The sequence below is a fragment of the Aulonocara stuartgranti genome (assembly GCF_965226115.1).
Source record: "Aulonocara stuartgranti genome assembly, chromosome: 18".
NCBI classification, from domain to species: domain Eukaryota; kingdom Metazoa; phylum Chordata; class Actinopteri; order Cichliformes; family Cichlidae; genus Aulonocara; species Aulonocara stuartgranti.
Genome location: NC_138954.1, coordinates 3,027,144 through 3,533,136, shown reverse-complemented (window position 1 = coordinate 3,533,136; position 505,993 = coordinate 3,027,144). Strand labels below are relative to the sequence as shown.

At 43.4% G+C, this 505,993-nt stretch overlaps 12 protein-coding genes and 3 long non-coding RNA genes across 37 annotated transcripts; 5 read left to right on the top strand and 10 right to left on the bottom strand.

The window, feature by feature from the left end:
• Window positions 1–17,995: 17,995 nt before the first annotated feature.
• On the bottom strand, window positions 17,996–20,683 carry LOC309694622. Its single transcript, XR_014272943.1, has 3 exons — window positions 18,621–20,683; window positions 18,431–18,482; window positions 17,996–18,349 (listed from the first exon to the last, which is right to left on the bottom strand). It is a non-coding gene; the product is annotated as an uncharacterized lncRNA (long non-coding RNA).
• Window positions 20,684–69,548: 48,865 nt separating this feature from the next.
• LOC309694313 lies at window positions 69,549–82,590 on the bottom strand. The gene is made up of 3 exons (XR_014272847.1): window positions 82,425–82,590; window positions 70,439–70,544; window positions 69,549–70,344 (listed from the first exon to the last, which is right to left on the bottom strand). It is a non-coding gene; the product is annotated as an uncharacterized lncRNA (long non-coding RNA).
• A 57,534-nt stretch (window positions 82,591–140,124) lies between these two features.
• Window positions 140,125–233,473, top strand: efr3a (EFR3 homolog A). 3 transcript variants are annotated; one of them, XM_082514300.1, is made up of 23 exons: window positions 140,125–140,409; window positions 164,401–164,477; window positions 166,905–167,032; window positions 168,101–168,251; window positions 174,474–174,595; window positions 181,423–181,572; window positions 196,860–197,000; window positions 206,694–206,772; window positions 207,688–207,823; window positions 212,582–212,749; window positions 212,894–213,008; window positions 214,409–214,460; window positions 215,859–216,031; window positions 216,117–216,192; window positions 220,248–220,409; window positions 222,934–223,065; window positions 223,282–223,349; window positions 223,979–224,106; window positions 228,568–228,653; window positions 228,732–228,780; window positions 229,171–229,274; window positions 229,380–229,429; window positions 230,410–233,473. In XM_082514300.1, exons 1-23 carry the CDS (start codon window positions 140,385–140,387, stop codon window positions 230,513–230,515), a joined length of 2,478 nt encoding a protein of 825 aa, XP_082370426.1. In that variant the 5' UTR covers window positions 140,125–140,384; the 3' UTR covers window positions 230,516–233,473. The 3 variants fall into 3 exon arrangements, with proteins under 3 accessions (XP_082370426.1, XP_082370428.1, XP_082370427.1); XM_082514302.1 differs by lacking the exon at window positions 140,125–140,409 and adding an exon at window positions 140,691–140,770; XM_082514301.1 differs by lacking the exon at window positions 140,125–140,409 and adding an exon at window positions 141,133–141,493.
• Window positions 217,397–220,191, bottom strand: LOC309694703 (uncharacterized protein; the record flags this gene model as incomplete). Its single annotated transcript, XM_082514913.1, has 3 exons — window positions 219,922–220,191; window positions 218,297–219,565; window positions 217,397–217,449 (listed from the first exon to the last, which is right to left on the bottom strand). Exons 1-3 carry the CDS (start codon window positions 219,977–219,979, stop codon window positions 217,397–217,399), a joined length of 1,380 nt encoding a protein of 459 aa, XP_082371039.1. The 5' UTR covers window positions 219,980–220,191.
• A 3,049-nt stretch (window positions 233,474–236,522) lies between the features above and the next one.
• On the bottom strand, window positions 236,523–258,542 carry oc90 (otoconin 90). Of its 11 annotated transcripts, none has more exons than XM_082514284.1 (22): window positions 256,613–258,542; window positions 256,470–256,521; window positions 255,807–255,860; window positions 254,743–254,917; window positions 253,201–253,310; window positions 252,821–252,952; window positions 252,542–252,622; window positions 250,840–250,887; window positions 250,081–250,146; window positions 249,297–249,395; window positions 249,137–249,214; window positions 248,864–248,953; window positions 247,400–247,609; window positions 246,678–246,791; window positions 246,484–246,558; window positions 242,859–243,017; window positions 241,090–241,356; window positions 239,199–239,297; window positions 238,943–239,117; window positions 238,618–238,724; window positions 237,713–237,977; window positions 236,523–237,297 (listed from the first exon to the last, which is right to left on the bottom strand). In XM_082514284.1, the coding sequence occupies exons 2-22, from the start codon at window positions 256,510–256,512 to the stop codon at window positions 236,946–236,948; spliced, it is 2,799 nt and encodes a 932-aa protein (XP_082370410.1). In that variant the 5' UTR covers window positions 256,513–256,521; window positions 256,613–258,542; the 3' UTR covers window positions 236,523–236,945. The 11 variants fall into 11 exon arrangements, with proteins under 11 accessions (XP_082370410.1, XP_082370411.1, XP_082370412.1 ...); XM_082514285.1 differs by having other exon boundaries at window positions 256,631–258,542; XM_082514286.1 differs by having other exon boundaries at window positions 256,671–258,542.
• Window positions 258,113–264,873, top strand: LOC309694314. Its single transcript, XR_014272848.1, has 3 exons — window positions 258,113–258,201; window positions 259,132–259,196; window positions 263,369–264,873. It is a non-coding gene; the product is annotated as an uncharacterized lncRNA (long non-coding RNA).
• On the bottom strand, window positions 261,958–287,263 carry hhla1 (HHLA1 neighbor of OC90). Of its 4 annotated transcripts, none has more exons than XM_082514303.1 (15): window positions 286,777–287,263; window positions 284,007–284,102; window positions 283,871–283,927; window positions 282,320–282,400; window positions 281,915–281,998; window positions 281,052–281,135; window positions 280,888–280,971; window positions 280,750–280,806; window positions 279,525–279,605; window positions 279,359–279,385; window positions 279,159–279,248; window positions 277,442–277,987; window positions 273,306–273,462; window positions 271,977–272,059; window positions 261,958–262,387 (listed from the first exon to the last, which is right to left on the bottom strand). In XM_082514303.1, exons 2-15 carry the CDS (start codon window positions 284,095–284,097, stop codon window positions 262,344–262,346), a joined length of 1,566 nt encoding a protein of 521 aa, XP_082370429.1. In that variant the 5' UTR covers window positions 284,098–284,102; window positions 286,777–287,263; the 3' UTR covers window positions 261,958–262,343. The 4 variants fall into 4 exon arrangements, with proteins under 4 accessions (XP_082370429.1, XP_082370431.1, XP_082370430.1 ...); XM_082514305.1 differs by having other exon boundaries at window positions 280,759–280,806; XM_082514304.1 differs by having other exon boundaries at window positions 284,007–284,099.
• kcnq3 (potassium voltage-gated channel, KQT-like subfamily, member 3) lies at window positions 287,031–405,049 on the bottom strand. Of its 3 annotated transcripts, XR_014272846.1 has the most exons (17): window positions 404,962–405,049; window positions 402,741–403,188; window positions 318,307–318,397; window positions 317,342–317,468; window positions 315,929–316,101; window positions 315,336–315,509; window positions 314,525–314,635; window positions 313,620–313,715; window positions 313,397–313,491; window positions 312,979–313,005; window positions 307,781–307,980; window positions 307,570–307,675; window positions 301,587–301,718; window positions 301,402–301,497; window positions 301,173–301,260; window positions 294,985–300,270; window positions 287,031–287,062 (listed from the first exon to the last, which is right to left on the bottom strand). XR_014272846.1 is itself a non-coding variant. In XM_082514294.1 (16 exons), the coding sequence occupies exons 2-16, from the start codon at window positions 403,052–403,054 to the stop codon at window positions 299,593–299,595; spliced, it is 2,508 nt and encodes an 835-aa protein (XP_082370420.1). In that variant the 5' UTR covers window positions 403,055–403,188; window positions 404,962–405,049; the 3' UTR covers window positions 288,781–299,592. The 3 variants fall into 3 exon arrangements, 2 of the variants coding, with proteins under 2 accessions (XP_082370420.1, XP_082370421.1); XM_082514294.1 differs by lacking the exon at window positions 287,031–287,062 and having other exon boundaries at window positions 288,781–300,270; XM_082514295.1 differs by lacking the exons at window positions 287,031–287,062; window positions 402,741–403,188 and having other exon boundaries at window positions 288,781–300,270; window positions 404,962–405,042.
• Window positions 405,050–417,184: 12,135 nt separating this feature from the next.
• Window positions 417,185–468,528, bottom strand: dnaaf11 (dynein axonemal assembly factor 11). The gene is made up of 12 exons (XM_082514307.1): window positions 468,466–468,528; window positions 450,172–450,339; window positions 446,856–446,933; window positions 446,582–446,754; window positions 446,015–446,235; window positions 445,142–445,318; window positions 435,929–436,006; window positions 434,811–434,876; window positions 434,241–434,310; window positions 429,459–429,554; window positions 428,937–429,031; window positions 417,185–418,375 (listed from the first exon to the last, which is right to left on the bottom strand). The coding sequence occupies exons 1-12, from the start codon at window positions 468,503–468,505 to the stop codon at window positions 418,186–418,188; spliced, it is 1,452 nt and encodes a 483-aa protein (XP_082370433.1). The 5' UTR covers window positions 468,506–468,528; the 3' UTR covers window positions 417,185–418,185.
• LOC309694309 (uncharacterized protein) lies at window positions 451,957–458,439 on the top strand. Of its 3 annotated transcripts, none has more exons than XM_082514309.1 (4): window positions 451,957–452,611; window positions 453,765–453,880; window positions 454,519–454,645; window positions 456,880–458,439. In XM_082514309.1, exons 1-4 carry the CDS (start codon window positions 452,353–452,355, stop codon window positions 457,716–457,718), a joined length of 1,341 nt encoding a protein of 446 aa, XP_082370435.1. In that variant the 5' UTR covers window positions 451,957–452,352; the 3' UTR covers window positions 457,719–458,439. The 3 variants fall into 3 exon arrangements, with proteins under 3 accessions (XP_082370435.1, XP_082370437.1, XP_082370436.1); XM_082514311.1 differs by having other exon boundaries at window positions 452,496–452,611; window positions 454,322–454,645; XM_082514310.1 differs by having other exon boundaries at window positions 452,496–452,611; window positions 454,319–454,645.
• Window positions 459,497–467,626, top strand: LOC309694308 (uncharacterized protein). The gene is made up of 3 exons (XM_082514308.1): window positions 459,497–461,399; window positions 462,353–462,413; window positions 465,073–467,626. Exons 1-3 carry the CDS (start codon window positions 461,049–461,051, stop codon window positions 466,017–466,019), a joined length of 1,359 nt encoding a protein of 452 aa, XP_082370434.1. The 5' UTR covers window positions 459,497–461,048; the 3' UTR covers window positions 466,020–467,626.
• A 149-nt stretch (window positions 468,529–468,677) lies between the features above and the next one.
• On the top strand, window positions 468,678–473,646 carry LOC309694310 (uncharacterized protein; the record flags this gene model as incomplete). Of its 2 annotated transcripts, none has more annotated exons than XM_082514312.1 (4): window positions 468,678–468,969; window positions 470,154–470,251; window positions 470,332–470,413; window positions 470,574–473,646. In XM_082514312.1, the coding sequence occupies 4 exons, from the start codon at window positions 468,678–468,680 to the stop codon at window positions 471,398–471,400; spliced, it is 1,299 nt and encodes a 432-aa protein (XP_082370438.1). In that variant the 3' UTR covers window positions 471,401–473,646. The 2 variants fall into 2 exon arrangements, with proteins under 2 accessions (XP_082370438.1, XP_082370439.1); XM_082514313.1 differs by having other exon boundaries at window positions 470,335–470,413; window positions 470,574–473,645.
• A 1,103-nt stretch (window positions 473,647–474,749) lies between these two features.
• tmem71 (transmembrane protein 71) lies at window positions 474,750–488,915 on the bottom strand. The gene is made up of 11 exons (XM_082513836.1): window positions 488,726–488,915; window positions 485,656–485,724; window positions 484,409–484,467; window positions 483,962–484,004; window positions 483,661–483,870; window positions 481,510–481,772; window positions 481,233–481,427; window positions 480,931–480,997; window positions 480,273–480,334; window positions 479,263–479,312; window positions 474,750–479,173 (listed from the first exon to the last, which is right to left on the bottom strand). Exons 3-11 carry the CDS (start codon window positions 484,437–484,439, stop codon window positions 479,150–479,152), a joined length of 945 nt encoding a protein of 314 aa, XP_082369962.1. The 5' UTR covers window positions 484,440–484,467; window positions 485,656–485,724; window positions 488,726–488,915; the 3' UTR covers window positions 474,750–479,149.
• A 665-nt stretch (window positions 488,916–489,580) lies between these two features.
• On the bottom strand, window positions 489,581–493,833 carry ift57 (intraflagellar transport 57 homolog (Chlamydomonas)). Its single transcript, XM_082513391.1, has 11 exons — window positions 493,236–493,833; window positions 492,526–492,700; window positions 492,247–492,365; window positions 492,064–492,154; window positions 491,637–491,705; window positions 491,422–491,544; window positions 491,135–491,206; window positions 490,694–490,825; window positions 490,494–490,556; window positions 490,217–490,283; window positions 489,581–490,130 (listed from the first exon to the last, which is right to left on the bottom strand). Exons 1-11 carry the CDS (start codon window positions 493,388–493,390, stop codon window positions 489,949–489,951), a joined length of 1,248 nt encoding a protein of 415 aa, XP_082369517.1. The 5' UTR covers window positions 493,391–493,833; the 3' UTR covers window positions 489,581–489,948.
• An 896-nt stretch (window positions 493,834–494,729) lies between these two features.
• LOC309693824 (uncharacterized protein) lies at window positions 494,730–499,845 on the bottom strand. Of its 3 annotated transcripts, none has more exons than XM_082513393.1 (3): window positions 499,345–499,492; window positions 497,142–497,540; window positions 494,730–495,497 (listed from the first exon to the last, which is right to left on the bottom strand). In XM_082513393.1, exons 1-3 carry the CDS (start codon window positions 499,385–499,387, stop codon window positions 494,977–494,979), a joined length of 963 nt encoding a protein of 320 aa, XP_082369519.1. In that variant the 5' UTR covers window positions 499,388–499,492; the 3' UTR covers window positions 494,730–494,976. The 3 variants fall into 3 exon arrangements, with proteins under 3 accessions (XP_082369519.1, XP_082369520.1, XP_082369518.1); XM_082513394.1 differs by having other exon boundaries at window positions 499,357–499,492; XM_082513392.1 differs by lacking the exon at window positions 499,345–499,492 and adding an exon at window positions 499,541–499,845 and having other exon boundaries at window positions 494,734–495,497.
• Between the last annotated feature and the right edge of the window lie 6,148 nt (window positions 499,846–505,993).

Here is a 505,993-nt window from a genome sequence, read left to right as displayed (position 1 = left end):
AGAAGTCCTAGTAATAATACGGGCAGCAGAGTTCTGGACACGTTGGAGCTTGTTGATAGATTTTTGTGTAAGGCCAAATAATAATGAGTTGCAGTAGTCAATTCTAGAGATAACAAGATTATGGATGAGAATGGCAGTGGCGTGAGGTGTGAGGAAGGGGCGGAGGCGATTGATGTTACGGAGTTGGAAATATGCTGCACGTGTAATATTATTGATATGTGGGTTAAAGGATAATGTGCTATCGAGAATGACACCCAAGCTTTTCACAGAGGGAGAGATAGGGACCAGCGAGTTATTGATGGTGAGAGAGAAATTGTTAATTCTGGATAGCAGTCGTTTAGTGCCAACCAGAAGAAGTTCCGATTTATTGCTGTTGAGTTTAAGAAAGTTGGAGGAGAACCAAGAATTAAGTTCAGCTAGACAGAGGATGAGGGAGGGTGGAGGAAGAGTAGAGTCAGGTTTGGTAGAGAGATAGAGCTGGGTGTCATCGGTGTAGCAGTGGAACTGAATATTATATGGATGACAAATATCCTTGGGCAAGATACCTGCCCGAACATAAGACAAGGAAAATGGTGGTGCAGAGGCAAGTGATGTTTTAACTGCCATAAATGTCAATATTCTTAATTTATTGTGTTTATGTATTTTATTTATTTCCTTTATTTATTGTTGTTCCTTTTGGGGTAGGAACTAAGTTACATTCTGTGTTGTGCACAGGCCCCTTAAAGTGATGCAAAGGGCAGTCAAGAAAGCATGTGCAAAGAAGCTAAGTCACAAATCCATCTTTGAATGAATAATAATAATGGATTGGATTTATATAGCGCTTTTCAAGGCACCCAAAGCGCTTTACAATGCCACTATTCATTCACTCACTCTCACATTCACACACTGGTGGAGGCAGCTACAGTTGTAGCCACAGCTGCCCTGGGGCAGACTGACAGAAGCGAGGCTGCCATATCGCGCCATCGGCCCCTCTGGCCAACACCAGTAGGCAAGTAGGGTAAAGTGTCTTGCCCAAGGACACAACGACCAGGACAGAGAGCCGAGGGATCGAACCAGCGACCTTCCGGTTACAGATGCGATTCCCAACCCCCTGAGCCACGGTCGCCCTGCCGTGGCCCCTGAAGAACCGTGGTGTTGTGTATTACCTGGAGGGAATGACAGGCGTAAATAAAAAAATGAATCTTCAGTGCCCGTTTGCAAACACCAGGATACACAAAGTCCAAGGAACTTCACAGGATGAAACAAACTTGAGTACAAGAAACTTAAGGAAGCCTAAACAGGGAACTCGACAAAGGGAAAGACAAAATAAACTACGTAGCAGGGAGTGATTACACAGTTACACACTGGTGTGAACCAGGCACTGACAAAAGAGCAAGGACACACACAGGAAGTAAAGACAAACAAGGAAAGCAGCCACAAAAATACGCTAGAACCAAATAAGAACCTGGAGCCATGACAAACATGGGCTCTTCTAGTCTGGTAATTTACCTCTCCTGCGCTCTGCCTCAGGTCCATAACTCGTCCCATGTTACCTGGCAGACTCACCTGGCCTCCAGCCTCTGCTGAAACCAGACTCCAGTCTGCAATGATCAAACTCCTGTCTGTGCATCATAATAAACCTTTTTAACTAAGTTCCTATCACTGCCACTTGCAGACCTCTCCGTCATACCACATGACCTTCATCAGCAGAGTCTGCATGAGTGAAACTGACAAAGCTTATGAAATAACACAACGAGCCCTAAAATCCCATTAAACTCACCATTCAGCTGTGACTCCTCATCGCTTTCTGATCACTAAAGTACTTTTGATCTTGATGGTGTCTCCTGAACTATGGTCAGAGTTCCTTCAGCTCTACTGAACCTGGCTTCATTTATGAAGCTTGAAATGTTCTTTGAGGATTTACAGTACAATTATCTGACAAATACATGGCTTGCTTGTGTGGTTAATATACCACAACCCTGTGGAAGAAGTCTGTGGATCAGTTTTAGTGAGTGAAATTCCCGCATGTTGTTATTCTGTCACTTACCTGTCACTTGGCAGGTATTTGCAGGTGTTTGTACCTCTACAGTTTGCTAACCAAGCTAGCTATCTTTAGCTAACTACAAATTGGTATCATCAAGGCAAGTTTATTTATATAGCACAATTCAACAGCAAGGTGATTCAAAGTGCTTTACAGAGACATTAAAAACAAAAAGAAATAAAAAGCATGATTTAAAATGGAAAAAAAAGAAAGGAACAGTAGATAAAATCAGTAGTTAAAATGTAATAATCTCTGACAAAATAATAAAATGCATGAAAAGAAACAGATGGTTGTGGATCTTGTAGGCTTTAAAACGAGGAGCTCAGACACCAGTAGATGATATTGTGGTGGCTGCGTCCATCTTTTATTTACAGTCAACACTGTATATGCAAATGTGCGCATAATATGACAGCGAAAAGGTTATACTGTAACCTGTAGAGGTGCAGGTCTGTCATTGTGTGGTGATGTGGCTTAGTTTTAGCTTAAATGAAATTTCCGTCATATTTTGACACTGCTTATTATTCAGTGATTCATTTTCCTTGTAGTTATTAAGTAAACAGAATTTACTCGCTCAGATTGTGAACGAGCAGAGACGCAGTATTTAGTGTTTCCTCTGATGTTCGGCTTCATTTATATGCTGCAGCTCGTCTTCGTGAAGATGTGGGAACTGCAGATTTACATTATTAGTCTTGTTTTAATCCCTATCAGTTCTGACGCCTACTTCTGAGGACAAATAAAGGACACGTTGAACAGTGGCTGGCTCTCACTGGCACTCGATATCATTTGGTGAGATTCTGTTTGAGGAAGGATTTCAGTAATTCTCCTTTCCTGGGAAAAAAGAAGCCAGTGTAGAGACAAGGCGGGCGAGGGGAGGGTAAAAATAGACTGAATAGCAATGAGGCAACTTTTCTCCTGCCCTGAGCCATGTGTGAGTCAAAGTAGGGTTTGCTTCTCCTCATAAGGACCCCATGCAGCTCCTGGAGGTTTAGCGGGGAGTAATTTCACCCAATCTAATCGCGGTGCGGCGAGCTCTGGCGAGCCTGCTTCTCTCGGATAAGGAAAAGTGGGACAAGATATTCACACACAGCAGGAGACCACGGAGTCTCCAGCGTGCTCGTTTCCCTCCCCAATACTCTGACTACTTTTTGGGCATTTTCACGACGCTATGACTTAATCTGAATTAATCTCACTTTAACAAGCGTCCCCTTGGCAAGACAATGAGTAGCGATGTGTGGAGGATGACTGTCAAAACATCTCTGGGGAGTTCTTTCATAATTAATTTGAAGCTTGTGATTAACATGCGAGGGCCTCCCAGGCTCAGATTAGATTCATTCTCAAGTTATTTTATGGACGTTTTACTTCATATCAGAGCAGATTTGAATGAGCCCCAGATTAAAGATGACTAATATTATCAAGCAGGAGTTTGTGGTGCGTTTATTTGTTTGATGGTTTTCTTCCATGTTTTTTAATGGCTGCACCTTCCTTGTTCATCTCCATGCTTTAACCACTCCCTGTTTATTTTGGTAGTGTTTTGTGTGTTTTGGCTGGTTCTACTTCCTGCCTTTAACCAGTTCCCTGTATTCTGGTTGTTTGCTCCGCACTCATCGCCTCCATCTGTGTCTTACTGCTTGCACATGCATCTCTATCCTAAGCTGTTTGCTAGCTGGTGGAGGTCTCTCCTTTGAAATCTTTTGGTCGTTTTCTCCACTTTTGTTTGCCAGTTTTAGTTTTTCGGCCAAGCATGAAGTGAATTTTAGAGGAGACTAGATGCAAACATAATGGGAGGTAGGTGGGGTGCCAGAAATGAGAAGGCTTCCACCCACAAGTCAAGAGTTTGCATTCCATCAAAGCTCCACTTTCTAGTTTTACTTTGGTTTTTCATTTTTGGTTGTAGAATATTCCGAGTTTGTCCCCCAAATTCTCTAACAGCCCCTGACCGAGGGAAACTGTAGGGAAACATAGAAAAGGGGGGAAAGAGCCCAGAGTCACAAATCAGTGTGATGGTTTTTTGTCTTTTGAAAATTGATCTCTGAAATCCTGACAACCAAGGGACAAAAAGAAAACCTCAAACGGGGTTTAGTATAGACCAGTGATGGGACCTCAGAGGGTTAATGAACCATATATTTGCTATTTGTAGAGTCTTTTTATTATATTCTCTGCTTGAATATGGACCATCAGTAAAAGCATAAACATAATAAAAATGCTCCATGTAAACAGCTGACTCATAAAATTTCAGGGATTAAGTCTGATTAAATCCTGGCTGCGCTCTTACCGGCGACGCCGTCCGTGTTTTTGTAGATGTGCTTTGGAATGCAGTTTTGTTTGTTTCTCAAAAAGGTGACTTTCAATTTGCTCTTCAGAAAATGAGTTTATTAATACAAAGTCACAAAAATTAGGAGCAGCTAATCCACCGAAGGAGCGAGCCAAAGCGAGATCGCCATCAGAAGGAGAGAGTGTGTGCACGTAGCTGCAGAGCGTGACCTCTGAACCCTGACACTGCAGCCTGATCGTGCTTCGAGAGCTCCTCGTTCACAGAGCAACATTTTTAAATCGGATGCGAAGTGTTGGTGTGGCTGTAACTGATTATTCAGTGCTCATTTACAAACACTGCAGACATTTCAAATGTCAAACCTGCCTCCATGTGACTTCCTAATTTCACATTTCACGCTGATCTTGTCAAAGAGAGCCCAAATACAAACAGCCCAAATACTTTTGTATTTGTGAAGTTTTGGACGTGATAATTGTCGGTGTTTCTTCTTTTAAAGGTAATGAATTCGCTTCTTTTGAACGAAATCCCTGAAAACCATTAACTAAAGCATGTTTAATTGCTTTATGTTAATGCGCTGTCATGAAAATCAGGTGCTGATGCGAGTCTAGGCCATTTAAAGCAAAACCCTTCATTTACTTTCCCGCTGCCACATTAGAGCGTGCATACATCACCGCGCGTCCGTCAAAGTGTCACCGTTCCCTCGAAATTAAGCTGTTTGCCATTTCGCCCAGACCCGCTCATTTCAGGGTGTCGACGCCCTGACGGCTCCACAGGGTCACGCGTGACAGCTCATCAATTGCACGGGGCCATAATTTGAGGTTTCAATGATGAGATGACAGGAAGTGAGGGACGCCTCAGCCTCTGTTCATATGCGCTCCCATCAAGGGTGGATGTGTCCTTTCCCCGAGACATCAGCTGATGATGTGCCAAGGCTGCACTTCCTGCACCGGCCGAGCCCCGCGGATAGCTCCAGAGCGAAAATAGGTCCTACCTTGAATAATGGAGGGAGACATGGGAAGGTTTTTAGCTCTGCAGGAGTTTTTATTCTCATCATTCGTCTCCGCTGGAGGTTACAACCTGCCCTGAGCAGAACATCTTTCTTTCTTTCTTTCTTGTTGTATTTTGTTTAATTTGAGGTCCAACGTTTTGTCTATGATTGATAAAGGGCTGCAGACATATTTCCAATTAAGGAAGCACTTAGTATAAACACAGCTGGTGGTTAATGTTTGCTTTTAGGCGATGGATGAGCCCGCTGTGAGCACTCCTAACATTTGTACAGTCCAAGTTGAAAAGATAAAAAGATTTGCTCTTTAAGGAAAAATTATGCAAGAGGCAGAGCTAAGTCAAACATCCAATCTAGAGGTCATAAACCGGTGATCGCAGAGCCCAGACAAGATGCAGGGAAAGGAAAAAACAGGCTGCATCCATATTTAAACAAAAAAAGACAAACTGGGAATGCGACAAACCGAGCAGCAGAATCAATGGCTGAAAAATAAGCTAAAAACTGCATGCAGTTCCTCTAACGCCCAAGTTAAAATGTACAACTTATTGCAGACATAAACATATTAACAGCCTACTATAAAAAGACAAAGAAGAAGAAGAAGAAGAGCCCGGGAAAGCAGAGAAAGTGGGTAAACTGCTCGAGTACAGTTTAACACAGTCTGATAACTGAGGAGCTCACAGGTGTCGTTACACAAGGACTGATGAGCTGGTTATGAACAGGTGGAGAAGAAAGAGAAGAAGCAAAACTTAGCATGATGCAAATCCCTTCAGGATAAGCTTATTGTCACGGTCTCGCTGGCAGACCGTGGGGATGTGGGGAAAGGAGGACCCAAAATGCAGGACTCTACAGTGCAACAGTGTTTATTTACAGTGGTGACAATCCGAACAACAATAAATCCCCCCGTGCGATCCCAACTCCCGTTCCGTGTCTTCTCCTTTATCCCGTGCTCCGTGCTCTGTCTCCGTTCCCTGTGTACTCTCCGTGTGCTGCCTCCTGGTCGCCACAATTCCTCCTGAGGAAACACGCATACCAAAGGCAGCCGTGAGTACAAAACCTAACAGTAGACTTGCACTAACCTTGCACAATACACTTAAGACTGACGGGAAGTCACTCAACGATCCAGCGTCGAGGAGCTCTCAGCCACACTGTTTTCAAGCTCCTCTGACGAGGCTTGATCGGCGCCAGGTGTGTGTGGATTCCTGGGTGGGACCGGTCAGCTGGCAGGGCCACACCCACCAGGCCTAAAAGTGCCTGCCACGACCGCACCCTCACATACACAAGCACACACCCCTAAACACCTGACAGTACACCAACACGGAAAAACAGGACAGCAGACACAACCATAATAACAACAACCACAATAATGATAATAATAATAATAATAATAATAATAATAACTACAATAGTAGTCCACACTGCTCACGGACCCCGAATCCCTGGAACTGGGTCCGTGACACTTATGTTTTGTAGATGGAGGTTTTTGATCAATATTTAAAGTTTTCAAAAGTGAAATGAAAATATGAATTTGCAAATTAACCTCCAGCTTTCAGATGTGGTGCAACAGGAAGTCTTTTGAAAAGCAACAACATTCATCCGCTGATCTGTGAAGCACATCAACTCCCACAGCTCATTTATTTATGCACAAAATTACAATATATAAAGAGACGGAGAGATGTTTCAAAGGAGAAGCCGATGCTGGACGGTACAGTGGAGGGTGCAGGACCTTAAACCAAGAGCGTGATGGTAAAGCTCATACCGTGCTTCTACATCACCCGACATGTGAGTCTGCGGCGGCGTCTGGCTGAACAGACTGTGGTGATGATGTCATCTCGAGCTGCTCCACGGACCATGAATAATGAACAACAGCTCTGAGATCAGCCGTGGAGATTTTTTTTTTTTTACTCAGATGAGTCACTAAGCTGAAAGTCCTGAATTTAAATTAAGCTCATTAAGATGACAGACATCCAACGAGAATGACTCAGCCACTAATTAATTAATTAATTATTTATTGGCGATTACAAGAGTAAAACATCTGCTGACGCCTTTGTCAGTTCAGGTCCTGATGCTCATCTTGTTAGCTGGGATTCAGACAACATGATGTTTTACTCCGAGTTTAATGGCCACCATTTACAATCAGTCTGAAAGACACTCGGTGTCCCGGCCAGGGCGCGTCTGTGTGTTTGTGTGCAGCAGGATCCCAGAAATATCTGCTGGAATATAAAAGACCTCCTTAAAAAGAATAAGAAAAAATGTGTTCACTGCAGTGAAGTTTTTTAAATGTAAAATGCAAAAAGATAATGATGCTGGGTACTGCATCAGATAACTCTTATCTGGCCTGCCACAAAAACCCCTCAACAAGCTTCAGTGTGTCCAGAACTCTGCTGCCCGTATTATTACTAGGACTCTACTCACCACATCACCCCTATCCTGAAGCACCTCCACTGGCTCCCAGTTCAACTCTGCATTCATTTTAAAATACTCCTCTACACATTTAAGGCTATTCATTCTCTCTCCCCACCATATCTCTCTGACTTGGTACAGATCTCCATCCCATCCCGGTGCCTCAGATTCTCCTCTTCTCTTCTTCTTTCTGTTCCTTCATTTCGTCTTATTACCATGGGGGCGGGGCTTTTAGTTGCTCTGCCCCTCGACCCCCTGACCTCAGAAACATCACTTCTTTCCCCCTTTTTAAGTCCACCCTCAAAACCCACCTGTTCAATATAGGCTACTCTGTATAACTGCTTCATGCTCTTAAACTTTGTTTTATCATTGTGTTCATTTCCTGTTTTTATGCTTCTCTTATTTGCTCTGTAAAGTGTCCTTGAGTGCTTTGAAAGGCGCTTCTAAATAAAATGTATTCTTATTATTATTATTATTACTGTGATAGCCGTGTTTGGACTTGGATAGAAAGAGGCTAGCAGGGAAAACGGTGAGCAATGAGTTCTCTGTGGGTTCACGTTTCAAGTTATTGTGATGTTTCACATTTTGCAGGACGTCAGGCATTCATCCAGCTCGTTACGTGCACCAATCAAGCCAACACGCAGGAACCACAGGCCGCATGTAAACCGTAATTCCACCCATTTCATGGACTTCACGCTGTCGATCCTCAGTATTAGCATTTTGGTGTATCCATGTATCCATCTGAGGTTATACTTGATGCTGCTTCAATAGCACGACTGAGATGATTTCCAAACTCAGACATTAGTAGAATATATTCAAATCCAGGTGTTTGTAAATGAAGCAAAAATGATGAATCAAGACACAAATACTCACATTTAAAGAAAAAAAAACAATGCAAGAAAGGACAGATGGTGTGTGTGTGTGTGTGTGTGTGTGTGTGTGTGTGTGTGTGTGTGTGTGTGTGTGTGTGTGTGTGTGTTGACTCAGCAGGGACAATATTAAGAAACTTTAATGTGCAGGACACTAAATATTTGATGTTTGCCACGGAGGTTTTCTTTGCTCTGTAGCCTGGATCCTCGCATGAAAAGGTAAGAAGCAGTTACACAAAGGCAGAAAAGAACAGTTTTACCTTTCCTCACCTTGAGGAAAGTTTGAGTCCGCGCATGAATCATACATAAAAAATGAGCTTTTATTATAAGACATCAGAAGAAGCCGGGATTTCAGAGTTCTGGCTGATCGCACGCGTTTATCTCCACCTCATCCTCATTAAAAAAATGATTTGTGCTGAATATTTAACTGCCATTCGTCACAGGCCTTTTCTCTACATAGTACAAAGTTTTATAAGTCATCTGTATGACAGTCAGAGGGATTTGAACCTCTAACCCTGCTGCTGTAATGCCTCTCCCACCTCTATGGGCCTGAACATTTTCCCTTTACCTGCAGAAACATTTCCTCTTTTCTCTTTTCAGACTCCAGCCGCCCGCTGTGAAGGTCATTTACCACCTCATTTGTCAAACCACTGCAGTAACCGCACGCCAGCGTGTCAATTTCCTTCCCGCATTATGATTTATTCCACATTATTTATTTGTGTTTGGTCAAACTGTGTTGCTGTTTGAGTAGCATGACTAATAACCTTATTAATTCCTCTGGCAGGCTGATTTCTGGTCCATTTCACCCACAGAGGACAAGGTCTCAGAGGACCTCTCCACCACAAGTTCTGAACCTGTTTTAACAAGTTTCAGGGTAGAAAAATAAGAGTTACTTACCGACGAGGGGCAGAACATAAAGACGTGTTTCGGTTTTCCCTCTGTCAGTCTGTCGACACCGCTGACGAACGAATCCTTCACCGGGAACATTTTTAAAGTGTCCAGGTGGTGAGTCCTGGTGCCACTTGAATATAAATGAAGGACATAAGCAGACTGCTACATAAAAAACTACTTTTCTACTCTCAGCACTCACAGTGCTTTCCTACTACAAGCCTCATTAACCCTTTAAAGACAAGTGAGATTTTGCGACTTCTTTGTCATCAGTGTGATTTCTTTTCTCCCCAAAAAGAAAAACAAAATTGCAAAAAATGCCTGATGTAACAATGTGATACAAATTTAAGCATCCAGGAATCGAACCACTGAACCTTCGATTCACAGATGACCTGTTCTACCTCACGTTGGTCTCTGTAGCTATTTTAAGTGTTCATAAAAACTGTATATAGAGAAAATTCTAGCATTACTTGTATGTTACTTGGTGTTATTAATAAACAGGCTGTAGGTGATTTGCAGGAATACGCTGAATAGACAGAGGTTATAATATGTCATCTCATTGTTTTGTGTCCTGTTTATTGCTGGGACCGAAGACAGACGCGCCTTCTGGCCTTAACAACTTCAGACCAGTTGGCTTAACCTTGCATATCATGAAGGGACTGGAGAGACTGGTCTCACCAGGCTTAGCTGAGATGCTCTTGCCCCTCTTCAGTTTGTTTAACAGGTTCATGTAGAGGTTGGTGATGTCACTATTTACCTGCTGCAGCGTGCTGGCTCTCACTTCGATCATATCGATGGCTTTGTCATGCTCAGGATTTAATTTTTCCAGTACCTGTCTTATCATCCAACCATTGCTGCAGAGACAGAAGCTGTTCAGGGTGAGTGTCACCACCTAAAGCCCCAAAAATGCCTTCAAAAGTTATTCCACTAATAGTATTTATGTACTTGTGCACAGTTTTCAACATTGCTGGCAGGAAGGATTTTCACCTTGACTCAGTTTCTCTCACTCCTTCATGATGGTGACTACATGATACTATCATTTGCTAAATTCCTGGTTCTTGTAGGTAAAGACCAATCATCCTCCTCCTCTCTGACAGTGCTGTATAATTATAACCCCGGAGACTGAACACGAGTGCAAATATTTACATTTTGATAGGAAAAGTCCAAAGATTAAAAACTTAAAGACGTTGGAAGACGTGCATGTCTTTAATTTATTTCCAGAGTCCCCTGCATCCCTCCAATGACTGTCAGTCAGAGTTGGGTTACTAATCAGGTAGTTTGTGTCGTCTAAAACGACCGACACCTCAAAGAAGGTGGTTTACAGTATTTTCACTGCACTGGCTTTGGAAGGACTGGTGTGCAGCGCTACAGTTCTGTTTGCAGTGTGCGTCAGACTAGAAAATGTGTAGCTTTTGCCTCGTGTCAAGCTGGCACTCTGCCTGCACAGCACAAAATGAAGAACATCAGCACAAGGCTCTGTAGCAGTTTTAATTGTTTACCATCTCTGTGGTAAACAATTCGAAACTTTAGGTGAAATTCATGGCACTGCTTATGGTCTAAAATTTAAGTATATGGGTCCTAAGTGCTGTAGTCGGTATAAGTTGCACAAAAGATCCTAATAATTCACATCCAGACACATTGTTGCTTTATGATTCATTATTAAGACTTATTTTCCTGTCAGTAAATGTCACTTCTTGCTTTTCCAAACCTCTTCAGCTCAATCGCTCTAATTCATGTCTGATTGTGATGGCCATCTGCCAACAGTTAATGCAGCGCTGAAGAAGGGAGCAGGTGGAAACAGAGTGCTAAAGCTCGGTCGCCCTTCTAGTTAAACAAAGGTTAATAATTAGACAGAAATGCTCTTCTCTGCACTCTCCATCACTGCTGTGGACTCAACAGGGTTCAAAACTGGAGCTCTGCAAAAGATAAAAACTGTCCAAAAAACAGACTTTTATTTAGCCAAATAATAATAAGACGGCTGGACACTCAGTCTGGCAGAGACTCCTCATTCCCCACTGGATTACCGCTCATCAGTGGATGGAACTAAAGGAAGCAGAAAAAGAATAGAGGTCTTGTTTTTCGTCTCTGTGCAGCACTGATGGAGTTTGAATCTGGGCCAAACATGATCCAGGGATAAGACTCCTTGTTATCCTCACAGGGAAACTTGGGTTTGTAGGAAAAGTTGAAAGTAGTAAGCAGCTGCGGATGTCACATCCAGGCAGACTTCAGCTGATTGGATCAGACAGACAATCAGCAGAAATGATGCAGTGCAAGGAACCTGAATTTAATTCATCTTTGTAATGATGTTAGCTCTTTCCAGAGCTCTGAAACAAGCATGCTAATCATAGAGTCGGTGGGTTGGACTACAAGCTGCTGACGTTACGGAGCGCTGTCACAGTCACACATGTGGACAGTTTAGATACAGTCAGCTGTTTAGCCAGTGCAAAAATGAGGTTTCCGAACTACTAGATATGAGATATTACAAACCTGTGTCCAAAAAGATTGTGTAAAATGCCCAAATAAAGTTATTTGTCATCTGTATGTTTATATCATCACAGACAGGATGAAAGGTGGAGTAGTTTCCATGATATCATCCACTGGTTTCTGAAGTCTCGCTCTGAAGCCTCAAGATTTACACCATTGGCGTGTCGGGGATTTGAAAGTGGGGCAGATCTGACAGTGAAACGGCACACGCAGTGAGCATGTCCTGGATAATTCTGCTGCCTTTCACATAGAATAAGTAAACTGTATGGACTTAATGCTTATTCAGTATGACCTGAAATGAGTGCCCGAGTCCATAAAGTCAACAAGGAACTACTTAAAGAGGTCAGAGCAAAGGGTTGTTTTCCCATAGACTTCAGTAAAACTGAAACTCTTTCTGTGACCACATGTATCGCCCCCCCGGTGGCCTTTAAAAAGAAGCCACTTGAGGTTGGCTTCACTTTTCTGACCTGGAAGCTCTGCTCAGTTTCGATGCTGTGTTGTTTCAATGTTTCCAACTCTTTGAAGTTGGATTTTAGCTGCTTGGCTGCCCCTTTTTGAACTTTTTAAAAGTTTTGTACCAGAAAGTTGGGATGTGAGTGATTAACTGTAGATTCGGTTTAGTCAGTGGGATGAGCAATGCTCTCAGAGCCAGAGAGAGAGAGTTCGACATGCCTCTGTGATATATGGCTGTTTTTAAAAAAAATCTTTTTAGACATTTTTACTTTTTTCCTTGATAAATAATATTTTGTTTATTTCATTTTGTTCTGATTAAGTTTAAATTTGGACTGCGCCTGCAAAGCCTCCAAGCAATCCATCACAATTCGGACTGGACAAGTGGTTAAGAGGATGGATGGATGGATGGATGGATGGATGGATGGATGAACAGATGGACGGACAGACGGACGGATGATGAATGGATGGACAGACGGGCGGATGATGAATGGATGGACAGACGGGCGGATGATGGATGGATGGATGGATGGATGGATGGATGATGGATGGATGGATGGACGAACAGATGGATGGACAGACGGGCGGATGATGGATGGATGGATGGATGGACAGACGGATGAACTGCCAGGCATGTATTTGAGTACCAGTAAAAGACTATTTTTGCAGTTATTTGAATGATGTATATGTAAAATCCTGAACTGAACCAAATATATAATGAATGGGCCCTTACTGTCAAAAATTTTGTTCATGTCAATTTAAATTTTATTTATATAGTGATAATCACAACAGCAGTTGCTTCAAGGCTCTTTGTATTATTGTATTGTCTTGACTTCATAATATAAAGAAAGTAGAGAATAATAATAATGGATAGGATTTATATAGTGCTTTTCAAGGCAACCAAAGCGCTTTACAATGCCACTAAACCAGACACTAAACCAAGGCACAATGTACATTTCAATTCCTTTAATTTTAAATATGTTTATATTGTCTATCCTGTAAAATAGTCAGATATCTATTCATATTAATGTACAGAATTCACCTGCTTGCTGCTACTAATGCACATTCACCCAGTGTATATACTATATGTGTATATATATATATATATATATATATATATATATATGTATATATATATATATATATATATACATATATATATATATATATATATGTATATATATATATATATATATATATATATATATATATATATATATATATATATATATAATGTTCTTCCTCTACACCCCCCCCAATTTTTGCACATGTCGAGGAGCGTGTCAGGCTACATTTCACTGTGTGTTATACTTGTATAACTATGCATGTGACAAATAATAAAGAACCTATTCATTCACTCTCACATTCACACACTGGTGGAGGCAGCTACAGTTGTAGCCACAGCTGCCCTGGGGCAGACTGACAGAAGCGAGGCTGCCATATCGCGCCATCGGCCCCTTTAGCCAACACCAGTAGGGTAAGGTGTCTTGCCCAAGGACACAACGACCAGGACAGAAAGCCCAGGGATCGAACCGGCGACCTTCCGGTTACAGATGCGCTTCCCAACCCCCTGAGCCACGGTCGCCCCAGAAAGCCTCAAGAATCAAATTGCCCTACTGAGCAAGTGCTTTGTCAACTGTGGGAAAGAAAAACTCTCTTTTAAAAGAAAGAAACCTCCAGCATAATCATGTGAAGACATCTGCTACAACCGATTGGGGTGATGGGAGGAAAACAGGACGGAGACATGCTGTGGAAAGCCTTTAAATCAATACCACTGGAAAAAGTGTTTTCTTAGGTAGGTGCATAATATATTTGAGTATAAAGAAAATTTTCTAACACAAGGCTTAAAATGTGTGGATTCCTGGGCATCGCTCTGATCCCAGCTCTGGACTGTTTTCTTGTGTGCGGGATGCAGAATCCTTGAATGTGGAGCAGATATTCACACAGCTCCAGCTTATCTGGCAGATCAGAGGGAGGCTGGGGACTGAGAGAGACTGCAGAAGTGTTGTCATCTCACGTACATACTCACTCCATGCCTCCTCCTCCTCCTGCAACACTTACCTGCACTTCATATACCACCACCAATGTGCTGCACCGCCATCAGCATGCCGGCGGTGTTGTACAAGAGCTACAGTGCGTGCTTGAGTGTGTGCACGTGCTCACGGGCATGCATACATGCCAGTGGCTGCATATGTATATGACTTCATTGGACGTGTGCTCACAGATATCTGAGGATTTAAACTAGAGATGGACCGATCCGATATTACGTATCGGTATCGGTCCGATACTGACCTAAATTACTGGATCGGATATCGGAGAAATATAAAAAAATGTAATCCGATCCATTAAATATCACGAAAGCACCTCACAAAACTTGCAACACGCCGTAACTCACCTCAGAACGTTAGCACGTCAGAGCAGTATGCATCACGTGATAGAGCGGCTGTGGCATGCGGGACCTGTCGGTGGTCTGGATAGCATGTGGAGCTTCGCTAGCAACCCGGCATTTCATCTCCGACAAAGTTATCCCGAGAGAAGTACAGCAAGTGTGTAAGTCCATCTCTGAATGTAAAGCATTCCTGCGTTAAGCTTAACAAGCGATATATGGAGCGACTGCTTCTTCTTGCTGCTACTTCAATCATGAAACTGCTTAACGATCAGCTGATCGGCTTTTCTGTCGCGAGTCCGTCTCTCTGGTTTGTTTTTGGCCCACTTTGCACCAGAAAGAGGAAACCATCGGCTGAACAACAGCAGCACGTTTAAGCTTGATCAGCTGTTGTTAGAATGTATTTAATATTACTTTCTACTCCAGGATCTTTTGTAGCTGACGCTGGTAACTGTGCAGGGGCGGATCTAGCAAAGTTTAGCCAGGGGGGCCGATAGGGCATGAACAGGGAAAAGGGGGCACAAAGACATACTTTTCTTTCTTATTCTCATTTAAAATGTCTAGCTTTTAATAAATAATTATCTGACACCCAAAGTTTTAATTTGATGTAAAAGGAATAGAAGTCAATTACTGTATATAGTGACTATTAAGTCTAATATATATACCCTAGTAAGCTATAGTACTTTTTCCCTTTGGGAAGGTACCATCTGTGCAGTCTGCAATTTTGTTGAAGAAAGATGTTGAATCTATTTAATATTTCTTGAAAAAGAATTGATTTCTGTGCATTTTTTTTCACACTGCATCAAATTAAGGTTGATTACGTCGATTAAGCATCATGAGGTGGAGCGTGAGGGGTGGTTCCCTATTTTTTATTTTTTTATTTTTGTTGTTGCTGGGAGTTGGAACCCTATTAGTTAGGTTGCTTAATATTTATGCTAAGTACTCTTTAAAATACCAGAATAGGGAGGATGGTGTAGGTTTAAGTTTATTAGATTTATCAGTATTGCTGAACTATGAAATATTTTTTTTTGCATACAGGTATAACAGAATAGCTTTAGTGTAGTTGTTGTTTTAAACTTGAGTATGAACTTATACAAAATGCAGCAAGATATTTAAAAAAACAGTTTTGTTGATTAAAAAACACTATATCGGATTCATATCGGTATCGGCAGATATCCAAATTTATGATATCGGTATCGGTATCGGACATAAAAAAGTGGTATCGTGCCATCTCTAATTTAAACACATACTGAAGTTACACATGAGCCCCCCTGGCAGCAGTGAGGAATATATTTGCTTACAAAGAGCAAAGAACAGCCACAGCATGATGTGAAGGAATGCGCCAATAAGAATTGTGCACGTTGAGAAAATGATTGTACATCTTTTTGTGTTGCGGTTAAAAAAAAGAACCTAATGCATGAACTGCACTTTCTCACATGGCTGCTTTCAGTTCATCCTTATATAAAACCTGTTTGCAATGCTGTTCAGTTCATTACTTCCATAATTTTCTTACCTCAGCTTTTTCTCCTGCTTCCCTTCCTTAAGAACGGCTTCTTGACTGCCATCCTTCCACTGAGACCATATCTGATGAGGCTTCAGTGAACAGTAGGCTCTGTGTCAGCTCTTTTTTTCCTATTTCATAAGAACATGACTTTCAGACACTGTTCACCTGCTGTGTTTTTTAGGCCTGCCAGTTTCCTGTCCAGTTATGTCACTGTGTTGAGGTGAACCATGATTTAAAAAGCAGCCAGTGTCCAACAAAAACCCTGAAAGACCTTCAGAAAGCCTGAAGAACTGTTGCTCAAGCTCACTTTAAAAATTAAAAGTCTGGCTCAGTGGACACAAAATATAAAGAAACTGGAGTTGGCTCAAGATTTGTGTCGTTATCGTTCTTATATTATGACCTAAAAAGGTGAAATTAATTAAATATTTAGAGTGCATCCTGGTCCAGTGACATAAATTGGTGGCATTTAAAAGTTGAGCTGATTATACACAGTTTGAAAATAAGGAGTCTTCACCAATTCCAGGATCATGAGGAGAAAGGAGTGGGAACAGTCTCATGGATGACGACAACCTCCAAAACTTCTCAGCACTTCTCTCCCAATGAATTTGATGCTTTCAGTATAATACAGACAGCAGCTGTGCAACGCGCTGCCTGCAATCTCCTTCCACAAGGGCTTAAAACACCCTTCGTTAATAAAATCCTATTATGGAAAATAACAGATGCTCTGTTGTTAAGCAGTAAACCATCCACTACGACCTTGACCAAGGAAGAAGTGAGACTTACATGTAGCTCAGCATTGTGCTATTACTGAGTGTGTGTGTGTGTGATCTGGAGATTACACTGACTCGGGTTAAAAAGAGTGTGAACTCATGTTAGTGATAGATGATTTATCACAAAATGATAGACTGATACATAAACCTAAAACAGCCAATGAAACACTCTGCCTCCTGGGTAGCACACCTTTATCTTAGCACTTCACCTACAGGTTTATGGATGCAGCTTGCTAAGGCTTCAGTCACACAGGCCTAGAGACCAGTTAGCATCCATCCAGAAACCACTCCTCGCTGAAGAAAAATCTGAACTCACCGAGCAGTTGTAAGTTCTGCTGCTCGTGTTAAACTGGTCACACTAAAAAATCGCCTTGCAGCTGTTTTGGTCGTGAGCAGTTTTCTGCAGATCGCCATCAATTCGCACATTTGGGGCAAACATGTCTGCAAACACTTCGAATTACTTGGCAAGTCGTAGTAAAACTTGAAAAAGTGAGACATAGTTGGAAAACAGAGGGTGGCTGCCTTCAAAGTAAAGGTTCTGTCTGCTGAAACAGTTGGTTACAGCACTAAAGCACAACTTTTATTCTGAAGGTGGATATTCTCCATTTTTGGTTTGCATCGCTCTTTTTTAAGTTTCTCTACAGCTCAGGCAGCTCAGAGCTAAAATCAGTCAACATGCATTGGCGTGAGTTTTTATGCAGGTATGGTCGTGACTAAAACACTCCTATTTGATTTTTCCCTGAGACCATGTGCTGGGCTAATTCTGCCCTGCCGCTGGTGTGTTTAAAGAGTTTTTACCAAATGATTTTGAAGCGCAGGACCTTGTAGAGCTGTGCCGTGATTGGCTGATTACACTGACTCCTGCTGAGTCAAAGTTTTCCACATCAACTGCAGCCAAAGTGCAATTAGATTTAAGTAAAGTGGACAAACCAAATCAAATTTCAGGAAAGCTTTTAATAAACATCTTGGCTCACAGATGAATGAACATACAGGAAAAGTTGACTTTGATGCACTCTCTGGAGACGTGAAGCCACTCTGTTATGAATAATTCATTCAGTGTTGCAGTCGCAGTTTGTGACAATATGAAAAATCAGAAAAAAAAATACTAATTCTCTCTTTCAAAACCTCGCACAGTCACATCAGTCCAAGGCCAAGCTGACAGAGTGGCATTAAGCCTATAAATACATACATGATACATTAATTTCAATCACATTCCACTTAAGCACACTCTGTCTTCCTCCATCAGAACCTCTATTCAGAAAGCCTCAGATCAAACTCATCCTGACAGCCAGCGCACCTCACAGACCTGGTGAGGAGCAGATAAAGCATAAAATCAATGAATCAGGAAATAAAACAGGAACAAGAAAGAGAAGAACACCATGAACACCTGAGCAGACCACTCCTCCAGGAACAGACACCAGTGACCACACAGGAAGTGACTGGGAGCAAAGCAGAAACCAGACACCAGAAAGAGTCAGTGGCATCAGGTTCAATCACTGAAATGAGTACCAATGAAAACGATTGGATACACTGACTGGATATTAGTGAGTGCTTAATAGAGTACATTAAAGAATTACCTTGGCAACCAGAGGCTGGAATATCTGCTTGTGACCGACCCATCAGGTACAAAATGTTTGACAGCAGGTGATTCCTGTAAACACAGTCTGACTCACTGCATTATGTATTGAACCGTGAATCATCTTGAGAAATGAAATCAATATTGAAATATTGATAAAAGTTTTACTCTATTCGCCTCCACTGTGTATATGTGTCGAGTTAAAACATGAATATGAGTACTAGTACTAACTATAAAGGAAACGTTGAAGTCTAGTCTAAACTCTGGAGACCATGTCTGTCCCGTGAACCCTAACTGGTACCCGGTTCCCTAACTGGGACCTGACATTTAAGACTCTGGGAACTCTGTAAGGTCTCTCAGATATGATGGGGCCTCATCATTTAGAACTAAACACAGTCAGCTGTAAGGTATAAAAAGAAAAGACAAACTTGTTTGGACACGTTCTTCGACTAGAGCAGCTCTTTATTGCTGAAATCCCTCTGTGAAGAACTAGAGAAGCTTGCACACCAAACAGATACTTTCTACAGAGATGAAAAGAAAAATCAATTCCCCCACAAACATTCCCTCATTTTACATCATCACCAAACCTCTGCCGTGTCTTTGCTCACCAGGATGCAACTTTGGAAGCCTGAGCTGCATGAAATAATGTCCCCAGTAATCCTTGCACTAGTCTGGAAAAAAAAAATGCATTACCTAATAGTAAAGGAAGTCTCGAAACAAGTTTATAAGCCGTGAAAACACACAGAAATCACCCTCACATGTTCCAGGCGATAAACACGTTTAATCCTGTGAACCGGAGAGGAGAACTCGCTGAGATGTCCGGATGTCACAGAGTCACGGAGGCCTCGGCCGGCTCTGGAAGTGATCATATTTGAGGGCGGCGCAGCGGTTTGAGCCTGCTTCAAATAACCAAGTTTGCTGGCATCACATCTGAAAGGCCGCCTGAGGGGATGAGTCATCCAGAGATGGCTTTTTTTCCTTCATCCTCCTCCCTCGCTTCTCATTCCTTGTAATCTGCTGCGCTGGGCTCGTCGTCGTCATTGCTCGGCTTTGTGTTCAGTCGTGTTGGCCAATCAGAAAGGGCCGATTGATAATCAAACACTGTTTTTACGCTAATTGCCACCTTGAACTGAAGACAGTCGCGGTGCTGATGTTCGAGAAGCTGAGATGGAAATTGGTAATTGTGATTGTGATGTCTGCCACAGCCATTGGGATCGTTTACATCATCTCTTCACACTGAAGCACAGCTGTAGAGCAATTTGTCTTAATTTGTTTCTCTTCTCAGATTGATTCTTCTTTTGTTTCCTTTGATTGGATATCTCAAACATCCTCATTTGATCGTTCAGACGATGGTTACTGTTTGAGCCGAGGAAGAAATCACTTCTTCCTGTTGCAGTTTATTTCTTGAAAAAACGAGACATGAAAGTGTCTTTTTTCTTCTTTTTGGATGGGAACGTCTCAGATCAGACATGCTCGGCCTTGTGAAACAGGTTTCGGTGAGAAAAAAAGAACCCATCTATGCACCTGGCTGAAATGTTTATTTCCTGGTTTGTCATTGAACCGTGAAAAGCAAAAAGCTGTTTTTGATTAACTCCGATTTCGACTGTGCGTGGCAGAGCGGTAAAAAGAGAGCACATCCTGTACTGCGTTTAGATCAGGCGCACGGCAGCAGAATCACTGGAAGAAAACAGTTCAGCGTCTGTCTGCACATCACATTATAGAGCGAGAAACTCTGCATCATAGCAGGAAATGAAGCATACGGAAACATGCATCTATCGTTCATTTTTCTCTCCCCCTTATCAAATATCTAGGAGATATAACTTTAGGGTTATCTCTAAATCTAAGGTTAAACCTTAGATTTGACTGATGCATTTCCAGGATTATTTAAATCTCTTTATACTCCTGTGCTTTTCTTGCGTACACACAGGATGCAATCAAACATAACACTGTTTAAACATCAGAGAGCATCATTCAGTCAGGCGTGCTGCTGTTACCTCATATTTCAAATTCATTTACTTTAAGGCACAGCAGGCTGTTGGCCTTTGAGAGAGTCAGTAAATATCTGAAAATGATATATTGCCTTTGTAATATGTGTCACAGCATCACGCACTGCAGAGTGTAACTGATTCCTGCAGTGAACGGTGCTTTGAATAGGACTCGTCACGTGAGCGCGGCTGCTCCGCTGATGATGCCCGGCACACGACGTCTCACTGCAGGTCTGCAGTTTAGCAAGTTGAAATAAGATGTTTCAGATTTCACCTCTGTAAGACATTCTGATGCAGATGATCAGGATGCAGGCAGGTCTTTAGAACAGCTTTGGACAGCTTTTCATTTTTCTTCGGTTTTACTGGAGATGTTGTTTAAAATGTTTAGTGGAGGGAGACGTTTTATTCCCGCCATGAATGAAAATCTATTTTTAGCACTGGCAAGAACAACCAGAAAGAACTGGAGTGTTTTCATTCCCAGGTACTTCCCCTCATAATTCCTAATCCTGAATTATGTTGTAAATAATGATTAGCAACTAATGAACTAACTGGCAGAGACATTATTAGAGCTTAATTATCGACTGTGCAGGGCTTATTCCTGACTGAATATTGAAGCTTTGCTGACTGTTTGCGCGCTCATTAGTGACTCACTGCACTGCTTATTATTATTCGTTTTAATGATCTACTGATCTACAACATAGACACGCATACTTTGAAGCAGTACGTATAGATGGTTTGGTCACACAGAGGGAAGATGTACAATGATATGATGAATTTAAAAAAAAAAAACATTTTATTTTATTTCCTTTAAACAATAATTAGACATAACTAGACTAATTAGACACAGACAGTGTTGGGAAGGTTACTTTTAAAATGTATTCCATTACAGAATACATGCCCCAAAATGTATTCTGTAACGTATTCCGTTACGTTACTCAATGAGAGTAACGTATTCTGAATACTTTGGATTACTTAATATATTATCATGCTGTTTACAACTACATGGATGTACTATTGCTGTGACTTATTACTGTTACTGAAGGTCCGCGGCGCCGAACCGTAGTAAAGGGACCTCTGACTAATACGTCGGGTTCGTGTCGGCTTGTAGCTGAAAAATAGCTTTACTTTGTTGTCTGGGTCAACTTTGCTAGCAAGAGACAGAGAGAGGCGTTGAAAGGCTGCTCCAACGGAACTTATTGAAAACATGAACAAAGCGTACAGTCTTAATAGCTTACTTACAGCTGGACTCGTCAGACACTCTTCTTGGCTGCAGTGGTTATTATTATATTTACATGCTTCCAGCTCCCGTTTCTGCTCGATGACAGCTCGTACTTTTCCTTTCTCTCCCTCCCTCCCTCGCTCACAGACACATAACGGGTATGGCGGTCCATTCTCCCAGCAGCACGGACTACACTGCCCATGATGCTACATTCTTTAGGGCTATGCCTGTAGCATTCTGCCTGTTAGCTTAGCACAACAACAACAAAAAGACGCTCTCTCACCCAGGAAACACACAGTCGCAGAGAGAGAGAGAGCGTCGCCCTGTAACCATGGCAACCGTAACGCTGCCACCTGGAACAACAGAACATGTCAAACAAAACCCAAACAGTCCTGACCCACCACAATATGAAACAGGAAAATACCGCCGTGTAATCCATTTATTTCAACAAAGTAACTGTATTCTAAATACCACCTTTTTTAAATGGTAACTGTAACAGAATACAGTTACTCATATTTTGTATTTTAAATACGTAACGGCGGTACATGTATTCCATTACTCCCCAACACTGGACACAGATAATTAAAAAAATAGATCCATCACATGTATTACAGACAAGACAAGCAAGTAAGAGTCGTTTGATTCTGGGTAAACTTTCTTTATTTCAATGTTTGAAATCCTCTGAAGATCATCCTGTTTGGCTGACATTCCTATTGATAAACCATTGCTTTCCTTTCAGGTTTGCACCTAAAAAATCCAGTGATGTGCTGAGATTTTACATCTTTTTATGAACATAAAATGAAAATGTTTCCCCAAACTTATCTGATCCAGAACCGAACAGCCAAACAGTCACTCCTGTGTGATTTATTAGCACCAAGCTGCAGCTGCTGTATAAGCTTGTAGATCAGCACCACCTTCCCCTCTGTTTCCCACGGGTCAGAATCAGAATCAGAATCAGAATACTTTATTGATCCCTGGGGGAAATTATTTTTTGTTACAGTGCTCCATTTTAAACCAACATTAAGACAAGACAGACAATACGCTAACTAAGAATAGTACAATATATACATATATATACATACATACATACATAAGTCACTTATAAATAAATAGTTGGAAAAGAAACATGTGTAGCTGTAGCAGCAAACAGTGTGTTAAGTGGATGCGTTGTACACTGCTTTTTACAGCCAACACAAATTAACTGGACACCCGGCTCATCAGCTTTAATACCCATCGAAGCTATCGGCGTCCACGCTGCCTGAGGCACTGACTCCTTTGCTGCTGGACCAGTGTGCAATAATTTAATTCAGCACAACTCAGTTTGACTCACATCAAATTTAATCAGGTAGAAATCTGAAAGAGAATGTGATATTATTTTCAAGGAATTCAACTGGAACCAGAAACACAATGTTAGATGAATGTCTACATTTAATTAAAGCCACAATTGTGGTTTAACCTTGACCAACGAGCTTCTTGCTGCCTCGAAACAGCGACAGATGGAAGTCTGAATGTGAACACCTGTAAAGCCCACCATCCACCCCAACCTCCTCCTGCTCAGTGTGTTTAAATAAAGGATAACCGCTGGTTATCCTTTATTTAAACACAAATGTAGCTGTGAAAGAAAAGCTCTGTAGTGTATATAGTGTATTAGAAAAGCGCTATATAGAACCAGTCCATTTACCATTTATAACTGTCTAGGAAGAAAGTTGTATAATATGACTTTGATAAAAGCAGCAAGTCTTTCACTTTGGCATCACGATTTTTGCCATGTCTCTGGGCAGTTATTTTGAAATTGGGTACAATGAATCACCAGTAAAATCAAATTTATTTATTCATTTTTAAAAAATGCTGGTTTTACTTTTGATTTGGCCCCAAAATATGGTTTAAAAAGCTTTTTCCACCCAGAGCTGTACAACATTATCATTCATGGGTCTACTCAGAGAGGAAATGCATCTCTGCTCTTTTCATCAAAGCAACCGTTAACATAATAATTCATGTTATGGATGCAGTTAGCCAAGACAGCTATAAGCACACTGACCTACATCTCTGTTGCTGTAGTCACAGGGTGGAATATGACTGCCACCAGCTGACACTGTGAATACTATGATGCTGTCACTGTTCCAACATGAAAATCTGTGATTTTCTCAGTCTGTAATGTTGATTCTGACTATAAATGTTTCCGTGATGTCCTCGATGTCTCTCTGATTCAAAGCCAACATCAACGCAGTGTCAAAAATGACAGCTTGGACGTTTGTTTAAAGAGCGGTCGAGCATGAGGATTTGTTTATTCATCTGCTCTACCAGAGTAAACCTCCATTCTCTGAACTTTCACTCAGTTGTTGTGTCTGTTGGTCTGTTTGGTGTTTGAGCTGCAGGCGACGCAGAACAACACAGAGTGAAGCTGAATGAGTCTGATTTATCTATTCTGTTGATCTGCATTCACTAACATTCAAAATAGATGTTTTTTACAGAGACTATGAAAACTGGACGCAGCCTCTGGGTCTGGACGAAATGCCCCTCTGCCCACTAATCTTGTTAAACTTTCACTCCCCTCTCTTGGCTCATTGATATCACACACTCCTCTCTTATTTATCTCTGGTTCCTTTCCATCCTCTCTTAAAACTGCAATGATAACTCCAATACTGAAAAAGAATGGTTCAGACCCTACAAATTTAAATAATTTCAGGGCAATTTCAGCCAAAATTCTCTCGTAGCCAAAATTCTGGAAAAGATAGTGGCTGCACAGGTTCATGGACACCTCACTGGAAACAACTTGTACGAACAGTTTCAGTCTGTCTTTCATTCATTTCATAGAACAGAAACAGCTCTAATAAAAAGCACAAATGATCTTCTGCTTGCAGCTGACTCTGGACTCATCGCCATCCTCATTCTCCTTGACCTTTGGCAGCTTTCGATGCTCCCACCACTCCCTTCTTCATAGATTAAAATCTATTGGCATCAACGATATAGCACTCGCCTGGTTTACCTCATATTTATCTGGCCGTTCACAGTTTGTTCAGTTACTCACTCACAGATCACGATCTATTCCAGTTAACTCTGGTGTACCCCAAGGCTCTGTCCTGGGTCCTTTACTTTTTATGATCTATCTCCTATCCCTAGGTAATATTTTCAAGAAATATAACATCCAATTTCACTGCTATGCAGACGACACCCAGCTCTACTTATCTTCCACACCCACAGCTACTCTCCCACCCACATCCGTTTTTGATTGTTTAAGCAAAATCAAGGTTTGGTTTGCTCGTAACTTTCTGACTTCTTTCTCGTGGTCATTGTGAACAAAACATTTAGTCCATTTTGTAAACTTTGTCATTCTTAGTGTGATTTTCAGGCTAAGCTCACACTGGATAAAGTCAAACTTTACACTGTGTGTTCATGACTAATAAAGTTGGGTTTTTGTTTAGTTTTTCATCTTCTGGAATTACACTACTTTTAAGATTGGGCTTAAAGATTACACACGCTTCAACAGTGTGTTTCTCGTCTCTCACTCCTAACCAGTCATGGCAGGTAGCTGCCCCTTCCTGAGCCTGGCTCTGTGGAGGTTTGTTCCTGTTAAAAGGGAGTTTTTCCTTCCCACTGTTGCCAAAAGCTTCCTCACAGAGGCCATCTGATTGTTGGGGTTTCTCTTTAATACTGTAGAGTCTGTACCTTACAATATTACATACCTTGAAGCGTTGTGATTTGGCACTATATAAATAAAACTGAACTGAATTAAATATGAAATACACCTGTACATGTAGATGAAGCCAAAATGTCACATCACAGTGAGATGAGGCTTAAAAAAAATGACTACAGCAGTTGTTCATATATGTAAATTCAATGAGGAGAGGTTGTTTGGGAGAACTGATCATGATTCAATTAAGTTAATTGAAACCGTTTACAGTCAAAGCAGAACAGGGTCCCAGAAGTGATAAGAGCTAGGACAGGACGTCCCAGAGCTAAGACGCTGGCGATGGTGAAGATGAAGGCTGAGTGAGCAGGATAGGGTGGAGATGAGAAGGAGGTGCTTACATTACATCACACAGAGCGGAGGCTGATTGGGTCGCAGACTGCGGAAAATGATTGCACCAGAGTAATGAAGTCAGTGTTGAGTTTGACAAGGTGAGAAACATGGGAGCGACGTAAAGGATAGACTAGCAGCCGAACGCTGATAGATGGGTGATTACACATCCTCCTTATTGAACTTACACATACTCACACAGTGACCTTCACTTCCAACACAAAGCAACAGTCATCTTTTCATAAGACTTCCACACCTGGGAGTCTATGTTCAGCTATAGTTTGCTGCCACATCCAAAGATACATTCATCTCTACAATGTGAGTTAGATAGTGACCAAATCTAACCCAAAGATGAATCATCGGGCATTTTAAATATAACTGCTGATCATCAGGATCCAGAGCGCTCCTTAATCTCTTTAGGTTTGTTTTGCAGCTCATTTGTAAATCAAATACAACAGACTTCTTTTATCTTCTATTACATTTGAAGCTGTACTTCATGAAGGCATGTTTGCATAAGGACTGCTCTGTTTTATCTCCGGCCCGTCTCTTCTGTCAGCAGCAGCACCGTTTCTCGACCTCCCAGGCTGGATGCTGTCAGGTTGATGTATGGAGTCTCTGAGCGCTCACACGCTGTGTCACATGTCGTGCGTCTGGAGCGTCACCCAACCCTGACGACTCTGAAGCTACTTCCCGTCTGACCGGCACAGCTGACAAAACACGTCGACTTCCAGAATCCCGTCAGTCTCCTCGACTGTTGCTGACTCTCTCTCTGCAGCTTCCTGCCAAATCAGAGAAAACTTTGCTTCAAAATAAAAGAGCTGAGCTGACAAAGCGTCAGTAAAACCAACCTAGCGCATTTTTAGGATCACCGTAAACATTCTGACTTCAAGATGTTGGAAACCTTCCTCTGAGAAATGATTGCATCTGATTATTTCAGCATTGCTGCACGTTCATGCTGCCAGCCTCCTGTTCCACAGAGGTCTACTCTAGATCTGGTGTCTGGGGAGGCCGCTCAACTCGCCATCATGTTTGTGAAGCCATGTCAGATAAAGTGACGTGTGCTTTGTGACATTGACTGAGTTCCGATCGTTTTTTGGTTTTTTTTGTGTCCCGTTTGGATCTTTAGCCATCAGAATTGTTGTCTTAAGGCCAAGAAAGATGCCAAGTGGATTTATTTTACCAAGTGGATCATCATGGCCTTGCCATATTGGTCCATTTGATTGACCTTTATTATAATTATGAATTTATTTTATTTTCAGTTGCTACAAACGGGACAGACATGATTGGGGGATAGGACAGGGGGAAAGAATGAAAGAAAGAGAGGGAGAGAAAGAAAACCAAAGGGGAGAAGAGACGATGAGAAGGGGGGGGGGGGGGGGGGGGAAGAAAGAAAACCAAAGGGGAGAAGAGACGGTGAGAAAGTGGGGAAGAAAGAAAAACAAACAAACAAACAAAGAAAAAAAAAAAACATGGGTCACCTGTATGGAGAAAAAACACAGAAGAGAAAGCAAACAACAAAGAGCAACATAATAAAAAAAACGGCACCATCACAATAAACTAGCTAGCAGTAGATATCAGTAGATACTAAATAATAAACGATATTGTGCAGCACGCAAGATAGACAGCGCACAATGTGCTTTGAGGCAGCAGCCAAGAAAGCTGTAGTCCGCGTCTGTGAATACCCGTGTGTACACCTGTGTGCATACCTGTGTGGATCAGCATGCTTGTATTCCAAAGGTTTCTCCATGTAACGATCTGCTAGGGAGTGTGGGGAGCCACAGCCCTGTCCACCAGGGTATGAAGCAGGTATGGAGGAGATCAAAACTCCAGACATCCAGAGGCCCCCAGAACACAAGAGACCAAGGAAGACCAACAGAGGGGCAGCCGCGCCACTGTCCCAGAAAGAGCTGAGGAGAGTCCCAGATGAGAGCTCACTCAGCAGCCGCGGAGCAGAAGCCAGGGGGAGTTGCAGTGACGCGCCCGTGAGCTCCGCCGGCAGCCAGCCGTGCCTGAGTGACCGAGCCCCAGGCCGAGAGGCCGGGGGCACCCCACCTCCGAAGTGGCCCGAGCGAGCCCCAGGCTCCAGGCCCCGATAAGCGGCCGCCAAGGAGTGAGCCGGTGTGTACCCGGACGCCCACCCCCAGACACAAAGAACCACCAACGCACCGATGTCTGAGGGAGTCCGCCACTGGCAGGGGAAGTGGGGGTGGGGGGAGATAGGCCTCCAAACCTTGGAGGGCCTGAGATGTCCCCAGAGAGGTGACGTCTGATACCCAACCTGACATATAGACACAGACATACAGGCACACACAGACACAAACATCCATTCCCACCCTCATGCTCTCATATGCACTCACTCCACACTCAACCAACGTGGAGACAGACATAAAGAGACGCTGTACACACGATCACACTCCCCAAGCGTACTCTACGAACCGGGTCTAGGTACCCTTGCCCCTGGAGGGGGGAACTGCACCCAGACCCAGGTGGTGTTACCCTTTTCCCTGCGGTGGGGGGAGGCAGACCGATCGGTTTTCTATCGCCCATTTGCTGGGAGTAAGGGCGCCCTCCGTTTGCGAGGTGCGCCTGCTGCTTGCAGCACAGGGAGGAGAGGGCGGGGCGGCGGGGGATTCTCTGGCTGGTTGGAGCAGCATCTAATAACCAACTCACAAAATAAAACAAAATAAAAACAAACCAACAAACACAAAAACACCAGACATCATGATACAGACTTATAATTTGCACCGATGTTTTTTTAAAAAAATTCTGTACAGGGAGTGCAGAATTATTAGGCAAGTTGTATTTTTGAGGAATAATTTTATTATTGAACAACAACCTGTCATGATCCTGGGTCCTTTCGACCCAGCATTTTGTGTTTTCTCTTCGTGAGTTTGGTTCTGTTCTTCCTCTGGTTAGTGTTTACTCTGTTCTGCCCGTGTGTTCCTGTATCTAGTCCGCGTTTCTTAGTTTGTGTCCTTTCATGTGCAAGTTCCTGTTTTATTGTGTAGGTCTGCGTCTTATGTGAGTATTTTCAGTTTGCCTCCCTAGTCTCGTCATGTTAATCACTCCCGGCTGTGTTTCCCACCTGTGTGTAATCTCCCTGTGTTTTCTGAGTGTATTTAAGTTGTGTTTTCTGTCTAGTCGCTGGTTCGTCTGTGTTGTTTCCCCTCGGTCTCCCTGCGTCTCCCCGTATGTATTTCTCCGGACCTCCCTGCATCCTCATTCTGGTTTGTCTTATTAGTTTACCCAGTTTAGGTTTCCGGTTTCATGTTTTGTCGCCACCGCTGTTTGTACTTACCCACCCCTGTAAATAAACACTCGCCTGCACCAGAGCTGCTGCCTTTTGGGTCCTTTTCTACATTCCACACGGCTTGCCCCGGCAATCCGTGACACAACCATGTTCTCAATGAACCCAAAAAACTCATTAATATCAAAGCTGAATGTTTTTGGAAGTAGTTTTTAGTTTGTTTTTAGTTTTAGCTATTTTAGGGGGATATCTGTGTGCGCAGGTGACTATTACTGTGCATAATTATTAGGCAACTTAAAAAACAAATATATACCCATTTCAATTATTTATTTTTACCAGTGAAACCAATATAACATCTCCACATTCACAAATATACATTTCTGACATTCAAAAACAAAACAAAAACAAATCAGCGACCAATATAGCCACCTTTCTTTGCAAGGACACTCAAAAGCCTGCCATCCATGGATTCTGTCAGTGTTCTGATCTGTTCACCATCAACATTGCGTGCAGCAGCAACCACAGCCTCCCAGACACTGTTCAGAGAGGTGTACTGTTTTCCCTCCTTGTAAATCTCACATTTGATGATGGACCACAGGTTCTCAATGGGGTTCAGATCAGGTGAACAAGGAGGCCATGTCATTAGTTTTTCTTCTTTTATACCCTTTCTTGCCAGCCACGCTGTGGAGTACTTGGACGCGTGTGATGGAGCATTGTCCTGCATGAAAATCATGTTTTTCTTGAAGGATGCAGACTTCTTCCTCTACCACTGCTTGAAGAAGGTGTCTTCCAGAAACTGGCAGTAGGACTGGGAGTTGAGCTTGACTCCATCCTCAACCCGAAAAGGCCCCACAAGCTCATCTTTGATGATACCAGCCCAAATCAGTACTCCACCTCCACCTTGCTGGCGTCTGAGTCGGACTGGAGCTCTCTGCCTTTACCAGTCCAGCCACGGGCCCATCCATCTGGCCCATCAAGACTCACTCTCGTTTCATCAGTCCATAAAACCTTAGAAAAACCAGTCTTGAGATATTTCTTGGCCCAGTCTTGACGTTTCAGCTTGTGTGTCTTGTTCAGTGGTGGTCGTCTTTCAGCCTTTCTTACCTTGGCCATGTCTCTGAGTATTGCACACCTTGTGCTTTTGGGCACTCCAGTGATGTTGCAGCTCTGAAATATGGCCAAACTGGTGGCAAGTGGCATCTTGGCAGCTGCACGCTTGACTTTTCTCAGTTCATGGGCAGTTATTTTGCGCCTTGGTTTTTCCACACGCTTCTTGCGACCCTGTTGACTATTTTGAATGAAACGCTTGATTGTTCGATGATCACGCTTCAGAAGCTTTGCAATTTTGAGACTGCTGCATCCCTCTGCAAGATATCTCACTATTTTTGACTTTTCTGAGCCTGTCAAGTCCTTCTTTTGACCCATTTTGCCAAAGGAAAGGACGTTGCCTAATAATTATGCACACCTGATATATGGTGTTGATGTCATTAGACCACACCCCTTCTCATTACAGAGATGCACATCACCTAATATGCTTAACTGGTAGTAGGCTTTCGAGCCTATACAGCTTGGAGTAAGACAACATGCATGAAGAGGATGATGTGGACAAAATACTCATTTGCCTAATAATTCTGCACTCCCTGTACGTTCAAAGTGAGCGCGAGAGCCCTCGGTGCGCCTGCTCGCTGCTGAAGTCAAAGTAAACTTTATTGTCATCTCCGCTACAGTCCAGTAGAGAGACGAGACAACGAGGCTCCAGTTACAGCAGTGCAAGTAAACAAACAATAATTATAAGAAGAGTAAGAAAATAAAAATACACTTGGGGTAAAGGGATCAATTACAATTTAACATTTATAATTTAGAGTTTGATGATTTAAAGTCTCACACACAACCCGTCGAAAGGGGCGGTGGGCCCTGCTGCTTCCAAATAGAGCGCATTTCATTCATAATGTTGTAAATCCAAGCCCATCATGTATTCATGATTTGAATCCTGGGTTAGAAAAAATAGAACAGAAGAGGAGGAGAAACAAGCAAAAGATACAGGTAAGCAGGTCATCCTGAAACAATCAGAATACTTTATTAATCCCTAAGGAAATTATGTGGGTTACAGTTGCTCCAAGAAGAAATGGTAAAAAATAGTAACAGTAACAGACTAAACTCCAAACAATACATTATGTTACAGATTTTAATATTAATTAGTCATTGTCAATTGTTGATTTGTCCTGTTCTCATTGTATGACGAATTATGATGGCTGTTTGGTAGCTGTTTGTATACTATGCATACTCTCTCTCTTCACATGTGTGTGTGTGTTTCTCTGGCGAAATTCAGTATGGTTCTGACAGCAGTTTTATGTTAATGTACAATGTTTTGTGTGTGTGTGTGTGTGGGGGGGGGGGGGGGGGGGGGGATGTGCACTGCTTGGCTGAATTACTATATGGAAGCTCCAGACCTTTGTGCCTGCCTGCTCTGCATCCAACCCTCCAACCTGACTGTCTTCCAAATAGATTAAGTATAGAACATGGACATAGCTAGCGTAGCCTCACCTGATGGTTAGCGAGGTTGCACCTGAAGTTCGGAGCGTTAGCCCTTTTTTCTGTTCTGGCTCTGGCCGACAAACTGATGGGCACAAAGACTCAGCCAATCACAATGCAGACCCACCTGAATCATAGAGTTATCCTCCATTGTGAGCAGATTTGTAAAAATAAGCACTATGTTCTATTCAATAAGACTTGTTATTGCCAGTGGAAGCCAAACTCAAAGATTCATCTTCAAGCAGAGAAGTCGCCCCCTGCTGGTGGTTCCCCAGTAACCTCACTTTTCAAACTCTGAAGCTTGAGCCTGTTGTCCTCCTGCCTGCTGTCATCCTGCAAAACTCTAACCTGCAGATGATTAAAATGAAAACTCGGGTCAGACTTTCTTGACTAAATATGCTAATAATTCTGGAATAATTCTCCCCTCTTCCCATTAAATGTAGTTATGGCAAAAAACAGAAGTGGAGCCAAACAGTCGATTCAGAGTCCTGTGCTGGAGCAGAGCTAGAGTTCATGTGGCTTTCTGCTGCTTTCTCGGCCTCTACTGTAGCTTTCCACATATGGACAGAGGAGGGTAGAGAGTTTGCTCTATTGAGCCATGCACAGACTCCAAATATTGCAAATGGAAAAAAAACAGTTGTGTTCAGTACAAAATATTATCTGAAAAATGCATTTTGGTTTTTCCATGTAGCCTTTTAGAAAAAGTGCTCTAGCTCACAATAACTGCAGAACAGGCAAAGCTAATCACATCGATTTTATTTTATAATATATTTAAAACACGTTTACACATATTTTCAATAATCTTGGTTATTTACAGTTATTTATTATAAAGTTTATACAGTCATGGTAACGTAACCCTTCGTACATGTGTGTGAGCACAAGTCTGTAGCCTCAAGTGTTTGAGATCAAATAAAATGTGTGTCTACGTAGTTTTATCCAGCTGTGTTTGCCTCCGTGTGTGTGTGTGTGTGTGTGTGTGTGTGTGTGTGTGTGTGTGTGTGTGTGTGTGTGTGTGTGTGTGTGAGTGTGAGAGAGAGAGAGAGAGAGAGAGAGAGACTGAGAGCGAGTTAATGAGCAGCTATTTTCGCCCCTTTCCAGGACAGGATGTCGTATTTGCTGCCACTTCACGGTGGCGGGTGACACACATCAAATCAACACACACAGAAATGGACCATTAATGAGCCTTCCAAAATTCAGGCAGCACTTCTGATGTGTCGCTGGGCGTGTGTGTGTGTGTGTGTGTGTGTGTGGAGGGGGGAAAGCTTCAGTGTAAAAGCCTCCGGGAACAGCAAACCTTCTTTGAACACCAACAGCCTTTTACAAAAGCAAACAGGATTTAGTGCAAATGAAAAGCTGCTGTGTGATTTCACTCGATGTTCTGAGCTCGTTTTAGTATCTTTACTCACATCGACCTCGAGTGGCAGCTGCAGGCGAGGAAAATGCTTAACAACATACCGTACAGTCAGCTGTTCAGAAATAAACTCATCCAAACACCTGTACTGTCTGCTCTAATGCTGAAAGCTGAAATCTGCACCATCAAAGATATTCATCTCGACTGGTCAGGTATGTGTTTTTGTTTACTGTGTCATTCTTACTAAGTACAATGGCTGTATCTATAAATGAAACTTCCCTTTAAGCTAAAAACCAATTAAAATAATTAATCCCAAGGTATAACTGATAGGGTCAGTCAGCTGTTATCGCCATGGTTGCTGTTTCTAAGAGCTATCACTTAGAAACAGCAATACAACTACACATAAGGGTGGCTGCAGGAGTGTTACCGCCATAATTCACACAGGAGTGCAGTCTCAGGTTGTTCTCACTCCCTCACTTCGAGTTTTGTCAAATTTTCTGCCGCCAAGAATGAGGTTCAGATTCTAAAGCCTAAACCCAACTGAGTACCTCTCCCATCTCACCCTAAACAGTTTTCAGTGCATGAACTCTACCGGTTTGTTTGGATAGACCAAGTAGATTTGGCCCTGGACAAGCGGGAAAAGATGGATGGATGGACATGTACCAGGTTCATCAGCACTAGAGCTGGTATGGATGTGATCTGATGCTTTGCTTTGGGAGCAAACTACTTCAGAGTGCACTCTGCTTGAACCAAGTCACGCTGACGGCGCTGTACTGTACTGTGTGTTTGTTTTTGGAAACCACGAAACATAAACCACCAGATGAAGCGATGAAGTGGAGGAATCCTGCACACTGCAAGAAGAGTCTCGTTCAGGTCTTAAAACATTCTTTCATTAAAAACAACAAATAAAATGGTCTCATTATCGCATGTGTTAAAATACAAACACTGAGAACTTGAATTACAAACACATAAAACAGACAAAGACTGATTTTAGGACTTGATACAGACACAAATGATTTGGCAAGATGGAGATTTTGCATTGATGTAATGACCGAATGTATGCAGAACCCCACCAACCCTCTGATTTACAGCTGCAGTCCACATCTGGCTGAGTTTCCTTCTCCAATGTTACACATTTATCTTCCTCATGAATCCAAACAATAAAGCAATAAAGAAGTCGTGTACTTTCTTTGGTATTAACCTGATGCTGAACTTTACACCTTGTTGACCTGCAATTCACTTCGACACTCACTCCAGCCCACGCTGTGGGTTCCATGTCTGTGACACATCATGAGTCACAGAGGTTGAGAAACTGGGATTGTGGCATTTTTTGCAGTGTGGGATGAGGCGAGGCAGAGACAGCCCGGCGCGGTCGGCGTCGTCGACCCCGCGCTCTATGATTAAACTGACAGTTGGGATGTCGCAGAGCGCCAAAGCACTGCTATCGAAACTGTGAACCGGCTGCCATAATTAACGGCTTCAGCTGCACAAGGAGCAGCGTGCCAGAGCAGCTGAGACACTCACAGTCAGCGGCCTGATGCCTGTGAAGCAAACTGTGAGGACAACACTGGTTTTGCCTCTCTGCATTCTGAACTCTGATCTCTGCATTAGGAAAATATGATTGGGAGTAAATGCGGAGCGTTACAGAGCTCTGCAACTCACTGGTCTTTGGCCTTAAAAACACACACCTGTTTTTACCATCAGCAGCAGGTCGTCACAGTCACGGCTGGCGACACCTCGTTTAATCTGAAAATAGTGCTCTGTGTTTTTGCTGTGGTTTCCTCTAAAACATGTTTCATGAATGTGGGCAGATTCCAACAAACTAAGAGTACGTTTGTGTGTCATTCATGCTTTCTGGCACACGTTGCACACTCCTCGTGTAACATGATGACAAAAGTTTCACGTGTTGTAAAAAACATCCTAGGAACTAAAAAATAGTCCCAGAAGAAGTTCAAGGAGTCGCAGCCACACTCAGTATCTCCAGTATGGACAGGAGACAAGGGGTAATTTCCTCTAACAGCTGTTAGAATTATAAATAGTTCCACCAGGCCAAAAGCAGCTATTCACAGGATTTACACAGACACGAGTCAGAACAATGTTCAGATTACACACGATGACAAAGTGAAAAAAGATTCTTTGGAATACAAACAAAAATATAACCTGAACAAAAGTATTCACTGCCTTTGGCACACCTGTTCTTTGAAGAACCCTTCAAGCTCCCTCAGGTTGGATGGGGTGCGTCAGTGCGCAGCCATTTTCAGATCCAGAGATGTTCAACCAGGTTCAAGTTTGAGCTCTGTGCACAGACCGGTCCAGAAACCACTCCTTTGGTCCTGTTGGATGAACCTTCACTGCAGTCTGAGGTCCACTGCTGCATTCATCTTTCCCCTGACCCTGACTAGTCTCATGGTTCCTGATGTCAAGAAACATCCCCGCAGCGATCATCAGGGTCTTGGTCACCTCCATGACTGAGGCCCTTCTACCCTGATCACTCAGATTGGCCAGACGGCCACCTTTAGGAAGAGTCCTGGTGGTTCCATTTCTGGATGCTGCCCAATGGGACCTTTAATGCTGGAGACATTCCCAGGAGGTCTAGAGGTGGAGGCCACAGGTCAGGAGAATGCTGCACGTTGTCCTCACCCTGTGAAATAAATGAGCTAACTATGCTGTGCTATGGTTATGAATATGCTACTTTGCTATGACTGCTGATCTCTGGGGGTGAGGTGTGTGTGATGGCAGCTCAGGCAAAACCAGAGTATCTCCTTCAACTGCAAATGAAAGAGGTAGATGTGAAATATGTAACTGGGTCGTAAATTACATATTATTATAATCACACAAAATGTGTTCTAAACCCCAAACTGTTCCTGGTATACGTGACTTTTAGGACCTCCGAGCCTGTAGTTATCTTCATTATCAGTTAGAGCCCCTCTTCATCCTTTTCTTCTTCTTCTTTGGTGCAACCCTATAAATTTGGCGTACCCCTTTGGCCTCTCCTTTTTTTCTACAATTCCCCTGCGGGAGAGGTCGGTGTCATTTCTTTTCCAACACTAATTGTACCTTTATCCACCCTGATGTTTCTGATTGTGTTGTCATCATTACGCCTGTCTTTACTACATGCTGTGAATATGTGTGTGCCACGTATGTGTATAGGTGCTGTTAATGCTTGCTTGAACAGATCAGTCTTGCTTTATATTTGGTTATAGGAGCTTGAGCGGGCCAGTTATTTACTTGGAGGTCTTTCTTTTCATCTTTCATTGTCAGATACAATGCAGGAACACACCAGTTACATTTATGCATTCTTTTTTTGCCAACCTAACACTTCTCGCTTTGTTTGCAGTGTTGCATTTTCTGCTAAGACGTTTGTTAATATTCTTCATGGTGCTCCATAATAACCACTTGTTCCTCTTAACTGGAACAAGCTCCCTGCATGAGTCAAACGAGAGGCGGGTTAACAGAAAGTTTATGACCACCGCCATGTTTCCAGTTACCTCTGATTGCAGTTTCAGGTTTTGTTGACTGTGTTGAACTTTAGTTGTAGTTTATCCCTCTACTCTCATTGTCATCTCTTGTTAATTACACCATCTTGATCTGTCATGTGTTCTTGTTCAAAGCCTCTGGTTGTTCTCCTTCACTTACAGCTCTGATTATTCCAGTGTTCCTGTTTTTTCAGCTACAGTGAAATTTTATTTCATTCTTCTGTCCTTGTGTCTTGCGTTTGGGTCCTCTCTACACCTCATAACCTGACACGTAGGCTCGCTGTACTGACTATTTGCCTTTATGCCACCAACTACAAGCGAACTTCAGATATCAAAGCTTTGGAGAAAAAAAAATCTGTTCCCTTCTTACCGGTTCTGCAAACTTCCCTTTCAAATCTAAGGTTTCACTAACTTCTTCCAGCCAGAATTGTACATAATTGCTTAAAGTATAGTTATATTTTATGAGTAAACAACACAGAAATGCTTTTAACAGATTCAGAGAAAAAATATATTTTCAGCCACACTGCATCGTCCTCATCTATTACCTACTGGTTCTCATCATGCAGCAGTCAGTGTGAGCAGTCATCGCTCTACATGGACTTGCTGTGGACCCGAGTTGTGTTTCGTTATGCAGCACCGAATAAATCTGAACACACAGTTCAAGGTCACACCTGTAAATATTGTCTCTGGAGCCGGGCAGGTTTCTCCACCAGCTGTCACTGTATAATACTAATCACCGCCTCACTTCACAGTAAACCACAGACTGGAAAAATAAAACAAAGCGGACGTCCGATCGGCACCAGGGCGCGTCGCAAACATGCAAAGTGTGCTCTGCTTTGGCCTGCGTGTAATCACGGGCGGCTGACTGAAGTCCCTTCACAGGATTTCTGGGAACTAATATGGAGCAGCCGACTGTGTCCTAACACAGCTTTAATCATCAGTTTAATGAATTAAAATGTGATGTTTCTGCCTCGCTGCTTCAGCCCCGATTTCATTTGTTGTATGGACAACAGCAGATTAGGAAAAATGTTTCGCGGCTCAGACCAGATTTCCTCGCAGCCCAAACTCGTATTTATACACACTCGATGTATATAAATGAATGCAGACTAATAAAAGATTTTCATTGGTATTCACAGGCGGCTTTTGTTGTGTCTTCCAATCAAACTGATATGATTGCAATTCTGTATTTCCCCAAATCTCCCAACCACTCACTGAAGACAGCTGCTCCACCCCCGCCTGGGTCTGCTGGAGGTCTCGTCCTGTTAAAAGCAGGCTTTTTATTCCCAGCATCAGAAGGTGCTGCTCACAGATTGCTGGAAGTTTTCTCTTGAATTTTGTTTGTTTTATTTACTTTACGATTGTTGAGGTTTACTTCTTGAGCGATCGTGGCTCAAGAGTTAGGAGTTCGCCTTGTAATCGGAAGGTTGCCGGTTCGAGCCCCGGCTCGGACAGTCTCGGTCGTTGTGTCCTTGGGCAAGACACTTCACCCGTTGCCTACTGGTGGTGGTCAGAGGGCCCGGTGGCACCAGTGTCCGGCAGCCTCGCCTCTGTCAGTGCGCCCCAGGGTGGCTGTGGCTACAATGTAGCTGCCATCACCAGTGTGCGAATGTGTGTGTGAATGGGTGGATGACTGGATATGTAAAGCGCTTTGGGGTCCTTAGGGACTAGTAAAGCGCTATATAAATACAGGCCATTTACCATTCTTCACCTCACCGATCCTTCTGATATCAGCTGGAGAAGAAGAGTCAGATGAGGCTGGAGGATTTTTCATCAAAGCTTTATTACCAATGTGCATTGGGAGATCCCACTACATGCACTAATTCTATTGTTCAGTCGAGGGGGGGGGCTGTCCTCCCCCAGGCTAGTAGCTGTGGCTTCCTGTTTATGTGGCCAAGGCAGCTCTTACTCCTCATTTTATGATAGGTAGACCCCCACCTGTCAATAAATTCCTCACACTATACAGTGAGAAACCAACTTATTTGGCACGTCACAGGTCAGGGATCAGCAACTTAATCTCATTCTTGAAAGCTTTAACGTCACATGAAATGCTTTGAGAATAAAAACAGGGGTTGACCGCGTCATCCTAACCAAACACACTCACAAATCATTTCCTGTTCTTCTGATCCCCCTATTATCTAAGCACATTCTATTCTAATCTTTGGTTTATTCTACTCACACAATGTAAAGTGCCTTGAGGTGACTCTTGTTGGCAATTGGCACAGTAATATGTGAAATGCGAGAACTTCCTGGTAAGTTGTAAAAAAGCGTCACTGTAACTTGATTTCAGCTTTCGTTGTGTAAGAGCTCCTTAAGCCTGGATTGTACTGTGTTGTCGAGACACAACGGTGGAGTAGTCGTTCTTGTTGTACTTCTTTGAAGTCTGCTTAAAGTCCGCTGCCTGGGGTTTTTAATGTGGATTATAGGGCACGTTGATCCTCACACTCACTGTCCAATGTCGAAATTTATATCACAGGGATCCTGGTGAAACACAAAGTATAAAACTTATTTGCTGGCTGTTAAGAGTATTTCCGGATTCTGGATTCACAGCGGTGCGACGTTGCTTCATGTTTGGACACAGCTTTTTATGCCACAGGACATCAGGCTGAATATGGATCAAGAACTGAAACGACTGTAGTCCACAACAGTCTGACAGCCGTGGAAGTCTGACATAATGAATGAAAACTGACAGTCCAACGGTGAAGCCTCTGACAGGAAATCTGGCACCAGAAAACTTCTGTTCTGACCAACAAAAGTATGAACAAAACTGCCAAAACCTAACCTAACCTCAAAATCTAACAAAGGCACAACAGGAAAACAAAGCAGGCACATGAGGATGGATAACAGACTGTCTGACAAAGAGGAAGACAGAACAGAGGAACTGATTAGAACAGAACAGAGGACAGGTGAGATCGATCAGGGACAGGTGAAGGACAATCATCAGTCACAAAGAGGGAAGTAATGGAGACAGGACTAAACATAAGATACGAGCACGTAGAAGAGGAAGAGAGAGCAAGCACACGAAAGAAAATCAACTTATAATAGAAACTGGGTCACTAAATACATTCAGCATATACAAGAATAAAAGACAGAGTGATGTTTCCAAGGATGAACTGTCTGCCTTACTTTTCTTCATCGTTTTTTTTCTTTAGACAACTAAAGAAAAAATTCTGGGGGAGAGAAAATGTTTAGTCTCTAGTGCACGATCGTAAAAATGATGCACAGATATCTCTTTTATTGCAGGACTGTGCAGAATGTGAATGAATGCTAGAAGTGATATTGCAGGTTTGTGGAGGTAAAGCGAGGAGGGTCAGTAGACCGTCTAAACTCCTGGCTGTGTCCTCTGTCCTGATAACACACAGACTGCAGCTGCAGGGATTTGGCTCATTCTGCTTTATCAAAAACTGTCAGTAGGAAAGTGTATTATGTTGTGACGAGCTGGATGTGATAGAGACCGATGCTTAACCCATTGTCTTAATTCGTTTCAGCTGTGTCCAGTTACGCTTCTGTTTCCATTTTCCCTGATTAACCTCTGAATTTATTTAAAGCTTCAGTCTGTCTTTGTTCCCTCTGACTCATATTGCAAACCTGTTCTCGTCTTCTCTGTTTGTTTTTCCCGCTTCCACAGTTTTGATATTTTCTCAGGAAGTTCATCTGACATAAACACTGTTAAATTAAATGTATGCAACTACCCGCTGTGGTAAGGGAGCAGCTAAATGTAGCTCACCGTACTTGCCACAATTAGTGGTGTTGTCAGTTGATGTTTGTTTGTTTTAGAGTTTACATGAGGGTAACATGGTATTTAAGTTATTCTATAAAAACTGTGGCCTTTCTGTGTGGCCTGGTTATTTTTCATCCATACAACAATGCTGTCATAGTGTGACCAGTTGGTAAATTTCAAACTTATCAAGCTGATACTAAATATAATATATTAAGCATTATGTGTATGATTTTCTTTGTAGAGACTTCTCCAACCTCAGAGTCTGCAACATCCAAAGACTGTGCTCTGTCAGATGTGTGTGATATATATGTGTGGTGTATGCGAGGCCTCTGGATGAGAATCCTTTGCCTTTTCTTGATCTTCTGTAGTTCCACATCGTTTCAATGCTACTCAAATGAAACTACGTGCCAAGTCAACAACCCATGTAATGGACTTCCTGTTGTCAAATTTGTCAGCGCTCTTTAAATTCACCTGAAGTTAAACTCCACACTGCGCTCATTAAATCACTGACCAGTGTGGTTAATGTTAAAGTGACCCCCACGCCTCCTGCAGAAATGAAGCGTTCAGATGGTCACAGCAGGAGGCGAAATGAGAAACCGCGAATAACCCGAACTGTGTGCGAAAGTCATTTATTGTGATTGATGCATTAGCTGCACTGATCCTTTAATTCTGTTTCACAGCCCAGTTATTTTTCAAGACCTGATGGAAACATGCCCCCACCCTACCTCAACCACCTGCCTACCCAGAATAAACTCCTCATCCTCACCACCCCCTCCTCGCCTTCATTGTCATGCTCATGCGTGTCTATTCGCACATACTGTGTTTAAAATCATTACAGTTTTTGAATTACTCCAGGTATTTGACAGGAATTTGGCATCCACGTCAAAATAAAAGCAAACATAATAAATAAAAGATTGAATTATGCCATATGGGCTCAAACGAGGCTGGATAAAGTTGAGCACTCAGTTATGCAATGTTTACTGAATACACTTAAATGCATTTTTATATGCATTTATTATACCTGCACAATAACTATGCACAAAAAAAACAGGGAAAGCAAGCAAAAGTAGTCTGTGGCTCAAAGTGTGACGGGTTAGCGTCACTGAGAAAACAACAAGATGGCAGACAGGAAGTCAACGTCTGTCCTGTCAGTCGAGTGATTTTCACTCTGCTTTCAACTGGGCTGCATCGATCTTTTCAACCTGAGCTTTCCTGTTGTCCCAGTTTACCGACCCTGAATTGTTTCTTGCTGGACTGCAGCTAAAACTACTTATTTGCTTCAGAGTTTTGCATTTGTGTTCTCTTTGCATCACACTTTACACAAGACACACTGAGGAAGAGCAAACACTTCCTGTCCTGATACGAGTGCACCACTGTAAGTTTAGTGTTCAGTATTTAATTAGAGGAAACCACATTAAACTGTAATTTCTTTTAGTCTCTAATGTACATAATGTATAAAATTGTATCTTGTGGATTAATGGTGAACTTTACATGCAAACAGCGGCCTGCAGGGATGAGTCAGCCTCTCGCTGCTCTGCTGGCTCGGGTTTAACATGCATCCATCGACAAGTCAGTGTGCATGAATGCATTCGCTAACCATCCGCCCAGTTCCTGATTCTTACACATAAACATAAATAAAAGGCAGTAACTCGAGTGATGCAACTTCCCACATATATCACCATAAGAAGGTTAAAAGAAAATATGTCGACCCACTTTAGGGACATTTCTGATGCTTTACATCACTGATACTATCATGTTAGGTGGAAAATATTTTAAATCACAGCAAAGAGGTTTTCTTTAAAGAGCTCTTCTTTTGCTGTAAATATCAATTTCCTCTGCAGCTTCATGACTAAAAGTTGTAAAGAGATGAGGAGGAGGAGGAGGAGGAGGAGGAGGAGGAGGAGGAGGGGTGATGGCTGGAAAGACACAAACAATTCCAAGAAGAAAGGAAAAAGGAATAAGTGAAAGGTGGGGAAAAAGATGAGCAATATATCTGATAAAACTGAAACATCTGCTTGTGATCAATTGCAGGAAGAGCAAAGACAGGACACAAAAACCATTCATCTGCTAATTTCCACACAAAGACCGGAGATGTTTTTAGCTGAAGGTCAGTTCTTTCATTCCTCTTCCTAGAAGGCCTTCCTGTCTAAATGTTCCCACTAATTATTGGTTCATAAATGTCTCCGAACTTTAAATTCACGTTCGCTGACTGTCTCTCACAGCTGATTTGCTGCCAGCAGAGTTATTAGCATTACATGTATGACGTCAGAAGAGCCAGCGTTTACCAAGCATCCACCAAACTGGGCTCAGTGGTGCTGCATCATGAGCTGGTGTTCCCTGAGGCCTGGAGCTCGGAGCAGGATTCAGGGATTAGCGAAGTAACTTCAAGGTTTAACTGGTTTTCAGTGATGTGCTGCCCTGGAGCGTGTTGTACACAATACAAGATCACAAGGCATGAAATGACCACCTGCTGACTATTGCACCTGATCCCGTTACCTCAGTATGTTGGTCCAGTCATCATCATCATCATCGTGTTTTTATTGTCACCCTCATGCTCGTCTCTGAGCATAAACACAGAGAAAGCGGAGCATCTTGGTCCGTCTCGCCTTCTTCCTCTCCTCCATCAGTACCAGTTTTACTTTTTTTTGTTTTTAATTATTATTAAATATAGGTGGAGTCGGCCGTTCCCGTTTCTGTTTCCATTTGTCTTCTTTACCTGAACTTGTTTAAGCTGGATCTGAGGGCCATTGTGTCCACAGCCTCCTTCCTCTTTTTTTATAGCCATGGCTCTCATCCCTTTTTGCTTGTTTGTCCTTGGTAAATAATTGTGTTTCCATTGTAAAAAGCTTGAATGTGAGCATCTCATGTTAGGCTCCTTTGAGCCATAAATTTAGAGACCATAACACTGACCATTCAGACCTCAGAGTGGAGAGGAAAAGCGCATCTAAGAGAGACTGAAGTTTCTATATCTATATTAGCTTCTTATTCCTCTGTAAGCATTAGTATATGATGGTAAAAGATGGTGCCTATTTGTACTTGTTGGCCTTATTAAACATGTCGTAGACTGAGCCTATATATTTATTCTTAAACCTGGGCTGCAGCTGAAAGAATGAAAGCTGCTTTACACACGTCTGAACATTAATTTCATGGAATAATGGCTGTAATCCATCACACCCTCCCAGACTTTAATGATAGAGCTGTGATACTTATGAGTCTCTAACACAGTTTGTATCTTTTATCAGCTTTCCGTCTCACCTGCCAGCTAATTTATTTTTAGTATAGCAGAAATCTTTCAGTGTTACTGCAAAGCACCTAAATCTCTGACATTCTTACAGAGCCATAAATGCTTTCCCCGGCTCACTCTCGCTCTGCTGCTTTCATAAAGACTGAAATAAATATCAGTGTGATTAGTGAAATGTTGCAAACTCCACTGTTTATTTAAGTGTCTGCAGCTAAACTGAGAATTATGGTTGGACCAAGCTGATGAACACCTTCATCGTGATCATGTGGCTAACTACATTCATTAAAAAAAGCTGTAACGGAAAACGATATCCCCTCCTAATCGCTACCTTATGGGGGTGGAGGGGCTATGTTGTTGGGGGGGCTTTTGCCCCCTGGTAGGGTTACCCATGTCAAACTGGTCCTGGGTGACCAGTTTGACAAAGATCAGACAAAGACCGATTCAGGAGATGAGTCCAATACTGAGGGAACAGTTCACCTGCCCAGGACCCCGCGCTGGAGCCAGGCCCGGGGAGGATGCCTAAGGGCGAGCGTGTGATGGCCAGGCCTTAGTCCCGGGGCCCAACTGGGCACAGCCCGAAAAAAAGGGACATGGGCCCATCGTCCCGTAGGCCCATCACCCGCAGGAGGTGCCGTAGGGGTTGGGTGCAATGTTTGTGAGTAGGGGCCAGGAATGAAAGCCCTGGCGGACCAGTCCCTGACTATCAAAAGGAGAAGGAGCATGAGTTAGTGCGTGAGGTTAAAAGGTACCGGCTAGATATAGTCGGGCTCAAGTCAACGCACGGCTTGGACTCTGGCACCAGTCTCCTGGAGAGGGGCTGGACTTTGTCTCAGTCCGGAGTTGCCCTTGGTGAGAGGCGGCAGGTTGGGGTGGGTATCCTAGTATCCCCTCGGATTGCTGCCTGTATGTTGGGGTTCCTCCCGGTGGACAAGAGGGTTTTTTCCCTGCACCTTCAGGTCAGAAATATTGGAAAGGTGGAAATTATTTTACTGAGTTTTAGCCTATAGTCTTTTGTTGAATCAGTTCCTTGGAATAGAAATAAGACAACACACGCACACCGCTCAGCCCGTACAACCTCAGGTCCAAGTTTTATGAACCATCACTTTCTTGGCTACAGAGACATTTCTGAGGGAAGGAGCGGATCGGTCCGAGATTTCTGTGGCTTCTAATTCCCAGAGTTAAATGGAATTATCAGGCTAATGCCTGAAGAAAATTACATTATAATGAACAGGCTATTGGAGCAATAGGGCGACCCTATGTGTGCATCAGAATTTCGTCTACTTACTCCATTTAAAATATGCAGTTTAAATATGATCAATGTTCAGGTAATATGTGAATCGTCAGATTGTCTTGGAATCAGAATCAGAATCAGAATACTTTATTGATCCCTGGGGGAAATTATTTTTTGTTACAGTGCTCCATTTTAAACCAACATTAAGACAAGACAGACAATACGCTAACTAAGAATAGTACAATATATACATATATATATACACATACTAGAGATGGCACGATACCACTTTTTTATGTCCGATACCGATACCGATATCATAAATTTGGATATCTGCCGATACCGATATGAATCCGATATAGTGTTTTTTAATCAACAAAACTGTTTTTTAAATATCTTGCTGCATTTTGTATAAGTTCATACTCAAGTTTAAAACAACAACTACACTAAAGCTATTCTGTTATACCTGTATACAAAAAAAATATTTCATAGTTCAGCAATACTGATAAATCTAATAAACTTAAACCTACACCATCCTCCCTATTCTGGTATTTTAAAGAGTACTTAGCATAAATATTAAGCAACCTAACTAATAGGGTTCCAACTCCCAGCAACAAAAATAAATAAATAAAAAATAGGGAACCACCCCTCACGCTCCACCTCATGATGCTTAATCGACGTAATCAACCTTAATTTGATGCAGTGTGAAAAAAAATGCACAGAAATCAATTATTTTTCAAGAAATATTAAATAGATTCAACATCTTTCTTCAACAAAATTGCAGACTGCACAGATGGTACCTTCCCAAAGGAAAAAGTACTATAGCTTACTAGGGTATATATATTAGACTTAATAGTTACTATATACAGTAATTGACTTCTATTCATTTTACATCAAATTAAAACTTTGGGTGTCAGATAATTATTTATTAAAAGCTAGACATTTTAAATGAGAATAAGAAAGAAAAGTATGTCTTTGTGCCCCCTTTTCCCAGTTAATGCCCTATCGGCCCCCCTGGCTAAACTTTGCTAGATCCGCCCCTGCACAGTTACCAGCGTTAGCTATGTAGAAAAAGATCCTCGAGTAGAAACTAATAATAAATAAATTCTAACAACAGCTGATCAAGCTTAAACGTGCTGCTGTTGTTCAGCCGCTGGTTTGCTCTTTCTGGCGCAAAGTGGGCCAAAAACAAACTAGAGAGACTCACGACAGAAAAGCCGATCAGCTGATCATTAGCAGTTTCACGATTGAAGTAGCAGCAAGAAGAGGCAGTCGCTCGTTAAGCTTAACGTGGGAATGCTTTACAAACATTCAGAGATGGACTTACACACTTGCTTTACTTCTCTCGGGGATAACTTTGTCGGAGATGAAATGCCAGGTTGCTAGCGAAGCTCCAAATGCTATCCAGACCACCGACAGGTCCCGCATGCCACAGCTGCTCTATCACGTGATGCATACTGCTCCGACGTTCTGAGGCGAGTTACGGCGTGTTGCAAGTTTTGCGAGGTGCTTTCGTGATATTTAATGGATCGGATTACATTTTTTATTTTTCTCCGATATCCGATCCAGTAATTTAGGTCAGTATCGGACCGATACCGATACGTAATATCGGATCGGTCCATCTCTAATACATACATACATACATACATACATACATACATACATACATACATACATACATACATACATACATAAGTCACTCATAAATAAATAGCTGGAAAAGAAACGTGTAGTTGTAGCAGCAAACAGTGTGTTAAGTGGATGCGTTGTACAGGGAGATGGCCACAGGCAGGAAAGATTTCCTGTGTCGTTCAGTGGTGCTTTTCGGTAATCTCAGTCTCTCACTGAACGAGCTCCTGTGACTGACCAACATGTCATGGAGTGGGTGGGAGGTGTTATCCAACATTGTCTTTATCTTGGACAGCATCCGCCTCTCCGACACCACCTTGAGGGAGTCCAGCTCCATCCCCACAACATTGCTGGCCTTACGGATCAGTTTATTAAGTCTGTTGGCATCTGCGACCCTCAGCCTGCTCCCCCAGCATGCAACAGCATAGAGGATCGCACTGGCCACAACAGACTCATAGAAAATCCTCAGCATTTTCTGGCAGATGTTGAAGGACCTCAGTCGCCTCAAAAAATAGAGACGACTCTGGCCCTTCCTGTAAAGTGCTGTGGTGTTTTTAGCCCAGTCCAGTTTATTGTCAATGTGTACTCCAAGGTATTTATAGTCCTCCACAACGTCCACACTGACCCCCTGGATTGAAACAGGGGTCAAGTGTTTCCTGGTCTTCCTGAAGTCCACGATCAGTTCCTTGGTCTTTGCCACGTTGAGCTGCAGATGATTCTGCTCACACCACGTGACAAAGGAGTCGACCACAGCCCGGTACTCTGTCTCATCATCCCTGCTGATGCATCCAACCACCGCAGAGTCATCAGAAAACTTCTGAAGATGGAGGTCTCTGTGCAGTGGCTGAAGTCTGTGGTGTAGAGGGTGAAGAGGAAGGGGGAGAGGACAGTCCCCTGTGGTGCCCCTGTGTTGCTAATCACCTTGTCAGACACACACTGTGGGAGACGTACATATTGTGGTCTTCCTGTCAGGTAATCAACAATCCAGGACACCAGAGAAGCATCCACCTGCATCGCTGCTAACTTATCACCCAGGAGGGTCGGCCTGATGGTGTTGAAAGCACTGGAAAAGTCAAAAAACATGACCCTCACAGTGCTCGCCGGCTGGTCCAGATGGGTGTAGACACGATTGAGCAGGTAGATGATGGCGTCCTCTGTTCCGAGACGAGGCTCATAAGCGAACTGAAGGGGATCCAGATGTGGTCTTACTATGGGTCGCAGCTGGTCCAGGATGAGCCTTTCCAGGGTCTTCATGATGTGGGAGGTCAGTGCCACGGGCCTGTAATCCTGGGGGCCACTGGGACGAGGCGTCTTTGGTACAGGGACGAGGCATGATGTCTTCCACATCACCGGGACCCTCTGCAGACTCAGACTCAGCATAAACAGTTTATGAAAGACTCCATACAGCTGGGGGGCACAGGTCTTGAGGACAAGGGGACTCACTCCGTCTGGTCCAGCAGACTTGCCTGAGTGAAGTCTCCTCATTTGCATCTCAACCTGGTATTGAGTGAAGGTGATGGGTGGGGGAGGGGTGTCAGGAATCTCACAGGAGGCAACATGTGAAGAGAGAGGCTGGCACAGTGGTGTGGCTCTGGATTCCAGGCTGACTGCAGGTGAGGTTGTGGGGGTGGGAGCAGACACTGTGGTGTCGAATCTATTGAAAAACAGATTCAACTCGTCGGCTCTATTCTCACCTCCCTCAGCTCCCCTGCTGTTGGTTGGCCTGAATCCAGTGATGGTCTTCATGCCCCTCCACACCTCTCTCATGCTGTTCTGCTGGAGTTTCCACTCCAGCTTCCTCCTGTAATTGTCCTTAGCCTCTCTGATCTTGTCCTTTAGTCTGATGTACCGGATGTACCCACGACAGCAGCACAGCAGGAATGCATTTGGAGTAAGTTATTAAATCGAAACACTGGGTTCTGTCTGTGCTTAAATACTAAATTTATTATTTTAGATGACAGTTGACATGGCTTTAAAAAAAAAAAAACATGGCTGTTGACCCCATCTGCTACAACCACGTCCACGTCCACACACACGCTGTAACAGAGCGCACATCTGCGCTGCTGAAGCGTTGCTGGATGTGTCTGGACAGGTCTCGGAGGATACGGCTTTATTGTACAGCCCAGCCTTTTTTTCTTTTCACCATCGTGACACCCGTGGAAACACTTTTGAAAAGCGTGCCTTTTTTGCTTCTTTCTCTGAGACTATTGTTTTCATTTCTTGAGCTGTAAAATTCTCTTGAATGTCTTTTACTCGCCTTGCTATCTAACTTTGTGCTTTCTCCGCTTCACCTGGGGGTTAGCTTGCGTGCGTCCTAAAGCTGATGGTGATTTTTTTTTTTGTACAAGCTCTGCCATTTTTTCCTGCAGAATGCAGATATTAGTGAGTGCCAGTGTTCTTTGTAATGTTACATAACATGATCAGTTTTTGCTGCATTGTCGGTTACTTTGTCTGTGAAGGTTCTCAGTCATCCAGGTCATCGTAGTCAAAGGAGCTTGCAAAGAAAAGCGTCTGGACTTCTTTAAGTTGCTTGAAGACGTTTCACCTCTCATCCGAGAAGCTTCTTCAGTTCTAAGGTCAAATGGTGGGGAGTCCCAGATTTAAACCTAGTGGGAGTTTCCCCCCACAGAGGGACAAAAGGACCCCCTGATTATCCTCTACCTAATCACATGAGCCCAGGTGTGAAACTGGGTGTGGGTCACAGTCAGCCAGGGTTTCAGGTGAGCTCATTGTGAAACCTGGCCCCACCTTATCATGTGATTTCCTGAGGTCAGATGGCCCAGGATGTGAGTGGGCGTTAAGGCGTCTGGGAAGGGATCTCAAAACTGGATTATAGATGGCAGAGAGTTGGTGTCGTAAACCCCCGCCTCTGTTCAAAGATGGTCGCTCACAGTGGACATAGATGCTTCTTTCACTCGTCTTTCAAACCATCTGTCCTCTCTGTCCAAAATGTGAACATTGGTGTCCTCGAAAGAGTGACCTTTGACCTTTAGATGCAGATGGACTGCTGAGTCTTGTCCTGTGGAGGTGGCTCTTCTATGTTGTGCCATGCGCTTGTGAAGTGGCTGTTTGGTCTCTCCAGTGTAGAGGTCTGGGCATTCCTCGCTGCACTGTACAGCAAACACCACATTGTTAAGTTTGTGTTTAGGAGTTTTGTCTTTCGGGTGAAATTTCACCCAACTTAAAGAAGTCCAGACACTTTTCTTTGCAAGCTCCTTTGACTGTCTGTTACTTTATTAATCATTTTCTTTTTTACATCTCAGGCTTGTTCAACTTTCTTTTCTTCACAACAGTCCTCGTGATGGATATATCCAAATTTACTTTGTTGTTGTTTGTTTTTTTTGTTGTTGGAATCAGAAGTAAACAAACCATCTTCACAGTTTTTTACTCCATATTCACCCATCTTAGTGTTATTTTCTGTCAGGCGTTTGTCATTGAACCAGTGGCATGAGAGTCCAGTGAAGCCTACTAATATTCTGGGTGACCTGAGCAAGGTGACAGCACGGCTGTTTGAGGATGATGTGTTTACTGACACGGGCCACGGGTCAGCAGCCACACTAAGGAGGGATGGCACGAGAACACAACCCAAAATCCACTGACTTTTATGGAAGCAAAGGCTGGAAGAAAAACCTGCTCTGGGAAGAAGAGACTGAAAAATCAGACAGTATCGTTTTTTTAGTCGCACTGCAGCTATTTTAAGTCCACTCATGCCATGTTTGGCCCATAAACTGGGTCAAAATTTCTATCCAGAAAAAAAAGTCTCATTTCTGCATCCTGTTAAATATTTTCCCCTCTGCTAAAGTTAATTATTTAGACTTAAAATAATTTAGATAAATGAAAATGTCTGAAACCTTAAGCATGAATATGAAAGTTTGCACTTTAGCCTCATCACCAGACTGTTTTATTTACACCATTTACACCAGACAGAACAGCATCAGCAAATAACACCATCAGTGAAAAAACATACAAGACTATCAAAAGGCGAATGCATGCGGCTATACGAACAAACTTCAACTTTCTTTTATCCTTTCACTGTTTACTTATAGATACATATTACATATGTATGCATATATTACTTTGTGCTAATTTTGGGTGACCAGGTCCTACCAACAGGTTTAGCTTTCAGCATGTAAAAAAACATTATCACTATTACTATATATAGTAAACATTGACAAAAATTAATGTACATGCAGTAAGTTTGATCCTTTTATTTGATCTTCTTAAGGGTGTATGAAATGTAATGTGCCAGATAATCAGTGAAATACTAGCAGCAAACAGCTAGCTTACCCAGCATGCTAACATGCTGTATTAACCCTTTAAGACCTACCATAGAACCAAGTCTGCCAGAGCTTATCTTTATATTTTCACATGCTGTAGTGCCATTTTTGGGAGCATTTCAAGTTGCTATACATCAATACAACCACCATAGCCCAAATTTTAATAATATGTATGCATTAAGTGCAAAGTAGCTACATAAATTGCAAAAAAGTGCAATAAACTACAAAAAAAATGAAAATCGTATTTGATTTTTTTTTTTTTACATATATTTCTAGTTAGAGAAATTTAAGAGGTTTATCCCTCAAAACTGTAAATACATAAAAGTTGCACAAAATAGTTTCCCACCACAGGAAATTTATTTTGAGCGTCTTCATAGTTTTATTTTTGAGATACACCAATTATTATATACTGCAGGAAAAACGAAAATAAATATTATAATGCAAATTTGCAAAAAAAGAGCATATGCGTCAAAATAAACTATTTCCAGCAGTGCCTTTTGGGTTCTAAGCATCCCAGAAACTATTCAGAAAAGCATAAAGTTGAAAATTAAAAACACCAGTACAGGCTTATAAGGCTCTAAAGGTAAAAAACTAAATTTTCCGCCAAAATGACATCACTTCCGGTTTCTGGCAAGTAATGGTGGACATGCGATAGTTCGCGCTGATGTCTATTCCAACATAGGAAGTGTTATGATTTACAATAATTGATTACACAGCGGTGGAGAGTAGACTTTATCACAGTAGATGTCTTTCTGAAAGCGCTGTAACTAAGTTTAAGAATATAATCCACCCACTGTTATCATCTTCAATGCCCTGTACCAACACAGAGCAGAGCAGCTATCTGAACGCTGCTCCAACAGAGGTCGATTATCTTGTTAATAATTTCACCTCCTCACTACGTACGACTCTGGATACTGTAGCTCCAGTGAAAACTAAGGTCTCTAATCAGAAGTACCTGACTCCGTGGTATAATTCTCAAACACGTAGCCTAAAGCAGATGACTCGTAAGCTAGAGAGGAAATGGCGTGTCACAAATTTAGAGGATCATCATTTAGCCTGGAGAAATAGTTTGCTGCTTTATAAGAAAGCCCTCCGCAAAGCCAGAACATCTTACTATTCATCACTGATTGAAGAAAATAAGAACAACCCCAGGTTTCTCGTCAGCTCTGTAGCCAGGCTGACAAAAAGTCAGAGCTCTTTTGAGCCAACCATCCCTTTAACGTTAACTAGTAATGACTTCATGAACTTCTTCACAAATAAAATTTTTATCATTAGAGAAAAAAATACCAATAATCATCCCACAGATGTAATATTATCTACAGCTACTCTTAGTACCACTGATGTTAAGTTAGACTCTTTTTCTCCAATTGATCTTTCTGAGTTAACTTCAATAATTGGTAAATGGTAAATGGCCTGTATTTATATAGCGCTTTACTAGTCCCTAAGGACCCCAAAGCGCTTTACATATCCAGTCATCCACCCATTCACACACACATTCACACACTGAATTACTTCCTCGAAGCCATCAACGTGTCTTTTAGACCCCATTCCTACAAAACTGCTCAAAGAAGTTCTGCCATTAATTAATTCTTCGATCTTAAATATGATCAACCTATCGCTAATAATCAGCTATGTACCACAGGCCTTCAAGCTGGCTGTAGTTAAACCTTTACTCAAAAAGCATCTCTAGACCCAGCAGTCTTAGCTAATTATAGGCCAATCTCCAACCTTCCTTTCATATCAAAAATCCTTGAAAGAGTAGTTGTTCAAGCGTCAGGACTTCTGACCTGTTCATTATTATCAGGAAGTCCTAAAAACTCGCTGAAAATTCTTCAGTTAATCCAAAATGCTGCAGCAAGAGTCCTGACAGGGACTAGAAAGAGAGTGCAGATTTCTCCTGTTTTGGCTTCCCTTCATTGGCTTCCTGTTAAATCCAGAATTCAAAATCCTGCTCCTCACATACAAGGTCTTAAATATTCAGGCCCCATCTTATCTTAATGACCTTGTAGTACCATATCACCCTATTAGAGCACTTCGCTCTCGCTCTGCAGGCCTACTTGTTGTTCCTAGAGTTTTTAAAAGTAGAATGGGAGGCAGAGCCTTCAGCTTTCAGGCCCCTCTTCTGTGGAACCAGCTTCCAGTTTGGATTCGGGAGACAGACACTATCTCTACTTTTAAGATTAGGCTTAAAACTTTCCTTTTTGCTAAAGCATATAGTTAGGGCTGGACCAGGTGACCCTGAAGCCTCCCTTAGTTATGCTGCTATAGACGTAGGCTGCCGGGGGATTCCCATGATGCATTGAGTTTTTCCTTTCCAGTCACCTTTCTCACTCACTATGTATTAACAGACCTCTCTGCATTGAATCATATCTGTTATTAACCTCTGTCTCTCTTCCACAGCATGTCTTTATCCTGTCTTCCTTCTCTCACCCCAACCGGTCGCAGCAGATGGCCCCGCCCCTCCCTGAGCCTGGTTCTGCTGGCAGTTTCTTCCTGTTGAAAGGGAGTTTTTCCTTCCCACTGTCGCCAAAGTGCTTGCTCATAGGGGGTCATATGATTGTTGGGCTTCTCTCTGTACCTATGAAGCGCCTTGAGGCGACTTTTGTTGTGATTTGGCGCTATATAAATAAAATTGAATTGAATTGAATGAACAGCTGATTGGATCGGCAAAGCGTGTTTCTGGAATATTATGTTTCTGTTGCTGCAAGTTCTTTGTATGCAAGGCCATATGTGGAAGGAAACCATGACCTAGGGCAAACTAATGGCATAAGGAATATATCCACTGAGAGACAGACCAGGTATAAATCTGCTTTAAACCTGGTCATTTTAACATGGGAGTCTATGGGGATTGGCTCACTTTTGGAGCCTCAAGTGGACTTTAGAGGAACTGCATCTTGCAGACCATCTTTAAACAGTCCTTTGTCCAATTTACTGGCTATCCTAACTAACTAAAGACATTCTCACTATTTCCCCTCTTTGATTGCTCCCATTTGAGCAACACCTTCCTCTATATGCGCAGAAGACCTGCATGTCCATAAACCAGTGGTCCTTAACCTTGTTGGAGGAACCGAACCCCACCAGTTTCATATGCGCATTCACTGAAAGCCTCTTTAGTGAAAAATAAAATGTGATTTTTTTCAAATTCAAGACATAGGTATGATTTTTACTGGTGCACAAAATGAGCCATGCATGTCACGGCGGAGGCTCTGCCGAACCCCTGAGACTGACTCACCGAACCCCTAGGTTCCACTGCCATAAACTTACACTTTACCTTCAGCCTGGCAGCTTCATCTGCAGCAGCCTTGTCTCTCCGACCTGGAAACCTTTAGAATTTAACAGTGAAACCAGTGCAGATGTGCCACACACACACACACACACACACACACACACACACACACACACACTCTAATGGTTCCTCTAATGGCCACACTGACTCTCAGCTGGCTAAAAAAAGTGTTTGCGAGATGTAATGTCTGCCAAGGTTCATTCTTACTTCATTTAACTTTGAAAAGCACAAAACTTTGTGATTCATGCTGTTTTTTCCCAGGGGGGGTCCTAACTGCGTGCACCCCAGAGGCTGTGAAGGCATTAAGGAGCTTTGACGCTTGACTCAACACCCAACAACGACCCCCTCGGCTCCTCCTATGAGCCATTGATCGTGCAATCAATGATACATTCTTCTTGCAGTGACCCGAGCTCATGAGGGATGCTCATATACATCATCGTGCACAATAACAACTCATTACAGGAGCATTTGACACTCACCACTGGGCTGCGAAGACACCCAGGGGAGGCCTGGAGGCTGGGGCGAATGATTGATACGCCGTCAATAATGGAGAGCAAACATGGGCCGATGACGCCGGTGGCCGGCGTAGGTCGAGCGCTTGTCCTCCTGTGACCTGGAGGCTGTTTCATATGTCAGTTCTTAAAATTAGAGATGCCCAAACGATTCCTTTACACAACGCTCATCTCATATATGCAACTTGGGTTCCAAGAATGGCTCCCGTAACTTACGAGGACTATATCCTCTGTGTCTAATGTATAAATGAAATGTTGATGAGGTGCATCCAGCTACAACACGCCAATGTCGGAGAACAATCCCGGCCCATTCTCTTCATTTAACCGTCACACTCAGAGGGAATCAGCCGCTCTCAGAGGTTGTACAAAGCTCTCCGTCACGGATGTTGCCAGTGACCTTGTTATTAAAGTGGTGAAATTAATGTGTTGAGAGGAACAAGATTCTTGATTGGCATGCATATGATGAATGGTAATTCACTGAAGCAACTCTCCAGAGTCACTGATTGTTCATGAGTTCAGCAGCTGAGAAAAAGTCACTGCAGCTGTTTTTAAGAGACCGAGCACAGAGGAGGCAAAACTACACATTTTATATTTTTTTAATATTTCACTGTTGCTGTGCAGATCTGCTCCAACCAAACTGTCCATAAAAATACATTTACTGTCAGAGGAACATGTGCTGTAAATAAATGATGGTTTCTGGCGTAAACGCCCCAAATTTGAGTCACTGAGCTCCACCTCGCTGTTGGTGCCTTTTTAATAAGAGTATATGGGAAACATCAGGACTTAGGTGGTACAGACCATCCACTACCTTTATGCTGCATATTTTATTAGTCTGTCACTAACTAGCAGATCTTTCCTTTGCACTGCAGCTGTATGGATGCAAGTTTCAAAATGCAGTCCAGCACACTGCTATGTACTGGAACATAACATGACGATGACTATCTGGGTCAAGCACATGACTACAGACGCCCTGTAAAGACTAATAAAATATTAGTTTCACTCACTAAAATGTAGTAAAACGATCGAGCCGGAACACATCTATCGGTCACATAATTCCATTAAAAAACACGCTCTGAACTGCACAAACTCAGTGGAAATGTTCAGTTCAGTGACTCCAGTTAGCTAAACTGAGGCCACGCCCCTAACTCCAGTAAACAAAATCACTAAGTGTACAGTTAGAAGGAGGAATCTATTCATAGAGGCTGTCAAAAATGTCGGCGAAACTGTCAGTCATTTCACTGAATACCTGGAAGGCAAACCAGCCAGCACTGGACACACACACACGTACATGTATATATTAGTACCATCTGGAGAATCCCTCCCTTAAACTGCTGCCAGGGTAAAATGGGTTAATAATGCTGCCACGTGACAGATGGAAGAAAAGAAATCCTTCACTGTTAAGATAATTGGCTAATGTTAGTGAGATAGCTCCTGTTGATCCATCAGTCATCGGTTTCAGGGTCACTTTAGTGACAAGATAATAATAATATGGACACGAAGAAGATCTAAAAACTGCTCCCAGTGTCAGTTTAATGGCCAACTATGGACAGCTTCACTGCAGTGGAGGTATAGACGTCAATACAGATGCCACATTAGACCTCCTACGTGTGTGTGTGTGAGGAGAAACTATAGAAATTGTAACTCAATTTCCAACAGATTTTCAAATGACTTGGTTCATTTTAAATGCTAGAATTATATTTATGATACTTTAAAATGAATCCTCTTCATTTTTTTATATTAAAAGTTTAAACCTGAAGCACTGAAAAACTTGCCAGCTTGCCAAAACTTTTGCTCCTGACTCGTGTTTAATATTGAGTTTGTCTTTTGATTGTATTAGCTATCCTTCAGAGACAATTTTTTCCCTCTGGTTGGTGTCCCCTCCTGTGTCTCATCACCAGTCATTCAGATTGTGTACATGTCTGTTCCCTGCTTAGTTCCCTGGTTAGTTCCCTGTTTAGTTCCTTGTGTTTTCCTGTTTTGCTGCCAGTTTTTGCTCCACGTGTTCAATTTTAGACTTTGTGTTTTCAGCCAATAAAGTCAGCTAAATTAAACTGCTGGCAGTAAAGTCAGTGTGTGAGGCAGCTACAGTCAAGTGTAAGTTTGAGTCAAGCATGGCCTCTGCTGCTGTAACAGCCCAACCGTGACAGGATGTCTGATGGTCTGCTGTGAGGCAGAGTCATCTGTATCTTACAGTGACTGGGAAAATTCACATGAATGCCCACCTGAATGAGACTAGTTAGAAAAGGTATTCATTAACACAAAGGTGAAGTGGGACATTCACAGCATGTACGTCTGCTTTCCTGCTGCGGCGTGGCGTAATGGGCTGCCGTGCACGGGCGCAGCGTGTTGGCGTTCAGCCTGCAGTGACTGTACAAGTCTCCTGAGGTTAAATCTCAGGGAACAGCTGAATGGATCTGCAGGATAAGTATACTTTCTCCTTTGATCAAACCCACCAGCACTCTTAATGAGGCGGCGATGGCGGCACAGTCTGATGTCTCCCATGGATACGAGTGGCTCTGAATCAGCAAAATGAAAAAGTCTGTCACAGTGGGAGTGGGGTGGGCTTAGAAAATCCTCCCTCTGGCCCTCCCACACAGCTGAATTGAATCGCAGCGAACAAAGTGAGACATCTCGAAGAGTTTGGGGAGGAAGCTGAATGTGCCGAAATTAATGGGACAAAATAGATGACCTTCATAAATTTTCCTACGATGACCGAGTCTGAGCTGCAGCTTTCTGTAATCTGCACACATAAAAATAATGAGAAATAAGAGACACATACATCATTCAGGCAGACAGTTATCTGTGAAACGCAGAGATGAGCACAGCTGTGAAACGCAGAGGGAGCTGAGGCTGTTTCGCAGCATTCACAATGCAACCTGTAATCAGCAGCAGAAGGTGTTTGAATCAAAAACACAAAACTGATGCTGCAAAAGGGAAAGTGTCCCGTCGTGTTCTCTTAGACTGGAAGCTCACGTCAGAGCAGGAAGGCACGGTGCGGTGTTTGTCTGGAGCACTCAGGCTTTAAACAGCCGTTATTCACTTTGTGCCTGCAACACATAATTCAGAGCCGCTGTTTGGAGGTTTGAACTGGACTCCCGAGCTGGTGACACCTGTCAGTCATTTTCCCCACCATCCTGACCAGTGCAGCATAACGTCCAGAGCAGAGCGTTTATGCATTTTTATGAAGTGTGTGTGTGTGTGTGTACATGTTTAGGCTTCTTTGTGAGGACAGAAAATTGGCATGCTAATTGTGGGGACCAGCAGTCACTTATGGGGACCAAATGCCCGTCCCCACGCACAAACACAGTTTGTTTTCAAACTCCACTGCGGTTTCTTTCACACCTCAAACATTTAGTAAACAAATAAGCAAATACAAGTAAACTGCAATAAATTACAGGTAGTAATAAAATAATCTCCAAATTCTTTTACGCTGCATCCACACCTACACGAGTATTTTTGAAAACACAGCGGTTTCTGTGCGTTTGGACCTTTCTTCCACACATAAACGGCGTTTCGAATCACCAAAAACTGAGATTTTTAAAACTCCTTTTTTGCGTTTACGTGTGGACGAGGAATACAAAGTTTGTTGCGCAATGTGCCTCTTTTCACGTCACGCTGTGGCCACGTTATTGTTTACATGAGATGAATTGCAGAATGGCAGATAGAGATGAAATACTGTTAATCTGACTGTCTGCAGGTTTTACACGCAGTTACTGTCCCTCCATTTACAAAGGCAGAGGCGTCACAGTGTGATTATTTTACTGTAGTTGTTTCTTTCCTGTGTAATAATATTCAACATTGCTGTCAATACATTTTTCAAAAAATGCCTCTCTGTGCAAAATGGGTTCAAAAACATAAACAGCTGTGGGATCCTGTTTGTCTGTGATTTGAACCGGGGGAACAAATCGAGGCAGGAGATGATGGGCGAACATTTGTCATACTTCAACACTGGAAGGCTGCATCACGAGTTGTGAACAGACTATATAAAAGATGGACGTTGTACAGATTTACTTTTGGATTCTGAAGATCCAACCTGTAGCCTGGTTAGTTGTTTGGAACCACAGTGGAAAGCAAACTTATGATCTAACAACAGCAATTGCATTGGGTATCTTGGAGATGATTTGTGGTGCGAGTAGCTGGACAGTGTAGTGGCACCACTGCCACCTTTGGAACGATAGATCCAGTAAGTGTCCCTGTGTTAGCCCCCTGAAGCATACCAGCTCACTCATGACCCGGATTAGCAATGTGTGTTGAGGAACTGAGACATACTGATGAGAAGTGATTTAGTGGAACAAGGTGTACATGCAGATGGTTTTATGCAATGCATGTGGGAGCTATGGATGCACAGAGAGAGGTGGAACATTGGCAAAGCAGCTCAAAGTAGCGGAGAAATGACCTCTTTCCAATGACGAACACACGTCGCTTTAGTCATCAGTGTGTTTCAGTTGCACGTTTCTAAGTATACTTGGGGGACACGTAACAAGCTGTTACTCCTCACCTCACTTTTCTTAAAGCTAATCAAGTTGTTTTTATTCTGGAAACCTCACGAGTGAAAGTGAAAATAAAGAGTTAAAGGCAGGCAAAAAACACAAAGTCCAAATCTCCTGATAAATGTCCAGCTTGTCCAGCACAATTTATAGATGTCTAAAACGGGGACATCACATAAAGTCACAGGACACCTTTTGCTTGCATCTGACAAAACACCCTTATGTGACACCCCAGGATGGGTGCAAATAGAGTGTAAACTTCAAAGTTTAAGCATTAAAGGGAAACATGTTGGTTTATGAAGATAGCAGTTTTAATGACAAAAGGCTCAGAGTCGGTTCTTCCGTGTGTTTTGGGTTATTTTAGCTTCCAGTTTTGGTTTTGCAGCTCATTTCTGGCAGGTTTCAGTGTCGTTGTTTGCAATAGCAGCAAGCAGCAGCTGTTTTCACCAAACAAGCCCAGTAAATCCACCTCAAACACCAAACTCTGAGACAATACCTCCTGCATGTTAGGACTGATGGAGCTGCTGCCAGCAAGCTTTAGACATTGCTGTTTTTCATGCTAGTAAATCAAAATTAGCACATGCTTAATGTGCTCAAATGAATTAAGAGATTACTGCCTTTTTAGGCTCATGTAAAAATATTAAATATGTCATTGGGTGGGGAAATTAAACAGCCTTCCAGCCTGGTCCCTCCACAATTTCCAAATTAAACCTGAGGAACATTCTTCCCAAAATAGAAGTACAATATGTTATGGAATAAATCTCTTCCATTTGTGGCCACAAAAACAATCAGAGAAGAGCTCAGAGCTTTGCTAATGATGGAAGGATTTGGAGGCTTTTAACAGAATTGCAGCAGCACAAGGTTATGAGGAGCTTCAGTTTGCTCCAGTGGTCTTCACAGGCCTGAAATCAGGTCAGGGCCAAACTGACAGGGAGCCAGCCGTCAGCAACCTGCACAGGAGCAGAAGTTCACAATAAAAAATGAAAATTAAGCGGAGAATAAGTCATGCAGGAGGTCAGGATGTGCAGCAAGGAAGGAGGGGAGTTTGGCAGGGAGCAGGAGACATGCACAAGAAAACCATAAGATATAAAGGTCACTGGGGGGCAACTGGAAATGCACTGAGGTAAGTGATTAACTGGAAACAGGTGTCGCCAATTAAACACAGGCGATACTGATGACGGCGGGGCGATGCAGGGACTCTAACAAAGACAGGAAGTAGGAATTACAGCAATTAAGAGGAAGCAATTAGAAAACAAAGGGATATGGCTTTAACATAAGCATAATCCCAACCATAGTACACGAAATGTGGTACCAGACAGTGAGGTAGCAAGTTTTGGAAGCCCAATGCTGAAACAGCAGTCCCATATTGGAGGGTTGTTTTTTTTTAATGTTTTAGTAGAAAAAAAAACAGTTTTCTATGGTCAGTTTCTCCTTTTATAAAAGTTAGATAGCTTTGATTGGCAGCTATAGCTTCACCTCTGTCTGGAATTTTACTTTTGCAGCATCTTTAATGGAATTACCTTTAAAAATACTGCTATTGATCTCTTGTCTTACTGTTTCCTGCCAAGTAAGCGTAAAGCCGATGTTAAATGTCAAACTTCCTTAATTAGAAAGCAGTGATCCTTGAATAAACTTTTATTCTCTCTGTGGCAATAACCTGTTTAAACAGGTATCGTGACAGGTGTAGCTGTCACCTTGCAAAAGACTCAAACTAGAGTGATCGTTGGCGCTTTCAACTTGACTTTATATTTTCAGTTTTGTGCACTCTGCTCATTTCTAGCTCCATATTAACATTTCCTTTGCTCTCTCCAGTAGTTTGTGGTTTGTTCAGTTCCTTTCTCTGTGCTCGTCTTTTCTCTCTTCTCTTTCCGTCCTCCCTTCGTTCAGTCATGGAAGACGACTACCCCTCCTTAAACTTTGATCTCGTCCTGTTAAAAAGAGCCCCTTCTCCACACCGTCACTAAGGACTGCCTCGTGCTGTGGGGAAGTATTTTTGTCATATACTGTTGCTCTAAAAGAAATGATCTAGTTAAGATTTTCTTATGTGTTCTCACCTCTTTCCAAGTTATATATTGAATCAACATTAAACCACGACAAAAGCTTCAATGTGTGTATAAGAAGCAGCTGGTTATGGTGACTGAAGATTCTGTCGTGCCTCAGATGTCAGGATCTGCAACCCAGCTCGTGTGGTGAGAGTAGGAGAACCCAAATGCAGACACTGAGGCATGAGTGAGGTGGAACAGAAGGTGAGACATTTATTGGAGGCCGATAACCGAAATACAAAACAAAAGTCAGGAAGAGAAATAACTAAGACTAAACTGGGAAACTAAAGACTAAACTAAACGCGCGAACCCTGGAAACTATCATCATGGAAACATGAAGAACTGGAAACACGGCGTGAACGTAACAGACGACCTGACAAAGACTGAATAACAGCTAAACACATACATACACATGAGGGTGACGAGGGAAAAGAAACACGGGGACCACAGCTGGGACGAATTAGGCACAACGAGACAGAAGACACACTCAACACGGAACGCAAGACTATCACAATAAAACAGGAAATCTGTTCTCGCTCGGACGTTAGAATGAGTTAGTGCGTTCCAGTAGTAAATTCGGAAAAGTGTGAATAACGGTGTTAATAGTGGAGCCATTCATGCATCACTAGCGACACAGCACAATTGCAGCACATTCATGGATAGAGCCTGATCAGTGGTCTGCACTTATTTAGCAAGTCACAGATACACAACAATGATGGACAGATTACTGCTGCCATCTTGAATTGTTATCTCAGAGTTGGTGGGGCTCCTCCGAGTTTCCAGCTTGGAAAACCCAGTATTCCAGACTAAAATTCCAACTGGGAACCCGAAACTTCTGGCTTAATCTGAAACTCCCATTGGCTCCCTCGACTCTCTTTAAACCAGCTTTTTTATGATTGGCTGACCCTCATGAAGCAAAGATTCAAATAGCAGGTGGGTGGAGCTTCTGTGTGTCCAAGATAATAATGTGCCCGTGGGAAATTTCTCTCTGCATTTACATCACTTCCGGCGCCGCTCCGAGCTGGCAGCCAGTATCAGCAGCTCCGACCTGACCGAGTCGTTTTTCTCTTTCTTTGTTGTTATTGTGTTTCTTGTTCTTGTTTTTTTTTTTATTGTGGACTGTACTACTCCACAATGGAGCTCAGAATTTTATGGACAATTGTGTTATTTATCACATATTTTTACGGCATCTGTGTCTGGGGAGCGCTCGGAGGTCCGACCGCCCATTGTTTACAGCAAGGATCAGCTGTTAGCCCTCAGGGCCTCCGCTGTTCTGCCTACCGCCGAGCGAGCCAACATCCGCAACGAGGTGAGGAGGAAGAGACATGGCACTCGGGCCGAGATTGGGCGTCGCAGTAAGGTTAGGAGGTACCGGCCAGCGATTCCATCTGTTATTATGGGGAACGTGAGATCGCTCCCCAAAAAAGTGGATGAACTGGCGGCTCTAACCCGACATCAGAGGAGCTACAGGGAGTGCAGCCTGATGTGCTTCACAGAGTCGTGGCTAACCACGCTAACTCCGGACTCACACATAAACATAGACGGTTTCCACCTGATCCGGGCCGACAGAACAGCGGAGAGTGGTCAGAAGAGAGGAGGGGGTCTCGCTGTGTTTGTGAACGATAGATGGTGTAACTCTGGGCATTTATCTATCAAGGAGACGCTATGCTGTAAGGACATTGAGCTGCTAGCGGTTAGCATGAGACCGTACTATCTACCGCGAGAGTTTAACACATGATTATGATAGCTGTGTATGTCCCGCCCTCTGCTAACGCTGCAGCAGCCTGTGAGGTCCTGCACACTGTAACCAGCAGACTCCAAACACAGCACCCTCAGGCCCTTTTCCTGATCTCTGGGGACTTTAATCACATTTCCCTGTCCTCCACTCTCCCCACCTTCACCCAGTATGTTACCTGCCACACCAGAGACAATAAAACATTGGACTTATTGTATGCCAACACCAAGGAGGCATACAGCTCATCACCTCTTCCTCCCCTGGGGGGCTCAGATCACAATCTGGTTTATCTCCAGCCTGTGTATAAACCTCTGGTACACAGAGAACCAGTTGTGAAACGGACAGTAAGGAAATGGTCGGCAGAGACTGAAGAGGCCCTGAGGGACTGTTTCCGTTCTACTGTGTGGGACAACCTCTGCAGCCCCCTGGAGGATGACCTCAACAGCATCACAGACTGCATTACGGATTACATGAACTTCTGTGTGGACAACACCATACCCATCAAAAAGGTATGTTGTTTTTCTAACAACAAGCCATGGATAAATCCTGAAATAAAGGCTCTCCTCAAGGAGAAGAGAGTCTTTAGATCTGGAGACAAACAGGAGCGGAGAGTTGTTCAGAAGAAGCTGAAATGGAAGATAAGGCAGGGGAAGGAAAACTACAGCAGGAAGATGGAAGAGCAGCTGCAACAGGACAACATCAGAGGGGTTTGGAACAGCCTGAAGACAATCTCAGGACAAAAACCAACCCCCCAGGCTGCAGGAGACTTGGGGTGGGTGAATGACCTAAATAAATATTTTAATAGGTTTGATCAAACACCCACCCCTCCCCCAGCATCATCCCCCCAGCTGCAAAAAGAAAGTACCACAGCTGTGGAAGACCTCCTGTGTGATAACGGTACCAAAGACCTCCCATCCCAAGGACCTCAGCAGCTACAGGCCGGTTGCCCTGACATCTCATCTGATGAAGACCCTCGAGAGGTTGGTTCTAAACCATCTGCGTCCCCTGGTGAGGTCTTCATTGGATCCACTGCAGTTTGCTTACCAGCCTGGCATCGGGGTGGAGGACGCCATCATCTACCTCCTGCACCGAGCCCTGACTCACCTGGAGAAGCCTGGAAGCACTGTGAGGATCATGTTCTTTGATTTCTCCAGTGCTTTCAACACCATCCAGCCACGACTTCTGAGAGACAAGCTGGAGCTATCGGGAGTGGACCACCACATGTCCCAGTGGATACTGGACTACCTCACAGAACGCCCACAGTATGTGAGGACGCAGGGCTGTGTCTCTGACACGCTGGTCTGCAGTACGGGGGCCCCACAGGGAACTGTGCTGGCACCGTTCCTCTTCACCCTCTACACTGCAGACTTCTCCATCAACTCCCCACGCTGCCACCTATAAAAGTTCTCTGACGACTCTGCCATAGTCGGCCTCATCACAGGTGAGGACGACTCAGAGTACAGACGGTGGACTCTGGACTCTGGACTCTGTGGACTGGTGTCAGCAGAACCACCTGCTGATCAATGCCGGGAAAACCAAGGAGTTGGTGGTGGACTTCCGGAGACGCAGACCCACCACACTGACACCGGTGAACATCCAGGGAGTGGACATTGAGATAGTGGAATAAACTGGACTGGAGCCACAACACTGATGCTCTGTACAGGAAGGGTCAGAGCAGACTCTACCTGCTGAGGCGGCTGAGGTCATTTGGAGTCCAGGGAGCACTTTTAAAGACCTTCCATGACTCTGTGGTGGCATCTGTCATTTTTTACAGTGTGGTTTGTTGGAGCAGCAGTTTATCGGCAGCTGAGAGGAAGAGGTTGGATAAACTCATCAGGAAGGCCAGCTCTGTTCTGGGAGGCACCCTGGACCCAGTGCAGGTGGTGGGAGACAGAAGGACTCCGGCCAAAATAACATCTCTGATGGACAGAGTCTCCCACCCCATGCATGTAAGTGTTGCTGCAGAGCTGCTTCAGTGCCAGACTGCTGCATCCTCGATGCACGAAGGAGCGTTTCTGCAGGTCCTTCCTCCCTGCAGCTGTCAGACTGTACTACCAGAACTGCTCCCAACAAACATGGATGTTTATAACAACGCTGTAACTTGGCACTATTTTATCAACCGATTCACACTATAACTAGGGTTTGCCTCTTATCTGTATTTAATTTTATTTAATTTAATAACGGTACAGTACTCTGTTTTTCTCCAGCGTGTCCTGGGTCTGCCCCGGGGCCTCCTCCCGGTGGGACATGCCTGGAACACCTCACCCAGGAGGCTGCTGCCCCCGCGACCCGGCCCCGGACAAAGCGGATGAAAATGGATGAATGGATGGATGGATACTCTGTTTTTGGTAACCATTGTCCTTGATGTAAATATGTAAAAATTGTTTCTGTTCTGTGTCCTGTTTGTTTGTATATGTGTCTTTCTTACTACTGTTACACCCAAATTTCCCCATCTGGGACAATTAAAGGATTCTTCTTCTTCTTCTCTTTAACCCATTCACTCAGTGAAGCAGTGAGTGCATGAGATGACCAGCTCTGACATCATGCAGAAAAGCAGAAAAAAAACATCCACTGGCCTTGTTATGTCACATATTTAACATGAGCGTGAACTGTTGCAACAGGGTGTGTTTATGACAGAAAATAAATCATAATGGGTCCCCTTTAACAGACAGTTACACCCTTCTCATGTTCCCTGATAGTCTCTGACTTCGTTGAACCTTTGCAGCTGAAGCCAAACACTTTACAGGCAGCCATATCTTTGCTGACATTTCTTGGAGATCAGATTTATTGGCTCACATAATTAAAACAGCTGGCGTCACGTGCAGCAGTGCTACCTCCTGCCCTGTAACGACTGTCGGGCGAGTGACGGATTGGACACCGCGACATGACACCGAGGCCCAAAACAAACACGCACGCCGTAAATCTCCACAGCATCGGGGTGACGTGGCCGATGCACATCAACGAACAGACCGAGCACAACGCAGATTTACTGCAGGGAGACAGAAATCATTTATCAGGCCCAACATTAATCTCGTTCTGCAGCATGTACACGATTTTAATGTCACTGTGCAGATAGCATGTGTTTCTTTAATCCAGATTTAATACTCGGGCCTGGTGGATACAGGCGTAGAGTAGCCAGGATAAAACTTTGCTAAAGCTTTCCTCTGTAATGAACAGATATGACCTACGTGCTTTACCCTCAGTGTGCTCGAACACATCGTTAGTGACTGCAAAAGTTATTGCAACCAGAACAGCCACCGTGTGCTAAATTAGTTTTCTGTTTTTTGCTTTTTCCTCCAGGAGAACAGGTATGAGTCTACATATGCAGGACTCAGTACACAACACAGTTAAAGGTCTTCTCTAGTGCTGTGCTGCGACGGTGGATTAGGGACACAATAAGTGGAAAAAAGATTGATTAGGTCACGGGTGTCAAACTCCAGTCCTCCAGGGTCGGTGTCCTGAAACTTTTCCATGTGTCTCTGCTGCAACACACCTGGATAAAATTAGTAGGTCATTAGCAACACTCTATAGAACTGACTGCATGCTGAGGTGGCAATTCAGCCATTTGATTCATGTTACTGAAGCTTATGAGTGAATGAACACGGTGCAATAAAAGTACTTTAGGAAGTACATTTTTCCCAAAACTTAAATTTATTTAAATTTACTTGAGCAAGGTTAGGGGTTGCCACTTCACCAAGTAGTCAAGTCTTGCTCATGACCTAATTTTATTCAGGTGTGTTGCAGCAGGGACTCATTTAAAAGTTTCAGGACACCGGCCCTCGAGCACTCGAGTTCGACACGCCCGGATTAAGAAAAAAATTTAAAATGAAGGAAAGAAAAAGAAACATTTAAACTCCTTCACTTGGGACAGGAACTCGTCCCTGACCTGGAGTGGGCGCGCCACCCTTTTCTGGGTGAGGACCATGGCCTCAGATTTGGAGGCTCAAAGTACAGCCGCTGCTCCTCCATATCGAAAGGAGCCAGTTGAGGTGATTCGGGCATCTGACAAGGATGCCTCCTGGATGCAGTGTTCTGGGCATGTCCCACCGGGAGGAGGCCCGGGGCAGACCCAGGACACACTGGAGAGATTATATCTCTAGGGTGGTCCTGGGAACACCTTGGTGCTTCCCCGGCCAATGGGCCGATTTTCAGTCACATGACTGACTCACTACCTGGCGGGTGAAAACAATACTCCATCATGACAGCAAAAAGTAAAAGGATAGTCGGTAGTACTGCAGGATAAAAAGTTGGGTTTTTTCACCTGTCTCAAGCCAAGACTACCTGTATCAGCTATCAATTGAGATGAGGGGAAACTATGAATTTAAGAGACTTGTGATTTAGCTTTATTTAAATCCGTAGGCCAAAAAAGTTCTTCTTTGTTTGTGTTATAACAGTAGCAGTTGACCAGGTACAGTTTAAATGAGCCGTCATGAAAGTCAATGTGGAGAAGGAGGGATTGGTGCGATTTGGTCTCTAAGGCAGGGTTAGAAGAGTTGTGCTCACGTGTTGGTACCATACGGCCTTCTGGCAGCTGTAAATAAACACTGATTAGTGCATCTGATAGCAAAGAAGCTATCCGGCATTTTGACTAAGTTAAAGTCGAAGGATGGCTGCACAGATTTTGCCCAGCAGGTGGGCGTGTCCCAGTAGCTATGGATAATTTCTGAATTGAATAGCTGCAATTTAACCTTTCAAGGATTAAAAAATAAATAAAAAAATTCATATGTGTGTCAGAGAGCCTGTCATTGGGGGGGATTTGCAGAGGACGGAAACCTCAGGATTTCAACACTAATATTTGCTTTTTTATGAACACGCCGAGTCCTTAATTATTTCCTCCAGAAGCCTTTCTTCCCTCTTTATTGCCATGCAGCCTGTCGCCTTCATCTGGCTGACAATCAGCCACCTGCTCGCTGGCTCCAGCACAGTTTGACTCCAACCAGAAGAAAATGTATGCGGACAGACTCACGCAGAGCGCTCGGATCTCTGGAAACGACAGCAGGAAAATGGCGAAGCTGCAGGAACACACATGAACACGGGGTGGGGGGGTATTTCACTCTAAAAATGTACTTGTGCTGTTGCCATGTTACTCACACTGACAGACAGAGACTGAGCTTGCGACCTCCAGGTTAGGAGACAGCGAGGTAAATGAACCTACACAATATTGACTTTCACCCAAAGAGGCTCTTATCATCTTTCTTTGGCTCTTTGGTCGATGAGGAACAAGAAAAGGATCCATCGGGGTTTTTCAGCACCTGACCAGCCATGAACATCAGCTAATCAATTCAGTGATATTCCTCTAATCTGATATCTGGAAGAAAACATCAAACAGCCGTCTTCACTTAGTGTTTCGCCGCTTCTTACCGTCTTTTATTCCATGTGGTCGTCTCCCCTGCTTCTGACAGCAGAAATATAAACCTGCCAACATTCATTTGCTCCTCATTAGTTTGATTATTAAACATTATTGAGGTCATTCTATTTTTCTCATGCCTTGTATTTCCTGTTTATTTTTTTGTTAGGCTTTTATGTACAGCTTCAGGATGTTTTTCACAGGCACTGTTAACGCTGATTGTCCATTGGAGGTTTCTTTTCCTTAAGCCTCATGTTTGGCACTGATCCAGAGGAGTAGGGTTTGATCCAACAGTCGTTATTCCTTCCTCGCCGTACCGTCTTCTGGCAAGTGCAGAGAACAGAACAGAGCAGAGAGGAGAAATGATATTTTTGTGCTCGGGATTTATTCCTGGAGAAGTTGCGGTGTGATTGCAGCTGCTCCAACCTTGGACCAAACAATGACCAGACAACCTCTCGTGTCCCCGTTTTTCATCATGCTTTGGATTGGGAGGAATTTCATTTTGCAGGTGCAGAGTTTTGAGGATTTTGAGGATATTTTTAAATCAGAGGAGCAGAGTGAAGGAAGTTCAGAGACTGCAGCTGAAACTTCAGAATGAACTAAAGTTTGGGGTTCAAGTCCAAATCAAATTATAAAGAAAATGGCCCACTGACTCTGTCAAAGGTTAAAGATGTTATGTCATGGCCCTGTGTCTCTCCGGCTGGCTCACTCCAGGCCACATGTTGTTTTTGTTCTCACTCTCCTGTCTGGCTGGGCGGAGCTCATTATGGGCTCCCGCCTTTGGCCCACACACCTGGCCTGATTACCACCTGCTGCTGCTCACTGACACAGTTCCTGACGCTACTTAAGGTGGCGGCTCTGAGCTTCTCGTCGCTGGATCGTTGAGCTACTGGAGTTCGTGTCCCCGGATACTTCCTAGTGTTTGTTCTCGAGCTTCGCTAGCTGGTGTTCCTGACCTGTGTCTCCTTGTACATAGATTTCCTGGACCTGTCCCCGAACCCTCCTGGAGTGCCTGTTTGTCTGCGTAGAGTGTGAAAAGGCGTGAGTGGCAGAAGAGGAGTGAGAGTGTGAGCACGAAGAGTGAGGCAAGCGTGTGGATGTCCCACATACCCCCCTGGAGCCCTGGACGCTTTGCCCCTCACCTTGTATATATTCAGCACTTTGGTTTTCTAAATAAACTGTCAAACTCTTTTTCCAAGGAGCCTGAGTCTGCGCCTGAGTCCGTTCTGTCCACCTTAACATGTTATCATTATGGCTTTATGCATTAAAACCATTGAAAGAGTAATAGCTTCTCTAAAGATACAATACGCTTAGGGGTCAAACCGAAGGAAAAGCATATAAAATATAAAAATGAGGTCAGAGGTCAAATGTCATGTGATATTTAGAACCCCCATTTGTCGGAGTCATTATCAATACAAATGAAGGCGGTAGAGTTTAAGCACAGCTTTAAAGATGAAAGACATTTTATGACAGTTTGACCTTATTTGACCTTGAAAAAGAGGTCAGAGGTTTAATGTAACGTGATCGTTAGAATCCCCGTGTCCTATATGTTGTCAATACAAACCACAGCAGTAAGTAGTAGTTTTGAAAATAGCTTCATATAGCATTGTCAATTTGACCTTTAGATCAATCTATTGACCTTGAAGGAGAGGTCAGAGGTCAAATGTGATCTTTATATCCTTAGACAATTCACACCTCAGTAAGAAACACATTTTCAAGGTTAAAGGACATTTTTGTCACTTTTTGACCAATAAATTGTAGACCTTTGTGCGGACGACTGCCAAACAGTTTATCCTGTTCACAGACACACACATGCAAACACATCAACTCCTTGGTGGAGGTTAGGGTTAACCTAAAAAAAAAAGCAAGCTTTATGCTAAGCAGTAAAGTCAGTTATTGAGCGTGGCCCTTCGCTTACTGTGCAGGTCAGTGTGTTCCTCTGCAGAAACAATGTTACCCACCGCTGTTGGAGGGTCTTTACCTTTCAGTATAATGCACCTTGAGATGACTGCTGTGGAGCTATCTCGTAGTCATTATCTTGATCTGTGCCACAGGCCTTTCTCTTTTTCTTCTCCCCCTCCTTGCTCCAGCGTTTCTCCTCCTGACCGTCCATGTCCCTGGGCGACTTGTCTAAATGTTATCGGAGTAGATGCGGGTGTACGGTGCGTTGTTGTGGCTGTGCTTGTGTGTCTTTACGGTGCAGCTGGAACAGTGATTGAGAGATCTGATAATATAAGTAACAGCTAGCTGCATCCCAGAGTAAAGATCTTAGTGCGTTCGCAGTGTGGTGAAGAAAAGTGCAGCTGCTTTCAGAAAGGCCTCGCAGGTGAACAGCTGCAGCTCCTTTGACTCACATGCTCACTTTCGCTTCCATCTCACACCGGGCTTTTGTCTGAAACCAGAGTTTGCGAATTGTCAGGCAAGGTTCTTTCGAAGCCACCTCACCGGGGTAAAAGCTTCCCAACTGGATCTAATCATAGACTTACCTGTTCCACTTCTGTGCCTTCTCCCCTTTGGTTTAATTGGCAGAGTGCTGACACCCTGAACAACTGGACTCGTGACCCATCAATCAAACCAGCAGGACACAAGTAACTGGAAGAGAAGCGGAAACTAGGTCAATGCAGGAAAAGAGCTTTTAGATGCTTTGAAAGGCCGATAATGGCTGTTCGGTGTGAAGTGAACAGCAGAGAGTGCGTGCAGAGTGTCGGGTTATAAAAATCGCCTCAACGAAACAGCCTGAGAGTCTGAAAGGTGCGTGCTCTTTGCATTTTTCTTCAACATGTCCCATTGCTTGACTGAAATTGTAAGCTAGGAGGAGACGATAACACATTCTCAGTCAGTTGTAGTGAATAAACCTCGAAAGGAGACATTTACTCACTCTGCATTCAAACTGGACAGTCTGAGGCCTTTGTTATGCTGAGGAGCTCTTTGTTCTCTTATTCGTAAGGAAGGAAATCTCCACACATTAGATCCATAATATAATTACAAGGATTGTTGAATTTTTTTTCTTCTTTCTTGGCTCTTGACGGAGGCGGTCGCACTTTTCTCCCTCCCCCTCTCCCTCTCACTTATCTTTCCTGCTTGGCTTCTCATGTCTTTTGTATAATCTCATCTAACTCTAACCCTCAAAGAGTTTCTCAGTCTTGTTCTCTAAAACCTAAAAAATTATGGATTTGATCAACTGGTCCCGTAACAGAATTGACACCTTCCTGGGCTTGGGAGAGCCCGACTGTCCTGCGGAGACGTTTGCTGTCAGTTTTTCCAGCTGTAAAGGATGAAAGAGCGTTCGTGTTGTGTTGTTACCTTTAAACAAGGAAACTACTCGGTCGGATTTAGAAATAGATGCTTTGGATTCAGATAAAACCACTGACAATTATTCAGCCTCGTGTTTTCAATGAAAAACATCCTCAGAGAGAACAACGTTCAGCCATGAAACATGAAACGTACGACTTGTTCTAATGAAGTTTTTTTGTAAAAAAAAAAAGAAAAAAGAAAAAGATCGATTTGTGTCCATGAACCAAAACAAACAGGTGGAATTCTTATTGTTTCGGTACAATTTGGACTCGGGGCTCATACTCAACGAGGCGACAGCAGCTTTACTGTGTTCAGTGAAGGACAGGAAGCATTGGGACCTGTCAGCGAGGAGAGAGGGGGTTAAGAGGGGCAAAGGTGAGTCCAGCTTGTAATATTTGTGATCAGTTTAACGGCTTCATTTGTTTATTTCTTGAACAGATGCTCTGAAGGTGTACAAGGCTGGCAGAGAGAAATCTGAGAAAATGGGTGAGTGGTGATGGAGGGTGAGCAGGCAGGTAGATTACAGGTAATTCCCTTCCTTTGTAAGTATTGAGACTGGCTGACCGGTTAATGTAAGAGTGGATGGCGATGACTGGGAAACTCCTCAGGATAGCAGGAATCCAGGTGAACAGGTCAGCGGAACAACTAGGAGGCTGATGGAAAACTGGCAGGTAACAAACTGGGATTTCTACTTTATTACCCTAAATGATCTGACAGAGAACATCAGCACCATCCAGCCTTTAAATATCATGAGCTTGATGAGAAACATAATTCATATTATATTAATCATTTATTAGCATTAAAGAGCTGTACTGTATTTTGTAGGTGACCCATTCTTGATTTCCGTAGATAAATCCTGCACATCGACTGTAATTCACACACTAAAACCCCACTGAGGAGGAAAGAAATTGATAATTTGCCATTTTCATCTATCCAGTCTTGACTATCATCTTTCCCTGCTACATCATCGCCTATCTAAGAGGTCAACGATCACACGTCCTCTATATACAACGAGGATAGCAGCAGGCGTGCAGCAGCTCTGCAGATTGCTTCTTTTTTCCCTTTACCGCGAGCCTCTCTTTCATTTCCATCTTAAAAAATGACTGGTCTCCTGTCGGAGGACCGCCAAGCAATTTAAAAGCTAATGAGAGAAAATTAAAATGACACAGTGTTTCATTGGCAAGACATCCCTCTTTGGAGTGGCCCAATTAAAAGTAAGAAAGATAAAGAGACCCGGGGGGAACTCGTTCTTTGTTGTCTTTTGTCAGGTGAATTAAGGTGCGGCTCAGTTTGAACTGGAGACCGGAACATCACGCTGCCATTCAAATTGGATCCTGTGTTCAAATAAAAAGAGGCATGAAAGTGTAAAATGTCTGGATGGTTCACAGACGAGGCTGCCGCTCCTCTGTTTCTGAGACGCAACTTTGATTCAAAACGAAAACTGAATGCTGACGTTGATCTATCACTTTTGCACCCTCGAATGATACGCGATAAAATATAGCTAGTTAAAATTTACATCTTTCACAATTTAAATATTAGAAATAAGTGAATGCTTGCACTGTGATAGATTGGCGACCCCTATGACAGCTGACATAGGCTTCAGACCCCCCAGCTAAGTAATGGATGGATCTCTGGCGTGCAGTAATGTCATCTACCATCCCGCTCAACTATAAATCAATGACTATGAGACGAGTGCAGCGGAACAATCCAGGTGATAATAGCTTTAATTCCTCAGTCAACTATTAATCATTGGGTTTTCCACCTCAGTGTGGTCACCTGTTTGACTGTAAACACACCATCAATCAAACAGAACCTTTTGTTAGTATTTTAATGTTGATACAACACTTATCACTTAACATTGATCGCTCAGATTTCTATGTGAGCCATGCTTTTCAATGTTGCTCTGGAGGAGAACGTCTTTGTTCTACTTGCAAATCTGAATTTTGGCCTAAAAGATGAAACTCTATGGAAACTCTTCAGATTGCCCTTTGAAAAAAAAGTTTTCATTTAAGTTTGCAAACTGGTTCTATTGTAGATTTGTGCTGTTCTTGGGCTCTCTGTCCTATTGCAAGGCTCACTTCAACTACGCCTTGCGCTGACAGTGAGGGACTGTATGAGGTGTTTGTGCTGTTATCGGGGATGTCCAAATTCATAGGCTGCATCCTCCTGAGGCCGCATTTGTAGGCCTATTACGTCACAGCGACGTAATGAAGGCTGTCCAAATTTGTAGACTCCTCCAAATGTGGCCGACAATTGCGTCCTACTTTTCCCCAGATTTGAAGAATGGGTTGGGTGTATCCTTCGTGGCCCACCATATCGCAGAATTCATAGCGCGGCCCAGCCACATCCAGTTTCCAACAATGGCAGTTGTTGGAAGTTTTAAAATTACAGTTTTAAAATTACTCTTATTACTTTTTCTGGGTCACAAAATACATTTATAAGATATTTTCAGAGAATGTAGCTGTGTAAACTTCAAATATCTGCTCAGTTTATCAAGACATGGTAGTCTAAGGAGCTTCTGGAAAAGCGTCTGGACTTCTTTAAGTTGCTTGAAGACGTTTCACCTCTCATCCGAGAAGCTTCTTCAGTTCTAAGGTCAAATGGTGGAGAGTCCCAGATTTAAACCCAGTGGGAGATTCCCCCCAAAGAGGGACAAAAGGACCCCCTGATGATCCTCTACCTAATCACATGAGCCAAGGTGTGAAACTGGGTGTGGGTCACAATCAGCCAGGGTTTCAGGTGAGCTCATTGTGAAACCTGGCCCCACCTTATCATGCGATTTCCTGAGGTCAGATGGCCCAGGATGTGAGTGGGCGTTAAGGCGTCTGGGAAGGGATCTCAAAACTGGATTATAGATGGCAGAGAGTTGGTGTCGTAAACCCCGCCTCTGTTCAAAGATGGTCGCTCACAGTGGACATAGATGGCTTCTTTCACTCCTCTTTCAAACCATCTGTCCTCTCTGTCCAAAATGTGAACATTGGTGTCCTCGAAAGAGTGACCTTTGACCTTTAGATGCAGATGGACTGCTGAGTCTTGTCCTGTGGAGGTGGCTCTTCTGTGTTGTGCCATGCGCTTGTGAAGTGGCTGTTTGGTCTCTCCAATGTGGAGGTCTGAGCATTCCTCGCTGCACTGTACAGCAAACACCACATTGTTAAGTTTGTGTTTTGGAGTTTTGTCTTTCAGGTGAACCAGATTTTGTCTGAGTGTGTTGCTGGGTCTGAAGCACACTGGGATGTCAGTTTTTTCATCTGTCTTAAGGACATTGCTCCAGACGTCTTGTGGTTTGTTCAATTGCAACTTTGCATATCTAACCAATGCCACCATGCTCTTTTAAAAGCAGAGGCTTTCTCGTGGCAACCCTTCCAAACCCTTCCCATTTGTTCAGCCTTCTTCTAATTGTTCCGGCTTGATCTTTAACACATGACATAATAACTGAGTCCTGTAAAATCTTAAAGCTCTTCAAGATCATTGCATGGTTTGAGGGTGAATTTGCTTCTTGTTCATTCCTCAGTAATAATGGATTGCATTTATATAGCGCTTTTCAAGGCCCACAAAGCGCTTTACAATTCCACTATTCATTCACTCTCACATTCACAAGCTACTGGGGCGAGGCTGCCATATCACACCATCAGCCCCTCTGGCCAACACCAGTAGGCGGTAAGTGAAGTGTCTTGTGTCAAGGACACAATGACCAAGACAGAGCAGGGGATCGAACCGGCAACCTTCTGGTTACAAGATGAGCTTCCCAACCCCCTGAACCATGGTCGATCTTGAGGATCAAGTTAGAGTCATCTGACTCCCAGTTACATAAGGCTGTGCCCCGTTTTTCACACGGCTGCAGAGATAACCTGGCGTGTAAATGTATGAATGCATCATTTTTGTGATGCAAATTCTCTGAGTCATTATTTATGCTCATTATCGAGGATGTATTTGTTGTTAAAATGATTACACAGTTGAAAATAACATTTATACTTTCTTCCTCACCAGATGTTCTGCTGCTGTCACCACATTTTCAGTCTCAGCCAAACCAGAAAAACAAAGAAGTGTGAGAATGGCCTCTTTCAGGATTTTAATGTTTAACAGAAAGTGTACGAGCTTCATGTTGACTCATTTTAATTCTCGGTGACATTTACATTCTAGTCTAGTGAAGTGACTTTACTTTTTTAAAATATTCCATTTGTTCTTTCTCTACAGAGGACGGACTGTGACTGCGCTGCAGAGAACAGGACAGAGACTACTTTCTGAATTCAGTCTTATATGTTTTAAAACATTTTTCTGAGAAGACTTCGAATTTCCACATATTTCCACATTTCTAGTGAGGTTACGTCAGTGAATATCACACCGGAACCAGCAAAGAAGAAATCCTGTCGGCCTTTTAAATTCTTCAGGTTATGTTTAACAGAACAAGACACTTTCATCAGAAATGTACTCATCAGGAGTAAATATGAGCACTATAGCACAACACAAACTGTCCTGTCTGTGCTTTATTGAACCATTTCCATTACATTATACATCGCTGACAGCAAGAAGACGAACCCCAGAAGTTATAAAAATGGACCGATTCAGGATCCTCTCACAAACTTGGTTTGGGTGTAACTTTGATACTAGCTATGCTCCTGAACATTTTTGCAGATCAAACACAATCTCCCATGAAAAAATGAATTTTCAGGAAGATCGTGCTGCTGGGAAGAGCTGAAGTACAGCCCACAATGCTGACCCGTTCCTCAAACTTTGCAGATCCATCTGACGACCTGCTGGATGCAGTGGTTCAGGCCAGATCCATGCAGGCCCCATTCTGCAACCTGCAGGAACACCACTCCATTCCACATGGAGCAATTCTAAACATACGAGGATCTTCTACCCAGAGGACCAGATATCGGCCATACAAGCCCAGATGCTCAGAGTGCTGACTGTTTATTAGTGTGCTTGAGATCTTCTGGACCCAGTGAAGGACTAGCTGGTTTTTAAAATGAAAAACATCAGGACATGTATGAGATAACCCTGAAATTTTGTGGTCTGTGTCATGTGTCACTTGAGCTGCTTCTTGGAGGATCCATTATGGAGCTGATCGATATGTATTTGAAGCTAAGTTTTGCGATTTCCCATGCAATCACATTATCAGTATGAATTGTCTTTTAGCTTTTCTTCTAGAAAACGAGCCTGAATTCAGCTTTGTCTGCAGAGACATTAAAATCCCTCACAGACTCCACATCCTGCTGGGAGCATTTCGCAGCCACCATGGTGACTACAGACCATAGAAAGTAGATGATAAACTTCTTCAACCTCCTGTTTCTGTTTAACACTAACACTTTTTTATACGTCTTATCGTGAGTTTGTTTCACTCCGAGCTTTGACCTGCAGCAGATGCATGCCCCTGTCATGCTGCAGAGAGACTTTGTGGTACCGTCCAGCCAGGTAACAGAAAAGCAGATCATCATAGTGACCGAGCTTAAACATCATGATAATCTATCCGAAACATTGTCCCTTCTCACGGTGGCAGCTGTTATCATCTACTCAGTGTCATCAGGCAACATGGAAGTACAGAGAGATGAAAGGAATGCTGACATGTTACAGATAGTTTTATTTTATTTATTTATTTATTCCCAGGCCAGCCGAGCGTGTCCTGGGACATGCCCCGAACACCTCATCCAGGAAGCCTCCTTGTCAGATGCCCGAACCACCTCACTCCTTTCGATGTGGAGGAGCAGCAGCTCTACTCTGAACCCCTCCCAGATGGCTGAACATCTCACTCTATCTCTCACTGGAGAAATTATATCTCTCGTGTGGTCCTGGGAACACCTTGATGTTCCCCCAGACAAGCTGGAGGAGGTGGCCAGGGAGATGGAGGTTTGGGCTTCTCTGCTTAGGCTGCTGCCCCCACGACTTTAAACCTCATTTCACTATGTGGGAGATGAACAGCTATATGCTAGTGTGGCACGGACCCCACGCACACACACAGTTGCCAGTTTGCTCGGATAACTTTGATTGTCTATGGGCAGCAGATACTGTTGTTTCGGTGCTCTGCACGCTGGAAACAGTCACTCCAAGGTTGCTGCCACACACGTCCTCCTGCTTCACCATCACTGGAAAAAACCGAAGAAGATAGCAGTGTCATTTACCCCGCTCCAGCACGCCTGTGTTTCAAACACGCCTCCGTGTCCCCCTTGCGAGCTCACTGTGCCACCTGTCCTCTGCAGCAGGCCAGAGACCACACCTCTGCCACAGCTACGTCTCCCTTTCACCTACATTCTAAGACCAGGCTCGTCTTCTGGCTGTAATTTTGAACCAGCCTTTTCAAGCCTTATAGAATTTCTTCATCAATGTAAAGTTATTGTATAAAAAATATATAGATTTGTTCCTAAATGAATAAAAAAAGAATGAAGATCATTACCCAATAAATACACAACACAACGCGAAGAGGAAGCTGTTAAATGTCGTCCACTCGCCTTGCTGCCATTTTTTAAAACTGAACAAGACAACTTGCTGTAAATCTTACTGTGAACACATTTTCCTTCCAAACTATGAACAGCAGTGACATATTCTCCATTTCTAAGGTCACGCTTGCAAACAGGGATCCCGGGTAAGAAGCTTAACTACAGCCCAAGTATCATTCTCCAGAGTTTTATTAAGCAAACGGATCATCAGCTTATAGAGAGCAGACTTTAGCAAATCTACTGGAAAATAGTGGAGACAGAGAGCGGGAGGGAGGGATGGGTGAAGAGCTATCTGGAATGGAATATATGGGATTAAAATCCCTGTGCCTGAGGAAATGTTGACCCTACAAGGAAAAACTATTAACTGGCTTGTCTGGGCTGAGGACTTTAGGGAAGCTTTGGGCACAATCAGCTGCTAAATGTCAAAATGTGGGAACACACAAGATTTTTTTTAAAAAAGAGGCAGCTTTAAATTTTCCCAGCACACTAAGTTTTTATGGGTCTGTGCAGATGCTCAAACTGACATCTGATTGCCTAACAGCCGATAGTTCCTGATGTTTGTTTGCTTCTTTATTCCCCCACACGAGACATATGTCATGTTCCGGGTGAGCACTGTGCTACTTTTCTTCATTGGGAAGCTGATTATAGAAGCTATTGATCTGCTAACTGGAGACAGAAGAGTTTACTAATGAATAATTGAGTCGGATGCGCTCCCTCGTCTTGCCCTTGATTGATGCCGCAGCTGATCATTGGCTGATATGAAAGCAGGACACAACCTATAACCTCGCCATCTTATCTCTGCAGCCGGACGGCAATCCCTCATTCACAAACACAAACACACACCTATACGTTTATTTTATTGGCAGCGTTCTTTTTTAAAGGGAAAGGTTGTGGTTTCGTGTAATTGTGGAGTCAAGCCAACAAACAGGAACCCGTTTTTATTTTTAGAGTTACCTCTGGTAAATGGACCTGTATCGATGTAGCACTTTTCTAGTCTAACTGACCATTTAAAAGGCTTTTATGCTAAAAGCCACATTAACCATTGGCACATGCATTCTTGCAGCACCTTAACTCGCACTGGCCTCTCTGTTGCTCACACTCGTGTCAATGAATGCAATGCAATTGTGAGCAATTTAGGGTTCAGTAACCTGTCCAATAACACTTAAAAGTAAGGGCTTGAGGAAATCAAATCACTGTCCAACTCCTTAGCCACAAAGGCGCCATTTGCCTCCAAATCAATTGCAAAACCCATTTATTTTTTATACTGTTTAATTTACTCTGTGGCAGTTCATAATGTTAATTACATACTGTTTATTGTAAAATGTAATGTGTTCTTAAGAGCCACTGTTTGAAACATGGTTAGGAGCAGTACAATTATTACAGGACAAAATTGCACAAAAGCAGAACGAACACGAAACACGTTTTTGCTGCTTCGAGTAAAGACGTGTTTTTAGCTGCCTCCTAACAGTTAGTTTACAATCCAAGTGAAAATAGGAGTGGGAAATTAACAGCAGCCAAAGTAAATCAATCATTTAAAAAAAATCTACCACCTTTGCCACAGAAATACTTAAAATTTTCAGGCTTACTCAGGCTATATTTACGTTTCACGTATGGCTCAATATGTATCACAGTCTAGGCCAGTAATAATTGTTGGTGAACTGCCCAAGTAAATAAGTTTTTAGGTCCTTTATAAAAGTGTTTAGAGTCATTAAACCTCATCAGGTGTGGGCAGAGTGTGCCACAGGTCGGGCACTGCAGCTTGAACCCACCTCCAGTTCTAAATACCGTGCACGTAGCATATTTTAATTTATCATATTTTAATTGTCACTGAGGTGTGCAGTGTCACAGCCTGACCTGTACTAGAAAACCAGTATGCTGTGACCAATATGTCCCAAAAATATATGTATTTATCACCACTGTACTGTTGTTACCTGACATTATGTTTACGTCCATGTCAGTGTTGAAAAGTTCACCGTGTATTTATGTTCTTTCTGCAAACTCTCATTTTCTTCTTGTCAGCAGCTTCAGTGCAGTTGTTGATTAAACAGCCGTCAGCATGTCCTTATTCACTGGATTTCTGATTTCCTTCACCTCCTTTCTTTTCACATTTTCTGCTTATTGTGGACATTTAGAGAGTTAATAGCTGAAGGTGCAGATAAGCAACACAATGGGGAAAACAGAAAAAAAATAGTGAATGTCATTCTTATTTATATTGGTAATTAAAATCACAGTAATCTGTGAGGTAAAAACGCCCCCATCAGCCTTTTTGTTTTTTTCCCTCTAGCAATATTTCCCAATTGCCACCAAGTATGATGAGATATATAATCCCTCCTGTAAAATTCTGGGCCTGCAAATTCTGCTCCCAATTGGACATGCCCAAAACTCCTCCAATGGGAGGCATCCTGTCTTCAACAAAAAAGTGCAATGTCCTCATTACTGCTGATGCTGCAAACAATCTGCCGATCTGCCAATCACATCCTGCTTTCAGTCATAAACAAGAACCCAACATACTTAAAACTTCCACGTATTTAGGAACAACTGTTCTCTAACCCGTTAGATGCTCTCCATCGTTTTTCTTCAGAGAACCGTGGCCTTAGATTTGGAGAAGCTTAGTCTCATTCAACCAACGTTAAGTTACAGATGCAGAATCTGTAGGCAGAGGACAGGGAATTGGTTTTGTTGCAAGTATTTAAACATCAGTGGCTGGCTGAAGATATTTTTAGCTTATTCTTTTTTTCCCCTCGTGATCTGCATTTGTAAACAATGACCGGATGGCAAAACTGACCCAGATAACTGCTGGCTTTACCTGAAGCCTCAAGACAGCAAGAGTAACTGCAGCCTCCAGACTTACATCCTTCTTTAAGAAATCTACATCCCAAAACTGTTTATTAAACTGTTTAGTTTAGTCTAACTAATAAAATGCTGAGAAGCTGTTTGCATGTATGCATCATGAACATAACCTGAATAATGGAAAACATGTTGTAGGTGGTACTGATGGACAGCAAATGCTTTCAGGTCTAACCTATACACACACACAGACACACAGTGAGTGCCCTCACACAATCTTGGGTTAAATGAAGCTCCACAGAGCCGCTGATCTTCCTCAGAGAATCTCTGATCACCTGTGGTTTTTATTTAGACCACACAAGGACGAGGCTAAACACAACCTCGAACTCACAAATGTGGAGCGTTGAGAGACGGGGAAAGTGGAAGAAGGAGAGAGCTGAGGGGACAAAATCACAAATAAATGTGGGACAAAAAGAGGCACAGTCAATTATTATTTAAGTCCAGGATCACACACGTGAGTGGATGGAATCAGCAAGTCTGTGCAGAAGTCTCGAGCCAGCCTTCATCGTGTTTTTAAAAGCGGTGGTTCTCCAGGATCTCTTGGGCTGCTTTTTCGCTCCTTTTCAGTCCAGTTCTTGCACCTGAACATTTTCAGAGCAGTGTTTAGGAATTTAAGCATAAATAAGATACCTAACTCAACGGATGAACCACTACTACTGTTTTCATATAACTGACTTATAAAGCATATGCGTCATTTGTTTCCATTTCTTTAGCTGAATGTACAAGAAATGCCAAAGATAAAAGGCATAAAAATGTGTTTTTGCACTAACAAGCAGAGGTGGGACCAAGTCATTGTTTTGCAAGTCTCAAGTAAGTCTCAAGTCTTTATCCTCAAGTCTCAAGTCAAGTCTCAAGTAATGTCAGGCAAGTCAGAGTCGAGTCTCAAGTCACTGGTGTAAAAGTCCAAGTAAAGTCACAAGTCTGAAATTTTGAATTTCAAGTCCTTTCGAGTCTTTAAAAAAAAACCAAAAAAAAGCATGTTGCAGTTATGCTAAATGTAAATATTAGACCATGTAATTTTTAAATCTGTGTTTTTCTCAACACATGACAAAATAGTGAACTTAGAAAATATACACAAATTGTGAAATTGCACCTCTTTAAAATGCAGCTCAATTAAACCTAGCTCCAAGAATAATTTTCACCGACAGTTCTGAGATAAGCTGCATGTTATTCTTGGATGCGGTTGTAGGACCGGCTTTAAAATCGCATGACAAAAATATCATACACATTAAAAAAAACTGTATCACCAACGTAGCCTGGACAACATTTGCTAGTTAGATGAAGTCAGCTATCTCATCTTAGCATATTTATATGCATATTTATAATCATACGGTTCTTGGAGTGAGTGCATACACTCATGAAGTTTAGTAACTTCAGGTCACTGCAACAAGCCCAGGTACAGTTTACCGCCGGATGGGTGCAGGACCTTGAAATGCACCGTGTAGAACGAAAGACCATCGTACGTATCATAAGTTTACCAGTCTCACAAATCGTCTTCATAAATACACATTCGTTAACCGTTTATTAATATAACCTTTGAGCTCAACGGTAATTAATTAGTAGTGGAAATAATTTCTGGTAGCATCACAGAAATGTAGCAGTGACAATAAGACTGTATGCTGTAATCGTACTGGGCAATTAGTGATACAAAAAACCTGTTTTATCCTGTGAATAAAAGTATATGTTTTTGTCAGTGTACCATAATAACAGAAGCGAAACGCAATATTGTGTCAGGACAATTCACTATTTATGCACAATAAATAAAGGAGCATAGCGCGACAATTTCTGTTCAGCGCCAGACTTGCTTGTAACCTATATCACCAATTATGTTAAGAAAAATGACGTATTAACTACAACAGCAGACTGATCTTCGTGTAAATGCTTGGAGCAGACTAACCTGTGAGCTGGAGTGTTCTGGGACGTTATATTTTGTCTTTGAATGGCTGCAATCCAGTCGCCTCTTTGTTACTTCGGAAACACAGCTCGAACAATTTCTCTTCAACGACGTAATCCGATAACAACCGATCTCTTTACTCGTCGGCTTCCCGTGGCTGTCATGCGACCGGCAGTTAATAATACAACAGCTTCTTGACATTTTTGTGTTTCTTTTTATTGCTGCGCTAGTACCGCTTGCCACGAGTTCCCAGAATCCTTTGCGGTTCTACCCGTGAATGACGTCACATTTTCAATCTCTATATAATATGCATGTTAAATTTTATATTTTGGGTAAAATATCAAGTCTTTTCAAGTAAACCGGTTCAAGTCCAATTCAAGTCCCAGGTCATTGGTGTAAAAGTCCAAGTCAAGTCACAAGTCTTAGAACATTTTTTCAAGTCAAGTCTAAAGTCATAAAATTAATGACTCGAGTCACATGACTTGGACTCGAGTCGAGTCCAAGTCATGTGACTCGAGTCCACACCTCTGCTAACAAGGTTTTTCTTTTTACTTTTTTGATTGTTAGCTTTCATATTTATTCATGAAATACATACAAAACAACAGTTTGTTGCAATAAAATCATTGTTTTACATCTTAGAAACCATTCAGAAAAAGAAAAAAACATTTTTAGAAACTTGCAGCTTTCTTTTGGTTGTGTTCAAAATGTCTCTGTTTTGTCTACTTTGTGGAATCAAGGGAAATCTGTATTCGTCAAACGGCTTTTTTTACTTAACCCTTCGAATTTCATGCTCCACATGCACTCTCAGACGTGTGATTTTCTGTGTCTGGAGGAAGCTGTGTGCTGGCATCTGGCTTCTTTTGCTGAGATAAGGCAGACAGTAAACCTTGAACTTTACACAGTCAGAGATGAGGAATCCCTTGGCAACCATTATGGCCATGTCTTCTGGGTCAGCCAACCCTCATCTCCTAAAGAGTTCTTCATCACTTACTGACCCCTCATAGAGTGAAGAAACAAAGTTCACTGAGATTTGTATCTGGAGAACATCTCACTTTGGAGAACAGGGGAGGATGGGGTTTGATACTTTAGCTCAGTGCAATCTGCAATCACCTGAGTATCAGGAAAGTCTTTGAAATAATCAGGGAGGTGAGCTTTAATGTCCTCAGCATCAATCCAAATTCGCACTGAACCCAAGAGAGTGTAAAAGTTGTTGGTCCATGAAGAAATAATGCGACTTACAGTGGCTGTACAGTCTGTCTCCTTAAGACTAGCAGCCAGGTACATTTAGAAGAGCCAGAGCTCATCAGTGGGTTGCAGTGACTGCCTCATGTGTGTTTCAGACTTTGGCTCTTGATGTGCGAACCATTTTGTGGACAGATGGCTCAATTAGTCCTCAAAGCGTCAGGAAGTAACTTGCAAATGTTGGGTAGAATCAGCACATCCAACCAATCTTTGTAATCTGAAAGTGAATTAAATTTTGAGTTCCTCCACCTCTTTTCTGTTTTTGGCTGCTACCAGGTCAAGGCCAGAAGGTTCTGGGACAAAAGTCATGATCCACTGTAGGACTGCATTCCATAGGCTGCTCATCTTCGGCTGCTGGGCTAGCTAGATCCCACATGCTCTGCCTTTGTGGCTGAAGAGAGTAATCATTGCACTGTACCGGGACAGATGCTTTATGTCATGGACTGGTTAGTGTATTTTAGTTTTATTTTGTTGATCAGTCAGCTGTTTCCCCATGTGTTCTCACTTCCCCTGATCACCTCCTGTGTATTTAAGTCCTGTTTTCTGTGTTTTTTCTCAGGTCACCTGTTATTCTCTCCACTGCAGTCATAGTCTTTCATAGTTGTCATAGTTTTTCATGTTTTTTTTTCATAGTTTCATAGTACTGCTGTTTTTCGGCCAAAATTAAAGGCTTATTTTTGGTTAAAACCTGCAACTCCTCTGTCAGCATCTGCTTTTGGGTCCTGTTTCCAAAAACACCGGCACACCCTGCCGTGACACTGTATTTAACTTTCCCTTCAGATGTTTTTGGTTGAACCTGATCTGGAGTGAAGTGCAAACTGAAGCCTTTGCTGTGTGCAGTAATGGTGAAACATCCAGAGCAGCCACCCAGAACCCTGACAGAAATGCTCTCAGTGGAACGGTGTGTCACAAACCAAAGGTCTGTACAAGATGCGAACCCAGAAGCAGACTCAAGAACTGACTTAGACTTTATTTACACACAAGAGACGAGGTTTGATTATATACCTATGAAGATACCAGTAGGGAGCAGAATGGGACCTCTGATTAGCAGCTGTGAAACAGAGGAAACAGCGGTTACTGAGTGACAGAAGAATGAAACTACAGGTGAGTATTTCTTGCTGGATGTTTGCTTATTTGCAGGTGAAGAATGGGAGCTTCAAGTAGGGTAGCTGAAGGAGTGTCTAGGGAAGGAACGAGCAAAGAGGTTAACGGCGCTCTGCTTCGAAATTCCAAAGTCCCCGAGGTGCACGGTGGACAGGAGGGCAGGTGAGGTGAGTAGTTCTGTTTTCCAGATAGTTACTGATGAGCGTTGCAGGTAGGACCAGCACTTGACAGAAACTGTGGCAGTGGATGGATCCTGGAAGTCGCGACCAGGAACAAGATTACACATTAAGAATAAACCGTGGAGGCAAGACACAAGGAAAGTCTAGTTACCACCAAGAGGTAGCTGACGAACTAGCACAGAGCGGAGGACAGCGCTGGTCTAAAGAACCCTACTGCTGTTTAGCCGTGGATGCAACACAGGTGAAACACCAGAAACTCCACACATGAGAGGAGACACAGGGAACGCATCGACTCCGGCTGGAAATTCCTCCAACTGTCTCAAGAAGACAATATTAAGGAAAGGAAACGGGAAAAGGGCTGAAGTATGCCAAATTACACTTCCTCAAAATCTGTGGTAACAGGTCTTATAGAATTATAAATCGAAATTTGAGACTTTGGTTCAGATTGTTGTTATTATGTGCAGAGAGCATCAGGAGTGTGTCTACAGCTTTATGGAAAGCACGGTGGAGGCTCTGTCATTGTTTGTGGCTGCATTTAAATCAGTGGTGTTGGAGATAGATGGAATTACAAATGCAGAAAAGTAACATCAGATTCTAATTTGCACGTCACTAATATTTGGAAAGCATCTGACTGGCAACAGCTTCATTTTTCAGTGTTACCGTGATCCCAAACACACTGTAGTAGAACACAGGGCAACACAATCAGTCGTGGATTGGCCTCCCCAGAGTCCGGATCTCAATGTTATTGAAACGGTGGGATCATTTTGACAGACAACAGAACAAAAGACAGCCAACATCCAAAGAACGGGGGCAAATTAATCAAAGGGCGCAAAGCTGGTTTTTGTAGCAGCTGTAATCGTGTTTATTTCTGCTGTTCAGTTGGACATTTTAACATGGGAGACTACGGGGACTGACTCACTGTTAGAGTCACTCAAGTGCCCATTAGAGGAAATGCCACTGATTTACATTGTCATAGAAGCATTTTTTTCCCACTGTGATCACTATAAAACACGCACTTCATAAGAATTACACAATAAATGTTGGGAAATTACACCCTAACTCATGGGTCTGTGTTGTCAAATGCAATGTTTTCCTTCTTGTTTTCAGTCTACAACAGAGCAGGACAAGCTGCTGCTGCTGGCCGCCTGCCATGGTTCAACTAACATGCTTTCAGCCTTCGTGCCATTACACACACACACACACACACACACACACACACACACACACACACGCATATAAACACACACACGCATATAAACACACACTGTGGCTTATACTCCCTAATCGTCTTTCTCATCCTTTCTCTTGCTAACTTGAAAAAAAATATGGACGGGATTTGCTCAGCATTGGACCAGATGTAATAATACTGATCCAGCGGGGTTGACCTGGGGGGAGGGTGTGAGTCTGTGTGTGTTTGTGTGTGTTTTCATCATTGTAAATAGAGGCATTGAAACAATCTGCTCCTCTTTGTGGGTTATTTTCTCTGTGTTGTGGCTCCAGCAGTGCCACAGACAGATTAGCAGTATTATCAACATCTAACAGTGCACATAGGGCATGAAAAATATAGTCAAAGGAACACATGCGCGATCGAACCGAGCGGTCAGGGTTTAAAGGATTACTGGTTTATTTCACACTAGCATACTGTGGCTCCATGGTCCACGCTAACTTTACATTAGTCAGGGAGAAGACAACAGCATGACCTTCCTGCAGCTTCCTAAAAAACAATGTTTTCTTGTACCTTTTTAAATTTCCCAGTTTGACCAACAGTAAACAGTTATTATCCCCAAAGCCAGTCTACATTTTGAAGGACTGTTTGTTTACAGAGTGACGCTGTAGTGAAGTTTTTCACTTTTCTGGTTTGTGTTAACTCTTACAAGCAGCTACCCCCTGATGGACTTTGAAGGTACTCCAGGTGCCGCGCACGATAGTCAATTGTAATGTTTCCATTTTCAAAAAGTAATCAGAACTAATAAATACATATTTTCCTTTATTTGTTTGATGATTTGGTCTCGGTTCAGGTAACGTTTTTGACCAGAACCAGTAGCTAACACAGGACTGAAGGCTTTAATGACATCAAACTGTCTTTTATTCAAACTGAAGGTTTTTATACTCCAGACGTGTAAAGTATATGCATATTTTCATGTCAATTAAAAATATCTTCTGACTCGTTGAACGTGTAATTTCACTGGGTGAATTTGTGGCTTTTTTTTCATGATGATAATAAACCAGTCAGATGACTGCATTTATCAACAAGTGGACTGTAACTCAAAACCAGTACTGAATATACAAATAATGTAATGATAATGATATTAGTTTACCTCAGACACATAGCTAGCATTTTTTCAGGTAAATCTCTGAAGATTTTTCAAAGCCATCTTAAATGTGTTCCCAACTCTGCCAACAAAAGCTCAAACTGCTCCACCCTGAAACACAGATTCAATCTGTATTAATCTGTGAATCTCGGTTTCTTCTTTTTCTCATTTAGAAACATCAGGAGCAACGGACCAGTACGGTATCTATATGCACCACAGGGAACGAGAAGTCATCCTTCACTACAGTTCTGGGTTGCCAAGCTAATGGCCAGAAACTACCACCCATGGTCATTTTCAAGAGGAAGACTTTGCCAAAAGAAAAGTTTCCGGCCGGCATCATTGTCAAGGCTAACTCAAAGGGCTGGATGGACGAGGAGAAGATGAGCGAGTGGCTGAGGGAATTTATGTCAAGAGACCGGCTTTTTCCACAAATCTCCGTCCCTATTGATACGACTCCATGCGCGCCCATCTCACCGATACTGTCAAAACCCAAATGAAGCAAACTATTTCGGAGCTTGCCATCATTCCGGGTGGATTAACCAAAAACTCCAACCACTAGATATTGGTGTCAACAGGTCGTTCAAAGTCAAATTGCGAGCTGCGACCAAGACAGGGAGACAACGGCAAGCGAGTTACGCCCCTATCTGCCAATGGATCGTGGATGCTTGAGTTAAGGTATCGGTCTCAAGTGTCGTCCGAGCTTTCCAGACCAACAAGACTGATTCGCATAATGATGAGAGGGATCCGGGCATGCTTGAGGCCGAATTCGCCCAACTGTTGAACTCAGACACTGAAGATAAAGGAATTTGATGGATTTGTGGAAGCAGAATGTTTATTGTTCAATTTTTAATGTGTTACAACTTAACAATATTGAGAGTTATTGTGAATGAGTTTAATAAAGTTCGACTAACCTGACTGTTAGGTTTGGCTTAATGCGCCTTATAATCCGGTGCACCTTATGGTCCAAAAAATACAGTAAATAGAGGGGTGCTATTGCGATATGCTAAAAGAAGGCTTTCAGTGGACAATGACCAAGAAAAATCTACAAATAGAAGAAAATCCTGCTTCATCATAATCTACCGAGTTGGTCAGAGCTGTGATTACCAGCAAGGGTTTGTGGATGGTTGGGTTAATTCACGAATAACCATTTATCGCTGTACTGTATATCCACTGATGATGCGTTTATTTAAATGTACAGCGATACAATTGCCACTCTAAAATGAAAACGGGCGCTTGGAGGCAGTCCGTTTCAGAAAGGTTAAACACTTCAGTCTTCGTGCCCGGGACATCTGTTAGTGAGCGACAAGACCGCCCTTCAAAACTAACATGAGTCATATACAGAGCTTGTTGAAATGCTGTAGTGATATCAGGATTTGTAGTCATGATTTGAGTGTAGGGCAACATGATAGGGCCCTTTGTAGAGGACAACAATGCTGATGTGTTCAAGGACCCTCTGAAACGAGAGATTTAGAAGATTTGATTATTGTGAAAACCTGACTCACTCCACTTTGCTCACTGGCTCGTGGCTTCTTGATTTAATTATCAAACGGTGAGACCGATGACATGTCTCCTGAGATGGCGCAGTGTCTTTGAAAACACTACAACATGTATTTGGAAAGGTCTGCCTATGTCCACAACCACAGCACGCCGCATGATGCCAGGGTGGCTGACAAAACGAATAAAAGCTGTGATGGACGGTTAATTACAAACTGTCTGTGAAGGTTCTCAGTGAAAGACAGTTTTAATTACAAACTGTGTTTCAGCAGATGTGTAAGACTGACGGGGGGGAAAGTTCATTTAGCTGATGTACAATCAACTAACCAGACGTTTTTCACAGCAACTCCTGTTGAGAAATCACAGCAGGGAAAGGTGGAACCAATGACGCCTCAGTTTCATCATGTGTCCCAGTAAACCATGACCGTGAAACAGGTATATTTTCACTTATTTAATCTATATGATATATAACCACATCATTTCCTCTAAGATTAATAAATTATTCTGAATATTGGGATTTTGTGACAATGACATAGAAAATAGGATAAACAGGTCACTTGTAGCACATTCATAAATGATTAGACTTCTGATCATCAATCAGTCACGTCCACACTGAGTTCTTGCCACAGGCTAAAGACAGAAAATCTTCAGTATCACTCAGTGGACAAATTTTGCTGGCTGACTGGTCAGCTCGCACCCCCAGGACATGGGGGAAAATACTGCATTATTTGCAGTTTATGCATCAAATATCGTTCAGTAATCTACATCTTTCAGATGTAATTTTGAGAAATTGTGTGTGCACTTATGATAGCAAACAGTTGTGCTTGATTGCTTCATTATTTGACTGTTTTTGTGTCCAGCCAGGAACCTTTGCCGTGCTAGTTCACAGTTTCATGTCTGTGTTTTGTAACAAATAAATATGCTCACTTATGTGCCTCCAAAAACCCAAAATGAAGGCTGCCAAAACACCAACATCAAGGCTTCAAAATTAATTGGGAGATGATGCTATAGTTTAGGCCATCGTCTGTTTTGACCGTGGCCACTGTATTTAAAATCATCTTTTCTTTTCAATAGGGGTTCAACCTACATGGTACATGGTGCAGTGCTTAACACCTTTATAGACCACCAGGTTTATGGTTTATGACACACACACAGAGACATAGTTGGATAGCGTACTGGTAAGACTACACACCTTTGGAACAGGAGTCAGCGTAAAGTGTTGAGGAACCAGGGCACCCTTATGAGGGGCTACTGGAACAAAACGGCATCGGTGGCCCTGTTGGAATGTTTCTACACAAGTAACCCAAGTGGAAAGGGCGTACATGGAACGCTTTAACCAAGTGGCTGGCATTGTATACAGCTAAGCAAGCCTACCGCAGACATGAGCGAGACAGATAAATATGAAGGCATGCCGGCTCGGACGTCGCCCGGATCAACAAGGTCCGCATCAGGTGTTGAGGAACCAGGGCACCCTGATGAAAAGTGGGCTACTGGAACAAGAAGGCATCGGTGGGCAAGAGACGAAAACAGGGCGTTGTTGGAATGCTACTACGCAAGTAACCCCGGCGGAAGGGGCTACATGAATAGGATGAGGGACCTATGGATTCTTCGATACCCAACATCCACAATGACGGCGAAACAACTAGTAGCTCAGTGTTCCAACATTCGAAAGAAGGGACTGCTCTCACAGCTAGAGATTGACGAGGTACAACACAAATGCTACGGCAAGGAGGAGTCAGGACGCCAGGTCAGGGGGGGCGATATCATCACCCCCACCCGAGATTGGGTACATAGCCCCAAGTGCGATAGGAGAAGGATCGTTGAGTGTGAGAGGAACTGACCTGAAAAATAGGATCATGGCCAAGCTTGAAACCTGGATCCCCCGTAGCCGGTTACCAAGATTACGTGAAGTACCCTCAGAAGGTCTGCTAGATGATGTTAATGCAGCACTACGGGCAATACCTACAACCACGATTACCGACACTAACAAGCTGATCTACAATACGGCAGCAGTGATCAGTGAGATGCTTGGCTACAAGTTGAACAGCGACAAGGGGCAGTACCCTCCATGGAGAAGGAGGCTAGAGGGCAAGATCAAAGTAGCACGGAGGGAGGTTAGCCAACTAACGGAGTTGCAGCAAGGTGCGACAAATAAGGTGCCTAAGAAATACAGCAAGCTGTCCATACCTGAGGCCTTGGAAACTGCCAAGCAAAGACTCACAGCCTTGGCCAGCCGCTTGAGGAGGTACACCAGAGAGATAGAAGGCAGGAGAATAAACCAGCTGTTCTCCACAGAACCAGCAAAGGTGTACTCTCAGTGGCAGGGGAACAATAAGAGAACAGCACCACCAAGGCTGGAGACGGAGCAATACTGGAAGAGCATATGGGAGAAGGATGCAACCCATAACGGCAATGCTCAGTGGCTAGAGGATCTGAGGGCAGACCACAGCGACCTCCCTGAACAGGGTCCAGTAACCATCACAGTGGCAGATATCCAAGAAAGGGTCTCCAGTATGAAGAGTTGGACAGCACCAGGGCCCGACATGGTTCACGCCTACTGGCTGAAGAAGCTGACTGCACTCCACGAGCGTCTGGCAGCACAAATGAACCAGCTGCTAGTTAACGAGAGACACCCGGAATGGCTAACTGAAGGCCGGACGGTCCTGATCCCCAAGGACCCCAAGAAGGGACCGGTCCCCTCCAACTACCGACCAATAACCTGCCTCAGTACTACATGGAAGCTCCTGTCAGGCATCATATCGGCTAAGATGAACAGGCACATGGGTCAATACATGAGCGGGACACAGAAAGGAATTGGCAAGAATACCAGAGGCGCAAAACACCAGCTACTGGTAGACAGAACAATCAGCCGAGACTGCAAGACCAGACTGACCAACCTGTGCACTGCCTGGATTGATTACAAGAAGGCCTATGACTCAATGCCCCACAGCTGGATACTGGAATGCCTAGAATTGTACAAGATCAATGGGACCCTAAGAGCCTTCATCAGGAACTCAATGGGGATGTGGCGTACAACACTAGAGGCCAACTCCAAGCCCATAGCACAAGTCACCATCAAGTGCGGGATCTACCAAGGAGATGCTCTGTCCCCACTGCTGTTCTGCATAGGCCTGAACCCCCTCAGTGAGATCATTAACAAGACTGGCTACGGATACCGACTACGGAACGGAGCAGTTGTCAGCCACCTCCTGTACATGGATGACATCAAGCTGTATGCCAAGAGTGAACGAGACATCGATTCACTGATCCACACTACCAGGCTATACAGCAATGACATTGGAATGTCGTTCGGACTGGAGAAGTGTAGTCGGATGGTATCAAAGAGAGGGAAGGTAGTCAGAACTGAGGGAATTGAACTACCAGAAGGCAACATTGCAGACATAGAGGACAGTTACAAGTACCTGGGGATCCCGCAGGCAAATGGGAACCATGAAGAGGCCGCTAGAAAGGCTGCAACCACCAAGTACCTGCAGAGGGTCAGGCAAGTCCTGAGGAGTCAGCTGAATGGTAAGAACAAGATCCGGGCCATCAACACGTACGCCCTGCCCGTGATCAGGTACCCTGCTGGGGTAATAGGCTGGCCAAAGGAGGAGATAGAAGCCACTGACATAAAGACAAGAAAGCTCCTTACCATGCATGGAGGGTTTCACCCCAAGTCCAGCACCCTGAGGCTGTACGCTAAGCGGAAGGAGGGGGGCCGGGGACTGGTGAGTGTCAGCACCACAGTCCAGGATGAGACAAGGAACATCCAAGAATACATTGGGAAGATGGCCCCAACTGACCGAGTGCTCAGTGAATACCTCAGGCAGCAGAAACCCAAGAAAGAGGAGGGAGACGAGGAACCATCATGGAAGGACAGGCCCCTGCACGGTATGTACCACCGGCAGATAGAGGAGGTGGCTGATATCCAGAAATCCTACCAGTGGCTGGACAAAGCTGGACTGAAAGACAGCACAGAGGCACTAATCATGGCAGCACAAGAACAAGCTCTGAGCACAAGATCCATAGAGGCTGGGGTCTATCACACCAGGCAAGACCCCAGGTGCAGGCTGTGTAAAGATGCCCCAGAGACAATCCAGCACATACCAGCAGGGTGCAAGATGCTAGCAGGCAAGGCATACATGGAACGCCATAACCAAGTGGCCAGCATAGTGTACAGGAACATCTGTGCCGAGTATAACCTGGAAGTCCCGAGGTCAAAATGGGAGATGCCCCCAAGGGTGGTGGAGAATGACCGAGCTAAGATCCTGTGGGACTTCCAGATACAGACGGACAAAATGGTGGTGGCTAACCAACCGGACATAGTGGTGGTAGACAAACAGAAGAAGACGGCCGTAGTGATCGATGTAGCGGTTCCGAATGACAGCAATATCAGGAAGAAGGAACACGAGAAGCTGGAGAAATACCAAGGGCTCAGAGAAGAGCTCGAGAGGATGTGGAGGGTGAAGGTAACGGTGGTCCCCGTGGTAATCGGAGCACTAGGTGCGGTGACTCCCAAGCTAGGCGAGTGGCTCCAGCAGATCCCGGGAATAACATTGGAGATCTCTGTCCAGAAGAGCGCAGTCCTGGGAACAGCTAAGATACTGCGCAGGACCCTCAAGCTCCCAGGCCTCTGGTAGAGGACCCGAGCTTGAAGGATAAACCGCCGTGCTGGGTGTTTTTTTATATATATATATATATATATATATATATATATATATATATATATAGATAGATAGATAGATAGATAGATAGATAGATAGATGTATGATCAAATGTCCTGTTTTCAATAAATGTTTTACAGTTATTTACAGTTAAATTAGTTTAAGCAGTTGAATGTTAAGCATGTTAGATGTTAAGCTTGACTACTTTCTGACTTCTCAGGAAAGTCCAGTGTGGCGGCTCAAATCTGGGTATAAAAACATCAATTCAGTTTGTTATTTGAATAATAAAAAGTGTATTTTTTAGTTTTAAACAAGCTTTTGACATTGATTTCTAAAATATTTGTGTTTCCTTGGTTTTATGACAGGTGGTCTAATGAATTTGTTAATCACTGTCAAACACAAAACACAGAAAACGACAATATGATTTCTTTTTCTTGAAGCATAAAATCTGAAACAACCCCAAAATTAAATTTTTAATTTTAAATTAATCTATCATCTATTTGTGGAATAATTTGTAAAGAAAGTTTTCATCCGATTTACTGTTATTGTACAAACTGAACCAAGAACTGCAAAGTGTTAAATAGTCCAACATAATAACTTTAATCACAAAGCCAAAATTCAGATTGTGAATGAACTTTTCTATCATTCTCGGATTTTAGACAAAAAGTAATTTCAAAACTCACCAAGCGATAAAAGACCAATGTACGACAGTCTTTCTGCCGCTGACGACTCGCTGCGCTCTGTTCATTTATTCCAAAGTGATTACCGTTTCGCTTCAGCACATAAGCCCTGCAAATTCAAAGCTAACTTTCTTCACACAGTGGATTTAGTATTCCTCTGCTGCGTTCCTTCGTTTGCGATCATCATTTTACGCTGTGCTGAACAATGTACTCGCAAAGGTTAATTCACTGTCCAGTTATTTCAGCCATGCGTGTTAATGTCACCCCCCCAAGTCCTAAAGCTATCTGCTGTCATACAGTGTCAGTCAGGGCATTGTGGCAGTTTATTTGCTTCACACTTGGTGAATCCTTTAATTAAATCGCCCTCGATGCAAATAAAAAGAGATGCATCAGCAGAGATAAGGCAGAGAATGAGCTGAATCAGAAGTGTGTATTTTATAGGAACACTTTAAAAGATCTAAATCTGCCTCCCAGTTGAGGAAAGGGTCAATATGTCAGGAGCAGGGCAGAGATTAATATTACACATGTTTGTATAAATTTCCCAGAGGCTTATATTAGACTTGCTAGATATTTATTGTACACTGACTTCAGAGACATTTTAATTTGGTTAGCTCGGTTTTATGTACATTTCTGGGTAAAGGAATGGGGGAAATAGCTTTCCTTTCACTACTGCGGACTCTTTAGAAAATTCTGTTTCTGTTGCACCGTCTTGCTTTTTCCACATGTAGCCAGATGGGCTACTCGCCTTCCATTGTTTTTCTTCTCTCATTCTCTCTCTCTCTCGCTCGCTCTACCACCCTCGCTCTCTTTCCACTGCACTCGCTCCTTGTATCAGGTGATCGGGTTAATTGGGAACCCACCTGCACATTGATTGCAGGGTGGCGCTAGCCTGTATAAAGCTAAGCCGATGTCTTGTTGGATTAATTCCTCCCGAGCTTCTGGTACGATACAGCAGTAAATGCTGGCGTACTGCGACGGACTGATCAGCAAGAGCCGATTATACGACAGCTACAGCGCAGCAGTCTGTTTAATTCTGCCATTGCGGAGAGAGGTGTTCGTGGTATCTCCACCAATGAGAGTATAGTGCCTCCGGTCCTGGGGGTTCACTGCTGTACTCACCTCTCCATGGTAAATTGTCCAACCTAAATTGGAAGAGTGGACTGCCTTCTCAGTTGCTGTTGTGAACTCCTCCTTGGTGGAGTCTGCTGTCTTGTCTTGTTTTGTCTTATCTTGTTTTTATTAAGTAGGCTTACCTTTTTTTGGGTTCGCCTGGTGTTCTATTTTCAATTCAATTCAATTCAAATTTTATTTGTCACGTACACAGTCATACACAGTACGATATGCAGTGAAATGCTTGGACAACTGCTCGTGACCTAAAGAAAACAAAAAAGGAAAAGGCTATGAATAAGATAGGAAATAAATATGAAAAATTAAAAAGGGTAAATTTAACTAGGAAGGAATAAAATATAAATTAAGGTTAAAAATGAAATAACTGTACAACACAAATTAGAATGAAGGGTAAATTTAACTGGGAAGAATAAGATAAATATATAAATTAAAGTTGAAAATAAAATAACTGTACAACAAAATACACAATACACAATATAGAACTATATAAGAATGTATGAAGGAATCTAAATATAAATAAATATATACACAATAACAGCAGCTGTACAAGTATTAACCGGAAATGAAGAATATAGTGACCAGTGTTGTGCAAAACCAAAGTCCAGAAAGTCCAGTGTGTGTAAGAACCATATGTGTGGGTCAGTACTGTGTGGTGGTGTGATTGAGAGACCGTATCGCCTGCGGGAAGAAGCTCCTCCTCAGTCTCTCTGTGTTGGTCTTCAGGGAGCGGAATCGCTTTCCTGACCTCAACAGAGAGAACAGTCTGTTGTTGGGATGGCTGAGGTCCTTCACGATCTTCCTGGCCTTGGTCCAGCACCGCCTGCTGTAGATTGAGTGCAGGTCAGGGAGCTCGGAGCAGATGGTGCGCTCAGCTGACCGCACAACCCTCTGTAGAGCTCGTCTGTCCTGCATGGTGCTGTTCCCGAACCAGGTTAAGATGTTTCCCGCCAGGATGCTCTCTATGGTGCACGAGTAAAAGTTCCTGAGCACCTTGGAGGGCAGTTGGAAGTCTCTCAAGCGTCTGAGGTGGTAGAGACGCTGTCGGGCCTTTTTCACCACGGTGTTGATGTGACAGGACCATGACAGGTCCTGCGTGATGTGAACTCCAAGGTATTTGAAGCTGTCCACTCTCTCCACTGGGCACTCGTTGATGACGGGGGTCTGGTAGTTCCTCTCCTGCTTAGTGCTGAAGTCCACTATCAGCTCCTTTGTCTTACTGACGTTTAGAAGGAGGTTGTTCCTCTGGCACCAGTTCTCCAGATTCCTAATCTCCTTCAGGTAGGCCGTCTCGTTGTTATCAGAGATCAGGCCCACCACGACGGTGTCGTCAGCAAACTTGATGATGGTGGTGGAGCTGGTAGTGGCCACACAGTCATATGTGTACAAAGAGTACAGCAGGGGGCTCAGAACACACCCCTGGGGGGCTCCAGTGCTGAGAGTGGTGGAGGCTGAGACATGTCCGCCCATCCTTACTGCCTGTGGTCTGCCAGTTAGGAAGTTGGAGATCCACTGACACATAGATGAGCTGAGTCCCAGATGCTCCAGCTTGGTGGTGAGTGTGGAGGGAATTATGGTGTTAAATGCAGAGCTGTAGTCTATGAAGAGCATTTTAACATAATTCCCCCTTCTAGTGTCCAAGTGAGTGAGTGATGTGTGGAGGAGATGAGAGATGGCATCGTCTGTGGAACGATTTGGACGGTAAGCGAACTGTAGTGGGTCCAGTGTGTCTGGTAGTGAAGAAATGATGAAGTCTCTGACCAGGCGTTCAAAGCACTTCATCACTACTGAGGTGAGGGCTACAGGGCGATAGTCATTGAGAGAAGCAGGGTGGGGTTTCTTCGGGACAGGAACAATGATGGACTCCTTGAAGCATGTGGGGATCACCGACTGAGATAAAGAGATGTTGAATATCTCAGTGAACACAGGAGCTAGCTGGTATGCGCAGTCTCTTAGGATACGACCTGGGATGCCGTCTGGTCCTGCTGCTTTCCTGGTGTTCACTCTCTTGAAGGCTCTCCTTACTTCATGCTCGGAGATGACGAGCACGTTTCCGGTGCTGGCAGTATCTTCCTGTCTGCAGCCGTTAGCGCCGCTAACACTAGCATTGTTGGAGACCTTAGCTGCAGCCTCGAAGCGAGCATAGAAAGTGTTCAGCTCGTCTGCCAGAGTCACGGCCGCGTTCGTCATACCGGTTGTTGGTGCTTTATAGTCCGTTATTGTCCTTAGTCCCCGCCACAGGCTCCTAGAGTCACTCTGTTGGAGTTGTGACTCTAGTTTCCTCCCGTAGCGCTGCTTCGCCTCTTTCACCGCCCTCCGCACGTTATATGACGCGGCTTTGTACGGGTCCATGTCCCCCGTAATGAGTCCCGTGTTGTAGGCAGCGGTGCGGGATCTCAGAGCGTCGCGGATGGTTTTATCCACCCACGGCTTCTGGTTGGGAAACGTTGTGATAGTCTTTGTCTCCACGGTATCATCCGCTAGTTTTACCCTGGACTGTTGCTCGTACCCACACTTCTGTGATCGGGCTGAAGTGATTCTCTGCCCGAGTGTCGTGCTGGGACTCTAAATCGCCTGGGTGGCCGGTCTCAGCCGGTGGGGAGCCAGACCGGCCTACGCCTGAGAATAATTATTACCAGCACGAGTGGTAGTTTGACCCGTGGGGAATAAGCCTTTCCCGTGTGTGTGTGTGTGTGTGTGATTTCTTTTATTAAAGTTATTAACGTGTGTTTTAGTCTTTTTATGATTTGTAGCGAGCCTGACGCTCAGTGTCCTTTTATTCTTTTAACATACTTTTCTGTGTTTTATTTCAGTGAAGGAGGACGAGCCAGTGGCCCTGGGACCTCAGGTGGTGGGTCGTCTTCACACTTTCTTTTGTACAGCACTGGGTGGTCTGCAGTGATTCTTTTGGTGTGATTTTCTTTTGGTTCCACGGCTGCTGGTAAGTCCAAGTTCCACGATTGTTTATTTTTACTGTAGGACACTGTCAATAATGACGCTACATCTTGACTTTTAATATTTTATTTATAAAATATTATTTATAATATTTTATTTATTTCTATAAATAAAACTGTTTTAATATTGGAAGCCAACCTGCCTCAGTGTGCATCCTTGAATCTGTGCGGTCTTCTTTTATTCCTTTTATTTATTTTTCTTAAATATATTTCCTGGGGGTGTAATTCCCCTAGGTGGCGTTGTCAAGTTTATTTATTTTGTTCATAACCCCACCGACCACTTGGTCACACATATCAATGTGTTATTCTCAAAAAGAGTGAGCTTTTTCATTTTTGTTTATTATTTAAAATGAATGTTCAGACATGTCGTGTCTTCTGTTGTTTGCTCATCATTGTTCAGGTAATGACTCTTTTTTTTTTTTCCCTGAGCAAAGTTCTACTAACTAACTCTTATAAATAAAGTTCACTATCAGTAACATCATAGCACCCACCCAGCTGTATAGAAACTCATGCTAACTAGTACGCCGTACGAGTTATTGTAACTGACTGTAAAACGTCAGCACAAGGAAAATAAACTCCACCTGAACTTGTGGAGTGCAGTCTATCTGACCCAGATAGACTGCAGGTCATAACTTCTTACCTGAAGTTCATTTCACCTGACACTCGGACCAGCGGCCCCCTCGGGTCTCTCCTCCTCCTGCCTCCCCTTTCCCTCATAAACCTGCTGACCTCTGTGGCAGCTCCGCCATAGCCACCACCAAGTTATTTTTATACATCGGCCAGCATCTGGCCAATCCACCAGCTTTCATTGTTTATACCGTTACAAAAACAACAACAGCAAAGAAAAACATCGGCCCGTAAAAACAAAAAATGGCCAGTACAGCTATGGTCGGTACGAGGGAAATTTCTTTTGCAGTTTGTCTGAAAAGATGGACTTGTGCTTTGGGACCTTTTAAATATCATTAGGCGCGTTGCTGTGCGCTGTCTGTCCTGTCTGTGAGCGCAGAACAAGCGCTCACAAAGCAGCAGCTTGGGGATGACTGACGTCACACACATGGGTCCTCTGTCGGAATATAGGAAAACCCGGACATTTTTATCAATCTCGAAAAACCCCTTGGGCGCCCCGGACAGAACGTGAAAAAAGGACATGTCCAGGGAAAAGAGGACGGTTGGTCACCCTTTGTAATCTCTAAGTGGATATCATGTTAGCTGGGAAGCTAACTAATCTACACATGTGATAGCAGTGTTTTGTTAGCTATGACGTTAGGTCGCAAATAAGCTAAGATTGGCGAGCTAGCTGTAACTTTGCTTTAATTTTAAAGTTAACTGACTTTATCCATTCAGGACAGTAATTTAAACAGCTAGCAATCCATTACAAGGCAAGCAAGCTTTAACACGAAGTAGAGCAAAGCTAGCTCAGGGTACAAAAGCCCCTCCATGAACCAAATGCCCCTTTTGTTCCCTCTTTATCCTGCTGACAAGATCACACCCTCCCATTTGGCCCCTTGGGTTTTACGGTTATTGAGGAAGGTGATTAGTGGACTTCATTTGTAAGCTATTAGATGTTGTTGCTCAGTGTATACACAGGCAGTCATTTATCATCATTAGTGGATTCCAGTTTCTAAGCTAGCGCTAAAACATCACACCCATTTGTCCCCAGTCCTTCACGGAGAAATCAGTCCACGGGTGTTAGATGCTCTTCACTCTGTGAGTGTTAATGCGATTTCAAACGGTGAGCTCAACCATTTGTGCTGGTTCTGTTTTTTAACTTGTATTTGTCATTAAACAGAGTTTGGTGATTGTAGTTGGCCCCACTTTAGCAAAATATTTCCACAATGAAGTGTTGCACAGATTGAGTATTAAGCCTGCACAATAGCGTTGGAGCAGTTCTGAATGCTTTTATTTTAAATGCTTTGAAATGTGAAATGTGTTAACTTTCTGTATGTGTATTGTGATCGTCTGCCCTCATGAGTGCGATTTGTATCAGAGGCGTTCTGTACCAGCACAGTGTCATTGTGTATTTCCACTGAGCGTGCTTTAACACTGGTTCATGTGGCACAATAAGGTTGTAAAGGGGTGAAGTGGCTGTGCAGCTGTGTGTGAAAAGAGGAGGAGATCCTGTTAGTCTCTGCTCCAGATGATGAGCTGAAATCACGGAGGGGAGAACAAACAATCCTGGCGGCTGCCTCCAAAGCCACGAGCTGGGGCTGAGGCAGGTTGGCCCTCCATCTGCATCTCAATGAGGAATTTGATCACAGCTCAGCATTCAAAGGCGACAAAACAATGTGAGGCTACTGGGACCGCCGCATTCAGATAGGAAAATACATCTAGGAAACAAAGAAGGTTCTACTCATTTCCAAGGTGGAGAAATAAAGTGTGAATGTTTGCTTTCACAATCTGCAGTTTCTTTCCAGTGTTTGTCATGTTTTGTTTTCTTATAATGGAGACAAAAATTAGGCCAAATGTTTGGAAATCCAAACCTCAAAAACAAGCAGAGATTAAAATTTAATACGTATATGTTTATCACATATAACATCTGCCCGGGATTTGTCATGTTATCTATGTCATCCCAGCATAATTGCTGAAGTGCATCTTCTAATTTCTGCAATATTTGTCTTTCTCAGGCTTCTTTCGTGTCCAAATTAATCAAATTTTTCATGTTTTTAATTGAGAGGGACAAAGCACTTGTACATAGTTCCGATACAGACCATAAATCTGACTTACTGCACAGTTTGTAGCTACTACTAATTTCCAACCTAGTTTTTCGTAAACGTCAGGCAGCATGCCGTAGTCTTCATTGGTTTTCAAGTAGGTCTTCAAAACTTGGAGGTGTGTTTGGGCACAGGTGTAGCCCATATAACCCCAATAAGCCAAACACATCATTACATGATGTTTTGATCCTTAGAGGCACCAACAACAGCAATAAATGGGTGACGTTGGCAGCATCCGATGAATCACAGACATGGATAAGTCTACTGGAAGCAAAGAAGCGGATTTTAAAAAGGAAATTAAAACTATGATATTAGAAAAATATGAAGAGGCTGAAAGCAACACAGCTGCTGCAGACAAAGCAGCAGCAGGAAAAGGACTGAACAGTGTTACAGTATCTAAAGTGCTGTAAGTGAGCTTTAAGCACGTTGATAAGTGAGACAGAAAAACAACTCTATCAATAAAGTTGAACCTATTAAGGACAAGAGGGTGAGGAAAAATGCCTGCTGTGTAGGTGATGGTGTTTAACGTTCTGAGAGTAAAAAATAAAAATGAAGCATAGATGCCAGTTTGATATACTCTAAGGTCCAAAGGACAATTATGTGCCCTGTTTAAAATTGGGGAATAAAGTTGAACGTGCATTTCTACTCATCAATGAAAGACAAAGATTTGATACACTGTTGTAAAACTTCAGAAAATCAAAGTCATAGCAAGAAATGAGAATTCTCTCAGTATAATCTACAAATAACCAGACTAACACGTGCTGCTGATGTGCCCACGAGCAGCACTCAGTGGGACTAACACAATTATTAGCGTTGATCGTGTGCATAAAGGTCGGAGCTCTGGGGAAAACTGTAAACTGTGGAAACTTTAATGGCCGTGTGTTCATCTTTATCTACTTCAGAGCAGTCAGACTCAGCCTGCTGTTAGCCATTTACATCCATTTGCTTCTTTGCTACTTCATACACTCATTTGTACTACATTGTAATACAGCCAGAGTCACAATAAATCTATCAGACAAAACGACTTTGAAATATGGTTTTAATGGAGGCTTTACAAACACTGTTTAATAAGGCTGGTGTGTTTTTAACATGTTTTAATGCTTTGTATCTTCTTCTGTTTAATCTGAACAAGCCCCTAAAAATAGTCAGTGATCACTGTCGACCTCTCTTGGTTTTTATTACCACTGTTCGTTTTAAAGCTCGGTTTTTAAAACCTTACGATGTAACTACAGCCCAGCCCATGCAGCAGTATATTAATGACTAACCTCGTATTGTGGATGGATTATCTCAGTTGTTCTCGTGACGTTAACTTTTATCGAGTGGAGAAAAGTTAGGGTTCATCCTCCGGCTTCACTGTGTTTATGTTATGCTAACCATAGCTGTGTAGCTAGCCACGTAGCACATCATTATATACCAGCTAGCCAAACTTCAGTAACCCTACAAAAGTCACTGCTGTTTAGTTTTCTGTCTTCGTTTATATCGGAAGTGATAGCAGAGCTGTACGTTTTAATTTTTCAGAAATCCCTCAGTCAGAACATGCTATATTATGTTTGGATAGAAACTAGCAAGCAAACTTCCTGCTAACTACCCATATGGAAAAGAAATAGTAAAAACATATATGATTTACTCTTGAAAGTGGCCACTTTCATGAGTAAATCATATATAAATCATAAGGCTTACATGATTTACTCATGAAAGTGGCCACTTTCTCATTACTTTCATATTTTTTTAGTAAGTATACAAAACATACAAGTTTCATTATATAATTTTTCAAGGGATCTTATATGTGTTTTCACTCTTGTATGCTTTTCATACAAGACAGATAAAAACTTTATAAGATTTATATATATCTTTTCCATATGGGTATGAACTCCGTCAAGCTTCATAAATCCTGTTTTCATGAATGCCTGGATGTTAAACTTCATTGCACCTGGTAGAGCAGCCATACTGATCATTTTATTACCGAATTTAGACAGTTTGTAACTCTCAGTGATACCGCAGTGATCGTTTGACTTTGGGACCTGAAGCAGAGTTTGGACCCAGAAACAGCTAATGGCATCAGACTTAAAGACCGGAAAACAATAAAGAGAAGACAAGCTGGGAGGAATCGGCTGCAGTTTACTCTTCCAAAAAAACCCTTCTTGCTTTTCTTCCTGTTGGCCGGCTCCTTGTTCCTACCCTAACCCTTTTCACACCACTGACCATGAAACCATGTTATTGGACCAGGTTATACAACAAATACTGCTTATGGTATGTTGGTCAAGCACAAGACAAACACAGTCTATTCTGAAAGACATTTATACTGTTGCTCACATGGAAAGCACCATTTATCAAAACGAAAAAAATCTGAGCTCTACAAGTTCAACACCAGGCACGGGCTCAGCATGTCCACTGTTGCGAACTTTCTGGTGAAATAAAGTCCTTCAAAGACAATATTGGGGAATATGGCAAGCTGTTATCAGCTGATGGGTAAGTAAAGCTCATACTGAAAGATTAATTAGATTTAAATATGTTTCTTTTAACCTGGCTCATCAGGTTTTGAATGAAACCAGCTAACGAGCTAATTAGAAATGTTATATCAGGGCAGTAAAAGTTCACATTTTATTCTCTTGGACTTCCTCGTTGTGGAGCAGCTGGTCGAGTGAGTGCGCTGTAAAACCATCAGTGTCAGTTCACCCTGAGAGTGTAAAACTTCTCCGAATCACTCCACGAGCTGCACAACTGATCAAAAAAGCATCGATTGCTGGTTAATAACTTGAGACAGTGCAAACTTTAAAGCTCTGGCGAGGTGGAGGATAAGTGATGTGAGATATGAAACAGAAGGAGAAACACACACATACCTCCTCACTGCACCAAGTATCGTGGCGGGGAGTCGATGAGTCATCCCCGTAGCTTTTATATGGACGGTGCATCAATCACCCTCTCCTGAAGGGAGCAGATGGTGCGCGGCAGCTCAACTACTGTGGAGAAGTGTGGTGCTGATGCTGTGTGTATATGTGTGTGTCTTGGGGAGGAGACGGGTGATGTTGCCAGCCAGCTAAGGAGAAGTGTTGGATGAAGACTGATGCAAACAGCCGATGGAGAGCGGACGCCCACAGGCTGAGGAGCGCTCGGTGTTTGGCGTTGATCTGGCATCTGAGCGCCAGCTGTGGCGCAGGTGCAACAACTGTAGAAGAAGAAAAATTAAACCTTGACAAGAGGAATGTGCAAAAGAGGATGATGAAAGGTGTGAGGTCATCTGTGAGTGAGAGGGTGGATATGTGGGAAACATCAGTCCACATCAGCAATAACATTGTTATTTAAAGCTTTAACACACAGGCCTAGAGACCGGCTGCAGACCTCTTAGTGCAGCAGTCCTCAACCCCCGGGCCACGGACCGATACTGGTCCTTTGGTAACCGGCCGACAGAGTTGAGGCTCGGGTGTGAAATTTATGGTTTTCAGGGTTTTACTGTTAACTCGCTTTTCCTGGGTCTTTTCCCGTGTTGTAGTTGTGTGTCTTATTTTGAAAGAAATATTTACACGTTACCACAGCGACCAGAGGGCATTAAGGGGCAGAGAGGAGGATGTTACTCTCAATGTTGTTGGTGCATTTAAGGAGGACGCTGCTAATAAAGTTACACAATTACACAGTGAATTCGCGTTTATTATTATATTTACAAAATACCACAGTTTTTGTTTTGGTCATATCGTTTTATTTTGTTGTACAGTGGAACCCCGACTTATTCGTTCCCGAGGGTCTTTCGTAAGTCGAAAATTTTCATAAGTCGAAGCACCCATCGCGCCTTTTGAGTGAACGATAGGCTATAGGCTAATTGCTAACAGCAACAACAATATGTCGTTTAAGTGGAACAGCGAAGCGCAAGTACGAAAGCCAAGGGGTTGTCACATGATTCAGAAGGCATTGTGGGCATTGTAGGCATTCTGGGCTGAGCCAATCAGAGCCAGCAGATTTCGTAACACGGGCATTTTGCGTAACATGGGCAGAAATATTGCCGTTCAGTGCCTTCGTAACTTGAATTTTTCGTGTAACGGGGTACTTGTAAGTCGGGGTTTATTTATTCGTGACACCTTAAAGGCCAGTCCGTGAAAATATTGTCTGACATTAAATCGGTCTGTGGCGCAATAACGGTTGGGGACCGCTGTCTTAGTAGACACCAGAAAAATGTGTTTTCACCAACTAGTTGGCGAGTGGTTGCGGGGTAAAAGTGATTGAGTTACACGGCTTTGATTGGTTTTGTCACGGTCCCCGTGTCTCTCTGGTTGGCCCACGCTGGCTACAGGTTTTGTTGTTGTTAGTTTTAGTTTTTTGTCTCTCCTCCTCCTCTCTGCCTAGGTGGAGCTCATTACGGGCTCTCACTCTTGGCCCACGCACCCCTGTGGATGGTGTCCACCTGCGGCTGATCTGGCTGATTTCCCCAGCTGCTATTTAAGGCAGTGGCACAGAGCAGCTCACCGCTGGAACGTCGAACCACCTGAGTTCGTGCTCGCGGCATATTCAAAGAAGAATCGCTTACACGTGTTTTATGTTGTGGAACTAACCTTGACCTTCTGTCTGTAGATTCTGGACCGAATCACCGGACCTGTCCAAGTGGGGCAGTGTGTGGAGTGTTGGAGCGAGTGCGGCTGAAGAGGAGTGCGTGTGTGCGGAGGAGCGGTGGCGGTGACTGAGTGGAAGAGGAAGCGTGTGTGTGGATCCCCCCCCCTTCTCTCCCTGGAGCCCTGGACCCCCTCCCAACTCACTGTACATATATTTTGCACTAAGGTGATCCCTATTGTAAATAAATCCCCTTTTTGTTTCCTTGAAAGAACTGTCTGCGCGTGGGTCCGTTCAGTAACCATGACAGGTTTGGCTGTTAGCAGGTCGCCTTGGTTGCTTATGTAATATCCCAATTTGTCTGCCAACACTTGCTAATTAACCGCGAGCAGCAGTGAAACTTAAAAAACACATACTGGAAACGAAGCACATTCACCCTCAAAGTTAAAGTTGTTTCTTACTGCTGAATCCAACATGTTTTAAAAAACCCACACTTTTACTTTGTTTTCGAACAGTTTCCATTTTTGCTGCATGTTTCCGATTCACAACTACTTACTGAGTAACTGGTAAGTGTTTAAGGACAAGTCACTGTCTTCCATGCAGACTATGACCGACAACAACAATCTTCTAAGGAATAAAGCAGTAGTGATGTGCGATACCACTGATTTCCTTTCCGATCCGATACCAAGTAAAATTCAGGGTGGTATCGACGATACTGATCCGATACCCATACTTTGTAGAGAAACTTATTTTATTTATTGTATCTCAAATTATAGCATCATAATGATTACAGGACATCAGATTACTTGTTCTTATCGCTTAATAATGCGAAGTTCATCATATAGAAATAAAAAAAAAAAACTGAAGCTGTGCGCTATTTGAACACGTTGCCTGCCTGCAGCACTAAAGGACTCCGTGAGAGACGTCTGTCTCGCCCTAGCAGCATCTGTCCCTGTCCTCTCCTCCTCTTCAGTTCGCCTCAACATACGCTCGTCATATTCTGTGATATGATTTATTCTGAGGTGTTTGGCGAGGTCAGTGGTGTTGCCACAACACCTCACTTTCTTGCCACATGTATTGCAAACCACGTCTCAGCTGTTTGTGGAGGTAAAATACATCCGCACATGACTCCAATTACGCTCAGCCAGGGGCTGCAACACATTTATACAGCCGTATTTCGCACATGACTATGAAAGGCAGAAGAGGAAGTAGTTCCTTCGAATGCAGACAATCCGAATGTTATAGTTTCTTCCCACTGTGTTCCTGTTAATGATAAACTACAAATTTACCCTAAATTACTAAAATATCGATATTTTAATGTGAGAATCGATTCTAGAACATAAATGACTGGTATCGGAGGAATCGATATTTCAGGATCGATCCGCACATCACTATAAAGCAGTCACAAGGACGTTTTTAGTGCAGTATCATTTAACTTTTTTGACCAATTTCACCTAGCAACAGTAAGCCACCAGTCAGGGTTACATCTTTTTCCCTTGGAACTGGTAGTTACCAGTACTGACCGGTCTCTAGGCCTGTGTGACTAGGGTCTAAATAACCAGCAGACTGTAGGCCTGTCCATCAGTATTCACACAGTAAAACTGGCTTGTGTCGAAGGGACACCAGAGTGGCTGTGGGCAGCACTGCTATACCACAGAGACCATAAAAGAAACATGACATATGGTGCCTTCTGGCTCTACAGTGACTGTGGAGAAGGCAAACGAACTCAACAACTTCTTCAACAGGTTTGACCAGCCCACAACCCCCCCACCCTCACCCTCACCTTCACTACAGAGTCCTCCCCCCACTCTCCTGCCTCCCTCGCTTCCCCCCCTTCCTGACACCATGACATCCCCCCTCCTCCAATCCCTCTCTCAGCAGCAAGACATCTCCCCCCCTCCCCTCCTCCCAAACATCTCCCAGTGTCACAGTGGATCAGGTCAGGAGGCAACTGAGGAAGCTTCGCCCCAGAAAGGCAGCAGGCCCAGACAAGGTGTGTCCTAGGATGCTAAAGGCATGTGCTGCTGAACTTGGGGAGCCGCTACAACGAGTCTTCAACCTCAGTCTGCGACTGGGGAGAGTGCCCGCCCTATGGAAGACATCCTGCATCGTCCCGGTCCCCAAAAAGAACCGGCCCAATGAGCTGAATGACTTCCGACCGGTGGCACTGACGTCACATCTTATGAAGACTCTAGAGCGGCTCTTCCTCAACCTCCTCCGACCACAGGTACAACATGCCCAGGACCCACTACAGTTTGCATACAAGGCGGGTGTCGGAGTGGAGGATGCCATCCTGTACCTCCTACACAGAGCCCACTCACACTTGGATGGGGGAAAAGGCACGGTCAGGATCCTGTTTCTTGACTTTTCCAGTGCCTTTAATACCATCCAGCCCTGTATGCTTCAGGAAAAACTGAACAGGATGGAGGTGGACCCCTGCCTGGTGGCTTGGATCTCCGACTACCTCACCGACAGACCACAGTACGTCAGGCTGAAGGACATCACATCGGACACTGTGGTCAGCAGCACAGGAGCACCACAGGGAACTGTGCTGTCCCCTCTTCTCTTCACCCTGTACACCTCTGACTTCTGCTACAACTCTGAATTATGCCATATTCAGAAGTTTGCAGATGACACGGCCATCATGGGGTGTATCTGGGATGATCAGGAAGAGGAGTACAGAAGTCTGGTGAGGAACTTTGTCGCATGGAGTCACACAAACCACCTGCAACTCAACACCTCAAAGACTAAGGAACTGGTTGTGGACTTCGGGAGGTCCAGAGAAGGTCCACTGCCGGTTCAGATAGAGGGGGAGGAGGTGGAGGTGGTCAACAAGTACAAGTACCTCGGGCTGTGGGTGGACAATAAACTGGACTGGTCATGCAACACAGAGCACCTGTATAAAAAAGCCCAAAGCCGACTGTACTTCCTCAGGAGGCTGAGGTCTTTTAACATCTGCAGGAAGCTCCTGAGGATGTTTTACCAGTCGGTGGTTGCTGGAGTACTTTTCTATGCTGTGGTGTGCTGGGGGAGCAGCACAGCAAAGAAGGACTCATCCAGGCTGGAGAAACTGATCAGGGGGGCTAGCTCTGTGGTCGGCATGAAGCTGGACACTCTGGTGACAGTGGCAGAGAAAAGGACATTAAAGAAACTGATGGACATTATGAACAATGCTGGGCATCCTCTGCACACGGCCATAAACAATCAGAAGAGTCTGTTCAGTGACAGGTTGCTTCTCCCCAAGACAAGAACTAACAGACTTAAAAACTCCTTTGTCCCACACGCCATCAAACTGTTTAACTCCTCTCTGGAGGGGAGAGGGAGGGGAAACAGGAGGACAAAGGAGGGGGGAACAACTAAGCTGTAGTGCCTCTTCACCTCACTGTACAATACCTTGTGCAATACTTTTTGTAAATAGTCAACAGTGCAATAGACTCAATACTTGAAATGTGCAATTCACTTGTATTTTTATTTTTTATTCCTATTTATTCTATTTATCCCCTTTGTATATTTTATTTATATTTGTCTCTGTATTTATATATGTGTGTGTGTGTGTGTGTGTGTGTGTATATATATATATAACAATTCTGTAACTGTAACTTCGGTCGTTGCTGTGCTTTTTGGAAGTCGAATTTCCCAGAGGAACCCACCCGAGGGATTAATAAAGTTCTATCTTATCTTATCTTATCTTATCTTATCTTAAAGGATGTGGGTTATAAAAAAGATTTGCTCTTTTGTAGGGTGGGACTAAAGAAATACCAATTAAAAGACAAGACAAAGAGCAACAACTCCGCATATGTTCTCTACTCCGGAGTGTCATAAACAAACATGAATACCCGTACGTTTTTATCCCTCCGGCTCCTCGCCATAATTCAGGATTCCTTTTTTCTCTGGTCAACACCTGCTTTCTCCTCCATCAGAGTATTCAGTGACTTTGTGCAGCCATGCCTCAGAAGAAACATCAGAAACTCAAAGAAGAGAAACACGAAGCTTGTAGTGGTCGGACATTGGTGGCCTGCACTGGTAGTGTGAGGCGCTGACTGGAGGAAGGAAACTGAAGCTCAAGCAGGGGTGAAATGCTGGTTTGTTTTGCCCTGAGGGTTATATTCTCACTGTAATGCGTTTACGATATCAAAGTGATTATGTAATCAAGCTGCTATACCACAGGGGATAATGGGTTTTTCCCTCTCTGTCAAACAGATAATATCAGTGATGCTGAAAATAGAAATATAGGCACTCATCCCAGAGATGACTGCAGAGGAGGAGAGTGTGTTTCCTTTGAAAATGCAGTAAAGGAGAAACTCTGAAAACTCAAGAAACTGTAGCTCATGCCAGGTTCAGACTACGCAGTGTTTGTGTCTGATAATGTGGAAGTAGCACCCACCAAGAGCTCGAATCTCAAAACTGCAGTTCCTCTAACGACCACTTGAGGCTGGGCCCAAAAGTGAGTCAATCCCCATAAACTCGCATGTTAAAAAGTACAACTTTACATCAGCAATAAACATGTATACAGCCTGCTCCAACAAGCAGTTTAGATCTGTATGGGAAGTTTCACCCCTCGTAACATTATGGAGGTCATTTTTGTTTCTTTTAATAACTTTCTTTTAAGCCTGAGCACATGGCTAATGTTATTCTTTGTAATTATGTGGAGTCACTAAACTTGTTCTTTGGCAGTGTTTGTGCTTTTGAGGTGTTATTCAAATGGATGAAGTGTGTCAGCTAATAACTAGCTCTCTGTCCATTTTTCTAAATATAGTCAACTGTGGTTCTGAAGCATTGTGGTAACCAAAACACTAATGATGAGGCTTCAAACTACAGAATGTAAAAAGACAGATTTTTTTTAATACTGTGGCATAAAACCATCAAAATGTTGCTCATTTGTTCTTCTAATGTTGCTTGGACCATTTTTGTGCTAATGTCTATATAAAAACAGAACATTTTGACATTAAATTTTCAGTGTCTGATGTCTGAAAGTGATAACTCAAGAACGAAGCGATGTAAGAGTTTTAAATTTATACCACAGGTGTATTTAATAGGAAGCTGTGGGGTAGCACTGTCCACTGTCCATTTTTATTATGGCAAAGACTCTAGGAAATAAAAAGACTAAAGAAATAAGGAAAGATGAAGCGCAAACCAATGGGGGAAACGCTGCCCCCTGGTGGAGAACATTTTCATTAGTTTGTAAAGTATAATTACAAAAGCTACCTGTAAGTTTGGAACGAGCTCGTAAAGAACATAACACGAAGAAACGATAAAGCCCATGAATGTTGACTCTTGAAGCAGAGTTTCAAACTGGGATGAAGTGAGGAGTGAAATTCTACAAAGAAGCTAGGAAGGAGGTGAAGTCATTACCTTAAAATGACCAGCCCAGGTAGACAACAGGAAAAACACAGACCTCAGCATATTTCCACATTACTGTAAGCTCCTTCTCAGCATGCACTCTTTCTATGCGCGGTGCCTCTGCTAGTCTCTGCTATCAGCTTACAAACATCGGATTTATTTGTGCAAATGCAATTTGAAACTTCCCGAGCTTTCAGGAGCTCAGACCATAAACCGCTCCAAACACCGTAATGGCTTTCCTGCAAGAGCAGCTGCCGTTTTACCTGAAACTTAATTAAGTGCTTCAGGTGAGCCAATAACATGGAGCCAAGGTAGACAAGCTAATATAGGAGACGTATGATCTCGGTCTCTTGTTCCTGTCTCAGATTTCACATCAGAGGCTTTTCAAAGAGCTACTGGGACATCCTGATAATAAGGAATTAGACTAAGAACGCCCTGTCTCAGAGTGATGCCGTAAAACTACATGTAAAAGTATGAAGCAGGCCGCCCAAGAGCAATAATCAAAAGTGTATTTCATACCAGAGGAACTGTAATGTCCAGAGTAATATTCTAAGCTTCTGTTCACGAATTTTTGGTGAATTTATAAGTATTAAAGGTCAAAGTTCTTTCTTGGCTCATACAAGTTTCCATCCTCGAGGAACTTCAGAGTCAGTTTGGAATGAGACACAGTCTGTTAGCTTAGCTAACAGAGGTAAAATCCTGTTTAACAAATGGATATTAGAGTTTCCCACTGAAACCAGTTAAATATGTCCATGATGAGAGATGGCGATTGTTTTTCTGATAAGAACGTGGAGTTGGAGCTCAGAGGTGTCTGAAGGACCTCGGTATGACTCTATAGCACTGGACTGCATGCTGAGGTGGCAGTTCAGCCATTTGATGTTTCATGTTGCAGCAGCTCATGACTGAATGAACATGGTGCAATAAAAGTATTTTTAGAAGCAGATTTTTCCAAACACTTAATTTACTTGAGTAGGGTTAGGCGTTGCCACTTCAGCATGCAGTCAAGTTCTATACTCTTGCTAATGGCTTACTAATTTTATTTAGGTGTGTTGCAACAGGGAGACAGGGAAAAGTTTCAGGACACCGGCCCTCAAGGACTGGAGTTTGAGACCCCCGGTTTAGAACATGTTCATTTGATAAAACATGGAAGAAGCAGTGGATCCAGAAACCGTCCCAGGACATGGACAACTGTCCATTTGTATTTCCCTTTACATCAATAATCTGTACCATTTTAATTAATGAGGAACATTTATCAGCAATTAAGATTCAATAAAAGAACTAGATGTTACGGTCCCTGATAATGTCTTTTTGGGAAATGACAAACATCTGAATGTAGTTTGTTTGAGTGTTGTAGTATTTCAACCGTCAATGTTTTAAAGTATTTTAAAGTGAAACTCAAATAAAGAATAAATAAATCCAGAGACGCTGATGTGTGTGTGTGTGTGTGTGTGTGTGTGTGTGTGTGTGTGTGTGTGTGTGTGTGTGTGTGTGTGTGTGTGTGTGTGTGTGTCAGAGAGAGAGTGTGTATTGATATCTTTGTGGGGACCAAAAATTGGAAATTTACTATACTTGTGGGGACCAACAGCCCTTATGAGGACCCAAATCCAGGTCCCCACAAGTTTGAAGACATTTTTGAGACTCAAAATGTGGTTTTAGTGACAGGGTTACAACTGGGTGATGGTTAGGTTTAGGGTAAGGGTTAGGGTTAGGCATTCATTTTTCATGGTTAGGGTAAGGGGCTTGGGAAAGCCTTATGTCAATTAGATGTCCCCACAAGATATGAATACCCGACGTGTGTGTGTGTGTGTGTGTGTGCGCTCTCTGGTTAAAATTGACTGAAGTCTTCAGACTTCTGTCGATTTCAGTCCAGACTGAGACACTGGTCCATCCAGCTGCTCCGTACAAAGGCTACTAATGGCGCTCGATTGTATGCGTGTGTGTGTGTGCATGTGTGTGTGTGCATGCATGTCCGTGTGTGTGTGTGTTACAAGCGTGCACACACAGCGCTCGCACAGAGACCCCATTTCCAAATGTCAAGTGTTTGTGAAATAAATGTCAACTAGCTGAGGGATGGGAAATCAAAAGGCTCCTTTAGCGCCGGCTACAGCAGATACGACGGGAAACGGAAAAAAAAGTCATCGATTTTTCTTTTTTTATTTCCATCTTTGACGTGTCTTAAAAAAACCCAACAAAAATCCACATGAGGCCTGCAAAGAGAGCAGACGGGGCCGTCCTGGAATCTGCAGAGAGCAGCTGGGGGAGAATCTTTGGTATTGACGGACTGTCAGGCCGCCTGCCTCGCTCTCATAACGTCAGCAGATCTGAGAGAGGCTGGGAGACGCGTTATGACACCGGCGTGCGGTGGCAACCATCCCACGGATTTCTGGTTTTAGTCAGCCTCCAGAATCCGCTCCATCTGTTTGAACAGGTGAGAAGACGCCACCTGATTCCTGCTGCCATCATAGCACACCTCGTCCTCAAACTGTCGCTTCTTTAACTCAGTTTATTTTGCCAGAAAATGAGCCCAACATGTCAACTCGTGTGGTATTTTCTGGACAAACCGACAGCCGATGAATGTCTGATGACAACTGATAAAAAATGTTATCATATCATCCATCCATCCATCCTCTTCTGCTTATCCAGTTCAGGTTGTAGCCGATCCCAGCTGTCACGGGGCGAGAGGTGGGTACACCCTGGACAGGTTTCCAGCCTGTCACAGCACATCTCCTGGAAGCTAAATAGTCTTTCCCTCTTTGTGCCTGCATGACGGATGTAAATAAAACTGGTAACTCATGTGGGACGTTTTGCACACAGCGCAGGTATTGCACATTGGAAAAATAAATTCACGAGGGGAGGAAACCTCTTTTGTCCAGTAAGCTGACCGTCTTCATTACTCACCTCTTGTCTTTGGTCACATGTAATGGAATCACCGAGTCTTTGTGAGCGGGACGGATACGCAGGCGCGCTGTAATGGTTCACCTTTATGGACGTGCAAACTGATACTGGGCGGTAAGGATAGCAAACACTGCACTGTGTTCCTCTGCCTTCATTACACTGCAGGTTTTGCTTTGAATAAGTTCGTTCTGTTGCTTTGCAGTAAAGACAAAACTTTAGAGCACTCTTTGCATCTGATTTCTTCCTGGTTATCATCACTTGCACTGCATCTGAAGTATTTCTAAACGGCAGAAAATCCACTTTGAGAGACGAGCTCGTCACGTTCTGCTGTGCCAGACTTTTGCTGTATATCTGTCGTTTAACGCGATGTTCCACATCCAGACTCCTCCAGGCAACTTCACTGTGCTGGAATTCACAGGTTTACCACAAGGTTCACGTGCTATCAGCCAAAGGCTTCACCCAGGAAGTTTCCCTGAACTGTGACACCAGCTGAACCGTTAACATTTGCGGCCACAGACTGCTGGTTGTTTGGCGAAATGATGGCATATTTGCCCCACAGGAGGTTGATCAAGGCGTGCTGTTTGTACTTTTTAGTTTGGGTCACTCTAATCAAACAGAACTGTAGTTTTCCATGAACAAACATGATGAACTGCTGATTTTGAAAGACTCATTGATCACTAATGAAAGAACTCTGCGGTCTTTGCTTTTAGCAAATCAGGAAATCTTCCTGGAGATGTTCAATCAGTGACTTTTCTGTAAAACTCGAGCAGTTTTTCTGGTTGTTTGCAAATCACATCTTTACTGTAGGAATTAAAAGGACGTTTTTTGTAATTCTCTACAAATACGAACAACCTCAGGGCTGAGTTGTAATATGCAGATTGCAATATTTCATGCTCGCAAAGGAAACAACCTGTCTGATATAAAATGTTCAGAAAGGTCTTTGTGCTCTTTGCTCTGAGTGTCTGTTAGTCTCATTAATGAGCCACCTCAGAGCCTCATTATAGTCTCACTGCAGGTTTGGTCATAGTAAAAAGAATGTGTGCACGCTAAGCTAGTCCACAGAAGCTTAATGCTTGTACTTTTGGCTTACTGACTTATTGAACGTCAAACCGGAGCACGAACAGATTCAGGGTGTTTTTATATGAGATCCTACAGACGTGACTGCTGTAGCCATGAAAGCAGGTTTCTGAAGCCGCCATTGTTTGTGCTTTGTGGTGCACCGACGCTCTCGTGCACACGCGTGCCTCTTTTCTTTTGCAGTGTACCTGTTCCTTCTTTTGTCTCCGGTGAAACCTGCCCGTCACGTCCTACTTTCAGTCCGATCCCATCAGCAGAGACCTCTGTGTGCCGCGTCTGAGTGCACCGAGAGAGGAAGCAGGGAACACAGCAGCAGGACAGCAGCTCAACTCTGCCCTCTAAGGTGGGAAATGTGGTTACTGTATGCTGGTCTGTTAGTGGTTCAGCACATTTTCTGTGTTTTTGTTTATCAATCTAGCTGAAATAACGCGCTGCAGCCAAACGATTTCCTTTCTGAAGTTTCTCTCAGAGCATGTCTGAGTCACCACATCAAATACAAACGTAGGAGTAATCCTCCTAAAAGTCAAGTAGTCATCATTCCAAGAAAGGAAGAGTTCCTTTTTATCTTCATTTAACATCGCAGCTCTTGTGCTATCATTCAGCTTTGTTTCGTGCTCCAGTATGGTGGCTCTGCTGTGTTATTGCAGAGGGAGGATGTACACAGCAGCGGTTCATCCAACGTTCATGCAGAATCTAAACCTCTAAGTGATGTTATCTGCAGACTAGAGGTTGCATTAAAGGGCGGAGCTGTGAAAATTCATTTGAATCATTTTTTAGTGGTAGACACATTTAATAGAGATCAATCGGTCAAATCAATTTCAGTCACTGATACCATAAAGAGAGGGCTTTTCTCAGGGCAAGATAAACACGACCCTGAGTTTCCTGCACTCGCTTTCATGAGAAAACAGGAAATAGTCCCCAAAAATTAAAATGCACATTTGTTTATATTTATTTTGTAACTTATCTAATTCAGTATTATAATATCGTGTTTGGTCGTTACAGCAGAAGCACTGAAGCGTCGCCGTACGTGTGTCTAGACTTCGCTTGTAGGTCTTTTATTGGACAGACAACTTTCATATTAGATTTTATTTCATCCCTCAGCTGCCTTCTCCGACCCTGAAACTGTCAGTGTCATGGACTGCGTGAAGCAGGCAGGGATGAAGGACCCAGAATGCAGACTCAACAGGCAGACTTAACTCAAAGCTCAGCTTCATTGCTGGAAGGAAAAACACAAAACTAAACTGGGAGATACTAGAAACTACACTCTCAAAGCGAACACACAGCCAGGGATGAGGGAGAACGTGACGCCGAGCAGAGGGAGACGCAGACACTAAATACAAAAGGGAAACAGGGCAAAGAGGAAACACCTGGGAAACATGGCTGGCAACTAATCAGACAAACGAGACGTTGGAGAAGCAAAACAGAACGCGACGCACAGGAAGTACAGGAACACACTGAGACACAGACTGACTAGATCAGGCTTGGTCAACCCCAGGCCCCGAGGGCCGGTGTCCTGCAGGTTTTAGATCTCACCCTGGGTCAACACACCTGAATCAAATGATTAGTTCATTACCAGGCCTCTGGATAACTACAAGACATGTTGAGGAGGTCATTTAGCCTTTAAATCAGCTGTGTTGGATCAAGGACACATTTAAAACCTGCGGGACACCAGGGCCTGGAGTAGATACAGGTAACAGCAGGAGCGACAGAGACACGACTGGGAATAAACAGAGACAAGACTTTACGTGGGGCATGGAACAGCAGGGAGGCAAGACAACAGAAGACCTCAAAACTAGATTGGAAAGTGAAGACGACCTTACAACATAAACAGAGGGTCGACAGAGAGCACACAGGAACTGGGGAGACAGACCACTTAGACAAACAGGAAGACAAGATAGACTTCACAGGAAACACACAGCGGCAACATGCAGACAACAAGAACACTGAGACGAGACCAAAACACCAACAGGACCAACAGGACTAACTTAGACACCAAAACCAGAATAATACTGAATAAGCTCCCTTGGTCAACGACTCAACAATCGGCCAGTATTCAGCCGTGGTTCGTTGGTCAGGAGAGATCAGAGTCACTAAAAGTGAGAGTTTCTGATCCTGCACACTCCACTGAGAGGAAATCCTGCAGAGTGGCCTCCTTCTGCCTCTCTGACCCTGCAGATGCTCCAAGACATTGATGCAGGATTCAGCCATGTATGTTTAATGTTATAAAGACAGCTCAGTGTTAACAGTGTTGTGTGTGAATTTTATGGCAGATTCACCATAAACCTTTGAATCATTCAAAATGACAAACAGCCGTTGGAAATGTGAAAAAAATATTTGGTTAATGAAGCTCTGCTGCAGGCTGTTGGTGCACTCGGCTGTGTAGTGTTTGGTTTTCACTTCATGTTCACGCTGCACAGTTTTAAGATCCCAGTAAGATTTAGTCAGCCTGATGTTTAGATGCTTTTTGTTTTTCATTCTTTTCTTTATTTGTGATCTAACCCGTGGAAGCTGCAGGTCACCTGTTACTAAATAAAACGAATGGGATTTCTACACCCAGAGCCTGGTTCTGCAGTCTGTCGTGTCCTCGTCTTTGTTTGCCTGTCTCATTCTCCTCCCAGGGAAACAGTGAGGGGACTCAATACACTTACAATATCAGGCATCTGGAATTTAAACTGGGATTTTATGTGCAAGTTTCAATTTATTTGAAACTTTTCATGGTGAAACAACCAAATCATTTAAACCTAAGAATCCAAAGCAGAAAAAGAAAGAAGACTATGATGTGGAACCAGCTAAGAGTAAAGTTACTCAGAGTGCTCATTTCCTCATAAATTAACATAGATTATATTTAAAACCAAGCAGTCTTAAACCTGCAGTCTTTCTAGTGGCCAGCAGGGGGAAAAGAAGTCCAGATGTACGGAGTTTTTGCAGATGTGACCACAAACGATGTCGTCTGCTATTTTGGACATCGGACAACCGCGGTGATGATGTATGATCAAGTGAATAAGGACTCGGTCACAAAGGCTTAGAGAGCGATCCACACGGAAAAATCAATATTCCCCAACTGGTTGTGAGCGGTTTCTGGAAATCCCTGGGAAAGTCGCACAGGCCTTCAGACCAGTCCATGACCCCCCCAGTAACGATCTATCGCTGGGGAAGAACGTGTATTCTTCAACCTGCTGGCAACCAAAACAATGGCTGCGAGGTTTCTTATGCATGTCATCGAGCAAAAGCTACCTGCCTACAATGCCAACCAACCAGGGAATACACATTTTCCCTGGCTGCATCCTGTCGCCAGCTCGATAGCAGACTGAGAGGTCAAGGATCACTAGAGCCCGGCCGAACAGCAAACACACCCCGCAGTCTTTCGCTACTCAAGTTAAATATGATATACATGCCAGCAAACATCCTCTCAGATGTTTGCTGGCCCCTCTCTAAGCTCATGTTAGCATATTTTTACATATAAAACAAGGCAAGAACAATAAAAGAAAAATTAGTAGCTATGAGTGAAACTAATCTCTGAGAAAATGGCTGAGCTTGGTTGGTTTGAACTGGGATACTGGAGTACACAGAAGCTCAAACAATGAGTGAGAGAATACGAAGTAATTAAAATCCAGTTTGGGCGTATGTGCGCATCCCTGCAGGAAATCAAACACCCATTGTTCCTCCACCTGCCACTGCCTGCTCATCTCCTCATCCCCTCACTCTTCCAGACATGCCGTCTCCCCCTCTGTGGAGGATGACTCATTGTTTTCAGAGTTTCCTCGACTCACAGCCACATTGGAGTGGCTTATTTCTCCCTCTGTGCTGTGGGACTCCTGAACCCCCGGCTCATCAGCTGTAACGCAACTCGTCACATTGACCTGCCAAAGTTTTCAAGGATTCAAAGGCTCAACGAGAGCTCGGAGCCCTTTTAGAGCGAATAAACATGAAGATTTCTTCCAGAAGTGTAACTCATGTATGTGAAAAGAAGCAAAACTAACACAAAGAGGCTCGGAGAAGCAAAGGGACACCAAAGGATGAGTACAAGATGCAGAAAGACATGAAACCAAACACGGAGCTCCACCATCTCCTCCAAATGTGGTCATTCATGTCTCCAAAAATGACCGTCTGAGGCTTCAAAATGTTGAGTCCAAAACTAATCAGTGACATGATGGTGGCGATGATCCAATAAGAGGCCTTTACCCATGACTACCACACAAAGTTACCAGAACAGTGATAAAATATGATATAATGAGGAACATGAACAGGTTCAGATGATTATTTGCCCTCCTGTCAGTCAGACTTTGAGTGTGTTTTCCACCTCGGGCTCAGCAGCTGTTATCGTGTGTCAGAAACTTTCCTTCCTGCTCAAACTGTGATCTCACACTTACAGGTGCACTCGCACTGCCTCGCTGTTTTCATTCCTCCAAACCTCGGTTCCCAGTTTCATCCGAGTGCTGCTATTCTCAGCCTCCTGATGAAGAACAGGGCCCACAGCTGACACACAGGTGCTGCGACACCTTTCGCATCTGACGGAAATGAATCGACAGCCTGAGAGCGCACGAGCGCAGCGGGCTTTGTTCGTTGTCATTACGTTTTTACAGTTTAAACTTCTGATTTCGTTTCAGCACCTCGGCTTTTCAAAATGAAACTCGCCGACGAATGATTCAAAGCTGGCAGAATACAGATCTTCAGTCTGCATTTAAATGCTCCATGCTGAAATCTGCAGACCTTTAAGGCTCCTGTCAGCTCCAGGTTTTGTGGCTTGTGGCTGGTTACATATATATATATATATGTATGTATATTCTTATGGGAAGTGATCCTACAACATGAAACGCTGGTATCGGAAGTATGGATATTTTAGGATGGCTCCACACGTCACTACCCCTCAGTCAGTGAGTGAGATGGTAGACAGCGGTGAGGAGGAGAGTGCGTCGCAAAAACACATAAATATGACTGACACAATAGACAAAGCAGCATCTGGCTGCAGTTTAAAGAAGAAGCAGATACTAAGAGGAGAAACCGCATCAGCCCATCCAAGCTGTTTGGTTTTCAGCCTGCACTGAGGACAGACTGCTCGGCTGCTGAGTTTGGGTCTGTTTCTGTTCTGTGGTTTTGTTTACAGTGTTTTGTTTTTGTGTTGAATTAAAATGAAGTTTGATTAAAACATTAAACAAAAGTAAGAATGCCTGCTTTTGTAACAGAACAAATAAACAAAATTAGGCAATTATAAGGTTTCTCATAATAACACTAAATGCAAAAGAGTTTATCAACACACATGTATGAGGCTTCAGACGTATGAAGGAGAGGAAGGTGAGAAAACTTTCAAAGGTCAACTCTAGGAACTGGAAATTTAAATCTTACATGTAACGACTGAATTCATTTTATTTTTACATTTTCATTTACTAAATCGTGACAACTGAATGTAAAGCTTTTTGTGGCTGAGGCACAATCGGCCCTGTCTCTGTTACACAACAAAGACGAGTCCTGATGGTTTAGCTGCTGACTCAGATGAAATGAGCACAAACCTGTTTCTTTTCCTTTTCCTCGCTTTCCTGGTTTGATCGTCTGAAAGTCCATAAACAGGGTCTGTTTATGCCGTCAGGGTTATGAATCTTACATGTAATATATCCCCTGAGCTGGAAATCTTGCCTTCTGTCTCAGACTGGATGACACTCTAACGGCTTCAGCGTGAGCGCTGCCTCTGAAGAGGAAGATTTAGGCAGCAAGGAGACGATCAAAAAACTCTTTTTAGCTGAGGTACAATCTGTTCATGCTGGCGCATTATTACCATTTAATATATGAAAATTGCTTCATGTTTAACATTTAACTGTTGATTTTTAGAGATAATGAAGATTTGGGGATTCTCGTATGCAGTTAAACATTAAAAACAGCAACAATTTTCATTATTTCCCTGTTTCAGCGATCTATCAGGCAGAAGTAGGACGAAACTGGCAGATTTGGTCTTTGAGCTTCTTAAACGATTGACGAGAACATCTCACATCTTCACTTTGGGATCCAGTTACTATTTACAGACATCTCATGAACCATATTAGTAATGAAAAGACTAATTTGTTGCAGTGGTAGTGTAAATGTTTTGCTTATTAGTCATGCAAAATAAACTCAGCAGGCAGGAAACAATTTGCAGAGTCATTCATACGGAGATAATAGATGAGTGTAATCTGCCTCGCAGTCTGTCATCAAATATCCTGAGAGATGCTGCGCTCTCTTTTAACCTGCCCGGCCCTCCTCTGCTCTTCACACCCACTGTCTGCTTTATGTACGAGCAGCTGCACTGCCTAAAACGATGAAATCACGTCAATCATTCACAGAGTTGATCCACTGGTTTTCCAAGTCAAGTCCGGAGATAGGCAAGCCTTTCAAAGCTACAGGGATGTTTCAGAGCCTGAAGGTGAGACCGTGCCAACGACAGAGGAAGAACAAAGACCATCCATGTGTCCGTGTGCGCTGTGGGGAGTTATCGAAGCCCTAACTCAGGGAAAGCCTGGCAGGAGATAAAAATTCGGGTCTGTTCACTCAAACTGATGACACACGACTCATCATTTGACTTTTAAAATGAAAACAGTTTAAAGGAAAAAAGTTTCTCCAGTGCCCTCAATCTATAATTTCCTGCCTCAAATTGCTGTGATTACTGCCTATTGTGCAGCTCGTTATGGGCTGAATAATGTTTCACGATGAATGCTCAGGTTTGTTTGGCCTTTCTTTCATTTTTTCTTGTAAACAACTAAGAAAACCTCCAAGAATGGTTTCCAGGAACAGTCTGAGATCACGCAGCGTTGTCCAAATGTTTTGACAGAAATGTTATTGTTCTTCTTCATGACGGATCACGTCTTACCCTGTAACAGAAATATGCAGCGTAAACTTCAAAGAACAGAAGCAGCTCCTGGTATTGTTTAGGCACCTGTGAGACGTGGACATTAAATTGCTATTTTTTCTCAGGCTCTAGTCCTGGTCAGCTACCTTTCACCTGGACATCTTTCTTGGACTTTTAAACAAAGTAAAGTTTGGGTACAAGAGTAGTTCAGTTTATCCTTCGTACTAAAAATAAGAAAAGCAGAGATAAAGTCAGTCTTAGAACAATATTTGCTGGGTTGCTAGCAACCAAAGGAACAATACAGACTAGATTTTCCAACTCCTCGCTCAAACATGCATGATGTAAACATTTAAAGTTAGCAGGAATGTGCGTTTGCGTCAGTTTGACTGGACGGCGTTGCAGACTGCCGGATGACGGCGTCTGAAGTTGAGGCTGCTGTAACCGAGTTTCGCCACACAGGATTCACGTCTGTTTTGTTGACTTGTGCTCCAGTTTAATTGCACAGTGTGTGTTTATAGTTTTTCCAGATATTCACTCTGCGAGGTGGAGGCAAACTCCAGATAGTCCTAACATGAGTGAGCTTTTCACATTTCCAGCTGCGTTGGATGCTGGCCTGGTGGAGAGCTTAGAACAGCAGCAGACGGAAGTTCAGCAGTTTAAACAGCACACCGAGAAAAATATGTGTAATCACCAGGAGGGAGGCTGGCCCTGCTCTCTGTGTGAACATGCAAAGGTTACAAGACATTTTGACTCTATATATAAGGTGACTGAACCCCCCCACCCCACCCTACACCAGCCCACCTCCTCCTCCTCCTCTTCCTCCTCCATGCTTGTTGTCGAACAGCCTTCAGAGCTGAGCAGATGTTTGTCGGACAGCAGAGGTCGTTTGAGAGAAGCTTTAACTCCAGAAATGCTCCTTTCATGACTGCAGCGGCTCTCCGCGAGAATCCACCATCCGCCCACACAGCTCTTTGAAGTGCAAACCGAGGCTTTCGCAGCACTTTTCACCTCCACCTCTGGACGCTGCAGAGAGGATTGTGTGGAAGCGTGTGTGTTTGTGCACGTGCATGTGTAGAAAGTTAAAGTCTTATGTATGCGTGCTTTAAAATAACAGTTTAACATTAAAGTTAATGTTTTGTCTCCGAGTTTTGTCTCCAGTTATTGATGTGTTTTAATAAGAGTGAACTGCTGCCCATAGAGTCGAATATCTCCTTTAAAGAAGAAGGAAGGGCGCGTTCAATTTTCTTTCACTCGAGTGAACTTTCATCACATTTTCAGGCTTGTAGGAGGCAGGTTTGTAAAACATTACACATTTCATGCTACTCACCAAAGCATAATATCTCCTGTAATCTCATATAAATGGCCCAAAATGTGTTTAACTTTTACACTGACAGGGATTTCAAACTTTCTTCATCCAAAGTGAAAGCAGAGTTGCAAGTTAGCCCAAGGTTCCTGATAGATTATTTAACAAATGTCGAAAGAGGACCAAGAGCTTTCATCATCGTAGATACAAATCTGCCAGGAGCACACACAAGGACTTCAGTTTCAGTAAATGTATAACTGAAGGCCATCTGCATAGCAGCAATAGCAAATGTCTTCAACGGGGCTCAAAATATGCTGAAGAGGAAGTAGATATATTAGAAACAGTAAGGGGCCCAATAAAGAACCCGGTGACACACCGTGGGAAAGGGAAGTGGCAGATGACCTGTACTTGGAAACCGCCACAGAAACGCATCGTTCAGACAAACATGAGAACCACTCCAAGGCAGATCCAGATACACCGACCCAATATTTGTTGGGTTTTTCTCTGTGTGTAGTATTGTGGGGTCTACCTTACAACACAAAGCACCTTGAGGTGACTGTTGCTATATAAATAAAACTGAATTGAATAGAATAATTAACATCATAACAAATGCAGCAGCATTATGCAAGGAGACGTGTTGCAGACAGGTTGCACTCATCAGCACACACTGGCTCAGGCTGACTGCAGTTATTCTCTCCCTCTGTGAGTGACTCAGTGACCACCAGGTGACCTCTGCGATAACCCTGCTACTGAAAGCTGATCCTAAGTTACCATCTCCAGATTCAGCCACAGTCTTCCTCCAAAACCTCTCTTTAAAAATGACCCATCTTCAGATGCTGCTCCTGTCTGTTTCTGTCCTGTTGGTGCTGACATGAACTTTAATTTTACCCAGAAGTTGTTTCAGAGAGCAGCAGAAAGAGCCAATCAGGAGTCTCATCTGTTCACCGCAGCCGCTCGTCAAAAACTAAACCGGTTCTGACTCGAAGCACAAAAACATCCCAGAGCAGCCCGACAATCAGCAGCCATCTTGGAGGTAATGAGAAAACTGTGACTGTTTTAACGTTTCATTGACCTCACCGGCTCGCTGATTACACTTGTCAATATTGTGCTGCACGCCGCCGCCGCCTCCTGAGCAGGAAGAAGATGAGACAGCGGTGAACAGGCCACTTATGGTCTCAGCGCCTCAGCAGAATCGCAGATGAGTGGACTGACTCCATACGATGCAGGATGTGTTCATTTCTCAGTCACACAGCAGCTAATATATTAAAGTAGGATTTGTTTCTGATAGCACAAAATAATCACCACGTACTTTTCAAAGGGGGGGTGACGATAAGTGTTTTCCCAGCTGCTTCCTGGCTTTTAAAATCGGCTGTTTTCAGCGGCTCAGTGGCAGCAAACTGGCCTGGTGTGTTAGAAATGTTATAATTAACAAGCATTCATGGCTGAAATGTTTAATGGCACAAACAGTTTGCAATCAATATATTTAATCAACACTTACGTTTCCACAGACACATTTTGGTAAGATTGTGCCCGGTGGTGTTATATCGAGTGGAAAATGTGGGCACATTTAAGAGTCCACACATACAAACTCACAGCCTTACATTGATTCCTGCACACACACACACACACACACACACACACACACACACACACACACACACACACACACACACACACACACACACACACACACATCAGCGTCTCTGGATTTAAAATCAAAGCGGGAACATCAGGAGACCCTGATCAGTCGATCTGGGTCAGTTAATAACTTCCTGATTTTTTTTCAAAGGTGCACATAACAGTGGCTTTGGTATCACCACCTCTATTGGTTTTGATGTGTTTCACTACAACTTGTTCATGAACAAACAGATTAATTCACAGGATGTGAGAGACGGGAATGTCGGCAGGTATGCAAAGATTGACCTTCCCGCAGGGACTCACCTGTCAGCAGATCAGGTGTGTGTGGCTTTAACATTTTAAACTCGGGTCTAAAAGGTTTACATTGAAAAAAGCAATAGATGGATGTTTATTTTACTCCCTGTCTGACATCCCATTGGTTTAAAAATTAGACAGAGCTCTCTGTGTGTGAAGCCCCGCCCCCTTCACACACATGTAAACAGGCTGAGTGAAACATCTTCCTGGTTAAATAACCGTCTGTGTTTCTGTGCTGACAGCGAAACGTTGCTGACTAACGGATAAATCTGTTGATGTTTGCTCGGTGATCACAACACGCCCCCCCCCCAGCTTTATTTATAAGCTGACCCACCTCTGTCACTCTGTCCAGATGTGACACGCAGGCATCTCCTGCATTAGAGTAATTACGCACACACAGAAAAAATGTGTTTTCGTGTATTTTGCGTCAGGCGGAGGGAGAGTGCTGCCGGCTGCAGTTGACTTTAACAGACGCTCGGCGTGCCATCTGTGGGGCCAAAGCTCTTAATCACCCTTAAGTCTATTGGACAGTGCAGCAAATGTCCTTAAGAGCTTAAAAAGCACAACCGGCACACTTTCACACACATTTACACATCAGCTCTGAAGGGTTGTGCGTTCTTTTTTTTTTTTTAGCAGAGTTCAGATAATTACCATCTGCAGATCATTATTTATTCTCTTATCTTGCTAACATGTGACAAATTAAAGGAAAAACTGAAACATAGACCCCTCCCACCAAATGCCAGACGTCCAATGGCTTTGTTTTCTGGGATGAATCTGGTCAGCTATAGTCTCTGCTGTTAGAAAGGCGTTCTTTTACACACTTATAGAGGTGAAAGTGAAAGATTTTCAGCTTATGGGACTGGAATTATTAGCGAATCTGCCTCAGCTGTTACAGCCACCACTTTTATTATCATAAACTATATGATGCAGTCTGCTTAGTGTCTTCATCATCATCAATTAGCTGAGCTGCATCATAGAGATTACGTTTTAAAAGAACTTCCAGCAGATGAGCTGATGACACTCACACAGCTGTCACTTCAAATCTATTTTTAATGAAAACATCAGGAAAAAAACGTTCATCATTGAAATATTAGCTGGGAACGTATAGTAGGAACAAGAGTGACACATGCAGACAGCATTCATAAGAGTAGATATGCACTGATAGCAAAACCATCAGAGCTGTAAAATGAAGCCAGCATGGACATGACAAACACTGCACTTCCTCTGATGTCCACTAGGGGCTGCCTCCAACCTAGTCCTCATGGATTCCCAACTTTACAGCAGAAATAAACATGTTTACAACCTGCTACAAAAGTAAACAAACAAAAACCACTTTAGGTCTCTACTGACAGTAATGGTAAGGCTTAAAGTTAGGGGCGTGGCCACTTTGATTGACAGGTTAGAAACAGAAAGCTGTTGCTTCTACCTGTGTGCTGGGCTTCACCTGCACAGGACATTTCAACCATGTCTGTGTGCTGCAGTCTGTGCTTCAAATTTGATGAGAGCCATTCTAGTATAATAGTCTGTTACTTAGCAGTAAGTGGATAACCTAGCAGTGTGAGTGTGTGCAGACCTGTATGGTTTATAATTTAGCTGATAAACACTCGGCCCATTTATCTAAATAGGGTCAAACACTTATATCTCCATAAAGTATGACAGCAGCCAAAATGCTCATAGTGGTTTCCAAATGTGATGAGTAAAATAGTAAAATAACCACAAAATTAGTTTTTGTGACTATTTTACATCTTGACTCGGCTCTTTGTGTTAATTCACCTCTCTGCATTCAGTCATTAGTTATTCATCTCTGGCTCTCTTTCACAGTGTGTATTCTCCCCCACCTCCAACTGATCACAGCAGATGCCTGCCCTCCCTAAGCCTGGTTCTGCTGGAGGTTTCTTTGTGTTGAAAGGGAGTTTTTCTTTCCCACTGTCCCCATGTGCTTTCTCATAGTTTTTTTTTAAAAGGCTGAAATGTAAATAATCATGTAAATATTCAGTCAGTGTGTGTGTACGTTTTGGACCCTCATACTTAAACCCAGCATGCGCTGAGGTGATGTATCTCATAATGAGCTCATGGTAACATGACTGAACTCCATCATGGCTAAAAACGCATCGCTGACCCTCTGCGGTGAGCTCCGGGGTCCCGTAGGCGGCTATAATTAGCACCGTCCCGGTGAGTAGGCAGCATATGTAGAGCGGGGGCGGTTTTTGGCTCCTACACACACACTTCCGTGTTTATCTGTCACCGTAAAGCAGGAAGCACTGTAGTAATGTGTAGGAGTTGACGAGCCCTCCTGCTGCTGGTTCCTCACAGGTATGTCCACCGGTTACCGTCTCAACTCTCTCCCCCTAACGTCCCCCTCCCGCCTGTCTCCGCTCCGTAAACCCTCCGCAGCCGTTTGGACCGCAGACATTAGCCTCTCCCGGGCTAATTCCTCCCGGACGGTCCGTGTTTACACCGCTGTTCCTGTTTAGCCCATTAACGAGCCTCCCGGCCTCTCTGTTGAAGGTGTCTTATGAAGCCACAGTCAGGTGATTTCTGCCGTTACAGGTAAAGAGAAAGCAGCCGGGGAAGGAGCTACATGGAGGCTAACTAACTGAGCCCGGATCCGTCGGTGCTCGGCAGACGATCACACACACACACACACGGGGACTGCGGTACATCGGTACCGAAATGCCAGCCGGTAAGCTGCATGTCGGTGTGTGTCAATGAGTGTGAGTGTGTGTGCTGACATGTTTGACAGCTATCCCTACAGTCCGGTGTGTCAGTGTTGCGTTTAAGTGTTGGGCTAATTGTTACAACGGTAAATGGCTGTCTAAAAAAAGTGCGGTGGTGTGTTCATGGTCACTGTTTCACTGTGGGATTTTTAAGGTGTCACCTGTAGTCCCCGCAAATGACGGATCAATCGATTAATTGATGATCTTCATCCTTAAAATGCTTCTCAAAGTAGAGAATCTTTTTTTTTAGTCCAGATTGTTACACGTTTCACCTATAGAGTGTAACACATATCTTCAAATCAGTTTAGAAGCAAAATAATCTGTTTTGGGGGTTTTTTTAATTTGAGAAGCTGCAGATTGTTACTTTTGACATACAAAGGCCCTAATTCATTTAACTGTTTAAAAAAAAAAAAAACAAAACCCAGTTATGATTTAAGTTTCAGTGAATATGGAGAATATTACGACAGTGCAGCTCTTTTGTCCATCCCTAAAAGGTCAAACTCACTTGCTGTTTAGTTCAGTTCCAGCCGAGATCTGCTCAGCTCAGCAAGATTGGTCTCGAGGAAGAAAAAAGTTTTGACAAGAGAATGTTTGGAAGTTACGACTCCAGAAAAACATTACTGACAACATCTAACAAGGAAGGGCCTGATATGTCATCACATGGTTCAGAGTGAATCATTGTCCTCGTCAGTAGGGAGTGTCCACTGGAAAACTTGGGTGGTAACTTGTACATCCATTGTCTGCTTTTGTCGAATAAACATAAAAATGCCTTTCAATACAGAAAAAACTTTTATGTGGTGCAAGAAAAGCAAGAAAAACACCAAAACAAGGTGCTCGGTGGAGGATAAGCCCCACAAATAAAATATCCAAGTCGTTTTTAAATCTAAAAATGGAGACTGCGTCCTTCTCTTTTCACCATCGCCTGTCGGTTGGGTGTAACTGCTTCTGTGCCGTGAAAGAAATAAGGATGAGATGTGGGCTAAATCTATCAAGCGTTGCCTCGAGCCGTGCAGTAACTGTGATAACGCTGATATAAACTCATAGCTGAGTATCATTTCTGATCTAAAGCTTTTCCTCTGAATGCTGTTGTGAGTCACTCCTGCTGCCAGTGCGTGTAAGGTGCGGTCAGACCTGTGAGGCCAGGTGGAGTTTAACCCTCTGATGTGATGAAAAGCAGCCGATGATGAGAGCAGGGCTGTAAACAGGAATAAATTGTAGGAGATGGCACGAGTTAGCTTCTCTGAGCTGTTCCTCCTGCTCTGCTGCAAACATTATTTGATCATCCAGGTGAATAAGCTGCACTTTATTTCTGAAGATCAGACTTGTTTGTAGCCTGAAGCCAGCCTGACTCTATAAGCTGGCTGAACACTGGTCAAACTTCATTGTCAGTGTCTGTAAGTTCAGACCACCATGACTGAAGACTTTATTACACGAATGTATTTCCTCCTGTATGTAAATCACTGCTCTCTGCAGCAGCTGTGTAACTACTGGTGCAGTTGTAATGTCAGCTTGGTTTCAACATAATCATTTATTAAGGAGGAATTGATCTTAATTTTCAATCGACAGACCTAAACATTCACCTACATGCACACGCAGCTGAATCCCTGATGTCCACTTCATTAGATTCCTGGAATATTATGGGTTTTTGTGGAAGTGTGTTGCAGAGAGGAAGCATCAGTCAGGCAGTCTCAGAGGCAATTTGACGACTGGGTCCCTTTAACAGAAATGAATCCAGATGCTTTTTTCCTGTTGTTTCCCCCCTCACGGTATTTTCTGCATCCAGCCCACAAAGTTTGATTTGTGGAAATGACGCAGCTGCTGTCGGCATCACAAAGGATTTATTGTCATTGAACTTTTGTGGTGTATTCAAGTAAATAATAAAACATGTGTAAACATAAAAACAGCTCTCATATAGCACACTGGATGCGTGAGATGTCTTCCAGTGTAAGATACTGGTGCCAGATGAAACCCGTCCAAGTGCTGTTTGTTTGTTTGTTTGAGCATTTGGAAAGAAGCTGTGGTGCTTCTGGATTTCATGGATTGATGACGTCTACTAGAACGCAGCAGAAGTCACACGTGAACTTCTGATAGTTTCAGGGATTTCTTTTCCTCGTGCAGACGGTGACAGACAGGTCGGGGTGGTCTGTGGTGGTATAGAGAGGGCTGTTGATGAAGTGATTCCTGCCCTCACCTGTGGTCGCGAGCTGTGCATAGTGATAGAAAGAAAGAGCTCATGGATACGAGCTGCAGAAATGAGTTTCTCTGAAGGATGTCTGGGCTCTTCCTTAGAGACAGAGTGAGGAGCTCCATCACTTTAAAGGACTCAGAGTAGAGCTGCTGCTTCTCCACGTTGATAGGAGCTGGGTGAGGTGGTTCAGGATGTCGCCCGGGGCACCCACGACATGCTGGAGTGATTATGTCTCCCAGCTGGACTGGAAAAACCTCTGTGCCCCCCCAGAAGAGCTGGAGGAGTTGGCCAGAGAGAGCAGAGTCTGGGTCTCTCTGCTTGGACTGCTGCCCAGATGCAGAGAAGCAGCAGAAGATGGATTTAAGTTTTCTGCTGTGAAAACTTGTTTCTGAGTTTGAAAACCCGTCTCATTCATCACAGAGGAAGTCCTAAAGTTTGATTCTCAGGGATTTGACAGGATTTTTGTTTTCTGCCGGCTGTAGGTGGAGTGAGTCACACCTCTCGACATTGGAGTTTATCATCTTAAAATTCAGCATTTTTGTTTTGCTTTTTTCTTCTTTCGCTCTCTGTAACTCTCATCTTTTATCTGCTACATTAAAGATGAAGTCAAATAAAATAAATCAGTCTTTTTATTAAAAATACATCGAGGTTTCTGTGATCTGCTGCAGTGGTTTTTTTCTTGTCCTTCTTACTCTCTGTCCTCACTTTAACCCCTTTAATCTTGAATCAGCGATACGTGATTTCAGACTCTGTGTGTGTGTGTGTGTGCGGAGTCTTGACTGTTTCTATTTTGGGAAAGTTGGACTTTGGGCGCCCTCGCCTTTTCTCCTCCTCGAGCAGCAGCTCTGGCAGGTAACCAGCTGCTGTTTACTGCAGATCGTTTCTCTCCTAAAAACCCACTTGGCTGCTGAGACAAGTAGGATGAGAAACGAGTCTGCGGGCCAAGAAACAATCTCCCCCCAGACGGACTCATTATGCTTTGGAGCAGTAGCTGGTGCTGGTGGTGGGTGGAGGAGGAGGAGACGGAGGTGGTATTTCAGGCTGCTGATGTGTGTGGATGCTGGCGGTTTTGCTGCAGACAGCATCTGCAGCTTCAAGGACTCTGCATCCCTGCAGGCCTTGAGTCTGCTCTATAATTAGTCCTGGTGGTAAACTGCTGATTGCATTAGTGTTAATGTGACGCTTTCAATATCGATCCCCGATGGGCTGAAGGAGCCGCGCAGGGGTGCGTGTATACATGTATGCATGCATGCATGTATGTATGTATGCATGTGTTTGCTGGACCCAAACGTCCCTCCTTATGTTTGTTTAACTTAACCTTAAAAGTTTTCCACTTTTAAAGGGTGAAAACATTGTTTGGACACACGCAGCACTTCAGAGCACTGAACTAATTATTATAATATTTTATTATTAATAATAATAATATTGTGATTTACACTTCCTTAATAAATGACTCCAGATTGAAGTAAAGGCCTACGCTGGGAATAAAAGTAGGGATTTACATTTACTTGGAAACTACTCGATAAAGATGAGACAAAACGAGACTAAACCTCTGAGGGTTAATCAGATCAGTTTGTGATAATAAAAATGAAAATGTTCTCAGTTTTTACAGAGCTCAGGTTTCTCGGTTGCTATGGTTACGCATCCCACTGAAGAGTCTCAGTCATGCGTGCTGTTGGTGTCGGCAACAAACAGCGCTTTGTGACTGTTTCACTTTATTTTAAAACGATTTAACGGCCAAGTTTAAAATAACTTTATTCTAAAACGAGCTCCCAGACAGACGGTGGGCGTCAGTGATTGGTCCTTAGTTTTTCACGCTCGCAGCTCATTCTCGCCTCTGTTTGGCTGCTAATTGGGCGAAGGAATGTGCTGCTCCCCTCCCCCGCTCGCTAAACAGTCGGTTCACAGGGAGATGCTAACAGGCTGCAGCTGCGGTGATGTCACTTTTTTCTTATTTTTCACATGAATTCTGGAGCAGACGTTACAAACTCGCTGTCGTCTCAACGACGATCCCTCCATGCTCATGTACATCCAACCAAAGTCTCGTCCAATCAGCATCGGTGTCACGTTTCCTTAATTCCATGTCAAACATGGCTCAAGTTTCAAGTTATGACATCAGTGTAGGTACAAGGCTTCAGATTGCTTTAAACACTCAGTATCGGAGCATTGCGAGGGAATGACGCTAATATGGTCATCTCATTCCCACGGTTTGCAAGGGACAGCCAATCAGAAGACAGCTAGCTTAAAGGAGGGTTGGCTTCAAGCCTACCCAGTCAAAGTTGAATCAGGCGTGTGCGTCTGAGCCACTGGGAGACAGGAAGTGGATAAAACTGTGTTGATTTGGCTCATTTTCAGTTCTGTTGGCATTTATAGTCGACACAGATTTTTCTGAGCGCTGCTCCATTTCCAGAGCTCTCACTCCTGGGTGTGTTGTGGTCTAGAGGCTCTTATTATCCTCAAAGTGTTAACCACCTCAATTAAGTCATTATGTAGGACAAACCCGCCGTCGCTGCTGTCGCCTCTCCCTGTGCTGCTGCTGCTCTTTAAGTCTGAACGAACAGTCAGATAAGCGCACGGGGAGATAAGTGGAGATAAATGGAAATATTCCTGATGGGAAACATTTTTTATTCTCCTGTTATTATGCAGAGACATTTACATTCAGGGTGATCTGAAGAGGACGCTTCAGTCTACCACTCAGATCCTGATGCCCGTCTTCTTGTAGCCACTAAACGATGCTTTAAACAGTTACGTGTGGCCTTTCGGCTCTGTGATGAAGCACCTCTGCTCGCTCCCCAGAAGCCTAATGTTTTTCATAATGCTGTCGTCACTTCTTTGGATGTTGGCAGAGTGCCTGGTTGGTCCCAGTGCTGCAGGAGGTCTGCTGATGCCACATTTACCAACCCTGCCTTAAAACTGTCTTCATCTACTGGCTATAAATCGATTGTACCAGCAGGCTTTGAGCAAACAGCACCAGCTTGTCTTAAGAAGTCAGGAGTTTTGGGTCTGTCTTAGGTCTTAGTTTCCAATTGTTTTGGCCCAGTGTCGATAAGTGAACCATCTTAAACAGTTACACATGGGTTATTAGTGGAGATTGACTAATCACAGAAACCCCTGAAATTCTACCATACGAAGAGCTGAATGAAACAGATTGTTAAAAGTGTCCACTGCAGCCATCGTCTGTGATTTTCAGATGTTTTTTTGTGATATTTACCTTTTTAAATGTGTTTCTTCCATTCCTGGTGAACGCTGTCACTCGCTTCCCTGTTACGGTCGATTTATCAAACAGCCAGAATTCAACGGCCGCGCAGCATCGTCCACGTTCAGCGCCGAGTTTGGGTTATTCATAGGTAAACGCTTTTGCAAATGGACACAACCGCAGTATTACTCGGCATAAGAGGCACAGGATGAATGGAAATCATGTACAAAACATCACGTGCAGTAAGCTGGAGGAGCTTTATTTTGAGAACTGCTTCAATGAGAGTGATAGAAGTTCTTGAGATCTGGTGCAGCTGACAGCAAAAAGAAATAAAGGTTACTAAAAGCTCGGTGCTTTGTTCTGAACATGAATGAAAAGAATCACCAAATCTGCTGTAAATCAGAGCTGCTATAAAGGGAATCTGAACTGGAACACCTTTAAAAACATCAGAAATAAGAAGAAATGTTGGAGCACCTGTGTTATTTACAGGTGGGATCAACGTTTCTTTCTTTAATTTGAAGAAAAAACAAGGTCAGGTTCTCCCTTCCTGTTGAGCTGCTTGTACCTGTAGCGGGCCCAGTCTTGATTCCTTGATCGATCCGATGGTTCAGACTTCTCGATGTGCGGCCTGGCTTAATGAAACATACTTACGATCAGCCTGAGATGATCGACGACTTCGGCCTTTAGGAGACTGTTGGGATTTGTTGCCATTTTCTGATCTTTTGCAGATCATCATCATCAGTTAATCGAGAAAAATATCTGGCAGATTAATTGATCATGAAAACAATCATAAACAACAGCAATAATGTAACCTTCAGAAGATGAGACACCAGCGTACGGTGATGATTACACAATCTAAAATTAGCAGGCTGCTAATTGATTTTCATCCCCTAAAGAAAAAAAATGAATCGAGAAACATTTGACCAAGAAAGAAACGGAGAAGAGTGCAGGACGCATTCAGAGATCATCAGTAGAAATCAGGCAGTGTTCAGAAGACTTTACAAGCTGTGTCAGAATAAAGGTTAACATGATAGATGTGCTATAACTTAATCCTCTTTTCTGCCACAGCTAGCGTGTGCAGGGTTGCCATTAAAAAAAACATTTAAAGGTTTATTTCCATTTGCGTTGCACTTTTATTTGCGTTGTCGGTGCTTACGCCGTTGTAAAAGCGTCTAAATAGATCAGGACCACCTGCGGCGAGGGCCCTCCGTCCGCTCACATCTTCAAAGTTGTGTCGGATGAGAAGCTGGTCGCCCGTTTGCGTCCTCGGTGGAACACGGGAGTATTTAGGATGCAGGAGGAGTCGCAGTGAAAGAAACCCAGCGGGCCCGTGCTGTTTTGATGCTCCGCTGGCTAATTGTACGTGAGCTGTCGGTTCCTGTGCTCTTAGGACGGTTCCTCCCTCAGTTGTTGGCTGTGATTTGTATTCACAGTGGAAGACGGTTTGTTCTGCAAAGGAGGATTTTGGCCTAAATATAACTTCAAAGGAGATGCGCCTCGCTCTGTTTCCCCCACCGGTTGCGTCTTTGCAGACGGGGAAGCTTTTATCTTTCTGTGCTTGTTGTTTGACGCCCAGCTCTCTGCTTTTCAGCACTTTCGGATGGATTTTGCACCTTTCTTCTGGTCTGTTTTGTAGTCGGGTGTTTGCACGCGTCGCTGTCAGTATCACAGGTGTCGGTACAGAGATGTTGAGCCGCAGTCCTCTGTCAGGACAACAGCAGCATGTAAAACAGCCAAACGGGGGGCAAAGCTTCCAGTTTTCACTGCAGATGCTATAAAATGACTGTGCAGCTTCCACATAATGTTAACCCTCTGAGGTCGCCATCGATCACGACTTTAATCTCAATTCTAATCATAAGTAGATTTAGTTTTTATTAAATTGTTCTTCCAAGTCTTGGAGATCAGGGGACAAAGACGACGGTCATTCTAGCTGACAAATCAAAAACTCGTCACGCCTTCCTCGCAAACGCAGGGTTGGGTCGGGTTATGCTGCGTAGCTGATTGATTCATCTAGCGTTCATTTCTCCAGCCAGGTGTGTGGAAGCAGCCTGTGGATCATCAGCAGATCACATCTGTACAGTCGCTTGATGGAAATATTCTAACATTTATTAGTGGAATAAAAATGTATTTGGTTTTGTAGCTGAGGGGGAACCTCATCATATCAGGAGGCTGCTGACATTTAAACTCCGCATGTTTGATATGGACCAGCTGAATTTCAGGCTGCTGTCAGTCCAACCTTTAACCTTTGCTGTGAAAACAGGAAGAGTGTTTTCTTCACGGCACAGCTTAATCTTGTAGTTCCCACATCGCTCCCTTATGGCTGTTTGCTGCCAGACCTTGCCTTTCAGTTCAGCGTCATGTTTTTAAAAGAGATTTTTTTTTTTTGCAGTTAGATTGTTGTTTAGAAAGGTACACAGTGTCGTATCTAAAGACCACAACCCGTCCATCGTGGCGCTCTCGTGTTCCTCTCTCGGTGTTTTGTTTTCAGAGCACACGCGACTCGCGCGGTAGCGGTCCAGACGCTCGCTGTGAGGTCCCTCTGGCTCTGCAGTCTGTCCTTTTTTGGATGCGAGAGGCTGTTTGTGAAGTCTGTGGAAAGAATGTCAGAACACAATGAGCAGGAGGAAAAAAACACAGCTAAACTTTGCTTATTTTAGAATAAGCAAAGTGACTAAAGCTTGGCATAAATGAGCACTGTCTACAAACACCACGCAGTGACCTGCTTGGATGTTTGATGTTTGGCTTCACTTGGTCAGGTGTAGGAAAAGGTCATGGGTGGGGCTAAAAAACCCTCTGGCTGCTCAAACTAGTGATGAACCCAGCATCTAATTTACTGTTACGCCGATTTAAACAGGAAGAAATCACGTTTAGTTGATTGTTTTGAAACATTTCAATACAAGTGAGTCGTAGATGAGGTTAAATATTACAAACATTAGTTGTGAATTTTGACTTTAAGGAGTTCATAAATCAATCGATTTGTATTCATAGGTATACTGCTGCCGTTCCACCCCCTTATTGTAATATTCACATCTTCATGACATACGTGCGAGTCAGTAAGGACAAATGACTCAAATTCATGACAGCACTTAACACTCAAATGAAATAATATGTAGGAAATATTTCCACCTTAAAAGCTTCCAGTAGCTGCGGGTTCATATGTAAACTAACAACGAGTTATCTTACTGGAGAACAACAGAGTGACTGACAGACACGGGCAACATCATACATCATCATGTGATCTGCTGACTAATGTATGTAAACATGAGCCTTGATCGTGTGCTCTGCTATCTGAACTCATACCTCTGTACACCTCTATTCTTAATCTTATACCAAACAGACGTCAGAAAAAGGTTAATCTACTAAATAAATCATGTATGTGTTGAATGTTAGTAACAGTTCAGAGAGTTGTTCACTTTGTGTGATGTGATTTGTCATTGGGGTCTGGTCAGTCGTCAGCATTTTGTTATCATTTCTGGTTAGCGCTGTAGGTCAAGCAGAAACGGACCTCACAACAACTGGGAGACTTTGATCCATGCACATCTGTACGAATGAGCTTTGTGGGCTCACGGTGTTTGAACGTGTCAGCCAAGAATGGCTCTCGAGCCGGCTCAGCTCACGTTCACGACTTTTTCGTTATCCAAAACTATCAGCGATGTGTTGATAACGAAGCTCGTGCTGTGGATGGCTCGTCGCAGACGTTTGGTCCATTTTCAGCGTGGCCTTCCTGCCACCTGATGGTGTTTACCTCTGCTCGAGACCCAGAGCTTGAACTTTTACTGAAAACTGTTTAACCGTCATGCTCCATCCTCCCTGTGCTGGCATGTTTATATTAGCCTAACCTTAGCTCTGTAGTCACAAGGGAGCACGTTGTGTCAACTGGCGTAAATTCACCAACTGTCCAACTTCTGGTCTTTGTTCATCGCAGATAGCTGACAGATGTTGACCTCAGACCAAGTCTGTTTCTCTCGGCTAGGTGTCATATTAACATGAATTTAATGTAATTGTTGAGTTAACAGTAGCTTTAATAAGAGTGCACGACTCACATGGAATATACTGGATGCACCTTGTGGTTCAAAATGGTTTTGTGCAGCTGAGCTTCGTTATCAACTCCATCTTCTCTGAGATACATTACATACACGTCCCAGCTGGTGTGTATTCAGATTCTGTTCATATTTTTATTATTTTAGGTTTGAAGCTGTTTGATAAAAAGCTAATTTAAGAAACAACTAGAAGCTAATAAAACACCATCAGAACTAGGGCTGCCACGATTACGTCGACTATCAAAATCATCGACGACTAATTTAATAGTCGACGCGTCGTTTTAAGCTTTGTAAGATCCCAAAGGACGCAGGAATAAGTAGCAGGATTTAAGAGTGTAATAACGGACTGAAACGGAAGATGGCAGCACTGCATGTACAAGGATGCCAGCTGCCGTTAATCCTCGAAGAAGAAGCTGTGTCCGGTATCTTAGCTGTGTCCAAATTCTGGAACCGCATCCTCCTGTGCCCGCGTTTGTAGGCCGATTATGTTACACCGACACGACGAATACTGTCCAAATTCGTAGAGTCCGACAAATAGGCCCTTCGTTTCCCCAGATTTGAAGGATGGGTCGATTGTATACTTCGTGGCCCAACCTATCCCAGAATTCATAGCGCGGCCCAGCTCAGTTTCCAACAATGGCGGCAGCTAGTTAGTTTTAATATTACTCTTATTATTCTTTCTGGGTCACAAAATAAACGTTTAACATTTTCAGGTGAGAATGTAGCTGTGTAAACCTCAAATATCGGCTCAGTTTATCAGGACACCACATATTTTCAAAAGCGCTCCGACGTTTTCGGAGACGTCTGTTACCCACTAGCTCGATAGCTAGCCGGGGGCAAGGCTCACTAGAGCCGTGAGAACACCGGACTCCCGGCAAATCGTTTTCAAACCCACCGCCGTCTTTCGCTACTCAGGTTAAACATGATATATAAGTCACTTAGATAACTTAAAAATGTTATTGCTTTTTTTTCAGTATTTTATTTGTTCCTGAGTAAATCGGTTTGGCTGAGATTAAAGTTATAGTTTTTACACAGCTGAATAAACGTCAAGCAGACAGCTGATTATCAGAAGTGTGAGATGCTCCAGAATATACTCCAGTGTCCTGTTATATTTTAGCTAGCAAGGAGTTTATTAAACTTCACCGAAACAATCTGCAAATTTCATTAAAATTTAACAAACTATCATCTTGTCTTTATTGTTATTTAGCACATACCTTAAACACTTAAAGCTGTAAGCTAATGATAGTTATATAAGAGCAGATGCTGCTGGTGCAATAAGCTGTAGTTTTACGTCCAGTGGATGATGATCTGATTAGTCGACTATCAAAATAATCGTTTGTGGCAGCCCTAATTAGAATCATCTCAGTAAATTCAGGAACAATAAAGTTTTGTTTGTCTCTCACAAGTAGTAAATACAAAAACGAAAAACAAAATCTACACAAGATTAATAAAATGTAGCAAATATAATATGTAAATATTTCAAAAAGTAGCAGCAGCAGGAAACAGTAACTGAAGCTTTGAGTGTTTTCTGGCAAATGTCTGAGCAAAATAAAGGCGACTTAATGGAAAAGTGTTTATTTGGAGATTATTTTTAACAGTTTCTGTCAGGTTTAATTTTGCAGCCTGTATGTTTATATAAGAGTGGAAGTGGAAGCTGTGTCCTTCCCTGTTCATTCAATAATTGACCAGTTATTCTTGTTTTGGTTGTTTTTTGCTGCTCTAACAGAATAAAATCTGGTCCTGTCCCCTCCATTTAGTCCTGATATTGCATCTTTTGAACTACGCTGCGGTTCAGGAAACGGAGCCCTGCGATAAAAGTTTTAGGTAATTTTAACAGACCGAGCGCTGCTGTGATTTGTGCCTGTCTGGAGTGTTTTCAGCTCAGTCTGACTCTAAAATTAGAGCCTGAGCCGCCTGACTGTGTGAGGTATGACGGTATCTGCAGCAGCCATCTGTGGCCGTTACGCACCGAGCTGCTCCACACTCGCGAGGACCCGACATCAAGCATTTCTCCGCTATCTAACCTTGAACCCGAGACCATGTCTACACTAACCCTCTGAAATTGAAAGTGCAACTTGGCTGAGCTTCTGTTTGGACTGAAACGTGAACTCTTTTCAAAACAGACTGAATAAATCCATAAGTTTGCTCACTAGCATAGATGAAAACATCTTTTTAAAACCTCATTTTGTGCCACATCAGCAAACTTATTAAGCATGTTTCTAAAACCAGATAACGACTGTTGTTATTTTTAACCCCGAGCACTAGCAGCTGTTTGGCAGGCGTCAAAGCTGGTCAAGGATTTTATAGGGTTCAATTTTCCTAGCGACCGCTGGTTGCCAAGTGGTTTCCAGGTATTTGCCAGGTGGTTGGCAGCCAGTCTCTAGGCCTGTGTGACAGCGCTCTTGGTGATGGCTCTCTGGCAGGTGTGAGAACTCGTCGAGGTTTTCTGGGGAGCCGAGAGTCTCTGAGTTCTTGTTTGGGGCAGTTTCCCACATTTGTCCTGCACGAGGTTTCGACTTTTTGCGTTTGATTCCTGCTAGCTGTGATGACACCTTCAGTTTGTGCCTCTTGTTGTGAATGTTGAGGTGTGTTTAGGATCAATATCTGTTAGAGAAACCGTCCTCTTGTCATCTTTTTAACGCTCCCGTGCCTGCGGTTGCAGCACCGCCTGAACCAGCATCGATTCATGTTTGTGCTCAACATTCGGAGCTGAGGTTGCAGCCAAATGTCCACATTTAGACGTCGTCCTTGAGCGCCGTGGGGCCGGTCACAGCGGGAGGGTAACAGCGAGGATCTGTTCAAAGAGCAGATCATCGTGAAAGAGAAAACCTGGCTCTGAATGTCGTCTCTCTTTGAATCGCACCAGCTTTCTGAAATGTTCTTTACTTCTGAGAAACGTCCTCGTGTTCAAGGTCTTCAACTAAAATTAGTCCCGAGTTACACAATCGCAGAGGCCCACACACACTCACACAGATGTAAATGCACATGCTCACACACATTTTTAAAAACGCCAAATTCCTTCAGCAGCAGTCTCTCAACAAATCTGCGTAATTACTCTCCAATCAGGATGATTAAAACACCGTCGACCCCGCACACGCACAAAGCCAGAACACACACGCTCATTATGTCAGCTCTCCAGAGTGTGTGTGCATCTGTGTGTGTTTTAGCATCCTTTCCCCTCAGCCGTCGGTGGGGGAATGATACCGACGTGGTTTTTTGGAGCCACTCTGCAGCGTTGCAGCTTCACCTGCGGCGTTTAGCTGAGCTGCTGCTGCTCTGCCGCTGCCGGCGGCGAGGGGAAACGAGCACTGCAAGGTCAGTGGTGAGTGTCAGCATGTGAGGAGGGGGGAGGAGAGAGGGAGCGAGCGAGCGAGGCTGGAAACAAAAAAAGGAGAGGGAGAGAGAGACTGTGGAGTCGAGGTCCACCTGGCAGGCCGTCCTCTGCGTCGCCTCCAACAAGATGGATTCAGAGAACAACGAGTCGGGTAGGGAGCTTCTTTTTAATAAGCAATGCCTCTCCTGTGTGTGAGGGTGTCTGTGTGTGAGAGACATTGTCAGCCTCTCTCACTGTGCCAGAGTCCAGGTCTCGGGGATGAAGCCTGCGTGGCAGCGGCCATCGATCTGCTCGTCTCGGTCGTCCAATCAGCTGCCGGTGCTCCTTGACTGACGTGCCTCGAGACCAATGATGGCGAATGCACAGATTTCATGTTGTGAGGGATCCTGACGCTTTCTGACTGCTTTTGTTTTTGAATCGAAGCTCACAGTCGCCTCAGCAGCTGCAGACGGTGTGTGTGTGCGTGCACGCATGCATGGGTGTGTGTCTGTAGGATTTGTGCCTGTACAAATGTGAGTGCTAGATTCTCTTATTGCTGTGTCATGTATAAATGAGTATGGGTGGCATTCAAAGAGCTACTTAGATGTATGAACATATTAAAATGCTCAAACATACAGAAAACTCCAGAAAGAGAGGGGAAGAGCTGAGTTACACCATGAAATACAAAAGTTGTGCCTTATTAATCCCAAAAGTTCGGAAATTATTTTCACAGCAGCCAAAAAGCAGCGATAAACCTGAGTGACTGTTTCTCGCAGGATGTCGAAAACCCATCGGCTCGTCCGACGTCGCCGACTTTCAGAAATGGAGGAGGAGCTCGCTGGAGCTGAATGGCTCAACTTTGCTTTTATGCAGGAGACACAAAACAAGCGAGAAGTGAGAGAAATCTCAGCATCCCACGTGAGGTTCTGGGAATAAGCTGCTGTAGTTTGGTTCCAGCTGTTAGAACATTTCCGGGGAGTTATCTGTTACGGGTGCAGTTATGACCACAATGATATTTATCAGGTTATTTATCAGGATTATGCTTTGAGTTTTATGTATAGTGCAAATCTTTGCATCAAAATAAAACTGTTCCTCATTCACCTAAATTCAGTGCACCGCTGAGAAGAGCATAAAAAACAACAGGAAATGAAGTCAACATCTGGCCGACATCACGTTTACCTGAAGCCTTCGGTGCTCACTGTGTTTATTGCACTCTCACCTTTTGCCAAGGGGAACACGACTGGCTGGAGATTCAGGTGAGATGGACAGAGCGCATGCTCGCTTTCATGGACGTCTGAGCTGACGTTGGGCGATTCATGTTCGCAGCCACTGACCTGTTTTACTTTGTCGTCACGCATTAATAATACTGCAGTTTGTGCTGTGTTTGCTGGCAGCTCATTAAGTCAGTTACGTTGCTTTGTGTCATAGACACAGCTCTACAGGTATTCATCACTTATGCTAAATCTGAAGTACTTGCAAAGAACAGATGACGACGTTCTTCTGGGAACGAGCTCGTCACGTTCTGCTGTGCCAGATGTTTGAATTTTTGTTCTCATCGTCTGGTGTCAGTTGTGTATCTGTCTCTTAACACACTGTTACTCATCCCGACTATTTCCAGGAAACTTGGAGCTGCGTGGTGCAGTATGAGGTCGTGTTCATTAAATTGTATGAAGCCAGAATCCTGATTTGGATTCAAATCGTGTGGCTCAATTAGCCGTAGTGTTTCCTTCCCTCGTGTTGTGATGTTGGCTGTTCAAAGTTTGGAGGCATAAATGGCAAAAACTGTTTCATGCAAAAAGATTTTAGCATGAAAGTTTTCTACTTTTCCTCTTCAGAGCTCTCCTGTTTTGCAGCTCATTGGCTCGTCTGATTAACGCTGCAGGGTCTTTACAATATAAGACTGCTGTTGTGTTTGTTGCACACGTTAGTACTTAACAGTTGCTTGGTTAGCTCATCAATGGTTTAAAAAAAAGGACAAGAACCAAATAAAAACAGCTTTTTTTTTTTTTTTTTTTAAAGCTAAAACAACAATTTGATTGGTCACAGGAAGTCTTTCTGGGCTGATGGCATCCATTTGTAAACGAGATCTCTCAAACATGGCCGACTCGATCAGCTGCCTCACATTTACTCGTTAACCAACACAGAGTTCACGAAGTTAATCCACTTGTATCTGAAGCTGCTTCGGCCTGTGTTCCCAGATGAAGCTGAGCATGAAGGACTGCGTGTGCGTGTTTGGGTAGCGGGCGGTCGTCCTTCCGCTTCAGGCTGGCAGATGTTTGATTGGCGGCAGCGCTGAAGCACCAGAGGTCATCCGCTGCCTTTCACGCTCAATTAAGTCCCTGCCTGCGGTACACCCTGCACGTCTTTATGAGGGCTCTCACTGATGTGCATGTCTGCTAACTAAATGTAGCTCCAACAGCAGTCTGATGGTTAAAGCTTTCCTTTTAGAGCCAAGCTTGGAGTCAAACGGTTTTCTCAGCGAGTGAGGAGTTGATGGCAGGCAGCACTTCGATTTCCCTGCTGCAGGCTGTGATATTGGTTATAGTAGTGGCTTTCAGAGAGAGTGTAATGCAGGTCATTGCTTGTAGCAGGCAAGGATATATCAGGATACACTCTCTGAATGCATGATTGTGCCAGATTATAGGTTGCAGCGCTCATCCAAACAGCACGTGTGAGAGACTGAAGTCATTTGTTACAGGAGCTCTGCACGGCTCTGATGGCTGATGCCACAGGTGCTCTTCACATACGTTCAGATACAAGCCTGGAAACAATGGAGGCGCTTTGTCTTTTATTTTCTTTGGGTCTTTTATTGCTGTGCTTGTGCTCGTATCTAAAACCAGTCCACGATTTACGAGCCTTATGGTCATAACTGGTTTGATAAGTGATTTGTCAGCTTGTGCTTACTGAGCGTTTTAAAAATATCCTGAAAGACCAACATCTTCCAGCCGCCCAGGAGCAATTTGTTGAAAATCTGCTTTTTCCAAAAGGTCTTGGAGATTAGACCAGATCTACTCGAGACTCACGGCCCGCCTGTCGGCACACCTCAGGTGTCACTTCAGTTAAGCCTTTTAGTTGTTGTATCTCACTTATTTGTTACTGCGAAGTGTTTGCCTGTGATTAGTTTAAATGTAATTTTTGCATTGTGTGAATTTTGCATTCGGTTTTTATGTTCTGTTGTCTATTTTCTGTTTTCTTCTTTTCCATTAAAAGAAACATGTTTCCTGTCAGTGCAGATCAGATGCTTTCATGCTGGACGGGGAGGAGTTTAGAAATGTTGTTTGAGTTTTCCAGTAAGTCGTACCCCGATGCAGTCTGAATAACATGATGATTGTTGAAAATGGTCCTGTAATAGATGTGTGGCATGTCTGGAGTGTGAGGAACACACGTGAGCTATTACAGAAGTAAAACCGATGTAAAAGCCACAGACAAATGAAAGTTAAGCTCCGAGTCCACATCAGCAGAGAGCGTAATCCCTGCCTTTGAAAGTCTGGTTACAAACTGTATTTGACTGAGTCCTGATCTTAGACTTCATTATAATGTAAGATATGACATCTGAGATGCTTTGTGACAGAAGCATAAATAAACTTTGATGTGTTGCATCAAATTTCAGTCAGATCAGACATCAGAAGTCAGATGTGAGGACTTTCATGCGTCGCATCAAGTCTTCTTTCATATTGTGGTTTTAAATCTTTCTCCTGTCAGATCCTCTTGATCTGAGCGGCGTGCCGGGTTGGAAACCGCTAAACCAGGAAATCAAAACCTGAATTTCAGTCACAACTAACTACCTTCAAAATGTCCCTCTCTTTTATTCCTTTGGCAGTTTTCTCTCTGCTCTTATTCTGCATTAACATTTTTAGACATTTTGCTGACATTTAACTTTGCAGATATTTCACCCACAGTCGACTTGGATTTGTAGCTTTTCATCTCTGAGGAAGGTCACAGTCTGAGCTCCACTCGAAAAGATTCTTATAAAACTAGTTCACAGTTATGTAAAATATTATGATTATATAGTTCTGTATTAATTCTATAAATCATCACAATCAGAGGCTCCTCTACAAATGTGCTTGGTTCTCTGTTCTTGGCTACTTTTTAGGTGAAACTAAATAAAAAGCAGCGTAATCCGAGTGCGACTGTGAGCTTCAAGCTGGGTGTTTGCTTGAAATGACTTAATCATTGTTCAGTCAACATTTTCTGGCTTTAGCATTTCAGTCATCATACCTGCCAACACCCCCGTTGTTTCCCAGCAGCAGGTTTACTGTTTTACCTGGAAACCTGCTCCAACTTTATTATGAATGATTCACAGTTTTTATGTAATTAGAACCTTTGTTAAGCAGCATGTTACAGATAATAAATAATAGCTCCACATAACACGATTTTCCAGAATAAAGTGGATGGATGACGGTCGACTGTGTGCAATAAGGAATCTGTAATTTCACCCACTGAAGATCGCAGAGGTTTGACATGGAAAAGGTGGCATGTTGGGACCACGTGCCTTTCATTTATCTGATCCGCACTCCTGTTTGCCGCTCAGTTTCACGCTGCCTGCCCAGAGCAAAGCGTTATAGCCCGAGCCTCGATGTTTTCAGATTTGCTAATGAAGCTGAGGTCAGTGGAAACCGCTGTGTTTTCCAGAATACTGCGTTCTTGGAATCTCGGTCTTTGCTGCGGGATTAATTGAAATGGCAGTGGCTGAACTCCTAATGTGATCAGTGTAATTCAGTCTCTGGCCGATCGAGAAGATGGGGCTGCTGATAGATTCATTCAGAGGCAGTCCCGCTTAATTGGATTCGTTCTGCCTTTAAAGAAGCAGGATGTCTTTTATAAGGTTTCTGCCTGCAGAGCTTCGCTTCACGTGGACCTCGCTGACACTAAAGCAGCAGATATTCTGCATTCAGTAAAAATATCACTGAGTTAGATCTGCAAAAATATAATGCGCATCATCATCATGTTAAATCATTTGCATACCAGAACATTTCATCGAGTCACAGCTCTCCAGCGCTGGCTGACAGACTGGCCACAAGCGATTACAGCCACAGTAGCAACATGTCAGAACGGTCGAGCGTCTATATTCGGGTTGCGCGAGTACGTACGCTGGTGACAGTTTTTATTTGTGGCAGCAAAAATTCCAAGTGTGGCTGCAGCCAAATGAACACACTGCTTGGACGAGCTGCTGCTGAACAGTTCGGGTCTGTCTGTAGTCATTCATCCAAAGCCGAGGCATAGTTTCCACTACATCTCATCAGGAGCCTCGTGGATGTTTTTCTATTGATCGTCTCTGTAACATCTTTGTTTCGATCTCTGTGAGAGACTCGCATTTGTAAATCCCAACTAAAATCTGCACAGATGCAGTAAATCGTGGTATTTCTGCCTTAGCTCCAAGGTGTAAATGTAGAAATCCTTCTAGGCTGCTCATCCGTTTGTGGAGCATTGAAGGACGCGTATAGTCGTGTTCTACAGTGAAAGACTTTACACTTATTTAGAGATGTACTCAAGACTGAGAATAATGCTTAATTACCCACATGCTGCCAATGTTTAGGATCGTGTTATTCACCTTTCTAGTCTCTAGTTATGAACCCACAGCAAAAATAAACAGGTTTAAGTTGAATATTTTCATTGATGCTACATAGAAATATTGACTCAACTTCAAACTTGCTTTGGTTTCAGAAAGCTTGGGTTTGGCTCGTTGGAAAAAATGACCCAAATCTTCTATTTTGCAGTGTTTGGTGACCTAAAAGCCAAAAGATACCAGGGAACCTCTGATTGGCCTTTTAGCAAAACAAACTTTCAATATTCCACTAGCTTACTTGGCTATCCTTTGGGATAGTCTGTTAGCTCATATATTTTTCCAACATGGTGAAAGTGCAGTGATTTCAACGCTGGTATTCTGCTGTACACCAAACGCAGGATGTCTTTGTCTGCTTGGAAATATGAAAATCTTTAAGCATTTAATGGTATTAAAGGTTTGGGCTGTAGATGAAGCATCTCCTTTGTGTTTTCACTGATTTATTGTGATCCCTTAATGATGTGCTTCCTGATGTTGGCCTCCACTGCATTCAGTCTACTGCACAGCCATCACTCCTGCAGCTGCAGTCACATGACGCACATCATGATGCGAGCTGCCTGTCTAATGTCCTGTAGTGTCTCCTATAGGAAGGGGGAGAGTTGATGTCTCATGACTTTCACAACAGCTGCATCACCGCAGAGACGGTCGAGATCAGGTCCATAAGTATCATCCCAGTGCCATGATGTAATATGGCTGTTCTGTGAGGTCAAGCGAGGCACGCAGTGCTACAGTCCTTCTTTACCTCAAACAGCATTCTGTGCCATAAAACACCTCCCAGTGCCTGTTTACTGCCATCCTGTGGCAGGAAGCAGGTTTGATGGCGCTTGACTGGGATCTATTGGAATCTGTAACTTCTGTCATTTTAATGGGTGTGTCCTCGTCCTATTAACAAAAACTGAAGCTTTTTACTTGCAGTTCACCCTCAGCCACACCTACTGCTGCACATTTTAACATGGGAGTCTCCCTTTTTGAGAACTGTAGTTCCTTTAATGGCCACTTTACATGTCGCTCTATACACTCGTTCTTGTGTAACCATATTCTTATTTACTTTGACATGATGCATCCAAAAACAACAACTTTCTGACCTCAGGCAAACTCAACCAAATGCTCTTCTTGGTTCACTTTTCCTCCACGCTGAGCCGTGTTTGAGTTGCCGTTGCGTCGCTGCGCCTAGCAGATGTGTTTTTTCAGCACAAGTAAACTCAAGTGGTGTTGCGTAAACAGCGCCATATGCCCGTGAGTGCTGCATATCGCTTCCTGTGGCAGTCCATTTGCTGACTCATAGAGAAACTGAGACTGTCTGTCAAGAGAGGAAGCAGCACAAAATTGCTCCACTTCAAACCTTCATATCCTGCTGGACCAGAGGCTGATTTTAACTGCTTTCGTGCCCTTCAGCCTTCGATATTTCAGCAGCTGAGCTGGATAGTAAATGTGTTTGTTTCGGTGAACAGCTTGTTTGCTCTTTTTTTAATCATTTTGAATGTGGTTTAAGAGGTTTTTATTGACAACATTTCACAGCCTGGCCGTCCCAACATATCTGCTTTGTGAAGAATAGAAAATAATATTTTGAAATTTGATCTGAAGGAGAAATGAGCTGATAAAAGCTTTAGGATTGAATTTTTCCCGCGCTTCCCGTACTCGACCTCATCTCGGTTTTCCTGCTGTTACTGTAAAGTTTTTGCTCATTGGTTGTAAGAAGCGATTTTATTGGTCAGATTTCATTGTTTAGGATGCAAAACGAGGAGGCAGAAAAACCTGTTTCACAGCACCTCTGGAAAAAGGGAAGCACAGTTTTGATCTCTTTTCCTTTTTTTGGGTTTGATGGGGGTTTTTGAAGATCACAGCGTGGGGGCAGCGCCTCCATCAGTCCAATTGAACTCCCATTGTGAGCTGACATAAAGCTGAAGGCCTGGCGGATGGAAGCGGGAAGATAAACATTTGACTGTGATGTGAAGCAGCGGGGTCAGCCGTGTTGACTGAGGTGGTCCTGAACTACGACTAGATGGGAATAGATGTGATTTTATTGCCGCTGAGGTCACAGAATTAGTTTATAATGAAAATACAGATCATCTGAATGTTGTTTTCTGTCAACTGTTGCTGAGGTTTAGTTGAGAAAAGATCAGAAGCTGTGACATTTTATCTAATCCAGCAACTGGATCAGTTCATTACCTCTTTTTTTTCACACTATTAAACAACCGTAAACACTGTCAGCTTTGTTTGCTGCAAGTTACCATGAAAACCAAACAGAGCTTTCACTACAACAGTGAAACGTAATAATCAAAGGCCTGTCTTCAGTCCATAAGTGTAGCTGTAGCCAAGCGTGATAAACTTTGCGACTGCCCTGAAGTATCTGCAGCTGTAGTCTCTGTCAGTCACGCCTGTCGGCTTTCTTCTGGAGCACGAGTTAAGTGAGAGATCCTGTGAATCCCCCCTCAGCTTCCACTGCAAACACTTCACAGCAGCTTCTTTATCAGACTGACGGCTCTCATCTCACCACAGCCGGTGGAGATATGACAGGGAGAGAGGGAATGCTCCTAGCTGAGGCTCTACACTGACACATAATGGCTCCGTGAAGAGTGCCAGACCTGTTTTTACTTTTTTTAAAACTGTGTTTGTTAGCAGGACTGCTGAACGAGTTGTATTCACATTTGCATTAAATTGTTCCTGCCGTGGAGCTCTGACCAGGAAGTGATTAAATGTGCCCCGATTTATTTATTTTCATGTGCTGTGGCACAAACACACACGTGCACACCTGCCATGTATCATCTACACCTACGTGCACGTGACACAGAGCTGTAAAAGAGCAGCAGTCATGCAGCAGGACGTGTTCCCGGTGTGTATTCGTGGTTTGTGACTCGTGTGCAGCACACAGCAGTTGTAATGCTGCCTCTGGATATCGAACTATTACAGTGCGTCTCTCCTACATCTCTGCTGTGGATTTCATGCATCACATTTTGTGTGTTTGTGCTTCAAGGTGTGTGTGTGTAAGTGTGTGTCTGCAGGCGTGTCTGAGTGAAATGATGATGTGATGAAGTTTTTATTAATTATTCTTCTGTGTGCAAAGAACAACAATAATCCCATGTTGTTTTTTTATTGGCAGGTGTTACATTAAGAGTTAAAATAAAAAATAAACGTATATGCAACAATAAAATTTAAAAAATGCAGTGAACGTAAACAATCGTCAATTTAAAACAAACAAAAGTAGTTAATGTGAAAAATAATGTCAAAGTGAAACAAAAACACTTGGCAGCTGATGACAAACTTAGCGTTTACTTTATTAGTTTCTATCTGAACAGAAGGGTGAGGCTGAGACCACCAGCTGTCACCGCTAAGAGAAGAAAAAGCTGCACGACTCGGTGAGGGAGAGGCTGAGAGAAATTATTTTATTTTAAGGCAAATTATGTTATTCATGTGTTATTCATGGAAAGCCGACCTACAGACAAAATACCTGTGAACTATACTGTGCTGGAGCACAGAAACGTCAAAAGCACAGATTTTTACCTGATTGGCTCTTTTAGGGCCGCATCAGCTCACCTGCCATGTTTGCTCCATCGATTTACGATCTGTGAAGTGTGTGTAATAGATGGTTCTACAAAAGGACCCCTGGGCCTCACCTTACTCATCATTTAGATTCAGGTAGCATCTCTAGATTCCTTATAATGTAATTTAGAGACTCTGCAACATTAGAGAGAAACTAGGAATCAGGTGATCGGCTATGAGCAGCACAGGGCGACAGTGGTGAGGAAGAACTCCTTATTAACAGGAAGAACCAGATTCTTCATCAGTTAGAAGATGATGGGAAAGAGGAGGGAATCCATCACACTTTCAAACACAATGTATCAAATGAACGTTGTATTTCCAACACTTTCTGCAACAACAGTAACGGCTCGTTTGCACCCCCCGCTTCCCCAGCTCTAAGGCTGCAGTTTGGCATCCAGCAGCTCTTTGATTCAGGCTAATGTATTTAATATAACACACATTCTTTGCCAAGAGTTGAACTGAGAGACATTAAGAAAGTGATTCAATCCAATAACCACTGAGGGATCCTGAGCTCTCAGGATTTATGAAGAGGAATGTCGAGTTAAATCCCCTCGCTGCGCCTCTCTCCCTCGATAAAAGGCTTAGACAGGTAATTGTGTGCTGGCGCTGACTCTCACCACCCCGCTCCTCCTCTTGGATGCCCACCAGCTTCAGTTTTAGCAGCTCACTCTTTCACTTAGCTGCTCCCCTGAAATGAAGGCTGGTTTAAAGACGTCCTGATAGCTGCGATTCATTATTTAGCAAATACATACAAGTGAAGTTTTGGTCTGGACGTCAGATCTGTGATTAATGTCGTCATCTTCAGTGTCCTCCAGAGCTTCCTTGTCTGGGAGGTGGATGGGAGGGTGGAGGTCTTTATATTGGGCTCATCTGTCAGGTTGTAGCCTCTCCTCCTCCTCATAACCTCTTCAGTGTTTTCTCCCTTCTTGTTTTTCTCCCTCTACCATCACCCGTGATGCCACCCGTTCAAGTCTTTTGCCCTTTTAAACCTTTTGTTCTGTTTTGTCCCTTTTTTACCCCCATTTTCCTTCCTTTCTTCCCCTCTTTCACTCCTCCTCTCACTTTTTCCTCACTCTTCCCCCTGCATCCACCTCTCCCTGTCTATGCTGGCTGATTTCTCCCTGCCGGTGGCTGTAATTTGCTCAGAGACGGATGGGTCGGCTCAGCAATCATCCTCCTCCCTGCTGTTTTTGATGGATCTCCCGGCTCAGCCGTTGGAGTCATTCTTCGAGCCGCTCGGCTTTAGCTACCCCCTCTGTGTCAGACTGATGGAGCGGGCGGCTGGGAGACAGCAGCTTCTGTTTCTTGAAAGCGTTTTTTAAAACCCAAATGTCGCCGGATGCGCTCTTATAAGCTTGACCTCACTGGTGCTGAGTAGGATCCCCGCTGGCCTTTGCTGAAAATGTTGAAATGCTGGACCCTGCTGAGTCGCCATCTTGGACTTCCTGTGGATTTTCAAGAGGTCGCTTTGTGTTCCCTCATCTCGATGGTGGTCTGTTGGGCTCGGATCAGGAGGTCACGTAGATCATTTGAGTGTCGTGGAGAGAAGATGATTTATTTAAGAGCCTTTATTCCTGCTGGAAGCCTGCTTTTTAGAACCCGTCTGCAGATTGTTATGAAGCTCCGATTCGGTCATTTGCTGCTCAGAAGACAAGAAGTCTGCAAGAACTGGCATTAATTAGCTTTAAGTTTTATTCTTCATGTAAATTTGTAAGGTTTTTTTTTATTTTTTTTTTAATAGATGTTGAACAGGTTTTCTATCATTCAACAGCCACTTACTGTTTTGTGGTTTTTATTTGACTAATTTAATGGTTTGCTTTCTCAAGAACTCAACCTTTTAACTAATTCAGGTCTTAAACGGGTCACAGGTGCCAAAACGCATTTTCTCAAACGGTACGGCCTCAAAGATGCGATGAAGAGCTTGGACATCCAGAGGGAGCTCGTTGTAGAGCAGGGGTGTCAAACATAAGGCCCAGGGGCCAGACTGCCAGACACTCCGTAAATTTCACAGCATTTCTTACTGATAGGTAATAGATGAAAGAGGTAAAGACATGGCTGTTCATACTATAATTATCAAAAGCAGAGGTTCTCTCTAATCTTACACATTTATTTCTTACAATTTAAACCCAAAGACTCGAGGGTTGAATGTGTAGGTAAACTTCTTTACGCTGACAGAGGAATTTACTGTTCCAGCCCATTTTAAGATGAAAGTGAGCTGTATGCGGTCCACCATGGAAAACGAGCTTGGCATGGCTGGAGAAGATCCCGGGGAAAGGATCCAGCTGAGATGATCCAGGCATCTGATTGGATGGGAGGAGACTCTGAGCTGGACCCACAACAACATTTTGCTGGGAACAAAGCACATTTGGATTACCTGCTTGGCTTCCTTGACCTAAGTCTGGAAAAGTAGAAGATGCTTTGGGAAGCATGGCTGTCAGTGATGTATTGTTGACCCCACAGACACACTAAAGTCTACCTTTACCAGTCAAAGAGTGCTTGATGTTTTTCTAGTGCATCCTTTACTGCTTTTTAACATTTAACATCATCAGGAATCTGTTCCAACACACCTTGAGAAGCCGTTATCTTTTAATAAAGGATTATAAAACAGTCCTTCGTGGTCTGGCCCAACTGTGACCTCAGTCACCAACACGCAGACATTCATGAAGTAATACTCAGTTTAAAGTATTTAAACCTGAAACCTGTAGCTTTAAATAAAACTGCAGTATTTTTTGTCCCCTCTGTTCTGTTTTAGGGGTTAATATTCACTGTGCTTAAAGCAAAATAATCCATTTGTCGTTTTGTAAGACTTGTACCTTCCCGCCTCAGCGTTTGCAGAGAGCTCAAGTTCCCCGTGACGCCTCCTTCCTCTTCACCATCTAGGAAACGTGAACCCTCAGATTTCATCTGACTCCGTTTCCATTTCCTTCTTTTGTCTCCTCTACATAAATATTTAAATGAGAAACACTGAGCTTCCACCGCCTCCGCAACAAATCCACTATCTGTAGTTGGATCATAATTCACTTTCGAACATAACAAATTTATCACAAGGCGCCGACTGTTCCTGTGGCTGCTGGTTAAATGTTTATAAGGCAGTGCCACAGGGAAGGTGAGAGCGCTCAAGGCGATACCATCGCAAATCTCTCTACTGTATAAATAAGGGAAGTGTTGGTGAATATCCTTGGTTTCAGGGAAAAACTTTAACTTGTAGATTTATTATGCAAATTAAGACTCAACGAATTCTGCACGTGCTTTAAGATGTGTTAACTAATACAACACGAAGCACGGAGGGAAGCGTTTTAATTGTCAACTCTAGATGAGGTTGAGATGTTGTGTGATTGTTAAAGTGTATAAAGGTAAGCGTAATTCTCCAAAGCAGAAGTATTTGCTCTATATTATCTTACAGACACTGTGGGTGAGGGGGTGAGGGGGGGGGAGTAATTAGCAGAGAGGGTATTTGCATAATTCATAAACAAATGCAATAAACTAAAATTAGTAGAGGTTATTATAGCTTCAACGTTGAGATTGAAATAAACTGTAATGTAAATTAATATTTGAAGATTCAAAAAAGAAGTGTAAACGACCAGATAATGAAGTTGTTGTACAGACACCTGAACGTAACTTTACCCTCATCACAGTTTTGTGGAGGAAAAAAATTATTTGTTGATTCAAACAAAGAAAGTCTCGGTTAGTTCATGTTGGATCAATTAAACGTATTTTTAGATTAAATGATATAAACATTTAGAGATTAAATAATTAGGGCCTTGTAGTCTACATTGTGATGGGTGAGTTTTTAGCTTTTCACAGATTGTCCAAAAATAGGATTAAAAGAAAAAGATGAGTATATGAGATGATGCCGACTCCCTGACTGGTTTTGAATGTGAAGATAATTTTAACCAAACAACTCACAGGCTGCGTGGGAGCAAACCTTTTGGAGTAATGTCACAGCTATAGCATGCTAGTTAGCTTAGCTTAGTATGTGATAGCTTTGGTATCGTTTGGATGATACTGGCAGCATGTTTTTTTTGGTCTCAGTTAAGTCCGTTGCCTCCGAAACTCTGGCTGAAAGATCAGATCTGATGTCACTGATCGCACCAAATGGAACAAATATATTATATTTGCAAAGACAGCGAGTTAAATCCAACAGACTGACTCGTTAAATGAGAAACAAACTGGACTAAACAGGCTGTTTTATGAGTCCTCCTGGCATCCTGCGTCTGCACATCGAGGAAAGGTCGCAGTAATATTGAGCACCACAGGAGAGTTTATTACTCTGCTTATGAGTCCAAACTCCCTCGACCTGTATTGCTCGACTCCCTTTTATAATGTCCCAAAATGAATGTTGTCCTTTCGCTCTGAGGTCTAAATGCCCCGGCTCATGTAACCCTAACAGCTCACTCTGTATTTTCTTTTTTTCCTGAAAGCTTTAAGAAGTTTAAGGTGTTTCACCCCATCGTTCATGTCAGAAACTCATTATAAAATATCTTCCTAAATAACAGCACATCCTAACTCTTTCATCCTGCCCATTGTTGGGAATAAAATGAAGAGTAGTCCTTATCTTACTCGAGCCAGAGACGAATCGGAGAAAAATCCACATATTACAGAAGTTTAGCCTCCACAGTTTCATTTCGCAGTGGCCACGTTTATGATGTGAAAGGTAGCAGTGCATGCAGGGAAAATAAATCTGATAATCTGATCAGTGTTGTGGTCCCAGCGTTTCACAAACTAAGGTTGAACTAACAAAATAGGCAGAAGTCTTACAGCTGAACATCTGAGCTCTCCGACTGTGCTTTAATATAAACAGCATTTCTGCAAAGGAACGGGTGCAGCGAGCTCACCTTCTGCTGATAAATAAGAGACCTTGAGAAGTTGTGTGTCCGGCGGTCAGATAATCCTGCTGACAGACCGCCGAAACCCGGCCACAACTCCGAGCCACAGACTGAGGGGGAAAAACAGATTTTTAAGCAGCATAAATTTAGATATCCGTCTGGCTGGGACAGCTCCAGAGCGACAGGGAGGCTGTAAATTTATGGGCCATCATCTGTTTTTGTGCATGTGTCCTTCAAGGTTCAAAAGCAGGATGTGGTAATGCAAGTCAATGAGCCCACCAGCCATTCACAGGAAGGGTTTTCAAAACAAGCAAACACTCGGGCCATTTGCAAAATGCATAAATATCAGGATATTTATGGGTATGAGCAGCAGACATTCATGTATAAATAATGTGTAACTGTTAATGTAACAAACAGGCTCACAGCTGCAGATCTGATGAAACACTTTTTAGGTGTGAAGTAAATATTGGAGTCATGATGTGTCAGATTTCCATATTTCCTTCGTCTTCCTGACTGACAGTGAGCCTGTTGGAGATGGATGTACAAAGTGGGTCCTTTTTTCTTTCCAGGTGAAATAAAAACGACATATTTGAATATGTTGGGCACATCGTATACAAACAGTTTGCTTTTAATTCTTGAACATGCATTCACAGATTTGCATATTTCACCAACGGGTGCAATGGACAGATTCATATATCTGCTAATTGGTACTAACAGACTTGAATACAGCAATTTCACTCACCAAAACTGGAGCACAGACAGATTTTTATCAGCTAATTCCAACAGTATAAGTGTAGCAGAGAGAGTCGGGTTCAGTGTCGTGAATTAGTGGAGGTGAAATCTGCAGCTGCTTGTGTCGGGCCACCTATCAAGTCAACTAAGTCAGTAACTTTAAATGGATGAGTTCTTAAAAAGGGAGAAATTGACTCTACAAGCCCATCTTATTCATTTTCTTTACTGCTTTATCCATTAGAGGGTTGTTGGAGAGGTGGGACTTGCAGAGCCTACGTCGTACCAGCATTTATGCTCCTGTCTGCTTTGTTGTTCAATTTCACCACCAAAACACTAGTTGGCAGAGTTTCTGTCTTTGATTTGCTCAATTCTCTTCTGATCTCTTTGAAAAATGGTAACAGAAGAAGAAGCAGCAGTAAACGACAGCACTAAACGGTATAGCAGGGCGATATGGCCAAAAATATTTATCACGATATATATTTGAAAATTTGCGATAACGATATAATTCACAATATAACTGATTGCGAGACAAAATACAACTCCACAACTTTACAAGCGCAAAAAAACCCATTCCATTTATTTTCACTTAAACAAGCAGCTGTTTTTTTTTTTTTTTATGTGCACTAAAGCTATATAAAAATGTAACAGTGCCAATGCAAATTCCTTGCTGACAGTTTAACCAAAAGGCATTTCCAGTAGAAATGGGCTGACGTATCCTGAGCATAACCATGTATAATATCCACTAAAGTTATAAAGAGGTGCTTTGCAACATTAAACTGCAGTGTGGCAAATAAAAAAGTGAAATACGTATTTTTCGGACCATAAGGTGCACAGGGTATTAAGGCACATTAAGCGAAACAAAGCAGTCAGATAAATCAAACTATTCAACTCATTCTTCTTGCTTCTTCCACTTCTGTACCATTGATTTGTTAATGCTGTATTCTATCACAGCTGCTCTGTTCCCATGTTGTTGCAGTATATTAATCACTAACCTGGTATTGTGGATGGATTATCTCAGTTGTTCTCCTGACTGAAGTTTGGTCCGTTTACAGCATCCTGCCATAGGATTGCATTTGTCCCTGACCACCAGGAACCTTCACGTTAACTTTTATCGAGTGGAAAAGTGTTAGCTTAAATCCTGCAGCTTCACGGTTTATGTTATGCTAACATAGCTGTGTCGCTAGCGATCACGTAGCACATCATTATATACCAGCTAGCCCAACTTCAGTAACCCTACAAACGTCACTGCTGTTTAGTTTCCGGTCTTCATTTATGTTGGAAGTGATAGCAGAGCTGTACATTTGAATTTTTTCAGAAATCTCAGTCAGAACATGCTACATCATGCTTAGGTAACTAGCGAAACTAGCGAGCTAACTTCCGCTAACTTCCTGCTAACTTTTAACTCCATTAAATGTAATAAATTCTTTTTTTCATGGATGCCTGGATGTTAAACTTCATAGTTACACCTGGTAAAGCAGCAATGCTGATTGTTTTATTAAAGATGAAAGAATTTAGACAGCTTTTAACTCTCAGTGATACTGCAGTGTTCGTTTGACTTTGGGACCTGAAAGGGACGGAGTATAGGACCCAGATTACTCCCAGATTTACGAGCACCTTAGTCCGACAAATACGGTAATAACGACGGCTCGCTTGCATGTTCTACAAAAAAAAGTGCTTTGATGGGTATCTGACGGACAAACACCAAACCAGTTCCACATCACTGAAGTGGCACCATTTTTACAAACCAATTCTGGTTCATCCGTTTCACTGAACGATCCGCTTTCTCCCTTCTCATTCTCCGTTACCGCCATGCTTTTTCGGCCATGTGCACATGCGCGTTTTACACATATTATCGCGATATTTCTTTTTCTTATCGTTGCCTAACATTGTACCGGTATTTCCGTGAACGGTATAATATAGCCCAGCCCTGCTAAACGGGTCCATCGCAGTCGCTGCAGACTGGGTCGAAGAAACATGTTGTTACATTTCTAACGAGTAAACATCAGGTTATGGCGTAGGGTTTCAGAAGGGCTTGCAGATGATTTGAGTTCAGTGTGAGCACGAAGCACGAAAACACCCTGGACATGCTTCCAGCTGTTCTGTGATATTTCAGCCAAACCATGCTGGGTTTTTATGGCACACGGACATCATCTCAGTTACGTCCATTAGATTAACTTAACATCACGTCCTGGATGTCCTTCAGTGGCTTTAATGCTCCCTTCATGTCTTTCTAAAAGATGTAGGGGACCATGCTTGTGCATCAGATCAGTGTCAGAGCTGATGAAGATGGATCTGTATCAGCTTTATATCTTCATATAAATACCTGCGTCCTCGTCTGTAGTCCTTCAGTGAGAGGATTATGTTTCCTGTCTGATAACATCGCCCTGCTTTCCCTTGAAAATTTTAACAATAACACGCTCAGCCGCCCGCTGCTCTCCTTCAGGCCGCTCTCACAGCTCATTTAAATCCAGCTTCTATCATCACAGACTCAACTTTATTAATTTTTCTTATCTCCAAGGACGGCGTCTCAGCAGCCAGACGGGCCCGCGCACACTCATCTGCGACCCCAAAAACGCGAGGCGAACAAGGGCGCAGCGAGGAGGATGCTGTCGGGCGCCTGATTGACAGTGTGTAGAGAGAGAGGGAGGGAGAACATGGCTTTCATCTGCTTGTCAAAGGGCAGGGAATTAATCAGCAGGGGTGAGGGCACTCTTTAATCTTGTAGATTACGTGCCTTGCAGACGGTTTAGGTGTAGATTAAAGGACGGGCCGATGCCAGAGGTGAGAGTTGCGTTGGTGGGAGGTGTGTTTGTTTTTACTTACGGCTGAAGAAAAGATGGAAGTAGTAGATGGAGCAGCAGCGTCATGCTTAAGAGGTCTTGAGGTGTATGTTTTCATGGAGCTGTAGGGTCTGAAGAACATAATTCTACCTCTGTATACGCCACTGGAAGTATAGGGTAACATATCTGATGAAAGAAAACTAAACCTGATGTGTTTACTGGCTTTAAATATGGATGAAAATGAGGAGGAAATACAACCGCCCTCTTATGTAGGTTGATTGGTGATGTAATCATTTATACAGCTGGGGAAAACATCCATCCGTGAGTGTAGAGTGGTGCTGAGTGTCATCATTTATTTTTTTAGCCTTGAAATAAAATAGCAACAGACAGAAGGCCATGTATCAATACCTCAAGTCAAAGGCAACATATTCTGCTCTACAGTTGCTTTGCATGAATCACTGTTCAAAATAATCCCTCTTTATGTGCAGCATCTCACCTGTTTCTGTAACTCTTTTTGATTGGCAGCCCATTAACCTGCAGATGGGTGGGGCTTCCTTACCTTACGTGACCTTTTCAGGATATCTACACTCTGTGACATCATGCACATCCAAGAGTAGAAAAAAACGTGTGAAACAGAGTGGTTAGCCTGAATAGTGCGTCATTAATTAAAACTTTGTCCATGTTTAAAATGAGCATCAATGAGTTGAAGATGACGTGTGTCGCAGGAAATAAGCAAAACCAGAACAAGTAGTCTTTAAACCTTTGAAGTAACAGTTTGAGTTACCAAAACTGATTGATTGCACTAAAAAGCCCATTCGAGAGGTCGAGTGGAATCGAATTAGCTGATCTGAAGCTTCTCCAATAACAGTCAGCAACAGCTACTTCAGCTGGTATCCACCCCTAACTCTGAATTATATGCAACTTTAAGCATAAATGAAATGTAAACAATTTAAAGCGCCCCTCTCGTAGTTGTTATGAACTGGAAGCTCTCCACAGAGAACTACAATCATGCTTTGTTGCAGGCCTAAACATTTATTGTGTAAACTTGCCTGTGGGGACTGACTCGTTTTTGGAGAGATCCTACAGAGGCCATTAGAGGAGGTTCAATTCTTGGCTTCATTTTTCATCCCTGGAGGTTCCTGGTTGGTTCTGCTGCTTTCAGTTTGCATTTTTTTGGATTTCTGGTCCACAGGTGTTCATGTATCCAGACACAGGGCTGGTTTTGGAGCTGTATGTTTACTCATGTCTATACCAACCAAACTAGCACATTCCCAGGACTTTTCCCAAAAGGCTTTTCCACATTGTGTGATTTCTACTGGGAATCTTTTCCATTTAAATGCCTCAGCTTGCCAAAAACTACTTGTAGCCCGTGTCCTGACAGCCCGGTCCATTCTTCTAGATCATTCCTTTTAATCTGTTTTAGTTTCCATTTATTTAGTTATTTGAACAGCTCTTGGTCATCGTGCTTCTTCCAGCCCTGATCCTTCCAGACCCTTTCTTCTCTGTTTTGTTTTGGAGATATAAATATAGGCTGACTGTAAACTGCCACTCACGAGGACAGGATGTGTTACCAACAAGGATGTAAGGGAGCTCATTTACATGCATTTTTTTCATAGTGTATAACCATTATTAAAAATGTGTTTACATTTTCATGAATAGAGCATATAATTCGTTTTTGTGTCCAGCTTGTGGAACCTTTCTTCTCTGGTTTTTTACCTTTTAAGTCTTGTGACGTCCTGTCATGTGATTAAAAGGAACCACAAAGCTTTTATTTGTGGTTCTCAGGTTAATGTTCCTCTCATTTCTCACTGAGCTCCTGCTCTGAGATGATGTCAGAGACACTTTGAGGCTCTTCTGTTGCCAGGTTTTGTCCCCGTCTCTGTGTTGGATTACGTTTTCCAGTGAGCGCAGAGGCCGGTAACCCGAGACCCTGTAGACAGACCTACATTAGGCCCGGCAGGGTGTCGTCTTCTCTGCCAGAACGTGGGGTAATCCCAGGTGATTGTAGACTCGCAGCTCCAGCTCGAAGCCAAGTGGTTGAGCATGTTGTCCATCACAGATGTGATGCTGATCCTGTACCAGGGAAAAAGCATGAAAAGGTGAAGCTGGAACGTTTTCTTGGTGTCACTGGTGAGGCGGACACAGAATCTACTTTTTGAGCAGACAGTCTCATTTTGGAGGATTTACTCCAAGAAGAGAAGCCCATGCCTGCCCACTGAGGCTGTGGGATCTGTTTGGACCACAGTTGGGATAAATTGAAGTTTTCTGCAATTATGCCGTCATTTTGTGGTAACGTGAGGAGGGGTATCCTGAGGAGATACAGGCAGGTGCCTCGAACCGAGGCTGACGGAGCCTTCAGCTACAACCGCTCCTCAAACAGACGAGGCCTCGTGAGCTCCGGTAGGTCAAACTCGACCCCACGTTTGTTTTTTTTCTATTTAACCAACATTTCAAACTCTTCTGTTTAAAAAGTTTAATGATCATTAAACTTTTCTGAAGTAAAGAAAAATAAAGTACTAAACTAGATGAGAAGGACAAACGCGACGCTTCAGTTCAGTATAAAATTTTAATCACAGTCTGGTTGGTTTCTCATTAAAATGAGACACAGATATTAGTCTCAATGTGACAAACGAGCAGAAAATCTCAGAGCAACAGTTTCAGAAATCTGAGTTTATCGTGCTTACCTCTGCAGCTCTGTGATCCTCCTGCTTTAGCTTCTTATTTTCACTTCACATAAAAATGCAAACCATAATATTTGATTAATCAAACACGTGCAGCTCTGTGCTGGGCTGGATATCAACCAAGAAAAATGATGTTAGTACTCAGGTGTTGCTCGGGGGCAAAGCAACTGTCTGATGACAAATCTCTACCCAACATGCAACTGTGATTAAAGCACGTGCTACAAGCTATTTAGACCCACTGCAGACAGAAGTGGATTCAGACGTTTAGTGGCGATTCATGCTTCGCTGCATGACTCCAGCGGTTTGTCAGGACGTGTTAACCAACGTCCGTCCGCCTTTGTGTTCGTCGCTGCAGGATGATGGATTCCATCCTCTGTAATGGCCTCTCCTCAGCCCGCTCACTTTGTTGTGCGTGTTTGTAATTTATTTGTGTGTTTGAACGACCACCACGGTCTCTCCGTCTGAAGCCCGCAGCAGTCGCGCAGCCTTCTCTGCAGCGCAATGCTTGAATTGATGCATCGCCTCTATTATGGCGCTGAAGTCACGATGCTCGAAACCAGAATTAGTTTTAATGTAATTTAAAGCTGCTGTCGTTCATTTTCTGCTGTTGGTGCCTCCATACAGACGAGCTGAGCGGGGCTGAAGGCGGTCCAGGAAACGCAGTGAGATGGTAAACTGATCAAAAAAGGATCACAGCTCAAAATACAAGGCGAAGAGGACCGAATGTTAAAGGAAGCATTAGAGCTGTCAAGAGACAGACGGCTTGGCAAAGAGGAAGCTGAGCACCGGAGCCCGGGTGCACTTGATTAGTCCAAAATTTGACCTCTGCCTCCTTTTCCTTGACCTCAGTGTAGTCAGAAGGTAGAGGAATACCGATGGTGCTCAGAGAATCTGACTGACGATACTTCACTCAGTTAGGAACCTTCCTCAGTGAAACTGACTTTTTAAATACACCCCTGAAGGTCTCTGAGGGCGGAGCTAGCGGGATTATATGATAACTGCACATGTGCCTTGAGCCTCTCTTTAAACTAGTCCTTTAAAGGTGGATGCATTTTCACCCTGAGCTGCTGCGGACGCTGGAATGAGAGGCGAGTTAACGAGGATGGAAACAGAAAGCTGTCACACCACCTCCCCCCTCTGCAGCGCCGTGTTTGGCCCGATCCATCTGCTGTCCCTGAACGCCTCGCGCAGGAGGAGCCGCGGCCTCCCAGGTGTTTCCACTTCATCCTCAACGTCTGCAAACACACAAACACACACGCTGTGTCTCTGCAAGAGCCCAGCATGTGCGCATTTACATTCATGCGTCTTCACCTTTTCAAGTGTGAAGGCTGTAAATAAGCCGTGTATAAGATGACTGCAGCGAGAAGCACAAACGCGATGTTTAATCTGAAGAAGCTTCTGATTTTACTCATTCTAGAGGCCCAACTGTTGATGTGCAACACTGTGATGGACATGAAAGTCGTGTCAGCTGACGGTCACAATAACGAGGCCAAAACTTTGGTTAAGACATGAAAACGAAGATTTAAGTCAGAATTAGCAAAGCAGGGACGTGCACATGCTCATGGCTGTGAACAACGTGACTTTGTCAGAGTCTCTGTGTCGCGCTTACAGGTGTAGAGCGTCGGAGCTGAATTCCATTAAAGCCGACGAGTTGCACCAACAGACGGCCGCTCCCCCCGCCGCCCTAATGTGGCAGGCAATTGTAGGATCTGTAATGAATGCTTTAAAGTGGCGGCAGGTTGTTGATACAAGCCTTAATGAAGTTGGTAATCTGCAGGTTCCCCCGAGGACTGCTCTCTGGAGGTGTTGCAGTCACCTTCCATCTTATGAAGGGTGTCAGCAGCAGGGGCTCCTGGGAAATGATGTCCCAGGCCTGATCCCTGAAGTTAGTGTTCTGAGTCTGAGGAGGGAAGCGGAGGAATATGGAGAAAGTAGCATTTCTGCTTTTGTTTCCCATAATCTGCCTTTAAATGTTGGTATTCAGTGTAACAACTGAAAATAAAATTTAAAAAAATTAAATAAAATAAAAAAATGTTGGTATTTAGTCAATAAATGGATTAGAAACATCTTGGCAAAGTGTTATCCTGATGACACACCCACACCGCCACATCTGTCTCGCCGTCAGTCTGTGGAAACTTCTCCTTTTCAGGTTTTATCCATCCATCCATCCATTCGCTTCCGCTTATCCTTTTCAGGGTCACGGGGGGCGCTGGAGCCTATCCCAGCTGTCCTGGACAGGTCGCCAGTCTGTCACAGGGCTAACACACAGGGACAGACAACCATTCGCACTCACATTCACTCGCACATTCACACCTAGTGGCAATTTGGATTATCCAATTAACCTATCCCCACAAGCTGCATGTCTTTGGACGTTGGGAGGAAGCCGGAGTACCCGGAGAGAACCCACGCAAACACGGGGAGAACATGCAAACTCCACACAGAAAGGCCCCGGCCTGATGGTGGAATTTGCCACCGTGCTGCCCCCCCCCTTTTTTTTTTTCTTTCAGGTTTTATAGCACAGAAAATTAAAATTAAGGCAAAGTGTGAGAATGTGTTTTATTTACCTGTTTCTGGGAAAATGTTCCAACATCAGCAGCGTGAGGAGGCGTTGGTGCAGATGTTTTTGGAGCTGGATCTTCTGATGGTTGTGAGCCAGCTGCCCGCTCAAAGCATCGAGCTTGATTGATTTTTAAGAAATATCAATAAATGACGCCCGGCTTCATAAACTGTTTAAACGTTTCTTTGCAGCTGATGGATTTAAATTTAATTCTGGGAAGTGTTATTTGGTGTTTTGGACGATCATGTTTGGAGGATTTCTCTCCTTTCTTCTGATTCTCTGCATTTGGATTCAGCTTGAGCCAAATTTACATGCTGTTAATTCCTTAATTGATTTTTGGTGGTTTCCAATAGTTTTTCAAATTTAGTCTGAAGTAAAAAAAACAACAACAACTACTCCTGCTTAGTCTCTCAGAATTAAGGTCAAGGTCTAAATTGTTATATTTGTATTATTTTAACACAATGTTACAGAACTGCTAAACATTTTTACTGCTTCCATAAACACCTTGCATTTATTAAACCTTTACAAATGCAGTGCTGTGTGAAACTCTTAAGCCAGCACTTCTGTGGTGAAAAAGCACCAATGTCCAAATCAGAACTCTGGAGCCTCAAAGTTTGGGGAACTGCTGCTCTCAACCATTTGATCATTTCCAGGAAGGAAACAAAGCATAAAGAATGAGTGGTGGCTCGAGTGTGCACAGTGCTGTTGTCCTTCTCATTTCAGATGTTTAGAGTTGCTTCCCCTCGTACTAATGTTTTGCCTCATTGATCGACTGTCAGGGCAGCGCGGCGCTGCCGTGACCCCTCGGCTGTGGTCTGCTGCTCCTCTGAATGCAGAAACGCTGACATTTCACTGATGACACTTTGCACTGACAGTCGAGTTCATCAGTCAGGAAGAGCGTTCACAACTCTGTGTGCACGTGAAGTTTGAGGCCTGTCGGGACAGAAAGATGATAATGTTTCATGTTGCGTTAGGAGAATTACTGGATAATGTTAGGAAAGGACAAATTCTCACCTTGGATTTAACTGCTTAGAAAGAAATGGCCATAAAGTACGCAGTAGTTGAACACTGCATGAACTCGCCTGAGTCAGATGCCCCTCGTGAGGACTTCTTCGCCGCCGATCCTAGACTCTGATGACTCATCACTTTCGTATTGACTCCCGGCCTGCTGCTTGTAATGCTAATTCATGTTGGTCAATACGAGGTGACCTATCAGAGCCAGCTCCTGACTCCAGAGTAAGTTTGGATTGTCTCAGGCGCTCGTCCATGAGTCACAGGAGGAAACGTGAATGTGTTTTACAGTCAGGTTCCATCGATCCAATTGAAAGCTCCACATTTCGTCCTCAGCTACTCTGACTTAAAAGGGTTACAAGCTCCATTTCTTGCCCCCAGTTTTCTGTTGTCTGTGAGGCATGAAGACAGCTGCTAATTACAGAAAGTTGGAGGTCAGGCTTCACTGATGGCCATTTCTGTCTTCGTTGCAGGAGTTTGCGGCTGCTGTGGGCCGCTGAGGCCGAGGTACAAACGCCTGGTGGACAACATCTTCCCTGAGGACCCCAAAGTAAGTACCTGCAAACACATTACATGTTTGTTGTCTCCCCTATAGGACATTTAATCTAATCAAATACACAAAGACTGGACCCAGGTGTGACGTGACCTCCGCTGCATAAAATCTACCATTAATGTGAAAATGTTTTACATCCAGATTAGTAAAGTATCAGATTTTTACCTTAACACAGCTGAAACAGCGCTCCTAAAGACCTTTACTAACACTAGTTTGTGCATTCATGTGTGAGGCCACGTGTCAGATTTGTTCTACTGATCCTTTATCTGTTGCTCTGGGGAAGCTGCGAGGGTTTCCCAACATCCTCCGCTGTGTTTTTATGGACTGAGAAGTTTGTGTCCTGCTGGCATTTGATCAGAAACGCTGTGGTACAAAAGACAAAGGAAGCAGAAAACCTTCAGACTGAGTCTGTTAGACAGAAGTCTGTAGCTTCCTCAGTGTGTTAGCGCTGCGTCTGCTGCCCGGGTCTTATCACACCTTTGGGATTGCTGTGGAGACCCGGCGACACGCCCACCGACGAGCTTCATCGACACAACACGGAGATAATTGGTCGACCGCAGAGCCACGCATGAACGCTTCAGACTTTGATAATTCTGCCAGTTAAATGTGACGTGGCTTTGATAACCAGACCACCACAAGTTGTTCTCACCTGTTTGGTTCTTTGACGCGTGTTAATTAAAACGCCACGTGTGTGCGGTTGGTCCGGCGCTCAGGGGAGGGATTTTTCTTTTTTTTTCGCGTCCTCCCCACACGTCTTCTCAAGGACCTTTTGGTTTAAGCAAACATGTGCAGTGGGAAATCAAAATGCCTGAACGATCGAGACCTCGGCCAATTAATTATCTCTCACTGAGCGCCCGAGGGGTTGAAAGCACTCGGGGAACAGCCGGTCTCAAATTAACTCCCCCCTCTGGCCAGTCAGTACATACAGTATGTATACGTGTTGACTACAGTACAGCATTGAAGTCCTGAGGTTGAGCACTCTGATAGAGAAGAATCTGAATCCCTACACCGGAACGAGCTCTCGTTAGTTTTAACGAGGCAGAAATGGACCCTGAGTGAAGAGAGGGCCGTGAATACGCTGCAGTAATTGGACTTCAGTATGAATAATTTCTGATAATGTGCAGTTTCAGTCTCTATAATGTTTCTGAGCACTGATCTGTGGTGCTCATTCGTTTGCATCCATGTCAGGGAAGCCAAATTAAACACACTCACAGTCCACTGGTTTTAATGTCAGTGCCACAAAATGAAGTTTAGGAAGTTAAAAGAAGGATTCAGATGACTTTGATCAACTGAAAGAGTCTGACTGGAACTTTGACAGATTGATTTTTGCCGTTCGATGAACCTGCTGATAAGTGTTCGTTTTTTGTTCTGACAATGAGAAATTGAGATCATGGGTACGAGAGCTGGAAATGAGCTTCCTGTGAGTCTGGGTCCAGCTTTAGAGATGCAGGGTGAGGAGCTCAGAGCGGAGAACGTGCTGGAGAGATGATGTCTCCTGGCTGGCTTCTGAACGCCTCGGTCCTGCAAGAGCTGGAGGAGACAGCTGGGAATACCAGATACATGTTCAAGTTTTTAAATTCTTCATCTTTACATCTGATAGAATTCAATCCAACCTTTTTGATCGCCACATCGAGTCCAAGAGTTTTTAGTATTGTAAGAATATTCTTATTACTTTATTATAGTACCGCAGAAAATCTGTATCATCGATGAGCGATGGCTGCAAATAGCAATGAATATTTGGCTTCATCACATCGTGTGTAAAATAACACTGAAAAGCAAAATAGAATCAAAGTGATGTCGTCGAGTTTCGTGTTTCGTCCGATCAGCAAAATTCAAACATATTCAGCACAGAGTGCTGTGATGTCTTAAAAGGCACTGAGTTTATTTTCAATCATACGGGAAGATTGTGATGTGTTTTTAGTTAAAACTGCACTGATTTATAATTTGTGTTACGGCTCTGCTTTGGTATCGCCCTGCTTCATGTGCACGCATGAAAGCCAAGTGGACAGGACAGCATCAGTGACAACAGATAAACTCTTTTAAAAGAAGACGTGGGTTGCAAAGTGGCTTGCAGAGGCAGTAGTGGCTGTATGCAGGCTGAAGCAGCTTATATTTTAAGTGGACAGGTTCTTATGTAACTCTTTTCTACTCTGCTTGAGCACTCAAAGCATTTTATACAACACGTATCCTTCACCCAGTTTCACATATTTGCACAAGCACTTTTTTCTACGTCTAAATGTTTTTCGAACGTTCACGCTCTGAACGCTGCTGGAGTAACTCTGGGTTCAGGAAGCCTGCTCTACATGCGATGCTCTATATGACAAAGTGCATCATCTGATCCGTCAGTGCGTCAGTGTTGACAGAAGATAGTTTTAGCAGGCTTTGTTTAAATCCTCTGAATCCTGACTGCGTTGTTGTTTCCAGGATGGCCTCAGTAAGTCGGACATGGAGAAGCTCACCTTCTACGCCGTGTCGGCTCCAGAGAAACTGGACAGGATTGGAGCTTACCTGGCCGAGAAGCTGAGCAGAGACGTGGTGCGACACCGCTACGGGTGAGTGGTGTTTGACTTAAGTCAAGTCCCAAGCACCAGATAAATGTGTTTTATCCCAGAAAACCCTTCATCACCTCAAACAGCAAATGCTGTTAGCTTCAATTCATGATGCAGATTCAGTGAGATAGCAGGAGGAGAATAAGCTGCACAGTTCCTGTGAAACAGTGAGCTGCAAATGAATTTGCCAAAAAAATACTGGAAATCTGGAAATGACAAGAGAAAAAATTCTGAGGGAAAAATACCTGAGAATGTAGTGCGACGTAGCAAAGACACGTAAGGATGCTGAAAAACAGGATGAAAGCAGTCGCAGTCAGCCCGAGGTTCAGAAATACTAGGTGACATTTAAAAACAGAAAGTGAAGGAGACTGTCCAGCCACCTGTCATTAAAACTCATCAGAAGAAGTGCAGTGACATTAAAAGTCTCGTCCACTCCCATTTCTGCTCTGGAAAGTAATTAAAATGAGCTGAGAGACGGAACAAAGAGCCTCCCTGAAATATTTCTGAAAGAAGACTGTCAGCACTGAATCGATACAACCATTATAATGTCAGACTTTCTGTCTGAATGGGCTCTGATGTTGTTTCCCTGAGGATGACGGTCAGAGAGTAGACGCGTCTACCTTCTGCACGGCATCCACGCACCCTTACCGGACCGCTCATCACCCAGCAAGGCGACATGTTTGCATGCTCGGGTCTGTAACGTCAGCCTTCTCCTTCCAGGTGGAGCTGCTGTAAAGTTACATCATGCAATAATGTGCTCAGTGCACAGACACTTTCAACCCGACAGTGACCCACTCTTTTTGTGTATTTTGATCGAAACACATCTGCTGCACCGTCCTCTGTTCAGAACCAATCTCTCGTCTCCACCCTTTGCTGCTTCTGTTTTTAAATAGAGAAGAGCCTCAAAAAACTGTTCAGTTAGCACATTAGGAGGTAGTGGGTTAGGCAAGGTCTGGGTGTCTCTGCTTAGACCTCTCCCCCTATGACATACATCCGGAGTAGTGTTTCTGTAAACTTGCAGGTGTTGAAAAGCTCCTGTGTCATGAGTGTAAAGCTTATTGCTGTGTGCAGGAATGTGGTGATAGCCATGGAGGCTCTGGACCAGCTGCTGATGGCGTGTCACTCTCAGAGCATCAAACCCTTCGTGGAGAGTTTCCTGCACATGGTGGCCAAGCTGCTGGAGTCTAGAGAGCCAGACCTGCAGGTGCTGGGAACCAACTCGGTAAGACGAAAACACAGAAACACACACTCGAAGCCTTTTTTCTAGATGAAGGGAAAGGAGGAGAGCATGCAGAAATGTGTTGATAAAGACACTGTGAACTGTAACCTTAGTGAAGCCAATTGGTACAGCAGGTAATCCAGACTAATCTGTGGATTATGTAAAAGATGAATGTGTACAGATTTCCCTTAAATGAATGCTTTACAGCATCGGAAACCAAAACATCGTTTCTCAGAGAACTTTGCTTCCACTTGCACTTTCTTTCACTCTTTTTAAAAAACGCCTCCCAGGTGTTGTGCTCTGTCCACATTCCACAAATGGTCTTACAAAGAAGAAGCGTTAGCATGTCAGGTGACGCACAGCCTGTTTTGCATAGATAGGACAGTTGGTGTGCCTTCATCATGCATGCCAGCAGCATTTGAAGCTGCCGACGCTGCAGATGTTGGCTGGACAGAACTTCCCTTCACACGCTGTAAACTGCGTGCAATAAAAAGCTTCTGCTCTTCTCACTTTGAGCTTGATTATACTTTTAATCTCAGGCGGATACTCTCTTAGCAGCAACCAGGATTTTATTGTTGACTCTGCTTTATTCATACTTCGTATGTTTCCCATCACAGACTAACCCACAATCCTCCAGATTAAAGCCACAACAACGTTTTTGACACACACAAAAAAATAAGGTCATAAATCAAAGCAGGTCAAATACGTCAGTGGTTGATGTCGGCACTTTAATAGCTCATTTCACTTCTCCTCTCACAGAGGAAATTGTCGTGTAACACATCCCGTGAAAGACTCTAATTATTATTAGCTTCTAAGCCGCCAGCAAATGTCAGCCCCGTTTCTCCTTCTGTTTCTTCTGAAGGTGAACCCGAAGTTTTTCCTTCATGCCGCCTCCTGTTCTGAGCCTGTCTGTCTCCATTGTTGGGGCTTCATCCGAGCAGGAAACCGAGCCCAAGGTTTAGATGTGAAAGCCTTTGCATTATTTATGTGTGGTATTTAGACTGACAGAAGAGAAGAGCAGTTAGCTGAATCGGGGGGCTGGAAGGTGCTCGCCCTCTTTAGGTGAGAGCCGTGTTAATTAAATTTTCCTTTACGGCGCCGGCTCCAAACGGAGACGTTTCGTTTAATGTCTCCGTTTGGTTTTGTGGCGCAGCTGAGCAAAACGGAGCTCCTTTGTTTGCTCTGTTGCCTAATTATCAGTTTAATGAGTTTGTTTGAGACGTCTGCAGAAAAGCACCAACACAGAGAGCTCAGCAAATTACAGCAATTTGGTCAAAAGACTGTTTGAAACCAGCTGGCCGGCCTCAGCGGAGCCTCAGCGGTGTCTAATTACTTTTAAACGTCACACTTTTAGTGCTTGTTGTTGCTGCTCAGCAACAAAACAGCTTTACAGTAGCTAAAGAACTTCATATCCTTCATGATGCAAGCAAACAACAGGAGGTTAACTCCTAGAGTCCTAGAGGTGCTTATGTTGAATGTCTGTGCTTTAAAGCATCAAAATAAACTGCTATGAATTTTTGTCCATGACACGGAGTCATCGTGTTGAAGAGCAGAAGCTGAAGTAATTCTTCTACCAATTTTACCACAAAATGAGGCAGTGAGTCAATCATACAAGTCATTAACGACACGTTACAATTTAAAACGCCAGGACTGGAAAAAGACGACTTCTTTAGAGGAAATGCCCCCTGGTGGTGAAAGTTAGTTACATAAGTGTCTTTAATCCTTTCCTCCATAAAGATGACGTTTGACAACCTCTCCTGTTCCCGCAACCTGGTGAACCAAACATCTGGTTCCACGTGTTGCCAGGTCTGTTGTTTAAATACAGACATCTGTGGTATCCACACAAACATCAGAATCTCAGCTCAAAACTCACAAAAATCATTTCTCCGACCGCAAAACAGAACAAAAAACAATTATAAGGCAGGTAACGATGTAAACACAAACGCATTCTATCTTCCAAAACTTAACAGCGAGAAAACTGTGAACAACTCAACGCCCCAGAGTGCTTCAAGAGCAGCTTCCCATCGGACATCGACATTTTCTGGTGCCAAATTACAAAATGTCTTGCTATGTCTGTACTACAACCTCTGTAACTTTGCAGATGTTGATTCATTCCACATGTTGATTTGTGGTTTTCTGCAGTTTTTGGTCAATTGCAGCATATTTTCAAAGTACAAAAAGAAAAGAAAAGAATCTTTCTGTTCCATACTCAGTTACTGTGACACAGTGGCATCTATTGTGATGCTTGTTTACCTTCATACTTCATACTCTTCATACCAAGATGGTTTACATGGAGTTTGTGATCGCAGAGAAACACTCAACACATGTTGGGCGCATCATTCTCGAGCAGGAACCACAGAAAGAGAGTTTTAATGAGTAGTTTGGACATGTCACTTTATAGCTCAATAAAGACGCGGTTTGACGACCATTGGAACAGATTCCAGGTTTTTCCAGGTGTAGCCCGAGTAAGTTGTATAGGCAGAGATCATCCACATTAACTTGTGACGTCATCTTATTCTAGAAACACGCCTGAAATATAACAGAAATTGCTCAGTTCAGAAAAGAGAAACAGGGATTTCCTCTAGTAGGCATCCAAGGGGCAAAGGGTTAGATTTAAAGATAAAAGACGGGCGGGGATGATATCATATCAAAATAGATGGAGTGTTAGCTGCAGACCTCAGTTTTTTTCAAAGCCCCTCAAAAGCCAGCAAAACTGTTACTCTTACAAAACTTTGGACTTTGGAAAAAAAACTTGGAAAAGTAGTGAAGTTGGGCTCGTTGATACAATGACGACGACGGGAAGGAAGGCCGAAAATGGACCAAACTTCAGTCCAGACTATGTCTGAGATGATCCATCAACAGCTCGAGGTTGGTCACTGCTGTGTGATTTGGTTTAATCATTATGAAAAAAATCCCACATCCGCACTGAAACCTTAGTGGGCACAAAAGCGTTTCTTCAACGAATCATTCAAATATCGGTCTTCGGGAGCTCAGGGCTGTTTTTAAAACCTTGTGTTAAAACAAGCTGGAGAAGCAAAGAATGATGACTGAGTAGCTTTTAAGGAACAGTCCATTTTAGCTCCTCCCCCTTAGCTCTCCCTTGTAAACTGAAGGTGGGTGGGGCGTCCGTGCCTGATTGGCATATTAGGAATATCCACTCTTTATGACATCATGCAGAGCCAACAGTAGAAAAAAAAGTTGACCTTGTACTTTTGTACAAACGTGGGCCTCTTTATCTTCTGCTGTCTAATGTGAGCATCCAGCACTTGGCGAGGACATGTTTGTCAGACAATGAGGGAAAGCCCAATAAGTCCATTGCAAGTTAACTTTGGAAACATTCGGTTGACTAACGAGCCAAAACAAACCATCGTGGGGGGAGGTAGGTGATAAATCATCCTGTATATAAATAATACCAAAAAAGTTCCAATCAGTCTAACAGTGACATTTTCATTAAACCAAACAACATTTGTCACCTTTAATGTAATCATTTTCCTCCTACAGCCCCACTGGCTTTCCTATTTCTTACCGTGCCCAGTATAAATGTGTGTGACCGCTGTGTTCTGCTGCTGTCTGGCTGCCAGCCGTTCACGCTTTACAAATTCATCTCCCAGTTAACTTTATCACAAGAAATTGGCAAACTGTGACGGCTCGAAGTGGCGCTTCCTTCACTCCATCTCAATGGAAGAGGCGCTCATCAGTCCAGACTCAGACACCGAGTCAGACACACAGGGGAGTCCATGTGTCTGCGATCTATAACCTGTGGAGCCAGATGTGAGATAGATGCAGTCTACAGCTTTATCCCAAAACCCAATTTTCCATGTTTAGATTTGTGTACAGTTTATGGATAGCAGAAAGTTTTGGTCAAGTTCAAAAACTATGTAGGAATAAGATTATTTTTATTTTCATTTCTCCAAAGTTTGAAGCATTTTGACACCTTGATACCTCCGAGACGCTCCGTAATCAGAGTCAACGTCTCTGGTTTATCGAATTCCATCTGTTGCTTTTCACTGCGGCCTTTGTTGTCCTTCTCCTCTTGTGATTTCACACGTTGCAAGCACTTCGCAGATGGCCAGAGAAGTATGAGCTCCGCTTCTAACAGACGAGCCTTCGTTAGTCAACAGTACAGCCTTTGTTTCTTCCTCTGTCGGAGCCTTTAAGTGAAGCTCAGACCCCAATTTGGGAAAAAAACCAACAGATTTACAAAAGTTAGATTTGGAAAAAAAAAAAGATATTTTTTAGCAGATTAAAAAAAAATTGCACATCATGCAACATGATGGGTGTAAAATACAGAAAAGTAACTTTACAGTGCAAATAACATCAAAATAAACATTTTAACGTTCAGTAACCGCCAGCTGATCGCACGGTGAACTCGATTTTTGATGAGTAAACCCCCTGTCCAACAGTTACCGGGGCAAGGAGTTCTCCATCATCATCATCATCATCAGCTGAGTCAGGGCTCAGGAGGAAGCAGCCAGTTATGAATCTGTCTACAGCTCAAGACGTTCCCCCAAGTTGTCGTAAACTTCCTGTGAACTTTCTCGCGGGAATGATGCCGAAATGTCACGTTTGATGAGGTTACAGGAAATTGAATGCTATCAGGAAGTACAACACCTGTAAACTGCTTCAGGCGCACGATACATGAAAATGAGTCAGCCCTGTTATTACAGGTTATCATCACTTATAATCAGAGCCGCTGCCAAAGGGAATACACGCTAATAATTAGTTTAAGCTTCAGTATTCCACTTCCTGGCTTGAGTCGGCAAACATTCAGCCTCCTCCCACTCAGACTGTCAAGCTGACACTCCAGCAGGTTCACCAGTGAACTCTCAGCCCAGGCAATACATCGTCCCGATGACTAAATGTCAGACTTATGCACTAATGAATTAAAGACCCTAAAATCAGACGAGAGGCATCTCAAAACAGCACATATTCAACAAAACGTGGAGCATTTTTAATGCCACAAAGGACTTCAGACTCCTTTCTGTGAAGTTTGAGCTTGTCTGAGAGTTCTGTCATGGTTTTACAACAATGCAGTGTGCATAGTGTGTGGATATTAGAGAGTATACCCAAACTAAAGCCCTTCAGGATGTCTTTGTGTGACGTGCAAATTCAAGTTGTGACCAAAGCTTCTCCTTCTACCTCCTAAACACGACTGTAATTGGTCTGTAAGTGCCTACAGCTTGAATTTGCTCTTCTGCAGCAGCACAGCAGTACAGTACCATAATCTGCTGAGGGGAAGCCACTCTCCTGTGCGCCAGCTGCCGGCATAGCTCCTTCCATCTGAGCCATTACCCCCAGGAGAGGTTAGGTACAAAATGGGAGGAAATTACCGGTAGAACGGAGTGGTTTTTGCCACTGACGCTGAACTGTGCTGACGCAATTTGTCGTAGTGGACAATGACAGGTTGGTGAGAGAGGCTCCTCGAGCGCAGCCGACTGAGCCGGGAGGAGGAGGCCTCTCTGGAGGACACTCGAGGCTCGTTTGGAGGGAGAAGATTACAGGCTGGGCCGGGTGGGGGAGGTGGTTCTAATAGTTATTGTCATTGTCACACTGGCTCCAAAATTAATTAGTGTGCAGGAATGTGACGGTGCTTTGGCTCACAGGAAATGCTCTGACATGTTATCAGTGTTGTGATCGAGGGATTTTTTTTTTTCTTTGTATCTGTTGTTGAGGTGAAAGGTCAAACATTTATCAGCTTCCCATATGCAGGACTTCAGGTTCCTGCATAAATGGACAATATATAAAACATGGCTGTCCTGCATTGGTTAGCAAAGCCTGTACCTGAGTGTTTTTACGGTTGACAGGTTGGTGTTTTGAAACTGGATTAGATGGGCGTGGACTCATCAGCTGACGTGTGATTGGCTGATAATCTGTTAGACAAAAATTTATTTAATGTTGTTTAAAGTAAGAAACAACAGCTCGAGACTGTGAATTAATCAGGAAGTACTTACTGAGGTCACAGGGCCATTTCCCCCACAGAGTTATTTAATTGTCTTTTTGCAAGCAGAGGAGGCTTCACTTTACAGGCCTGGAAGCTTTTTGAGAATATTTTTTTACTCTAATGTGGACACCTCGAGGAGTGCACCATTCACTAATTCTAATTATTATTATTTATTAATAGTACAGTTACTACTTTTCAGAATTTCACAGAGCCTGTGTTCACTGTGTTCACACAGAAAATTCAGGCTGATGAATGTTTGCTGATTCTTCCTCTGCTCTCTGCAGTTCGTGAAGTTTGCCAACATCGAGGAGGACACACCTTCCTACCATCGCCGCTACGATTTCTTTGTCTCTCAGTTCAGCGCCATGTGCCACTCTACTCACGAAGACCAAGAGACCAGAACCAGGTACAGTCCAAACTCACATTTCAAACAGACCCTCTAATGACAAGTATACTATATTTATATTTCAGGGTTTTTTCATCTTGAAAAACCTGAATAAATTAATATTAATTAATTTAATAATAATTAATTTTTTAAGCATTAAACTACACAAAATGCTGGATTAAGCAACAATATACAGGTTAAAACTTCTATATGGAAACAAACTGAAATCTCTTTTAGAAAAATTGTCACAAGGTTCAGTGAACATTTCAAAAAGTAGAGTTTTCTCATGGTTCAGGATTTACCCACAAAAACTGACTGCTACACAATATCAGGACATCCTCTAACTTTTTAGCAGGTTTTAATTTTGTTTGTCCTCATGATTTTGTTTTTATCTTCCTTTTAGTTTTATATCTTATGTGAAGTACTTTGTACTTTTTTCTGTGATAATATGTTTTAGCTCTTTCTTTTTGACAGTGATAATGGGCTGGTTTAACTTTTCTGACCCTCTGCCATCAGCTTTTAGATTTATTTCATCTTCCCTTCACAGCATTGTTCGTGGAGTCCCACAGGGTTCAATTTTGGGCCTCCAGTTGTTCTTCAAAAACATGCATGCATTAGAAAAAATGGTTTAACTACTACAACTATAACAAATGTGATATAAAATTCCTTGTTTTCACCATGCATGGTGTGTGTGTTCATGTTTTAAGCTCTAATGGAGCCCAAAGGTTTGAGGAATTGCAGTTTTTTGCTTCCCGTGACTTCATTTTTCAACCCTGGAGGTTTCTCCTGGTTACTCCAAGTCATCAGGAAATGTTAATGACCCAGATTTATGTTTAACCAGATATTATTATAAGAACTTGTCAAAAAAGACGACCAGAGGACTCGAGTAAGGCTGCTGTTTATACCAAGAAGAACAAACACATTCATTATGTCACGTTCTTTCTCTTTATTCTCACATCACATTTTAAAGACTTCCACAATAGTGCTGGGCGATATGACGATATATATCGTGTGGACGATAGAAAAGTGTCTATCGTGCCATTTGTCTTCTATCGTTTCTAACCTAACTTTATAAATTATTACATAAAATATATAATTAACCCTTTACAACCGGTCGGAGCAGGCGCACTCCGTTTTACCTAACTGTTTTTAAATCCCCGTAGAACTGGAACCACGTAAGCTAGCGCAATATTTTTTTTATGCATGTGAAACCATTGGAGTTGTACTTACATCTAATGCCATTAGCTTTCCCTAGGTCACGGTTTCCTTCCACATATAGCTTTGCAAAAATTGCAAGAAGTGCAAGAAGCACTTAAAGCAACAAAAAGATAATATTCCAGAAACACACTTTGCCGATGTTCAATAACACTTCCTACGTTGGCATATACGCCAGCGTGAACTATCGCATGTCCGCCATTACCTGCCCGAAACCGGAAGTGACGTCATTTTCGCGAAAGGGCCTTATAAGCCTATGTTGTTTTTTTGGTTTTTTTTTAAAGTCATGTTTGACTTGGAAATGGTTTGTTTTGATGCATTATAATATTTTCATTTTTCCTGTAGTATATAAAAATTAGTGTATCTCAAAAATAAAACTATGAAGACACTCAAAATAAATTTCTCGTGGTTGGAAATTATTTTGTGCAACCTTTTTTACAGTTTTGACGGATAAACCTCTTAAATTTTTCTTACTAGAAATATATGTAAAAAACCCAAAATGTTTTTCAATTTTTTTGTAGTTTATTGCACTACAATTGTTTGCAATTTATGTAGTTACTATGGACTTAATGCATACATATATTAAAATTTGGGCTATAACAGTTGTATTGATATATGGAAACTTGAAATGCTCCCACAAATGGCACTACAGCATGTAAAAACATAAAGATAAGCTCTAGCGGACTTGGTTCTATGGTAGGTCTTAATAAAGGGTTAAATAGCCTGTGGCAAATATATTAGTGTTGTCTTCTCACTATACATGCTCTTAACTTTATGCAAGAGAAAATAAAGTATAAAAAAATGATATTTTTCGCAAAGAAACTCCGTCTTGTGGTTTGCTAGCTGGTCAGAATCAGAATCAGAATCAGAATGGGTTTATTGCCAGATGTTGAGGTTTACAACATTAGGAAATTGCTGCGGTGCTTCAGTGCAGACAATAAGAATTAAAGTGCTATGTAGAAAGAAAGAAAGATATGTGCATGAGATATACATGAGATATATACATGAGAATAAGAATTATGAGTGCTACGTAGAAAGATATATACATGAGTGCAGGTGGTGATCAGTGCCAGACATGAAATGATGCAGTGACACAGCGTAGGGTCATGTGTTAGTGGCGGGGACAGTCATGTGGTTATTGTTCATGTGTCCAACAGCAGAGGGGAAGAAACTGTTCTTGTGGCGAGAGGTTCTGGTGCGAATGGACCGGAGCCTCCTGCCTGAGGGGAGCAGGTCAAACAGACTGTGTCCAGGGTGAGAAGGGTCAGCTGAGATCCGGGCTGCACGCCGCAGTGTCCTGGAGGTGTACAGGTCCTGCAGAGATGGGAGTCTGCAGCCAATCACCTTCTCAGCAGAGCGCACAACACGCTGCAGTCTCTGTTTGTCCCTGATAGTGGCTCCAGCGTACCACACGGTGATGGAGGAGGTGAGGATGGACTCGATGATTGCGGTGTAGAATTGCATCATCGTCCGTGTTGGCAGGTTGAATTTCTTCAGCTGCCTCAGGAAGTACATCCTCTGCTGGGCTTTCTTGATGACGGAGGTGATGGTGGGCTCCCACTTCAGGTCCTGGGTGATGGTGGTACCCAGGAAGCGGAATGAGTCCACAGAGGTGATGGGGGTGTCAGTCAGGATGATGGGGGGGAGTGGGGCTGTGTGCTTCCTGAAGTCCACAATAATCTCCACTGTCTTCTGGGCATTCAGCACCAGGTTGTTGTGGCTGCACCAAGACACCAGACGTTCAACCTCCCTCCTGTAGGCAGACTCATCCCCGTCAGAGATGAGCCCAATGACGGTGGTGTCATCTGCGAACTTGATTAGCTTGACAGACTGGTGCTGCTGTACGTGCACCCAGATTTGCGACATGCTTTACGGTAACTCAAAACAAAGACTGCACCCTCGGCACTTGCTGTTTACAGACTGCGTACTTTCTAGATGACCACAGGTCAGGTGGTATATTGTGATATAAAATAATTCATATCGTGATAAATATTTTTTCCATATCGCCCAGCACTACTCCACAACTCAACTGTTGTTTGTTGCACTCAGGAGAGGCTGAATAATCCTAAATTTAAAATATAACCATTGATTCTCAATCAAAGTTATAATTTTACTCCCCTGGAGCAGTCTGAGTTAGTGATTGGTTTCCTTTTTGTGTTCAGGCCGATTCACTCGAAGCTGCTTTTTTGGACCAAATTAAAATCTGGAAGCAGCGAGCTTTACTTCTAAAATCTGGGCTTCATGCCGCAACATCATTTTGGAGTATTATGAAGACATGTCATGGTGCTCCTCCACCGCTGAAAATTTCATGAACGACCTCTTTCAAGCCAGCGAGGAAACATGCTTCAGCCAAAAGAGGGGCGGAAATAAAATCCCCACCAGGGCCGCCCTCACCCCCACTAGAATCCAGTGAATAAAGAATTAGAAATACGTCTGACTGATTTAGATTTTCGGGCCTTCTTCTGAGAGGGCGGGGCTTGGTAACACCACCACAGGAAAGCATTGCTCCACCGGCCAGGTTGAAATATAAGGATCTGAAATGATGATGATGGAATGATGTGTTGGGAAGGCTCTGCATAAATGAGGCTACAGAGAAAGGAGCGTACCTGCCTGCATTGCTTCCAGCATCAGGAGCTCATTCTTCCCTCCACAGCAACAACTTCACTCACAGTAATGAGAGAATACAGCAGGATACTGATTTGTCCCGTTTGGCTTTTAGCCGTCTTTAATCTTTATCGTGGATTTAATATTCTTTTATCTTTCAGAAACGTTTTTATTGTGTAATAAAGCAGAAATCACAGGGATGTTTATGAGGCCTTTAAATGAGTAATATTTTATGGCAGCATCACTAAAAACAACAAAAATAACTTTGCTTGAACCTGACAGGTGGTAGTCTGACAGTTTATTCCTCAGATTATATCTCGACACCTAAAGCTCCCTCAGTTATTTGCTGGTGAAGGTGTTATGTAGGAAACATTAGCAGTTTTATTAGGTGATGATTTGTTGAAACAAAGATGCAGCACCGAGAGGAAAATGGCTGGTTGAGAGTAATCACTCACAGTCAGCAGTCTTTCGAGACGAGAGAAGAATATATAATGTTGCAAGCCCACAGGATTTGGAGCTGAGGAGAATAATAAACAGTCAAGCAAGCCGCGTGCAGTTCAGAAATATAAAGTCTTAAAAGAAACAAGCAGGAGCTGCAAGTAGGGAGAAAAAAGTCAACGCCGATCCACAGACTGTATATAAAAGACAGATGTAGTCCACGTGATGTTGCTCTGTGTTTTACGACGTCTCGCTGTGAAGCCTCAAGCTGAGTCTTTTTGTGCCTTTGAAAAGGGGATCTGACAAGTAAGGCTTACGTAAGCTTACGATGTAGCTAATGCAAAAACTTAAAGCTGCACTCTTTCCAATGACTCTAATAAAAATACTGCAGTGCAGATTCAGGCCGACACCTTCCAAACTAGCAAGGTGTAAAGACTTTGATGGACCACAAAACATAAAAGAATATAAATACAATAAACGCAAACAAAAAGAAAAACATTTCTGATTAAAACATGAAAGAACTCTACTCCACCAACCTAAGAAACGAAGCTAATTTCTTAGTTTCAGGTTGAGGGAAGGATTACATCCGTTTTCAGACGCTATCCGGGTCCAGGTCATGTGGGCAGCAGTCTTGCCTGAGATGCCCAGCATTGGAAATGCCTGAAACACCTCAGCTACGAGGTGTCCAGGAGGCGTCCTGGTTAGATGCTCAGTCTCAGGAGCTCTACTCTGAGTTCTTCCTGAATGACAGAGCTCCTCAGCCCCGTCTTTAAGGGAGAGCGCAGGCACCCTTGTGAGGAAGTCCTTTTCCATCACTTGTATGTTCGATCTCACTACACAGAGCTCATTGTTCATTGGTGAGGATAGGAATGTCATACCATGAATTGGGGGCTTGTCCGGGATCTGAACCCGGGACCTCTCACACCCCTAGCTAGAATCACTTTACCACAATAGAAGGTAAAACATCCACATTACTCTCTCCATCAGTGTCCCGCTGTGTCCTCGCCTCATTCATGAACACGACGCAGAGATTTACATTTTAAAAAGAGGCAGACGTCAGGCACTCGCATTTTTACTGTGAAACTGAGAAACTGTCTGCTTGCGATCTTTATTGTAAGTAGGGTAAAAAATAACTGGTTTGGCAGCGGCGGTGAGGTTGTGACACCACACAGCACGTTAGAAGATGCTTTCCCCGCCGGGGCGCTCGCCCTCTGCATTAAAACAATACCTGGAGACTTCTGTCTCATTCACTGTGAAGATAACTTCCCTCCTCCAGAGTTTCTGAAATCTCACTGCAGCAGCTGAGACCTCTCCGAGCGACGAGGTGTCTGCACGTATTCGTGCATAAAAAGCCTCTTTTATCTCCATTTGTATGTATGAGGGTGTGTGCGTGCTGCAGGTTGGTTGAGGGTGGGTGGTGCGGTGAGAGCCAGGGGATGCTGGGATTGTTTTTGAGTGCGCTCTATACCTCGCCGCCACCGCTGAGCTATAAACGGTTTGATTTCTGACGCTGCTTCTTTTTTTTTTTCCTCAGTGTTTTATTATTCCACTCAGCAGTGTCGGCTGTAGGTGGAGAGGAATTCCCAAATAGGATTTCTGTGGCAGTGATTAGATTAGCTCTCAGGCGAGGTCATCAGTGCTGTTCTTTGTGTTATTGCTCATGGAGTTATCCGTGTCCAAAAACGAAATAGTAAAAGGTGAAGTCGGCCTCACTTTGCTCCTGAACATTTCTGCTGTGCAGGCTGCTGAACCTCTTCTCAGGCGGAAAATTAGATTAAATCAAAGGTTTGGATGTTTTTCCTCTGAAGTGAGATAAGATTTGGAATTTGAGGGAAGAACTTGGAAGGTTAGTCTTTAGTAGTGAGTTATTTGAGAGACGTTTTCAGATTAAAAGCACCGTGATGTTGTCTGGTAGCTGTTTGTCCATGACCAGGTAAAACTGACTTCACTGGGGACACTGATGCTGGTGTTCCAGCAGTTTCCAGGTTACGTTAGCCTTAAGCCTTTTTAGTTCCTGGGTTGTTCCTGAACATCCTAACCAAATTCCTCTCACCTGAGGGTGACAGTTTGCCCACATCTGGAAGCAGACCCAAAGTGGTGACATATGTGAATATTTATGTGCGGTCATTTAAATGGATGGCCTTTTAATCCTCAGTTATTCAGAAATATCTCCCAGAGACCCTCCCAGTCTGTGTAAATCTACAAGGAGTTCCTCAGATTTTCCCGTTGTTCACAGTGTTGGTCAGTCCAGTGAGTGCTGTCGAATCTTGTTTATGCTGCAAAGAGAAACTAGCACCTGTAGTCGATCATGAACACTAACGGGAAGCTAATAGGCCTTGGCCTTTTCAAGTTAAAAGATATAATTTCAGTACCACTTATAAAAAGCTGTGTATATATTTGACCCTGTGTGGGTTCGAGAAAATGAATTAAGTTGTGCACCCAGATTTGTTTTCATAGTCTTTAATGGTTTGTGCTGTTAAAATCCCAAAATGACCATGACATTCATGCCTGTGATGAGTGATGTAAACTTCTGTCCACAGCTGGATGTGTGCCTTGTTCTTCCTCTGAGTCTCTCTAATCTCTGCCGTCAGGATCCGTGTGGCCGGGATCAAAGGTCTGCAGGGCGTGGTGAGGAAGACGGTGAACGACGAGCTGCAGGCCATCATCTGGGAGCCGCAGCACATGGACAAACTGATCCCATCCATGCTGTTCAACATGCAGGACAGTGAAGACCTGGACAGGTACGACACACGCCAAAGCTGCCACGCGCTCGCCTCAAACCGAAATCTCCCTGCCGTGCGTTGTTTTCCCGTGACTCATTATTCTCTGCCCTGAATATGGAACTGGAGCGATGGCAGTCTCTCAGGCAAATGTTTGATTTTCTGAAGTGAGAGCTGTTCTCTTTCAGAGGTGACCTTTTTTTAATGGGCCACACAGTAATGCACAAAAACTGCCAATAAATTATACATGCTGAGCTGCTGCTTTTCTCTCCAGGCAATCAGCAAAGTAAACTAGTTTTCCTGCAGCATCAAACTTTTCTGCACACGCGGCAATGAGTGTTATTGTTGTGCGGCCAGCTCTCATATCCCACAATTCAGCTGTCACCTTCACCAAAAAGTCTCCAATCAGACAGGATCTGCAAATCATGGGGAATGATTGAGGCCTCAGAGGTTTGAAGGCGCAGTGCGTCATAGCTGCAGGGCTCTCTCTTAATGATAGGGTGAGACGTTTGGGAAGGACTCGCAATAGAGCCGACACTCCTGCAGTGGAAGAAGCAAGATGAGGTGGTTCGGGCATCCACCTCCTGGGTGGGTGTTCCAGGAGGAGGCCCTGGGTTAGACCCAGTTAGGCTGTCCACTGTTAACTGAGAGGTTGAAGGATAATCAGGGCTTTTTTACTGCTTTGAATAAAGCACAGGTTCAAAACTTTGGCACAAGCTTGCAGACAAATAAATGCAGTGATCAGGAGCAGTTTGTTCCAGCTCAGCAGTCGCCAATCTAACAAAAACCTTCTTATCTGGAAAGGATGATGCATTCCTTAATTACATCTAAACTGGACGACTTCACTCCTGTGTTTGCAGCCTTGCACTGTTACAGAATCCAGTTTAAAGCGGCGCCGTTTGTGTTTAAAGCCGGTCTCTCACCTGCATGTGTGGTAGATACGGCGTGTCCACATATTCCCTCAATATCATTAAGGTCTGAATGTCCGTCAGTCGTCATCATCTTTGCTGTTGCCCCGCCTCTCTGGAATGACCTAAACAACCTCAGACGAACAACCTCAGCGACTGTTTCCAAATCTAAGCGTTTGGAAGCGGCTGATTTCTGTGAAGGTGTGTACCGTCAGTTTTTTAGGAACAGGTTTATTCTGTTTTAGTGTAGCGCACTTTGGTTTTAAACGTTCTGTAGAAATCAAGTTTGCTTACTTGGCTCTCTCGACTGGGAATGCCCACGTGCCCCCACGGGTGAGCTGGGAAGAAAGGAGGCCTGTGTATCTCTGATGAGGATGCTGCCCATGACCCTGCAGACAAGTCATTAGCTTTAAACTGGACTAAAAGTGGTGTTAAATGGTAAATGGACTGATTCTTATATAGCGCTTTTCTAGTGTTAGACTTCAGCTCTAGACTAATCCACAGGATTTCTGATAGGTCTGGTTGCTTATCATTCAGTCGCCATCTTTTCCTCGTACATGTGTGCTTGAGGTGTTGATCCACCTCATCCTCTGTTCACATCCTGCTGCTGTCTGCTGTGATCCTCGGGATGATTTTAAGCTGTCAAATCCACTCCGAGAAACAGCTGGACAACAACATTCGACAACACAGACTCCATCAAACCCGGCCAACACATGAAGCATGTCGTAGCCATGTCAGGATTAAAGCGGCAGCGTCACCGTTTTTTACACGAGCTGTATCTGACACTATGCTTCCTGCTTTCTTTAGAGTTTAGAGAGGCTCATATTGAATCGGAGGGACAAACTGGTTTACGCCACAATTTTTGTTTCTCTAAGAAAACCGACGATACAGCTGTTTTTCATCTGCAAAGTGGGAGGAGCTAATTCAGGCTCTCCTGTTTGCAGCATTAGAGACTCCTGTAGAAAATTATCGTGTGACTCTGGAGCTGATACAAGCAACAGAGATTCAGACTCCAGATTCAATAATCAGTTGATAATTTTTGGTTCTGTGATATTTAAGATTCTGCCGCTTTCACACTGAGTGTTAATATTTATGCTTCATAGCAGTTTAACACAGCTCATTGTTCTGTCCGCGATACAGAGAATTTAATCATAAAATAAAATAAAAACAGCTAAAATATTAAATGATCTTCTCTCAGATTGGATTAACTAGACTCAAAGTATTTGTCTCACGGCTGCAGAACTGATCCTTAGTGTCACATTGTTATTGCTGCTGTTTGTAGTCCAAGTTAACAGGTGTCATCATCTGTCAACATCTGCCTTGTTGGTGTTAATGAAGCTTTCAAAGAAACTCTAGTCGGACTTATCTTTAATCAAATGAGTCTGTCTCCAGGTTAAAGCACGTCTCTGTAAAAGTAAAGTTTTTTCTGTTATTAATAATTTAACTGAAAAAAACTGACAAAAAAACTGTCAAAATAAAGGAAATATAACAAAACCCAGAAAATGTTCACCAAACAAAAGACTAAATAAAAAATAAATAAAAAACTAAATCACCAAAAACCCCACCCTCCTCTCCACAGAGCAGGAGCACGACACACACCCCGGAAACAAAGGAGCGCTCTGGTAGGCCACACCCACACAGAGTCAACGTCACAGCAGCACAGAAACCTCACAGCTGTTGCAAGGTCTGTGTTTCCCAGTAATGTTGGACCTGTTGAATAAAGTTAGTTGATGATTAATTCAATTCAGTTTTATTTACACAGCGCCAAATCACAACAACAGTCGCCTCAAGGTGCTTTATACTGTAAGGTAGAGCCTACAATAATACATGCAGAGAAAAACCCAACAAACCCCCTGTGAGCAAGCAGGCGACTGTGGAAAGGAAAAACTCCCTTCTAACAGGAAGAATCAGGGAGGGGCGGGGCCATCTGCTGCGACCGGTTGAGGAGAGAGAAGGAAGACAGGATACAGACATGCTGTGGAAGAGAGACAGAGATTAATAACAAGTGTGATTCAGTGCACAGAGGTCTAATTATTAATTATATTTTCATGCCGATATTACATCCACACTCGATAGACTCCACAGCGCCCCTGGTGGCTGATAATTTTCAGAGTAGGTGTTTGAAAAAAGACTCGACTGTGTGTGACTTTCAGGTGTAATTTCAGCAGGAGACACAAAACCACCAATCATGCAGCATTAAGAAAGACAGTGTAGAGAAGCTGAAAACATGATTTATGACCTCAGTCGGTCTATTGTTGAGTTCCAGATCAGTTTTTGTACAATTCACCACCTATAATCGAACATTTTTGGCAGAACTGTCTTTTGTGGCGTGCACATGAAGATGAAAGGGCAAAATCCTGACCGTGCTTTTAATTATAACCAGCGACATTAAAACCAGTTACCAGCTCTCAGGTGTATTTGTGCCAAAAATTCACCTGAAGCTCATTAATCAGCTGAAGAATCCAAAGACGGAATAAAAAAAGACGTGTCCTTCGTTACAAAGTGACAGGCAGAGAAAAAATACTTGAGTTAGTAAATGGAGCAGCGAGGGCAGGTTTTTATGAAAGGAAACAAATCTGTGCCTGCGTGTCACCTCATAACTCCATTTTCCCTCCAGCTTTTATTCCTTCCTAAACATTTCTCTTATCGTATCCGAGCAGAGTCCTGGGACAGAGCAAGATTTATTGCTTTCACAGTCTTTCATTCCTGCTCTCCTCCTCAATGTATTGTTGGGTAAACGTGGAAGAGTAGCGACTCTGAACCCTCACACGAGGAGTTTGGGAAGCGGTTTTGCTTTTGCAGAAACGGTTAGCTGATGAGGTGTGTGTGCAGGTTTTATAGATCATCGTCATTAGAGGCGTAATTTGATTTGGTATTTAGTGGGAAAGGAAGCCTTCTCATCATGTTGTAATGCAAACGATACGCTGTCGTCATCTTCTGGGGCCTCATGAGTGTCGGATGGGGGCGTGCAGCACAATTTGTGTTGGATCTCAGATTGCGTTAGATTTCGGCCTTCAGTGATGTGTGAAAACTGTAATTACTCGGTTTCATATGTTGAAGGTAGGCGTGGGCAATATAACCTTAAAATTATATCAGCATGACATCATTGCATCGTTTATTCATTTAATAATGGTTTTGTAAATCATGCAAAAATATACCCAGGGTTAATATGGATGGTGTGTTATGGCGCAGTCCTAGTTGCAGGACTCCGGCTGGACTCTATCGGAGAGCCTTCATGTACTGGAAAGGTCCCGTCCGGCCATGAGCTGGGAGTGAACGCACAAGCATGAGTGCTGACAACGACGTCGACCGCTTACGTAGGTTACATCATCGCTCTACAGAGATTCAGCGCAGAAGTCTAAATCAGGCCTGAGAGTTTTTTCCACCACGCATGAACCAGTGTGACAAAGAAAGGGCTAACAAGACCCAGAGCTCCCAGTTCATGCTGTTCTCAGTACTTTAGAGTAGAGAACCCCAACGATCAAATGATCCCCGTGAAGAAGCACGTGGCAACTTCGGGGAGGAAGAACTCCCTTTTAATAGGAACACACCTCATTCAGAACAAGAGGATTTATTCAGTTTGACAGGAACTTGGACATGATAAGATTAACGTTGTAATACCAACCCAAAATATGACCGCTGGTCACGCTGAGCAACCGAAGGATCTTGGCTTGTGTTTACTTGGTTGGTGCGTTTTCTTCTTCCTGCTTTCTAACAAACTCTGCCGGTTTTCTGTGTTTCTCGCTCTTCTTTGGACCTTTGACGTCTTTAATTCTGCCCGCAGCACGTGGAGAGTCAGAATCCAAAGTAAATCCTGCTGTTGGATCTGCCGTAAATCACTCAGGATCATCAGGTTGGCCGACGGAATACAAACCTTCACCTGAACTCGAGCGGAGGAATTACCGCCTCCCACACACCTCAAACCTCATTTTATTCACTCAGCCCACAAATCCAGGCTTGTATCCAGGTGAAGGAGGAAATCCCGATGTCGTGCTGAGGAGCTTAGTTCTGCTCCTCATCCCCGGGCTGGGAGTGATGCTGTGCCTGCACTGCAAAGATCAACATGACCGAGCACAAAGCTTAATTCTGGTGTCTTTGTCTCGTTCGAATTCCTTACCAATCTTCTCCTCTGTCTTTGAGACAGTTATTGATTTAAAAAAGAAAAGATGTCTGAAATGTACAATAATAGTGCGTCAAATATCTTTTCTTGTTTTGAACTAGTGCTTTGATCATTTGCAGACATTTTCTGTCACATATTTAATAAGAAAATTAACCCAGAACTGAAGTAGTTAAATTAAGCAGATGATGGTATCTCTTTACTCTCCTCGCTTTTCCTCCTCAGCCTCTCATTTTTATCACCTTCTCTCCTGATTTCACCACCTGAGCTCTGTTCTGTAGAAACCTCTCCTTTCTCATTTGTGTGGTTTCCATGTGAACAAAATGCTATTTTTGGACCTGCTTTTTGCCTCCCTTTGACTCTTTTTTTTTTCCTCCTTCTCTCGCCTGTTTTTTCTTTTCCTACCTAAAGCCCCACAAGAAGCTCGCTCCCTCCCTTCCAACACATGTGGAGGAATGAGAGCGCTGTGGCTGTTCGGACAGGTTGGTGTTCCTGTCACCCACAGGTGTGGTGGGAGGTTACTTCCAAGCATTTAAAGCAGGATACCCAGGGGTCATTCAAGTTCAACTGCATGTGAACACGTATCTAACCAAAATTGAGGATCAGAATGAAGAAGAAAGAAGATTTAAGTGACTTTGAACATGGCACGGACGTTTGTCTGACTGTTTCAGTACCTGATGATCTGCTGGGACTTTCCTCACAACAACCTCTAAAGTTTACAGGGAATGGTTTGAAAAACAGGAAATCGCCAGTGAACACGTCTGCGAAGGTTCTCAGTCATCCAGGTCATCGTAGTCTGAGATCCCTTCCCAGACGCCTTAACGCCCACTCACATCCTGGGCCATCTGATCTCAGGAATTCGCATGATAAGGTGGGGCCAGGTTTCACAATGAACTCACCCGAAACTCTGGCTGATTGGGACCCACACCCAGTTTCACACCTTGGCTCAGGCGATTAGAGGATCATCAGGGGGTCCTTTTGTCCCTCTGTGGGGGGAAACTCCCACTAGGTTTATATCTGGGACTCTCCACCATTTGACCCTAGAACTGAAGAAGCTTCTCGGATGAGAGGTGAAACGTCTTCAAGTAACTTAAAGAAGTCCAGACGCTTTTCTTTGCAAGCTCCTTTGACCACCAGTGAGCACGTTACGCTTTTAAGATTTTAAAGTTTAGCTTTAATTAATTATGCTGATCTTGAGATGAACGTCTTCTGTTGAAGGAACGAGCTTTGCTGGACCACCGTGAAACACGGGTCTCTCTATTTAACTGTCAGGCACTCTTTGTTTCTCGTGTTTAATCTCGTGTTTATTTCCTGCTCCTAACAGTCCAATCACCAAATCTTATCTTCACCATTTAAATGGAAATGCACCTTCCCATTTTCCTGGGATAATTGTTCTGCATATCTTCCTTCCCCGCTGTCCTGGGGGGGAAACATCTCTGCAGTAATGGCAGCGTTCGAGTCGTTTCTGCGACTTAATGAGCAGAAACCCCGAGCCGGATCTGAGGCTGGAAGTGTGCTCTTTGAAGGAGGCGAGGTAGGATGTGTGAGGTTAAACATGAAGGACACGTAGTTAAATATTTAAGTCTGACTCTTGCCTTTAATCTGTCCTTTTTGGCGTAGATTGACTGAACCGCGAGTCTAAAGTTATGAAATCATGAACTCCAGCCACACTCGAGTCACGTTACATTTTTCCTGACATACAGGAAAGAATAGCACTGCCTAAAGAGGTTTTACCTTTCTCCAAAGAAACATCACTATAGTGATAAAAATGCTTTTTAACCTGTTTTTTTTAATCAGTTTTAATTAATTCAAGCTAAAAAATAAATAAATAATAAAATTAAAATCATAAATAAACTAGCACAGTTTTTTTTTTTTTACTTGACCATATGCAGAGGAGTCAGTTTGGTAAAGTTGGGGTGGCTGTAGCTCAGGTGGCAGAGCAGGTCAGCCACTAATCAGAAGGTCGGTGGTTCGATCCCAGGCTGCATCCTGGCTGCATGCCAAATATCCTTGGGCAAGATACTAACCCCGTGTTTGCCTACTGGTGGTGGTCAGAGGGCCCAGTGGCGCCAGTGTCCGGCAGCCTCGCCTCTGTCAGTGCGCCCCAGGGCAGCTGTGGCTACAATGTAGCTTGCTATCGCCAGTGTGTGAATGTGTGTGTGAATGGGTGAATGACTGAATGTAGTGTAAAGCGCTTTGGGGTCCTATGGACTAGAAAAGCGCTATACAAATGCAGGCCATTTACCATTTAAAGTTTGGAAGAATTTAAATCTCTTGAGTTTTTTAATCTCTGAGCCGTTTTACTTGGATTACATGCAGCGGAGTTTTATTCATATAGCACCGTTTCACAGCAACAGTTCGATGCACTTTTATATCGTGAAGTAAAAACCCTGCGATGTTAGAGAGAAAACTCGTGATCTGTCCTATTCCCAGTGGATACTTAGCATCAGCAGATACTTAAAGCTAAGGTGTCAGCATCTTACTGGAGCAGGCTTCATCTTTGAATTTTGGTTAATGTTGTCCCCCTTCCTGATGTAACTGTTCTTAGCTGCTGTAATTACACATCACTGCTGAGGGAATATTCATGTCAGGCTCTAGACCAACTGACGAGCCTTCGTCTTGTAGCTGCCGTCCACTAGAAGACTCTGAAAGTCTTATAAAACACTGAAGTCTGGTGCATCCTCACATCTGTGTCAGAAGCCAGGTTGGGAATTATTTGGGTATTACTAAAAATGGGGAATTTTATTTAATACCTTGAATTGAAACTCTGAACTTCACCACAGAGGATTTTAAATCGGACACAAAACTACAAAAAATGTCCTCGTGCACAAACTTGTGGATCCAACTAAAGGTTTTTAGCTACGGACTGTGAGGGTTTGTAAACAGTGGGGATTTCCCATCATGCTCTTCTTCAACATTTACGTGGTGAGAAACAGTTGAACGCTGTAGCTGTGCTGATATTTGTGCTGAAGAAGATGATGGTGGCGCAGAAAGTGAACATGAGGCTAACAGCAGTCATGTGTTTCAATGTCACTGTTTGCATGACCCAATCAAAAACTGTACAACAATACACGTTTAATATTATCGCAATATCAAGTCTAGAAAAAGGCCTCACACAGCTTTGACCTAACGCCAAGCGATCGAGAAGATGAGCTGGCCTTCAAATCCAAACTGTTATTTTTCTATGACTCTGACATGGTCTCACTCACTTATTCCCCCCACTGCTAAAATAGTTGATCCAGTATCTGCAGTATCTTCTCAATGAACCTTTGACAGGAAAAGCAGAATTCTTGCCAATCCATCTTCCATGGCTGGAAGATAAATCTCAGTAAAACCCGACCCTTTTCTGGGCGGGTGTTAAAATCCATGTGTAACCAATACCCGCATAAATATGAGGCACACGTCTGCAGAGATGTAGGAATGCGACACATTTAGTTTTAGAAGCTGTTCAGTCAAATCTCTTTTTTTCTCTTGGAGCTTTTATTGTTTCGACTTGATCTCTTGGCAGGTCTTGTATACCTTCTAAAGGCCTGTAATGCCCTATGAAGCTTCCCCAAACTTCGAAGAATAAGTAAAATGCTAACGTTCGTCTGTACAAACTGACGGTTCAGCATCGAGTAGAAGGAAGCTTCTCTCACAAGGCAGTTAGCAGTTATTTGAGGAGTTTACTGGTGACAGTTTAGCTAAAAAGAGCTGGAGAAACGAAGAGCGGGTGGTCCGCTGAGGATAGTATCACCTCCCTGCAGGGTAATCATTAGTCATCTGTAATCAGGCACCTTATCGTGTTGCTTTGTTCATGCGAATGCAATCACACGCAGCTCCATGCAATCACAGGATGCATAGCTTAGCTGGAAACATGTGATGTGCATTTTATTTTTTCCGATAAACCAGTTTTCTTCAGCTTCTCTCGTCGGTCTGCCTGTTTCACAAAATCTGGGAGGTCAAGTGGAGGAAAAGGCTGCCTGGACTCATCAAAAATCTCTCCCTGGGGAGTTCAGACTTGTTTCTCCATGGATTGAAACATCTTCCAGTGGCAGGTGAACATTTGTTCTGCACTTTTCTGCCCATTCGGATGCTGACCTCCCTCCTTGGAGCAGCTCAGCATCACTGCGGTCCAGCAGCATCCTGTCAAACTAAATGTCTTTCTGCAGGTTTGGGGTTTGTCGGTTTAATAGTGTGACTCAGAGCTCACCACTGAAACACAGTTTGACTCTCGCCTCTGAGGGAATCGCTGTTGTGCTTGTTTGTTTGGTTTTTTTTCTTTCTTCTGATAATTTTGTCCCCGAACTCGGGCTCGGCAGCATGTTGTCGGCTTTCTAATCGAACCTCTGGAGGCTGCTGGGAAGCAGCGGTCAAGGGCGTTGGATACTCTTAATTGCGTCTTGGGGAAGGCGGACGTGCCCGGCGTGCAGAAACCAGAGAGGAAGGCGAACAAAGCCTCCTCCTGCGTCACGATTAACTGCCTGCCTGTGTTGCTCATCAGCGCACACACCTACATACAAACACGCAAACACACTCTCTCTGCCACCTTGGAAACGACTTTGACCTCTAACTTGTCTTAACTGCCTTAATCTTTGTAATCACACCACCGTCGTTTCTTTAGAGCACACTTCTTGATTAAATGCACGCACACAACAGAGGCTTCAACAGTACAGGATTGTGTAGTCTATAAATACATCCATTCTGGCATTTCACAGTTACTGACAACTGTGGATCTGAACACAACGTACGAATGGAACCAGAACTTTTTTCCTGATAAAAGTGTTAGACGGTCATAACTTTGTCATTTTGACATGTAACTTGAAAACTTTCTTAAACTTCCTTAACATTCAGTTCAGGAAGTGACCGCTGAGGGTTAAGAGGACAGGGAGTGAAGAGAGGAGTGGTCAGTGCATCAAGGAGGCTTTCCTTAGAATATTCACATTTAGCTAACCCAGCTGAAATCCAGTAAAGACAAACACATTGATCTTAACGATGTGCTGGTTGCTTCACAGATTCATCTGCTGCATTGAGTAACCTGCAAACATCAAAAGCTTGCAGTAGCTGCTGGTTTGCACATTAAACATAAGCTCAGAAATGAAAAGTAAACCAGGATTAAGGAACATTTTTGCATCATTCACATAAACTCTGTGTCTCATCTCATAGACCCTGATTTGCCTCACCTGCTGTCTTTTTCTTACTCCTACTGTTTGGTACAATAGTAGAACAGTAGGAGTAAGAAAATGATTATTGGTCTATTTTAATATTTTTGTTTGGCCCCCACTCTGTTGGAGGTACAGCTCTGTTAAACCACTCCAGTATCTGTTTCAAATTAAAAGGCCTATAGCGTTTTAGTGGACAGAAAATATTTATTTCTCAACCGGACTTTTATTGTGAAATCTGCAGAAAACTCCAGGTTTTTCAGCTGATTTCACAGTAAAAGTCCTGTTAAGAAACACACAGCATAAGAATATCTACAGCTGACAAAGCAAAGTCTTAAGTTTAATTTTAGTAAGCAGGTTTCTGTCTCCTGAACCCAAACTGGGAGCTGTTTCCACGGAGGCGGGGCCTGAAAGCTGAAGGCTCTGCCTCCCATTCTACTTTTAGAAGCTTGTGGGAAGACAGGAGGACATTACTCTCAATGTTGTTGGTGCATTTCAGGAGGACGCTGCTAATTAAGTTACACAATTACAGGGTGAATTCGCGTTTATTATTATATTTACAAAATACCACAATTCTTGTCTTGGTCGTATAGTTTTATTTTGTTGTATTTATCCGCCACACATTAACTGGTCCGTGAAAATATTGTCTGGCACAAAAAAGGTCTGGCCCGCTGCTCTAAGATATGATGGGGCCTCATTAGTCTAGATCTGAATGAAGAAAGCCAAGAGAAGCCAAAATGGGAGAAATGTGGTCTCTCTTTCTAGTCCCAGTTGAGTTTTTGGATTGACTGAAGCTCTTTATTATTTCCATGTTTAACCCCCGAAACGCCACCATTTAAAAAAAAAAAATAAATAAATAAATAATGCGAGTAAACTTTTTTTTTTTTTAGACTGTAGGACATCAAACACGAACTTTTCACGTGTGCTGTAAATCCTTTCAGACTTTTCTTTTCCCGTGGAGGCTTGAAATTGAGTTTCTATCTGACCGTTTTTTTTTGTTCTGGAATGTTTTAACAATTTTTTTCCTAAAGTGAGCAATCATGTGGCTGTAGCTCAGGTGGCTGACCTGCTCTGCCACCTGAGCTACAGCCACATGATTGCTCACTTTAGGAAAAAAATTGTTAAAACATTCCAGAACAAAAAAAACTAATCAGAAGGTCGGTGGTTCGATCCCAGGCTGCATCCTAGCTGCATGCCAAATATCCTTGGGCAAGATACTAACCCCATGTTTGCCTACTGGTGGTGGTCAGAGGGCCCGGTGGCGCCTTTGTCCGGCAGCCTCGCCTCTGTCAGTGCGCCCCAGGGCAGCTGTGGCTACAATGTAGCTGCCATCACCAGTGTGTGAATGTGTGTGTGAATGGGTGAATGACTGAATGTAGTGTGAAGCGCTTTGGGGTCCTATGGACTAGAAAAGCGCTATACAAATGCAGGCCATTTACCATTTACCATCATCAGGAAAAGTCTGGCTTCAGCAAAGTTTCTTCTATTTCATTAAATAACAACAGCCCACCTCCTATAACATCAGAGATTTTCATTTTTGCCTCATTTCCCTGCTTCTAACGAGCAATAAGCATTTAATTTCCCCTGAACCGCCCGTGTGGGCTGTCAGTAATTGCATTGTTTCCCTCCTGAGAGCTGGCTGCCTACAGTCCATCTGTGACCAGGCTTATTGCTTGGGAAATGATTTACTATTGCATTATTTTATCAATATAACACATAATATGAGGCTCTCCTGGTCTCCGGCCAGGACTGTGGATTCCTGGCAGCTCTGCAGGAAAACTCCAACCAACAAGACGGCAGAAGAAACTAATTGGCAGCATCTTTCCTCCATCAACATGAAGCATTTGGAGTTTGTTGCTTAAAATAGGCCCGGGTTGTGGCTTTGTGAATAATAACTTTGTTCTCTCAGAAACGACGCAGGATTATTCTGCATTTATTAAAGTGCTGCAACACCTCTTTGGAAGGAGGTCCAGATGCAGCAAACAGCGTTCGAGATGATTACCGTGACCTTCCCCAGTCATCGTAGTTACTAAATATTCAATATAGAAATCTTCAGAAAGTTCATTCATGGTGTCTTAAAATCCTGTCCTCTTATAAAGCGATTCATTCGTCTTGCAGACGAAGCCAATCCCAGACTTCGGACCTTTGCGGTCCAGTTTGAAATGTCAAAAATCTTCCGTGACCCACCCAAACCCTGAACTCGGATCATCACATAAGCAGAAAGTTTCGTTTTTGATCATTTGATTCCCAAACAACAGCTTTAAAATCCAGTTTAAATTCGATTTTCATCCACCTCGTGCTGAGATGAGACGAGTTCAGGACCAAAAACAGGTCCAACGATGATAACTGGAACAATGACAGGGCATTAATAAAGTGCGTAGCTGTGTTTCAGTAGTTCAGTTTCTTTTTAAAATGTTAATATTTTATGATTGTTTTAAACTACATTAGACAATCTGAGACTACAGGCCCTCAAACTACACAGGTATTATTATTGTTGGGTTTGTCTTTATAAAGAAAGCGCCTGTATTCTTTATAAATGCAGGCGCTGTCTATACAAACACATTTAATCTCAAACCAAATCAATTTTATATCCACAGTCTCATTTTGTGAGTGTCAACATGGTTTCAATGAACTACATCAAATTTCCCCCCATCTCTAAGAGCTTCCAGGGCCTGTAAATATTCACAGCATGAAGGACTTTTTGTACAATAACTTTATCACATTTAACAAAGTCCCCGCTGACTCTCAGGAGGTCAGGAGGAGGCACTCTGGCGTCCGCACGCATCACTACAACAACACGATTGCTTCCTGTTTGTGTTCTTGAGGCCGGTTTATTGGAGCACAGGTGCAGGACAACCGCCATCCTCAGGCTTTCCCAATTTTTAGGGTGTCCTAAAAATCTGAATGATAAAATAGGTATGAAGAAGAAAATAGAAATATAAAAAATGGTCAACATCCATGTTGACCTTACGTGGCTCATGTACGTCACTGACAGCCCTCTGCAGCATCTTCAGCTCCCTGCAGCGGTGCTGTCTCGGACAGCTTGCACACCTCAGATTTCACACCTCGCCCAACGAGCTTGAGCTTCAAATAAGTTGAACTTTAACCCTGTTGTCAGCTGACATTTCACAACAGGTCCAGTCTCATTACAGAGAAGAGAGCCCACGGGCGTGAGAGGACTCGCTTCTCATTGGCTGCGAGGTGATGTTTGTAAATTACAAAACAGGAATCCTCCACATTACTTATCTGCCTCTCTTCCTGCTCTTCCACATCTCGGTCCTGCTTTCGACGTCATCGTCTGACAGCTCATTAGGATTACTTTTTATTATTTTCTGATATCAGAATTCGCTCTGCTGCAGCTGCGGCGCTAAACATTTCTTGGTGGGCTTACTGTCACCTCTGCAGAGCCACACTCCGAAATCTTCCGCTCATTATTATTTACTCATTCTGCTGGGCTGCGGCTCCTGCTCCTCAGACTGTTTTCTGTTTCTGCAGGTGACAGTGATCCACCAAAGTCTGTCAGGATTTGAGTTTTGGCTCAAAAGGCAGCTCAGTTATTAAAGCAGCTCTGCATTCATGCCTGCAGAAAGCAGCTTTATTTATTATGACAAAGGTATGACTTCTACAAATGTATGTGTGAGTGAAAAAGGTTTATTTCAAGCAACAAATGGGTTTATTGGGCATGAACAAAGGTCTACAAGCTTGTTAAAATGTGTTATTAACCCTGAAGTGGAAAGTCTGTATGTTTAAGTGTCTCCAACACCTTTATTTTGTCCTTTAAGTGGTCAGACTCTTTCTGCAAACCTTGAATGTCTTCAGTTGTTTTCTGCTCCTTGCACAGCTTTCTATTGTAAGGTAAAGCGCCTACGATTATAGAAAGAAAACCCCATATTAGCACGCTCTTGGCGAAAGTGGGAAGGAAAAACCTCTGGCGGATCCAGGATCAGGGAGAGGTGGCCATCCGCTGCAACCGGTTGGGGTGGAGGGAGGACACGGGACAAAAGAGCTCCAGAGGTTGATTGCAGGCAGACCTGCCTCTTTTCAGCTGCTCTGGAAAGCCAGCAGAGAGACATCATCTCTGCAGAATGAGGTCTCATAGATGGGCGTCTCATCCTTGTCAGATGCTGAATAACCCAGACTGCATCCTTTTGATGTGGCGTAGCGGCAGCTCTGCTCTGAGCTCCTCAGCCTGTCTCTGAGGCTGAGCCCACGCACTCTTCTGCTGCTTGCATCTTCGATCTCATTCCTTAGGTCACTACCCAAACTCGTGACTGTGGCTGCGGCTACCTGACCAGTAAATCAAAAGCCACTGCTTCCTGCTCAGCTCTTATTCTTTGCTTGTGAGTATCTACAACGCGTGGGATAGAAGGGCATGGCTGCTGTTGGCCGTTTCTATAACTCTGTGTTTCTTCTCTGTTTACAGTTGTTTCATCTTTATCTGGTTACTGTTGATTTTATTACAGTTTTCCCCTCGAGAGTAACACAGTAATCCTCAGCCTTTGAAGGTTTGCACTGTTGGTTTGCGATAGCTGACCCATCGGACAGGCAGCCGTCCTGAACGCTCAGTCATTCAGTCAGAAGCCTCGATGATTCATCAGTGAGCCAATCAAAGTCATTATTTCAGTCCTGACTTCTTCTCTCTTTTCTGATGTCGCAGTGAAGGAAGGCCTGTTAAAATCTCTGCCTGGCACAGACTTTGCAGTGTTTCTGTTTCCTCTGTCTGTGCGCACGCACACACACACACACACACACACACACACACACACCCCTCTGGTTGAGGCAGGTCGATACCCTCATTGATTTCTCCTTTTTTCCCAGCTGCTCTGATTGATTCTTTTCAGATCTTTTCTCCTGTTATTCTGTACTTGTTCTTTCCTCCTGGCTTCCTTCCTTCCTTCCTTCCTTCCTTATGGCCTGAAAGCTTCTTGCGTCGTTCCTCCTGTACAGATTTTTGTGTTCAATGTGATAAATTGATTCTTGGTTGTTGTTCAGTCATTTAAACATTAAGTAAATAATTTGCTTTCTTGTTTTCAGTCCAGCTTGTTTAAGGTGTTTGTTTCTCGTGAACGGTCACCGCAGGGGGGTATTTTTAATTTTTCTTTCTAAGCATCCTCTCTGTTGTTGTTTTGGTCTCTCTGGCAGGGCGGGACACCCCAACACGCCATCGGGGGCGGGTCAGGATGGCGAGGAGAACCCGTCAGCGCTGGCTGAGAACTGCTTCAGAGAGCTGCTGGGCCGAGCGGCGTACGGCAACATGAACAACGCTGTGCGACCCGTGCTGGTGTGAGTACCTGAAGTATCGTACACTCGCTCCTTGAGGATTCAGACTTACTGTGATAAGCTCCCCATAAGTGTTCCAGATGTCTCCCCCGGTTTATCATCGGGCGCACGGTGGATCCACGAGTGTTTCAGAAACGGAGCATTTAAGTCTGCCGGTAGTCTTTTATTTTGAAAATTGACTGGCTTCTCCCTGCTGACTTCCTGCCTCCTCATCTTTTCTGTGAAGCTTGAAGATGTGCTATTGAAACGTGTGTGTGTGTGTGTGTGTGTGTGTGTGTGTGTGTGTGTGTGTGTGTGTGTGTGTGTGTGTGTGTGTGTGTGTATATTCCCGGGGTTAGAACACAGATCTGATTCCCAGTTTAAAGGACTGAGATATTGTTACCAGCCTTTTTTCAGTATATGCAGTGTTTGATCCAGAGTTTGAGCAGCCGTGCTGAATCCATGCGGCACTGCGGCTGTTATTGATTGAAAAAATAATAACAGCATCTCTGTGTTTGCTCCACATCGCCTGGGCGTCGTCACATTCCTGCCGCCTCCTCGTCACTCTGCGGAAACACGGCAGATTTATATTACATGTTGGGTTCATGACACAGAGAGGAGGAGAGGTGATGGGACGCCAAATAAATCTGCCGCCAATAAGCGCGAACACACACACACACACACACACACACACACACACACAGGTTTATATATATCTATACACTGGCTTTCTTTCATTTTCCCTCTCACACCCTCTCTGACTCCCAGCACACAGAGGAAATTAAATGAGCTCTGTTATCAGCTGCCACGTGAATGCTGCACACCGCCTCCAGCCGCTGATCATGCCCTCCCCTCATCAACCCCTCCTGGGACTCCGACATCCTCAACACTGCTCCTGTTGGATGCACCGGCCCGCCACTCGGCACTGTCCACCTAAATTGGACAATTACCAAGCGAACGCTGAGCCCACTGAGGTTTTCTCTGTTTCTGCACCGATGAGTGGAGGCGGCTTTTTTATCCTCCCCGGCTCGTGCAGATATTTAAAGTAGCTGTTTAGGTTTTTGTGTTCAGCAGCCTGGCTCCGTGGGCGGTGCTGTCAATTTGGTTGGTTTAGGCTGGGCCTCCGTTCCACCTGCGATACAGACGGATGGATTTTATAAAGATGCCACTTCTGAGTCTGTTCAAAACAAAGAGGAACAACAGGAACAGTCACAGTTTACACATTTATATAAATATATATATATTCAAAATCACATCATGTTCGAAATGCAAAAACAAGCCATGCGTTGCCATGCGTTGCCATGCGTTGCCATGCGTTACGCTGCTCCAGCCTCAGACCATCACGTGCATGTTTCTACATTTCATGACAGGAAGCACAGAGCTGCTGTCAGCCTGCAGCAAAGTTACCCAAATCAAAGATGATGGCAAACTCAGCTGAGAGTTTATCTGCACAGCTTTTACTGTAGCTTACGTAGCTTTAGCGTAGCTTTGCAGCTGAACAGTTCAGTTTAGTTTTGCTGGGAAAAGTCTGAGAATGGTTTTAATTGCCGTTACAGAAACAAGAGCTGCTGCTCAGCTGCTCAGTCCACACTGCCTGGGCTGAACACAAAGTCAACTGACCCAGTGAAAAAGTGAAGATGGATGCTTTTAGATCTTTATTTTTTTATGTGTTGAGTTGCTTGTTTTAAATGAATACTGTATAAAACATGATATGTTACACTTATCAGTGACAAATCCATCCATCCATCTTCATCCGCTTTATCCGAGGCCGGGTCGCGGGGGCAGCAGCCTAAGCAAATCCGATTTTCAGAAAGCTGAAGCTGGGGAGGGTCTCTGCCCGTGCAGCCATCATCAAACCACGTCTTTATTGATACGCGCTGAGGTGCCAGAACTGATCATTGAAGGTCGTCAGAGATGAGTCAAACTCACAGGTCGGCTGTGAGAAAAGAAATGAGCTAAAATCATTTTTTTCGCTCTTCTGTGTTTTTGTTGTTTCTTCAGCCTGGAGTCAGAGCGACGACTGTTAATTAACTGTATAACCGCTGCTTGTATTTTCAGACGGGGGAGCGAGCCTCTTAATGCTGCCATTAGCAGTTAATTACACAATACCACTGTGGCTGTTTGACATCTGCAGGGCCTCTTCAGGAAGCAAGCGGCCGCTTTTCTCACCTCTCGCTGGTTTCGTGCCTCAGAGCTTTTTCAAATAAATACTTGAGCGCTCGCCGTCCTTTCTTCTTCATTTCTTCCTCCTTTGTTCTTCCTGAAACACGACCTCAGGCTGACCTCACATTCGTGACCATCTCATTAGTGACCCGTTTGACCCCAGATCAGTTTCTTTAAGGGATACAATGCATCCCCACCTGTTGCAAACCCGCATGCGTCAAAGATGTGCTCGATGTCACATCGAGGGCAATTTGTAGCGAGGGAGCTACAAACTGGCCTCTCCCCGTCTTTCAGACGTCTCTTTCTTTCCACCCCGGCTTTATTAAACCGTCTCGGCCTGTGCGAATCAATGTGGCTGTCTGTCTCGGAGGAAAATCACTTTTCTACCAGCAGAACACAATCACCAGGAGGAGGAAAAGCTTTAAATAGACAGCCTTCATTTTCTGTCTCATTCTGTGGGCTGTGAGCTGAAAATGTACAGCTTAGCAAAACTACATCTCTGCAGTGGGGAAAACTCTTTTATTCCCAGGTCTCCAGCTTCTGCGTTACATACACATTTCTGTTTCTTCTCTGAGATTATTTAGGCTTTAGTTTAGAAGAACAAACGCCTGGAGCTTATTTGATGAAGACCTCCACCTGCTGCTGGTGGAGCTCAGATTGAGCTACGCAGGAAATGTGCAACAAAACTATCAGCCTATAAAGCTCAGATCCTCTGCAGAGCTGCTGAGAGGTTTCACCTGGACTTCAATCAAACACGAATCAGAAGGGTTTTTGCAGTGATGGAGGAAATATTCTGTTAAAGTCTAAATAAAAACACTGATATTTTTCTTTTAGTAAAGTATGATATGTAGGAAAATGGCTTTTCAGATGTAGTTTGTATGATGCAATTATTAGGTGAATTTATATAGTCCGCTTTTATTTATCAAGGTCAAATTTTCATGGACCACCCTGTCACATCATGCAGTAAAGCATGCATTGGTGAAAACAGCAGCACCATTTTACTGCATCAGTATAAACATCCATCCATCCCTCTTCAGGTCTGGGGTGTATCCCAGCTGTCATAGGGGAAGAGGCAGGGTACATCCTGGTGTCGCGTCTGTCTCAGGGCTAACACACAGACAGATAATTCACACCTCAATTTACAATAACAAGTTAACCCCGTGCATATTTTTTGGACCGTGGGGAAAGCCGGAGCACCCGGAGAGAACCCGTCCATACATGAGGAGGAACATGTAAACTCCACCTCCATAGCACCAGCCTCTTGCCCCAGTATGAAGTTCAGTTTCAGTCTGTTCTCGGTCCCGCGGTGTTCAATAACACTTCTGTCAAAGCTGCTGGTGTTTGTCGGACGCAGGGTGTTCTTTAGGGAGAAAGGTTTGTCACTCCCAGCTCACTATTCATCAGCCATCAGGGTTAGCTTTGTGAAGAGGTGCTTTTTAACCTGAATCACCATCTTTTCCTGACTCTGGACAGGTTTCAGTGCCTAAAGCTTAGCAGTGAGTGAAAGTGAGTGGAATAAAGGCAAACCACCACATCTCACCTGGCTATGAAATATAAGACCCACCCTCCCTACGTGCAGTTTGAAGTCATCTGAAAGTAGCCAATAGTCTCACGTTATGGCGAGGGGAAACAATGAAACATGAAGTCAAATAACAAGTTCCTCTGTCTGCAGTTCCTCTAATGTCCACTTGAGGCTGCCTCCAGAAGCGAGTCAGTCCCCACAGTGCGCTGCTTCCAGGTCTGAAGAGTGAAGCCAGCACAAAGGTGCTTTAAACATGTATTCTGTTTAACAGCCAGCAGGGGGCAACACATGGTCGCAAAAAGACTATCAGTTTTATTGAATTTGATTGGAGATCCGAGCAGTTACTCTAGTAAACCGTGGTCGCTGCAAGAGTCAGGAAGGAGGATTATCGAGGGTACGTTCAAGAGTAATCAGTCACAAGCTGACTGTGGTGCACCTGGTTCTCCAACCCCCACCTGCTTCACAGCACGTCTTTACGAACCAATCAGTGATGTCACAGTGGCTGTGCCCATCTTTTATATACAGTCTATGGAGAAAACAAATAGAATCAGCAAGTGGGACCCAGTGTCTCCTCATATACCTGTCAGATATACCACCACCCCTCCGTGTCATCATGTGTGACGACCAGAACATGAACCACTGATTACAAAGACACCCTGTGATAAACAGAAGCATTCAGGTAGCGTCATAGCCTCTGGCATATTGAAACTGCTGACTGGATAGCCAGTTTATAGAAAGATTAATAAATACAATTACTCATTTTTAACGGAAACAAAGCTGTCAAATAATTTTAGTGAGGTACAAAAAGCACATGGTTGTCCTCTGAGTCATACCCAAGTAAAGCACCTAATTTGTGTGTAACTAGAAGACTACTTTAATACCGTACTTAGAATACTTCAAGAGTTTGTTAGTTCACATTTTTGTTTTCGAGTAATTTGTTGGATTGTGTCACTCAGGCCCGTCTTCACTCCATGATGTCTCCTTCCTCTCTGTTGACACCCAGTCAGAGCTCATCTGAGGTCTGACACTCGACACAGGGTGTCTGCCAACCACACACACACACACACACACACACACACACACACACACACACACACACACACACACACACACACACTCCTTCAGCCTCTAATAACCAGCCTTTAACACTGCAGCGGTGTCTCATTCTTATACTTCCAGCTGGTTACTGTACTTCGTGTGTTCAGTGTCACCTCCGGCTCTGATTGACTCACTAGCATTGTGCGCCCCCTGCAGGTCAGGCGATGCCCCCCTGAGCTGCTACTGTTGGAAGAATCCAGCCTGATGATGATACAAATGGTTTGTGTTGCATCTCTGTGTGTAAAGCTGCTGAGCAGAAACATTTAGTCCCTGTGAAATCCACACGAGGTGCTGCCGACGTGTCTGAATGTGTAAGGCTGAAGCTTGGTGACCTGATGGAGGTGGTTCAGAAACACGACAACAGGTTTTAAAGATTCAGCGGTCATGTTTTATTCAGCTCAGCATTTTATTCTCCAGTAGGCTTTTAAATATTTTACAGTGCAGGGTGATAAATACGTGAGGTTATGCTTCCCCTGCGTGGTTATTTGGAGACCAGCGCGCCTGCCGTAGCTGAAGGTGGGGTTTAAATGCAGCAGGTGGAGCTGACTGACTGAGCGGGGCTGCATTTAGTTTTCTGGGGTTAGTTTGTAACCAGCAGCAGAAGAAATGTTTGATAAATCTCTGTTGGTATTTCATCAATCAGTGCTGCCAGTAGTGATTAAAGTTGCACTGCACAGGGGGAGCAGCGCCACCCTCAGGCATGGAGGAAGGAAACGCAGCACACACACACACACACCAGCTTCCTGCAGTGTGTCCTCTGACTGGTCTCCTCAGCAGTGGTTCTCTGTTATAGCAGGTTCTCATTTATAATTAACAGCCTGTAGCCTTTCTTTTACTCGTATATCACCTGTTTATAACCTGCTGGGACCTCACACAGAAATCACACGTCAGACTTTCTGGTGTGTCTGCAGAGCTGCGACGCTCTCTGAATAGCAAATACATTCCCGCCTATTACGGCCTCATTCAGAAAACCGACAGGCAGAACAAGACTGAAGACTCCCATTAGTGCACTCCACTCTTTAATTTTTCTCTCGATTGAACAGCCGCCGCACTCCCCAGCCCGTCGTTCCTCTCTGCGCCGCTCTCTCCTCCCACGCTGCTCCTGCAGGGAGGAGGACGTGGGGGGGGGGGCGCGCGCGCGTCTTCAGACTATAAATAGCAAGCAAGGATTGGGGTTAACGGAGGGGGTGGAGGAGGCGGCGAGTTTGGGGTGTTTGAATTGACGTCACGGTGCAGAACTGTTCTTATGTTAACAGCTTCAAGTCATTCTTATCGCTCTCCTCTTTCGCTCTACTCCCGACTCTCTTTATTTATGCAAGTCTGAAAAGCATGATTACTGTCAGACCGCCGAGTCACCCTCAGGGTTTCAGGCCTCGTACGTTCAGTTACCCGGCATACTTACTTAAATGGCTCTTTTTTTTAATGCCTCGTTTTCAGCAGAGGTGATAAATTCAACATGATCAGTCAGATCTCGATGTATCTCGTGACATGTTATAAAATGCATATGTGGCTTTGCTGCGTAGCAGGTGTGGTTATTGTGGCGTTGAGCTGCAGGCAGGTGTGATGCAGGACTGTTGGGTTTAGCCGGGCGGTGCACCACTTCAGTTTCGCTCACGGGACTGAGCAGGAAACCTGTTTGACCCAGCTTTCCTGTCTTTCTCCACTGTCCTTTCACAATAAAGGCTCAAGTTTCACTGTGTTTGGGAAATCCTTACCTGTCCTGTTTGTTTCTATAAGGTTTGAGTCAGAATGAGGGGAAAAAAGCATCATCTGGGGAATGTCAACCTGAAATGGGATGAACATTTTCCCCATCTGTGATTTGGACAGATGTGATTTAAACCATCTGAAGGAAAAATATTATATGCATTATATTCCAGAAGCTGTAAAAGAATTAAACCCCTCCTCCAAACCTGCTGTCAGAGACTTCGAGCATCCATTGTTTTGTCTTCTTGAGCTGCACTGCTGAGCGTCACAGCGCCCAGAGATGAACTGTAAATCATCTGAAGGATGTAGCTCCATAGGCTCAAGGAGTTTTCTGGATGATGGACATTGAAAATCAATAAACTGATCCCAAAATAAAGAAAAAAATCTAAAATCAACCAAAGTTCATCACTTAGTTGTTTTTATTTGTTTGATAAAACGAATGAAAGTAGAGTCTAAGGAGCTTGGAAAGAAAAGCGTCTGAACTTCTTTAAGTTTCTTGAAGACGTTTCATCTGAGAAGCTTCATCAGTTTTAAGAGTAGGTGGAGAGTCCCAGATTTAAGCCCTGTGGTAGTGTCCCTAAGAGGGTTGTGGACCCTCTATTGATCCTCTACCTAATCACACAAGCCAAGGTGTGAAACTGGGTGTGGGTCACAATCAGCCAGAGTTTCGGGTGAGCTCATTGTGAAACCTGGCCCCACCCTATCATGTGATTTCCTGAGGTCAGATGGCCCAGGATGTGAGTGGGCGTTAAGGCGTCTGGGAAGGATCTCAGAACTGGATTATAGATGGCAGACAGTTGGTGTCGTAAACCACCGCCTCTGATCAAAGATGGTCGCTCACAGTGGGCATGGATGGATTCTGTCACTCCTCTTTCAAACCATCTGTCCTCTCTGTCCAAAATGTGAACATTGGCATCCTCAAAAGAGTGACCTTTGACCTTTAGATGAGGGTGGACAGCCAAGTCTTGTCCCGTGGAGGTGGCTCTTCTATGTTGTGCCATGCGCTTATGAAGTTGCTGTTTGGTCTCTCCAATGTAGAGGTCTGAGGATTCCTCACTACACTGTGCAGCATACACCACATTAAGTTTGTGTTTGGGATGAAGCAGTTTGTGTCTGAGTGTGTGGGTGGGTCTAAAGTACACTGGGATGTCGTGCTTGGAGAAGACTCTCCTGAGTTTCTCTGATAAACCTGCTACACAATCAGAACAATATTGTCATCCCTTATCAGAAACTTCTGAATCTGATGAGGGATGACAATATTGTTCTGATTGTCCTTCTGATTTTCCAACTAGGGAGAATCAATAGGGGTCCATGACCCTCTTGCAGACACTCCCATAGGGCTTAAAACCAGTTGTTCTTAGAACTGAAGAAGCTTCTCTGATGAAACGTCTTCAAGAAACTTAAAGAAGTCCAGATGCTTTTCTTTCCAAACTTCTTAGACTACGTTGACCTGGATGACTGAGAACCTTCACAGACGTAGAGACCTGAAACTTCCCGTTGAAGTGCATCTTTGCTCCGGGAATTTTTAGAGAAATCTGTGATGGTCAGGTGGCGCGATAAGGTCGCGTAACGACAGAATATGGGTCACTCAGCAGGGCTGGAAACGATCCCTCCATCTTTATTCGTCTTGCTCTCACGCAGGGCAGCGGCGTGGCCTCTGACAGCTCTCGTCTGTTGTCACATAATCAATCCACGCCTACAATACGAGCCTGTAAATGGACTGCATACATAACGATCTCCTTTGGACTTATCGACCGCTCAAAGCGCCTTACAGAACAAGCCACATCCTCTCGTTCACACAGCGCCGTTTTATTTATCGATCCGTGTCGATGGGTATGAATTTTCCAATTATGGAAAGCTCCCACTTGATGACACTCGTAGCAGAGCCATCTTGAATCATATGAACAGATAAACGTGCCTCACAGCGATCAGAGTGTTGGTGTAAATAAGCGGCCGCTGTTGTGCTTCATACAGGGAGGATATGAAGTAACGACCATAAAAACAGCAGTTGGCACTCTGAGCAGCCTCCTAAATGAACCTGATACCTGAGCAGACACAAACATGAGCTGATGAAGACGAGCCAGCGCTCTAAAGATAAAGATAAAGCAGAGATGGGAATCTTCAAGTGGCCGTCAGAGGAACGGCATCTCTCCACACTCCCGTCAGCCCTGGAAGCTTTATTGTCGGGGAATTAATGTTCACGTCTCTTTCTACCAGCTCTGCACGCTCTGAGCTGTGAGCCGCTGGGCGAATAAGCCGTCCTCCCCGCGTGTTTGTATGTATGCACATATATGCGATAGATGAGTTTACCTCGCTCCCACTGAGGTGATTAAATCTGCCGTTATCGATCGTTACCGCTCCTCTTCCTCACCTTCACGCACACCCACGCGATGCTTCTTTAAATCTGTGACCGAGTGTGTGCGAGCCTCTACGACTCGGTTCATCTTCGAACACATACCATACGTGTTCATGGCCTGTGTTAGTCAGATTTTCAGTTTTCCTGCATTTTTGTGTTTATGCGACTGATCCTCCTCTGCACGATCTAATTATAATCTGTCTGTGTTACTCTGCAAGCAGCACATCCTTCACTTACACAGCTGGGCTGTGATCCTGACATGAAGGCTGATGATGATTATTGTTGCTCATCACTGAACCACGATGAGATTTAATTTGCAGACTCTCAGCCTGACATCCACTGACTAAAGTCAGTGATGAACTTTTTATTTTTCTTCTTGTTACTCTTATTTGTTTTTGTTGTGTTGTTGTTCTTCATTGTTACGCAATAAAAATGTTGAACTGACTCTGAATCTGTGGCTCAGAGCAATGCAGCATTATTATTATTATTATCCTTTAAATAATTCAAAGCAGCCAAACAGCAGAGAGGGAGATCTGACAACAGCAAACATGAGCCGGCCGTCAGTCAGGCTTCATCCCGAACTCCCTGACAGCACAACTGCTGTAGTAGCAGGAAGGATGAAGGAGCTCCGGCTGTTTCCAAAGACACAGGACAGGAGAGAGTTCACCAACCTCTGAAAACCCCTGATGGATTATAATATTAGGATTATATTAATCATAACACTAATATTGACAGATTATAAATCCGTTCTCATTCATGCAGCCGAGTCTGTGTGCGATTTCTGGATTGTGTCATTTTAAAGATGCAGTCTTTGCAGGGATGCTCCTCAGAACTGGGTCGATTGAATAATCACTTTATTTTCTTCTTCCTTCAGTCACCTGGATAACCATCACCTGTGGGACCCCAACGAGTTTGCAGTTTCCTGCTTCAGAATCATCATGTACTCCATCCAGGTACGTTGCACTTCCTCTGACATGTAGGTCGAGATGGCAGAGGCTAAAAAATGGAGCTGATTTGATCTGGAAGCAGTGAAAGCCAGTAGTCGAGAGCTCTGCTGACATGCCGAGTCTTTAAAAAGGAAAAGTTCTGTCTAAAGCAGCTGCTGGAGATGTTTTAAGGTCGAGTTCACATCAGTTTCAGTGGAAATTTGCTGGTTTATTAGCAACAAATGAAAGAACACTTTGTCTAGTATCTGCATTCAGCAGCATGCTAGCACAAATCCTCCTCCAGCATAACAGAATCAGCCGCACCTGCTCAGACGTTCACTAACTACAACTACAAACTTTTTCTATTTAATGTTAATAATTCTGCATGAAGAAAAGTTCATTTGATGAATGTGTGATAGTAAATCACATAATATGATTTAAGGATTTAATCATAAATGATTTTTGCAAACTGAAAAAGTCTCACTTAGCTGCATTCTTTCTACTGGCCAGCAGGAGGCGCCTCCTGGTTCAGAGAACTGTCATTGTAGAGAAATTTATTGGAAAAAGTTGCAAATTGTAACTTTAACATATGACATAATTCAGCATTTTCCGATTAGTTTGTGGTCTCGTTTCATGGTTTTGTTAAATCTAGCGTGATGCTCATTTTGTAAACAAAGGTCGCGTTTAGAGTAAAACAGATCATCGTACTGTTTACAGCGGACCTACCTGCTGATTGACACTTTTCACCCTGGTGCGAGTGTATCGTTTCCTGCTGCTCGTCACGTCTGGTCTAAAAACACTGTCCGCTCGAGTCTGTAGGACGGGGCTTCAGAAGCTGCTCCATCATTTATATACAGTCTGTCTGTGAAGTTCACCATGTGATCGGCAGCAAACTCTATATTTGTTCCAAACATCATTTGAAATCCTCTTTGGCTTTTTCAGGCTCAGCACTCGCACCACGTGATCCAGCAGGTTCTGAACCACCTCGACACTAACAACAAGAACACGCCGCGGGTCAGAGCCGGCATCGTCCAGGTGCTCCTGGAGACGGTGGCCATCGCCGCCAAAGGATCTGTGGGTGAGTTAAAGTGACGGACTGCTTCCCTCTGCAGAACGTCATGGAGGAAGATGTCATCATCTCTCTGAGGTTTAAAAAATGGTGTCATTAGCTTTACCACTGCAAGTCTGCAGATGGCCATAACGTGTCAAACACAACAACAACGCGCTGGTAGAGGCACAGACAGAGGAGGCATTAACGTAAAGAAAGAATCTGAAACAGCGTCGCCCAGAATCAGGATTAAATACGTGCATCAAAGCAGGATGTTGTTGGCCTTTAGCTTGCTTCTCTGCAGCCAGAAGAAAGTTATCATCCGATGTGAGCTGGCTCAGTTTGCACACACAGGTGTGTGATCATCTGCAGTAACAGGCTGGTAATATTTTCACATTTTAAACAGGAAGCTGATCTGTGATGTTTCGGCTGTTAGGCCAAAATAATTGTCAGCAACAACAAACACAGTTAACAGATCCAGTTCAGTGACCCAAAGAGGCCACACCCCTAAATTTAACCTTCACCAAAATCCAATAACAGGGGAGTGGCTCAGTTTTAAAGGCAGCCTCAAGTGGAGGTTAGAGGAAGTACAGTTTTTGACACTTCCACGTCGATTTTAGCTTTCTAGCTCCATATGTTTAGTTTAAAACCATAAAACCAAAAGGCAGTATATATATAGTATATTATTACTATATTATTATTAATTACATTTTCCTTTGACAGGCTCGAAACAGTAACGAGTTTTGTTTCTTATGTGCGATTATTAAGCCGAGGAGAAAATGTCACGGTCCGGATGAAGCGTTGACATAAACGCCTCCCACTGCAGAGGAAGCTCAGACTAAGCTGGTTAGAGATGAGTTGTTAATAGACGATCTGCACTCTTATTAAATAAACTGTCGGAGCTGAAACAATCAGCCGATTAACTGATGAAGAGAAAAACAACCTTTTTTCTGTTGTTTGTTTTCAGCTGTTTTAAGATGTAAGCTTGGCTTCTTACCTGTCGGGACCACGTCAGTGAAAATGTGTCCTTATTTCACCTGAACTTACAGTTGTGTTGCTTATTAAGTTGGACAGAGCATTAAAAGCAGGCGCTGGGTGGAGGAGGGTTGCAAAGCAGCTTGCAGATTCTCAGCAGCTGTTGACAGGTTGAAGGAAGTTAAATCGTAGGCTTTATATATGAGATTTGTCATGGTGAATGCTAAACTGACACTTATGTTATTGACATTTTGACCTCTTTAGACTTTTGAATCTTGGGAGAAATTAAAGTTTTGCTACAAGTGTTACTTTGTTACCCAAACTTGAAGGAACACGTTTGAATTTGAAGAAACACAAAGTAAAGACAGCACTCGGAGGTGTTTAAACAGGTGCTCGAGTGTTTTTGATGTTGTCACGTTGTGTCTGCTGTCCCGGCGTTTCATTCTGCTTGAACGTTTGTAGATGCTAATTGCCTGATAATTAAATCATCAGGTTTTTCACTGTTAGGAAGAAAAGAAGTCAACAGAAAACATTCAAATTACTCTGTCCCACTGAGGTGTGGAAACAAATTAAAAACTTGAGAGTATTTAATTGAAGAAAAGCTGTAAGTAGTAATTCTTTTTACTGCCTCTTCCTGGAAATAAAACACAACCTTCCTCCTGGATAGGAATGATCCAAGGCTCCAAAAGAAGTGACGTGTTCACCTTTGAAAGCGAATGCACGATTCCTCCTAATCTGTGGCTCGGTACGGTATGACCCTGTGCTTGGATTTAAACTGAGTAGAGCAGCTTCTGCAGACTTCCCCCCTCGGCACACGCCCGGCGTTAACGAGCATTCTGGGTAATCACAGCTTTCACGTCTCAAGTTTTGAGAAAAAAATAGATTTATTTGAACCTCTCTTCTCTTGAGTTTCTTTCCCCTTTATTCTTCCTTTTATCTTTTACCAGCAGATGCTCTTAGAGCTCTTAGATGATGATGATGATGAGCAGGAATACACCACCAGATACTTTCAGTTCAACTTTAACGTACACAGACTGATCAGAACCAGATCATGTTATAATCTGATGTAATGCAATAACACTGCAGTAACTGGAAGGGTCAGCTTTATCGTCAACTTCTGCAGCATTTTGTGGTGTTTGTCTCTGAGATTTAGGTGCAAGCAGCACTAAATAACAGACAGTCATACTGTCAGCCTTTACATAGGCAACGTCTCCCAGTTAACATGGTGAGCAGCTACGTCCCAGTAATACCAGTAGGTTGATTTCCCTGATGCTGTAGAGGTTCTGCAGGGTAGGCTTGAGCAGCAATCTTTATTACAGGTTTCTTCACAGTGCGCCCTCTGTAACTATTCTATATATTTCTTTCTGGTCACTCAGTGTCATGTGACATTTGAACAAATCCACAGAGTGTCCGAAGTGTGAGCTGAGTAAACGGGGAAGCTGCAGACGCGCAGAGATCACGCCGTGGTTGTGTAGCTCAGTGTTGGTGGTATGTAGAATAGCACCGTCGTGTGATGCTGTGAGTCAGTCTGTGTCAGTAGATTAGAGTAAGTATTACTAAAGGTAATTCAGAATGTGTTGTTGTAGATAATTGTTTGCTCCCAGACTGCTAGAGAAAGTAAAAAATAACCCTTCAAAGAATCCTGATCTGTGAGATTTACAAAGATGGATGTAGCTACTGTGATGTCATCCACTGGTTTGTGAAGTCCCATTTTAAATCAAGATGAGCGTTTCCACCGTTACCATGAAGCTGGATGTGATGACAGACGGGCACTCCTCAGATAATCCTCCTTTCTGAAACAAAGCATTGCAGCCTGACCCGTGTACTGGCACACCCATAATATCAGCCAGTGTTAGCTATTGGCTGATCTACTGTATTGGCATTTATGGCAGCCAATAACAAAAAGGTAAAGAAGACATGGAGAAACATCCTTCAACCATGTTATAAGTGCTGACATTGCATAGTAGTCCACTAGAGGGCACTCTGCAGTTTCTCTGTTTGGAACGCCGTAAACAACAACGAGCTGAGCTTAATCGATTAAATAACAACCCTCGACAGTTTGCTTCATGTCTGAAAGAAGAAAAGACGTCTGTTGGAATATTAGATTATTATATATCGCCAAATATATTATCTGTACTGCTACATGTTTATAGGACCGGAAGTCTTTTTGTAACCAGTTATCTCCCTCTACTGGTCATTTATAAAAGTGCAAGTTTAAGGCACTTGTGCATTGGCTTCACTTTTAAGTCAGAATACTTTAATAATCCCAAAGGAATTTATGTAAAAGAAAGCTATTAAAACAAGAGAACACTCTAAAGTACTGAGTAAACGAAAAAAGTAAAAAGTAAAGAAGCAGGAGCAGCAGAAACGGGCTGCACGCTGGTTGACGCGTTAACCTTCGAAGTCCATCTTTTATAGTTTGAGGTTGACTCACTTTTGGAGGCGGCCTCAAGTGGCCACCAGAGGAACTTCAGGACCTCTGTAATGTCGCTTTTCATATTCATAATATTTGCTAAAATTTAATGTAGCTTTATATTACCGTCTCCATTTGTTGTTTTTTATTTTCCTGTCTCCGTTTTTTTTAAAAGTTTGTTTTCTGTCTTCTTTAAACGAGCGAAGTCCGAGCTGTGCCTGGAGCTGCCCGTTCAGCGCTGGCTTGTAATAATCTGTGGTGTTGCTTTCTGTGACAGAGTGAATTAGGACTGCAAAGCAGAGCCTGTTCGTGTTTATTTTACTGCAGTTTATGTCGGATATCTGCAGGTTCAGCTCCACCAAAAATAGCTCACTAGACAATTTTAAGTGTTTAAAGCAAATATGTTTTCTTCTCCTTATCACAGCAGCCTGGAAGCTCTCCGAATTATTTATGTTTTAATTGGTCTATTGGTAACATGGCAGCATCTGCCTGATGGAAAAGTATTTAAAATTCTTCCTGAGTTTATCCATGAACCCATTAAAATAAAAGTTAAAGTTTTAGTAAAAATGTTTTGCCTTATTTTTAACGAAGCAGTCAAACTGTATATTTCCCTTGATTATTGGTTAAATACCACGTCGGCTGCATTATGTTAGCTTAGCGGGGCCAGAGCTAAGCATGTTGGAGCAAACAGCCAGTTCAGAGACCAGCTGGGTAGAAACAAGCAGGAGGAAACTATCAGAGCACATGTTACACGTGTGTCTCCTCGACAGATCAATCTGAGGCAGGAGTGTCGATATGTTTCCATTTAAGGCTGTTTGAAACTGATGGTGACTGTTCACATGTTGGAGGTTTCAACAGCTTTCTACAAAAATGTGACGGCTCAGGTGGAGTGTGGGATTTATCCAACGAAGGGAAACAAACCACGTAAATCTGAAACCTGAAATTTGTGTGAAAACCACAGAATTTTATTTACTGTGAGATTCTGACCAGTCTGTGTGTTTGTGAAGCTACTGAGCTCTCAGCCACTCGTGGACCACACAAGCAGTGTCAGCAAAACCCCAAATTTCACTTAGTGGCAGCTGACTAATACATGTTTAAACGACTCATTAAAGAGCTCGACCCAGGCTGTTTATACAGATGTTTCTACAACATCTGCCACTGGCCTTCAAAATAAATGAACACTTTTAGCCACACCAGGTGCAACGAAACAGGCCCTGTTTTAGGATTAAATAATCCTTCTCTCTTCACCTTTTTGTGGCTTTTCCTATGCAAAGCTCCTACGAAATCATAGTTAAAAGGCCCGATACGAACAAAAGATGGAAACCCGACTCTTCCTGTTTACGAAAATGTCAGGCTAATGTTTCCTGTGATGTTCATTTAACCTGCGGGTGTGATGGCAGGGCCCACCGTGCTGGAGGTGTTCAACACTCTGCTCAAACACCTGAGGATGAGCGTGGACTTTGAGCTGGGCGACAGCTCGAGGAGGAACTCCGCCTCCAGCGTTTCGTCCGTCCGCGGTAAAGAGAGCGAGGAGCGGATCGTCCAGAACGCCATCATCCAGACCATCGGTACGAGCTCCTCTATTACTCCAGAGTGTGTTTGTCTTAATGAACATGTGCCTGCATGTGTTAGTAAAAATAACCTTGAATGTCAACGTTTTTTTCATTCACTGAGTTCTGACTCATCTTTTTCTCTCGTGGCGTCGCCGCCAGGCTTCTTCGGTGGAAATCTGCCAGACTACCAGCGAGCTGAAGTCATGATGTTCATCATGGGCAAAGTGCCAGTCTACGGGACGCCCTGCCACGCCTTGGACACAGTCAAGATTGGGTGAGTCACACATTCATTATCCAGAGACCCGGAGGTTCCCTCGTAGAGCTGCAGCCAGTCAGCTCACAGCTCTGAAACGCTGCCGCTGACGCTGCGTGCAGCTAAGACGCCGATTCGGCTGGTCGCTCGTCACAAATGAAGCTGTGCTCACAGGACTGTACTGTCAGGAGACTTCTCTGCAGCTGGACGATGATGATGATGGTGACGATGAGTGGATTTTACTGTCACGGCACATTTAAACTGTCCTGAACTCCATGCTTGTGTCAATGAAACGATATGATTTGATGATACGTTTCGTGCTTTTAAAATCATTTTTGTATTATATTTTATCCTCAGAGACCAAAGGGCAGTCATTGGGTCAAAACATCGCCTCTCAGTACTTTGCCTCTGTTTGTGGTCCTTCAGTAGCTGTGAGGTTTGGGCTGAACCTTTATATTCTGGTTTCATGGAGTTAAAGCTGTGCTGATTTTTAGCTCAGCGCTGTAACGTGTAACACTGGAAGCAGTTTCTAAAGAAGACGCTTGCAATTTTTTTCTCTCTTCATCAAATCTTTCTCCTAATCTGTCCTCACTTCACCTCCTGGACACCCCGCAGTGCACCCGTCCCTGCAGCCAGAATAAAGAAAGAAAAACAAGCTAATCCCTCAGGCGAGAGTGCAAGGGCAGATAATCCCAAATCAGACGAACGCCCTCCTCCTCCTCACAGACGCTCGCTCTCTCTGTTCCTTTTCGGGTAATTTCTCTCTGCAGCTTGTTGATGCCAACAAGGAGGTCTGACAGCGTTTCACTATAAAAGTCAACACTGAAGATGTCCTGCTGCTGCTTACAGCACCTTTACTCTTCTTCCTCGTGGAGTCTTCAGACTGTGAAGAGAACCACAGACTGTCTGGATGTCAGTGCACATTCATTTTGAAGCTTCAGGTTTTGTGTTTTGGCTGTTTGCTATTTTATAGGCAGAGGTGAGCACATCTGGACTGCATGTTGAAGCTGTCAGCTAAAGCTAGCATCGTCAGGTTTTCACTCCATGAAGTCTATTTAAAAACACTGAGTGCATTCTCACTGCCTCTGTGATTTCAGACAGTGAGTAGTACCTCAGAGCCACTTATCAAATACACTTGATTAACTGATCCTCAGCAAGTGTTCTCACTTCTATAAACGTTTGCTGGTCTGAACCAATCGTGTGTTGACAGTGACACTAATAAATACGAAGTAGCAGATAAAATGTGTTCATTTCACTTCTCGGGTGTTCTGAACCTCACAGCTTTCTTATTTGTCATGCAGTTGCTGTAAACATGTAACATGGCAGCCTGTGGGGACTGACTGCCCTCCGGTCTGCTGTACTGGACACTGTGAGTTTGCGGTCGGTCCTGACGGGGTTTCTTTATCTTTTGTGTAACGCAGGCATCAGGGCACCAAGCGGATCCAGACCATGCTGCTCAGCTCCCTCATCATGGTGAGTCCTCGGTTTGTTCCCTCCGTTCATGAGACAGGAACAAAGACACCGGCATACAAAACCTGAGCTTCAATAAGGAAAACTAAAATAGTGCACAGTCCCACCTGAAATACCCACGGACGAAAACTCTGGACGTCCTCACAATGAGTCATGTTCTCTAAATGTAAAAGCATCAAAGACGCGTTTCTCCGTCCTAATGACGCGTCTCCAGTTACATGAAAGTCGTATTTGTGTGTTTATTATCGGCCATGTTGGAGCTCTGGCTGTTTAACACTCGAAGTCTGCGTGAAGTCGCTTCCTTCTCCTTCATTATCTGCTTCAGTGAGAGACCCTCATCTCCCCGAGACGAGGAGGCACAGGTGGCACACACACACACACACACACACACACACACACACCCTCCCGCCCGCTCTCTCGCCGCTTCATTACGGATGTCTGTCCTCGTCTCCCCTCGTCGCGCCGCCACCTGCTTCTCAGAGCAGCTGGAGGAGGGGTGAAAGGTTGAAGTTTTTATAATGCCATGCGACAGCAGATGGGGCTGAGCATTATAAGGTGTGTGTGTGTGTGTGTGTGTGATTTTGCAGCCTGCTGGGAGAAAACCCAGATGTTTTCAGGGTTCGTAGTCGGGGTGAAAGCAGGGACTCACCCAGGACGAAGATCAGGACGCAGCTCGGAGAGGTTGCCAGTCCATCACAGGGCCGACTTATTCAATTAAAGCCATTTAATAACTGCGCTGGTAAATTAGACCACAGTGCACATGTACAAACACCGAGTGAGAGTCTGGACCAGCTGACATGCTCGGTTCACTCTCCCACCTTGTTTGAAGTAGGCGAGTCTGCTTCGTTACAGATTTCAGCATCTCTGAAGCTGAGTGATCATCACAGCCAGGACTCAGCAAAGTTACACTAAAGCTTCTCATTTGCAGCTGCTGCTAACAAACCAAACGGTTCGAATGTTAAAAATTCAGCGAGTTGTGACGGTTTCTACTGCGTATGCATCTCTGATGTGCATGTATTGCGAGGCCCTGCTCTGGCTGATCACATGGGCCACATCACCCGTTACAGTGATCAGTGTGGCGTCTGCATGCGTCTCTGACAGGATACATTTTTTGCTAAAAACAGTGTAGTGTTTGTCATTTTGTGCCTCGACGCGCTCTCACGCAGCAGAGTGAGGCGTGCCGACGCGGAGCGTGACTGTGATAACGATCAGATTTGTCTTCGGCTGTTCACGCTGATCGAAAATGATCACGTCAGAGTCACAAACGGTGGGAAAAGTCAACACTGGCACACGCTCACAAGCTTGTGAACGTAACCTTTAAGCTCTGCCGATCAGCCGTTTCTCCCTCTGGGGTAATTGCTGCACGCCGCCATGAATCTCACCTTGTCTCCTCTTCCTCAGGTCACCTCCGGCTTCAAGTCTAAGTCCATGGCGGCGGCTCTGCCTCCTCCCTTCCTGGACCCGCTCTTCTCCATCTCTCTGATGGAGGACAGCGAGCTGAGGCAGCTGGTGTTCGAGATCCTGCACAACATCCTCGACCGCCACGACAACCGCGCCAAGCTGCGCGGCATCAGGTAGCGCATCGCTCACCGTACTTACACGAGCCCTGCGGTGCTGGCGCCAGGTTTAACGACGCTCTCGTGTCCGGCTCTGTTACAGAATCATTCCTAATGTCTCCGCACTGAAGATTAAGAGAGAGAAGATTTCCAAGCAAGACGTCGCATTCATGAAGAAGGTATCATAATCGCGCTGAGGTCACAGTTTCTCTTTTCTAAAGAAATACTCCTTTAGATTCTCAGTCTTTTACTGCTGACCTCATTTAACCTTAATCATCTCTTGGGGGGGAAATGTGACACACAGAACAGTTGAGAAACACAGAATGATTGAAACAAAATGCAACTTTTAAAGGGGATCTGATGCTGCATAGTTTTAGCCGATTTTAGCACTCAGTGCTTTCTTACTACAAGTCTCATTCTCCCATTCACACACACACACACACACACACACACACTCACACACACACACACTCACACACACACACACACTCACACACACACTCACACACACACACACACTCACACACACACACACACACACTCACACACACTCACACACACACACTCACACTCACACACACACACACACTCACACACACACACACTCACACTCACACACACACACACACACTCACACTCACACACACACACACACACACACACACACACAAACGCAAGGACTTTTTCACACCCTCACACTCCAGTGCATCCATGAGAGGAAGTTTGGGATTCAGTGTCTTGCCCGAGGATACTTCAGCATGCCGGGGATTTAACCACCAACCTCCCAGTTGGTAGATGACCTGGTAGATGGCTGTATAGATACAGCCTGTGATTATACAACTGACTTAAATCTGCATTCTTTCTTGTGGCCAGCAGGGGGCAGAGAGTCCGGTTTTTAAAAAGAAGGCAGGTTTTTATAGAAGTTTATGAAAAGAACCAAATTTGCAAATTATAAACATGAAAAAAAATCATTGTTTTTCTTTTGTACATGTTAACAATGTCAAACAAGAAAAGCCGACAGCACCGTGTGAAGCGATGTGTCTGCTACATGTTTGAGGAGTCACCTGATATACTGGTGGTCATTCTGTGAATAAGAATAATACAGGGGCGCAGCTGCCTCATTCGTCTGCTGGCCAAATATTTGCAATGCCAATCAGAAGGTAGGGGGAGGAGCTAAAGCAGGTTATTTCAGACAGATTATTTTGAACCGGGAATCTTGGAAAGCTGCTCCAGCTGAGCCGTAGTGAAAACATGGAGCTGGAGATGATCCGAATGCAGGTGTTTTTACAAGCGAGGTCTTTGGAGCTCATTGACCTGGGCGGGAAGCCTCGGTCATCATCGGCACGCGGCATTTCCAAAATGAAGCCCTGCGATTTCACTCTTTCACCTGCGAATCACACCTGAGCCGTAACCAGAGGTCGGGGGAACGACCTCCTCTGTAGGCCGGTGTCTAAGGTCATTAACGTGTCTAACTGTAATTAATTAGCTGTAAATAAAAGTTTTTGTCTTCAGCTGTCGAGCTTATAACGAATGCAGGCAGCCGGGCTCTGCTTTTATGTGTTTCATAAATCCCACTCCAGCAGCGGTGGGATATTTTTATCCAGATTTTAATGGGATTAATCATTTCATTTGCGTTTTCAGGGACAATAACTTTTTGATTCATCCGCAGTGGAGCTGCTGTGATAGATGTTCAGAACAGGGCGATTAATTAAGACTTTAATCCGCTGGTTGTTTTTTTTACTGAGAGAGCCATTAAGTTCTGCTTATGAAAATGTCAAAAAATGTCCTTAAAAATCGCCGTCATGCATTTTTAGAGCCCAAGGTCTGTAAATGTCTGTATCCATCTGATAAAAAATGTCAGGTTAATATCGCAGAAGATAAAAATGAATCTTTACAGCTGGAAAAGAGGAAATGTTGATATTTTTTACTTTAAAGAAATTAAATTTGAAGCTAAGCAATAACAGCAGAATTAATAATAATAATAATAATGGATTGGATTTATATAGCTCTCACATTCACACACTGGTGGAGGCAGCTACGGTTGTAGCCACAGCTGCCCTGGGGCAGACTGACAGAAGCGAGGCTGCCATATCGCGCCATCGGCCCCTCTGGCCAACACCAGTAGGCAAGTAGGGTAAAGTGTCTTGCCCAAGGACACAACGACCAGGACAGAGAGCCCCGGGATCGAACCGGCGACCTTCCGGTTACAGATACGCTTCCCAACCCCCTGAGCCACGGTCGCTGAGTCATGCTGAGTCAGCCCAAAGTTGCCCAGAGTGTTACTCAGGTCTTTAGTCCCTTTGTCCTGAGGGTTGTCCACATGGATGTTAGAATCCCCAACAATAATTACACAGTCAAAATCAACACAGATCACAGACAGCAGTTCACTGAGGTCATTAAAAAAGTCTGTGCAGTATTTGGGAGGCCTGTAAACATTAAGAAACACAACTTTGGATGGGGCCTTCAGCTGTAAAGCCACATATTCAAAAGACTGAAAACTTCCAGGAGATAGCTGCTTACATTGAAATGATTCATTAAATAAGACAGCAACCCCTCCTCCTCTCCTGCTCGCCCTGACCTCACTGATAAAACTGTAGTTAGGAGGGGTCGTCTCGATGAGAACAGCTCCACTGTTACTTTGGTCCAACCAAGTTTCAGTTAGAAACATAAAATCAAGGCTGTGCTCAGTGATTAAATCATTAATTAAAAATGTTTTCCCAGCTAAAGATCTAATGTTTAATAAAGCCAACTTAAGTGTTTTAGAGGCATTACTTGTCCCCTCGTGTTTGGGAGCAGTCTGTGGCATCGTTACATCGTTTGACCCTGTATGCAGGACAGTGTTTGTCACAGTTGGATATTCATCTGCAATTTGAAGAATTCTCTCCTTCAGGATGTTGACCATATCGTTAGGAAAGCAGAGGACTTTAGTGTTCTTACCGCACATGCTTTGTACATCCTTTACGGCAGAGTCACCCACAATCAGCGTTTCAGGCCTAGCCTTTAGCTTTCCCCGTGGATTTTCAGGCCTTACTTCGCTACTTTTAGATGGATGGTTGTCCGATATAGATCCAGGGTCCTTTGATAGTGGAGCAAATCTGTTCTGCAGTTTCACATTCAGTTGTTTTGAAGGTTTGTTGTTAACCTTCCTATTTACGGTTGTCCAGTCCTGTTTCCTCTCGTGTACAGGGGTAGAAGAGCTTCTCTGTCTCGTAGGAAGTGAAGGCCAGTCGGTTTCAGAGATTTCAGTTCGCTGTGCCCTGCCTGTGATACGTCCTCCCTCTTCCAGGAGACATGATTTATGTCTTGGTTTTGCACCAAGACAGTCCAAGGGGGGATTATCGCTTGAAGATTTATAATAGTGCACAAAGTCTACTTTCTTGGTCATGTTATCTGTGCTCCTTAGCTGTGTGCTAGCTTGCTCATCGCCATTGTTTTGAGTCAAAGGCAAGGTTGTTTCATTTCCACACAGTCCATTTACCTCCACGTTTACTTCTAAGCGATGAATTTTTGTCTCCAGTGCTGCAATCGTCTGCAGGAGGCTGTGGTAGTCATCTGTGGAGAGGGAAGGCATCTTGTTGCTAGTTAGCCTAGCGGTTAGCACCTTTCTAGGCTATTGAGGCTGCTCGGTGCCTAGACACTGTAATCAGGCTTCAGCTGTGTCTAGGCCACAGACACACGGAGCGCTGAGGATAAGGTAACTATAAAAATGTTGCTGTTTCTGTTAAGAACACTTTAGTCCTAATGATCTATAAGTGTCCAGAAGCTATCGCAGGTAAGCTCATACGGAAAAAAGGGAAAAAATCAGCATAAAAATCGGTAAAAATCAATAAAAGAAGAAAAGCATTTAGAGAGCAAAGAGATGAAGCGTCCACACTCACAAAGGGGGAGGAGTACTAAACTCAATTTACCTGATGGTCCAGAGTCAGCGTCTCCTGCTGACTGTGTGGGTGACGCAGCCTGAGTCATGTGACTCTGTTGTCATCCACATCAGTGAGTCTGCACTGGAGAACATGGACCATCATTAAAGTGAACCCACATGCTGCAGTTTACATTTACCCCACACTGCCACTAAAACTCCCCACATATCGTTTAATCCGCCACTGAAAATAGTCCCCGACACCTCCGCTGTTTCCTTATGTTAAACATGTTAAAGGTACTTTTTTTAAACAGCTCTCATATTTCTGTCCTCCTCTTTGTTTCTGTCTTTGCTTCTGGTTCTGCGTCGTCCCTGAAGCACGGCCAGCAGCTCTACCGTCACATCTATCTGGGCTGCAAAGAGGAAGATAACGTCCACAAAAACTTTGAGCTGCTCTTCACCACCCTCGCCATTCTGACCATCGAGCTGGCCAATGAGGAAGTGGTCATCGACCTCATTCGACTCGCCATCGCGCTGCAGGTAAAACCGATGAATTCACATCTGAAGTTTCTGTTTTTAGTCAAAGCGAAGACAAAAAGCAGTTTCCTCTGTTTGGTTGTGTTTGGAAGCTCAGTCAGAATAATCTCATCATAAGTAGATTTTCTGGCTCTTTCTGTCACATTTACAGTTTCAATTAAACTTTACATCCATAATTCCCAGAGTTAAGTATCTGAAATCTAAAAATAGTCTGCACCCATCTGTAAACTCTCGATTTCAACACACTCAGGAGAAAGGTGAGGGATTTTCTTCTGTTTCTGATTTGTTCTGATCTCGTGTCGCAGCCTCACTGAGCTCGATTCCTCATTAACAGCTTCCATGACTGTGGCTGTATCTCACCTCTCTCCACACAGATGTGAAGATCTGTGATATTTCTCAGATCAGAGATTACATATAGTCAGAAGGTTTTTTCCATCTGTAGCACTTTATATTCAGGACGTCTGTGTCTCTGTGCAGAGATCAGAACAGGACAGAGAGGTTGCAAAGCGGCTTGCAGCCAACGAGCTGAGGCTAAAATAAGTTTTTAAAAAGTGCATCTGAACATCTGATTTGTCATAAGGATGTGTCAAAGCGTGTCAGATGGGAATTTTAATCTAAATAATGTTTGTTTAACACTTTTCATTTATTTTTACCGTCTCTGCATCACCACAGACACCCAAAGAACCACGTGACAGCAGAGATATGGTGGTCAGAGTTTTTAAGATCAGATCTGACTGATGACATGTACTTTATGTTCTGGTGACCACTGAAATGAGTTAAGATGCCTGCAGTGATGGTGTGTGTTCGTAGAAGGCAGTAACAGAGTGACACAGTCCCCAAACATTCACTCAGATATAATGTAAAAACGTAGCTTATTATAACTTGAATACCGTAAAATTAGACGAGTCATGAGTGTGCAGTGTTTCCAGGTCACCGGTATCAGGTGATAGTGGAAACGTTTTATCGGCGAGGAGATCAAGTCGTCTGTTGAAGCTGTGGTGCTGTCAGTGCCGAGGTGTGGAGTAAACATCCTCAGTTACATCCCTGTTTGGAGGGTTTGTGTTTAACCTCGTGTTTAACCAGCTCTTCACGCTCCACATTATGGTGCTTCAGTCTAAAGCACCCTCGATGTGATTATGCTATATTTTTGGTGTCAGGTGTCATATTTAAGTGGCTGATGAGTAGCTGTGCTGTCATTTGCCTTTATGTCATTAGACCGTGAGAACCCACGCAGCTCCAATAAAACCTCCTGGAAGTGCAAGAGAGGTGCGAAGGAAATGTGCACGCTCGCACCAACACACATAAAAGACACGCACATGCACACACACACGTGCAGCTTCAGTTTGTTTGTGCATCACGCTGAGATCTTATCGTTTCCAAATGTCACAGCACTGTAGACATGATGTTTGTGCACGCACACACACTCTGAGTGCTGTGTTTACCTTCGTTTAATTCAGGGAACGTTTGAGACATAGAAGTATTAAAAAAAGACTGTTTAGTTTCTTTCTCATGCAGTTTCAGACAGGAAGTGCTTCATAGCACAAATTCATGGGGATGCATTTCTGTCACGTTTCCCTTCAGTCTGGTTTCTGTCACGTGTCTGTTTCACAGTCGCCTTGAGAAAAGTTGGCGAGTGTTTACAGACAAGTCGGCATTTTTCATGCAATTTACTGGCCACCACTGCAATCTGCTAGTAACCAAACCAGTCCCAAGGTTTCCAGTGCAGCATCCTATACCAGTCTGTAACCATTCTACACTCATGACCAGCTCCTGCAATCACTCGCCAGACAATTTTAGTGCTAAAGTGTTTGCGTTTAATTTAAAGGCCACTGGGGGGCGATACTGGCGGTTGGAAAAAGACTCCAGTCTTCTAGACATCGATGGTAAAACGTTCCTCCAGCCTGACCTCTGTAAACACTTTGAGTTTATGGTTTCAAGCCAACGACTGCGGCTTCAGTCAAATCTGATCGTCACATCTTGAGTTTCAAGATCGAGCACTTAACCCGGTCTTGTGTCAATTTTCAGAGAATCTGATGTAAAATAGTTTATGAGTATACTGAACCAAAGCAACCACACATCTGCGCTGGTCCTCTTAGCTCGAGTGAAGCCAGATATTTGTTTCCAGCTTCTCCACTTAGATAGTATTTTGCTTTTTATTGGCATTATTACTGTAATATTCTTTGGTAGATTTGGTTGAAGCTAAAACAAAGTCGCACTCAGTGCGTCACAGACATGTGGCACAGTGTATTTAGTCTGCCTTGTTTGCTGTGTCACCTCAGGGTCGTTACCTTGACAACAACCTTTTTACTGACGGTGTGTGAAAATAGAAGATACGTGTTCGTGTGACCTTAGAGAAACGCTGCTGCATGCTATAACCCTGCACACAGATTAAAGGGGAAGTAAACCTCAACTCCTGTGAGGGTGTACCGAGTGTATGCGGGGAGTTCTGATGCTTCCACGACCAGAAACGGAAGCCGAGCTGCTGGTTTGTCCTCGCTAACACAGTTTTTGCAACTGGTTTGTGCAGGAAATGGCTCTTAACAACGAAGAGAACCTGCCCATGTTTATCCGCTGCGGCATCATGGCGTTGGTGGCCGCGTACCTCAACTTCCTGAGTCAGATGATTGCCAACCCGCCCTTCTGCCAGCACGTCAGCAAGGTGACTCCTCCCTGACCTTACTGAGGATCAGAGCAGCTGGCTCTCATTCCCACTTTTTGTTTTTACTGCCATTTGTTGCAGAAAATACAAAAATATGATTTATTCAGTATGCTGATGATGCACCGCCGTTTTCTGCCTGTTAGCTGTTTCTTCTTGTTTACATCTTTCTTATTTGTAAATAGTGTAACATCATATAATCAGCTGTTCTCTGTGCAGGTTATTGAGTTGAGGAACATGGATGCTCCTTACCTCCTCCCAGAGCACATCTTCAGAGACAAGTGTCCGTAAGTGCAGATTACAGCCTGAATTTGTTTCATGAGAAATAATCCAATGGCTCGGGTTAGAAAAAGGCTGTGAAGCCTCATTATTTTCTAATAAACAGAGCAGTAATGAGTGTGGCAGCTGAAGCTTAAAAAGTTTGAAAGTTTACGAGAAACAAATTCAGGAGTGAAGGAACCGTGCTGCTTCACTTTTCAAGGTTGCAGATAAATTCACATATTCAACTTCTGGGATCAATAACTCATAAAAAAATATTATTAGAACAACAGCAGCATGTCTTTGCATCGACAGATGTAAGACTGACAAACAGCTACTCGCTTCAGTTCAGTTTTATTTATACAGCACCAAATCACAACAGCAGTCACCTCGACGCTACCAGCTGCTTTTCATTTAAGCGATTTGTGCTCCGACTGGGACAAACCGAGTTTGTCTCTGTGCAGCCAGCTGTGAGATGCATGTGCAGGGACCCCGATATGAACTTGTACAGAGTTGAATTACAGATGAGAACAAATGTGACCTTTTTGCAGCGTCGCTCTGAGAAGTAAAGCCGTGCTGTGCGTTGACTAAAAACACGCTTTCTTCTGAGGTTTTTCCTCAGGAAGTTTATTTTTGTGTCTTGCGTCTTTTCTTCCAGGCTTCCTGAATCTTTGGACAAAGAGGACAGCCAGCTGTACTTCCAGACGGCCGACATGGCCGAGTGTTTGGCCGGGCCGGGGTACAACGCCGAGCGCCTCTCCATCCCCTACGTTCCTCAGGTCACAGGTACGACAGTCCAGCCTCCGTTAGGACGGGGAACTTCATGTTTCTATTTCTTCTTATCTAAGAAAACTGCTGCTCTGATAACTTTTTTTTTTCTTCCCTCATTGGTTGATTCATACCTTTTTAATCTCATACCTGTTGAGCAGCCTTTTGTCCTATTTCATGGTTTCTCAGATACCAGAGACGCTTTCTGAGAAAATGTGCCTGAACTGATTCTCGGAGCATCTAAAATATTTCCTTTTGATGGAAAAGTGTAGCTGTAAAAATCCACCGAATTAGACGATGGTCACATTATGCTGTTATCTCTTAAAGAGGAAATATGATAAAAGTGATACAAGTAACAAGTTAGAAGGAAAGTCAAGAGTTGAAAAGGTTGTAAAAAGTCAGATTAAAGGATTTAAGGCGCCCGCTGTCTGCTGCTGCGCTGTGTGCTGTATGTTTTATTTCCCTGCTTTTCATACTCACCGTGCCCTCAGAACTGTTTGAAGCTTTGTCGGATTAAGAGCTTAAGGAGTGTTCAGTGAAGAGAAAATAAAGTTTCACCAACTCTGTGTGCGATCAGCTTTATTAGTCCGACGGCTGTCGCCGTCTCCGTAATTTAAAGGTTTGTTTCAGCTCAGAACAACGTGAACCTCTGCAGGAGTTCACACACACAACTTTCTTTAAAAGCACTTCTTCAAAATGTTGCTTGACTTCAACCTTGAAGTCTGCCCACGTCCAAAAAAGGCTCAGGAATAGTTCGTACTTCACGTGCTCTTCCTTTGACCTCGTGTAGATAGAACGAGCGGGAGGAGAAAACTGATAATTGTCTAACAAGCTTTTGTTTTCTTCCCTCTGTCATGCTTTCATGTCCCTTCAGTTCTTTACACAGTAGGAAAAATCCTCCACAGGTGCAAGCAGACGTCCAGAGGTAACCAAGGCAACCCTGTGCAGGCGTGTAGAGATGTGTTGTCACCTGGTGTAGCTGGGTTTAGATCAGCTGACACATTATTTGTGCAAAACCAAAGGCTTCACTTTGCAAAGTTGGGTGAATGGAAACTCGTCACGCTTCAGACGAGGAGGCGCAACAATGAAGTTCTTCCTTTGAATCGGTCCGATTCTCAGAAGTTCGTCTTCTATGATCGTCCCACGTTTCCCACTCATCTGTCTTCTTTGATCTTATTGGTCTTTGGCCTTTGAAATGGCGACTCCGACCATGGGGACCAGGTCTGCAAGCACTCGGTGGTGCATGAAGACGACGATAAAACTACAGTAAGACAAAGTCTGCCATCAGTCTATAACTGAAAAGGCTCTTTCACAAGAACTGTTGCTGTCTCCAAACACCAAAATTACTTGCAATCAGCAATCAAAAAAGTTCAGTGTAATCAATGCAAACCCCAGTTTTTGATTGCACACCGCATTCAGTGTTTGACGGCTTCTTTCTGACCTTGAAGTCTCCGAGTTGAGCTGTCAGTGTAAGCAGGTCTCCACACTCGCTGTGGACCCCGAGATCCACGTCTTTCACGCACACTTCTCAAAATCTCAGGATTGGATCACTTTGTTAGTACAAAAGTCAGATCCAGTGAAAACTCTCGCAGGTCTGATGCAGCCTCCTCCTGTTAGCTTCTTCTGCACTGCTGACTCACCCGGTGGACTCGGCAGAGAAGGAGAGCGAGGCTGCTGCTGTGGAGAGGAGCAGTGTGGACACATTTCTACTGTGTCGCTAAAGCGGCTCGAAAACAGGCCGAAGTAAAGCAGCAAAACAGTAAGCTTGATAACGGCTGCTCTGGGCAAGAGGTCAGACGGGGTGAGGTGGCTTTAGATCCGCACGGTGACAATTTCATTAAGGCGCAATTTACTTATCAACCCCAGAAGCACAAGTGATAACAGCATCGGTATAAAAGCAGCGTCTGAAAGGCCCCCCAGGAGGAGAGGGAGGGATCAGCTCGCACAGACTGTCCTTTCATGGCGCGAGGAGCCGCGGATCAGCACCTGGTGCTGACGTGATGTCACAGCGCCGAGCGGCGTCTGCGCGCTGACGAGTTTACCCGACATACAAAGTGAAGCCTCGAACTTGTGTTTAAAAAACATACAAGAAAAAGAAATATCTTTATAAGTTGGGGGTTAAATTTAAATTTGAAAAGAATTTCAGAGATTTTCTTCTTTAGTTTTCTTTAGTCTCAGACTGTTTTATTTATTTATTTTAATTTGTTTAATTATTTTAGAAGATTTTTTGTCAGCTTTTTTTTTTAATTTCAAAGATTTTTTTTTTAGTTTTTTCCCTAATTTGTAAAATCTCAGAATATTTCTTCTTCTTTTTTTATCATTAAAATTTTCCCTGAAGTTCACAGTTTTTCCGCAGGATCTTTTTTTTTTGAGTTAATAATAATAATAATAGCACACCCTTACATTTTTAAATACTGCGAGTATGAAAGGACCCGGGGTTTTGAGCTGTGACGGTGAAGCATCAGAGTCTGCAGGAGCTCTCGCTCTGCTCGCTCTGCTGCTGCTGTCGTCTCAGCTGAACGTGTAGAAGAACAAATATCAGGGTCTCAAACTCAAATGAGCTGTGGGCCGCCGCTGGCACCGTCATCTCATGTGACCACTTTACTGTTCATGCAGTGCAAAAAACAACAAGCAAACAAGAAAACACCCACAAATATTTCCAAAAATGTAGTGTTGTGTTTGTTTTTTAAAATGTCTCACTCTTAACTGAAGCCTTTCATTGAACTACCAAACAAACACAAGCTGCAGACAAACACGTGTGCCCGTGTGGCCCCCGGGCCGCGAGTTTGAGACCCGTGGTGTGAACAGTTTAAGTGTTTTTCACACTGAGCAGAGACCAAACCTTGAATTCATGACAGCATTTTGACGCCTGCAGAGAAACTCGCCCTGACCTTTAAACTGCTGAGCAGCTGTAGATGCGTCGTTGAGGTGCTTCGTTGTTTCAGAGCTCGATGTTGTGTAGCTGTAGATTTTCCCACCATGTGATTTGGTAACTCTGTGAAATGTTTTGCCTGCATTGCTCGTGGACCTGTTGCGGTGAGTACACGTGCTGCCACGTCTGTGTAGAGCAGTTTACCCGTAGTGCACTTAGATTGTTTACATGTGTGGAGCTTCTGTCTGCAGTGTTAACAGAAAACAAACTTTTCATGTAGGGTGTTATTAATGACATGAAGAAGTTAATCATCATGAAGCAGTTAGAGCTCAGAGAGGAGAGTGGGTGGGTTCAAACTCCTAATAAGGACAAACCAGTGCAGACCTGTTGGACTCCACCAGGCAGCCTGGTTTTATGGACCAGAACCAGCTTCGTCCAAGCTGTGCAAGGTTTCCAGCTCAGTTTGGTGGCCTCAGGATCGCCAGGTGGAGCAGTTTGCAGCTGAGGGTGAAGCTGTGGGTGGATGGGCTTTGTCTTAGAGATGGAGGTCGATCATTCAGAGGGGTCTTGGCCTCCACATTGAAGGGAGGCGGTTCAAGCATGTGACTAGGACGCCTCCCAGGTGAGCTGTTTCAGGCATGTCTAACTGAGAGGAGGCCCCGAGGCCAGACCCAGGACAGGACTCCTGAGAGACTGTGCCTCTTGGCTGGCTTGGGAACACCTTCGGGCAGGATCTGGACCAGATGGATGGAAGAGAATGAGGGACGGATGCTGCACAAGTTTGCAGGTTGATCCTCGATCATGAATCACAGCATCTCTTTAATTCCGGCTGCGCTTCAGTAAGATTAAATTCATTCAGACTGTAAATGTGGTGAGTGGGACCTTAAATCAGTGCATGAGGCCTTTAAGAGGGAATCTGATCTCTTGAAGTCCGGCAGGACCGGGCTGCATTCAGGCTCAGGTGGTCAAAGTTTTTGGAGACCGTGGCTTCCTGTCACGTCGGCTCAGTTCTATGTGTTTCATCACCGTGTGAACAAAATCTTAAAGCTCCAGCGGATCAGCCGCGATCAGATCGTTTTCCTCATTAACGCCCGCAGGACGGCTGCTGAGTCAGGCCTCTGCAAAGTTCACAGCAGAGGTCGTCGTGCGATTGTAAAGAGCTGCTTTCTGTCGCTTTTCACGCCTCGGCTGATCCGCTACCTTTCTGACCTTATCAGATGACCTCACAGCTCAGACAGTAGCTGCCCTTCTGTGGTCCTTATTTTCCCCTCTGCTGGCGATGAATACACAAGTGCTCGAGGTGCGTTTGTCCCTCGGGGACGAGTTTATCCCCGCGGGATCAGGCGGATTTGTTCCTCGTTGTATTGAAGTGGAGAAAAAGATGGAGTTTGGTGTGCGGGAGCAGAGATGTCACCGCTGTTGTCAAGGACGCGCAGATTACAGGAGCTACCTGGGTTTCAGTAATATGACAGCTTCAGTAAGCACAGTTTGATTATTCTGAAATCGTTCTGCTGGAAAGAAACAACTTTTACTTTTACGTGACACTAAAGTTAGAAATGTTTGTGGCTTTTTAAAGCATTATGTGGTGTGAATCTGTCATCCTGAAGGTGAAGAACGTCTGTCCAGGAGGCCGAGTTTCGTGGACACCGTCTCCCTCCAAGTGGACATCATTTCCAACAGCCTTCCAGAAAAGGTCTGAGTAATCTTCTTTAAAGCAGCGTGTGGTCCTGGAGGGAAACATGAGGTCACGTTTGTGTTTTTGTGTCCACAGTCGCAGCTGGCTGAGGAGATCACGTTTGAGACCCTGAAGAAGGCCATCGGTAAGAACGCGGTGACTTCCTGCTGTTCCTCATGTTGACTCTGGGTTACTTTGTCCACCAGGCAGCCATCTTCACCAACACCTCTGGGCTCTAATGTGTTCAGTTATTGATAAAAATGATCTAAATGAACTTTTAATTTCAGTGACCAGCAGAAAAAAGCAGCAAATCTGATGAAACCACTTAAAGTTTGCAGATTTAGCCTCAAAATAAGTTTTCAAAAGCTCTGATTTTATGACGTTTCAGTGAAATTTTCACCATTAAAAATATTTTTTAACCAGCAACGTAAAAGGACGAGAAGCTCGTCTCGCGGAGAAGAAAGAGCGCTCACAAACCACCACATAGTTAAGTCTCTGTTATTAAAGCAGCTCTGTGTTTGCGGTTTGTTTTCAGACACCACCGGTTTGGAGGAGCAGGAGAGGGCGAAGAGGCGGCAGGTGATGGAGAAGTTCCAGAAAGCGCCGTTCGAGGAGATCGCCGCCCACTGCGAATCCAAGGTTATTAAAAAAAAAAAAAAAAAAAAAGAGCCAGAAATCAGAAAATAATAAACTGTCAGCGCATCAGAAAAAACACCCAAATAAACTCCTGCTCACTTCTTCCAGGCAAACATGCTGCACGACCGGCTCGCACAAATCTTTGAACTCACAATCAGGTGAGTCTGTTATGCAAGTTTTCTAATTTAAATATATGAATTTAGATAAAAGTTCTTGGTGTGGTGACATTTACACCACATTAGAAAAGCTTAGGCGTGACACTAAAAGTCAAAGAAACCCAGAACACCTGGCTGATCTCCCGTCGAGCTCGTCCCCTCGGCTCTGCTGCCAGCGTCCCGTCACGTTCTGTCCTCACTGCTAAAGCTGCGTCTGTGATTTCACCACCGTGGCTGAGACGCCCTGAAGCCTCAATCACCCGCCGTCACCACAGTGTTCTCCTCAACAAACAGATGTTTGATTATTTTTGGCCCAGATGTGGCTCCAGGTGAGTGTGGCTGCCTGAGCCCAGCCGCAGGTTCACCTGATCTGCACCAGGCTTCAGGTGTGTCGAGATATTTGGAGCGAATGTGGCTCATGATAAAACACGACCCAGTGTTTTTAGGCTTAGCTGTGTTCGTCTGACATGTTCTCACTTCTTTTTTGATTGCATCGTCACATGAACACTATAACAGTCTGTTTGCAGCACGTGAACGAGTACGACGCCTGCAAATAACGTGCACTTTTCCTCATAGTCATGCTTACATTGCTAACACGGCGTTCTGGAACGATTTGAGTTTTCTTTGAGTTGCGGGTCGTTCCCCTCAGTACTGGCCGCCTTTTGAAAGGATTTTTTAGAGGAAATGAAATGCTCCTTCAGTCATTACCTGCTGTGTAGTTCTCCTGAGTCACAGCACTGTGAGTGTGATTAGACCCGGCTGTGTGCGTTAGCTGAGACGTGCACGTACGTGTGGGCAGGACTGTCGGAGCGCTGGAGGCAGTGCACAGGTGCACACAGAGACGACTTTGACAGGGACAACAGCCTAATAATCAGGTTAATCAGGTGGTTTTTGCTTCCTAAAGGTTACATTTGTGCACGTCTGCCAAACCAAAACCAGTTTTTCCTTCTAATTTAACATCTTGTTTCACGCCCCGTCACCAGGCCTCCTCCCAGCCCGTCCGGAGTGGTTTCCATCTCAGCGGGACACACCCAGCATCAGTCCGTCCCCGTCTACGAGATGAAGTTTCCAGACCTGTGTGTCTACTGAACGCACACATCCACAAACCAGCTCACACGCAACAATGAAAATGCACAGAAAGAACAACACACTCACATCTGCACTCCAGTCTCCTCTGTTCAGGTGGCCGGGATGCCGTCAGGGACGAAGTTTAAATCCTGTTTCCCGACTTGACTCAAACCTGCTTTAATCCACGCTGCTCTGATTGGTTACACTTTGTTTCCTGACTCGCGTCCCTGAAGCCAAACTGAACTTTTGAGTCACCAAGAACAAAAAACAACAAGAAAACCCATAAACTGCTTCCACTCTGAGGTTTTAGTGTATTTCTGCTGAATCAGACGTTGCTTCTCTGTTCCAGTCCAGCCAAAGCTTCACTCCTTGTACATACGCTCTTAAAAAAGCAGCGTGAGGCTCACAAACGCAGCTCCTGCCTCCTAACAACTATCTGTCTCTTGTCAGTAGCCGTCGGTGCCGTCACTGATTAGTAGGAATGTGCAATATACATATATATATATATCTATATTAGCCGTCAGCTATGAAAACTGAAATTACCTAAGTGGTGGTAGAAAGCAGTTTAGTTTCAGGCTCGCTGCTCCTCAGCTCTTCGCTCTAATCTTCAGTCTTTGCTGTTTAAGATAAAAGTGTGTCACAAATGACTCCAACAACCAGCTGAGTTCTTATAAATAAATTCAATGACAGCAATACTCGAACTGCTAGGCAGCGACACTCTAAAGCTGAAGAGTCGACGTTTGGACGAGTAGAAATGGGCTCACTCGTGTTTGGTGATGACGTGATTGTTTCTGAGAGGCGTGAGTCTGTAAGAGGAAGGTCAAGAGGAGCGTTCATGTCCATCAGCTCCCACCTGAGACTCTATAAAAGATGGACATAGTCAGTGTGGTGTCAATTTAGTGGGGAGCTTTGACATTGGATTACCAAATGGTGGAACTAAGACTGTATACTCCACTAGTACTACTAGTACAGTAGCCACAGGTGGACAAAATCCGAGACATCAGCGTCTGGTTTTGAGCTCCACATTTGGAGCCTCAGTGTTGAGGTTTTCGATGATGTCATAATGTAGTCACATGATCAGAGCAACCATGTCTCCTGTATCCAGATGAATTATCAAAAAAACATTTTTTTTAGGATGTAGTCATGTTTATTTCTGCTGAAAGCTTCAACACGAGAGTCTGAGGACTGTTTCACTGCTGGAGTCGCCCTCAGGTGGCCGTGAAAGGAACTGCAGTCTTTGGTGCTTCCATATTGGCAGCTTAATGTTACAGTAATGAGGACGTGATTTATAAAATGAAACTACAATCTGAGCTCAGTGTTTACTGACGTCTAAACGCAAGAAGGCCTTTGGGTCTTATTGTCAAAGAGTTCAAACCTTTCAGATATGGAAGCTACATCCATCTTTAATATACAGTCTGTGGCTTTGACGATGGTCCTTAGAGAAGTTGTTGTAAAGTTTGTGTAAAGTTCTTGTGGCGGGGCTGATGATTTTAGAAAGGACTCTAAACTTCCTCTATTAAAAATTTGGGGTTAATATTCTCAGAGATTGCAGTGAAAATATCACAAAAAAATACAAATGTAGCATCTTTTAAAGAGTTGAAGTTTATTCCTCAAGTATGAAGCAGTGCAGTTATGATCACAGTTACGGGCCTGTGTGTAAGTAAAATTAAAGCTACGCGCTCTTTGTTTGTAATATTTCCTGATATGAGGGGGAGCTGCAGGCAGCGTGTTGGCTGCAGATGAATCTGATCCAGCTCCTTGACTTTGCGCTGTAGTCCCTGCGCACGCCTGCTTTCCATGAACGAATCAGCCGCCTCACAGCTTTGTTGGCAGCCTTAAAAAAAACAAAAAAACAAAGCTGTTTCATTGCCAAACACAGAAGTTTGATTTTAAAACGTCTCAATCTAAAAAGGCTGTTGTTCGTATCCCGTGAGGAGCCATATGGTGGAGCTTTTCATTCCAAAACGAAGCGACCGGCAGCATCAAAGTTAACCTCCCCGCTGGACGCATTAATATTAATATCCATCCTCAGCCCCGGCGATACAAAGCACTGACATTTTGGAGGATTTAATCATCCTTGCATTTTCAACAGTTATCACAGGGCCGTGATTTATTTCCAAAACAGGTTACAGGAGGCGCTCTGGGAACGAGCTGTGATCTGTAATAGCAGATGGTTATCAGTGTTTTCCTCTGATCTGAGCTCAGCGTGGGAAGAAAATCCCTCCAGTTGGAGGAAGATACCTGCTGCCTCTGTTTGGTGCGAGCAGCTGTTGGAGGCTGAAGGTCGGCGCTTCCTTTCACTCAGAGCTGATTGGTGTGTTCGGCTCGTCGGCGAAGGAGAAATGAGTTTCTCGAGCGCTGGTTGTGTTTCTGAATGAGAGATGCTGGCTAAGCTGGAAGTCTGTGTTTGGCATCACCAACACGAGCCTCACAAATCTGAGAAACTTTGTTAGTAAATGTGTGTTTTTCAGCATCGGGTCGAGGCCAAGCAGTTTGTGAATGTTTGATCTGGATACGTGACAAGTGGTGCGACTGTCCCGATCACATCGCAGCGTCACATCTGTACAGTTGAGCCCGTGCAGCTGTTTGGACGTGGATGCTTTAATGTGCAAGGCCAGGGTCACGAAAGCTGCAGGACATGAAGCAGAAGAAATTCAGAAATGAAACGTTGGCTGCTCACGGAAAGTCGACATAAATACTGATGCCAAATTTTTAGGGATTCTTTTTCTTCTTTGCTTATATTGTAATTTTTTTGTATTGAATATTGCAGAACGTTGCGTTGTGATCCCGTCGTTATGGTGAATTACTCTATACTCCACTTCCTCTGTGGAGCCAGCAAAGCTACAACAAAAACAAAAATTTAAGATTTCAATTGATTTCCCATCAGTAGTTCTTCTGCAGATGGAATTTTAAAGCTTCTCAGGTGTGCTCGGGTACCTTCTTGTTTTTTTTAAACATGGTCAGTGACCCAGGTCTGGGGTAGTGCCAAACAGACTAACTTTAAAAGTTAGAGCAACTTATTATAGAATTTCGACTGCCAGTGGAGGTGGAGAAAAGAAGCTGATTGGCACATGATGTCAAACAATGTTACCTAGGTGGTTGCCTAGGGAACCTGATAGCCACAAGTAACCAGCTGTCACCATGGGCAACAAAGCGATGCACTGATGGTTGGATTGTGTGTCTGGGTACAAACTTACTACAGGCTTTTAAAAGTTCACGACCAGCATCAAGGTGATAAACGTGACCCTTACCTTGCACATCAAAGCAGTCCCACTTTACTTTCCTTTACCTTCACGGTTGCTGACCGTTCATCTTCTCCGATTGCCGCTTATGTATCGATAACCAGCAACAGGGTGGGTTTGACCTCTTAACATCCATCGGGCACCAGCGACCCGGTCAGGGTTTTGTTGTAGCCAAACGCCAAAAAGGCACATTTTTGAGAAATTGAAAGGTCTTAAGGTCTTTAACCAAACCCTAACCGGATATAATCCAGTGGCTGTTTGGAGGTGAAATCTTCTGTTCTATAAGTATTACATGTCTAATCATTGTACTGTGTGAAACGTAGGTTACAGAGGACTTTTTACTGGAAACGATGAGCAGAGCAGCCTGAACAAGCGAAAAGTCTCTTGCTGGTTTTTTTTTCTGTGCAAATCTACGCAACATAATGTCTTAGCTTTAAACTCTCGTGCTTTAACATCGTAGAATCATAGCTTTTAAAAAACATGCATTATATGAACTAACTGCATGGCTCTTTAACTTCAGTCATCGTCGTTGACCCTCCGAGGGACGGGACTGGGATCAAAGGCTGAAACTAAATCTAAACGAGCTCTTTAACAGCCGGATCCTGAAGTTGGGCTTTAGAGAAAAGTCGGGTTTAGATGTGGCTGGAATACATGATATCTTCCTCTCATGAATGTGTCGTCGCAGCAGCATATATATACATATATATCATATATTTTTGTACATTTTATGCATCACGTATCATTACATTGTTGCCTAGCAGAGATTTTAGAGGTTGGGAGATTTCTTCTAAGACGAGGACAAAATGCTGAATTCTTTATACTCGTGTACTTTTTTGTTGTTTACCTCGATGGTTCAGGTTTCAGCGGGATGTTGCAGTGTGGGGGAGATGGTCTCGTTTTTATTTTTTCAACTGTAGATTCTATTATACCATTTCAAAAATAATGAAAAATGAATGAATATTATATGTAGAGCCAGATGTTGGTTATTTTTGGATAAAGGAGTAAATCAGTGCAATCTGCTAATGTTAAGATCCAGATTTATTTTTCTCTAAGTGGCGGCTCAGGCTCAACCTTCAGACCTGAAACTCTCAGATGGTCTCGGTTGAAGAATCGGCTCCAGATTCACTAAAATCATTTAAAATTGGGTCCACAATAGTCGGAAAACTGTATTCCCATATGTGACCACGTTCCTGACTATGCTTACAAGTTCCTCCTACGTTTGAAGACCATCTCTTGGTGTTCTTCTCCTGGAAAACTCCTGTAATCTGCATAAGCCTCAAACGTTGGTTTTTCTGTTAATCAAGATTTCCGGTTGTCCCAATTCCACCTTCAATTTGCCAGAGGTCGGATGAATGTCCTACAAGAATTATACTGGGAAAAAAGTCCTCTGCTTTTCCCAGATTTAGTCAGAAGAAGCACGAAAAGATGGGTGGGGGTTGCAAAGCGGCTTGCAGATGCTGCTTCAGCCTGTAGGCTGGTTCAGTGGACCAGTTCAGGAGCTCGGCATCGTGTCTGAATTAATGCTAAACTTATTGACAGGAAATAACGGCTACAAGGGATCGTAGCCAAGCGCTTGACATTAATTCCGACTTTTAATTTTGATTCAACGGCACCAGCATTTCCACAGATTACTTTAAAACTCGTATCTCAGTCAAATCTGATGTTCACTGGAATTAAACGCTCACGGATCTGATTGGAAGTTTGTTTTTTCGTATACACGTTCATCGGTAGCGATATCAGTAAAGCCGTCTAAACCTCCATGAAGACGTTACAGGACATAACTAAACGATCGTGTTTGTGGGAGGAGCTCACCTTCAGACGGGTTTTGTGAATCTGGATCTGAGTCTGTGTTTCTGAGCCGAAACGTTTAAGACCGGCTGATGTGAAGTCTGTAAATGATGTCGGAGCAGTCGGTCTGCGAACGAGCCGCTCTGCTACTTTTGATAAATGTTCAACCGATTCAGCTCAAGCAATCATTCAAATAGTACCAGCTGATGTATTAATGAACTTTAAAGTAAAAATGCTGAACAGTTAATAACCGTTACGGTAAAATATGATGTTGTGTTTGCACTTTGATCACTGTGTACCTGGTACTATAGCAGAAATAAATCGGCACCGATGTGTGTTTGGTACAAACAGATCTTAGAAGTATTTTTGATGAAATGATCTCTGTGGAGCTGTGAAATGTTTCCCTCCTGATTGGTGATCTGAGTCCTAAAACTAAGACAAAAGAAGAGAGCAGAATATTCACATGAACTCTTCACCTTTCAAGATGGATTTTTTTCCAGCTGTAAAATGTCAAGAACAAAAAAAAAAAAGCTTCCGATGTTCTTTTTTATGTTTCTGATGCATTTTTGTGCCAGTTTTAGAGATTAAAGGCGTCGCGTCCGTGTTCACAGTGACAAACTTGCTATAGCTCGGCTTTGTTTCAATCACACTGATGGTTTTAACCACTAGATGGCGCTGAGGCTCCCGCTGCTGCTTCACGCGTTCACCTTCATTGTTGTTTTGGTGCATTTCTTTCAACTTTTCATCTCAATGACAAAACTACAGCTACGTGACCTCAGCTGCTTCTGGAGCCTCAAGTGGACATAAGAGGAACTGCACTTTTCCCAAACCTGGATTTGCTGTTTGCACAAAGCTCCAGTGAGTCAGGAAGTATCTGAGTTTAGATTATCTTGTCACGTTTGATTAATTTGGTCTTAGAAATTCAAAGGGACTTCCTGAAACATCTCAGTTCCCAATCACGTGGAACAGAGAAAAGCAGGAAACGTAAGAAGCTGGAAGTAGTTTCATGTTTTATTTTCCATTTTGATTCATCGACTGAGCAAAAGCATAAAGCGTTCAGTGCACATTATTTCTGTGAAGCTCGGCAGCAGCAGAGCATCAGCGCTTCATTACAAAGCCTCTATTGAAATAGAAAAATGTGCATTGAGATTAAAGTGTTTCTATCAAAGCTGTTGAGTTGTTGTGTCTTTATTACTGTCGGCTCTCTGAACCAATCAGAGGAAGATCCCAGAGAGGCGTGTTTGCCGTCATTTATTCAACAGATTCATTTCATGTGTTTAAAAAAAAATCAAAGTAAATAAACTGATTTTCTTCTTTTTTGAATCAAAGATGTCAGAAAACATTGAGTCCAGCTTGTGACACAGCAAGGCCCCAAAATGACTTCACATCACGACTGTCACAGAGAAGGAATTCTTTAGCTTCTATTTTTCCTCCTCCTCTTTCTCCGTTTCCTCCTCCTCTTTCTCCGTTTCCTCCTCTTCCTCTTCTTCTTTTCCATCTTTCTCCTCCTCTTCCCCCTCCTCCTCTTCTTCTCCACCCTCTTGTTCTTCCTCCTCTCTGTCTCCCGGTTGCTGCCCCTGGCCCTGCCCTGCACTTGGCCTCGGGTTCTGGGTTTGAACCCCGCTGAGTGTCGGTCGCTCCCCGCTCTCCTCACTGGAGGCAGCAGGAGAAGGAGGGGGAGAGAGAGGAGGAGGAGGAGGATGTGTCAGGTCTCCGGGTGATCCAGCAGAAGGAGTCGACTTCTCGGCGTCCTTCAGGTGGGAGCTGTCATGGCTGCAGAGAGAGATTTGTTTTTAATTTCATGTTGTTTGTGTTGTGATATTAGAATATAAAATTAGGACCTTACTGCATGAAAAAAAAATTAAAATTATCTATATAATTTTCTTTATTAACAAAAACAGTGAGATCTTCATTTTGTGGTTCTCTGACGTTAGCGTCTGCAAATCTGTTTTTAAATGATGTAAAAGTGGAAACAAAGTAGCAGCTGAAAGATCAAAGGATCTGATAATCAGCACGGCACTGACGGGACGAACTTTGTGTCGGTGTTTGTTGAAGCTCCATTCGATTACATGGAAATATTCAATAACGCTTTATTCCAAATGTTGTTAATTTGTCATCTTCGTAGTTGTTTGAATCATCACTTTCGCACACGTTTACCTGCTTTTCCTGCTGTAAATAAAAAGCTCACCTGTGAGGAGGTTGCAGAGGTGGAGGTGTGTTCGCAGCCGTGTCCTCCTCACTGCTGGCGTCCCCGACCTCCATGTCCGACTCCTCGCTGGACTGGGGGGAGACCCTCAGAGGTTTGGGGGGTCTGCTGGCTCGGCGGCAGGGGGGCGTCGACCCGTGGCACTGCGGCGCCGGCAGGCTGTGGTTAAAGTGTGCGGCTGCCATGCACTCTGCTGTGGTTTTGTCGCATACACACTGTAGTTTGTCGCACACAGTGACCCCCTGACCTGAGCAGAGTGAGGAGGGATCAGATGGAGAGGCCAACAAGCGCTTTAGAGGTCTAGGAAGTCAAATATGATGATGAGCTTTTTTAAAAAACAACAACATCATACTGCAAATCCAGGCTGTCGTAAGGCTGCTGTACCTGGAGGCACAGCAGCCTTATGACAGCTGACCATTACCCTGGAAGCAAGGAGAGCTACCACCTCGCTCCTCCCTTCACGTCTGGTAACAACGCTCAAGATGCCAGACAAGCCGAGCTGACTACACACATCATCAGGTCCCATCAGCTCTAATTTATACTGGAGGGGAAAATAACTCATGGCTCTCCAGGGATTTGGTAATACCCGTCTGATCTGCTAGCAAAGAAATTAATTATAGCTAAATGTTGGATACACCAACAGAAGCTCAGTATAACGTTTCATAAACAAAAAACACGAGCTTTTCAGAAAACATGCATCTGCAGGAAGACCAGAGAACCTCCCTACAGTGGAAATCATTTCTCACGAGATTTAGGTGAACCGTGTTTTTTCTTCCTCTGTGGCAGCTGCAGGTTAAATGTTTACATTAATATGAGAATCAGGTGTGAAACTGATCTGATGTCAGCAGTGCAGCAGACTTGGGTTTCGAGGGATTTGCCGTACTCACATCGTGGTTTTGCGTTCTCACAGGAGATCTGAGCGTTGAGCTTCCTCTCCGGCCTGCAGCCCATCGAGCTGATCTGCTTCAGGCAGCAATGATGGAAGAAGCAGCACCTGATGGAGACCAGCAGGAGTCAGTCATCAGGGTCTCTGCAGCACTCGCACACTTAAACTTTGGACCATAACACCATGAAAGTATGAAGGATGTGAAAAGCAGCAGATGTATTTGTGCGCTGATAACTATCGCGCTGTTTTGGAGAATCGGGTAACCCTGACGCAGCTGTGGGCATCTTCATGGACAGTCCCGATCCTTATTCCTCGACACAGCTCACCTGTCCAGCTGATCCAGAGGCTGACCGCCGCCCTCCTGTCCACAGTAGCAGCCGTACATCTCGTACTCGTGTGGGCAGCGTCCCGTCAGGCAGTGGAGCATCTCCCCCAGCGCCGGCATCTCCCGCCTGGACTGACCGTCGCTGGCGTACACGCTGAAGGAGCGACTGCATTCTGCTGGGAGGATGCAAAGATCTCAGCTCAGCCATCAGTGAAGAGCTCCACTCAGACTTTGGAAGTGCAGCTATCCGTGGTTACCTTTGGTGTCTGGCTGCAGGTCGATGTCAGTCAGCCCAACAGACTCCAGCAGGGACCAGGCGAAGAACGGCACCGCCCTCCTCTGAGGAGCGAACCAGTCTGCCAACAGAGAAACGGTACATTTAAAGAAGCGTGACCTCCAAGCAGCGGCCGCGAGCTTCAGAAGAGGATGAAGAAGCACTGCACGAATACAGAGTCAAAGATGGTTGACATTTACATGGATCTGTGGAACTTAAGTGCAGTGAAAAAATACAGAAATAAATTTCAAACGCAACTCCCGGTTTGATGATCAGGTGAGGAGCACTGTTCCACATTTAAAGCGTTGTAGCTAATGGTTGGTCCGTAATGGATGAAGCTCCACCCAATGCGTTACCATCCCCTCACATGTCAGCCAGCAGGATCCTCAATCGTTCATCTACTTTGTTGTAATTTTGCCAGTTTACAAATCACTAAACTTTATTGATACTCAATCGTCTCTAGGTGCTACTACACTCCTAATCATCTTGTTTGGAGGGCCTTAAAGACATCTGCAAGAATTAAAGACTTCACAGTATAAAAAGGTGTTCCCATCGCCTGGCATGGATCCACTGATGTGATTTTTTTAAAAAGCCACATTTACAGGGCTGCAGGACCTGGCACTAAAGGTTCTGGAGGAAATTGGCTTGAGACGGCTCCACCAAACTGTCATCTGATGAAAATATCTGCTGTTTGAAGAGTGAGCAACTCAAGCTGAGCTAGAACGGAGCTGTACATTTGTGCAATACCAGTTTTTACCATAAGATGGCGCAGTGAGTCCACGCGTCCCACTGACACTATAAAACAGGGACGTAGCTATGGTAACATCACCCGATTGTTTCGGAGACTCAAGATAAGCGTTCGCACCATCTTGTTGAGGAGCAGCGGGTCTGCCAGTTGAACCGAATGCTCATTGGCTAATGACTTGTGCCAATGAAAATGCAGTTTGACACTACAGCTAATCCTCCTTTTTTTTTTTTTTTTAATGCAACCGAGGATTTACTAAATTTATTTGCAAAAACATGACCCAGAATGAGTGACGTGCAGCTACACCGTCGCCATCTGGTGGCCTCCACATAGATGCAGGTTTAAGGTACTTTTGCCTCGGCTTAATTTTTCTGACCTGGAGCTATGTCCATATTTTATACTGTTTAACCCTGCAGTCATTTACAAACACTCTTCTTTGATGGCGTCCTGGAAAAGGAAATGAGCATATAGCGCTAATAAGAAATATCAGCAGAGTAACGACACACCTGCTTGTAAAACGCTGCCCATTTCTGCGTTTTTGTACTTAAAATTTCAAATATTAGATTCAAAGTTGGGAGTTTCGGTTTTAATTTTCCTTTTTATTGTGACTATTCTTCTACATTTATTGAACAGCTTCTGCACAGCAGTCTGTTAACATGTCTTTTCCACAGAGTTAAAAACAATGTTTTTCCTGTTTTATACCTCTGAGCTTAAGAAACCAGTGTTTCAGCAAGTGTAATCTAAAAAAGCCTCATTCTTAACCCCATCAGCACTTAGACGTTTGCTGTGTGTTCGTGTGTTTGCTCCTTTGGGGATCTTTCTCTTCCTATTTCGCAGCTTAGACCTCGATATTATTAAAATAACGTTTATTGTTCCTGTCAGTTATGAGCCTGGCTGTCATTACAGGTCACAGATTACTTAATTTAACTTCCATAACCCTTTGAAACATAATTAACTTTATTGAACCCCTGAGAGAAAAATGCTTAATTTATTCATTTCATCTGAATTTTCATTTAACCTGTCGAGTCAGAGAAGAACGAAGAGGTCAGACAGGAGAAAGGCAGAAGGCCTCCTGATGGGGAAAATGTTGCATTTTATGAAGTTTAACCAGCATCTGGTCAGACGTTACCGTCCGAGTCTTTCTCCCGCGAGTCGTCCTCCTCTCCTCCTTCCACACTCGGAGGTTTGACCGTCATTGTTCCGGTCTTTTCCTCGGATCCAGCCTCGGCAGTGGAGTGTGGCGGAGGTTTTAAAACCGCTGCTGTTGTGCTTCGGGTGTGGACCTCCCACCGCGGTGTGACGGAGGTGGCCGGTCTCCTCTGTGTCGTCTCTGCGATGGTTCTCACTGTAGCCGCTGATGAAGATGTGGTTGATGCAGATGTTGGGAGCGTTTCACCTGAAACGACAGAACGGTAGCTGTCAGCTTTCTGCAGGAATCCCATCGTGCAGGTTGACTCACTGAGACTTTGAGGAGCACGGCCCCTCACTGTGAGAACGTGATTAAAAGTCTGCCCTCACATTCGGACAGTCACAGGTTTCAGCTCCACACAGTGCCTCTGCATGCACATGTAATGCTGCTGCTGCTGCTGTACAGGAAGCTACTCTCACATTCCCATAATTCCACTCTGCTACCAGGCCTGATTTGGTCGATCTCACATTCAGGGTCATCTCCTCGTGCACCTCTGGTCTGTGGTGGCTGTCTTTAGATCTCCCCACAGACGTCCCGTTAGATTCTTTTTACTCGTACCTCTTTGAAAATGCTGAAACTACTCCAGTCTGTCAAAAAGCTCATCCTTCTCTCACCTGCAGCAGATGGCCCCGCCCCTCCCTGACCCTGGTTCTGTCCGAGGTTTCTTCCTGTTAAAAGGGAGTTTTTCCTTCCCACTGTCGCCAAAGTGCTTGCCTTGGGGTGACTGTTGTTGTGATTTGGCGCTATATAAATAACATTGAATTGAATCGAAAATCCTTCTATTGTTTTTTTATTTGGGGGAGGAGGACAAAGTTGGCACCAGTCACCAGTTCAGGTCATCAGTTTTACCCTGGAAAATGATTTAATGGCGTACGGTGAAACTTGCATTGGCCTGGTCTCACTGAGAAGATGGTAAACAGAACACAGACAGCTGAGGTTTTTCACTTTCTGATCTCGTATATCAGATTGTATAAATAAAACTATAAATGTTTAAAGCCACACAAACTGAAGTCCATCTCCTTTAGTGGGTGGCGGTAGGAATCTGAATTACTCAAACAAGCCTTAGATCCCTCCTGTAAAGTCAGCAATCCAGCTACCCACTGCACCCATGGTGTCACAGTTTGTAATGTAACGCAAAGGGTTGTTTTTTTTTTTAAAGAAACAGAAAATGTAGAGTCCAGTAAATGAGCCTAAGAGGTTAAAGGCGAGGGCTTACTTTAGAATAAATAAGTCTAAACTTTGACTGGCAGTTACCCTGATGGATAAAGTTAAACACTTCTAGCTAAACTGGAAGCTGTCAGTCTGAATCCACCGCAGAATCCGTCTTTAATGGGAAACTTGGAAGTCTCCTTCAGTGGACCGCCCGCTGTTCTGGGATGAAAGCACAACTTTCAAAACTGTAAATCTAAAAACAAACAAAAACTATTTTTGTGTTGAAATGCAACAGAACAAAAAGAAATGTGAGAAAACGTGCTGTGAAGATCACCCCGGAGGCTTTGTGGCTCCCCTCGCTTCATTTAAATATTCCTCACCCATCTCTGATGAGCCGGCTCAAGCAGACTCCTGCAGATTGAAGTGATCCTGACATTTCATGGCACAGATGCAAATTTCAAAGACGGTGCAAACATGTCATTAAATTCTCACACCCACAGGTCGGCTTAAATGCTAATTCATCCCCATCGGGGCAGGGCGAGCTGGGCCTTTCTCACCTTGACTCTGAAGACTGAAAGCAGCAGCAGGAGGAAGAGGAGGTGTGGCATCTTCCTCTGATGAGTCATCAGGAGGGGTGGTGGTTCTCGCTGGTTTGGTTTGTGGGAGCGAGCTGCTGGTTGAGGCCTGTGTTGTGACTCTGGTTGTGATCTGTGGGCCTGGGAAGCAGGTCAGAGTGAGGAGTCCCTCCCTAATCAGCCCTCCTGACCACTTACAATAAACTGAGAGAGCGAACATCGACTCCTGCTTCAAACTCCAGCAGAGGCTGATGTCTGAGCCTTCACATGAAATTCTGCGACTGAGCCGGTCAGGTGAGCAGAGCGACCACGAGGATGCTCAGAATGTTTTTTTTTATTTCCCATCATCACCCACCGGCTTACTGTAATGCTTTGTTCTCTTACTGAGGAGAGAGATCACCTGGACAGCAGCTGAAATAAGAAACCAACCACGCTGTGGCGCTGACACGTGTGCACGAAGGTCTGTTTGTTATCGTAGTAAAAATGTAGCTTTGACTTTGTTTTTGGTTATTCAGCCTGTAACATGAAGCAGCGTGATTAATGAAGCCGTAATGTTGTGAAACATGCAGGAAACACTGATTTTGAACTTTGTTTTGGGGCAAAGTTGACAAAACGGTGAATAATTTTAGTAATTACAGCTTTTATGTACTCAGTGATCTGATCTGTGCCTCGTTCTGCCACAGACTTTTTTATTTTTGTCACCAAGTGCTGCTCATTGTTGAGTTATCAGGTTTATTTCCATGATATTTTCAGGTCTGTACCTTACAATATTAAACTAGATGACAGTTTTATACACATTAAAAGCCAGAAAGTCTGTCGCTCAGTAGGTGATGCAGCTTTGCACTTTCTGACTCTGTGGAAAAAGATTCAGGGGAGAAAATAGCTGCACAACAAAGAGTACACTGTGGGGGGAGCAGGAGCTTTTTTTCCTTCAATGAGTCGCTTTAAAGGCTGTGGGTGAATATGCTGGTGACGGGGTCAGCTGGCCTCTGCTGCCGTCTCAATAATTGCTGTGTTCACTTTCAGTCTAATAAAAGGAGGATTTTTTGGGAAGCTGCAGGGAGCTCGCACTGCTCGCTGTGATATACACTGATGTGTATGCTGACAGCTTGCTGTGTTGTTACATTGTGAATATTTGTCTCTGATATTAAAGTTCAACTGCACCTGCGGTTGGACCGAGCACTTCTGGCATGTTAAAATAATATCGTTTATGTTTGTCTGCACGAGCAAAGGACAAACTTTTGTGCCAAAACTTAAATATTTTTGCAAATGCAATCATCAGTGTCGCTTATTTTAATGATCTTCTGTTGAAGGTAAACCTTTCACCACCAGAGGGCAGCGTTTTAAAGATGATTAGATGTGTTTTTGTGCGTGCACTAATGTTTTGATCCCTGCCTCTGTCTTCACCAGACACTTTGCACCATCTTGTGGTTCACACTGGTATTACACTAATGTACAGCCCAGCTTTAGTTCAGCTTCAGCTGACATCTCTTTAACGAAGGACACAAACGTTTTGGACATAAAGTCCTGCTGTTTGGGGGTTTTTTTATATTCTGTTCGCTTGTAGTTTTTAAAATACCCAAAAAGTGCCTTTACATTTACTTTGTCAGGTTGAAGTTGAATTATTCTGTAAATGTTACAGTGGCAGCAGTAATAAGACACCAGGCTTCAACATGAAAACCCTCCATGCTGATTCTTTTCCCCACAAATTGCACCTCGACTAAACCACACTGGCTGTTTCCCATCTCACTAGTTCTCCTGAAATTGTAAAGAACGTACATGTTTGTTAGTAGGAGGCTGATGTTTGAGAAAAATTGCTGGAAACTGGGGAAGTTTCACCAGGAATGAAGACTAGAAACGTGGAAACAGCCAAACTGAGAAAATCGGTAGCTCTGTAGAGCACGTAGCCCTTTCCTATCTGCAGCTGCCTGATATCGGTCATCTCATCCAGCCCTCTGCCAGAAAGCCAAAGAGCAAACATCCTTGAATGTTTCGCTGTACATTAAGGTCAGATTTTTCCTCCTCCGAAAGTTTCTGTAATGAAATGCCTGCTTGTTGCTAAAGAAAAACAAGCTGACCTTCAGCGGGCCTCGGAGAGCTCGTCTCCTCTCTGACACCTCCCTCCCCTCTCTCCTGTGAAGCTGGAGGTGGTGCTGGTGTTAATGTGAAGCTGACACCTCCTCCACCTTCTGAAGAGCGCACAACACAAAGGCTGTCAGAAGTGAGACGTTAATGCAATCCACTTGATTAACGCCGGCATTAAAGAAAAGAGCTGGAATTGGTCTTTTTTTCTTTTTCTTCTTGAAATTAAAAATATACCCGGTGATTTCTGAGCGAGCGAGGCCCCTCAGACACCTGTCAAAGCCTCGCTGTGTAATTGCAGACGCGAGGAGAGGAAAATAACCACTTCAATAGTTACATGTTTTTTACCCGGCAGCGGGGTTGTGACACTCGATCAAACCATTTGGCAGCTCTCGGTGTGTTTGTGAAGCAGCGGCGAGGAAAGAGTCTAAATCCGAATCACGTCTCTTTTATTTGAAGGACAAAGACTCCCGGTGAAGTGCCTGCGTCGATTAGAGTCACACCTTACTCCTCTGTGTTGTACAACTTAAAAACCCACAAAGGAGTCGCACAGACTCATTTTATTACATGAAAAGACAAACTGTATTTAAAAGATGGAAGCAGCCACTGTGACATGGCTTACTGATTTCTGGACTCTGGCCTCACTGTTAGCATTCTGAAAAACTGCAGATTTTCATAACAAGTCACCATAATTGAATATGATGGTGGTTGCTAATGTCAACAGCTAAAGCTAACTAGCTCGATTGATAAGCATAAACTGTAAACTTTCACCTTCCCTGTACATGTGCAATGGTTTAAACCATTCATAGAGACCAAAACCATTTCTGCAGCAGCATGTTAATATGTTTATTTCTGCTGTATATGTCAGTCTACAGCGACTGACACAATTTTGGAGCCTGCCTCAAGTGGACATTAGAGGAACTGCAGCTTTTGTTTTTTTTTGCTTAGGCTTCATTTTTCAGCATAAATATGTCATAGTTTGTCAAATACCAGGGGGTACTACTCCATCCTGTTATACGTCGCAGTACGCAGGACAGAATATCCTTCCTGGCCATCCTTATAGCGAGAGGGCCAAAGTTTAATATTATGACAAAATTGTACGTACCATTTTTATAGACCGTGCATGTTGATATAACAGTTGATATAACTTCATAAGGGAAGCTGCAGAATAGCTCAAAGGAAAAATATGCAGTTTAGAACGAAGCAGCTAAAAATGAAGCAAATGTCAAAAACTGCAGTTCCTCTAGTGGCCACTTGAGGCTCCAACAGTGAGTCAGTCTGCATGTTCACAATAAGAAATAAAGATGTTCACAGCTTGATACAGTAAACAGTTTTGGTTTAAACAGTTGAATTCCTCCTAACTGCACAGAGGGCTGTACAGGTACCACTTCCTGTTAAAAGGAAGCTCTTTCTCCCCACTGCAGCCAAATGCTGCTCCTAGATGACTGTCTGCCTCGTAGTCTGATAATTGTTGGCAGTGGCACTTTATAAAGCTGATATTTCTGTCCCCCTGTGACAAACTGACCTGTGTGAGGAGTTTTCCTTGGGGCTGACGGTGTTGCTGCTGTTGTCATTGTTGTAGTTTTGAGCACATCAAAGACTGAGGATGAAGAAAAGAAACATGAATATTCAAACTTCCCAATGAGTCCAACTGAAGTCTTTTGGGACTCACAAAGGCCTGATTTATTCTTTAGTTCCCGTCATACAGTATGAACTCACAGTGCTCACCAGACTCTTGCTCCTCTTCATTGTCGTCCTCCTCTTTCCCATTTCCTTCCTCCTCAGATGACTCAGAGGGACTCGTGGTGGTTGTTGTTGAGGCTAAGATTAAACCTGTTAATAAGGAGGCAAAAGAGCTTCATTTCAGTGCTTTATTTGACTTCTGGTGCTAAGACAGAGTCTCACACAAGCTCAGACAAGGGCAAAATACAACAATCTCAATCCAGCCAGTAACTACAAAGAAAAATACCCAAACAATCCAGAGTCACAGGAATTCAGAAAAATAAAACTACATAAATAAACCAAACTACTTGACAGCTGGTTAAAAATTCATCATGCTGTGCTGATTTTTTCCATTGTGAATGAATCTCCTGTCTCCATAAACATGTTTTGAGGGGTCATCATGGCTGTGCACCGGGCCTACGAGAGCTCTGCAGACTGTTGTACATGTGTACCGCCACCAGAGGGCAGTGTCATGGACAAACAACTAAAGCTCTTGAAATAATTAAAGATACAAATGTTTGGAACAATCTTTGGTTTGGCTTCATTGTAACTTTCTCATATGGACAATCTAATCTTCAACTCTCTGGGGGTGAGGGCGGTGCCACCTTAAGCCCCTGCTTTGACCACACCCCTGTCCTTTTAATTCTTTTTGCATCATCTATAATTTGAGATTAAAAAAAAATCAACACATCATAAAAGGATAAGTATTTCTTCATCACCTGTCTCGGCTGATTCTTCCACGGCTGCTGATGTCAGCTCTCTGGGAGTTGTAGGAGGAGTGGGAGGAGTCGATGGTAAAATGTGACCGAGCGGCGCTGATGCTCCCGTTTGATTCACCTGTGCGTTTTCAGTGGCGGAGCTCAGTGAAGAAGTCAGCTCGGATTCTGCTTCAGTTGGCGTCTCTTCGCCATGAAAGCGCAAACCTGAATCTGCAAGAGATAAAATTATAACGTCATCACATCACAGATACTCTGTCTGTATTTTTGAAGTCCTGTCTCACTTCTCTTGCCTTCGGTGTGCCACAAGGTTCCGTTTTGGTGCCTTTGCAGTTTCTATCCTGTTGTTTCTGCTCCCTCTTCTGCACATTTTGACACTTTTAAGAACATTTCTTGTCACTGCTCTGCAGATGAGGTTCAGCTCTGTTTCTTTTAAACCCCAAGAGGTTTCTAACCTGCAGATCTTGCTGAGACGCTATTAAAATAGAGGGTTCAGTCATTTTCCCCCACTTGTGAAGAGAAAACAGAAACAGTGTCTTCTTGCTACATTTGCTGAATCTTCTTTTAGGAATCTTAATTTCCTGAAAAAGGAACATTTAATCTTAATTTTTGACTCACCTTTCAAACAAAAAGTAACTTTAGAGTCCACTTTAAGATTCTGATTTCGACATTTATCACCAGCGTACAGTACGCCAGCAGGTCCCTGAGGTCATGTGATCAGGGCCTACTGGCTGTACAGCGTATGAGGCTGGGAACTAAAACAGGAGGAGGGTTTGCATCAGTCCACAGGCTTTTCTTGAAATCAGTGGTCTCTTTTAAAAGCAGCTAAAAACTTCTTTTTAAACTTGCTTGTGGGGTAACTTCATCACAGACCCAGTTGGAACAAACACACTTGTGAAAAATAAGACTCTGGTGTTTAATCAGGTTTCAGAGCTCCCTGTGGGCTGTGGGGCTGGAAGCTGCCCACAGGTGTGGAAGGAGGTGACCTTGAGGGGGGAAATCAGCCACTTTTAATCAGTTATGCTTTTATGATTATTAGTGATCTGTATTGTAACTGCACCTTGCATAAATACTTTAGTTTTGTTGCACACAAACAAAGTCAGAGACACTAATATCCATTTAAAGTTTGACTGGATGAAGTTGCAAGTTTCACTTTGGAGTACCACAAAAGAGAGATTATGATTAATAATATTTCTGCACATAAAAAGCCAGTTTAACGAAGGTTTTTCTGGCTCCAACTTGCACCCGAGAAAGTTTCCTTTCTTTTTTCTTCTGTCCACAGACGAGGACATGTTCCTCATTTAGAAAATCTTTTATGAATTAGACGCCGGATGAATCACTGCTCAGTTATGGGATCATATAAAGCACACCGCGTCATTGAAATAAAAAGAGCTGCTTTATATTAAGCCCGAGGCGGACGTTTGTATTTATCAGTCGTGATCGAGACGCCGAGTGTTTCTGGCTCACCCCGGCTGATTGCTGGAGGATTGTGGGTCATCTGATCCCCATTTATCTCTTCCTGCTCGAGTGCTTCCTCTGCGGCGCTCTCATTCAGATCTGTAAAAGCAGGAAACGTCTGAGCCAAGTGAGTCATCGAGCAGCAGGAGTCGAACAGCGGGGAAATTATTTCTGCTGTTTTGGAAGCTGTCCGCCGGTCAGCATCTAGCAAATGTAATCTGCTAGAAAAGTACTAGAGAGAGGATGGAGGGGAGACGGTGAGGTAACCGAGGTAACCGTTACCTTTAGAGATATAACTCAGGTGTGTCATCTCTGCCTCTTCCACCTCTGCTGCACCTCCTGCGCCTTCCTCAAGCTCCTCTGGAAAAATGAGAAATATTAGGATAACACGCAGATGGTGCCGAGTTAAACCTGTGGCCCGAGGGCCAATTAGAGGTCATACCAGCAGGCATCAGCGGCGCTGGAGTGCTGAGGTTGTACTCCATGGCCTCGGTGTCACTCTGGTTATCCACCCTGCCTGTTGTTGGTGGGTCCATCCCTGCTGAGGAGACAGTCACAGTTCATTCATCTGTCTGGGATGCAGGTAGATGTTTTCTGGCTTTATTTAATGTGTGAGTCTCATTTTTCTTTATTTACTGAATGAAATGTTCACACTGAGGCTTTAAAAGTGTGGACACCAAAAGGCAACGAAGGCTGGCGCCATCACTGAAATAGAATATCAAGAATATCAAGGCTTAATGTTTTCTGTGTCTGTCTTAGAACGACAGACTGATGGGTGCATGTAGCTGCCTGCTAAGCTTCACGCTTTACTAACCGGAGCGACTAAACTGAACCTCGTAACCGTGTTCGTGCTATTTTTAGGCGATTAGTTCTCACACATCAGATCATGATCTGATTTCATGATCAAAATTGTTGTTTTCCTCTTGGTTAAAGACCAAAACAAGCTTCATTAGGAACTTCTGATTGTAGACGTCTGACCTTTAAATGGCAGTGAGTAAAAGCTACCATCAGACTACATTGTTAAATCTGTTTTTATCAGAAAAGGAAATCTGTTTCCACTCCATTAATTCTTAAAGGAAGTGGAGGGAGGTCCATTTTATGAGCACTCCGAGTTCAAGGCTGGAAGCATCTTAAAACTCTCCAAAACCTGAAATTTCACTTTGTTCTGCTCTGGAGACGTGCAGAGTTGTAGAAAGTAAAGCGAAGCATAAAAACAGGAGTTTTACCTGCTGACAGGAAGGACGAGCTGGAGAAATTAAAGCTTTCTGAGGTGTTTTCTGCTGGGAGAACATCTGCAGAGACACAGGAGAAGTTCAGCCTCTCCACACAAATATACACTCGAACAAAGCAGAGAGAAGGAAACACATTAATGCGCTAACGTGATGCTTCATATCTCAGTTTGGATTTGTGTCGGCAGGATCAACGTGAGCCCAATATTCTCTCTTTTATGTCCTTTGTGATCAGAAACTTAGTCCAAGGATGTAAGCACTGCTTTACAGATATGTGTAACGTATGGACCTCGACGTGCTCCTGATATCAAAGTAACAGATAAAGTGAATTCGAGCTGATCTCGAGTTTAAACAGAGTGGGTTCAGTTTCAGACAGATCTCAGGTTGACGTGCGTGACAGGCCGTCCTCAGGTTTAAAAAAACCTCCCTCCCTTTAATAACATCCTTCACTTCAGATTCTCCTGATTCTGAGGCGGCGAGCAGCTCGGCTCGACGTGACATCTCTATCTGGACACATGGATGAAAGGAGGTCTGAACAATCACTGGTTTCTTTCTCTTTTAGCTGGATGTGGGCAGGAAGCTGCAGCTTAAACATCCAGAGGTCCTTGTTTTAATTGGCTGAGGTGTGACTCAGCCGTCTGCGTTTCTGCCCAATCAATCGTTTCCTGTGATGCGACATCGCCGACCCGCTCAGAAAGTGACGCGCCGTCTCAGGAACGCTGATCGTGGCGCCCCCGGAGTTTCACACAGACTTACCTGCTGCTCTGAAGACTTCACCTGTGTCCTCGATGCCGCCGAGCAGCTCTGAAACACACGGTCAAACTAATGAGAAACTCAGACTGCTGTTAGCTGCGAGCTCTGCCAGACACACCGGAGAAAGGCAGGACTAATGAGCTCACTGCTAAAATTTATTAAATCAGCCTCGCTCAGAAGGACAGCGAGGCCGAACGTACAGCAAGAGTCATGAAGAAAGATCTTCAAAGAGAGCAGAAGTTTTTCTCCTCACAGCATCAACGATTCATCCGGCTTTACGTCAAGAGACAGAAACACTGAGACCAAAGATCCACAGACGGAGTGGAAAAGTTCTCCAAAATGTTCTGAGACCAAATTAAAAATCTGTCGGAAACGAAGAAATCAGTCTAAAGGAACCTGTGCCACACTAAGCCTGGATGTTTCTGAAAACAAAGTAACCAGCTGAAACCCAGCACATAACCACGTCTTAGCAAATAAAACCAGTGAAACCAGAATGAAACAAGTTTGTAAACAAGATAAAAAAAAAAACAACAATCTTACCTTTAATTTTATCAAAGATCAGAAACAGAAAAAGCAAGAAGGCCTACGTGAATGTCACAGAGATAGTAACACGTTACTGTAAGGGATTACTATTGCAAAAAAAGTAATTCGATTACTGTTACTTTCCTGTAAGCACGCTGTGTTACTATGTTACTAAGCTGTGATTTTGTTTGTGAGAGTGTCTCATGACGATGATGTAAGCGCGTGCGACGACCGTGGCAACAGCTGTGTGCAGATCAACAATGGATAACATGGAGTGCAGGAGAGAGTGCGACCGTGCAGCCTTTAAAGCGTGGAAGTAATCACATTACTTTGAGTTTAATTCCGTAAAAAGTGACAAAAACATTAGTATCCGCTGTTCACTGTGTGGGAAGAAAACTTCTTTCTACAGAGAAAAAATAAACTTCAAATCTGAGCAACACCGAGCACGCTGCCACGGGAATGTGACACTCACAGATCCCCCCACTGACATGACCGCTGTGGGCAAACCTGCACCAAATAAACAGCAGCACACTCAGAATTAAAATATTTATTTTACTGTTCTTTTTACTTGCAACAGTTGTTGTTTTTACAGTCAGGCTTCACCATTTCATATCAGGATTTATGTGAAGGCGCACTGAAGCACAGAGCCCGGCTTCACTGCTGTCGTGTTACGACCATCTCCGACTGCAGTTTTAGGATTCAGATCGAGCCGATTTTAAACCAAGTCTGGAAGTTTGATGCATGTTAAAGAACTGTCTGAAATTTGAAATAATAATAATAAAAAAGGTCTGAGGTTACGTCCAAGGAAAAGTGTTAAACACAAACCTAAACCAGGTTTTAAATGTAAAAATAACTCAGCTGGAAACGAGTCAAACAGCCGGATTGTGAGTCTGGGTCTAACTGTGTGGGTGTGCAGAGGAGCTGCTCCTAAAAGAACACCAGACTTAATTGGATGCATCCATGTTTCTCTTTGCTCGCCTGGTGACTGAAAACTGTCTGCGGTACCTCGATTTACTTTAAGTGGCTCAAACTGTTTCCACAGTGAGTTTGCAGGACATCGATTCTTCTTTTCTCTCCTTTTACAGACTCAAACTGAGGCTTCACCCACAGTGTGTTCAGTATTTTATTGCACTGAAGACCCGTTTGCACACGATTTATGTCTTTGGAGTTATTTTTATATTACCTGTATTGATCTGTGATTTTGATCCACTCTCCTCCTCGTCCTCCACAGCACGAGTCATGGATTTGGTCCCATTTTGCCAAACTGGTGCCATTAAAGAGAGCCAGATTTATTTTCTTGCTTGTAATGCAGATGTACAGAAAGACGCAGTGGTTTCAGGAACACTGAAGGAAGCTGAATATATATGTTCCTTATAAAACATGAGTGAAGTGACTAAACATCCAAAGGAACCAAAGACCGTAGCCAGATGTTGGCTCTGGAGACGACTTCGCTTCGTCTCACCTGTTTGATTTGTAGCTGAGCAGGACGTGTCGGCGAGGCCTCTCAGCGATGAGTTGTACGGGCTCTGAGTCATGCAGTCGATGGCGGCCCGGTCACATTCACAGAACCTCTGCTGGCACAAATCAGCAGCATCTTCAAGACAGAAAGAGCCACATTGGTACACTGTACTAGTGCCACAGGCTTTATTTACTCTGCTGTGTTACTCTGTCGGAGTCACTTTTGTATCGCTTCTTTTCACTTTGTACAAACTCCTCGTGTGAAAACGATCAACTTTGGTTCCACTGTGAGTAAAACTTGTTTTTTGTTGGCAGCGAAAGTCTTGTGATGGTTCCCAGTGTGAAAGCAAACAAGCACATTTCCCAAAATAAACTAAGTCTCACCACAGCTGGTGTTTGCAGCTGCCGCACAGCTGAAGTTGTACGGGGCAAGCGGCAGCTCCTGCCTGCAGGGGGCAGCGTTCTGGTAACACAGCCGGTGAGCCTCGCAGCACCTGTAGACGGAAACCGGGAAAAAGAAGAAATGATGAATAACATGACGAGAGTCCGATCGATACGCGAAACACCACCTGCTCAGTGCAGGGGTGCTTCCTGCACGTGCCTTTCACAGTAAAAGCTCTTCACATATACACTTACAGCTGGTGTTTGCAGATACGTAGAGGAATATAGTGGCTTATTATAAAAGTACATCAAAGCAATTGAGTCTGGGATTAAAACAAAAGTCTTTGCCTTTTTTTTTTTTTATCTGAGAAATAGTCAATTATTTTCATATAAACATGTTTTCTACGATATGGCACAGAAACAGAGGCTACATGTTCTTTATCAAGTACAGTGATTAGCTTCACAGAGATGAAGGAGCTAATTTTGTAACCCATGAATAAAAAAAGTGACTTCAGCTGTAAATGTAACATTAAAAAGAAAAAGAAGTCATAATATTTATTAATTATTAATTCAGCTCTGAGCTCACAGCTATTTTGACCAAATTTAGTATTTTGTACAGAACTTTATTATGTAGATAACATATCCACCTTTCCCTGACTGGTAGCTCCTCCCCTTCCCTGTTGCAGGGGCGGAGCTACAATAATAAAGTGCTTTGTCATCCCTAAATGGGACACAATATACGCATTTCTATCTCCATATTTTTATTCCTTTACTATGTGAGGGCAGCTTTGCATGATTCACAGTTTATAATCATCCTTATTTATTTACCCTGGGCCTTACTACAGCGACTCGACTAATGCTCTGTCAGAAACAAGCCCCTCCTCCTTTAGTCCAACCCTTCCTTTTCAGTGACGTTTCTTCTGATTGGCTGCCCCAGCAAGTGGGTGTGGCTTCTGTATCATCATATAGCATCATACAGATCCAGGTTAGAAAAAAAGTGTCTAAAACTGAGTGTTTAGTTTAGCTTGCAGTTTTTGACTTGCTGAAGATTTCTAGGTTAGTTTTAGCTAAAGTTAACCTTTCTACTGCTAAAGGTTAACTTTAGCTAAAGCTTTAGCTAAAGTTAACCTTTCTACTGCTAAAGGTTAGCTAAAGGTTAGCTTTAACAGTTGAAAACGGTGGAAAGTCTCTCAAAAAATTTTCAACCATCCCTGAGTTGCTTTTTCCTCTTCTTGATGACTTTGACAGACCTTTAAGGTGTTCAGCCTGAGAGATGTACTACAGTAAGTACATGGTTTCATTTATTATTCCAGTCCACCCTAAAGCTATTGTCTCTTGATTTTGACATTTCCTGTACTGTAACTCCTGTGAGGGATTCCAGCATAATGAATAATATTTTCCATGGGAATGGGAGGACTGGTCAGCGAAGACTCTCCCAGCCCGCTTCACACCTGCCTGCCTCCAGCCTCTGAATTCAATTTTGCCGTATTTTAAATTCAGCAGCTGCTGTAACCGCAGTCCCGCTGCGATCTGAGGCTTACTTACACATCCAGAGCATCCACGGGGTTTCCAGCTGCCACATATCTGCAGGAGCAGCCATAATCTTCCAGGTCACGTGGGCAAATCCCCGTCGCACAGTGCAGCTTCGACACAAAGCTCAGCATGGAGGGGAAGTTATCGAAGACCGAGTGTATCCAGGTGAAGCGCAACCCGAGACAATCTGCAGGAAGAGACGACAGAAGGTGAATGAACAAACGCGCCGAGGCTGCGAGAAGATCGAACCTGCAGAGCTTCTGTAAACTTTGAGGTGGAGAGCAGAGCGATTTAATCATAGATAATCCTGTTTGCAGGTAACTCGAGTCCAGAGAAGCACACAGGGTGGAAGATTCTTTGGACTGCAGGTCTCCACATGCAGGTACAGTGAAGATTAAGACCATAGGAGGCAATGAACATCAAAGCCTCTCGACCTCGATGTCAACAACGGCCCACAACGCCACAGAAAGTCTACGACTGTTGTTTGAGCTATCCAAGTTGAGAACACTGGTGCTGCTGTAGATCCATGAAGGTTTAGGAAATTTACACAACGCAGCTTCGAGTCCGTACCTTTATCACTACAATTAAGTCTCATGTTGTAACACCGAAGACTCAGCAAAACTCAGCTGGAAAAAACAAAGTCCTGAGTCCATACTTCATTTAAAGATGCAGCACAGGGGTCCACATGTGAGGACGAGACTGATCATAAAGCAGACATGTCACCATCAATGTCTATTTTATAAAGAAATGCATGACACAAATGACCACAAACAGCCTAACGCCAGCCTGGTGCTCAGCAGGAGGCTGGACTCACTTAAAACTGTGGCAGAGGGGGGCGATGGACTAAAGTAGACCCTCTCTCCGTGGCCTCCTGGGTGGGCACAGGAGCAGCAGATGGCTCCTCTCACTGTACTGTAGATCTGAGTGCTTCGGGAGCTCCTTCATCCCCACAGCAATAAGAGTTTGTAATGCCCTCTGACCCCCTCTCATACACATTCTGCCTCCAGTCCTGTTTTTGTCTATTTTTATCCATCTATCCGTTCATTTTATTACATAATGTTTGCTTCTGTTCTCACCAGTCATGTGATCTGCCTCCGGGTCTGGACAGAAGATGGAGCCGGCAGGAAGCGCTGGATAAGGATAAATAAAACAATTAAGGTCATAAATGTAACCTTTAAAACACCAAAGTTAAATCTTTCCACATCAGCACACACAGATGAATAAACTAAAGGAGACATAACATTTCTGCTCAACCACTAATCTGACACAAAGATTTATTCATGCTTTGAAGGCATTTCTGACTCTTTAGTAGTTAAATGATTGGTAAATTATCCTTATAATCTTTGAGTCAGCAGGTAAAACTATATGTATGTATATCGGGGCGACCGTGGTTCAGGGGGTTGGGAAGCAACCATCATCTTGTAACTGCAAGGTTGCCGGTTCAATCCCCTGCTCTGTCTGTCTTGGTCGTTGTGTCCTTGGGCAAGACACTTCACCAACTACTGGTGTTGGCCAGAGGGGCCGATGGCGCGATATGGCAGCCTCGCTTCTGTCAGTCTGCCCCAGGGCAGCTGTGGCTACAACTGTAGCCTCCACCAGTGTGTGAATGTGAGAGTGAATGAATAGTGGCATTGTAAAGCGCTCTGAGGGTCTAGAAAAGTGCTATATAAATGCAATCCATTATTAGTGTAGAACTAGTAAATGGGTCCTATATAATGTGGTTTTACAGAGGGACTCACCGTTTGGAAGAGCAGACAGCAGAAACATATACATCAGGAACATGACTCGTACCTGCGTTCAGATGGAGAAAGCTTTTTTTCATATTCAACTTCCTGTCGGGTGCACAAGCTCATCATATCAGACCAAATCCGATCAGGCTTACCTGTCTGATCAGGCTTACCTGTCGCTCCTGCGTTTCTAAAAGCTACCATGCTCCTCACCTGTGGAACCAGCTCCCAGTGTGGGTTTGGGCGACAGACCCTCTCTCTACTTTTAAGAATAGACTTCGAACTTTCCTTTTTGATGAAGATTATAGTTAAAAATGCTGTTTCTGTTGTATGGACATAATTTTAATCTTTACTGAAGACAACATCAAACATAAAGAAGAAAATCACGTGAAAAATGGTTTCAGTGACCCAAGGTAATCCCACCAATCTGTTACAGTCATATCACCGCAGCAAATGTGCCAGCTTTAGATCACATTCACAGTGCAAACCTGGTAAACTATCAAGGTGTGTGTTTGATGATCATAATCAATAATCAAAATCGAGGTAAAATGTTCAATTAATCGTGATTTTCATTTGAGGTCATAGTATTGACCCTGATTTATCCCCTATAGTTTTTCTGCAATAGGCTCCACTATCACTCCCCATGTGTTTATGGATCACTACCTGCTCCCTTAATCCAATTAAATTAAATAAATTCAACATTTAAAAACCAAAAGCTGCAGTCCCTCTTATGTCCACTAGAGGCTGGCTTCAAAAGTGTTTCCAGTGTTCAGAACAGAAATAAACGGCCTGGTTCAAAAACAGTTTCGGTTTCTGTGGGTAGTTTAACCCTTCGTAACACCTGTACCTGTACAGGGTGACATTTATGCCAACCTATTTATTTGGATGCTGGTAAGGTTTAAGTTTAGGGGTGTGGCCACGTTGATTGACAGGTATCACTGGGCACTTGCAGCTGCTAGCTGTGTGCTAGGCCTCACTTACACTACTTTGAATCACTGGACCAGATTTCGCCACCATATTTCAACTGTCGGTGTACTTGTAATGTTGTATGCTACATCCAGTAGACTGTTTTATTACTTTGGTAACCAGCAGATATGGGTCTAGCTAGACACTGCTAGCTAAGCTAGCTAGCATTAGCTGATAAAGTAGCACTCCACTCTGAGGCAAATATGGTCACTTCTCCCTCCAAAATACCAACATTTTAACAACACTGAAGATACAAAACAAATTTGATATTTCATAGTGGGCATCTTTTATATACGGGTATCATACTGAGCATGTGCAGAGTCAGTGTAAGCATCCCAGCTTGTTTCTGGGGAATTTGAGATTACTACACTTATCCCCGATCTTGCTTCCTGAAACAGACTTGAATAAATGGTAAATGTAAATTTCATATTCTGATTTGCATGTTGCTGTAATTCTCTGCAAAACCAGAAGAGGTCACAGTTTGAAGCTTACTGAGCCGCTGCTCTCAGCAGCAACGACGCTGTGATTCCTGCAAACGCTCAAAGGTGAGGATCATCGACCAAAGCACAGCAACAAAGTCATCAGACAGCACCACAGAGGTCACGCGTTTTAACAAATATGTAACATCTGAAAATACTCTGACATCAGCCATTACAGCGCTGACTCCTACACAAAAACAAGGACGATGACCCTTCTCCACCTTCTCTGCTCAGTACTTCAATGTTTCTAACAGCTTCAAACGGTTCGGCTCACCTGTGGCTCCCGTCTGCTCGATGAGGTGAAGAAGTGTTTCATTAACGTTATTAAAGCCTCAAGCATTTTTCACCAAGAGCAGGGAAGTGATCAGTGCCTCTCAGGAGGTCAGCTGTCTCATTATTTGTATTTTTATTTTTTATTCCTATTTATTCTATTTATCCCCTTTGTATATTTTATTTATATTTGTCTCTGTATTTATATATGTGTGTGTGTGTGTGTGTGTGTGTGTGTGTGTATATATATATATATATATATAACAATTCTGTAACTGTAACTTCGGTCGTTGCTGTGCTTTTTGGAAGTCGAATTTCCCAGAGGAACCCACCCGAGGGATTAATAAAGTTCTATCTTATCTTATCTTATCTTATTGCACTTATATTTAATCTTTAATGGGACCTCAAAGCTCTGCACATTAATGGATCCAGATGACACTGACGAGTCTTTTTTTATGATCTATGGAGTGATATCAATAGAGCAACAACAATGATGAAGGATTCTGCAGCAGAAAAACAACGAATGCTGCATGCTGATAGGTACCGTGCAATCCAGGAAATATTTCATAGGAAAAGCTGCTGTAGTTTACTTTTGCATCGGATCCTGTTCCCTTAAAACTTTATTTCATCTTTATTTAAGCAATTAAATGTTTCCTCTAGTATTAAGTCGGACGTATTCATTTGAAAATGAGACAAAATATTTACATGTAGATTTGTGTTTGAGGTTTTAGCTAGCAAACATGTTTTTGTTATCAGTACTCTCATTTAGTTTACTGAGTAAAATCAGATGTTTATGTCTTTGAGGGGATTAGTGAGCACACTTCCTGTAAATATGTCAGGATAACTTCATTGTTGGCTTTAAAACTGGACTTGACTTGATTTATTTCACTTGATTTATATATATGATGTTTTCTGCACTAAAGCCAAATTTGCTGTCTCACTGGTCACATGACCTCCAGGGCAGCGTGGAGGGATGTGAAGAAGAGTTTAAGGACTCAGGAAAAGAACTGTGTGGTTTGCTGAGGTGGGTCTGCCATGATGAAACTACAAAGTCCTGAAGATGGACTACAAAAGGCTAATCTGACTTTTTTTTTTTAATTCTTTCATGCAGGTTGTATAAAAGAAATCCACAGAAAATTTTCACATCATTACAAAGATTATAATTTTAAAGAAACAGGAATAAATAGTTTGTGGTTTATATACACTCATCATGAGCATGAATGTCTTTGGTGGAAAGGTTGCACAGCATATAACTTTACTGCATTAAAAAATAATCAAGGACTGGGTTTAAATGTATTTTGTTTGGATTAGGAAAAATCCGTACACTCACTTAAATCTTTTAATAAGTGATTCTAAAGGTTCTACAATGTCTTTACATTGAAATAGACTTTACAATGCCAAGGTCTATTAACTTCTCGTGTGATCCTGATTAACTACGACTGGCAGTTTCTCTCTTATTTTGATGTTTTACCACTTTGCCAACATCTGGAAGAAAACCCTGTCACCCTCAGATGAGAGTCTGGATGTTCAGGAACTAACCAAGGCTCAAGCGAGATTTACATCGCCATGGACAGAGAGCGTGCTGACCAAGAAAGAAGCCTCCGTGAATTTTCAGCTGCATGTTTTATGGTCAAATGAGACAAACACTGAGTTACAGTGGCTTGCAAAAGTATTCAGTCCCCTTGAACTTTTCCACATTTTGTCACATTACAGCCACAAACATGAATCAATTTTATTGGAATTCCACGTGAAAGACCAACACAAAGTGGTGCACACGTGAGAAGTGGAACCAAAATCAGACATGATTCCAAACATTTTTTACAAATAAATAACTGCAAAGTGGGGTGTGTGTAATTATTCAGCCCCCTGAGTCAATACTTTGTAGAATCAGCTTTTGCTGCAGTTCCAGCTGCCAGTCTTTTAGGGTCTGTCTCTACCAGTTTTGCACAGACTGAAATCTTTGCCCATTCTTCTTTGCAAAACAGCTCCAGCTCAGTCAGATCAGATGGACAGCGTCCGTGTACAGTCAATCCACCATGACATTCATGCTCATGATGAGCATACGAAACTTCTCAGTTTCTTTAACATTTCCTTAATATTACCTCTTTACATTCTGTGCAGTGTAAAGCTAAAAACCCATCAGTTAGTCTCTGACTACAGAGTGAAAATGCTCAATAATATCAGCCTCTGTTAGCTGTGATAGCTGTCAGAGGCTGAAGGCCAGAGGGGCTGCAGCACTGCCTTTGCCATGGATTTTTAAGCTGTCTCACATATCCAGTGATCAGAGGCAACGTTACGCAATGATAAGTTGAGCGCTTTGAAGACTTAACATGAACGTTATCCTTGCCTGTTACACTCATACGTCCTTACTTTATAGCTGTGCTGTTTGATACTGTGTATGCACACATGCACACACTCTGACCAAACCAAAGACAGATTTAAACAGCAAAGAAACTCTTACCTTATTTGTGGGATTTCTGGTTTGTTCAGTGAGCATTAAACTCGGTGCCACGTTCAGGAGTGAGACGCACCTCGGTGGGCAGGAACCCTTTTTAATGCTTGTTGTCTAACAGAATAAACTCTGAGCTCCTGTTTATCTCTCTGGGGCTGGGGGGTGGGGGGTACCTTTATCCTGTTCAGGTCAGCTCTTATTGGCTATCAGGTGATACCTGAGCAGGAGCTTATCGTGGGTTTTTTTCCATGCAGGTATTTCAGGCTTTAGCACAGGTGGGGTCCTGACAGGGGGGACCCACAGAGTGATCTTTGTCCCCGCAGGAGGGCTGGCTCTGTGACCTGGGGTTTGACCTGGACTTATCTGATCCCCCTGGAGTTCAGATCAATGATGACCTGCAGGAAGGAGGCGTGACCGCCGTGGGTTTAATAACAGGGGGCTGATAGTGGGGCGGCAGCAGCTCTGTTTAGAGGGGGGAGAATCGTTTCTTTTTCCTCTAAAGCAGCTGGTTTCCTGTTTTCTAAAAAAACTCTGAAATTCTCTGAGAGTGAACAGTTTGACAGTCGGTGGATTCTTCATCGATATTCATAAATATCTCTGAAAATTAAACAGAGTTCTGGATCGAGGCTGCTCCAGTGAACTAAAACTAGGCTAAAAAAACGGCCGCTGAGCTCCACGTGTAGTCCTACAGATATCCTACAGATGGATTTCATTCTGTTTAACTTTTTCCACATAATCGGTTATATCTGAACCTACGTCATCTTTATAGAAAAAGACAACTGGAAAACCAAATAAAGATTTAAAAATCTGAAACAATAAGATGTGCTTGAAAAACGAACTACAATCAAATAAAATGCAGAGAAAACGTCTCCAGTTTGAGTTTTTGTGGAGCAGATGTTGACTCTGAACTTCTGAAACCTGACGTCTGACAAATACCCTCAATAAATAAATTAAAGAATCAGACTTAAACTGAATCCTCTCTGGAAGCTGACTAGAATGATGAGGAAGTATAATAACTCTGTTCTGGGTGTTTTAGGCTTCATGGATACGTGGCTGTCATCTGACACTCCAGGTTTTTCTTTGAGATCACGCCTCGCGCTCCAAGCCTGCCGATCCACAAGGATCTTGATTAGATCAGATACATTTTTGATAACTAATAGTAAGAGGAAAATGTCCCATCTTCACCATTTTTATGCTCATGAACAGTCAGATCTGGATCGACTCCGACAGGCTGAAATAATTCCCTCCTCTGTCCAGACGATCCAAACCTCTTTGATTAATCTGAACAAATTAAGGCTGAACGTAGATCCAAAAACGAGCAATGAGAAAAAAATACAACAATTACCAGACGTTTATTTAACAGACAAAACCTCAAACCCTACATCTGTTTCTGGGTTTCTACAGCTTCTTCTTCAGATTTCAGACTGTATCAGCCTCACAGTCTTCATTTGATCTGAGGATAAACAGTCCACACTTAGTCTGAGGGTTGCAGATTTCAGAGTCCAGTATTAATCAAATTATTTTTCATCTTCTTGGAGATACAAAGTAAATGAAATCACAGAGTAGATAACGGGGATGAATGTGAAGCCGTGCCGCTGCGTGAGCGTGTAAACAGTTTCCAAACCCGTGCAGATGCAGAAATCTGACTCAGATCTGGCCTCCGTAATCGTGCTGCGTGCCGTAGTTCGTGATGATGAGCGGCTCTTTGTTCCTCTCCGGTCACAGTTTATTGCACATCTTTGTCAGGCACCTCTGTTTCAGGTCTGTGGAGGAAAGGTTACAGCCAGGTCACAGAGTTTTACGACAAAACAATACCAGCTACGGCAAACGTTCCCCTCTGTTTCCTCCGATTACAATCCACGAATGATCCGTATTTTAGTGTGTTTAAGAGAAACGAACCGAGCTGTTTCCACAAACACGCACGAGCAGAATCACGTGAAGGATTTATTACAGTGCAGGCAACCACAGCATACCACATTAAAAAGGGGTCGCACTCCTCAAAACACCCTCTGTTCCTTTGGTCAGCGGACACAATAGGAGGAGTGTGACGAGCTCTGAGCTCTGATCTCAGCCTGAAGGACGTCAGCAGGCCTCCCAGCTCAGGAAGACATTCAAACTTTCTGTCATTCCTTCAGCGTGCGACTGACTGCACTTTTTACTCGTGGATCAATCAGGCTGATAAAGATTAGACAGACCCAACTAATCACTGCTGCACTGTTGCATTATTACCAGCTGCCAAATATTTACTCGTTGTCACGTCAGTGTTGCTGCACTCGAGAGGAGTCGAGCGACTCTGTAATGAGATCTACCACGAGCATCACCCCTGCACAGATTCAGCTTCTTCTTCTTTTAAGTATGACACACGTTCACGAGCTGCAGCTCTTTTCATACCTTTGGAGAGATTACACACTAATGATGCGTCTCTCCACCCTCATCTCCATCAGCCACTGTTCAGGGTGTAGAATCAAAGTCAGTCAAAGGGAACCGGCAGCTGCTGGCAGCTCTTAAGGTGGAATGTTTTCTCACATCATAAATTGTCTCTGAACACACCTTAAATATTGATATGACCACTCAAACCCTTTCGTTTGTCTTAATCGTGACGTCAGCAGTGACTGGGCTTTCCCATGATGCACTGAGTGTTTCTTCTTCACTGATCGTCATTCTCTGTGTTTATACACCTCTCTACATTTAATCATTATTTATTATTAATCTGTGGCTCACCTGTCTTCCTCCCCTCACCCCAGATGGCTGCACCGCCCTGATCTTGGTTCTGCTGGAGGTTTCTTCCTGCTTGAGTTTTTCCTTCCCACTGTCACCAAGTGCTTGCTCACAGGGGGTCATGTGATTGTTGAGGTAATGTTGTGGCTTCTATGTAAATAAAACTGAGCTGAATTGAACAGAATGAAGAAAATCCTAAACCTCTTAAAAATCCTTCTTCCTGTTAATAACAGTTTTCCACCATTTTATCTTCACTGGGATCATAATCCGAACTTTGAGGAGAACCTGTCATGAAGTTTTGTCATGAGCTCGAGTGTAGAAAGGTTTAAAAAGCTTTAGCGAGCTCTCGTCTCCACACTGGTCGTCTCCAGTCCAGGAAAAACAGCAGCACATTTAAACTGAAGCTTGAGATCACTTATCTGAAGGAGCTTTTAGTATAAATGTGATTTAAAAATAAAAAGATAAAGTCACTAAAGTCACTGTGAAGTGCCGTGAGTGACTCGTTCTCCACCTCCGATGGAGGCAGTCAGCCTCCGTGCATGGATCCCCACAGGGCTCCTCGATCACAGAAGAAGAAACGATCAGAATGATTTTGTTCCATAATCGTAGCTTCATGCATCGCTCCATCATCTGCTGCTTTTCTAGTCAGGGTCAGGCTGCAGGTGCAGCAGCACCTCCTCCAGCTTTTCCAGAGAAACAATCTCTCCAGTGTGTCTGGACGTCTCCTCCCAGTAGGACATGAAACACCTGACCAAGGAGGCATCCTGGTCAGATGCCCAAACCCCCAACTGGCTCTCTTCATAGCAAAGGAGCATCAGCTTTACTCTGAAAAACCCCAGACGCCAGACAGAGGAAGCTCATTTCTGCAGGATGTATCCACCATCTCACTCTTTCAGTCATCACCCACAGCTCGTGGCCGAGGGTGGGAACAAGAGCCTGAAACACTTCCTCCACACAGGGAAGCAGGTCATCCCCAGCGTATTTACTGAGCTTAAAAAAAGATTTTAATTTCAATGAAATCAAAAATAATTCAAATAGTGGGCATGCTGTTGTTGTGGGAGGTGCTATAGGCAGCGAGGGGAGAGCTGCAGGAGGACTTTGCCCTCAGATTAGGCTCGCAGGTGCCTGCCTCTGTTTTCATAGCCTGGTTATAAAACGCCTGGCTGGTAGCCTGGTTTTTATAGACCGTCTGCAGGAAACCTTCTGCAGCACCCATCGTTCAAGATCCTCCAGTGACGGGATTGCAACGACATCACATGACTTTTCACGCTTATCTTGTAAAAAGTTGTCGTGTTCGATATCGTTGCCTCCTGAACACCTGAAACATTCTGTGATGATCCACCAACGATTAATTATTAATGATCAAACATGCTTAAAGCAAAGGTCTCACACATACTGAATAAATGATGACTATATGAAACAGATTATACTGACGACGCAGAGCTGTCATCTTTTCCACATTTTCTTTCATTATTTTCTTTATCTTAATCATAAAATAAGCATTATGTGGAGAAATGAATGCGATCTCGCTTGAAAGCTTACCCATAAAACTCCAACAACCCTGAGTTTGCTCCCCATAAATGAGCCGGAGCTTCTGCGATGTTGTGCTGTTAGCTGAGAGTTTTTAATCTTTGCCTTCGCTGCTTTTCATGTCACTTTCTAATCAGGTTTATCGGAGTCTAAAAATAAACCCGGAGGTCTAATGAGAGCCGGAGGACTGAGCTGACAGGCCTCTCGACGGCCTGCCGCTGGAATCGTTCGGCGTGTCAGACGCCGGGAAAGAGGCGACTCTCTCCACAACCTCTTGAGCCCATTAGATTCCTGCAGAGCTGCTGCTCTAATGAGCTGTGATATGGGCCGACACGTCGCCATCAGCACAGGTGAAGGATGGAAGCGAGCTCCCAATTATCCGGTGTGCTTTAAATGCACCAACATGGATCGACTCTCGTACCAGCTTTACTGATGAAGCAGGAAACAACAAGTCATTATAGAACTACAAAATGACCTCATCTTTGAGGCTTTCACTTCTCGGTCCTTACTCGTCAGATTTTCTCCTTGTTATTGTTAAAAGGCCTACACAGACTGTATATTAAAGATGGAAGCAGCAACCGCGACGTCACCCTCTGGATCTGGGAGTCGTCTCATGTGAAGCATTTTCATCTTGGTGTTTTGAAGCACGCGAGGCATTTAGAGGACCTGCCGTCCTTCACTCACCTCCCTGTGCAGGTTCCCGGGTCGATGTCAGCGTTCACCTTTGAACCCTTTTCTGATAACAGCTCAGCGTCCATGTTTACGATAGTTAGCCACAAATTCTGAATGAGGAAAAACGGCTCAGCTTTGTACTCAGTGTAGTGTTCTTCAATAGGTTTTATGTTTCCTTTCTTAATTGCCGTCATCGTGTCCTGTCATGTTTTCATCTCATCTGATTATTTTAGCACTTTGCTTTAAATCTGCTACATAAATAAATTTGACCATATGCATTCATTACCTCTAGACTGGACTATTGTAACTCCCTCTACTGAGGCCTCCCTCACTCCTCTCTTTAGCGTCTGCAGTTAGTACAGAACGCTGCTGCAGCCTTTTATCAGGTGTCAGACTGCATGATCATATGACTCCAGTTTTAGCTAACTTACGCTGGCTTCCTGTGAAATTTCGCATTGATTTTAAAATTCTTTTACTCGCTTATAAAATCTTAAATAACACTGCCCCGTGCTAAAAAAGCACTAAGATCTTCTGACCTGATGCTCTTAATGCAACCTAAGTCTGGGTTGAAAACCAGAGGTGATCGTGTCTTTGCTATTGCAGCTCTCATTCGCTCTTCTGAGACTGTTCAGTCTTTTAAATCTCGTTTAAAGACCCACCTTTTTACTCTGGCTCTGACGTAAAATATTTTGATTATCATTTGGTTTGTTTCTATGGTGTGAATGAGACTCGGCGGGTCCAGGGATCATAGGTTTCAGCCATTTTATTCAATACTTGTCACACCACGACACACCCCAACCCCCGAGTCCCCGTGTTTTTAACTCGGCGGGCGTGATTAAGGGTGCCGTGCAGGTGCGTCCGCCCTGCCTGCACGGCACCGGAGACCACGCCCCACCACAGTAAATTTGTCTTATTTTATTTATTTCCTAACTTGTGGAGCACTTTGATCAAAACTGCTGTTTTAAATGTGCTATATAAAAAAATTTATAGTTTTTTATTTGATTTTGATTATCATTGTCGGGTCTTCACCTCGCGATATTAAGCACGGTGAGGCGACTGTTGCTGTGATTTGGCTCTATGTGAATAAAATGTATTTTATTTAATGGAACACTAAGAGTGAAACATCAGTGGGTGACATTTCAGATGCTTCCTCCATATTTTATATACAACCAGCTCAGAAACCAACAAATCAACATCATCTTGTATTCTCTGCATGCTTACTGAGACAGACCCGGCTTTACACTCTTTGAGCAGGAAAACCATTTTCTCATAGACTTCTATACAGTCTGGGCTTTTCTGCACACCGGGTTTCGCTTCCTACCGGAAGAAAGAATGCAGACAGAACTGGAAGCTACGGCCATATTTCATGATGTCACACATCTCCAGCAGCAGCCACAGAAAGCTTCTTTTACGTCTTTCGCACATCCAGTAATTCTCTAAATGCTGCAAGACCCACAAACGGCAGCTCAGATGCTTCGGAACCAACCACATCTCCCAGAAAGCGCACGAATGGATCCGATTGGGAAACCGAGGGATTCTGCATCACGTCGGTCAGGCGGTAAGGCGGGCCCTGATTTATATTCTACTGGAAGCTAATGCAAACCATAGTTTTCAAAATGATCATCATGTGAGACTTAGGAAGACTTGAACAAGCAACTGAGAACATAAACTAACTCAGAATTTACCGAGGTTATGATTTGATTGAGCCGGTGAGTCGCCTCCTGCTGGCCATTATCAATAGCGCGGGTTTAAACCACAACCAATAAGTTCATCTACACTGAACAAAAATATCTACGTCCATGGGATGGACGTAGAGACCTAAAATTCATTCCAGATACACAATATAACCATCCCTCCCAAACAGTGGTCACAAATCAGTCCAAATGTGTGGTAGTGGGCACGTCTGCTATATTGAGATAATCCATCCCACCTCACAGGTGTGCCACATCAGGATGCTGATCTGACATCATGAGTAGTGCACAGGTGTACCTCAGACTGCCCACAACAAAAGGCCACCCTGGAATGTGCAGTTTTTTGCGCTATTGGGGGTCTGGGGACCCAGAACCGGTCAGTATCTGGTGTGACCACCATTTGCCTCATGCAGTGCAACACATCGTCGCATGGAGTCTATCCGATTGTCAATTGTGGCCTGTGGAATGTTGGTCCACTCCACTTCAATGGCTGTGCGAGGTTGTTGGATATTCGTGGGAACTGGTACACGCTGTCGTATACGCCGGTCAAGCACATCCCGAACATGCTCAATGGGTGACATGTCCGGTGAGTATGCTGGCCATGCAAGAACTGGGACATTCTCAGCTGCCATCTGCCCTGAACAATGTGAACCATGATTCATCCGTGAAGCGCACACCTCTCCAACGTGCCAGACGCCATCGAATGTGAGCATTTGCCCACACAAGTCTGTTACGGCGACGAGCTGGAGTCAGGTCAAGACCCCGATGAGGACGACGGGCATCCAGTTGAGCGTCCCTGAGACGGTTTCTGGCAGTTTGTGCAGAAATTGTTTGGTTGTGCAAACCAATTGTTCCAGCAGCTGTCTGGGTGGCTGGTCTCAGACGATCTTGAACCTGCTGGATGTGGAGGTCCTGGGCTGGTGTGGTTACACGAGGTCTGCGGTTGTGAGGCCGGTTGGATGTGCTGCCATATTCTCTGAAACGCCTGTGGAGACGGCTTATGGTTGAGAAATGAACATTCAATGCACGGGCGACAGATCTGGTTGACATTCCTGCTGTCAGCATGCCAGTTGCACGCTCCCTCATTGCTTGTGGCATCTGTGGCATTTTGCTGTGAGACAAAACTGCACATTCCAGGGTGGCCTTTTGTTGTGGGCAGTCTGAGGTACACCTGTGCACTACTCATGATGTCAGATCAGCATCCTGATGTGGCACACCTGTGAGGTGGGATGGATTATCTCAATATAGCAGATGTGCCCACTACCACACATTTGGACTGATTTGTGACCACTGTTTGGGAGGGATGGTTATATTGTGTATCTGGAATGAATTTTAGGTCTCTACGTCCATCCCATGGGGAATGGGAGCAAAAACAAAAGTGTTGCGTTTATATTTTTGTTCAGTGTATGTTGGTCAGCTGGGTAACGTTGCTGTTTATGTGTAAACTATTTTCCTTTACAGCAGCTGGGCTCCACGGTGGGAACATTTTGCTGCATAAATAAGAGAAATTGAGAGTTGGGTGATTAATCTTTCATCTTCCTGGTCTCCAGCAGCCTTTCATTTCTAGTCGGCGCTGATCGCCTCTTTAATCAGTACCAAGTACAAACGAGCGCACCCAGACTTCAGATCAGCTTCAGATGATCAACAACGATTCTCTGAGTAACAACGGAGCAAAATTAAAGTGAGATTTGATTTTTCTGTTCTCGGTCAGCAGAGCTTTGTAGGGTAAGCATGAAAACTGAATGTTTTTGTCAGCCTGTTGTCATTAAATGCTTTCTGAATTAAGTTATCGCTGTTATCGCTCCCTGTTTTCTCCTCTTTGTGAGCAATTTCTCACCATGAAACACAAAAGCAGCCTGAGAGATCCTCTGGTAATCACTCCTCGTTATTTCTCACTCCAACATTAAAACCTAGTAAAGGTTTTAGCTTCTTCTTCTCCTCATCTCTGGCAGATCCTTCCACACGAACCCAAACAGAAACCCGCCGATCATCCTATCCATATATTTAGGAATATTAAACATCCCTGGGTTTTCCTGCAGTGCTTAGAAGAGCACAACATGAATACTATCCTAAAACATTTTCATCTTCTATCATAGGGTGACAGCATAGCTTAAAATGCACCGATATGAGAAACAGTTCACCGTTTATACTTAAGATCACATCTTTCCTGTACTTCCAAACTCCTCACGCCATAGCCACTATTTTCTATGTTAAACTTACAGCTCCACATGTTTCTTTTATGCCTCATGCTGATACTTGAGTAGCTTTGCATGAATAAGCGTTTAAATTAATCACTTTTAACTCCTGCTGAGCCTCGGTGCAGCTACTGAGTCCATCCTCTGACTCAAACCAGCAGTTTTTGCTCCTCCTCCTTTGAGCCAAATTTCTCCTCATTGGCTGCCCCATAAAGTGGGTGTGGTTTTCATACTACAAGATGACATCATACAGAGCAAAGAGAAAAGAAACTGTCTGATCCATCACATTCTCAATGTATATGAGATGAATTAAATACAGAAGGTTTAATTGAGACTCAGTAATACATCTAATAACTTCTCAGTGCTCTGCAGTTTCAAACCAGCACCTTCAGGATTTGGATCAACATCAGTTGTTTTATCTGACTCCTTTCAACATACGTGATCAGACTGCTTTAACCCTTGGATGCACAACCTACCAGTACCTACACTCTTCCACGAGTGGGGTCAAAAATGACCCCAAATAGAAACAATGCATTTTGCTATAAACTCGGTTGTTATTTGTCAAAATCTTTAAAACGAAGAGTTGTAACATTCTCATATTTGAGGTATTCCTCATAAAACGTGTTTGTGACATGAGGCACTTTGCATTTTTATTTATTTTTTCATTAATTTTAAGAAATCGCAGTTTTTGTATCACTTGTATCACTTTTGTATGCTTGCTCCGCATATACTGCAGAAGCTGGGTCTTCCCTCTGAAAGGCACAAGTTGTTCATCCACTGTAACACAATCACTGAGGATGAATTTCTGCCTGCAGTTGACCAGGAACAGGCCCCATACGTAGCTGAAAGCTGCCATATGGTTTGTTTTCAGTCGGTAGGCTCTGGTCCTCTTGTCATCAAAGTGCAAGAAACGGCGAATATCTTTAAATCTTTGAATTGACATAGTGGCCTTGTACAATAGGTTATGCAGAGGACTCCCAAAAAGCACACCAACTGGTACATCCCAGTTCTTCTCACTTCCTGCAAAAATGGTCAATCAAATGAAGGCCAGGAACTTATGTTTGATTATATTTTTCCACTCTTTCCCCTGTCTGTGGCTACTCTTCATGCCTCCATGTTTGTGTATGACAGCACCTCTTCTATTATATTATCAGACATGAACATCTTCCATGCATTTACTGGGGAGACAGTACTAAACCCAACTGCAAGCCCTGGCTGACTAATTCAGAATATTGTGGCTAGAGCAGTAAGAGGGGCTCATTCTGTTAGACTCAATATCCATTTCCTCTTCAGAGGACTCATCGGAGGACTCCTCTGTATCTGACTGGCCTTGTTAAGTGGGGGGGACAATAGTCTGGGTCCTCTATATCTGAGATGTCAGATTCTGAGTCAATGCCTCTGATGGGCTCTTCATCCCATCCGTCCTGGATCATTTGTAAGTCCACAGGGATCCTTGCTGGCCTCATAGCAACCATGCTACTTTAAATATTTTTTAAAAAAAAACATCAGAAAGGACAATGTTTGAAATACACAGGAAACTATAAACAGGGCTGCACATAAATGGTCCTCAGGTGCGCATTTGCAGAACCAGATAAGAAGTTGGAATGCGTGTTTGCGAACATAAGATGTTCTGGAGGAGGACAGACATTTGTTCAGAACTCTTAAAGATGCCAAAGAAGCAAGCTCCGTAGGCAATAACTTTGGTGTTCCTCCACAACAAAAGAAGCGCCTATTCTCTGAATTTCCGGGAATACTTTTATTTTGACAGCGAATGCACACCTGCAGACCACTTATGTGCAGCCCTGACTATAAATCACTTATGTTACTGTGTAAAAATTAATTCTTGATCCATCAGAAGTGTAAGTGGGTCAGTGAGAGTTGCTAAGAATGAAAGTTTCATAGAAGATTCCATAGGAACTGCTTGGGGTCATTTTTGAGTGGGGTAGAGATACAAAAACTGCATTTTTTTTAAATTAATGAAAAAATAAATAAAAATGCAAATGGCCTCATGTTACAAACATATTTTATGAGGAATACCTGGAATATGAATATATTACAACTTTGCATTTTAAAGATTTTGAAGAAAAACAACCCCTGGGGTCATTTTTGACCCCACGTGTGCATCTAAGGGTTAAAATCATCTGTCCATGAATCGTTCGTCACTATGAATCGTCTTCATGTTCTCAGTGTGAAAATGTCTATTTTTTTATTACTTTCTTTCCTGTTAGCTCAAACATTTTGGAGGTGCATGTTTTCTTCAAGTTTCTTGGTCAAAATCTTAACAAACTCCTACAAAATCAATAGATAATGTTGTGGCCGACTGCATATTTTACAGAAATATTTTACCGATTTGAAAAGTTTACTCCTTTTCTCTTCAAACATCAATAAAATATGCAGTTTGCCCCGGGGCGCCCAAACTCTTTCATACGGCTGTATCAGGCTGAAGCGCTGAGTTTATAATTTGCTGCTGCAGGTGTTGGTTTTACTGCACAGGGAGTCTCGAGCATCAGAGCCCGGCAGGTCAATGACTCATGCTGTCCACTTACTTCTGGAGAAGGAGACCCTCCTGACCCGCCGACACACTTCAGAGGTGTGCTTCTCATACCAGAGGTGGCTGTCGTCACAGTACCTGCAAGACAAGATGACAGCATGAAGCGCTGACCTTGAGCTTCTGCTTCAGAGTCAGCTCGCCATGAGTGGGAACTTCAGCTTTCAACAGACAGAAATCAGGCTTGTTTTGAGCCACATGTCCGAGAATATACATTTTAATTGATGATTAACCTGCAAGCAAATACAGTCTTTACATGGAGGTGGTCACGGTCTCTGATCACACCAAAGCATTCCCAAAGCAGCGAGCAGACATAAATCTCTCCAGGACGTCCTGAGTTTGCCCAGGGAGTCTCCACCAGGTAAGACATGCCTGAAACACCTCACCTAGGAGGTGTCCCTCTCAGGTGACTTCAGATGTGTCAAAAAAAAGGAAAAAAAAGGTTTTGGCAGCAGGGGAATTAAACCACCAGGACTTCCACCCTGAACGCTGCCCGGCCCACAGACCACTTCACCTCCACAGCCCGACCTGCTGAGCGATCAGGCCAAAGAGCCACAGCTGTCTGGCCTCTTCCTCTGACCCAGCTCCAGCACGGATCCTGGGGAAGGTAACTCGCTCTTTTTTTCTTCTTCATCATTCGTAGTAAGAGCTGTAAGCCCCAAACAGGAGAATGGCACAGGCGTTAACCCTCAAACAAGCAGGGTAAGAAAAGTCAGAGCACCTCTGACGCCACAAGGATTACACCAGGAGCTCAGTGATGCCCCGGCTCAGATCTGGGATGTCAGGCTTGTATTTAACCACATGGGGGCCAAAAGAAACTACTGAGCATCATTTTGAGTTGTTGCAATTTATTAAAATTTCAGCCAAATCGACTGACCTGTCGCATCATTGTTTCACTTTGATTTTCAGGTTTTTTTTTTAATCCAGCCCTCTGCAGGTCGATAATCTTTGTTTCCATCAAACAGCATGAATAACACATTGTCCGGTCCTTCTCAGTGTACATACCCAGCATGATTTCTTCTCATTTTCTGAGCAGTGCTCATTAGATCGAGAACACAAACAGCTTCATTTTAACATTTGCTGCTGTGAACTGTGAACTGAATGACGTCAGCCACTCATTCTTGTTAAGAATACTTCAGAAAGCTTCACCCTGTAATTTCTGTCTACCTGTGTGTGTCTGTGCCTTACACTGCCGGGGTTTATTGTGGCCACCTAAAGAAGTGCAGCAGCTGAGAGAAATAAGTGATGCAACACTCTGAGCAGGAGTACAATTCAAACCGCCGTCTGCAGCGGTGCTGTCTGGAGGCAGCAGGGGGAATTTGCCGACCTTTTCATGCGCGTCTTGTGGCTGAAGGGTCTGCACAGGCACTGGGAGAAGAACTTGCACAGCTCGAGGACGCAGGGCTGCAGCTTGTGGGCGCCGACGGTCGTGGCGGCGCCGGGGACGGACTCGGCGCTCAGCTCCGGCCTCCTCCAGGGACAGCCTCTCAACACACAGAGAGAAGAACGTCAGTCGTGAACTGGCTTAATTAATCTGTGTGTTCTGCAGGAGAAAATCTAATTAGGAGGTGATGTCCACAGACAAAAGGTGATCGTCACATTAAAGATGATAAACATATCATAAATTAACCTTTAAAAGCTCACAGAACATTCAGATGAATTTTAATTGCGTGCTCGTCCACATGCTGCACGTTTTTGTTCGCCTTGCAAACAGGATCACGATGGGAAAAATCTTTTCCTATTCAAATTTAAACCAACAAGAGGGATGTTTGGTCGCTGGTGTGGAAATGCAGCACAAAGGATTTCATCCTGGAGCGTGATTAACATCAGCTTGGCAACACAACCAAAAAAAGCACGCACAGAATCTGCTTTTCATACATGGGACATTTTAGAGAACATATTACAGACGGTGTGATGACGTGAGGGAAGGCGTGCACACTATTGTCAGTGTCGCTCTGATGGTGTCATTGGAATAGTTTCCAGCTGAATGAAGCTGCAGTCAGTCGGGAAAATTTCAAGAAAGTTTCTTGAAAAGCTAAAAAACCTGAGGCTGAGGAGTTTCCTCTGCAGCAGGGGCAAAGTTCAGAGTTCAAACACTGAAAGGGTTGGCTGAGAGGAGACCTTCATGATGAAAGTCTGCAGAGAAACCTGAACAGAAACATACAGAGTGGACTTTGGACCTGCAGAGAGCTGGACTGATACGTTCAAAATCCCACAGAGTCGTGTTAAAATGTTCACCTTTACAGCAGAAATAAGCACGTCCTGAAGCAAAAACACCGCCCGCCTCTGTGACGTTTCCTCCTTTGTCACAACTGCACGACTGTGATCATTTTTATAACTCACCTTTTTCAATTAGATCAAGCTTAAAGTTAAAGTTGGGGGTGTGGCTGCTTTGATTGACAGGTAGATGCTGTTAGGTGTCTCCTAGGCCCCGCCTCCACATCAGTAAGTCAGATCTGCAGTCTTTGGTGTTTGTGTTGCTTCATTTTTCCCATATTTACTGAATTTTCTTGGCTGCCTTCTGTAAACCGATCAGCTTCAGTTCCCTTTAAACCTCAGTGCTCTTCTGTCCTTCACGTTTGTCCTGCAGCTCATCCAAACCTCCATCTGCTTCTTCTCCATCACCACTAGCCGCTACACTCCGGCGGGTCCCGTCCTACCGCCTACTGCTGCTGGGGCTCTGCCCTGCGATGTAGCTTCTAATATTTTATAACTCTGTGCTTCAATAAATTATGTTCAGTTCTCTCAGAGTCTCTCTCCTTATTAAACTGCAGTCACTGAACACGAACCATCGATTCTGGAGCAGTTTTAATGCAAACATCCAAAAAGTCTGTGCTTCACTTTTGGTGAATTAAAATTCTGGTATTGTGTTCGTCTTTCACTTCACATTAATTAGCAGATGACTGTGAGTGTGCAGCTCACTATGATTCAACGATAACTCAGCTCTGAAACATGGATTTAGTTACATTTGTAACTTTGTAACATATTGTAATATTAAGTTTACTTAGTTACTGTTCCTACTGTCGTGGAGCAACTGTAACCACATAACTTCCTCTGGGATTATTCTGATTCTGCCACGCCCATCTTTTATTTACAGTCTATGTTTCCATGGTGACACACGGAGCTGTGATGGTGTGGGGGGGCTTCAGGCAACAATGAACCCACAGCAGCTTCCTGCAGAGACACAGCAGCACGTGAGGTTTGAGGGTCATGTGACTGACGAACTGCTGAAAACCTGACGTGAACTCATGAGTTCAGCCAACAAGTGTCAGTTTTCCTTCTTCAGCATCATTGTGAAGAGGAGAAAATCAGTCAGCAGGTGAACTCATGCAGCTTTTCATCTGAGCTCCTGTCTCCAAATTTACTCATCATTTCATTTTAATTTGAACAGAAATAAACACAAAAACAACAACGACCTGATTTTCAGCGTTCATTCCTGAGCGTGTGTGTGTGTGTGTGTGTCAGTCAAACATCAGCCTCCACAGGCCGACACTCAGACATGTGCAGCTGGGTGACAAACGCTCATTTCACTGCACGCTAATGACTCGCTGACAAATTGCACAGGATGCTCCGGCCATCTGATTGTTGCTAGGCAAAAATCAGAGGAGGGGACGGGAGCATTGGGGGCGCAGCTGTTATCTGCAGTGTGGTGTTACTGCCATCTAGTGGCTGTGCTGGGAAAGGTGAAGAAACACACTGAGCGCCTCACAGGTGATATCTTAGGAGCCACAACCATCACGTGCTGCTCGACATTAATGCAGCGCAGGGCACCGGGCACATCAACAGCAGGCGCTGGGTTTGGACTCGCTGCTGGTAACAGATCGGAACATTTCTCTAACTTTTCTCACTCATTTGTTGGACAAACTGTAACAATCATGATTACGATCACCTGTTTCAGTTTACATCACCGTCACATTATTTACCCCATTCCTGTCCCAGTTTTAGTCCTGAAACCCCAGAATGGCTGTGAATGAACAGATGACACAAGCCAAACCTGAGATATGCTGAATTCATGCTGCCAACGTTTACATAAAAACACCGGCGGCGTCAGCCTCCTTGTGGAGACACGTGTGGTATCAAACTCCTGCATCACATTGTTCTCAATTTATCATAGTCACAAGATTTTCAGAAACCTTGACCACTGATTTTAACCTCGGGGTCAAAGTCACTATGATTCAAACTTGTCAGAGAGTTTTAGTAGATACACCCATTGTATAGATGCTCCTATGTCACCTCGTACTCTCGTTATTACATTCACACACTTGCATGTCCATGCCACCCGCCCGTCACGTCATGATAATCGGCCGTTTACAGCTGAGGGATAAAAATCCAAGAAAATATACGAAGGGTGTCCCAGCAGGAGGGTCCTGGGTTTGAATCCAGCCCAGGGCCTTTCTGTGGGAGTGTGTGGGTGTTCTCCAGCCTCCTCCCACAGTCAAACACATGCAGTGAGTGTGAACGTTGCCTCTGTGTGTCCCGTCTTCCTCCCTGACCTATGATAGCTGGGAAGGCTCCAGCCCCGCGTGGCCCTGAACTGGAGAAGCGTAAGAAAGTGGATGCTTGTTGTTTTTCTACACAGTCTCAACTTTATCTACCGTGGGTCACACTATTTATGCAAATTACACTATATTCAATTAGTGAATGTGCATTTCACATATTTTAATCCATTGTCACATAAAATAGTCTTAATGTACGTTAACGGCTGGAAACAGTTGACATTTGAATCCGTATTCATTTTCCTCACGATGTAATTATGGAATTTCATAACGAGCTCCTGGTTTACGCTGAGTGCAGCAGACAGATAAACGCTGAACGCTTGGCCTTAATTTGACTTTAACCTCTGCAGCTTAAAACCCATCAAAGCTTTCACACAGGAGGCTGCGAGCCTGCGTTACCATGGTTACTATCTGCAGCATGGCTTCCCGTGCCACACACACACCTTTCTCCTGGCTGAAATTGAATCAGTGCCGCTGGTGTGTCCAGAAATGACAAAGGAAGGCTGCAATGTGATTAGAGTCGCTTTGTGAGAGCAGGTCAGTGGGCGGAGTCAGACTGTGGCTACAGTGATGTTACACAGGTCTCCATGTTTGATTTCCTCCGTATCCATTCATCAATAACGACATAAAATCACTCGTCTGTCCTTATGTTTCCCAACAAGCCGTCATCATGGGTCACAGTGAACCCGTCGCCATCTTCGTCTGTCCAGCAGGTAAAACTGTGAGAACTTCTTCAGAACTGAAGAAGCTTCTCGGATGAGAGGAGAAACGTCTTCATGAAACTTAAAGAAGTCCAGATTTTCTCTCATGTATTCCTCTGGTGCATTTTTGGTTTTATTCATTTTTTATTCTGGTTATTTGCCACATTTCATCTTTTTTATTTTGAGAAACACACAAGAGCATCTTCCTCACTGCTGAAGCTACAAAATAATTCATATTAAAATATCTGAAAGAACAAATCGTTTACCTGGTTTCTCCGTTGGCTTGCTGGGAGTTGTAGTTCCTCTAACCAGAGGCCCTGTAGTCCTCCTGGGCACCGTGGGTCCTGCTGAGGCTCGCACAGGTGGAAGTCTCGTGGAATGAACTGTGGACGTCGTGTGCGGGGCTGCTGTGCTTGTAGACGGCGGCGTGCGGATCAGACTAACTGCTGGTGAGAAGGTTGAAGCTCTGCCCGGCGTCGTGGGTAATCGTGGTGCTGCTGTGGTGGGAGCTGCAGCAGTCGGAGCGGCGGTGGTGGTGGTTTGCCGTTTTAAGGTTGTAATTGGTGCTAAAGTTGTTTTTTCCACTATAGTTCCACTCTGAGAAGATGCCACAGTGGGCGTGGTCCCCCTTTGTGTCGTTACAGCTCTTGCGGTCATGCTTGGCGCCATGGGTTGCTGGATTGTCTCCGGTGTTTCGGCTGTAGTGTAACTCTGAGGCTTGACGGTCGTAGGCTGTGGAGCTGTTGCGAGCGGCTGAGCTGTGGTGACCTTCGCTGTAGATGCAGCTGCTTCATCCACAGCTGTTGGTGAAGCTGATAAACCAAGAGAAAGAAATAGGCTCGATTTTCTGTCTCCACAAGAGTGAAAGCAGGACGCAGCCATCATGGGACTGAAGACAGAACCACGTGTTAAAAAATAAACACGTTTACAGGCTGAGTCAGCAAACAGGTAAAGCTTAAAGGTGTCCTCGACTCCACCTCAGCAAACTGGACCTCTCCACTGTGTCCATGCAATTTAAACTTTTAACAGAACCTATGCATATAACTGTAATCTGTACACAGTCATATAAACAGCAAACAACAACAATAAACAACAAAACTACTTCATTAAACTTCACCAAAAACAAACAAAACAAACCGAGAGACAGAGAGTGGGAGCATCAGTGGTCTGATCAACATTTTAGTACACTACAGGATTTAAAAAGGCTCGATGACCACAGAAGACCAGATGGGGGATGATCACAGGATCTTTTCCATGGTAAAAAAAAACCCCCACACCTTTATAGGAAAGAAACACCCTTCAGAAGGTAGCTGTATCCAAGCACAGGGAAGACAGAGGTTTCACACTGAGATGCAAACCAGTGCTGAGTCTCAAGGACGGAGGCAGAGCAACAATGAACATATGAAGCTAAGATCAACCTGCATCACAACCACAACAAGAAAAAAAACGCACAGGAGGCTTGAACAGGTAACAACGTACATCATACGACACTGGCTGTAAAACAGTGTGACGCACAGACGCATCGCTTCCTTTAGCCAATAACTAATGTTTCTCAATCATGTGACACGACACTCGACCACGGAGAGAGCTACACACTCTGCTGAGATTCACAGCTCAATAACATGACAATGAAAAGTAAAAAAGACCCTGGCTGCAGTCGCTCCGTGTGCTCAAAGATCAGTCTTTTGGTCTTCCTGGTATTTCTCACACAAACAATTTCTCCTAAAAATTAAAACCTAGCATCTGACTGACTTCATTATACTTTTAAAAACCTGAACAATCTCTTTTATTTAGTGTTCATTCATGCATATCCTTTTAAATGTGCTTCCAGTTCTTTGTTTTACACATTTGGTTGTGAACATCAGAGATAAACCAGCTTAATCCTGATTAAACTTTGGAAACCGAGTCTGGCCCGAACTTCCTGACAGATCGAGCTGTGAAGACGAGCCAAACGCTGAACGCCGGCCTCCTGGAGAGACTCACCATGTGCGGTTGAATGGACTCTGCTGGTTAGCATGGAGCTCATCCCAGATGGAGAGATGTGACTCAGATTCGTGGGCAGTTGGTGCCATTCTGAGATTTAAAATAGACAATTTGAAGAGGAGAATTAAGCGGCTCTTCGAGCGTCTGGTTGATGACAGCAGATGCTTGAAGGGGCCTGTTAAAGGTCCTGATGTACTCACCGACAGGGAGCCGGAAGGAGATGTTAGCTGGTTCAGAAAGACAAAGTGGGGAAAAAGAAAGTAATGAAAAAGAAGACATAATGAGCTCTACACTGATCTGGTGCTGTTCGTTTTAATCTGCCACCTGCTGGTCATCAATGAATCCGTCACAAACCAGTGAACAGACCTGTGTGCGGTCCTTCCACGATGGTCTGGTTGAAGAGCGGCGTGATGGAGCCGACGTCCCACAGCTCAGGCACCTCTCTGCCTGGACAAAACACAACGTCGCATTCAGACAGACACCTTCATCAGCAGCATCATCATCAGCCTCATCTTTGATGCCAGAGATGTTAAACTCATTTTACAGGGAGGACTGCGCACAGCCCACCGATCCAACGTGGGCCAAACAGTGAAACGCCAATCAACAAAGTTTAATTACACATTTAGAAAAAGAAAAAAGGGGCAATTTCTACAGTATGTCTCAGCTTCCTACGTGATGAAGATGAAATAAATGTGTCGGCATGATGTAAACTGTGTGTGTGTCTGTAGGAGAAGCTGCAAAACATGAAAAGTTAAAAATATAATAAATATACGCCCTCCTACTTATTTTACAAAGCGGTCCAGCGGGCCCCGGGCCTTATGTTTCACACCATTGCCTTATACACTATATGAAAGATTTTTCAGGTATACTACAGGAGCATTTATAAGGTTTAGTCATATATTTTATCTCTTTAATCGCTCTCTGAGGTCTGTGGAAGATAACAGAAGCTTCCCCACCAGGAGGCGCTGTTTTACCAACTGCGATTGTTTTTGGATCTGCTGCTCTTTGACCTTTTGAGAGCTCTTTTTAGCCCCTCTGCAGGATGCTTTGCTGTGTTAAAGTGTAAACAGAAAAAATGTTTTGTTGATGTTTACGTGATATCTCTTTAAAACCAAACATGGAGATAAGGTCACATAACTGTTTCTTCACATTCTGCTGAGAGCTTTCATTTTTAAATGTTTAAAAACACAAACATTTATAAAAAGTTCCTCAGTTTCAACCTCATCTTATCTGATTTTTGGCTTTTAAAAATGCTTCACCATGAAATAAATCAAGGGAGAAAATAAAAATGTGATACACACAAAGGAAACACCCTGTGGGCTGAACTACTGGAATATACCCAACACATTTCTTACTGCTTGTTCTCAGAACAATAAAGATTCAGCTTTTAAAAACAGTTTATAGTTTCACACAGCTATAATAAATCTGACTCCTTTCTTGTGAGCATGGACCGGGTATCAGTCTTAGACGTGGGTCAGGAGCAGGAAGAAAAGGTTTCTACTTCTAGACCTCTGTGAGGATAAAATAAGCATGCAGTGTCATTCCCCCAGGCCTCAGAACTTTACTCAGGACAGAGGAGGCCTACACATACCCATCTTACCGGCCATCACGCAGATGTAGATACAGTCTGAGTTATTCCTCTGGCTCACTGAGACACAAGCAGACAACACGCCGTTAGCCAGAGACACAAACACATCATATAGCGTTTCATTTAAATAGCAGCTACCACCTGAGAGTATCGAGGAGGATTTAAAGAGCTCGTGCAGGTAGCTTGTAGAGTTTCCCATCACATCCAGCAGTATGGCTGTAAAGTCTGATGGGAAACAAAAACAAGTTTACATGCAGCAAACTGCACGAAGCGTAAAATGAGGCCGAACGTTCGAATCCTCCTGCCTGTTAGGTCGTTGGTCTCGTTTGTGACGCAGTAGCAGAATCGCCTCCTGAACACGCTGCTTTCTATGCTTCCCACACTGGAAACTGCAAAACACACAGAAACTGTTCAGAGAGCACAAAGTCATTCATGGATTTAAAGTTTAAGACGTGTCAGGACGACACGGCCTCCAAACATCTGCTGACCTGCGTATTTCCAGCTTGTTAGTCTCAGCTTCTGCTAGCAGAGCTTTGCATGATTAACAGTTTAAAATAATCCTCATTTATCTTATTCTGAGCATTGATGCAGTTCATGCTCCGCCTTCAATGCTCTGTTTTAGCTCTTCTCCTTGGGCGCCCGGGGCCTTTGCCCAGCTCAGATGAACATATTAGGCATGTCTCCTCTTGATGACATCATACAGATGATCCCACAGCAGGAAAAAAACTGTATGAAACTGTCCATACACTGACCTCACGACTGAGTGGATAACAACACAGCCACCACTGGAACAGGAGATATATGACAGATAATAATCAAAGTAACAGAATAAGTCCTCCTTAACAAAGTTTGGCAAATAAGATTATTTCTGTAATATGTTAGGACACGTCCTCGGTGCTTTATTTTGCAGTTTTAAATAAAATAATGGGTTCTTCCCTTTCTCAGCCTTCACCAGTGCATCAAACTTCACGACTGACCCTAAAGGTAACAATCTGACACGATTAAAGAGAAAGTCTCGTCTTAAGAGTAGAGATGGTTAACATGCGGTGGTGTAATTACTACACATTCACACCACCAGATGGCAGCATAGACAAATGCAGCCTTCGCGTTACTCTTTGCTGTCTGCAGCTTCGGAGGAAGCAGACGTTTGTAAGGAGAGAACATTTACTGTTGTAGACCAACAGGGTGAGTTTGTGCAGAGCCAGGGAGCTGTAGGACGTGACGCTGAGCAGAGAGAAGAGCTGCCGGGAGCCTGCAACACAAAACAGGCGAACATGTGAGCTCACACAGCCTTAGATGCATTATTACATACAGGAGAGCACTGCGTTCACTAATGACAATCTCATGATTAAGGAGAAAAGTGCAATAATCAGTAAGAGGACGGGGTCGATGTTGCGACCTCGTCAATGAGCCTGAAAATCAAAATCAGAGTTAAAATGTTAAAACTGGGCTGAAGGGAAGCTGCTCTTTGAGCGCACTGCTCCTTTAAATGTTGAGTCCTCTCTGCAGTTCAAAACCAACAGAAGTGTGACTCTGTGGTTCAGACCTGAGAGACAGCGACAGGACAACGTACCCGAGTGGCTGGAATTTATTAAAGTATTGACGAGCGGCGTGAGGTCGATGGCAGCGGGGTCGATGTGCTCTGCTGGGATTTCTGGGAAATAAAAGCAGAGCGTGAAGTCAGCGGGAGCTCGTTCTGGGTGTAATCTCCGTTATGGAGACAGCAGCATCAGCAGAATGAGCCAGTGTAATTACTGGATGTACTGGAAGGGAAAAAAGTGACAGTTACCCAGAGGAATGGGTCCCCGGGGGGCGGGGCAGTTATTTAAACAACACAAGGTCAGTGTAACAGTTGGTCTAATCGGCATTTCACTGAACATTTCAGTGATACAACCCAGAGCAGGTTCACAGATGTTAGCTGATGACTTCTCTGAAGTGTGTGTTGGTGATGACGGTATTTACCGTTAGACAAACTGCTCCTCTGGGACGTTAACGACGTCTTTAACATTCGGGGTTTGAGTTGGTAAGCTTTGGACTGAAGCCTGATGAATGGCACATTTTATGCAAATTAACTGAGTTTTAGTTACAAAAAGGAGGATTTTTTCCACATATTTCTTAACATTGACCAACTGTACCCTCCATCCATCACCGCTGCAGCATCCTCAGCAGAGGCCCAGACCTCCACCAGCAAATCCAGGCAAACACTGAGGCGTTCCCAAGCTAGCTGGAAGATAATCTTCAGCAATTTGCCAGGAACTCCTCACCTAGGAGGTGTGCAGGAGTCAGATTCCCAAACCAGATCAACTAGCTGAGCTTCACCGTTTGGAGGAAGCTCGTCTCAGCGGCATCCTATCGGTCACTAGCCAGAGCTCGCGGTTGTTCGTGGGCGTAGATCGAGCAGTAAATCATTAACTTTGCTTCCACGCTCTCTCTTCACCACAACGGATCAGTCTGTCCATCTCCTGCTGTCCCCCCCCCCTCACTTGTGAACCCAGAGCTCCACCCTTTCCCAGCTGTGAAGCTTGGTATTCATTGACTTTCTATCCATCCTCTTCCACATATCCTTATCAAGGTTGTGGGGGGGAGGGGAGACATACAGACATAGACATAGACATACAGACATACATCTGTCTGTATGTCTGTCTGACATACAGACAGAAAGGCCGCGGCCAGGTGGAGGATTCGAACCCAGGACCTTCTAGGTGTGAGGCGCCAGTGTTAACCTTATTCAATTAATATATTCAAATATCACCTGGTTAAAGAAACAATATAAAAAAGAAATCTGACATGTTCAGTGACTCAGTCTGTGCTGTGATGCAAACCCAGAAAGTTTTTTATTATTCAGAAACTGCAAACCTCAATAAACATAGTTTCCTGAATGTAGTGGGGGACAGTCGTGATCTTTAAAAAGATATTCATATAAAAAATACACTGAAGCCAGTTGTGTGCGCCTCCACATCAACTGTGTGTAGGGTTTTTATTTTTGCTAGGTGACAGCGCTGCAGTCGAAGTACTTTGTGGGGCTTTAAAGTTTCTTTGTTCGAGCTGGAAAACAAAACGTTGAGACGTATTTGGCAGCCACAGTATGTGAACAAGCAGAATGAGAACCAAGGAGGAAAAATACCCGTGGAGTCAGCAAAGTCTCTCCTGTGCCTGTCCTCCTGCTGTCTGCAGATCAATGCTGGAGGAAACAAAAACAGCAGTTATTACTATTATTAATAATTAAACCAAACAATAGAGCCTTTATAGCCTCGGCCTACCTTGGCTCACGAGCAGGAGTATTAAAACTGCAGAAACACAGATTATGAAAGAGAAGCGTGGATGCTGTGTGAACCTCCAGGAGCCTGCCATGACTGCTGCAAACACAAACAGCATGCAAACGTTCACTCTCAACATAAAAATACAGCTTTTAGTGGGCTACATGGTTAGCACAAGGGCAAAGCCACCAAACCCCGTGAATTTGCATCTCATGTAAGCTGCAACAATCAGCTCATATATGAGAGACACGTTGCTCTGTAGAAATCAGCCTCACACACAAACAGAGCAGAGAGCCAGGAGTTACAACATAAAAGCTGAATAGATCATCGTCACATTAGTGCTGGAGATGACGTTAAAAGTAATTATTGTAACACTTTGTAATGCAGCTGAGGGTGTAATTACCCTGTAACGGAATGAATTTCAATGCATTTTATTTGACATTACAGTGTAATCGAATACTTAAAGCTAGGTCTGTGAGAGTAAGGATGTAACAGGGTGTAAGTCAGGCTTTTACAGGAAACAAAGAAATAATTATACTGTAAGTAAATGTAAGAACACTGTACTTCTACTGTAAGTACAATGTACGTACTTCCAATAGAAGTACATGAGTCCACTCCATAATACAACCCCACAGAGTGGAGCATATTTATGATGCAAGCTGTGGAAATAATGTTTGTTTTTCTGCAAACTTACCGTGAAACTGAGCACTACATCAAATTACTTACAGTATAATTATTTCTTTGTTTCCTGTAAAAGCCTGACTTGTTGTTGACACTCTGATTGTAGTGTACCTACCTTTAAGTATTTGTAAGTAAATATAATTACATCAGAATTTTAAATCAGATGCACTGAAATTCCATTTGATTACAGGGGAATTACACCCTTAGTGGTGGCCCACCAAAACAAATAAACTCAACAGAATGAGGCCATAAACATCTGTGTATAGCTCTGAAAGCTAATAACTGAAGCTGAGTTGGGGACTGGCCGTACTTTAATGTAATACTAATTTAAACCATTAGGTGGTGCAGTGAGTCTAGATAACCTTTATCCAGGTAAATGATGAAACACACATTTCTTCTGTAAAAATGCAAAGTCTGTGCAGGAAACAGAGAAGAGGCTAAAGAGAACTACAGAAAGTTAAAGATCCAGAAACATCTGAACATCTGGTGATGAACGCGTCGGCCAATTAAAACACATCAGCCTCTCTCTGCACACTGCAGGTAAACTCTGTGCCTCCATCAAACACCTTCAAAAGAGTGTCGGGTTTGTGTAAAAAACGTCACTGTGAAGGACCAGGAAGTCCTTCACAGTGACGTCATGATGACTCTATAATCCCACCAGTAGACCCAGTGCTCCCCAGAATGTCGGTAAAGATTTTTAGGAGCTTTTACATTAAATTTTCTTGGCATCTAATTTGCGTTTTGTGCGTTCAAAGTAGGGCTGCCACGATTTGTCGACTAGTCACGATTACGTCGACTATCAAAATCGTCGACGACTGATTTAATAGTCGACGCGTCGTTTGAAGCTTTGTAAGATCCCAAAAGACGCAGGAATAAGTAGCAGGATTTAAGAGTGTAATAACGGACTGAAACAGAAGATGGCAGCACTGCATGTACAAGGATGCCAGCTGCCGTTAAACCCCGAAGAAGAAGAAGAAGAAGAAGAAGCAGCTTTGTCCCAGAATTCATAGCGCGGCCCAGCTTAGTTTCCAACAATGGCGGTAGCTAGTTAGTTTTAATATTACTCTTATTATTCTTTCTGGGTCACAAAATAAACGTTTAACATATTTTCAGGCGAGAATGTAGCTGTGTAAACCTCAAATATCGGCTCAGTTTATCAGGACACCGCATATTTTCAAAAGCGCTCCGACGTTTTCGGAGACGTCTGTTACCCACTAGCTCGATAGCTAGCCGGGGGCTAGGTCACTAGCGCTGTGAGAACACCGGACTCCCGGCAAATCGTTTTCAAACCCACCGCCGTCTTTCGCTACTCAGGTTAAATATATATGAGTCACTTAGATAAATTAAAAATGTTGTTGTTTGGCTTTTTTTTTCAGTATTTTATTTGTTCCTGAGTAAATCGGTTTGTCTGAGATTAAAGTTATAGTTTTTACACAGCTGAATAAACGTCAAGCAGACAGCTGATCATCAGAAGTGTGAGATGCTGGAGAATATACTCCGGTGTCCTGTTATATTTTAGATAGCAAGGAGTTTATTAAACTTCACCGAAACAATCTGCAAATTTCATTAAAATTGAATAAACTATCATCTTGTCTTTATCTTTAGTTAGCACCTTAAAAGCTTAAAGCTGTAAGCTAATGATAGTTATATAAGAGCAGATGCTGCTGGTGCAATAAGCTGTAGTTTTACGTCCAGTGGATGATGATCTGATTAGTCGACTAATCGCATAAATAATCGGTGACTAGTCGACTATCAAAATAATCGTTTGTGGCAGCCCTAGTTCAAAGAAAGTCTTCCTCAGTCTAGTCACTGCATTTCTGTATTTCTTGACTCATCAATTCTGATCAAGATAAAAATCACACACATGCACAGTCACAGGTTTCACAAATCAAAGTCAAAGCAAACTTTTTCTTTTCAAAGTGAACCGTCTTTGTTTCCATAAAAAGAGGAAAATATATTGTTTTTACAGCAGCAGCACTCAAAGTTCACAGCATTCAAAATTTTAACTCCAATTCTTCGATAGTTTGACCTGCCATAATATTATTATTATTATTGGCTCCCAGCTAAAATAAAACCAGTGAACACGTCTCACCTGCTGCTTGAATTCACCTGCAGCCCTGCGGAGCCTCCACCAGCCTCCACCCTGCGGTCACACACCGGCGGTCAGATAACGATTAAACAACGCCTGTTTTCTCCCCTCTGAACATCAGCGGGCTGACAGCTCAGCGAGCTCTGGCTGCAGGCCGGGTACTGATCCAAACTCACTCCTGCAGCTGCACTGCAAGAAATATCCAACTGCAGGTGCTGCACTACACTGCCCCCCAAAGGCAGAGACAGGAACTGCAGGAGGCTCTGAAAGCCTGGAGATCGACTTCATGCTGTTTGACGGTGATGAGAACAGAAAACTGTACTTCAGCAAGTCGTTTTGACCATGTCTACGTTCCTAATTGCTGCCACGTGATTGGCTGGTTATATATTTGTGTTAGGGAGCAGTTGGACAGTTGTTTCTGTAAAGTGACAGGTCAGTGTAAATTTAGTCAGTCAGACACTTCAGGTGAGGTCAGGCTGCTGTGTGTGGCCTCTCCTCACACACCTGTTTTCATTTAGCACGAGCTAATTCAAGCTCTTTTCATTTATTGGTCCAAGTTTCATGCATCCTGCAAATAAGCTGCTGGAACTCCAAATGTCTGACTCACACCAACATACAGCCACCTCACTGAAACGATCCTTGTGAAACACAAAACTTTGAACTTCTGTAAAAATCTAAATCATACCTGACGTGTTTCTTCAGTTACACCAGATGAAATCCATCAGGATTGGTACTTAGCCTGAGTCTGTGGAAAGTTTATTTTTAGAAGGACATTTCTTACAGTGTAGGTAAGTGGCCATAATAAGCCGCTGGAGTGACATACGAGCCGTGGGGAAGATCAGTGAATGAGGGGAGTGAATGTGAGTCTTTAATGCCGGGGGATCGGCGGGCACTTTGGCCATCCTGGCGTTCACATTCAGGCACGCAGCGGTAACTGGCAGTCAAGGCTGCTCAGGGCCTGGGAACGGCCGCCCCCGGGGAACAGAAACAGACTTTTAGCGCATAATTCTAACAAGAACGAAATGAAATGAGCTAATGAGTGAAAAACAAGCTGCACACGTGTCCACTGATGTTTGTGTTCTGGGGTGGAAACGTTATAAAATAAGAATCCTAAAAATGAGTTAAACCATCTTCACAGAGTAACAGCAGCGACAGCCGGAGCCGCTGTGAGCGAAATAATAACGTTCATCTGAAGGTTTTCAGCAAGAGGCCACACATGAGAGTCAAGGCTGAGAACAACAATACTGCAAAGAGACAAAACAACTCCAGAATGAAACAAAAACATCACAGAGAAACATGCAAACCAACACAGTATAAATACACAAAACAACAACAACTACAAAAGAACGCACACGTGAAGTAAAAGCCAAAAAAATGCCACAAACTGATGCTAAACAAGAGATGGAAAATAACTGCAAAACAGAAAAATGTCAGATAATAATGGGGACACAAAGACTCACAACACACAACATGATGCACACGAACAACAAAAGCCTGCAAACTGGTCCCAAAACGAAGAGACATGAATGTAAAACAACTACAAAGAAAGAAGAAAAAGTACTGCGATACAACTAAGAGACGGGACACATAACAACCAGAAAAGTACACAAAATCACTACAAAGAGACATCAAACAACTACAAAGGGCTGGGAACATCCGCAACTAAGCTCAGACACACACAAGGACAAAAACAGCCAATAAAAAAAGCACATGTTAACTAAGACGACATGCAAAGCAGATACATTACCTCAAATATTGGACACACAAACACAGCAAATGCACACAAATCTACTCCAAAGACACACAGCCTGTCTGCAGAGGGCTGCAGGACATTTAAGAACAGCTATTTTATAGCAGGGACGCCAACAACGAGTCCACGGGTGCAGAAACGATGCAGCCTGAGTGATTTCAGCAGCATAAATCCATCTCTGGTTTAACGCTTGCAGATAATAACCACACCGTCTGCTTTCAGTTCAATGCTTTATTAATAACTGGTGCAATTGAAAAGACAAAAAAAATTAAAAAATCAAGTAAGAATACATTTGCATATTATATCATCAAAACAAAATATCCAAAGTGGTCTAATACAGAATAGAAATGGTAGGTTTATTCTTTTTTTCAAACTGGTATGAGAAAAATGATGCACAGCTCTGAAGGCCACTAGTGTAAAGTTGTCCAAACTTCCCTTAAATGAAACTTAAGAACAACAGAACTGTTTCTGACCCAGAAAAGCTGCCGTCATCAACCAGCACAGAGCTGTCAGTAACCTCCCAGACGTAGTGGCTTTTGTTTTTACTGCATTTCGGCTGCATTTAGACGTCGCTCCTCTCAGATTTGCTTCCTGCATCGTTCCTGTGGGAGAAATACAGGAACTGTACGGCCCAAGACTCTAAGCAGAAGTGATTTTATTTATTTATTCATTTGCTATTTATCGAGCACGTGTTTGGCACTTGTTTGGAACTTTTGTTTCGAACCTGTATTCTGCGTAATGGACACCAGGGGGCGACTCCTGTGTTTGCAGAAAGACTTCTGGTCTTATAGAAACGCCTGATGAGTTTAGAGCTTTGGTTTCTAGTTTCAGGTCATACAGAATAAAATATTTGGGGTTATTTTATAAATCAAGTTCAGTGAGAAGCTCATTGGCTGAGGACTCAGTCAATCACAAGTCGTCAGCCAATGAGTGCGTGGCTTCGTCCGTCACACCTGGCTTAACTAACCAGCGAGTATCATCATCGTCCATGTTTAAATGTCACACTGTGAGAGATGGCTCTTACTAACCTTCTTTAAAGCCATGAGATGACTTCTTTTTAAAGCATTTACAAGATATTCATCTTGTTCACAAGACTGTTAACTTTTTGTTTAAAGACTAAAATTGTGTCACGTGTTTCAAACTTCATGCTTCATCACAGCCACAAACAAAATGTCCAGTTTGTGTAAAAAACACAAATCTGAGTCTTGATCTTAAAAGCTAAGCAGGTTCGGCCTGGTCAGTATGCTGAACACCAGGTTAGGAGGTCTGCTGCAGTTTTCTTCCTGTTAAAAGGGAGTTTTTCCTCCCCACTGTTGCCTCAAAGGGGGATGTAATTGTTGTGTCTTTACCTTTATCATTGTTGTGATTTGGCAGTATATAAATAAAACTGAATCAGTTTATTTTTTTACAAACTGCTGTGAGACTGCACCATGTCCATATGCAACATGCATGCAAGGCTTTCTTCTTTGTCAGAGCAACGTGTAAAATCTTATCTCTAATTGTTTTGGAGGTCAAAAGTTCTTTTATAGCCGCTAAGCACCCTGCTTTGACACTTATCAGTTCACCTTATAGGTACTCATGTAATTTTGCATTTAACCTCCAAGGACCTGGCGTCCACATATGCGGACATCGCATTTTAGGTTGTCTAGACCAAAATACTACATTTTCTCATTTTCGTCAAAAACAAAAAACAGGTAATTCATCAGGTCCCAATCAGCCCAAATAGCAAAGAGGGTGCATGCCATGAAAGAGTTCGTGTCTTAGGAGGAGATTAAGAAGATTTTGGAAAGACAGTTTGAGAGTCGCATCAAAACCCTGCAAATTGTGAGGTTCCATCAAACAGCAAAAAATTAGCAGGTTAAATATTGCAGTGTGTGGACAGCGTGTCTTCTTCCATTGTTGGTGCTTCTGCCCTGTAGCTGCTCCCCCAACTGGAACTGTAAAAGCAATATCAGCCGCTGTTTGGAGGGGTGGTTTTTGAAGAGAGAAAATTTAGTACCCACCAGCTACTGCGCTGATTTTCTATCAGTCTTGGCTCCATAGATCGAGGCCGCTGAGCAATGAGTGCATGTAAATGCAGCCCTCCACACAGTTATTACCGACAGCTTTGTGCTGCGTTTTGACAGCCATAGCGAGAAAAGCACGACCAAATTAAAAGAATTGCATTGAAAGAAACATCTGTACTGTAAAAGGCCAAGGCACAAATAATTTGTAGCAATCAAAATGTCCATAAAATTACAGGTTATGCAGAATGTGCCGATCAGTGCATTGCTTGGTATGCAGTTACAGTGAATACAACCCTAACAGAATAATCACAGCGAGTACTATTGCCCTCTTAACTACACGGATGCCATAAAGTGCTCCTTTTCATTCAGAATCGATGCACATGCAGACGAGTTCACACACAGAGAGCTGAAAAAATAAATGACGCACAGTGTAAGTGCACACATGTGTTTTAGAGGGCAGAAATGTGGAGAAAATGCTCGTTTTAGGTGCACACGTGTTTCGATTAATGGCATTGAATTTTGGGGAAAGAGTCAGATTCAAGCCAACGAGAAACAGTCACGTGATCGAGTATTTGCTGATGTGCTGAGCATTTTAAAGTTATTTTTCCAGTTTCTCCAAGACTTGGCTGCTACAACAAGTACCAAGTTGAGCCAGTTTTTACATGAAATTAGTCAATATCTTAATCCCGACACACAACACTGATACCAAGAGTGTTTCCACACACAAAACTTTGTCAAAATCTACGTTTGTGGGGGGATTTTAAGCCTCTTTGGCTGTTAAATCTAACTCATAGAGTACTGTTTAAAACAGTGTTAAAGGAGTGCTTCATACAGGACTGTTCCTCAGAATCACCAAATGAATAACAGCTGCAATGCAAAGAGTGCAGACACATTGGTTACAGTGTTATATGGCAAAAAACACACTCAAACTGAAATAATCCTTCATCCTCAAAGTAACAGATATTAAATTGCTAAAACAAAGTGGATCTATTCTGCTCATATTTTATACTTGGGCTCTTCTAGAGTAGCTTTGCACAATTCAGAGTTCAAAATAATCCCCCTTTATCTTCTATCAGTGAGCTCTTTTAGCTCCTCCCACTTTGAGCAAACTTTGCATTGACGGGCTGCCCCTCCCAAACAAATTAGAGCAGGTGGGCGGGGCTTACTGTGCCTTAGATGGCCATATTAAGGATATCTAATCTCCGTGACATCATACAAACCCAAGCAGAGAGAAAAAAGCAGCATTAATTCACAGGGATTCGCCGTTCATACACTGGCAGAAGGCAGAACGGATCCACTTTAACCATCACATTAATTCACCAGTATGTGTGTTGGTCAGAGTTTGTGTTTTGGAGGTTACGCAGACAAATGCAATGTCGAAAATAAAGAATAAGGTTGAAGTCTGTACTGTGCACTGATGCCTGAAAAGGTGATTTTTCAAATGCAAGTCAAAAAATAGCTCTGAGCTGTCACACAGCATCCCCCCTTATTGTCAAATAATGAGCACACTGTTTAAGCTTTAAGAATTAAATAGCCAATCATGATCACCCGAGGTCAGCAACTTCATTTCATCCCATCACACTGATTCAGAAAAATAAAAAAGACAAATTGGTGACAAAGCCATGAGTACATGAGAGAACATCGGGTTAGTAAATGTTTAACTCCTCCAGTGACCTCATCAGCTGATTAAAACCTCGTCTACAAGCCAGAGAAGCAAAGGGCTCATTCACAGGGCAAAGTAATGGGACGAGTCACCAAAACCCATTCAAAGTCACTCTTGTGTCCGCTTACAGTATAAAGTAAACGGAGACATAAAGTAAAATAGGCCTGGTGCCAAGTGTGCAAATTGATTCAACTTCACTGGAGTGACTCCTAGTTTTGGCTCTGCAGGTTTTACTGGAGTTCCTCACACCTCAAATCCCCTTAATAAACATTATTGAACAGTTTTGTATCAGAGGCAGCTGTTTCAACAGAACAGCTGTTAAAGTGAGTGTTCATCAGCCACCAGGTACATCTACAGATGAGGTGACTAACAATTCCCAAAACATAAGAAGAATTTAACTTTTTTTTATTTCCAATGAACGGTGACCAATGGATGTTCTAATTCCACTCCTTTTCATGTTTGCCCAGGACAAAGTGGAGTTTAATCATTTCCTGCTTGAGGTGAAGAGGTTTCTCCCAAAGACGTGACTGGAGAACGTTTGGCAGGAAATTCATACAGAGTAATAACATGGCCACTTACAGGACAAACCCTTCACTACAAAACAGCAACACAGTATCATGTTCAGACATCGTTTCAAACACGCAAGATGTCTTTAATTCACGTAACGTGGATTTATTTTACTTACTTCATCTTTTTAGTTTCAAATAGCTGTACAGCACTTCGTTTGAAAGCGCTTTATAAGTTATTATTATTATTATTATCATTATTACTGTGAAAAGTAATGCTAGCAAGTTGGTTAGGGATACTGAAGATGGCTTTGGTCAGCTCACACTGGTCCTTAACAAGTCATTCAGTCACATATTTTATTTAAATAAAAATGGTTCTGATTTGGTTCTCCAGAAATTTAGCTAACCTTGTTTCAGAAGTCGTTAAAATCATCTCACGTATGGGAGATTTATTGGTTTTAAGGAAACAAAAGAAATGTAACTGTAGACAAAACGACTTGTTAAACTGCAACGTCTGTGATATTGTCACCATGCTTGATATAAACAGCGGCTTTAGCAAGCTGAATACAGCGGAACCCCGACTTACGAAATTAATTCGTTCCCGAGGGTCTTTCGCAAGTCAAAAATTTTCGTAAGTCGAAGCACCCATCGCGCCTTGTGAGTGAACGATAGGCGTCGTTCAAGTGGAACAGCGAAGCGCAAGTCCGAAAGCCAAGGGGGTTGTCACATGATTCGGAAGGCATTGTGGGCATTGTAGGCATTCTGGGCTCAGCCAATCAGAGCCAGCGGACTTCGTAACACGGGTAGAAATATTGCCGTTAAGCGCCTTCGTAACTTGAATTTTTCGTTAAATGGGGTATTCGTAAGTCGGGGTTCCACTGTATTTGAAATTTTGTGAATTCCTGAGAAGAACTTCAGGTTTTTCGTGTGTAATCTGACATATTTCCATTTTACTGTTAACTGCTTTTGCTAGCATCACTTTTTCACAGCATACTTCAGCGTCCTGGAAGACAATTTTTTTTCTGTTTTGACAAATTTTTACAAAAAAAACAAAAGTTCATATTAACAGTAATTTGCCATGAAACTATAAATGTACCAATGCTGTCGTTATGTATTCCCTGTGAGACATTCTTAAACTGATTCGTGACTGTAAATTTAGAAAGGAAGCCATTTGTAGTTTTTAGTTTCAAACGGAAGCAGTGTCACTAACTCACAGAATACTTTCTGTAAATTAAACTGTGCAAGGCAACAAAAGCACAGGCTTGGAGCGAGACCGATCAAACCTCAACAGAACAAGACGAATGAACTTTAGATATAACGAAGAAAGCAGAAGTGAACCATTACAAAATTTCTGTGCAGCTGAAACCATGCTGAATCTGTAAATGAGCCAAAAAGCACCACAAAAACTACAAAACGGCATTTTACAAAAGCAGGACCGCACTCTGAGCTGGTTTTAAGAAAAGACGAAGCACTACAGAAGGAAACAGAGCCGACATTCAAAAATCCCGTGTGCTTTGTTCGGTGGAGATGAAGTGACGCTGAAACACTAAATAAAGAATGACAGCGTGGAGTCATTCTGAATGTTGCTTCTTGCTTCAGAGGCACAATGAATGAACGTCTGCAGGGATATTGTCATCATTTTTACATCTATATGTGGTGACGTCTGATGCCGGTGTTCATATAATATATAGTTTAATGACTTTAATTTAAGGATTAGAGGATAACAGCAACTCTAACAATACACTAAATAGATAATAATAATCATAAGGGTTTGGTTCACCTGGCTAATTTCACAGATGGTAGCTGGATCCACACCAGGCTTCTTTTAACCTACCTGCGGAGACGTTTTACTAAAACCAAACCAGCAGTTGGTCCTCTGGCTGAGGTCGGCTCCAAATAGATGGATTTAATTTATACTTTAGAAGATTTTTCTAAGATTTAAAATTTTCGTGACCACTGCTAACTGGAGTCACTGAACTGGATCTGAGGACTCTTTGTGCTGTTGGAGTCTTCAGAGGGATTTTTATGGGAATCATCCAAAAAAATATTACAGTTTACTATGAAGTGAAGACATCCAAGAGGTTTGTGCTTCAGTTTTGGTGAGTGAAACTGAGGTTTTATTATTCTAGTTACTAGCACTCATTAGCAGAAATCCATGCCTGTGCAATGCACCTTTACAGTCTAAGAGTCAGATTTACTAACACCAGCACCAACTGGGTTTTGGTGCCGCTACTCTCAGTGTACACAAAGAAACCAGTGAATGCCAACTTGTCTGCAAACACTCACCAAACTCTTGGTCGTCCAACCTTTTGGTGTAGCAGTAGGTACATCTGTGTGACCGATTTCACCAAGCAACAGCAAGTAGTGGTTGCCAGACGGTTGACAACAAGTCTCTAGACCTGTGTGAGTGAGGTCTAACCAAGTTTGTTGGCCTTAGCTGATAACATCCACCTCAAATATGGTCACTTCTGCCTCCAAAAAACCAACATGGCAGAGGCCAAAAAGCAAAGCTTCAAAACCAGTGGGTGACGTTTCATCTCATTAAACTGAGATATTAGAACAAACAAACTGTAATTACTCCAACTTTGCCCTCTCCTTCTTCGCTGTAGAGATTCACACAAACCAGTAAACAGTGAGAGGCCTGCAGCCTCCAAACATCATCTTAAATGTGTTGTATCTATCTGTGTTGTTCCAGTTCAACACAGAAATGATCTGGCTGGTCATCACGGATACTAAACCAAAACTTTATCCATTTAACGAAGTTAAAAGTTAATGTTAAAAATAATTAATGCAAGATAAGTTCATTAGTCATGATTTTTAGGTCAGAAACAGTAAAAGTAAACAAAGCAACGAATTGTAGAGTTGAAGCCTGGTGTGGAAGTCTCCTCTGTCAATTAACTGTGAAGGTGCCTGAACATGCTATAACTGTGTATTGATAATAATTCATGTGTGTACATATTGTGAGATATTACATTCAATATCAGTGTCGTCCTAAGTCTAAGGTAATAAATGCAGTTTAGGCCTATACGTGGTCGTCTGTAAAGCTTTTTATTTGCAGTAGGTGGTCAGGTCTGGCTTTGTGGTGTTTTCATTTTAAAAATACCTGTTGATCAGGAAGCTCCGCCTTCACGTACCTTTATTTCTCTTTTCAGTTTGAGGTTTTCTGTGTTTGTAACTAGACATTCGAGTTGCTCACAACACAGCACTGAACTATACAGCAGGTTTAAAGTTGCAATAATTCAAACTAAAATTTAAATGATTAATTGGAGTGTAGAAAAGCTAAATTCAGTATGCTAATTTTAGGCGGTGTCCTTATTGTTCTCTGAGCTACAGCATACAGAGTTACAACTTTCAGTTTTTAGCTACCATACCGGATTTATTGGAGCTTTGCAGCAGAAATCGCACCTAAAATTCAGTGGAAATTATTGTTTGCGTTCCTTAATTCGTATTTAAGAAACAAAACACAGCTACAGAATTTTCCTGGCTGTTCTGATTCCCAGAACACTAAATAACGTCAAAACCGTGTACGTGTCTTTCACTAGTGATGTTTGATGGAACGCTGATATGTCCAACTCACCGTTTTTCACAGGAGAAGATTTGTAGTGTAAAGAAGCACATCTGAACCCATATCAGAGATTTTTGTAGCTGGAGTCCAGCTGTTATTTGAGCCTAAACTTACCTCAGGGGCCTAATAGGGGTTACCTTAGTGAACTGCAATCGCTGGTTAATAAACCTGTAATCTGGCACCTCTTCTGTTGGGTTCTATAGGTCTTTAAACTGGGTTGGTTTATTTCTTGGTGACCAGTTCTGCCAAATGAAAGACACAGATGCGGCATCTGACAAAACGGCGCTATCCAACACCTGGGAACATGACTGCCTCGAATTTGTTGTGGTTTATTTTGATGCAACATGGCTAATATTTCATTATTGCTTGTTTTTGTTTTTTTTCTTTTTTTAAAGCAACTTTAAAATAAGAGTGAACATTTTAAAAAGGAATCTGAAGACTGTCCCAGTAACCACACGTCATCACAAGTATCCTAATGCACATTTATTTGGTGAATTTCCAGTATTGTTGGATCTTAGATACACAAGTACACCATCGCTCCTGCAAATACTATATATGGCTCAGCTGATTTACGGGAAAGTACACCAACCAACCACCCGGTCTTACTATTATGATCTGAGGAGCTAATAGAAGTAAGACAATCCAAAAACAAAAAGAAAGTTTTTTTAGTGAGTAAAATCTAGAAAACCATGAAGTGTATTTAGCATGCTATAGCTTCTGTTTGTGGCATCGGTCAAAACAGCAGCGAGCCTGTCCTTCACTGTTCTGTTGCACTATTGTATGAACTGTATGTCATCTACTGCAGCTACAAGCCCATCGTATTACTGTGAGAACAGAATGATATCAAAGCTAAAATGCCAGACACATGCAGCGTGGCTATAGTTAACTTCCCTTGCCGTTAATCACTCTTTTCTAGTACTGTAGAAGGTTAATATTAGCTATACGAGCTTAATTTGAAGTGCTACTCAATTTTGTCTTGAATTCAATCAACTGATATAATTTATAAGCCATTATATCACATTTACTAGTTACTTAGTGAACTTGCACTAACACTCAGCACCTATGTCTCAAACCCTTTTTTTTACCAAACAAAATTGGTGTTATATAAATAAAACTGAGACCAGATCTCACCTTTAATTATTCCTGTGTTAGATGCTCGGTAGGAATGTGTTTGTTTTTTTGGGGGTTTTTTTGTGATTCCCCGTAAAATGTGATGCTCTGAATCCCCTTTATTCTTCACTGATTTAGTTAACAGTAGTTTTCACTCAAACAGTAGTGCTTAGTATTTGAACATAAAAGGGATCATTCTCCCCATGCAGTGTCTTCTGTAATGTCCTGGCATTGTGAGAGCTGAAAGTCAGCAGGCCCACACCCATAACAATGAAAAAAACTGAATTTGAAACATGTGACACTTCTCGCAATAAATGGTAGCCACACTGGCTTTGTAAAAAAAGAGATGGACCACCCAACAATGCTCTTCTGAAACTCAGACTCACAGTCTGAGCAGGAGATAGCTGGACTAGCTAGCTTGCTAAGTGGTGTTTACTGCTAAATTGTCATCGTAACTGTGCAAGAATTTATCCTTATGAGTGTTCATACAATGCAGCGATCATAGTCATATTCAAAGATAATTTCTGCCAATGGTCTGACTGGGAATGATCGATTTGAGACGGTACCTTATCAAAACGCTATACACCACCACACAAAGAAGAATATGACAGTAATGTTAGCAAGAAAGCTAAAGGATAGCTGGTTAACTATAACTTAGCTACACTGCATGAATCTGGCATCAGCTACAAAGCAATTTAAAATGAGTAGCCAACCTAGCACCAGGTTTACCTCCTGAACGAGCTTACCTTATACACTCCAGATAATATTTAGCTAGCAATTTGTCTGTGTTAGCAACCTAGTGTTAGCCAACATTAGGCTAATCCCCAGAAACAAACAAAGGGCCCACCATTGATCAATTTTTTGATAACAATGAAAAAGTTATTAATAACGACACATTAGAAAATCAAAAGTCAATTATGTAAATGCACAAGTGAGCCTATTCATCTTCATTTTGAGTAGTTCTTCTCATTTGATAAGTTTTAAACTACAGGCGATCCAAGTTCTTAAAAACTGAATTTATGCAGTATTACTCCAAAAAGGCTGTTTTTTTCCTGGAAAAGCTGAGCACAGAAAGTTATTAGAAATACTTACAAACTTAACTTTGGAGAAATGTGCATCAAGAACAGATTGTGTTACTTCAAGACCACAAGTGTGAGTACTGGGACAGACATATTGTGCCTCCCTTTATGTAGGAATCTTTTTTATCTTTTTAGTGCTGGAAATTTAAGCCACTATTTTTGCATTGAAGTTACGCTCTGAATACTGATCAAGCAGAAGCAGAACTTCACAGGTGGTTTATATCCCTGAATTCATGTGCCAACAAAGCAGCAGATTTAGTGTTTCAAACGCAGTCAAATTTTCAAGTGGATAGTCAGTTCACACAAAGTGGTGACACACAATTTGAGCACAGTGGCGTGAAAACAAAACACTGAGACCAGAAAACAAATCTGGTTTCTGGACAGAATTGATCCTCAGAGACCTTACAGAGCAACATGAGAAAAGTAGAAACGGTGAAACATGACTGCCAGCAAACTAGCCATGGTTTTATTACCAAAGTCTCTCTCTCTTCTCTAACACACACACACACACACACACACACACACACACACACCAAACAACTAAAGACAAGGAGACTTTTGGTTCCAGGATCACCTTCTAATCGTCAACTCCTACAGTGGTGCATTATCATGCAAACCATGCAAAAACAATGAAAATGTATTCATATAAAAAAATAAGTGTTACAAAATGGCATAGCAAGTATACGTAACCATTCATTCTCTTTTTCCTTTTCCTGATATCCTGAACTTTGCAGTGACTACACTAAAAATCGCATGCGTTACATGCAGTGCGGTTGGCTTTGCAGCAATAAAGCTTTTGGGTGTATATAGTATGTATATTATTGTTCTTTTTTTATGTCAGCTAAACTTTTGCGAAGAGTGCGCTGTACAGAGTTTTACTTTACAAACGGTGTGGTTTCCCTTTTTCTTTCTTTTTTCTGGGCAGTCTCAGTGCCATGGCTCTCTGACTGGACCGTGGATGGCATGATGAGATCTGCGGTGGCCTCTGAAGGTCGATTATCTCGGATAAGATCCAACTTAACCTCCCCAGACGTTCAGTCCACAGCGGTGGCTTTGACCCAGGGCTTGGGTTTAGAGGCTTGGGTTGAATTTAATATCTTAACTCAGAGTGGTGGATATCTGCGCCGAATTTGTTTCCTCTCAGGGTGGCATGGTCCACACAGCGTCGCCGAATCCCTCACCAGTGGAGGAGAGAGGCAGGGGGCCCCCACTTGGTGTGAAAGGGTCTGTGTCTGTGTCCGTCTCCCCCTCCGCCAGGTAGCTCGGCCTGGGTCTCGTCCAGCCAGGGTCCCCGGGCGCCAAACCGGCCCCCATTGAGAAGTTCTCCCCTTCCCGCTCCCCAGAGATGCTGAATCCACTGGGCGAGCGCTCCAGCTCCTCGTGGTTAACCGATAGCATGGAGAGCGGTGAGTCACCACCTTGCCCCCCTGTGGTCCTACCCAGTCCCACTGACAAGTCCTGCAGGGAGCTGATGGGCAACACTGTGGGACGCTCGGTGTAAGTGGGGATGATTGCTGAAGGTGGGGGTTGGGGTTGATGAACCGAAGGGGCAATGCCGACTCCTCCTGCCAACCCCACCCCTTCTCTGCCTCCTCTTCCACGGCCATAATAGGGGTTCGCCTTGCTGACAGGCACCTGGTACATGTGTGGGAACGCCTCGGCGTAGTTGAGGAAAACCCGTCTGATCTCACCGTTTGCCGTAGGATTGCAGGTCTCCAGGGTCATGCGGGCAGAGCCGGCAGAGTCCACCTGCAGGTGCTCAGTGTGCTGGATGTGCATGTCCACCAGGAAGTCCAACTTCTTTTCCATGTCCTCCACCTGAGAGAGAGATACACAATGGAACCAGTGGATCGCATAACAGGTGTGTTTATTTACCAATCACCTTGGCCAAAATATGATGTAAAGAAATGTTAGTAACCCCTTCAGTGCTTTTAGTAAGGTTTGATAAAACCTTTGCAGATATTGCAGATATGAGAAATATCAAATATCATGTTGATTCTTTTACTGATAACTTGGTGTTTTCACAGTTTAATCTTGGTAATCTTCCTAAAGAAAACCATTAATTATGAACCCTGCACCACCACTAATAATGACGACAATGCTCCAGATGCAGGAGAGAAACACTCAGCACAGGAAAGACGGGCAGAACAGAATCATGAAAGTCTCTTTTTTTAAGCCTGGTCCAGTTTATCTTGTAAAGTGTTAAACAGCGGATGATAGTTCGGTGGTGGTGAAGGTTATAGACTCTTTTTGTCTTGCTGTAGAAGTCACTGCATGCTGCAGAACTGAAATCGAGTAAGAACTGCAAGTGTAATCGCATAACATGATTAGTAATATTTGCTACAGTTGGGCCAAATGGGTTGAATAGATCTGCTGTTCAAAGTCATCTCCAGCTGAAGCAGCTTGTTGCCATATTCAGAGGGTTCTCTGACCCTGGCAGTGCAGCGCTTTGTTTTATTGGAAACAGTAATTTAAGTGTCCTGTTCCAAAAGGTCTGCCAGTGTTTCTGGTCTCATCAACGTGACAGTTTTTTTCTAAATTAGCAAATTTTACCGGCATTACATTAAACTCTAAATTGTCGCCAGATGTCTCAACATACAAAGCCCAAGGGTAACAAACTAAACTATAAAACAATTTATCTCAAACAATACAAAGAGTTACTTTGTTTGGAGAAGGAACACCTTGGCAGAATATTTGCCTTTAGTAGTTTTAGTTGTTACCTGTCTCTCCACCCTGACAAATCTGCCCATCATGCTTTGGTCTTCCGCATCTGGCATGGATGTGGCTTTGGCTATGTAGGACTCATGCCTGGAACAAAGGGACATCGAGTAGATGTGGACTGCACAGACATTTGTTACAAAAACTAAATAACATAGTTATAACTAACCTTTATACTAATTTGTAATTGTTTTACAACATTGTAGCCATTTTAGAGCTCTGTAGCAGTACCTGGGTGACTGGTTGGGCGGGTAAGTAAAGGGTGTTTTCTGAGTTTTCTTGTGTTTTGGGGTGAGAGGAGGTCCAGGGGCAAGAATCATGTCAATCCTTAAAATAAAAAAAATAATGAGCATGAGGAAAAGAGAAAATTGGCTTCGTTCAAACTGATCAGCCTCGTGTGTAAAAGACTAACTCACCTCGTCTGGAGGTATTTAATTCTACAGAGCATGTCCAGGTGTCCAGCAGAGTACTGCTCAATAACATCTTTGACATCATAAGGCCTCAGAGTTTCCTTAAACCGCTTCTTGTTCAAGAGGAATTGCATGATCCTGTGTGGCAACAAACACTTCAAATGAAAACACTTCTCAAACATCAGACACAGTTAACAAACGTCAGCTACCACACTTACCTTCATTGTATAGACACGTGTTTGTCAGGAAACAGGAATGCAAGAATCAAACAAATGAGAAGCATTTCACTGGTTTAGATCTTAACATTATTAACGTATCTGATCTAAACAACACTACATTTACTGGCCCTAATAACTAGCGGATGATACCGTGGAGACAAAGACTATCACAACGTTTCCCAACCAGAAGCCGTGGGTGGATAAAACCATCCGCGACGCTCTGAGATCCCGCACCGCTGCCTACAACACGGGACTCATGACGGGGGACATGGACCCGTACAAAGCCGCGTCATATAACGTGCGGAGGGCGGTGAAAGAGGCGAAGCAGCGCTACGGGAGGAAACTAGAGTCACAACTCCAACAGAGTGACTCTAGGAGCCTGTGGCGGGGACTAAGGACAATAACGGACTATAAAGCACCAACAACCGGTATGACGAACGCGGCCGTGACTCTGGCAGACGAGCTGAACACTTTCTATGCTCGCTTCGAGGCTGCAGCTAAGGTCTCCAACAATGCTAGTGTTAGCGGCGCTAACGGCTGCAGACAGGAAGATACTGCCAGCACTGGAAACGTGCTCGTCATCTCCGAGCATGAAGTAAGGAGAGCCTTCAAGAGAGTGAACACCAGGAAAGCAGCAGGACCAGACGGCATCCCAGGTCGTATCCTAAGAGACTGCGCATACCAGCTAGCTCCTGTGTTCACTGAGATATTCAACATCTCTTTATCTCAGTCGGTGATCCCCACATGCTTCAAAGAGTCCATCATTGTTCCTGTCCCGAAGAAACCCCACCCTGTTTCTCTCAATGACTATCGCCCTGTAGCCCTCACCTCAGTAGTGATGAAGTGCTTTGAACGCCTGGTCAGAGACTTCATCATTTCTTCACTACCAGACACACTGGACCCACTACAGTTCGCTTACCGTCCAAATCGTTCCACAGACGATGCCATCTCTCATCTCCTCCACACATCACTCACTCACTTGGACACTAGAAGGGGGAATTATGTTAAAATGCTCTTCATAGACTACAGCTCTGCATTTAACACCATAATTCCCTCCACACTCACCACCAAGCTGGAGCATCTGGGACTCAGCTCATCTATGTGTCTGTGGATCTCCAACTTCCTAACTGGCAGACCACAGGCAGTAAGGATGGGCGGACATGTCTCAGCCTCCACCACTCTCAGCACTGGAGCCCCCCAGGGGTGTGTTCTGAGCCCCCTGCTGTACTCTTTGTACACATATGACTGTGTGGCCACTACCAGCTCCACCACCATCATCAAGTTTGCTGACGACACCGTCGTGGTGGGCCTGATCTCTGATAACAACGAGACGGCCTACCTGAAGGAGATTAGGAATCTGGAGAACTGGTGCCAGAGGAACAACCTCCTTCTAAACGTCAGTAAGACAAAGGAGCTGATAGTGGACTTCAGCACTAAGCAGGAGAGGAACTACCAGACCCCCGTCATCAACGAGTGCCCAGTGGAGAGAGTGGACAGCTTCAAATACCTCGGAGTTCACATCACGCAGGACCTGTCATGGTCCTGTCACATCAACACCGTGGTGAAAAAGGCCCGACAGCGTCTCTACCACCTCAGACGCTTGAGAGACTTCCAACTGCCCTCCAAGGTGCTCAGGAACTTTTACTCGTGCACCATAGAGAGCATCCTGGCGGGAAACATCTTAACCTGGTTCGGGAACAGCACCATGCAGGACAGACGAGCTCTACAGAGGGTTGTGCGGTCAGCTGAGCGCACCATCCGCTCCGAGCTCCCTGACCTGCACTCAATCTACAGCAGGCGGTGCTGGACCAAGGCCAGGAAGATCGTGAAGGACCTCAGCCATCCCAACAACAGACTGTTCTCTCTGTTGAGGTCAGGAAAGCGATTCCGCTCCCTGAAGACCAACACAGAGAGACTGAGGAGGAGCTTCTTCCCGCAGGCGATACGGTCTCTCAATCACACCACCACACAGTACTGACCCACACATATGGTTCTTACACACACACTGGACTTTCTGGACTTTGGTTTTGCACAACACTGGTCACTATATTCTTCATTTCCGGTTAATACTTGTACAGCTGCTGTTATTGTGTATATATTTATTTAGATTTAGATTTCTTCATACATTCTTATATAGTTCTATATTGTGTATTTTGTTGTACAGTTATTTTATTTTCAACTTTAATTTATATATTTATCTTTATCTTATTCTTCCCAGTTAAATTTACCCTTCATTCTAATTTGTGTTGTACAGTTATTTCATTTTTAACCTTAATTTATATTTTATTCCTTCCTAGTTAAATTTACCCTTTTTAATTTTTCATATTTATTTCCTATCTTATTCATAGCCTTTTCCTTTTTTGTTTTCTTTAGGTCACGAGCAGTTGTCCAAGCATTTCACTACATATCGTACTGTGTATGACTGTGTACGTGACAAATAAAATTTGAATTTGAATTTGAATTAATGTTTGTCTGCGGTCTTTTACCCCTTTTCCACTAACACGGTGGAGCCACCAGTGGCCGTGGGAAGAGCGACCACCAGAAATTCCTCAATTATTGGTAGATTCACTCCATATTTCTTTGCCCACACTTACTAAGCACAAGTACTGGCACCATGTTACTATTAAATAGATTTAAGGCGGAAAACTAAAAATTGATATATGATCCCGTGTTTCTATCGGTTTATCTACTGGGAGACACTAATTATGGGAACTGAACCAGTGCAGAGGCTGTGGAGTACAACAACAAGCCAAAGCCTCATCGCTTCTGCTCAAAGTCAAATAGTAAGCTGAAAGCTTGAATAGAAACACACCACAGTCGATTTGTTATCCAAGGAAAAAGTACAAAAACAGTGCAACAGTCTCGTAGTCTGAAAGCACTCCAAGGTTAAATTGTTACTTTTAACAGCTTCAGTCAAACACAAATAACTTCTTCATCCATTTTTGTCTTTTCTGTAACAGGTGCAAAATGAACAATAATAGCAGTCAAAGGAGCTTGCAAAGAAAAGCGTCTGGACTTCTTTAAGTTGCTTGAAGACACAAGAAGTGGAATCCTTCACTGCGCACATTAACGCTGTGGATAAGAACATCAAGTTCACCAGGGAAGACACAAAGGACAACTGTCTGCCTTTCCTGGACTGCACTGTGCACATTGAAGAGAACAGCAAACTCAACATCGAAGTTTACCGGAAGCCCACACACACGGACCAGTACCTCCTCTTTGACTCCCATCACCCTCTGGAACACAAACTTGGAGTAATCAGGACCCTACACCACCGGGCAGAACATGTTCCCTCTAAGCCTGAAGGGAAAAAGAAGGAACACACACATGTAAAGGAAGCACTCAAAACGTGCGGCTATCCTAAATGGGCGTTCTTAAAGTCAGCAAAGAGGCACAGAAAAGAAGATCAGACACCAGCGAGGGAGGATAAGAAGGACAGACGCAACAACATTGTCATCCCCTATGTAGCCGGTGTATCAGAGAAACTCAGGAGAGTTTTCTCCAAGCATGACATCCCAGTGCATTTCAGACCCAGCAACACGCTCAGACAGAAACTGGTTCACCCGAAAGACAAAACGCCAAAACACAGACTTAACAATGTGGTGTTTGCTGTACATTGCAGCGAGGAATGCTCAGACCTCTACATCGGAGAGACCAAACAGCCACTTCACAAGCGCATGGCACAACACAGAAGAGCCACCTCCACAGGACAAGACTCAGCAGTCCATCTGCATCTTAAGGATAAAGGACACTCTTTCGAGGTTGCCAATGTTCACATTTTGGACAGAGAGGACAGATGGTTTGAAAGACGAGTGAAAGAAGCCATCTATGTCCACTGTGAGCGACCATCTTTGAACAGAGGCGGGGTTTACGACACCAACTCTCTGCCATCTATAATCCAGTTTTGAGATCCCTTCCCAGACACCTTAACGCCCACTCACATCCTGGGCCATCTGACCTCAGGAATTCGAATGATAAGGTGGGGCCAGGTTTCACAATTAACACACCCGAAACTCTGGCTGATTGGGACCCACGCCCAGTTTCCCACCTTGGCTCAGGCGATTAGAGGATCATCAGGGGGTCCTTTTGTCCCTCTGTGGGGGGAAACTCCCACTAGGTTTATATCTGGGACTCTCCACCATTTGACCTTAGAACTGAAGAAGCTTCTCGGATGAGAGGTGAAACGTCTTCAAGTAACTTAAAGAAGTCCAGACGCTTTTCTTTGCAAGCTCCTTTGACTACGATGACCTGGATGACTGAGAACCTTCACAGACAACAATAATAGCAAAAACAATCACGAGTAGCCTACGTATCTGCTTACTCATCACGATTGTTATACTATTTCCAAGTGGCATCTGCAAAACTCTGTGAAGCATCACTGCAGTGTCAAACTGGAGCTGTGAGGAAGGCAGGTATTACCATATGATTCCTCCCGTCTAGTCCAGGGTCTCCTCCCAGCTGGATATTTCCAGAAAGCCTTTAAAGTGGATCCTTCAAATGCCAAAAAACAACACTACAACCTCCTACTGGATCCAAATGAGTCCTCGTGTATTAAAGAGCCATTTCTTTTGGTCTTCACCTTAAGGTTCTTCTTCCTTGTCACAATAACAGTTCGGAGCAGTATGCTTGACAAGTTGGTGAATAAACAAAACAATACACCATTTCTTTCTTCCAGCAACTAAATGTAAGTGACACCTCTTTACCTCAAAGAACTTTATGACATCAGATTTGGAGCTGCTAACACTTAACAGCTTCATAACAGGACTCCACAAACTGATGGTTACAGAGGTAACATCTGTCAGTTATGTGTAATTAATGCCCCCTTCACAGAAACCGTGCGTGACATTTTCTGTCTGGTGCATTATAGTAAGCCCAGCATCTTTCAGTCCTGCATCACTGCCACCCACTGAGCTCCGGTTTTTGTCCTACAGATCTCCTACTTTCAGAGTCAGCTACTGCTTCTGCACGAGCTCCAGTGTTTGGCAGAAAGTCTTGGGTCCTGAAACTAAAACCCTCCAGATCTGAGCATCCTATTCAGAAACCCATTCAACACTGATATAATGGAGTGGAAGGAAGCAGCACTTTCACAGGGTTAATCACTCATCTCGCAGGCCCTTGCACTAGATTGAATTCCTGCATTATGTCAGCTGTGTGGCCTATAGATTTACCAATGCACTGTCAGCATGTGTGAGTTCTGCCACACTCTGTGGTTGGCATAGCTCACTGTGTTGAATTTTGATTGCTGCAGAGTTTTCTGAAAGCACATACAGCGAGGACCAATCGTACTATCATACTGTGCAGAAAACTGACCAAAAGTTGTTATTGATATTTTAAGGTGTAAATAAACATTTTGAATTCGTTACTACAAAGTTCTGTTTTCTGTCCTGTCAGTTTGTTTAGCAGGTGAAGAAGAACTGACCAGTCTGTACGTTTGGATTCTAGCTAATCCATGTGACTGCATTTAAGCGTTTTACAGCCAGCAGGTCACTGATGACCTGTCCAGGGTTTTATGAGACTTCATAACATTTTCCTTTCTCCAATCCAACAGTGATGTCATAATGTCCTTACTCAGTCAGTCTACATCACTGACTGAAGACAAAGCAATCGAGCAACCAGAAAACATTTCCTTGTTCATAACACCCATCTGCGCATCACAGTATAGGACATTTTTCTCTTCTTATCAGTATCAATTTATACTCTTTAATTGATTGGGTCTAAATCAATTAAATGATGACTTTAAAGGACCACAGAGCCCAGTTCTTGACCCTAACCTGACTGCCCTGATGACCAGTTTCAGTGTGGGGATCATCTCTTCCAGGAGGATGTCAGGGGGGAAACCCCGTTCCTCTAAGGCTGGATCTGCCACACCTCCGGCATCTGAGAGAAAAACACATTACGAATTTTGCGTTAGTAAAAAAAAGGATTAGACCAATATGGAAGACAAAAGCTCTCTGAGCTATCCGTGCTTTTTTGGTTTCAAACCTTCAGAGCTCTGGCGGAGTGTGTTGGCCTTCATTCGGAAGGCAGTGCGGAAGCGTTCCCGGTTAGTGAAGCCACCAGGTTTGGGCTCCTTGGAGGGACTCTCCTCGATGGAGTCTGCGTTTCCTGTCAGCTTCTTTACTGCCACCACAGACGGTCTTGAATTAGGAAGGCGAACACGCTCGAGTAAACTTAGTTTCTGGCTGAAGAGGGACAAACGAGAAAACAATACAGTATGGACCAAGAGAAAGCATGTGAGCACCAGCAAGTAAAGTCTTACACATCACCCAGCTGGGTGTGATCAGACACCGAAGAACGTTCAAGAAGCAAAGCAGCCAAAAGTTTAGGCAGATATTCAGATTAAAGCCACATTCTTTTAAACTTTAAATACTGATATAATTTTTCTGATCATCACTCAATTCCTGTTCTCTTCATTTTCTCCCACACCCCAAACTGTACTCGGGAGATGGCTGCTCCTCCCTGAACCGGACTAAGTCTGGAGGTTTGAAGATATAAAAGGGAGTTTTTCCTTCCCACTGTCGCCAAGTGCATGCTAATGAAATTTTTTGCACAATCAGTTTTGTTGTGATTTTTGTGTAATATAAGTTCTCCTGGTCTGCTGCTGCAACGTAACAATGCAGCTTTCCTGGCAGAAGGAAGACTCAAAGAACTGAGAGGAGATTGGTCTCCTTTACTGTCCAATGGCTGACAATATTTGGCAGCACAAAGACGAGAGCTCCCTGGGTAAAATAAGACTCCTGTGCCTTGGAAGAGGGAGAGAGGCGGGGTAACCGGAGCTGACAACAGCCCAAACAAGGCCTCTGAAACGTGGAGCGTTCTCAGCGACTTTGCTCCCACAGCAGACACACAATATGAGCCTCTATGTGGCCTCGAGGCAGAATAGGGACGGCAGATTACGGCGCTGAGAGGCCGCAGAATAGGAAGCTGTAAAGGAAGAGAGAAGCTCTTTCTGACTGCTCCTCGGCCGAATAAAGAGCAGAAAATGGGATGTGATTATCCCGTGGATCTCTGTAAATGAGGCAGCGCAGCAGGCGAAAAAAATGATGCTCCTTATCTCCCACAGCTCTGCCTTCCCAAGACACACATGTTGGTTCATAATACCTGCACAAAGCTGCGGGACAATATTAAAAGATAATTTCAGTTATTGCAAATATGGATCTTATTTCCTGGTTGTTAGGATAACAAAGGGAATACACCAGGTTACATGGGTGGGACTCATTTTACTTGGAGGTAAAAGTGAAACTACTGATTTTAACAGCTCAAAAAAAGCAGAGAGTGTCCGACACATGTTCGTTTTTCCAAATGTGTTTGGTTGAACTGAAGGTTTTTCTGTTACCATTCTCTTGATCAGGTTTTTAGTCTCTGATACTTGTTTTTTGTTAATGCACTGTGTCAATTAAATGTTATGTCTCTGAACACAAAACTCTTACCTTGTTGTTTACATTTGTTTCAGCTGTGTCTCGTCACCCTCCCATATCCATTTCCTGTGTGAGCATTAAAGCTCTGCCTTTCCCTTTCGTTGTTGTTGTCGTTCCCGTTTATTCCCTGTCTGTTTCTGAGTTTGATGGATTTATTGACCCTTTTCTTTTCGTGGACTTTGAGATTATTCAGGCTGATGGTAGAACTCAAAGATTTGCTTTGTGTTTATTTCTGCTGCCTCTGGAATCAGTAAAGCTAAAGTTAAAGTATAGCAGCTACCTGGGCACCCACCAATCATCCAGTTCATGGTTGCAGGCACAGTGCAGCTAATCTCAGCTGTCACAGGGCAAGAAAAAGAGTGCATCGTGGGACAGTCACAAATACTTAAAGTACATGTGCATACTAGAGTTTTATATTTGTTGTGTAAACATTTTAATAGTGAATATCTGACACTGACTAGTCCTTTGACTTAAACTAAAATTGTTAAAAAGGTACTTTGTCGACATAGATGTCACATAAAAGACGTAGTTTACACCTGAACTGTGGTGGAGGAGAATCATGCATCTAGTAAAACTGACACACACACACACACACACACACACAATAAGTAGCTTATCGGCCTCTTGTCGGACATCGTCGCACTGTTGTAGTTTCTGGCCGCCGTCCACCTCTTCGCTCAGCGCAACAAGATAATGTCAGAGTGCTAATTTCCCAGCCGCTGATCCTAAAAGGCTTTTAAAACTCTGACTGCCTGCTTTTCACTCCGTTTGACTTCATCACTCAGCGTCTGCACCCTCATTTCTTTCCACTCTTGTTCTCCCTCCACATCTCCGTCTCATCTGAATTATGTCCCCGCTTAATACTACAAATACAAGAAAAATGATTGTAATCGTTGTAATGCAACCCTCCGGTTCAGCCTATAAAACAGACGCCATTAAGAACAGGTGACCCGACCTCTCTGCTCTGCTCTACCAGCCCGTGTATCAGAGCCGTTTCAGCTTTTAGCAGCAGTAACTTAATCCAGCGTGTTGAACACAGAGGCCGGGAGGCGTCGGAGCAGAACGCTGCGCTGTAATGAGCCTGTAACGCCACCTCTGCTGACCTGAGCTGATGCGAAATGGCAGGTTTAGCAAGACTACAGCACATTTCATATAATGGCTCTGACATGTGTTTGTCAGCACTGAATGATGACATCAAAGAGCAAAGTTTTTCCTAAGTTTAAGAAATCAAACTTTTAGCTGATTATGTACTCTACATTTGTGTGTTTGTGTGTGTGTGTGTGTGTGTGTGTGTGTGTGTGTGTATTCAACTAAAACTGGCTCTCATTTCCACTTCTGAACATTTTAATCCTTTAAGACCTTCCATAGAACCAAGTTTGCCAGAGCTTATATTATATTTTTACATGCTGTGGAGCCATTTTTGGAGCATTTCAAGTTGCTATACATCAATACAACCATTATAGCCCAAATTTTAATGATATGTCTGCAGTAAGTGCATAGTAATTACATAAATTGCAAAAAAGTGCAATAAACTACAAAAAAATTTAAAATCGTTTTTGATTTTTTAACATATATTTCTAGTTAGAGAAATTCAAGAGGCTTATCCCTCAAAACTGTAAATACACAAACTAGTTTCCCTCCAAAGGAAATTTATTTTAAGTGTCTTCATAGTTTTATTTTTGAGATACACCAATTTTCATACACTGCAGGAAAAACGAAAAAATATATTATAGTGCAAATTTGCAAAATAACAGCATATGCATCAAAATAAAATATTTCCAGCAGTGCAATATGAGTCCTCAGCATCCCAGAAACGACACAGAAAGACAAAGTCAAACATAACTTTTAAAAACACCAGTATAGGCTCATAAGGCCACGATGGTAAAAAACGACATTTCCGCAAAACGACGTCACTTCCGGTTTTGGGCAGGTCATGCGGACATGCGATAGTTCACGCTGATGGACGTAGGAAGTGTTACAAACAGCTGATCGGATCGGCAAAGCGTGTTTCTGGAATATTATGTTTTTGTTGCTGCAAGTGCTTTTTATGCAGTTTTTGCAAAGCTTTATGTGGAAGGAAACTGTGACCGAGGACAAGCTGATGGCATCAGATGTAAGTACAACTCCTCTGGTTTCATATGCAAAAAAAATTATTGCGCTAGCTTACGTGGTTGCAGTGCTACCGGGATTTAAAAATAGTTACGCAAAATGGAGCATGTCCGCTCAGACCGGCTTTAAAGGGTTAATGCCAATGTATAAGTCCTAGCTTACATGTTGACTATATTAAGCACAATTACAAAAGTATAAACACGTGTTAGGCATCAATCACAGTGAAGTTGGTTCCCCCCCTTTGGAGCCACCAGTCACTGGGGAAAGGTGCATCCCCTGGTCAGCCTCTCACTGACCGGTGTATCCCCTGACCCCAGTGAGAGGCTTCTGGAGGTTGCTGCTTGGAAAACGCCCCTGTGATTGCTTCGGTTGCTAGCGCTCAGCCATAGTTTGCATGAAAGATGCAGACTTGTCTGCAAACACTTGCCAACAGCTTGCTGATTGGTTAAACTCAGACAGACAATGTTTGCCGTCAAAGTAAAAGTTGTGAGTACTGCTACAGCTACTTTGAAATGTCACATTGCTGCATCTGCTAGTATTCTGCATGGAAGTGCACCAAAAACCAGAACTGCATGCAAAATACAAGCAGATGCAGCAATGCTCCAGCAACCAAATCAAATCAAAATCAAATCAAATCACTTTTATTGTCACATCACATGTGCAGGTACATTGGTACAGCACATGTGAGTGAAATTCTTGTGTGCGAGCTTCACAAGCAACAGAGTTGTGCAAAATACAATAATGTAAACCAAAACAATCTCAAGGAAGTTTGTGGTGCAGCACCCTTTGCAGCCAATTTCACCATCTTCCAGAAACCTCTCACCAGCTGCCCAGTGACCAGAGGTTGATGGTGGTCGCAGAGTGGTCTCTATGCCTGTGTGACTGAGGCCTTGGGTAGGATAGAGTGCAAAGCAGGTGAGACCTTTTCACCTGTGCACTGGGTAATTTGTTTTTATACTGTGTCCATATGCAAACAACCAAGACCAAGGTTAGACAAGTGGCTGCTATGACTAACAGGTGAGCAGACAGGTGTCACTGACTTCACATGTGCTAATGCCACTCAGTCAGTCTGTGCGGCTTCTGTGTCTTTTGCAGGACTTTGATTAAATTATCTCATTATATCATTATATGTCGATAACCGCGGTGACACATCTGCAGCAGCTCAAGTTCAATCTGCTCCTCAAACCGAAAGCCTCAGTTGGAGTTTCACAACACTTTTTGATGTGGAGACTCATTAATGTCGCTCAGCAGGACGGAGAAAAATGAAAAGTCAAACCCATAGACCTCTTCTGAGGCCCTAATTACAAGATCTAAACTGTCACTCATAATTGAAACACAACTAATGGACTCGCTAATAGGTTTCCACAGAAACCTCTCAGCTTAAATGTCATTAAAGCAGCTGATGTGGAAGGCAGAGGGACGCGTGGGCGTTCAAAATTCATACGTCCCACGGCCATTAGCCCCGAGATTTATCCGACTGGTGAATTAATACAGGAAGCTATTTAAAGGCGGGCAGGGTGAGATATTCTAGGAAATGTTCATTAGTCTCTCCAGCATGTGGGGCTAATTAAAGCCCCGTCAGAAAGCATTTACTTTAGGCACAGCTCTGTGTGATTAACTGTGTCTCTGCATGGACACCAAACGGTGACCTACCTCGCCATGACCTCCAAGGTGTCCTTCCTGTGGACGGGGAGAGAGGAAAGGATCAAAATCAGGTATCTGCATGCAACGTAGGATTTAAATATCCTTTGATAAAGACTAAAAGTCAGAAGAGGACCAAAGCACGACAAAAATCCTCAGTTTGAAATCCACCGAGTGCATTTTTCTTGGTTGATGTTCCAAAATAGTGCAAACTGCTGATTCGTCTTTTATGTTTAATCTTTAATGAAAATTTTAATTTGAGTTTTTTTGCTTCTTACTCAAAGAAATCTAAAAGTAAAACTCTCCAGGTCAATCAACTTAGTGTTAAATCTGCAGATGCAAACAAAAAACAACATATTTAATGTTGTTTGCTAACTTAAGGTAATGCACGAGGACTATAAAAGTGACTGTTATGTTTTGTGGTACTTACCTGAAACAGGGAAGAGAGATGACAGTTTCGTAAAACCTCCAAGTGGCAATAAGGTCTTCCCTGATTGGATTGGTGGAATAATATCTCCAGGCAGACTTGAGATGGGAAGACAGGAGATCAACCAGAAGTTATAACAGCGCTCAGCTTAACTGAGTCCAGAAAACATAGAAAGTCTCAGCTGGACCACGCTGAAAGATGCCGATGCCGTCAGGTAGCGTCTCACCTGGATGAGGCCTGCAGCCGGATGTCTGCGCTTCTCAAAGTGCTTCTGTCTGTGCTGCTCCTGGACCTTCAGAGCCAGGCCCGAGCCCAGAATACCCTGCAGCCATAAAAACAGAAAACACGTCGCTCAGTGCTCCTGCCGTGCTGCGGGACGCCAGTGCCGAGCAAAATGTTAACACCTCGCCTTTATCTTGGTGAGGGTTAGCAAAAGGTCACAGCTTGGCTCAAAAGTCCTCCTTTGTCCACATCAACCAACGCAAGCAGATGTTTTACACGTACTTATTCACTCGGCTGCTCATGTATCACATACATGCAAACGCATGACCTCCTGGTCATTAAGGAGGTGCAGGGCGGTGCTCTGCTAGCTGTATCCATGGGACTGATTACAGCTGATAACCTTCAGTGGGAACATGTTTTACCCACATGTTCTCATCGCATAGTAACTGATGCTTCCAGAATGTGGAGGCTCTGGTTCGAGTCCCACTGAGACCTGCTTTCACTTGGTCGAGTGTCGGTAAACTGTGGGTGTAAAGTAAGGCTCTTTATTAACAATAGCCCTGCACAGTAAGAAGGTAGAGAGTGACACATCATAACCCCGGGACCAGAGGACGCCTGGTGTATAAACGAGTGACACCAGTGGTTGATATCACGGCACTAACTGATGCCCCGGGAGAGAACTGACTGTTTTCTTATACTGAAAGAGGCGACACTTACTAATAATCTAGCATTAAAGTGTTACAATCAACTTGTGTTGCACATTTTTTCTTCATAAATAAAAAGGTCAGAATTACTTGTGCAGTTCATACAAGACAGATTTCCTAACATGAGTATGTATTGATTGATTTATTCGGACTTAAATGAAACCCTGCACCATCAGCAGCGGTGTGTAGAGGAGAGCGCACTCACTGCAGGCAAAGCGAAGAAGGACACTCCGATCAGAGCGAAGGTGCCGGCTAGCAGCCTCCCAGCCCAGGTCTTTGGGGTTTTGTCCCCGTAGCCGATGGTGGTCAGTGTGATCTGAAAAACACAAGGAAGATAAAACACAGGCAGAAAATCTTTTAAATTAAATCACTAAAATTCGACACAACAGCCTCGGCGTCCTTGTTTCAGCAGTAATGTTTCCGTGGAGACTCATCTCTCTCTGTGACCTTCGTATCGATCCGTTAAAGGGCTCTTCAGTGTTTCCCGGAGTCAGAGGATCGCCCTGAAAAGCAGGCGGTGACAGTGGAACATCTTGTTGAAGGACATTCTGGCGGCGCAGATGCTCGCTGTCATGGAGCTTGAACTTTTGGCCCCTCTGGTTGAAGGACGGTCGCTTTAATGAGGCATTGGTGCTTCCCTTGCCAGAGGCCCTCATTAAAGCTCAGAGCTCTGCGAGCTTTCAAACGGGATTCACCGGAAACCCTCAGGCTTTCCACCGGCACATTACTAGAAACTAAAACCTGATTTTTTCCTGTCCTCTTGGCAGAAATCCCAGATTTGATTTAAAGCCAAAATATTAGCAGTTGATGATTTGGCCAGGCACCATCTGTCCACCGAGCTGCAGCCAAATCTACTCTCACCTCTAAGCTGCCAAAATCATTTCCAGACAAATAATTTGCAGAATTCAAGACAGGATTTTTTGTTTCCAGCAACAAAATTTCAACAATATGCATGTTAATTCACTGAGTGCAGTGTTAGTCGTAAACTTGGAGCTTGTTTTTTTTAATGCACGTACCAGCCCCCACCAAAGCGCATCAGCGTAGGTGTCAAAGTCCTGCTCTTTGGGCTGGGCCGTGGGGTTCTCCTGGTCAGACATGCTCACAGAGGCGTCATCCTTTTCCACCAGGTAGACAAGGAAGGACGCCAGGATGAGAGACAGGAAGCCGATGTACCAGGCTGTGATCAGCTCCTGCAGAAAACAGGGAAATATTTGAAAGAAGCTGATATTTTTTTATTTTAAATCCAATAAAAGACTGTTCTAATTCATTATTTACACATTCACAGCTGAGCAGCAGATTCCGGGTCTGAGAAATGAAGCCAACAGCCGCAGTTCCTCTAATGTCCACCTGAGGCTACCTTCAAATCTGAGTCAGTTCCTGCAAACTCCCATAAACTTTCTAATTGCTTCCAGTTTAGTTTCTTTACATCTTCAGCTCATGTGAGTGCTTCACTACACTTTACTCGATACTTCAAGCACTTTCAGTCGTCTCAGAGCGACAGCCGACTCCTTCCAGAGAAGTGCACATTTCCATAATTATATTTTCCAGCAACTTCCTTTAAAATGCTCACACGTCAGGAAGCAGGAAGTGTGCTCGGGTCCACGCCTACCTTACTGTGCGCGTAGATGGCGGAGCCCAGCAGCTTCCACGTCCCTCCTCTCCGGTCCATGCGCAGCATCCGCAGGATCTGCAGGAAGCGCAGGCTGCGCAGGGACGTGGCCAGCACATTTCCCTGGTTACGCACCGCCACCACCGGCACCGAGGCAATCAGCACGAAGATGTCTGAGCCGAAAACACAGCAGACAAAACCTCACGTAAAAGACTGTCAGGGAAAAGCTTTCTTCACATGGTTAATGAGACTGACCCGACACGCTGATTCAGTCGTCTTTGTGGGACGACGAGTTCCTAACAGGAGCTGAACATAAAGACGCCGATGAGATGCTCCTAATACGTTTAATGGTTTTAACACACAAGGAGAATTAATGTGAATGCTTCTTCCTTCAAAGTGCCGCACAGCACATTATATTAGCTGTAAAATATTTGGAGGGTATTATTAACATAAAGTATATTCCCTGTGTGCACTGTGTTACTGCACACACAGACTCACTCAGTAACCACTCGTCAGTGCACGCTGGTTATTACACCAAGCTGGATGGTTGAACAGAGGAGCTGTCTAAAGCTTTTAGAGCCTGGATCAGATTTTAAAGGTTGGTGATGAATAAAAAAAAGCCTTTCATGGCATCACAAGCTGTAATTCTTGTCCTGGAAGACTATTTCTGTGTTTATAGGTCAAGGCATCTGCAGGAAATCGAAAACTCATCATCATCATCCAAAACCGTTTCCCAAAAACTGCAGAGAAGTCTGCAAAATAGTGAGAGTCGCTTCATCTTCATCTGCAGAGCTGCTGTCATTAAAACCAGAAAACGGAAAAGAAAAAGCTGTTTTACAGGAAAACTGACACCCACGTGCTGCAGCATCGCATCAAAAACACATTATGACGGAGCACATCTTGCTGCTATGTAAAGATTTACGTCACAGTAGCTACGTCCACCTTTACACTCTGTATGGTCTAACAACTGAAACAATCCTGATTTTCACTCTTGTGAACACCTGCAGATCTCACTGAAAGTCGAAGTTGACATTTACAGGTGCCAGAAAATGACGGAAACAAACTCTACATTATTAATTTCAGGGGTGGGGAACTCCAGGTCTCGAGGCCCGATGTCCTGCAGGTTTTAGACGTGTCCTTGATCCAACACAGCTGATTTAAATGGCTAAATTACTTCCACAACATGTCCTGAAGTTCTCCAGAGGCCTGGTAATGAAGGGTGAGATCTAAAACCTGCAGGACACACTTAGGCTTGGAGTTTCCTGCCTCTGATTTACTTATATCCAAAACCCCCTGTAGACGTGTCGGTAAGCCTTCCTTACTGACGAGCTCCCAGTAACACATCGTTCACCAAACAGGATGTTCAGCAGCAGATTTCCATGTTTAATGCTCAGAAACCTTTAATGACCTTACCTAAAATGCACAGGGGTTTGCGAGCGAACTTCAGCCTGCCCCTCCATCCTTTATAGCGACAGCAGCAACCGGCCGCCCAGATCCTCAGCGCAAACTCGGCTCCAAAGATGAAGATGGCGAACGTCTCCTGCACAAGGACACGTCAAAAACCCATTCACAGCTCGCTCAGATACGAGCTGCATGCTACATCAATAACGATTCAAATTCAGTGAAATCTTTCAGTGTTACTGAATCTGCCTCTTTGTTGTTACATCCTGTTTTGGACCCACTCCACATCTGCTCTCTCGGTCGTGAAGCAACAAACAAGATTAAAAAAAGAGAAAATTGAATATTTGAAGTGTTGTTTTGTCCAAATAAGCTCTGATTTGTTCAGAAGGGCAAACGGAAACTGTCCAGGTGGGAATGATTTCAACCAAAAATTGGATTTCAATTTTATTTTGTACATTTTTCCTTCGGACGCTTCATTTTTGGAGATTTTCTTGTAATTTTCTGGCAGTCCTTTTATTAAATCAACATTTTCCTGCTTTAATCTAATATATTTATTATTTTGTACTTTTTAAAAAAATGTCCTCTAACCATTTATTGATTTACTTACTCATGTTTTACAGCTGCTCATTACTATCAGTCCTATTTCAGTCCTTTTAATGTTTGTGTATCTGCATTTTACACTATTTATTTTTTAAAACAGTGAAGTATTTATATTATAAGTATTTATATCAGCTGAGTTTAGTTTATTTAAATGTGAAATGCAAGTACCAGATTTTATGCTCCAGCACCCTGCGACCCCTGAATTTGACATTTTTTTTTAAAGGTCAAATTTGCTGATTTGAGTGAAACATGCGTCTGATGATGCACATTAAAAAAAGCTTGTGTTTAGTGGAACGATATATATATATATATATATATATATATATATATATATATATAAAAAAGATACAAACATAAATGAAGAAATGAAATCTCACCAGTATGACCAGCCAGTGTGCCGACACGTTCTCGTGTTCCTTGAATGTGGTCAGTATGGCCAGAATCAAACAGCCCAGAACGATTAAAAACCTGCAGACACACAAGAGGAAAAACATTCAGTTACAATAATGCACGACACTCATGTGCAGGACACACAAACACTACAGAGTGCAGGAAAAAAAATCACTCAGAGTGAAACTGCACAGTCTTACTGTCACCACTAGAGGGGGCCACGTCTCCCTTTAATTTATGCACGGGGGGATAAATTATATTATAATGTGTTTATATCACATTTACTCAAACCTGCAGGAGTAACTCCAGGATAAAGACTAAAAAAACCCAACAAAAACATCCTCATCAAACTTGTTGTCATGAATCTGTGGTTGCAGACCACGAGAGAAGCACTGACTGAACCTTTAGGACACATCAAGTCTTCAGGGGGAAGTGGACACGGAGGGGAACGAGACACATCTGAACACAAACTAAAACTTAAAGCTGTAACTGGATGAAAGATGGAAATCACAAGACAATGAAAATATAAAGTCAAACGGAGAATATTTGATGTTTTAACACATCTAAACCGAGACCACTATGATTAAAAAGCAGGAACACTGGAGGTCTGGAACTGCTTACTGTAACATGAGGTCTAAAAATGAAAAATTATACAGTCTTATTTAACAATGTGACATAAACATACAGAAAGCACGCCGCAGTGATCAGAAAACAGTGTAGATACTAAGAACGAACATTTTATTAGCACACGTCAGATTTTTTGTTAATTTCTGTTTTAATTTGACTGCATGCACAGAGTTTCATTTAAATGAGGCTAAATTACAGCACATATATAGCAAAATTCATTTCTTTCCGTTCCGCCTTTTTAATTTAACCGGGTAGGAGCGTTCATCCTGCTGCTCGTGCTGATCGGTTTAACTTCAGCGATTGTACTGCAGGCTCTCTGTTGCATAATGAATGTGTGCCTGGCAGATGAGTCGTTCAGAACTGGCTGAATTCAGACTAATCTCCACCGAGCAGGCCCGCTAACCACACAGCATCAGAAAAACAGCAGAATTTTCCTTTAAACTAAACAAATTGTGAGATAATTGTGAAGCCAGCAGGCTCACTGACAACCTCCCACTGCTACAGTGAAATCTGCACACAGCGCTTTAAAAAAAGGGTTTGGTTTGGAAAAAATATTGCCATTAATTTCAATGGACAAACCAACAAAGTCAGTTTAAGTCACCTGTATTTATGCAGCACATTTGAAAACTATAGGAGCTGATCTAAAGGACATTACATTAGAAATATAACAACTACAAAAGCACAAGTGAAGCAGCACAATTAAAGGAGACCTATTCTGCTCAGTCCAGCTCCAGAAAGATAGCTTAGCTCCTCTGCCTTTAAGAAAAATGTCCTCTGATTGGCTGCCCCTAAACAACACATTGGAACAGCAGGTTGGTGGGATCTCTATGACATCATACAGCACCAGAAGTAGAAAAAACTGAGTGAAGCTGAGTTTTTAGAGCCGGCTCCAGTCTGAGCTGTTGGCTCATAGGGATTTCCTTTACACACCCTGACCTGATACGATAATAACTTTTTAATATGAACAGCCTCCAAGAACAGGATAAACAATATGACAGAAAAAAAAGGTATAGACAATTGTTCCCCTGTAGAAGGCTTGTAGGAGGAAGAACGTAGGAGGGTCTGTACACAAGAGCTGATGTACAATCATGAGCAGCAGAGCTCGACATGATGCTGGATTTAAGAGCCTGGGGGCAGCGCCGCAGACAGATCAGCCAGTTTTGGTTTTAAGGTGGAAGCGAGAATTAATTAAACAAATTCAAGCATATTTATCATGACGCCAGTTAGCAGGCTAACAGGTGGCATCAATTTTCAATGCCCTTAAGCAAAGCACTCTCTTTGTCCAAACACAGCAGCATCCAGGGTGATAAATCACCTCTTGGACCTGTAGTGTAATAAGTAAAGCGAGGCTGTTATCACATTTGTTCACCTTGTGCTCGAGTACGCGCTGGTTGGTGGTCACATGATTATTAAAAATCCAGCTATGCAGCAGCATCATTGATCATCATCAGTAAATAACCAGTGAAATAAAAACCACAGCCTGGTACTGCATGCAAACGCTAATGCAGATTTTTATTCACTCATGTGATTGTCATGTTTAACCTGTGAGCCAGCAGGATGTGAGTCACCATTACAGAGCTGAACACTTCAACGTGCACAGTAAATGAGTAACAGTTGACTGTAAACAGCTGCACAGAGGTCACCAAGTGATGTTTACATGATGGTGTTAAAAGGTCTGACTTTCTAAACAAGCTGCATGAATCAATTACTGCAGTGGAAACAGCAAAATCATAGCCTGATGTAATCCCTATAAATCAATAAACAAATAAGCAATAACAATAAAAACAAAACAATAGAAAAAAAGATAGAAAAACTAAAAAAAAAAAATCACATAAAAGACTTGTATGTCTTGGTTAATGATTGCTACCCCTGAAACTGAATGAAACAACCCCCCCCCCCCCCCAAAAAAAACAAACAAACAAACAAACAAACAAACAATATAAATCACACTTTAAAAACAAAAACAAAAACGTACTATCCACAGACATCCACAATAGGAGTCACCAGTGCCCTCGATTAGTTACCAGTAACATTAAAGTAAGAAAACAGGAAATCTGGGATGGAGCAAAGCCTTCTCAGCTGTGGTACGTGGGTCACGGCTCGTACCAGGAGGGAAACTTACCAGCTGCAGTAATCTGACTTAAAATATCAGGAAGCTTCATGAAAGCCAGAGAACAAAGTACAGAGAGTATAGAGTGTATAAAACAGCAGCTGGTTTGGTTTTCTGGAGCAAGAATTGAACAAACTGAGATAAGAAGGTGACGAGCTAGGTTATCAGCTAATGCTAGCTAGCTAATTAGCAAGCTACACTACAAACTAAGATGGTGAGCAACAAACACAAAAACAAACAGAGCTGCCAAGTCACAGCAGGTTGATCACCAAAACTTCTTTGACATATTATTGACAGGTAACTGTTCTAAAAAACACCAAATGTGACTCAGCGGTGCAGTAGTTTAAATTAGCAGAGGTCAGGCCTAAAACCAAGGCAGGGAAAAACAAGATACCAGCGATCTGATCAAGTCGCAACAGAGTATCTTCTACTGTGGAGTAGGACTGGATGCAACAGAAGCACACTGGGCTGTCAATCAAAGGAGCCACACCCTTAACAGAAGTGTATCACCACCTGTACAGGTGTTAAACTGTCCATAGAGTCTAATCTGTTTTTGCAGCAGGCTGGGAAATTTTAACATTGGAGTCTATGGGGAATGACTCACATTTAGAGGACATTAGAGTAACAGAAGAATTTTAGTATTTAAGGCTTCATATTCCAGCCTCTGAACAACAGAATAAAGGCCCAAAATCAATTCATTTTTTATATAGCAACAAATCAATTCAAGCCGCTTAATATTTTAAGACCCCAAGATAATACAGACAAACCTCAGCAATCATAGGACCTCCTATGAGTACAAACTTAACAATGGGAAGGAAAAACTCCCTTTTAACAGGAAGAAACCTCCAACAGACCCAGGCTCAGGGAGGGGCGGGGCCATCTGCTGCGACTGGTTGGAGGTGAGGGGGAGGGAGGCACAAAGACAGGCAGGGGTGAAGGTGGGTCAGTGGATGAAATAGAGCCCCCTGTGCAGCACAAAACATCAAACACATTCAGCTAACTGGAGAAAATTTAGTAATGATAAGAGTTAAATCCTCCTTCATTTGTGTGACTAATGACACGAACGCTAAATACATCAAGATCAGCTTTAAAACAGGAAAGAAAAACTCTCTGTGCAGTTCAGTAGCTCCTGTTTCAGCCTTAATAAAAACATATTAGTTGTCCTCTATAATAAAATGAGAGCATAAACTATTTATTGTCATTTCCACTTGATGAATCCCCTAATTCTCATTCTGTGCCCTGCCACCTAAATATTCAGTTTTCCACGGTCTAATGCTGCATTTTAAAAAGCTCGTACTGCTACTCTTACACTTATATTTAGCTTCCAGAGCTCAAATTAATTGGATGCACACGTACAAATGGCTATTTAAATGCTCCTGTAGAGTCGATCACACTGTGGCTGGATTCCAGGTACACTGGAGTTAACTGCCCAGCTATGATATACGACCCCGAACTGCGCTGAGCAAACTCAGCCGCAGGAAGGCAGCCAATTAACATTTATCCAGAGCGCCCATTACTCGCCACCATCAGCTCTGCAAAAGATTATTTTGTTCTTTCTCAGCTCGGGTGTGATGGGGTCATTTCAAAGCAACTCATCCAAGAGCTTCACAGCAGCCACGGGACAGCCACTGATAATAAGAACCTCTGGAACATGTTATCATTTGCATAATTCGCAACACTACAGGCGTTGATGTTAAGACGCGAGTCGTGCAATTAGAGTCCAAATAAAGGCTTCTTGGTTTTTAACTTACTGTAGCCTAATCCAATCAAGTATTTACTGCAGTATTTCATCAGGGTCATTGATGTAAAATGGTTCAAATCTAAAAATAAGTGCAGAAAAGAAGCTTCAAGGCAGACGAAGATGAAGCAGCTCAACTGACAGATAAGTTGGGTTAACTCGATATTGCACAAAAATGGTTGAAAATGAGATTAAAGGAAACTGTATACGTTTTTCTGTGGGGTTAAATTGTTAGTGAATTTGTTTGGCCACTGCAGAGTTAATTAACTGGTAAGACTAGTATCTCGAGGAAGATATGGATTTGGATATTTGGGGGAAGGATCCTTTACTGTACATGTTTACATAAATGTAGGCGTGGAGCTCAAAAAGCCATCGATTGCTCCACCGTTTAGATTCTTTTCCAGTCCTCCACCCTTCCATTCCTGAGTCTTGAATCATTCATGGCCTGTTGTATTGCCATTAGCCGGTGTCGACAACTCGGAGAAGTTTCTGAAGTGCTTCACAATCATAACAGCATCAATATTTCACAGCCAAACAGCCTGAAGAGCTTTATCGAATTGACCTGAAAGAAATGGTAAATGGCCTGTATTTGTATAGCGCTTTACTAGTCCCTAAGGACCCCAAAGCGCTTTACATATCCAGTCATCCACCCATTCACACACACATTCACACACTGGTGATGGCAGCTACATTGTAGCCACAGCCACCCTGGGGCGCACTGACAGAGGCGAGGCTGCCGGACACTGGTGCCACCGGGCCCTCTGACCACCACCAGTGATAGTTGAGCGCTTGCACATGTGGCTGTCACACGTTTCTCTGACTCGTCACAGTTTTTCCTTCCTGCATTCCTGTCCTCTGAATTAAACTGGAGCGTTTCTCCTCAAAGTTATCCAGAGGACAGAGATAATCCTGGAGCGAGCGCAACCAGATCGATGTTAACTCGATATGATCCGACAGATACAGATCTGCAACACAACCGGCTTCCTATTCGTCTTCAAATAGTTTGTTCAATAAGGCACACAGAGCGCCGTCGATGCCCATTAGAGGCGACATGTCGAGTGGAGCCGGGCGGAAATCAAACAGTCCGACTGAATCCGCAGGAAAAAAGTCAGCCAAAGAAGACGTGGCAGGCTCGGGAGTGACCACATGGCTTTGACGGGTTTAAGAAGAGTCCAGTTCTTGAGTGGGGCCAGAGTTAAACAGATAAATCAATAGAAGAGACACAGTCTTTACCATTTCAATCATCCACAGCTCCACACAGACAGAAAGTCCGACTCAAGTGAATGAAATGAGTCCAGTCTAGTCCATCGATATCCACACCAGGTGGCTTCCTCAGGAGGTCTGACCCATAACAACAGACTATGAAATACCAGATTTCTATCCTGCTTTTTGATGTTCCAGTGAGAGTAGTGGCAAAAGTAAGCATCTAGCTATAAAGTCCTGTTTCTGGGACAGCCAGCAGTGTTTCCACAGGAGGAAGTGACATAAATACACCCTGAGATGCCACCAACACCTCCAGGCTCACTATTAGTCTGTGTGTATGAGGTGAGGTGGTGAAACGCTCCTGGAAGCTCCATTAGCTTCCTGTTGGACAAATCAGTGAAGCATGCCGTCCAATCTGTGCTGTGATTGGCAATCAAGAGTTTCCTGATAGAGAAAACGGTCTTTCCATCCATTTTCTTTGTGATAAGGTCACGAGTGACTGATGAGAGGGGACTGGACCTGGTGGCTCTGCAGGAATCGGTAAAATGATGGAGATTCGCACTAAGAAGAGGCACTGGTTTTTGAGAAAATGGTCTAGTGCCTGGAACAGCTTATAGAGCGTTTGACATATGCGATAAATAAAGCGTCACAAGGCCAGAATCAAACAATGACCCAACTAAAGGAGACAGAGTACAGCTACAAGGTAAAATCCTTTAGTTTTAAAGCTCAAAAAAGCCACTGCAGATACTGAAATATGTCCAAAAGTAAAAGGATGGATAGTTAGGATAGGACCTAGGATAGGATCTCCAATCATACAAAATGCCTTCAGTTCTCTTCAGTTTTGTGACTAAAAATTGAAACAGCTAAAACCTAAAGTTCAGATTTAATTAGTTTATCTGTTTATGTGGACGAATGGTTTACTGTTATTAGAGGTTATGTGGCAGGAATGATGAGGTCATCCCACCTAAACTCCACTCTCTCCGTTAATCCACCTTCCCTGTGTCGGCCTCAGCTATGCCCGGTGCTGATACCACCCCTGAGGTTTCCTAACATCCAATTTGCCAACGAGATTCAATAAAGAGTGCCGACGACGCAATTCTGGCAGTTAATTTGCTCAGTAATATGCAAACACTGGTGGGAAAGGACAGCAGCAGGACCGGCGGTAATGACTGCAGTCACAAGGACGAGATGAGAGGATCTGTGGGAAGACGTTTGCAAACAGTCGAACATCATTGACGTGCTGCTATGAAGCGGAGCGAGCCTGGTGTTCACTGCTGGCTGACAGCTGCAGTTCTTTGACTCACTTAAATGTTACAGGGAGTTTTAGGACTTCAATATCTGAAACTTCTGCTTTGGAAATGAAATTTTACAAAACTGAAAAAACGAGCTACTCTTTACCTGGGTGAGTTTATTATTAGACACTCACTTCAGTTCAGAGTGATCAGATTTGATTTATCAAACAGTTAAATTATCCAACCATCCATTTTCTGAACCAGTTCAGTCACAGACGCTGGAGCCGATCCCACCTGTGATCCTGTGAGCAGACATGAGCTGACGGGTTTGAACCCAACACCCTCCAGCTGGTTGGGCCCTGGTTTTGAACCCAGGTAAATTAGAGTAAACTAATGAAGACAACTGTTACATTAAAGCTGTGGCCTGTTTTGTTGTTATCCGTGATGCGTTTCATGATCATATATTGTATGTATTGTACGCTGTACAAGTAAATGGAAGACCTGCATACATGATAACCAGATTATCTGTATAACGTCAATAAAGCATGCGATGAAGTCACAGGTAAGTCAAAATTTTGAGTTAATAACCTGAAACTTTAACTTACAAATGGATTTTGTTTTCCAGAGCAGGTTTTCATAGAGATTAGCCAACCTCATCCAGTCATGTGCTTTGTATCTGGTTTGTTAGCTAGCTTTTAATTTATCTGTATTGTCAGGCAAGCTAGTGTTAGCTAACATTAGCCAGAAGAAATACAGCTCAGGGTTTCATCCAAAAAACGATCTCTTGATGAACTGAAGATCATGCTAATGCTAATCATAGCTTTTCACTGAGGGTAAAATTTCCATTTTATCAGATACACTTCAGTAGATAAAGCTAACAGCTTAGCTAGCTGGCTAACTTTAGCTTTTCTCTACTTCATGTGACATGTCTGTCAGGCTTTTTCTGTACAAGGAGTCTGTTTATGAAAAATGTGATTTGGGTTTCTCACTCTGTATTCGGAGTAATACCCGACAATTTACTGATGAAGTAACTGATCAATCGGGTCACTTCCTGTCTTTATCATCTACAAAGACATCTTCTCCTCCTACCTTCACCATTGGTTAGAGTACTGGGCTTCACCTTTATTGATGACTTTGGAAAATGCATTCTGCCCTTATTGATTTATCTGGGAAGCATTCTGAAATATGGATTCATTTTCCCTGAATGCTCCGTCTCCCAGGAGACTCCCTGCTGACCTCAACACTGCTTCTCAAAGCTGACAGAAGGTGAGATTTACAGGCATTTGCAGCGATCCTGACAGAAAACCATGTTGGGAGTGATGGCTTTCACCTCCAGCACCTCCCCCTTTCCCTCCATCCTCCCCCACCGAGGACGGCCCAGCAGCTGGAGACAGGAAAAAGATATTCAGGCTGTGATTTGGGATTTGCTGATCAGGCAGAACATGGTGTTTCACTGGGGATATCCTGACCCCTGGATGTACTGGCGCATGGTGTGTTTGTAGTTGTGTATCTGTGCATGTGTGTGTGCCAGACAGCTTCAGACAGCTTCATGAGAATAAACCATGGACAGATTAGTAGATGGACTGGTACTTCTAGTCTTATTTACCCAATCACTCGATGGATGAATCAGGGTTCAGATTTCTTATCTTCAGTATTTTCAGTTTCACTACAGATTGGACAGTAGCTGGACGGTGTTTCTACACAAGTTTGTCGCTTCCATTCAAACTAGGACCCCAGCAATATTTTTAGCAATCAAAGCAATCACAAAGAAGTTTCTGCCAACCACCTGGTGAAATTTATCCCTAGTGACAAATGGCTGCCAGTGGGGTCAATGACCAGTCTGTAGATCTGCACGACTAAGCCCCACTGCACGAGTAGGACTTTAGTCTCTAGGCCCGTGTGCCTGGGCTTTACTCTACATTGTCACCATGACTGTCACACATCCAAAATCATGCACAAGTTAACATTAACATTGTTAGTAGCCACGTACCTGCAATACCTTAACATAACTAAAAGTCTTTTAGCCACTATTGATATCACCATTAGTAAAAAAACAAATTTAAAAACCATGTTTAAACATTGTTGTGTTAGCTTCACTTTTCAGATCTGGGAGTTCTGATCAACTTTTACAGTATTTGTGGATAAAACTTCCTTCCTTTGGCTGGTGCTATTATTAGCTTACCTGCTAACAAATTGAATACTAAAACTCAACGTTTTAGCTAGCAGGCTAACCTTAGCATGTGTACCTTTTATTGCTAACAAAAGCACACATAAGCCTTATCTAAAGCCTCATGAGTGCTTGTTTTTAGGCCTTTATGTAGAGTTTGTGTTGTGTTAAAGGCCTGTTATTTGTTGATGACCATTAATAAATGACCATTAGGTAGTGTCTAAGCTAATGTTAGCTAGCATTTAGTTACTGTAAAAACAGAGGTCTTCAGTCACAAGACTCAATCACAGGCCCGGTTTGACTTTTGTGATTCACTTACTTTGAGTGTTTACTCACTCCCTGATTGAGCAAACAAAATGAGATAATTAGTCAAACTAATCAGATTCATTTAAGCTAATTATAGAATATTTTTTAATTAGCTTTAAAAAAGCCACAGCAGCAAACCCACATCAGAGAGTCTCCTAAAGCAGCCGAGGAGTCAATAAGCTGCAGAGATGATGCTGATTACTCAGGAAAACATCTACCTGCTGGATGCATCACACTCAAGCCGAGTGCTGACTTTGAGTTTCTCTCAGTCCTTGTGAAGCGCCAATCAAATCGACTCGTACAGTCCCACCATGAAGTCCTCAGTGGCCTCACGGGACTGAATTCAGAGGTTGGACGAGATCAGTGGAGCTCTGTTTTAATCTCTCCTTCTGTGTCTGCTTGATAAAGATTTATGAGTGTTCAATGATTTGAACAAGGACGTCGTTCATCCTAAAAATAGATCACACTCCTTATGTTGAGCTTGGTTTTCATCTCGGGGGATCTGATAGGTCAGACTGTCACTTTATCATCTCTACCAGCTAAGTCACATTAGCTGGTAGAGATGATAAGTAAGGTAAACCTTTGAGTGTTTTGCACCCTGTAGTTCACTCATTTCAGTGACTTAAAACTCCTGTGATCTGTGCTTATTTTACATTTTTTTTAACTGAGGCTGCTGATGATGAGGAGACAAGAGGGGGAAGCAGGAAGGTGAGAAACACCTGAAAGTCGGAAATGGGCCAAATTAAATTTGATAAGGTAGAGTAAGTTAAACTCATCTCAACTTTGAGACAACAGAAGCCAGCTGGAGTTAAGAAATGTGGAGTTAAAATGTGTATATTTTAAATGCATTGATTACATCAAAACTGGATTGTTTGACCTTTGACCTTAAGATGCAGATGTACAGATGTGTTGTCCTGGTGGGGGGACTCGTCTATGTTTTGTGGAGGAGTACATATGTTAGCGCCTTAATTCTGTTGGTCATTGGAAAAATAAAATTCAGATCCCAAAGTAACTCAAAGTAACTATGAGCTAATGACCTTCTATTGATCTATGACATCAGTACACATTTTTCTGAGTGGTCTCAATCACTAGATTTAGCTCTCATTGATTATAGCGTAATTTTTTAAAATTATGGTCACATTTAAAGAAGAAAAAAAGAGAAAAAAAACAGTAGTAATGAAAAACAAGCAGCGCCAGGAGACGTCTGGAAACTCCGAGTACAAAAACAGTCTGGGCACTCGGAGGAACACGGGCGTGCTCACAGGAGGGGGGCTAATTAGACACTGGGGAGATTATTTCAACACAGGTAAACCCACTGAAGGCAGGACAAACAATTACAAAGGAGGAAAAACTGACCGGGAATAACAAAACGGAAAAAATGAAATTACTTTAAATGCAAACTCAAACCACAAGCATATAATAACTTCAGGCATATTCAGTTGTTTTGTTTTTATTTTTGATTGTTTAGAAAACAAACTTCATGTTGGAGGTATCGTTACAGCCGGCTGGATGAGAGGTAAACAAATAAGTCTGAGACTTCATCCTGAAAAAGTCTAAAACGAACTGCAGATGCAGTTTAGTGTTAACAAAACACGAAGCTACTTTAGTCAAAACAAAGCTATTATTAACATAAGCAAGAATTTATATTTGGTAATACGGCTCTGAGGTCTGCAGGCTGAAACAGAGGTAAAGGTGGGTTGCAAAGTGGCTGCAGATGAGCAGCAAACGTAGGCAGGGTAAAGCTCCTTTCTTTTAAAGAAAACTTAGAAAAGTCCAGACAAGCCTGCAGCGCCGTGAAAAAACACGGGTTGAAGGAAAACAGAGAAAAATAAAAACAAAACTCGACTGGAAGCTTTATGGATCAGCAGTTCGTTTGGTCGTCACAACCTCCAAACTAGTGATTTATGTTCCTGTACATGAACCTTTATTTTTCACCCGTCTGGTCTCAGATGCACTGATCTGTTTCCAATATTGCGAAATGAATATTGTCCACATTCAATGGGTGGAAAAACTCCACATTTGGAGGGTGAAGGTTGGGTGGAGTTAATAATTTTCCAGTTAAACAATTTTGACTCCTGCACCCGACAAATTTCTGCTTCATTTGGTATCTTTAACATTTTTATTAATTTGAAACAAGTTTTAAAAGATCGTGGGTTGTTGTTAAAATCCAACGAACGAATCTGTGCCTTCATTAAAAAAAAACGTGACAGTTGATGTCAATGAACACGAACAAATGATTTCTTTTCATGGCTATTTCGTGTTTTTGCTAATTGACCATACTGATTGATCACACGTTAATGAAACATTTCACCCGATCTCTGCGACTCCTCAGGCTCACAGAGGGTTTTATTTTTTAAACCATGGTAGATTTAGCCGAATACCAGCTGACTGTCACTTTCGAGCTCTCTCCATCGACTTCAGCCCCTATCACTCGTCTTTCACAGCTTCTTTACTGGTTATTCCAGTCTCCAGTGTATTTGGCTACCAAAGGAAGGTGAAGGTTTATTATTCTTTCTGCTTTGGAGATTTTGTCCCTGTTTGAAGGCAGAAATGCACGCTGAAAACACTGCAGCCAAAATAATGTACCATCGGTTTTTGTCTGCTGCCACTTGACTCCAGGTCGCTGTAAATAAAACATCTCTGAAAGTCACTGCAGAGAATCAAACTGCCTCCCGTCACTCTGGGTCAGAGCTCATGTTTATTCTGCTGCTGATACAAAGCCGGAGAAATGGGAGCAGCTCATGCAGATCACCTCGACTCGCTGGGTCTGATCGAAGCATTCGCCTCAAACAGCAGAGCTGAGGGAGCCGACGGGTGAACATGGCGAACAGATAAAGTCATGCAGATCTGCAGCAGTTTAAAATCACTGACACTTCTCACCACAGTTTCCTCTGGAGGGGAAACTGACGCAGTCCACTGACCTCATCTTTGAAAAGTTAAGGACCAAATCTCAAATACCGAGAGCTAATTATCTTAGATTTCCTGGCTGCATAATTAGGGTCATTCCAAAGGAAATGAGGTTCAGTAACGCCTCCCTGCCTCTTGGTTGGAAAGATGAGTGAAAGACAAATATGGCTGCCACAGTCATACTTCAGTAAAATGTAAATGTCTCCGAACTCACACAAAGAATCAAACCGACAGATCAGACTAAGTCTGAAGCTCTGTGAGAATAAATGTAAAATACAAGGAAGAAAGAAGAAGTCAAATTCAAATAAAGCAGGAATGAAAGAAGCATGAACGAGAGAAGGAAGAGAAACAAAAATGATAAGGGCACATGAAAGGAAATGAGAAGGGAGGGAAAAACAGAAGAAGAACCACTGGAAAGTGGAAAAAGAAAGTAGGAATGAAGGAAATACAACAACAAAATAGGTCAGAAAGACTTAAGGAAAAAGGAAAGGAAGAAATGTAGGAAACAAGTAAAACAAGGATGAAGTGAAGAACATGAGGTGAATAAGGAAAGGAAGGACAGAAGCAGAGAAGGAAGAAAGGAAAGGAAGAAAGATGAACACACTTAAAGGCAGAGAGAAGGGCGCGCTGTAGCATCACACTAAAGTACAGATTAGTGAAGTAAAAGTACTCGGATACTTCCTGTGTTTGATCGGTCGTTCTTAAAGGGCATCGCTCGCTCATCAATCATTCTCTGATGCTCATTCATCAATCAGACGCGGCGTCACAGTCGTGGCCTGTTTTGAAGTAATCAACAGAAAAATGGCGCGATGATGACAAATGGTGCTATTAAACGTCCCGAGGGATGTGGAGAGGCTTCTTAACGAGCAGCCATTTGTGTTTGTTTACAGGATTTATGAATGCAGACGCACTGACCCAGATCCAAACCTGAGAGATAACGTCATCACCGGGGAGTCGGTGTCACTGCGACCAACTGTCCCCGACAGGAAGTGGAAATAAGGTGATGGTTTCTTTACATTTCCTGAGAAAATTAAAGACGCTCTCTCCCTGCAGGTGTATCTGTTTGAATTAATATTCTTTTATTTATGTTCGACAACAAGAACAAGAACAGCGCCAGTAATCGATCTGTGAACATCACCGGACTAGGCGCTCGTCTATGCTGCCTTCTGTGTGCCAAACAAGTACCTGCCCGAAACAGCAGAAATGAACCTCTAAATAGAAATCGAAGAAGAAGAAGAGGAATATATTTAGACTGGTGAAGAAACAGAAAAGTCAGTGAAAGGCAGAAGCACAGAAAGAGTGAAGGAAACGAGGATAAAAGAGGACGGATGAACCAATGGACGTAAGGAAGAAGGACAGACAAGCCAAAGGAAATAGGAAAAAGAAGAAGGACAGAGACTGAAAGGAAATAAAGAAATTAGGAAAGGAGGACAGAAGACCCAAACGAAATAGGCCTTACATTTGAAATAAATTGTTGGGAAGTATTTTCTTTAATATTTCTGCTCATTGAATTAAAAACAGATTTAAATGTTATCATCAATCTTTCTGGTTGGCTCCCACCTAAGTCCTTCTGTTTTGTGATTGGTTAGTTGAGCCATGTGTGAGTCAATGCAAGGACACTGAAAATTCCTCGTTTCTCTTCCACTCCAGCTTCAGGCCCTTCAGCTGGAGTCGTTTCGTCTTTGTCTCTGCGTCCTTTCAGCCGACCGTCAGAGGTTTAGATGAGCCTCTTCATTCGGTCCATATGCTCGACAGTCCACAGCTGTGCGATTCAGCAGGGCCTCCGATGAGCGGCAGTCCTTTCATGGAGCGCGTGTCATCGGTTCTGCGAGGGTTTTGCCTGCCAAACGCTCTAATTTGTCACCTGAGTGCCCTCAAGGCCAGGGAAGCCATTACAGGCTTGGCAGGCGGAGGTGTAGGCAATCAGAGTGAGTCGGCCAACAGCGGCGCTCATTAACACGAAACACTGCTCGACTCGCTGCCTCCGACGTCTGAACGGCACCGTCGGCCGCCAGCTAAACGTCTGAGGTCAGACGTGAGAGGAAGAGCCTGTAAACACAGCGTTTAGACACCCACACTCACACGAAAGCACGTCTATGTTCACGAATCCTCGTACGCACGTATGGAACTGCTTCAGCTGCACGACTGACTGGGAAACGTGAACATGCTGTGTGAGCATCGCTCCTCTGACATGAACCCCCGAGAGTCGGCCGAGGTTTCCTATACTACAAGGATAGGTGTAAGGATATGAAGTCAAGGAAACAAGGGAAGGAAGGAACGAAGGGCTGAAGTAACCAAAAACAAAGGACAGAAGAGAAGGAAGTAAGGAAAGAAAGAAAAAATAATGGCATAGAGATGGAAAAAAGTATAATAATAAAGAAGAAGGATACATGTATGGGAAGGAAAGGAAATAAGGAAAGGAAGAAAGACAGAAGCACTGAAGCGAATAAGGTTATGAAAGAGGTGAGAGTGCCTAAAGGAAACAAGGAAAGAAGAAATTACAAAGGAGGAAGAAGGTTGGGTGAGGTAAAGGAAATAAGGACATAGAGGGTACAAGAGCTGAAGGAAATATGACAAGCACAGAGAAGGAAAAAAGGTAATGAAAAAGGTCAGATGGGCTAAAGAAAACAAGGAAAGGAAGAAGGATATAGGAAGGGAAGGAAAGAAGCAAAGGAGAAACGTTATAAAAGAATTAAGGAATTAAGAAGGTCAGACTGAAGGATACAAAGACAGGAAGGACAGAAGCAGCGAAGGAAACAAGGCAAAAAAGACAGACTGAGTAAAGAACATGAAATAAAGGAAATGAGTAAAGGAAGAAAAGCAGAACAGCTGAAGGAAATGAGGATACAGACAGGGAAGGAGACAAGGATAAGAAGAAGGCCAAAGGAGAAATTATCAGAGAAAGAAAAAGGTGAGAAGGAAATAAGGAAAGGATGAGTTCTTTAAAAAAGAAACAGGTGTGGGTTTGGTGGATGCTTAGAGCAAGTCGTAGTGAAAAATGTGTTTACTTACAGACCAGCACCATCTTTTAGGGGACGTTATATTAAAGAAAAAGACATTAAATGCTGCAAAAACAGAAACATTTCTCAGTTTGATCAGAAACAAATGAACACAAAGCGAGTGGGTGTTTCTTTGATTCTGTGGGCTGAGAATAAATGCCACTCATTATTAAAGATGTTCTTCGTATTGGATCAAAGTCTGAGGAAAAGGCTTCCACCCTGGAGGACAGATGTGGACAGCTGGAGACCGCCTCGGGCCGGTTTCAGCTGCAGCAGAGCAGCCAATCGTCTGCTTTCTACTACGCATCGATCGCTTTAACCCACAAAGATAAATCAGGGACTCGTCTTGTTTGAATTTAACTTTCGTGTAAACAAACTGCTCGTTAGCAGCAGCAGCAGCAGCAGAGAGCTGAGCCAAAGCTTGAGGACAATATTTTAGCTTGTGCGAATGCATTAAAGCAAAAGAAATGTCAATTTAGAGGCTGGCAGGAAGTGCTGTTACAGGCCTGACTTATTTAAAGGTTCAGTACATCATGTTTCTGTGAACTCTCCTGAGTTTAAATCTGTGGCTCCGCATCAGGACACTGTGTCAATGAGGCTCTGCAGATTCACTGTGTTTGTCCAAATTAGATCCACAAATGAAATTTACAGGAAATAATCAATCAAAACAAGACAGAGAGCAAATGCACGAGTAAGAGAGCAGAATGTTCCTGGACACCATCAAGACATCCATCCAACATGCAGCTTTCCTGTTTCAGGTCCACCTCCAGATCATCCGGAGCAATGCTGAGGAGTTCCCAGGACAGCCGAGAGACCTAATCTCTCCTCCAGGACCTCCTCCTGGTAGGACATGATCGAAACACCTCAACTCTGAGGCATCCAGGAAGCATCGTAAGCAGCTGGCTGACCCACCTCAACTAGCTGCTTTTGATGAGGAGGACTAGTGGCTCTACTCTGAGCATTGACTGATCCAGCTCCTCACTCAGCCACTCTATGGACAAAGCTTATTCCCGCCACTTGAAATAATCGGCCGGTAAATCTACAACTTTGCTTTTAGGCTCAGGTCCTCCTTCACAACAACAGGCTGGTACAGCATCATCATAACTGCCAATCATCTGTCTATCTCCTCTCTGCAATAGAACCACGACATCTGTGGAGAACAGCGACGTCATTCTGTCAATCCAAAGCCACCAAAGCGGAGAGCCTCTGTTAGTTAGCTACATTCAGACTTCTGAAAGTAAGTCTCCACTGTGTATGTATCTGATATATATATCTGAATGTAAGAGTCAGTGACCGCTGCCCATACAAATCCAGTTCATGTATCCATTCAGAGCTGAGTTTGAAGTGTGAAATGTGCGACATTGTGTGTGCACAGCCTTCTATACAATCCAAACTACCAGATTAGCTCTCTGATTGTGGCTAACGTTAGCAATGCTAGCAGTGGAAACAGCTTTCCACACTACTGCTGAATGTGGTGACGTATCACTCAGATTACGCTACATAACCGTCCATTTTCTGCATCAGAGTAATTTCACGTTTTCTTCTGCTGTTTAGCTTCAGGTCAAACTGCAGCCTCTGGAAAAATTATGCCTATGAGGAAAAAGGTTCAGAACAAAGCGCAGTTTCTCTAGTGGCCACTTGAGTCTCCCTCCAAAAGTGAGTAAATTCCCCGCAGAGCCTGAAACCCCTTGGGTAATTTTATAAAAAGGTTGTGGTTTGAATGAAAAAGAAAAAAGTCATCCTTGAAAGAAGGTTGAGTTGGAGCCGGCTTGACACCATGACACCAGCACAGATGCCAAAGCACAACGTGTAGTTTAACATAAAAGCAAACGGTCTCACTTCTTGAAGACATTAAAATTCTCCCTTTGAGGTTCTGCTGCGAGTAAAAAGAAACATTTTCTCTGCAGTTTCTTAGCTTTCCATTCACGCTGCCATTAAAATGGTTTGAACTGTGACACGTTGCATTATCCTGCTGAAAACAGCCATTACAAAATACAAAAACTGTGATTCTGAAAAACTCAGGTCAATGGAGCCGACGCCAAATCTACAGCAACAATCTGCAGCCTCGCCATAAACACTGCCTCATCAGACCAGGCCGTGGTTTTCCTGGTTTTCCAGTCAAACTTCTAGCCATACATTTCTATTCTCAGCTCACAGCACGAGGACCTGATGTGATCTTCTGCCAAACCACCTTAAAAGTTAAACATGTCGGTTTTGAGTCCACTGAGCTGGTACAAAGCCTTCCTAAGCCTTCCGGTAAATAACAGAAAAATCAAAAGGCCATGTTCCTCTGAAGAGCTCGAGGGTCATTCAGCAGCCACAGTTCAGGTTCATTAACAGACACTTCAGTCTCATCCTCTCCCAAACTCCCAGTCCAAACTGCACCATCATTACACAACAAAGAAGCCTCCAGTCCACCTGACAGCACTGGAAATCATCTGACCTTGGCTGCCCAGTCTGGTGACGCTCTGAGGCACGCTCATTAATCCTGAACCTGGTGGATATGAAGAACTGTTACAGTACACTGGAGATGCAGGTGTGCAGGAAGCAGCAGGAATAAAAGGAAATGTCTGCAGATGTAGGGAAGTAGACATCTTAAAACTTCAGCTGGGTACCATATTTTTACCATAAAATGATGTAGGAGGAAGCAGGAGAACATGCACCCTCAGCAACTGTAACAATGACAAATACTACATGACATCATCATTTACTTCACATGACGGACTGTGACATCTCTACAGCCATAGCACATGCTGTACGTGACCTCTACTGCAGAGGTCACTCTGCACATAAACACTGAAGCCAGAAGCATCAGCTTAAAAACAGTTGTATGTACAAAAACAGCTTCACAGAAAGGTTTCCAGTTCGGTGTGCACAGACACATAGACTGTAATAAAAAGATGGCCACCGCATCTGTGATGTCAGCTGATCTTTAGCATTAAAATTCTCCAAATGGCACCAACAGCACAAACACAGCAGAGACGTCCAGTTCAACGATGTTAAAAAGTTCTGCTGGTGACTTTCAATGAAGAGCAATTAAAACCAGTGATTCCCAGAGTGTGGGCCAAGGCCCCTGGTGGCCTGTGGATGTACTGCAGGTGGGGTGTGAGGTCATTTAAAATAAAAAAATCTCATGTATGCTTGTCTGCTCCCCAACTCTTCAAACTGCCTCGAGTACCAGGATGATTACCATCTACACAGCTGCTGGTTTTTGTTATTGCTTCTGATATTTTTTATAAAAGTCAAATCCTTACAAATTTGAGATGTTATGTGTAGAAGCTGATCTCAAAACGAATGGCAACATTTCGTGTACACGCGTCTGTGGTTTGTTTAATGTACGTTTATGTGCATTCACAGCTAAAGATTTTTATTTTCTTGAGTTGGTAGGAATTCCTGTTTTTCATTGATTTCTACAGTTGTGCATTATTTATTTATCATACATGTTTATAAGGAAAATAACAGATGAGAATGGCACATACACGTGATGCCGCCATTCGTTTTGAGTGATATTAATAGTGCCATTGATTATCGCGTCTTATACAATGAATATGTAACTTGTAAATAAGATCAAATTAAAATATGTAGTAATTATTCAGTTGTTTGGTGTTTATGCTATCTGACTGTATAGAGTGAAATATTGAAGACAGAAAGAAAAACATGATAAATGAACATACGTGTGCGTGTTTGCACACATGGGCGAAGCAAAGAAAAAACTACCATAGGGCTTTAAAATGAAACATAAAAAAAAAGAAACAGATCTAAACAGTCAAAGCCCCTGTTTTTACAGCTCACACATCCTTCTTGTTCTTCACCTTTGGACCGATGTTTGCTCCTGAACTCGTGTTAGATCTCCTCAGCAGGAGGAAAGAACGAGGATGTTTTGGTGTCGAGTGAACGGAGTTACAGCTGTTAGTAAAGAATCGTCCTCACGCAGCAGAAAGCCCGAACATCAGAATGAATCAGTGCAAACACAAAGAGGGAAGCACGTCATCTTCAGCTGGTGTGATGGTCACAGCTGTGATTATAGGTTTGGGGAGCAGGTTTTCAGAAGTGGGTCGCTACAGTCTTATGTTTGCTGACTTTGACATGATCTGATCATTAGTGAAGATTGATTTTTAGTCAGTAAACTCATTGACTAACCAGCCAGTGATCGGCGTTTGCAGATTTGAGCTCTCTCGCTGAATCCTCCTCCATTTCTATCCTGCTGAGCATTGGATGACATGCATTCTGTGTCTCTATGGCAACAGCTGCTCGCTGGAGTATCCCTCTGTCTCCAGATCACCATGGCGACACCTGCTCGGCTCCCTTCCTCCCTCCTATCGGTCCTGTCAGGGATCACCACTCATACCTCGTCTGTGTGTGTTTCCATGGAGATGCTCGTGCTGCGGGGTGAGCGGGTTCGGGATGCGGCGCGAGGTGCGACATGATTGGTCAGTTTGAGGAAGAGAGGGTTCGGCGTGGCAGGCTGCGGACGCGTTTTCCTCGCAGGTTGGCAGCAGACGGCGAGTGGAGTAAACAGAGTCCTCACAGACAGTCTGCCGTCTGTAACGCAGCAGTCTGTCGTCGATACACGCCGTCTGTCACTAAGTATTGATTAGGTGGACTAACCAATCATCTGTGATCACCAAGATACACAACTGTGCATATAAAACACAGTCCTAATTATTTTTAATGTTTCAGTCTCATATATATTTCAATTGTAGTTTCTTATTCATTCTTCTGGTTTGTAGCCCTGAAATAACTGCTAACATATGTAGGCATGAATAACAACAGAATACAATAAAATACACAATATTAGATATATTATATACTGTGATATTACACAGCTGCACCTTCGACACACATGTCGTCGGCCCAACCAGGTGAGCACTGAGGATTTCTGTTATTGTCAAAACATTAGAAGCATTTCCCACAATATATGCTTACAAATAAAAACAATATCATATTAATGATTTCTATCTAACAAGTAAATGAATTATACCACTAAAGATCATATCGTAGTACACACACACACACACACACACACACACACACACACACACACATAGAGAGAGAGCGCGTGATTATTATAAAATGTTTATATTCTAAATATTGATCTAGTTAATCCATTAGTCGAATTTTGATTTAATTGTAATTGATGTAACAATTAATAATTACTCTAAACAATAAAAATAAAAAATACTTTTTAATCATAGTTTTAAGTGGGTAAGATGTATTTATGGATGAATTATATATATTTTATATAATGTACCTTAATAATAACAATTGCATTTTCATTAAGCTATTATAACCATACATGTTTAATTAGATTAAAATGTATTTTAAGCTATATTTTAATATTATAAAGCAATAATGTAGTATAAATATTTCCATCGTAGGGGTAGGAGGTGTCCACACTATCATTTGAAATCATTTCAGAACAGTTGTTCATCCACACTGAAATGACTGAAACACTTTTGTTCCTGTATTGCGCGTGTGTGAAACGTAAGACGCGTCGACCTGATGCGGTAAGCTGAACACAGCTTCAACCGTCTGTTTGTTGAAAAATAATAACGCGACTGCATTTTCGTGTTAGTAACGGTAACGGCGTTGTAACGATAGAAATAGTAATTAGTTCGGTTACTCATTACTGAAAAAAGTAAGGCCGTTATTAATATCACTGACTTTAACTACATAAAACTCTTTCTTTAATAAATCTAACAGACAGTTAACGTCATTGGTGCTTTACCTCCAGTGACAACCTGACGTCAATGCATCTCAGCTGCACTTAGACACATAATTCTGGCATTTCAAAGTCCTTTTATGAACCAAACCACAGTGTATGTTTCAGCTGCCACTCCAACTCCTTTCAGCCTCAACTTTAATCTCTTTCAGTGCTTCTCTGTCGACTGCCACCCCATCAAGTCTTCTGAGTGCTTCAGATTTAACTAAAGATTCACACGCGACAGTGTCGAGTCCTGACACAGACATTCGAGGTCCATCTCAGTTTTTCTCCGTCTCAGTCTGCTGGGTTATTGAGTTAAACTTTGGGAAAATGAGGCGAGAGGTGCCAAGTCTGTCCCCCCTGGCGCTTCCTTCAGCTGTCAGGCAGGATGATGAGGTCTGGATCAGCGAAAAGCCAGAAGGCTATACTTAGTTTCTCACAATGCAAATGCTTCTGTGAGGACACTGTAGGCGCTGTGGTGTGAGAGCAAACAGCTGCAGACACACCAGGATGCATCCTTCTTTTAGATTTCATCCACGGTTTGCATCCTGAAGGCGAGCAGAATCTGTTTTCCTGCATCGATGGAGAGCTCTCTGCTGAGAAGCCCCGAGGTCATCCTAGGAGACAGCCGGTTCCCTCGCCCGTGAAGTGGGAAAATGCCACGAAAGCTGTTTGTCTTCAGTTCAAAATACCAGTTTATCACAACTCAGAGGCCCAGTTTTACTTCCAGCCTGCGACTGGAGACATTAACGCCGTAACATTTGCATCCTGAAGCTGTGATTGTGGAGCAAGTCGAGCCTGTTCGGTTGTACGTTAGTCACCGCGAGTACACAGCCAATCACTACGCATTTATTTTTATTGGAAATTTCTAGCTGGCCATTTTTCACGATCAGCCTTGTTTTACTCATTGATGACCTGAAATGAGTGAGAAACTCATCAGGACGGGGTTTGCAGAGGTCAGGGCCCAGAAGTCTTGTTCCAGCTATAGGTATCGCCCCCTGGTGGCCATGAAGACGTAGGCCGGGAAGCTACATTAAGCTCTCTATGGTCGTACAGTCGGCCTGACTTCACTGCACGAGTGCTCACATGTTCTTCCTCGTTAACACCTGTCAGGCTGTTTTTTACAAATAACATGCAGTAAGAAAATTCTCACAGTGTTTTTTTTAAATGAAACCACAAAGTCAAGAATATGCGTCTAATACAAGTTTAAATGTTACAAAAAGAGCTAAAATGACACATGCTACACTCCTTTGTCTTGTGAAAATGGATAACCGCACCCTGATCTCCTCAGTGACAGTTGGTCAGGCCGACTCTGGCCCGATGGATTCTGGGTGTAATCACACATAAATGAACCCAACTGTTCCCGCCGTGCTGAGAGCTCAGCTGACAGACAGAAAGAGAGAGAGAGAGACGCCTTCGCCACCGTCTCGCTCAGCTTTATGACTCCACGACCAGCCAGTGAAAAAGCTCCTCCAACAGTTTATTTCCCATGATAACAGTGGGCATATATCACACTCTGTGCGCTGCGAGGGGGTGTGCGTCAGAGTGTGCGTGCATGGATGGCGGGGTCTCCTCTCCTTTGGTAGGAGAAATATTTTGGAAGGAAATGTATTTTAGAGCAGGAAGGAAGAGGAGGACAGTTCAATTATTTCAGCACAGAAGAAGGAAGAGGAGGAGGGGTATGGCGAAGAGCGTTAATGGTTATACAGAACTGGGAATACGGCATGTTTTGCAGTGCATGCTGGGATAAATGGCAGCTTAAATGCAGGACAATGTTACAGCTCCACACTCCTCACACAGGTGTGAATCTTACTGGAGTTGCAGCTGACATCAAGTCATTAACACCAAGCAGCCGAATCAAGTTACAATCTGCAGTTCCTCTAATGTCCACTTGAGGCTCTCACAGTGAGTCCAACCAGCTGAGGTGCAGCCTAGCTGGTAGCTAGCAGCTAACGCAGCCTGTGTCAGCATCAGTTAAAGCAGCCACGTCCCCAATAGCGCAAACGTTCAAGGATTCTAAATGGCCGAATGCCTTTTATGAAGAGTGAAGGTCGGAGGGACTTAGTTTTGGAGCCAGCTCCAGGCCTCGAGGGCCGGTGTCCTGCAGGTTTTAGATCTCACCCTGGGTCACCACACCTGAATCAAATGATTAGTTCATTAGCAGGCCTCTGGAGAACTTCAAGACATGTTGAGGAGGTCATTTAGCCATTTAAATCAGCTGTGTTGGATCAGCAACACATCTAAAACCTGCAGGACACCGGCCCTGGAGGCCTGGAGTTCGACGCCTGTGCAGTAGAGGAAGTGCAGTTTTTAGCTCTTTGAGGTTCCTGCTTTAGAAGAAGTACGACTTGTGCCACTCAGTAAACTACTCATGAATAAAGTCCAGAATATGATCAATTAACAGATAATTTATAATTAATTATTACTTAATGAATCAATTCTGGGGAAAGTACATACGAAACATCAAAAAGCAACAAAAGGTCCGTCCTGACTCGGCCGTCACTCCATCTTTAGAACGTTTGCAAATTATTCTGATGAAGTGTTTTTGAATATTTTGATATTTGCGTATTAGAATATTTCCTCTAAGTGTGTTTATGTTGAAACAAGGTCATGAAGTATTTTGCATTATTCAGAAATCCCCCACAGATCCTCTGCAGCGGAAACACAGTCAATACTTCATATAAAGGACACCACGCCTTCACACACTGTGAGAGGACGTGCAGCTCTACAAACAGCAGCCTATACATCACAGCCCCACGGTTACAAGCTAAAATGACCTTTGTGGTAAAAGTTCCGCTTCCTCTTCGATCTCGTGCCTCAGATGACTTTGAAATGTTACCTGCGAATGAAAAATTCACCTGCAACTCTGGGAGATGTCGGCTTTTAAAGACGACGACAAAACGAACACTTCTGGAGGACAACAGTAAACATTCAGCTTTAAAGATCGACTGACTCATCAAACTATTTAAAACCTGACAGTAAAACGCCAATATGGCCCCCGCGTGACGCCATGCAGCAGGCGAAGCGCTCAATAAAGCCTCTTTTCAGCATTCAGCTTTTAGATGTGGGACTTTTAAAGGGTTAGTTCACAAAAATAACTAAAGTTGACTTTACTCTGAAAATCCTTTAACCATCTGACCATTTAATGCACGACAAATACAAAGAATATTCTTAATGTTATTCATTTTAATCTTAATTTCTTTATTATTTAGTCCATTGAACTTGTAAACATGTAATGCAAATACTTCCTCCAGAAAAAAGACTTTCTAAGAAATAGCAATGGTCTAGGTTAATTATGATCTTTTACACATTTATTTAAAATAAATAAATTTTCTATAAATATAGTATAGAGTCAAATAAGCTGAGGTCTTTATTATATAAGTCATTTATATTAGTAATTCAGCAAGACTTGACGTTTAACCTCCTAGGACCTGCCGTCCACATATGTGGACATCACATTTTGGGTTATTTAGACCAAAATACTAAATTTTTCCCTACATGGGCCTGATATTCACTTACGAGGACATTATGCTGCTACTGTTCTATCAAATTTTTAAACGAATATCCTCATAATGTGGCTCTTATTTTTCTCAAAAACAAAAATAAGGTAAAAAAAAGATCTGTTTTCTCTTTGTTTTTACATTCATCGGGCCCCAATGTGACCAAATATCAAAGAGAAATTAAAAATGCATGTTGTGGAAGAGTTCGGGTCTTAGGAGGTTAAGGCACCAAGTTGTCAGTATTTAGTATGTGGCGTATGAAGAAAACCTGGATCAGTGGTGATCCTTGGCTGTCCTACCAACAATCCTTCATCAAGAACTCAACCAGGAGGTCACAGAAGGACCCAAAACAACATCTGCAGGCCTCAGCTTGCCTCAGCTTAGTTCAGAGTTCATGAGACTGGGCATTTGCAAGGAGTGTAGCTACCCAATCCATCCCGGAAACCTGACCCATACCACGCATGTGCGAAAGGCGTCTACTTCCGCTTGAAGCGTTTTACGATAGTTACGGGTCAGAGTATCTGTTAAGATGTTAAGAATAATACGCATCTCTTAAAATGTTTGCAATAGTGAAACATTTCAATATAATGTAGACAAAAAAAAAGAACGTTACAGATCCGTACCATGTGCAGATGCTCTTCTTCTTCTGTTTCGTTCAATGGCGCTTTACTCCCCAGTGTACGAGGATACCGCCACTTGCTGACTGAGCGAATGAGCCCTATTGTAAACTGAACTTGCGTCATTACAAATCGTGTTTGTGTTTGCATTAAATTTGATTTAGTGATAGTCGAGTGTGTTTACGCTCGTCTGTGTGGAGAGGATTGATTGGAATAGTGATGATGTCCGCTACCACTGCCAACTGTCAGTAAACACTTCATCTGGCTGATGAATCTACACGTGACATTTTACAAGTTTGTATTTTTTATACATAATAGGCTATATTTTGATTTAAAAGCTGAAAATGTGTTATCATAATACAGCACATATTCTCAATTTGCACTACATATCCTAAGAATGTTTTTCTAATATAAAATATGATATATTCTTGCACAAGTCTTGTTTTAAGTCTCTAATTAGGCGCCATTCTTCTTATTTTACGGCGCTGTGGTTCAATCGGGGGAAGCTCTCTGCTGAGGAGAAAAGCATGAATTTGTTTGTATACGCAGGTATCCATTGTTCAAATGTCGCGAGCTGTCGAGAAATGCTAGGAGCTAACCAGGCGCTAACCGTGTCATTCAAATATATTACATATATATATAAGTGTCGCAATGTTGGCAAAGAGAGGAAGTGACGTAAGATGTGCACATGCGTGGCACGGATCGGGGAGAAAACAATGCTGAGCAAAAAGAAGGCTCGTCTCACATTTGATGTGTCTGTATCGTTCTGTTCTGTCTGCTGTTGCTGTCTTTGTTTTGTTGTCTTTGCAGTTTCTGCACACTTGATCTTTATGTAGTCCTGTGTTGTCTGTTATATGTCACTATGTGGTTTTGGAGGAACGCTGTCTCGCTTCACTGTGTACCACAGCACACGGTTAAAAAGACAATAGAGACGTTTGACTTGATAAAAACATCTGGATGATCCCAAAGAGTTATGGCATAAAATGAAAATCACACCAACACTCAAACATGGCGGTGGTAGCGTGATGGTCTGTGGCTGCTTCAGGACGACTTGCTGTAAGTCAGACCTTCCCAAAGTGTGTGGCCCTCCCCCTAGGGGGGGGGGGGGGGCGCAGAGCCATTGCAGGGGGGGCGCGGGATGAAAAGGGGGGGAAAAAACAAAATGCAGAAACGCAAAGCAGGAGATGAAGCATCGCTGAATATGTTTCCAAACCAACTTCATTCTAAGCCAAAGACTAGAAAATATGGTGAAGCAAATCTTCCCTTTGGTTTCACCTGCACAAGTGCTGAGGTAGGTCTCCCTGCAGAATTGGTTTTCCCTGCGTCGGGAGCAGCGCTGGGCTGTTTAAATCACGGACAAACAGGATCCCACATTCTTGATTTGTAGTTCACAAACACTTGTTGTAATGACTAACTACTCCTGACATTTTGGAGATGTGAGCTCTTTATACAGTAAAGTTACAGTGGGATACAAATAATATCAGGCTGATCCTGCCACGATTTGTTCCCCCGGCGAACATTTTTCTTGTAAAACAAGGGGGGCCCAGCAAAAAAAGTTTGGGAACCACTGCTGTAAGTGATGGAACCATGAAACTGAAATCTAACTGAAAAACTAACTGAAAATCCTGAAGGAGAATGACATCATCAGCTCATGTTCTCACGCTCAATGACACTCGAGTTACGATCCGAAGACAGCAGCAAGCCCACCTCTGAATAGGTAAAAAAAGAAAACGTGTAAAAGACTCATCAGACAAACACTTGATTGCAGTTCATCCTCCCAAGAGTGGCCCAATCAGCTATTAGGTCTAAAAACTGTATCTTGAAAAAAATGCAACCCCCCCAAGAAGCAGTTAATTACTTTTCATGGCTCTGTATATGAGAGCTACCTGAGCATGAAGTGCATTTAACTTAAGATTAAGTCAAAGTCTTTATCATTGCAGTGGATCAGGTTCATGTGACTCAGTGTAACTTGTCCACTTTTACATTGTTTTAATCACTGCTGGTGCTGCGCTGTTGGCTGAGTCTACCTCAGCGGTTCGTGGTAAGAAGAAGACGATGAAATGTGATAACGAACACTTGAGCCACCAAAGAAAATTCACAAACAGAGAGATTTAAATAAAAAAAAGATAATCAGAGCAGCCTTAAGCCTCTTTAACAGATGATATCACGTAAATCTGCTTAAAGGACCAACCTGCAGAGGATGAAATCACCGGTGACTGTGAGCATGCTGCTTCTTCAAAGAGCAGATCACAGTAAAAACACACTGGATTATCTGAGAGGTCTACACACCTGACAGAACTGAGCACACGCATGCAACACAGTGCTTTCAGGAGGATGGGCCACTTCACACATTATGCATAAGTGCCATCACTTTAAATCAGATAAGAGCCGGCTTTCATCTTTGTCCTCAGTTAATCACATTTTTTTTTTACCTCTCTTCCTCTTTTTCTTCTCCTAACCTGTGGAGAACATCCTGTTCCTCATTTCACTAATTCCGTCCCCGGAGGAGACGGGAACACAATGTTTACGTTTTTAAAACAGAGTCTGTGTCAGGACGTGTAATTCAAGCAGCCACGCTGAAAGGCTTTTTGTTTTCCCACTCTAAATCCCAGCACGGCTCTCATTCATGTACCAGTTATCACCAAGGACTGTTTCCAGTACAGAGACTGGATGAAAAGAAAGGAAACATTTCTACTGTAATGCACTTAATGGTTTCTAATTAACAGAAAATGAATCACGTGGTTGTTTGATATGTTTGATTTCATACAAATTATTTATATCTGCCAAATAATATGGGTATAAAAACACAAATACAGCCATATCCTGTATAAAATATAATGAGGTCATTAATGATGATACTCCTTTGGTCATTGTAGTCACTGAAATGTTCTTGGACTTGAGGGTTAATGCGATCTGTTAGTAGGCGTAGTGTTTGTCATCGAGCTTTAAAGACATGCAGCATTTTTTGCGTTCTTTCCCATTTCCACATTAGCTGTGACCATATTGGTTCTGCAGCAATTACTGGTTTTATTGGGACTTAACTCCAAGCAGACTCATGCTTTTTAGTCGCTAACGCAGCGTGGTCACCTGAGGGTTAAAATGTCAAACCAAACCTTTTACAACCCATCACTGCTTCCACTGTCTGGGTCTTCATTGCTTCCCGAGAAGCTAATTAGCAGAAACCACCAGGTTCATAGAGATGTCACATGACAAGTAAAACATCTGAAAAGCGCTGCCATCTAAACTGTGCAGGCTGTGCAGACACTCGCTGGGAGTGAAGCTGGCATGCATGTTTCAGTTGGTTTTAATTGAGCCGCTTTGAGACAGTTTTTATTAATTTAATCTCTAACAAAACACAGCAGCAGCAGCAGCAGCAGCAGGGCTGACGGAGACCGAAACACGCTCTGCTAACTGAAAGCAGTCGTGTCATCTGCATTGTTCCTGTGTGTGTGTGAGTTTATTTTTATCTCCCCGCTTCAATTAGACATCGTGTTCGTCCTGAGGGTGTGTTCGTCTCCTGTAAAAGGTTCTTCAAGTAGATCAATGGCCTCTGTGTGGAAGCAGGAAGCCATCATGAAACGACCGTGAACTGACAGGCAGTAAACACCAGCTCACTCAGGCAACGATGTTATAGACATTTTTAATAGTATTAAAAAAATGTCTAAGGAAACACATGAAAGGATAAAATGGTTTAGTTCAGGAAAATCATCAAAGAGTATTTAAAAGGTTTTCCTAAGGCTTTGTCCAAAGTTTTTGTGTTTTTCTGGAAAGGCAGTGCCTTCATCAGTGTTGCCAACTCCTCAGTAAGGAAAATTGCTATTGGCTGCATAATTGGTCATGCTAATGTAATTGTAACCTACGTTGTTGGGGAGAGAAATAACATCGTGGAAGAGACAAAAAGTGAGTAAAAAACGTCCTAAATGCAGTTAGAATGTATTTGGAACTACAAATTAAATTAAATTTAGCAATTATTGTTTTTTAATGTCACAATTCCAACCCTGCTCCTTTATCCAGGCTTGGACCGGCAAACGTGACCCGAAATTGGCGCTCTGGTGGAGTTACTTTGTGTATGTGTGTGTGTGTGTGTGTTTCTAAGTAGTTTTAAACCTTGTGATCCACAAAACAGCATAACAGTAAAAGAAGAACTGACTGTGTTACAGTCAGTGCGGGAGCGGCGGCTTCGCTCATGCGCGACTCATTTGCAGTTTGGACGCACAGGTGTGACGTCTCCTGCCCTGATAGCAGCGGGGGGAGGACCATCCTCCACGGCAGCACCGCTGCTTGTTGAGAGAAAGAGCGATACGCTTTCACGTCAAAAAGTCGTCATAAATAAGTCTCCAATAACACCAGAAAAAGTCGCCAGATTTGTCGCTAGTCGCATTTTAGAAAAGAAGTCGCTAAGGGGGTCTGAAAACTCGCTCAATAACAAGTTGGTAACACTGGCCTTCATCATTTCACATGTTACTAACCAAAGACAGTACTTTGGCTGTTGTGTAGACTCACAAATAAGGAATGAACAAAATGCACACAAATGTACATTTATTTTAAACCGATGTCGGGATTTGGGTTGTAAATGTAGACGCCACGTCCAAAGTCCACTCTGACGCCTCTGCCTTTCTAAATGGAGGGACAGTAACTGCGTGTGTGTATGTAAGCGTGTAAAAACTGCTGATAGTCAGATTAACAGCAACAGTATTTTGTCTCTATCCGCCATTATAGAAATTCATCTCATGTGAGCAATAACACGGGACACAGCGTGAGGTTAAAAACGGCGCACACCTTTGACGTTCGTGAGTAAATCTCAGTTTTCCTCGTCCACACCTAAATGCAAAAGCAGAGTTTTGGAAAATCTCCACCCTGGCAGGATTTTTTATTTTTTAAATCTCAGTTTTCAGTGACACAAAACGCCGTTTGTGTGGATGAAAGGCCTAAACGCATAGAAAAATCTGCATTTTCAAAAATACCCGTGTACGTGTGGACATAGCCTAAATGTTGTCCAAAGTTTGACAAAGACTCTTCAGGATTTCCAGCTATCAGAAGCTGTATGGCCCTGAAGAGTAATTAATACTCTTCAGTCGTTAGCTGGCAAACCAGCCTGGCTAGCGAGGCCTTCTTCATGTTTCCACCAGAGTATCTGTTTGCTAGTGTAAGTTAGTGATTCCCAGCTCCAAACACAAACACTGTTAAACTGTAGTACAAGCAAGGACTTATAACGTTTAGCCAAATTAGAAGTAAGTAAAATAATTAGCTAGCTCATCAGCTACTGTTTCTTTTAAGGTTTTCTAAAAAAGTGAAACATTCAGCTCTGCATAATCACCGCTATGGATGAAAGTGATGAGGTGAGGTCATCACCTTTTTACCTCTGTGGCTTCATACTTCCAATACACTTCCTTTGAACACCAGTTTATCACCTGGATGTTAATCCTGATGAAGTGTGTCTCATGTGAACATGTCAGTTGGACAAACTGAGGATCCGACCGATTCTGGTGAAGAATTTCGAGATTTCTCCTCATAAAGCCGCAGCTAACATGCACAGATGGAAAGATCAGCTCATGTACTGGCATTCCTCTCACATACTGGATGAGCCACGGCATCGAGAGCTAAAAAAAAAAAAAAAAAAAACTGCCCAAAAACTGGGCTAATGAGATGCAGGTTTAAATCCTGCCAGATCCGAATAAGTTAAAACATCAGGCCTGTGGAGGAGATTCAGTATGAGGCAGCAGAACGGCCTCGAGGAGACAGACGGCCCCGTGATGCTACAGGTGCCTTTATTGGCAAAGAAACCAAATCACATTACAGCGAGTGCGTCTTTCAAACTTCCTCAAAGAGAATCCTTAACAGCGATGACGGCAGCAGCGGAGCTTCACGTCACGTCACCCTCACATCGCTGCAGGAGCGACGAGCTGCCGGTCACATCTCTATAGCAACTGTTTACGCTCAAAACGTCACCTCAGATATCAGGTCAACAAACGATGCGAACGAGGGGCTTTAAACTAATTTAGCCCAAACCAGCACCTTTCCTAAACCTAACCGAACACCTTTTTGTGCCAAAACCTCACAACTATATACCTGCTGAGCCAAAAACAGCAGAAAAAAAGCAGAAACAAACACATTTACAGACTGTAGGATGGTTTAATCCTTCATAACAACTATATGGGGACTGGGGGGTGAATTTTCCCTAAATCCACATGAATTTTATTTAGGTTGGACTGACAGGCCTCCTATTAAGGGTGGCTGTAGCTGCTAGCGCTCAGCTAATTTAATTACGTAGCTCTGTGGTTTACACACTAAAGTTTGATTCCAGAAGGAGATGCAAATCCCTCTGGGATTATATCAGGAAGTGAATCCAGCATAAAACTGTATAAAGCTGCGTGTGAAGCTAACTGTGCACCTGTAAAGTTTATAGATGCAGTCTTTCAGTCCCAAACCAACGTGTGCCATCCATGTAGTTACAACATGATGCCTGTAGATTCACAGTTACCTGCACCACTCTCAGGTGGGCGTAATTGGACCCGAGTGGTAGGTGGCTTATTATGGAGGTTAAAGACCATTTATTTATGAAGGTTTATCTTCTCACATGTACCTTAAAAGGATCATCTCAAAGGTTCAGGACTGAGTGCATGTGTGAAAACAGATCAGGTTGGATGGACGGTTGATGGAAAAGATGCAGCAGGCAGGTTAGCGATGATGATGATGATGCACATCCTCGTAAACAGGCTGATTGTGACCCCTTTGTGAACTTTATGAAGCATCACTATAAGCCCTACATTGTTTCTCAGCACGCCAACAACAGCAATAAAATATTAACAAGGCTAGAATCAGCTGTTTGCTGCATTATTCATTTACTACTCTTTGCTCAGTTTGGGGTAAGATCATCATTTCAGGTCATCTGAATGAAAACAGACTTGAACCTGATCCTATCAGTGCTCTGACTTGCATAGCGACAAAATGTTTGTCTCATAATTTTGAGAGCATTAAGTTTTTTTTAAATGATGGTGGTTAAATCCGGGGCAGAGCCACAGAGCATCTCTTCAAAGATCAGATGTGTGATCCATTAAGTACACAGCTCCCCAAGCTGTTGCTTCACATTAGACATGTCTGAGTGAACATCCTCTCTTAATGCACAAGTCTTGTTGTCCACAGAGAGCGTTGCTGGTGATGAATCCTGATGGAAATGCACTGCTGAGGCTCCATGATGATGAAGTCACAGTACAGTAAAGGCGGACCAATGAGGATGGAGCACAGTAACGCATCACGATGACGGGAAACTGTCGTCACAGATGAGTCAAATTAAAGTTTCAAGACTTCAAGGGGAAAACAGCCGTCAAAAAGCCCAAATCTGAAGAGAAAAACAGAAATCGGCTGTGGATTTGGAGGAAGACTGTAATCTGTGACGTCACGATGACTAATTAGAGTTCGTGGGCGTCCTATTTTGACTGGCGTGTCTTGGCACATGTGCAGTACATCGGGGGGCTTAAAAATTTGCATGCTCGCAATTAAAGAGCATCCCACAATACCCCAAGTAGGTCACAGCCAATACAGTGATAAAATATGTTTGACTGCGGTGACATTTCATGATTTTCCACGGTGTTTTCATTCCCACCTCCTCAGAGAGTGGCTGGCAGAGACCACCGAAACTGCCTCTCATGATCCTTAAAACTATAAACTTTGTCACAAATGTCAGGATTTACAATTCAAAAGACACCTTTGGAAAATATTTAGTTGTTCTGAAGAAGAATCAGACGTGCAAAGCTTATTGGTGCCACTTTTTTGAACATAAAACTAAAGCTTCTGTCCTTAAAAGGACGTTTGTGCCAAGTTCAGTATCGCCGTAAAACCAAGGAACCCCCGGTGCGTCTCAGAGATGCTAGCATCTTTGACAAAGCACACCGTATGATCACTTTATGCACGGTTTCTTTTTTATATGGCGACTTCAAGCTTGAACCCAATCAGCACCATGTCTAACCACTGTTGAGCTGGAATGCATGATCGGACTGCTTTTAAATCGACAGCCAGTCACTTAAATATATTTAAAACTTTTTAAAAATTATTAATCATTTATCTTTCAATGTGCGTTTAAGCAGCTTTTGTACATTAACCATGACAACAACAAGTCACAAAGAATAGCTTTAAGACTAAGAAATGCACCAAACTAAGTCTTTATAAGGCTTGTTCACCGTTTATTTTAGGAGTTATTAACATGTATTGGAGATCACTTTATTATCCTGCTGTAACTGATGTGTTGAACTCCACCTTTTATGCAGCTCATTAATTAGCTGGAATCACTCTGCGACCCCGTGGCGTCCCTGGAGGCTCAGCGCTGCAGAGTCAGGTGGCTTTGGCTCAGCAGCTGAACCGATTCATCACCACTGACTGCCTCAGAGGGAGCAGATAGAGTCCGTTATTGGGTGTATTCCCAGAGTGAAGACACTATCTGGATGTTTGGGGGATCAAGGTGAATTATAGAGACATAAAACACAACAGCTCCACCGACCGTGACATTATCTCAACACATGTGGAGGGAAACATGGAGCCGATAACTGATCTGGGTGGAAGTTATCTCTGATGGGAATTCAGGCTGGGTCCTTCAAGATGTCATCACAAGAATCCACTCAAACTCAGAAGTAGAAAAACAGGACATTTAAAGAGATGCTGGAAAATCTTTTTTAGCTTGAATAGAATCCATTCAAAGTGCTTTTGAGTCCCGAGCATGCCCTTTCCAGGTCTTCACACACCTACAGTGACTCCAGGGTAGCAAAAGGTCATTCAAAGTGGAAAAAGCTCCACTGACGTTAGTTCAAGTTACTATGCTGCAGAGACAGAGTGGAGGATGTTATTTCTACTATTTGTGATTTTTGCATTTTAGCAACTCCAAATAAAGTTTGCAGATGCCACTATAGCCAGTCAAACCTCCTTATATCAGTCCCATGAACCAGGTGTAGATACATGACGATTTCCATGACAGTATCCCTTTTCATCCCAGCGCTCATTCAGTTTCAGTCTCTGCTGACAGGTTAATTACTTAAATTAATTAAAAAGTTCTCAATGGGGATAATTCAGCCAAGTTTGTTGTTTGGAGTTATTTAAAAGTAAAGACTTTGTAAAACTATAGTGGAAAAGGTGGAGTGGAAAAGAAGGATGATCACGAATAACGGATAAATGGATTATGGTTTAGGTGTTGAGGGTTGACAGGTGTGTGTTCGCCATTTCTTTTTGAGGTAGGCTTTTACTATAAATGCCATAGAGTGCAACAAGACCTCTGTGACAGGAGACTGTGGATATATTGTGTAATATAACTTGTTAGATCCAAAAACTGTCTTAATTCCACTAGTTGACTTTAATGCTGTTGAGCTAACTAGCTGCTAATTAGCTAACCATTTTTAACTCATTGAATATATAGCTAGTTGAGAACTTTTCAGTTTATTATTTGTTTCATCCTAAAGACAATGTTGTCATGAGAATCAAAACGAAGAATGATTTTGACTGTAACAGTTAACTATAACAGTAATGCTAACATACTAGCTAGTAGTAACCTGCTAGCTAAATTGCTACCTTTCAAGTCTAGTTGACAACTTTTCACTTTAGTTATAAAATGAATATGTAACATATTCATACCTGTTTAATTAGCTTTTTCTTCATAATTTTTGGATTTTTTGAAAGTTAATACAAACAGAAGAACATGCAGGAGTACTAATTAACTCACATTACAATTCACAAACTACTAGTTTCATTTCTTTCAGTTTCTGATTTCTGGTCAGATAAAATGTTAAAGCCCAGTGATCTGTGTTGGATTCTAAAACGAAACTTTAATGTGCTAAACTGCTCATTCGGCCCTTTGACCTTGACAGCATCAAGCCAGGCTGAACACTCGGCTGTGGATATTAATGTATGTATCATGTACTAATACAGAGGGTAGAGTATACAGACACATTCTCAGTGACCTTCATCTTATTGCCGTCTGTCCTCCCGAATCCACCACATGCAGCTCAGTTGCTTTAACAACACGGAGGGTCGTTATTTAGTCTGAAGATCCAGAACAAGTCAAGAGCCTTTAAACAAGGGTGACCTCTAAATCTGAGACCTTGGCTGAAAAGCTAGCATGTGAGCAAACCAGTAAATCACAGATACACAGAAGAAGACTTAAAAAATAATCTTTAACATTTTTCTGATAGTTCATCAAAGTTACCTTGAAATCCATAAATTGCTGTGAGCGCCATATGATTGTAAATAAAGTAAATGAGAATCAAGCAAAACGTTTAGCTGAGCACACATTAGATGGAGATCATTAATACATCACCTGCAGTCATGAGTCACTGATGTAAACCTGAGTCCTCTGAGAGTTTCACATCAAGAGCTTTTCCAAAATGTCTGACCTCAGTAGACTCATATGCAAAGAGCCCAGCAGCATTACTAAAAATAAAAGACAATTCTGCGAGTAACAACAAGGAAAACCGTCACAGAAACTTCATATAATGAACTGGATCAGCTCGATCGGCTCTGACAAGCGTTTATCAGACCTTTTCTTCAGAGTTCAGCAGAAGTTCAGCTTCACCTGAACATCTGAATGTTTATCACTACAGCAAAAACACCAAAGCCACCAAACACATGAGCAGCAGAGCAGCATTTTGGTGCACTGTAAAGTGGCCTGTCATAACAAAAAGCACTGAATCATCAGGATTTGTTCTCCGTCGAGGGAAACGAAACCATCAGTCAAACAGCAGAGGCTGCCTTCCTCCCTGCTCAGTCATCAGCTCCCCCAGATTCAATGCCAAACACAGAGTCACAGTGGTGACAGCAGGAAACGATCAATTACTGGAAAATCCTCAAGGCTGCATTAAAAAACCCAAGCAGCTGTTTCAGGTGTGTCATGTTTTATTTGTAGCACGTTCCTGAGGTGGTTTAACCAGCCAGCACAATCTCAGATGGTCAGTAAGCCTGTTAGTCACATCTTACAGCACAGTATACTCCTGCACTAACGGACATGGGCATGCGCCACGCTATTTTCATCCAAAGGGCACGAGTTTGAGTCTTGCCTGTGGTGTATCTATCATTTATGTAATATACTGTATAAATTTTTGGAAACCCACAAATATTTGCCAATAAGGAAACAAGTTGAAACGAGATGGTCCTGTTGGCGTGAACACACCATCTCTTATTTTATTTAATAAATCATTTGTAAAGAACATCCACTGAAAAGCACTGATAACTGCAAAATACCGTGCTCGGTATACTGTGGCGGTCCCTCCTACAAAAGAGCCAGTCAGCAGTCAAATCTGGAAACATGTCGTGTGATTGCAGTGATGCATGCACCACAGTAGATGTTTGCAGCAGTTCCAGCTGTGTGGTGGCAGACGTTTACTTATTGTTGTTACGTGCATGGTTACCACAGCCGTGCCATTCTTGTACATGGTGTTTATTTATTACTCTGATGAGAGGAAATGCTTATTGTGTCGTCACTCTGGATCGAGCTGTTCATTTCCTCCTGTTAGTGCCCGGAGGTGCTCCTGAGAGGGCTGCATAGTGGCAAGACCACAGACTGTATCTAAAAGATGAACATGATCAGCAGGGGGCAGCCCACTCTGTAGAAGTCTATGTGAAAACAGCTTTCTTCTTCATTCATATAAACTTAACTAGTAATTTTTTTTTTTGCCTCAGTAGATATTTTAGAATCTTAATAAATGAAGCATGAAGTTTGTTAATTATGGCTCCTGATCATGTAACTGACAAATCACTGTTGTAGGAGAGCCTTGTATTTGTTGGTCGGCTACATCTTGTTAGTAAAATCTCGTTTCAAAATTTAAAATTCAAAAACATTCTCAGAGTGCTTTTACTGAGGGTTACGTTTAGCCTCCAGTTTGGAAAAAGATACCAGTTTTATATTTCAACCAAACCTGCTAACTATCGAAAAGGTTTTTATACGATTAATTGGTTTGTGTCTAACCATTTGTTTCACTTGTACCGTTTATTCGTTTTTGTTTTAAAGGGTCAAAGATCAAAGAGTATATTTGTTTGAAAACAAATAAAATATCTGTTTAGCAGGTTTACAGTTTGTTTTTGGAGCCTCCAGAAACACAAGAGAATCTATGGAAGAGAATCGGTTTATGGAAGTCAGGCGAGGAGCATCCAATTAGAAGGAAGTGGGCTTTTAAGGAGGGGTGAGGCCTTAAAGAGACAGGAGCGTTATCAGCTTGTTTCAGATAAAGGAGGAACTGAGGCGGTGCATACAGGGCAGTATAAGATTATTTAAGCTGTGAATCATGCAGAACAAAAACCTGATTCTGTAAGTGAGACTGAAGCTTCATGACTGAAGCTTCTCAGCAGCACAGATTCAGACACTGAACACAAAAAGCAGCAGATTTTCTCTGACAGCTCCCTCTGAGCTCACAGAACATTAAATAGGGTAGGTGTTTTTTTCCTTTTGTTGTTTGGTCTCTTCACCTCTGATGTACTTCTTTCGCTCCGAACGAAGCACTCTTGCTTTTGGCATTTTAGTTTCCATGGTGACTGAAACGCAGCAGGCCCTCTCTCTCCTCCATGCAGTGATTTCTGGAGCACGGAGCCGCTCGCTACACGGGGAGTAAATATGGTAATTAGTGGAGTGGAAGCAGACAGACGTGAGTTAAAGGAAACCACAGACCAGAGAGAACTGAACTGTCAGCCCCTCTTTAGGCTGTTTATTCGTGGACTGTAATGGAGTCTCCTGTGAGAGTGCGACCGATTCGCGCTCCGGTTGTTTGCCATCTCGGTCTTTTCGTGTGCAGAAGTCTCGGTTTATTCATTCGCCACCATTTGTAAATATGAATGAGCATCTTCTTCCAGATTAACACACCCCAACAAATGCTGCAAGCTGACGCCCCATCTAATGAGCACAGACGACAGCTTTCCTCCTCTCAGGGAAAATCTGCTGTCGAGAGTCTGCAGACCAGAATGTGATGAGCTGCAGCGCTGCTTCAACAGGTCAGGAGGGAAGTGACCATTTCTGCTCGTCAAACTGAGGCTGAATCATCAAAAACTGTCACACGAAAGCATCAGATTCACAGTCATTCTTTCAGCACACATTTCTAGATTTAAATCTAATTATTTAACCCTTAAATCTGAATATACTGGCACAAAAAATATTTGAAGCTATCAACTTAAATACAGTCTATCGTGCACACTCTTCCACTGCATGTAGAGCCATGGCTTGAGAAAGGGATCAAACCACTAACCGACCTGCTCTACCTACTGAGCCACACCCTTAGCAGTGAGCCACAGCTAACAGACTCAGAGTAGCCAAAATGACTGAATGAGTCATTTATCAGCCCATTTCTACACTCGATCATCACAGTCTCACAAAAGTTCGTTAAAATTCGGGAAATCATTGCTGCAGTTAGGAAGAATAAATCATTGTGAATATATTCCAGCTGTTTTGGTGCAAATCAAAGTGACAACAGCTGCACTGAAGAGGCAACAACAGGACAAGCCTTAAAAAAAACAAAAAACAAAAGAAAGGCCACAGACCGCTCTCTCATCCAGCCCAGTGTCAGGAATGTGGAGGAGACGGCAGGAGATGGGAGTTACACGAGGGATGCAGAAGGCTTCAGCCCAGCAGCAGAACTGGTATCTGAAGCAGGAGGCGCACAGCCAGAGCCCTCTGTGGCTTTTTTGGGCGTGGTGTTGTTGTTGCCGCTCCAGTGCACCTGATGTCACTTTGATTTGTGTGGTTTATTCTTCCTAAGTTTCACTGACTCTGGGTCAGACTGTCGCAATCAAGCGTTCACTTAACTTTGTGAGCAGCATAGCAACGACCCTATTCGGTAAAGTTAGTCGCTAAATCAGCTTCTGCAGCAGTAAATCTTGTGAATTGCTGCTTTTTCCAGAAACAGTGTCACTAATAAAAAACTTCCTACAAGTAGAGACAAACTCAGAGTCTTCCCGTGTGACTCCGTGACTTTGCAACGTGCCGTCTCAGGATGATCGTAACTTCAATACTTCACCTGCTTCACGAGAGGCAGGAAAGGAGCTGCTGCTCCTCTGAAGGTCACCGAGTGAGTCTAAATAAACCTAGAGGAGCAGAAAGCTCTGAGCACCGCAGCGCCTCGCCTCCCAGCTCAGACTGCACACTCATTGCAGAGGGACTGTGGGACTCGTCGTGACAGCGGGAGGCTTTTAAACCTGTCAGAGGCTGACTCACTTTTTTTTATTTAGAGCGTTGTTATTGTACACATTATTAGCTGCAGGCTGGATTTCAGGGATTCACTTGTTGCATCATCAAAACAACTGAAATAAACCAAACTGCCCTCCGATCGGATCAGATTTTAATAATAATGGCTTCTGGTATTTTTCACTGACACGGTGAAATCATATGTAAGAGCATTCAATAAACTTTATTAGAAGTATTTTTACACGGCTGTTATACCTGCAGGGAAACATTTCACATCGATTTTTTGTGTTTTTCTTGCAGGGAGACAAAAACAAGAGAAAGCATTTGGTTCAAACAGACCTCTGCTGCATCATACTGGCCATGATAACACCAGTTTAACTTTTAAAAAAGTGAAGATATCATCTTGTGTTATTAATGACATAGTGATGCAAAACTCACGACGCAGGCCCAGGCATGCCTGAGAGCGAGAGCAGCGTGTCAGCCTCCGATCATTAGCCCTCCAACAAAGAACGGACTTTACAAAATATGCAAGAAAACGGTTCCTGCTAAAAGTTGGAACAACAAACCCGTTTCAAAACTTTAAACAAACTGCAGAGAACAACCACGCTACGCAGGACGAGATACGAGCAGCTGGTGATGTGCAACCCACAAGTAAACAGCTCCACGGAGCACTAACGCAGTCGAAATGACTTCTAAGCCATTATTATTGCACTATAACGCTGCTGCTGGCACCTTGTAGCAACAGAGGCACAGCTTGAATTAGGCAGTGTGTCATCAGTGACATCAGCTCGCTGTAAAAGAATGAATGGCACTAACACAAATGCTGCTGCATGCGAGTGCAATCGTAGCAAAAACATTATTCAGTCTTTTATTTTCCTGTATAATTTGTTCATTGTTATCAGATAATTCACTGAAACATCATGATATAATTTAGATTCTAGATCAGCTACACCTGTGCTGAAACGTTTACAAACAGGTGATGTTTTTGTTGTCCTCGCTGATGGAGGAGGTTGGGGTCGGTGGTTGGGCACGCAGCTGAGAGAGTCAGTCCACCTCGTGTCATACCCACTGAACCGAAGAGATAGTCCTCAATGAATATGAGCCAAACAACTAAAGGTTAAAAAAAACCACATTTAACCTTAGTTTACACAGATAAAGTCAAACTGAAATAAAGCAACGCTTTGAGGTACTAACAGTTTTCTACTGCACGATGGCTGCTCAGTTTCGGACGCCTTTGATGGTTACAAACTGGAGGTGAATTTTACCACAGAATCAAAATTTTAAATCCATCCAAAAACGCAGAAAAAATTAATTAAAATTTAAAGATTTGGTGGATTTTATATGGAATGACTCGGGTGTAAGTCTGTGTGCTGGCTCTGTCCTTCCAGGTACAGGTACAGCACACAGAAGCCTGCTTTTTCCTCTCTTATTAAACTCTGAAGCCTATCAGCGCGCCACAAGCGAGAAACAAAGTTCAACAAACTCAGAAGAAGCTGCAGGAATAAAACCTGCGAGTGCTTTCTTCTAATTATATGCAGCTCCTGACGCTTCCTGCATTGTGATTCTCAGAGTAAATGAGGGAGGTGGGCGAGTCAGAACAGGAAGGTTCGACACGTCGTTCTTTAAGCGAAGGATCAAAAGGTTCGATTCGGCAAAAACAGCCTGCTGACAAAATGTCCTGGAGCGAGATGATGAAACGCTGCTCATCCTGAGTCACTCTGGGAAGCAAAAGTAAAGAGAGGCAGATATATGGATCGAATAGGCGGTGTGTGCTGAGAAACAGAAAGCAGCGTTTCCACAGGGGTGAGCCGGGAACTTTGCGTGCTCTGCGTTTTAATGACGCCGTGTTATGGGCTCAGCGGTGGGCGGGAAGCAAAGGAGGGACACAGACGACGGACAGGAACGAAGCCGGAGACGGAGGACGGCTACTGCAGAAGTCCCCGCAGCTTGCATCGTGCTGATAGTCACAAACAAACAGAACACTATGGAACAAACTGAATATGGAATTAAAGCAATGTCCAAACATAAAACTGTTCAAAAAGAGTTATAAAAATATGATCTTCTCGATCTATAAAGAAAAGGAAAATATTTAAATTAAGTGAATGTCTATATTTAAAAACAAACAAACAAAAAATTCATGATGTGATATTATAGTATATAGTATATCAGAAATCTGTTCACTATTTTTATTACAAATTATATCAGTAAGGAAGCAACTAAATATTAACTGATAATTTATGGGACAGGGGTGGGATTAAATAAGTGTATACTTCTTCCCACTCCCTTTCAACATGTAAATTAATCAGAATGTTTTTTTGTATGTAATTTGTATAGTATTTTTTTCTCTCTTATTTCTTTTCTAAATGTACTTGTATATTGTTCACATGTTGAAATAAATTACCAATCAATCAATCAATCAATCACATGCACAGGATGAAGAATAAAGGCACAGATTAAAGTCGAGGAACGGCAGAAAAAGTGAATCAGCGGCGGGAGTGTTGATGGGTCACCTAGTTTAGAGTAAGTGGAAGTCTGGTTCATGCTGAGAGAAACAGCTGCGAGAGGAGACGACTTCAAACAACCAGTTAAATCAGAGATTTAAAGACGGCAGGGCCTCCTCAGGGGGACTGATTTCAGGTTTCAGGCTGCTCCACTGAGCAGATAAAAAGCTGTTAGGGGAGATTTATGATCTAAACAAATGAAACAATTATTTTTTAAAGAATTAAATTGAATTGTTTTTTCTTTTTAAAACAGAGAACAAACTACAATCTAAACATCACTGAAAAATACTGCCAAAGGCTGCAATTCCTCTAAAGTCCACTAGAGGCCCCAACAATGACAGACACCTGTGTCTACAAACATGTTTATTACAGCAGAAAAAAACTTGTTTTTATAGCCTGTGTTGGCCTTTATGGATAATTTCAACATTCAAATATTTTATATTTAAACTCTAAAAAGGTTTAAAGTCTGCATCATTAGGAGTCGTGGCCTCTTCGTCTCTTTGTTTTTGGAGCCACCCTCTCTGCTGGATGGCGACACAGCTGGGTGTCTGTTTGGCTTCACCTCAGCTGGATGGCGTCTCCGAGCTGCGCGTCCTGAGCGTTCTTGTCGTGCTTGTGTGGTTGGATATTGGATTTATCTGACAAAAATGTTTTTTTGTGTACAAAAAAAAAAAAAAGTTGTTGTACAAATGGAAGGTAAAAAAACGTTTCTGCTTCAGTTTTGGTGTTTCCCAGTTTTATTAGTCGTTACTTATCGGTAGTTAGCAGGTATCAGTGTCTTGGGTGATATCCGAGATTGTCCATGTTAGCTGATGACTTGTGGAAATAATCATAAAGCTAATTCAAAATTCATATTCTTATAGTAAAAGACAAAAAACTTTTCAAGATATGGATTTTTATAGATTACTAATCTATCAAAATAAAAGCAAGGGAAAATTTAGGTGCTGAAAAAAAAAGTAAAAAGATCTACACGTCATTTCTTATTCAGTAATTTCAGTATTTGAATTGTGGTAAAGGTGAAGCTTTGTTGTTTTTGACACTTGTGTCCCTGATGTGTCTGACTCGTTCGGGAATGAACACCCACCTCTGAGCCAACATACAAAGAGCAGCTAAAACCTACAGTCACGGCTCATTCACTGCAGCAGTTTGGAGTCCTTCACACCACTGAGGAACAAACCATCTACTGAGGATTGGTCCCGAGCTGCTAATGATGCATTCAAGGTCTCAGAATTTCCCCAAACCAACGTTGTCTCAACAACACTTCCTATTGTGTTCAAACAACAGTGTGTGTGTTATTGTAGTGTGGCTGCTTACAGCTGCAACACTCAGCTCTCTGAAGCAATTATGGTAATGAAGCTGCTGCTTCTCAGAGTCAAAACCCCGTCAGATCCAAACACACTGACATGAAACACATATTTTAGATTCGGCTTGACTTACACTCTCTGAGGACGTCACAAACGTCAGCTCAGAGAGTCTCACTCAGCAGAACGTGCTTCTAAGTTTTGGGTTTTTGTTAACGTAATCCAGTAACACGAGCAGAGGAGGCTGCTAATGGCTGATTTGTACACAAATGCAGGTTTTCAGCCAATATTCCCACAGACTGAAGACTCCTTTTAACAGATGACAGCAAAGTGGTTCACGGTGTTACAGTGTAACTTCCCAACCAAGTTCACCAACCTGGGAACGTGACCGTGTCTGTGTTGTGAGCAGCCTCGGTTAAATGCACTAAGGCCTACTGACACATCGTGTTAGCTCGTGGCACTTAACGGCCACATGAGGCTGGCTCCGAGAGCAAGTCAGTCCCACCAGACTCTGTGTTAAAATGTCCAACTTTGACTGACAGCCTGCGGTAACTGGATCTACACCTGCCCTGAGTTTGTGTGAAGCTGGACTGAAGCACTTGGGATTTTTATTTTTGGGACCTTCAGCCTGTATTTGTCAGAAGAAGTGGAGGAAAACAGAAAATGGGTAAAAAGCCCAGAATAATGAACACTCGGCCATCAGGTCACGGTCTGCAGAGTCCCAATCCTCAAATTGTTGCAGTGAACCAGAAGCTCAGCTCCTCACGATATTCCCACAATGCACTGTGTCTGTCTCAGCTGCTGCCTGGGAAATTACCCTCGTACCAGGTGTACTGAGAATGATAATTATTATTTTTACTGTTATTAGTCCTGAAAACTGGCTCGTTATCTTGAAAAGATGCAGCTGTGCTCACCCTCCTCACACACATCTGTTTGAAGGCTCCAATCTCCAGCATTTCTCATGACTCGTTACATATCACCATCAGCAGTTAAAGAAAAGCCATTATTAATGTCTGTTTGCTTCATTTTCATTCTACTGATTAATGTTTTCTTCATAAAAATTTACTTTCATTACATTTTAGTGGCCTAGGTTTAAAAATCTGTGTTCTGGAGGCCTCTGCAAGCTGGAAAAGTAAAGCTGTTTCATCAATCCTTCGCATAGTTTCATCATTTTTCTAGAAAAAAAAAAAGAAATTAGCTCATCTTCAGCACAGCTGGTTTCATCATCTATTTAAAGAAAACATTTCAGGGCGCCATCAGATAAAATTATTCAGTATCTGGGACATTTTTATGCTGCGTGAAGCCTCGGGGGAAGAGTCGACGTGACGCCATCAGCAGCTTAACATTTGTTCTCTTTCCCCCGTCGAGTCGATCGGCTTGGCGCTTCCACAGCTGTCGATACAGCGCGCTAATCCGCTCCACCGTCTGACTCGACGGGAAAAAGGAGACCAGGCTGAGAAAGTGTGAGTGTAATGAGGCTGGCAGCGGGGAAACAGAGCTCAGGTGGAGGGAAGTGGAGTGGTCTCCGTCTATTAATTGGACGAGCAGCGTTTGCCTCTGGCCGGCGCAGAACATGATAGCAGATTGTTACTTCCTGCAAACAATGCTGCATTCCTGCACGTGCATTACGCAAAGATGAAACAAGCCGATAAAGGGCAAAGGTCATGTAACGTGAAACAGGTTGCTCAGAGCAGTTGCTGCTCTGAAGCATGAGGAGGAATTAGATATGCAGCCAATAGGAGAACACTAATTATTCACTTTACAGCTGATGTTCGAAAAACCAGCAAGACAGGAACATACAGGGACACTGATGATTGCCAAATACTGAAGCAGTTATAAAGATGTGAAAAACAGCTGCTGACCTTCTGGTAGTGCGATACGGCTCAGCTACACATCTGTCCGGCTGGTCAAATACAACAACTGCCAGTGTGCTAGACTCCATTAAAATACCAGTCGCCTCTCTCGCGTCCGAGCGAGATTATCATGTGCTGCCACAGAGTGCGTGTAAAAGCTGGACATCCTGGTGGGAGGGGCCAAAGATGAGACGAGCAAAGCCACAGTGTTGTGTAACTTTGTGAATCGCAAACTCACAGAGCCCCGCAAGGGACATGGGAGAAAAAAAATTAAGAAGAACTTTTGCGAGATCTCGGAAACCAACTCCGGATCTCGGAAAATAGGAATTCCAACAATGGCGACAGCTACTTAGTTGTAATATTACTCTTTCTGGGTCACAAAATAAACTTTTAAGATATTTTGAGGCATGAATGTAGCTGTGTAAACATCAAATATCTGCTTGGTTTACAGGACATCACATATTTGCAAAAGTGCTCCGACGTTTTTGAAGCTAACGGGAGGTCGAGACGTACTACAGCCGGGGGAAGCACCGCTCTCCTGGCACATCATGCCTCGACCTCCCGGTCGGCTTCGAGCTGGCGACCTCCAAAGAATGCGGCCAAAACTTTTGCGAGATCCTGAGTTAGTTTTGCGAGATCTCGCAAAACTTCAGCTTTATTTTTTTTTCTCCAATGTCCCTTGAACTACACAACATAAACTCGTGTCATGCAGTACGACAAAGGCAGTACTCGACGGCGTTCGTTTGCTGTTCAGGCAAAATCTAATTAATGCCTGCACCTCCAGACTCGAGATATAAGGAATCACTCCCGTTTTATCACATGAGAAGGTCTCCCCTTCACCAAAGAGGCGAAAACGCTAGGAGGGCGACGGTGAGATAAAGCCAAAGTAAATCTTGAGTCGAGTTTCCCTGATGGAAGGAGATGCAGAGAAGTCTCCGGCATTGAGCTCGACGGGTAATTCAGCCTGACATCTTTACACATCGAGTGTTTGTCTTACATGGTCAACATGGTTTGGTTTATGCACTTGAATTAGGAGGGGAGAGAAACAGAATTAAACTGACTGCACTCTGAAGTTTTACACACTGTACCTTTAACTTTATTGTGGATGTCTGACCATGTGACAGGGCACGATGTTTACTTCAGTTTAAGTTTAAGTGGCTTCTGTTAATTACATATTGAAACAATCTGTCAGAGGCTGCACACACAAGGCTCCCAGATCACCAGAACACCTCCTCCTACTCCTTCATCTTCATCTCTGCCACTCATTTCAGTCACTACCCACAGCTCCCAGTCAGATGTAGGACAGGAAGATGCAGCGACCAGCCAAGAGCTCCGCCTTCTCTCTCAGCTCTCTCATTATCCTGGCCCTAATTGCCCACCCTAAACTCCATCACATGGTACATCAACTCATTCCTAACCCAGAGTGAGCACTCCACCCTCTTTCTGATTAGAAAGTCTCAGATCACTATGATTCCAGCGAACCGCCCAAGTTCAAGTTGCAGGTCATTGCTCGATGAAGCCACGAGAACACCAAAGACACCAAACCGGACACCCTCCACCGTGACAGCCTGTCCATAAAGTTATGATCAGAAACCGGGAACACACTGATTTATTCCCAGCAGTACTCGCATTTACAGCTAATCTTGTTTTAAAGTATTTATAGAGAGGTTCGCATTTCTGATGAAAATAAAGGAAACAGACTGAGTAATGCAGAGGAATGCCTCACAGGCTGCCGGCACACAGTTTGTCACTACAGACGCTGACACGGCGTCTCAGGCAGCTGGACACCTGCGTGGGTTTGCACCTCGGGAGAAATGGTGGTGCGGTCCAGTCTGAGACGCACAGAAATAACAGCTGCAAAGGATTGTGGGGAGTTTCTCGAGCGAGTGTAGAGCATTTAAAAGCATTCAGGGCGGATGGAGGATCTATTACAGCACGCCTGACCTGACATAACTTTAAACTTTGATGAAACTGTGTAAACTGTTATTCTGGAATCAAACTCCATCTGGTTGGTTTGGAAAACAGACAAATCCCCCGGCAGCAGCAGCCTGTCTGCATCCTCATCTCAGCTTTCTAATCTAACTCGACTTTAAACACTGTGAATGCACCACAGCAGCTCCTCAGACACAGGCAAAGATTAAACTGTGCACAGTAACAACCAATCAGAGGCAGCCATCCAAGAAAATAGATTTTTCCTGTTTTCACTGACATTTATTTTCTGCGTGACCGCTGAAACACAAGCTAACACGTATTAAACCAACTCAAACTATAAATTAAAAATGACATTTCAGGCCTACAGATGAGCTAAATTTGACTATTGCTCACTTTGTACAGAAAGGTAAATTATCGCACAGCATCGCAGGGTCACATCCTATTTCCCAGCATCACTGCATGCTTCTGTCTGTGCCTCTGGCATTTTCCATTTCCCATCAGCTCCAACCAGCTTCACTTCACTCAATCCAAGGAAAACGTTATGAACTCAATCTACCTCACCTCTGTGAAGCATGTTCTAATTTCCCCTGACTTCCATCAAAGCCCTCTTCATCTGAGACGTAAGTCAGGATTATTGATCACTCTCAGACGGACATGATGAGATACTAAAAGTGTCTGAAAGTATTAATAGCAAACAAACAGTCCCATAAAAATCTACCAAGCATGTGAGAACAAACAGGCTTCCTCTCATCTGAGGCGCAAACGATATTGACCTCTGTCAGACAAACACGCGGCGAGATATCGAGCCAACACGATGGATAACCATCAGCTGACTGTCTCTTATGGACAGGTTAAAAAAGGTTTCTTAAAATGATCATGATCAGAAAAATGTAAGTTTTGAAGCCTTGAGTTGAGCATCCTGGTCTTCTGAGCTCTTTGAATTCAGATGTCCCGAGTATGAGTGGACTGAGAATCCGAGGATACGCTAGTGGTCCCAAAATCCCGGGCCACGGACCGGTCGTTTGGTACCGGGCTGCGAGAGTTGACGCTCGGGTTTGAAATTTATGGTTTTCAGGGTTTTTAATCGTTTCCCAGGTGTCATGAGTAAATCTTTTTTTTTTTGTACCGGTACTGGTTTTATTTGTTGTATTTATCCACGACACCTGAAAGGCCGGTCTGTGGAAATATTGTCGGACATAAACTGGTCTGTGGCGAAAAAAGGTTGTGGACGCCTTCTTAAAGCCCACCCTACAGTTCATCACTAACATCCACCAAGTTTTTTTGTTTTAATGAAGATGTTAACTGGTGGATGTCTAGAAGTGCACTCTCCAGGGAATAGCTTGTGATAAATATTAATCAATATCAGTAAATTCACACCCAACAAAGAACAATATAGAGAATAGCTTCTTATTGATTAGGACTCTGATAAGTTTCGTCAGTCTCATAAAAAAAGATGCAACCTGAAAGGAAATGGCATCTATGAAGCTCAGCTGAGGGCAAGTACACCCTCTGCTGTGACCTTCAAGTGACACAGCAACACAATTGTATCCACTCGTCCGGAAAGGTCATGCAAAAGGTCACAGGATAATTTATCCTTGAAGGTCAAGGATGTCTTGATGGGCCAGATCGAGAGATGCTTACTTCTTTCACAGACTCATTATTTTCATCTTTCGCTCACATCTCCTCCTCCGCCTCTCGGTGCCCTCTGGCCTTTATTCCACAGCTCTTGCATCTTTGTTGAAGTACCCTCAGACTCAGCGCTGCTCCTCTTGGCTCATGCTCCAAACCTCCTCACCAACAATTCTGGCCTTCCTGAAACCTTTGACCTTTCCTTCCCCCGCAGAGTCCAAACCCACCTGCCTGGATGCTTTGTTTCTCTGGCCTCCATGAAATCACTTTATTACACTGTTGTTCATCCGCTTCATTTTTAGCCTTCTTTGGACATACACCAAAATGAATTCTGCTGCATTTCTGCAGGGTTTAAAGTCATCCCCTGCAAAACAAGGAACTCTTAAAAATAAAAGCCTGACTCATCAGTATTGAGATGATGATCTGACCTCACGGCCGTCATTAAAAGCTCATCAGAATCCAACCTGGAGCCATGTTTAACTAAAAGAGCACATTTGTGAAGCTACATCGGCATTATGGAGCTCTGGACAGACACTTTCTCTGCTCTCACTGATGTAATTAACCAAGGTCGCTCGCCACCCACTAATTACTCAACTTGGCTTCTGTCGCAGTGCAGGGATGCACTGGAAGGTTTTCTCGGGAAAAGAACGACTTTAACTCCTGCCACCGGCCTGCGGAGGTCATCGAGGGAAAGTTTCAAAGTTCACGGTGACATCGAGAGTTCAAGAGTTCACAGAGAGGCAACACAAGCCCGATCAGTAAAGAGGAGATTTACAGCTGGGTACTCATACCTGTGTTTTACCCACAGAAGCTACGGGAATTCAGAGGAAGTACATTTTTTCTCTCTCCATGGTTTGAAGAAGAAGATTAAGCAAATTACTACTTTTTACTTTTTCGCAACCGTACAACAAACTGCTCCACTACAAGGAAGGTGGAGATAACAGAGAAGATAAGTATTTGACTAATTGCAGCTGTTTAGTGCTGGAAGCAACACCCCTATAATTCCTGTAATTATAAAGAGTACTCTCCTAGAGCAGAGACCTCTTGGAGAGTAAAACAGATTCCTGGTCCCTGAAGGTTCCCGCAGTACCACGTCTTCATGATGGAGGTAAGGTAGTGTGGCTCAGGGCTGGGCTTGATGTCCTCCGTACCTTGTGTTTCATGTAAATCTACAATATATCTCATTTTATCTCCTGTGCACAGTACATTTCCTATATTTCTCAGTTCTGTACTCAGCTCATCCTTATATCTGAAGAGTGGTTTGTGTGGTCGACTACTCCCGATTAGTTATTATTATTATTCCCTGATCCACACAAACTTGTCCCAAACTGGGCCGGCCCTTACGTGCTGTGGGTGTTATTATTTCATTTTTATTGACATGTAAACATCAGAAACTGCAGAAAAGATAAAACATGAACACAGATGCGTGACTTAATCAGGCCCCATCTCATCTTAAAGACCTTATAGTACCTTATTATCCTGGTTACTTGTGGTTCCTGGAGTATTTAAAAGTAGAATGGGAGGCAGAGCCTTCAGCTTTCAGTCCCCAGTTTGGATTCAGGAGACAGACACTATCACTATTTTTAAGGTTTGGCTCAAAACTTTCCTTTTTGATAAAGCATATAGTTGGGGCTGGATCAGGTGACCCTGAATCCTTCTTAGTTACACTGCATGCACTCAGCGTTTCTTCTTAACTTACTCTTTTTCACTCGTGTGTTCATACACCACTCGTTATTTTAGAATGAGTAGTTATTAATCTCTGACTCCTTTTGTTCTGCCTCTCCTTCCCTTCACCCCCAGCCAGTGAAAACAGATGGCCCCGCCTCCCGGAGCCTGGCTCTGCCGGAGGTTTCCTCCTGTTAAAAGGGAGTTTTTCCTTCCCACTGTCGTCAGGTGCTTGCTCGTAGGAGGTCATGTGATTGTTGGAGCCTCTAATACTGTAGTGTCTTTATATGACAATATAAAGTGCCTTGAGGTGGCTGCTGTTGTGAATTAGTTCAGTTCCATTTATGTAGCACTGAATTAAAGTGACAGCACGGTGATTTAAAAGCTTCAACTTTGGCGTTTTGGTCGCTGCCATGTTGGAATTATTGAAGAAGTTATCAGTTAATGATTCTCTTCAAATCTCTCTGTGATCTCTCTTCATTTGTGAAAGACCATGAGTGTAACTTACAATGAAAGTGGATGTATATGGTAATGATCTTAACATAGAACATACTGGACAGAGGATAAAAATAACGTAAAACACAACAAGAGGTCCTGATCTGTGACTCAGCGAATGGCTAAAGTCGCCTATTTTGGGATACCTGTCAATCATTGCAGCCATGATGCTAACTTTGTTTTTAATGGATACTGCTAGACTCAAACAACAACAACAAAAAAAACATGTCCAGCTCTTATGAACCCCACCACAGAGACAGAAGAGTCTATTTCAGACTCTGAACACATTTATTTCTGCTGTAAAGCTTTACTTTGAAACCCTGAGCTTTATTTTGCAAGTCTGAAGTGCGGTCACCTGCAGCAACGTTTTCCACTGAGGGAGAGGTTTGGGTGGGTTTTCCTCTCAGGTCAGAGGGCGGTGTCTCCTCTGCAGCCTGTTTGTGCCTCGTGTGTGAATAAAAATAAATATGAGAACAATCTTTGACTGAAGCTCACCTGCCGTTGTTTTCAGAGGTGACGGTTACTAAACTGCTCTCAGGGATCAAATCGATGCTCTACAATCCTCCAGCTGAGAACCTGCTGCTGCACACACACTCCACATTTTTAGTGTTTTTGGATGGGGTTGCCTAGCAACTGAGACTCCTTGTTGTACACAGCTGTGTCATCATGCTGTAGATACATGCACACAGACACACACACTCCCTAATCTGAACAAGCACACCCACCAACAATCTAAATATAGACCGCCATTGAAGGAGTCAGCATACTCGTGCTGTCTCGGGGGAGGCGGAGGGTTACAGCTCCGTGTTTTATGTGCGAACACCTCGCCGCTCCTCCATCAGCAGCATGTATGTGCATCCTGCGACGGCTTTAATCACCGCCGCTGCAGAAAACTGCAAAAAACCTTCCAGCTCAGAAACGAAGCATCACTGATCGCACCACCAAGGATGGAGGACCCCCCGCCTGCCCATCCGCTGGGGTTACCTTGGCAACGAGTCACGTGGTTATGCCTGGTAACCGGTGCAACTGGTCCAGATGCCAGTGGGGGGTTTAAAGTGGAGGGAGGGAGCAGCAGAGCGAGGGTAAGCAGGAGGAGGCGTTATCTGAGGTTCTCAGGTAGAAGATAAGACGCCTCCTTCAGTGAGTGCACACGTGGACAGAAACCAGCTGCTGTCAAAGGATTAGATGCTTCCCAATCCCACTGTTATCTTGTAAAAGAGTCCATTTATTGTTTGGTCTTGAAATTGATGAATTATGACCAAAGTAATGCTTTATAATCACCTAGAAAAGCAACGTCCTTTTTTAAGAAAACTCGCAGCACGATGAGCGTCTGCTGATCTCCACGCAGATTAAGCTCAAGTTTCAACAGGTAACAAAGGCAGAGATGAGCGGTCGGACTCGATTTGTAGGAGAGCTGTCCCACAGTACACCAGTCCCACAGTACATCAGTCCCACAGTACACTAACTGGCTGCTATTCTGCAGGAACTGTACAGCGACCCCCCCCCCCCCCCCTCCCCTCACACATTAATGTTAGTTTTCACCATCAGTAATAAATCAGAGGATTAATACAACGACACACTTGTAAAAATTGATATCCTGAAACTGATCATTAGATATTAGCACATAGCTAAAGACGAACACAAACTTCAATCTAATTCAGCTTTATTTATACAGCAAATCACAACAACAGTCACCTCAAGCTTTATAGTGTAAGGTAGACCCTACAATAATACATACAGAGAAAAACCCAACAATCACATGACCTCCTGTGAGCAAGCACTTTGGCGACAGTGGGAAGAAAAAAAAAAAAACTCCCTTTTAACAGGAAGAAACCTCCAACAGAACCAGGCTCAGGGAGGGGCGGGGCCTTCTGCTGAACTTCCACGTGTGCAGAAGAAGTGGCTGGCTGTGATGGTTGAACGTGATGCTACCAGGAGGCTGCTGCTACAAATTCTCAGCGGCTTCACGCCTCAAAAAGAAATGGAAGCTGCTGTAAAGTGGCTATGGTGTGGGGGTGTCATGGACCACAAGTCACGTCCCAGCTACGCATTCATACAGCACTAACACACTTCATCCACCTCACACCCGTGACCAGGTCCTCACAGGCATGTCTGTGGACTGTGGGAGGAGTCTGGAGAACCAGTGGGACTCTAACATTTATCTGTGACATCACCAAGATGGTGATCGCTGTGAAGTGTCCAGCGCTCTAAACGCAACTTTCAAGTCAAGTCATCTTTATTTATATAGCACATTATAAAGACATCAATTGTCGGCCAAAGTGCTGAACATGAAAACATTATAGAAACATTGTAAGACATCCATATAGGTTTGTAAAAAGTATGTGTACATGCAAACATGCAACTACATATATAAAAATGTACACATTCACACACAAGCACACATACGTGAACATAAAATACATGTATACGTGTATACACATGCAAACATCATCCAGTGAGATAAAAGACCAGAATAGTTCAAACAGAATAAACTTTCACGCCGTTATGAGCACTTACAGGCACTCACACTGTAAATGTGCCTGTTTCCTTTTTGAGGGCACTAAAACTAAACGACGCACATCTTGAACCTGTCTGAAAATCGTCTTCTCATGTGAATCTGTGAGAGGAGACGTAAACTCTCTGCTAAAGCTGGCAGAGCTGGTCTGCAGTGTAAAACAGAGCAGCAGCGTTTGCTCTCGAAAACAGCTTCAATCACAGGAACAGAGAAAGAGTAAACTGCAGAGGACTGGAGGAAAATGATAAGAAGACAAAAGGCGACAGCAGATAGGACCGCTGCTGCTGCTGCTGCTGGTGCTGCTGCTGCTGCTGGTGCTGCTGCTGAGGTGGTGGTGCTGAGGTGGGGGTTTGGGGATGATGGTGGAAAACAAACAGAGGGGGGTGAGAGGCAGAAATGAAAGGCTGAGGAGACAGAAAAGGAACAGAGAGGCAGACAAACTGACAGCTGATGGCAGGAAGTGAGCGAGCGGCGGCGGAGGCTGATAAAAGACCGACAGCATACCAACACCCGCCTTCCTCCACCTCATGACCTACGACCCCGGGTTTCACTCTCATACACTTAACACGCCCAGTTTAACTCCACTAACCAATGAGAGGCAGCCACGTGATTACTTCACTTTTAAGTGTTTCTCATTTTTCTTACACATTTGTTGTTAAGCTCAGTGTAGCTCCGCCCCTTCCCCCACAAATATGTCACATTTAATGGAAGCCCATCCTGCTCATCCGCGCGCTGCTGGAGACGACCGTTTACTATCAAGTCTCTTTTCTCTTTAAATAAAAACAGTTTATCAAACTATTTCTCATATTAAAATATACATGCCCTTGTTTTTAATCAGTTCCCTTAGCAACAGGAGACGGCCATGCCACAGAGCGAAGGCGACGTCCAGAATGAGAACATAATCACCAACGGCAGAAATGTGCTAAACTAAAGACTAAACAAAAACCAGGTCCAGTGCTACATGTGACCCTCAGGTGGGTGGAGCTCCGTGACATCACACAGAGCCATGAGATGAAGAAGAAGAAAAAAAACGCCATCTGAAACAGTGTTTCGAAAGAGTTTTTCTGTTTTTACTTTTATAAGATTTTTAAGTGCATTTCTATTTTATGATTGTTAAACTATTGCAGATCGGTGCATTAGTCAAAGGCAGTTTAACATGAATAACACAATAAACACAGTCGGCATATTTTCACTCGCTGTGCTGAAGACTTTGGTCGTGCTTGAGGACATTTGTAGAAAACAAACAAAACTGCAGTTATTGTTATTATTAAGTAACTTAATGCCAGAGGGACACACTAGTTACACAGTGGAGTTTAATTCAGCTTAATCTAAATATTAATAATATATTAATATGTTTTACTACACATGAAATTTATGATTTAAGAAAATAAATCTGTCACCGTTTAATAAAATCATAGTGACAGTTTAATAAAATACAAAAACATTATTTTGATATTTTCGAACTTCTACCTATAACCAGGCAGAGCTCAGCTATCGCTGTCGGTCACATGACCCTGACCTTTCTCCGGACACCTTGTGAAACTTGAAAAATGGTATAAAACGTGCAGGACGTGTGTTTGGCTACAGAAGCTTCACAGGAAATCAGAGTGCCTGGAGGCAGTCAGGGTAAGTCTCTTTAATTAAAAAAATCCATTTATACTGAGTTTGAAGAGGATTTCAGGCTGATGGACAGACCAACGGCTGCGTGTGATGGACACTGAGCATCTGACTGAAAGACGTGAGCTCCTGTGATCAATTATTCAAAAGTCTGTGCCGGCTGGAAAATGTCAGCAGGCTCCGCACATGCTCAGATCTCTCTCTCACACACACACACACACACACACACACACACACACACACACACACACACACACACACACACACACACAGTAGGGCTATCAGCCTGAATGACAGCACTTTTCCAGCAGGAATCACTATACTAATCAATATTAAAGCAACACACGTGAACATTACAGCTCTCTAATATTTCACAGCATTCACAGAAAGGAAAACATCCGAGAGTGTAGCAGTCACCTGATGCTTGATTCTTCTTTCACCTTAAGCCGTTCAACTGAGCATTTAATCACAAACAGCATCCACATTTTAATCTGAACCAAACACAAATATCAGCTTCCCCAAAGATCAATCCCTAAAATCATAGTTTCACATGTGATTAGTTAAGGCACCTGATTTACTATGAGTGGGCAACTGCACCTCTTTGCTCTGATTCTGTGTACACTGGACTATGGTGCAGCTGCTTGTTGTTAGCCCTCTTTTTATAACTTTAAACTGTTAGAAAGAAGTGGAACATCAGTGAGATAAACCTTGTGCAGGACTAAACAGGCCTTTCTGTTTTCATAGGAGGGTAACAGCAGCTGGCTGCTGCTAATCAAATGCATCTGATTAACTGATGCTCAGCAGGTTGGAGCACTTCTATGAAAGCAGAGGTTTTATCAGGAGCTTCCAGGTGTGTTAACACAATGTCACAATATTCCCAGGAGTGGATGTCCCAGAATCCCCCCCAAGTCAGACCATGTAAAGTTCAAGACAGCACAGTATAAATCACAGTGGTGCAAATTTCCAGCGTCAAATGGTGCAATGATACAAACTGCAAGCATCAAGGAGCTACATCTCAGTTAAAGACAAAGACTGAAGGAGAACGAGACGTTTGTTTCCAGGAGAAGTTCTCTCCTCTCCACAAACAACATGCAGCCGCACAGCTGTAGAAAAGCAGGGCTAAACAAACCGTCTCCTTCTGGAAGAATGAACTTTGGACAGAGAAGAGCAAAGTGATCAAATAAAAACTTCAGTGAACTTTAGGAAGAGTGGGCCAACATTCCTCCACAACGATGACAGAGACTGAATTACTTCAACTTCTTTCTTCTAAAAGTGGTGTCAGAACTGCATCAGGCATGCATATGAAGTTCATACATTACTAATGCGAGACATACTTAATGCTCTTTGCACTGCCTGGGCTCAGATGACACAGCACAGCTGATCAGATGTTAGTCCAGCTGTGTGAACCACATCTGTCTGAGTCCTTTAGCCTTAAACTCAGATGTGTATTTATGTAAAAATCAGGATTATCAGATTACTGCTGCACTTCTGACTGTGTGAGCTTCAAGCTTGTCAATTAACCAATCAGAGGTCGTTATGTAGAAGCCAGCTGTTCGCAGCTCCACCTTTACTGCAAATCATTGATGTTTCTCACTTTTTAACCAGAATAAAGACGTTTGTTTAACGGAGGCTGAGGCTGAAACTGCATCACTGCTGATCTGGGGCGTGGTTCTGATGAAATGCTCTGTGCCATCTGCTCCGTGCAGATTCCATTATGCGAGTAAGAAGAAGGCATCTGCACGCCACAGAGCCCCAATGTTTTCCAGATCTAACTATCCCTCGTGTTATTCCTTAAAGGCTACGGAGCAGGAGGAGGCATCAGCTTGTGTCGTCCCGAGCTCCTCATCCATCATCTCCAAGACGGCGGCGAACACCAGCGCACATCATGAGGAGGAGGAATGCTATTAATTTAGAGGGAAGGTTGTGTTGTGTCAGGTCTGTTTATTTCAAGAGGTGAGAAAGGTTTCGACACTGATGGATTCTCACATGCTGGAAATAAAATTTCATGTCGTAAAATCATTTTTCTTTGTTCTGACGTTCTAACTTCTTGAGGCGAAGCAAAGGTGTTCTGATTACTAAGATAAACTTTAACCCAACCAGAGCTGAAAGGATAATAAAAGAGTCACTGATGGAGCCACTTTTTAAAGGAGAAGAGCTTAAAAACTGGAAATAAATCACCCCCACGCACGAAGACTGAAAAACTGCTCACAGTTATCCTCAGGTTTTTTTAAAGACACCCAACAAGTGAAATAAGAAGTTAAAAGCAGAACACATGAGACTAAGGAGACCATCACTACATTACATTCCTATTGTGCTGATTATATTTACTTAGCGAGGGAGTTCAGAAGGTCAGAGTCTAATAAAATTTGCCCTTCAAATGCAGCTCAGCATCAGGAGTGTCCCCCACATCCAGTTAGTTGGGCTCTGGTCTTAATTCAGACATGTAGAGCTCAGTGGGCGAGTAATAACTCAGCATTACATTGTTTTTAAATCCATCTCGTGAAGTCAGCAGTCCCTCTGATCCCTCTGCCATCCCGCTGTGTCCTTTCTCGCCCTTTTCCAGAGATTTTGCTTCAGTGCGTGTTAAATATTACCGGACGTGTCCTCCCCGCGTCCGCTGATCCTCTTATGATCCTCATTTTAATGCAAAGATGACACCTCCTGCATCTCAGGCCACCCCGAGTCTCACCGATCACCTTCTCAGAGACACCCGAGCTTCTTAAACTCGCTGCTCATCATCAGGAGCAGCAGAAGTAAGAGATTCCAAGAACAGGTCAAATGACAGGCGTCACACAAGATTCGTAAGAGATGATATATTTACAGTGATAATACCGGCACACATGCAAAAGCAGGAATGAGAGTGTGAACTTGAATAATCTCTGCTGCAAACTCTGATGAGTCTTGAATGCTAATTAGCTCAGTGCATCAACTATTTGGGGGGGAAAAAAAGACGTGGTCAGCACTTTTGGCTCGATTTAAGCTTTAATATCTTCTTAATGAAAAGACTGTTTTGAAAATTGCTACCAAGACGCGCTTTTAAAGGAAGTGAAATGGGGTATTAGCGGTGAGAGCACCTGAGGAGAAGCTTCATCTCCCTTTTTAAACAAATCACAGCTTTCAGGCAGACTGGAGACACTTTTGGAGAACTCTGCTGTTTGGATGTGCAGGATCTGTGTGTTTGTAGTTACTGTGAAGCTTGCAGAGGATAAGCTCTGATATCAGTTTCAAAGACATGCGCGAGATGTCCTTTAACGCCAGCGTCCTGGTGCACAGACCGCAGCGCTATTCACAAACCCCACAAATCACAAGAACCTGCAGGAAAATCCATCCGTCTTCTCCTTATCCAGGTTTGGGTGTCGGGGGCAGCGGCTGTGACATCACTTCAGGTGATGGAGGGGGCGGTGTCACTGGAGCTTAATCTACCTGTGTCCAACAGAGCTGGGACGTCACCTGGGACATCATGGCAGAGACGCCAGCTTTGACGAAACATCAGCGTTTGGCGTTTAGAAACCCTCCAGCTCAGCCAATCACACGAGGTTTAACCACCAACAGGAAACGAGGAGCGTTTTAGAGAGAGTGATGTCTCAGGAAAGAACCTCAGAGCATCTGGAAACAATGCTCCATTATGACCCGGAGTGAGGAGGGGTGGATGGAGTTACAAAGGGTGGAAGCAGTGGCTGATGGTGCAAAATAAAGCATCAATAAATGATGAGAGCGTAGCTCAGGCTGGAGCCGAGTGCTCGGTCAGCTGCACAGGAGGTCTGAGAGCTGATGCTTTATCCACTCCTGTCCTAAAACCCCACAAACCGAGGAATCAAATTCCAAAAACACAAACACATCACCAGGTCCTTCACAATAAATGTCCGGACTTCCTGTGAAAATATTCCAGTGTATAATCACAAACCTGGGGTCTTAAAAATGTGAGTTAATGAGATTTACACCAGTTCAGACTGTGTGAACTATTATCAAATATATGATATTAATGAATTGATTATGAATCTCCTTAACAAGCCTGAATCCTCTGTTAGCCTTAGGCTTCACCCTCCGGGGTCGGTCCTGTCGGGAGAAGCAGCTGTGTAACGTCCTCTGTCAGGTTAAACCATCCTGTGTGGATTAGCTCAGTTATACCTGCAGCTCACTGTGAGTTTGTCTAACCTCAGACAGACTGACCTCATCAGCACCGTCAGTCCAACCCAGACGTGGACCAAGGATGGGTGCTATCTGGGAAGTCTGTGTGCATTTGTAGCGTAAAATAAATGTCATATCTCTAATATAACTAAAGAGGCATTTGTTGCTGACATTGACAGTGAGGCTGACGCTGGCTTCTGAACGTGCAGCTCTGTAGTCGCTGCTTTTAAAGATTTACTAACCAAGATGTGAAACATTACTGGATATGAAAGCAGAACTGAAGACAAACTGATGATGACTTTTAGTTTCATTTGAAACGTTCTGCTTATAACGACGGTGGTTGGAAAGCAGCGCTGGGAGCTGATGTAACATCCGTTTATGTTTTTAGCAGATATGGCCCTCAGAGAAAAATCCCCTGAAGCTAACCGGCTAACTAGCGATTGTTTCACCCACTTTAACCCCTGAATAAAACTGACAGCCGTCTTTCTGCACACACACAAAGACAGGATTTTTTTCTCATGACAGCCACTTGTGAGGTTTCTCTTTGCTGATAAAGGAGGAGCGGTCAACGTTTCAGGCTCAAGTTTATGTTAGGACAAGAAAGACATTGTGGACAAAACAAGACACCCCCCATAATCTTTAGTGACAATATTGTAGTTAGTTAAATGGTCTGATTGTTCAAATCTGTATTTTCTTTGATTGTGGTAAAATAATGTGTGCCCCAGTCTCCAAAAATGACATAGTGCAGGAAGCGTAGTTATTCCTCTGTTACACCACAAGAGGGAGTATCCCCTAAAATGAGCAGCTCTAGCGGGAGTAAAGAAGCCAGCCACTACCCATAAGGCAGTGCGCCTATAAGCGTTATGTGAGACTGCAAAAGTGTGTAACGCTGTGCTATGTCCATGTATATATTTGCAGATGCAGTAAAGGCGAACTCACAAAGCCACACTGGTTTAATTTTAATTCAAGTGTGCAACATTTAGAAAAACGCAACTGAAGCTAACCGTAGCAGGCAGATTTATCGTGTAGACACTTAAACAGGTTTGTGAAGGGGGCGTTTAATAAAAACACCTCCAAACTGGCCACGGCAAAGCTCTTAAACATGTTGGTGGCTGCTGCATTAGACACCGAGCTCTGCTGATTACTCCAACATGAAACTCCAAAGTGTTGATTTGTTTCCTTTCGTTTGGGGCTTAAAAACAGGAACGAAAATGAAATGTGTGCAGCATTGAAACGAGACACACTGGGTGATTCAGGCGGAGGAGGCAGGTGCGCTTCTACATAAAAACGTCTTAATGCGGCATTAAAGTTAAGAAATGGCTCCAATCAGCCTCATGCACCACAAACTCTGGGGAAAGAAGAGGCAATCATTTTCGCCTGGAGGTCTGCAGAGGAAGCTTTCAAAGCAAGTCTGGGAGCGGCAGCCTGGCTAAACACCGTCTGGATCAAACCGCACGCTGTCACTTTCCAAAATGGATCAGACGGAGGGGGAGGGCGGTAAACGGCACAACAGCTCCAACACTGACAGGAAGCTCGAACGGGATTACTCATGTCATGGAGACACGAATCAGCCACACTGAGGAGACGTAGCTTACAGTCAGAGACAAAAACAATGACTGGGTGAAGATTTGGGTCGCGCATTCTCCAACCTTTACCTCCTCCTTTCACTTTGGAGACGTTTGATTACACATTTAATCACCAGCGACGTCTCCATCCGCGCGGCTCTGCTGGCTGACACTTTATAGATAAATGTATAAAGTTAAAGAAGAGCAGCTCATTACCCGTCCTGTAAAAATGAGGCCATGCTTACATGTAGATAAAGATAAATGGCTTAAAGTGTTGTTTGTATTTCTAAACTAGGGCTGTGGAGCAAGCTGAGGTGGTACAGGCATCTAGCTGGGATGGCTCCTGGGCAAATCCTACCAGGAGCAGGACATGAACCTGAACATGCTGGAGCAGTTGTATCTCTTGGCTGGCTTTGGGAACACCGTCTTCCCGGATGAGATGGAGCAGGGGGCCCGGAGAGGGAGGTTTGAGTTTCTCTGCTTAGACCGCTGGATGGATGGATGGGCGGGGTTTCTATAAAGTGTACTTTGTGTGTCCATCTGTTCCCAACAACTTAGTAACCAAATCAGTTGTCAATCAGAGACAGGGATTTGCCATCTTAATTTGTAGCAGGTGCTCTGATCGAGGCTCAGCTGTGGAAACAATCTGTGCTTCCAGTTTCCTGAACTGCAACCATTTTGCAGCCGAGAGATAACAACACAGCTTCAACCACGTTTGCCGGAGAGAGCCGGATTTCAAAGAGTCCCCCCCAACAATAGAGACCTGCTCCCCCCCAGGACGGGGTTAGTAGCAGCTAAACTTTCAAAATAAGAGTGAAGGATTTTTGCACCAGTGAGTGCATAAAAATGCTAAAATTGGTGGCTGCATCGCATCCCTCCCATCTGTCAGCCCAGAATTAGACCTGTAACCACTACAAACCACTACACACACACACACACACACACACACACACCTCAACAGGAAATTAGTCCTCTAATGTGCACCAACAGACAAATTGCACTGCAAGACAAAGACAGCTGCAGTCGATAATTAAGTGTAAATTCATTGTTAACACAAACTGTGTCAAACCCTCCCCTCCACACACACACACAGGTGAACTGAGGTGCCGTCAGTCATCAGGACAGAGGGTGGTGAAAGCGGGGTTAGCATGGAGCCCGTCGTGGCTCTCTGATTGGCTCTTAAACCAACCTGCAGAGTAATGACACCAAATCGTGAGTCAGAAACAGAAAAGACTCAGGAGTGCGCTCAGTGCGATGATCTAATCCAGAGTTACGGTGCACTGAGTTTAATGAGCTAATAAGTTAGAGTTTTACTGCCATAACACATCCAGCGGCCCGCTCTGTGGCACTTTTAGAGGCTTTAGAGTCTCGGATCATCTCCCTGTGCTGCAGCGTGAAGCCAGGAAACATTAACTTTATTTATATAGAACTGATTTTCACATCTCAACACTGACCCCAACATTTCAGCAACATTGGAGGTGGCCAAGGAGGCAGAAAATATTAACTGGGTCTTTATTCCAGTGAAGGGAAATCCTGATGGCAGCCATGTACCTGCAGCAGTAACACTCAGAGTTGAAACCTAACAGACGGGTTTGGGACACGCAGGCAGTCAGCAGCAGATTTAACTGAGACTTCCAATAAACCTATAAATGCATTAAAATCACGAGCAGTCTGACTACATCAAACCCCCCCGACCTCTGAACACTGCAGTCAAATGTGTATTTCTGAGAGCCTCTCTTGGTTTACACGACCTTTGACCACAGGTCATGTGATTACTGCTGCAGGAAAATCTGCTTTAGTTTAGAAATAAAGAAGGAGTTACTATAACGCCAGATATTATGAAAACAATGTGCCAACTTTATTTATTCATGCATTTGTTCCGATTTGCAGCATCCTGTCGGTTTTTCTTCGCATGGCAACAAACCCACTGACTGAACTGCTATTTCTGTCTTTCTGACGCTTCCTGCTGAATAATCAGGTGTTCAAAAGGAAAAAACAACCAACTGTCTGTCACTTTCCTCTCACACCGATCCTTCTTGGTGGGCTGCTGCCTTTGTGTTTCAGGTGCTTCTCCACCTCAAACAGCATTTGCATCATGTACCCCGAAGTCAGCGGCGCCCGAGGTCGTCCTGACCCACTTTCTCCATAAACACACCAGAGCGGCGGTGGCGGGTTTGAGGCTGTGCCTCCTTCATCCTGCTCACATACACCCAACATTTTTATTTATGTCAACCTTCATTTATCCAAGAAAATCTGGTGGATTTCCACCCAGTTTAGAGCTGTTAAATCTATTCTGTGTCACTTTTTGTCATTGCAGGTTTTTAAAATGATTCAGTGTTTTCAGAGGACCTCGAGGGACAGTGATTATTCAGCTGATTATGAGTAGTTGTTGTTGCTAATAGACTTAATCTAAGTCTAGATTCTAGTTTATCTCGTCAGCTTTTAATCATTGACGTGTTTGTGTGTCAGTTTCCAGCTAACGCTTGTAGCTACGCCCAGCTTAACACTTCCCAACAGAAGAAAACAAAACATGGAAAAAGTGTTCTTATGAACTTTTCCTGCCTTTCTCTAAAGAGCCAAACACGCACCTCTGTGTGTCAATGACAGCGCCCCCTGCCTGCACCCTGCTGTAAAGCGACGCAGCAGATTTCTCCGAGTGTGAATCTGAACCTTCACCGTGGTGCTGATGTTTGAGATGATTTGTCCGAGCGTTCACGTGCCGCGCACACAAGCACACACACACACACACACACACACACACACACACACACACACACACAGTTGATGACTCCACTCTGCAGGCTAAATCTGTCCAACAACCACACAGGGAGCAGCAGAGAGCTCGGCTCTCGCTGGTTCAGATCTGCAGAGGCTCTGACTCATCCCTCAGCTTTAAAGGGAGCCGGGCTGGAGGAGAGGATCGGTAATTGTCTCCAGCTTGTGCAGTTTATCTCGCGCTGAGGCAGGTGTGCAGTTTACCAAACACACGTTTGCAACCAGCTGCAGGAAATTGAAGATTGACATTTAATCTGGATTACTGGGGAGGACAGGAGGAAGCCTGCGATGGTGCCATACCTTAGGTGTTTTGACTTGAAGACATATAAAGGTGTAAAAATAACTGAGCTAAAAAAGCCATGACGGCAAGCAGAACCGTTTATTTGCAGTATCAGGACACTGCAGAGAGCATTATTGCTCCGTTTTATTGGCTGTTTATTTCTCCAGGGCAGGTGGAGTGATTGTAATCCAGTCCACAGCATACATCACCCTTTATCAGACTCTTTCTCACCCCTCCAGTAACAATTCCAGCTGGAATTACCTGCTGTTTTAATTGCAATCTAAATCAAATGAAGTTCTTGGGGACAGATTTGTGCGGTGGTGAAAATGCAGGACGAAGGAAACGCGACCAGCAAAACCAGTGTTTTGAAGCCTGTTTTTTTTTTCCATTTACATTTTACATACTGTGACATTAAATGCAGCTGAATTACCTGTTAGCAGATCCTGTGGATGTACAGTTAATTACTGCGATTCTCCAGAAACCCTAAAAACATGCAGATTCTCAGGCAGCTTCTGCAGCGTGAGGCTTCATGGAGGTTTGTTTGCATTTATAGACAAGCTCCTTGAAGTTTGATGTAATAAAACTGTTCAAACCAGCAACTTTAAAAAGCAACAGGCAAAGATGTCACTCAGACTCTGACATGGCGAAACGACTGGCTCCAAGACCCAAATTTGACTTTTTATTTTTTGCCCTTTAAAAGTGAAATATATTGATTTTGTGGACGTGGACGTGAATTAGTACAGATCAGAGAGACTAGGCTGATGAAAATTCATGTTCAGGGACAAGAACAACAAAACAGAATTTGTATCCAGACGCACAAATCAATAGATTAAAGGTCACAAACAGCTGTGTGGCTGCGTTTGGATGCCACCGACGTTTCTTAGACTTCTGGACAGTCAGAAATGAAGAAACTCTGAATTTATCAAACATTCGAGGTCCAAACCTCTCTCACTTCCTGACTCCGACTCTGTGATTACAGCCTCAGTTCTGGACCCTTTAGAAGCCTCGTTGACCTCTGACCTGCAGTAGATGGCAACTAACACGGGTTTTTTCCGGTTTAATATGGATTTAAATGACCAGCTTGTCTCATGTGGTGAGAAAAAAAAAATCCGGGTCAGTTTCAGACTCACGTGTTGGCGACTGTTCGTTTTACTCGGCTGTAAATCATGGAGCAAATTAACGAGCATGGCGAACGTCCCCTGAACTCTTCGATCCTACAGCGGTTTGCCCTGTCATCATCTTTGTTTTTAGACTAACAAAGAAAAAACCTCTGAAGCGATTCTGATGTTCTCACTTTGAAGTTAAAACTGCTTCAAGTGCCGTTTGTAAAAAGGACCCACGGGACAAACTGCTACAGCAGCCATCAAACACACAGAAATGTCAGCGTGTGGGTGGGGCAGGTTACTGTTCCCGTCATGTTACAGGACGCCGACGAGGCCGGCGGACTCAGGTAGTCTGAAAATCACTGACATGGCAGATTCAGGCAGGACTGAAATTACAGACACTAATGACTCCCTCACCACGACCCCCCGGCTTTACTGCAGGGTGTTAACGTGTGTGTGTGTGAGAGCACCGTCTCACACACACACACGTGCGCGCAGGGGTTCATGGAGGTCTGGTATTCAGCAGCAGCACTGCAGAAAGGGATTGTGGGATTGGAGAGGGGGGTTTCCCTTTACAGAGTCCGACTATGCTTTCTCCTCCCGGTAAGATCATCCTCCTCAGGGTCCGACCGCTCTGCCTGCAGCCATCGATCCCTGTGTGTGTGTGTGTGTGTGTGTGTGTGTGTGTGTGTGTGTGTGTGTGTGTGTGTGTGTGTGTGTGTGTCAGATATCAGATTAACCCGCCAGCAGCTGCAGTGATAAACTGAAACCGTTGTTTCTTCTTCTGCATTTGAAACAATTAAACGTCTGAATATCAGCTGAGTTAAAGTGGCATCATTCGGACCTTTAATGTGTTTCTGAGAGGACCTCCTGAGCATCTTCTGATCCTCAGAGGTCAAACAAACATCTGAAGGTGCAAAACACCAACAAAAGATGAATGGACCGCACGTACACGGCCTCTGTTTTCAGCTCGTTGCAGTTTTTGCTTGGGAACAACGTGGAGTTCAATGTCTTCACAAATCCTGTAATTAATGAACAAAACACTTCTCAATGTGAGCCACACAACAACAAAAAAAAAATCAAGAGGATGACAAAATTACCAAAAAGACGTGAAAACTCAGATCAGTCTAAAAATGTCACAGTTTAAGTGAGACGCAGGACTCAGAGACGCATCAGAGGTTTAATTCAGAAACTAACACTCTGATGTTTTAGCTTCTTAAACTTAAACTGGAACGGACACACAGGAGAGACCACTGCAGAAACCAGGGTACAGGTGAAACTGATCATTCATCATGAGACAAAGGAAGTAAAACCAAGGACATCGCACGAGACACAAAGGACGAATCAAATAAAACAGGACGTAACACAACGGCACCTAATATAATGACAACGACTTAGCAACAGCATGCAAAGAGACACGAATAAATCCCAAAACATGAACAGCAGAATAATGATAAAACCGAAAAGATGACAAAACCCAGTCAAAGATATTCATCAGAACTAAGACTCAAGAGTAACAACGACAAACACACTGAAAGACTCTCCAGAACAGCCCAAAACTCAAGATAACCCAACAAAACCACCACAGATAAGGAATTACCCCAAAGTGACAAAGAAAAACTCAACGTGAGCTCAAAGGGATGCAAAGCAAAGCCCACAGAGATGAAAACGACGTGTAATAACCACAAAATGAGACGTGGTTATTGAAAAGAGCTGCGAAGAAAAACGAAATGAAAAACTTTCCTGAGAAAGACGGGTGACTTGTCTGACGGGTACCCAGCTCTCATCCAATCACAGCAGAGATAGACAAAGAGAGACATCATTAAAAACATTGAGAGGAAAAAATTATCTTAAAAAAAAACAAAAAAAAAAACAGAAACAGATGCAAAAATCACCCAAATTTATGTTAAATGGACCTAAGAGATGATAAGTATCCACAGAGATCATAAAAGGCAGAAAATGACCACAGAAAAACGAAATACGACTACAAAGAAACACAAATTAACCAGAGTGACTGAAATGAGACAGCAACAGTTCACAGACATGCAAAATGACCAAAAAGTGACAGAATTACTACGCAGGGATGCAAAATGTCCAAAATAAACACAATCTTGGTCAAACAATCCAAAACAGCTGAAGAGACACGAAACAAGTAAAAAAGGGGGCAGAAGTGCTTTAGTCTCGGGGCTGCTGTGAGGGGGCGGTGGTTCCCAGAGGCACCGTTCAGACACGCTGGACTTTTACATGAGATGAACAGAAACGGGCACGAATGTCTGAAGCAGCTTTTTATTTATGTGTTGTGACAAAATGAATTTTTCTGGAAACCAACCAGGGAGGAGCGTCTGGTTTTGGCAGAATGAGCACGAGAGAGTTCGCAGCGCTCCTTCTCCTTCTGATGCATTAAAGATGAATAAAATCCAACGCAGCCATGAAAGATTCCCACTGAACCTCAGCTGCAGTCTGACCCGTCTGACTGTGAGCTCCGCATGTACCCGACACACCAGACAGCAGCTAAATATCCACCGTGCTCGTTCACTGCTGCCACAGTTTGATCATTTTCACCCCCAAAAAGATAAACTGAGCAAACTTGTGGAGTTTAACGCTCCCATTGGTCTCTGATGCTGCTCACTGTGAGGTCACCATCTGTTAATAAACACACGCACAACCAGAGTCATGCGTTCACTCGATGATCACATTAAGAAGATTCATGGAGCTGCGCGTTTCCCCGACATCGCCGTGTTTTAATCACACATCACCTAAAAATTCTCCGCACGAGTCAAACCAGTGAACAATAAAACCACGAGTGATGCTTCATCTAAATTACACCCGGTGAAATCATTATTACCATTACCCAGCATCCACTGCTGAAGCTGTAAACTACACCCGTCACCACGGAGACAAATGAGGAGAGAAACCCTCGTTAGCCACCTGCTAAACTGCAGCTGAGCTGCTGCACTGAATCACTCCGAGGGATCGTAAACGTGAAATGCCTCCGCATGTATCTGGTCACCTTTGGCACCGACGTGGCCTCAGAGAGCAGGAGACTCCTCCAACAGCAAACGGACTGTTTCACTGCCACAAATGTAAACCAAAATCATCGTTACACGACAGGAAATTACCTCAAAATAACTGAAGAGGCACAGAAAGCTCAAAGAGATGACTGAAAATGATCATAAGCTGTGAAATCATGTCATCAGATTTAAGGGGACTGAAAGGAGAAGCAAAAATGTCAACAGAGATGAAAAATAACTCAAAAAGGCATCAAATTACCACAAAGTGAGACAAAATGAGCACAGCGGGAAAGAAAACATGCTTAATGAGTCTCGTTTCAGAGGCTGTGAAAGACAGAGATGCTGGATGCATTTTGCATGCAAAGGGATACACAATGAGTGCAGTGGGATGCAAAATGACTTGAGAGAGACATGAGAAAGCCACAGGGCTGAAAAATGTAAACAAAACAGCATTAAGATGCAACACAGGGACATGAATATACAACTGTCAAATGATTAAAAAGGGCAGACAAACTAATAAATGCAAAAGAACTGATTCAAAATGAGCACGGAAAGGCTCACAATGACAACAGGGCTCCAATAAGAGGCTGTTGGACTCCTACATGATTTCTATTCATCAAAAAAAAAATAACCAAATGGATGAAAAATGAATGTCAAATAATGTCTGAAAAGACATGCAAGATTCATTTGGCATCCATCATTTGGCACAAGAGCCCCATAGAGGCACAAGGTGACCACAAGAAGACAAAAGGGATGCAAAATGATCACAAACAGATGAGAACCGACTCTCAAATTATGTAACGTTACTGAAAAGATATGCAAGATCCAAAGGGACCACAAAGAGAGAGAAAATGACTACAAAGGGACGCAAAATGGTGAGAAACAAATTGAGTTTAAATCCAGTAAAAGGCTTCAGGACAGACTGTGGGGTGGAGTGTCACATGTCTCCTCATCAAACACAGCAGTGGTTTGTTTGGATATTTGTTAAGCTTTGGACAAGAAATCATCAGAAGATGTGAACAACATGAAAATAAATCACTTTGGAACGTCACAGCAAAAACATGTGATTGTGCAGGATCCTGAAAGCCTTTAAGCAGATCTACAGAAACACTGCTGCAGACAGTCAGAGAGCACAGACGTGCTGACTTCATACACCTTGATCTGAAAAACTTGATTCCAGCTCAAACCTGAAGATTAAAGCGTTCTGCTGCACAGCCTGACGTAAATGAAACCTGAAGGTATCGTTCTTAAGCGGCTGCAGCCCAAAGCAAACAGCCTCGGGGGACGCTGGAGCCGCCGGGCACCACAAACATTACCGCCGTCTGGGTCCGAGGGATGAAGAGAGAGCAAGGGGAAATAATAAAGCGTGGCAGAGCGAGAGCCTCCAACGAGGGGCTGCAGAGAAATGTCCAAGCACTGATAACAGCAGGAAAACTCAATTTGCTCCAGTGTTTGGTGTAATTGTGCTCAAGAGGAAGACAACAAGCTGAATCTCCACAGTATCGTCACGGAAACGTGGAATCGGTCGAACTAATGTGGATCGGAAATGGTCCGGACGCTGAGTCACCGATGAGAGGAGCCATTGTTGTGACGTGACGCAAACGTGACATCAGAGGCAGAATCTGAGCCCCGCTCGGGTCAGACCAGCTTCACCCGTCGGAGCACGACGAGGGGTTTCATCTGCAGGGGCCCGATGGAGGTCCATCGGAGGCCTCCACCGGACCTCTGATGGTGCACAGAAACCTGCGCTGTGTGCCTCCCATGCCTTAGACATTCATAGACACCTTAAAGCTTCACAGACAAACCCTTCGCCCTCGTTGAGCATCAGCGGCTGATGCCGATGGCCTTGCTGTGAACAGAGCAAGGTGGGTGATGTCATAAGTTCTCGGCTGTTCGGGGCTCCCTAAAGATGGACACCTGCTGCCCGTTCACCTTTGCCCTCTTGGCAGATGGTACCATCACCTGAAACGGTGAAAGCATACATCCCCACAGAGTTCTGTCCAAACACAAAGCCGTGTGCACGTGCAGTCAGAGATCTCAGGATCAGGTTAACCTGCTCGCACAGCGGCAGCTTCATGAGGAAGGTGCAGTCACCGTGCTGATGGAGCCGAGCCCTCTGCAAAGCCCTAGTCTTCATCAGCACCGACTTTCTGTGCATGAACCATGAGTCGAGTTGGGGGTTTAGGTCATGAACATCATAAAAACAGCAACCAAGTGCTTCCATGTAAAAGACGGCAATGAAACAGAAAAACACACATGCAACAAAAAGAAACAACAGAAACAAACTGAAATAAAATTTTAAAACCAAAGAAAAATAAAGGAGATTTAAAAAAAAGAATAATCAAAGCTGCCTCTGGCACTAATCTTTAAAGTGATGAAATATTGAGGCGCACTCCTTCCATGATTTATGGGCCACAGCAGCAAACGTCTCGGGGCTCCGTCGGCCCTTTGTGTGCCTGCTTCCTGGTCGTCTTTGTCTTCTTCTTCTTCTGCTGCATCTATTCGTGATTGTTCTTTGTGAGTAATCATAATTATTATTATTAAGTTTGTTGAACTGTAGCCGTGTTAGTTTGCTTGGCGTCGTTTAGGGACCATAACAGAGCGTTTTCATTCTCTTTGGGTTTATTAACAGATTAAATCAAAATATAATCCATGTTAAATCCTGTTTAATCAGAATCATTTCAAAGCCGTCCTGTTGGCCTTTGTATCTAAATGATCTTGAAACGGAGATTAAAGCTCTGCAGTCGTGCACTCGCTGACACTGTAAGATTTACAGATTTCTTTATTTTCTTATTCATTTTCTCAGAGGCGCCATCTGAACAAATACCGCTCAAACATACCGTCTTATAGACTCAGAGGAACGCAGCTCTGATGCATCTGAGCATGCTCTGATGCGTTCCTCCTTCAAAAGTTACTGTTTTTTCCTTTGTTGTGTTCTTAAAGAGTAAAAAGCAGCATGTAGTGAGCTATGTGGCACAAAGTGAACCCTGACATTCACTCCAGAGCCTTCCTGCTGTGTTAGCACCTTAAGGAAGTCAGACTTGAATTTTGAAATGAAATTATGCCAAACTTTTTTTTTAGAGAATTTGGCTATATTCCATTCAACACAGTGCAAATGGCTTGTAACTGAAAAACTAAAGGGACCAAAAATGGTCCCAGGGCCAAAGAGGGGTTAAACAACACCTGAAGGCTTCATTATGTTCGTGACCACCTCCTGATTCTCCACCGGGAAACATGTTTCCTGTAGGTGGAAGTGTTTTTTTCCCCACAGCTGCCCATTAACTGTCCACTCATCAGGACATGTTAGATAATAAAGATTCAGATTTACATGAAACTGGTGGCGAATCCTCAGTTTAAAGCAGTCATGTGATCTACACCAGCTGATCAGTGATCCTTCTCCTTCCTCTTTGATGTTTTCAGACAAACGAGCTACATCCAGGTAACATCCACCCAGAACTGAAGCGATCGATCGCTTAATCAATAGTTCAGTCGCGTTTCTGGCACAAAGGCTCAAAACCCTCCAGCTCGGCTCGCTGATATTCTTTGTTTTGCAGAGAAACAAACTGACGATGAAACAAATGATCTCAGAGAAACAGTGAAGGACGATTCTTCTTCGTGACATCATAATGACAGGACACGAGCGCAGGTAGGAGCAGACCTTTCATGTTCCCACTCACGTCCCGTTTCAGAGGTGTTGGGCTGTGAGTTTGTTATGTAATGTCGTTTCCTTCTCCACATATTAAAAATTCTGTATCTGTCCTGAGCTCTTGTAAAAGAAAAGAGACATAAATATTAATATAATGATTATTTTTGGCCACATGGTAGCAACAAAAATGAAATCATCTAAAAATAACATTTTTTGCACTTTTCAGCCTCGACGTTTGATTACATTTGGAGTTTAGAGAGCCTCGATCTTACATTTCATCTCCCGGCTGCACGGCGCTCTGCTTCAACATCTGTCTGACATGAATATCATTCCACTAGATGACCACAACCACAGAGTCCATTAGGAAACCCTGAACACAAACAGCCTCCACAGAGGGAATCCAATACATGAATTAAGACACTGAGGTCTTGTTTATGTTTGGATGTAAATCATGAAAATCCTACTTTATTAACTGTCAGTGAACATCTCGCAGTCCCCACCTATGAGAGTGTGAAACATGAATCGCTCATTAGGCCTGAACAGTGACCTAAACGAGCAGAACAAACGCGGCCGTTCATCCTGCCAAATCGGCCAAACCCTCACAATCAGCTCATGTTTTTATACAATAACTTCAGTGTGTTTAATGGTGCCATGCAAAATGTGACCTTTTCATGTTCCAGCCTCTCAAAGAAGCCCGGGGTCAGTCATAATTTCAAGTCACAGTAGCAGCCAATAGTGTTTCATAGTTTTCTTAGCAAAAGCACACAATGTCACTGTGCACTTTGGGTCGTATCAGCACGCGGGATGGGCGGCTGCTCCAAACAAGCTAAAGTCTCCTTTTCACCCACGCTTTGAGTCCACGGCACACTGATCAAACTCTTCCAGGCCCTGAAGACGTTCTTCAAACTGCAGCTTGACTGAACCTGAACATGTGTCACCAAACCTGAGTGTTAAAACAATCCTTCATATTATTCCACGAGCTGTCAACGAAACTGCAAACAGATCAACCCGTCCTGGAGAAACATCTGGAGAACTTAGAGTTGTTTGATCCGCGTCATATGTCCAAACTGTGAGGAACATCAGTGCTGTTTCTCCATTTCATGAGCTACATTTACAGGTGTTTAAATGACCCAGAAGGCATCAGGGCCGGACGATGAGCCCGGCCACAAGCTCTAACTTGTTCTGAGCAGCCTCAGAAACGCTGGGAAAAAAAGTAAAGAGAGAAAAGTACAATTTCCGATCTGGAGGAAATGTGCGATTTCCCATGAAATGACGCTGCTCTGAAAGCAACAACATGTTCAGTCTGCCATTAAAACACAAGTGAAACATAAATAATTTGAGTCGTGAGATGTGAAGATGCTTTTAGCCTCTTAGATCCAGATCAATAGCAGTCAATCTTAAAATCTGGAGGCAAATAAATGGACTTCTGTGGAAGTCATTTCCTGTTCGCCGCTAAAACCTCTTCTTGATTCGCAGGAAGTGATGCATTAGACACGCACAGCTGGTTTGATGGAAGACGTCTGTCAAACCGGTGAAGATCAGACTCTTCAGTGGAAATGAACGAAGAGGAGCAGAAACAATCCGAGTCGTCGTCTCTGTCAGCAGCAAGTGCACGCCACCATCTCCCAATCAAAACCCATCGACTTGTCTTCAAAGACGTCGAGCCTGGTCGGGTCATTATGTCCCTGTAAGACTGCTGGAGATGATTTTTGGAAATGATTCTCCCCCCACCTCCCTGCTTCCATCATTACACCCAAAACAACCTTATTTTAATGGATATGAAGGTTTGAATTCAATACGGAAACAAAACAAAATATAAAAATAAAATGATTTTAATCTACAGAAATTGTGAGTTAAAGACGTCCTGACACTAACCCCCAAAACTACTGTTTGGACCTCAGCGAGGACGGCAGCAGGATCTGGGGCTTCCAGAAGGAAGCAGCGACTGAGCGGATTGAGTGATTCAGGCCAAAGTGTTGGCACTGTGGTCTCACAGTCAGAGGGTTTGAACCCACGCAGGGTCCCTCTGTGTGCAGTTTGCATGATTTCCCCAAACTCAGGAGAACTCCTGCGTGCAGGTGTCTCATGAAAGAGATTCTTCACCTCAAAAGTTTCACTTCCTGGTCAAACAAAGACTCACACAGCAGATATGCTTCCCGCAGGTGGCTGGGAAAATAGTTCAAAGTCTGATTTTTAAATACTTCTTAAAAGGAATCTCCAAAGTCCAGATGTTTTCTCAGGAACATCTGGACTGATGTGGCTGCTCCCACAGAAACTCTGGAAATTCAGACCTTTCTGAGGAGCGCAGTTTAATAAATAAATCTGGAAATGGACCGCATGTGTAAGTGTGTAAACTGCAATCTGTTACATACGTCACTGGCAGGGCCTATTTATACATCGCTGCACCGTTTCTCACGTCAGCTTCGTCCACCTGCATGAAAACATCAGTAAAAACAGCGAGTGTTCGGTGCTCGAGGTAAAAGTCATCAACATGTGTAAGAGCACGAAGAATCAACCTGATACACCTGAAGAGCGGCTGCACTCTTTCAGCCACTGACGTGTTCTCGCTGAAGCGTCACAGCTGCGACTGACTGCACGCAGGAAGCGAGGTTGGTTTAAACGGGTCACAGGACAAGAGGCGCCGCGGCCTCCATAAAGGAACCAGCTTTTGTGCATCTGTGGGCTCAAACTGCCAGCTGACACTTTATCGAATCCTGATGCTGAAAAGACCATAAATCCACTCAGATCACAGCGCCGAGCCTCTCACTCCAAACAAGCACCAAAACTGCAGACGAGCTTTAAAAAGAAGCTCGCCTGATGTGTCTGCCATGACTGAATCACTCTCACCCCGTGGAGTCTGCTGTGACTGCTGTTTGGAGTTACTGATTGCTAATGAGCGCTCGTCACGACTAATTATCTGCACAGTCTCTGACTCCACTTGCTTCAGCCTGCAAGCGTCTGATCGGGCGGTTTAACCCACGGGTCCACACCAACCGTTAAAAGGTCGCACGTACTCGACGAAAACACCCGTCACTGATTCGAAGAAAGTAAGAGAATTAAAGAGAACAGATGCTGTTTGACATCATGGATCAGTGACGTCGTGTAAAAGATGCGTATTTAAACTCAAGCCGCCATCTTTTCTTAAACCTGTTCAGGTAGTTTCTGGTGACTGACGTAGGAATGCATTAATCCAACGTTTTCCCAGCGTCCTGACTGTGAGGAACAGACCGGGAATTGATACGCAGCGATCCCACAACATCGGTCTATCCTGACTCAACAAGCAGGATCAGATTTCGGTCGTATCGGCTGATCAGATGTAGGATGTGTCGTTTACGTCAGCGGTCCCCAACCTTTTTTGCGCCACGGACCGGTTTATGCCCGACAATATTTTCACGGACCGGCCTTTAAGGTGTCGCGGATAAATACAACAAAATAAAACTAGTACTGGTACCGAAAAAAAGAAGATTTATTCATAACACACGTGAAAAGACCCAGGAAAACAGAGTAAACGATAAAAACGATAACAAAATAACGCTGAAAACCGATAAAAACCCTGAAAACCATACATTTCACACCTGAGCCTCAACTCTGGCGGCCCGGTACCAAACGACTCACGGACCGGTACGAGGCCCGGGGGTTGGGGACCGCTGGTTTACGTCACCATGCATGTTAGCCACAACAACAGCTTTTCTCTGAGTGTCTGCAAACTGTTGCTCTCTGTCGCCCTCTAATGGAAGCTTTTACTGCAGGAACTGCAGCATTTACTCCACCACCTTCATCTACTTCTTGATAGCTCCACCCAGACTCATGTGAGGAGCAGTAAAGGGAGGTGCACTCACACTGAGAGGAGGAAACCAGCACGACTGTAAAAACTGATGCATCAGGCTACTTTCAGCTGCTCCCTGAAGCCTGGATTTGACCGTGTTGTGGACGCGGACACCACGGACCCGGCAGCCAAGTATTCAGTCCTGTTATACTTCACTGAAGACAAATGAATTAACATGAAAATACACAAATAAATGTGGTCAGTGACAACAGGCCAAGCTATGATAACGACACCACCCGTCAGCAGCAGTGCACCGTATCACAGGATGGAGGAAGCTAACAGCGAGGGCGTGTCTTTTGTTCGAGTTGTTCGTGGCGTGTTGGTCTGTTCTCGCAGTTTGCAACTTCCTGTGTTTCCAGCAGGTTGAATTTATCTATATAAATATTAATAAAAGTATGCCGGATGGTATGAATCTTCCATCTGTGTTTACGCAGCTCGTGTCATGTGACGTCTTTACAGCCAATCACGCTTGCTGTTTACTGTAAATACACACTGTGGACTTCATTACGACCTCCTGTTGGTTGAGCAGATTGACGGAAATTTGCTGATTTTGCTCTGCTGAAGATTTTTCTAATCGGCCTTCGAGTCTTACCCGGGTCACAGCTTTCCTGCACAGGAAATTGATCTGCGACCAAAATAAAAGCACTAAAACTACAGCACTACTAATTAAACCTGATCTGGTCCCAACCAACAGCATTTTAAGAAGATAAATGATGAGAAGTGATGCATTTATTCCCTCTACAAGGACGTTTCACTCATTGTGCAGTGACAAAACTACTCAAACATCTCTGCCTGTGGATGTCTTTACTCAAACATGAGGTTTCACTCTGACGAAGGACCGAGGACGGCGGCTGCACCGGGAGAGACAAATGTGCCAATAAAGTGTGACATTAATCTCGTTCAGCCTGGATTCAGACAGTAATTTGCTGAGGTTTCAGATAATTATGCACAGCAGTTTCCTGCCAGGGTAAAAATAGCTTTTTGCACGTTCAGCAAAAATCAGGGAAGATTAAGATGGAATTGGAAACTCGTCATCTTCCTTTTGTTTCAGTCTGACACAAATCAGAAAGCCGAGCTGGAGAATGTATCGTCCATTTAACCATCTACGTTTTAAGCTCTGTGTATTCCTTTCAGGTCACATAGTATTTTATTCAAATTAAAGGTTTTTCAAGCTCCCCGGGGTTCAAACTTCTTTCTAAACTTTGTTCAGACTTGATTCGGAGCCTAGTTTCAGGTTTGAGTCAGTTTGAAAACATCCGTATGAGAAAATGATGAAACACAAGTACACAACATCTCATCTGGGTTTAATGTGACACTGAGTGGTTTTCAGCTTTGTGAGAGCTGTTCGACCGAAAAGCAGGGAAACGGCTCAGCATCAGGTGACGGAAACACAGACGAGATGGTTTTGGATGAGCTGGAGCAGAAAAGCAGCCCACAAGTTCTCCTAACGTGAAAAATCCTTTGCGTCCATCATCCTGGTCTAAACTGCAGCAGTCGGATCAGCTGCTCGTTTCAGGATGTTTCATTTACACGGTTTTGACAGAGTTTAGAGGAGGAGGGCTGCAAGATGGCCTCCACCTGCAGAGCAGCGTGTGATCCTTCGAGCGATATGAAAGCATGAAAATCACAAACACTGACAGCACAAGGTTTTCATCTGAAGGAGATGATTTCCACCCACAGACACGGCTGCTGTCGTTGCTTTTCTAGTAAAAGAAAACAACATCAAAATCCAGGAGAAGCGAAGAGAGAGTGAGAGAGAGAGAGCATGGCATCAAACAGAAAGATGCATACAGCAGTGCATTGTGGGACGGAGCCCTCTTGTCAGGCTTGTCTGGATGCCAGGCCGAGGCCAAAGATCACCACCGACCTGCCACCAAAACTGCTGATGTCAAACATCTCGCGTTTCCCTCGCTCTCTTTCTCTGCTTTCACACATGCTCGCTCGCCCGGGCTCGCAGCCTCCACTCTGGATCTGATTTGACTCTCTCCACTGCGTTGTTATGGAAACCAAAATTTGGGTATTACATCACTTCAGCTCTGTGATGGTAGCTGTGGTCCGATACTGCAACCTTTGCTCACAGTGTCGCCTCCAGAGGCAGAAACAAGGACCTGAGTCACGTTCAGCATTTAAACTTTAGTTGAGTCCAGAGAAGAGATGAGCCACGATTAGCTTCACTCATCAATAACTGAAATCGGATCAATATTTGTCCGGACAACTGCCCCAGTTCTCCTCAGTGCTCTACAAACAGGTTAGAGTGCTGAGCTGGTTTGAAGCTTCCTCCCAAACATGCCACACGTCTGGCTTTGTTCTGGTTCAAGTCTGGTTTCAAGCTCAGTTTAGACTTATTTCACACTGGTTTCAGATGTTTTGGATTTAAATGTTTCAAATCTGCTTTCAAACTTTCAAACTAGATTAAACTTGAGTTGAACCTTGGTTCAGACTACTTTCATCCTTGGATTAAACTTAGGATAAACTTTGTTTCCAGATTATTTTAGATTGGTTTCAAACTTGTCTTAGACCTGTTTTGAACTTTTTTGCTAAAGCATATAGTTAGGGCTGGACCAGGTGACCCTGAATCCTCCCTTAGTTATGCTGCAATAGATGTAGGCTGCCGGGGGATTCCCATGATGCATTGAGTTTTTCCTTTCCAGTCACCTTTCTCACTCACTATGTGTTAACAGACCTCTCTGCATTGAATCATATCTGTTATTAACCTCTGTCTCTCTTCCACAGCATGTCTTTATCCTGTCTTCCTTCTCTCACCCCAACCGGTCGCAGCAGATGGCCCCGCCCCTCCCTGAGCCTGGTTCTGCTGGAGGTTTCTTCCTGTTAAAAGGGAGTTTTTCCTTCCCACTGTCGCCAAAGTGCTTGCTCATAGATTGTTGGGTTTTTCTCTGTATCTATGAAGCGCCTTGAGGCGACTTTTGTTGTGATTTGGCGCTATATAAATAAAATTGAATTGAACTTAAGTTCAGACCTTGTTTATACTTGGACTCCACCTTAGCTGGGTCTTGTTTAGAGTTTCTTTTTTAGTCTTATTCTCAGTCTTGGTTAAAGGACTTGTTTTGGAATAGGTACCAGACTTGGTTGAGATTATTTTCCATCTTTATTTTGACTTGTTTTCAGACTTGGTTATTTTGGAGAACCTGATGCTTCTCGGGTTGGTCTGAGTCTAAAACCTTTGCACGGTTCTGCATGTTAACATTACTCAGACTGTTTGTAGGAGACAGGAAACTCTTTACATGGAAGGACAAAGGCACCATTTTCCATCAAGCTTGGAAAGTTCTGCAGGTAATCGAGTGGTGACGTCAGACTGCAGTGTTTACATGAGCGAAGCTTAGACAACAACATTAGACACCAACGGCTACAGTCGTGCATAAAGTGTTAAACCTGAATGTGTTGCAGTATCACATAAAAATGAATAATCTGAATGAATAAATGTTTGTTTTTCTGTTAACAGACCTGCCACAACAAGTTTTTCCAGGACACGACTAAACGCAACGTCCCAAGCAGGTAGAATTCTGAGTGTTTTTGTGGTTTTCCGACAGCGGATCCTCCTCTTCGTGTCTGCGTTTTTCCCCTCTTTCTTTATCGCAGTCCATCCATCTGCTTCTGCTCTTTAATCCTCGTCCCACTTCCCCATACATGTGTCACGTTGAAGTGTTGCCTATGCATCAGAATCTGTGGGTGAAGTGTGTGAGTAATGCTTCCCCTGCTGTCAGCCCGAACAGCTGAAGTGCCCTTGAGCAAGACACTTAACACCCAGTGAGCTGCAGCAGAGCTTTAAACCAGCAGCTGGTCGACATCTGTGACACATTCACATTAAATGATTGTGCTGGTCGCCTCGTCGCCATTCGTATCCGCCCCATAGATGCACCCGCAGTGACATCACCTATCGGTCTGTAAAAACGAGCGTTTCAAAATTGCCATCTTAGCGTTTGGAAGTCCGGGTATGATGAGTGAGGGGAGAAGCTGATTATGAAGCCACATGCTGATTGGCTAACCAGCCAGAATGACTAAATATGACCCGAAATGAGGGATTAAGACCATAAACTCCTCAGGAAGGTGTTTACAGAGGGGCTCACGGCTGTTTTACCTTCTGCAGGAACACAAGTCTTTCTGCAATCAGAGCTGTCGCCCCCTGGTGGCCTTTAAACATCACTCAGGTTTAATGCATTTAACTCATCAGCTTCACTTTTCAGATCCTTTTTCAGAAGCTGAATCCGTCTTACACGCCATCTATTACGCTGCCACATTCCCAACATCAACTAACAACAGAGACCAGTGAACATCAAAAATGGCCGACTGTTACAGAGAACATGTTTACGTGTTTTTTAAATGACGTGAGTGAGACATTTTTCCAGCACTGAATAAAATTTAGGTTTTAATGTCATGCCAGGTAAATTCCTTTTTTCCTTTTCTGTTGATTGGATGAAAGAAGACAGTTTCCCCCAAATACAGCAGAATATCTAACAGAATCCTATTCTAATGTAGTTCTATTGGTATCTCGTTACACAGAGAGTTTTGGTTTAGTTTCACCACAGTTACTCTGGATACCCTCCATGACATCGGCCTGTCAGCAGGGCTGAAGGCCACCAGAGTCAAGGATCAGTCGGCTGATTAAAAACATGAAAACAAGTTTTGTTTCATCAAAGTTCGACACGGTAAACAGAGCACGTGAAATCGAACGAAATCGATCTGGCGACCTGAACTGAAACCAATTTTTCCTTCATCTGCGACTCGCTGCAGGCAAAGTTTCCTCGCTTTCTAATTTATGAGCTTCATTTGAACTTATAGACATCAACAACTCCAACATGCAGAGCCAGTCCCACAGTTACAAACGTTCAAGGTTCCTGAATGTCCTCAAGCAGCTGGTTAAAGGAAGAAAAGGCTGCTGGGAGCCATTTTCACTGGTGGCTTTATCGTCATGGTGATGTAGTCCATGTTTGTGACAGCAGGACAACGTGTTGGTTTCCAACACACGTAACTTCACATGGAAATCTCAGGCTTGCAGTGAGTGTTTTGATCCAACCGTCTGCAGCAGGTGAGGACACGGTTCACCTGCCCGCAGGCTGAACTCGCCGAGGCCCCGGAGCTACGGACCAGGAGGGAGGAGGCGGAGCCTCTCTGCAAGATGACCGAGTCACTGGAGAGACATCTGATTGTTGTTTACTTTGTACAATAATCCAAAACACCTGGATTATTATAACTCCTGAAATTTCAAATGGTCAAACAGAGTTTTATGTGTATTTAAATGGAGTAAACTGCCCCTTTGATGAGTCTTCACATTTATGTAAAGTCACGTGTCAGTTTGGACGCGCATGTTTCAGTCCACCGTTTCTGTATTCGCCACTTCCTGTCACACCACCCCCAACACCAGAGCTCCCCTTCTTTCCTTTTTCACACGTCACTTCCTGCTCTGACACCAGCCGCCCATATGGAGCGGCCATATTGGGAGATGCATATGTCGTGTTGCTGAGAAAGCACGCGTCCTGCCCGTGGAGCACGAGATTCGCCACGAGTCAGTCTCTTGGGCTTGTTTTATCACATAGTAGCAAAAATAAACTGGAGTCAGGAGGACAGGTTTCCCCCCTGAGTTCAGACTCTCAGGCAGGACCATCTGTCTGAGCACACCAGAGGGTTAAGATCTTTTAACGAAAGATTATATGTAATAGAAAGTCAGCAGGAATAAAATAATGTTTCATATTATTAAATTAGGGCAACCTGGACTTCTAGTGAATATTTTAGCCCCAAATATTAACATTTGGAAGAATATTTTTTTTATTCGCATCAGCTACGAGAATAAATAAGAGAAAGTCATTTCTTCACTGATCCATCAGGTAATCTTGGCCCAATAAACAATAGGAAGAAGAAACCAGCCGGTGCTATCTTGTTGTTTGTGGCTGCAGATGTTGAGTTTGTACCTCTGGCTGCTAAATAAAAGCTCTCGTTTGGAACAACGGTGAATTGTGAGAACAAACAAAAGATGTTTTCCTGGAGCTGCGATCCGCTGTCGTTCTGGCAGCTCTGTCAGCATCCGTGAGACCCGAGAGCTGAAGTGTGTCCAAACAAGGAGCAAAAATAAAAAGAATATTTATTACAGTCAGCTTCGCCTGGATTCATTACTGCCCGGCAGATTTTTACTGCAGAGGTGAAACCTTCACCCAAACTAACAACAGGCCCTTTTTACAGCTCGTGGACGCTGTTACGCAACCTGAAAACAGCCACAACTCAGCATTAGGTTATTCATGTAGAAGCTTCCTGCTGTTCTGGAATCTGGAGATTTCCCAGGAAGCATCTGCAGGTCCAAGTGTGGCAACATTTACCTGAAAAGCTAAAGTAACCGCCTCAGTCGTCTGCTGCTGATTGGATTTAACAACAAACTAAACCATCGGTTTGCTTCTTGACTGTAAACAGATTATTAATCCGGTTCAATGAATAAAACACATTTTCTGATGTTTCACAGGCTCATAAAGACGAGTTTAAGACCTCAGCTTTGAAAATACAAATTCCTTCTTATGAAGGTACCGACTGCAGTACAATGAGATTCAAACAGAGCTGCACTTACGAATGAAGAGCAAGCAAGACTCTTACACCAGCCTTCTTTCAGCTTTCCCATTACAGTGGTGAGATTAACCCGGATGAGCACAGCCATGTGATCGAAACACAACAAAGATCACTTTGTTACTGGTTAGGAAGCAGGGTGGTCGTTTTTCGCCCAAAGTGATCCAAATTTGAAAAGTAAACACCTGTAATCATATAAAACTGGCAACATAAAAGCCTGAAGACGTGACCACGCAGACAACCTGCAGTGAAGTGAAACAGAGGCAGTACTGCAAGGCTGGTGATAAACATCGTCCCAAACATCGCGTTTCACAAGCTTGTTAATGTAGTTTTAGGCATAAATTAAATTCAGGAATTCGTCTTCCGAGTTGCCTTTGAGTTTGGAGTTTAAATGACCATCACGCACTATTGTGATCTCAGTCAGCAGCATTCCTCACACCGTGTGCAGGAGGACAAAAAGAAGGAGATCCAACAGTTTTTCTGGAAATTTTGCAGACCAAACAAGATTTGAGGCGATGTTTCAGGTTTCAATCGCAGCTAAATGACGGTAAAATACCTTTTTGACCTCAAAACACAAAAATATGTTTGCGACAGACCCAAGATGCAGAAACACATTTACACCTGTCCGATCCAGGACGCGATCAAGTCAGCGCGTCCACATTTAATCGGGTTATTCCCTGATCAGCGTGATGTCACACAGAACTCTGACCTCTGACCCCCACACCTGCAGCAGGTAAGTTACGCCTTTGTCACATTGACTCAGCAGGAATAACATGAAAGGGTCTATGTGGATGTTTTTTAATGTAGTAGATTCGTCACATCGGAGTGATTTCAAAACTACAGGAAGTGCTTTAAAACCAAAGACGCCTCTTAAACCAGGAGGACGAGAACAGGACAGAGTTCATGCAGGTGCTGCCTGCTGCCTCTCCACAGCAACGTCTTTGAAGACACGCTGGATATAAAACTGGGAATCTGCACTTCAGGGCTTCAGCAGTGGAGGGAATCATCTCGCCACTCACACCAGAGACCTCAATTCAACTCCCCCCTGGGACAGATTTAGGTTATTGATTGATCCGCTATTAATCATCATTAACAGTAATGGTTTGGTTATGTTTGGGCAATAAAACCAGTTGGTTATGGTTAGAAAATTAAACTAGTTGCTCAGGTTTAGAGAAAGATCCCAGAGACAGTTGATTTACAGTGGTTTTCACGTTTTCTTAGTTGCCACGGTGACACATCCCCTCTGAAGAGTCTGCACATCTGGCTGCAGATGTGAAGCGTACCTCCTGAAAGATATTAACTTCAAATCTGACTGTTATGAAAAAGAAATCTGTGTCCATGTCTTCAAACAAACAGGTGATTTTTTTTGTGTTCTGGTCGTTCTTCAGATCACGGTTAAACAAACGAGCCGCCGCCTCAGAAGCAGCCGTCAGCCGCAGGATGCTGAGTAGGGATGGGTATCGTTTAGGTTTTATCCGATACCGGTGCCAAACCGGTACTTTTGAAACGGTGCCGGTGCTTAAACGGTGCTCGAATCGGTGCTTAAACAATGGAAAACACAAACTGTCCTAAAACTTCTCATGTTTAACTGTTTTCTGTAAAAAGATAACAATGTTAGTCTTCTCTGCAGCTATAGGGGGTTTATGGCATCACTCTTGGCTGGAAGCAGTGCTTAAACAAGGGAAAAACACAAACTTTGTCCAAAAACTTCTCATGTTTAACTGTTTTCCACTTTTTCTTTGGTCATTTTAGCCTTTTAAGCCAGGGTGAAGGGAGTATCTGACATCAAACAAGAGGACAGCCGCATGTAACTACGATGTTTGCTAGTTCACCTTACATAAATAACCATACTTTTAAAAAAAGCACCGAAATGTGCGCTGCTTTTCGGTCTGGTTACTACCGTTTATGTCAGAACCGATACCGGTACCCATCCCTAATGCTGAGGCCTCTGTGCACGCTGGGATCTTTTCTCTGGACAGGAATCGGTCACGGACGTGCCCGACTGTCGGCCGTCTTTTCAGCACAGACACCTGCTCAGCAGCACGCACTATGACTCACCTGCTGCCTGGTTTTTGTGTTTTTACATAAATAAAAATATTTCCATCACAAATCAAAATTTTAAAATTAGCAGGGCTCAAGAAAAGTAAAGAAGAGCTCCTTTACTTTTGTCCACATTCACTCTGGTCTCATTTATTCATTTATGCAGTTTTTTTCTGTTTTATTGTGATTTGAATTTTAAAACTGAATTGAATAATCGTGATTATGTGATTGTAAGTTGAGCAGAAAAGTCCAACACTGCACGGGAAACAAAGATGCTGACGGTCACTCGGACCATCACTGAACGAGTCCCCCGCTCACAGCGAGCTCAGAGTTTGGTAACACACTTCAGCACCATCAGCCACCTGCTGGAGCTCCACTTATGTAACTCTTGTGGGTTTAAGTGGTTTCAGAGGTTTGGAATCCACATTTAAACCCATCCACCACACAGAATACCTGCACAGGTGAAACCTCTCTCGCCCTCTCTCTCTCTCTCTCTCACACACACACACACACACCAGAGAAACGATCCAGCAGCTGAAGCCTGCTGAGCGCTTACATAACCAGCAGCTACAGTGACATACAAGAGGAAGCTTTTCATTTCCAGCAGCAATATTAAGTTACAGCCTCACCAGCTTCATTAAGGCCTGAAAACTGCTGAAACAAAGTGCGAACGGAGAGCCGAGGAGAGGATCTCTCTCCTCTCTCATCATTCAGATACTCACACGAACGCGTGGTAGAGCAGCGCCCATCCTCTCGGCCTCTCCAGCGCGTCGTAGATCAGGTTCTGGATCTTCCTCTTGCGGATGTTATTCCTCTTGGCCGGCCGGGCGTAGTTCAGGGGGGTCTTGGCCAGCAGCCCAATGCCGATGCCCTGGGAGCTCCGCTTGTAGTCATCCCGGCCCGGAGCCACCAACAGCAGGGCGCCATCCTTGTCCGCTCCTGTGGTGCTTTGGTCCAGTAAGTCCCCGGGCGGAGCGCCGGAGGGCTTCTTCTGCTCGTCCGAGCCGCTAACGACGGTCCTGGACCGGAGCCCCATGGTCAGTGCTGGATGCCCGGTGTGGGCAGCATGCCATGATCCGGGCGCTGGATCCGGAGACACCCCCCTCTCCTCAGCCGCGGGTCATTTAAGGATGTGGTCCCCGGCGCGAAGGGAGGTGCTCAGCAGTGTGACTGGAGAACGGGAGGAAAGGAGGAGTGATGGAGGGAGAGGAGACAGAAACGGAGCGTTACTACAGGAGAGCATCGGCATCTGGTACAGCAGCGCGAGGACAATGTGCGTAAAAACCGCGCATAACATGCACGCGCTGATCACCACGAGAACACACGGAGAGGTGAGGCCGACGCGGAGTGGGATATAAACCCACTAATGCGCAAAAACAGCTCCTTTTCCCGGGAACACAGTCTCCGTGTAACGCAGTCTCCGTGTAACGCGACACGAGGCGAAAACACACCTGATCACACCGGGCGATCCCATCAATCAATAATCTGTAAAATAGAGCAACAATTGCCCACTTCCCAAAGAGCCAGCACTCCCCCATAAACACACACACACGGGATAGACAAAGACCTGGCGACACACACACACACACACACACACACACACACACACACACACACACACACACACACGCACACACACACACAATCAGAGAGCGCTAACACCACCGAGCCCTACCGGCAGCGCATCCCGGCCATGGCTTCTGTCTCCGGGGCTCCCAGCCTCCATCCACCTGCAGAGGAAGCGGTGCTGAGGCGGAGGAGGAAGAAGAGGGGGAGGAGGAGGAGGATGGAGACGGAGGATGAAGAGCAGAGATGCTGCGCGAAGGAGGTCGATACTGAAACTGAAGCGGAGGAGAAGCAGCAGGGAGGAAGATGAGAGAGAGGGAGAGAGAGGGAGGCTTTCAGCAGCAGCAACGCAAACGCCCCGAGCGCGCGCACTCACACATCCAGGCATGCATACGTGCACGCGCTCAAGAAAGCGTCCACCTTCGCGTATTCAGGAGGAAAACGCGCTCTGCTTGTAAAGACAGGTAGATGCAGGCAGACGCGCACACGACAATCCGCTCAGTCATGTAGAAGTGCACGCGCCTGTGTGCACATGCATGTGCAGGGAAACGGGCTCTTTATTTCAGAGGCAAAACAGAAAAACAGAGTTACATAAAGACGAAGCTTCCGCTCCTTAAAGGGTTAAAAAACAACGGACACACGGAGCGGACTTCAGATTCTTTAGAAACATCATTTAAAGCGCAAATCTCACCACTGACCTTTGCTTGATGGGTTTACGTTTTCTAAAAGTTGGACTTTTTGTAAAATTTCAATAAAATCAGAAGGAAGTGTCTTTAAATTTTCCTGTATGGCTGCGATAGCATGTCAGCTGTTGTTTTCTGCGTTTCAGTGCAGAGGCCAGGAGGGGTCAGAGGCTCTGCCTGCCAATATTTGTTGTTTGAAAGTCAAAAAGCTCAGATAAAAGAAAGAAAGGACGCAGAAAACAAGCAGAGAGAAGCAACAAACCCCACAAAACCGAGTCCATAGAAAACAAAAATCCGCAAGGAGACAAAAATAACTACAAAAAAAGATTCAAATTAACCACCGAAGCAAAAAACACAGCAAATCAGTTTAAACCTTGAAAACTAAAAAGTCTTCAAAGTGAAGCAAAAACAACCTGCTGATGCCAAATAACCACAAAGACCTAAAACAATCTCACAGAGACGCTAAAAGCCACAAGCTGATGAACTAATGCAGAAAGAGCACAGAGGGAGGTAAGACCGATCAAATTCGCCCCTTTTCCATCAAAGCGATCCCACTGAGAAAACACTCAGTGGTTTTAAGACAAATGTAAACAAGAACCACTGGGAAACATTATGCGTACAACAAAAATGTCAACAATGGAAGAACAGAACATAAAAAAGTGAGACAGCCGGTGTTTTATTATCCAGCTCTTACATTTCAGGTGATCTTTGATTTGTTAGTTTGCTGTTCTTAGACATTGTTGTGTTTCCATTCTGTTCCTCTGTGTTAGGTAGGCTGTCTTATTTCCTGTGTTATTTTGGCAGCCTGCGTTGTGTTTATCTTAATAACGTTCAGCTGTGTTTAGGTCCCGCCCACTTCCTCTTCCCTCATTATCTCTCATCTCCGTCTTCCTTCTTTTCTCCTGTTGTGATGTTGAGTTTCTAGTGATGTGCACAACTACTCGACTAGAAACTAATCATCCTTTTGTCCCTGGTCAGTAGTGATGGGCAGATGAAGCCCCATGAAGCACTGGAGCTTTTCATCCAATTGGTTCACCCCAACGCGAAGCTTCATGAAGCTTCATTTGCTCTAGTAGGACACCTACTGGACGTAAAAATAATAGCTGGCATGAATTTGAAGAGTGTGGCATTTTGCACACAGCCTGTAAATGTCAACAACAAAAGGAGTGTGTAAAACATGTATATTGTAGTGATGGCAGTATACTGTGTATATTTATGCTGGCAGTATGGAAAATGATTATTTGCGGCAAAGTTCGAACCGCTTCATGAACCAGTCACGTGGTACAGCCGGGCAGCGAGGCTTCGGACGTCATCATTTTCAGCTCCTCCCATAAATGAAGCAAGCCTCGATACGCGCTTCGCGGAAACGCCCCCTCCATTACTCGACACACGCTCCGAAGCCTCGATACAGAACGTCCCATCACTACTGGTCAGTACCTGATGTATTAGTCATGCAATCAAATTAATATTTAAACTGATGCCCAAATGCCAAAGTTGTTGTGTCCTAAATGCTATGTAACCATCTGCCACCAGATGGAGCTGCAGCTCCGACATTGCTGTAGAAACATGTAGGGAGCATCTTTTTGTTAAACCTGTCACTGCTCTGTATTTTAAAAGGCAAAAGAGCAAGATTAAATGTAAGTGGCAGAAATTAGCTTCCTGTGAAGGGTGGATGGGCTCCTCAGAGTGAGGAGTCCAGCTCCTCGGAAGGGCTCAGACTGCAGCCACTACTGCTCCACATTGAAAGGAGGCAGTGGAGGTGGTGGCCTGCTGGATGAGGTGTCCCAGGCAAGTGAAATGCTTGGAGTTGTTGTTTTATCATTTTATTAAAATAGTTGTTATGAACTGTAGAACAGTGTGTATTATTTGTAATGTACAACAATGCGCTACACAAAGATTTTTCAATGTTAATTTGCCGTATTTTAAAAATATGTGAACATCTATTGTAGTGTTGATATTTTCATATTTAACATCATTTTTATTTAAGTGTTTTTCTTCTCCACTATCTGTTTGGAGTTTAACGCTCATCGTTCACAATGCACGATGCCGTGCAGCTACGCAGCGTGATTCGTTACCGAAGAACGTAATAAGTCACCAGGAACACTTCCTGTTTTATTTTGAAATCTGTTTTACCTTCTGATTTGTTCCTGTTCCACCTGTCTCAGTTCACACACTCGCTCTCAGTGTAGTTGTTTAGCGTTGGAGCCGCCGCTCCTGTTCTTCTTCTGTGTTCTCGGCTTGTGTTGGACTTTCTTGGTTTGACTACGTTTCTGCCTTCGCTGGCTGCCCAGGTGTGGATGACTCCTGCCTTCTGGATTTTCCTCTGCTTCCATCTCTCCTGATTTGGATCCCTCTCCTTGACCGTTACACTTCTCACCTTAAATGCCCTAACCTCCTGTTAGTAAAGCTTCCTGATGATTGATTCTCAAACCTTTTGAAATGTGTGCTGGATCTTAAACAGAGAACCAGCAATGTGTGGGAGGAGACGCTATTGACCACAGAGTGTTCACAAGGCCGCACGGCGGCAGATTCTATCATAATAAAACACCTTTCTGTGAGTCTGCGATATGTTACGGCACCATTTGCTGCTTTACAGCATCTGCCATTGTAATTTGAAGCATGAAGTCAGCAGCTGCAGAGAGTTTGTAGCAGCAGCTTCCTGAGAGCATCGCCTTCAGCCCCCACAACCAGCTGCTTCTTCTGCACACATAGAAGTTTCTCTTCTGTTTTTAAACCAGGCGCCATCCAGGGAAGTCGTGTCAGGTCAGGTTATTCATAAGCACATATAAAAACAGCACAAGTGCGGCACAGCTGAATGGAATAAAACAGAGCAGCTGTGTCTTTACGCGAGGTTTAAAGATGTTGGTGACGTCCTAATTTGAAGGAGCAGACAGTTCCAGAGTTTAAGTGAAGCTACAGCAGAGCCTGATTCCAAAATAAAAGCTTTAGCAATAAGCAAAAGTGGATGAAACAAAGGTAGGGACTAGTTTCTCACAGTGAGCAGACGAGTGAACATTTTTAATCTTCACAAGGCTTCCTGTCCTAAATCCTTAACTAACCAGAACGCATGAGCAGAGTGCTCTTGTTTTATGAGCTTAGTCACCTTCCTGTGTGAGAACGCGTATCGTTTGTTTATTTGTCTTTTTCATTTACCAGCCGAGTGCTACTTTCACTTTACATTTAATTCAGTGAACTTTAATTGAGTGAAGACAGAAAATACTCTCCACAGTGCGGGGCAGCACATCGTAACACTGTGAGCTCATTTTATCACAAAGGTCGATTTAGAAAGATTTTCAGGTGTTCAGGAGGCTTCAGGTGTTTGAAGGAACGCGTGAACGTCCATATGTGTCATCGGCTCTGCAGCTCAGCCTCCGCCGTCTCCCGCTGTCTACTCTGAGATTCTCTGCACATTACCGACACCGTGAATCTGCTGACTCCTCTCAGATTTTTACATTTCTTTGCAGAAAAGCTGAGAAGTTCCTCTGAAAGCAGAAGCAGGCGTCAGTGTTGAATATTAATGATTCTGGTCCCACATGGATCCACTTCTAAAATATATAAAGTTGCAGGTTTGGCCTGAGGACATAATAAGTGAGAAGAGGTGATAACAAGAGGACACTTTGATACCTCAGACGTCACTTTGTTGTTCAGGTCAACTTGTACATGTGTGAAGGCACCACTAATCCAGGAGCCACGTTTACTTTCACAGACTCACACTAACACTGTTACCATTAACTACATGCAAAACTACAAAACGAGGACTGAGGTTTATTTAAACGCTGATGAGCACGGCCTGGACTGCACAAGAAAGGATGGAAAGAAACACAAAACTGCATAAGGTGGAAGCAGGAAGACTGGATGAAGTGATGAAGACAAGGACGAGTGAATTTACAGATGGCTGAAAACAACTTTCAGCCATACATTTCAGGTTATCCCAGAATTTTGACGTCCAGCTGAAAATTCTGAGAAAATAACTTGAAGTTGAAAAAGTCATTAGAAATGTCAAGTTCTCTGAGATTAAAACTTGGCTACGCCTGGCAAATATTATTTTATTCATTTATTTATTGTCAGTGGTGGAAACGCAAAACAGACAATCCAGCAATGAAAGGACTGCATCTGGGATAAAGAGCTACTCCTAACCTTCAAAGTAAAAACAGGAGAAACTAAAATACAACACTGACACAAGAAAACTAACAAGAAACAAAAAAACATCTTTGTGGCCTGGGAAAACCAGGGGTGTCAAACATGAGGCCCGGGAGCCAGAATCAGCCCGGCAAAGCATCCAATCAGGATGGACAGTGTTAGGAAATTTGAAGGAGGGCAGAAATTTTGGACTTTTAACTGCAATTTCCTACATTTTTACAACTTTTCCTACAGACACAGACCTCGTCCTCATACTATTTTAAATAACAACTACGCGATTAAACGATTTGTTTTTCTACCTGCTGTTTTGACAGTATAAAGGACATCTTCTCTGAATGAACAAAACTTTTCTGTCATTTCTTAAATTTGAGGCCCAGAGAGTCATGCTGAGAGATTTCTCTCATTTACTGCAGCAGCATTACTGCGTCATGTGCAAACACACAGGCACGCTGCTGAAACTGCTCTTCTTTTTCCTATATTCAGGATTTACCAGTGAAACTTGTTTACACATCTCTGGTTTAAATGTTGTTTCTAAGAAATCTTTGATTTTGATTCTTTGATTTCAATTATTTTATGATTTTTAGGTTGTAGTTGTTAGTTGTTGTCCACTACAGAGCCGTAAGCTTGAGAACACAACACACGTCTCATTGTTGCCTCCAAAGAGCACAAAGTCGGAGCTCTGCAGCGTTCCGTCTCTTTCAGGTCATTTTTCGGTCATTTGATGTGATGATCATGAAATGAGCAGGAAATGTGAACTCTGATGACGCAGTTCGGCTGTTTGATGCATCAGCCTGCACGTACACTAACGCAGACACACGACCGAGGCCTGGATCCTGGAAATATCTGCAGTGGAAATGTGGATGTGCAGGGAAGAACAATGAGACAAAGTCAGAGCTGCTCTTTCCAGGAAGGAGTCCTGTGTTTGACCACACAAAGGCTAACAGGATTTACCCAGAAGAACAGAGCAATCTTAAAATAGATTGATTGCACGTCTTGGTGGCCTTTAGTATTTCTGCTTAATTGGTAACGGTCGTCGGATTTGACTAATTATCTGTATGAAAAACGGCAGAACGAGTCTCTAATTGAAAAAGCAATAATTTGACTCCAGCTGTCTGCTGCTGTACAGGACTGTCCGCTGCTTCCCAGCTCCGGGTGGACAGATGGGAATCAGACCATAAAGCTTAGAAGAAAATGGATTTTCCTGATGGTCTTTCCTTTTTTTAGCTTTCAACTCCATTAAATCCTCCAGTGAAGTGAGTTACAGCCTCTTTGCCCTAATCTTCTTCAGGAAACTGCGAGGCCTTTTCAGAAGCCTCTCCTGCCTGCGGGATTCAAACCTGTGACCTCCTGGTCACAGCCAGGTATTTAGGCAGGAGCAGATTGACGACGCTTGGCTGAACATTTCAAAGCTCCCTGCAAGTGTCAGTTTGTGGGTGTGAGGTGTCTGGTGATGGACGAAGGCTCCGATCAATACTTGTGTCCATGAATGGAAGAAGATTTGTCATCCATGTAATTTTACAGGCTCAGAATAGCACGCCGTCCCCGAGCAGAGACCATCCGTCCTGCAGGCGGCTGACAGCTGGAGTTATGTGATGATGCAGCAGCATGGTGGGAACCTGAAGTGCCCTGCAGCATGAATGTTTGGACACATCGTTTAAAGTAAAATAAAACGCAGATATGTCGCTTTAAACATGGCCACACACAGACTGTATGTAGAAGATGGACATAGCTGCAGTGATGTCACAGTTTAATTTCTGTGGTCCAGATGTGAGCGTTGTGGCTGTTGCTACATCAGATTGTTGGAATTAGATTAGAAATTCAGATTTTTCTGCACTCATGTGAAAAAGCCTTCTTCCTGTTCCCGCATTTCACAATAAAAGTCCCCAACAAATAAACTCCACACCTGCTGCAGTTAAAGAAACAATTTGCAGATCCTGCAGATTTCAGGATTTAAAATAAAAATATTTTCTGTAGTGTTACACATTATGTAGAGGAGGACTTCATAATGTTTAATAGATGTAATAATAAAAACTGTTACTGTAAAAGTCACTTTAGATATTTCTATCAGCTTGTACTGCATTGGTTGAAAGTCTGAGATGAATGCTTCTGATTATCTGAGACAAGTTTAATAAAAACTCTGACATCTTCCTCTTCTCCTCCTGCACTGAAACTCCATCTTCATCATCCTTTGTCCAGCAGCCTCTGCTCTCCCTCCTCTGCACATGTCCAAACATATCAGCCTCACCTCTCCACCTGAGCTGTCCCTCTGATGCGACTGAGCACCTTCAGCTCTGCCTCTTCTTGTCATTGATGTTTTCTTGCTGTGAGTTTTCACTCTTCTTATCAAATACAGGAAATAGTGAAAGATAAAGCATGTCCAAACCTGTACCAACCATTAGTACTGTACATTTCAACATTTAAACACACTCAGAGACGGAATCAAGAGTTACTGCTCCGCAAGAAATAAACTTCAAGCTGAAAGCAAACATGTATCATGTGTGTGACACATATGCGATGCTGAGGTGAACATAATGCACGGATCTCAGGCAGCAGTAATTTTACTGTCACCGTTTCACGTCAGTCAGCGAAGTTTCTAAGAAAAGTATCTTAACAGCAGACAAATGTCATATTTTCAGATCCTTTGATATCCAGTAGAGACACGTCACCATAGAAACCAGGAAAACTGTCTTCTCCAGCCTCCAAATGTGGACTTTTGTTGTGCTTTAGAAGCAGAAAATCTCAGTTTGTGTCCACAAACCTGAATCTGAACACACAAGATGAGGCCGCACAATTTTAATGCATGACAGGAAGTCGGCAGTCAGTGGTGACACACTGACCATATCTGGACGGGTGGGCGGAGTTATCAGCTAACACTAGCTTGGGCATAAAGAGTACAGTTGGCACAGACAGACACCTGCTAATGAATCGCGAACAGACTAAAATAAAAGTTTAACTGTGGAAACTGAAGCTCAGACTTTGGCAGCCGTGTTTAATCAGGGTTTCTGAACAGTAACACTGTAATGAGTCACAGCCGGGTGAATATCTGCCTGTTTACAGTCAAAATTATCCTCCGTAACGTTGAGCTGAAGCCAGAAACACGCTGAGGCTGTTGCTGTTTCCAGATGAGCAGCTTGCATTTCACGATAAACCTGATATGAAACGTCCTCGTGCGGCTCCACGTCTCCGCCGTCCTCCGGGGTCTTGGACTCATCACCTGTCAGGTGCAGCAGACGATTTTTCTGTTTTATTCTGCACCCTCCCCTCAGCTTTCATGTCTGAGAGCTGCAGGCACTGAGGTGGAGCCGACCAGTGTTCGGGCCCACAGAGACCTCCAGAATGGACCTGTTCTTTCCTCCCCCGTCCTCCATGAAAACACCTCTTACAGCGATGGAGCAGCGATGGATGAAAACTGAAAAGCCACGTCACCGTTTCAAACTGCTCGTTGGTTCATGCCAGACCTGAAGGCTTTTTATCAACAGAGGAAGTCAGGTCAATCCCACTCTTCTTGAGACTTCTGTCATAAATAAGGAAAACTGTATGTACGTTCACAGTCTGTGTCTGTGGAGCGGTGACAAATTAAAGGAAAAACCTTGAATGGGTGACCTGTGCAGTGAGAGGGTTTTTTGCTGGCAGGGCGTCCTGAGTGATGGCCTCTGTCCTCACTGATGAAGTATTTCCACCCTGATGGAGCGGTCCCCCTCCACAGGACGCGAGGTCTCACAGACTGGTGTGATGAAGATGATGTGGATCATATGCTTGGGCCTTCGCAGACCTCGGGCCACCCACAGCGACTCTGAGCAAGGCGTTTGTCAGAAATCCAGCCGCTGAATAATTAAAGGTGTTACAGGCTGCTGTGTCATATCTGCATGATGTGGCAGACTCTTCAGCTGCACAGACAAAGAGAGGAGGGGGCGGTCGGGAAACTGAGCAGAGTCACTTTATTTAGCTTTATGTGGACAATGATGACTGTTGTTGTTTTAAATTACGGCGCTGAGATGAGATACAAAGACCAAAAAACGTTTATTTCTGCTGTAAAGTTGGACAATTTAACTCTGAGGGTCTGACTCACTGCCTCAAGTGGAGATCACAGGAACTGCAGTTTGGAGGTTAATACACATATTGGGAAAATCTGTGCTAGATAAAAATGACTGTCAGCTGCCAGCAGATTTATCTTTGGTATAAATTTATTTAGGTTATTTTCAGAAGAACTGGGATTGTTAGTAACTTCATCATCTCTGCGGTGTAGGACCAGTGGCTCAGGCTGGTGCTGTAAAGTTGTGGAGATATTTTCTTGGCCTTCTTAGAAGCAGCTGAGCATCGTTTAAAAGCTGACCATCTCCATCTCTTTATGACCACAATGCGCTCATCTCATTGTGGACATGCTCCTGATCCAGGCCTGTGCTTCACCGACAGGGTGGGGTTGGGTGTTCTCGGCCAACAGCTTCAGTCGGCGGCACTGATGTTGAGCGTTCACTGATGTCTGTGAACACCGGCTTCAGAGTGCCACGCCCACCTTTAATAAACCAATCAGCTGTAACTAAAAGCTGCCGTTTGGCTTTCTAAGAGATAAAAATAAGACTGAGAAATGGACAGACACTTTAAACGTGTCTCACAGAATAAATTTTCTGTTTCTACTTTGATGTCTCACTTCATTTTGCTGCTGATAAAGTTTCCACGAACTCTGTGACCCAGTTTGGTTCGGGGATGGGATGAGCGGGCTCCCACCAGCAGACAATCATCCTTTTAAGCGCTGCTGTATCCGTGAGGGATATGCTGTAGACTTTTCATTAGCACATAAATTAAATGTCACTAAGTAATAAAACCGACTGACGCGCCTCCTTCCACGAGAGGTGATGGTGCTCTGGTGTGTGTTAACCTCCGTGATGCGAACACGTGAGGCCGCCGTGTGATTCAGTGCTCGCTCAGTTGAGGTCGTCGTGAATCAAACCGCCGTGAAAAACGACTTTGTCTGTCAGCTCCGAGCTTCAGTCACGGTCCAGGAGATTCACGACTCAGCATAAATGATAAATACAACAAATCACCACGTGGCTTCTGAGTGTGGAGGACACATATAGAGGCATAACGCAGCTCCTCCACCCAGAGGAGTCCATCAGACGAAGGCTCCACCTGGAGCTGCTCCTGAGATTATTTTGGATCCATCAAAGCAGCTCACTCTCTGCCTTAAAGAAGCTCAGTTAGCTCCTCCTCCTTCAAGGAAGCTGTCTTCTGATTGGCTGCCCCCCACAAACAGAAGGTAAGAACAGCACAGAGCTTAGAGAGTTTGTCTCAATACAAAATGTAACCTCAATAATTGAAATTTGGACCATGTTTGATGTGAGCATCCACCACTGGAACAGCACACGTATGACTGGAAATAAAGAAAAGTGGAGAACATTTCCCGTGAGGAGAGTTTCATAAGATTCCTTCTTTGACGTTCACGGGATAATAAAGAGCTTCCCACAGGCTGCAGAGCGAGCATCACCGCTCTGCATCAGCCCTTCGCTGCAGCGCAGAGATGGCGAGAGGGAGGAAACCAGTAAATTATTCATCCCAGAGAGGAAAGAAGGCGAAGAGGGAGGGAACCCAAAGAAGGAAAGGCCAATGTCTTCTCAGACCAGTGCCACATAAAACCAAACATTTTCCTGCCCAGCAGGGATCCAGTCTCCTCGCTGGGTCCCTGGGCTCTGCGTGCAGCCGCACGGCGAGGACGTAACCCCGCAGAGTGACTGGATGGAGTAATTAAGCTGAGATGCAACCACCTCCAGGGTGTTCCTCCACTGTGGTCCTCTCACGCTTCAAGGTTTGATGTGTTGCATGTTCAGAGATGCTCTTCAGCATGGATGTAACATCTAAATATTTGAGTTAGAGTTTCATCTCAGTGAGACTTTACCTGGATAAATAAAGGATACCAACAGGCTTGGGGTGATTGCTGCTCACTGGGTGTATCCCCCTTCTTTCGGGGGGCTGTTCTGTTTAAACCTTAGAGATGGTTGTGGGAACCTCCCAGTGAGAGCTTCAGCAGGTCGTCTTGACCATGCCCTTATACCCAAACGCACAGCCATGTGACCGGCTGAGTATATATTTGTGTTAGCGAGCAGTTGGACACATATACCAAAAAAGTGGAGAGTGTATATGTGGTATAAACACACCTGACATCTGCCATATAAGGTGGATCTGTGGCACGCCGAGTCAAGCTGCAGGTGTGAGCCACATTTGTGCCAGAATATCTGAGTTTTCTGGCTGTAAACTCTTCTCACTGTATTGTATTTGTTATTTACGGCCTGTGAAAGGAGAAACATGATAACATCACCAACGAAGCACTGAGTGGACTCGGCAGCAGAGAGTTCAGAGAGGCTGAAATGCTTAAACCTGACATGTAGCACTTATAAAATACAGCAAAAAGAAGAAAACCTGAGGAGACGAATAAAAATAACTGGAGGCTTTTTTTCCCGCTCAGAGACGAGTGTGATCGGAAGTCTGATGGCTCGGACTGAAAGGAAACGGCGAGCGTTACGAGTCAGTACCGTCTGACCTGGGTCAAAGCGATGAGGCGGTGCTGCTTTCACAAAATGAGTGGGACCGTCCGCTGTCATGGCAACAGACAAAAATCGATGGAGCTCGGACAGATAAGAAACGGGTTCTTGTGTCTCTGGATTTAATCAGACGGCAAGAAAATCTGGTTCATTCTGGTTCTGATCTGATTGAGTGTTTAAACAGGAGGGAGGTTCACGCAGGCAAAGGAGGTGAAAGCTAAAAACAACTCTCTTCTTAAACAGATTCACTCCACAGGTCAATACTAAAGGTAGACTGACTATAATCTGCAGCTCTGACATCTGCAGTGCTAAAAGCCATCTGCTCAGTAAAAAAACAATTACTTCTGTCACAAACAATCCAGCGCTGCACGAGCTCATAATTCAGATTGTACGACTAAAAAACAACAAACAGGCCCACAGCCTGCCCCACAGCCCGCCCCGCTTCATGCGCCGAACAACGTGAACCAATGTGACCGACTCAGTGGTGTAACTTAGTACATTTACTTTATTATAACAGTACAGCTTTAATGTACTTTAATTATTGAGGTTATTAAGAGGAAGAATTATTAAGAAGAGCTCAGTGCATCATGGGAAGTCCTCCAGCAGCCTGAGCCTGTAGCAGCATAACCACAGAGATGCTTCAGGGTCACCTGATCCAGCCCGAACTAGCAAAAAGGAAAGTTTGAAGCCTAATCTTAAAAGTAGAGATAGTGTCTGTCTCCTGAATCCAAACTGGAAGCTGGTTCCACAGAAGAGGGGTGAAAACTGAAGGCTCTGCCTCCCATTCTACTTTTAAATACAACAAGTAAACCTGCAGTGTGAGAGCGAAGAGCTCTGATGGGGTCATATGGTGCTACGAGGTCTTTAGGATAAGATGGGGCCTGATTATTTGGCATTTTGTCTTTCCAGCATTTTTACAGTAGTCTATCAGGCTATTGATCTATCTCCATCTATTTCTCACTTTGATGACAACAACCTCATGAAAATCCTTAACCTGCACTCTTTCTAATGGCCAGCAGGGGGGCGACTCTTCTGGCTGGAAAATGAAGGGCAAGCATTAAAAATAAAATGACCTGATTTCTCCCGTGATTTATGACCTCTGTGAACTCTCTCCACATGAGTTTATGATGCCATTCGTTAGTTTCAGATTTCATTTAAATCATTTCCAGGTTCATTTACAAATTCTGCTCCAAATGAGAGTAAAATAGACAAAAAGACTGTGATTTCTGGCGTGTCTAGAGTGTTATTGACAAGCTGTTAGTGAACGAGTGTGCAGTGTCCTCTCTCACTGCAGGGAAGTCAAAGCGGACAGGAACACCTTTACCTGCAGTGATGACGGATAACAGCCTGAACACGCTCACCTGGTTTAGGCTCAGGCAGCAGCAGCAATGATACAGACAGAGGAACAGAGTAAGGAAAGAAGCTGACCGCTGCCTCAGACCTCCATCATGGAGGAAGCATCCACCAATCGAACACCAGTTAACCACAACACACCTGAGTCAGGAGAGGCAGAAACACTGAAACGCTTCAGCCGTGATAACGACGAGGAGCTAAACGAGCTGTTAAATGGGACTAATGGAGCATTTGCCACTGACGCACGAAACTCTCGCAGCAACCTGAACCTCGAGGGCGTATTTCAGAGGCCGGCGGTGGTGTTGGTTTGTTTCATCACACAGGAAAAAAACAGTGAGCACAAACAGAAAACGTCTTATCTGCACAGCCACACGACAGAGAGGGAAGCTCATTTATCAATAATTAATGAAGCGAAGCAGACGCGAGTGCAGCACAGACCGCAGATCTGGGTCGAAGGAAAATAATGTGGAAACTTTCCAAGCTGTCGTGTTTCAATGTTTAAACAGCGGCGTGAAACATTTCATTGCAGGATGATGATTGGCTGGAGGGAAACCCAGTAAACATATTCATGTTTTCACTTCAGGAAGAAACGATGATATAAAAATGTTAAAGTGTTCTGTGAACTGGCTGTTTAGTTACTTGTTTTAATAAGAAATCCAGTATATCGTTACCTAAACATAAAAACCTTTCAGTTTGAACTGAAATAAAAGCAAAACCTATGATTAAGTGTGGTGACTGTGGTCCAGGAGGCTCATTAAAGGCGCCTGCTCGCTGCAGTTTACATGTGTTTGAACAACAATAAGTCCTTATATTAAAAACTCAAATCGAAGATGGCATCACAGAGGCTTTTCCTCCTGCAGCCGCACCACAAACATCCAAATCTCCCAGATGGCTCGAGCCACGGGGTCCAAATATAGAAGGCTGGATGATAAAAGACGAGCGAGGCTGTCGGGAGGAAAAATGGTCCAACGCCAAAATGAGTTCTCAAGGCGCTGCGGCTGTAACGGCGCTCAGAGCCAGGAGGAGGAGTCGTCGTTACCTCCGAGCTTTTTGGGGTGACAACTCAGAGGAAAGCAGAGACCCAGGAGACTTCAAGGAGAGATGAACAAGCTTCAGAATATGCTTGGACCGGCGTCCTCCGGGCACAAAGCAGAGGCTCTCTGATCAAAGCCGGGCGCAGAGAGTGAGCGAGCTTCTGAGCTTTGAGGAGGAGCATCACAAAAAAAGAGAAAACACAGCAGGGCAACGCACAACGGCAGCCAAGACGGCAACCAGGCCACAGGCGGAACTCAGACGATTGATTTTCAGGCTGAAATCTACACGAGGGTTTGAGGGAGACCAGCAGCAGCGTCTCTCTGTTCATCCCTCCTAACAGGGCTGGCTTTTAACAAATGCATCATTTCAAAGGAGACACAGAATTAGACAACGATGTTTATAGTGAGGAAGTGTGATGTTGCGTTGCTTCAGTAAAGCTGTGCCAGCGTTTCAGCTCTCGGCCTCGCCCTGCTGCAGTAACGAGCAGAGAGTCTTCCCCCGATCGGCCATGTCGTCTTTACAGCTGCTTTAAAAAGGGCAGAAAATGTGTTTGAGTGGAAGCTGCCTCTTCACAGCTTTAATTACATTTACTTTTTGTGTACCAACAATAAAACTGTCCAGTTGAATTCATGTCCAGGTGTCTCATTAATATGTGTTTAAGGCTGGTGGTAAGGACATTTATTAAATGCTGAGACATCAGGTTTGCAGACTGAACCATACACATCAGGAAATCTGCAGTGGTTCATTTGCACACATCTGCAGGTCAGAGGAAATCTAAAGGTCCGTTTAAAGGAAATATACCGTCTCTTTGTTCCAATCATACAGTCTGAGTGTTATATAAGCTCATCCTTGTACTCTTATATGAGTGGGGGGACATCAGGGTCGTCCACGAACCCTTCAGAGAAGTGATCCTCGGCGGCTGGTGGATCCGGTCTGGATGTTTCCATCGGCCCTTCTTTGGCGATCTGGCGTGGCACGATGTTGGCGAGGTCGACGGCTGTGTGCTTGCTCGGGTCGACTTCGAGCCTCTCGGGAACGTTATTTTTCCTGTTGAGATAAAGGAGAATTATGAAGGTCTTAAATAAGTAAAAGAGCTTCGTGAAAGACACAGGTGTAGAGAAAGAGAGCGCCTTAGCCTCCTCCACTCCTCCTTCATTAATACATTAAATAAACAACAGCCTGCCTCTACAAACATTTATCAAAGGATGGTCAATGAATTTAACTGTGTTGCTCAGCTGTTGAAATGCTCTCTTCACTGCTGGATCAGCTGTGAGAACTGTTATTATAATGAATCCCTGCAGAGCTCCAAACCTCCTCCGGCATTAACATCAGCACAAAGACGGCACACCAGGAGCTTCACGGGATGTTTCTGAGGCCCAGCAGCTCCTGAAGGTGTAATGTGGAGGTGACTCAGACATTTGATCCATGCAGTGTGTGAGTAGAAATGTTCACGCACAGTTACACAAACTGACGTGCCCTGTTTCTCTGTGTCAGGAAACACGTTTTCCTCTCGTACAGAGATAAGGTGGTGACGCTTTAATTAAAAAAAACGAAGTAATTAATAAAAAGGGCGAAGCTCAGACTGTATTTATTTAACCCTGATTTTTAACAGCTCCCAAAGAACCCCACAGACTCGCTCTGTGAGCAGTTTGCAGACCACTTCAGGGGAAAGATCAGCGCCATCAGATCTGATATTTTATCTAATCGTGATATGATTTTAAATACATCTGAGGGCTCGATTGTACCTGAGGAGACACTGGACAGCTTTGTCCTGGTTAATGCTGAGAACTTTCAGAAGGTTTTCTCCACAGTGAGACCCACCACATGTCTTTTAGATCCAATCCCCTCTTTACTTTTTAAAACACTTTATGGATTTTTTGAGGCTGAGCTTTTATACATGATGAACTGCTCTCTTCAGTTGGGTGTCTTCCCTGCTGCCTTTAAAACGGCGGTGGTGAGGCCCCTTCTGAAGAAGAGCAATTTGGATTGTAATGATTTTAATAACTACAGACCTGTATCCAACTTACCATTTTTAAGTAAAGTCTTAGAAAAACTTGTTTTTACTCAGATTACTGATTTTCTCAATGATAGACAGATCCTGGAGATATTCCAGTCTGGATTTAGGGTGAACCACAGCACAGAGACGGCTCTCCTAAAGGTTTTAAATGGTCTTAGATGTAACTGGGACGCCCAAAAGCTCTCAGTCCTGGTGCTACTGGATCTAAGCGCAGCCTTTGATACAGTAGACCACGCTATTCTTTTAAACAGACTGAAACACATGGTGGGCCTCTCTGGTGCTGTACACAACTGGTTCACTTCATCTCTCTGACAGAACTTTTATGGTGAGTATGGATACATGCTCCTCTAAGATCCATAGAATGACATGTGGTGTGCCTCAAGGGTCGGTTCTAGGCCCTGTACTTTTTAATTTGTATATGCTCCCTCTCGGCAGTGTCATCAGGAGGCATGGAGTGAACTTCCACAGTTACGCTGATGACACGCAGCTGTACATCTCCGTGTCTCCTGATGACACCAGACCAATGGATGCCCTTTTTAACTGTATCTTAGATATACGATCTTGGATGGCAGAAAACTTTTTACAGCTTAACCAGGACAAAACTGAAGTTTTAATCGTCGGTCCTGAGGCTCAGAGAGAGAAACTCTTGTCTAAATTAGAGGCATTTTCACTATGTCCTTCGCTACAAGTGAAAAACCTGGGTGTTATTTTTGACTCTGAGCTTGGTTTTATCCCACATATTAAACATGTAACTAAAATTGGATTTTATCATCTAAAAAATATAGCCAGAGTCCGCCCTATTCTCTCTCGGGCCAACACGGAGATGCTGATGCATGCTTTTATTACCAGTCGCATTGATTACTGTAATGCCCTGCTCTCTGGTCTTCCTAAGAAGAATATTTCAACTTTACAACTCTTGCAAAACTCGGCAGCTCGTGTGCTGACGAAGACCAGAGGGCGGGCCCACATTACACCGGTTTTAGAATCGCTGCACTGGCTCCCCGTGTGTTTCAGGATCGATTTTAAAGTTCTTTTATTGGTTTTTGAATGTCTTAATGGTCTTGGGCCTTCTTATCTCTCAGATCTGCTTTTACCATACGAACCCTCGCGGACCCTGAGGTCCTCTGGTACTGGCCTTTTGATTGTCCCTAAAGTCAGGACACATACTCACGGAGAGGCAGCGTTTCAGTGGTATGGTCCTCGTCTGTGGAACAGCCTGCCGGAGGAGCTCAGGGCCGCAGAGAACGTACATGTTTTTAAGAACAGGCTCAAGACCCACCTTTTTAATTTAGCTTTTACTTAGCGTTTATTTATTTTATGCTTATTTATTCTATCCTGTTATTCTATTATTAATTTAGACTTTACCTAATATTTATTGATTTTATTCTTATTCATTTTTTAATCTTCTTATTCTATTTATATTTATATTGTATCCTGTTCTTATTTATTTTATCATTTTACCCTATATATATTGTATTGCGTCATATCTCCAGTGTTTCCTCGGAGGGCGCTCTCTGCACCGGGGCTGTTATTGACCGTGGCTGCTGGGTCTCTGGGGTCCTCTCAGCCTGGCTGGGGGGCTCCTTTGCCTCCCTCCTGCTGTGTGCCCAGCCTGGAGGCTGCGGTCTGTGACCGGCTCCCGGTGCAGACGGCTCCCTGTTATAGTGTTTCCTCACTTGGCTCATGCGAGCCCAGCCCAATTTTTACTCTTTAAGTGTGCGCGTGTGTGTATGTGTGTGTGGGTGGGGGGATATATGTGTATTGAGAGTGTGGGGAGTGAGTTGGAGGGTGGGGTGGGCTGCTTTTAACTATGTAAAGCACTTTGTGCTACATTTTCTCTGTATGAAAAGTGCTTTATAAATAAAGATTGATTGATTGATTGTAATAACAGAGCTGCTGGTGGATGAAAAGGATTTACTCAAACATTAGGATTCTCCAGCAATATCCACGGGAGTCTTACAGGAAGTCAGTGTAAGTCTGGAGTCATTATAGTGAATATCGGAAAATCCTGAACATGGTTTTAAGATGCTCAACGTTTGGATTTAGATTTAAATCTTAGTGAAAATGGACGCAGGAAGGAGAGCAAAATGTAGAGTTTATGAAACGTACAAAAAGAAAATGATTTCCTCAAAGAATCAGTTCAACCTTCAAGCTGTTTGAAAGCATCGGCCTGGTTCACCTGAGCAGTCACTGCTGTTCCCACGCTGGTAGTTTTAATCTGCGTGGCAGCTGACCGGCAGGTAAACCCACCAAAAAGCAAGAAAATAAGAACGATAACAGAAAAAACTCCTGACTATACCAAGAAACGAAGCACCAGCCGCTATCAGGATTAAAGTGAGGGTGATGCGTATGTGCAGTTGGGACAGACCACCATCATCCCTGACGATCGAGCACGTAGCAGTTCATCACCGTCACGTGTCTGCTAAAGAAACTGTAAAAGTCCTCCTACCTCCTCCGGTTCTGACCTCTGGGTTCTCTGTGAATAACTTCTCTCTTTCTCAGGATAGTTTTCCTCACTGTGAGGAGAAATTCACAGAAAATATCTGAGTTCTCAGAATCAGCAGCAGCAGCTCCCAGTTCTGAGAAGCTTTATGAGAACAGGAGAATAAATCAGCCATCGTTGGTGCTGATGCTGCGCAGAAACACTCAGGTTCCCAGATTTAATGTAAAACATCAATATGAGCGCTCGCACGGATGTGATCGATGGTGCAAAGTGCACGTGACACTCAGTTAATAAACCTTTTTTCACCTATTTTATTGGTTCAACTTTACTGGAGTTGGTTACAATCAGTCACCAGTTTACTGTAATATTTGGAATTATGTTCATTGTGTATCAGAAATATTCTGTGGAAACAAACTGACTTCATGTGTTCATTATTTACTGTTGTGTTCAGTGTTGTTACTCAGGCATCCATAAATTCATCTCCGGGGGTCAATTTTCCACATTATCTGTTACCATCAAACCGAAATGATCCAGCTCCTCCTCTGAACTCATCTCCTCCATCTTACAACAATCAAGTCCATTAACCCATCAGATCAGTTTATAGGACGCCGGCTTCACGGTCAGATGTGCTGTGAGCAGCAAACCGTCTCCGGGGGTTTCTCTGATTGTGTTTGTCGAATTAACCGCAATGTAACACGTCACCGTGGGGACACAGACACACAATGACACTCAACAACTGGGTTAATCTGACATACCAGTTGATGCTAAATTGTTCCACTCGTGTGTGCACAAATTGATTTTTTTCTCCCTTTCACAATAAAAGTCCTAGCCATGGCTGCTGTGCTGCTGGAGTGCACAGAGGAATCACCCTGCTTAAATGTGAAGTAGAAGACATTGTGCCTTTTCTCCTCCCATCCTCCTCGATCAGTCACAGCAGATGGCCACCCCTCCCCAACCTGCCACTGGTTTCTTCCTGTTAAAAAGGGGGTTCTTCCTTCCCACTGTTGCCAGGTGTTTGCTCGTAGGGGATTGTCTGATTTTGGGGGTTTTGCTGTATTACTGTTCGGTCCTTACCTTACAACAGAAAGTGCCTCCAGTCAACTGTTGCTGTTATTTGGTGCTATATGGATGAAATAGAATTGAATTGCATTATTTGTGAGACTGTTGCAAAGCAAAAGTCCTTCTTTATGTTGCTGTCTGAAGAATTCTGTTTTTCATAACTAGTTCTGTTCTGTATTTTGTAGCACACAGACAACCATTCGCTCTCACATTCACGCCTATGGGCAAGTCAGAGTTTCCAGTTAACCGATCCACACTAACTGCATGTCTTTGGACTGTGGGAGGAAGCTGGAGAACCCACGTATACACGGGGAGAACGTTCAAACTCCACACAGAAAGAGCCCGGCCTGATGGTGGAATTGAACTCAGGGCTTTCTGGCTGTGAGGCAGCAGTGCTAACCACCGTGCTATAATACCTACAAATAAATGTTAAACTGAAAGGAGAAAGATTAAAAGACACAATCTCAATGTCTTAAAGAAAAATACCACAAACTGACCCAAATTCTGGTCTCCTCTTGATCCAGTCCACAGTGTGGAGCGTATGCTCTTCCAATAATTAGGCTTCCTTTTAGTAAAATTTTCCAGGAAGAGCGTTGTTACTATAATTTAATCTTCTGCACAGCAGCTGACAATAAACATCAGAAGGACGCAGGAGGAGGACGAGGAGCCCCTTCATTACTCTCTGCATTCTCCCGCCTGTTTATTAAGAGGGGAATAAAGCTGCCAGAGGACTGTAGAGAAAACACACCGCGTCAGGAAAACCTCGGACAGAGAAAGCAAGCGTGTCGAATTTCAGAAATGAACGTTTAGTACATTTGATATTGTGGTCAAACAGGTTTGTAAGACAGGATGTTTCCAGAGTCCATCAACAACCAAACCTGGAAAAATATGATCATAATGTGGAAGAACTTAATGCCACTCTGTCACAGTTCCCCTTTGCTTAGCTCCACATGCACAATATCCTGCAGCAGTGACGTACCAGTCACAGCAGCTGCTGGGAAATAACAGCTCCCTTATAGACGCCCAGTGAATCTGCATTTGGACTTAGAGCTGTCGGCTGTTTTGTGTCGTGTTGGAATATTTTTGGTTTTCATTTAGTTTGGCTTTATTCCCTCATTTTTTAACTCTGCTTTTTTTGACCCACCCCGCCCCCAACCAGTCCTCCTGCACCTCACTTTGGTTCTGCCACATTATTCTTCCTGTTAGAAGGGAGCTCTTCCTCCCCACCAATGCCACGTCGATAGGGGACCGTCTGATACTGTGATATCTTAACTGATCACAGAGGGACTCAAACCAATTCATCTCCAGTCTGATTCTGTAAACAAGGTTTCGTATTTTTCAAGTTTGGCTTCCAGTCAGCGCCTCACCGTGTGTCTCAAATATGTTTGTACATATGGGTCAGACTTGTGCACAGGTGTGCTCGTGTTCTCCCATCAACTTTTCTTTCATAAACTTTCTTAGACCTCGTTACGCCTCAGCACAGTGTTTATAGATGTGAATACTGCAGAACCGAGTAGAAATGCAGGAAACTTTGGAAGTTCATGAGCTCTCAGAGTAACCTGAGTGCTGATGAAGTCTGCAGGAAAATAAATATGACTAAGCTTTTATTGGACGGAGTTCCTGCAGGGTTATCACTCTCAGTTCGGTAATGGGGATGTAATTGAGTTGTACTCAGCCACAGTAACAACATCAGCGGGTTCTGTTCAGTGTCTGCGGCCACCGATCCACAGAGGATTAGGTTTTGGAGTGGATGTGAGGTGATGTCACAGGTCTGATCTGAACCCCATCGGCTCACGTTAAGATAAGAACCAGGCTAAACGAGTCACGTGGACGCAGAGAGACGAGGTTAATGCGCAGATACCGAGCTTCTTCCTGATGTGGACTTTTTTGATAAGACAAAAATATGATTTAAACCTGAGTGCAGATTCAAAGGCTTTAATGGATCGCTTGCAAACACACATTACAGCCAGTTTTTAAAAGCCTTGTGCTGAACTACAAAGGTAAACTCAATGTGGGACAGAAACGTTTCGGCTGGAGGTGGTACTGCAGAAGTGTCCATGATGTTCTGAGCGGCTCCGTGTGGAGAGGTTCAAATATCTTAGAGTCCTGGAATAATGAAGGATGAGAGCGACAGACGGTCTGTTGTGGTGAAAAGAGAGCTGAACGTGAAGGTCGATCTACTTTAATATGCCCACCTATCGGCTGTGGAAGTCCATGTCATGTAGATATGGGCGCATAGTGCCCCGAGAGGTTTCATTAAAAGATTAGGTTGATTTAGAGGAACAACCTTTACTCCAGAACTCTTTTTTCCGACAGAGATCTGCCTCACTGAAATGAAAACTGTAAGTGTCACATTTAGAAGAGTCTGGAGTCCGCTGTGCACAAACAGCCTTTATTTTTATTTTGTTTTTTTAATAAAAAGATTAACGTGAATTATGAACAGCTGACGGTCCTCTTTTCAAATATGGAAAACAGACAGATTTCAATTAGAAGCAATTTTTAGAAGAATAGAAAATTAGAAATGAGATTAAATCAGAGAGCTGTCAGCCTCTGCATCAGTGCAGGTACTAGCTCAGCCTGGATGTGAAAGAGAATAAATAACCCTAAATATTAAAAAAAAAAAAAAAACCCTCCCAAATACTGATCTAGAAATTTCCAGACTTTGATTTTGGGGGCTTTGTGGGACCCAGTTCAGTTGGTAACAGTCCAGATTCACCATTTATGGGTTCAATGATGGATAGAAAGGAAATTCTTCTCTTTCCTTGAACTGCGAACACAGTAAATACATTTAAAACTGTAATGAAAGAAAGAGAACAATAAGAAATAAAAATGGAGCTGCTAGTCCCGGGCCTCCTCTGCCCGGCCTGGTTAGAAAGTCCAACATGGCTTCCTGTCATTGGTCACTCATAGTGGAGGTCCTCGTGGGTACTGAGGCAGAGAGCACGCCATATTACCCGCCTGGGAACATCTAACAGGGTTCTAACACCACACACATCATCTAACAAGTTTCCTGCCAAGTTTGGTCACGAGGTCAGAGGTGGTGAGGTGGAAGGGTCAAAGGTCACCAACTTGACTGGGGTGCCTAAAATGTTTGAATTTTATTTGCCAAATTAGGTGGAGAATTATCAAGAGTTTAAATTTTTCTGCTTTACGTGATCGGAAATCAGAACTTTGGATTTTGGGAAATAAACAGTAATTTAGCAGCTGTTAGACTGATTACTTCATTTTTGAGGGGAGATAAAAAAAATTTTTAATTCTGTTTATCTGCAATTAATGTAACCTCAGGGAGTTTACTATAACAACCCAGACTGGGCTTTCCAGGTGACCTTGACCTTTAACCTTTCAGATCCACTTATCAATGGCGCTGTGAGCCGAGGGTCTGAGATTATGTCTGAGTCTATTTTACACTTAGTGCTGCCTCGTGCCATCAAGAAAATCCATTTCAAACCCGATCAGGGCCTTCAGATCAATTTCCGCGCACACCCGAGGCAGAATACAGAATCTAAAGGCCCAGGGGTCAAAGGTCACGCCTTATCATATCGAAACTATGCAATAAGTCAGCAGGAAGCAGCGGAGCTCACCTGTCACCTTAGCATTTATATCGAGAGTCCAGGACTGCACTGGGACTCTTTATGGAGTTTGATGGGGACAGATGAAGGACAGGAAGCGACTCTGTCATAAAGCAGTAATGATGATGATGATGGTGGCGTGGTGAAGAGCACACCTCCAGGCATGCAGAGGGAGCGGGGGATCAGTTACACGGCTCTGCAGACTAATGTGGTCATTAAGAGGTGAAGCTGAGCTCAACCTCAGTGAGAGCTTCATCACCTCACAGAGGAAGAGGAGCTGCTGATCGTTCATGTTTCAGTCAGTGAAGATGAGACAAACACAAAGACTCCAAATCTTCTCTCCTGACTCTTAAAGTTGCACGTTTACAAATTCACAACTTTGACCAGAACATAGACTGTATATAAAAGATGATCTACACACATTTTGGACCTTTATGGCCATCTTGCTCTGTTGGAGCCACATCTCCGATCCCTCTCCTCATTTTTAAATCTCACACAAACACTGAAGGGCAGAATTTTTAATCACCTTAAAGAACTGAAACATACATGTGTGTATATTTCAGCCGTGACCACACCTCTCTCATATACTGAAAGTAAAAATACACCTGCTCTCCTCCTGATGTATATGATTGTGATTTTTACTGAAGCACAAGCTTCTCAAATAGTCTGCAACAGTCATATTATTTAATAGATAACTGCATGAAAACAGCACAAACAGTCCTGCAGTTCAGGGTCTCCAACTATCTGACAGAAACACAGGAGGGGGATGCAGATGCTGTCTGAGGGCAGCTGGAGGCTTTTAAATAGAGACAAGATATGAAAAAGGTGTTTGCTGACTCAGGTTTGTTCCTTTAACTTTATATAAAATGATTAAAAAGTGTAACAGCGGTATGTTACCAGAATGGTGAGCCAAACCAGCTCCAAGTGCTTCAAAGGACAAAAATGGTTTAAATTCAACCAAAAATAATTGTAATTGTTCTTTTCTCTCAGAGTGGGATTTGGGTCACATTCACAGTTTGGTGGTCTGCAGCAGCTGTTTTCAGCAGCCTGCAGCTAAATATGAGCCCAGCAGCACAGACACGTTTCACTGTGGAGAATCCTCTTCCTCACTTCCTCCCAAGTGTAATGATGCCGCGTGGGTCAAGGTTATCTCCGCCCAGCACACGGTCATCGAGCAGGGAGAGCGCCATCATGAACACGGCTGATAAAATGAGTCACGCTCAGTGTTTAAAATACAACAGGCATCTGTAATCAGGGCAACGGGGGCCTGATGAGCCAGAGGTGTTTAAATATGTGCGTATTAAACTCGAGGCCAAACTCAGACTAACACCACAGCCAACAATGCTCGACTTCTTTCACACAAACACAGACCAGCCTGCAGGCTGCACCTCTTTATGCCCTAATAGTATTATAAACCTAGTATTTCTGACTGTTTATCATCTATTACCATCACAAATAGAAAGTTGTATGTATCACATAACATTATTCCTGCAGTTTAAGAAACTAATGCCCAGTTAAATTTCACTTAATCATCAAATCACAAATCAAACAGTTTTTTCAAGGTGCTCAAAGTAAAGATCTTACAATATTAAAGAGAAAACCTCAATACAGTGTATCAGCAAGCACTTGGCGACAGTGGGAAGGAAAAACTCCCTTTCAACAGGAAGAAACAACCTGCAGAACCAGGCTCTGGAAGGGCTGACCACCGTTTGGGGTGAAGGAAGAAAGACAGGACAAAAGGAGGTCAGTCTGCACATACGTTACATGTGATGTATGTGCAGACTGACCTCTGCCTTTCTGTCAGCTGTGATTCATTTCTATGCTGATGACAGACAGATAAACCTGCCTATTAGACCCTCTGACACTCGCAAACTGAGTCGGCTGCTGAGAATCTTTAACATCTGGTTTAATGGTGATCTAAATCTTTGGACAGTCACACAGCAAAACTAAGGCAATAATGTTTTTATTTCCATTAGGAAGCTAAAAGGCATCCTGCAGTTATTATAACAGCACAGTCCAGACCTTTCACCGATGATAAACATGTTTTATTTTGGAGGAGCTGTTTGGTAAATCTCTTCTTTTACTTGATGTTTAATAAAGTCACGTGTAAACATGAGCCTGCAGACACCACCGTGCAGATGTTCAGTACTTGTATTCGTCTCTTGTTGCCCTTCATGTTGAGCCGTTTGACGTACTTTGGTTCTTAAAGGTGTTTTTCAAACGTGCTCTAAAAATACTAACTTACCTTCACAGAAGTACTTCACCCCAGCGTGGCCTCAGTTTGTGAAACGCTGATGTGCGCTGCACTTTACACCAAAGATTAAAGGTTGAATTTCTGTTTTCATCTGTCGCGGTGCTTAAAGTTACGTCTCTTTATCTCTAATGTCTTATTCCATCCTTGCATTTGCTTTCTTAGATCATCATAAAGATTATTAAAAAGAAACTGGAGGTTAATATTTGTTTCCTTCCTGTCCAACAGTGTGTGGATGTGTGATCATGAGTTCTGTGCACTGAAGCTACCTTTGATCATCCTCCGATAAGCCGCCGCTGCGTCTGTTCTGACGCACTCTGGGTGGACGTGGGACGGTCTTCGTCACTTTGATTTCACCTTCAGCCTGAAAAAGAAGAAAAAGACGACACAAACAGCTTTCAGTCTTTGGTTTCTGCTGCAGGATTTAACAGCCATATGGAGGATTAATAGCAGCAGCTGCTGCGATGCTGCAGCATCAGCACCTGTTTTTCTTGTTATAGACGCAGTAAAGAGTTTCTTTATTAAAACTCTGAGTTTAATACGACTGATCTTCAGAGGAACAAGTGAAAAAAGAACAGGGAACAGTCGTAGGTCCACACACAGTCAATCATCAGCGCTCAAACTGTAACAGGATAAATCACTGTAATCTGACTTTTTACAAAGCGTCCCAACCTTTCAGAAAACATCCCAAAGAAGCAAAAGTTCTCTGTGAAGTTTTGCAGCAGCCTTTTAACCTCTTCCTGCTGCAGCGTCCCGTACCTGGCTCAGGTGTGACGTGTACCTGTACGTACCCTGGGCATTGTCAGGAGGAGGTGTCCGGTGGTTTGGGACCTCTGAGCCGTCGAGCTGTCGGGCTTCACTTCGGCCGGCAGAACCACCTGAAATATCTGCAGAGTAAATTATTCACAACTTTAATTAGTAAGATTAATGCGCTGATCTGGCACCGACGCCATCCCAGTGTGTCAAATGACTTTAATCATTAGCGGGTCTTTTTATAGGTACGCTTTCCAGAAAGGACTCGAGAGAGAGTGACCAGAATAGCTCCAAAACAGAACGGTGGCGATCAATCACAGGAGAGGAAGCCTATGGAAACCAGAATCAAGCATGTGGGACGACAAATCGGGCATAAAATTGGACTTTTTCATTTTTTCATTTAATTCAATTTGATTATGAGGGGGAATGTGAGGAAAGCCACACTAAGGAGGAAAACTCTTCAGCTGCAGAGTGTGAGACGTGTCTGATGTGATATACACTCCTCACAGATGGCTCCTCCAGTCAATTCTCCCCGCTCTTCTCAACGAGTTCGTATTAAAAACGAATTTTGAAAGCCCGGACTGATGTATCACTGCGTAAATCACCCCGCCCGTCCAATCAGGACGACCTCTGGCACACAACAGCCATCCATAAACACTGTAACAGCTTGAAGTGCAGCCATGACATTCAGGAGTCTGGCAGCGAGAAGAAGAACTCAGAAGCTGCAGGGCTCCGAATTCATGAGGGAAAAAAGTTCATCGTGTGGTGAAACAGCTGTTTAACCAGGCTTAAAGCAGCAGAAGTCAATGCAAAGCAGCAACATCTGGGGCTGAAAACGACGTCTGCAGTTGTATACAGTCTTCTCTGAAGACGTGAGAAAAGTCTTCACAGGACTCTCTGCAGCCGTGAGAAAAACTGAGTCCACCGCATCTGCAGCAGGAATGACTAACTTCTCTTTTTCAGTACTGACAGTGATGTGATCAGTGCTCACGTCACTGTGGAGGAGTCTTGGCCCTTTTTTACAATGTTGGTTCAGGTCATTGAGGTGTTCATGGTCAGCTCACTAACGTACATCTTTACTACTTTCACAGGAAAGGATTGCTGGAATAAACAGAACTGGAATAAACTACTATCAAGGTTAGAGCGTGCAGTGCTCGGAGAAAAAGCAGAAACCCGAGAACTCTGCATGTTAGCATCTTAAGAGTTCATGGCAGTACAATTAGAAAAAGACTGAACAAGTTTAGCTTGTTTGGAGGGTTACAGGGAGAAAGCCTCTTCTCTTTAAAAACAACATGGCAGCACAGATTAGAGACGAGACAAAGTGGAGATGTTTGGAAACCAAACAGTTATCAGGACAGACTGTCGGCATGGTGGAGGAGGCTGATGACTCGAGCACCTCGCAGTCACAGCGTTAACCATGAACTCCTCTGTATGCCAAAGTATTAAAGAGTCAAATATGAAGCTTGGCTCAAAGTGAGTCATGCATCACGCCATGAACACAAGCACAGCAGCAAGTCTACAAAGAAAAGAATCAGAGTGTTGCAATGACCCAGTCAAAGTCCAGACCTCAACCTGAGCTGTGCATAAATGAATTCACTCAAATCTCAATGAAGTGAACAACTGCTGTAAAAAAGGTGGGCTAAGATTTCTCCACAACGATGTGAGAGACTGATGAAGTGATGATTACTGCAGGTTATTGCACTGAAAGTGGTTCGACAAGTTTCACGGGATGGAATCGGTTTTTCACACATGGCTTCTGCATTTTTTAGTTGTTAAATAAATGACACACCTAAATATGTCAGGTGCTGTTGTTCATATGACTGAATACATATGCAGTAACTGTTTTCCTCAGAAATCAATTCCTAAAAACATAAATAAATTAGCAGCTTTGAAAGACGTGGGAGAAAATGCAGTGGATGCGCAGGACGGAGGCTCCTGTCACAATAAACCTGTCAGACTGCAGGAAACCTCCAGCAGGGCTGCAGCGGCTCCACTTCTGCTGCAGGAGACTCGACTGATTACTGATCGTGAAGGTGTGTGCTTGAACAGAGCACATTTGTGGTGCATTTGTTCTGGACAGCTGCCATTTTTACAGAGAAAAAAAACAGTTTCCATCTGGGAAATTAATTCATAGTAGGCATATTAAAACTCTTTCCAAAAATACCGACGTCACATAGGTTTGATGATTCAGCAGATTCTGGAGGCCTGTTATGTTCTGTAAATCTGCTCCTCCATCTATCACACGTTCCCGCTGCTCCCAACAAGCAACATCACAGCAGTCAGTCGTCCGTACATCCTCCACACTGCAGACAGATCTCTGCATTAACAGGCAGTGTTTCAAAACACAGCGGAAAACTGAGATTGTAGGAGAAAAAGAGAAGAGCTCGAGGAGGTTTGGTCAGAAGTCTCACTTTTACTACTTTATAGCAGCTGGGTGAGCTCCTCACTGCTCCATGCGTTACATGATGATATGGGCCACACACCTTTACAGTTCTTACATGCTACCTGTTTATTTAACATTTGTCTTCCTGGTTTTATTCTTCTTCCTTTGTTTGTTTTACATTAGCATGCTTAATATAACTAAAGGTGTGCCACAGGGTTCGGTTCCAGGACCACTGCTATATTTGATGTATGTTATATATTTTTACATATATAAATAATCCTGGATATTATTGAAGTTTGTTTTTATTTACATTCCAACTTTTTCAGAACTCTCTTTGTATTTAGGAATTAATACTGATGACCCTCTTCTTCAGGTCACATTCAACTGGTAAATGAAAGTCGGGCTGTCCTTTGAGATGAAAACGAAACTTCTTTCTTGCACTTTCATGGCAGTGATGGATTATGAACATGTTATTTATACATGTGCATCTTCAATGCTTTCATATGCTGGGTCTGTCGTGAAGCACTGAGATTTATTACCAACCTTAAAGCTCTGTATGTAAACTATGTGCTTGGGCCCACACGTTCTGCAAAGACACTTAAAAACACTTAACCTTAAAAACATTGCAGATTTTTAATGTAAATAGCTGTGTTACTCTGATTTAGTAAAAACATGTTGCACACTTACACTTATGCTACCTCTGCCAGTCACCTCAATGTCAAAATATGAAGCTACTGTAAACATACACACAGATTTTAGAAGCACCAACTTCTCAAAATTAATCATATTTTTCATCAGCGATTGAATTTGAAAACTTTAGTTCTCAGTTTCTGTTTGCAGACAGAAATATGTGCATTCATCTCAGACCTTCTCTGGCTTTGTGGTGCTGCTGAAAGGGGAGCTGCTCCAGTTTGGTGTCGGCCTGCAGCGAGTCTGCTGCTGCCTGCAGTCTCTGAACTCCTCACTGTGAGAAATCAGAGCTGCACTATGCAGGACATACTGCTTGGTAAGTGCTTCCTGTAAACTTTAGAGGCCAACAGATATCTGCAGTAAGTACAAATACCTCAAACTGCAAGTAACATGTGCACAGTTACCTCAACTCAGCAACACGGGAAAAGATTTGCTGATTTGTTCGTGTTTGTGCTCCTAGAGCCTTCAAAATTCACAGGTTTGAATCCCAGAGCAACATGGAAATACGTTTAGGAAAATCTTCATCAAGAACTACTGTCGCAGTGCCCTTGAGCACAAGGACCTTCACTGGCTGACAGCAGCAGTCTGTGGTTAAACTGGCCTGCTTCCAGTGTGAATGAGAGGAGAATGAAAGTGGAGTCTGGAGCTCTGAGGACACGAACCGGTAACAAACAAAGTGAACAACCAGAGGAAAGCAAAGACAAAGACTCAGAGGTCTGACTGAAGATCGAGGTGAAAACAGCAGCAGGTGTAGGAGCAAAGACAAAGACAGGAAGTCACGTCAGAATCTAACCTTCAAACAGGAAGTGACTAAGACACAAAAACACAGAGACATGAACATTAAATATGATGACAAACATGGGGAAAAACGACCAATCTAAGAGGCACCGACCAAGAACTGTGCACAAAGAGCTGCTTCTGAATATTTACTATTATTATTCACTTTTCTTTGGTTTTAAGATGCACAGCAGAGTTTGGACAGCTAAAATTCTCTTACACTCGTCCAGGTAAAAATTTCACATTGTACTGAGTTGGCTGTGACATGTTTTCACTGCACTGAATCATTTTCTTATTCGTTTCTGAATGTGATGAATCTCGATTTTTGGTGCCAACAGCATGAAAGCAAAGCTCCAACCTGCCTCGTATGAAAGGCTCAGGCTGCTGCTGGTGTCATGAGGTGGGGGCTATTTTTATGCTCAAGCTGAAAGCATCTCTCTTTGACTGTCTCACAGTAGTCACATGGCCTCCACAGTCACCACGTCTCAGCCCAGCAGAGCAGTGTAGGGCTGTGGTGGAACGAGACATTCACTTTAAGGATGTGCAGCTGACAAATCTGGAGAAACTTTGTGCTGCTGTCATAAAAATATGAACCAAAATGTTTGAGGAATGTTTCCAGCTCTTTGACGAATCTACGCCACGAAGTATTCAGACAGCTCTGACGGGAAAAAGTGTCCAATCAGGTACGAGTAAGGTGAGCGTAACTGTGACTGTGAATATCTGCATGATGGAAACGGTGGTGAGTGAGGGTCTGAACAACAAACTTAACAAGCTGACAAAGACTTAATGACTGACTCTAAGTGGCTGCTGCTGCCCTTTATGATGGAAAAAGCCCCAAATTAATGGATTTGTTGTAAAGTTCAGAGTGTGCAGCCAAAACTACGCACAGGCTAAACTTCAAATTAGGCATCACCTAATCTGAAAGGTCACCAGTTAATCTGAGTATAAAAATAAAAGCTTTACAGCGCACCTTTCCCTTGACGCTGACTCTGGCGTACGACGGCTGAACGTCCACATCGATCAAAGAGGTGTCCATGTGTCTGTGCAAAGAGGAAGGTCAGTCATTATAAACACAGACAGGTACAGACGCTGATCAGCTGATCGGGTGGAGAGTTTTGGTCGGACATCTAAAAGCCCGTCTCTGTGAAAGAAGCACCGTGATGGGTTTTCCAACCTGAGCTCCGACCACAGTTTAAATCAATTTGGCTCGATGTGGCTGCGGTAAATCGGATTTGGTGCAAACAGCCACCACATTAGACAGAAACCAGCTACACAACACACACGAAGACAAACCATGACTAGACACAGATCTCATTTACAGCAAGAAGTTACATTTTAAAATAAAACGAGGTACAGCTTTTTCCTTTATCGATATCTAAGGTTCAATATTATTTGACAAAACTGAGAGTAACTCTGTGTCTCACCATTAAATATGGATTGATAAAACAGGTCTGTTCGCTCAGTCCATTTGAACCCCTATTTAAGACATGATTAGTTTTTAACTTTGATAAATGAAGCTGCAGAGAGTTTGTGCTCCTACCTGTAAACTTCCAGGTCCAAGATAATCGTGTTGTTTTCTTCATCTTCTGTTAGACAGAAATCCAGCCTGTTAACAACACAGAGAGCAACAACCCAGATGTTCAAACCAGGACACATGACACTGATTCTTAATGTAAACACTGCTATCTACACCGTGCCTCCACAGACTGTATATAATAGATGGACAAATTATTATGAAAGCTCAAAGACAGAGTTTTTGTCACCACGATGTTCATTTTTGGAGCCATAAGTGACAGATGACTGAAGATAAAGTCCGATCAGTAGACTTCCTGTTGGTGCCTTCCAGTCCTGTGATTCTAGCTGCAATACAGACATCAACTTAAAATCCAAACAGGGTATTTAGTTAAAACCATGCAGGCTTAAAAAGGAGAAAATTAGCTGTGGAGACCCAAACTGTTGTTTTTTTTTTTTGCAGGAGGCTGTAAATGTGTTTCTTTTTGCTCTAAAGTTGGATGTTGTGAGACGACCCTGACGGTGAGGTTGGTCAAACCCACATTATTTTATGGCTTAAACTTGTTTCTGCAGCATGTGACGTTCCCGGCCACTCGTGTGCATCTTTACTGAGCTGGCTGCTACGAGACAGGCTGCAGTGAAGCACGGCGTGCTGTCGCCCCGCTGCAGTAAGGTGATATATCACATAAAGCATATATTCCTGACCCGAGCGTGTCCTCAGCTCAGATTACCAATGAAATCAGGCGCGCTTTAAGGCCTCGACCCCTGTGGCCTTGCTCATGATATAAACCATTTGGATAATGGAGGAGGAGCGGGGTTGCCTGCAAGCGTTCATGTTTTTCCCCAACAGGACGACAGCAAGTGGACCAGAAAAAGCACCTGATAAGTTTTCACCTGCCTCACTGAGCCAAAGTAAAAACATGACAGATATGAAGAAGAACTGTGATAGAAACTGTGGACCTGCAGCGCTTTCCTTTATAATTGTTTCCAAAATACAAATTGAACCTGTTGATCAGTCAGGGCTTTAAAATGTTATACTTAAAGATCTGATCCCAATCATCTATGCAGCAAGTTGTCATGTATTGCTGCAACAAACATGCCATCACAGTGAGGATGGAAAACCTGCTTCTGTTTCTCGTTTCGTACTTGGGCTCATTGATATTCAAGACTCGTCCGTCAGCAGTGATCAGCGTCCTCGGGGCCTTCGGCTTCTTCTCTTTCCCCCTGCAGAGAAACAGCGCAGTGTGAGCAGATCACAAATGAAGTCAGGGTGTTTAAACAGTGGACTTACAGGTGACAGCACCTGGAGTCATAGTACCTTGGAGATCAAAGATTGCCCTCCCCTCCAGGAGCATCCTTAGAAAAAGAAATATAATGTGTAATGGAGTATGTTTGTGTAGGCTGAAGCCTGGAAACACAGCAGTGCAGGCACCTCGAAGGCTGAAAGTCATGAAGTCAGTATGAACGTAGTTTAACCTGCCTAACACAGGGTGAAGAACCCCTGCAGGTTCAACACCAAGCAAGATTATGTGGAATAATCTGAAAAACAACAACAACAAAAAAAGAAACTACCGATTAATCTGAGTGAGCCTGAAGAGGCGTGAGCCAAAAAGTGGTAGCTGCAATATAAAAGGGCAAAAGAATGAACGGTTCAAACAGGTATGATATAAAAGCTCTAAAAGTGTGATTTTAAAAAAAGGTGCTTGCTAACAAATTATTCTCTTCACTTGTCCTGAAAACTGAAACAAAACTTTTAGCTTCATACAGAAATATCAGATTAACATTGGAAATAGCTCATCAAAATTATAAATAAAAGTGGAAATTATTATGGAAGTTAAAAATATGAAAAAAGAAATTAAATTAGCGGCTAAACATGAAGTATAAAAATTTTAAATAACTACATAAGATTGTGAAAAAGCGCATAAGTTGAATTTGCCAGTTAAAAATACGGATAAAGAAATGAAATAGCTAAACACTTAAACAGCTAGCTAAAACCATTACCAAATGAAACATAAAAAACTGGAAATTATCAGCTAAATGTTTTGCTAGCAGTAAAACCGTTTGCTAAGTGTAGCTTAACAGTAGCTGTAAGCTAAAATTATTAGCTTATTATCATTATTATTATTATTATTATTATTATTATTATTATTATTATTATGGATGTGGAAAAACTAAAGACTGAGAAAAGTCCCAGAGTCATCCCTTCGGTGTGCTCTCATCACCATCTGCCGCACAACCGGTCGCTCAATTAGCTGCGAGAAGCAGACGGCGACACGAGCGCTGACGGGGAAACACACACCTCATATCAGCCTGTCTATTAGGCCCACCGAGCAGCAGATGAACCTGTCAGCAGTCCAGGTGGGTGAGTGTTTAGCGCTCTGCAGAGGGTCGGCCGCCGCGACCTCCGCAGCCGTACATCAGCCAAGGAGAGGGAGGGAGGCAGGAGAGGGGGCGACGGCGTGCTTGAGGAGGCTTCGATGTGCTGAACCGGAGGATGTCAGGTCGTGGTTTTTATTGGAGTGGTTGGCTGGAGCGAGCGATAATGAGTCTAAGTGAAACTGTGGAGAAGCCTCGTGGTCATCTGTGTGACAGCCCTGGAATTGTAAGAGTCGAATCAGCGGGGTTCAGAAGGCGAGGTCGTCACATGGGTCACGCAGACTTCAGAGAGTTCCTGGAAGTGCTTAGCAGGTCTCTGAAATGTGTGAATATACAGAGAGAGGGTGAATGCTGCCTCTGTGACAGTGCTCTAACTGTTAGGTTTATAAATGGACGCTTTATCTTCTCGGTTTGTTTTTATAGCTGATTAGACAGTTTTACTGATTTGGCCCATCTGATTGTTTCAGGTGCACAAACTGCTTCCACTCAGGATCCGAGGGCTCCCTAAATGGTTCAAAGTGAGCGTGAAAGTGATGATTTTAGACTCTAAGAGCTTCATGTTGGGCTTTCCTTCAGCATCAGTCGGGGTTTAATGACGCGGGACTCTGACTTCCACTGGAGTCCAAAATTATGACTGCTTCCTTCTTATTTCAGTCACTTCCTGGATGTGGTGGTGTTAGTCTGAGGTGAGGCTGACAGAAATTATCCAAACAGAATGAGCATCTCCATCACTTTCCGTTCAAACAGCAGCTTTTCCCTCGATGCCACATACTGTCGACTCGTCAAGGTCCCAGTGTGGCTGCCTGAGCTGTAAACCCATAACTTCTATCTTTTTAAGGGTGCATCTGTCAAAGAGCAGAGTAATGGGGACGTCAGAGGTGACAGTTCTAGAGCTGAGGGCGATCTGTTCAGACAGCGCTCAGTTAGCCGTGCGGCCCGCAGAGAAGTCCAAATCCATGCCGGATTCACAGCTGCATTCCCCACGCGGAGGACAGTAAGGTGCTGCAGCACCTCTGAACCCAACATCTGTTTGCTGCTGTTACAGTGACACACAGCACACGGGCAAAGTCATCCATCATAGAGGAGCTGTGAGAGCCACAGACCACGATTACACAACAGCTCAAATACAGCTCGACACCAAGAAGACACCAGCACTAAAACAGATCAATATTTTAAGGTAACTTTAAATTGTTGGGTCGCTCCTTAGAATATAAAGCACCTGAGGTGACTGTTGTCATTTATCAACATATGAATAAAACTGAATTGAATTCAAATTCATTGGAAGTGGAAAAAGATGGACGGATGTTTGGATGTGCTCTGTGCAGCTTTTCCAGTTTGAGGTTTGAACTGTAAAATGGACGTTTAGGTGTTTGTGTTTTCTTATCTGGAGCAAACTAAACGCAGACACAGTGTCGTTACTCTACTGCTTTACTCTGTAAACAAAAGACAACAGTGATCTTAGATATCTGGTTTCAGCATCACTGTTTTGGTTCACTTTAACTGCTCCGAAGTCGTCATTTTACCTGCATCAGGTAGAAAAGACTCTGACAGTGAACTGCTTGTAGCAGAAAACAGGCGCACTGGTGCATTTAGTGGTCTCGTTAGTTCCCTGTAGAGTTGGAGGAGATGAAAGAGGCTAAAAGAGGGTCAATAACAAACTTAGGGCTGTCTATACTGTCATGAATAAACACCAGCCAGGCAACATCTCTGTGTGGTGTTTTCCCTCCTCTCAGACGAACAGAGCAGCCATTTAACATGGGCCCGTCTCCCGGCTGACCTTATCGCAGAATCCACCTCAGGACCAGGAAATTCATCTTTCCTGACAATCCGGTGACGGCCCAACTGCACGCATCAAGTCAGCGCGCTCTGACAGCCGTGCGTGAGGAGGCGGTAAAAACGGCAACGCCGTGTCAACCTGATTTTCTGCTTGGACAGCGCGCTGGCCAGGGATGCTGCTGTGATGTGGATAAGTAGGTGGACTATCACCTGTATCACACCAGGATTATCCACAGGTGTAACCTCACATCTTCTAAATCCAACCGTCCTCAGCAAACGACTGAGGCTGGATTACTGGATTTATCGGCATACATTTCAAGACTGTGCAGATTTAACATCTCACATAACAAATGAAGAGGAGAGGATGTGACAGAAGCCCGACACGCTGAAACACCTCTGGGCTGATGTGAGGCGTTTCCTGTGGGCAGAGATTAAGCAGCGGGACACTTCCACAGTGTTCGTCATACACAGCTCAGCTGTTTGTGACTCTGTGGCTCGAGGTGTTATGAAAGCTAAACGCTGTGAGTCAGCGCTGCGTCCACAGGTCAGCGAGACGAGCGGACGGTGGATAGAAAGGGTTTTTTTAAACCTTTGCCTAAAGCGGAAAAATGACTAAGTAAAGCAGATGTGTCAGGCCTCGCTGTGCAAACAGCCAATTTATTACAGCATCCACTGATCCTGGACCAGCCTCAGTGCTGTGAAACCTCGTTTTATCCTGAGATATATTCTCTGTTTACGTCACAGGAGCCACGACGGCAGAACTCAACAAGTTTTACTGAAACACAAAGTCTGATGTTTCTGTGCTGCCTGGAAACGACACCCAGCTCTTTGTTTAAGATCACAGAGGAAATTATTGACAAGATTTTCAAAAAAAACTGGAACTTAGTTATCCAGTAAGACCTCACAGTTTCTCTCACTGGATAGAAAAGCTTTTATTTATGTTGACAAGAATCCACAGAGCCTGTCTGTTTCTCAGATTACATGAGGTGCTGCATCAGTGCTTATTTTGCATCTTATTTAGTGATTAAATAGCTCAGAAATTAGAAAACAAAAAGTACTTTTCATCTTTAAGGCTTTATAAAAACAAGCACAGTGATGTAAGGATTAAAGGCTCTGCTAACATCGTGATGTGGAGCTTGAACCATGGAGGCTGTCATAGCGACATCTGCACAGACCTAAGGCCAGCGCTGAGCTCCTTCATCTCTTTACGAGGCTGAAGATCTCGGGGGTAACGAGCATACTATGAATTTAAATCCTGCTGATGATGCTGGCTGGAAGAGTTATTTTATTGGCAGTAATCCTGACTTATATCTCTGAAACACTCCAAAGAATAAAAAAGACACACTGTCATTGTAACATCTGCATTTTTTCACATCGTCACTTTAAAGTAAACGAAGAGAACAAAGTTGGAGGAATGACCATGTGACAAACATGCTTACGTGCATTTTAACTGTAATGAACAGGTGGACAAATAGAATCACTGGAGCTTTTTGGCCTTCTGTCCTCTAAGAGACGCTGAATGTTTTCCTGGTGACCAGAGGTGCTGATTTAATATTCAGAGCCTGCAGCGGGGTTCATCGCCCTGTGAACTGGAAGCTCGGAGCGACCCCAGAGGAGCAGGCTTTGTGTGTTTATTATTCTGCACGTCTATTACATGTCAAGTTTCTCTGGATGGTCTCTAATCACAGCTACAGTTCTGCCTCCACAAGACCGAATCATGGAAACAAAGAAGAGCGAGAATGAAAATGATATTCCTCAAACCACGAGGATCTTCAAATGACTGCAAACAGGAAGGAAAAGGGAGGAATTCAACCTTCACCCAAGGACACTGCAAGGACCTGAGGAAGGTAAAAGCTCCACAGAGGACAGACAGTCAGGATCAGAACAACAGTCAGGACAATCTTTTTAAACACAGAGGCACTGAATGAAAACCTCATTAAAGTGTCTATATCCTTAAAAGAAGACACAAACTAAAAGTAGGCGGAGCTGTGTGCCTCTGATTACCATATTAGGGATATCCGCTCTCAGTGACATTACACAGATCCAAGTGTTTATTACCATCAATTCATCCATTTTATTCTGCTTATCTCTATTCAGACATGGACAGATTTTACTCTCCTCAGCCACCTCCTCTGATTCTTCCAGGATGACAAAAATCCTGTTCCCAATCCAGTTGAGACACAAGCTCTCCAGCACATATTAGTCCCGTCCAGGGTCTTCACAGGGAGACAGACGTGGAGACCAGCTGGCAACCTCCAGTCTACAAACTGATGTGTATTTGCTGACTACCTGAGAGTGGTTGCTGAAGGTTGCTGGCAGTCCGGAGAGTAAAATTAGTCACAAAGTGGAACGCGATGCTACACTGAAAACCTCCGTCCTACTGCTTTGGTGCTAGCAGACTGTCACTGCCACTGGTCTCTCACATGGAAGACATCAACCTGGCTGCAAAAAACTCACAAAGCTGTAATGAAGTCGTAAAAAGTGCAACACAAACCACACACATGGTTACAAAAATCTGTGATTTTCCAGCTAATCTGCACCATTTTTCTCCCACAGAGGAGCGTTCACTGTAAACTGAAATAATCAGCATTTCTGAGCCTCTGCACTCTGACTGGGCTGCTCTCAGTGAGGGAAACCTCACAGCTGCAGGCTGATATCAGCATACTGACAGGGAAACTGTGTGTGTGTGTGTGTGTGTGTGTGTGTGTGTGTGTGTGTGTGAGTGAAAGACAGAAACACTTTGAGAAGCAGATGTTTAACACACTACACATACTCAATTAACACCCTGGTAAGAGGGTCACCTTACAGGTGAGCACTAATTACAGCAAAATAATTAGACTCATGACAGACCAGCGCTGTAATCTGATTGGTGTACAAGCAGAAGACACGGGTGGCTTGGACGAGTAGGGCCACTGCAAAGGAAACAGTCAGCAGCTATATTTTAAAGAGAGTTCGTGTATAATCAGCTAATCACAGCTCATCAGATTAACACAGGTGCCTGAAATCAAAGTCCTTTTACAAGCACGCCTCTGCCATTTTATCAGCAGTTAGTCTGAAGCCTTCACCTAACAGCAAAGAGAGAGAGCTGTAACTTTAATTTGTCCGGAGTGTGTTTAAAAAGTGTGGCTTCTGTACGGTGGCCCTGAGAGGTCAAATCCATTGCAACTTAAAAAAACACCATCAAATACTAAAATGCTGCAAAATCACACAAAACACAGCAGAAGTGTTTTTGGGGAGACAAAAACGTGTCGGACCGGCTGCAGGAGCGACAGGCTAACAGTAAACAGCTAATAGTAAACACAGTATTATATGAATCATGTGATTGAAACACACACAACCTTGCAGCTTCTTCTTACTTTACACTGATGAATCATCAGTGTCTCCATCCTTCATGTTTTTCATCGTCACTTCCACAGCTGGGATTTTGTTTGTTTGTTTGTTTGTTTGTTTTTAATCTCCGTTGTTTTTTTCTATTTCGTTTGTGTTTTGTCTGCTTTTGAAGTATTTTTCTGTTTGCTGGTGTTTTCTTAAGTTCCAGTACATTTGACCTCTCGGGGCCACCGTACCTCTGGTCCATGTTCACACATATATATATATAATATATTATATCATATAAAGAATAAAATCTATAAACAGGAATTTAAAGCAGACCAAAAGGAAGCTCAGTATTCACACAGTTAATTTTTCTGTGCTGTCAGCTCTGAAACTGACGGGACTCAAACCGCCGTCATTTCACCCACACGACTGATGTGACGAACCACCGGCTCACGCTCTACAGCCGTCTGACATCAACAACATCCACAACATCAAAACCACGAACACGTCAGCAAATCTGCCCTGAAACACCTCAAAATGCCCCAGTTATGTCTTTAGTGTGAGTCATTAGTCTGCAGAGTGTGCGGCAGCTGGGCAGTTTGACCTTCACAGACCGAGTATACAGTGTAAACACACAGTCCATGCTTTACATACAGAACATATGAATCCCTAAAACTTAATAATTTACTGGAAAATCTGGACATTTTAGAGTCTAAATGCTCCTTATCGTTTGTAAATGACATCAAACATTTACATTTATGCAGTTAGGTCCATAAATATCTGGACAGGCGTTTTTTTATGTTGTTTCCTCTTCAGGATAAGACTGAAGTGCAGACTTTCAGCTTTAACTCAAAGAGTTTATTTAAACTAGACGTTCAGAGGCCCAAAAGCTTGAATTAAAAAAAAGCATATAATCCATCAGTGTTCATTAAAGTCAGCAACATTACACATAACCTGTAATATAAACCTGCTAATTTCGCTAACATGCTAACAGTTCAGTGAAAGTGCAGCTTCCATCGTCTCCTGTTTCTCTTTATTAACTCCACTGCACACTTTGCTGTTATGTGTTTTAAAGATGTTAAAGCATCTTCATGTTTTCTTCTTTGTTCATTCTTCCTCCAGCTGCAGTTTTAAATGTGCAGCAGCACAGATCAGAAGCTGTGACACTGCAGACTGTACAAACTCTTCTTTAGTTAGAATATTGTTCCTCTAACGCCTGTTTGTTGTATATTTAGGCTTCGGGGCTTCAGGGTCAGTATTTTTAGACATATTTCAGTAAACAGTCGCCACTGAGTCTCATCAGTCAGTCCCACTCTGACACCTGGATGTAAATCACTCAGGATTATTGGCACCTTCGAGCTCACTGGCCGAGTCATTCGTCACAAACACAACAGAACAAAATCCTCCCTGACCGCCTGAACCCGCTCGTCTCTCTGACGCCACCGCCTCGCCTCGGGTACAGAACACTTTGTTCGTCTGAGAGCTCCTCATTAACCCGACAGTCCGAGCTAGACCGCAGACTCATCCTGCCCGTCAGCCAACGTATTTATGTCTGATTCATGCTGCTTCACGCATCCTCGACTCAAAATACATTAAGTGTTGTCCTGGTGAATCGGCTAACAAAGTCAACGTCACAGAAAAAAAGACAATACAGCCAAAAGTTTGTGGACAGCAGCTGCATTTCAGACAGCTGTACTCTTCCACCTGTTTTAAGGTTTTAGTAAGTCTTTATAAATGATGGGCGGAGCCATCGTGGCATCACCCATCTTGAAGCGTCTACATTAGCGTTTTTTAGCTGGAAGTGATGATATTTGGACACGAGGTTGGAACAGCTAAATTATCAGCTTGAACAACCAGCTGCGTCTACAGCCTGCACAGGTGCATCACACACTCCTGACAGAATACTAGAATTTCATTCACGACATGGATGATGGTCTGTTAGCACCATTAACTGCACAGGAAACTCGATAATCACATTAAATATCTTTATTGTGAAACTTCTGTGATTAATTTAATATTTAAAAGCTTCAAAAGAATATGAAGAAACAACTGCTATGACTTTTGTTCAAAGCATTTCTGTATTGTGCTGAAGAGAGATTGCCTGAAGCTGAACTAAGGCCAGGCTGTACTTGTTTTATAGTATTACTTTGTACCACAAGGTGGTGCAGCGAGTCAGTATAACCTTTATTTAAAGAGGAAACTCATTAATAGCACACTCTTTTCTAACAGAGCAACATGAAAAAGAAAATGTCTTGAGGAAAATGGGAACGGCTAAAAAAGAAGAGTTTAAAAACAGTGGCACACACCACAAAGCAAAGTGCTGCCCCCTAATGGTGAAAGTTTCAGTTAAAATGTGTGCATGAGGGTAATTATAAAAAGTGCACACAAGCAGACCTGAGACCTACCAGACACCCAGCAGCTACACTCAGCATACCTGTCAAACACAGGGGCCACACCTCTAAATATAAGCCACGCCTCTAATTTATGCCAGTCAGACAAATAGTAATCTCTGACCGGCACAGAAATCCCACCATTCGTGATCGGCTGCTGTGGAGTTTTCAGGTGTGATTATAGAGACATCTGGTGGCTGAACTAGTGAATTGCATCCAAAAAAACACCATATGAAAATGAGCATGTGTTTTACGTCACACAAGTAATTAATGAAGATAAATTTAGAGTGTTTTTTTCTTCCATGCACCCCCCCCCCCAGAAGTTTGTAGCTGACACTTTGAAACAGCCTGTTGACTTTCTTTTATGTCTCCTGTACAAGGCACATATTTGTTGTCTGGGCCTTACTGACCTCATTATTTCATACAGCCTGATTAACCAGTGAGTTCATTACAACAGTTGAGTAAATAAGTCGGTGTGGTGCTCAGATCTCACGGCACTTACTTCTCCTTGGCCCGCCTCTTCTCCTCCAGGTGCCGGTGAGCCTCCAGACGAGATTCGGGGGTGAAGCTGCACGGTGTGTGCCAGAACTCGTGCTCCCTTTGCTCCTCATCCTCCTCCGAGTTCTTTGGGTTCTCGTTCAACTCCTGGTTCTCCTTATTCTTCTCTGACTCTGGACTGCTGAAACCAGAAGGTCTTAGGTCATCACTGAGTTTGTAAAGACAGTTTAAAGACTCTTCGATCACCTGAACTCATCAGGGTGACCTGTAAGTGTTGCTATGAATCACGTGAAGATTCCATAAGAGTAATTTTGCTGTGGCTGCACACTGACAGTAAAGGTCCTGGATCTTGACTCCCTATAGTTTTAGAAAAAATTTAAGATGTTATCATCACTTATTGTTACTTTTCACGCCCTCTATCGCAGTTAGCAACACCTCTGACCGCCTAGAGCGCCTCTACATACATGACATCCTCGTCAGAGGTCTTTAGTCCGCCTCAGGGACCAGGAAACTAAAGGAGACACAGTGTTTGCAGTCTGAGCCTCAAAAATCTGCAACAGCTTCCTTGAAATCACGTTTTCTGGATTTCACTTTCACATATTTTACTTCCAAAACAAATCTCTAAGTGTAAAGCAGATATGAGAGTGACTCATCATAAGCCAAATCTAGTCCACACAGCAAACATATTTGTCCCTTTTTTCCCTCTTCCTCCTGATTTTAGCAGTTTCACTTACTTGACTTGAATATTCTGCTGTTTGAGACCAGATTTGTTCAACATAATCATGCGTAAAAAGTGAAATCTTGTCTCACTGCAGTTTGGAATTGCAGCATCTCAGAAACTTTCTGTACAAGAGTAACGATTTATCTTCTCACTCACGCTGTGTTGTTGATGTCGGTGTACCAGCGGCCGTCAAAGCCTGGTTTCCTCTCCTTCTTTTCCTCCTCAACTCCTGCTTCCTTCCTCCTCGCCTCCTCTTTCTCCTCAGCTCTCCTCCTCAGGTATTCCTGCTCCTGCTCAGCGACGCACCTCCTCGCCTCCTCCAGACCCTGCGAGGCTCGGATCCGTTCTGACCGGCTGATTTCTGTCCCGTCCAGACTCTGAGGACACAGAGCGAGAGCTGGAACTCAAACTCTGAACCTCCATCAGGGTTTAAGCTCACAGCCTGATGACCAAACTGCTTTCAGTGGTCTTTAAACGACTGTCACACATTTTTCTCCTGGAGCTTCACTGGCTGTTGCTTTCACTGAAGTGTTCTCAGCTCTGACCTTTTAACATCCGACTAACTGAATCCCTGCAGACACTTTTTCATCAAATACTTTGTCATCAGAATCTTCCAGACGGAGCTCAGCTGCCTCAATCATAAGTAAAAAATAAGTAAACCCAAACAAATAACAGCAGCCTCCACCTCTCTGGATGTAGACGAGGATCCACCTCAGACGTTACCTTGAGCTGAGGCAGTGCAGCCACCACAAACTGCCTGTAGCCCTCGAACTGCGTGCAGGGATTCCCCGCCAGAAACAGCTCTCGGAGGTGGATGTTGTGTCTCAGGGACTCCACGCTGCTCAGGCGGCCCACGAAGTTCACCGTCAGGTCCAGTTTCTGCAGGCTCTCACAGCCTGATGAGCGGGAAGTGGAAACAGAAAGGCGACATGTTTACATGTTTACAGGCAGAAAAACAAGCGCTGAATTAAAGCCCGTACATACGCTATGCACTGACCTTCAAGGTTTTCAATGACTTCAATGTTGTTCAAGGCCAGATTCAAGTACTCCAGCTTCTTCAGTCGGCCAACATTTTCTAAACGAACAAAAACACAAAATCACAAAGTTCCTGTAGAGGCAGCTGATGACTTTTGAGAACAAAAGCATCTGTGTGAATGTTTTCCTTGGTAAGATGATGTGACAACACATCTAACATCTGACTGATGTCAGCTATCAATCAATCAATCAATCTTTATTTATAAAGCACTTTTCATACAAAAAACAATGTAGCACAAAGTGCTTTACATAGTTAAAAGCAGCCCACCCCACCCTCCAACTCACTCCCCACACTCTCATTAACATAAATGATGTGAATACACACATATCCCCCCCCCCCCACCCCCCCCACACACACACACATACACATACACACACGCGCACACTTAAAGAGTAAAAATTGGGCTGGGCTCGCATGAGCCAAGTGAGGAAACACTATAACAGGGAGCCGTCTGCACCGGGAGCCGGTCACAGACCGCAGCCTCCAGGCTGGGCACACAGCAGGAGGGAGGCCAAGGAGCCCCCCAGCCAGGCTGAGAGGACCCCCAGAGACCCAGCAGCCACAGTCGATCACAGCCCCGGTGCAGAGAGCGCCCTCTGAGGAAACACTGGAGATATGACACAATAGGATATATACAGGGTAAAATGATAAAATAAATAAGAACGGGATACAATATAAATATAAATATAAATAGAGTAAGAAGATTAAAAAATGAATAAGAATAAAATCAATAAATATTAGGTAAAGTCTAAATTAATAATAGAATAACAGGATAGAATAAATAAGCATAAAATAAATAAACGCTAAGTAAAAGCTAAATTAAAAAGGTGGGTCTTGAGCCTGTTCTTAAAAACATGTACGTTCTCTGCGGCCCTGAGCTCCTCCGGCAGGCTGTTCCACAGACGAGGACCATACCACTGAAACACTGCCTCTCCGTGAGTATGTGTCCTGACTTTAGGGACAATCAAAAGGCCAGTACCAGAGGACCTCAGGGTCCGCGAGGGTTCGTATGGTAAAAGCAGATCTGAGAGATAAGAAGGCCCAAGACCATTAAGACATTTAAAAACCAATAAAAGAACTTTAAAATCGATCCTGAAACACACGGGGAGCCAGTGCAGCGATTCTAAAACCGGTGTAATGTGGGCCCGCCCTCTGGTCTTCGTCAGCACACGAGCTGCCGAGTTTTGCAAAAGTTGTAAAGTTGAAATATTCTTCTTAGGAAGACCAGAGAGCAGGGCATTACAGTAATCAATGCGACTGGTAATAAAAGCATGCATCAGCATCTCCGTGTTGGCCCGAGAGAGAATAGGGCGGACTCTGGCTATATTTTTTAGATGATAAAATCCAATTTTGGTTACATGTTTAACATGTGGGATAAAACCAAGCTCAGAGTCAAAAATAACACCCAGGTTTTTCACTTGTAGCGAAGGACATAGTGAAAATGCCTCTAATTTAGACAAGAGTTTCTCTCTCTGAGCCTCAGGACCGACAATTAAAACTTCAGTTTTGTCCTGGTTAAGCTGTAAAAAGTTTTCTGCCATCCAAGATCGTATATCTAAGATACAGTTAAAAAGGGCATCCATTGGTCTGGTGTCATCAGGAGACACGGAGATGTACAGCTGCGTGTCATCAGCGTAACTGTGGAAGTTCACTCCATGCCTCCTGATGACACCGCCGAGAGGGAGCATATACAAATTAAAAAGTACAGGGCCTAAAACCGACCCTTGAGGCACACCACATGTCATTTTATGGATCTTAGAGGAGCATGTATCCATACTCACCATAAAAGTTCTGTCAGAGAGATAGGAAGTGAACCAGCTGTGTACAGCACCAGAGAGGCCCACCATGTGTTTTAGTCTGTTTAAAAGAATAGCGTGGTCTACTGTATCAAAGGCTGCGCTTAGATCCAGTAGCACCAGGACTGAGAGCTTTTGGGAGTCCCAGTTACATCTAAGATCATTTAAAACCTTTAGGAGAGCCGTCTCTGTGCTGTGGTTCACCCTAAATCCAGACTGGAATATCTCCAGGATCTGTCTATCATTGAGAAAATCAGTAATCTGAGTAAAAACAAGTTTTTCTAAGATTTTACTTAAAAATGGTAAGTTGGATACAGGTCTGTAGTTATTAAAATCATTACAATCCAAACTGCTCTTCTTCAGAAGGGGCCTCACCACCGCCGTTTTAAAGGCAGCAGGGAAGACACCCAACTGAAGAGAGCAATTCATCATGTATAAAAGCTCAGCCTCAAAAAATCCATAAAGTGTTTTAAAAAGTAAAGAGGGGATTGGATCTAAAAGACATGTGGTGGGTCTCACTGTGGAGAAAACCTTCTGAAAGTTCTCAGCATTAACCAGGACAAAGCTGTCCAGTGTCTCCTCAGGTACAATCGAGCCCTCAGATGTGTTTACAATCATATGGCGATTAGATAAAATATCAGATCTGATGGCGCTGATCTTTCCCCTGAAGTGGTCTGCAAACTGCTCACAGAGCGAGTCTGTGGGGGTTCTTTGGGAGCTGTTAAAAATCAGGGTTAAATAAATGATCTATGGTGGAAAAGAGGACCTTGGGATTATTTTTGTTTTTACTGATTATTTTGGCGAAGTATGAATTTCTTGAGTTCCTTAATGTATTATTGTACATTTTAAGTTGCTCGCAAAATATTTGATGGTTGATAGCATTTTTATTTTTCCTCCATCTCCTTTCTGCTGCCCTGCAATTTCTTTTGAGTTTTTTGACTTCTTCGTTTCTCCAGGGTGATACATGTTTTACGTTAATCTTTTTGGTGGTGAGTGGAGCAACGGAGTCAAGGCTTTTCTTCAGTTTGCTGTTGAAATGATTAAAAATCAGATCGCAGGGTGCAGGTAAAATCACAGGGGGCATTCGTCTAAAACCCTGGTAAAATTTGCAGCCACTTCAGAGGTTAGATAGCGCCTCCTCACAGTTCGCACCGAGGTCTCCCGCTGAATAAAACCGGTGATGTTAAAAAACACACAGTAGTGGTCAGAGACAGCCAAGTCAACAACAGAGGACACGCTGGTGGACAGCCCATGGGTGATGACCAGGTCCAGAGTGTGTCCTCTGTTGTGAGGACACACTCTGGACCTGTAAGAGCTAAACTCAGCCCAAGTAGTAGTGGCCCAAACATAAATACCACAACTGTTCTCATGACCTCACTTTCATAATAACTGGTGATATTTCAGTAAATAGACCAAGCCAACACTAAAATGCAGTCATTTCTTCCTTCAAAGGGTTCTACCCACACTGAGGCCCGTCTCACCGATCCTGGGGATGAGGTTGTTCTGCAGGTAGAGGATCCTCAGCTCCTTGCACCACCTGTCGAGGTGTTCGATCCTCTCGATGTCCTGCTGATGCAGAGAAACTTCCTCCAGTGAGAAGATCTCACACTCATTGTGCTCGGCGCGCCGGCGGATCAAATCCTCTGTGACTGAAACAGATTTTCCTTTGAACTTCATCTGAATCCGTTTCTAATAAAAACGTCTTCTCAGCAGGTCAGCAGGAGTTGGGGAGAATCAATGCTGCAGCCTGGTTTAACCTGCTTCACTCAATCTCTAATCACAAATTATTCAATCAATACTAATTTATAGTAGATGCTAATTAGAAAAATAAAACTAAATAGTCATGTGTGTTGTTAAACATGGTTTTAAGTCGGTTAAAAACAGGATCCTGATGACCTGAAATAGTCCGTTTTTTTAATAATTAGGATGTCTTTACTTTCATGGCCAAAAAAGTGTTCAAAGCTTAAATGTACAAAAACAGAATTCTGTTTTCATAAATTCAAGTTGAGTTAAAGCGTGCCTGTTAAGTCACGTGACTTAAAGTACTTTTTAAAACACGAAAACTCAGAGCAATCCTGTCCCACATAAATAAACTTCTTATTTTTAGCACCATAACATAACACTATATTTAATTTAGCAATGTAGGCAAAGTAAAGAGGAGTTTGGGGCTTTTCATATAAAATCTGGAAAGAAAAATCCACTGATTTTTGTATAATAAATTTATTCAAAGATTTAACTTCGAGTTATGGATATTTAACGATTGACAGGCCCTTAGAGTACGTAAGAGTGGGCTGAAATTTGGGACTTTTTCATTAAAAAAAAAATCTAAATTTTTTTTAGATTCATCAGAAACTTTCAGGGTTAAAAAAACACATTTAAGCTGCAACCAAATCAACTTTAAACCCAGTATTACAATCTTGATACCCGCTCTAGTTCCCTGTAAACATACACCTGTGATGTTTGAGAAACCCAGAACATAATTAAAAAACTCACTTTCATTCTGAAATATATTTCTAGTATCCTTTAAGTGTCTTCAAACTATCACGGTATACAAATACTCGAACTGCTGACAGACATATGAATATATATTTTGAATCATTCAGAGAACTGAACTGTTTTTACTAACACAGACTAACACTGGAAATACTAAATACGTTTTCTAACAACATGCTAACTTGAATTTCACCGCCATGACCGTCCCGTGAGTTCATACCGGGCACAAACCGGTTCAAAGCGGGTTTTAAAACAACAAAAGTTCACGGACAGGCCACAAAATCGGTTATACTGTCAGTTATGAACATTGAAACAACAAATGGTGTATTTTTGCCTCTATTTCTTTCACTTACTGTAAACCATCGTCCTATCTGTGGCCAACCGTTGCCATGGAAACCAAACAGCAGCTGCTGCGTTCGAGCGCTGTGGTAAAATGCACCTCTCCACACGGACTAAATGAAGTTACATTGTTGACGGTGCTTTTTGAAATTGCCCTATGCTGACTTTAAGACTGTCACGACAGAGGCGCGGATATTCACGAATAGGAATGCTGAGATCTTTTCAGATGTGTGCTGCTGTTTAACTTTGAAGTGTGGTTACTTTAATTATCTGAAGAGGCATTTTGCTAGGCTCTTCGACTGTAACTAAAAAAAAACCGTGTTGTTAATTACTTACTTGGGTAAAGTAAGGCTGTGATGATTTACAGCACTATGTTCAACTTCAGTTGATATCTAATCGTAGTACAGACATATGTATATTGTTAAAACTGGAACATTTAAAATATTTAAAGACACAAATATACATTAAGTATATTTAAATAAAAAGATTATCTAAAAATACGAAAAGGAATCCAACAATTGTATCAAAGGTAATATATTTAAGCGGAAATTGGTATTTATGATGTATACTTGAACCTAGCGAGGCTAGATCTTGATCTTTTATTTTGAAAGTTCTGGCGGAAGTTGCTAAAGAGACTACGGATCCACTCCAAACAAAAACGGTCGGTGCTCCGCAGCATCCATCCTATTTTTCACCGGGTTTGAAAAAAAACAAACCCTTTCTTAGCGTGAAAACGGGCGGGCCGTCGCTCCTCTGCTGAGTCCACAGTGTTTGTTAATGTCGATTTAATTCGCGGTTCGGCGGCTGGTGTCGTTTCTCGGTGGCTGAACATGACGAGCTATACGGGGTTTCACTCTCAGCTGACGTCCATCATGGAGGCGCTGACCAAAGCAGCGGTGGCGGAGATCTGCGAGCTGGTGGACGACAGCTACGCGGTGCTGCGGCTGGAGATCACCCGCAGTCACAAGGAGAACGAGGCGCTGCGGAGGAAACTGGAGCTCATTGAGTCCATCATCGCCCGGGGTCACCGGGGCAGCGCCGCCGTGCTGGAGGAGGAGGGCTGCGAGAGGCTGCTGGATTTCACCCCGGGTGAGTTTTAAGGCTTTCGGTCATCTGCAGGTCAGTGATGTTTCGAGCGCGAGACTTCCTGTGTCTAGGCTCACAGCGCGTTTCAGAGCGACGTGAACCAAGCTCCATTGAAAAACAGTTTAAAAGGCGTTTTTTCACTGCCCTGTCAAAGATTCAGACACTTCTGTCTCCGCATGATATTTTCCAATAGTCATGTATGAATTCGGCTTATGAATCAAAGTCAGGACTGCACTCAGTGTACACTTTATTCGGGTGTTTTCACTGTAAACCAAGCACTGGTAATGCGTTTACCAGTCCCACTTTGAATGAACCAAACTTTCCAGCTGCTTCAATCAGCCGAAATAAAGAGATGGTATAAAGACGCAGAAAATACGAGTCATAACTAGAAAAACAGAAAAGATCTTGAGATTTAAAGGTGGATTTCATTAAACGACTTTATTTTTAACGCTACCAAAATTACTGACTTTGATATTTGGGGGGCTAAGGTGGGAGTTGGCAGCTGCTGTTTGACGATTCAACCAGCAGCTGACCAGTTATAAACCCATTATAAACCCAGAATAAAACCAGTTAAACCTAGTATGAAACCTGTATAAACAGTTATAAAGCCTTATAAAACCAATTAGACCAGTATAGAACCAGTTATAAACCAGTATAAAAGATGTTATAAAAACAGTGTGAAATATGTTTGTTCACTTTTTTACTGTATTTTTTTCAGTTATTGACCTCTTTTATTTCATCTTTTATTTAATTGAGCTTCTTTTTGTTATTGTTTTGTCATATTTGTGATTTATTGATCTTTTCCACTGTTGTTTAACATTTTAGCTGCTTTGTTAGAAGAAGTTCCCAGCTCCTGGGATAAATAAAGAATATTTCATCATATTAAATAAATAACTACAGAGCCGCTGTCTCATTCAAATCCCTTAAAAAGATTCATTAAGTTTAAGTTCTGTGCATGTGCAATATTTGGTCTGAAAGATGCAGCATTCAATCACAGTCATGTGACTTTAAAACCTTTAAAGTTTTAAATTCCTCACAGTTTTAAAATCAGCACAAAACGGAGACAGGAGTGGATCCTGTGTTTTGTGTTTCTCGGTCTCCTGACTCACTTAAAGACCTTTTTTTGTGTTTGTGGCGTTTTTTAAAATTCTCTCAGATCATGCCTCGCCCGCTGGAGTCAGCGCCAAACAGCCGAAGGCGTCAAACCTCAGACGATGTGGACGTGTCGCGGTGCTGGAGGTGACAGCGGAGGCGAGTCCTGCAAACGCAGAGGTGAGATTTCCCACCACATCAGCTCTGAGCAGACCCGATCACAGTCAAATAACGATGTGATGTTAATGTGCAACACGAGGAGGGGCTTCCTTTTTAATTTTCAGAAACGTTTTTGCCTCGTAGTGTCGTTTTTTTAATCAAATTAGAATTAAAATCTTAGCAGCAAGCTCAGTGAAGCTTTCTGTTTCCCTCTGAATGATTTGAAAACAAACGGCTGAACTAAATGACGTCAGCTCCACGTTTGATCAGCTGCACTAAAGTTTTCCTCTAAAATAAATAATCCAAAAAATAATGAAAAGGTCTAAAGTGTAATAGAGTTTGCACAGATTTTGATAAAAAGATGAAAATGGAATGAGTTTGGATATTTAGAGAAAAAACTTTTTTTCATGAATGTGAAAAGTCGCTAAAAAGCTTTCATCGTAATCAGGCCACACTTAGCAGGTCTCCCTGAATCAGAGGAAGCAGACCGAGGACGAGGAAACAACGTCTCCCTGAGACATCAAAGACAAAACAGCAGGAAGAACATCTCCGGACAGAAGGCCGGTTTTCTGCACAGCGCTGACTTTTTTCCTCTAAACAGCAGAAGATGTGTCACTGTCACAAACATTTACTACAGCTCTGCTTTTTCTAACTGTCAGGACGGTTCAACAGCAGCTGCAGAGGAGACAAACGAACAGGATGTTGTTCTGATAAAAGAGGAAACACCAAAAGAGGAAGCTGAATCTGACCTCGCTACAACAGATGAGCTGCTTATCAGTGAGGACGGTGAGCAAGCCAGCAAAATGTATTTAATTCCAGGTGGAGGCACAGAGACACTGTGTGGATGTTAAGTGTGTCTATTGATTTAGTTTAATTGCATTATTATTTAAGAGCAACAATCACAGAGTTCCTTCTTTAAAAATGCTAAAACTCACGTGTTAAATCCTTACAGTAAAAAAAAACAATCAATGAGTGAATATTTTAAACTAGCAGCAAAGTTCCACCAAATAAAAGCAGCAGAAACAAAATCAGATCAAACCAACTGCAGTCCAGTCAATTTAAACTTTCAAAATAAGAGCGAGGGGACAGGCCAGCAGTAAATGGATGGGATTTTTTTCCTCTGATGAATGAAAAATAAAATTGTAATTATTTTTTCATTTGTTTTTCAAGACTTCATTTATGTATTTATTTTACCTCAAGGATAAAATATACTTTATTTATCCTAAAGTTGGGGAATTCCTGTTTTACAGCTGAAAAAAATTAAACACAAGTAGATTAAATAAATTCTAAATTTAAAAATGATCAGAAAATGAAATAAATTAAATAATTAGAAATTTAAATATGCGTATTAAGTAACAGCCACAGACTGTATAGAACAGGGGTCAGCAACCTTTAACACCCAAAGAGCCACGTGGACCCGATTTCCACCCAAACGGAAACTCTGGGAGCCGCAAATACTTTTTGACATCTAAAATGAAGATAACACTGTATATACTGTTTTTTACCTTTATGCTTTGTGTGAACAACTAAGGTGTGCTGCTTATGAAATCCATGAAGTGCTACAGAGAAAATTACATTATTTATGTAATTAACACATTTTGAACTCTTAAAGAAATATAACAAAAGGAAAGCTGAACTAAAATGATCCAGCAAACAAAAACTGTTGTGAGCCGCTATCCTCATACCTTGGCCTGACTTTTAAAAAATAATTGGAAAAAAAAGCACTATGCTGCTAAAAAAGGAAAAATAGATATTTGCAAAATTCTGCCTAAATATGTATTTTACCTGGTTAATGTGTGCGGCGGGGCGTGGTCTGCAGCGCCGCTGCAGGGGAGGCGGACGCACCTGAGCGGCACCCGCAATCACGCCTCGCCGCCTTAACGTCTCTGCTGTTGTGTTGGTGTGTGTCGGGCTGTGAGCTGCAAAGCTGCAGCCGTCTGTGTGCGTACAGCAACCGTGTGTGTAAAGTGGTCAATAAAGAAATGCTGAAAAGCGTGTTCATGCAAACATCGTCGGGTCTGCCGTGGTATGTTTACAACGGGACTTCTGCTCCTGAACCTCTGCGCACAGCGTCTGCAGATCGGGGCTGTACGAAGTCACTTTCATCTTTACGCAGGACTGTAAGCTGTCGTCTGTGAGGCGTGAGCGCTGTTTGTTTTTAACATAGTTCACGGTGGAGAACAGCTGCCGACATAATGTGGATCCAAGATCCATAATTGGCCTACCTGGGGTTGAAAGTCTCGATAAATGCACGGCGTTTCGGTGGGTATATCGGCTTCCGCGAGTGTGATGCTTATTTTGAGTGATGAAAAAAATAATAGAATATAATTTTATTTTTATATTTCAATATCACAATAATCTTCCAATTTAGAACTACAAGTTAACAAAGAACTAACATAAATAAAACACACTTCAGCTAAATACTTCTAATTTATTTTCCCAAACCACGCGCAGCCGCACTGTAAGGACTAAAGAGCCGCAGGTTGCCGAGCCCTGGTATAGAACATAAAAAATAAGGTCAGTATGGAAGCGCCTTAAACTTGCGTTCTGTCTGAAGGCCACCAGGTGGCGATAGATGTGGTTGCAACAAGATTTCTGGTGCTGTTGAAGAAAACAACTCTGTAAGCATCTTGCAGCTGAGTTTATGTGCTCTCTCATTTTGGCTCATTCTGAATAAAAAAAAAAAAAAGTTTTAAAAATCTTGGTCATGTTTCAAAATGATCTGTAACCTGTCAGTCACAAGTTATTAGCCAATGAGCATGATTCCACCGTCAGACCCGCCCCTCCTCATCACCTCTTGTTTTTTTGCAGTCAAGCTGAAGCCCTCAGGCTTTAAACGATCTGTGGTAATAATACATGAGAAAGTATAATTTCAAAATAAAAGCATGTGGTAGAGCACGTGCAGGAAAAACAGCTGTTTTTGTTTCTGTCACATTAAAAAACAAAATCACAATAAAAGAGGAAGAAGAGATTCCTGACCTGCTCCGTTTGAACTTCAGTTTTCCTCTGTGTGTCTGCAGGGACCGAGGTGCCGACGTCAGAGACGGAGGACAGTGAGCAGGGCGCGTCTCGGTTGAGGATCTCAAACACAACCTGCGCCGACCTTCGGCCGTGGGACCAGAATAATAACGCGGTCTCAGAGCAACTCGCGCATCACGAGTCCCGCAGCACGCCCGGTTCCCCGCGGCCCGCAGGAGGCGTCGAAAGCTGCTCCTCGGACATCGTGTTTGACTTGGCGTCCGAGTCGGAAGACCGCGTTGTGTCTGTGGCTCACAGCAGGAAGTCGTTCCTGCTTGAGTCAGGAGGAAGTCCGGCCTCGCTGCCCGGGACCTCGGAGCTGAAGCGTGGCGTCTCCCTGATTAGTTCACTGCCCTTTGACTCAGAGCTGGATCTGTGCTCATCATGGACCAATCAGGGCCTGCCGAGCATGGTGCCCGTCCCTCACCGGCCGTACCTGAAACCGGACCAGCGTCCCACGCTCATGGACAAACAGTCTGACTTAAATGCCGGCGGTTTCCCTTTGGCGCTGGCGCTTGGTGGCTCCAGGCTGGACGCTCTAGAGCTCAACCGCTACAGCAGGGACCGCCGCTTCGTCTGCAGCTACTGCGGCAAGTGCTTCACGTCCTCCCGGAGTCTGGAGACGCACGTGCGCGTCCACACCGGTGAGCGGCCGTACAGCTGCGCTCAGTGCGGGAAGCGCTTCACACAGTCGGGTCACCTAAAGACGCACCAGAGCGTGCACACCGGGGAGCGGCCGTTCGCCTGCGAGCACTGCGGGAAGAGATTCGCCGGGAAGCAGAACCTGAGGATCCACCAGCAGAAGCACCATCAAGGCGAGCAGGCGGTCGCGGCCTTTTAACCTGGTTACCAGAGAACTCGCTGCTGTTACTCAGTTCTAAGACATTTGATTGGAAACTGATTTTATATCCACTGATCAGCCAAAACATTAAACACTCCTAACAGGCTTCCCTGAATAAATAACATCGTGTGCGGTCGGATTACAGTGGATGTTCAGCTCGCAGCACATTTCTAGAAACGAGAATAATTGTTGCCATCTGACCAGCCTGAAGGTGGAGGAACAACATGGGAGGAGCCAAGCAAAAGAGTAAAAACAAAGGAAACACTGGAGAAACCCTGGAACTGTTCACTGTGGATCAGTCACCGTCAAAATCTAACTTATCCACTTCATACCTGCTTCTTCACTCTGTCGTCGTCCACTTCTGTCTGCAAACTCTTCTTAAAGTTCCACAAAACCAACAAAACACTGAGGACCTCCACCCGCTGCACCTGTGGCAGCACGAGCTGGTTCTAATGTCGTGGCTGCTCGGTGAACAGACCTGATCAGTAGCTCTGACTGCTGTTGTCTTTCAGGCCTTACCTGTTTGTAACCATCTGCCTCTGTATTAAATGAGGCCCTCTGACCTGACCCGATCCTTCATTTCTTACAAACAAACACGGCCCTGTTTCCAGGTTCCCTTTGATTGTTTTCAAGCTCAAAAACTGAAGAAACCGGCGTTTGGATGGAGCATGTGAATATTTTTTGTTTGGCGTATATCTGGAAATAAAAGTGTGCGCTCTCACATTGATCATTTTCTTTGCTTTGCTCGTGTTTCAGGTGCAAAATCTGAGGGAAGCAAGAAAATTCATATTTTGGACGTGATGGTCATCTGTTAACGACTGTGTTTTAAGGTGGACATAAAAAAGATCCATCAGAGAAAGAACCACAAAAATACAGTTGCTGTTTAGTTCAGTCGATCGATTAGGAATTCTCAGTCTGATCTCATAACTTAATATAAGTTTATAATGTATAATAATGTGTTAAAATTAGAAAATAATTCAATTTTCAAGTGCTTTGAGGGGTCAGTGAGACTAGAAAAACTTATTATTTCCAGTTATAAAAATATGTATAAAGTATAAATTATAAGAATATTAAAAGTCAATGTGAGCACAGAAAAGAAGTTCAATTATAAGATGTCAAAATTATGCAAAAAGCATCTGAAATGTGAGAAAAACTTTCAATTCTAGATTCTGAGAACATTAAATATTAGAGAAAAATGTCAAAATTATGACAAGAAAAAAGTTCAGTTTAACATAAAAAAACTACAAAGTTATCATTATTTGTCTTAAAATGTCTAAATTATGAAACTTTGTAAAAGATTGTTTTGAAATTGAGAATAAATTAAAGATGATAAAATAATGAGAAAATTCTTTTTTTAAAAAGTGAAAACATAAAAATTCTGTTTTTCAAAATAAGATGTGAGTATTACGTAAAAGCATGATGAGATTAAAAAGTAAATCAAAAGATAGTTTAAAAAATATAATGACACATTTACATTAGATGAAAATGATGAGATGTTAAAAGTGAAGAATTTCACCATTAAAAACGATAAAACCAAAATGAAGCTGAGAAGTGAAACAGTAAATAATGTTAAGAATATTACAAACATTTAATAAAAACATTAAAAAGTCAAAATTGAGATAAATGTAAGTAAAAGGTCAAATAAATCATTTCATTGTGATTTAATTTTGTCTTCATTACTTTAGGAAAACTAAACGATCCTTGATTTACCTGCAGGTTAACACACCTGGAGTTCTGCTTTTTGATGCGACACCTGGCAGCCAATCAGAGGACAGCGTTTCCTCAGGCAGCGTCTTGTCTTTGTTGTGTGTTTGGAGTCTGAACCGTGCTCTCCGTTCAAACTGACAGCTCCACAGCTCAGCCTGCAGTTTCTAATAAAAACAACCAGAATCTGTCTTTAAATTATTCACACAGTGAATAATAATAAAACTAATAATTATCATTAGTTTTCAAAATGCTTCAAGGATCTGAACAGCAAACAGAATATCAGTTTGTTTATGTTTACAGTCCTGTTCTATTTATATTGCATTTACTTGAATCTTAATTGGCTTCTATTCTTTCTCATATTTACACAAGTGAAAAATAACAAAATGATAAACAATATAAATACGTCTGTAGGTTCTCAGCCACTGAGGATAGGGTCAGCCCAAATACACTCGGAGTCCTGAGCTGTTGAGGTCACCTGAGGAAATGCTTGTCGTGTCCTGAGAGCCGATGTCCTAAGCGACCAATCCCGTTCAGTGATGGTGGATCACAGTGGACACTTGACCTCCTTCACTCCTATCTCAAACTGCAAAATGTGAACGCTGGCTTCCTCCTTTAAATGCAGCTGTACAGCTGAATCATCAACCCGCGCTCACATCTTGCCTCAGGTGACCTCAGCATGACGGTAGGGTGGACGCTCAACAGGTCACCCTCAGGGAAACCTTGAAGGGCAGGGAACCGACGAGGGGTTAAACACCCGGGAAACACAGCCAGTTATCTTAGAACTGAAGAGGCCTCTTGGATGAAAAGCAGAGTCTTCATGAACATGTCTAAAGACTAAAATATTAATACAAAAGCACAACAAACTAAGATAATTGAATAAAGTATAAGAAAGAAAGGAATGGTACAATAAATGAAAGATTATTAAAATCCAGCCTCTTCTATTAGATCTTATAGTTTGAGTTCATACATGTTCCAGTTTTACTTTGAATCTTTATATTTATAGTTAGTTATTCTATTTTTATGAGTTTGTGTCAGTGTCATTTTACATTTTTGTTATTTCAAAAGAATTTTATCTATTTTTTTAATGTTTTGATGATGATTTTGTCCAATTTACTATCTGATTTTTTAAAAAAGTCTATTATATATTTTCCTTTTCCTACCGACTTAGCTTTACATTATTACAATTACATTATTATTATTATTACAAATAATGGTTTTATTATTTTATTTAATCTGCACTTTTCATAGTTACCATTATAGACAGTTTTTTCTTATTTATTTAAACCTTTTCACTTGTACTATTTTAACCGCCTGAAAACGCACTTTTTTCCTATTTTTACATTAAACTCTTAGCGCTGTTTAATTACGCATGCTCTGTTCTGTTTTCTTGCCGTTAGCAGTCGCTCACTGACGGTGTTCTTAATGTAGTTCTGTGAATAACAACAGGCTCTTATTCTGAAGGCAGCGGTGTTGTTCCGGAAGTGAAGTGTTGCAGGAACCGTTTTCTCTTTTTTCTCTTGCCGACGGTTGAAAGTCCAAACAGGTTCCGCTCGCGGCTCCATTGCGCCCACCTTGCGGCTCCGTGTGGTCCCGTTCGGGTTCGGATTCCGTTGGTTCGTCGGGATGTCCGGTTTAAGCAGCAAAGCTCTCCACGAGCAGCTCTCCGTCATCATGGCCGCGCTGACCAAAGCGGCGGTGGCGGAGATCTGCGAGGTGGTGGATGAAGGCTATGCGGTGCTGCAACTGGAGATCACCCGGAGCCACAAGGAGAACGAGGACCTGAAGAAGAAGCTACACCTCATCGAGTCAATCGTGGTCCGGGGGAGCAGCGGGGGAGGAGGAGGAGGGGAGGCTGCGGATGCGGAGGGACCGGAGGTCTCACCGGCGGCGGAGGCTACGCAGCAGTCGGGAACAACGCAGCAGCAGCGGGAAGGTGACGGACGAGGAGCCGCGGCTGGAGCGGTGCGGGAGGAGGTGAGCACTCCGCCGGTCTGAATCAACCTGAAGCCCGGGAACAGGCCGACATCAGAGAGCAACAATAACAATGATAACAACCGCAGGTTGGAGCCGGAAGTGTAATACAGTCAGCTCACAAAACGGAATAAATAACATTTTGTCTGAATGACATAATTACCTAAGAAATGTCCCGGAAACTTTCTAATAGAAACACGTGTATGTAATCACAAATATATGTATTTGTTATAAACAATAATGACTAATAAAATGAACTGAATCAATCTGCAATCAGTATTCAAAACAATTCAGATGATCGTTTAATTTATTGATATTGTGTGCCAATGCTTAAATATTTAACTCAATGTTTTATCTAATCTGACAATAAATGGAAGATATTTACAACGTGTGGCCTTTTTAAATCGCCCAAGATCTGAAAATTCTCTGAAATGAGGCTAATTTATCAAATCTGATAGTTATTAATTACTGCAGTAATAATCAGAATAGTTTTGGAAATAATTTAAAGTTAAAACTAGTTTAAAAGTTTTCATTTATTTCACTTGAATTAAAACCAAAATGTATAAACCTCGAGTTCATCCTTACAGTTAATCAGTACAGAATCGTTTTCCTCAGATTTAATTTCACTTTTACAAACAGGTTTATGCCATCAAATTTTCTTTTCCAAACAAAAGGAGAAAATGGTCTTATCTCTGCACATGCTCAGTGCAGCCTGATGTGTTTGTTTTGTCATCAGGCCTGAAGCTGGTTTTGTTTTAGAAACCTGAGGGCAGTTTGAGAGAGAGCATGATCGTTAACTGAAGATATGAGATACTGAAGTTTAAATTAATTTCAATGATAAGTCAGCCAATCAGGAGTCCAGAAACATTTATTCTTCTTTAGTTTGTGTTTCTATAAAAACAGTATTTTAATCGTCTCCTTTTAACATTGTTTTTTGTGTTCTGTGGCGTCTGCAGCTTCCAGAAGTGGTGCTGATTAAAGATGAGGACTCGGACAGTAACGACGTCTTTGAGGAAGGTGAGTAAACGACCTGCAGCAAATCTTTTGTGTGTTTATTAACAATGATTAAGGTTGTGTTCATGCTCCAGAACGATTTAAAACAGAGAGAAAAAAACAGAAACGTCTCTGTAAAATAACTTTCTGCAGAGCTGTAGCATTACGGCTATTTACACCCAAACTTCAAAATTGAATTCCAAAGTAATAAAAAATCTGCTGCACTCGACTCTGAACGCACCACAGGGAACAAACAATCTTTAGTAAAGAAACACATCAATAAATTACCAACCATCTCTATTCTAAACTAGAAAGTGCATTTTCTGAAGAAACTGCAGTGTGAATGCTTGAATCTGAATGTATGCACTGAAATGAATTAATTGCTGAATTTTGAGTTAAAAATATTGAATGAGATAAAAAACAAAACAAAAAAAAAAAACGAATTTAACCTGAAAACAAAGGTGCTGAACTGCTAAAAGCTGAAGGTTACACAGAAGCAGAAGTTGGAAAAAAGCTGAAAATGTTTTAAATGTAAATTAGAAAACCCTAAGAAATGAGAAAAGAACATTTAGAGTCAGAAAACATCTGAATGAATATTAAAAGGTCATATTCTTTGAATCACTGAATGAAGAAAATGTGATCCCTCCACTTTGATCCACACAGTTTAAAAAGTTTAAATGTCTGAGCTTTGAAAGACACTGTGTTGGAAAGAGAACAATAATGGCGACATTTTGAGGGTAAAATGGTGGCTGTAACACTGTGGACACAGCAGCAGTTGAAAGAGAAGTGTTTAAGATGAATCTTGGTACAGTGGCAGGCAGAGCTCGTTAAGCAGGCAGGTGTGAGCCTGGTTGCTATAGTGACTGCACCCAATGGCTCCATACACACGTACACAGACATGCGCCTCACTTTTGCTCCTTAAAATGAACAGAAAAGTCAGGGCGAAACAAATCGTTCCCAAATGAAAAGTATAGGTCGTGTTGACGAAATTCTTTCACCGTGAGCGACAGCAGCTTCTAGTCTACTGAATTCTCAGTTTTCATGTCTGTGGAGTTTATTATATGGACGTGGTGACAGTGGAAAGACACCATGCTCTTCTGATTTTCAAACGAACCTTCTGAGCCATTTTAACATTAGAGTCTATGGAAGAGTTGGAGGGAGGAAGCTGTGCATTGGTGACATTTACGAAAGAACCATAACACCTAGTACAATAGTAAACACATTGGATGAAAGAGGACAGCGATGGCTACGTTTTGAGGGTAAAATCATACCTGTAGAGCAAACGCTGCAGACACAGCAGCAGTTTTAAAAAAGATTTTAAGATTAATTTTTTTGCTCCTCTCACTCTAGCAGTTGAGCTGTCTCACTCTAGCCCCAACATTCCGTCCCATACACACCCATTATAAACTCTGAAACGGGTGAAAAAACATCATGAAACTTAAACTGGAACTGAAGAAAAAGTATAATAGATATTGAAAAGATAAATACAAGTTGAATAGTTGAATGTCTTGTCTTCGTTTTAAAGTTTGAATGGTGGCTCTATGTCAATGTATGTGGAAGTAGATACAGTTTAAAGAGGAGGAATTTGAATGAGAATTTGAAGGGTCTCCCCATTGAAATACATTATAAATTTTTGTTAAATAAAGTTGAATAAAATAAAAAATATAAATGTTAAAAATGAGAAAAATAGAAGCAGTGTTGTCCAAAAGAATAGGAATCTAACGGTGTTTGAATGGTTTTTCTAAGTTGAACGGTTTTGAAGGAGATAGATTACAAAAAACGTACGGAATACAGAATAATAATAAATAAAATAGAATAAAGATTAGAAGAACAATACTGTGAATGCTTTTCAAGCATTCACACTAATAAAAGCTGAGTGTAGTCGTCATGGCTACGGGTTTCTATAATGCTCTATTAGGAAAAAAAGAATTAAGGAGTGACATGTGGTCACTTCACTTCTTTCTTTCCTTTCATTTTCCTGTGTCTCCTTTAAAATGTATGACATGTATCAGTTTACACCATGCACTGCTCTGATATCAGTGTTAGATTAATGAGCTGGATTTGGCACTGTGAGAACGAGGATGGGAGTCTTTCTTTGTAAGTTAAGGCACGAGTGATTTCTTAACTTTCTAAAAATAAAAATGTCATTCTCAGGGAGAAAAATCATTAAATTAGAAAAATAAATAATACTTACAAAAAAAAGAAAAACGGCACATCATCAACAACATCAAGAATACTCCGGGCTCATCATCCACAGCTGATATTCATCTAATTTGTCCTGATGAGATCGTTCTCATTCCCAACGTGTAGCATACCGACAATTTGTCCCGAGGTGTCCCATAGGAGCGTTCCCGTGATACGTGTCGGATTGTGGATCCAATCCAACAGAATGAAGCTCCCGGTGGTAACTCACGTTCCAGCCGTGTATTCCAGCCCTAAACCTAACCACAACCTTAATCTTGTTAGATGGTGTTTTCTAAAGTGATTCATGATGAGAAAGTAAAAAAAAGTGTACATGTGTAGATTCATTCCAAACAGTTCTCATGTTTCCGAAAGCGTAACATATTGTTGTATGTTAGGTTTTGGGATGAGAACGTGTTGTTCTGATGCTCAACATTTCACAGCATTGAATCTTATCATGAAAACTTTAATGATTCTTTCTTTCTTTTATGTAATTTCTTAGGTACTAAGTTAACAGCTGATGGGGTGGCGCCTGCAGCCAGAGAGGGCATCACGTCGACTCCCATCAGCCGGCGCACAAAGCGGCGCTGGCGTGAAAGCTTGGAGTCCGAGAATAGGTCATCGTCTGAGCAGCTGGCACAGAAAACATCCGACCTGACAGCAGGGACGCAGAAGACCGTGTCCGTCTACACTCTGGACTCTCCCGATCGTGAGCCGGGGGGTTCCGAGCAGCTTGACGACGAGGTCGAGATGGAACCTGGCGAATCTGCTGGGTCGTACTCGTCACAGATGGACCCCGACATTCATCTGGTTCAGGAGTGCTCGCTGGTTCCTTCGAACGCCAACAGGCCGGTTTATTTTAGCAGCGGCGCTCTGATCGAGTCTCCGTCAAACCAAGCAGACCTCGATCTGACTGTCGACCCAGGGTGGCCCAAACAGTCAAAGGGTCAAATTACTTTTACTGCGTTTCACCAAGACGGAAACACGGATGGCGACGCCTTTGGACTGAAGGTGCTCAGCGTCTCCGGCTCGACCCCCACAGACTGCCAGCTGTCCGAAGCCAGCAGCTCTGCCTTCGAGTACGAAGACGGCGGTGATGTCATGAACTTTGCCCTATACAGGGACCAGGCAGGGCGGCCGCAGCTCTGCAACGGGCAGCCGAGCGCAGGAGGCAGAGGGAAGCGTTTCGCGTGCTCCCTCTGCAACAAGACGTACGCCACGTCGCAGAACCTGGAGGTCCACATGCGCATCCACACGGGCGAGAGGCCGTTCAGCTGTGAGCAGTGCGGCAAGAAGTTCACCCAGTCGGCTCACCTGAAGTCGCACCTGAGCGTTCACACGGGCGAGCGGCCGTACGCGTGCAGGCTCTGCTCCCGGAGCTTCATCGTCAAATATAGCCTCAAGTTGCACATGAAGAAGTGTCACCCAAACGTCCCGAGCGACCCCTAAATGCTGGTTTTTACGAACATTTAAAAAACATTTATTTTGTGCTCGAGCTGCATCCATCAGCTAATATGACTATTTTTATAACTTAAATTATTACTTAAATTTATCATCTTTTATTCTTTCACTCTAACATCTCAAAACATAAGAGATCAAATCTGTCCATAGTTTATCTAACGTGCTTCACGTGTCTGTGTCACTCTGTGATTGGCCCACATGTCGTTCAGCTACTGAATCTGATGCATCTTATCTCTAAAAACTGCCTGTAAAAACCAGTTAAGATATTTTATTTATATCAGCCCTGTTGTCTTTATTTCGGGTGACGTCTCTTGTGCATAAGAAAAAGCCTGGCAGTCGCTACAGACATGAATTGGCCGTGATGGTACTGGGACTGTATATAAAAGATGGACCATGGACACTGTGCCATCACTACAGGCTCCGCTTTTTGAAACTAGAAGTGACCATATTTAGATTATAGGGTAGCGTGCAAAGTTATCAGCTAATGCAGAAGTGCCTTAACCTGCATTTTTAAGATGCCACCAGGGGGCGGTAGCTGCCTGGTCCTGTAGAAGTCTGTGTGGAAACTGCCCTGTGACCTGACCTCTGTAAAGACATCCCTAATGACTTATAGGCCCAGTCGCTCATTTTCAATGAACCCTAGTTAGTTTTCTAAATTTGGATCATTCTAAAAATTATCCAGGACATGAGTCTGCTAGACGACTCTATGAACAGGTGAAGTCACGTCAGCTACATCCATCTTGTAACACTGTCCTCGTCCTTAACTTAAAGCCTTAACAGATTTGAAATATTTCACCCCCCCATGCTGCTCTTAGTCTTCAAACTGTCAAAAGAGACTAGAACCATATTTGTAGCAGTTACCATAGCAGCCTGTAAACATCAAAACATGTTTACAGCTGCTACGGTAACTGCAGCCTGATGTCCACCTGAAGTAGCCTCCGGTGGACATCAGAGGAACTGCAATTTTTCCTTGTACTCTGAAATTTACTCCGAAATACTTTTTTTTTTTTTTTTGTTAACCCTAAAAGCTGCTTAAATTGTTACCACATCACTATGTTCAGCTCCTTTTACCTTAAATACTGACAATTTGAGTTATTTTAACAGACATGAACAGGACACGTGAGCGACACAGAAAGAAACCTTTCTAACAAGAATCATAAGACACGTTACATGTGCTCATCCATAAGCCAGGTTTGTATTGATTAATGTGTTTACATGAATCAATAGTATTACCAAGCAAATCTGTTGACATGTAGCTACATCTGCACGTGCAGCAACACCCAAACAGATAAAAAACGTCTCATTCTGAATAATTTAAACACTTATGATGTTTAGGGTTTCTAAGTTCATAATTTTCTGTTTTCTTGTTAACATTTCTGCGTTTGTTGGACAAAAGAAAAAGGTTCCAGGAAGCTGTTACACACATTTTTAGGCTTTTTAGCTAAAATAAGAGCATCATGTTCATCAGTTAAAAGCTGTGCTGTTACAAAGTCTACTGCACATATTGGAAGTTGTTTCACAGAAAGTATTGTTGATACGGTTTATGTTGAATGACAGTTTGTCTAATGTTTGGGTAATAAAATGGTTAAAAAGTGTTTTGCATCTTATTTCATGTGTAAATAATAATTCGTTTGTTCAATGTAGATCAGGATTTGCAGAAACTATCAAAAGCCTTCACAACCAGGTGCAATGTTTGTGTGGTTTTTCCAGACTGTCATTGTAAATAAGAATATGATTTCATTACCTGGTTAAATAAAAGTTCACTGGCTTCAGGCACAATGTTGAGGTACAAAGTGATGCCACATGAAAGTACAGTTCAGTTTGAGTCGATATCTCTGCAACACAATACACAACGTGTCATTTCTTCAAAGTCTGACTTAATTTTCTCACATTAAAACTAATTTTTAAACAAAGTATATTTAGGTTTTTAAATCCAGAGAACTTCTCAGTACTAACCATTTCTGGCTTGAGAACCTCGTTATCGCTTGTTTTGTTTTTTCCTTCTTCTTTGGAAAAACAATTTGTAGGACTAAATATTGGCAATATTTATGGCTTTATCAGTGAGCAGGAAATTAGACTACTGGTTGATTTGGTTTGATTTTGTGATTTTATACGGAAAAGCTTGTTTTTAAAATCACATTTTCACACATGTATTTGTTTAATATAGCTTTTACTCTTAAATAATTACTATATTAATTTGCATTTGATGGTTAGACACGCTTATTAAAATGGGGACGGGGGTACCGGAGCAAAAAGGCTCTGGTAGAAAAACATCATTTATTTCTTTTTTTTTTCTTCTTTTTATAACGAACAAGAGACTCACAAAAACAACAAATAAAATAAATGTTAAAATGAAATATAAACGTGAGTTGATACAGGTTTCATCTCCCTAAGAAGGACAATCAAACGAGGAGTTATTGGGACGTTTTCATACCTGAAATTTGCTTGAAACAGTAAAAGGATACTTTGCACATGCGCACTGTGCATTAATTCCAGCCCCCGCCATCACTTCCTGGTCTGTATCGGAGAGCGCACATCAGGTGAGCGGCTACATTCAGGTAAGCTAACGGTGGAGTCTAAGGTCCTGCCTCGAGCCCGCGGTGTGGATTGTTCTGCTTCAGATACACGCACGCGCTGGATTGGACAATGTCCCCCGCGGCCACCTTCCACGCGCAGCTCGCCTCCATCATGGAGGTGCTGGCCAACACGGCCGTGGCGGAGATCTGCGAGCTCGTGGACAGCGGCTACTCGGTGTTGCAGCTGGAGATCTCGCGGAGTCGCAAAGAAAATGAGGTGCTGCGGAGGAAACTGCGCCTCATGGAGCTGCGGGCCGCCCGAGCGACCGCACTGCGAGCCGCGGTTACCGCCAGCGGCAGCGCGGTGCTCCACGCGAGCGGCCGCGCACGAGCCGAACTGAAGAGGAACGCGACCGCGACAGGTAACCGACCGTTAACTTCTAAATTCACAGCAACTACACTGTAAAAACGAAAGGAAAACTTTTTGACCAGAGTGCAGCATGAACTCGATTAATTGATGCGGTCAGTTTGGTAACAGTTGTTAATCATTTCCAGCTGCTTTGGTGTCAATGAAATAAACAACAGAGTACAAAAAGAAATGTTTTATGTTTATTAATTTTTCTGACTCTTTCCATTAGTTTTAGAGGTCAGTAGCACTTCTGATAGTATGAGGCGATTCCCGTGCCCTACCTGCAGAGTTTGCACAGGAAGTAAAACACCTCCAGACTGGCACATTAATACGTGCCATTGCCAGCAGTTTTGGTGTGTCTCCCAGCCCTGTCTCAAGAGCATGAAGGAGACTCTAGGAGAGCTGGACAGGGCAGTAGGAACCTTAAACCATCAGCAGAACCAGTATCTTCTCCTTTGTGTAAGGAGGAACAGAATGAGAACAGCCAGCAGGCCACTAGTGTGAATGTCTCTTACCAAGCAATCCGAAGCAGACCTTACGTGGGTAGCCTGAGGGCCTGAGTTCCTCTTCTGTGTTTATTGCCCAGCACTGTGAAGCTTGATTGGCATCAGCCATAGAATACCGGTACCTGATTTGGCAGATCCCCCGCTGGCGCCCTGTGCTTTCCACAAACGAGGGCAGGCTCACCCTGAGCACACGTGATAGACGTGAAAAGGTGTGGAGACATCGTGCCAAAATTTGGTGGTAGGTCAGTGATGGGAGGCATTGAGGGATGCACAGATGTCTACTGGCTAGCCAACGGCACCCTGACTGCTGCTAGGTAACGGGATGCAATCCTTGGACCCGCTGTCACAACCTGTACTGAAGTAGCGGGTCCTGGGTTCCTCCTGGTGCACGACAATCCCCGGCCTCATGCGATGAGTATGCAGGCGCTTCCTGGAAGATGAAGGAATTGATATCATTGACTGGTCCCACGCTCGCTGGACCCAAAACCCAGTCGAACACATCTGGCGCATTGTTTTAATCCATCCAACACCTCAGACTGTCCAGGGTTTTTAAAGAACTGATGTAGATCAATTTGCAGAAGAAAAAGGACATAAAGGACAATAAAATCGCAGCAATGCACAGAAAAAAAATAACATTTACAGCTGTACATGATTCAGAACTTTAAACGCCGTCCTCACTCCCCTCCTGCAGGTGAGGTAGTCTTGTCCAGAGTGTCCAATCAGGCGATGCCTCAGTGCAGAGACCACAACTCACCTGCAGAGCCGAGACAGGAAACCACACAGAGTACGGTGAGTAGAAAAGGTGGGAGGAGCATTAGCGGGATTTCCTCCCTCACTCTTCCTTTTTAACCTCTCTCCTCCAATTCCAGCAGCCTGCAGATGCTACCACAGCTGCTGTGATCAAAGTGGAGGACGATGACTGCGTATCCTGGTCCCAGTCTGAGCCGGACAGTAAGTATAAGAACCTGAAGAGAGCCTTTTTCTTCCTGTTTGACTCAGTGTAGTCTTTTTAGTTTGTAGCTGGCTCATACAGGACAGATCTAAACCCTATGGTGTCCAGTTTAAGCTGTGTAAGAGGCTAAAACTCTTTCTGCTTTCCTTTTATCTCCAGAAGGCTTCTGTCATAATGAAGAGGGACAGGTGGAGGCAGAAGCTGCAATCAAACAGGAAGCAGCAAACGATGGTGGCATCTCGTGGACGAGCGGGGAAGTCAGCTCTACCTCCACCTCTGTCCAGAACACCCAGAGGTCAGAAACCAGCAGTTACGACTGTTTGATATTTGAGCCACAGCTTCAGCATGGCTCCCACACCACCCAAAATCCTCTGGGAGCGGAGGCCGGCTGCTCATCGGCATCCAATTCAGGTGGCAGCTTCACATTCCCGCACAGCAAGGTGAGTCTGTCTGCAGCAGAGCGACCTGCAGGTTTCCAGAGCAGCCAGCAGAGGGCGGTGCCTGCAGACGAGCTTCCTGTTAGGAAGGAGACGCCAGGAGAACATCGCTCCTTCATCCGGAGGGGCGGGTGGAGACAGGATGCCATCAGCAGAGCGGCAAGCCACAGAGGCGAGGATGGCGGGGGAAAGTCGTTCGTCTGTAACTGCTGCGGGAAAAAGCTCGCCTGCCTCAAGAACCTCAAAACCCACATGAGGGTCCACACCGGCGAGAAACCGTTCGTCTGTGCGCTCTGCGGTAAACGCTTCTCAGACTCCAGCAACCTCAAACGCCACCAGAGCGTCCACACGGGCGAGAAACGCTACGGCTGCGTCCACTGCGGCAAACGTTTTGCCCAGTCGGGATCGCTGAAGGTCCACATGACCGTCCACACAGACTGCAAACAGTTCAGGTGTTCGTACTGCAACAAGACATTCATATCAGGCAGCCACCTGCGGCGCCACATCACTCTCCATGCAGGAGAGAAACGGTTTGGCGCCGTGCAGTGACAGCTGGGAGAAGCGGCATTGCAGATATCTGCAGTGAGGTAGTCTCACAAACACGTGACCTACTGTAAAAATGTGTATCGTGTATGTTTGAACACAAAACAGATGTTCTTGGATCACCTGCAAACGTTTTCACGTGTTTCATTGGAACATATGGCAGCAGACAGTGTGGCCGCCGGGGATCGGCTCGATTTCAAGCCACTGCTTCCAGTTTTAATCAGACTTCGGAGTCGCTCTTAGTCTGGTCTTCTTCCCAGGTGAGGAGACACCTGGACAGATTAGGTCTTAATATTAATAATAACTTTATATAGCACTCTTCACCAGGTAAGAACTATGTACATAAAACAACACAATCGATCATACAGCACAAATCTAGTTAAAAGCCAGTCTAAATAAATGAGTCTTTAGCTGCTGTTTAAAAGAATAAATACAATCAAGGCAACGTAAAGATGGAGGCAAAGCGCTCCACATCCTGGGGGCCACCGCTCTGAGATCTGACTCCCGTGGTCTTTAAATGTGTTGGTGGGACTACCAACATCCTTTGATTAGATGATCTCAGGCTGCGAGAGGGAGCGTGGTGTTCTAAAAGACCGGAGATGTCGGCAGCAGCGTCACGACGTTAGAAGTCAGCACTACGAGTTTGAACTGGAAGCCAGTATACTGAGAATTAAACTGGTGTAATGTGCTGTCTTTTTGTTAAGAGCCTTGCAGCAGCAGGTTGACTGGGGACATCCTCAGTGTCCCCCCAGAAGAGCTGGAGGCATCTGGTTCTCTGTCTAAACTTTGACCTTTGACCCAGGTAACAGAAGGAAGGCAAGAAAGGGCTTTGTGTCCATCAGGTATTTGTCTTGGGCGTCAAGGTTGTCATGTTCAATTAAAACTCGGCTTCAGTTAACTGTGTCCATGCTTACTAACCTAAAACCAAAATGTAATCGTACTTTCAGTAGTTTCAGTCTTTGTAAAGTTGCTGAACCCAAATAAAGCCCGAGGAGCTGTTGCACTTTGCCAGTAAAAACAAAGCAAATCCACAAAATCCAAAGCTAACAGCTCTGTTTGGATAAAGAGGATGGATACTGAAGTGTGGTCACATCTGCAGAGAAAGAACTGCTCAAAAGATCCTGAACTGAACTCTATGGAAAAAGGTAACAGCCAATGAAACTTCCATGAGGGGAAAAAGACTTTTGAAGTGTAGGGGAAACGTTTTTAGTGGATGGTGGTGTTTGATTTAAACTCAAAACTGTTTTAACAAGTGAATTCAAAGTGGGCGCCACAGCCTCCTGTCTGGGCTGGGAACTCGTTTAAACTAAATCTTAAAATTTCCATTAAACATTTACATTGAAGAAAACATCCATCCCACTGTCTCATTTGAAGTTGGGTCAAAGTGGTAGCAAGCTCAGGAGGGCACCTGAGACTTTTCTAGACTTCTGTTTCTCCAGCAATGGTTTCCAGCTCTTCCTGAGACGCTCCCAGGATAAATATCAAGTGCATTTCTGATTTCCTCTGGATCTATCGTCACCAATATGGGATTGGAAATCCTCCAAGGGGAGGTGCCGAGGAGGCATGCCGATTGTGTCCTGAACCTCCTCAGATGTAGGAACAGTAGATCTAGGTGGAGCTCCTCACCTCCATCTCTAAACTGCCGCCCATGTGGGCCGATGTGACAACCAGAGGTCGCCGACTGTTGAGTGAAGTTTAGATACAACAGGCCAAGTAAACAATAGTCTTTCCCTGAACTTGTATGTGAGCGATTAAAGAGACTACAGATCCTGAGATCAGCTCCAACACCTGAGCTTTCTGTGTGGCTTCCCCCAACAATCCAAAGACGTTCAGTTATTGGGGGAATCTAAAGAGCCCATAGCTGTGAATGTCAATGGTTCTCTGTGTCTCTGTGTTAGCTACGTGTCAGGTTGGTGAGCTTTCTGTGGCAGCTGGGATAGGCTCCACCCTCTGATAAGAATAAGTGGAAGAGAACCTCTACTTCCTGTTTCAAATTTCACTGGTCATGGTGTCACCGGGCAGGGACCGAAAATAATCCTTCACAAGTCTTGTGGTTTTTCAGTAGCAGGTGTTTTATACAACGTTCATGTGTGAAACTAGCCTGTGGTTGTGTGAAGGTAACAAATGTTTATGACTGTACATCGAGTTTCATTGTGACTGACGTGTAACTGAAGAAACGTGAACGAACTTCCTTTTTCTTTTTTATCATTTTTAATAAAAGCAGCTGCTAAAATCAGAGTGCTTTGTTTTTGTTTTAAACTATTCTGATCACTTGAAATTTGATCCTTTAGGCGTCTCAGTTTTAACATGACAAAAGTGGAGAGACTGAGTCAGGTTTATTTTCTTTTTCCTTCCTCTACTTCCAGGTGATAAGATGTAGGTCTGAAAAGTGAAGCCGTAGAAGGAGCGCTTCAGTCTGGTGTTCCTTCTAATGGCCGACTGGGTGCGATTCGTGTGGCTGGTTGCTTCCACGTTCTGTGCCCTCAAACGCTTTCCTGACCAGGTTTTGGTTTTCTTAACTAGTTTAAACTTGTACTGAATTCAGCACAATATTATTAGTTTTTTTAATACATTTTGGTCCCATTGAGAGCCAAAAAAGAAAGCACAAAGTTTTGACTATATTAACACTACCTTCACCTTAAGGTAGCAGCTTGTTTGATTAGGATTTCAGGCTCGCTGCATGGTGAAGGTCCAGCCAGTGATACTGAAGAAATTTGAGTTCATTCACCATCGATGTAATCTTTTTTTTTTTTTTTTTATTAACAAAAACAAAAATCATTAACAAAAACTAAAAAGCCTGAATCACTTTCAGAAGCTGCCAATGGGACCATCACATGATCCCCAAGTTTTGCATGTTTTGCTGAGAAGCTGCAGCTTATGGCCACTTCCTGTTGGAGCCGTTAAAAAGAAAAGAAAAGGTTAGACTGATTTAAGTTAACTTGAGAACCCACGAAAGTTCTCAAATTGATTTAAACTCACACATCAGCCAAATCTAAACGGACAGCATGGATGGGCACGAGTAGATTTGATGAGATCTGTAAAGTTGGAACTTCTGAAATCTATGGAAGATGATGGATTCCTGCTTGTGGGTTTTATTTCCTGGGCTGTTTCTCTGACAGTTCTCAGGTATTCGGGCTTTGCTTGCAGCTTCAGGTTCAGTCTAAACACATTAAAGCACACAACGGTCAAGACTCAACACTTGCAACTCTTTATGTGCAAAAGGAATCACCCGAGTGACTAGTTTCAGCTGTTGAACAGGTGTTAACTGACTACTCACACCTGACAGCTGACATTTTATGAAACTGAAATCCATGACCATCAATTTAAATCCATTTAAAACAAAATACAGATACAGTTTGTCTTTGTAATATAGTTTAATGGATCATAAACATTCACCTTAGCCGAGACTAAATATAGCTGACAAAATCCCAAATACTGTAAAAGTTCATTCTCAAAGCACAGCGCCATCAACAGGCCAAAGGCTGATTTGCAGACTGAAACACAGCGATCCACACTGTAAGAAATAAGGATTACTTCATCCTTTAAACAGTCATTTCAGAGGCTGATTTCACACTGATTCACATGTATACATTCAGAATTTGTTCCTTTGCTTGAAGTTCAAATTAAATTTGCGTCTTGTTTAAGGTGAAATTTTACAGTTTAACTTCCAGAGACTCAAAGTACGATAAAATACAATAAAAAAAAAGATACAATAAGTGCTGTTACAAGCAAGAATTCCACATGTGAAAATAAGTGCAGTCTATAGAAATTACAAAACTATTTACATTAACAGTAACTCCATATTTAGTAGTTCCTCCACACAGAATGTAAAATTTGTCTTTAAATCTATTAAAATTATTTTCCTCCTCAGGATTTTTCTGTCTTTTACTCTAAATTTTATATTTAGAAGAACACCATTAAAAACTTGATCCACTTTGAACTTTGTTTATTTAAAGCTGCACTGACTGATATTTGGCCAACAGGGGGCAGACCCAGAGAAACCATCTCTGGAGTTGCATTTTTAGCTCTGTTTTGGTCTCCTCCACCACCTGGAAAATATAGATTTTTGACCATAAAGCCAAAACTAGGATTTAGAAGAAGCTAAAAAAAAAAACTTCACACAGCTGGAAGTTACAACATTAAAAGCAAAACCTTTAACATTACAAAGATTTCATTGATCATTTGATTCATGATCTGTTCTTATACAAAAAGTATTAAGCACAGCTTTAAATTCAAAGTTGAGCAGAGCAGTATTAAAAACATCAGTACAACACATTGATTGCTGTTCATTGATTACATGTGGTAATACATCACCTGTAATGTTATCTTTAAACAAATTTGGCACTTGGATTAATTAACAATAATTCCTGATTTATGAAGACAGGGAGAGAGTTAACCACAAAGATTCAGTCACACCAGAGCTGAACACCTTGAAACTTTGGCTCCCTTAGTTGTGCTGGTAGTAATTAGCGATGAACGTTAAGTGCGTGATTAGCTAAAATGGCTAATTAGCTAAAGTTAATAAGCTATGGTAGAATAGCTTATTAACTTTATAAACATTACAACTGTCTTTTCTCGAAACTAGCTAGTTTGTCTGTATCTAGTTATAGTTTTATTTACCTTTATCAATTATATAATGTAAATTGTAAAAGAGTGCTGTTAGCTTTAGCATTTCCTGGCTGATAGGAATACTAGCTGTTAGCTAAACGTCTTTTAGGATTCACCGCAGTTATGATGTTAACGTCCCACCAAGTCGAAAATAACTGTTGTAAACGTTATTTCAGGCATCTAAAAAACCTTGAGATTTTGTTGAAAAGTGAAACATGAAAAGATACTAACTAAAAATTTGATGCCAACTTTGCTTTTACTCTTTATCCAGATTTTAGACAAAAGTAAAACAACGTGGGCATTTTGGGGGCTGTTTTTGTTGGGGTTTCTGTGCCTCATCTGGTGTGACCGTTTTAACCCTTCATGCTACAGATGCGATGCCGCGTTCACGTCACATGAGAGGAACGTTGTCAGTGGAAAAGATTCCAGTCTTTATGGCTTGCTAGCATTAGTGAAAAATTCACAGCCGGAGTCTTATTATAGCATTCTAGGTGTAGATCTACACCTTAAATTGGTGTTTAACTACTTTAACCAACAGACTAGATAATAGTCTGATCTCGATAGTTTTCAGGATTAGGTCTCAGTTTTCCAGTTATAACTAAAACCCAGATGTTCACGTACACGTTAGAATCACATTTCTGTTAATTAATGCAGCTCCCATGTGACCTAACCCAGCATGATGAGGTTTTTTGTTTTCTTTTTTTATCCTAAAGGCTTCAAATGATCTGAACATGAAGAGTTAAACATTTCTCTGCTCCGCTAGTCAGTTTCCACAAACTTTATCACTCAAACATTTCAGCTTCACACCAGAGGAGCTGATCTGTGCTGCCGGAGGACCCAAAGCAGAGATCATCTCCTCCTTCTTCACTCTTGGCGTAGTTTGAGGCCCAAACATGATTCAATTTTTAAAAACTTTATAAGACAAAACATCTCGTAAAGCGCTACAGTACTTGGTTTTCTTACAAAGCTTCTACAGCGAGTATTTTGACTTTAAGAGATCTCTCCCAAATCCACAAACGTTCTCCCAGCTTATTGAGTTTCTTCCATTTTCTGGAATTATTGCTCCTTATAAAGGCAAATTTGCTTTTAAAAATAAGAGCTTTATATGTGTTTGTGTAACCAGGTCATAAATAACATATTTGAACCTTCGACCTGTACGGATTACGTTTGTACCACATTAAAGTCTCCCAAGAATCAGACAAAAACAAACGGAGTGAAAGAAACCACTCAAAGGCAGAATGTTTGAACTTGATCTGCTTTTCTTACCTTTTTGTCTCTATTCAACATATCTGTCAGTGCGTTTCAACAGCATCTCAGGGTTCCCTTTATTATTATCACCATGTGAGCACTGCTGGCTGATTGAAGGCACCTAACAGCTGAAGAGTTTTACCACAAAATGCTGCAGAGAATAACTATCTGAAAATAGCTCTTTAACATTAAATATACACAATTTTCAAGCGTTTACTGCAAATTAAATGTGAGAATTTTCCTTCTGTAACAACCTCACATGGTTTCTAGTGGCCAAGAGATGAGCAAATGCATAATGGACACTACTGTTACCTATTTTCTTTAAAACTGGGAAATAACCCAGATAAAATATATTTGGCCCGGATTCAGGCTAGATCCATCTTAAGTTCTGGACCGGATCCGTGCAACGGACCTGAGCTGGTGTCTTTTAGCACAATGGCCGAATACCGGTATGGATGCATTTTAATGATGTAAGCCAGATCCTGGAAATGAGCCTCTATGCTATGAGGTGGTTCTTGTCCAAGGAAGGTTTGGAAGGCAGCAGATTCAAAGTGCTTCAGGAGGATTCAGGAGTTCTTGTGGAGGTCTGAGCAGGCATCCAAGCACCTTATTGGTTTATAAAAAGCCCAGAAGCCTCAATATTGTTCTCGACATTCTTCATCCAGCTAAAGAAGTTCTAAACCCGGGGTGGGGATCTCCAGGCATCACGGGCCGGAATCCTGCAGGATTTAGATGTGTCCTTGATCCAACACAGCTGATGTAATTGGCTAAATGACCTCCTCAACATGTCTTGAAGTTCTCCAGAGGCCTGCTAATGAACTAATCATTTGATTCAGGTTTGTTGACCCAGGGTGAGATCTGAAACCTGCAGGACACCGGCCCTTGAGGCCTGGAGTTGGACACCCCTGCTCAAAACAGTCCTGAGAAGATTCTTAAAGTAGATGATTGTTAGCTGTTTGAAAGTCCGGTGGAGAATTGAGAGGACCTTCTGGAGGTCTGTTTGCTTTAACGGCCTCTGCTGGTTTCATAAACTCCCATTTAACTGACTGTGATCAATCAGGATGATTTACTGAACACTATGGCCCTGCCCACTGACCTGTCATCAATCGATGTCAGCAAATTAAACCTGATTTTATAGATGTAAGAAAGTATTTTGTACCAGTAAAATTACCAGGAATTCAGTAATCCAGCTTTCACAATAAAATCTGAGCTGAACTTTAATGTGAAAATACTGTGTTTGTGGGTATTTTATTTTGTAGTAAAACTCTTCATTCTGTTTATTCTGGAGGGAAAAATGGCACTTTTATAGCCTCCAGGGGATTTTTGTGCATTTGGTTTTTATAAAAAGTCACAGCTCTTATTTTTATTTATTTTTTGCCCTTTAACCCTGAAAATGTTTTGCAGACATTAAACGTCTGACGTTTGGTCACTTTGGAACGCTCAAAAAAGCCAAGATCAACTACAAACCAAAGAAAGAAGACACTCCTAAAATACATCGGCTACATTTTGAGTTGATATGAATGTTTTTAGCTTTCTAAGCTGCTAAACTACTAACATGTGCCACTGAGCTCCAACACTTTAATAACAACTTTTTTCAGCTAGAAGACATTTCATGGCTTAAATCTGACTAAAAGCACGAAGCAGCCTCCTGCTCTGCGTGTACATTTCAACGTAAAGATGACACATTTTTAAAAATGTGAATACAAAAACCTCTTTTAAGGAGTGATTTTTGTTTTAAAAGGAGAAATGTTTGCTCTAAAATGTTTTCTGGAGCTCAGATTATTTTGTGCACCTCACATGCAAACATAAAGTGAAATAAAAGTCAGAATCTAACGTTTCTGATGAGTCCCGTCCGACCTTTTCGCCTTCTCCTCCTTCAGGTTCTCCAGACGCGTTTCCTCACTCGTTTCTCGACGTGATGTCCTGAAACCGAATCAGTGGCAGCTGTTAAAACTCGTTTGTCTCCTCTGCAGCTCAAATGTGAGAAACCAAGTTTCTGATTTCAGACTCACCTCCGTCTTCGCCCTCCTCCACTCGCCCAGCGGGCCCGACTTTGTCAGGACTGAAAGAAACGAGAGCAGTGACGTGTTAAAATCACCAAAACAAAATCAGATTCGTGCTCTGCTGGCAGATTAAAAGCAGTCAGGAGCTGCAGAGCAAAACTGCACCAGATTTACTTTTATTAGTTCATATTATAATCAACAGGATTCATTGGGTTTATTACAGGACAATGGTGTTTTCAAGACCCCAAAAGTAAATGTAACCCAAACTGTAATGATTTACCATAAGCTGGTGTTTATAACCGCTAGTATTAATATCGCTAACAAACTGCATTCATCTCTCTGGATTTTAAACAAGTTGCAGTCGTTTCGGCTTTTTTTGGAAGACAAACTGATCATTTTATGTAATTAAAAAAAAAATACAGTTGTAGAGAAATGTAGTCGTCTGTCCTTTGCTTCAGTCTGTGGTTTTGATTTTAAACACTTAAAGCTGGTATTTGGGAAACGAACGAAGGTCTGAAGCTGAAATTACCAGCTTGTCATAAACAAGTTAAATGTGAATATTTGAAGACTTTAAGAGTCTTTATAACCAGTTTAAGTTAAAAGGCCAAACTGGGCCAAACTGGTATCACTCATGCTCCAACAGCAGTGGTTGAAACAAATAGTGAGCTGCAGGTGACTGCAGTTTTAAAGCAGCATTTAAAAAACAACTTTCTCATTAATTACAAAAAACAGCCCAAGCAGGGAGCTGGAAGTACAGTGGAAACATCCAAGTAAAGTAATGACTCTCCCTGCCAGCAGGGGGAGACAAACGTCTTATTTCTGTTTAAAGGCAGCCTGTAGTGATGAAGAGCGGCTCCATTCACACCAGTGTGATTGTAAAACAGGGATTTGTACTGAGGGCCAAATAAACTTCTGCAAACTGAATAATTCACGGGTCACAGCTGGACCTCTGACTGAGTTTCTGTTACCCGAAGACAAAAGATCTTTAATCACTGAACAGAAATGTCTTTGATACTCACGCATACATGTTGTGATCATCATGAAGACGGTCGACGTGACAGTCGCGCTCCACCACAGACACCTGCAAAACAACGGTCTTTGAACACATCGGCACTTCCACACAGAAAGATCACGCCGTTTCTGTAGACGGGACAAAACATGGAGGCAGCTTCAGGTCTGAAACATGAAGCCCGTGTTGAGGCGTCTTAGAGCGTATTCTTTTTAAAGGCCACCAGGGGGCGACACTTACTTAGAAAACTGGGAAAGCATCTCTGTGACGATGTTATAGGCTCAGTCACTAGTTTAAAAAGATGCATCTTATTTTGACACTTTTATTTTCAGAGTGAGTAAGGACGTAAAATGGGATGTTCTCATTGGTTGATGAGTGTGCAGTTTCTCAGTGAGACCTGCCCCTCACTCAGAAATAAGAGAAACAAACACGTTTTTAACTTTCATACACTTTTTAGAGCCCTTAATAAATAAATTGTGTTTCTGCCTCTATGATGCATTTAGCTGCTGCAGCTTTCTAAACTAAACTGAGCGGACAGATGAGGCATTTTCAGATCCTCGATCGGCTTCAGGAAGATTTTCTGGGAGACTTAAAGAGATTTTCTTGGTTCATGCTGATCAAACAATCAAAGTGCTCTGAAAAAACTAAATTAGGAACTGAGGTCTCACCCCGAGTACATAGCTGTGAAGATGAAGACGGTGAAGACGAGAAGGAGGAGGGCCTTCATCGTGAACCCTGAAACAGAAAGAAGAATAACTCGGGTTAGGCGAACAGAGGTCGAGCTTTGTGGTGGAGATCGTGGGTGTTAGTTTTGTGTCTTTGGTGGTTTCTGCAGATAAAAATCATCAAATGTTTTTCATTCAGCATTAAAGTCGAGTGAGATGAATGAAAACGTAGAGATTCAGACTGGATCTGAGCAGGCTGCTACGAGTCTCTGCAGGCCTCTGACGTCAGAGACCCTGCGGCTCACCTGTGGGCTCAGGTGACGCCTGACAGCAGCAGGTGTTGGTGTAGAAAGGTGAAGGAGGCGGGACTTCGGAGAGGCTGCCCAGCGACTGGGTGAAACGCTCCTTTGACTGACAGATCTCAGAGCAAATCTCCTCGTGGATCAGGAGATTTGGAGACGGGGCTTCTTTGTCGGGAGGAGTCGGGACCTCAGTGGAGTCTGAAAGAAAAAACAAAATCATTGTTCATTGTTGTCCATGTTAATTTGAGCGTACTCGCCCTTTAAGCAGTCGGTTACCCACCGTACGTGAAGGCGCGGCTCTCCTCCAGCTCAGTGCTGTTGAGCGGCGACCAGGACTCGTCCAGACAGGCCGGACCATCAGGGCTGCTCCTGGACCAGTCCAGGTCATGGTCCTGGTCAACTTCCTGCTTCTGGTTCCAGTTGTTCACTGTCCCGAAAACACCTCTGAAGACTTTCTCATCGAGCCACGACTGGCAGCTCCCCGTCACATCGCTCAGCAGGCGAACCAGCGAGCTGCGAGGTCGCCGCCTGCGCCGGAAAACCCTGAAGGAAAAATGAGTGTTCAGACACGTGTGTGTCCTTTGGCATGTTCAGAGGTTTTTTGAACTTTGTTTTTTGTCATTTTGAGGAATTTGTGTCTCTTTGCACAGAAAAGATGAACAAAATGACATAAAACAACATCAAAGTGAAACAAAGAAATCCAGAAAGAGCTAAAGAACGAGAGCCCCAACAAAAAACCTCAAACCCAACAAAGTGGGTTAAAGTGCAGAAAGTGACCAAAAGCAACTCGAGTGTGAAAACACTTCCTCAGAGAATGACCACAGCCTGACAAAAATAACCACAATGTGATTTGAAACAACAGGAAGTGACCAAATCTGAGCGCAGCGGCCCGCTCTGTCTGACTGCACACCAAGAAATAAACGTCAGGAACAACATTTAATCGAATTTTAAAGTAAAGTAAGACTTTTAGTTGTTATTAAAAGATGAACTCTGCAAACACATCAAGGCTTCACCTGTGAACACAGAGTTCATGTAACAGAACAAAGACGCTTTTCTCATGTTGATGGCAAAGTGTTCAATAACATGGGGTCTCCTAGCAACAGTGATCAATGACATCACACACCCTGGTCCCCGAGAGCAGCTGATGTCAGGTCTGAAGTATTTACAGCTTTCAAACCTACCCGACATGTGCCGAACGGCTCACTCTGATTGGCTGTTGGAGGTGACCTCACCGCTTTAAAGAGGTGTGTGTGTGTTTAACAGCTGTCATACATTTGTACGACCACGAGACGTTATGTTCCTGTTGCTGATGTAAAATAATCCCGAAGGGAGGAAAATGTTATGGAACGAAGGTTTTTCCAAACTTTGTTAAGCGTTTGGTGAATGTCACAAAGCGTTTGGCGTTCGGTTCTCTCAGCTCTGTAATTGCAGCTGATGTCATCGATCATTTTCTCCAAAAAAAACATGTAAAAAGACTTTTTCTCAGTCTTTGGTTAAAAAAAAAGCAATATTAAACTTCTTGTGATGCTGTAAAATGCAGTAAACGCAGGCTGTTAGCTGCATTTCTTGGTATAAACTCTCCTTTGGTTAATAAAATCAAACTAACTCTGAGGCAGAGTTTGAGCTAAACACAGTCCAGACTTTTACAATCCCAAAAAACTGTTGTGACTGTTCATCCATGTGTTTCAATGAAGTTTAACATCCAGGTGTTCACGAAAAAGAAGATTTACGAGTTCAGCCAAGTTCGAGATAGCAGGAAATGAGCTTGCTAGTTTGCATGTAAAGCCACAGCTCTGATTTCACTTTGGAGGTAAATAAAAACAGAAAACCAAACAACAGCGATGTTTGTAGCGTCCGTAAAGTTAGACGAATTGATCCACCATTTTGGCCGTGTGCCAGTTGTGGTAGCAGAGTCGGATCAGTGAATAAAACCTGGTCACACAGGCAGAGAAAGACTGGTCTGCAACCGTTTGGCAACCACGATTCATAAAGAAAAAATCCCCAACCGGTTGTGAGTGGTTGCTGGAGGTTAATGACAGTGGCTGGGAAAATGACTGTTAAAGCCCCAGTAACACAGACTGGTCAGTGACCACCTGGCAACCAACTGTTGTTAGGGAAAACGTGTATTCCCCTACTGGCTTCGGTTGCTAGCATCTTGCTGCGGTTGTAGTTTGAATGAAAGTGACCGACTGTAGTGTTGCATTGTCTGTAAATGCTCTCCAACTACGAGCTGAGCGTTGGCAAAACTTCAAGAAGTGTGACACAAACAGGAAATTGAGATAGTTCGCTTTCAAAATAAAAGTCACAACTTTTACTTGTGCATAAACGTGGAACGAGCGAGCTCACTGAAACGAAGTTTTTTCTGCATCCAGATCTCAGGTAAAAACAGTCGAAATAAATGGGAGCCTCCGGGTCTACCTGCCGCTCTCACCTGTGCAGGTTCTCCTTGTAGGAGACGCTGGTTTTGCAGGGCGTCAGTGACACGTTGCCCTCGTCGTCCCAGGAGAAGCTGTCCTCGGTCACGTCATAGTATCCATTGGTGAGGAGGCGTGGCGAGCGGCGGCAGCAGCAGGGCTCGCTGCCGTGCGCTGAGGTGTAGCAGATGTAGGAGGAGTCGGGAGAGAGCAGAGACACGTCGAGGCTGCAGGAGAGAGACCAGCAAAGGCTTTTCAAACTCCTCCTACTGAGACTTCACACGTTCATCAGAAACAGGAAATAAACGATGCTTTTACCTCTGACAGTGACTGTTCCTCAACCTTCGCTTGACTGGAGAGCCTGAGCGGCAGAAAAGACCATCAGAGATACACACAAACACACACACACACACACACACACACACACACACACACACACTGGTTTCTAAATACAGACGACTTTTATCAGCATGAAGAGGCACAGAACATTCTTGGGTAAATCTGCTCAGAGGACTTGATGAAGATAAAAGCTGGGCAGGAATGTGACAGACGGGCAGCAAAGTGCTCCACAGAGCTCGTCTGAGGAGCTAACATCAGATCTGTGGAGCCGCTAAAAGCTTTAGTTTGGTTTCCGATCGTTTTTCACATCCATAACAGTTTGAACAGTTCGAATAGGCAAAAACAAAATTTGCTACAATGTCGTAATAAAGTCCCAGAATAAAAGTAAAGTGTTGGTGAACGTGGTCGGTGATGTCGGTGACGTACTTGTGACGGCGCCGGAGAAGAACAGAGCCATGTTTGTCTGCAGAGCGGCGTCCGAGGATCTGTGAAGCGCATGAGAAACCAAACAGCTGTCGGTGAGAAACAGGCAGATGTTGTTCTAACAAATCTTTTCAATGAAAGGCCAAAACCAGCAGAGAGAGCGCCTCTCCAACCCTCCTGACCTCAGACACGACCGGTCTCACACTGAACGCCGTCAGCTGACAGCTGCTCTTTCAGCGAGACACTCTTATTATTTTTATTGTGATTTAGTGAATTTATTCTGGTTTTTACTCTAAGGAGACACTTTGTGTTATTTAAGCTTTTTACATCACATTTTATTGGATCTTATTAAAATCTATACTTATTTTAACATTTATCAGATTTTTTACTTTCTTTTTAAACTTCATATTATTACATTAACTTTCCCTTTTTTGTATTTATGCAAAACATATATATACTTACTTATTTTATGATATATGTTACAATATTATTTATTATTTACTTTTTTTTACTTTTATTGATTAAAAAAATTATAGGGATTTTACTTGTATTAAAATTTGAACATAATGAGCTCATTCACTTTATTAGATTTAACAGGAAACTGTTGTGATTCAGGGCTTTATAAATAAAACTGAATTGAATTATTGCACCTTTCTTCGTGTAATCTTTATTGAACTTCTATTTTACTGTATTTGTCTGAGCTACTCTAGCTTGTGTCTATTGTTTTTACAGGAATTTCCAAACTTTTGGGATAAAAAAGCACATTTGATCTTTCCTCTGTCTCTATTTAAAGTTCCTGTTGTTGGGGTCTATTTTCAGCGGTGGATTAATCTGCACTCGGTGGTGTAGTGAGTATTTCTAGCAGCAGGATTTTGTGCGTGTGTGAGAGTCTGAGTAAACCACAGAGTGTGTGTTCATAAAGGAAGTTGTTGTTGTGTATCTGAGCTGGAGCTCACAGACATTTCTCAGACTTTTACACCCAGCTTTTATTAGTCGACTCATTTTTTGCTGGTTTGACTCCCAACGAGAAGAAAAATCTAGAAAATCCAAAAGAAATCTTGTTTTTCTTTCTGTGACTTCAGCTCTTTAAAAATCCTCCTTCCTGTCTGATCTGCTCCTCAGCAAAGCTTCACTCAGTTCAGCTGAATCTCTGCAGTCTGAGCACTCGAGGGATTAACTGGAGCTAATCTGAGCTCATCTAATCCAGACTGATCAGGATATTTATAACAGGCTCTGTTTTTGGGTCTTACCTTTAAAGTTGCTCTTTGTTCTCTGCTGCGCTTCTCTCACATCCTGCAGAGACGCAGCCTGAGAGCAGACTGTAGAAAGAAAAACAGACGCTGTGACTCTGAGCTCACGCTTCCTGTTAACCCTTCATCAGCTGACCGACACACACGCACACGTGCACACACACAAACAGGAAACGACTTTGTATAAACTATCGTCTCTGTACGAGAGACACAGACGTTAGACAAAGAGCCGGTGAGTGTGATGGTTTGTTAACAGGAAGCTCTGAGGGACGAAGGCTTCTGCACAAACTGAAGCACATCATCACATTTGGATCCCACATCGTGTTTCATGGATAACGAGCCTTCGTGGCAGGATGAGAAAAGAACACAACAAGAGGCCGAGGACGAAGGCCCGGGGGATCTGATGAAGAGGAGTCATCAGCAGGCTGAGTGATTTGAACACACAGACTGTTAGAGGGCAGTGAACAGAGGCGCTCTGTGTCACAGCGAATAGATGAGGAGGAGCCTGGGGCTCGCCTTTCTCTGCTCCTCCTCAAGATTCAAAAGAAAACCAGTCTGGCGTCCGGTTAACGTCCACTCAGCAGCGAGACTCAATGATGAAGGTTCAGCCCTCCAAAAACAAAACAAGAGAAGGAAGCGGCGTGAGCTCGGAGGGACGAAGAAACACTCCTCATCTGCTACACGTCAGCGCAAACATCCGAAAGATTTCTGAAGTTTTTAATCTTTTTTCTGTAAACCTGCAGATTATAATCTGAAGAGTTTATCACAGGGGTGTCAAACTCTTCTCAGTCCATGATGCTAGCAACCACATACAGCACAGCTGAGCACCTGTAAGCCAATAAAAACAGGCCCCTCTGAACTGTTTAAACGGATTTAAAATGCGTCCGTCCATCCCTGAAACTGAGGAGGAAAAATATGTTTTTTAAAAATTTTACTCTGTTTTTTTCTGGGTTCGGTCAGTGTGATGTCACAAAGAGATTTTTCATCTGTGGCGCCTTCGTGGCTCTTTAAGCGGTGCACATTGAGTAAAACAATAACCTGATGCTGGTTCAGCCTCTGAAGGATTTTAAACGTTCCTCCTGCGCAGCTCTTGCACAGCTGCAAAGCTGCGAGTGGGCCGGGCTGCAGGCTCTGGTGGGCCTGCCGTGGGCCTCGGACTCTATGTTTATCCTCTGGACAGCAGCGTTTACATTTTATTATTTCTGCTGTTTACGACTTCCGCCTGAGAGGAACAAAAACAGTCAAATAAAAGATTTTTCCTGTTCTGGGAAAAAGTAAAAAGGACTTTTTCCCCATGAGGCTTCAGTACAAACCGAGATAAAGACAGACTGTTTATGTCAAACTACACGATCCGATCTGGAAATATCTGGGAATAATGATTTGTGTTACGATCGATCCCTCTGGGTTTGTGTCAGGAAGGACAAAACGCTGCCAGATCAAACATGCTGCTGTGGCGAGCCGCGTGAGTAAAGGAGCATCTTTGATTTTCACGTCGTCCTTCCTGCTCTGCTGAGTTTAGACGGAGAAAACAAACATGGATGCAAGTTTGTTTAAACAGAACAAGTCGAAAAGAAATAATTATGTTTATTTCAGTTTATGTTGACTGAAAACAGCAGAGGAGGAGAGGTTTGGACTACAGTCTGAACTCATGCACCTCTGAACTCTTTCTGGGATTTCTGTGTGATCAGAAAACTGCCTGCTGGCAACTTTTCGCTGAAAACGCAGATGTTTATTGAACTGCTTTCATCGTTTTTTAAGAACCAGAGAGATTTTTAATGAAAGAACATTTGATGGTCGCAGCTTTTCAGATGTGACTGTTTGTTTCTTTTCTTCTTTTTCACTTTGGAGTTTCAACTGTTTTCAACCAGGACAGTTATGAGTACATTCACTAAAAAAGATGATTTGAATCTCTACATCTGACTTCTGTGAACGTTTTTCCTTCTTTTGTTTGATTTGACGTCGTATTTTGTGTTTCTGATATTTTCCTGTCGCTGCAGCAGCAGGTTGGTCTCTCCTGTAAAAGTGCTTCTGATGCATCATTTAAAATAATAATATATAATATTTACTTCATGGTGATCTAATAAAAGTAAATATTAACATTAGAGGCAGGAATAACTCAGTAAGTAGAGTGGTGTCCCCATGATCGGAGGGCGGGGTTTCGATTCCCCTGAGGTACCCCTGAGCAAGTGCCCACTGCTTCACTAAGTGAGTGGGTTAAATGCAGAGAGGAATTTCCCCACGGGGATCAATAAAGTATACAAAAAAAGGCTTCGGCTGTTATGTGGATGTTCGTATAGCTTCCTGTTTCTGTATTGAGACTAAAGATAATCTAAATTATTTAATAATAACTGAATCCCCCCTCTGTGCCCCCTTTATGGATTCTTCCCATCCCGTGTTTCCCAGCATGCCTTGCAGCAGCAGGCTGGTCTGTGCTGGAGCTGCTGATGTTGGAGGAAAACGCGTCAAAAACGGAGGAAACCATTTTCCACCTTCAGACACTCAGACTTCTTCGATTTGCTGTTTCAGCTCTAAAATCACTTTTCATGTAAATCTGAGGATTTTTGTTTAGTTTCGTTAATAATGAGGAACAATAATGAGCTCGAGCTTCATTGTTGAGTATTTCTGTGTCATTTTCCTGTAACACACTAACTTTGAGCTGTTCGGTTATTATTTTTTCACGCTTTGCTGGTTTAAAATGATCCGAATTCTTCAGAATATCCTGTAAACACTTTGATCTCCGCGTTTTTCCCACGTGATGCACCTCTGATCGTTCCTGAAATATCCCCACTATAAAATATCTGTGGTGTAATTTTACTCTGATACACATAATACTGAAACAACCCGGAATTACAGTTTTTATTATCGTGTAAATAAACAGAAATAATAAAAGAAGCTTTATAAACATAAACAAGTTTATTTTTATTTATTTTTCTTTTAGGATGAAGTTAAAGTTTGCATAAATATCCAGCCCGTTAAAAAACGGCTGTTTGAGTTTGTTTGTGTGTTTTAAGTTGGATCAGCAGCAGAAAAACAGACAAAGAGAAACTAACGGGACTGCAGCTCAACTCACCGATCACTTTTCCTCCTTTTTTTGTCCGGAAGTGCAGAAAAATCTTCTTCCGGACGCTGAACCTTTTTCGTTTTTCCTTTTCGTATTTTTTCTTCTAGACTTTCGCTTTGAAATCTTCACATTTCGTCTCCAGGAGGATAAAAACAAGTCTCCAGCTCGCAGCTGTCACTCTGCCTCGCCCACATGCAGGAAGCAGCCGCTGCTGTCAAATTAAAACACGTATGGTTTTCAAAGTAAAAGCACCAAGCGAGACAAAAATATTTAAACTACGCAAAACTGATAATTACTGAATAAAACATATATTCGTGCAGGTTTTTTTCTTTATGTCCACGCAGATCTCTGTGTAGAAGCCAGCTGCTTTAGCGTCTAACCTTTCAGACAACTTTCTTCTGATTGGCTACCCTCACAAAAACAGTCGGTGGGGCTTCTGTGTGCCTGACATGACCATACGAGGATTCTTCCCTCTCCCTGAAATTACGCAGGTCTACAAGTTAAAAAAAGGTTTGTGTGTTTGAGTTTGCAGTCTGAGCTTTGGGCTCATTATTTGACACATCGGTCATGTTTGATAAAACATCCACAAACAGGAGATCCGGGACAGTGTGCAGTTGGTTTCTAATCTTCAGCCTCATTTAGAGACAAACACATGTGAAGAGATAATCGCAGAGTTTAGTTCAATATAAATAAAAGGTTTCCTGAACTTACATTTATTATTCAGTAAATGTTCCAGCTTTCATCGGGAAACATTTAAAGTATTCTAACGTGAAGGTGTTTTATGTTGAAGGTCCAAAACACAACTTCCTGTTTATCCTTAATCAGCCGCTGCTGATGAAATAAAATTCCCTGGAGTCAAAATGGTTGATTTTCTGTTTTTTAAGGTTTTATTTTGTGTTTACAACATTTAGTAGAAAAATAAAAACTATAATAACCAAAGATTCAATTATGCTTCGATTATTATACTTTTAAAAGTTCAATAACAAGTCTTTATCTGCAACTCTGGCGCCATCTGGTGGTCAATCTGATTAATGGATTTGAATCATTGAGCTTAACAGAGAAATTCTTTAAGTTTATAAAAATCCCTCAAAGACATAAAAACATCCATTACAGGAAATGGAAAAATATGTTGGTTATAAATAGATGTGACGACATTTTTCGGTTTCCTGAGCCTCTCAGGTCCTTTTAGAGGAGTCGGACCTCGCCGGGTTTTTCGGGTCTAGGCTGCTGCGCTAGGCGAACAGCCCAGCGGCGGGCTCGGGGATGTTGGTGGCGTGCATGTCTCGCGTCATGTTGGACTTCTCCTTGAGTTTGGCCTGAAGCAGCGTGTGCTCCACCACGCCGATCCGCACGTCCATCTGAATGATCTCCTGCTTCAGCTTCGTCAGGCTCTGCTTGATTTTCACCACCGGAGCTGCAAAAGCAGAAGAAGAAGCGGAGAGGTCAGCACTGCGGCAGGGCCGGAGTCAAAACCGAGCACTGTGACCAGATTCACCTCACCTCCGTCAGACATGCTGCTGCCTTTCTCCTCCATCTCCTGTTTCACCTTCTCCAGCTCCTCGCTGATCTGAAACAAACAGAAGAATTTCAAATTAAAACACAAGAACAATTCTCACATATAAAGGTTCAAATAATCTCTAATAATAAGTAATAGTTATTATTATTAAATAAACTGAGGACAGTGAACTCTGATGTTTTATTATTATCAGCTTGCTTTTTTCACCTGCTGCTGTTAAAATGATTTTATTGATGAATTAAACGTGGTGCGTTCACTGACCTCGGCCAGCACTCTGGTTCTCTCCGTCACTCCTCCGCTGGCCTGCTGGTAGCGGTCTCTGGCCTGAAGGATGACAAGAGTTACTGAACTGACTGTTTCCACACATTCTGACATTGAGACAGTTTCAAACTGGAATTAACGTGAACTCAAACGTGTCGCGATGACGTGAACGAATCAGGAACGTTCAGCTCCGGGTTTACCTTGCTGAGTTTGGCCTGGGCGCTGCGGTACTCCTGGATCAGATGCTCCAGCTGGTTGTTGATGTACTTCTCTCTGCTGCTCACCTTCTCCAGCGTCTTCCCGATGTCCTCCTGCAGCTTGTCCAGGTGACTCTGCAGAGACGACGAAGAATGATGTCACGTTTAGTTTCACTCCATGAACTTATTTTGTTTTCATCTTTCTCCAGAACTGAAACAGTCCTCAGGACGTTTGTCTCTGTGGTTAATGGGAGATTCGCTGAACATGGAAACATCTGTTCCTTCTTCTTGTGTGATTTAGTTTATTTAATTAAAGCTGGCTGATTGATAATATTCTTTACGTGTGACTGAAATAAAATAATACTTCTTGTTTGTCCCGTCCGATGACAGTGAGAGGCTGCAGGGAGGACATAACATGATGATGAAGCGGGTCAGTGAACGCACCTTGGCCTCCTTGAGTGAGGACTGGATCCCGTCTCTGTGCTGGTGCATCTGGTCCACGTGGACCCTCCAGTCCTGCAGGACCAACACAGACCAGAGAGTGAGAGCCACTAACACTGACAGCCAACCAGAGAGCATGCTGGGAAACTGCAGGTAACCTTCAGTCACTCATACAGAAACAAAAGCTTGTTACGATCACACTGGACGAGTGTGAAGCTCCGGCAGAGTGAAGCGTCTTTCACTTCATCTCACATCTGGCGGAAGCTCCGACACCTCAGGTGAGCGCCTACCTTGTTGTCGGTCCTGATGGTGACTTTGAGTTGCGGCAGGACTCGCTCCACCTCCAGGTTCCACTCTGTCGCGTCGACCGTCGACTCCAGGATCTCGTCGGGTTTGGAGGACGTCTCAGCTTCCTGCCAGAAAACAGACGCCGCGGCGAGTTCAAAGCTCGGAGCGAACGTGAAAGTGGAAATTATGATGTAATCTTATTCTGAGGTGATCTCACAGTGTGAGTGCTTCGTAACTTCAGAGCCTCCAGGTCCATCACGTTCTCCTCCTCCTCGTCCCCTTCGTCCTGGTCACACACAAAACAATCATGAGATGTGAAGACGATTCATGGCTCGACCCGCGCAGCGCTGAGCATTAAAAACACCCAAAATACGGTCATGACAATATATTCGATTATGATTTCTGCTCTAAAGTGTGATGGACTTTATAAAACGAGGGAAATATTTTGTAATAAAATACATGAAATTATGTTTTTAAAATAAAAGTGTGAGGATGTTTTATTTTGAAATCTGTTCCCTGATTTCCTCTCAGTGTTTGGTGATCTCTGACAGAGGTGCAGGAAACCACCGCAGTAAAAACAGATTCATCCTGTAAGTGTGCCGAACGGAAAAGAAGAGGAAGTTAGACGAATGCGGAACACCTACGATCAGCTCCTCCTCCACTTTCCTGAGCGTGAGCTCGGCGTCGTCCTCCACCACAGACTCTTCTTCTGTGTTTTCTGATGGGTAGTTTGTCCTGAAACAGAGACAGAAAGAAGTAAAAAAAACTTCTATAAACACAGAAGCAACAAAAGCAGCCTGACGAAAAGAAGAAAACAGACGGCATACTTCCTGAAGGTGAAGCCTCTCTTCCTGAGCGCCTCCTCAGCCAGTCGGTCCAGCACGAAGCAGACGTACTCGCCTGAGCCAGACTTCAGTTTGGAGGGCGGGAAGTCCACCTTAACACCCTGAAAAACAGAGGAGGAATTAAAAAAGCGTCAAACTCTTCTTGTTTAACGGAAGCTCCCGCCTTCGCACAATCGGTCAGATTTATCAAAGCACAAACAAACGAACTCCAGACATACCAAAGCTCATTTCCAGCTTCTAAACTCTTTCTGTGTGACTCACAAAGGCCCGCAGTTCTGCCAGGATGTTGGACACGGTGGCGTTGGGTTCGTCGTACTCCTGCGGCTCGGTAAACGGCCTCCCCGCCACATTGATGAGCCACGCTGCGATGATGGTGAACATGTAGAACTGCTCGCCGGGGTTAGACGCCAGGTATGGACTGGAGACGAAGTAATGCCTGCGCAGAGAAAGCAGAGGGGACTGAAGGGTTTTCCTTCACTGTGCACACTCAAAAACATCAAATCAGCACAAACACTGGAAACAAGCCTGGATTTCATTTTATTTTTATGCAATACTTTGTCTGGGTTGATCGATCAATCAACAGAAAATAACAGAATAAAGATCAAGAACTGAAACGCTGCATTGTCCCAACAAATGAATTAATAGCAGAAGAGCACTCGTATCCTCCATCTTCTTGCTTCAGTCGCTCAGAAGTGAGGGTTGTAGGCGGCTCTCTCTCCACCACAACGGTCCAGTACAATGCCAAGGCCACACAAACCCTCAACATCATACTTGAACTCCATCACTCTCCTCCAACCAGAGGGATGAATGAACAACACAATCACGTATCTTTAGGACGTGTCTGTTTTTATCTCATTATATTTTTGTAAACGTATGACTAGTTATTACTAGTTACACACTTCGATTGTTTTTTTCTGCTTCTAAATCCTAAAAAGGACACCGTACTTACATCCGAACTATGCGCTTCTTACCTGGACAGGTTCTTCATGTTGTGTTTGCCCAGAACCTCCTCCTCATAGTTGAGTGCATTCAGCTTCTCCAGCAGGCTCTCCATCACTGCGACCCCCCGGTAAGCCGCTCCGGGCCCTCGGTCCTCCTCGTCGCCGCGTCTGCCGTCCTCAGCCATCCTGCAAGTTTCACGTTTGCGTGGAAAATGTAAAAACCTAGCACCTTTAACAGATTGGCACTGCTAACCTGCTAGCGGTGTTTGTTTGGCTTCTGTTGTTAGGCAACCGAAAGCTAACCAGCTAAGCGGCTAGCTGACGTTAGCAGATAGCGACTTCGTCATAACATTTTAAACACTGGTTTAAACTCAGTCATTGGTCACATTTCTTTTATAAGCTGTATCAATATCCACAGTTTGGAGAAAAGGTGTACAAAATGAGCCTGAATCCTCTCAGTGCCGCGTTAGATGCTGCCGTTAGATTAGCTCCCTTCTTTGTGTCGGCTAGAAAACATCGCAACAGCGACCTCCGCAGGCTGGAGTGTGAGCTTAAAAACGGAATTTCCAATATCCAAAGATTAAAAGCTCCCCCTAAACTGAATACACACACAACCTGGTGCCAAACACATTTTGCTTTTTCAAAACCACCTCTATAAATTCTCTATAGGCTCCTCTTGTTCATGTATATCTTTCATCTGTTTCTTTGTTAATTTCTATTTGTGTTATTTCAGTTATTATATTGTTTATAATGGATTGGATTTATATAGCGCTTTATAGGCACCCAAAGCGCTTTACAATGCCACTATTCATTCACTCTCACATTCATACACTGGTGGAGGCAGCTACAGTTGTAGCCACAGCTGCCCTGGGGCAGACTGACAGAAGCGAGGCTGCCATATCGCGCCATCGGCCCCTCTGGCCAACACCGGTAGGAAAGTAGGGTAAAGTGTCTTGCCCAAGGACACAACGACCCGGACAGAGAGCCCAGGGATCGAACCGGCGACCTTCCGGTTACAGATGCGATTCCCAACCCCCTGAGCCACGGTCACCCGGTACTGTACTGGTGTACAGTATGACAGCATCTAAGGCAGGGTGGGGGAAGGATAGGATATGTAATAAAAGGATAGAAATGCACAATATATCGCCAACTGCTGCACCTGGAACACAAAAAGGAGAAAATACGCAGCTACATAAACTATCAATCTTCTCGTGGTTTTTGAGAGACAGAGTGTGAGTGAGAGTGTGTGTGTCTTTGTCACAAATGTACTTGATAATGAGGGTGGGAAACTGCAATAACATCCCAGGAGCCAGAGGCAGACAGAGATCGATCCGAGCCCCCAAGCGTACCAAAGGCCACACATCTCAGCGACATCCGCCCATCCCAGCAGGAGGCGGAGGGAGGAAGGCCCCTAATGGGGTGCCAAAGGGCGAGAGAGCCCCCACTACAGTCCGGCCATGAGCCGAGAACAGGGTCCCAGGGCTCCACCCAGGTACTGGGCACCTGTGCGGTTCTTGGGCATATCATTAATTTACCTCGTTAAATTAATAATATGCATTATTCATGACATGGATGTGAAATTTCACAGCCTAGAAATGACCATGCAGCCTCACACAGAACAAAAACAAGATTTTATTGAACCATCTCACATGTGAACCTGTACAAATTCGTACTTTTTCCCATCAAGCCTCGTTTCACGGGCAGTTTTTCCAGCAGATGTTTCAGGCCTTTGTCTTCTTACCTGTGTGACATTGCATGTGAAGTTTTAATGTTATTTCCTTTTTGTACCTTTTCCCACAGGTGTTACACACGAGCTTCTGATCAGCTGTGTTTTCACGTGCCCTTTTAAAGCTCTCAAGCCTTTAGATTTTCTCCCACAGCTGTTGCGAGTGTACGGTCTCTCCCCTGTGTGTCTGGCGTTATGCCTTTTAAATGAGGACACGGTTTTCAGTGTTTTTCCACAGGTGTTGCAGCGATACAGCTTCTCACCTGTGAAGGTTTTGGTTTTCAGAGCCAAATCAGAATCTGTGCTGAGATCAATGACTTTAACAGGGGCCGTGTTTGGCTGCTCATGGGCAGGAGGACCCAAACATGGCTGAACCGTAACAGCGTCAGTCTCCTCATTCTGTACGAGCTGCTCTCCCTGGTGACTGAGAGCGACTGCTGCCTGCTCCTCTGTAATCTGTGGAGGCTCCGGGTCCTTCTGGTCTGGGCTGAAGTTCCATTCCTGGTTAAAGACCTGCTGGTCTGTGAGAATCTCCTTGTCATCACAGACATGCTGCTGTGGCAAATCTGCAGGAACAAACCACAGGTTACTAATGAGATGACGGAAAACTTCTCACGAGCAGGTAAACTGTTACAGGTATGACACGATGATGGCCCCGAGGCCACTAAGTAAATATGTCAGGTAACTTGTTAGGTAGCTGCTGGGCTGTTAACGTGTTTCCACCAATCATGTTTATGATTCAACACATGAAGCAAACAGGCTGAAGAGGAAAAAGTCAGTCATGCAGAACTCAACAGCGCAAGTGTTTCACTCATATCTGAGATTAAAACTGGACGCATGCGACTATTTAGGAGCACGTCTACAAATATACTTACCTGCCACTTCATTAGTTACACCCTGCTAACCCCATTTTGCCTTCAGAACTACTTTAATTCTTTATTAGATTTTGGTCCATTTTTACATCACATCAGCACACTGAGCTGATAAAGGGACAGACTGGGTCAGCGTCAGTCCTCAGGTAGGCTGCGGTGTTTAACCGATGCTCAGCTGGTACTGAGAAGCCCAAAGTGTGCCAAGAAACTATCCCCCACACCTTCACACCACCAACAGCCTGACCCACCGATAAAAGGCAGGATGGATCCATGCTTTCATGTTGATTACGCCAAACTCTGACTCAGAATAAGACATGGTGTTTAACTCTCACCATTATGACTAAAAATAACAGTTTTTTTTTTTTTAGAATTAGTAGAAACAAACAAGTATTTGTGTGGATGCAGAAGTACAAATTACAGAGTCTAGCTCGTTGTTGGCTTTCCTGATGGTAAAGAGGTCGGTTGGTGTCCTAATAATCAGATAGATTTTATTTCAAACTTAACCCCTTCAAACTTTTTTTTTTTCTGCTCTTGCTCTTGACGAAGGCAGTCGCACTTTTCTCCTCTCCTCCTCCCCCTCAGCTTCCCTGCTTAGCCTCTTATGTCCTTGTCTAGTCTCGTGTTTTTTTGTATTACTTTTCCCTGGAACACTCTCTCACAGTCTGTTCTCTAAAACGGATACCCCCTTCGGCGCCAGCTGCGGTCGCAAGGCTGGAGGCGACAAAAACACCCTGATAACGACTGTGTTTAGTCTGTTCCTTCCCATTCCATGCATCCCCCCCTCTCTTTCCAAACGCCTTCGATGCTTGTTCCCTCCTGGGAACACGGCGGGTCTGAGCCCGCGCTGGATGGTAGCGCTGGGCAGGATGGCTGCTGTGTTTGCTTCGGATGACTCCTCACCCCCCACCCGACCCTGTGGCTGGTCACGTGTTCCATAATATTGTGTTGTGGACATTTATGTGCTTTTTTGTGCAGAGGAGTTTTTTTGTTTCCTGTTCTCATGCTGTCCTCCCAGGAGCCCAGCATCAGTAGAGGTCTCTTTTTTTCCTCTTGTACTTTCCCATTGTAGTGTACATTTCAGTGTTTTTTTCTGTAACGCTACCGATCTCCGACCTGCATCCCCATATGATGTCTGTGTTGTGTGTGTAAGGTCGGGGGGGGGGGGGGTCCTATTTCACTGCAGGGCAACCTGCACGTGGCGAATAAAGCCTTGATTGATTGACAGATTGATTGAAACAGTCTGATGCTATTAGCACTCAGAGTTAGCTGTGTTAGCCCCGTTAGCCTATCTGATTTACATCTATGTGTATGTTTTTTTGTGGTGTTAAAAAGACGCACCTATCCTGTAGAGCTTCACCACGGGGTTCCAGGTGCTGTCCAGACGTCTGTGCTGATGGTTGAGTTCTACCTCATTGTCAGCGCTCTTATTAATAACTTCTAATGTTTCTTTGGATGTGGAATTAACAAACATGAAAATATCAGAACTGTTAGAGAGGGGCTGGTCACTTTCTGGTTGTGGTTCACTTTCTTCACAAGTTGGTGTCATCATAATAGCATCATTCTCCTGCTTCAGTGCAAACTGCCCTCCTTCCTGATTGATGCAGACTTCCTTTTCTTCCACTTTAATCTGTGGAGCCTTCAGGTCCTCCTGGCCCCGACTGGAATTCCTCTCCTGGTCACAGACATGCTGGTCTGTGAAAATATCCGTCTGAACGCCGACGTGCTCCTGTGCAAGATCTGCTGGGACAAAGAACAGAAACACAGGTTACTCATGTAAGGGCAGAAAAACATCTACTGTACATTACATAAGTGATGGTGCCTAAAAATGCCCTCTTGGTCTTAAAAGGCCTAAAGTGTGCCAAGAAAATATCTCCTATATCATCACAACACCACCTGGTGTGCTTTTCTGCTGCTGTAGTTCATCTCAATTAAGGTCAAGCTTTTGTGTATTTAGAGATGCAGATCTGGAGTTGTGAAACAGTCAGACCATCCAGGTCTCTTCCTCATGCTAATAGTATCTCTGTTTGAACTTCAGCAGGTCATTTCTTCCATGCCTAAGTGCACTGTCTAGATAGTTGTGTTACCAAGCAGTCAAAGCCAGTACACACATTATTTTTCCAGAATAGATGTAAAAACTGTTCTTCGGTTTATGATGACCATGTTTGGATCATGACTTGGACATTTAGACATATGGCTCACCCCAACGGATCCACAGTATTAACTGCAGATACACTAATTACCAATATTTAGTTATGAAACAGTAAGTAACGGTTATTAATAAAGTGTTTTCACAGACACGGAGTCACTAATGCTGCACAACACAATAATTAAAAACAACGAGAAATACAGTTAACAGGAATGCAAAACCAAGAAAACAGATAACCATTATATCAATGAGAAGCACAACAGAAAACCTCGCGAAGCAAAAAGACTTTTAACTGAGTCCATACAGTGGGAGATTCTTCCAGAGCAGTGGTCCCAGAGGCTGGAGAAAGGCTCCGACTCAAAGGAGGAACAAAGACTGTGAGCAGCATCGTGTTTCATAAGAAAGTGAGATAAACAGTCGGAAGCTTGTTCATTTAGAGCTCTAAATGTAAATACAAGAATTTCTGGAGATTTCTGCAGAATCTGCAGTAGGATTGTTGCTGGTGCTGGACATGGTCTGTGGCTTGCTGCTGAAAGATTGGAGATAAGCAGGTTGGGTACAAAAGTCGAAAGAAGATGGGCCCTAAAAAGTGGTTGGCTATCACAGTACTATACCTAATAAAGTGGCAATGGATGTTCCTAGTAAAGTTGCCAGGAGTGACCCTGTGCACTGGTGTACTTAATAAAGTGACCGAGGAAGCAGGTGTACCTATAAAAGTGGCACACATGATGTGCTTCATCAGCTGCCCAGTGATTTGAGGTGAAACAGGATAAATATTTCAGCCAATCACCGAAAGATAGGCAGCAGATCCAAATCAGCCAATCAGATAATGACATGCACCTGTGTCAGAGGAGAGCAGTTGTGTTGCCATGGTGATGGCATAGGCCAACTGCCTGTGAAATGGGATTGGTACTGCTATCACAAAACGACTCATAAAATCCAAACAATAAATCATGTCAGGCTGATTTAAAAAGTGTGAGAATCCCAAGAAGCTCTTCTACACTGATGTACATTCTAGTAGGCCTGGTGTTAAAAGTGTGGCCGGGGGAGCGAGAGAAAAACAGGGTGTTCTGCGTTTTCTCTAAAAACCTTCATGAAATTATTAGTCGTTAACTGGGCATTGGGAAAGCACTCCTCTTGTTCAAACGCCTCCAGTCTAAGAAAGCATACACCTGTTGGCTTTGATGGAGACGTTGTTGGAAAGAAAACACATTTTCCTACGATTTGATTGTTAAATGGTGGCTGTAGAGTGAAAAGTGTGCGCGCGTGGGCAGGTGGAAGCTGATGTTTTTCATTAAACTTGTGTGTCTGGTTACTCTGGCCTTCCCGTTCACTTTAACGGATTTTTCAACAAACGGCGGGAAAATTTTGAAAGAATAAAAATCAATAACGAGCCTTTTTTCGTACAGTAACGTGTTCTGGTGACGCTGCTGTACATATGTGTGCCTGACACGAGCTTCTAGTTTGTTCTTCGCGCTCTCAGGTCTTCGTCCGTTAGCCTCTCTGCCCGTCCGCTGCTGGCTGTTAGCTCTCCCCCTCCCTCTCTCTCTCTCTGGGTTCAAACACACTCCAGTCGCACAGTCTGACTCACCTGTCCGCTGGAGCTTTAACACGGGGTTCCAGGTGATGTCCTGCAGTTCGCGCTGACGCTCGTACTGGACGATGGTTTTTTCAAACTCTGAGAAGATATCTTCAGCAGCAGCCGTCAGTCTGTCCCTGATAAACTCTCTCAGATGTTGAATTGAAGCCATTGCTGCTTCAACAGGTGAAATTTCCACCTACAGTAAGACACTGCGCTGGCTCTACCAGTAAAACTACTCAATGGAGGTTCTTCTTCTTCTGGATTTGGATTTTTATTTATTTTATTTTTTGGGGGTGGGGGGGTGGAGGGGTTGCTCCCTGCTGTCAGAAAAACTGACATAAACGTTCGTTATCGCCCCCTACCGGCCGGTTTTAGTTCCAGGCGAAAACAAACTTTCATTAACAGGTCATAGTGTTTCTCCAGTCAGAGATCATTTCTTACTAGGATGTTAGGAGGCTTTGGAGTTTTGGAGAGAGTTTAAGTCATCTTGATTAAAAAGATCCTTGTTTTCAACGTCTCAGCCTTACTGTGGCAAACTGAACAGCTGTAAAACAATCACAGGTGGACAGCAAGTCTCATTAGATGAGCTGTATCATTGTGCCGTGTTAAGGAAGTATGGCCTGTTGTTGCTGAGAACACCCTCTTTATTCTGATTGTGACTGGTGGTTGGGACCAGGTTCCTGGTTCTAATATGTTCTCTCTGGGTACTCTGGCTTCCTCCCACACTTGTAAGCTGTGCATGGGTTAACTGGTGAGTGTAAGTTAGCCATGCATGAATGTCTGTCTGTCTCTGTCACCTGTCCAGGATGAACCTCACCTCTTGCTCAGTGAGGGCTGGGAGCGCAGGAAAATCAATGCATAGTTAAAAAAAAAAAAAGTTTCTGTTATTTTACAGTTTATCTATGATGTAATAATATGCTGTAATAAATTTTCTGTTCTTTATTATTATATAGTGAATATGAATGTTAAAATATTTTATTATTACTTTATTATTAGTTTATAAAATCTGTTGAAAAAAGGGTCAGAAGCTGCTGTTCTTATATCATTCTCAGTCTGTTTTAAAATTTCTTTCCTACGTTATAAATATTAAACTCTAAAAACCTTGTGACCTTCTGCAGTGGAGCACCTTATGTGTGTGTTTGTGTGTGAATAATTCATACCGCCTTGCTCCCTGTGAGGCAGCAGGCAGAGCGTGGAGAGAGAGGGGGTGTTTGTTTCATCTGCATGCTGCTCCCTGTCTGTCAGCAGCACACAGGTGGAGCTCCCCGGTGACCGGGTTTGATGGACAGGCGTGCTGACTGCCTGCTGCATCGCTGATGACGCTCAGCGAGCCGCAGCTTCACGCCATCGACCTGAGGAATAAAACCCTGCAACACAGAGGGGCCGGTGTTTATTCTGATGGGATACAATACGAGTGTACAAACAATACCCACGTCCCACAGATGTGTTCAGTGCTGAATACAAAGTGTGAGGTTCTTACATTTCTGTGGAAATCAGAGGAAAGTAAAATCAGGCAGATTTATGTAGCTCCTTTATCCTTTCATTAAAATCCAGCATTTTACATTTTAAAAGCATGATTGAATAAACTCTCAAAATTTCTCCTACAACAAATTTCGGGTAAAAACATTCCTGCATCCTGACTTATCCACGCAAACATCTGCAGCTTATTTCTGTTTGGGTTTAAAGGATGAGATCAGAAAAAAAGCCATTAAACATTTTTTTTTTTGCCTGTCCCGTTTGGCTCTTTTGCCATCAGAATTGTTGTCTAAAGGCAAAGAAAGATGCCCAACGGATTTACTTTACCAAATTGACCATCCCAGCCTTGCCATAATGGTCCATTTGATTCACCTTTTATTGTTTATTTTATTTACACTTACTGAATACGGGACAGACTTGACTGGGGGAAAGAAGGGGAGAAAGAAAGAGGGAAAGAGAAACAGCTGAGAAGAGGGACGGGGGAGAAGGGCAAAAACCAAAAACCAACAGAATGAGCAGGAAAAAAAAGAAGAAAAAAATGCATATATCAATCACCTGGATCACCTGCTGAGAAAGAAAAAAGAAAGCAAGCAGAAGAGAACAAGAGTAATAGAATAAACAACATCACAATGATATATGGGAATATGACAGTAAATACTAAATATTAAACATTATTGTGCAGCACATAAGATCAACAGAACACAGTGTGCTTTGAGGTAGGAGCCAAAAAGGGTGTAGTTTGTGGGTGTGATCACCCGTGTGTACACCTGTGAGCATGGACGCGCTTGTTTTTTGTTTTTTAAAAGGTTCCTTCATGTAATAATCTGCTAGAGGGTGTGGGGGGGCCACAGCCCCGTCCTCCAGGGCATGAAGCAGGTATGGAGGAGATCAAAACTCCAGACATCCAGAGGCCCCCAGAACACAAGAGACCAAGGAAGACCAACAGAGGGGCAGCCGCACCACTGTCCCAGAAAGAGCTGAGGAGAGTCCCAGATGAGGGCTCACTCAGCAGCCGCGGAGCAGAAGCCAGGGGGAGTTGCAGTGACGCGCCCGTGAGCTCCGCCGGCAGCCAGCCGTGCCTGAGTGACCGAGCCCCAGGCCAAGAGGCCGGGGGCACCCCACCTCCGAAGTGGCCCGAGCGAACCCCAGGCTCCAGGTCCCGATAAGCGGCCACCAAGGAGTGAGCCGGTGTGTACCTGGACGCCCATCCCCAGACACAAAGAACCACCAACGCACCGATGTCTGAGGGGGTCCGCCACTGGCAGGGGAAGTGGTGGTGGGGGGGGGGGGGGGGGGAGATAGGCCTCCAAACCTTGGAGGGCCTGAGGTGTCCATAGAGAGGTGGCGTCTGATACCCAACCTGACATATAGACACAGACATACAGGCACACACAGACACAAACATCCATTCCCACCCTCATGCTCTCATTGATGAGCACCAGGCCATTAAACATTAAACACAACCTTTAACAATAAAATTTATTCAATATGACAAAACAAATAATAAAAAAGCAATATATGACTGAGCTGATGGTAAATAAATAAAAATGCAATAAAAGAATAAAAAAGTAACATGAATAAAAAAATAAAAGTAATGTAAATAAAAAATCAGCTGGTAATACAAAGTCTGAAAAGGCAAAAATGTACATGAAATACAAAGAAATGAAAATTTAAATCCTCCCAAAAATCAAAAATAAAATACATTTTTAGTAAAAAACAATCTAAACAAATTATAGTTAAAAGCATGTAAAAAGTTTAACATAATTAAATGACTCTAAGGAAAAAGCTGCAGTTCCTCTAACATCCACTTGAGGCTCCAGCAGTGAGTCGGTCCCCATAAACACCGATGTTCACAGCTGATACAAGAACAGGTTGTGTCTCTGTGGATAACTTCCTGCCTAACAACAGCACAGTGGGGATTTTGTCAAGTGCTAACCTTTGTAACAGGCCTCATGGTCACTTTGATTGACAGGTGGCTCTATGTGCAAGGCTTCACTACCACTGCCTTGAGTTTCATTAGTCTGTTAATTAACACTAATGAGCAGTTCTGTGTGCCGTACAGTGTAAATATGGTCGGCTCTGGCTCCAGGAATACAACCCACAGTGGTTCATCTTTTTTATACAGTCTTATTTGAATGGCTGCAGGTTTTAGTCACTTTAAAGAGTTTCTGTATAAGAATCACGCCTGTAAATGATCAAATGATTAATTCAGCAATTTCTGATTAATTAACTGCTGCTAAATTCAGAATCATATGGAAAATTAACCTCAGCACTTAATTGTCCGGAGCCTCTGAGCTGCAGTTATAATGAATCTCCTCCAGAACAGGAGTGTTTGCACAGGCTTCACCTCTGCTCTGGTGTGATTAGAGGCCCTCTGCAGCCAGGCGGCATGTCAGCCTGGCCTCCTCCTCTGGGTTTGCCAGCACTGGATGGAGGAGTAATTGGGAGGAGAGGCAGAGGTGGATCCGTGGCTTAACCCGAGCGAGGCGGTAATGAGCGGCGGCTGCCGGGAGGCCTCGCCTGAGGGCCAGCATGAAGCTTATCAGCCTACTAGACGTCATTCAGAAAGCCTATTTATGCCTTTCTGGTCAGAAATAACCGCTATCCGAGCGTCATTACTCCACTGCATATTATGTAAAAGGGTGATAGGTGACTGCAGTAAATGACTGTGTGGGGGCTGATGCGGTTGTCAGGGTCCTGAGGGTGATTTGTCTGACCTTGTAAGGCATCTCTACCTGTCACATCACGTTGGGCTGCAAGTTTTTCTTCCCTCTCATGCGAATGCTGTCTGTTTACCTTGAGCTGCACCTCCCTGACATTAAACAGCTGCTCTAATGAAGACTTATTTTAGTAAACAGAGATTTCTTAGCAGCTCGTTTGGGTTTCAGCCAGTCAGACACAAATTTGTTCTGAAATAACTGCAGAGGAGAAATGTGCAGCCTGTACGCTCGAAATTCTGCTCAATAAGCAGCACAAAATGAACTTAAAGTATCCAAAACTTTGTCATATTTTACTGTTACATAATTATTCATCAGTATATCACGTTAATGTTGCAGCTGGAGATGGTTTCTAATGATTTCATCTGTAATAATTTTACCATGCAGGATGACACGATGCCTGTTCAAATCATCTCAGACCGGTTTCCAGGGAGTTCAGCCTCCACAGGCACCAGGCCTCCGTCAGCTCCTTCAGGATGTGGTGGAACAGAGATTTCCATCATGGACGTGAAGTGATGCTGTCATGTGAGTACAGACCAGGAGCTCTATGTTGAGAACACTTGGTGTTGAAATGTGCTGCAGTGTAGTTCAGCTCTGTGTCCTCGCTCCGTCTTTCATCCCCGTCACTTTACATGTTCAGGAAACTGCTCGGATATTTACCTGCATGATTTACACACCCGTGCACAGTAAATAGAAGCTGAACACCGGGCCTTAAAATAGTTTCTATCAGGTCATCTATCTATCGTAAGTTAAGGTGAAATGAATCATAAACCATATTATTAAACTATGTGACAGCTTTGTTACATGTTCTGCATGACAGACGTATTTTTTCCTGCATTTGAAGGTCAAAATAAACATTATTATAGAAATGAAAGCTTAGTATAAACCTAGTTTAGTGATACCCTCTGTCCAGAATCCTGTTATGAAATAAACCAATTTTTTTAATCAATGAATTTATTGATAAGCACATTTAAAAACAACACAGGTTGACCAAAGTGCTGTACAAAGTAAAACGTAGAACTAACACACATAGAGAACAAAAGAAAAACTCATTCACAATTAAAAGCAGGTGAGTAAATATGAGTTTTCAGATGGGTTTTAAAGAAATCGAGTGTTGGAGAGGCAGACTATTCCAAAGTTTGGGCGCAGCAATCCCAAAGGCCTGGCCTCCTCCAACGTTTAGTCTGCTTCAGTCAGAAGCAACTTATCGGCTGACCTCATAGTTCTAGTTGGAGTATTTTTAGTTAGAAGATCAGAGAGGCAGAGCTAATCCATTTAAACAAGCAATAAAATCTTAAAATCAGTTCTATAACGTACAGGAAGCGTAAACGAGCCAAAACTGGGGAAATGTGGTGGTGTTTATGAGTGACTGTGAAGAGTCGGCTGCAGCACGCTGAACAAGCTGAATATGAGAGAGCAGAGCCTGGCTCACACCAACATATACACTATTACAGTCGTCAAGCCTGATATACTGATCCCAAACAAAAACCACATCCGTAATATGAAGCGTCTGCTGAATGAGGCCACGATGTTTCCTCCGACACCTCAGAAGGATTCAGATTTGAAAACTGGCACAAACAGAAGATTATTTAAAATTAGACTTTAACAACTCCGACAGAGAAAAAAATAATATATGGATGAAATCAAATTCACATCACATATATGTGAAGAAAAACACGTCTGAGTATCAAGAAACAAAAAAAAAGTAAAAAAAAAGATGACAATAATAGCAATAATAATGATGGGCAGTGATAACCACATTAAGTGTGTGCTGCAGCGTGAAGCTGCTCTCCTCTCCTGGTTTTCTGCATCACGCAGACGACAACAGCACAAAGCATCAGCTGCAGGCCGCTGAGCAGCATCCACCTGACTCTGTAGAAGGTGGAGTAAACTCCAAAGGGCTCTCTGTAGACCAGCAGAGTCGTCGATGATGACAGGCAGCGCTGATGTGAGTCCAACACTGCACATATATACTCTCCTGCGTCCTGCGCTGAGGTGTTGATGAGCACCAGGCTGTTATTGGGTTGGTTTGTTGTGCCCTCCTGTGTTTCATTGATGTGAACGACTTTCTCTCCTGTTTGGATCGACTTCCTGAACCACTCAAACCACGCCTGTGACGTCCACTGAGCACATCCGAGAGTGACGTTATCACCCTCCGAGAAGACCTCCAGGGCAGGCGGGCCAAACTTTGGGCACACCACAAGCAAGTACCGCTCGTTTATGTTGGGCCCGCCACAGCCGTACCAGCCTGAATCGTTTAACGTCAGCA

Bases quoted from the DNA above. Each gene is read 5' to 3' on its own strand.
- efr3a (XM_082514300.1), top strand. From the start codon at position 140,385: ATGGATTCAGAGAACAACGAGTCGG. The intron at 197,001-206,693 runs GTGAGTACCTGA...TTCTTCCTTCAG, and splicing joins GCTGTGCGACCCGTGCTGGT to TCACCTGGATAACCATCACC. The intron at 214,461-215,858 runs GTGAGTCCTCGG...CCTCTTCCTCAG, and splicing joins TGCTCAGCTCCCTCATCATG to GTCACCTCCGGCTTCAAGTC.
- LOC309694309 (XM_082514309.1), top strand. From the start codon at position 452,353: ATGACGAGCTATACGGGGTTTCACTCTCAGCTGACGTCCATCATGGAG. The intron at 453,881-454,518 runs GTGAGATTTCCC...TCTAACTGTCAG, and splicing joins CGAGTCCTGCAAACGCAGAG to GACGGTTCAACAGCAGCTGC. The intron at 454,646-456,879 runs GTGAGCAAGCCA...GTGTGTCTGCAG, and splicing joins GCTGCTTATCAGTGAGGACG to GGACCGAGGTGCCGACGTCA.
- tmem71 (XM_082513836.1), bottom strand. From the start codon at position 484,439: ATGGCTCTGTTCTTCTCCGGCGCCGTCACAA. The intron at 479,313-480,272 runs GTGAGTATCAAA...CGTTTCTTTCAG, and splicing joins GATGATCACAACATGTATGC to TCCTGACAAAGTCGGGCCCG. The intron at 479,174-479,262 runs GTGAGTCTGAAA...ATTCGGTTTCAG, and splicing joins GGAGGAGGGCGAAGACGGAG to GACATCACGTCGAGAAACGA.
- ift57 (XM_082513391.1), bottom strand. From the start codon at position 493,390: ATGGCTGAGGACGGCAGACGCGGCGACGAGGAGGACCGAGGGCCCGGA. The intron at 491,706-492,063 runs GTAGGTGTTCCG...GTGTGTGACCAG, and splicing joins AAGTGGAGGAGGAGCTGATC to GACGAAGGGGACGAGGAGGA. The intron at 490,826-491,134 runs GTGCGTTCACTG...TCGTCTCTGCAG, and splicing joins CCTCACTCAAGGAGGCCAAG to AGTCACCTGGACAAGCTGCA.
- LOC309693824 (XM_082513392.1), bottom strand. From the start codon at position 499,700: ATGGCTTCAATTCAACATCTGAGAGAGTTTATCAGGGACAGACTGACG. The intron at 497,541-499,540 runs GTGAGTCAGACT...TTGTCCCAGCAG, and splicing joins GTTAAAGCTCCAGCGGACAG to ATCTTGCACAGGAGCACGTC. The intron at 495,498-497,141 runs GTGCGTCTTTTT...TTGTTCCTGCAG, and splicing joins GGTGAAGCTCTACAGGATAG to ATTTGCCACAGCAGCATGTC.
- dnaaf11 (XM_082514307.1), bottom strand. From the start codon at position 468,505: ATGTGCAAAGTATCCTTTTACTGTTTCAAGCAAATTTCAG. The intron at 446,236-446,581 runs GTAACGTCTGAG...CTGTGTCCTCAG, and splicing joins CTGCACTGCCTCAGCTCAAG to AGTCTGGACGGGACAGAAAT. The intron at 445,319-446,014 runs GTGAGTGAGAAG...TTCTGGTTTCAG, and splicing joins ACCGACATCAACAACACAGC to CAGTCCAGAGTCAGAGAAGA.
- kcnq3 (XM_082514294.1), bottom strand. From the start codon at position 403,054: ATGGGGCTCCGGTCCAGGACCGTCGTTAGCGGCTCGGACGAGCAGAAG. The intron at 315,510-315,928 runs GTAGGCGTGGAC...TGTTTTCTGCAG, and splicing joins CCATCTACGCGCACAGTAAG to GAGCTGATCACAGCCTGGTA. The intron at 300,271-301,172 runs GTAACAACTAAA...TCTCTCTCTCAG, and splicing joins TTGTCAGGGTGGAGAGACAG to GTGGAGGACATGGAAAAGAA.
- LOC309694308 (XM_082514308.1), top strand. From the start codon at position 461,049: ATGTCCGGTTTAAGCAGCAAAGCTCTCCACGAGCAGCTCTCCGTCATC. The intron at 461,400-462,352 runs GTGAGCACTCCG...TGGCGTCTGCAG, and splicing joins CTGGAGCGGTGCGGGAGGAG to CTTCCAGAAGTGGTGCTGAT. The intron at 462,414-465,072 runs GTGAGTAAACGA...GTAATTTCTTAG, and splicing joins TAACGACGTCTTTGAGGAAG to GTACTAAGTTAACAGCTGAT.
- hhla1 (XM_082514303.1), bottom strand. From the start codon at position 284,097: ATGGCAGGCTCCTGGAGGTTCACACAGCATCCACGCTTCTCTTTCATA. The intron at 280,972-281,051 runs GCAGGAGGATTC...GTTTCCCATCAG, and splicing joins CGAGACCAACGACCTAACAG to ACTTTACAGCCATACTGCTG. The intron at 272,060-273,305 runs GTCGGCAAATTC...CTTGTCTTGCAG, and splicing joins CACAAGACGCGCATGAAAAG to GTACTGTGACGACAGCCACC.
- oc90 (XM_082514278.1), bottom strand. From the start codon at position 258,242: ATGCTTGAGGCTTTAATAACGTTAATGAAACACTTCTTCACCTCATCG. The intron at 255,861-256,469 runs GTGAGTCCCTCT...ATCCTTATCCAG, and splicing joins GCTGTCTGCTCTTCCAAACG to CGCTTCCTGCCGGCTCCATC. The intron at 254,918-255,806 runs GTGAGAACAGAA...CTCTTCCTGCAG, and splicing joins GGAGGCAGATCACATGACTG to ATTGTCTCGGGTTGCGCTTC.